General features: G+C 38.8%; 4 protein-coding genes across 8 annotated transcripts; 2 read left to right on the top strand and 2 right to left on the bottom strand.

Annotated features, from left to right (window-relative positions):
• The first annotated feature begins 719 nt into the window (after positions 1–719).
• Positions 720–266,187, top strand: eys (eyes shut homolog). The gene is made up of 51 exons (XM_074676533.1): positions 720–872; positions 12,532–13,430; positions 16,481–16,597; positions 24,199–24,395; positions 30,057–30,184; positions 32,368–32,482; positions 34,873–35,032; positions 41,543–41,647; positions 47,976–48,115; positions 50,774–50,937; positions 51,094–51,347; positions 53,907–54,011; positions 61,176–61,298; positions 69,512–69,625; positions 72,051–72,173; positions 74,188–74,301; positions 75,097–75,330; positions 78,359–78,481; positions 78,585–78,698; positions 83,762–83,875; positions 87,358–87,471; positions 93,440–93,637; positions 96,205–96,326; positions 103,129–103,250; positions 106,457–106,716; positions 129,706–129,802; positions 130,483–130,590; positions 133,707–133,852; positions 144,668–144,839; positions 145,149–145,227; positions 145,588–145,787; positions 152,623–152,747; positions 153,317–153,441; positions 153,858–154,071; positions 165,314–165,504; positions 167,024–167,115; positions 169,504–169,654; positions 169,847–169,959; positions 170,304–170,560; positions 183,460–183,636; positions 199,148–199,298; positions 220,844–220,952; positions 230,306–230,529; positions 246,960–247,132; positions 254,515–254,697; positions 256,326–256,492; positions 257,012–257,156; positions 262,037–262,211; positions 263,084–263,256; positions 263,370–263,531; positions 264,658–266,187. The coding sequence occupies exons 2-51, from the start codon at positions 12,686–12,688 to the stop codon at positions 265,848–265,850; spliced, it is 9,207 nt and encodes a 3,068-aa protein (XP_074532634.1). The 5' UTR covers positions 720–872; positions 12,532–12,685; the 3' UTR covers positions 265,851–266,187.
• A 1,619-nt stretch (positions 266,188–267,806) lies between these two features.
• Positions 267,807–279,611, bottom strand: phf3 (PHD finger protein 3). The gene is made up of 16 exons (XM_074676160.1): positions 279,483–279,611; positions 277,862–278,112; positions 277,400–277,516; positions 276,027–277,305; positions 275,583–275,859; positions 275,125–275,176; positions 273,242–273,356; positions 272,943–273,099; positions 272,739–272,855; positions 272,429–272,551; positions 272,194–272,341; positions 271,918–272,104; positions 270,828–270,975; positions 270,627–270,716; positions 270,250–270,445; positions 267,807–270,156 (listed from the first exon to the last, which is right to left on the bottom strand). The coding sequence occupies exons 2-16, from the start codon at positions 278,094–278,096 to the stop codon at positions 268,436–268,438; spliced, it is 4,962 nt and encodes a 1,653-aa protein (XP_074532261.1). The 5' UTR covers positions 278,097–278,112; positions 279,483–279,611; the 3' UTR covers positions 267,807–268,435.
• Positions 279,612–280,160: 549 nt separating this feature from the next.
• Positions 280,161–285,756, bottom strand: LOC141795128 (isoaspartyl peptidase/L-asparaginase). Its single transcript, XM_074675901.1, has 7 exons — positions 285,461–285,756; positions 284,363–284,559; positions 283,017–283,159; positions 282,676–282,839; positions 281,540–281,658; positions 281,305–281,415; positions 280,161–281,176 (listed from the first exon to the last, which is right to left on the bottom strand). The coding sequence occupies exons 2-7, from the start codon at positions 284,547–284,549 to the stop codon at positions 280,968–280,970; spliced, it is 933 nt and encodes a 310-aa protein (XP_074532002.1). The 5' UTR covers positions 284,550–284,559; positions 285,461–285,756; the 3' UTR covers positions 280,161–280,967.
• Positions 285,757–292,574: 6,818 nt separating this feature from the next.
• Positions 292,575–418,018, top strand: khdrbs2 (KH domain containing, RNA binding, signal transduction associated 2). Of its 5 annotated transcripts, none has more exons than XR_012598600.1 (13): positions 292,575–293,003; positions 315,459–315,586; positions 335,301–335,417; positions 348,673–348,819; positions 372,236–372,363; positions 377,847–378,039; positions 396,138–396,220; positions 398,815–398,873; positions 400,345–400,428; positions 404,640–404,692; positions 411,401–411,489; positions 412,575–412,641; positions 416,982–418,018. XR_012598600.1 is itself a non-coding variant. In XM_074676293.1 (11 exons), the coding sequence occupies exons 1-11, from the start codon at positions 292,913–292,915 to the stop codon at positions 407,222–407,224; spliced, it is 1,128 nt and encodes a 375-aa protein (XP_074532394.1). In that variant the 5' UTR covers positions 292,576–292,912; the 3' UTR covers positions 407,225–407,239. The 5 variants fall into 5 exon arrangements, 1 of the variants encoding a protein (XP_074532394.1); XR_012598601.1 differs by having other exon boundaries at positions 292,576–293,003; positions 411,396–411,489; XM_074676293.1 differs by lacking the exons at positions 411,401–411,489; positions 412,575–412,641; positions 416,982–418,018 and adding an exon at positions 407,180–407,239 and having other exon boundaries at positions 292,576–293,003.
• The last annotated feature ends 9,721 nt before the right edge of the window (positions 418,019–427,739 follow it).

Raw genomic sequence — 427,739 nt, 5'->3', positions numbered from 1 at the left:
GCATGTGTTTGGCCAAAAGGTGGGATAGTTAAAGCTTTTTACACAAAATTAAAATTTGAAGCTCAATAAACGGTGCGTCAGGCACAGCCATATTGATTTTCCCTCCAAGTATTTTTTTTATATAACAAACAATAATCTGGTTAAAAGCTGGATGGAGGGGTGGGGTTGGTGCCCCTTTGTTGGCATGAGCCCCCACACCTCAAAATCTCAGTGCACACCCCTGATAAACACATTTCTTCAAACATATTGACTATGCCTTTAATTCTGTGCAGCTTTTAAATCACGTATGTACAGTAATCAGGCTTTTAGTGAAAAGCCACATTTCATTACCAGCTCGAGTATTTGATATGACTGATGCATGGCTACTGAATAACAGTAATATGAATTTATAAGGGAATTGCACAAAATAGCTGTTGATCCACAAACGAGTTAAAAGTTTTCTGTCTTAATTCTTGTTAAATGAGTTTCCTTAACAAGATTTACTCTCTGACAGTCCACTCGGTTTTGTTTTTAATTGTTTTCAGCCCACAGGTAAGCATATAAAATCATTTTCATTCACTCGGAGAGCTTCGCTTGTTTGCACATGCCCGGGCTTGCCTAATGAATATTTAGTTAGGCCTAATTAAATAATCAATCAGGCAGGCTGTATCCCCGCCCCGGCCTGCCCCACAGGGCCATCTCGATGCGCGCAGACACGCCTTCAGCCCTCAGCGTCTGATCACATTTCCTCTGCAACATGTTTCCTCCTGAGTGCGCGTAGACGGCTCAGCTGTCATTTCCCCCAGAGACAGAGACACACACACATCTCAGCTGAGATAAGAACTCTCCAAAATGAGCAACGTCCCAGGGCCGACCATCTTTTCAACTTAATGGTGAGCTAATATGCATCCTACCCAGCACACACGATGTAACCTTACAGTGTAATGTCAGGAGCAGACACGCGCCGGTGCAGCTCTGCATACAGCAGCAGATGGTCCATGTGCGCTCCCCACTAGTCAGATTACCCGTCCATAGTAAATCCCGGGCCTTGCTTCTCTAGAACGGGGGCAGAGAGACATGTCCGTTGAGTTTAATGCTAAGCTGTTGTTTAATGCAGACCCTCTAGCTGCAGGACTGCCTCAGCTACAGAGTGCTGGACAGACTGTTCATTTCATGTCCTCTTCTTCCCCACCTGTGATTCATTAAAGCTCCTTTACACTATTCAAACTCACCTGTTACCTGAACACCACCATTATAGATGGATAGAGGATGTAGTGGTGAAGATGAGGTGAAATGGAGCAGGGCAGTGCGTCCATGAATAAGCCAACTTCCAAATATCACTTTGAGTCTAACAGTGTATCAGTGTTACATAATATATGATGCTAACAGGGCTAAACACAGAGGCATGACCTTGGCTACTTGTTGCATGTTAGGTAAGCTATTTCAGTTTATTTTCTTTGCTACAGCAACAAGTGCAGCAAGAACATTCAGAAACACATGCTTTTGAAAAACAAAAACAAAAATTATCCCTTTTCCATCATTACAGACTTATGAAATCAAACCTCACCTGTCCCTCAGTTGCATCTTGATGCCAGATGATAAGTGGTCAGTTTTGTGCAGTGTTGCATAAACATCAGCAAACTCAGCTTCTTCACAAGGAAAATGTTCTCCATTAGGGGGGATGTGGGGAAAGTATGTCAGGATCTTTATGTCAGGGTCAGGATTTGGAAGTTATCAGGATTGTTTTTCATATTCAGACTATTTGACCCACAAACAACATTTTTAGCCCCAAATATTTCATATTTCTCATTTTTTATGCACCATTTCATAACTTTAATCTCATCTTGTGTCCTCTAATTTTTTGTTTTTTGTTTTACTCTTAACATTCTCCCATCATTATAAACACATTCATTGAAAGACGTCAGCTGTAAGACTCGAGTTTCTGCGGAATGTACAGAGCTTTAGCTTTATACAAGTAGCCTATGCATAGTCCAAGTGTAGTTTAATAAAAAATTTACTAGACATACTTTGGTTTTGTTTGTGTCATAATTTAAACTTTGTGAGCTGGGGGCTGTTTGAAAATGGATCTGGAGGAGTGTTTCAGTTGAGAATCTGACTGCCACATATTCCCATTTCTCCATACATTATCTTTGAGTACCATTTTCATTGTTGTGTAGCTCCTTCGTCTTTCTATAAACTGTATTATTATCTCAGATTTTCAGAATGTAAGCTTCATGTTGGCTTTCTTCCTCCATTTTTGCTTAATCAAAAGAGGGATTAATAATTTGTGGAATAAGAGCTCTAGAGCTTTGCAGGGAAAAAGGAGTTGGGGGTGTTTTTGTCTGATTGAAGTGAGCCAAGCTGGGACACCTGCTAACACCACATTGCAGCTGGCTTAGTCAGCTGAGCCAGTGCATGAACATAAACAAAATCAATGAACAAAACTTTTAGTTCACATGTTGACCCAGGGAAGGGAAAAAGGAATCATGAGCTGCTCTTTGGTCGGGATAATAATTACGTGACCTTACAGCCCAGCAGACTTGCAGTTTTCCTCTCTCTCAGGCTCTGTGTGGCTGAAAGGAGTGTATACCACTATTCCCCCAGGCACTGCACAAAGTGTTACAAAGAAAGAAAGAGGCATAACCTCACCTTATTGAGGTTTTCCTCCGGAGCACCAAATAAACAGAATGCACCATTCTGTACTACAGGGGAGCCGGTGACTGATGAAGGTTTTGCCTCAAACAAAAATTAGCAATTCATAGAGGTGAAGTCATGCTGCCTAAGCTGTGCTGCTGCTGGCTCTGGCCTAATTTAACCCACAGTTATACCTCTTTGAGTAATTTTGGTCTTGAAAATATCCCACAGCTGCAGTCCTTTAGAGAGGACATCAAAAAGCAATAAAAAAGGATGTGACTGTATGCATGCTATGTGGAGAATATGAAAATGACAGAAGGAAGACACTGAAAACACAAATTCCTGCATTATAAACAAACTTAGTTACCTGGGAAATAACTTTGACTAACTTTGGAGACTCAACAGTCGATGAAGGGAGATGATTGTCAATGATGCATCTTGCAATAAAACAGCTTAGCCCTCTTTGGTTTGCAGATTGTGAATCTGAATGTTCAGCTCCCTGACACTTTGGCGGTGGACAAGTCTCTATTCCTGCACACAGACTACAGATCCTGTCTGTATTATTTCTCTTTACCTTGAGGAGGGAGAAATCATTTTATTGAGCCTAAATGATCATCAGCTGCTGTTTATGTTTACTGGACATGGTTTTCTTTCTCCCATGATGCTAGTTCAAGGTTCAAGGTTAGGTACACTTTATTATCCCCCAGGAACCATTTGTTTTACAACCAGACGCGAATAAAAACATTGGAAAGCAGGATGCCTTGTATATGCAGTGAGCACAGAAATACACAAACATCTACTTTTGTGCTAGTGACATAGATGCAACTTTTACTGAGATGGAAGAAGAATCTTATGTAGCTTAGTGCACCATTAGCTGACATGACACATACCTGTAACCCATCTTTGTTTAAGATTTAAGCCTTAAAATCAATTCAAAAGGGCCATTTGCATGTTTTTGCATGAAACTCCATTCAAAGAGGAAGCTCTTGAATTTTAGCAGTTTTAATTATGTATTATCATTTTTGGTGTTTTTGGTGCTGTGGGTGGGACAATGCTAGAGGCAGTTGCCTGTTAATACAGCTTAAAGTGGTTTCTTCTTCTATTGGCTATCAGCTAACAGATTGGAAAAAGGCCAATGCCGATAACCTCCAAATGTCAAATATCTGGATTATCGGTCTATTCCTAGACTGAACATTGTTTAAACTACTGATGGTCCAGTATTTTTCTGAGGTTCTGAAATTGGGCTTAACTCTCTAAATGTTCAACTCCAGCTTTGTTTTTCTTTCTCTTTGATAAGTTAGATCATTTTGTAAAATGACAGTGCCTGGTTTGAATCAAATTAAGTACTAAAGAGCTGTTATCTCAGAATATAAGTGCACTTTGGAAGAATTCCTATTGGCTTTTGCAGCATGACTCCAAAAGTCTTTTTTATTTGTACAATTTTACATGATACATTTTCACACCACAATGATCATCATGGAAATGAAATAAAAGACATTATGATCACTTTGAATAAGCTCATGGTGACACTTTGCAGCTATCGGATTTGCTGCATATTTGTGAATGACCCATTTCAAATTCTAAATTTTCATTTCTAATGTGTTTATGAGTATTTGTGCATATGAAGGGATTCAGAAATGTGAAAATACTTCCCGTCTGTTGCTTCAGAGTCCTCATCTCACTGCCTGTGCTCGAGCCTATAATGAAATAATCTCTCTTATTGCTATTACCAACACTTAACTCTCGGCGGTTCAGAAAACAGCCTTAGTATTGGAGTCAGATTTGTTGTCCTTTCCACCAGTTCCCACAAAAGGAGTGAGAACACTGATGGGGGGCTGCTTTTCAGGGTTTGGGGGCTCATCAGTTGTATAAATGATTAGCTACCCAGGGAAAAGCAGTGATCAGTCCAGCAGTGTCTTTGGCCAGCAGCCTGCTGCTGTTTGGTTTCACAGTCCTCCTGTGGCTCTGCAGTGACATCAATGGCTCGCTGCTGTTTCAGTGGCCTCCTGCTGATGACAGAACATCAAATAATGAATACTTTCATGGATTTTTAAGCCTAGCTGCAGGATTTCCGAGTTATTATGGCTCACATATTGAACTCACTGTCGTGCATCCGGTCTCTCATCATACGTCTGGGAGTGAAGTGCTCTTGATTTGTTTATGTGTTCAGGAACATGCTTGTGCTCCATCACACTTAATGATGACGCAAGCGACCTCTTTCTGTTCTGTGGAATAGGACGTCATTGACCCAATGCATCAACGCAGTGCTGGTAGAAATGGACTGTTTACAGCGAGTGGACAGAGAAATGAGTTCTGTACCAGTTGATTTAAAGCCTGTTTGTTTTTCTTTGCAGCTTCCCAGAGTAATTGTTGTATTTCTTTTAGAAAAAGGGTGCCTTATAGAAGCTCTGCTGGTGACAGATGATGTCCTTGCTCTGCCAAACGATTGCTAAGATTAAGAAGACCACTGAGAAGCCTTCTGATCTTTAAGTTTCTGTAAGACTCCTTTTCCTGATGGTCGTAGAAAAAACAACACCAGCCTCTATCTGTTTGGGGTACCTACAGCAGAATTAATATTTTCATTCCTCTGTATTTAACAAACATTACAGGTTTCACCTTTAAGAAATCATCTCCAGTCCCTGTGCAGGTAAACAGTAGAGTCAGAACGGTACAGCACAACAGCAAACAACAGCTCTCAGTCAGTGCAGCTGTCAGGGTCTGCCGAGTTCAAAATCAAGGAAATCATAATGAGGTATTACCATATTCAAGGAGGCTGTTCTTCTCGACAGTGCTTTCTTCACTTACACCTGTGTGTCCTTATTCTTGCAAAAGTGCCATCGTACTGTAACTGGCAGTTTTTTTTTTCATTCACAAGCCAACATTTTCATCGTCTTTTCTTTGCGTTGAAAACTTAATGAGCCAAACTTTTCTACTTTGTGAAAAAGGATGTGTTACTGTTTATTTTGGCATTGAAAAGTTAAGTTTAGTGTTATTTTTTCCCCAGTGTGGCCAAGTCTGTGGTGAACAATACTCTGTGTACGCTTTGTAGGTGCAGAAGTACCTTATCAAGTTACTGTTATTGAGCAGCTTTTTTGCGCAATTGTAATTACTTAAATGGTTTTTATGTTAAGCATGTTTTGTTGGTTGCTTTTTTACTTTACTGAAGGTTGGTCCTTCAGGTCATTAACTGGTCAGACTCATTAGAAGCCGTCCTGCAATCTGGACACCTCGTAGTAAACCCTTGATGTTGGGAGCAAAAATAAAACCAAAGAGGAAACTCAAATATCCAGGAGAAGGGATGTGCCATATCATACCGTCTACGATAATACCGGTATCATTTTTTGACGATATGAATTTGTCATTTTGGAATATTTAAAGTGCAGAGACGCAATGACGTATGACGCTTCCTGCTGTGTGCAAACCAATAATGGCTAAGAGTGAAAGTAGCATGGCAGCATTAAATTCGTCCTTACATGAGGATTTACTGCCTAAAAGAGGAGCTACCTCAGTGATGTGGAAGTGGTTTGGCTGACCAAGGATCAGACACGCAGCAAAACAAGTTAAATGCAAAATGTGCAGGAGAATTATTACAGCAAAGGGTGGTTGTTCGTTTTTCCCCTTATCATCATAAATATCGTTATTGCAAATTTCCTTGAAATATCGTGATATAATTTTGAGGCTAAATTGCCCACCCCTATCCAGGAACTTCCACCTGTATGTGTTGTTCTCACATTAAAGCTCTACTGTTTATTAGATTTCAACTTTTAGCACAGGATGATCTCAGATCTTTTAACGCTACACCCCCTGATTTTAAAACAAGTACTCAGGGCTTTAATGGATTTTAAGTAAAGGAACTTTAACTTATAAAAGCTGCAGTATTTGAACTGAATCCATTCTGTGTCCCTCTCCTCATAGCTCAGCATACAGTATGTGGATATAATTTAACAGCATCAGGATGAAAGAGCACATCTTAGCTCTATGCAGCAGAGAGTGGAGATGCTGACAGCTCATCTCAGACCAAATCATAAGAAAAAAGCTTCCTGTCAGGGGAAAAAAAAACATAAAAAGAAAGGAGAGCAGTCTGAAAAAACTAGCAGCAGCTCAGCTCACAGCCCCTACTGCCCTGTTAATATGAAGGTAGCTCAGTTAACCAAAAATTATACTACCGTATGAATATTTGCCATTTTCTGTTTGCGTAGCTCATAGTGAGACATCATTAAAAACTCCTCACAGAAGCTTAATGAACAAAAAACAAAACAACAAAAACAAACAAAAAAATCAAGCCTTGGCTTTTCTGTGGACTGATTAGTGAAGCAACATCTCTTCATCTGCCGTCTTCTTTTGTCGTATGACAGTCAACACATGACACAGAGCCCCGATGGTTTGATGAGATAATTTGATGTGTCCTCTCTGTGTCTCCCATGGTCATCAGTCAAGCGAGGATTTACACAGCTCCTTGATCCATTGCCCCCTGCACACCTTCGTGGTTGGCATCCTAAAATGTGGGTTCACAGAGCTTTAATGAAAGCAGGAGGCTGAGGGAGACAATTAGTTGACCCCGGCATACGTGACCTCGCTCCTGACCCTATGGCCCTTATTACCAGAGCCACTTCTGTGGAGCCTGCAGTTTAATCCTGACTGATCGATACCTCTAAGGCGTCTTAATATCCTCGAAAACCTTTTTGTTGGTTTATTTAAGCAGAGGCCGACAGTATAGATTTCTGTAATAGTCTGAATAAATTCTGAATGTAATTCTGATTAAATGAGTTTGAACCAGCTCACAATTAGTGAGGATAAATGTGCTTTAGGGTTTAAATGGAATGAATCACGCAGGCTGTGCAGGATGAAACAGCCTCAGTCTCGCTTTGAGTAACACAAATAAGGAGTATTAGAGGTTATTCTGTACTTCATTACAAAGATGAATTCTGCATGTTGTTGCTTTTTGTGTATTTCTGTAAACCGGTTGAAAAAAATGGTCGTATTTCCTCCTGCACTTCATTCCCCTGCCACCACGTCCCCTCAAACATGGATTTATTGCCGTTGCTGCTTATTGACGTTGCCAGTTTGCTGTCACACGTGTGGTGATTTAAGAGGAAGTATTTCTCCCAGCTGTCTCTCCATTCCTAGTCTGGATCACACATCTGGGTGAAACAAGGTTACTAACGTGTTAAATTAGGTCTTCTTACATTGAGAGTATTTTTAGATATGGTTGAATCAAACCCAGTGATTTTATTCTGTTCTATTGAGTCATGGTCACTTCTTGAACAGTCTGATACCTTTCTGCTGAGTTAGTCATGACCTTCACGTTTATCGTTTCTAGATCTTCAGTGCTACATTTGGGTAGAAACTGATCTGTGTTGATCACTAAAACAACAAAAAAAAAAAGCTAAAATCCCCAGAATGAGTCAAATGATGCCTACAGATGAACACATCCACTTGGGGTGGGAGAAAAATTTGAAAATCTATATATCAGTATTTTTTTGTTTGACAATATCAAAACAAGATTTTTTGTCAAAAAATCATTTTCTTTTTTCTTTTCTTTTTTTTTTTTTTTTAATTCAAATTCTTCATTTTAGTCTTTGTTTATAAACTTGATTGGAAAAAAGTTACCACTTTTCTCCAGCAGAGGATGAAATTAGATATGCACCTTTTGATTGGTCAGCCGATTGATCAGTGCCGATTTCCTTAATTTTGTGGGATCAGTGATCGGCCCATCCTTACATATGAAACTGATCTTATTTACCTCCAGCAAGGTCAAAGAGCCAGCCATTGTTGGTTTTTGCTCTGAGACCTAAAACCCGGGACATTTTATTGGCTGTTTGAGTTAAAACATAAAGATTTTATTGTTTCACAGGTGTTGATCAATGATTTTCAATAAAATAAGATTGGAACAGTGAAGGTATATGACGTCAGCTATAAAAAAAAAAAATAAATAAATAAATAAAAAAATTGGTATCGGCCCAAATCTGTATCGGCAGGCCAGGCTTCTTAAAGATTGGTGATCGGACAGAAAATTATGATCGGTGCACTCCTAGATGAAATGTTTCTCTCTGACTCACTTGATGTGCATTTTATGGGAAAATATGGCTCCTGATATAGTCTGTAGACATCATCATCATTTTACTTTTTCACATGGTCTGGTGTTAAGAAAGCAAACTAAAAATCGCAAAAAATGTAAATATTGAAGCACCGCAAATATTGAAGAATCAGCAAAATAGAATCGAAATAGAATCGCAAAAATAGCATATCGTCCCAGCCCTAACACCTGCACCTTGGTGGTCTGTCTGGAGTCTCACAGCTTATTGCAGGATTGTTGCAGGTTTTGCACAGTGTGTGTTTTTAAGATTTTCCACTGAAAACAGAAGCCTGCTGAAACTGATGCTGAGTCTGTCAGCGAACCAAACATCAAAGTTTTAAACCACAGAAAGGAAACTTTCAACTCTGAAGAGCAGCTCTTTGTAGAGGAAATTTAAAAATGTCCTGTTTCTGAAAAACTTCATGAGAGAAGGTTCAAAATCAAGTTTTAATAAATACATAAATTAACTTCTGTTTGTCACCATTCTTCCTCCTGCTCATCATGAACAAACTGCAGAACCTGAAAACAGAAGGCAATCACAGATTTTGTCCTGTAAGAGTTTTAATTTCCTTGTTTTTCTTCCTTTCTTTTGAAATGAAGCACAGCTTTCAGATTTGTTCAGTGAAACACAATAGTCAACTCAGTCCCATGTAAATGAGATCCTCTGGTTGCCCGCTCAGCCCTCATGATGACACTCACAATCTCATTCACTTTATCACTCCCCCTTCCATTGATATTGGTGTTCCATATTCAGCGTTTTATTACTTATCGCCACACAGTTATTCATATCAGGCCTCATGCGCTGATCAGGCAGCAGAGTTTCCTCTTGCAGGGAGGCTTCTCCACTCTGCTGTTTTATCTGGTGCACACGTATGAAAAGGGCCTGAGGGAGAAAGACAATGCTGCCTGCTTTGACTCATCTCACTGTGAGACAGTGAGGCACCGGCAGGGGAGAGAGAATATTTTATCTGACATTGTCACTCTCTGTAGGAACCTCAGGGAAGCCAAGGCTGCTCTGACACACTCGGTCAGCATCACTGCATATGATTATGACAGCTCTGCTAGACCCGCTGAAGACACGAGTCCACGTGTTACAGTCAAAGAGAGTGTTCATGATAGCTGTGCACACTGTCCTGTTTCTAATCAAGTCTGAGGCAGACAGTACTACAACTAGTGTAATAGCCAGGACCACTGCTGCTGACGGCTAGTTTAAAGAGGGGGTATTCTGCTTCCCCATATTTCAAACATGGATTTAAAGTAGAAATACTGGATGTTCACACCAAATATGTGCAGAATTTCAAACCTCTACACGTTTTTATGTTGCAGAAATCCCTGAACCTGTCTGTAAACTGTTTAAAATGTTCCATCCTGGAGAAAAAAAGAAAAGAAAAGAAAAGAAAAGAAAATACATGATGATGTTCTTGAGAACTTAACCAGAATTGCTGAAATATTGAGGTCATCACACAAGGGTCTTCCAATGACCCGTTGGAGGGACGGGTCTCAAACACCAAAGTCTGCCTCCAGAGGGATGGCCAATCAGAGTGAAGGGGGTTTGTGGAGAAGGGAGCTTTAAAGAGACAGCAGCCAAAAGGAAGTGGGTCAAACAGTCTGAAATAAAGGTTTTGCAAAACCCAAGTGTGTGAATAATGGGGATTTTTGTGCTGTAACTCATGTAAAGATACTATTGGGGAACAGAGGGACAGAATAAAGACTTAAAAAACTCAATACCCCTCTTGAAGCAGATGGAAGAATGCCGCTTATTCAGGTCTGAGTTATGATCAGGGTTTTGAATGAGAATCTCGTGCTATTTTGTATAGCATTCTTTACCCAAGGGTGCCAAATATTGTTTTTGTGGACTAGTCTAGTAAAAATGAGAGCAATTCTCTGAACATTACAGCCCAGATCTTCTTTTTGCTGCCGAGCTTCCTTTCGCTAACTCCAATTCTGCCTCTATACCTCTATTCAATTATACAAATGTACATATTCTGGTGATGAAAGCACAACTGGCTTCAAAAAATGGAAACTTTCACTCTTTTATTTAAGGCTTTTTTTTCATCAAAAAACTCTCTGTAGTTTGGTTCTTGGGTGATCTGGCACCATGATTTGGTTGAGGTTTATTGATATTCCATTGTATTTAATCTAATTCAGAGGTCTTGAGTGGAATTTTTAGCTGGGGATCGAACACAGTGACGTAAATGTTGAAGTATTTTGAAAGACAACCAAGGCCATCAGAGAAGAAAAGAATGCTTCATCTTTCTTTGTGGTCATTTCTAATGTTTGTCACAGCCGCAGTGATGTCTTTTGAAGACAATGTGATCAACAGAAACTCGCTGAAATAGCCTTTGTATAGGTTTTCCATACGTCATAGATAATAGTCCTGTGTTATAAAATGAAGCAGAGTGAGTTTTATCTGAAACTGTGACTTTTATATGTGCAGGACTGGAGACACAAAGAGATAAGATGCACTTCTTTGCCTAAAGCAGTTGTCAAAATAAACACAAACCTGCAGATACTTTAAATACAAGGTTAGCTAAGAGATGATAAGTATTGTATAAAAAAGCATCAGGCCTGCAACTTTGAATTATATCAGTGTTATGGCCATTACAGAAACTTTATTGTATTCTCTAAAGCTACTTTGAGGAGCTTTGATATGTAATGAAACGGACCAAAATAAACATAAACCTCAATGTGGCCAATAAAGCAAACCAGAGCATCTGCTTAATGACAGATTACTTCTATATAGTCGTCATAAATGAGTGACACTGGCACCAGTGGTTCGGTGTCAGAGGAGGTAATTAACTGCGTACTGATGAAGCTGATTCTCATTAGTATAATTTGTACAGGGAAGATTTTCAGATTGACAGGTTCGGATATAGATGGGGTCAGAAAACATGGCATTTACATGTGCAAGACCAAACCATCAAAGAGATAAGGGGGACAGATCTGTCCTTTCAGGTATCTTAATGTCTAAATGTGAGTATATATAATGCAAAACAGGTTTCAGGCAAGCATGAAGCTGGGTTATAATTTATGAAAAACCTCTGAGTTGAAATTAAAGCTCATAAGAGACACAAAAGTCCACTTCATTTAAGGTTAGTTCTTCACAGCCAAACTTCACCTGATTATACCTGACGTCTTAGCACATTTTAGCACAATTTCTTGCCCTCCTCAAATCCTGTATTCCTTGGATGTTTCAATTCAGTGTGTGTTCAAGTGTGTAAAAGTACCCAGTCCCCCTTAAATCAAACCACAGTGTTTTATTTTCTGAAACTCTGCTAACTCAGGGACTTCAAAACAAGCCACCATGTTGAGTTAGCCCTGAAGGCTAACTTTTCCAGGCTGTGCAGAGACGTATGAATGAGTGAGGGCTGCTGTGCGGTGACAAAGACAGAGAGCTGGGGAGTTTTTTCAATGTGCGAGTTCAACTTTTTCTGCAGCTTTAGCTAACTAGGTCTATACTTTTTGTTGAGTTGCAGAAGCACTGACATTTTTATTTTCCTCTAGACTAGTTGGATTTTACAAGAGGAACACTACTCAGAGTTGTTGATGTGTTCCAGCTTGAAAAGAGCCCAAACTAAGACAATGCCTAAGTTTTTTTTTTTTTCCTGTGCTGTCTTGCTTTGCCTCTCAGTGTTCACTCAGTGCTCCTCCACTTTGCTGTCTGTTAAAAGTCATCTTTGTATCTTGTGTCAAAAAGCCTGTTTCTGTTTAGGAATAAGCCTTTATTCCTCAGAAAAATAGTTATCCAGTCACTTCGGAGTTCTCTGTTTTGATAAATGTGACTGAATTCTTCATGTGTTCTTAATTTCTAGGATTATTAATCAAATCTTCTTTCTCTTCAGGTAATTGCCTTTCATGTGGATGTCTTGGAGTTAATGGAACAACATCTCACAAAGCACAACAGAAAGTCTTTTCCTCACACATCCTCCAGGTGACACCGACTGGATTTCAAAGCTCCAGATTGGTTAAATTGGTTTTGAAGTACCTAAAGGAAACATGGAGGCCTCATTGTTCCACCTGGTGACCATTTTTTTAGCTTCCCAAATGATCCAGTGCCAAACAGTTTGCAACAGACAAGCTTCCCTTAAATGGCACCTTCATCAACAGACTATTCAAATGAACTGGACTCTCATGGGAAACATCTGCGGGAATGTTTCAGAGTGTTGGGAGTCTCAGAGGACTGAGGAGTCAACCAAGCGCTCTTTCAACTTCCCACAAATGTGCCCTCTTCAGCTGCAGCATGGAGACAAACTGCTGATGTCTGCTGACGAAACACTCAAGTCCTACGGGGTCCAGCTCCTCAATGTTTCAAGAGAAAACTTCGAAAACTGTTCAGTAAATACAAACGTGAAAGATCAGCTTCTTTTCCAGCACAATCTCGATGAAAGAGAGCAAGTGGAGGCCAAATGGCTCGTCCCGGGTCTTCATTACTTCATCGCTCTGCATGGAGAAGACGTGCAGCTGTGCAAGCTTGGTTTAAGGCTCAATGTGTCGGTTAAAACGCAGCTCTGCCAGGCCTCCCCTCTGCTGCGACTTTGTTCAGGGAACGGGATTTGTCAGACATCCCTCTGGGAAGGTGCATATCACTGTCGATGCCACCACCGCTACTCGGGGAGGTTTTGTGAAAAGTCCGATGCGTGTTTGGATAACCCTTGTGAAAACAAAGGAGTCTGTTTGAGCAATGGATCGACGGATCCAAACCACAGAACGTATAAATGCCTGTGTCCTCCACATTTCACAGGTAAGGACACTCATCCCTTCTCCCTCTGACTTATTTGTGTTAGAATTTGGATTAAAAGGACCTGGAATATAAATTTATGTACATATATTTTACCTCTGCTGTACATGTAAGCATCTTTTGATGAAGTGCTTCACATCTGCTCTAAAAGCTCCTGTATGAAGCTGTCAGTATTTTAATCTCAGAGTTACTTAAAATCATCTTGTTTTCCAGCATGAACCCAAACACTCCTCTTTAATGCAAACAGTATAAATATTACATAAGCCTGCATTCAAAACAACTCCTTTTCTAAGATTCTAAGCAGCCAATTTGCACTCCCCACAGCTCGATTACAGTGCCTTGCATAAGTTCTCATCCTCCTCTTGCTCTTCTGTGCTTTCATATCAGATTCTAAAAACTGGATTTTGTCGAGGGTTTCATGTTGAGGACCGAAACAAAAGGTCTGCATTATTAAAGTATCTGGTGGCAGGGAGTATAACATGAAATGAGAAACATTCTGAATGAATAGTTTTTGAGTGATTGCTGTGCAGTGTTTCTGTTTGTAGGGTAACTGGTCTTCTTTTGCTATGTCCGGACCAGGGGGGGCAGCAACTTTTAGCCTCCCCTAAAGTGATACTCCGGGATGGAACAAGTTGGGTCCCATCACAAGATTTAGGGCAGAAATTACCCCTACAGCAGTGTTTTTGTGCAGCAGAAGCCCAGGGTGCACGCACCAAACACCCCCTCCCTGCTTGTCTGCTGGTTTCCTCTGCACTCAGACAGGGCCATATTTTACTTGACCAAAACACAAATAAATGGACTCCCACCGAAAAAATCTGATATCGGTCTGCATTCACGCTTTATTTAGAGAATTTTCAGCTCGTTACTTTCACACAAAAACACAGCTAAATAAGGCTCTAGTTCTCATCGTGTCTCTTCGTCCTGGCAGACTACCTGAGTTTGTTTATATCTGGCACGCCGCGCACGCAGACTGATACACTAAGTGGTGAGCGCCTCGTAGCCAGCTGTGGCTCTGCAGCGGAGGTAGCGCCGTTTTACGACACAATGAGAACTAGAGCCTTATTTAGCGGTGTTTTTATGTGAAAGTAACACGCTGAACATTCTCTAAATAAAGCTTGAATGCAGACCGATATCAGATTTTTTTGGTGGGAGTCTGTTTATTTGTGTTTTTGCTCAAGTAAAATCTGAGTGCATAGGAAACCAGCAGACGAGCAGGGAAGGGGTCTTTGGTGCGTGCGCCCTGGGCTTCTGCTGCACAAAATCACTGCTGTAGGGGTAATTTCTGCCCTGAACCTTGTGATAGGACCCAACTTGTTCCATCCCGGAGTATCACTTTAAAACATTTCCCTGAGCAAAATTGTTCCTGTAAACCATTTGTCTTTGTTTTTACTGCAGGCCAAAGTCACAAGTAGATTATACAAATCAGGTCAGTGACGTATGGAGAAAAAAATAAAGGTAATTGCAAAACATAACCAGACCAGTAGAGGGCAGTAAGGCAACAATATTTTCACTCAGTGAAAATGATGCAATAGATGGAGACAGACAATCTGTGTAGCACTGCAGTTAGCTTGTTAGCATGGAGGATATTCAGCTTGTGCTGGTTTGGATTGTGCTTTATTTTACAGCAGATGGATTTGTTGACACTCAAAGAAGACAAGCTCTAGAGGCAAACTGGCAAAACAATTGGCCACTCTGTCGTCCAAAGCGTGTAGACAGAAGAGGTGGTATTTCAGTTTGGTTATTCACTGACACGTACAGCTGAAGGTTCCTCAGCTTATAGAATCATTCTTTAAACTTCGCCCCCTAAAGTTCCTGGTCAACTGTAAATACATACCCCTTGATAGGACCATTTCCAGGGGTAAATTTATCCCCCAGAACTAAATTTCTGCCCTAGTTCTGGTGGTTGGAGTGCACATAGTTCTCGGGTAAAGTCCTTTGGTTAAAACGTAGCTTTTGCTTTTAGAAGAGAGCATAGACAAAGTGCACTGCCAAAACTGAAATTTAAGCAAGTGTTTGTCTTATTTCTCATAAAAACATCAACAGCAGCATTCACCTAAAAAGTCTGGAATTTTTTTTTTTTTTTACATCCGCCAAGAAGTTTATGTTTTTGGGAGAGTTTGTTTGTCTGTTTGTCTATGAACAACTCAAAAAGTAAGAAACAGATCTTGAAGAAATTTTCAGGAAGTGTTCAAAATGGGATAAGGAAGAAGTGATTACATTTTTGGAAGTGATCCGAATCACTGTCTGGGTCCAGGGTTTTTTTTTTTTTAAAGGATTCTTCATCATTGTGAGATAGTGCTGGTTTCACCATATGTCTATATAACTCCACGATAAATGGTCGGATTGTTTTGCAAAACAAAACAAGACAAGTTCATGATAATTTCTGACAGATGTAAAAGTATGATCCAGATCCTGGCAATATTCTGGATACTAAGATCCAGAATATGAAATATATGCTGGGTCATCAAAATTTTCAACACTGTCAGGTAACAAATTATCATAAAAACCTGCAACTAACACCAAATTGTAGCAGACAGTCTACTGAAAGGGAGTATAACATTAAAGTAGGACTTAAGTGTTGCGTGACTGACAATATGCTTGGCAAAGGTCTGCGCTCTCTGAGTGCTTTTCTAGTTTTAAGACTTTAAATGACAATAACTGAATAGATTTTAAAGAGTGTCAAAAATGTGTCAATAGGGTAATAAAAATGTACTTGTCGAGTTTAATTGCATTCTCAGAAATCTTCACAAATGCATTTTTCATACCCCATTAGCAGATTCTGTTCACTCTTTACAAGCAATTCAGGTTTCATTTTTTTGTCTTTTTACATCTGGAAATAAGAATTATCTCTGGACTTGTCAGATGAATGCAGCTCAAATAGGGTCTGATACATTCTTTTTTTTTATATAAAGTTAGGTGAATACTTGTGAGAAGCACAAGAGGAAGAGCTCCAGTTTAAGTTTGTGCATGCAGACTATCACCACAGTTGCAATAAATCTTTGGTTATTTCTGTTTCACTGTGCAGGTTTGACCTGACTTTCCTTTCCTTTCAGGTGTTAACTGCTCTGAAGTTGTTGGGAAAGAAAACTGTGACAGAATTTGTGAAAATGGGACGTGTGTTCCAGGGTCGCCCGCCTCCTTCAGATGCATCTGTGACACAGGAGTCTCCGGTAAGCAGCTCAGGCTCTGTTTTTTTTTAATGTTGTACTGAAAACATCTTTGATTAAAACTTTGATTTTCTGAGTCCTGATTGGAACACATAATCACTTTTAGAGGTTATTTTAACCAAAGGTAGTGAGAAAGGTTTTACTGCATCCACGGTGTGCAGCAGTGTCATTTGCCTCGGAGGGGCAGCTATCTTTGGAAAAGGTCAAAGCTGAAAACTACAAAAGCCATATATCTTTTAAAGATCAGCATTTCCTCAAAGGCTTTAAACCTGATCCCACCAGACGTTCTATTTGTCATCACAATATATGACGCGGCCACTCCAAATCAAATACCTCATGTTACGAGCGCTGACATGTGGCTGTAAAAAGCCAGGGCTAAACTGCTGGCTAACTGAGCGTGTCACAGTTGATAAAACAAAGGTTTACAGCAATCAATTAAAACAGGATTTATAGCACATTGTTTCTGCTTAGTGCATTAAATCAGAACTTTGATAATGGTCAGTTTATGGGGGCTGGTGAAAAAAAAGGGGATGGCCTGGCTTTGACATATTAAATCTCACATGCTCTAGGTCAAAGCAGAAAGAGGAGCTTCAAATATCACTTTTTTTTTGCAGGGACCAGTAACATCAATTCTGTCTCTTTCCTAATAGCTGTAAAGACACACAAATCATGACATAAAGCAAGGTTTTAATCTGTTATGATTTTGGTGGTGAAGGTTATATCATGATTATTTGAATCCATTTTTAATTTTTTTATTATCAAACGCTAACACAGTTATTGCACGAAATACTTGATTCTGATTGGTCAGTAGTTTGTTGCTATTGATCACATCAGTCTGTGGTTTCTTCGCTGTGTAGAAGCAAAAGAGGAAAGATAGAGAGGTTTAACACACAGAAACTGTACAAATCCATAAATTGAAGATGGCACATGAGTTCAACACTCAACAGAACAGGATTTGGGATACAGTGGTGTCCAAGGAGCGATAAATAGAAGAGAAAATATCATAGACTCTGACAGTGACGAGGCAGAAAAACTCACCCAGGTGCTGCTCTGATTCCTGCAGACACGATGACTGGATGTTGTTTCAGCCTCACTGGGATGTTCAGATTGATGTGAGTAATAACAGCTGAGTTTGGTCATTCAAGAAATGTACTCTGAATAATAAAAAGTAGGTTGACTTTTTTTAGGTTTAAGTAAGCTGATTTTCTTGCTTCATATTGTCACTCTGGTTCCTCTGTCGTAGCTTTACATGATTTACAGATCAAACAGTTCTAGTCGTCTTTCATTCAACCTCTGTCTGAAAGGCTTTAATGAGCTATGGTGTTTCTACGGCCAGTCTACCAGAAAAAGCTGCCAGCTGTAAAAAATCCCATATTTTAATGTTTTTTTTTTGTCTGCATGATTTCACTGATGTCAGCCTAATAGTCTCTAAATAGGGTTTCATTTGAATGTACTCGGACAAGTACAAAAAAGGGATTTTTTTATGAGCTGTGCTGTATTTTTGTTGTATTTTTGTTGTATTTTTTACACCTGACTGCTTGATTTTCTTATTTTTCTGGAGTGAAGTTAGAAAAAAATGTCTTATTACAATGGCTAATGGAGTTTGTCTAAAGAGATGAGTCATGATTTTCAAATATTCCAATAATTGTGTGTAATGAAAATAATAGAACCGTTTATGTGGCTATTATGTCATTTTAAAAAGGTACTTTTTCTGCTGTTTTTAGCAACCCCTGGTTGTAATGTGATATAACTGCTAGACAGTGTTTGAAGGGCATCTGAAATTTGTTCTCTTTTTTGTGTTAAAATGACTAAAATCATCCAAAATAACCTGAAAAAAATTACTGGAAATAGAGACAAAGACAGAGACTTATGCAGAGCTGAAGAGTTCTGGAATGACATACGAGAAAAGCAACAAAAAATTGAGTAAATGCAAAACTGGAATATATTGTGCTTGAAATTTTTTAGACCAACTGTTATTAAAACGAGAAACCCTTCCTGCATCTTAAAGAGATTTCATTCGAACTCTTTGTTTTTTAGTGAGTTCTCTATGTTTCATCCTTTTCAACAGAAGACATTCAAACTGAAGTCACGTTTTCGTTCTTAAATTTTAGCTAGCACACTGGAATTTATCTCAAATAACATAGAACCACTAAACCACATTTTTCTTTTTAGTTAAGAAAATAAATAACAGTATTTTGGCAATCAGGGAACAATAGTATGCTTTACTATTTTTTCTGCTTTCTTGTTAAACAGTAAATTTGAAAATTCATGGGTAACAACAATAATTCTATTTTAGCATTTAAAATATTGTTTTGATTACAGAACTTGCACAAACTGGTGGATTAACCATTACAGAAACAGAAACATTAAAAGATATATTGGTAATCATCTGATTACCATTACTGATCATTTATTGCAGCGATGGCGATGGCGATGCACCATATGCATATTCATACTTCATTTTTGTGAATAAATGATATCCAACTAGCTTCTGTAACATATCACTAACATTATGTCAAGGCTGAAGTGTATTGAAACACATTTGTACTTCTTGTAGTGTTACTTAAACATGTTCCTGGAGGTTTGTGTGTAATACATTAGCAGTGGTGATAAAATTTTTTTTGATGAATGCAAGAAAAATTGCTTTATAAATCAAACTAAGTAGATGTCATTCATACATACAGGTTTCTATGCCCATGGTTTATTCACAACCCCTGTCCCAGGCTTTAAAATCTAAGAGTGTTGAGTTTGAAATATCACACTCAGTAAAAATAGACAAGAGAATCATTGTACGCAATAAAATGTAAGACTTCAACAAAAATGGAGACCAGCTTTATGTAATGATAGAAAACAAGCAGTTCAACAATAGCCACATGCTGTAGGCATCAATCCCATAATTAGTCTCGTTGACTGCAGCAACATAAAACTACATTATCACACAGAAATGTGCCTGAAGAGCTGGATTCTCCTCTGACCGACCTGGATATCACTGTCTGCTGCAAGTAAATAAAAACAAACCCACAGTGAACTTCCTGGAGTTAAAACTCCAGGTGGCTCTTCACATTGATTCATTGTTTTGTTTGGAGCACAATTTGTCCTGGCAGCATTCTTGAAGTGTCATAGCTTTGCCTTTCCAGTCCAGCCCATGCTTTCAGCTTATTATTTTGGAGAAGTGCTTTCAAGGTTACTCCCAGTACTGTCTGGCATTACAGTTACGCAAGAGCAGATTAAGTCTATACAGTAAAAGAAGAGAGTAAAACACAGCGGGAGAGGGTGAAATTATTCATAGGGAAATTCACAGTTTGAAGGGAGCGTGAGCAGACAGCTTTCATCTGACTGAGGGGAGGCTGAATTGAGTGATGGATGCTTATTATCAGAGAAGGACATGGATGATATTTAATAAAGCATTTATGGTCTAAATAAAACTTTAAATAACTGGTTTCTCCTTAGGCTGCTTTCGGACAAGCTATGAATATTTTGTACTGTAATCGTGTCTGACAAATTCTCCAAAGTTTCTGTATCATGCATCAACTCATTTATGAAGTTTCTCCTCTCTGGCCTTTAACATTAAAATGATTTTTAGAACATTTTTGTGGAAAACACAAGAAATGTCTTTGAAATGAAAGCTGTTGTAATCAAGATGAGAAACAGGACAGACATTTTATGTTAGAACAGGAAATTTAGAAACAAGCTGCTTTGTAAAACTGTCCGCGTTTGCCTGATTTGAAAAGCTCAGTCTTCCTCTGATGGGGAACAAACCGGTGAGTTACATGCTCCCTCTGCCTTTGTCGCTTTTATCTAATTTGCCCTAATTGCTGTTGCTCCTTCAAGTAAGCGGACTCCACCGGGTGCCTCCACATAGTCACGGTGTCCTGCTGTCGTTTCGGCTTCTTGGGGGTTCTGTGGAGCTTGTGCTTTCTCTTACAACCCCCCTACCGTCTCCTCCCTCTCTGCAGTTGCCTCATTAATCAACTGGAACTTAGTGGCTGCTCCAGTGCCGGCTGCCCTCATAGGCCAAAGTCTATGCGCACAGAATAATGAGCCAAACTCATGGGACGTTTCAAATGAGATTTTCTTTTGATTTGACTCTCCTCTGCACCACCTCTTGGGTATTTGTTGTAAGGTATTACCATCTTTACTCTGCCGTTTCCATTTGGTGTAAGGTGTTAATTGTTTTCCTGATGCTGTTGGTGGTAATATGATTTTTTTTTACTTTAATTTGGACTTTATTTACATTCATTACCCTTGTTAATCCATTTAATTAGATACTGACACAATGTTGTGACTTCATGCATATTAGAGCGCTGCAGTTAATAATCACAGTGATGATAAGGAGGTTTGAGATAAACAGAGCCGTGGCACACATAAACCAGCTTGGATACAAACGATCATAAAAAGAAATGCAGAGTTCTAATATATCATGCATGACCTAAAGTAAATTGAGAGCCACAGCCATTATCTATGTCATAAATATATGTGAAAGATTAAATGGTGTGTAAATATATGGTCGTTTTCATTGGAGCAACTTTCACAGGACCAGTTCTGAAAACTCAATTTCTGCTGTAAAATGAGTCGAGGAAAAAGCCGGCCCTGAAGTTGTGCACACTAAGATTGATGCCCACAGAGGAGGCTGTGAGGAGCCTCTGGGACATGAGCACTTGTATCAGCAGGGGGATTAAGGGAAATATGCAAAGAAAGAGTCACTGCAAAGATAAATGTGTAGGCACCTTGAGAAGAACACAAAAATGAAAACCCTCACCGGGGAATAACATCAAGTTTTATTCACCTTGAACCTCGAGTGAATTCAGTCTAATTTTATCCTTTGCATACAATGTCATGATGGCATTGGCCTGTCTCTGCTTAAGCTGCTGCTGCTGCTGCTGGGGAAAGTGTTGTGGTACTTCAGTATTAAGAAAAACTACTGACTAAAGCTTATTTAAGAAAACTTTATCTCAGAATATGCTTATGAACCACGCTGCAGCACTGGCTGCTCACTTTACAGTTAAGTGAAAATCCTCCATGAAAATCATTTATTCATCTTTTAGATGACTTTCCTTTAGTTACTGTATTTGGAAAGAGGGTACTGACCTCATTTTGAAATTTAGTCCACACTGAGGATTTACTTTCTAACTTTGGAGCATTATGTGTGTTTTAATGGGAACTTTTTATTTAAACCCATTTTCTATTTGTGCAGTATTTACCAAACTGTTGCATAGTGTAAACCCATCCAAAGTTCTGTTCAAAGCCCTGCATGTCAAAATAAATTTTGTGCCACAATAAAGGTAAAAATGCACAATAAAGAAGGGATACACTGAAGTCCTGATGCTAATACCCACACCTGGGCTTTGGTATCAGCTGATACTAACCTGATCCAACACCAGTATAAGTTTAACATTCTCTCTTTTTTCTAAGATAAGGATGAGAATGAAGATTTAGTTTAGGGCTTTTCTAGCTTTTTGAACACAAATAAAAAATATATTTATATTTCAGCTGTTTGCATTAGGGTGAAAGACATGTAGCTGATAAATGTCAATTAGTGTAACCTGTGTTTAACAGAAAAAAAATCCGATATTGAAACATGTTACCATGAATATGATCTAAGCAGTCTTCTACACTGAAAAAGTAAAATTTAAAAGGATTTTACACCAGCTTACCCAAAAATAGAGACAAAACATGAAGTTTTAGTCCAACAAAACCCATGTTATCAAGTGTAGAAAGAAAACATTTTAAATTTCTCATAGATTATATTTCATAAAAAAATAACTTATTTCATCAGTACACATGCATAACTGATAGGAAGATGAATTTTTTACTGGGCATGCTTTTGTGGTTACACCATTTGAGCATGGGACTCTTTAACTGGTTAAAAATGGTAGAAATGTAATAAAATATACTATGACACCAACAGAAATGCAAACTACACATTTAAACAAACATCTCGTATGTTGTTTTAAACATACTTTTGATACTACAATAATACCCTTTTTTGACACTGTTCCATGATCATTTTATTGGATTATAAATATGTAAACGTGTGGTGAGTAAATCTCCAATATTGACAGAAATAACATTTCAACTGGAGTCGTCAGCAGAGAATAAGTGAGGAACTGAAGTATATTGCAAGTTGTTGTCAGAGTTGATGAAACAAGTGTGAAATATCTCTAAATTACTGAGTTGCTGTAGTTATCTTCCTTCATGATATTTTTTCTCTGCTGTTCAGAAATGTACCTACTCCCTGGCATCAAAAACACACAAAAACATAGAACTTAGTTTGATATATCTGTACTGTTTGTTAGTTCGTTACAAATTGCAAAAAAATGAAAAACTGTAAAGAGATTTGCAAACAAAAGTGCGGCATAAATTTAACTCAAAGAAACGGGACCATTACAAAATTAGAAACTATCTATGAGTGCATTTTTCATCCATTATTGTAATAATAGAAACGAAGATAGGCTTCACATTCTGAATCAAACATGCAAGCTGAAAATGTTTGATCTGATTTCCACATTTCCTTGTTGAAGACCCCTGAGGTGACTGAACCAGGATAACAATGATATCAGTGGAGGCAGATTAATTTAGGAAACACAATAATATATCTGTTTTTGGATTTACTTATTAGTGTATTCTAACAGCAGGGGTTTGCCATTGTCCAGCACCTCTGTTTTAAGGGGTCACGGGCTGAAAGGTTTGGGAACCACTAAAGTACTGGAAGAGGTGGCTTGGAGAAAAACAGCAATGAGTTCAAGGTGGCTTTATAATTCTCAGCTCTTGATCCAAACAAGCTGGCTCTTACTTGGATTCAATGCTAACGTCTTGGTGCCATAAACCAAAGCACACTCTCAGAGGTCTGGTGGAGTCCATATCTTATCAAATCACGCCTGTTTCAACCTGATAAGACCCCCAAAAACTTTATAATGGTTACCAGTTTGTTAGCCTTGTTAACAAATCCCCAAATGTGTATTCATACAAACCCTACAGCAGCTACAGTAATGACTAAGAGTGAGAGCACAAGAGCACACTCTCAAATCCCCGTGGTTAGATTTCAGAGAAACTCAGGCATGTTTTGTTTTGTTGTTCAAAAAGTACAAAGTTCTTCGCTGCAGGATTGATTTCCCTGAAGTGAGTCGACTGAAAATGAATGAAGGCTCTAAAAAGTCCACAGCACCAAAGACGCAGAAGACACAAGCTGATTTTTCATGTCGTGACGTGAAGTGTGTTTCCTTGCTGTTCCGGTTGATGACTTTTGTTGGCCTGAATGCTATCATTTCTGATACGGCTGTTTAACTCCTGCGCGGAAACATGACATCAATCAGAGGAGAGTATGGGAATCTGACAGCAATAATGTCATATACAGTTAGTGTTTCCTTTAGCGTAAAGTAATTATGAGACTATTTGCTTAAATTATGGACATGCAGAGTGACTAAAAGCAATCATGCAGTGGTCCATACTGTGAAATAATTGATTAAAAAGACGTCAATCAACATTTCCTTCATGGAATATAAAATGAGTTGGACGTTTCTTCTCAGACATTAAAGTGGAAGAACGACTTTGAAGCTAATCTTAACTTAAACACCTAACAAACACTTTTCGTTTCTGTTTTTCAGGCCCACCTTGTGAGAGGAGACGTGCCCCCTGTGATCCAAACCCTTGCAAAAATGGAGCTACATGTGAGGAGAACCCCAAAGGTTTTATCTGTCTTTGTCCAGAGGGATTTGGAGGGCTCCTTTGCGACTCCCGAGCCGACGTAGATTGCATGTCATACGCATGTCAAGAAGAACAAATTTGCACCACGGGGGAGCATGTGAGGATTTAATTTCTCTTATTTGTCTGCTGGAGTAGGTGATAAGCAAGAAACAGCAAATAAAAATTAATTTAGTGTTTTGAAACAAGATCAAATAGCTTCAATCTGAAGGCTGTAAGTGCAATTAATATTTCCTGGTGCAGACGAGCCAAGGGAAAGTGAATGTTTGCTTCCTCTAGCATTTTGATTGAATGACCCAGTGCATACTTAAGTACCAGTTTGAAACCGCTCTCATCAAAAGCTTTTTGTATTTGGATGCCAGCTGTAATTTTCACCTTTCACTGGAAATGGTGGTCGTACATTTTGCAAAGGCTGTAGTGTTTCTGAGGACACGCTAGAGAAAATACAGTAATGCTCTAATTGTCTTTCTCTGACCTTTATTTTGTTCATTACAGTGTGCTGAGTGCTCTACACATTTCCACAGCCCACAGTAGAATAACAGAGTAAAGCAGACTCAAGAGGACATTTATCAAAATATTCACCAGCTCAACACAAGAGGCTTAATGTAAATTTTATATCTCTTTAACTATGGATTACAAGAGGAACAGTATTTGCTTTTAATGGTCAGTCAGTGGACATTGTAAACATACAGTGGAAATGCACACGCACAGATGAACTTCTTTTATAGTTTTGCAGTTAAAACCACCCACGGAAAGGCCAAGTCTGAATGTATCGAGGTCGAAGCATGACCTCAACTTTGAGGGACTAATGTTCACTCCAAACCAGAAAAAGCAGGTCATGACCTGATCAGGTTATTCAAACTACACTTAAAAAAAACTGACCCAGAGAGTCAGATTTCCATGAAATCACCCCCCCCCCCAAAATTTCAAGTCCTTTATTCTGTAATCTATCGATGGCATTGTTTATTGTGGTTTGAGAGGGTGTGTGTTTGTGCCAGCTGCAGTATATAATCAAAACTTCTTTTGTCTGCTCAAATATCTATCTTGGGCATTATCTATTTTTTTAACTTACTAGAAAACTGAAACTGAGTTTTGTGTTGCTATCTTGGCACATTTTTTATCCCATAACTACCTGCTGACTATGCATCGTCCTTATTGGTACCAGAATACTAACTTTCAATACAAACACAATGGTAAAAAATATTAATTGTTACATATTCTTTTTTAATTCAAAAAGGTTATAGGAGGGCTGCCAGTGGTGCAACAGTTAGTGCTGCAGCCTCACAGCAAGAAGGTCACCGGTTTAATTCCCAGCTTGGCCGATGGGCCTTTCTCTGTGGATTTGCATGTTCTCCCTATCCATTCATGGGTTCTCTCTGGGTACTCTGACTTCCGCACTTCCAGCTTCCTCCCACAGTCCAAAAACATGCTCATCAGACTCACCAGTCCAGCACTGCAAAAAAGTGAAATCTATCAATCAAGTGTTTTTCTCTTGTTTTAAGTCAAAAATGTCTTGTTATACTTAAAACGAGCCATATTTAACTGGTCAGTCCAGAAAAAAATCTTGTTTTAAGTTGTTTCGGACAAAAATTAGGTCTGAATTGCTTATAACAAATAAAATAATCTGCCGATGGAACAAAAAAAAAATTGCTCAAACTTTCTTAAAACTAGAATAATGTCTTAATACAAGTAACTTTTTTCTTGTTCCATTGGCAGATTTTTTTTGTAACCTGTTCCAAGCAATTCAGACCTCATTTTTGTCTTTAACTAACTTGAAATAAGACATTTTTCTAGACTATTCAGGTGAATGGGGCTTATATTAAGTCTAAAAAGACATTTTCTACTCAAAATAAGACAAAAACACTTGATAAGATTTTAGTTTTTTACAGTGAGGGTGTACCCCACCTCTCGCTCAATAACAGCTGGGATAGGCTCCAGCCACCCGCGACCCTGAATGATTATAGGATGCAGTTTGAAAAGAAAAGCCATAGTAAAGTAAATAAGTGAGACAACTGTCACAACTTTTAATACTCCTGCAGTCATCACCTCTGCTCATGGATTAACTCTCAACCCTAAAGCCAGAGCAGGGCTAATGCAGCTCATGAGCCACGCTTCTCTTTGCCTTTGAATGTGTCGCTCTTTGATAATTTACAAATTTCTGACCCTAACTGTGGGAATGCTTTGAGGAGAAACAAACAGCCAGATGTGTGGAAAATAAGCCATGTAGAAGCTCCTTAAACAGATGGATAAAATCCCAAATCAGGCGACCCATTTATCAGTGGAGGTTGACCCAGCTAATTTACAAGATGGTCCACAGTATTAATTGATGTGTGACGGGCTCTGTCAGCGGCTACCTTCAGCTCACTTGTTAGTCTTGTCTCATTTTGTTTTGACACAGTGAAGATGTTGGTGAGCCTCCTTGACAAGTAAGGTGACAGAGTTTTTTTTGTGTTTTTCAGTGATGGCATGTTTTTTGACATTTATTTTACTCCAACAAGATTTACAAAGTGCCTTTGACTCGTGTCCAGCTGCAGGTTGAGGGCATTTCTCTAAGGCACTTTCATTTCCACATAGCATTATCAGCCATGCTATAAAAGTTAGTGAGACAGTCAGACTCTCAGGATCTTGTTCTGTGTTTCTAGTGGACTTTTTTGAGGACTGTAATCCTGCAATAGACAGACTTTCTTGCATCTCTATTAGAATGAGCTGGGGGAGAAACAAAAGGGGTTTAAGCAACAACATTTAAAAAAACAAGCCAGGGAACTACAACCTGAGAGTGGCAATATTCATTAGGGACTTCATGGGAAAACAAGCTTATATTATGCAGACTTGTAAATGAGCAAGAGAAAAAGAAACTCACAAAATATACAAGCATTGAGGTTTGCCTGGTTAAAATTTCATGTTTGATCTGCGACTTTAGACTCAGACTCTGAAAAAGCACCTTCAGAGAAACATGCTGTTTTCCATTTAAATGTGTGGTGTTCAGTGATTACTCATCGTCCAATCTTTGCCTTCACATCTCAGACATGCTGCAGCGTTGAGGCTTTATGTCAGAGCTGACGTAGGCCAGTGTTGAATTAACTTTAGGTCAGGGGTTTTTGAACAATATCAAAGAGTCTGAAATTAATTCTCGTGCTTCTTTATGACCTACAAAACAAAACAAGCAAGATTAGTTCTTTTTGAGTTGCATTCAATGTCTGCAACTTTTGGCAGCCATGATTCACAGCCTACTCAAGAATCAGTCATTGTACTTTTTATTTGTTAAAAGACAGCAGAATGAGACGTTCTGTTAAAAAGCTTGTGTCACATGTTCAACTGTAATAACTGCATGAGTTTTCATTCAGCATGCTTTTAGCCTTGAACTAAAACACTCATCAAATTTTCTGCACTGTCAGATGGGAAAATGCAAAACTTCATGAGCATAAGGAATATAAAAAATGAGAGCATAAAGACTTCTAACAAAGCAATGTTTAAATATAGAATGTTTATGATGCATGTTTACTAACAAATATTAAATCAATCTGTATCGTGAGACCCTCTGACACTCACATAACCTGAACGTCACTGAAGCCCTTTTACCTTCTGTTACTCAGTGCATATGTACTAGGGATGGGTACCTTTCACATTAGAAACCATACGGTACCCGGTACCCGGTACCCGGTACCCGGTACCCGGTACCTCGCACTCAGTACCAGTACTCAACGATACAAATTTTTGGTACTTTTTTGTGTCTATGTTGTAAAAAACTAGTTTTTTTTTTTTTCAATTATACATATTTATTCTTCAATATATAATTGCAATGCTGTGTTCATGTCCAGCATGGAAAATCACCTACTCTTCCACTCCCTCACAGTCACAAGGATGCGTTCAGGTACCTAAACATGGTACCTTTTGGTTTTACGTGAATTGGTAGCCGGTGCTTTTGACAGAATTTGGTCGGTACCTATAAAAGTACCTAATTCGGTACCAATTCCTAATATGTACGCATTAAAACCATGAGCTTGAAAGAAAAGCAATTCAGTTCTCTTTTCAGATGCATTTGTTGTTTTTTTGTGATATTTTTTCTTCTTGGATACCTAAGTGTCAGTGCATAAGGTTTTGGCTTAATCACTCAAGAAAACCATCTAAAACAGGTCAACCCGTTAAGATTAAGCATTGTGAAAGTCTGCCAGGACATATTTTTACGTATTTAAATATTGTACTACAATTTTTAGGAGTATTTATATTTGCTTTACATCAATATCACTCTTATATTCCAAGTTTTAAAAATATGCATTGACTTATATCTTAATTACTACAATAAACTGTTTAAAAGTGCAATTGCTAAAACAAACAAACAAACAAAAAAACGTTTTCACTTTATTAACATATACTTCAAAATACAGAAATTGTATCTGTATCCCTCCAACTTGTGAATGAAAATAAGATGAATATTTACCTTTGGAACCTCAGAAAGTTTATTTTGAGTCTGTTTGTAACCTGCTTTTTGGTCAAATCCAAAATAAAGAGAAAACATTAACATCAAAGCAAACTATTTACAGCAGTATAACACGTGTCTTTGCATGCCAGATACTTACAAACACACTAATGTTATGAATAAAGCTATTGGTCATTTATAAAAAAAAGTTCATTTAAAAACAAAAGAAAATCAATATTATTATTATTATTATTTTAGTATAGAAGAACACATATGATGACATGATGATGTTCCCTTTTTAACAGGGGAAGCGCTACAAATACATGTGGTATTGTTTATTAAAAAAAAATTATGTCCGCTTTCTTGTGTATTTTCTCAAACCCATCACTTCAGTGAAACAATGAAAAAGCTCTCTGAGACCTGGTGAATGTGTGAATCACAGTAATACTTCCCAGATTTTGTATACAAGAAGAATGATTGATTTATTTAATCTGGTTTTAAACCTTCAGCTTATTGAAAATGAAAATGAAAATTGTAGGACTGTTTAAATTTTCTCGCTAGCCCAGATTCTTAAGGGGTTGCAGCAGTAAGAATTCTACATACCAATTTGTGTCACCTGTGACACACCCGGAGAGTTGTAAATTACTTATTTAACATGGAATAAATGGGGATATTTTCACCCAAATATAAAAAAAAATCATGACAAGACTGCAGATTATGTAGCTCAATTTTTGTTGGGGACAGGCAGACCTGATAAATTTGTCATTTTAAAGAAAGATATAAAAAAAAATAAGATTCAATTTTTTGGAGAATCTAAAACATAAACTAATTTACAGTTGTCAGAAATCATCAGCCATTTAGTAAGTTGAAGACATTTTTGGATCATTTAAGTTTCATCTGGTTCAACTGTTGGACAGACACAGTAAATGGATGTTTCTGGTATAATGTCTCAATGATAAGTATAACTAACTTTTTGTCCACAGGGGGCGCCAAAACAAACACATTCTGAGTGACTTTATAGGGATTTTAGCTATTGTAATAAAAAATTACAAATCAGAGGTCAACAATTTTGTATCCGATCACTTGGACAATGCAAAGGCAGTTTGTCATTGACGGTTCTTGTAATGAGGTTCTTTTTTCTCTCTGACGACAGAGAAACAATAAGACAGCTTAGATTGGATCACACATAATTATATCAATCAGTAAGGAATTCTTGTTTCAGGCCGATCCTGACAGTGGACTGCTCCTTTATTGATAATGTCCCTACAGTAAATGATCCTGTGTGCAGTCTAACCCTGTTCCTTCAGGCTGACAGCTGACCTGGTTTATTGTGCCTCTGTGCAGGACTCCGAGTGTGTCTGTGCAGATGGGACCGTGGACCCAGCATGCAGGAGGCAGCTGAGCCTGTGCAGCCCATCTCCGTGTCTCAACAATGCCACCTGTGTGTCCAGGGGAGGTGATTATGCATGCAGGTGAAAAACATACAGCGATCTACAGTAATAGAGGCCACCGTGATGGGCACCTTTAGAGATGATTGGGATGTCTTGTGTGTGCATTCTCCACAGAGAGTGGGAAAAAATGGGTCTTTTTTATATTCCATCCATTTAATGTGATTAGGATTTACATTCTCCTGTGAAGCTCTAATGCCTACCTGTCTGACTCTACCTCATTGTTGGCTGTGGATTTTCTCCTTTTTTTTTCTCATAGCTGATAAATCTCATGTCTGAGTCTAAGATTAACAATGAGCTCACCGTAAAGAGTGTTATACGGTCTGTGAATCTAAAGCCTGGTGTTGCTCATTTGTCTGTGAAATTCACTGGATTGATAATTCAAAACATTCAAACACAGAAGAAACATTCAGACACACATCAATGAGCCAAATGTTAGTCTGGATGAACATGAACCATAAACTGCAGAACTTTGTTTCATAACTTATTCCTCAGATAAAACACCCTGGAGCTGTGGATACCAGCTTGCACATCAAGCATGTGAAAATCCATCTCAGAAAAAAGTTACAAAAAAGCACCAGAAAGACTGTTTACTCCTCATGACCCACATATTGAAATTAGATTATTGGGAAAAAGACCAGTTATTTCTTTATACTGACTTTCAACACTTGTGCTCTGAGCTGCAAACAAACAAAATAAGTTTTAGTTGAGTTTGGCAGTGAGAATGGAGTTGAGAAGCAAAAATTAATTTTCTTCGGACAATTTTCATCATTCATTGTTAAATTACATGTATTGATTTTAGGTAGCTACAAATCAATACATGTTGAGTTTCAAAGACCTCTGTGCCATCAACAAGATAAATTATTTATCAAATACCTGTTAAAAGTTTGAAAAAAAAGAAAAAACATTTGAACTCCCTCAGGACTATCATTCCACTACAGGCAGCTGAAGTTGTTTTTTTTTTTTTGTTTTTTTTTTTTGCCCCATTGAAAAATGGCTGTTGTCATAAAATTATGCACACTCCTTTTTCAGGAAAATTGTCAGTTATTTTCAAGAAGTTGAAATAAGATTAACACCAAAATTGTTTTTAATTTTTTTTTAAAGAAGTATTTTCTGTATTAAAAAGATGCATTTTTCTTTAACAACTTTATTACAAAAACTGCCAAGGAAGTCAAATGTGATACCAAAAAACAAAATAAACAAAACAATATAACAATATTTTTGTGCATTTTGTTTTAATGGTCAATACAAATCTTAGTTGGCCAAAAATCAGAATTTTCTAGCTATGAGTCAGTTCCAAGGCTTAAGGTTTAAAGGAAAAAAAAAGTAAAAAATATGTCAAATGTCAATTATTAAACAGATGTCAGCCAAATTGCTTGTTGTGGTTTTGTCAGTAAGTACATAGACCGTGGTTAGATCAGCTGACACTTAATTTATGTTGGCCTATTCTGTACAGCACTTTGTAAAATTGCTTTTAAAAAGGGCCAAATAAACAAAGTTCATTATTATAATTATTATTATGAGTACCAGTTTTCAAATAAGCTGTGAAAAATCCCCCAACAATATTCAGAAAACTTTGATTACTTCAGTCAGACTTTCAAAATAAAAGTCTCAATTTAACATCTAATTTGCTGAAGTGTGATTGACGTAGAACCACCTTTTCCCAGTAGTTCTGAGATTAGCTTGCCAAATTCTTAAGGACCACTCTGACTACAAACTGACCAGATATCAAGCATTTTTACTGGTAGTGTTAGGATATTTTCAAAATAAAAGTCCAACATTAAGACCCTGAAATTACATTACGGAATTATTACAATAATAATTTTTGTTACATTAGCAGACACTCAACTATGAATTTTGTGGATAAAATATACACACCAGTGGAGGATGAATTCATCAGGTTAAATTGAAATAAGTGAAAAAAGATTTTTCTTGCAAAGAATAAGGATTAAAGCGTGTTGTCTGTTATTGTGCTTCTTAACTAACTAACATGCTAATTTCTCTCATTTGTCTGTCCAGGTCAAAAACACTTGGAAACAAATTTGCACATGCTACTCTGCCCTCACATGTTCCCCTCAAATAGGCGGTGTAATAGCTAAATCATCGCCCCCTGTGTCTTGTATAAAATAAAAAATAATATAAAACCCTTTTTAGCACTCAAGGCTGAAGGTGAATTGATTTCCATGACACTGTCCTCCTCTTAACAGATGTCTGAGAGGCTTTTCCGGGAAGAATTGTGAAGAAATAATTGACTACTGCGGACTGCTCAATATCAACTGCCTGAATGAGGGATTGTGCTTGAGGGTAATTGGCGGATACCAGGTAAGTAATTCAATGTTTCAGTCTTAAAATACTGCAAGGGTCCTGAAATGTGACTCATGTTGCACCTCTCTTTCTGAAAGACCTTGCTCTGCTTGAGCTGAGATTACAGCTGCAAACATAACCATGTGAGAAGAGAGAAATTGCCAATACTTGATTTTGGATGACTCATCCTGTGTGTTTTGTTGGAGAAAATGTTAAATTTCACTTCCAAAATTCTAATATTTGAGTTGACAAAAAAAACACTTTCATGCAGAGTTTTGGCCTTTGTGGCTATTTGAAATGTTTGTATAAAAAATGAAAATAAAAATAGAAATAAAAAAATGATAATAATAATTTATACAGCACTTTTCAGTGTTTTTTTGCAGCTCCAGCAGTGCTGTTTTTGGGGGTTGTGTAAGTCACACTTTTGCAAACTGCTTCACTTTTATAAATTTCAAGATGCAAAAAAGCACAATTTTACTTTAATGTCTCCTGGATTCTCCTTCAATCCTATATTGACTCATGAAGAATAAGAAAGTGTAAATGTTAAGATGTTGTTCACAGAAACCTTGAAATAAGTGTAAAAATTAAAGGCCACACAAAAAAATCCATTCATCTGCTTCTTCGAAGTTTTAAATGAAATGTGTGACTAACTGGATGAAAAGGAAACAACAGAAAAGTCATTGGCAGAAGACGTCTACGGACAGCGGTAATCTTAGGCTAACCCATTAATCATGACCAGCTCGTGGACACTGCTCCGACTGACAGCTTCTGCTCTAATTTGCCTCTCTATTGCTCAGTCTCCTCAAACGTCTGTATTTTTACAACACCTGAGACTGCTCCGTAATGCCCCATAGCTCCTAATTATACTCCATCAGTCTTGTACCATTAGACCACAGAGAGTGCTCTTAATCTAATATCCACTTTTAGAAGCTTCAAGTCAGACGAGGCCAAACGTAATCTGAGTTTTACTCACTGCAAACTCTTATCTATATTGTTCATATGGTTTTCATTTGAGTGAAGAAAACCATTTGCTAGTTTGTAAAAGGCTTCTTTATTGAATTCCCTTCTGTCATAAAGATGCTCTTAATGGGTAAATAAAAGCAGGAGATATTTCAGATCATATACCAAACGGTAATATAAAAACAATTAAGAGATATTGTTTTTCTTTTGTATGCACCACACAATCATTTCATCCAAAATTAGGAGGGAAATGATTTCTCACAGTACCTGGAGAAAGATATTTAAGTTTAAATTTATGCTACTGAGGGTCTGAATCACAAAAGGATTGATTTGATTGAACTGTTGCAAAAACACAAAAAAGGCACCCTTGGAATCACAATGCACATGAGAGTGCACTAGAAACAGTGCTGCAGAAGAAATAGTGTCATTGTTGTGTGAATACACTTACAGAGCCACCATGTATGATTGGATTCTTAGTTTCCTTGGGAGGAGGTGCATGTGGAATCACACTTGTAGGGCTCTGCAGCTACAAAAAGGCATGCAGACCTCTGCATAGGCTGCAACATCAATTCCATACTGACTCTGACTGATTGTGTGTTGAGTATGAAAAGAAAAAGTGGAGTAGGATAAATTAGTTTATACTTTACCCTACTCCCTTTGGAACATCCACATATGTTAGCAGATGTTTAACTTTTCTTTCGTTAGTTAAATACTGTAGAGTAACTTCGAATTTGTTTCGGATTTGTCATAAATGGATTTATAGTGACCAGATGAGGGTCCCTCCCTATTTAGCTCGTCTTTTATATGTAGACATAATTTAGCTCAGAGTAGAGGGTCTAACAGCTCACCTCAGTTACAGTCTCAAGCAAACTGAAGTAAACTGCAGAGCTGCTGGAGACTGTGGGCTTTCTCCATTTGAATACCATAAAAGCAGTTTGCTTTCTGAATTAGTACGCTGAATGAGGCAAGTGCGAATGTAAACAGCCACAATTCTTTTTAAGTGTTTTCCTCTTTGTTAGTTTTTATTCAGATTTAAGATATGAATTTACTGAAACAACATACTTTCACTTTCAAAAGTTCTTCTCCTCTCTTCCTGGAGTTTTGTATTCATGTTAAATTTAATTCAATTTTCAAGGATCTCAGCATTCAGATACTTCTTAGAAGGAGCTTTTATTTGCACGGTTAATAAACCTCCCAAACTGTGGTACTCTTCTTGGAACTCAAGAACACTGCTCTTGTACCTTTGTAATATATGAGTTACAGTAAATATTCGCTTTCATCATTTTAAGGTATTTGCTGCAATGTCAAAAGACAGTTGAGAGTGAAATTTCCAGAATTCAAGTTCTGCGTAGAGATTATTTGATGTGGGTGGGCAGGTAATTTGGGTGAACTGACCCTTTTATTAGGTGCTGATAAAATCTCATTCTGCTCTGTTTACCTGTCTGCAGTGTGTTTGTGCCCCTGGATGGATTGGAGAGTTTTGTCAGTATGTAGGTGACGCCTGTGTGATAAAACCAAACACCTGCTTGAATGGAGCCACATGCATTACAACATCTCAGCCATCCTCTCCCCCGCAGTTCACCTGCAAGTGCTCTCCCGGCTTCACGGGTGAGGAATCTTTGCTCCATTGCCTCTTTTCTGTGCCTTTCCATCTGTTTGTTTGTTTGTTTGTTGGTAGAAATTCTTAAAATATAGATAGATTTGTTGAGACTCCCACGGTGGGTTGGGCAGGGTGGAAAAAATAAGTGAAAATCTTGCATGGATCTGTTGTTTTTGTAATACATAAACTTTAAATTTCTAAGTCCTCCATATGAAATATCTCCTAAATTCAATATGACGACACATGAAGCACTCACCGCACACTTAACCTTCAGTCAGTAAATCTGTAGGCTCATGTAAGAAATTCACAAAGAGCTGTCATGCTGAGAGCAGAGCATAAATTATAAATGTTTTTATCTTTTTTTTAAGGCAGGTTACTCAGAAAAGAGCTTAAAATGGAAATAAGTTAAAGGAAAGTTGTGTTTCCCAGCAAATATGCACAAGGTGTTGCAATTTAACAATGTATACTACACTGCTTTTTGATTGGCTGGAAGGCGCCTATTCAGATTTAACATTGCATTAAAAGCTTTGCACAGGAAATGCTGTGAGTGTCTTCCCAAGCTTTTATCTTGCACTGGAACAAATGATATTCTAAAGTATGTGTCTATTATATTGTCTGTCAAGATCACTAACAAAAGTATTCCTAGTAACGTCTTACTAACCTACATTTGGACTGTGCATAGTGTACTTGTATAAAGCTAAAGCTCTGTACATTCTCCAGAAACTGAAGAACTCTTGCAACTGACGTCTTTAAACAGATGGATTTATCATGATATGAAAATGTGAGAGTTCAAAAAACACATTAGATGACACAAGTCGAGATTAGACATTCAGACATTCATGGCATTCAGAGTGCAGGATAAGAAACATTTGGGGCTAAAAATGTCATTTGCAGGTCAAAATAGTTTGAGTATGAAAAACAATCCTGATAAAATCCCGATCCTGATCCTGACATAAAAACATTCTGACATACTTTGCCTATACTACCCCCTGATGGAGAATATTCCCTTTGGTCAGAAGCAGAGTTTGCTGATATCAACGCAGCAGGTAACGCTGCAGAAAACTGATCACTTGCCATCTGGTATCATAGACTGTAAAAAAAAAAATGACGTCATCTTGCACGGCTCGAAGGGATGTCAGCAAAAAAAAAAACTGCTCCCCCTGGCGGCTGGCTGTGATGGGCTTTGGTCAAACTTTAGAAAATGTATACACCTTGCATAAATGTCCAATTGTGGTGGTGATTTAAAGATATCATTTGGCTGCCTTCTACTCAAGTCCTCTTTTTTTTCTAAAAAGTTTTGTTTTCATTAGTTATAACAGGTTAAAAACAAGGCTTTATGTCACATTGATTGCATCAACAATGATTGACGACTGCGATTCTCGTGTATTTTTTTGGGGGATTGTTAAATAAATATATCAGGAGGTAGAGTCAAGAAGAGATTAGACTCTCAAAAAAATATATATATTTTTTTGTCACCCAACTCCACTCCGATTCTCCCAGAATCCCTCACAGTCTTTACTGCGCAGACTGATACAGTCAATGTCTGGTATCAAGACACAATTGAGGGACAGGCAAGATTTGAATTCTTCAGTCTGTAGTGATAGCACCAGAATGTTTGACAAGACTTAGAGACTGATTTATACAGAAATTACTGAAAGAAATAACTAACAAGTTGAGCATTCAAATGTTACTTTCCGGGTTAATGGATAACTCAGTAAGAGCTGCTGGCCCTTGGTATTTTCCACAAAATCTGACAGAGCCATCATTGGAAAAAAGGGAGGACACCCTTGCCATTGAAAGTATATTTGACAGCTTTCACAAACAATCTGAACTAGCCCTCGTACAAACAAGTAGAGTCTGAGTTCACTGATGGCGAGGTCAGCTTCAGGTTTCTTTTAGACCTTTGTTACTGTACATCAATTATTCTTGGGTCAGCAGGGTGGGAGACCACCCGTCACCTGTCAGGTTAAGGTACAAAACCTCCATGTTAGTGAGAATCAGATCTAATCAATGTGTTGCATGACTGACTCCCAGGTGCTGTTGTTCCATATCTGACCCCTGACCTCTTAGAGTCATGAGAAGGTGGGCGAAGAAAAGCAGAAATCTCCTCAGTGATCGATGTGTCTTTACTGAATAGGCAACCTGAGGAAAGGCTGTACCCAATGTAGCCGAGAGCATTACACTTTTCATTTGTTTTAATCCAAGAGCAGAGCAGCACCAATGACTGCATTAACAGCTAAATATCTGTAGTGCAAATGAAGTAGCAGATGACTGTTTCGGGCCAGATTTGTGCGGATGGCTTATAAATCTCAAATCACAAGCACAGCACAGATTGTGAGCAAAAGCCTGCTCTCTTCATGAAGCAATTTTTTTAACCTTGACGCTTATTTACAAGAAGCCTCGCCTGCTTGACGTTTCTAAGGCCTGCTGTTGATTGCATTTAATCCAAGCGTACTGGCAGAGGGCTTTCTAATTAGCTGCCAGCTCCTAACATGGCCCAAAGTTGTTAAGCTGCCAATGACAAGTGATCTTAAAAACAACAAGGGAGTGAGAGAGAGTCGACTCGAAAATAAAAGTGGTAGCCGCAGAGAAAGAGATTTAAGGAGGGAAATAATAACCCCTTGTTATTCACCAGGCTTTGAAAAGATTGCACCTTCTCAGAAAAGCAGAACTGAATGTGATTTAAAGTGCACTGTTACTGGAAAACCTCCTGTGATTGCAAGTACAATGTTTAGCCCACTTACAAAAATCAGCAGGACTTTAGAATTAGCCGACTGCTGATGTGATTCTGTTATTGCAGAACTCTATTATAGGACACACACACAAGGTTATAATGGTCACAGATGGACTACATTTATAATGAATACACGTGTCTGCACAAACCACCATACTCTTACAGTGTTTCTTTCATTATGAGGATAAATGCTACCCTACCATCTGGCACTAGAACACATTTTCAAAATATGTCACAATTTTTTTAGTGTCAGGATCAGGATTGTTTTGTGTATTGTTTTTGAATTAGCTGATAGCTAAAAATCGTTTTGAATGTTTATTATGTTGATTAGATAATTGAGTTTAATCTTGTAAAATCATGATCATTTAGCTTTTATGAGACAAGCGTGTTTGGACAGTCTCCTATGAAATTAAGGGACATGTTGTAGTAAAATGAGTCTGTATAAGTGTATTTATAGGAGACTGTCTGTCTGTCTGAACAGGCTTACTTCATGGATTGCTACAATTTTATGCAAGTATTCAAAGACCTTGTGTGCAGCACTGATTTTCAAGGCTGACTATTTTTCCTGGGAACATACTTACAAAAATATTTTTCTGGAGGACTTTTCTGTTCTCTCTGTAGCGAGAGATAGAAAACAACAGTGAATGGATCAAAGCACAGTGTGGTATTTGCTCTTTGTTGTACATACCAGTTGTGGTGTTACTGATCTGTTGGAGTCTACTCTTAAACAACCAGTGAAGGTGTTTTTTCTCCCCCAGTGCTCTCAGGTTTTGGCCTATAGCGTATTTGCCAATCTAGCCGTAATTCCTGACACACTCACCTGTCACTCAGATAAGCCCTTACATAGCACTACACGAGCGAGATCCCCCCACCACCTCTGTTCAAAGCTGAAATCTGGTGCCACTTCAGTAATGGAAAATTGTCTCTTACGCCATGGCAGGTCTTAGTGACTGATAGAATTCATCATTTTCTGGCGTCTTGGGACTTTTCCTTTGGAATTTCCAGCCTTGCAGCATAGAAAGGCCAATTTAATTTCAAGCTTCGCCTAGAAAACCCTCTGAAGTCCATCATAGATCATAACTCAGGATGCATTACTCAGACCCCGGCATTCAGGTTTCATGTTGGGGGGCTTTATTTTTCATGGAACAACAACTGTGGCCATACATTCTTGACTGTTTTCATTCATACACACTCCTTTCTGTAGGATGTGGACAGTGAGATTAAGGAGGAAAACATCCCTTATTCTTCATCCTTTATTTGAAACCACCATCTGAAATGCATCAGTTCTTAGCATTTGAACCTGAACCAAGGAAAGACTATGAGGGAGCTGATGGTTAAGAGGTTTTTTTAACATTAAATTCCTTTACTAAATCCTCACATTCACTCATTCATAAAAGGGTTACAATATCACATAATTGGTTTCATCCCCAGTTGTGAATCTGCCTGGGCATTCCTCTGATTTAAGTCAGGTAGATTTGTATAATTTGCAGCCCCCACGGCTAGGCGTGTTTTGTAATGACCTGTGGCAGCTCTGTGCTGATAGTATCCATCATAGTGTTTCTGCTGTAGCATGAAGGTGCCACCGTCAAGAAGAGACTCCCACTACATGTCATTGCTGTTCTGGTTATTGATGATGGGACATTTTAAATTAATATCCTTCTCTCGAAGACGTACGCCCCCATCCACAGTGGTGAAACCAGCAGCTGCTGAGACAGCTGAGCACCAAACGGTGCTCTGCATGCAGCAAACCTGCACCCCCCATCTCACCTCCTCTCCTCTGCTGAGACAGAGCTCTTTATTAGGTGTCCGTTTTATCACAGGACAGTGAGCTGAATGCTTTCTGTCTCTAAATTTAACAGAAGGGATATTATAATTTAATAGGTAATTATGTAAAGAAGAATCCCAACAAGGAAACAGGACGCCATGAGGAAGATGATATCCACCTATTGATCCAAAGGTGGTTTTAATCTCCTTCTTCCCAGAGCTTTGGGTTTAACAGACTTTTATACAGAAATGAGGCAAGTGTCTCAACCAGAGCTCAAAAGATTAATTTCTTTATCATGCAATAGTGAACAGCCTTTTATTGGATTTTTTATCACATGTAAAATGCATCTTAATAAAAAGTTTTTATGTCCATTTTAACATCCATCCCTTCATTATCGTTACTGCTTTTGTCTTTGAGGGTAAGCTGGGTATGCAAGCAGTCTGTCAGAGGGCTGGTGACAGACCATTCAAACACACACTTAAACCTACAGGTAATTAAGAGTGAATAATCAACCTGATTGATATGTTTTTGGACTGTGGGGGGAAGCCTGAGGCGTGGACACCACACATGTATGGGTAGTAGACGCAAACTCTGCACAGAAAGGCACCTGCCTGGCCAGACAAATTAAACCAAAAGTGTTTTTTTTCTGCAAGGCAGAATCCCTAACAGCAGCATTACTATGCAGCCCTACGTATTGATAATGTAAAGAAATGATTACGGGTGTCTTGATTTGGGAATACAATAAAATTTACTTTATGATCTTCACTTTTAGAGCGTTATTCAAATAAATACTGCACTTCTGAAGGTTTGAAACCAAGACTCAGAGATGTAACACAGCCATTTTTTTGAGTTTTTTTAAAAGATAACATCCAGGGGTGAAACTGTCCAATTGGTGTCAGTATTTCGTAGTTTTCCAAGATAAATGTGTGAAACTATGGGAAACTTTAGTTCCCCTTAGCGTTAAGGCATGACTTATCGCAGCATGTCAACGTTAGGACATCCCTTTAACGTGAGTCTTCCACAGAGTTGACTGTCCTTCAACCAATTAGCGCACTCTTCTTCAGTGTCATCCCAGGATCTGCTGTAATTCAGATATAGATAGTGCTCTGCCAGGTTCCGTGTGTACGCTTAGCTCAAACACAAAGTACTTCAGTGATGTTTCAATTCCATTTGACGTTAGGGCATATTGACCTGCAGTTTGAGCCATTTGGGTGTTTTTTTAAGCTCCTAAATGTCTTAAAAGGCTTTAAGCTTTGCTTGAGTCGGTTTGATGTTAAAAAAACAGTATCTCAAAAACGCTTCTTTTTGGCTTCAGGGGCTGCAAGCTGAGTTGTCTCTGACTGTAACTTCTCTGTTTCTGTGTGTTACACCACAAAATCCACTGTACAGCTAGATAAAGGAGGCCAGAGTAATGGTGTTGAACTTTTAAATGTTCAGAGACATGCTATGCTGAAAATGTGAAAGACAACTGAGGAATCTTTTCCCCAAAATATCTTACAAGTATTCTGATGCAGTGGTGATGAACTTTGAAAGATGGAGAGAGTAGTAAAGGCTTTTTATCCAACTACCTAGTCTGATTTAACTGACAAAATCTGACCCCAGTTCAGCACAGGGGAAATTTTTTGATGTGTTAAACCGAGCCGGCCTAGATTTAACCATGCGTACTGTCTTTATGTTCAATTTTTAATCAGCTGACAGCACACAGAGGTCAGTGGTATAATCTTCTCATCTAACTCTTGGCTGGGAATATTCAGATGGTTGAGTTCCAGGAAAAGCAGATAATAACCCTGCAGAAGTTTTACTCCTTTTTTTATTTTTTTGGACAGACTACTACTCTCTAAGTGCTTCAAATATATTTCTCCTTCTTTGAGTTCTTGCAGCTTTTGGCAAAGTTTTTATTTTGAAATATCTGTGGTGTGGGTGATGCCATTTATCCGCGCTCATGAGGAGCTCTCTGTGTCAATGATTATGATACACATCCAGCTAACTCAAACTTTCTTTCTGACCTCTTTCACTCAGGGACGAACTGTGAGATTGACATCAACGAGTGTGACTCCAGCCCCTGTCAGCACGATGGAACATGCTCTGACTTGCACGGACACTACGAATGCCAATGTCCTACAGGTATGTTGGACTGCAGCCAAAGCTAGCGCCTAGCAATAACTTTTAAGTGGTGTGTGTACCAGCTGTAGTAGCAGGCTGTGCTTTAGACTTTTGAAACGTGTAGCCTAAGATCTTCTCAGTGTGCACTAAAAACCAAAGGGGATTAGCTTTTGCCAGCAGGATGCCAATTCTGTCACACATCCTGTCTGCAGGGGCAAACTTTGGAAGTCTGCATGATCTAATTCAGCACATTTGTCTTATATATTTTTCTGTACCAGAGTTTTTAAAAATTATTTTATTTACAGATTTTTTTTTTTAATTTACAAAAATTAACATTCTGGTAATCGAATACACAAGAGCACATTTTAATTAAATAAACAAATAAACACAAATACAAAGGTACAGGATGCATACACATAAAGAAAAAGAAAAGGAAAAAAAACTACAAAAAAGAAACCGTTGCTGCCAGTTCATAGTTATGTACATAGAGTATCAAAGTTGTTAACACAAGAGTAATCATTCAGCAATGAGCAATGAGGTAAGTGACATGGGGATATGGTAGAAGAGGAACAACCTTGGAATCACCAAAACCATTTCATAAAAGCAACCTGAAATCACAATATGCCAAGAAAGGTCTCTAAACACACAAATTTAATCTTTGTGTTGGGTTTGAGTTGACACAACTTTTTCATTTGAATAACATAAAGCATGTCCTGAAGCCAATGCAAGCAGCAGGGTGGTGTGATGGATTTCCAAGTGAAAAGAATATGTATTTTAGCAACCACCATTCCTAAAAGCAATGCAGTCTGTAAATCATGTAATAGTTTGAAAGTCTCTGCAGAACACCCAAAGACAGCCAGGTTGTGGTTGGGTTGAACATCTCTGGAATATGCTGAGAAGCCTGTACCAGAGCTTTCTTTCCATCACTATTTCCACATTTAAACTTCTATCACTTTCCAGTATATCTAATAAAGCTCTTAAATAGCGTTTTTAATGAAATTTTCAAATCAGAAGTAGCCATTATCAAAAGTCTTATTCTCAGCAGGCTTCTGATTACGACATGCTTAATCGTCCTGCATGGTGGCTGAAATACAGCCTGTGTTCTTTGACAAATTATTCACCTTATTAGTGTGCAGCCTCAGCCTGTGGTTGATAGCAAAGAAAAACCGCCCTGCTGACTGCTGAGCTCTCAATAATGTGACCAAATTGTGTGAATACATTAATGAAAGTTTTGTAACACTATATCAAGGAACTTCTATTGATGTAATTTTCCTGTGATTGCTTATTGTGCCTGACAGCCTGAGACTGAATTGACTCTCACTGCTTGAAACTGATGAAGCAATGGCAGGAGTTTCATGACGTTATAGCACAGCACAGTGAGTGTGTCTGCCTGATTTCCTGGAACATTTGTGCAGAGCATCTTTTTAGCCAGGTGATGTTTTCTCCCAGGAATTTTTGGCTCCTGTTTTTGTATTCAGCAAAAAGGAGAAATGGAACAAGGGCAGTTATGAAACTGTGTTTGTTCATTCTTGCTCAATTAAACATTAGAGGACAATAACAGTGTTAATGACACGCTGAGTCCTTCTGCCTCATCAGCTGCTAAAGCGAAGAATGCCTCAGTCTCTTTTAAAGGTGACTTCTGGGGGTGAAATTGTGTTTTCATCATGTGATGAATTTTATCTGTGCCTGAAGTGTCTTAGGTGCAACTTACCGTAGTTTTAAAAGATAGTGGGTGAGGTTTTGGAGTTTTATCCATCCATCTATTTCCTTTACAGCTTTTCCAGTTCTGGGTTGTTGGTGCAGGAGATTCTTCAGGCAAGCGTTTGAGATGTGGAGCACACCCCAGACAGGTTGCCAGTCATTCTCAGTTTTGACTCGCAGCCAGGAAAACAAAGTCATGCCCACAGGGAATTAAAAGATTCCAGTTGTACATAACTGGCATGTCTTTAAACTTCAGAGAAAAAACCTTTGCAGACACAAGGAAAACTTACAAACTCTCTAAAAAGCCTCTGAAGGCATTCAGTCACTCTGCACATGCACAGTGCACTCAGGAGCTTGTTACCAAAACTGAACTAGAAAAATATGACTCAGTAACTTCAAGGAGTTATAATACATGAACAATACTGGTTCAACTACTGGCCTTGACTGTTTGCTTCATGTCTTACACTACTTTTTACTCTCTACATTTAATGACAAATACAGAGGGGCAAAAAAGTATTTAGTCAGCCACTGATTTTGCAATTTCCTCTACTTAGAAAGATGAGAGGTCTGTAATTTTCATCAAAGGTACACTTTAACTCAACCATAGTTGAGTCAAAATGAGAAAAAAAATCATAGCCTTTGCTACTTTGGTCCCAGCTCTCTGCAGGTCATTCATCAGGTCCCTCCATGTAGTTCTGAGGCTTTTGCTCTACATTCTCATGATCATTTTGACCCCACGGGATGAGATCTTGCATGGGGCCCCAGATCGAGGAAGATTATCAATGGTCTTGCACGTCTTCCATTTTCTTACAATTGCTCCCACAGGTGATTTATTCACACCAACCTCCTTGACCACTGTAAATTCACTTTCCCCACCCTGGTGCAGGTCTACAATGTTCTTCCTGGTATCCTCCGACAGCTCTTTGGTCTTGGCCATGGTTGAGTTTGGAGTCCGACTGTTTAAGGCTGCGGACAGGTGTCTTTTACACGGATATCAAATTCATGCTGGTGTCATTGATTTAGGTATGATTTAGGTATGATTAGGTATGGATTTTTTCTCTCTCATTTTGGCTCTCATAGTTGAAGTGTTCCTCTGATGAAAATTACAGACCTCTCTCATCTTCCCACTTCTTCCCACATCCCACTGTGCATCAAGTTGGGTTAAGACAGCTTGTCCCATATTATTATTTTTACTATCATTATTTTGTATAAGGAATGACTTTTGAAGGGTGCTGGTTAAGCTCAGGTGACACACCAGGCACCCCATGTGCAGACCAGACAGAGGCACCAGGGGCTGATCAATTCCAAATGGGTTTTGCACATTTCATCTCTCACTACTTCTGCATATCTGTGTCTCTTTCTGATAAATTCCTAATTAGACATAAGCAGGAAAAGTTTCTTGTTTAAAGGTATCTTTAAACAAGAAACAATAAAAGAATGTCTTGTGGTTGGGTTGCCAGTTTGGCAAACCAGCTGGAGCTCCTATTCCACGTACAAAAACTAGTCCATGTTATAGTGGTTGCTGGTTTAACAGCAGGCCTTGACTGTCTGCATTTTATCTCTTGGCATATTTTTTTTTTCTCACGAAGGTCTTATCTGGCTAACTTGGTTGGAGTCATTTGTAACATAGCCATGTGGAAATAACTTAGATGGAGGATTGAAGGCTGGTAAGGGAATGTTTTCCATTCTTTGGACTGTAAAGGCTGAGTGGTTCTCCTCAGGGGTGGTTTGGAAACTTTAACCCTCATAATATGCATAAATAAATGGACATCTTGACACTGTGGGTGGCAGAGTCAAACTACACTCTTACAGAATTATCACAACGGTGTGCTTTCAGTTTTCTTTAAACCCATTAATGCATTGACTAAATGTAATAGCTCCCATATTGTGAACAGTATGTTCCCTTTTTAGGGCAGTAATAAAAGAGTATACAAAACTCAAAAGCAAGTGGTCAGCCAATCCCTTCAAAAAAGTGCTCATTTATGAAGTGGAAACATGCTCTTATTCTCTGAAGCTCATTTTCCATTAAATCAGATCTGATACCACAGTGCCTGGTGCTCTTTCTGCGAACATGTGTGTGTAAAAAAATTCTGTGAGGTTAGAGAAATGAGGGGGTGAGCTGATGGCTATGTCATTGGGGTTATCGAGTGGGAGCCTCCAAACACAGATGTCAAGTCGAATTAGACCCTCGCTACCCCGGGAGGCTGGACTGAGATTGTGTGCCGGCTCTGCTGCACCTGCTCTGAGCAATAATCAGGACCCGAACATCCACACTGGATATTCAGGAACATACTAAGTTGCATCACATTACCTTTCATTACGGTGTTTGTGACACTAATATGGTCTGAAATTGACTGAATGTGATTTTTATGTTTGACTTTATTTATATTTAACACTGACTACTGGGTGCAGTAGAAAAATAACTGTGAATAATGGAAGTGTTCTTTATTTATTATCACAGTAATATAGAAAACCTTGATATCAGCTACAGTGTAAGGCAGCAAAAGGAGGCTCTGCCACAGTTAAGAAACAACAAAGGTTCGCAGGATTTGGGTCAACAATAATTAAATTAATTATTAGTTCAACAAACTCAAACTCTGATTAACAAGGTTGACAAAGTGTTCCTACAACTAAACAAATCCCAAAGGCTGAACGTGTTTACAATACTGTAATATGTTAGCTCAGGGGTTCCCAAACTTTTCTCACTTTTTTTTCACTTTTCAATAATTATTGCATTTATTTAGATCAAGAAAATACTAATCAAACAAAAGCCAGACTCACAGAAGTGGGTTGTTGCAAAAGGGAGAAGGTATTTCAGGGTTCTGTCAGCCAAGATGGGATACCCCTTTCTTGTGTAGTCAGGGAAGAGACTCAAAGTTCAGTTTAGTTTTTAAATAATTTTATAACAGGCGCAAATCGCCAGGTCAACTGGGATCATGACATCATCATGCCGAAGTTTTAGCTGCCACACAAGGTGTGGTTAGGTACAATTGGAAACTTGAAAATCCAACGATTATGGCACTTTATATGTTGTACGTTTTGGACAAATGGTTATAAAAAAATAAAATAATAAAAAATAATAATTATAGTTAGATCCTATTTTTCACTTCACTCCAATTTTCTGAGGCCCCCCTGGTGTCCCCTGGTGGCCCCCACTTTGAAAACCACTGTGTTAGCTTTCATCCTACAAGTCAAAAACCTGAAGACACATTTTCTGGAGAGTCAGATATCTATCTTTGAGAGCAAACACTCAAGTATTCATCCCTGTTTCCACTTCTTCTGAATTATAGGATGAAGTAGAAGTCATATAACAGCCTGGAGTGTAGGTGTAGCTTTCAAAGGCACATCTGAAAAAATCAAAAGGCCACTAGAAGAGTGTAAACCTCAGCCACAGCCAATTTCCCAGTCTCTTTTGATAAACACATCTGCAGGCAAAACCAATGTGAACTTTTTTTTGGCTGCATCTGTTGGATCAGACACAATTATTTGCTGGGGAGTTGAATCAGTCAGTAATTAGTGTAAGCTTGGTATGCTGACTCTTGGACAATGATATATCTTATTTGTGAGTTTGATCCTCTTATATTGCTTGGCTGTGAGGTGGATTCAGATCTGCAGCAGTACACAAAGTCGGATAACGACTATAGTTTTTCAGTGATATCCGTTGATTCAGGGCTGATTTAAAGTGATCCCGCTGTATTTGCACACTTTCTATTAATATAAACATAACACACTTGTCTTCCTCGAAATGTTTAAGATGATCACACTGAGAGCAGAGAGCGTTATTTGTCCACTGACTTGACTCTGAGATCTTCTGTATCTTCTATCTTAAACATGAGATGCTTTGCACACAAGCTGCTGCCTTCTCTTTTTCAGCCAGAGCTGTCAGTTGCTCTTTTCAGCTGCCTCTGAAGCTGCCTTTGCAGCCCGCAGTAATCCCCGATCATGAATCCCTAACTCCCTGAGTAAACTGGAACTAGATGTGGCCACAGATCCATGGTAACGAAATTCCATGGGGTGAACCCCGGCTTTCCTGCCTTGCTACCAAATCTCATCTGTTATCTCAGTAAACCTAAGCCTCTTCTGCTCATATGCCTCATCTGCTGCATCTCCTCATGGTGAAGTGACTTCCTCCATGTAAGAAAATTGTCTGGTGAGTGCCGGACCAACGTAGCAAGCAAAGTCTTGGGGCATGGGTGGAATTATAAATGTCTGCTTTCGTTTTTCATAGTCCTCCCAGCAGCTAGAAATATCACACAGGACCAACACATCTTGGCATTTGAATCCAAGTTAATGCCCTTTAATTTTTCCACTCCTAAAGCTAAAAGAATCTTCTCTTAGTTTTCTGCCAGCTCCACTTTTTACGGTACCAAATTTATTATCTGTGTTTCATAGTTGGGCTGACATTAACTTCTTTGACTTTTCCTTTGAAGGTGTCAAAAACTGATAAACCTTTTCTTTTGGTGTCCCAGAGTCAGACAATGGCTGCTGAGGATTAATAAGAATTTAAAGTTTCAGGGGAAAAAGTAGAAAAATGGATTACGAACTTTAGTTTTCAAGTTCGTTTCAGCACGGGCTCTTGTTGATGGCAAAACAGGGCTGTTCTTTTCTGATCCACTTGTTTTAATTATATATAAATCTTTTCTTTCAGGTTTTCTGGGAAGCAATTGTGAAATCGACATAGATGCTTGTGCTCTACCAAACAACACATGTCCACCGAATACTCAGTGTTTGGATCTTCCAGTCGGCCTTGAATACACCTGCCGTGTACCCTGCCCTCAAAACCTTCAAGTGAGTGAACCCTTTCATATGCGATTTTGAACACTGTTTTGTGTCCATTCTTCTGTATTCCTACGCATGTTAAAGAGCTCCTCATCTGCTGGACCAACAAACCAATTAAAGCGGATCTTTTGAATGAATGGAATCTCTGTAGGTCAGGGGTTCAGTATGTTCTTTTATAAAGAACATTTAGACCTTTGTCTGGCTTGAAACTCAGTGCAGATTGCTGACAATGAGTGGTTTTAAAACAAAGGTCAAACTCAGTTAAGTGTTTGAATTGTATCCTATTGCTGCATGACTGGTACACATAATAATCTCATATTGCAAGGCTGACATTTGTACCGATACACAGCCCAGCTGTCATTATGCATTTGTACTTTCAGTTTATGGGAGCTTGAGAGGTAAACACACAGCAGGAATACATATATGGAAGCTTCACATACACAAAGTCGTTTCATGAACCCATGTTTCATTCACAGTAGACAACATATGAGGTGTTTAAAGTGAGAACTTTTACTGTTTCATTCAAAATAGTATGTCGTTATGACTATGATGGTAGACGCATCCCTCAATGAAGTTGGGACAGGGGGCAACAAAAGGCGGAAAAAGTAAGTGGTTCTCATAAGAAGCAGTATTTTTAACTTAAGGGGCTACCTGGCTACCTACCTACCTACAGGTCAGCAAGGTTACAGAGTATAAAAAAAGATCTCTGAGAGAGGCTGAGTCTCTCAGAAGTTAAGATGAGTAGAGGTTCACCAGTCCTTGAAAAACTGCATTGTGAAATTGAAATAAAAAAATTAAAATAACAAAGACTTTAAACACTCTGAATGAATCTTTGAATGCGACGGACAAGGATGTAAGTCAGATTGGAAGCCCAGAATCTTTGAGCCCCAAGGCATTAAAACCATGTATGACTCTGTAGTGGAAATAACCGCATGAGTTCAGGATTGCTTCTACAAATCATTGCTGCTGAACGTGGTACCCGATGGGGGAATGTGGTACCCCCATTTGCTGTCTGCAAATATAAGTTTAATCTCTATCATTCAAAGAGGAAGCTGTTTTTTTTTTAACACAATTCAGAAATGGCGCACATTTCTCATCTAAAATATAGTGAGGCAGGATGGTAAAATGTTTTGAGGTCAGACAAATTGATATCTGAAATTCTTTTTGGAAATCATGAACGCGGTGTCCTCCACTATAAAAAAGAGACCATCCCGCCTGTTACCAGCAAACACTTCAAAAGCCTGCATTTTGATGGCACAGGGATTGTAGTGGCATGGAGAAATTAAACCTCTGGAAAGGCACCATCAAGATTTACATCCAATAAGTCTTGATGTTAGATGACAGTTTTGGCAGTAGTGTCTGAGGTTTACCCTCTTTAGATCAGTCACTGACGTTTACATTTTTTGGAGTAGTGTCCAAAGTTTAGATTTCAAGGTTTGTTCCAGGGCTCTAAGTTGGAGAAAAGTAAGTCCAGTCCTCCCTTATTCACATGTTGTTATGTGTATCACATCATTAAAGCACGATCCAAAAGATCTGCAGACTCTCACAACAAACTGAATTTTAAAACAGAGAATTAAAGCGAGAAGGTATGAAATATTAACTCAGTGTGTTATTTAAAAAATGTGGGCTAATCCTTTGTTGTACACAGGGATAAAAATAAGTCCCGTATGAAGATTGACTGCAAATACAATAATCCATAAACACTGCAATCAGCTGGTGCTGAAGCTGCAGTGTATGTTGGTTTACTCAGGAAGAAAGCTGTTTTGAATTCTGACTAATGAGGGAATTTACTGCTTTCTGTTGACGTTAATATTTTCATATAAAATGTTGCTGTGAAGCCAAAGTAACCTTTAGAAACATTTGTTGTCGGGTGAGTCATTTGGATGTTTGATCTGATTCTCTGATGCAGGATTGGTGGGGGTTAGGGTGCTCTCTTTATTACTTTTTCTTCATGTATGCAGAATCAATCCACGTTTATACCTTCTTCTTTTATTAGGATTGTGGGTGCATATCTTCTCAGAATTTAAACGATAAGGCTGGACATTGTTTTCAGGGTTTTCTATCTCCTGGAACACATCTACAGAAATGAAAAGGCCTCTTACTGGATGAGTGCATCCAAAGATATGCAATGTCTGTATTTCTGAATCTACAACGTGGAGAGGGGAGCTTCTTCGAATGACAGATGGAGATGATCACTCACTGTGGAGAAAGGCTTGTGTTGGCCCACGTACAGAACCGGCATGATGGCTGCATTATACACCTTCCCAGAAGCCACCTCTTCTCTGCCCCTTTGTTTACCCTCTTTTATATGTACACATGTAGCAGCTAAGAGGCGTTTCTGTTCAGTTACCGAGAACATTTACGAGGTTTAGACCTCAGCGACCATTGATCTCGTAAGACATGATGTAGACGCTTAGTGGAATACTGAGTGAAGCCAGAATAAAAGCTTGAATCTGTATTCATGAGTGAGTCAGGTGGCTGTAATGGAGCTCATTTTGAGGCTGCCAGGAGCAGGAAATGATTACAGGTTGCATTATAAAATAATGGTTATATTTCTGACCGGCGTGGGCTCTGTCTAAATCAAGATATTACCATACAAAATTAAACAATTTTGTACTTGAACATGAAGCATGTCCTGAATCTAACAGCTCCATCTTCCATCAACAGCCCTGTGCCAATGGAGGACGCTGCGTGCTGAATAACGCCAGCAGCTACACCTGCATCTGTGCACCTGGCTGGACCGGTCAGCACTGCCGAATAAATGTCAATGATTGTGTCCAACACTGGTGTCAGAATGGTGCTACTTGTGTGGATGAGATTGACGGTTACAGGTGAGTGTTTAAATCATGATTGTCTTTGGGCTGTTCATGCAGGAGAATGTCAATGGTTGTAAAAGTCGTGACATTTACTGTTCTCTCCCTTCAGGCTTGAAGGATTCTCTTCAAACTCGATACAGTATTAAGAAATGCTCTCTAATGTGTCCACAGCTGCCTTTGTCTCAGAGGATATGCAGGCGCCTTCTGTGAAGAGGAGATTGATTTCTGTGTTGGTCATCGCTGCTCTGAACATGGTGTTTGTGTGAACCAGAGGTATAACTTTACCTGCCGCTGCATGCTGGGATATGAAGGATCGCTCTGTGAACTGGAAACAAATGAGTGCAACAGCTTCCCCTGCGCGAGCGGTGCCACCTGTGTGGACCTAATCAGTGATTATCGGTGCCTCTGTCCCGCGGGGTTTGAGGGTATGAGACCATCTGATGTGAATGTGAGCTCATTACAGCCATTAGTACAGCAGGCCACAGGATTATCAGGTTTCTAGAGCCGGTTTTTAGTCTTTGTGTTTTATGAAGCAGAAATAGGCTTAATTCACAGAGTCTCAAGCACAACTCACTTCATGTTAAAACCTTTGTACATTAAATTTTACATGATTAGTTAGCTGATGCAACTTCAAAATGACAATACATTTGTATTGTCATTTTTCTTGTCATGGAAACACAAGAAAATAGTGAAAGTAAAAGCAGTTTCTCTGGCATCATTTTGTTCTATGGCCAAACAGAGGAGACCTTTATCTATGATTTTTTTTCACTGATTTTATGGCAAAACAAAAAGTCTTTCGGCCAAAATGAGGGTTCAAAAGACTGCAACTTTTTGCCAAATAACTCATTCAATTTTATATTTATACTTGTATAAATATAAGAATCGATCACTGTTACTGTGATGCTTGAATGACACCCATACCCTAATCCACAGATCAAAGTTACTTCTTTGGATGGTGAAGCTTTGACTGTTGCTCCCAGACAGCGCTCCACTTTCTGCTGTATGCCTCACTCTCACATGGCTGTGCATAGTTGTTGTTGACGTGTGATAAGCTAGTCTAACTTTGCAGAGTTTGCACTGCGCATCACTTTCGTTTATTTTCTCAAAGGAGCTTCCCAATCCGTTCTTGAATCTCCCTACATTCTTGTTTGGGCTGTAAAACCTCGAACCTGTTGACTCCTGGTCTGGCTCTGCTTATTGTGTTGTTTTGCTGTTGTATTGAAGTTGAATATAATCTGATTTGGATGAAGTATTTTTCGTTTTGAAAGTCACTGAGCACTTTTAAGGTGGTGTCTACGCACAACTTCCTGTCCCACTTAATCTGTTTCTTGTAAAATTACCTAAGAATAAGCCATAACATAAGAACTGTTGTCTTACTTTCATTAGCCATTGGTTGCTGAAGAGGTCAGTGATGGTGGTCATCATATTAGAAATGTTGACTTAGTTAAGTTTCTTGAAAATAAGATTTTTTAAGAATCTTTTTTTTTTTTTTTACTCTACAAGCAATTCAGGCATCATTTATTTCTTTAATATCTTGAAAATAATACATTTTTCTGAATATGTCAGGTGAATGTGGCTGGTAATAGTCTAGTGAGAACTTTTACTGACAAAAACTTGCTTGGATTTCACTTTTTGCAGTAATTAGAGCCTGTTTCCATTAATGTCAGTTTTTTGGGGGCCTGGCTGCACACACAGCCTCAGTTTCAGAGCACTGTTCACTAGTGCTTACAGCTTCTAGATTACAAAACTTCTCTCTGTATACTTCATCTGAAATTACTCCATTTGCCTTAGTTTTGCTTTTATTAAAGGAAATGTTTAGAGGATAATGTTAAACTAATGAGTAAAAATACTGTCCTTGTATTTGCAGCAGCTCTGCACCCTGAAAACTGAGTCAGTGTTGTTCCTCCTCTGTTGTTTGTTGTATTGTTGGCATCCAAAGTCTCGCCCCTTTTTTCGGCATTGATTGGTCAGTTAGGAGGAAGTGACAATGACCTGCAGGACTGCTTCCTGAGAGTTGACCTATTTTGTTTTGTTTTGTTTTGTTTTTGACTTGGAGTGTAGCAACAAAAACAGCTGATGCTGGGTGCCATTCTGGATTGAGGAGCTGAGTGATTAAATTTAGTTTGTGGAGATATCAGGCACCACAATTATTTCTTTTTTATCATTATTTTTAGATGCCTGGTAAATATATGGACTGTTACTTTTGTACATTTTTGCATTATATGATACACAAGCCTGGATTACACAGACTTTCGCACTATAATATCCAGTAATATATTATGCAGCCAATCTGTCTCAGCCTAATAGACTATGTGCTTGTACTGTATATTTAGGCAGGTCTGTCAGCAGCCACCTTAATGATGTGTGGATCTTACAGTACATGATTAGCAGAGCACTTTCCAGTGTGTTGGGTCATGATGGCAAAAGTACAATTACCTTTAGTGGTGACAGCAGCGCACAGAGAGGAGCAGTGCCTGAGGTTGTCAGGTTGTTAGTCCTCTGTGAGCTCTCCGGCTCATAGAGGACTAAAAGGGCTAAAATATCGCCAGAGGCCAGACCTAGTGGGGCTTTAAATTTGTCAGTAAAATCTTGAAAGTATTCCACAGCCAAAGCTTGCCCAGAGGATGATAAAATTGTGGCTTCACGGTTTTTGCGTGCAATGAGCTGAACACATTATTCAATCACATTTTGAGCATGTTGAATTAGAGGTTATCAGTTCCATTATAATATAAAAACCTGTTGTCAATAAAAGATTTGCAAATTATTGTTGAGAAAATAACTAGTGTGGGCTGGAGATGTGTTAAATGTTACTCTGTTTGGAAATGATATCGACCCATTAACACCTCACAGCTTTCATTTGTTTCCCAATCATTTTTCCAATGTCCACATTGACAGGAAGTGTGTTATTATGAATTAATTTAAAGTTGTGTTTCCTGTGACGTAAATGAATAGGGTTTTTTGTTTTTCTCCTCTTTTTCCTGCAGGAAGGACCTGCTCTGTGAATGTAAATGATTGCTGGTCGCAGCCTTGTCTGAATGGAGGCTCTTGTATGGATCAGATAAATGACTATAGTTGTCATTGTCCTCTTGGTAAGTACCAGCTACCTGTGTTATATTGAGCATTTTTACAAAAATGTCACAACATTCATTTTCTGCTTTTCTTTGGGAATAGATGAAGAGTTTGTCCCTCATCTATTCATTCTAACCTTGTTTACCTTTACAAAACTTTGCTTGAATTATGCTTTTAGATACAAAAAAGACTGTGTTCACCATCACTCTTCATTTTAAACTTTATCTACAGGTGAAAATATTAATGAAAAGCAATTGAACTTAGCACAAAAAGTAAGGACATTGGTGTTTGGTAGATGATTTATTTGTTGTAGCAATGCTTCTCTGCAATAAATCTTATACCTTTGGAAAGCTGGTGTATTTCGCTTATAAATTGAGTCACATCTGTGATGAGCATGAGCAGCAGAGCTGAGAAATATAAGTAGCATCAAATACAAATTTGCCGAACCTCCTCTGCCAATGCCAAACAGCTTATTCTGCCTTTTACTCCTGTTTGGTGGTTTTTGGTCCGCTGGTAGTTTAACAGTTTATCCATTAAACATGAGCCTCAGTAGTATGTGGAATTCAGTGGGGATCTTGGGAGTTGTCTCTGAGAAATCTCACTCTGTGGGACTAGGCGTTATCATCTTTGAGGATAGAGTTCAGCCCCAAAATGTGGAGATTTGGGATTGATTGCAGAATCTTATCATGACATCTTTCTTTGTTGACATTGCCTCTACCCAGGGCTTGTCTAGATCAGTCAATAGGGGCATGCAGATTCTTGGAGCAGACACCTCCTCACCACTGTTGTGGGAACCTAGGGGTAACAAAAGCTCAAAGCAAGAGTCATATCTATGCCGTTGGCAGAGAAGATTTTAATGAACGCAACCCACATATCGAGCTCTGCTGTTCATCCTATGAATACATGTTCCTGCATGCATGTTCATCTAAAGTAAAATAAACAGACTATCCAGTGGTGTAAGATATATTACCAAGACGTATTGTTACAAAGAAATACCATACCAAACATAGATTATCTTACTTTTTGAGCTAAGTATAGAAATATTGAAGTATAAATCAGGGTCACTGGAAGCTTTCTCGCAAAGTACTGCATGATGCATGTAAACAAGCTGGTTTAAGTACCCTTTGGTTTTTTCTTAGCATTTTTCTTTGATGAAAGGTCTTAATGTTTTACACATGTTGCATTTTATGTAAGGCATCTGAAACACGTTTCTCAAAGGATCCATAATCATTCCTTAATGGAGGGAGCTGCCTCCGTCCTCGGTGTGTTGCTGATTTTACTATGCCCTCTGGTAATGAAATACCTAATCACTGCTTGATTGCAGAAGTCAGAGTACCATAGCCACCCCACTTGGCATTACAAGTCCAATGTCACATTCAATTGCAAACAAATGTGATCCAGAGAAGAGGGTTTACTGGGGAATATTTGAAGCACAAAGGTGTTTAAGGACAAAGAATACACTCCTGCACCAAGCAAAGGATGCAGAGCAAGAACAGAGCAACAACCCTCAGGATAAAATGAAATCTATTGTAACTAGAGCCTTCAGTCCTTTTACAAGAAAGAGCCAAGGCTTCTGCCTTTGGTGTCGGTGGTTTAAAAATAACCTACATTATGTTACATGAGGTGCAAAACGGTGTGGACATCAGAAGCTGTGATGAAAAGGGTTGTTGGAGATGTGTGATTACTCATTGCTCATCTTTATTATCAATCACATGGCTGAATAAAATCAATTCATTTTTTTGTTGGTTGGTCATAACCCTGTAATCATAGAAAATAAGTCTGAAAGCAAGAACAACATGAGAAACAACCCAGTCACACACACGCCATATCAGATCAGTGGGTGGGGAAGAAGTTTGGCACATTTATAAACCCTGATCTCACTGCTTCCTGTTGATAACCTGGCAAAATCATTACTTTCAAGTAGCATCAGTAGAATGGTCTTTAACTGAGGGTGTTGCAATAAACAGGATGCTGAGAAAAGAGTCATTGACAAAATACAAAAAACAGATACAAAGTGATAAAATAAACCTATAATATTAAAGAAGAGCTTAATTCTCTTCTGGTACCCCCTTGATTACCCTGTATCCCTCTTTTTCATAGATGGTATGAGGAGTTTATTCAGCAGTGTGAAGTAGGTGTAATATATTCAGGTTTACAAATGTCCTCCACAGAGGACAAATTTGAACTGCTGGTAGTCTGGAGGATATCTCTGGTGTTTTAGAGCAGTGGTTTTCAAAGTGGAGGCTGCCAGGAGGCACTAGGGGGGGCCTCAGAAAATTGGAGGGAAGGGAAAAAATAGAATCTAATTCATTTATTTTTTTAACAACAATTTGTCCTCAACATGTAACATGTAAAGTGCTGCAATCGTTGGATTCTCAAGTTTCCGATTGTACCTAACTGCATCTGATGTGACAGCTGCAACTTTGGCTTGATGATGTCATGATCTGTGTTGACCTGGTGGTTTGTGCCTATTTTTTAAGCTATCTAAAACCTGAATTCAACTATGGGGCTCTTCCCCTGTCTAACTACTGACTACATGTAAGAAAGGAGTATCCCATCTTGGCTGACAGAGCCTCCTTGTTGGAACAACCTACTTATGTGAGTCTGGCTTTTGTTTGTTAATAATTTCCTGTTCTAAATGAATGAAATAATTACTGAAAAGTAAACCGAAGTCAGAAAAAACGTTCTCAAAGTTGACACTTCTTTACGTATTTTTAAGCATAGTCTGTTGGTTTCCAAAGGGGTCACTGGCCAGAAGCAAATGCTGTTTGGGGGGCCTTGGCGTAGTACATTTTGGGAACCCCTGTTTCAGAGAACACTCATTTCAGCCTCTGTCTCAGACCCTTTGTTTTAGCTGCTGTCCCTTTAAAGCTTCCCACAAACCCCATTTCATCTCTTTGGCCAGCCCTCTAGCTGGCCAATTAACACACCTTAGTGTTTGAGGCCCATCCCCCAAATGTGCTGTGGAGGGGTTAGGCGATCCTTATGTGATTACCTCATCATTTCAGCAAGTCTAGTGAAGATCTTGTGAAGGGAGCGTTTTTTTTTTTTTTTTTTAAATCAGATTAAGGGATTTCTCCTTCATCTGAACAAGTAGAAGTGTTAAAATCTGCAGGTTTAGAATGAAAATTTAGCATTGTTACATTATTTCCATGTTTAGAATATAAGAAAACATTATACTAGGCCTAAGACTTACATGAACAACAACATCAAGTTAAACATTATTTTGACCCATACGCGGGCTGATAAAAACAGCATAGTGTTTAAAGGGCTGTACACTGCTTTTTCTGTAGCTGCATGGATATATCTTAGTCAATAAATGTATCTTTAAATCAGTAGTGATCACTTGTTTGTATTTTAGTTTGTAGCTGAGTTATAAGTGAGGAATAATGTTCAGTGAAGGGTTGATTATGCAAAAGACACAATCCCCTTCGAGGTCCGGGATCATGTCCATCTTGTTTTAATTTGCATAACCACCCACTCATCTGCATTACATCATTTTAAACAATATAATCACAATATTATGATAGAGGATCTGTAAATACACAACTTTATAAAGCCCAAAACTTGAAGTTTTATTAATCTTAAGGATTTTATTCCTCAAGAAGTGACATGAAAATAAGAAAAACAACAGCATGGGCTTTGTGTTTTTCTTTTTTTTCAGATACAAAAGGAGCAAGTCTTTGACCGCTGCCTGTAAAACTGAGAATTTAGGGCAAGTAACAGGTGTACAGAGTTTAGATCACTTTCAGATTTTGAAGGAATATTTTGTTAATTTTTCCCTCTTCCCTTTTCAAATCATCCTTGACTAAAATAGTTTGAAGGATTCATTTAGAAAAGGCAAAATACGCTCTGGCAGGCTCAATCCTGATTACAAAAGGGATATAATGTATTACAAAAGCAGTGTGTTGTGAAATAGATTTTTTAACTTTATGTTTTTGGTAGTACCTTTATACTTGAGCTGTTTGAATTGGATGTCCTGGAACATAACCTCAGCCTTTGGTTGTCATTGTGCATCTTAGCCTGCATCTGTGCCACTGCCTCAGCGAAGTATCTCTCTTTTTACTGCACAGTAAATCATCACAAATGCAGGTGAAGTCATTAAAACATTTAGTGCCTGGAAACATGTGCAGCACCTGTTACATGGTGTGTTTTCATGACATTATGGGGGCCGTAAATGCATCTCCGTAGATAATCTGCCCTTATTACTTTGCTGCATTTTGTTCAAATTAGATTGGGGAAAAAACCAGAACACCAATGTATCAGTAAAACTCGCATTACGGTTCTGATTCCATTGACAGATTTATAGACAGATGTATTTGATTACTTTATGTTTTCAGAAATTCACTTAGATGAATGGTTTGTCAGCTCTGTTCGCTTCTCCCTGGAAAAAAAAAAAAAAAAGCCAAGGATTAGAAAGGCTGTCAGCAGTTTTAGCCCTGAGTTCAGCTCAGCCCTGTTATTTTCTGTAAGCTACTGGGGTATCGATACTCCACTGTTTTCCATTGGGTTAAACTCCCAAAATCATTGTTACAAGATAGAAAAAAAGCATTCTCCGAAGTTTCTTCAGACGTTGTTAAACATCTCTGTAATGTGATGCTTCAGTAAGAGTAAGCAGAGATGATTTTGCATCTGGGTTTGCATCATGGGATTAAGTTTGTGCATGACCATTTTGCTTCTATTTTTTAATTTGAAAACAAACTTTAATCCAATCAAATCCAATGCAGTTGGCAGTAAAGCAGATTTGTTCATTTGTTTATCCTGAGTTTAAAAGTAATTCAGACCAAAAGGAATTAAGGATTGCTTTTAAAGGGACAGTTTGAAGAAATGGGAACATTTGGGGATGTCTAGCAGTCAGATTCAAGAGTGAAATATTTCTTTGCTCACTGCCCCTGTTGGTGAAGAAGAAGAAGAAGCTCCTGTGGTGCATGATCACACCTGTATGATCGTTATGCTTCAAACTGTGCAATTTTGTTTCTGGTTTCCAATTTTGCTCCTGTGGAAAGATGGCTGCTTCCCCATAAATGGACCTGCTCCTTATACAAACATGACAGACTGATTTTCAGTTAAGAGAAGCTCAATGAGTATCGTACTCAAGTGACTATTAATTCATTTCAATACACAATTTATTAATAAAGATAAAAAATAACTGCCAGGAAGTACCATTTGAATCCATTGTGTGGTTTAAGTGCCATTAACAGAATTAAATTTTACTGTATGACTTACAGTCTGCATTTTGATCAAATGTCATTGCGAGTGCAGAACTCTTTCACATAGTTTGACAGTTTGTTAGCAGCAAAGAACAAAATACTAAGGATATGTTGGTGTGATTTGGTGTGATGATGTAATCAAGTGGCAGTCTCCAGCCGTGAGAAGTAAAGCCCACTAGAAGTACAAAAAACTGCAGTTCTTTGAGATTCCACTTGAAGCTGGCTGCAGAAACACCAGAAACCACAAAGTCAATTTTACAGCTAAAAAAATATTTTCAGCCTGGTTAATAATGATAATAATAATGATAAAAAAACATGTTTTTAATGATCCATGGAAAATGCAATCTTCTCACCACTGTGGCAGACCAATAGTGTACCGCATTTGAGAACCACTGGTCTAGCAAAGTTGTAACAGATTCAGGAGGAATGATTCAAACACAGTTGAGACTATAAGCAGCATGGTAAAAATCTGATTTCTGGACTCAGTTTTTCCTGTATTTCTTTAAAAATTGAGTTTTCCAGGACAAACATGGTGCTTCACAATAGCTGAAATAGTTTTGTGCTCAAGTCTAAACTGTGATAGCTCATTCCATGACCCATCACCTGTCCTTACATTCAATCACTTTATAATCTGTGCAGTATTTAACCTGCTTTTGACACCTAAATCCAGAAAGAAGACCAGAAATACAACCCTCCAGCAGAGGTAATGAGCTTTACAAGCTTAATCCAGGTTTCATAATCATACAAAACTGGTAATCCTGTTTTATTTATTCAATGTAATTTTGTGATTTTGATCCCAGGAACATGATTTTCAGCTCAGTGAAGCAAGCAGAGAGCTGTTGATAAGAGATGATTGAACATGCTGATGAACAGCAGTAATCCAGACTGAGGAGTGCTAGTTATTAACCATGGCTGTTATCACTGACCACTGAACATGGCTGTATGTGGAGCTGACTGATGCATTTAACGATTCCTGGAGGCATGTTATGAGTAAAAATTTTGAGGTGTTTTTAAATCCCTGCCTTCCTCTCTGCAGCGCTCGTAGCTGTCAGAGAGAAAAGGAAGTCCCATTTGGAGAGTGTGACACTGTAAATGTGACATTCCTTCATGCAACATTAACCTCCGAGTGAATCGCACGCACAATTGGTTATTAAACACTTCTGAAACACTCTGTTGGAGGCGATAGCCGTCCATTAACTAGTCGAGGCAATACATAACATGATGAGAAAAGGGTAGTTGGAAGGTCATCAAATATCTAGATAGATGTGTTGATGTTAAGTGCAGCACTGGTTTCAGGCTGCGGTGCAAATATATACAGGTCTTGATGAAGGGGATTTGCATTCAGAAGTGATGCTAGAAATATTTCACCTGCTTTAGGGAAAGCGAGATTTGGTCTGCAGCACGCAGATGTGCAGAGATTTAGGTGGCAGAGGATGAAAGTACATTCTTCCCTGGTGTTGACAGCTTTTTTAAAAACAATGGATTTATTAACTTTTTTCTGTAAGTAAAATATACTTCATCTGGGTTTGTGATGCCCAGTTTTTTCCAACCATTACTGACTGCCTGATGTGTGATGTCACTGAAAAACACCATAATCCATTGCAGGATTCTCCCTTCAGGTCATTTATTTGTTTAAACAGTAATGACATTGGCCTCACCATCAGTCTGAGCTTTATTTACAACAATGGATATTGACACGGGTATCTATCAGTGACAAGCAGACGTGCATTTGGTGTGCCAGATAAATGTGATATAGATCAGTGAGGTAGGGTGGGTCTCTGTCAATGATTCACTCAATTAGCATACTGCATAGCAGGTAGATTGCAAAGGGGGTAATCAATACTTCCATTAATCTGTTAACGAAAGGTGTCTTTACCTCATAAAACATACAGCCTCGTATATATGTGTCATGTAACGTGTGATACTGATCTTCTGTTTGTTCAGGTTTTCTCTCTCTGGATTGTTTCATTGCAGGGTTCAAGGGGAAAGATTGCTCCGTGGACATTGACCTCTGCTCCTTTGGGCTGTGCAGTGAACATACATTAATCTGCGTTGAGACCAAAGATGGACAGAATGTGTCCTGTACATGTGAAAGAGGTGAGTACAACATGAGTAGGCAATCCTTTAGTTTGGGTTAAATAAAGTAGTAAGATCCACTCCACTAGGTGTTCAACCTGAAAATGGCAACAATAAAAGCATCTACGTGGTCTGATTACTTTGGCATTAAAGAACCAATTTGGAAAATTAAATCTGTACCAAACCCTTCAGTTCAACATCCAAGTTTTATTGTCACTGAGAACAAATTAAAGTGACTCTAGGCTGTAGCCAGTATGAGCAACAACATGAAGTGGTCTGATGCGAAGAGGGTATTCATTTTAAGGAAAAAGGACTACAAGTTTCAACAACGGATTTACCAGACCATGGATGTAGCCGTCTGATTTGAAAAGTAAACCTAGCAGTAGAATGTCTGTCTCATTCAGAAAGTTGGGGGTTTGATCACAGCTCTTTCAGTTGCATGCCAAAGTGTCCTCAAACAAGACACTGTAGTTAGAAAGACTTGAAAAGCACCATAAGAGCACAAGTCCATCCATTTACCCTTTACCAATGCTAAAGTGTCTTAAAACCTTTCTCTCCTGCTGTTGGTTGGCATCGTTCCTCCCCCACTGATCTGGCCATAAATGACTTAATGAGATAGTGACATGGACAGTTCCATTTCACATTTAAATGAACATTAAAGTTAATGTCAGTCAGGATAAACTGAACCTGTGTGGAAATACTTATGCTCACGTTTCTGTCCTCACCCAGCTCTGCATCTTCTCAAAGCTTTAACACTACAGTTAAATTATTTTGTAAATCACAAACCATCTGACAAATCTTTAGGGCAGGGGTGCCAGACTTGAATTACCTGAGGGTCTCTGAGTATCCAATCTGGTCACAAGGGGGCCACTTCAGGTGCTGCACAAAAAAATGAAAAAAAAACAAAAAAAAAAACCTTCAGCTATTGGAACAACTGTCTTTCTCAGCAAGAATTACTTTACAATCATATTTGGCTTTTCTTGCCAAATTCTTGCTGCCAGACACCTGAGAGTGCTTCTTCTCAAACAGCTGAGCCACATTTGCACTGAGAGAGGTGGCAGTTTGAAACCCTCAGTATGGCTTGAAGATGGACATCACTAAGTCTGAGCTTGTTCTTTGATTTGCCTCCTTTCTTATATCTTGATGCGTTGCCAGCTGTTTCTTTAGCTGTGCAGCTCATTGTGTCTGCTCATCTCCCTGGTAATGTGCATACCGCTCCACTGCTCTCCCACTTCTCCTGACACTCTGTGCATATATCAACTTTTCGTTTGGCTTTTAAAAGAGACATTTTACTTAACGTTTTGAAGCATTAGCAGCGTGACATTTTTTTTCCTTTTGGGTTCATGCTGTGATTATGCTGCATTCAGGTGCATTCAGGGTCAAACGGAAATCAGATATTTCTTCCCCAGTCCCAACAGTGGACCTGGCCATGAATGCAGCAGGATTGCTTTTACCATAGATTGATATCAAGTGGCAAGCCATGTCTGGCCTGTTAGAGCCTGAATTGTCACAATGACCTGAAATGTAATACCTTTTGGGCTTGGCACCATTACAATTTGGGTCAGTTATTATAATTTTTGTTTTATTACCTCTGCCAAGAAAGTTGTGTTTTTGGGAGAATGTGTCTGTCTGTCTGTCTGTCTGTCTGTCTGTCTGTCTGTCTGTCTGTCTGTCTGTCTGTCTGTCTGTCTGTCTGTTTGTCCGTGAACAATATAACTCAAAAACAAACAAACAGAGCTTGATGAAATTTTCAGAAAATGTTCAAAATGAGATGAGGAAGAAGTGATTACATTTTGGAAGTGATATGGATCACCGTGTGGATCCAGGACTTTTTTAAGGGATTCTCTATCATTGTGAGATGGGGCCATTTTCACCATTTGTGTATAACTCCATGATAAATGGTCAGATTGCTTTGCAAAGCAATACTAGACAAGGTCACAACAACTTCTGATGGATGTAAAAGTACGATCCAGATCCTGGCATTATTCTGGATACTAAGATCTGGAATATGAAATATGTACTGATTCATCATAATTTTCAACACTGCCAGGTAACGAATTATTGTACAAACCTGCAACTAACACCAAATTGTAGCAGACAGTCTGCTGAAGGGGAGTATAACATTAAAGTAGGACCAAAGTGTTGCGTGACAATCACAATATGCTTGGCTGAGGTCTGTGCTCTCTGAGTGTTTTTCTAGTTATAATTTTTTTACTTACCATTCGGTTACAAATCGGACTCTAACATGGCCAAAGGGCCTTGAGTTTGAATTCTCTGCTTTAGGGCATGAAGAGCTGTCCCTAAAACCTTCAAACCATTACAGCCTCTTAGTCTTAGTCAGGACGGAGACATAGCAAGTCACATTTATAGATACAAACACAAACACATTACAGATCAATTCATGGCCAAGCTCCAGCTTTTCAGAGAGCTGCTAAAGCCCTGAAACTCCTGCAGGACTCTCAGGTCCTTTGATCAGGGATCAGTGGTTGCCCCTTGGACTAAAGGAGAGTTTTCATTTTGCCTCTGAACGTTGGTGAATAAACTGTACTTACTGCCTTTTTCTCCTGTAACCAGAATACAGCCACTGCTGGAAAATAATAAGTTGACTGCAGTACACTGTAATGACTCAAAAACAGTGTATCTGAAAGTCTGTTTAGCATAATGTAATTTACATCCCAGGCCTCATCAGTATGAGCCCATTCTTTCCATTTTTGTGGGTGTGACCTGAATCAGTTAAATGAAAATTTGTACAATTTAAAAAAAAGGTTGCAGCATCATCTCTCTGGGTTAAAATTAAGATGCCTGTGTTTCCACAAGTACATCAGCCATTAATGATATTCAGATTCCTATTCATGCACAAGTTTTCTTGCTTCACTACTAAAAAATCAAATAAAATAACAAACATCTCTACACCTTCTAACTTACTGAGTCAATAGATATTCTAGGACAATCACATGAATCTAAAATCTTTCAACACTGAACGCCCTCTAACCACAAGCCCTTAGATAGAGTTTGTTTCATGCATAATCTCATGCTTTTGCACATTCATGCTGATTAACTTGACAGTTCCTGCAAAAACACCATTTTGTTTGCGTGTCAGTCACGTCCCCCTGATTCCCCTCCATGAGGATGACAGCGTTATCACAGCAGCAGTTGCCAGCAGTGACAGGGATAACACAGCTGTAAGTAGAAAAGGCTTGACCTGCTAGATACTGTGAGCCTTGCCAGGGGTAAGCAGGCTTCAGAGTTGTGCAGAGTAGAGAGAGGGATATATGTGCAGTAAGTGACAGAGTGCCAGAGGTGTAGTGCCGTGTGTACATGCACAGGAAGTGGTGCAGCTTATTCCCAGACACGGTTACGGTACTTGAAATAAAAACATTTTGCCTGCCAAGCCAATCATCATTCAGTCGACATGACTCCTCACCAGCTCTGCTATCTCTTTTCAAATGAATGGCTATCACACAGAAGTTCATGTAACCCAATCAATAACCGTAACTCCATTACTCCTGTTGCACTTATGCTCGGCGGATGTCAAGGTGAAGGATTGTGAGTGATTTCTTATGTAAATGAAAGCAACCTACGGCGAGCTGCTCTCCCAGATCACTTCTCAAGGGCGAACTGTGAGATGCTGTCTTGTGTTGGAGCTTCAGGTCGGCAGCCTTGGCATGCACATTATCGAATGCTTGCCAACCTAATATGTTGCAAAACTTGTTACCCACATTCTCCTTTGCTCGGCTGTGTATCCCTGCCTGTCTTACTGACCTGGTATCAAGTACTCACACTGAATTGTTTCAGAGAGCTGAAAGTATGACATGAACTCAGTACAGTGGGTTGTGCATGTGAGATTTTGCATATTTGATGCATGCAAGAAATTTGCAATAGTTGGATGTGCAGAACCCTTTGGCAGCATATTGAGTTGATCTTTTTTGATTTACAGTAATTGAACTATGTAATTTATGCAACCATATAAGTAGTATTTTTGAATACAGTTTTGCATTTAAAATGTCCTTATCATCTTCTTTATAAATTCTTTTTTGTGGCTGTTTGTGGAACGCTCTGTTGCCATGTTTAGAATAATGCCATACAGATAATGTATTCTGTAATTATTTTTTACTTTAATTATTATTGCTATCTTGCCAAGGAAAAATAAGTCTTTGATAACCACAAATGTCTAAAATACCTTTAAGGAACAATGACTTTTATAGAAGGGAAGGGATTAAATCGATTTACACATGTTCTTCAAACTCTTTTAAGGATATGCAAACCAAATTACCAAGTTTTTTATATCCATATTTTGTGCTATGCTTTCTGTTTAGTTAATATATTTTTGTATGACCATTTTGCTTTTTATCATACAAATAAGAAATGCACTTTACCCAAATCCAACGAAGTTGGCAATAAACAAGATATGATGATTCTAGCTCTTGTTTTAAAGCAGGGATCTCAAGCTTGTGCCATGGAGGGCCAAGAGGCTGCAGGTTTTCTTTCCAACCAAAAACCGCACCAGCTGATTTCACTGATCAGTCCCTGCTCTCTGCTTGAAGGTGAGGTAATCACTAAAATCAGCTGGTGGAGTTTTTGGTTGGAAAGAAAATCTGCAGCCTCTTGGCCCTCCATGGCACGAGTTTGAGATCCCTGTTTTAAAGGGATGGGGACAGAGACCCATTAAAGATTTTTTTTCTAAGGTACAGTGTTTCACATTAGGAATATTTGGTGATATCTTGCAGTCACATTCTTAATTGCTGTGAATGCAGTAATGCATTCACAGCATATGTTCTTCTGTGTCAAAAAAATTTCTTCTTCTTCTTCTTCTTCTTCTTCTTCTTCTTCTTCTTCTTCCGCCCGCTTTTTTGGACCGCTAAAACTTCTACAAACCTCAACCGATTTTCACCGTTCAAACTTCAAAACATGTGTTTCAGTGGGGACAAGGGGGCTATGACTCTTCAGAAACTTTTCACAAATACTTTCCGAGATATTCAACAATTTAAGAAATTTCGGTCCCATAGAGATGAATGCGGAATTTTCAAAATTTTCTCCCTTCAGGACATTTTTTCAGCCTGCTTCAAACCCTCCTCATTCAGTCATACATTCAGCTACAAACTCCATTCAAACTTCAAAATATTCAGCTATCTTTTGGCTTCATTCAGTGGCTTTCAAATGCTTCCTAGCATTCATAGTTTCTTCACAATGACCCTTCAAAGGTCATGATGCATTTCAGCTCTTCAAGCCGTTTAACATTGGTGTGTATTGGACGGAATGTTTCAGCTTAGACTGGGAGATTCAAATGACGGAGCAGGGAGAGAGGGAAATGAAACCTGGAAACCTCCTGGGTAAATTGCTCTCTTGGCCACATTTTTTGAGCTATCAACACATATAAGCCCTCAAAATGTAAGTAGTCTTGTCCTGCCTCTGACAAAGTGGTTTTTAAAGCAAAAGGATGGAGCACTTTTTCACAAAATGGCCAACTGTCGGGCAAAGTCAGCTCCGGCACCCATGTACTCCAATGTTAATTTCTGAGGGGGTTTCTCACAGATCAGTCAAATTTCCCTCATCTATCTATCGCTGTCATGGGCCTATTTCTGCATCTTTAGACATGAAATTTACACGGACAGCTTCCTCAGGGTCTCAGGATTCCTACGGTGTGATCATTTTTCTTATTGGCCCTTTGGTTTTGTCACAGTTGTAGGCAGTTTGACACCCTGATTTCAGTGGAAATGTGTTGGGAATCAACAGACTCCACCAGCTCTCTGATGGCAGTTGGTAAACAATGATCACCATGGCAACATCTGGCTTCAGATGGGCCTCAGCCTACAGGCTTACATGATTAAAAACTCACACACAGGACACACAGAATTTCATTTTAACAGCATTTCAGAGATGAGACTTGCATTTTCCCTCAGTCAGGTCATTTCTTCCATAAATGTTCTTTAAAATTTAATTCATTGTTTCAAATTTTGAAAAGATGCAGCCATTTCAACTTTAAATTCATTTATCCATTTAACTTATTCATCCACTAATTTCCTTTAATCCAAGAGTTCATGTGAGGTTAATTTAGCATTCTGCATTAGCAGTTGAGTGCCAGCTTTTCATGAATTATTTCAACCATTTCAAACATAACTTCAGTAATTCATGTTCAGCATTCTGTATTAGCAGTTGAGCACAAGCTTTTCAAGACTTAATTTAAATATTTTTAGACATAACTTCAGTCATTCTTGTTCAGTATTCTGCTTTAGCAGTTCAGCACAAGCTTTTTACGACTTCATTCAAATGATTTCAGACAACTTTAGTCATTCTTGTTCAGAATTCTGCTTAAGTAGTTCAGCGCAAGCATTTTAAGACTTCATTCAGCCATTTTCAGACAAACCTTCAGTCGTTCATGTTCAGCATTCTGCATTAGCAGTCTAGCGCAAGCTTTTAAAGACTTCATTCAACCATTTTCAGACATATCTTCGGTCATTCAGATTCAGCTTTTGTTGCATTAGCAGTTCAGCGCAAGCTGCTTAAGCATTCTGCATTCACAGCGCAATTTCTTCAGAAATTGCTTTTCTAGTTGTAACACGCTCTTGCTTGACATTCCAGTGAAGCAAAAGTGGCTTTTGAGAAGAAGAACCTTTAAGTTTTACCCTCCATTTGTCAAATTTAACCACTTTTTTTTTCCTTTTCTTTCAAGGGTGCCTTCCACTGAATACAAAAGTCTGTCTGTAACTACTTCTTCCAACATGGTGGGGCAAGCTTGTACTGCAAAAACTGAAATATAAGCATGGTTTAAATTGTCTCATTAGGATTAACATGAGCAACATTCAACCATCAAGTCCAGATAAAATGTCTAAATTAAAGTAGTAAAATGAAAAAGTGATGTCTGAAAAGTGCAACAGAAATCTACAAATAAGTCTCTTTAAATCATAATTTATATCTCAAGAAATTTGACAAGAAGTTTCTTTTTTTCTCTCAGGCGTCATTTTTGTCTTTTAATATCTTGAAATAAGACATTTGGCAGGTGAATATGGTTCATATTAAGTATAACAAAGATATTTTTTACTCAAAATAAGTCATAGATATTTGCTCAGGAGTCAGTTTTTGCAGTGGGTGGCCTCTGCAGATGGAGACCCGCCTCTTATATAATGATGACAGACTCGATCTGAAACTATATGAGCATTACTCTGGTAATTATACTCTAATTCACAGTTACTTATAAGTATATTTTATATTTACGAAGTCTGGTTCAAATCCTGTTAATTCGTACACGCTGAACCTTGAAGAAAGTTTTCCTAAACAGTAGATTTTGCAAGCACAGAACTGTGTTTTTAAAACCCTGACAAAAATATTTTACTGCAGGAACTGTTACAGGAACAGATTTCACTTTGTAGTTAAATTTTCTGAGTCTCTAAGGGACCTGTTGAAACCAAAGCTACTCTGAGAATAAGACAGCTTTTCACACTGCACCTGTGCTTCTTGTTTTGTTGTTTTTTTCTCCTTTTGGTGAAATGATAATGAGTTTTTCTGGAAGGACGCTGGTGATGCTAGCTCAATTATTGTTATTTTTTTTATTTTGCTCAACTGTGTGTAGCATCTCAGGGTCCCAACGAGCTGTTTAGTCCTTGGCTGACAATATGCACTATTCACATTTACACCACACACACACACACTCTCTCTCTTTCTCTCTCTCTCTCTCTCTCTCTCTCTCTCTCTCTCTCTCTCTCTCTCTCACATACACACACACACACACACACACACACACACACACACACACACACACACACACACACACACACACACACACACTGGCCTTTGTAGCAGCAGCAGCAGCAGCACAATAGCACAATCATTTGCCTTCAACACTGACATGTTTCCCCTCTTTATTGGCCTCTTGCGTGCGCGTGTGTGTGTGTGTGTAGTGTAAGAACTTTATTACATGTGCACTGATGCGTGTTATTTGTTTCACGTGGTTCCCTTTGTGTATGGATTGACTTTGATCTTAAAAATCACTGGATTGGGCTTGTTTAATGTAATAAATCAGGAGGGCAATGACTGGCTCTTATTAAACATGATTAAATGATCCAGTGAGCTGAGTCTGCATGTGCCCAGTGAGCGCTTTGAATCAATACAAGCTTTGAAAAGCAGCTTTTGTTTGTGAAAACAAAGTCATGCTGATCCTAATTGGCCAAGGAATGAAACTGAGCAAAAGGATTCCAATAACAGAGTGTTTTTTTTCCTCTTTTTTACATATGCTGCAGGGTTTACAGGGCCCTTCTGTGAAGTCAATCTAAATGAGTGTGAGTCAAAGCCATGCCAAAACGGTGGCACTTGTGTGGATGGGATTGACCTGTATCAGTGCTTCTGCTCTGAGGGTAAGTTGAAATGCAATTAGAGCTCCAAACAGTCCAGATGATACGATTATGTGGCTCATTCAGAACCTCTGTTGGTTGCTTAGTGTACAGCAAAACCAACTACAGCCCTGGAGTTATGAGTGAAATTAAAAGACCTGCAGAAACACACGGCAATAATTCTCTCTCCATCTGATTGTCTCAGCCTCTTTGTTATTTCAAGAGATTGAGTTATTCTCACTGAAAGAGTGAAGACACTTTCTTCAAGGATTACATCAAGATTTTATTTTGGAATTAGCTTTAAAGAGAGGGTCTTATGCTTTCTCATATTTTATACATGGATATAAAATAACAATGTTGGATGTTCAGACTTAACGTATTCAAACAGCTGCATATTCATATGTTGTAGAAACCCCTGAATCTCTCTGTAAACTGATTCTTCAAAAAATTCTTCACGAGATCTTCATGAGACTTACTAAAATGATGAGGTCATCAAATAAGGATCAGCTAACTGCTTAATTACAGGTAGGAAGGGGTGGGCCTCAAACTACAAAGTCTGCCTATAGATCCTTCCCCAACAGGCCCCCAGAGGGCTGGCCAATGAGAGGGAAGGGTTTATAGAGCAGAGAGCTTTGAAGAGACAGCAGTTAAAACAAAGTGTTTCAGAAAGAGGCTTAAACAAGAGTTCACCATTTAAATATACTATGAGCTACCATATCAGCAGTATGAAGACTGGAAAAAGCTCTCAAATATGACTTTCATTAAGTCATTTTTGAGGGAAACAAGGAGATTAATGCCTCTCTACAAACCAAGAAGTCACCATATTTAGGCAGGATACATGTTTACTGTTTTGTCACTGTGCTAGCTGGGTTTTTTACTTCTCACAGAACCATTTTTTATTCAATAACACAATTTTATGCTGAAGGAAACTTAGAACGTGCAGTTGGGGTTGTGAAATGATCAGGAAAATGTTGAAAATAGTCTGATTTGTATAAAAGCAGAGCATCAAGGGCGGAAAACTTGTAATGTAGCTGAAGCAGTGGTTTAACACTATGATGCCAGTTTCTGCATGCACATCAGCAGGAAAAAAAGATAAATAATTTCAATAACATGTATGCTCACTTGTGATGAATTTTACAGAATACTTCTTGCTGTGTCTTCAAATTAGCTCACACTGACTTGACACAAAAGTCTTACCAAGTCTGTGGCAGGAGAATACCTGGTATAGTTGGGTTGAGGGTTTTGGTTATTTGCTGTAATACATAATATTCTGGGAAATTTTTTGGAGTTTTCTCTTTGTAGAGATACCTAGCCAAGTGCATATTTAAAATATCGATGCAGCAAGACCTGAACCCAAATAGGGATCAGAACCTCCCTGAAAACCTCAAAATGTACAAGCATTCAGAATTGTTTGTTTAACTAGAAGAGGGTCGTTGTTGTATCCATTTATTGTCTGTACAGCCGTTTGCTCTGGAAGGTTGAGAGTTGACAGGATTTTGTTCCTGCTAAACATAACTGGTGATTTTGCTGATTGACTCACCTTGAGCCACAGATTAGGTTCTAATCAGTGAACTCATTGTTGCAGCTTTCCCCTAGATGAAAAAACATACAGACTGGGGAGGTGTTTGCACAAATGTTGATTGCCACCTTGATTCTCGATGATTTTCAGTACATGTGTTCCCATGTTCTCACAATACCTGACAGGGTCATGTACACCTTACAAACTTCCTCTCACATAAATTCCTTCCATCAGAAATGGTCACCAGTGTCAGTAGAATGAGCAGGAATAAATATCAGCCATTTTTACATCATTTCTTGGTCCAGTTGACATCTTACCTGAGAGACATACCTCTGATTGAACCTTGAGTGTGGGTGAAGGCTGTTATACATTTTTAATGAAGTCAGGATAATTGTCAAATTTTATGACATGGGGAGAGGTGGAAATTGGTTCCATGGTCAGTTTGAGAAATGATGAGAATTTGACCTGCACCGATGGTGCTGATAGCCAGGCATTAGTCATGGGCCTCCTGTAGCTGCAGTGTGTGACAGTGCTAATGATAGTCATTTTGTAGCGTGACCATGCAGTGGAATATATTTATAGGGGAGTAAAATGTCAGAAATTGGTGGTGCTCACTTTTACCTCATGACTTTAACCTTTTATTTTTAAAACATTAAACGTGCTGATGTAACTCACCATGCAAAAATCTTAATGAGGTCGACACAGAGTATAATTTATTTCCTGAAAAACACAGGCTGTGTTTCAGTCTGTCTGAGTGTTATGCTCTGGTAGATTTGGGATGAGCTTGCAGTGAGAAGTTGTGTAAAATTTCATGACAGCTACAAATCGCTTTTGGCTGATATTTGATTCTAATTAGTATCTTTTCACATCAGGTGTTTACTGACATCCACACGCTCTCTGATGACATTCCTCTTCCTGTCCTTAAACCAGGCTTTGGGGGTTTGAACTGTGAAATCAACAATGATGAATGTGTCCATGGATACTGCGCCAATAACTCCACTTGTATTGACCTGGTTGCAGACTATGAGTGCATCTGTCCTCCAGGCTTTTCTGGTGAGTTATCCGTGTCATCATTTTCATAGTTCAGGTTTTAATGAGTGGTTCGCATTGATGACTCCTCTACAGTGATAAGAGACAAAGAAGTGCTGGTGTTAAACGCATGAGAGCATTTATCTGTTTCAGTTTCACTGGGTTTGATTGAATATAAAGATATCTTTGTGTCCACCCCGTAGTCACTGAACTTAAACAGTGAAGATCCATAAAATCACATTTTCTTCCATCCATTTTTGGTCATAAATGTGTTTTTCTTCATGTGTCACATATCATGGGAATGTTAAAGCCCTGCTAGGTGGGAAAAAAGTAGGGATATTAGCCCTCATTAAAGTTCAAAGTACTATTAATCAAAATTATCAGATACTTAGAAAAATAATGACAAAAATGGTCAATTGTGAGATGCCTAGTTGAAATTAAGAATAAAAAATGAATTATGGAATTAAAAAAATCAAAATTAGACAATAAACAGTCAAAATAATACAATAAAAAGTTAAATATGGGAAATTCAGTTGGAACTATTTGGTAAAAATTCAAAATAATGCAACATTATGTCAAAATATGAAAAAAAGTCACAGTTATAAAATCAGAGTATCAAAATTGTGAGAAAAAAAAATAAACACAATACAATTAAGGTAAAAAATATGAAAAATTTAAATATGAAAAAACTAGGGCTACAAGATGAAGATGCAAAATAATGTAGTAGTATGTCAAAATCATTATAAACCGGGCTTAATTAAGACAGTCATAATAATCATAACAGTCATAATACTAACAAAAACAAAATCCTGGGACACTTAGTAAAAATACTGACTGACTTCATCAAAATATGAGAGTAACAGTGGAAGTTATGAGATACTGAATTGCACTTTTGATGTATAAAGTCAAAATTATAAGACACTAAGTGATGGTATAAACGGCTAAATAATGAGGCACTAACTGGTAAATGTGGGATACAAAAGAAAAAGTTATGAGATTAACTGTCAGTTTTGAGAAAGTTGGTTGAAACTGTGTGAATTTAAATTAAGATATGAGAAAAAAAGTTAAATTCATCAGATAGTGGAAATGTGAGATTTAAAAGTCATTCTAAAATTCATTGTTATGAGATAATGGACATAGGTTTGAGATAGAAAGTGGAAATTGTGTGATACTTTGTCAAAATTACATGAGAAAAAGTAAAACTTTACTAATTTATGCATGGAATGAATTTTATTAATATATGTTCCTTTACCTTCTTTTTGTCAGAGGGATCCATTAAAAACTTTTCTACAGATTCAATATGTTTACAGGTTAACTGGTGGAGGACTGAGAATTTTTTTGATATTTTCGATCAACATTTGTCATGTTTGTGAAGAATAACCTGCTCTAAACTGCAGATTTAATAAAATATTAATGTGGGTTCATTGACATTACCTGCTGGTTTCTGAAGACATGTTTTGAAGCCAAACCATAGCGGTCACCATATTAGGAAAGCTGTCTCAACTGAACTCTCAGTGAACCTGAGGCAGACCAAGAGGTGGATTTGGCATAGTTTGGCAAACAGCTCCTGCAAAACTTTGCAAGACTCTGGAACCTAATATGTCTTTTGCAGCACTGCATTTCCTTCTTTTTTCAGCTTTCAGGCTTCCTGCTTGATGTGGAAACAAGTTTTTGATCTTCTGTATGTCCAGGGTTTGTGAAAAAAAAGTTAGTGAATTAACTGGATTTATATAGAAAGGGTTTAATCACTCCACCTACTCAAAAAACTTTTACGCCACTGGTCATTTCTCCACCGTTCATACCACACTGATCCACTGATGGCAGCTGCTGTGATAACAGACCATTATCCATGGTTTATTCAAAAGATAAGAATTCTAAGTATTCAGGGTTGAATCTTTTCGATTTCAAAGTTCAAGGGGTTAATTATTGCCTGCCAGGCTTTGCAGATGCGCTCTTTTTGACATAGATTTTTTTTATCACGTGTCTTTTTCTGTCACAGTCCATTCAGACATTTTATTTATTTGTTTCTACCTTGCAGGTAAAAACTGCTCTACAGCTGTCTCTGCGTGTGAGTCAGATGTCGAGTTGTGTAAAAATGGAGGAACCTGTGTTCACGACTTAACTGGTGGAACTCACTGCGTTTGTCTCCCAGGTATAATCTGATACACACATGCACATGTAAACATTTATGGTTTATTAACAAATCTATAAGTATAGTTTCCTTGGCAACAGCAGAGGATGCTTCTCAAGTGCTGGGTTCCAGAATGTTGTTTTAGTGACTGAAACAAAGCTTTTTAACACTAAAGTAAAGGTTGTCAAAGACACCAATCCGTGATAAATAAAACATATTTTTATGCTGTCAATCTTGTAAAACAACCATAAAGCAATCAGGGAGAGAATAAGAAGCCTGAAAATGCATTTAATATCCCCTCTTTAATCATTTCTATGTTAATTCAAGGCAGAAACATATTCATAAAGTGATGTTTTCAGCAGAATGAAATTAATAATTCTAAATTCTTTAATGACTGGTATCCTCAAAATGTGTCATGGTCTGCCCTTGGCTTACTCTTAGCTTTAAATGCATGTTTAAATGTATTAGTGTTGTTGAATACTGTGTTATCACCAAAACAGCCTTCTTCTCTAAATGAATACTGTGAAAAAAAAACTCATGTACACATCAACAAATTAGTTAAAAGTGATGAAAAAGCTGCACAACCTTGTTTTCTCCTCAAATACAGGGCTCTGTTATTGAAAAAAATCTCTTTGGCTTCAGTGCTCAAGGCTCTCGCTCAGTGAAATATGTAAATCAGTAAAAGAAAAAACAGTGGCAATGACAGCATTACGTGAAATCCTAATCCATGATGTGTGCCAGACGTGGGAAGAGCGGAGGATCCCGTACAGTCCAGAAACAGCACATCAATCACCCCTTTGATCCCACCTCTTACAGGATACCGTGGCGATGACTGCTCTTCATCTGTGAACCTCTGTGTGTCAAATCCCTGCGACCCCGAGGGGACCCTCCTCTGTGAAGAGCTGGCACACGCTTCCAGATGTGTGTGTCAACACGGCTACACAGGGCCACACTGCAAAACACCCATAAACCACTGTGTTGATGGCCTGTGTCAACACGGTTCATCGTGTGTGGATCTATCAAGAGGCTTCAAGTGCGATTGTTTACCAGGTAGGTCCAGCAGGGGCTTTCTCTGAATGGATGGGAACTCCTGGAATGAATCATGCACGAAACAGAAACCCCCCCCAGGTTGGATGCTTTTACTGGTTCAGCATCCTTCTCTGTGGGAGTCTAATCTCTGTGGCCCTAAGCAGCAACATGCAAGAGCCTTATGAAATGTGCAAGTGAGAGCTGACTTCATTAGCTCATGAGCTAACTTCAAAGCAGAGGACACTGTGATCCTTTTTGGCAGGTTTGGATCAAGATTCATGGATTTGTTTTGTATTGGAAGAATTAGTTCCTAATAACACATAGGTACCCCAATATGTTGAGGTGAAAATTAGGTTGTGTTTTCCAGGAGTATTTTAGCGGGTTTTGTCTGTCTGCAGAAAATTCAGCCGATTTCTTCAACAGACTTCTAGAGACATCTTGGATGCTGTTTCTAAACACCAACTCCATTCTCCATTCTCAGTTTGAAAGTTTCAGTTGAAAGCCACTTATCCCTGAGAAAGTAGTCTAGAGTTTTCTGTGTATACTGTTTGATAAGAACATCAGGATATTAATTGGGACTCGGCAAATAAAAGGCTAAACAAAGCGGGAGGCCTAGCCCTGCTCTTTTTGTTAAATGTCATTCAATAGTTTTTTGTCATAATTTGATGCTTTATAGATATTTTCTGCTCTCTTTAGCTCTGAATTTGGTCCATTACAAAAAGAAACTGTCTGCTGAAGTCATCTGTAAGGGACAGCTGTATTTGTACACCCCTCCATCTGAGTTGCACGTAAAATCCCAATCCATGAAATAAAGATAATTTTTTTTTATTTTTTTGTCATTACTGAAAATGGCAAAACATAATAACAAACACTCAATAAAAAGAATCATTTCCTTTCTATGATAGAGGATTAGAGCCAGTAAAATGTTCTAGGTAGATCACACCTTCTTCAGTATTCAGACTTTTTATTCAACAATTTCAAAGGCCCTGTGATGACTTTATAAGTGATCTTGTAGTAGTCTCATTTTTATATTTATATGCCTGTTCCTAATCCACAATTTAAATGAGACTTTTCGTTCATTTATTTCTAAATGCTATTTCTCAGTATCTGTGATGGAGTCAAATGTATTAATTGCACATAGACCAAAAGACCCTTCGATGACACTTCAACAGGCAATAAATAGCAGTGAGAAGTAAGACCTGTCCTTTTCTCTGCTGAAAAGGATTTATTGGACTTATTTTCTTGAAATGGTGGACAGTAGAACTGGACTGTGAAAAAGAAAAAGGAGGTCAGAGCAGAAGAAAAAGAGTGATAGAGCACGGGCTAAAACAAGGATTGAACCATTCCAGCTCATGCAGCAGTTATTCTGCAGTGGGTAGTGAGTATGGCCAAATACAGCCGGTTACTAAACTACGGTATAGAGTTTACAATACCTGGTTGTTGTCACGTTCCAAACAATAGTGCTAAGTAGCTACAATTAAACACATAACCTTTTTTGCTTTGCATCCTAGAAAAACTGTCTGGAATAAAGAAAAGTAGTGCTTTCCAAAACAAATGTACATCTTGATAAGAATGGAACCCCAAAAGATCCATAATTCAATAAATAAAAACAACATTTTGAAATAAGTACCATTTTGATAAATATCAGAAAAATGTGTGATGTGGCCATTAAGTTGTAAAATATGGCACTTTTATTATGAATTATGTTTTCATTATTCTCCAATATTGAATTATTTTAATTAAATATTTGATAATGTGATTTTAACAATTTCTGACATTTTAAAATATAGACTTTTTATTTATTCTCCAAGCTTTTATATAAAAATGTTTTTTAAAAGTCATTTTTATTTCATGATATTGTTGTTCAGCATCATGACTTGGTCTGTCAATCAAAGCACATAGGAGCCAGTTAAGTGATTGGCTGATTCTTTTTACAGATATTGCAGCGGCACTTGTGGTATCAATTCAAGCATGGAGACTTATCACTAATGCTGAGAAGACTGGGAGGCTGAAAACAGGAGTGCATGACACGTTTGAAACAGAATGGCTGCAGGAGGGAAGTCGGTTTCAGAGTTGCTTCTCAAGCAGCTGAGAGTAAAGGTCTGCAGCTCGACCCCTCTCAAACTAATCAATCTTAAAGGATCATACAGAGGTCCCACTTCTAGCTTTGATTGACAGACTGAGTCATTCTGATGAAAAAAAAATGAAAGCTTGGAAAATGAATAAAAAGTAATTCTTTAAGAAAGGAAGTATGACATCTTTAAAATAATCAATTTGAAATATTTAATTACAATAACTCCATATCAAAGAATAATAAAACATATTTCATGATAATATTGCCTTATTTCACAATTTAATAGCCAAACTATATATTTGTCTGGTATTACTCAAAATGGTATTCATTTCATAATGTTGTTTTTATTTATTTAATTATGAATCTTTTGGGATTCACTAGATAGGAGTCATGTCTTTCCAACAGAGCATGATGGGGCTCTTGGGAAATGGTTTCTCAATTCCTGAAGAAAGATTGCAGTCACAATTACACAAAATTCAAAGTATAAAATTGGCATGACCAAAAAAACATATCCTGTGGTCAAAGTTAGAACTCTGAGAATAGGGATGGATGTTTTATTTACTTTTGTTTACTTTTTCTAGCCTCTAGTCTTTCCTGTACCTTCCTCACTAAAGGATCACAATCAATGCTTAATGTTTCTTCCTTTGTGGCTGCAGTCCTGATGTTACTGATGCATAACTGCCACTAAACATCTTAATAGTAAGAACAAAAAAGCAACAGCTTATCTGTGTGTTTATGTATGTACTTGATTTAGAAACACAGAGTAATTGTTCTTTGTTAAATTCACTTTTGCAGAAACAGAAGAAGAAAAGGCATGGTGAAAATCACGTTGTGGTTGTTTATAACAATTAATAAGCGCTAAGTGTTTGATCATTACCACAGATCTTTACTAGGCCATGCTATAAATCATGTAACAGGTATAACTTCGAAGATTTGTCCTCTGAGAGGAGAGAAAATGCTGTCGTCTCTCTGCAGGTTTAACAGGCCAGTTCTGTGAGATAAACATTGATGATTGTGAAGAAAAGCCGTGCGGTGTCCTGAGCATTTGTAAAGACGCCCTGAACGGCTACAATTGCTTCTGTGCACCTGGATTTATTGGTAAGTGAAGGCTATTTTGAAGTTCTGTTTTTGTGAGTTAAAGTGGCATTTTATTCACTGAAGCAATGTGTCAGTGTGCTGTGAGCCTTTTACGCTTTCTCAGGAAATAGCTGTGAGATTGAAGTGAATGAATGTCTCAGCCAGCCTTGTCGAAATGGCGGCTCCTGCATTGATGAGCTCAACTCATTCAGCTGCCGGTGTCCCCTTGGAATAACAGGTAAGACACACACCTCTCACCATGACTCTGTTTGTTTGCATGGCATGGCTCCACAGCTTTGTGATCAGACAAGACCAAACTGGACTTAACACAAGAAGAATAAAGGTTAGAAACACAAAGTACTGATTGTACTTTGAAGTGAGATTTACAGTAAGCTAGATGTGTAAAAGTAAAAAGAATCCCTTTGGGCAAGTTTCACATTGTGAGGTAAAGGTTTGGCTCTCCTGAATGGCTTTTTCAAAAATTGCTCACAGGAATCAAATGGGAAGGGTGTGAGATTAGCTCAACCTGTGATGTCAACAATTACTGAATATCCTTAGAAGAGCATCACAAACATTTCTCAAACAAAAAAAATATTGCGCTTATTTGCTTGAGAGATTTTCTTGTACTTTTTTCAACGATTTAAAGTCAGATATGGTGTCTACAAAAATAAATCTAACAATTTCATTGGAATAGCAAAACACTTGGTTAACTCAATTATGGCGACTGTTTGATTGCAACGGTGGAGGGAGCTGCTGGAGAGCTACCCAGTTGGTAAAAAATATGCTTGTAGAGAAGGAAGTGCAGTGTCAGTATCTAAAATGAAGCTGTGGGTTGTGCATCATACAACGAAGGTATGAGAGGGAGATTTTAAAGCCTGACAATAAGCACAAGACATCCTTTAAAATTTGAACACTTTTGAGTTGTAACTGAAGACTTAGTTATCGCATAGTTAATTTATCAAATATAAATTTAGACAGTTGCAGAAATAGGCCCCTCATCTTGTCCTCTTACTGCTGAGGAGGCCAGGTTATCCTGCTTATCGCAGCCAGAATAACCATTCCAATGCCTACATGTTGTGGGAAGCATTGTGTTTAACAGCCAGCCTTAGTTTATTCTGCTGCATTTCTTTGGAGGTAAGGTTTGGCTTGAGTAAGTGTCTAATATCTGAGAAAAATCCTGCATGGTAAACATGCCCGTAACATCTTCTGCTCTCATAATTGTGGAAGGTAGCTTTAGTTCAATGCCGAATAATAACAATTAAGATAATAATTATCATGACAATAACTGTTAATTTTTTTTTTACCAAGTGTTTTGACAGACAAAGCATGACAATGATTCTGAAGGACATTAAACAGGTAGAGAAGTCTAGAAGTTCTTACAATGCATGAACAAAATACAATTAAAAAGATTAGGAAGCAATATTAAGCAGAACTGTGATGTAATACTGCTGGATTTTCAAAATGAAAAAAAAAAAAAAAACACTGAGTGGGAGAACAGGTTAAAAGGATGGGACAAGAATCAATAAATAAATCACTCATGAAGTGGAATAAGTGGAATCCCAGAGGGAAATTTAACTTTCACATTGCTTTTCACACAATAAAAATAAATAAATAAATAGAATTTCTGGCTATTTTATGATAGGTCAGGCTTTTAACAAATCTAATCTTTGTCATTGTGTCTCCACACAAACAAAGTCAATAAATAGTTTGATGTCGGCATCATCACACTGAATTGATTCTCATAACAGAGGAATATTAAGTTGTGAAGTCCATAGTCAAAGCTCAAGTTAAATAAATATATTGTAAGATCTGAAGGTATACCACAATGTGTCATACTCTTTTACAATTTATGGCAACAAACAATGTTTGATGTTGTACCATCCAACCTTGATGCCTCCCTTCAGCGGAAGCCTTTTACAGGAGGAACATTAGAGAGCACAGGCACCATTGGAGCAAGGCTTTTTAGGGGGAAAAAAGAGAGGCTGTCTCTGCTCATGTGTTTCATCTGAGGCGCTTAATGGTGCAGGTACCTGAGAAAGAAGACATGTTTGATGCATTTGTAGAATCAAAGTATTCAGAAAATGATGAATACTTTCTTCTTACACATAGAAAAACAAACACTTTTCTATTTCAAGGTTTAATTTGAAACCATTTTATTGCTTTGAAGCTTTTTGATGCTCATCCCTTCAACAAGAGGTGCACTCAACTTCTAAAAAAACATGACAATTGTAAGTTTGATTATTTGTAAGTCTGGCCCCAGTTATTTCCACCACTTTGGAGTTATGAAAAGGACATTTATCATCAGTTTAATGACAGGGAAGGCCATGGTGTGATTTACATGATGGCATTACTCTGTAACAGTTTGTGTCATTTTAATTGACAGTAGTATTTGCTCCTATGGGGGATCACAAATACATTTGGCATCATCAAAATGTTTTTGATTACCTTTGAATTAAGTTTTGCTTTGATGGAGAAGTTTTTCCCAAAGTGTTTAAGAATGATGTTGACATAGACTCTCAACAGGCTCAGAGTTGTAATCTGGCACTTTTGGCAAATGACAGATGGATTAATCTACCCAGTGTTATTGCCTGCAACGCTAACTAGCAATGTGAGGAAAGATAGGGTCAAAAACAATGAACCTGCTGAGTGCAGCCCACTCAATGTAGAGTTCATATCCGGTAAAATGGATGCATTGGTACCAAGCATTGCCTCCTCCTTTTTGAAGTGGTTTGGTCCGTGTAATGTGAAGAGGTCAAGGAGTACAATTATGAGCTGAAATGAAGTCGGAAAGAGCCGAGCTGAAGAACATAGCATGAATTCTAAAGACTGAATAAATACAAGTGTGGCCAATCTACGTAGTGTTCATTTCAGTTTCCCCCTGCACAAGTAACTTTCCACTCTCCTGTTTAGTTATCATCAATCATTATCAAAAATGCAGTCCATAAGCTTAGCACAAGAAGCAAGAAAATGTGTGTTTGGTAGATAATTTCTTTGTGGTGAAAATGCCTCTTGGCAATAAATCTTATACTGATTTAAAGCATGTTTATTTCACCTTTAAATGGTACCACATTTGTAAGAAAGATGCATTTGTGGGATGAGCAGGAGAGCTAAGCATGAGGGTTGCGCCCATGAGAAATTTCTCTCTGCCAATGCAAAACAGCCTATTCTACCAGTGACTCTTGTTTTGAGCTTCTGGTTGTACCCCCAGGTGCTGCTGACAATCATAGGCCTTTTGGTCACCTGATCAAAAGTGAAATAAACATGCTTTCTCATGGTGTAAAATTTACTATCTATCAAAGTTAAAGGAGCTGTGAGGAGTTTGAAAGTGATCTTAAAAAAGATGACGAAGAAATTGCTGGTTACAGGTTATTTTAAAATTGCCACTTCTTTGCTTCCCAATTGGGTCGACCAGGACCGTATTGATCTACAGCACGTCTAGGTCTCTGACAACTCCACACTGGCTGACTAAGTTGAGTAGTGAGAAGAGATAAAACACAGAAATCTGTCAGACAGAAAAAGGACAGAAGAGCAGCAGAAAGCTGAACTGGAGAGTGATACAGCCCCGAGCTAAAGGCTAATTAGCCCTTAGCTCGGGCTGTATCACTCTATAATACAGGGGCTAAGCTATTTGTGATAATGTTCATTCCAAACCACATACAGTAGTAATTCTGCAGTGGTCTGTTCAAACTTGAGAGTCTGTCAATAAAATGAAGAGGGAGGTTATGTTAGCTGAGCTTGGTAGATGTTTGGCAGGACATAGCTAACCAGGATTTACCAGTGTCACACATTACAGACATATTTTGGAGCACCGGACTGCCAGCTGCGCTAAATAAAAACCACTGCTAAACTACTAACAAATGGACAGTGTCACGTTAGCCTACAGATATGTCTGGGCACCGGGCTAACATACAGCTGGCCGCTACAACATTTCCTTGATGTAAACCGTAGCGCTAAGTAATTGCTCTGATAAGTACCTTACCTCAGCACGTTGTATCCAGTAAAAAAGTTGTCTTGAACAAATAAAATTTGTCTCGATCTAATCTCCATTTGATCCCAAAACAAACGCACACCTCACTAAAAGTAATCTGCGACAGTGTGCGGAGACTCTGGGCCACAAGGTGGCGAGGTAGTGCAGTTAAAACAGACCCCCCTCATAGTGTCTTTAAATTTAAATCAAGCAAAAGTGTGGAATTTTATCTCTTTTTTTAGGGTTGCTCAAGAACCTGGGGGCAGGCGGAGGTAAACATTGTAGTATGTGACATTGATTCCTTAATGGAGAAACCTCAACCATGACAAGACTTCCCATGTCAACTTATTCGTCATAATTTCACCAAATCCCTAGAGCTTGAAATGTTTTCGACGCCATTGAACATCAGTATTGGAAACATCTCTTAAGAAAACCTCATTGTGTCAACAGTTAACTCCTGCCACCCTCCAGGATACATCCAGGCCACACGGTGATTAGGTTCTTAAACAAGCTGTATCCTCTGCTGTGTTACAAGAACAGTGCAAACAGTACACTGCTGTTAAAGAGAATGTAGCTGTTATTCAAACACCTTTTCACTGTGGCGTTTAACATGATATAATATCCTCCTCCAAAGCTTACAGAGACAGTAAATGTGTGAAACAGTGATAGAAAAAATAGTCTTGCACATTAGATTTCAAAGAAAACACAAGAGGATGGATGAACAGATGGATCCTTTTATATTCTCCACCAAATAAATAATGTATTTTATGGAATACAACTCAGAAGTAAATAGAGTTTCTTCACATAAATCAATCTGCAACAAAGAAGAGATGTCTTGTTTTCTTGGTGTTTTATGGAGGAACAGTTGAGTTTGTAAAACTGAGACATATGGGTTTAAATCCCCAAACTTTCAAGAATCAAAACTAAATATGAGGCAAACTATCTTCCAGCTTAACAGCAAAAGCTTGTTAATTCCATGCATTTCAAAATCTGCATGTGAAACATCTGCTCGACTTAATTTTTGCAAGAGCTCCTCAAAACACTAAAACCAACAAATCATCAATTTTTCCCTATTATTTCCTGGCATTTTTGTGATTCTTGTGAGGACAGGGCAGCAGGAAACTGAAAAAAAAGAGAGAGAGAGAGACGACGTGTGGCCATAGAGGCCACCACCAGGCCAAACAAGCACCCCACAATTTTATTTTCTGCACAAAAGATTTTTAAGTTTTTAATTCAAGCGTGGGAAGTGAAAAGTTGTCGTGAAAGGTATGAGTCAGTGAGGCACTTGTCAGAGATTGAGGTCATTGATTTCTCTAAATACCATCTCTCTACAGGGACCTTGTGTGAAGTCAACATAGATGAGTGCATATCCTCCCCCTGCCTGCACAATGCCACTTGTGTTGACCTTGTTCATGGCTACAGATGTGTCTGTGTGCCTGGCTTTACAGGTTAGTGGATGCACTTTATTTGTTTGGAACATAACTATTTCTGTATACGTAAAAAAAAAACAAAAAAAAAAAAAAAACTTAGCAACAGTGAAGGAAAAGATGGAAATATTCTGTATTAAATCTTTACAGTTGTGATGATTTGATCTCTATCTTTTTTAGCTTGTGTTCTACTTCTGTTACATTTGAACTTGTCTGTCGTAAAAGCAGTACTTTTGGCTAAATGCTAACATAGGATTGCTAGAATAGCTGACACCATCAGGAATCTACAAATACAAGATCAACTTCTTAGAGGATCAAATCATGCATCAGATACACTGCAAAAACTGGTATCTTAGCAAGTCCTGCTTCTTGTTAAAACACCTTATCAGTCTCAGTATGTCCACATTCACCTGACAAGTCCAGTAATATCTTCTTGTCGTTCTTGTCAAGTTTCTCAAGGGAATAATGTCTCAATTCATCGCCAGTACATTATTTTAACCAATTGGTAGAATTTTCTTTTACACATTACTAAAAATACAATATTATTTTTGTCTTTTTGGAGTCTTTAAGTGAGTCATTTGTATGGACTTTTCAGGTAAATAGGACTCATTTTAAGACTAGAGAGATATTTTTGTAAGTGTATTTTTTAACAATGGCCACTGTGTCATTCAAATGAACATAGCTTTGAAATGAAGACTTTTGCTCACTGCTTTGAAAACAGTGACATTGCACCCAAATTACACCAATACTTTGCTATTTGTGCTGGCTGTGAACGTGTTAATTTATGCTGCAAAAATGTATATAAACTGTAAATTTGAGCTCTGATGGAATTACCTTAATTGGACATTTATGGAACTTCAGTGTTTTGCCCCTGTTACTGGTTTCTTTTTCAGCCTTGGAAGTTGCCACCTGATACCTGTACATACTTTTGATTTGAAGACCTTTTGGCCTCTTCAACAACTAATGGCTGTCTTGGGACCACAGGTCGTGATTTAGATGATCTGGAGTAGGTGTTGAACCTAAAAAAAGCCCAAAGTATAGCCACTGTCCTGCTGTCTTTGGAGGTGTTTCTAGATAACAAGCAAAACTGCAACCCCATATTAGTAAGTACAATTTAAGCAAAACGTGAATCTTTTAGGAATTTTTCTCTAACACTTACAGCAATTGTTTTGTAATTAGCTGCGGTTTATACAATCAGAGACAACAGACAGCATCACCACTGCAGGCACCTTGCCAGGTAGTAAGGGTGTCTAGTCTGGTGTTACCGTTCTCTCCACAGGAAAACAGCACAGCCACTGAGAGTAATATCACTAACCCGTCATTGTTAGAATGCCAAAATAGTTCACTAAAATGATGGCTAATGTTGGCTAAGATAGCATCCTGACACGGGTATATGTTAGCATTCAACTGAAAGAACTGCTCTACCTTTGTCAGCTGGCAAATCGCTTTCAACTGCCCTGTGCAAAGTGATTTATATTGCTATTATCATACTGGAACGCAACTAAAGCATCCCAACATACTGAATGTGCTTTTCCCTGTACCTCGGATCAAGAAGAAGAGCATGTTAACAAGTTTTCCTTAGTTCGGAAAACCTTTGCTTTAAGTGTGTTCTTTAAAATCAGGGAGTAAAACACAAAATTTAAAGATAAAATTTGTTTATAAATGATGCAGTGCTGCTGAAAAGCTTCATTTTCCAAGTAACGCAACAATCATCTGCAGGTTCTCACATGATACAGACCCATCAGAGGCACCATTGCTGATGTACTTGTAATAAACTGCATTTGCACAATTCAGTAATAATACATTTTATTTGTGGGCACCTTTGGAGACACTCAAGGTTATCTTACATCAGAAGTATAAAAACAAGAACAATTGATTATATCAAAACAACAAACAGCAGAAGTATGGACGGCGAGGTAAACTAGAATAAGCTATTAGAAACAAATTAGTTTCAAGCTGAGATTTGAAAGAGGAAAGACAGGTAATGTCCTGGATAGTTTGTGAAGATGGGGGGCAGCACTGCTAAAAGCTTGGGACCCCATTGAAGATAAGTGGGCAGAAAGTGTATCAAAGAGCATGGAGGAAGAGGATCAGAGAGTCCTGGAGGGTGTATAGGTGTGAAGGAGATCAGAAAGATCTGGAGGTGTGAGGTTATTGAGAGCCTTGAAGGTGAGGAGGAGAATCTTATAGCCATTGCAGTATTTGATTGGTAGCCAGTGCAGTTGGTAAAGAACCGGTGTGATGTGATTTGCAGAGAGGGTCCTCGTGATGACCCGGGCAGCTGAGTTCTGGGCTAGTTGGAGTTTATGGAGAAGCTTGAGTGGTAGATCAGAAAGAAAGGAAATACAGAAGTCAAAACGGGAGGTGATGAGGGTATTGATGAGGATGGCAGTGCTGGAGGGTGTGAGAGATGGGTGGAGACGGTTAATATTACGAAGGTGGAAATGTGAAAACTTGAACATAAAAAGTGAGCAAAGTTGTTATGAAGTGGTGATGCTAGCCATAGACTTGCAGCTTTCCCTATGCAAAGCATGATGTGATATGGCTTATTGAATAACATTTCTTCATTATTTTTCTTGTTTTTGTGTTGAATTATTAAAATACTTTAAAGCCAATGACATTGTGGAGTGAATAACCTGAAGTAGGCATGTCTTAAGATCTTGGGTGCCTCTGGTGAGTCTGCACTGATACTAACAAAGAGACAACAGTGTAGTTAAGTACTAATACAGGTTTTTAAGTCTTGCAGAAATAATTATATTTAATATTATAAAACATATGTAAATTACTGCCCTTCATGAGGCTCTGGGATGCTAACTGTTGGAAGATGAATAATGTATTGCCACCTGTAAAATTCAAACACACTAATGGTTCATTGTAATTGCTAATAACTCCCACAGCGGTGGAACCATGGTGCATTATGAGCAATAAAACTAGTGGCAGTGCTGAATCTTATGATCCCAAATGAGCTGGTTTCTCTCCTTGTTTAAAATCTCTGTGAATAACATACTGAAGAAAACTTCTTTGAGTTTTCAAAAATTACATCTGAAATGGATTTCTTGCTGTGAGGCTGTTCTCTGCTGTTTGGTACATCTTTCCAGCACCATAGGAGCGCTTTGGAGGCGTTATAGTGCTTCACAGCACTACAGTAGACCATCATCAGCTTTCCCATCATTTGTGTGCAAGGCCCCGAGATCACATCTGAAGAAAAAGATTCATCTGCCTCAAAACACAACCAATTACCAAGAGTTCATGTTGTTTATCTAATGCATTTCATTCCAGTTTCTTCTCAAAGAAAACAAAGTGGTCGTTCTGAAGTGATGTAAACAAGCCTGTTGTGTGGGCAATTGTACAAGATTGTTCTTGATTAGACGGAGAAGCCCTGCAACTCTTCTGATTTAACTCCCACAATCCACAGGAAGAGTTTTGAACACTGACTGCTAGACTTTATGACGATGACCCTTCAGCATAACATATTTATCAACCTGTGTTCTTCCATGTCAAAGGTGCCAAGTGTGAGCTCGACATTGATGAGTGTGCTTCATCCCCCTGCAAGAACAGGGCCGCTTGCATTGACCAGCCGGGTAATTACTTCTGCCAATGTGTGGCTCCATTTAAAGGTAATGAGCACTGAGGGAATGGGGACAAAAAGCAAAGTTAATTAACTTCACATACTGTTATTTTCACCTGTCTGAACTCAGCTCACATGTCTCAACAAAATGAGTACGTCTTCATTCTGTAACTGTGTTTAAATAAAGAAATCTGCTGTAACTTGTGAGATAGCAGGTGTTTGTGTTACACAGGTGATAACCTACATTATTAAGTCACAGTGCGTGTGTTACAGAGCAGCTTTATCTTTTCATGCCAGTGGAAGAAAATAGGTGATATGAGGTCACAGATGAATCACTTGGATGTATTCAGGCTCTAAACAAGCTAAAAATGAAAGAAACAAACCTCTTGGATTACATCTAATTCAGTTTATGACAATTTTTGGAAGCACAACAAAGTCTGTACTTCCTGTAAGATGATATAAAGCCTGGGTGAGTAGTTTTAACTGCTATGAAACGGGTTGAAAAAGGTGCATGAGCGTCTGTCATGACTATATTCTGTGTCCCACTCAATGGGTGGATGATAAAGTTAGTGGACATCACTTATAGTATTTCTCAGCTGGCATCATAACTAAGGAGCAGTTGGTTATTTTTACATGAACAAAATGAAACTGTTAACAGAAGTTTTTGAATGAATTTGCCAGCTTGACATTGCATAATAGGAAAGCAGGTAGTGCTGTGCGTTAGACCAATGTGTACGGTGTACCATCCATGATATGTTGTATGGTTCTAAATTTTCATATGATGTCATGCCGGTGTTTTTTTGCTGATATGCTTTGCATATTCAGGGAACAGGCTGATTACGCTATACAGCTCACAAGAGACTGCCCCTGAGCCACCCGAGCAACTATCCAGTGGGCTGCAGAGTCTCCTTTGTCATAGTTACAGTAATTCTGTATGTAGCTTGCAGACTTAAGTTCTGCTTAACAGCTGGGAGGAGCTAAGGTGCGCTGAGAATTGGTAATCGGGAAATAAGAGTGAGCAGCAATGCAAAAGAAGAACGTCTTCTCAGGACAGGAGTGGTGTCTTCTGTTTGGAATATTTTTTTTTCAACATCTTACAGATCAAAAAAAGGATTTATTGTAAAATAAGCCAAACCTTTGGCATTATGGTTGCCAGATTCAGGACCATCATCTTACCTGAGTGCAGGTGAAATGGGGCAGAACGGGCAGAAAAGAAATGAAGAGACATTTGCTTAACAAATGACGAGGTAAGGGAGCAAACCAGTTGAGAAATCCCCATCAAAGGAGTCGTCTGCACCAGTAGTAGATAGCCAGCCAGAGGTAGACTCATATTAGACCGGTCAGATATATTAAAGGTAGGGTCTGCAGGAATTTTGATTATTTGTTAGTAAACACAATATCCAAATTGAGCTCCTCCTTCTTGGCTCAGTGCCAGCGGCAGCGCACACCCACTGCCTTCGACAGCGATTTCATGGACATAATCCCTAGCCCAACAACCACCTGTAGCATCGTGTTTCTACATGGGAGAGAGCTGTGCACCCGACTTGGCATGTTAGCACAAGCTACTCACAGGTATTTGACACATACCTGCTCAGCAGAAAGCCAACTTGAGTCACTCTTTGTCCCATGCTGCTCTCCAAGTGCCTTAAAGCAAGTGAAAGTCAAGCCAAGCTTCACCTCCATTTAGGAAAAAGCTTTTTCTGTTTGGAGATTTGTTCTACATTCGTTTTTCTTCCTTCCTTACTTCGGTACATCCACTATGGTAGCAGCTCAGGGTAGCTTCTTCCACTCGTCATCATCAACATACAAAGTTACTTGCACTTTGGGCGTGTTGTGATTGGCTGAGGTAACCATACCTACTCTCTGCCCAGAAACGTCCTGATGCAACCAGAACATCAACATACAGGCAGAGGAGGGGGTTGAGGCAAACATAAACACATGTACAGAAGCCCACCAACGATTGATTGATTATTCCCGTAAAAGTTGAGATTCTATTTTTTTAGGAAAATCCTGCAGACTCTACTTTTGAGTACTTTGGGCCTTCTTTTTTGTCTGTTTTTGGATTGGTCCGTTAGTGTATTCCTCACAGCATGGGGTCGCTGGTCTCCTGCACAGCTATTTTTTTTTATTTGCAGGCTGAAAAGACCCCTGCACTGGTTCACAGAAGCTCCCTGTGGCTGTTACTAGCTGCAATAGCACCACCAGCTCCCAGCTCTCCCTGCAGGATAACATCCATATGCCCGTGATGATTAAGAGTTAACCAGACACAGCCTGCTTTTAACTCTATCTTCATTTCTCAAATCAAAACATGAAGGACCACAGCACTCTGTAGGATATCATCTATCAATTTTAGCCCCTTTAGGAGTGTGTCTTTGGCTAGCATGTGCACTTGGACACTATTTAAAACACAATGCAACACATTACATGAGGTGACAGGTTGGAAACCAATGAATGTGTATTATAAATAGATCAAATTATCCTCACCCTAGAGTTGGACAGCTGTCACTTAATAAATTAAACTTAAGTTGTACTTTTACATATACTCAACCTCTTGTGTTGCCTTTGTCAATTAAAAAACTGCAAATTAAGAAGATGTCAATAATGTTTATTTGTTGAAATTTACTGAGAACTTTACTCAAATTCTACATCAAAATGTGAAAATAGGAGCTCTCACAGAAAGTGTCAGATATAAAATTCTGTCAACAAGGCTCCACAGGAGCTCAGAAAGCATCATCATTAATAGGAATGAAACCAGTCAATGTCATCATAACAAACCGAGCACATGTCAAGAAGGACCCCAGTCACCATACAAGGACCACTCTGACAGATCTAATGAGCTCTATGGCTGTGAGATCATCCAGGAAAGACAACAGCCTCAAATTTGGTGGCCAGATGGAGATGATGTCGGAAAAAAGGCACACTGAAGTCAGAAAGAGGCACTCTAAGTAAACACACTAACTGCATGGTGAGAAATGTGAGGGCTCTGGCGGAAATGGAAATCTTGGGATGTGATTCAAAAGACTAAAGTGCGTCAGATATGAGACTCGTTTGATTTGCCATGTGACCGCCTTCACGAGAAGCGGCTTCTCAGAGACGGATAAAAGGGTCTATCAATGAAATTGAACATGCTAAGAGATCACTGAAATATGTAATTTATTTTTCCATCTTGGGATTTTTAAAGCATCCTAATATGGCGTGTAAATTATACAAATAGTAATACTGATGTGAGAAGTGAGCTGGAGCAGATTCAATTTGAAATGGCTCAAAATCATCACAGCGTTTTGGGCCAGTCTCAGTCTGTGAAAGTAGAAGCCTCTGGTTTGAAGCAGACTGTTCAAAAAAAAAAAAAAAACTGCTCCCCCTGGTGAATGGCTGCAGTACAGGTCAAAAAATCTGGCTCCCCAGTTAATCCAAATAGGCTGTTGTCAAACTTTAAAAAATTAATACACCTTGTAGAAATTTTTCTCACATCTGATTTTGTAGTGATTAGTAGATATTATTGGCTGCCTTGAATTTAACTTCTCTTTTTCTGGTCAGTTTCGTTTTCATTAGTTATAAGAGGTTAAAAATGAGGCTTTATGTCACGTTTAACAATGATTGACAGCTGCCATTCTTGTGTATTTTTTTTCGGGGATAATAAAATATGTCAGGAGGTAGAGCCAAGAAGAGATTAGACTCATGAAAGAAAAAAAATAATTATTATTTTTGTCACCACCATTTTTGACTCCATTCAGAACCTCCCAGAGTCCCTCACAGTCTCTACTGCGCAGACTCTGGCTGCACAGCTGCTATGCCTGTGACTGGGGTATTTTGGCTTCAAAACCGTACAATGGTAAATGGCGGAGCCATGCTGTCCACTCTATATACAGTCTATGGTTCAACCCAATAAGCTCTTCAGTCATCGTCTGTTTTAAGGACCTGAAGCAAACGGTCATCCTTTTTGGGTCACTGCACAAGTTTGCCACCACCTTTTCTCATTGATTGCATAAACACATTATGAACCAACAGAGAGGGATTTACATAGAAAAGTGTTAGAATTTAAGTATATCATGATAATTGTAAAAAGGGATGGGCACCTTTCACATTTGTAACAATACGGTACCAATGCCTAGTACCTGGCAATTGGTATTGGTACCCAACTGTAACATTTATTTCTCAGTATATAAACTTGCAGTACTGTGTTGATGGTCAGAAGGAAAATTGCCTACTCTTCCACTTTCTCACAGTAACAAGGATGTGTTCAGGTATTAGAACATGGTACCGTTTGATTTTATGTAAATTGATACTTGGTACTACAGATGGAATTTGGTCAGTACCTATAAAAGTATCTCAAGCCACGTTTCTACCAAGCAGACTGGTTTGGTTCATCTTGGTAAGGTGCACATTTTGTGGCGTTTCCATTGACTTATCCCGAACAGATCCCCAGATAACCGAGACGAGCCGCCCCACTTTTTGGGATTCTTCCGTAGGGGTGTCAGACTGAACTGATCCGCTCCCGAAAGGTGGAGCTACAACACTGCAGACTGTTAATTGGTCGGTAGAATCACCACTTACCATGTGACAGCGGCTGTATTTCTCATGGCGGCACACAGACTTCTCTGAAACAAAGCTTGATTGCACTTTGTATCAAAGAACATACAACCTGTATGTTGTTGGATTTATTAGCTGGGTACACTGTGTCGCGCTGCTATGGCGTCATGCTATTATTTAACAGATGCGGCTTTAGGTATCCAGCTTACTCACCACTTACCACGAGAGGGCACAGTTTGCTGTGGAAACACAAACGGGATCAGGCTTGACTCTACCAAACCCTGCCAAACCCAACTGAACCAAACCGGACTGCTTGGCGGAAACACAGCTTAATTTTATACCCATCCCTAATTATAATGCGATTGCTGTCAAAAAAGCTTTCTTACCTTATTGAACTCAAACTGTTTATGCAATACATAGGTTAAACACACAGAACATACTTGTTAACATTAATCCATTAATCTTAAAAAAAAAACAAAAAAAAAACAGATGATCCCACACCTCCCAGTACAACAGAACTTCTTTTTTTTGTCCTCAAAGCTACTGGTAACTGAGTTCAGCTTCTGGCTTTTTCAATGTCTGCAGAATTTTGTTTTCACTCGTTAGCCGTCATTGTCTGGCCTGGTTTATGCTTTGCATTTTGCTCTGCAACCTCTGTATTTATTGAGCTCCCTTTTCTTGTGTTTGTATTTAATTACTTTCCTGTTTGTGCCTGAGAAGAATGATCTTTGCTGAACAGATGTGTGCTTCATGCCTGACCTGAATATAATGATGCAGGGAGCTTAATTAGTCTGTATAGCTCCGGCAGTTTGCTTAACGCTGTGACTGTTTGGCGACAGAAGTCTTAACCGTGCAATTGGTAACGTTCAGGAAGCATATAAGTAATTAAATTCAATGCTATGCCGCCACAGGTGGGCTTTTGTTTGCATTGAACAGGTCTGCCAATCAGATCTAAGGATAAGTGTTCATCAAGTGATTTGTTTTACTCTAAGAAGTGTAAGATGTGTATTTTATGAGCTGTACTCATCAGCCAGTCAGAGTGCGGACAAAATCCAAACTGCTTTGTTCATTTTATTTATCAGAAATGCTTTTTAATTAGTATTCATCAAGCACGACGACTATAAATCTGCAAGGTTTATTTGGATTGCAAATATTTGGTTCCTTGTGTTTATTACGTTCATAAATAATATTCTGTTTGAAAAAGGAAACTGCTGAACGAGAAAGGAAACAAGATCTGGAAGAAATAATTTCTAAAAACTAATTTAGAAGTGACTCATCATCACCAACTGGAACACTTTCCTTTTTTTCCCCACTCTGTCGAATGAGTGAGCTTTTCACACCGTGTAATCTACCACAAGGACGAGTTCAAGGAAACACAATATGGGTTTAATCTTTAATATCACCAGCTTTGCAGTTTCATTGCATCTCTGGACAGATTGTTGTCTCCTGAATGGTGCTCCAGCGTACGTTTCTCTGCCTCTCCCCAGGTCATAATTGTGAGTTCCTTCCCTGTGAGGCCAGTAATCCATGCGAGAATGGTGCAGTGTGTGTGGAGGAGATGGATCAGGACCATTTCCCTTTGGGTTTTCGCTGTCACTGTCGCCGGGGCTTCACAGGCCCCCGCTGTGAAATCAATGTGGATGAGTGCAGCTCCAGCCCCTGTTTTCACGGCTTCTGCTATGATGGTAAGAAATAAGAAGTGAAAAAACAGCCTGTCTTGGCAACATGCTTAATAACAGGCTCTCAAGATGGAGGCAGAACTCTGTACACACACACGAGCAGTTACTATGTCAGATGTGGTTTTCTCACTTACAGGCTGACAGGCAGTTTTCATTTGGGTCACCACTGCAGTAATAAGGGTGTTATGAGAGTGGAGTTATTCTATCTGATCTGTGGATACAGGACATTACCTGCTGTGCTTTGCTTTATTAGCTCATTAACATAACTGTGACAAGAAATCAATTAGGCATCAGTTGTTCCTTAATTCGAATAATGTATGATTAATGACAAAATGAAGGCGGTTAAAATTCAAAGCAGATTTAATGACGCAGTTCTCATTTTCTTGGGAGTGTTTGTTCTATTTTTCTTTGAATTGTAACAGACAATTGTTAAAACACACAAACCTACAGAAATGATTTAGTCACAAAGACCCAACAGCCTGGAAATAATCACTTAAGTCCTTTACACACTTATGGTCACAAGCAAAAACTGATGATGGTTTTTGATCTTAAGCATATCAGTGCTGTCACTTTGTTCTGACCTTTTATCTTTAACTGTTGTTCCCATTCATTATTTTTTTGTGTGTGTTTCTCCTCCTACTGGTTTATAGTTTGACTCCCTGCCTCATCTCTTTTATTATTATTATTATTATTATTATTATTATTATTATTATTATTATTATTATTATTATTATTATTATTATTATAACAATATATTTTTTATTTCCATGTTTATCTCTAGTAGTACTCATTTCTTTCTTCTATGTACTCAACACTGAATAGAGGCATCAGAAAACTTAGAGATATGGGACTCATATTGAGCTCCTTTGCAGAGTTTCACCTTGTTATTTAACAGACTGAAACTGATTCAGATGCAGATTTATGGCCTTCAAAAACGAACCAGACCGTCAGCAATGAGATCAGCTGTTGCTTCACTGTTGCTGTTTTTTTTTCTGAAATTAACACACTGCAGAGTCCATATCCGGCAAAGTCATTAACTGTAGGCTTTATTTTCATTCTTCACTATAAAGGTTCTCATTAAGTACTGCATTCAATTACTATGAAATTAAAGAGTAATGGGATATGAGGCACTGCTTTGTCCACAGGGGGTGCCAAAGTTGATAGAAACTGAATGTTCCTTACAGGAGCCAAAGTCAACCACTGGGGCTGCACTAGTTGTAGCTTTCTTTCTGCTTTTCAGTGAAGAGTCAGGGTTACTAAACACTTTAATTTGCATCCTCACTGCTGCCCCTCCATAACATGGTCAAAAAGATGTGGGCACACCACTGTGCCTGAAACCATGTCCATCCCTGCTGGGTGATGAACGCTGCTTTAAATGTTCTCAAGACTAAAGACCCCATACTGTGCTCATCATACCAGTGAAGACAACATAGGCAAGGACTATTTAAATATTGCATTCTTCAAGATTAAAACCATTTAATATCTGCTGCAACTTTCACACAAATTTCCTTTTGTAGCAGAATACCTTTGTTACCCTCCAGCAGCTTCCTCTGCCGGTGTTCTTTCACTGGTGCATGCAGTAAAAGCAGTGATGGCAGTGGTTCAGTATCTTAGAGTATCCTATCCCTCGCAGTGCTACTGTAGACCTCGGCCAGCTGTCTTTACTAATCTCGAGTGCAGCCAGTTCACCTTAGGTTAGTGAGGCAGGCCTCTAGGACCTATTGGCCGGCACACAGCAGCAGCCAGCCAGCCACCAGGGAGAGCAGTGCAGAGCCACAGTGGCAGCAATGAGTAATGCTGCTGCCACCCAGGACCTAAAGCATTTAATGAGAGTAATAGCAGCTACACGCACCAAGACAGAGTGACAGCATAGATTACGTGGTAAATCTTTGGGATAATGAAGAATCCTGGGACCCTGGCTGGGGAAGTAATAAATTCACTCCTGTAAGAAGTGCAATTACCTCTGTCACTGGCTGCCTGTACACCAGTGTTGTCGGAGAAACAGAATGATGCATCCCACTTTAGCATCATTAATAATTAACGAGCAGAAGGAATGGATTATTAGACGTGGGAGATTCTAACTTCTGATGGAAGAAATTGGCACATTTGTAACATCTGAATAAAGGATGGCGCAGAAATGGGCTCTCTGCCTCTGTTGCACTGCTTTTCCTGCCTTGTTCAATGTGTTGCAAGTGTGTCGAGAGCGTGAAAACAAATGACCGGCTTTCAGACTGTCATTGAGAAAGAGTGGGATAAGTAGAGGCGTGGGGAGAGGAAAGCAGTGTGAGAAAAGAGCAGTGAACGGCCTTTTCAGACAGGTTCATTTAAAGATGGTTCGAGTGTCAGACCCCATCAGACTGATGCAAAGGGAGGTAACCTGTCACATAGATTAAGCAACTTCAGGGCATCTTTTTCAAGCTCATATCCATTAAAAAATTAAACCACATTGCAGGACCATGTTTTATGCTCATAATCATCACTCACCTGTGTAGATGTGCAGTACATTAGCAGGACCTATTGAGAGCAAATATATGATGCAAGGAGCTGTAACTGTCCCGCTGGTTTTGTTTCAGTTGTAGACGGCTTTTACTGCCTTTGCAATCCTGGATACGCTGGGCCTAGATGTGAGCAAGACATTGATGACTGTGTGAACAGTTTGTGCAGCAACAACTCGGATTGCAAGGACCTCCATCTGGTGAGTAAGTGAGCAAATATGTAGGCTTATTTCAATGGCCTTTAAAAGTTCTGATGTCCTATAAATCACAGCAGTTTGTAAAAATATGATGAATAAAATAAATGATCCAAGCGCTTTAGTCAAATCACATTAAAAATTCTCATCAATGTTTTTAACTTGTTGTGGATGAAACACTTTGCACTGTAACATGTTTTTATTGTAAAAACACAACATAGATAGACTCCTACTTAACATGCATCACAGGGGACGCTGGTGTGGCCAAGTGGTCTTGGTTGAGGGCTCCATGAGACAAGCCCTGAGGCAGGTGACAGCCCCAGTTCAGGACCAAATTGTGCCCTTTGACCTGTTTTCTGTGCTATTTACTTTCTTCTTCTCACTTTTTAAAGGCATAAAAAAATCAAACGATAAATAAAATGCATCACAGGTGTCTCTATTTCCATACAACTAGTATAATTTCACTGATGGTGGGGTGAGCTGTATCATCAAATTCCCCCATTACTGAGGCTAAAGAAACTGTTAAATCCTGTGAAATTGACATTTCTGACTTGTACCAACCCTTATCAATCATGAGGCAACCTGTGGAAAGGTCAGATTCATACAGATTCTGTTTCTAAAACAGCATTGCAGGGGCTGCACCTACTCAGGGAGCTAAATGGTCAAAAGTTAATTGAAATGTTGACCAAAGAATCCAATAAAAAGTGTCTTTTATATGGTTGCATGGTTCAGATACTAACAAACTAACAAGAACATAGGGTACTTGGTAAGAGGCAAGCACTAAACACTAGAAGAAAAGCCTATAACATGACACCCATCAATACACCTTCTTATTTTCTCCCATCAGGTCAGTGCTTCAGCCACCAAAAGTATTCATAAAAGCTCATTTGTTGTTCCTGTGTTAATTTTGTCAAAGATCATCATGAATTATACAATATTGCAGATTTAAACACTGACTACTTTACTACTAATCTCTGATTGGCACCATGAATTAATTTTAAGAAAAAAAAAAAAAAAAAACATTTTTGACGAAAAGTAAAGAAAAAATATTTTGTGACTAAAACTAGACTAAAACGACATTTAAAAAAAATTAAGACCATATTTAATATAGCTACCAAAATAAACACTCATCCTGAGAACAATAAAACTTAAAAACAAACATAAACTCTCAGATTCTCCATGGATTAACAAGGATCTTCCCGGTTGAATGAATTGATTGTGTTGAAGGTCTATAACTGAGGTTTTTTGTAGCCAAAGAGAATACACTCCATTCTATTTTATACTATCCTATTTCTTTACACCTTTAAACAGGGCAAAAACTAGCAACATGATTCCCAGTAACATAAAGGATAGTGTGTAGTGAACAGGCTGTTATCTTTAATAGCATCTCAACAGGGTAAGACAAGACCCTGATGCAAGGCTTTTTTAAATTTGCATAATAACCAGCCTCACTATACATTGTCCCTTGGTCTGCATCATATTTATGGATTCTTAACAGTACAGTGTGTCAAGATTTTTTTAAAGGAAATAAACAAAAACAAAATCTGATCAGACTACTGGGTAGGATATCATTTCAAATCAATCTGACTGTGTTTTCCTCTGGCTCCAGGGCTCAGTTAGCTTCCTCTTAATGCTTGTTGAAATGATGGATGTAAAATTTCACTTGTAAATTTCAGCTGTAAATTATAGCACAGCCACTGAGCAGTTTCCCCGTCTCAGTTCATTTTATTCTGAGTATGCTACCGCTCCTTCTGTGCTGGGGTCTGTCTCCACAGATGCACACACTTGGGTTTAAAGCAGCGTTTTAAGACTTATTTTTGCGAGGCACAGCTCTACGTCCGTAGTTATTCGAGTGTTTTTTTAAGCCAATAACATTGATCTGTTGCAGCTGCAAAAAGGCCTTGGGAGCTGAATGCTGCTTACAAACTGTGCAAAGAGTACCAGGGGCCTTTTTCCAACAGCTGCTTATTTGCTAACAGATTGCAGTGGTGAACCAGATGTGTCACATATAAAGTCTTTGGGTTTTGTTTGGTTTGTTTTTCTCTTTTCCTCATTTGACAAAGACAAATATCCTCTGGTGTGCAGTCCGAACCAAATGCTAGGGTTTAAAATAAGCCTGGGCTCTTGAAAATGAGTGCATAATGTATGTAAGAAAGATGAGATCTATTTAACAAAACCAGCATGTCTGTGCTGTGAGCCAGCAGAGTCTCGGAGGAGCCACATAGAGAGGAGAAAGAAGAAATATTTGTTCAAATAAGGGTTTAAGAACCTGTCTGAGGCATTTATCATAACAAAAACATGTATTTTACTTTAAATCTCCAACACAAGTTTACTCATAGAACAATTCACCTCAGCCTCTCCGAATCAGACCTGAAATGTGGGTTAAATATTATTTTGTGGCGGTCAGGTTCCTCCGAAAAAAAAGGCTGGTAAAGCTCAAACTTATTGGTTTTAAAACAATTTCATCTTCACTTTGAAGAACAATGTTGTTTTGAGAAAAAAAAGGCATCAATGTGTCTATGAATGATAAAACTGGCAATACTAATAGATAATGTGTGAAATAGAATGAGATGGCTTCTTGTGTTTTTTACATCCTTTGCATGAAATCAAGTGTTTGAAACTTTTTGATAAATCATTCTACCTATATGAAACAGAACATGTGTAAATGGACCAAAAATTCATCATCTTCAGACATTGCTCTAAATGGCAAAATTCCTTTTTTGAGTTGTCAGACAGCTGTTTAATGTCTCTGCTGTATGGATAATTTTTACCAAAAGGCATCAAAACCCCACCTCAAAAGTTGAATACTTGTCCTACTCTAGTGCTGTTTTGAACCAGTTGTCATGTCTCTCCATCTTTGGTCCCCCTGGTGCTGAAGCAGTGAGTGAAAGCTGCCCTCATGGGGTTCCCAAACTTTTCAGCCCCTTCCCGACATTGAAATACACTAATAAATCACTTCAAACCCAGAAAGAAATAGACAGAAATAGGCTGATGATTCTTAAATTTAACAGATAAGATGAATATTTTTTTCTACCTTTTGCTCATATTGCTGTGCTTGCTAAATAAATCTGCCTCTACTGATACCGTTATTATCCTTGTTTAGATGCTGCCTCCTGGATTTTCAACAGAGAAATGTGGAAAAAAGGGTCAAACATTTCCTGTTTGCAAAATTATATATCAAATTTTTATCTCAACATTTTTTTTCACATTTGTTATGACCCCCTCCCCCATCAATATTACAAATAAATGGCGTTACCCAATTTATATTGTATATACGATTATTAAATTATGAAAAAAAAAAAAAAAGAATTGTTTCAATTAAGGAAAAAGGGGGTCTTACATGCAGGTCAATACAGTACTTTAAACAGCAAATCACAAAGTATTAAAGCTTAAACATGGGTTGCATAGTAGCGTTAAGGAACCGAATACCAAATGTTGTATATTTCTGTAGAACTAACCAATTTGTCCTTTATATTATTAAAAAAAGCCTTTTTACATAAGATAAGATGGTTTTAATGTAGCTTGAAATTCTGATCTGCATGCAATAACAGACTCTAAGGCTGTCAAAGGTTTACTTTCTGTGGTCATAGGCACTACCCTGGACCCTTTTCTATGGTTACAGAGGCAAAAAGGCGTTACTGCTGTAATTCATCACATAATAATTGGCTTCTTTAAAAGATCAATGCTCAGTTTTACTCTCTTTACTGTCTTTCAGTCTCCAAAGACTCTGTGATAAGATTTTTAAGTTGTTCGTTCACAGAATTCTTGCAAAAAAATTCAGTGTAATGTCCTGGTATAAACCAAATACTCCATGTCCAAAGACAAAAGGACACTGCACAAGAAACTAAACGGGTGTGATATGAGGGATAAAATGAAATATCAAGCTAAATTCCTCCAGTCACACTGCTCTTAGTTTCACTTTTTGCTCCTGACATTATTCAAACAGGAGCAGTTTTTTGAAAACCCTTTCACAAAGTCTTGTTTACAGTGCAGCTGTTCCTCTCTCTGAACACCGTGTCCCATACAGCTTTAGCTTATTTTGGAGAATTGCGGTCCCTGAAGGTGACTTAGCAGCAAAAATGAGATTATGTTCCATAGCCAGAGGTAAGGAATTGGAGGCTCCTGGAGGTATCTAATTTATCACGAGATGACGGCATTTTCCCCCCGCTACCGCAGGGCCCAGGGTGTACAAATTATATCAGACAAAGTTTAACGGCTCCCCTCCAGTGTATGAAATACAGATTAGCATGCATTCAAGCAGCAGCACCCAGGACCTTTAGACGGCATGTTGGCAATAAGAATCCAGAAAAAAACCCTGACCATGTGACTGATTTTATGCAAAGAGGAGTTGAAGGGAAACCTTTGAAAGTAGCAGACAGCAAACCATCCATCTCCTGTGCCATGAGTAATTATCATAATGCAGATTGCCGTGATGATAGAAAGGACATGTGGTCCATGTGGAGCTCCAGACTGATGATAGACAAAGATGCAGGGAAGCCATAAATATAAATTCTCATTGTACCTTCAGTGGTAAATCAGTCATATTGTACACACATGCATGTTTTTCTTTCTATGAAAATTCATTTCCACGCATTAAAGAATCTGCCTGGTAGAGACTGGTACCTTCCATCATGAATGGAATCAAAAGCAGCCTGAAAGGGTGGGTGGTGGACGGATTCATCTACATAGCTGTAATGTGAAGATTTAAGACAAGCGTGTCTCTTCCACACTTTAAACAGATTTCCACAGAGGAGATCTTTTTTTTTTCTGTAGGTGGAAGGTTTTATGTTGCTCCCTTTTTGTAGAAAATTTAGATTATTTTAAACAGAGGTATAAAGCATTGGAATGGTTGTTTACTAGGTTTTGCAGGTAAATAAAACTAACAACTAAGAATGTCCCTGACTGTGCAGAAATAGCATAATTACCCTTTTCAACTGTTTGTACATGAGGTTTTATTTCTACTTTCATGTTTATTACCCACTTAAGATGTGTAACTGCTTCTCCTTTAATTACTGTGCTTAGACAAGTGTATTAATTTATTTAGTTCATGTGTAGTGTGAAGCAGGTGAACTGATGGCACACACTGCTTATTTACAGTTTTCTTTTCTGGATGAGCATTTCAGCTTCGTTAAGTCAAGGAGAAACACAGCACCTTAAAAAACCTCAACAACAAAACACAGCTGACAGCACAGTAGATAAAATAAGGTGTCTCATGATTATCCAAGTCTTGGTTCTGTTTGTGCGTAAGTCACAGGCTATGCTTCCTGGCTGTAACTACACACTGTCTGCGTATTTCAGGTCAATTTTCTCAAACTTGATTTATAAAATACCAAATCCCAACCAACATTATCCAGAGATGCATTCCCAAAAAAAAAAACCATAAACAGATTTCAACCTGCCAGTGTTGTATTATAAACAAAGACCTAACCATGTGAGAAGATGATAAACCTATATCATCTTAACCCACCATTAGTAGAGACCAGCATTTAATAAGTTACAGAGTCAAGGACAAACCCCAGGCAGAACCAGATATTGTTACACAGATATCCGCTGAGACCGTACTATGAATGCTAAACACATATTACCTGAATAACAATAATCCTAAACAAACCAAATAAAATATAACAAAACAAAAAAGAAATGTGGCTATAGAGAGAAAACAATGATAACAATAAACAGATAACACCTTTCAAATGCATAAAAAAAAAACATAAAGAAATAGCAGGACGGTGTTTCAGCAGCTAGGTAGCCATAGACCTTGAATTCATGCAAATTATTTGTATGAGTGGGGGGTTGAAATAATGAAAACAAAATTCTATTTGCATGAATTTATACAAAAATTATCTATATTTTTTAGATCAGAATAGGATAGAATATATCTTCATTGTCCACCAAAAATTGGCTTTGGCTCACCAACACAAGAGACAGACAGCACTAAGATACAAAAGAATGTCATACATAAAAACAGATATGGATCACAATATAAAGGTTAGGGTAAAACAAGATCTAGTTTGATAAATGAATAAAACACAGTATTAAAACAGTTCAGGACATTTTGTGGATTTGTCACTCAGTCCTATTTAAGATGGTGGTAGCATTTGGTATAAAATATTTTTTTAAAAGACCTTTGGCCAGAGGAACTCTATAGCGCCTCCCAGACCTCAGAGGCACAATCTGACAGGACGGGGGATGGGAGCTGTCTGCCAGGATTTTCTGGGCTTTTGTTTATATTTTTTTGCATTAATGGGTGAAAAAGGCATTTGTACATAGCTTTGGATTTTGGAAGGCATTTCTTGATCCCCCAGGGAGTCCTGACACCACTTTGGGAACCACTTGTTTAAATTACAGTGTTAGGATAATTGTAAATAAGTAACTTAGAATTTACACTAATGGCCCCATACCAGCTTTTAGGTTTCTTCACTAAAAGCACTTGTTTTTGTTTTATGTCGTAAATACTACATTGAAACTCACCAATGCCTCCTGCCTTCTCCTTGTTACAGGTTTTATTTACAATTACAGCACATTAGATATCTATGTTCAGTTTTATTGAAAAAACTAGACTGTGCCTCTTTAAATTACTGTGAGTAAAATGTGTATAATTGTTAAAAATGCTACCCAGCAAAAGTTCCCAAGAACAGTGTAAATTTCATTCCCATCTGTTTTTCTTTCATCATTTTACTTTTTTTTTCATGTTTTGTGTGGCTGTTTTAGATGCTAGAATTTAACCGCTCAAATCTAAAATGCACATGCACGGTGTCACCACATTCGAATGCTGTTCCAATAGTGTTTCTTTTCTGTTGCACTGCAGAGTTATGAGTGTGTGTGTCACTCCGGCTGGGAGGGGGAGTTCTGCCAACAAGAAATTGATGAATGTTTATCACAGCCCTGCAAAAACAACGCCACCTGCACAGACCTTCTCAACGGCTACAAGTAGGTATGCTCGAGGGCGCTGTCCTCACAAGGTGCATCAGTCACTTAATAAATGCAGAAAAAGAAGCCGTTCAGAGATAGCAATATGTCCTTCCAGTGGCAGCTGGGGATAATGAATTGCAGATGGCAAGTAAAACAAATGAGTCAATCAATGGCTCACAGCATGAAAAGGTTTCAGGGGATCTGTGACTCATTGGAGGAAAAAGCTGGTGTATCTGCTCCAGCTAATGCCCCCCCGCTCGCTGGGGAGACGTAAAACTGCTTCAGGTGGAAAAGTTGGAGGATGAAAAGAAATGCAAGGTAGAGCGGATGTGGTGCTCGGGTACTCACTGCCACCAAGTGGAATATTCACCTGCCTTAAGAGCAGATACCTGAGACGCTCTTTCTCACACACACACATACACACACACTCACTCAGCTTCTGTCTCTGTTTCTTTATCCCCATCTCTCTATCTCTGTCTGTGTCTAGCCTGCATACATTTCCATTTAATCCCCTCTCAGTGCTCTAACCTCCTGTGTCCTACATTCAGCTGTCCAGAATTAAAAGCTGCTCTGACCACTGGTTCAATTAACCTGTGAAGTCCCTGAGCATCTCAAACAAAGATCCATGAGTGCTCTTCTGGCTCACTGTAGTATTGTGTACTAAAAACACAGATCAACAATAAATGTGTTTTTTGAATCACTTAAACCAAGAGAAAGTCAAACATAATATCTAAATTACATCCTAAACATGTCCTACATACACTGACGACTTTACCCAGACCCAGTGAAACAGAATAATCAGTGCATATGTATTCCTGAACATGACTTTTTTACAGGACTTCATGACTCATCCTGCATTAGAAGCTTGCACTAGATTTGCCGCTCCACATTTGGTGGCCCTCCCAAAATGGTGCATCAGACCAGCAAGCTAGCTAGCATCAAGGCTTTTACCCAAGACTGAGTTTGACATGGATGTACTCTCTGAGCCCAGCAAAGATGAGAGTGGCCATATTGGAACGTCTGACTCAATCAGCCTTTTAAAGCTACCCTCAACGCCCTCTCCCAACATGCTTCCCCTCAGTTTTTGTTCAGCACGGAGGGTCCACTGCATTATGTGGTGTACAAATCCTCTGAGTGTGGAGTGGGAGTTGAGTGTCAGACCCTCAAACAGCATTGGGTGCATTGATGCTGCAGGCTTACTGACCACTACTTATCCCATGGCAAAAACTGAATCTAAGCAAGTGTTTATATCTTATTTTTAGTAAAAATGTTTTATAAGATTTATAAGATTTAATGTGAGCCAGGAAAACGCTTTGGTAGAGTTTGTTCTCTCTACAAAATCAATTCAGGTGCCATTTTTTTCTTGAAATCAAACATCTTGAAATTATACATTTTTCTAAACTTGTCAGGTGGACATGGCTCATATTGGGTGTAATGAGAGAATTTTTACTTAAAGTAAAACAATAACACTTGCTCTTTGCAGTACATTTGTTGCTGTAGAAGCTCTCTAATTTTTTTTTTTTCCAAGCCTGAAAACTGTGCAACTGTAGAGAAACATAAGTGTTCTGGGCTTTTGTTTATTTATTTTTTTTATTATTATTTTGTTATGCACACATCTATCAACTATATTATGAAATCAGAAGTAACACAATCATACCAATGTTCAATTATTAACATTGGCAGAATGAATTTTTTTATTTGTCATTTATTTTTCACTTTGAAAATTGCACTGTTTTGGGATAATGATGTGTTTTATGCCTACAAGAGCACCACTTACTAGCGGAAAAAAACCTCAGAAAATATTTGAAATGTCTCAGGAACAAAAAGAATATTACAGAAGGTTGGAAGTTACTTTTAATATCTTTGAGTAGCCTTTTTTAAGTTGTTATTGATATTATCTGTGTGACAGTGGACCATTGTTATTCAAACTTCCTGAATTCATGAGACAAAAACAAGTTTTTACCAAAACATGTTTAGCAGATCCTTCCACCTCGGTGAAGTCAAACTTATCTAGCTGTGGGCCTGACTTCAAAGAGAGTGTTGGTGGAACTTATCTGACCAAGGGCCAACCTATCTTTTTGGTAAAACTGGCAAAGAGCTGACCTTCATCCTACTGGCAAACCACTGCAGCATGACCACCTGTCAGAAAGCTAAGCCAAGACCTAATTATTCAAATGGGCATATAACTTCAAGCCTTTATAACATCCTTAAAATGCATTAAAAGTAAAACTACCTCCTCTGCTGCTGTGTGTATGAATAAAAGACGAGCTTAACACCTGGACCTGTTTTAACAAAGCACCCTAAGGCTTCATATATGGGGTAGCTGGGTATTTTCAAAAACGAATATCGCCCCCCATTCGTTCTTAAAAATACTTTTGTCCACACGCAGTGGGCAAATCTGCCGATAAGCACGACTCAAGGCATTTCAAACCCATACTTGGCTGTGTTTTCAGACTTAAAACTTGTGCCAGCCAATCAGAATGAGTCCTTTATCTAGCTGTGATGTTTGAGATCCGAAAACTCTGTTTTCCACATGCTGAGTTTTTCAAAATCTTCACTTTCAGAAAACATTGTTTTTAGTAAAAACTGCGTTTTCGTGTGGATGACAGGTGTAAATGTATAAAAATATATGTTTCCCAGATATATGACTACAGGAAGCTCTGAATGACGTCATTCTTAGAAAATCTTAAAATTCCTATAACTCTGTCTCTCTGAGAATTCATTGAGCTCTTTGAGAAGACACCAAGAAGCTCAGTGAATATAAGCCCTGAAATTGATGTCGTATTACTCTTTAAACTTATTTGGTTCTGCTTTGGAAATGTTTATTTGAACATTGGGCTGGATGGGGATTACTAGATTTTGCAGCAAGCCTCTAGTGGACACTAAAGGAACTACAGATTTATGCACCCCCGCTTTGTTTTTCAACACAGAAAGTGACCACTTGGTTTTTATTGTTGTTTCTGTGGATTTATTCATAAATTGAAGCAGCTCTAAATTGCGATTTTATCACCGAAACGGGCCTTCCCTAGATCTAAACGTTAAAATACACAGCCGTTTGGCTTGGAAAAAAATATGACACACTATATGGTAGCTTCATTCTTGTTTCAGAGAGACACTTAACTTTAAGGATACTTCAGAGTAAGTTGGAAGTGTTTTTATATCCAACATTTGTTTTGAATTACACCAAAGTGAAGGTGTCTTATCCCCTCTCTGCTCCATCCCAGGTGTCTGTGCTCACCGGGCTGGACAGCTGTGGACTGTTCAGAGGATGTGAATGAGTGTGATTCCAGACCCTGTCTAAATGGAGCTCAGTGTCAGGAGTCAGATGTACCTGGGGAGTTCTCCTGCACCTGTCCCCCCTTCTTCACCGGCCCTTTGTGCAGCCAGCCTTATGACCCCTGTGACCCCCTCCACAATCCCTGCCTGAACAACTCCACCTGCCTGACACGCTCCGATGGAACAGCCTCCTGCAGATGCCCAGCTGGTGAGTGAACACACCGCCACAGCCTCACACTAATAGTGCCTTTTTAAAGCCTGCTCTCCAAGAAACCATTTGTTTTATAAATTACTGCACATTAACAATCTGCACGGTGTCAGTGCTTTGAAATCAGACAACCCAAACTTTGTAAAACACAAGGTCAATACGAGCGTCTGAGATCCAAAGTCTCACAAGAAGAATATTAAAAGCTCCTTTCACAATTAGATGTGCAGAGTTTGTGTCCTTTCTTAGAAGTATGATGGTCTTATATCAGCAGACACTGAGTGTTGTTTACTTGTGTATGAATCATATGCTGAGCTGTGCTCATGACACCCCTGACAAAACAACAGCAGAGGTTTTCTTCTGGGGATGAAACAAAATGATACAACACAGAAATCTTTTGTTGTGTCGTGCTGCTGAAGCTAATGCTGTATCCTAAGAGCTGTATCTGCAATGTGTAGGCATTACAGTATATATAGCTTCTTTGTATTTTATAGAAACAGTCTCTTGGAGAAGCATGCCAACACTTAGATTATAATGTGTGTTCATTTTGTATCTAAAGATATAAAGTGATATATGCATAAAGTTCATCACGAATTCCTGATACATATTTATTCTCTTGTGCACTCATCAGCCCATGACACATTTTGCATATCTCTGAAATTAATAAGTGATTATTATTACCCTGTAATCATTTGAAATTTTGCAACATTATATTTTTTTGCACTCATACAAAAAAAAAAAACCTCACTAAATCTTTGAGCTGCAGTCACTTTAAAAAGAGAAAAGCTTAATTTTTTAACATTGTTTAGTCATAGAAATGAGTCACTTTAAGCTCTGAACCTTTTGTCAAGTCTGTAATTAATTATAACTGATTAAAATACAAAACTTAATTAGCTGTAACCATCAACCCTTTGCAGTCGGAAAGTAACCTAAGAAGAAAAACGACCTTTATTTTTGGGTCATGAGGACGTCATTACCACTCAAGAATACCTTCCAGAGATAGTTAAATGCATTATCATGCTCAAAGGGAACGAGCTGTCATAGCCTTTAATGAGTCAGTACTGTTGTTTAAAAAAAAGAACAAGACATGAAATGAAACAGAATAAGATCAGGTTGTTGTCTATCAGTCATACAAGAGGTGACATTTACCCCCTACTGTATCCTATTGTTTTACCCAGAAAACTTCATACTTGGGTTAAGTCATGGACAGATATTACTGTTATTGAGCACTGTGGATGATGTAATGATGAGTATGCATACACTAAGACAGATATAGAAATGCAGTGGGGCTTTGCAGAAGAAAGGGATCAGTCCAACCCTCTGGAGGTAGCTTCATTTATCATCCACAAGCTGGAGGAGCACAGAAGGCTCCATTGATACAAACTGCACCAGTCCAACGTTGCCAAAAACTTGTCACATTATACCTGTCTGGTTTTTAAATTTGTATTGTAGAAGTGTACTGGAGGCTGAATATAGGAGTGGACAATAGACACTGAGGAAACTCTGTCTTTATTAACTATCTCTTGAGCAACCAGTACCACACAAAGGTTGCTACCTAGGTGATTTTTATTTATTCAACTGGGAAAACCTCATTAAGATTAAAAATCTCTTTTTAAAAACATCCTGGACAAGACAGCAGCAGTGAACAGTATTTTTTTTTTTACTTCATTAATATAATTATCCAGTATCATGAAATAACATGATAATTCAGTAGCTCCCTATTTATATTTTTGTTCTTCTTACTGGTGTGGCAGCAATACCATAAATCTTCATAAATTTTGCCTGTCTGACTTCTCTCATTTATCCATACATCTTGTTACTTCAGGAACTATTTTCTACATTCTTTGACTTTGACATTTTGTGTTTTTGGTTGGACTCTTTTATATTTTCTTTAATCAGTTTTTTTTTTTGTTTGCATGTTTGTATGTTCTACTTTTGCCAACTTTTGTACTCTGGCAAAACAATTTCCTTCAGGAATGTTCTTGCCCTTGCCCTTTGTCAGAACTTAAAACTCAACTTAAAGCTGAACACTAAATAGACAAGCATGTTTCAATGACTGCATGTACCTTAACATTATTATGAATTACTATAAGCCTTGTCACGCTGTGATTTCCTCACAGAGCAGCCTTGAAAATGTGATATTTCAGCCTTAGAAATATCCATTATCCACCATCATCCACCTTATCCACTATTTGGATGAGATGAATCTTATGTTTTAGTTACTTGAATTCTGACCACAGTTGTACAAATGTTAAATTTTGGATCCAAAATACAACCAAGCTGTTGGTTGGCGGTTTGGTTTGCAGCCACAGAGTTCTAAACTGTGCTCTGTGCTTGTTTGGCAAATTGAACTATAAATTCAGATTGTTGAGTTTATTATTGTGCAGGGAGCAAGCAGCAACTCCACAGCATGTAGCATTGTAGCTAGTGGTTTGTTTTCTGGGATACCGACTTCATCTATCGAGCACAAGGCAAGACACACTCTGGACTATTTACCAGTCTATCACAGGGCAGACTTTATATTTCTCTCAGTAACTTGTTGGTTGGTCAGAATTTACATTTCTGTTGAAATAAGACAGATACTGGTTGCCACAGAACTCCCAGAAGTCACATAACCGTAAGCAAAAACAATGAAGAAGCCTGATTTTAAATTCAGATAAAACTCAAACTCCGAAAGACTTTGCACTCTGTATCTTAGATTTTTGAGAGAATGAACAGACTTAAAATAACCCCTAGAGTGTAAGAAATTGTTTTATGTCTCATGTTTCTACACTCTCTATTTTTGAGACCAAGGTTCTCATCTGGCAGGTCACGACTCTGACTCATTTTCAGTGGGTTGCCGGTGTGTGCCTGAAAAAAAGAGTAGAAGTGAAAGGTCTCCTCTCGCCAAAGGTGAAAATGCTTCTTAGCACTGGTTGTCACTTGGCGTTAAAATACAAATTTTAGAAATTTGGGTCATGATTGTATTTTGGAAGGTGATGGTAAGGTCCTGAGGTTATATCAGTTGAAACACTGTCTTAGGATGAATATGTAATCTTTGTTTATCTGATGAAAGAAAAGCTAGTTTTTGATGTTTCTGTATATGATGCAATGTCAAGTCTTATTATGGAATCACATTTAAAGATGTACAAAGTAAGGAAAATTACGTCTTTTCAGATTCTTTTCTAACAGCTTAGAGTTCAAAAGGCTAATACACAGCAGCTTACCCGATGATATCCACAAATCCAAATAATGCAGCTCTGTGGACAAACAGAGCAGATTTCCACCGGCCCTCCTGTGCACTGTTTGTAGGCGTGTGCCACAGGCAAAACAACCCACCCGTCTGGAAGCACAATTCCCTTCTCCACTGTCTAGTCAAATGCTCAGTGGTGCGTAAATTGGCATATTTCACCAAATTATTCCAAAATATGGTTAGATATACGCTGCAGGATCCCTCACAGGGAATGAATCAGCTCACTTTGTGCTGGGTAAATACTTGTTGTTCCCTGTCTCCAGCACACACTCTTACACACATTCACAAATGACTCAGACACACACATCCACTGATCCCACTTCACACAGACAAAAACAAATAGATCTGGAATTCCACACATGGGAATCTATTTTATTTTGACAGAATGTGAGTTTGATTAAAAAAAAACAAACAAAAAAAACACTATCAATGATGCTTCTATCAATAAGCTCTCTTCCAGGTCCAGGTTCACAAATAATGAAGAATTGTAACATCCAAAGCTATTGAAGTCTAGGTTAAGCTACTTTCAGTTTCTTCTCTTCCTCTTCTAATGGCTCCATCAGTGTGCCGATGAAAAGATGCTGCAGATATAAATAGAGCGACTGGGTGAGTTTCAGAGGCTTCCTTGGAGAGAAAAAGGAAATTAGGCGCTGGCTGCATACATTACACCAAGAGCTTTGCGTGGGCCTGGTCGTTTTCACTTCACACAAGCAATGTGACTCACCACTCCCCATTATTATTCACCATAAATCCATCCTACATAGCTACTACTCAACAAACACAGCTGTTATACAATACATGGCTGCATTCCAACGCAAAATACTTTACAGCCTTGTTATTTACCATTCACTGTAGGTTATTTGTCAGAGAAAAATGCGTAGGCCTTACGTTATTCCCAGACCTAATTAAATTAGAATTTGTCTTGCTTATGTCTGCAAGATTTACCGCCATAAGCAAATCTCATCCCACACAGTCAGGAGAGACACGCAACAAACATTATCAAGGTTAACTTCTTATGAAATCCTCTCCAATTAGCCGGGTTATCCACAGCTTGTTACTCTGCATCTCAGCCAAGCTAAGTTAAATCTGAATGATTTTATATTCAGGTGATTGTGCATTTATGAATATTTCATTTAAACTACCCTGCCCTGCTATATGCTGCCAAATAATACCCACTATTTTCAACGTTCCCAAAGTTACATTAATTTGATTAATTTCTACATTTTTTTGACAATACATCCATACCTATGAAGTCAGTCCAAAGGTTTAAAGAGTTTTAAAGCTCCTGTGAGGAACATTTGGTCAATATTGAGTTTAGCATCCCCTGTTGGCTAAAAAGTAAATGGACCAATACTAATATACTTCTAGACTTTCTGACCAGTCAAAGCACTTAACACTGCTTGTCTCTTTCACCCATCCACACCTCATTCACACATACCCCTTTTTCACCAGTGTTCATGAAGTGCTGGTGCTAGTGCTTAGTTGGTTCAAATCACATTCTTTTCCAAGAACTGGTTTGGTTTACCATCAGCAAAGGGCCAAGTCGAGGCCATGTCATTTCATCGCTGTAAAATGTCAGTACGTCACTGCATACCTAGCCACTCAGGGGGGAGGTGGCGTTAGCTGCGGATGCATGGGGTGGGAGATGGTAACAAAGACGGCGCTAGGACTGCTTACAATCAGGCAGAGTTTTTTTTTACATTACTTGTTTCCGACTGTCTGCTACACGGACTGTGCTCATCTCTCTTCATCTTTCTGTGTGTGTGTGTGTGTGTGTGTGTGTGTGTGTGTGTGTGTGTGTGTGTGTGTGTGTGTGTGTGTGTGTGTGTGTGTGTGTGTGTGTGTGTGTGTGTGTGTGTGTGTGTGTGTGTGTGTGTGTGTGTGTGCGCGCACATGTGTTTGTATGTCTGTAAATGGAGCAGATCTCTGCCATGTGCAATACAGAGAAATGTGAATGCACCAATGTGAGGCAGAAGTGACACCCTGTCATATAATTATAAGGGTGTTTAGTCTGGTAAATAAAACAATAAGTGAAAGACAGGACTCTACACTAACTTTTTCACAGGTTGCACCCTTTTTTTGATTTATTAATTCGGGGGCAGTAACTCTAGCTATGACTTTGCTAAATATTTTACAGTGAATATGAACTTTTTCTGCAACAAGCACTAGCTGACGAAACAGGTTATTTCTTTGTATGTAACTTTGTATGTTAAATGTAACTTTAAAAGAAGACATCAAAAATGCTTCTTAAACAAAAGCAAAGAATAACAACAGACATGCATGAGTTTACATGTCAAGGTCATTATAGTCAGCAAAAAAAAAAAAAATGTTGAAATGTGTCATACATAAACCCATTACTTTTACCAATCAGGAGTGCTGGCAGACTGCCAACACTCCTGAATACAGATGGAGTCTCCTATTATTTTTAAACTCTTTCTTACGCTGTTCTCCTGGCTTATGACTTCTTCTGATTATCCCCCAACTTTATGTATGCTCCTGTGAGCTCTGATATTTTTCATCGTCAAACCAAGTCCTGTACTTGAGCGTTATATTGAAAACTCAAAAAACATCCGCCCCCCTCTCTCGCTTAGTTAGTTTGGATCCAAAGGTGCTGCAGGAGATCTCAGAGACAAAGACAGGTAACTGAGCTGCACTTGTTGATGAAAAGTTTATTGGAGCCTTAGCTGTTTTCTTTCTTTTTTTTTTTTGTTACAAATGCAGGTTAAATTCTTGCACTGGTTAAAAAGATGATTCATCCTATGGCTAGCCCTGGTGTCTATCTAACATGCACTGACATGCTCTAACGTAGCATCCTCTTCAATCAGGAGAGTTTAGAGCAGCGTAATCTTATAATGAGAAGGCTGACTCTTAAATAGTGAAACGCTTGTCGTTGTTAAGTTCTGACTGTCTTTGGAGTGTGGTGCGCATACGCGCTGCGCCCCCAATCTTTATCATTAAATATGCAAAAAAAAAAAAAACAACAACACAAAATACTGTTTTGGTGTTCTCACCTCCTCGCTATGGTAAACATCTCACCGTTTGGCATTTTAAGATATTAGAAAAATGTATATAGAAATGAACACTGTCTATTTTAGCGCTCTTATTTGTTTTCATAGGTCATGACTTGACATTGTTTTTGATTCCAGCATGTTTCATAACCAGCGAAAACTCCTCACAGAAGCTTTTAACACAATAGAAACATACAGCCTGAAGTGTTGTTTTTGTTTATTATGATGTCTTCAAGATTTCTTCAAATGCCAGTTCCTTCACAGCCGAGAGCTTATCTAAGTTTTTTATGCACTGCCGAAGCTATAGTTGTTTTTATCTAAAGATGGATTTAAACAGATTTATACAAACAACAATCTCCAGCTTGTTGATGTTGTTGTCCGCCCACTTGCTTTTTGCCGTATGTAACATACCCTACTGAAGTCATCATAGCATGGTACTGTAAAAGGCAGAAGCTTTAAAGAATGAAGTCTCCAGCTATTACAGTCGATCGATTTGAACAGGATTATAAACAAACCAGCTGCCCACAGGGAGTCAGATTTAAAAGGCTAAAACAAACTGGTGTGCAAAACAAATCTGCATTTGTATCCAAAACATGTCAGAAGCTTAAGAAATGTAAAAACATTAGAGCAAAGGCGTGCAATTAGGGTACACCTCTTTCGTCCCATGGCACATGCTGTGTGCACATTTCATAGAGATGGTTTGTTTTCATACATGGTGGCTCCATCATTGTGAGCATGCCTCAGGGTAGAGCAGATATCAGGGCTTGAGTTAAAGAGGGGGTGTTAAGGAACCTTCCAGACTCAGGTGTTATTTTTCAGGTAGAGAGGTTAATATAGTGCAGAGGATGATTATAAGCAGGCATGAAGCTGTAACCTCTTGAATTTGACAAAATGACATTGGATCACTTACAAAATGAAAATGTTAGAGTGGACTGCGGGTCATCAGCATAGCAAAGCAATCAGTTCAGTGCTTTATGCATATTTATGACATTATGTTTACATTACTGCTATACTAATAAATCAGCAGGACATCTACATCAGCAGCATGAGCTCAATGCATAAACATATTTGGTTTATTAAAGAGGTGTATGTGTAAGAGGACATGGAGCCATTAATTGCTGTGTGGCAGCATTTCCCAAACTAAGGGTCATGACCTCAGCTGGGTAACAAGCCTGTTTTTATTTGGTTGTAAGTTGGTCTTAAAACAGGGGGAGCATTTTTTTTCCCTGCTTCCTTTTTGGTTTTCTGCAGAATAAAATTCCAAACAAAGGAGTGAATTCATTCTGCTAATTAAAACTGAAGTGCATTCTTCACATTGGCTGTGTGAGTGGCTGTCACCCACAACCTCTCAGGGTTTTGAAGGGATCCTGTGTTCATTTACAAGGTTGCGTTGTGCGTAAAGCTTTGCCTGAAATGAAGAAATACATTTCAGTTGGTCAACTCACCTTTTATTGGTTAAAATTTTAATTACAGCAGCAGAAAAGACTCAGCCCCAAACCTCATCAGTCTTCACTCGTTAACCTTTGAATGGAAAAACTCAGCAGTTAAGGTGTGAGAAAGTGTCTCTGTAGCCCTGGAGTTGGAGCTTGGAGGTGGATGCTGAGGAGGCAGTGAGGCTGAAGAAGGAGGATCAAGCACTAGTGAAACAAATGCAGGGGTGATAGTTCTGCTTTGGAGGTGCTGTGATCATTTTGGCGTTGATTGCAGTGACACCTTTGAGGAGTCAAGCTGCAGTCTCAGGTCTTCTTTTTAACACTACTTTTCTTTGTTCAAGACAACTTTTCCCAGAATGCAAAACAACAAGATGATAAAGTTATTTGTAGTTATCTAATGCTGTTTTTTGAAACTTGACAACAACCAGACTTTGTAAAATCAGTTTGTAGTTTAGTTTCCAGAAGGTGAGCAGGCTATCTGCTTAGTGTCCCTCTCAGTCTGGTGCTCTAAGATGTTGTAGCTTGTGCTTTATCACTCACCTGTTTAGCTTTCTTCTGCTCTGGTGTCCTTATTCTTTTTGACAGTTCAGCTCCAGTGTCCACCATTACTACAAAATTTATCCAAGAAATTATTTTCTTAAGGGGGCTGTGAGGGGTTGAAAGTGATCTTAAAACAGGTTCCCTTCTAGATATATGCCTGACTGTAATCCACACTTTTAAATGAGTTCATCACCACCAATATTGCTGGTTACAGGTTTTTTTAGATTGCAGCATCTTGGCTTCCAGTTCAGGTAGATTGATCTACAGCACATCTAGGTCTCTATGACAACACCAAGCTGTCTGATGAAGTTTAGTAGAGAGAAGAGATAAAACACAGAGATCTGTGACTAATTTTGTCGTAATGGTGGATACTGGAGCCTAACTGTTGGACAGAAAAAGGACAGAAAAGCAGAGGAAAGCTATATGGGAGAGACATACAGCCCGAGCTGAGGGCCAATTAGCCTTTAGCTCGGGCTGTAAACTGAACTACTTACAAACTGACAGTGTTTTCTTGTTGTCATGTTAGCCTACAGGTACGTCGGAGCACTGGGCTGCTGACAGCACTACATAGCCGGCAGCTACACCTGCTTGATGTCACGTTTCAAACCATAGCATCACGTGGCTGTACTGATAAGCTCCTTACCTTGGTGTGTTGTATCCAGTAATTCCAAAACAAACACACGCCTCACTAAAAGTAATTTACAACAGTGTGTGGAGACTCCGGGCCACAAGGTGGCGAGGGAGTGCAATCAAAACAAATCCTCTTCATAGCATCTTAAAAGGAAATTTATGCTTGTTGCTGCTAAACATTGGTGGCCGGCGAACTGTCATCAAAGGGCCTTTCGTCCTGCATGCCTTAAATTGATTTGTGTTACATTGGGCAAATCTGACCTGGCTGCATATACTGAGGAATAGAATTTAGAAATAACAAATTGTAGTGCCGATAATGTCATTTTATATCATGGATTGTGAACAGATGGAAATATAAAAGTGAGACTATTTCAAGATCTCTTACAAAGTCTTCCAAGGATCTTTAAAGACCTTGCAAGACGCTCTTGTGTTTTGATTTTGAATACATGCTACTTTCACTCGCTGTTAGTTGAAGTTTTGCCAGCATTTGACTTAAAAAATACCCAGGAGACAACAGGATCTGTGGCAGTGGACGATGAACATCAACACAAAAGAGGGTCTTGTGAAAATATCTGATAGCAGCTGACAGTGGACTTTTATGAAAGATGAGCACATTCACTGTGGGTTTCCTGCTGTACTGGATGTGTTATGAAGCAGAATGTGAAGCCAGTTTTCCCCAGACAATTCACCCTACTATATCATTCTCCAAAAAAAGGTGATGTGGCAACTTTACTCTTCTTCAGTTCAACAGGAACTAAAAGGCAGCCATTAGGAGTTTCCTACTGGGAGAAGCATTAAAGGGATTTGTAAAACAAAGCCACAATGGAAATGAGTTTTGTCTACAAAGGTATGCTGTGAGAACCTGGAGGCCAGAATTAAACCAGAGCCAGCTGAAAGAATCCTCTGAAAAGAAAGTAGAAGGGAAGCTGTTATCTGCTCTTCAGTGTAGCCAGCTCCTGCTGGAAGTTTTTGTTCCTCCTCGCTGTGACTCTCTGCTGAGGCTCTGGCCAGGAGGCCTAAGTCATCTTGCCTGGCCAGCACAGATGTTCCACTTTCCTCTTAATGAGGAGCCTCAGCAGGGAGTGCCAAACCTGATCGAAGAGCAACCTGAAAACGGGAGAGTTAGGGTAGAGGTTGGGGTGAGGGTTACTGGCCGACAAGCACAACAAATGAAACAAACACGCATAGAATCAGTCAGCGTAGGTTACAGCACACGGCAGAGATACATCAGATCCTGAGTTCAGTACACAATCAATCGGCCTGGGTGTCCTTGCTCTCTTCTGCAGGAGTGTTTGCAGGGTTAGAAAAAGTCAGCTGCATCATGCTGGGTTAAAACCCGATCTATGACTTCAGCTGCATTTTATCCAGCGCTGAGTGGAAAAGTAGCTGCCACCTTGTTTGTGGCTAATGTTGATCCAAATAATTAAATAAACGAATCAACAACCTCCATCTTCCATTTAGGATAAGACGTAATTATATCTAGCGAGCTAAAAGGCTAAAAGCTCATATTAATTAAAGTCCATTTACTGCTCCATTTATTTCATCATTAAAGGAGGAAAGTAATATGATGACATTTTTTGCTTGAACATTATTATATTATCCCAACGGTTCACAGCCCTAACAGCTGATTATGGTAAACATGCCTGTCTTAAATGTGTAAGCACTGGAACAGTCAAATAGTGATTCTTTGGATTGTAATTTATTCCTGAAATTTAATAGTTAACTGTAATTTATGTATAAAACACTATGTTTTAAGTCCATTGTGGAATTTAACCCTATGATGCATAAAATATAAAAGCCTGGGTCAGTTTTTTTTTCCTTGAAGTGTTGTTATCCTTTTTGGGCCATGAAAAGAAACAAATGATTTCATTTTTTTAAGTTGTTGTAATGTGTGGTGCAGGCAGTGAAAATGCGAAAACAAAACTGTCCCAACACCAGCCTCAACACTAACTCCATCAAATTAACTACATGGTGTCATTCAGCTTAATGACACAAGTATTTGATCTTTTCAGGCAGAGGTACCTGAGCTACAGAATAAAATCCCTTTAATGCTTTGGAAAACATTTTAACAGATTTTCACACGTACTAACTTTGTATATTTTATGGTTAATAAGCTTTTTTGAAAAAAAAAACAAAAAAAAACGTTATTTTAATTTATTTTCATTTTAGAAAACAATTATGGAACAGTATATAGGCATATACAAAAATTTCCCTTGGGCATTTCTTGTATGCCAGTCCTTCCTTCTAGTTACTCCGAAACAGTTCAGATATTTATTGTTCTCACTTTCTGTGTACATGGTCTATTTTCTCCAGTTCTTGTCATAGGAATGCAACTGAGCTTAACTTGGTATGTCACCTTTTCCATAATAATGATTTCCTGAATGATTTCAAACCAGTGCTCTTTCTCCAGATGTTCTGATTTGTGTGATTTCCTGGTAATTTTTTTTACTGGCTATGAGTTTAATTTTAATAGGATATCTGTCTTTTCCTTGAACAGTCTGTTCAGTGTTTACCAGGTACATGATGGAACAGCTGTTTGAAATGTCATAACATTGATGTGCTTAGCTCTATGGTGCATGTCTGTAACTTTCAAAAAAAGAAATTGAAAATAGTTTTTTTTTTCTTGATCTAAGAAAAATAAAAACACTTAAGGAGAAAATCTTGACACATGCTGATATCACTACAAATTAATGCTGCTCTGCATATACAGAAAAAAAGGTACTTGCAAAACAATGCAGGGCCAGTAGAGGGCAGTAAGACAATGACAAAGGTGACCATGTATCCAAGCACCATAAAAGGAGAAGACAGGCCAGCATCTTTACTGTGCAGCACCGCAGTTTGCATGTTAGCATGGAGAATAACACTGACTGTATATCTGGTAAATATATTACCCCAGAACTAAATCTAGACCTTACTTCAAACTTCTAGTCAAGAAAAACTGAGTTTCAGGAGGAAAGTTCAATGATTGATTGTTTGAGGATTTGTGACTGTTGATTTGCAAAAAACCTTTGTAAAAGAGAATGAAAATTTCTTCAACCCATTTTTATGGATCTTGTTTGGGTTGGGGACTACAAGTGATTATCTCTCAGATATTGATATTGCCATCATGGAAAGAACAGTTTGTAGCTGCAGCACATCATTCAGGACCTTTCCAGACCAGTGAGTTCTGGGTGACACGTTGGCATACTCCTGTGTTAAAAGTGAGCTATTTGACAGCACTACAACCGGCTTGCCTCAGGTCTCCTGCATGAAGTGGAGAAATATGATTCTTCCAGTAAAGTGAATTCATTCAGCAGCATTGTGTGTTCCCCTTACACGCAAAAACCATTTGGTCTCCATGGCTCAGAATATCCCCAGAGGTGTTCCTGGCCAGATGGAGAACAAACCCCTTTATTTGCATGGCATGCTACACTAGCCTTCACCTTCCACAAGATTGAGACTGTGTCCTACCAAACAGTTGGTTAATGAGCTACTGTGAAGCGGTGCCAGCAGAAGAACTGACACATACTTAATATGATATTGAAAAAGATGTGTTGAGAGTATGTGTTGCCAGAGATGTGCTCAGGAGCTCATCCTTTCTGCATGCATTGAGAGAGATTATTCTCTTTCATTGAGGCGGAAGACAGTGTATCTTATAGAAGATGAATCTCTATTTATAGAGAAGACGCCTTGGCAGATGCATGCAAATAACATTGACCTTTTTCCCTCTTTCATGACTGGATGGTAAACAAAATCAGGTAAAGGTTTGGAACAACACTCATAAATATAAAGCACTGAGAAACTTTTAGGATTTTTTTATTCCATGCAGTTTTAGATAAACAAAAATGTGAGTCTGCATTTATGTAAAATAATGTACTCATGGTAAAACTCATTTTCTGGAATGAGCAATGTATACGCGAGTGAAACTTACACTTACAGTAACCCTTAAGAAATAAAATGCAGAACTTTTCGCAGTGCCTTCTCACTGTCTTTTGTTTATTAAAATTTCCCTTCAAAAACAAGTAGTGCCATAAATAATGAAAAGAAAAGCAAGGGGTTATCTATTTTTCTGCTTTGTAATACAAGCAGTTAAATTTGAAAATCAAGATGGTTTTTTCTTTGTTCATATTAAAAAAAGGACCAGTGACTTTTTCAAGTTAATTTAATTTTCACTTTAATGAAAAAAGAAAAAAAATGACACATTTTTCAATTTATGAGGCCAGGTGTGGTCATGGACACTTGGAGACTCTTCAGGAAGGGGAACTTCTGGGAAGGGTATCTGCCCTACAGGCACCCTTATAGGGCAGACCTCAGTGGCATGTTGGCCTTTCTGTCTTGGAGGTCTGGTTTAATGATTACCTGAGCTTCCTGATGGTGCTTGTTTGGGCTTTCTCTTAGGCTTTCTGGTTGCTTGCCATCCAGACTCTCCAAAGCCCAACCTGTCCAGGTGTAGTGCATACCTGACCATTACTTTGTCATATTGTTTATGATAATGTAAAACCCTTCTAAATTTTAATGTAAATTCAAATTTCTTTTGCATTCTTCTTGGTTTGATCCTGGCTAAGATACAACAGCATTTTGGATGTAGGAGTTGCATCACTTCTGATATTACTTAGAACTATATAGTGTGTGATGTATTTTGGTTCATCATCCAAGCAAAGTGTAACTGAGCCAACTTTTATTGACAATAAGCCTTGCCAGCAAATAAGTCTCCCCATTTAAAATGATTGATACATCAGCATTCAAAAGAAATCTGCTGAAGATAAATGTCTCCAAAATGAAAAGAAGCACTCAGAGACCACACTGTGTTTTAAGCAACACTTAAAGCATGTAAATGACAGCTCCAATGGGAGAAGTATTATCTTCTTTAATATTCTGATCATGCAGCCACAGAAAGAGACAAAAAAATATTAAAATGGAGCAGGTGTTCAGGCTCAGTATGAGAGTGCACCCCTTCGCCGAGCAAAGGTCTCAGCATGCAAGTGATATTCCATTGCTGAGGGCAAAAGGTGGCTCTTTTCTTCCATTTTAGCTTTGAGACCTCTGTTTGCAGCCAGAACAACAGCTGCATCAAAAAGGTTGGAAAAAGCACCATCGAGCTCCTGGTGGAAACAGAGGATTGCCCTTTATAGAAATTCACAGTCATTAATATCGTCTAACACATTGGTGTTTAACCCCTGAAAGCTTCACAGCAGGTAGAAATACCCTCATGGTCTCTATGTAAATCTGAGGAGACCAAGCATGCTGACAGAATACTAATCTTCTGTAACACGGCTAAGGGCAGAGGTTTGGATGTTTGGGTTCAAAATAAAGTCAAAGAGTTAAAGAATCATCTGCTTTTTATTTTGATTATACAAGTTTTTCTTTTGAGATTGTATCGATATATCATTTCTGATTAAACAAAAAACATCTTTTTTACTCGTTTTCCGTCCTTTAAATTCTGATCACTGATACTCTGTTGTTGTTAAAGCTGCCAGGCTAAGCAGAAGCCCAGCAGGCTCCACCAATCAAACGACTAAAGGCAGCGTGTGTGTAGCCACAAGGCAAAACTCAAAGCAAAATAAAAAAACAGTCACAAAAGCTTCCACTGCATCTCATGAAGCTTATCGCTGTAAGCACAAGGTAACAGCCGAAGGCGACCTAGATGAGTGCATCTGCATTTGTATCAAATGAGAAAGCTCTCTGTGACGTCGGTTTTTTAAAGAGTGACCCACTCACCCTCTGATGGAAAAATACCTCAGTGTCTGTGAATACATTTTCTTGTAGCTTTATCCCCTCACAGGATTCATACAGTTACTGTATCATTCTGTTTGTATCAATATGTTAAACCACATCCACTAGCTCTTAGAGGGGGTGAGCCATGGCTAAGCAGTTTATAAAATTGTTCATATATTGAAGTGACTAGAACAAGGTCTTGTGTTGATTGGAGTAACACCTGTGGCCAGGATGAGTAGTGTTTTCCCAGAAGCACCAATACCCACTCTTGTTAAGCTGTGACTCTTGCCGTAACATGAATTTGCCAACTAAGCAACTTTATCTCTATATTTAGCGAGTTTTCAGACTCCAGCAATCCTTTTTCCAAAAACATAACAAATCTAGCAACATAATACTGCCGTTTGGAGGCTTTGCCGTGAAACCATATATTGATTTTACTCCTCTCAATGAGCAGTGGGTGCTGCCATGGGCTCCTCCTCTTAACAAACAACTTACAGGCAGATGAGTCCTCGTTTGCACAGCAGCCCCTCTCAGCTGCAGCCATAGCAGGCAAATCATGCATGCAGGCTACTCTTTTGGCCCTGAAAAACACCAGATTGCAGTGCGACTTTGTTGTGCTGCGTCTTGACTGCGTTTGTCAACTTACAATGGCTGCATGTTCAGTCCGACAAACAGCTGGAGTCACGAGACCAATGAGTTCCCACGCTTCCCACTCCATAAGTCTCTCTTCATTCATGTTGGGCTTTAAAACCTCAAACCTGTTGACTCCTGGTCAGGCTCCACTCATTATGTCTGTTTATCATTATAGAAACGCTAAATACAAACTGATTTTGACACGGTCTGGTTTATTTTGAAAGTCACTGGGTGTTTTAACTTAGTTTGCAGTCACAACTTCCTGTTCTGCTCAATCTTCCCTATGCTGAATTTATGCATCACAGCTCTGCGTCCATCAAAAATAGGATGGCTGCGTATTACCTACGACATGACGTAGCAGCCACACAGACGTTCTGCAACAGAACGGATCCAGTGTGAGTTGACATAATGACTTGAATGAAACCTATTTGATCTGTTTGCCGTAATGCAACGCAGACGCAATACAGATGCATCTGGTGAATTTTAGCCATCACGTTTCCCGTAGATTACCGTATATGTATATATATATATATATATATATATATATATATATATATATATATATATATATATATATATGTATATATATATATATATATATATATATATATATATATATATATATATATATATATATATATATATATATATATATATATATATATATATACATACATATATATATATATATATATATATATATATATATATATATATATATATATGTATATATATATATATATATATATATATATATATATATATATGTATATATATATATATATATATATATATATATATATATATATATATATATATATATATATATATATATATATATATATATATATATATATATATGGCCACTTATAGGACAGCCAACAGCTACGTCCCCACTGGGGGGATCGGAACATGAATGGAGAGCAGATCTTTTTGTCGTTACAAAGCACTACCTTTTGAATCGTGATAAGTCAGCTTTGTATACTCAAACAACTTAACCTGTGTTTTGATCTATCACTTTTCCCTTTAGCTTTCTGCTGCTCTTCTTTCCTTTTTCTTTTTTAATGTTTAGTTCCAGTGTCTAAAACACAACAAAATAAATCCAAGAAATCTCTTTCTCCAGTTAAAAGGACAGATCCTTCCTTCCTTCCTTGGTCAACTCTGTTCATACTGCTAAACTTTGCTGGCTGACCCGACCACTGATACAGATAACATTTAGAAATTACTAATTTCAGTGCTGATAATCTTATTTCAAAACATGGATTATGGACAGTATAACAGTTTATAAATGCAAGACTATTTCACAATAGTCACAGTATGATGAGGTACAGTGACACAGTTATGAGTACAGACTCTGGCCAGCTCATGTATCTCTATTATTTTAGGTCATTTCATGGGGATGACTATGTTTAGCACAGACCTCTGAGACAATACACCTGCATGCTTTCCACATAGCTCCTTACACTTTTCTTTTCAAGCACTCAGCAGATTTTTGCTTCTACAGTGTGCAGGTTTTCAGAAGTTGACGACAGTTGATAACCACAGAGGAAGATGGAATAGGTCAAAGGCCTAAAAGAGCTTTAACACCTGTGTTCAGGTGGCCCAGGGTTTTTTTTAACTTGTTATTTGTCTTACAGACAGTTTAATTGAATAAAGACTAATAGGCTCATTACACCAGGAGTTGCAATAAAGGGAAATCAACAACCTTAACAGTTTTACAATATTAGCAACAGAAATGTGATCTGTGTCCTGTGAGCTTATTTAAAGCCTGAGAGGAGCTGTGCTTCGGTTCTTGGGAAAGAAGTCTGCCTCTATGAGTAATGAATAAAAGCAGGCCTGAGTCTGTAACAGCTGTACGGTAAACACATTTTAAATAAACTGAGAGTTAAATCATTTTGTGCCTTCATTAACTGTGCTGAGGAGGTGGTCCAGGTGTGAAGCAAAGGGCTAAATTGGCTGCAGAGGCTGCTGTTTACACGGCAGGAGAGATCTGTTCCTAAACTGCTTATTCAAGTAACCCAGAAAGTCAGAGTTGCGTGTGGAGCACTAATAAGCACGATGAATTTTGAATTGGCATTGTTAGACTTATGAATATCGTTCTTCCTCCTGGTGAAGAAGGAAGTCCTTGGTTGTTAATGCACACAAAAAGCAGTCAGAGGGGCTTTACCTCCTGAGTTCATGTTTATTTATCATCCTTTCATGTTTGTTGTATTCTTTGAGTTAACATACAGAGTAGATACTTCAGAATAAAGCATAAGTGCCAAGGTAAAAAATCAGCATGTAAGCAGAGCATTATGAAATTAAATGAAGTGTTTTAAATAGAAAGTATTTAGCATCTGCACATGTGGCACACAGGCTTCCAAACATTAAAGCAATTACATTGAACACGAAGGAGGAAATTTACACCACTTCAAGGTAATAGAAAGAGTTACTGTCATTTTAAATTACACTTTAATTATAACACTAGACTTTAACAAGGTTTAATATTCCATCTGCAGCATGCCTCTGTATAAAAACTTGTTCGTAGATTAATTAATTCTGATTTGTAATCAGAAAGTTGCCGTGGAGTTGTTGATTTGATGTATAGGGAACATAACAACTTTTGAAAACTCATAACTTAAAAGATGTATAAAGGTAATCCGGCAATGCATGGCATAACAATCAAATAGGCAAGTATTGAATTTACGTAAACTTGAATTAACAAATAGAAGTTTAAGACATTGGGTAAAATCTCCTGATTTTTAGCAAGTAGGGGTGTGAAACACTGTGATGGGTGATGTGCCACACTGCGATGGAGGATGATATGATGTGATACAGTTATGTGTTGTACGATCAATACAGTAGAATATGATATGAAATGACTGTATAGAACCAAACAATATAATGATGTATTGCTGTACTAAGATGTCGCACTCCTTGCATTAAAAGAAAGATCACAGAAAAAGGGAGGCGGGTAGGAGTGAGAGTGACAATGTTTGCACTGCTCTCACTTTGACCTTTCTAAAACTATAAGCGAGCCCTGAGTTTGCTGCAAGCCTTAAATAATCCTAAATATAACTTTTATTGTGTAACCACCAAATTTGAGTGTCCTTTTCTGGGAAATGTCTTTGTTTGGAAGTCACACTGTATGTATGTCACTGTTCTGGTTGTCAGAGGCAGCAGGCATCTGAGTCCCAGGCCAGGGGTTGGCTTGCTGCTCTGGGGCTGTAGGCCAGAGGAGGGAGAGGAAGGGACAAGATTACTTTAGTTGGTGGGCCTAAGTCTCCAAACTGAGGGAGGGTCATGCTTGCTATGGTCCTCTGAATTATTGGGTGTCAGCCTCATTTGTTGCAGTGTGAAAACTCCTTTCTCTACGTGCTTCTGTCTGTCTTCATCTTAACTCCTACTTTTGAAGAAATTAACAACTTCATTTGAACCAGGTGATTTAAAGCTCCTTTAGGGTTGTTTTTGTGCTGGTTTGAAATTAATAGAGATTAGTTAAGAGGTCTGCAAATTTTATCACACTTAGACAATAATTAGACTAAGTTTTTTCTTATTTCTTTGAAATTAGCACATGACTTCTTTAAAATAATGTCCAAATTTATTGTTGCAAGTCACATATGGTAGGTTACTGTTTTTTTTTCCAGTGTCCTTGAAATTTACTCCAAATTGCAAGGTAAGAAGGCAACAATTAGCGATTAATTTATTTGTAATTACATCACAACCCACCACAATTTTTTTTAGTATTTCAACGTTTCTGCTATTTCCAGAGAAGCAGGTGATAAATATCTGCTTAGTTCTTGAATACAGAAGTTAGGATTATTGTTTCCTCTGATAATAACCTTTTAAATGTTAAGTGAATAATTCAATTTCCCAATACGCAGTTGATAGTTAGCTATTAGTTATTTAATTTCACCAAGTTCTTTACTAGTGAGTTTGTTGATATGCATAATTGACATCACATACAAAATGATAAACCTTTATGATTAGGCCTTTAATGTTTTACATGATACAACTGAAGGCTTCAGATATCATATTCACCAAGAGTGGGGTTGTAAATTGGCCTTACCTGATTGTGATGGACACTGCGAGTACAGGCGCACTGCAAAACAGAATCTGGCCAGAAGTTATGTGCTAATTTTCACCAAATTCTTGTAAAATTTTAGGTGTAATTTCAAAGAAATAAGAAAAAAACTTTGTCCATTTATTACCTAAGTGTGCTGAAATTTGCGGACCTCTAAAGTACAGTGTTACAGAGATTAATGATGTCACTGGATTGTGAGCTACGTGAGGAAGACTGACCATAATCAAGGAAAGATATTATTTTTCATTCATCTTCACGTTTCAGTGACTGTTAAACTTTGGATCATTATCTGTTTCAGTTTTGAAAGGAAATGATAAAAAGATGAAGAGATGAGGGACAGAGATTTAAGATTCGACATATAACAGCTCACAGATGTCAGCACAGACAAAGACTATCATCTATACATCACAAGCGGTGGGTAACATGATTTTAAATGACCCCCTCTGAGAAATAGTTGCATCAGATTGACAGGAGCGTTGATAAGAAGAATGTAGCTGTGAATGTAACAGCCCAAACCAAATTCATACAGTTAAAATGAAGACATCACTCCACTTTCAATTGAAACGTCCATCAACGCTAGTTCACTTTCCACTGGGGATTACCCACACTTCCTCTTCCTCGGAGACATTCCCAGGCAGCGGCAGTGATTACACACTGTATCTGGCACCAGATGATGGAATGACTACGTGAGGACGCGCCTTGGGTATCCCTCTCTGTACTCCGTCAAAGAGAAGCCTCCAGTCACTGCTCATGGCACAAGATGCATTACATTGCGGTGACATTCGAAATAGTCCCCGAGGTCCACCGCCATTGTTTTGACTGACAGACCAGCTTGGGAATCCTGTGCTGTCCCATAATTCACCAGATGCACCGTGCTCTCTGTGGTCCCATGGATTTCCCCTCACTCAAATGTCCCACGATGCACCGAGCCGTGGCACCTTCTCTGTCTTCGTTTTTCACTATCATCACTCTTGATTTAAAGCATAAAGATATACAAAATATTTTATTCAGCTGATTCAAAATGCACAGCAAGAGAGCTCCAGCCCATATTTTATTCAACGACTAAATAATCAACAGCGTGGAGCTTCATCTGGCTGAATAACAAACCACAAATAATGGCTCGCAATTTCTGCATCCATCCACACGCTCAAATTTATGGCCTTTGTAATTTTCTGCCATCTGTGGGTTACCAGAGAATTTCAAAGCACTGAAATGACAAAACTCGCTTTTACTATTAATGGAAACTCAATAACGATGTCTCAGTATACATTTTTTCATTTTGTCAACTTCAGGTCATCTGAAACTCATATGGTGGCCTTAAGTAAAAGGAAATAAGAATAGTGTGATGTTTTATAGATTCATTTTATTGTTTTTATGGGGGGTATTTTAACAGAAAACAAAACAAAACAAAACAACACTGATTTTTATCAGTTCAGAATTTACAATGACATTAACCAAATTATAAAACCCTTAAAGTCTTTAAACTTAAAATAGGATGGTTTTCATATGTTATTATCACCTGACATTAATAACTTGAAGCCTGTTTAAGTGTTACTTTACCAAGGTCAGTTCTTTTGAGGTGTTCCAACAGAGTTTAATTTATCTGTTCAGTTTATCTGGTCCATGTTGGATGGACAGGCCTCAAACACCAAGTCTGCCTATAGCTCCGCCCCTGACAGGCCTCCAGAGGGCTGGACAATCAGAGGGAAAGAAGCCGTAAAGAGACAGTACCACAATGTAGGTTTTCTCAAACAACAGGGTGAGAATAAAAATGATTTTTACGAGCTGTAATTCATGTAAAACTCCGACAGGAGGCCAGAGGGACAGTATTAAGACTTAAAAAAAAGAAGAACACCTCCCCTTTTTAGTTGATGGATGGATCAGTTACTGTTCCCTCTTGTGGTGATAAAAATAGAGGAAATGATCCTTGAGCAGCTAGAGATGAAAAAAAACAACAACAAAAAAGTTTTATTTTTCCTTTCTCCCCTTGAATTCAAGTGGCAACCTCTGGTCTAAGACTATGAGACATTGCAGAAGTGCTAGAATCTGCTGTTTCTCGAGTGTCCGCTCAAGGCTAGCTCTGGATGTACCGGAAATCACATACACACCAAGCCAAAAAAAAAAATGTTTTCAAGAGAAATTAACCTATTTACAACATTCAAAAATGTTTCCTGTATGAATCACTAATTTTACTATCTGCATACACTGTACGGGACAGATTTTTTTCTTTAAACTCGGCAGTTCAGAGGATATTAAGATCGCGGTCTCACCCAATCAGGCACAGCTCATGTCACGTGACTGACAGGCACGCTATATGTAAAGTCCTTACCACTTTTGATATGGCTGTGATAGCCGATTTGCTTCGTTTTCCGTTTCAGAAAGAGACGGGTGTCATCGAGGAGACTACGTCCATTAACTATAGTCTTAGCTTGAACTATAAAACGTTAGATCTTACATCTAACGCTGTATCAGGTGAAAAATTGGGCTCTTTTTCATAGAGTCTTACAAACTAAATTGACTCAAAGGTGTAGTCAGCCCCCTGTGAGCTGACAGGATTGATATGACCACGGCCAATAAAGCAAAATGTCTTGACTTTGACACTGAAATCAGGATATGAATCAGAAATGCAAGAAAGACAGAAAGCCAGCTGAGAAATCCAACTAGTTTCTCAAATAAAACAGAGCACAACTTACAGTTTAAGAAGCATTGAAGTTAACACCAGTAAGTTAGATTCAAGGTTATCCATCAGGAATCAAGCTTGGCACAAAAAAATCTCATACTTGTGAAAACGTCACGTCATAGGGACAATCTTGCATTGTAGCAAAATTTTGCATCTTTTCCAGTGAGCTAAGCTAACATCTCTTATATAAGCACAATTATTTATGGCATCATTGGAGGTTTAGTATCTTAAAAACTGTATCAGTTGTGTCTGCTGTGTCAGGGCCAACTTTGGCTGTTGTGGTGAGGCCCAATGTGAGATCCTTTAATTACAGGTACAGGGTTTTTAAAACATGAATAAAATTAAATCAAATAGATTAAAATGTGTTTTTCGGAGTTAGATAATCACTTCTTAGAGGCGACTAAGATTTATGACTTGCTCTGTTATTTACTCTTTATGATCTCAGTAGGCTTCGATACAATATTGCATCAGTGTTTTCCTTGTAAGTAATTTTATTCGTTTTAACCACTTAAAACTGCATCATTTAGATCATCATCTTCTGCAGCAGAACTCCCCTGCCTCCTTATTTTTGGGACCAGACCAAGATCAAGCAGCAGAGGAATCCCTCCGACAGGCACAACATTACGAGCTCCCAGCTGCCTTCAAAAGTACAACAAAACATCGTGCTGATCTGCTTAGCCATCGTGCCCCTCAACCCCCTAATGAACCAGGGCAAAAGAGCTCTTGGGCTTAGTCTCTCCCTCTTACCCTAACTTAACAAGATGTCCCCCTGCTCGCTCCCTCCCACATACACACACACACACACAGAGTCAAATGCACGCTGGCTCACACAGACACACACCTCCCAAACCCCAAACCACTAACCCTCAGACCAATCTGTCTGTGGCACTAAAGTATTATTAGACTTACACACTCTCAAAGGGGAAACAGTGAGTGCTGAGAGCTGGAAGATGAGATATGCTACAGGGGCTACTAGTTCCATTAAAATGGCATTCACTGGGGCCTTTGTTATCATCGGCCTGACGTTTTCAGGATGTACTGGGGCTTGCTGATCCATGACCATCTCATCTATCTTTCAGGATTTGAAGGAAGTTGGTGTGAAATTGACACCAACGAGTGCAGCTCAAACCCATGCCAGAACCAGGGCGACTGTGTGGACCGGGTCAACAGTTTCAGGTAAGAATCGACCAGCTTTTCATTTCTGCAGAGAAAAGGAAATGTCAGACACGGTCGTGATGGACTGGAAACATTAGTCAGTCCAGTGTCTGTAACATTTCTGTACAGGTTTGATGGAATTATCCTGCTGCTTTGATTTGATCGTCTTGAGGAAACCTTTCTATTCAGGCCATATTTTGAGGATGAAATAGGATTAAATGTTTTTATTCAATTTGCTTCTATTAACCCTCATCATACAGGCTTTGAGGTTTTCAAGGAGGCATGTTTAAAAACTTAAACTCTGTAAAAGCCACTGTGGTCAGTCTGAGTGTATCAATATAAAATATGAATTTAAAAAATAAAAACAAGAAAGAATGTGTCTCTAATCTGTGGACAGAATAACACTGGACTGCATTCAATAAATAACATCAAGGTTTGATGACAGAGTTAAATTAAAACATTGTTACATTGGACTTAAATACTCAGAATGACTGTATTCATAGTCCCGGCTTGAACAGGCCATATGTCACAACCTGTGTGTTATTACATTGTTCCCTCTATCAGACTGTATGTGATGTGTAATTAATATCATTAAACTTGTAATGATTTTTTTTTGCTCTCTGCATATGCCAGTGGGAACCCCATAGATCTTCTTTTGCCTTCTGTGACAAAATATCAATATTAATGATTTTTTTCCCCAGCTGTGATTGTAAGATGGGATTTTCTGGCCTTCAATGTGAGGAAGATGTCAACGAGTGTGCCTCCAGCCCCTGCTACAACGCTGCTATTTGTCAAGACCTTGTGAACAAGTGAGTGTGAAAACACCCTGTTATTTTGTCTGAAATTAGATCCTTTATTCTTTTTGCCCTTGTGCATATAGAAAAAACTGTCAGGCTGAATTCATTTTGTTTATAGACAAAGGGTTGTGGAAGACAGCAGGTGAGGTTGGAGCATATTCCCTCAAAGTGTTCCTGTTTATATAACGAGCACGTCTTCCTCCTTGACACACATAAGCTGCTCTCCCAAAGACAGAGAGCGGATTCAGCAGGAACACATCATGTATCTAGATTGGGCTTCACTCCGCTGGTGCTTCTCTCTGCTGTGCTTAATGGGAGCCCCGGGGCTTCCAGGCTTAGTTGGACAGATGGGAAGAGCAGTCCCAGGGCCAATTTGAGTCCTAAATGGTTTGTCTCCAGTTTGTCTCCCGTCATGATTTGGCTCCCATGTGACCTGGCCCTGCTCAGAGCACTCCTCTGATTGCACAGTCCAGGGAGTTCACATCAGGTGTGCTTTAACCCCGCTGCCCACTGCAAACACTACACACGCCGCTATCTCCGTCTCCCTGACCCAACAAGCTGACCAAGTTCATCAGTGGTGGAGTGATGAATCTCTTCACTACACTCACTGAGTCCTTTTTGTCTTTCCAGCCTTTTCATTTTTTCTCAAAAGCACTGTGAGGAGTTTTTGACCGATTTTCAAATCAGGTCATTTTTATACTGATGCCTCCTCATGACCTACAAAGTGAAATGAGATTATCAACTGCAAGGCTGGTTACTGTTTGGACTGAGTTTTAGTGCCTGCCAAAACCCTCTGATCAACTTTTGTAAGCTGAAGGTTATGAATCAAAGTTTTGTTGATTTATTATACAATTCAATAGATGACCTCACCGCTCTGTGTCCTGCAGAAAGTTATCTTGAACAGAGAAAGCAGCAAGAAATAAAATCTGTGTACTTTTTGTTTTCTTCAAAAATGTGATGATGGTTTATTCAAGACAAATATTTGCTGTTTTATTCCATATTATGTGCTTAGATGTTTTCAAAATGCCTCTTATTATGTTTGTATGTGTGGGCTACTTTTATCTGTCAGAAACTTTGTAAACTGTGCTGCAACCTCCAATCTCCACAAGGACACTTGCGACAAAGACTCATAATCTCACTGAATTATATGAGTTCCATAGTGAAATGTTTCTCTGCCAGATAAAACACTCATCAAACCGTCCGCACATCCATACATTTATCCATACATATAACCATAAATTCATCCATCCATTCACCCATCCATTGGATTTAAATTGCGATTCTTCAATATTTACGATTTTGTATTTTTGTTTGCTTTTTAACACCAGACCATGTAAAATAGTTAAATAATGATAAAAATGTCTACAGACATTATCAGGAGCTGTTTTTTTTTTGTTTTTTTTGTAGAAAATGCACATCAGGTGAGTCAAAGAGAAAACATTTCACCCTCTGCTGGAGAAAAGTGGTAATTTTTTCCCAATCCAGTCTATAAACAAAGACTGAAATGAAAAATTTTAATTTGGAGAAAAAATCAATTTTTTGACAAAGAATCCTGATTTTGATATTGCCAAACAAAAAATCCTGATACATATTAATTTTTTTCTCCCATCCCTACTCAAAGCCCACCCCATTTCTAATTTGGCTCTCAAGGCCTTTTTGCTTCACTTCCCCAGTTACAGAAATAGATAGATGATGTCATAAGACTACATCCGTTTTTCATTGTCTTTGGTGGGAACAGCTAAGTGCCTGCCTCATAGTATTTAAAACTGTATGTTTTGAAAACTTTGACCCCCTATTGCTTGTGCTGATAGAGAAATGAGCTATTCAGAGTGAAGTCATTTGAAAAAATATTTTTTGCTTGGTTTGTATGTGGTCTCAGGTACTCCCTGAGCCAGCCTCAAGTGGACACCTGACGAACTGCAGATTTTAGCAGTCATGCATTTCCTTATATTTACCGAAGGCTAGCTTATTATACATCCACATTTATCTCAGTGAATACTTTAAGTAAAAAAGGAAGTTCATAACTTTAAGGCAGCTTTGTGAAAAGCAACATTTTTTATGATTAATGGGTATGGAGCACACCATATTTCCAAATAGAAATATGGAATAAAGAGAAATGGAGCACTGAACAGTACTTTTGAGTCATCTGAGTTAGAACCGTAAAATTCAGTTTGGTCTCTAAATCACAATTTTAAAAATGCCTTCTTTTCCATTTCATAGTTAGCATTTAGCATCAGAATGCAACCTCAGCTTACATGCCTCTGTTTGTTCTCAGGGTTATAATGTGATGCCAGAGAGCAGCTGTGCAGCATTACTGGATTATAAAGGAGCTAAACTCCCTCCAGCAACGTTTAGCGCAGACATCATGAAAGCCATGAACTTAACTCCAGCAATCAAGGTCTGCATTCAACACACGTTGAACTCTGTTATCAGGCACAGCTGTAAATGACTTTAGACAACACTACGCTTGAAAGTCAAGGTTTAAACCCATTTAAACATTGAATGCCTTCTATTATACTATTACACACACAAGAGCCTACACATTAGAGTATATTTTAGTTTCCCCTGACATAGCTTGACATTTTTTCATCGACATGGGAGTAAATTTCTGAGCACATTAAAGAAATTTAAAAGATGTGACTGGTTTAATCATGAGAAGTGTTTTTAAATTCATCAAAGTGTGTCAACAAGGTTTCAAAAAAAGCAATGGCTAAGTACTGATTTATTTATTTATTTTTTTATGTTTTGCAAACAGGTGAAGCCTCCCCCGTGAGGTTTTTGGACAAGGAAACTTAGACCTAGCTGCAGAAATAATTCACATTAAGAAAACAGCATTATCACACAGGTTTAGGTTTTTCCTCTCAAGTAGAGCCATAAATATACACTAAGGGTTTTAATCGCTGCTCAGTTTAGGGATAAAACATTTTTTTTTTTTTTTTTTGTTCGTTCGGAGGATGGTGGATTTGAAACACATGATGTTTTTTCTCTCTGAGAGATTTCTGAAAAACAAGCATCTGCTCCTTAATTTTCCAACCTGACATTATAACAGTCCTCTATAATTACTGACTACAGGCTGGTCCTGACATTTTTTTATTTCTAATGATTGAGTGTTATCTCATCTTCCTCAGGTTCCACTGTGTTTGCCCTCCTGGTTATTTTGGAACGCTGTGTGACCTGGATGTGAATGAGTGTGAAGTTTCACCTTGCCTACATGAGGGCATCTGTATCAACACGCCCGGGGGCTTCGAGTGTGTCTGTCGCCCTGGATACTCAGGTAGCTCTTTCGCCCTCAGGTGACGTAAAGATCAATATAAGAGTCTAAAAAGCTTTACCATGAATTCTGTGGCTGCGCACCGCTGGGGCAACTCTGACACTGATCTGGCATGGTGTTAGGAAAAAAAAAAGACCTGCCTCACAATGCTTGCTTTTAATTAGCCCCGTCTGTCTCTGCAAGATACAGTGCCTGCTTTTCAGTAAAGCTAACGAGATAAATTCATGTCACCTGTTTAATCTGATGAAAATGTCACATTGTCTGTTAGCTGCTTTATTTCATTTCATCAGCCTCTTTAGTCTCACAACCTTATTGTTGTTTTACTTCAATCCATTTGTCTTATTTTCCACTCTGGCAGATATCAAGCTATTTTAGCACCGCAGTGTGTGCATGTGTGTGTGTGCACTATCTAAAGCCAATTCCTGTCAAGGTGCCGGTAAGATTAATTTCATTTGTCTTCCACACTGTATCATCAATTTATCCTTCCCCAGTCGGGAGAGGGAGGGGGGGTCTCAGAGGTACTGCTACTCTGGAGAGCCGATCCTGACACACATGGCCCAATTCCCACAGAAGCAGCTTTTATTATTAGGCCTACGCACAGCATAGTACAAGTCATTACTTTTCTGTTGCTCTAAGCTCATCGGAGGAAACAGGGTTCCCCAAGAGAGCCGGAGAGTAGCCAGAGGATACGGTTTGGATCGGCTCAAACTGAGAAGAACTCACACGAAATATTTGCTCTTGTAAGAAAAGAAACAACAAAAAACTTTTCACAAAATCACATCAAGACTTTTGTTTTCCCACAGCAGCGATGTGTAACTTATTATTATTCTTCTCTAATACTAAATTTGCAGTCTTATAGGGTGATTCATCACATTGTGTTTTTACAGCCTGATTGGAATTGATTGAAACGTAATTCTGTTTAGATGGTATGATGTGTCATCTCTTCTTACCCTGCAGGGCTCTAACTCGATGTGTCACTTGGTGGTATTATGATATTATGTGCTTCAGCCATGAGGGAAGTCAAAGCATATGGAGTGCCAACATTCATTTTGATTGTTACAGTTGAAGCTACTTACTAATAAATCACTCTGCTGCTATATCTACTCACTTCCATGGATGTATTAAGCCGTGATGAGACTTAATTCCCACCAGCCGCAACCACGCACACATACACATGCTCACGCACACAGAATTTTCTCAGCGGTTGTTTATTGGACAGTGCACACTAACACTCCCTCATTTTAAATTCAAACTGAAAGTTAAAGCAGGTATCATGAGAGCTTGATGAAATGGACTAGCACAAAACATATTACATATAATTTTAATTTGTTACACATTTCAACCTGCAGAAATGTGTAAGATCCAGTAAAACCATGTCCCTCCAGGTTAATACCCGTCTCTCTTACTGGTGTCTGCATGCAGGACTGGTCTTAAATTGACCAGGAAGGGTCCATTTGAAATCAAAAAGCTGAAGCTACTTCCAGTGAATCACTCCAGAGCTAAATCTGCTCTCTTTAATGGATTATTTTAAGCTAAATGGAAGTTTTTTACTCTGCTGCTTTTCTTCTGTTGTAAATTTTTCCTATATATATATATATATATATATATATATATATATATATATATATATATATATATATATATATATATATATATATATATATATATGTATATATATATATATATATGTATATATATATATATATATATATATATATATATATATATATATATATATATATATATATATATATATATATATATATATATATATATATATATATATATATATATACACACACACACACACACACAATTCCTTTATATGAAGATTATGTTTTGGGAACTTTAGGCTTTTCTAACTTTGTAAACCAAAATGAAATCAAAATCAAATTAAACTGCCTGTATTATTCATTTAATGGGACTATTCATGTATAAATATGTGCTGAGTAGATCTCCAATTCTGTAGTTATCTTCCTTTATGGTATTTAGCTCTGCCTAGCATATATCCACCTGGCTGCGCGAGTTGATGATGCACTACACACATGGATGTGATAAACACAGAAGAGCATAGAACTGAGTTGAATAGATGTGTCCCATAGATCAGCCTTTAGTCACCAATATCTAGATCTTTTTAAAGCAGCATCAAACGGATACCTGATAGCAGAATCTGATTGGTAAATTCCTGTTACTCACGTATAGAAAAGTTAAAAGGTGAAAAAGCCTATGTTTTGGGTCACTGATATAACCTAGTGGTCTAGGTTGCACATCACAAGAAACTAGCCAAAAGCTGGCACCCAGTATGTATCTCCGCCTTGGCATCTACCCTGCATACCACTCCCCCCTCTCAACCTGTTTCCTGCTTTTTCCACTGTCAAGTTCTTTCTAAATAAAGGCAGAAAAAGACCAAAACAAATACAATTTTTAAAAAGTCTTGTTCTTTCTATACCTACCAAAACAAAGCCCAACCCATGTTTTAGTTCCTCAGTGGCTGCTTGTTTTTCAGAGTAACTTCAGAAGTATTGGCCATTTTAGTTATATGTGAAAAAAAAACCCATCAAAGTTTTACTAGCAGATAGAAAAGCCCTAATTATAAAGTGTTAGGAAATAATTACATCATATTCATATTTAATTTACAAATTGTACATTAAAGTTTTCTGTGTACGCTGGATGAAATCTTAATTAAGATCCAGAGCAGCAGAATGCCTTCAGGTTAATACCAAAGTATCCAACAAATGTATGTGTTTTAGACTGCTCTTGTTTGTTAATTAAACTGTAAGAAACTAAAATAAGTCTCTCTGATAAAGCAGGATTTCTGGGCTCTTATTTTGAATTCAATTGTTTGAACACAATATTATTACCGCATCTTCTATAAACCATGTAATTTAAGGATAAATTTATACACACAACCTTTATTACCTCCTTTCTTAAAGCTATTTCACAAGGGAAAACATTCAAGCTTTAAAAAAAGCATTGGAGCAAGAAGCCCAATACTTACTTAATTTATATTTCTGACACATTCAGCAGCTTTCATCCTAGTTTTTATGACCCACTTAGAGAATATGATTTTCATATTAAAGACTTCCTTTTTTGGATCTTTAAGCATTTGACTCCTTGCCAAGTCAGGTGTCGATATGAGTCCCTTATCGAATACCAGGTCTCAGTTATTGCTCTAAGCTAATCATGTGTAATCTTGTTTTATTTCTACTGCTGTTGTGATTTTTGCACTCAGTGTCGTAGTGACAGACACTACAAAGCCTGCTGTTTCCTGTACTGTGAGACAGCTGCCTGCGTCTCAGCTGTCTGAGCGTTATTTAGGATGTTTCTTCAGAGGGGCTCTGCCTCTCAATAATGTGCTGTTTAACTGTACACAGGCACGGCATTGTGTACCGAGGTCAGAAGCCATTACAGTGACATGATTAATGGCTAATCTAGTTTATATAAATCACGCTTTAAGCACACTATTCGTCACCTTGTCTTTTTTCTTCTTCACCCATCATTAAGGAGCGTGTTCCCTTGAGTGATAGTACAGTGCAATCAGCACATTGGTACAGCTTCCTCAGTCAGCACATTGTGAGAGGATGAGGATGTTGTTTGCTGTGTAGGATTTGGTGAATTGGTTTTTCTGTTTTCTGCTTTTGCTTTTGCTTTGTGAAAAGATTTAATACGATGTGCTTTGACTAAAAGGAACCTCTGATGCAATTAGATGCTTTAATGCATTTTACTTGAGAAAGTTCAAGGTAGTATGAAGTGTATAACATCATCATGGCTTTCCACGTTTTGTCTTAAGTTGCATGTTTTGTTTGAAACAGTTAATGTACAATGCATGGTGTTGGTGGTTTGTGGGTTTAACTTAAGACAAATGAAATAATTGGTTGTACATTTTGAAATATGATACACTGATTGATACCTGTAATCTCAAAGGCCCTGTGAGGACTTTATGAGTGACCTTGAAATGGTCTACTTTTATATATATATATATATGCCTGTTATCCACGATTTAGAATGAGATCAGCACCAAAATTTTTGTATGCTATTAGTGGTTGTTAAAAACAGTTATCTGCTATGATGCTGCAGTGTACTGATTAAGTTCCCATTGTTTTTTTTCAGTTTGTTGTCTGACAGTGTCACATGAGATCCTTTTGCCCAAAGGTTCATATCTGAGATTATAATCCAGTATGGCATGAACAGGTTTCTGTTCATAGTTTGTGATGAGTTTTGAGAAATTTCCTGATTTGCTGGTATTTGTCAGAGTGTTCTACAGGTAACTGTTTGGGAGACAAAGGTTTGGTAAAATTCCTCAAAGGAATAGAAAAGAAGTGTTAGCTAATTTCTTTTGAAGCCAGGCAGGTCTGCTCACTGGCGTTTTAGTTTTTGGAAAACAGTTACACTAAAAGGATACTGCATGCTGGTTTGCTGTCCAGTAATGAAATTTAGACTATGGTCAACCAAAGCCTCCTTGTTTATATTTATACAAGTGGTGACAAGAACCTCTTTAGAGAACCCAAACACATGACTCAATGTAGCAACAAAATGTCTTTATTCTTGTAAAATGTAAAAAAAAAAAAAAAAAAAAGTCACAGGAACTCTGGGCTTAATGTAACAAACCATATATGTATATATATATATATATATATATATATATATATATATATATATATATATATATATATATATATATATATATATATATATATATATATATATATATATATATATATATATATATATGACAGGTGGTTCCTAGAAAATCTTTTTTTTTGTTCCAGAAGGATGTGACAGTGGCATCTAACATTTGTAATAAACAATGGAGATTCATCCCAGCATACATTTAAAGACATACAAGAGCCATGGGAGAAAATAACACCACTTTTATGGCATTAATAAGGCCAACCATAGAGATACATAGTCTATTTCAGAATCCAGTCTTTGCTTTGACCTAAATGTCACATTCGACTGGGCCTCTTCTGCCTACGCCAACGGCTGATGGAACAAAAGATCGTCTGTTTTTGTTTTTGCTACTCCCGGTAAGAGTGAACCTTTATCTTACATTGAGACCATTGCACAGTGGCTGTATTTTCTAAACAGTTTCCTGTCTGTTATCACAGCCTGCACTTAATCTCGTTTGCACCTTTTAACCTATTATTTGTTTTTAACTGTGAGGTATCATTTATAATAATATGTGCTGCTGACCTTTGGGGCAGATCACCCCTGCGTAAGAGAGCTTAATCAAATGGTTTTGAAGAAGATGTCAAGTCAATAGATACATATCCTTCTCTCATTAATCCCTCAAGCATTATAAAAAAGCCAATCCGTGCGTTTGTTAAACTGAGTAAGAATTGGAGTCTTGAAAGTGCTTTCAGACCCTTTCTGAACAGTCGGAAGTATTGAATATTCAGCATGTGCCTCATCCGTAGGTCACTCCTCTTTATATCTTACAGCTGAAGTACTTTTTTCACTTCTTACTGAAACAAAAAACATCAGAATACATAATGTGAGCATCAGTCTGTGGATAATGTGAACAAGAAGTGGCATAAAAATGTGTGTGTTCATCAGATCAGATTTTCTACCATCGTTCTTCACTTATTGCTTCATTTCCCTCGTCACACTTCTGAATTACATTACCCATAGTTCACTGTCTGTAGCAACTTTCTCTTTTTATTTCTGGATTGTTTTAAGTCTTTGCAGTCATGGACTTTTAATTTTTCAGCTTCGGCGTAGTCGTCCTTTTAGATAAATGAAAGAAGTTTTGCACAACAAAGCAGCCCTTTCATTTTCCCGACCGTGAGAACTTGATGGATGTTGTGGACGCTAAGGACAGTTTTTGTTTTATTCTCTCTCATGGTGAATCACAGGAGAGGATAAATAACCTTGTGCTCCTTTTGTCACTGCGTTTGTTTGTGGCCAACAGATGAAAAGCTAACCAAATGATTCCCGGTGGGTCAGCCAGAGTTTTTTTTATCTTCAGCTTCTGAAAGTCTTAGATGAATGTGAGTGGGAGCAGATGATCTTTTTAGCTCGTGAGTGCAAAACAAGATCACTAAAATGCCATTTTGTAAAATGTACAACTACTCAGTAAATAATTTGTAATTCCTAAACACAACTAATCACTGATGTGGATCTGTTAGAAGACAGTCTGAAGTGGGAGGCGCATTTTGGCAGCTCCTGGTATCTGGTGATTTCTTCACAGCTTGATCTCTCTCCTCTTTCATTTCTTTTCTGACCTTGTTGCTATTTTTGTAGAGTCTGCATCAAAGATGAATACTATGGAGTCTCTTCAGACTTATCTTTATGTGGTTGATGTAGAGTGATGACAGAAGTTGATTTGAGGATAATTGGAGTCAGCACATTTGAGACAGAGCAGTCGTATTGTTCGCTGTCAACGAGGAGCTCTGTAAGAAAATGCAGCACGTACAGTATGTGACACACTTTTTCCATTAGTTCAGGGCTGCTTAGTTCTTCTCAGGGATATTAAAGGGGTCAGTCATTGGTGCAGCATGTCTTGTTCTTTTTTCTTTTATGGTTTCAGAAGCCTCCATCACTTGGTCATGCTGATCTGCCCTGTAAGACATCAGGAAGAGCCTGTTAGAGCATGCAGCACAGCTCCTGGTTCAGGCTCTCTTGATATCACACTTTAGCTACTGCAGCTTCTTATAGCCTCACAGCGTGATGATCCAGAATGCAGCAGCCCCACTCGTCTTCAACCAGCCCAAAATAGCACGTCACTCTGCTCTTTGTACCCCTCTGCTGGCTCCCCGTTGCTCCTCGTATCAAATCCAAAACCCTGTTTCCAACTTACTATATTTACAAAAGGCTTCTTAACACCCTGTGCATGTCCTCCAGCACTGCCTGTCAGCACCTGTCTCTGAATGGACGTGAAGCTCTGAGTGACACTCATTCACTCACTCACAATGTTCCCTCCTGTTTTGGTCTCTGCTTGTCTTGTACTTACCCTCAGATGTAAGTCACTTTGGACAAGAGAGTGCTGTGGCCGGTGGGTGTCAGACTATTTGCAAAAACTACAATACATATGCAACAACTAGGACACAAAAGCAAGAGCAAAATACATGGATGCTGAAGCCAAAGCACAAATGCAAGGGCTAATGAGCAAATGCAAAAGCCACAACGGGAATGCAAGAGAAATAAATGCAAATGCAAAAGCCAACAGACGAGTGCAAAAGCAAAAACGCAAATCCATAAGCCAAAACACGAATGCAAAAAAAAATAAAGCAAATGCAAAAGCCAAAACATGAATGCAAGAGCAATTACACAAATGCAACAGCCACAACATGAAAAAAAGAGCAAATGCGCAAATGCAAAAGCCACAACACAAAAACAAGAGCAAATACCCAAAAACAAAAACGATAACTCAAATGCAAACGCCACAACACAAATGCAAACATGACAATATGACGGAAGTTATATTGAGTAAGTAAATAGGTTACTTATCCAACTGGACATAGAAAAGTTGTAAAATTAAATAAATGATTAACTTCATTTATAATAAATATAGCTTGGTAGGGTTGTTCTTCATAGTTCTTTTATTTCTTTATTTACTTTAGCATTAGAGCTATATTAATCATAGTTTAAGTTATAGAAGAAAAATAACATTAACTTCCTCTCACGCTTCCTGTAACCATTAGGATAACTGTCCTCTCAACTTTTGTTGTGGCTGTATTTCTGTTGTGTCATGGCTTTTGCATTCATGTTTTGGTTTTTGCGTTTGTGTTGTGCCTTTTGCAAATCATCTGACACCTATAGACCATTATAGGAGAGTCTGCTGAATGAAATATTAACATAGTAAACTCAACAGTGATGGAGATCAAATTCTGTAACACTTACAGAAATGTGACTCTTTTTAAAAAGTACATACCATGAGTGAAGACAAAAGGTTTAGAGCTCCCCCTGCTGACTGGTTGCAGTTTAGGGCATAAATCCCACCTCAATATCAACAGCAGGAACAGAAGTCAAACTATAGATTTAAAATACACACTTTCTTATGTCCATCTTGATAGGTCGAGGTTGGACCGCCTTAATTCTTGGTGTCATAGCTTCAACAACGTGCTGGAAACCTTCTTCAGAGATTTTGCTCCATATCGTAGTGATAGAATCATACAGTTGCTGCAGATCTGTTATCTGAAAATCCACGGTGAGAATCTCCCATTCCACCACATCCCAAAGAAGTTCTATTGGATTAGGATCTGGTGACTGTGGACACCATTGGAGTAACTCATCACCATGTTCAAGAAAACATTTTGAGATGATTTGAGCTTTGTGGCGTGGAGCATTGATACAAAATAGGACAGAGCAAGCTTTTCTTGTTTTTTACTCAAAATTCTGACCCCACCATCTGAATGCGGAGCAAAAATCCAATATTGTGGTATGCTGATATTTAATTCACGTAAAATAAACCTGTCATATTGGGCCCAAAGTTTGAGATCATTTTTATTTTTCATTATTTTCTGAATTGATTACCTGCCACTCAATTAAATTTCCAACTCATAGTGAAAAGTCATCTTGTTTTAGTTTGACTACAGACTGAAACCCAAGGATGTTTAAGTGAGAGTTTTTAAAGTAATAGCATCAACAAATGTTTCCTGTTTACTTTCACAGGTCAGAACAACCATCTGGGAAAATCAGATGTATAAAGTCGTAGCTGTTCACGGCACATCTTGTGTTTTCCCTTTCTTATTCATCTGTTTTTATATTCATGTTTATATAACAAACCGATTCTGTTCTTATGTATTTTTCTCTCAATCAAAAGTTAGATAACAATTTGTTCACAAGATATTTTGGAAAATTATGAGGGTTAAAACTTGGATGAAACTCACTGTGGGAGAAAAAAAATTCAGCTTCAGGCTTTGATTTAGTTTCTATTTATAGTCAAGCTGATAATCAAAGTCAACAGCAGCATGAATCTAAAGGGTGTCTCCTCATGTAATAATTAATGAAGCACCAAAAAGAGCCACAAGGCTGAAGTTAAAGCTCCTTTGAATCATTTTTTACAACAGAACCTCTTTTCATCAGAAGCTTTAAAGGCTTGCTGTCAGGAACAGGAGGATAATGTGTTTGAAAGAGGTGACCTGAGGTAAAATCCTGCCAAAGAAGACCTCAGGAATCCTGCAATGCAGAGCTGGTTAACTACACACGGCACGCTCATGTTTACCATGGCTGTCAGTCTGTGATCACTTTTTATCAAAGGTTTCCAAAGAGTACAGAGAGGAAAACATGTCACGCTGGTGAGGAAGCCTTTTCTGGACACAGTGCTCGATGCCGTGAGGAGGCAGTTTTTCCTCTGCGAGAAACATTCTGGTGTTTATGCAGCTTCTGGTACTAACTCCCACTACGATAATCTTTGATGTGTCAGGTTATGATTCAGTGATTTTGCAAAAAGTTTGAAACTATTAAACTAATGAATAGCAACCTTAACCAAACAAACTTTGACATGAATGCAATAACTTCAAGAAAGAAAAATCTTATCATACAACTACTATTTCCACAAGGAGTCTTTCATGTCAATTAAAAAATAAGTTAAAAAAGAATTTTGATTTTTAAAGATTTTATTGAATCATTCAAAGTCCGATTGGTCTTTTTAAGTCCACATTTAGTCATTAAGACTTTAGATTTTATTGTTTAAAGTCTATACCTCATCATTAAACACATGCATTTTTCATCATTTACAATAATCATTAGATTGATCAGCCTAAATTTGATCATTGAATATATAATTTATCATTTAAGTCTATATTTGATCACTTTTATCACTTTGAGTATATATTTAACAATTTAAAGAGTAAAAACAATCATTTAAAGCCTACACTTTATCAAAATTATCTCTATTTTATCATTTACATTATTTATAGTCTATAATTTATTTTAAATATGTATTTCATCACAAAAAGACTATATTTAGTTATCTGTGTCAATATAACATCATTTGAAATCTTTGATTAAGATTTAATTTAAGACTATATTTTATTATAAAATTTGTCATCTTTTATTAATAAATGTACTTTAATTAAAGTCTATATTTTATCATTGTCATCATTAAAATTTAAGTTACATCTTTAATAGTCTTTTGAACCAATTCAAGTCTATACTTCATATACTATGTGACATATATATAATCAATCATTAAAAGTTTTTATTTCATCATTTAAAGACTATATTTAATTATTTAAAGACTACTTTTAATCATATAAGGTCTGTATTCAGCTGCAAAAGAGTGCAGACAAGAAATCAAATGATTTAGCTGCCAAATGTTTCACGACAAAATATAAGTTCGTTTTTATTCAGATGCTAACAAAACATTACAAGTTGAACAAATTACATCAAATGATTTGGTGCTGCACTCTGATGTTAGTTAAATTTGCTCCTTTTATGGAAACCAGTTAAAACAGAAATGTGCTTTGCTGACACATTTTGTCCCTCTTTGTAAACAAAGCCTGGGTAGTTTACTTCTGTCTGTTTGTCATGCTCACAAAACTGTTTCAAAGCAGAACAGTGTCCTGGAGCATGTGCAGTGACGTCTCCAGAGATTCAAAGTGCAGCAGAGCGGGAGCTGAATTATACAAACTCAGCCTTTATACTCTTTGTTGTTGTTTTTTCCATTCATTTTTTGTTGTTTTTACTGCCTGCATACATTTTGAAGGGATAGATGAGAATGGAAAATAAATGAATCCAGATTTGACAAATTTAGAAAAGGAGCTGATTTTCCAATTTTTGATTCCTGTTTGTAAAAAGTTATTTGTACTCCTCCAACACCTAATGTTCTTACGAATGTCATGTTTTACTAATGTACTGTATGTCTTTTCCTAGGAGCCCGATGTGCCATTGACATTGATGAGTGTGTCTCAAACCCATGCCAAAATAATGGGAGATGTATCGACGCCCCAAATCGATACCGCTGCTTGTGTCCTGTCGGCTTCACAGGGCTCCACTGTGAAACCAACATTGATGAATGCATGTCAGCGCCTTGTCTTCATGGGAGGTACTGATCCGTCTCTGTCATTTAAAACTGCAAATTATGCAGAAATGAGAGGGAATTATTTCTAATTGCACTCCTTGCCAGCGCGGAGGGGAGGCATATGTTGCATGTTGTAAGGTGCTAATGTGATGCATTTACAGGTTGTCTCATTGCTCTCGAATATAGTCATTAATTCTGTTACTGGGAAAATACTCATGTTTTTCAAAGACTGGAATTCTAGGGTTTGTAGACCGTAAAAACATATGAATATGGATGTTTTGAGTTGATTTCAAACACAAATCAATCAATCCTTTCATCATGTCATGCTCTCAGCTGTAGGGATGGAATATATTCATACTCCTGCCTCTGTGAGCCTGGATGGACCGGCAGCAGATGTGAAACAAACATCGATGTGAGTAGAGCTTAATTGATAAAAGCCTGCAGGGTGTTCAAGAGCAATGGCAGGAGAAGTTTGTAATCTTTGTGTGGCCTTTGGTATCGCTAACTTCATTGATTTTTCCTACAAGAGAAGTCAATTGAACCACCAGCATCATGTAAGCATTGTACAAATACCTGATTAAAAGAAATTGCTTAGTGTAAAAGCTAATTGATTTGAACCACAGCTTGTGCTGGACTCCAGAGATAAACCATCGAGTTGCTTACAGGGTCAGAGTAAACATACTTCTAATTTGTTATTCTTCTTCATTTCTAACCACCCGTTGTGTTTTATAAATGATCAATCTTATGGACACCACTGTGTTTTCTTTGACAGGATTGTGCTCCTGCTCCCTGTCTGAATGGAGGCTCCTGTGTGGACCTCATTGATAAATTTGCATGCTTCTGTCAGGATGGGTACACGGGCAAGACCTGTGAGACTGACATCGACGTCTGCAGAGAAGCCGCACTCAATGTCTCGCTGTGTTTCAATGGCGCTTCCTGCATTGATGGTGAAGGGTCCAACTTCACATGCAGGTGAGTTGATTTTGATATAAACAATGAGGATGGGCTGCCAGAAGAGTAATTTTAATGTGAGTTAATTGGAGCAGCTTTTAATGTGTCCACCTGAGTGGACTTTATTCAACAAACCACAGAACAACAGCTATCCTGAGTGAGGGCCTCCTGTTAATTGGCTGTTGTTGTCGAGAGAGAAGATAAAGAATGAACAGTTCCTGTCATCACAGTTAGTTCTTATCATGCTGATTCATGGCCTTGTGCAGCACAGCTTGAACTGCTGTAAAATCTAGAACATTACACCAGTGTAGAAGAAACAGTTAGTTTTTGGGGCACGATCCAGAGGGAATAAAGGTTTTCATGCATGAAGACTTCTATTGTTTTCAACAAATTCCACAATGTGCAGTTTCTGTGTGAATATTAATCTTTTCCCAGCACCATGTTTTTTGCAATCACGAACTCAGCAGGGGTAGCGTGTTTGGATGTTAGATATGGATATGGACAAATTGTTTAAGTATATAGGCTTCAGCTCACACAAGAGTAAGTTCAGGGGATAGAAACTTCTGCCTGTGACCTGTGTAGAGAATTCACCATTTTTTTTCCTAGATTTGCTCTGATGTGTTATTTCTGGGGTTTTTTTTTATATATATATTATTATTCAACCCTTATTCAACCAGGAAGAGACTTATTGAGATGGTATATTTTCCACGAGTGTCCTGACCAGGACAGGCAGCAGCACATTTACACAGTTACAACAGACAAAAATACAGATATCACACTCAGAACAACTAGTCTACATAACAACTACCTCCAGGATTCAATACATCAATAACTACGTCAGACAAAACATCTGCAGACAGTTGCATCTGCCTTTAAAATACTTTTGATCTGCTTAAAAGTGTGCAATGAGCCCAGTTCAGTTTTTTTGTTGATTGTTCCAACCAGAAGGAGCAGCAACCTTGGAAGTTTTTGTCTCATTGTTGTCTCATTTTTCAGAGCTTTTCTAATCAACATGAGATGCTCACTAATTATGTAGCGAAATTAAGTCATTTATGGAGTATTGAACTTTCTGAACTTTGGTTATGTTTTAAAAGAAATCAATATGGCGCAGAGTGGTTTTATTATTATTATTTTTTTCAAGTTAGTAATTAAAGGTTAATTATGAGTAGACAAAAATAAAACAAGACAGAGATTAGTTTTACTGTCATTCTGACAAGGCTGGGTTATATGTGTAAACAATTCATTTTAGGTCTGGGACTTAAGCATTTGTTAAAAATTTCATTATTTGGGGGTATTGAAATATACGTGGTCTGAATTTAAAACAGCATCATTCAGAGAAGTCCATTATTAAATATTCTGTTTTTGTGTATTTTAAACAAGGATGTAAAGTAACAATGCTCAATGTTTATACCAAACCTGCAGATTTTTAAACCACCAAATATTCATGTTTTGTAGAAATCCCTGATCTGTTTGTAAACGTATCAAAAAGCTCTTTTCTACAAAAATAGCACAGGAGTTCCACAAGATCTTCACAAGACTTCCTGAAATGATGAGGTAATTGCATATGGATCTCCTAAACTGATTTGGTGGGCCTCAAACACCAAGGTCTGCCCGCAGCTTCTTCCTTGACAGGGCTCCAGAGGGCGAACCAATCAAAGGGAAGAGGGTTTGTGAAGTAGAAAGCTTTTAAGAGATACAAAACAAACCATTTCAGACAGGAGAGGAGACCGTGAGGGATTTTCTGAGCTGTTAATCATGTAAGGCTGCTACAGATGTACCAGAGGGACTGTTTAAAGCCTGAAAAAAAAAACACAATACCCCCTTTTCAAAGTAACTTGTAATGTGATGGTGTCACAGGACTTTTTCTTGTCTCTGCCTAAAACGACATCACATCCCAGAATGGCGCTCCACCAAACAGTTTGTGTGTAATCAGATACAGCTGCACTCATCTACGTCGGCTGCAGGTGAATCATTACATTTTAATTGCTGACACGCTCTCCCCTGAGTGATGAAGTGTGTCTGAATACAAGGTGTATGTAGTAAAAATGTGCCGATGTGACACAGACGCTCCCTGGATGCCGTACAGTTAATTACATTGTCTAACCTTGTGCTGATGTGCTGCTGTACGCTCAGTGTCATGATTTAATGTATCCCAGACTGCTACGACTCCAAATAGGTTTGTGCACTTAACTGTGTTACATATTGATGAACTGAGCCGCCTGCTGCCACAGCTCTGCACTGTCTGTGTTTCCTTTATTGCAGACTAATTTGAATGTAACAGAGACTGTAAAGTGTAAGGTGTGCTTTTATGTGAAGATGAGTGGGGGAAAATGTGAATTTAAGCTTTCCTTATATAGAACAATGTCCTCAAATGTCCTGCTGATGTGCTTGGTTATATTTTACATTGTGTGCATTTTGCAGAGAAGATGAGTCTTTGCTGAATTTAAATTTTTTGTGATATGAGTTTAATACCGTTGGCAGCAAGAGAGGCACGTTTTGCACGGTCTGATAAGTGAAAGTTAGGTGTTAAACAAACATATATGATTGGTAATAGCTATTTTTTTGCATGCATGTGAATATATTAATATTAAACAAGGACTTGAGTGCACCTACACCCACAAACTTGCTGCCTCAGGTGTCATAACCACCTGTTTTCCTCATATTTGAAACAGCATTCTTTGCACTCCTCATAAAGATGTCTTGTATGTGTTGACACACCTGGCTAATGAAGCTGTTTCTGATTCACACTGAGATAAAAATAGATATAGGCATATTAAAGGCACTGTGAGGACTTTAAAAGTGATACAGAGATTGATTGTTCTCACATGTCAAACAATAGCACTACATAACTACAAATAAATACATTAACTTGTTGCTTTTCATCCTGGGAAAAGTTGTCTTGAACAAAGAAAAGTATTAAAAAGAAGATCAAACAATGTGACCTTCAGAGAATGGGCTTTTATAGACCTCTGTATGTGTCTGTATGTGGCTAAAAGAACAATAGCATTAACATGGAAAAGGTGTGTTAGGCTGAATATCACACGGTGGTTTAATGAAACGTCTCTCTGCTTGGCTTTGAAAAGAAAAAAAGTACTACAAGACAAACAAAAATTATTTGAGGATATCTGGGGCATATTTATTAATTTTCTTTAAAATAAAGACTTTTCACATACATTGTGTTAGGCTGGTAAAATTTGTTGATGTCAGTAATTGTGATCACGATGGTCGTTGGGGAAAAAAAACTTCAACTTTGTATCAACTTTTTGTAATTCAATCTAATTTTTTGGATTATGATTATTATCATTATTATTTCTTTTTAAAATTGTTTTGTTGTGTTTAAATTTAATTGTCCTTAGAATGTATTGGATAGTAATTTTGTGTCTCAAAAAGTGTTGAAAAATCAATAAACATATTGTTGAAAAAAAAAAAAAAATTGAACACAAGAGGCAAGAGTCCTGTCTTAATGACAGTTGGTGATGGTGCTCATGGCAAAAGGTGTCACTACCAAGTTCAGCCAGAGGTGTCACTGTAATCAACTTCAAACTGAAAGTTGTCACTGCCCCCAAAAATAACATTTTATAGTGGCTTACAGCTCTCATTTCAGAAATCTTCAACAATTTCTTAGTGTCCACCAACACACTCACCCAAAGTTTGAAAACTGACTTAATTACTGCTTTGCCAAAGAAAAGAAGGTCTCAGTAATCAACCAGCCAAGACTTTTTGAAGTAACACGCTGGCTTTTGCTCCCTCCAGTTCAGAATCATCAGTCTCGTGACTGAATGGCACCATTCTGCTCGTAGGTGTGTAATCATGGGTCCACTTTATTTGTATTATCAGGTGAAATTCCCTCAAAGCTCACAGTTAGAGATAAGACAAAATCTGCTTCTTCATTCTCTGTCTTTCTTGGCACTGTTGTACTCAACTGTAACCATAAAGACATAACAGCTAAAAATTAATTTAAAAAACAGTTTTGAAAGCCACAACCAGAAGTATTAAATTCATTTTTTAAGCACTGTATCCAATGTTAAAGTCCAAGGTTATAAATGTCCAGGTTTTGAAACTGTAATTACTTTAATTTTTGTTTCGTTGTGACTTCCTTTTATTGTATTTTAGAGAAGTGTTTGTCAGTTTTTGAAGCCTTTCTTTCATTTAGAGTAAATTCTACATATTTGCCAGTGGTGAGAACCTGTGAAAAAGATCCTGAAAAAAACGGTTTTGTGTAGTAAAAGCTTAAAATATTATCCTGTTATTAAAAATACATTTGAATACCAAAAAAAAAAAAAAAACAAGCTGCCGCATTATGAGTGGATCTTGCAGTCCTGGATCCTCCATTTGTACACTTAAGCCTACTTCACGACTGTGCAAGCTAGGGTTGGCTATATGTAAAGGCTATTTTTAGTTTATTTCAGTCACTGAAGATGTTTGACATACAAGTGCCTGTGTCATACCATAGATCCAGTGTATGACTGTTTGGATTATATGCAGTGTGCTTTTATAAGTGTATTTGAAACATCTTGTTTCCTGACTCAGTGTAGATCAGCTTCTCTTTTTATTTATATCACAGACTTAATCATGAATATCCCATCTGAGGCAGGCGTGTTTGTACATTCACACATTTTTCCACTTGAATGGAGAGTTTGGTGAGGCCAGCACTCTGACAAATGGCCTAAAATGTAAAATCAGTCATGCAATGGGCTTCTTGGCCAGCCCACATCCATAATACATGGAAAACAGAGTGTTGTTTTATCTGCATGTTATGTGTGAAGTGGCACACATTCAATCCAGCATCTGTTCCATTTTCTCTGTTACGGTGGTCAGGCGAGAGGTGTTATGCATGAGACCCTTCACACATTTTCTGATGCTGTGGTGACGCAGGACTAGATGAACTCACAGATCTGAGTTTAAAACATTTCAGCCTCAAGGAGAATAAACATTTGCGTAGTATATTTAGTATTTGTGAGTATTTGTGCCACTTTCCCTGATGTCAGATATTCCCCTTCAGACGTTCAGTGTGTGTGAAGGTCTGATGAGTCTGTATAGGACATCCATGCAAGCCAGCAGACCTTGCTCTTCCTGAGCCCCAGGTAGCTGTGCTGCATGATCACTCTCATTGTCCATCTGGAAAATGACTGCTCCTCCATAAAATGTAAAGCTGGCGAAAAGGACACCTGCAGAATCCAGCAGCACCTGTGTTGGCTCAAGGTCCAGCTTTAAAATTTGATTTCCCCGAGGATGAAATGCTCGGCTGCATTGATTTATTCTATTTTATCTTCTCTTCTAAATGAGGCCAATTAGGGAGTGAGGTCTCTGATTTTAAGTTTGTGATCTGGAAACCTTTCCTGAGTTTTTAACCCTGGTGTTCTTGTTTTTGACTGGCACACTTAATGATGCTGGAGCAAGCTTAATAAAAAGAGGTTTAATGGGTGATTATGAGTTTTCTCTCTATGGGGCTACAATCCAAATAATGACAAACAAGCAGGACCTTTAGTTTAAGAGAAAAGCTTTGGCAACGCTGTCTGCTAACTGGGCAGATCTTCACTGGGGTCATTTAAAAACACTGTGTGGGATTTCTTTTTTTTGCAAGATTGGCAAATGCAACACTTGCTCTCATCTATATACTCTTCAATTGTTAAGAAGAGGAAGATGGTAATGTTAACAACAGAATCAGAAATACTTAATTGATCTCCAAGAAGAAATTACATTTCAGTCATGCAGGTCAAACGATTAAAAGGCTAAGATTAATGCAGCTAAAAAAATAAAATAAAATAAAATAAATAAAAAAAAAATAAACAAAAAAGATTGATAATTATCTTCAAGTAATCTGCAAAAATATAGTTGTAATATAATGTTTTATTGTGTATGTTTGTTTTATTGCCATTATAGTCCTTTTTTGGGCTTATGAAATGCTTTATTTTTATTGTTTGTATGGCATTGTGGTATAATATGCTCTTGAATTGATTAATTTCTCTTTATTATTTATTTATTTATTTGTTTGTTTTTTTTATTGGGGGCTTAAAGCCTGGCCTGTATAGAAGAGCCACTGGAACTCACACTGCTGAAAAAGTTGATGGTGGGTCTGTTTGTCAGACTACAAAATTTGTTGTTTAGGGGCTGAAAACAGTAGTAACTAGTAATATCTCGGAATAGTAGATCTAATCTTATAGATTCGATTGGAAATTAGAATCATATTCTCTTGTGTATGTGTGTATGATCTCATGTCACTCTGCTTTAGTCAGTGTCCAGGCCCAAAAAAGTCTGGCTTCCCTAAATGTCTGCTGAAGAAATACAACAACAACAACATAAAAAGTCACAGTTTATATTAAACATTCAGTCAGCACCCATGGATGAGCACAGGAGTTTATTATTTTACAGATTAGACACTAAACAGTGTAGGCCCCCAGAGAGATTAAACAAGTGAAGTATTTCTGCAAAGGTCAAAAAATGACAAACTAATTGAAAGAAAACTGTTCTCAGTGTTTACACAAGAATATTATGTCTGTTTGATACACAAGGCAGCTATATCAAAAGGTTACATTTATTTTACTCTCTTATTTTTTAATTTCATTTTAGTTTTTTTTTATGGGCAGCATCCGATATGCTGAGCATGAGCTTCTACCCTCATCGATAAGATATAAGATATTATACTCCTGATATTTATGTGGTCTGAAAAGTGCATGTGATTTAGACCTTAACAACCCTCCATAGGGAGTGTCATATAATGACATGAGAAGCCAGAATTTAGTGCGAAAAGTTATAGTTCTTCCTGATAAACATTAACAACTTGTTCTTCTCTGAGGTGCTTTGTGTCACACTGAGAGACAGCCTCACAGTTCTTAAGTATGATCTGTTTTCTTAGCTGTCCACCAGGTTTCATGGGGGACTTCTGTGAAGTGGATGTTAACGAATGTTGCTCAGCGCCCTGCCACAACGGAGCCATTTGCCAAGATCTTATTAATAGCTACGTCTGCCACTGCAGGTCAGGTGAGTCACTTAGACATCCTGTGAGTCTCTCGCTTTGCTCTGGAACGAGGCGGCCGAAGCACTTTGTTTTTCTTTTGTCAGACTTGTTTGAGAACACCTCTGTGACTCATAGGGAATATTTCTGAGATAGAGACTTGATAGGAAGACATTTTTATAAGCAAGCCAGCACACTGCATGCGTACTACATACATTTACTGTGCCCTAGATGTGTTAGAGCACAGTTTACCATATGTAAACCACGTTAATACCCACATTAGATTGAAAGAGGCCACGTTAGGGTGAGTAAAGGTTGCTACGATGCCTGCACAGCTTCATTCAAAAGCCGACCACTTGTTCTCCAGGGACAAATTTGTAGTCATACAGTACTGAAAACGAGGATACAGCCACAGCTCATTAAAATGTATGTGGCATCTTACTCTTTAGTGAAAGCCTTTTCTTGTCTTTGTATGTGTGTGAACCCAAAAAGAAGCAAATCAATGTAGGAGAATCTGATTGATATTCACTTCAGAGGGTGGAAGTGGGAGAGCCGGGGCTCACCACGGCACTCTGTGGGCTTTTGTTCCTGGCAGGTTGGACAGGCCTTCACTGTGAGGATGACATTAATGAGTGCCTTCCTCAGCCCTGCAACCAGGGGATCTGCATTCAGAATGATCCGGGCAACGGCTACACCTGTTTCTGTCGTCCTGGATTTGTGGTGAGGCTCCTAACCTTATTCCCCATCTCTGTCATCTCTCTCTCTGTCTTTTTGACCTCTATCCTCCTAAACACCTGATTGTCTCTAGCTTTATTGTGTTAACAGTGGACATCTTTTTTGTATACCTGGCACTACACCTTTTTCTTTTCTGTGGCCTAAATAAATAGTCAGAATATTTATTTTTTGGTATTATCATAATGGATTTGTCTGCTTTGCTTTTTGGCGTCTTTCTCTCCATGGGGATGTCTTGTTTTTTTCTACCCCTTGGTTTGGAGCCATTACTAATTCCATTGCATAATCCTTCCTCCCTTCCTAATGTGAACTTTATTTCTCAAACCGAGACTGTAAAGTCCTGTTTATCTTCTCGCATCAGAATTACTCCTCATATCTAAAGGCTGTTTATTTGACGATCCCAGGGGAGGAACTGCGAGCACAACTATGACGACTGCTTGGCGAGTCCATGTCCTGAAGCGTTTTCCTGTGTCGATGGCATCAACAAGGTCAACTGCCTGCCTCCTGTAACGGAAGAGGTTCCCTTGGCGACTGTACTCAAGAACATCACTCAAGGCTTTCCACCCATCGTGTTGACGCCAACACTCAGCCCGACACTGATGGCTGAACAATTTGCAGGTACAGAGCAGGCGTGTTGGATCATGCAGCGTAGTGTTTACACTTTGTTTTTCACTCATATCCTCCGTCAGCTGTGAGGTGAGACCCTACAGGTCCATCTTCACTGAAAAAACTGAAATCCAAGCAAGTGTTAATTTCTTTTTTTTTTCAGTAAAAAAAAAAAAGTCTTGTTAGGCCCAAATGAGCCACATTCATCTAAAAAGTCAAGACAAATTTCTTTTTTCTAAGATAAGACAAAAATAATTCCTGAATCGCTTGTAAAGAGTAAAAACTTGCAGCTCTTTGAAAGTTGCAGTGTTAAGGACAAACATTCTTTAACAGGCAGAGACTTCGAGCAGAACCGGACTCATGTTAAACAGAAAGCCATTCTTTCAAAGGGCAGCTCTTCACATAGTTCTGTATCATAGCCAAGGTTGTGGTATCAAAAGATGCACAAGAAACTATGATGAATGAGGCCTTGAGAGGATTGTCAAGAGCTCTGGAGAGCTTTGCAAAGAGTCGACTGAGGCTAGAGTCAGAGCATTAAGAGCCAACCTGCATGACATTTTCAAGAAAGAGCTTCAGAATCGGAACAGAATAAAAACAGAATTAGATTTATTGCTAAGTAGTATTTATATTACAAGGAATTTGTCTTGGTCTGTTGGTGCAAAAAATGAGCATAAACAAATAATTATTAAGACTATAACAAAATGGTTTGTATGCAATAGTGAAAAATTAAATAGGAGCTAGACATATGTCAAAAGCCTCTGACCTGGGGAAAGAAAAAATAGACTCCAAGGTTCCCTTGCAGATGAAAGTAAAAGGTGCATTTTATTTAGAAACTGAGGTCTGAGAGAATGGACGAAGAGAGGAGAGGAATCCAAAAGGTTTTAAGTGTGCCATGTCATCTGATGGTGTAGGTCTGCTGTGTTTTATGAAGTCCAAAGTTAACCCATCCTTCAACCAGGAGATTTAAGAAAACTTCACACTGCTGTTAATCTCGATGCAAGTTTTCAAGGATTTAACACTTGTCCAATGCACAAAAACTCCTGCCAAATTGTTTGCACACTGTCCATGTACATTTTGTCCCAGGTTTTATCTAACAATGTAGTAATTATTGCATTATATGTAGTGCATCTAGTAACATCTCACTGAATTACATTTGGATTGTAAATATGCATGTGCATACGGTGTTTTTATACAGCTTAAGCTCTGCACATTCTGCAGAAACTTAACACTTACGGTTGATGTCTTTATATCAATGTATTTATCATGATGTGAAAATGTGAGTTCAGAAAAACACAAAGGACACAATACCATATTAGATTTAGGACATAGTGCAGAAAAGACAAAAAATGGTGCACATGATAGAAGAAATCAGAAACATTTGTGGCAAAAAAAATTGTTTGCATGTCAATATAGTCTGAATATGAAAAACAGTCCTAATGAAATCTAGGTCCTGATCCTGCTATGAAAAATCCTGACATATTTTCCCCATGTCACTCTCTAATGGACAACGTTTCCCTTGGTTAGAAGTAGAGTTTGCTGTTTAGGCAGCATATAACACTGCAGAACACTGACCACTTATCACCTGGTACCATGAGACAACTGATGGTCTGGTGGGGTTTAATTTTATAAGTCTGTAATGATGGCATGAGGTTTGACAACAGTAATGAAGTGAAAAAGTAGTTATCAAATTGAACATTCATTACTTTTACTGTTGAGCATATCAGTAAGAGCTGCTGGCCATTGATCAGTTGATAAGTACTTTATAAGCTGCAGATCATGCTCCTGCTCATTGTTTATATACTTATTGTTTGAGAGTGATTGGACTTCAATGTACAAAAAGTTTCAACCAAGCTGGAATTCAGATCAGTTTGTCTTTCTTGAACTGCTCCAGTGATAACTAACTTCCTGGCATACAGTGAACTCTGAGTCAGTATGACTATGAATGATAGTGATATGCTGTTGAAGAATAGACTGATGGCTTCTGGAAAGAGAATCATTTTGATGGACAATCACTTTACTACCTTGGAGAACACCTGTTACCTCAGAAAGAAATTGTTAAGAAATTTGGCCGAGGATCAACTCCAATGAATGTTTCTCAGTCAAGCCACAGCTCCAATCACTTTGCTATTACTTCCATTAACATTGAGTGTGCAAGTGACACTAAATTTTCTGAGTTGATAGGTCGTTACACTGATCAATTAGTGCTGTGGATGGTGCAGCGTTTCTTTATGACGGATTACAAAGCTATCCTTCCCTTGTCCTTGCCTGCAAACATTTTTACAGCAGGTTTCAAAGAGAGGAGCCCACCCGCTGAGCCGGCACTCCAAATGTGATTTCAGAGCCTTTGCAACATAGCAGGAAATGATATATTAGATTTGATTGAGAGATTGTCACAGTTTGTGCAGCTGTGTTGGAAAAAAAAATCTTGTTCAAGTGTTGCACAAAGTGAACTTTCTATTTCTATTTGAGTGAATAGTTTCAAAGAGGGATAAGACCCGGCACTATTCTGTGATATATCCTCTAACACACAAATGACAGACACAGAACGCAGTGTGTGTTGTACATTATTGGTGTTGGATTCAGTCATCTATGTGAGAGGAGGAATTGGGAGCACTGGGCAGATTGTTACTCCTTGACAGATGAGGTCTGTCTACCTTTGAAACTGTTCACAGAGCTGTAAAACGGACCTATTGAACACAGACGAGCTTGAACCAATTCAGGGCGACACTCTGAAAATCACTGTGGGCCAAAAATAATGGAGTCTTGGCTGCTGCACCTGATCCGACCCTGATCCACAGCTTCAAATATACACACAAGGAAGTGGTAAAGAAAAACAAATGTTAGATCCTACACACTGAAACATCCCTCTACTCCAACATTTAAGCTCATAATCAAAGTAAGTGAGAGGACCCAGAAACTCTCAAGTTTATCTAACTAGGTCAGCATTTAAACGCATGCAGTGCCCTTGGTGATGCTTGAAATAGACTCAGATGGGGCTCCTTTAAACCCAAAGACTCCTCCACAACCTTTGAGATACACCACAACTGTCTGAATGTAAACATGGTGGGAGTAGTTTAAATATAGTTTACATTATATGCAAGAAAAGCACGCTTACTCTTGTTAAAGCCAACAGAAAGTCAAATCTGCAATAGCATTCTCATTTTTGGTGTGTAAACTTCATTGAAAGTATCTAGAAGTATCAAAGATGTGAGTCAAGTTGAATTTTCTAATGTTGATGTGTTTCTTTGAGCTTTTCTTGGTTAGTGATTTTTTTAAATTACTTACGACAAGCTTTAACTGAAAACTGAATTACAGAAAAAGTTTGGTGAAACATATTCAATTGTTTGTGAAGCAATTGATATTTAGTCAGTCTATTTATGGAAGCAATTTTTTTTTCCTTACTGCGGTAGCTGGCAGTGTGTGTATCTCTTAAGCCTTCATAGAAGGCTGAACCATATATATATATATATATATACATTTAGAATTTCAGAATAAAGTTGTGATGTCATGGGATAGATGTTATGCTTAAATTTTCATTTATTTTTATTTTTTTGTTTCAATATTTTTAATGTAGCATATCATATTGTTTAATCACATGTGTTTTTACCAATTGCAGTCAAATTCTGTTGTAATACATGTACTATGGGACGGATAATTAGATAATGATAAATGATGATTAATGAAGCATTCTTAAGTATCATAGGAGGACAATTAATACAAAACAAAGGGTGTGAGATGCAAACAGCAGGAGTCTAAAGAATGCAAGTAAACCAAAAAAAAAAATCCCAAAAGCTTTCAAGACAAAACAAATATTAAAGTAGCTTTAGATGAAAATCTTTGGTGGAATAAAGTACTCCTCTTTTTTTTTTTTTTTCTTGCAATTAGTTTTGGCTGTTAAGCATAATAAGTCCAGCTAACGCCGTCTTTCCTTGCTCTCACAACAACAATTTGAAGAAGTGGTTTATCCCCTTTAATATTTTTAAATGATGATGTGGCCACCACACCGTGGGGACTTGCCATACCCACCAGATTGATTGTTGTTGTCATCTCATCTCATTTTCTGCTTCTTCTCCCGGTGCGGGTTGAGGGGGCAGCACTGCCATCAGCGAAGACCAGTGGCCCCTGTCCCTGGCCACTTCCACCAGCTCCTCTGGGGGATACCAAGGCATTCCAAGGCTGGTCAAGAGATAAAATCTCTCCACCATGTACTGGGTCTACCCCATGGTGTCCTCCCAGCTAGATGTGCCTGAAACCCCTCCCCAGGGAGGTGTCCAGGAGACATCCTCACCAGATGCCCAAACCACCTCATCTGGCTCCTTTCAATGCGGAGGAGCAGCAGGTCTACTCCAAGCCTCTCCCGGATGTCCAAGCTTCAAACCCTATCTCTAAGGCTGAGCCCAGACACCCTGGGGAGAAAGCTCATTTCAGCTGCTTTGTATTCGTGGTCTTGTACTTTTGGTCACTACCCACAACTCTTGGCCATAGGTGAGGGTTGGAACGTAGATTGACCAGTAAATTGAGAGTCTTGCCTTCTGGCTCGACTCTCTCTTCACCACAACCCACAACGAACCGGTACAGCATCTGCTGACACCGTCGACCGATCTGACTGTCAATCTCTTGCTCCATTTTTCCTTCACTCGTGAACAAGAACCCGAGATACTTGAACTCCTCCACTGGGGTTAAGACTCTCTCCTGACCTGGAGTGGGCAGTCAACCCTGTCCTGACTGAGAACCATGGCCCCAGACTTAGAGGTGCTGATCTTCATCCTGGCTGCTTCACACTCGGCTGCAAACCGCCCCAGTGCAAGCTGAAGGCCAGTGTTCGATGAGGCCGATAAGACCCCATCATTTGCAAAAAGCAGAGATCCTGAGATCCTGAGACCCCCGAACCTGACTCTCTTTACCACTTGACTGTGCCTAGAAATCCTGTCCATGAGAGTAATCAACAGAATCGGTGACAAAGGGCAGCCCTGGTGGAGTCCAACCCTGACTGGGAATGAGTTTGACTTACTTTTACGGACCAAGCTTTCACTCCGGGAGGGAGACTGAACAGCCCGTAACAACGGGCCATCATAATAGCTGTCTATGCTTCAACTTTAAAAGTCATGATGTTACAAGAATAACAATATAGAATTTTGTGATAAAAGTAGTTTTATTATGAGGACACAGGTATGATATTAGGAGAACAAAGTCATAACTTGCATAACAACAGCAAAGGCTGTTGTTTGCCTGTCTGCTATTTGGAAGAAATCTAAAACTAAGGTAATTATACTTTGATAGAAACTATATTTAAAGTATTGATATACTTTTTGCTTATCAGCGTCATGTTGTCCCAAGTTTCAGGCATCTGAATCTTCTTTACAACAAACTGAGTCTTGTTGTGAAGACTGGAAGCTAAGAAAAAGCTTGTGTCACTTCTGATCTCTAGATGCTCTTTAGCTTTAGGTGTTAAACTTGACTTCACAAAATGATCCATGACCCTTGTTTTAGAGCAGTAGGCTGGCCGAAGATTTTCGATCCTGGTATATGATGTTTCAGCAGTCATATAGCTCAGACTTAGCCTATAGTTAAGCCTTCTTTCTCACAAAATTACACCTTTATTCTAATATTACAACAACGTGTAGTTCACAACAAAATGATTTTGATTTTAAACCCTTTTTTGCCACTCTGTGACCCTAATCCTTTGACATAAGAGTGTAGAACAAATTAGCGCATCATCATTTGATAATACAACTTATTTTTTGATTTACTGATGGAAAATATCTGGACTGATGTCCAAACATGCAAAGATCTACAAAAGATTTTTCAGTCTTTATTTTGATTTTGAAAGCGGCTTGCACATCTTTTGTTCATATACCACCACTTTTCTATCCTATTATCAGCATTTTCTGTTAACTGCCTGCTGTAGCTCCATTCACACATTCTTAAATTTTCCCAAAAATGTCAAGGTGAGCTGCATGAGCGAACTCAGAAATGGCAGAAATTTTCCCCTATCTTTATTCAGATTGGTCCCTGCCAGCTCACAGATAAAAACTCATAGCCAGCAAATGTCAGAAACACTCTGCTATCAACCCAGCAAAGTAAATATATCTTTCATGTTGTGCAGCATTTTGCAGCTCTACTACTCGCTCCAGGTGTCAGTATCACATTCTCAACTCTGGTTCTGATTTTTTCTTTTACTTCTTTCAGCCATATATTATAATGCAGTTTCCTCTTACTTCATGCACCACCTAGCTGCTCCACCTCAGCTAAATCAGTGTTTAAGTTGTGAGAGCACATGAAGCATAAATAATCCCCTACTGTGAGGTGCATGTATGAAGCAAGTCCTTACGTATCAGGGCTCAGGGTATGAATTATCTGAAAATGCCAGGAGGTCAGATGTGAAAGGAGCTCATGATTTAGATAGTAAGTCATTCTGTAACCCATGACTCTATGATTGAAAATTTCAGATAGTAGGGCTGCCCTTTCACTTCCATGTTCTGCATGTTAACAAAAAGATACCTAGATTAGGTTTTCTGTCATTTCTTTTTCATTCTTTATCTTACCTTATTTTGGTGTTAAAAAGACATTGGGTTTAGTTCAGAAGCATCAAATAAATAATTGATTTTGCTCTGCCAGGAAAGGATCAGAGCTTCTTTAACTGAGCTGTGGTGATCGTATTAAGTAACCTCAGCAGTGTTCTTTTTGTATGAAATGTGCATTTTTATTCAATTCAGCTAGCATATTAGCAAACGACTGGCTGACACTATCTGTGATTGAGTCATATCTTAATGTAGATGTAAAACATACATGAAGTTCAGATCAGGAGCCATGAAGAAGAATCCTGATGGTTGTCTTCAGGGATTCATTCCCCCCCCTTGCTGTTCATGCAATGCTGAGCTCCGCAGTATTTAAGCTCTTCGATATGAGAGCTGATGAGAATCTAGAGAGGACACTGCTGGTGGAGGGAGGCTTACAGCCGTTAAGCCATGATTTGGTTGACTTTCCTCTCAGTGATCGCCACAGCACAGGTGAGGAAGCTGTTATCTTTTGCCGCCGCGTGGAGCGGAAATGAAATTACTTAAGCTGCTCATATCAAGTTGATGAGTGAGAGGTTAGCCAGAGGTTCAAGTCCCAACATGCAGCAGCTGTCAGGGCAGTCTCACCTTGTTAACCTCCATTTTCAAATGCAGAGATTTTTTTTTATAGCTCTGCTTTATGTTTATTTGTTTTAGTTTGATCCAAATGAAGATGGCAGAGCCTGATGTGGCTGCTTATGACAATTCCTCATATTCAGCGACACAGCTTTCAGAATTATAATGACACAGTTATAAATATTAATAAGACAGAAGCTCTTTGATATGAAAAAATATGTCTAAAAGTGTCATTTTAGCGATGCTTTACGGCCTCTGTGCCCCCTGTACTGTAACTGATGATGCGTTTTTTCAGAGTAATGACATCAGTTATTTTTAAAGCCAGACAGCAAAAAATATAATTAGAAACAAGATTTGGAAAAAAGATGTATTATATTTAGGATCTGACTCCTTGGTATGTCTCAGCAGTATGGTAATGTTCCACTAAATCTTCTTACATAAGTGACTATGAGACATATTCTGCTCTGGTGTGTAGGTACAGTGCAGAATGACCTTTTGCCTACCCTCAGGGCTCTGAAATTACAAGGGTCCAAGAATGGTCCTTAGCAGTATTTTATCTCCGTCTTGTGACAAGTTCAATCAGTCAGTCTATTACCTTGGCCCATAAATCAGGGACAACACAGGCCTTACATCCTAGCTTTTTTTAAATCAATGGAACATTAAGTCGACATCAATTAAGCCTCAACTTCCAGAGTCTGTCGTCACAGTCATTGATTTAAAGTTGGTATTTATCCAAATGTGTTTTTGTCCTGAGATGACCTGAGTGACATGGGCAAACAGTCTGTGCTGGAACGCTGAGAATCAGCTTCCTGAGTTACATTAGACATGACTCTTATCAATCCTCCGTCCCCTATTATGGACATGTGGGAAGACCAGTTCTGATTAAGTCTGCTCTAAAAGATTTATGTAGAGAAATGTTCCCTGTGAGATGAATTTTCCCCATTGTATATAAAGTAGAAAACCATGTGGACAGGGTCAGGGGTGACAAACGTCTGGGGTTAGGTGTGAAAAAGAACTCATACTTTATAAAAATGAGTCAAGCACAAGCATTCATGTAACTTTAGCTGAGTTCCTTTTTTGACACGATTATTTGTGCTACTGTGTTATTTTTTTATTCAAATATCTTTCTTGTATTTCTGTACTTTAAACTTCTTAAATAGATTTTCAAGGTTAGAGCTTGTTTAACTTGTATTTTGAGGAAAATCATCATCCTATTTTAAAATGTATGTATGCTCATCCCTCCCATCAATGAGTTCGACTACAGCCTAAATGATTGAGACATGTGTACCAGACAGTCCCTTGGTGAATCTGTCAATACCCATCAGTGAGGACTATGGATTGTATAAAACATAGATGTAGTCTTTATGACGTCCCCCTTTGGTTTCTGCAGCACAGCCATGGGAGCCATCATTGGAGATGCTCACCCAGTCCAACTTTTGTTCAACTTAGCATGAGGTGGAGTTGAGGCAGGTTACCTGCACCTCTTATTATGAAAAACTCAAACCCATAATATCTCTAGAGCAAATGAGTCAGAAATTGATTCTCTCCATAGTGTGTTCAAAAAGAGAGATGAGCTATTTGGACTAAAATGGTGCATATGCAGCTTTGCCTTCTGGGGCCAGCCCTTTGTGGATGATGGGGAACTGCAGTTTTGACATTTTAACAATGACTTCATTTCTCTGGACTGGATGTTGCTCCTTGATCAGAAGATGATGATGATGACATAAAGACCCAATACACTCACAATTGAACTCAGTGGATGAATTACTTGCCTTGTGCACAGAGGTTCAGCCTCACAGCAGCCCCAGGTTCAACTCAAACCCTCATCCCATGTCACCCCATGTCACCCCTTGCAGCAGGATACATGAAGCACTTAGAATTGTAATAACAGTTTGATCAGAGTAAAAACTAATTATTGTAAACACCTCATTGTGGAGAGATAATTCCAATCTGTCCGATTTGGCTAGAATGAAAATATGGAAGAAACAAACCAAAACGGTTTGTTGCTGACAAATCTGTATTTTTAACTGAAGACTTTAATGTTACCCAGGATCGTTGAACGTCTGGATGATGAAATGCAAAGTAGAAAAGAAGCAGATAAAAGAGGGAGGAAATTAAATGTATGGTTGTAGCAAGGGGAATATGTGTTACATTTTATGTACGGTGATGCAGCAACAGCCATGTGTGTTCGCAACAGGAGCAGATTGAACAGTTTCTTGTGCAGTTTTTGAACCACCAGTTCAGTGAAAAAACTCTGCATCTTCCCTTTAAGCATTCAAAAATATGGTAAGGTTTCAATTTGTAGTCAGAATAACTACTGATTTGTAATTATTGTACAAAATGTTTTCATAGTTTGCTGTATTTTTGAAATAAGTTGATGGGATTTAAAACTAAAATTCTCTGAGTATGACCCAAGCACTCAGCCAAAAGAAGAGCTTTTCAGAGAACTTTGTACTTCACTTTTTACGGTACATATCGGATGTCTTTCATTTCCTTTGTGTCAGAAGAGGAATTTAAATCACTGCTTAATTTTCTTTTTTACTGATGTGTTTGTACTCCACGATTTGAGTAGAGGATAGTTTCATACAGTTTTACACACAACGAAATGCTACAGGTGAGTGAGTGTGTCGATGCCGACCTGAACGTTTGGATGGTGTTAGAAGTTAAAGTTGTGGTTAAAACAGGAGACCCTTAAAGGAAAGACCGACGCTAACTGCTAATGAGGGAAGATAGTGCCTCCTGGCAGCAGCCTCAGACTGCATCAAAGACTACAACAGACCAAACAAGGCTTTAAAATTAATGAATAGCTCTGTCTCTGAGGGGTAATTTTCCATCATCAGCATTGGCAAACCCCATTGTCAGGAGTGGAGCAGGAGACAGCGCTGTATTGTTGCTCCCTGCGTTTATCCTCATTAATTCTCAGATCACAGCAGGTCGGCTCCTGATAATTCTCACTTTTTTAGTCAGGGGATTTTCCGCAGGGTGTTGGTCATATTGCTCTCAGGAGAAAATGGGGGTATTTAGGTTAGCTTGTTTGCCGAACGCCCTAAGGGGCCTGCTGTCAGATCAAACGGGGCCTGGCCTATTAGGACCTGACGTGTAACAAATATTGATAAAGGTCTTACTTGCCTCAGCCCAATTAATCATGGCAGCAACTTTAAAGGAGCTTTGCTGATTTCTCCTGTGTAATGATTTTTTTTTCTTCCTCAGATAAGAACAGACAGAGCATGAGACAGGTGCATCCAGGAGTGCTTTTCATTTTAACAGGCTCTCCGCTTTGACTTTCCTGCAACAAATTGCACTACTTCCCTCAAATGAGAAATATATTGAGCATGAGCACCCCTAATGCTCGCCTCCGATTGCCGTCTGTGCCAGTCTTTTAAGTTTGTCTGCGTCACTACCCCCAATAAGCTCGCGGGCACAGGAACTTTTACTGGAATGTCCCATAATTGCCCATTCTCGTGGATGATATAAGCCAAGTTATTCCACTATAAAATGAGGCATGTAATAAACTCGTGCGAAAATGTTCATTTCAGCCAAGACTCTCTTACCTAATAGAGTGCCATTTGCATGCTTCACAGCTTTTTGGCAAATAAGACTATTTACAGTATGCCAGTACAGTGGGCAAGATTAAAAAATAACATTATGATGTAACCAGAAGCCCTTTAAGGCTTCCCCCGCTTTAAAATAATTATCATCTTGCTTTTCCTCCGTCTTCACACTTTCAATCTCCTGCTCTATCACTCTAAACTGCTTCCTGCCCATGTTCCTGAGGCTACTTGAGGACACAGGTCACATTTACATTTTTATGTGGTTTCATACAGCTCAGTTTTGTGTGCAACTGCAGGGAAACAAAACCAGAAATTCCAAGTTCAAGCCCCAGTGGTCTTATACATCCGGCCTGCTGAGCCATCCTCAGCCAAACCCCAATCTTCATTAAATCTGAGGCTGCTGCTCAGTTTCTCACCCTGAGCTCTGACCTCCTGCTGGAGGCGGAGTGAAGAGTTGAGCAGCTCTCTCAGGGATCAATGGACTATCTGGGCAGAATTTACAGTAAAGATGCATAAACTGCAGTCCACCTTGCTTCTGTTTACCTCTTTTTTCTTTATTTCCTTTCTTAGATTCAAGCTTCGTTCACTACTTTGGGAATTCCTACCTGGAGTTTGAAGGGTTTGACCTCAGCTTGCTTAACAACATCACTGTGAGATTCCAGACTGAAGGAACTAAGGGGACTTTGCTTTATGTGGACCAGGGACCTTCGAATGGTGACTTCTTTTTTATGAAACTCTTCATCCTGGATGGAATCCTGCAGGTAAAACTAAGATAGACAACTTGACAGCTCTCCTAAAGTGAAGCCAAAACAATTTACTGCATCACATTTAATGTTTCCAGAAGAGGTCATATAGTGTATGTCCCACATGTCAGTAGATAAAACATCTTTGTAGATTCAACTGATTGATAATGAACTAGAAAAGCACGCAGAGAGCGCCAACCGCCAACCGCCAAAAAGCATATTGTGGTTGTCACGCAACACTTTAGCCCTACTTAAATGTTATACTCCCTTTCAGCAGACTGTCTGCTACAATTTGGTGTAAGTGGCAGATTTGTACAATAATTTGTTACCTGAAAGTGTTGAAAATTATGATGACCCAGTACATATTTCATATTCTGGATGTTAGTATCCAGTATATTGCCAGGATCTGTCAGAAAATAGGGTGACCTTGTCTTGTATTGTTTTGCAAAGCAATCCGACCATTTATCATGGATTTATACACACATATGGTGAAAACGGCCCTATTTCACAATGACAAAGAATCCTATTAAAAAAATCATGGATCCAGAGGTTGAGCTGGATCACCTCCAAAGTTTAATCACTTCTTCCTTATCCCATTTTGAAAATTTCCTCAAAATTTCATCAAGATACGCTCCTTAGTTTTTGAGTAATGTTGTTCACAGACAAACAGACAAACTCTCCCACAAAACATAACCCCCTTTGCTAAGGTAATAAAAACATAATGTCAAGATTGCCAGGTTCTGAGTAATGCAGCTGAACAACCAATAAACATGTTTACCACATATTAATAGGATAAACTGTTAAACTGAATTTTGCTAACAAGGATCTCAGATATTTCACTATATCATGTGTTTTGTTCCACAAAAAGGGTGATATATCGATAGTGTGCTTTTAGAGTTTGACTGTTTTCGAATATAGATGGTACGCCTTCATCTTGCCCATGTTATAAAAACTGAATTATAAGACCTTTAATGAGATTCCTTTGGATGTGGCTGCTTTTAGCTCACCTGAATATGAGGTAGTTCCTTAGTGTGTTGGCGTCTGCAACTCTGATCAGCAGTATTCTGGCTTGTGGAGCTGCAGGATTGACATTAAACTTCTGTTTACCAAAACATACATTATTTTTGTTTTCCATTTGTTTTATTAGTCTTTTGCTTTTTTTAATAAATTGCTCAATATAGTGAATGACGATTGCCCCTCAAAGGTTAATATAGATAAAGGTTGACTAAACTTTCTAATAAACATCAGCGTTCCCTCAGGAGTGGTTCAGCAAAATGGATTGTTGTGTCAGTTTGAAGCAAACACTCACAGTAATGTGCTTGTCATGTTTTTTTCCCCAAACTAGTTGTTTGAATTAAACTGTGAAAGAAGGATCACCTGTAAAGATCATGACAGAAACGGTAACTTTACATAAAGTCAGTGATTTTGCCTCCTTAAGGTCGACATGTTCCCTCATGCTAGTGAATCAATGCACAGTACGTACAGTTCATCAGGTACATTAAAGAATCACCACATGTCCTTAATTGCTGTGTTTCAGTATGCATTTAGCTGTAATGAGGAGGACGAGGTCAAACACATCTTCACATCTGTCCGTGTCCACGATGGAAAGGTTCACATTGTTAACATCAGGTACGTTGACTTCAATCACCTTCATGAATCTGGTGAAGAGGTCTTGTTCCTGTTTGGTTTTTTCACATCTTGTTAAAGCAGAAGAAATTCTCCTGTAATGACAGGGAAATCTCTTATATTAGAAGCGATGAATTTCATATTGCAGCATTTAATTTCCAGGGAACGACAGAAACCTCCGTAAAATGTGTTATGTATCTGCTTCAGGCCAAAAATGTTTTCTGTTGGGGAGAAAAGGAAGCACATTCATGATAAGCTTCTTAGCAATATACATATTTTGTTCAAATAGTGTTAGCACCTCAGGTGGTATTAACCTGATCCCCAGTTATCCACTCATTTCAAGTGTGGCAGGTTTTTATGGAGGTGGACTAATACTGGGGGAGGGTATAGGCCTGTAATTGGCGGGAATCACCAGACTGGGAATTTAGATTTTATTACGGAATGAGCTTCCATTTCAAAGAAGTAAAACAAACGTCAGAATGTGCCTATTAAAATGCATAAGTGATCACTGACCATGTTTTATTGGCTGTTCTAAAGTCTTCATTTGCAGTTTTTCATTACGAAAAGATTAACAAGCAAGAGCCGAGCACAAAATCAATGTTTAAATGATTTAAAGTGAGGCTGTGGCCCCCTTAGTTATATTGTTCCTAAGTCTGTGTGCTATCTCGCTGCCAGCCCTCTCCATTATATTCTGACATGAAAAAGATTGTGGTTTAGTTTCAAGAGACAAAGTTTATTATGTTGGAGAGGGGAGCTGGGACAAAGTGGCTAATGCTTGACTCATATGGAGTCAATTTACTTTGCATCTGAAGAGAGTATCAAACTTTATTCAACACTGAAAAATGGATGTTTGGTCATTTTTTATCAGGAGCCCTGCTGTTGGCGATAAAAATTCTTTGTATTTGCCTTTAGGACAAAAAAAGAGGGATAAAAAAAGAAAATGAGCACAGATTAAAGGTGTGACTCTGAAGGTGATTATGAACATGCTGTGCCAAAGGTGAGCAAATGACTTCCTGCAGAAACAAAGCTGTGTGGGAAGGTTGCCCTCTGATTCTTGGCAGAGAGCTGCATTGCCCTAAATATGCAAGTGTGTCTAGAAAAAGACTCCACCTCTCTTTGTTTATTTATTTATTTATTTCCACGCAAGAAAAAAATTGCAGCAGCGTGAATCAATCATGATGTTCTGTATCAACCCCTTGGAGACGCTTAGAGAAAGAGAGCTGTCATAACTAGAGGGTTGGGAGCGTGGAAAAAACGGTTTTTGGTGTCACAAAGCAAATTCTTTGTAATTGTCTGATGGTTCAGTCTGTCCATCTTTGTCTGATTTGACCCAGAGCTACAACGCCATGGCCATCCTCAACGTCACAGCCTGGCTCATTATAGACTTTTAATATATCTTCCCGTCAAAGACTCTCTTCAATATGTTAAATAGAAACCCTGTGGGGCTGACTTCTCAAGGACAGTGAGCACAGTGCCCTCTGGCTGCAGGCCAGGCCGCTCTGGCAGGCTGCTCCTAAATTAACCGCTTCTCCACGCTGACTCTAGAGGAAGGACTTATGCAGTTCGGAGTTAGTGCCCCGAGTGTTTAGTCGCGTATGCAACAGCCTGCGAAGTACAGGCTTAACAAATCAGACTAGATTGCTTCGCGGGGCTCCTTGCTTCCACTCAGGGAACAAGAGGCACCAGGAGACAGGAGGAGAGGAGACAGTGCATCTGTGGCCTGAGTACCCTCCAGCTGCTCATGCTTGGTCCAAAATCTGCACTTAGGTAATTATCTGATCTCCCTGGTTGTTTCAAAGCGGAGAATTGGTTTTTGAGATCTATGAATGGCTGTGGGGTGGGTCCAAAATAGTTGTGTGAAGGTGTCTAAACAAATCAAAGGTTCTGCTCTAGCATCCCACCAAGCAACTGCAAACCATGAATGTAAGCAGAGCAACTATTAGCAATATCTTTCCTAAGTTGTTATGGTTCTGTGCAAACAAGGGATTTCATACAGTCTGCAGGACGATCTTCCTTATCTTGATTTCATAACCTCAGCTCAAAGACATTGGCTTTTCTTTCACCCCATTATTACCAAGTTTAAACCTTTTTTTTTAACCCGTGGTGTGACTACCTCTCCGTCCTTTTATTTTCAAAAGGAATTGATTATCCTCCTCTCAAGGCCACAGAAAGTTATTCCCATTTCTTAAATGGATTAATTTTTCTGGGGATATTTTTGTGAAATTGTTCTGACTTTAAAAGTCAAGAACAGACACACACACGCTCGTCTTTGAAAATGATTCCTCCTCCCTGTAACATCCAATGAGGAGACAAGCTGAAAACACAGGGAAAACAGCAGGTGTGCTCGAGCTTTCTGAACGATTAACATGATGTTTTCTCTCTCGTCTGCAGACAACATCTGACCCCTTGTGAAGCGCAGCTCACTCTTTCTGGGCATGAGAGAATCAAAAGCACAGCAAGCAATTACTGGCTGGGACACACAATAAAAAGAACAAACCACGTCTTCACAGGTGGTCTGCCGCCACGATATCGACCCAATCAGGTAAGACTCCTCAGCTCCGAGTGTTTCTCAACAAAAACTTGATGTTTGAAAAGACTAACGTGTAAAAAATAACACAAATGTTACTGGGATTCCTTTAAAAAACAGGATTTCAGTTAAAAGCTGCAAAAACACAGGAAAGCAGCACTGAAGAAATGAAATAACCAGGATAAACTTCTTCTTTTTTCCCTTTAGAGAGCAAAACCTCTCCACAACTACACCGGCTGCATTGAGATAATTGAAATGAATCAAAGGAAGAGCTTTTACACATCTGATGCAATCGCTGGCAGCAACATCAGCCGATGCAGGTAAAGTCTCTGGGTAAAGGTAAAGTCAATGAACTCCCCCGTTTGTGCTTTTTGTTCGATAACCGAAAACAATATGTCTACATTGGGAAACAGAGACGTTTTTTTTTCTTTTGGACTACTGCAAAAATTCCAGACAAGAATCACTGTCCTTTCTGTTTTTAAATTCACTGATTATATTAATACCCAAAACATTAACCCAGTGCTTCAAAATCTGTCTACTTGGTCGAAGTCAGCCCCTTTCTCCTCATTCAGTTAGCTTCAGGTGTCAATACTTGTCTTGAAAGCAAGTGCATTCATCGTAAAACTGGCTCACACTCTTTCTGAACTTTTATCCATTCTTACAGGTATAATTTCAATGCCGTAGATGCTTTCACACCATCTTCCTCCAGCCTGACAACTCCATCTACGGCTGCCAGCACAGAGAACAAAACAACAATAGCAGCTCCCACACAACCACCAAAACATCAACTGCAAGATCCTCAGCTTTGCCATGAAGGTCTTTGTCGCAACGGAGGAACGTGTCATCAGCCACAGCTTTCTGCTGGAGCTCTGCCCTCCTGTCTCTGCCCACTCCACTTCGGCGGAACTTTCTGTGAGAAAGGTAGGCTGAGAAAGCTTTCCTTCAGCTGATTGTTTCTCCAAGGTCCTCCATCAGATACAAAGATGGACAGAACTTGGCTAGTAAATATTTTCTTACCCTGTTTACTGAAACTTTTTACTTTTTTCAAGCAATTGAGGAGTAACTTTGTCCTTTAATATTTTAAAATAAGACATTTTTTGGGACTTGTCAGGTGATTGTGGCTCATATTAAGGACACTGTCACACTGGCCAACCGTGCCATGCCTAAGCCCTAAAGCACGTTTGCAATGGCCAGTGTGACCGCAACTGTGCCGTGCTTAAGCACAGCGGTGGGCTTAGGCATGGTTTACTTCATGCACAAGCACACGGACAGCACGTGTGATCCATGACGTATGATCGCCACAAGCGCATCTCGAAAATCATTTTAGAGGCCATTTACACAACAATGGTTTTAGGGTGAAACACAAAAGTTTTGTTGCGTTTCTGCCTCGCGTTTACATGGAAACAGCGTTTTTAGCCGACCCAAAATGCAAACTTTTGAAAACGGCCTCCACAGTGGGATTTTTCTGAAACGCTCCTGACATCGTTGCCGTGTAAACAGAAAGCCGGCGTTTTCAGGGGAAACGCTGACGTCACACTCCGCCTTGCGCGCCTACAACAGGACAACAGTACCGTTGTTATGAACATCGCAAACTACCGTGTTGGGTTTCTGCTGCTCAATCTACAGTATTTGCTGACTGTCTTTCAACAAAATGTGCATCTGTAGCTCCACTGTTTAACTTAGTATTCCCCAATACACCAGATGACCAGCTCAACTCTACTTCTGTGGAGATCTCCCAAAAGCGGCCCCTGGACAAGACAGATATAGCACCACATATAGGCCTGGCATGCTCATTACAGCGTTTTCATTCCATCAGCATTTCTGTGTAAGCGCATATTTTTTTCACTGCGTCTTCACAGCGTTTTAGCGTTTCAGATGAAATGTTGTCGTGTAAACAGGGCCTTAAACAAAGCGTGGGTGTTAGAGGGCTGTGTTGGGCAAAAACGACTTACCATAAGTCCAAAAGTCTCTAAAGTTGAAGCAGTGCTCTCTGTGTCTCATTATGCTGACTTTGATGAGATCTCGCTTCATGTAAATAGACCCTTCACAATGACTGAGGCGGGCCATGCATGTATGTGATCCCCTAAAGTCTGGTTCATATGGGGGTAGTGTGACCACTGGCCGTACTCTACAGTGGGGGAACAGCGCTGTGGGGGGGCAATAGTGCTTAAGCATGGCACAGATTGGATGGCCAGTGTGACAGCGCTATAAGTCTGCAAAGACAATTTTACTCAAAACAAACACTTGCTGAGATTTTACTTTTTGCACTGTGATAACAAGTTACTACTGCATAGATAGACTGTATAATAAATAGCAGCATTCTTTTAAAAAAACTGTTTCTAGAGCAGAACCTTGGACCTTATCATCTCTGAGTGCCACATTTTAAACTACCTTGGCTTTGTTTGAGTTAGAAATAGGAGCAGAGGCAGGTTTAGGTCTCCTCATAAACAGCCACAGTGTGCCCGCCTGTCATTTAAGTCAGCTGTAAACATATTTATTAATGCTGTAAAAATCAGCTTTTTAGATTCAGTGTGTATGTGGTTTCCAGTACTTCTGAAGCCAGCCTCTAGTGGGCGCTTGGTGAACTGCAGTTTTCAACACATCAGCTTAGGATGGACACTGATAGAAAAAAAAAATGTAATAAACAGAGTATTACTGATGAGTGAAAAAGAAACACAAATCAATCAATAAAGTCAGAAAAAAACAGGAAACAGCAGTGCAGGTTTGACTCAGCAGTGAAAACATGTCTTGTGTACAAAGTGGTGTTTTTATTTTCCATCACAGCTGAAGCAGAAAGCAGGAAGATGCTGTTAAACTGTGGTGTACTTAAAAGGGTAAAAAGCATGGATTTAAAGTATTAAGCATTAGTCTCAGCTCTTAATCCAAATTTAAGACAAGTTTTAATTCTGACCTCAGATACAGTACAAGGTTCAAGGGTATACTATTAGTTCTCATCAGTAGATTTTGGTGTGCAGTTAATCAGCACCAGATCAGTACAACAAAAAAAAGTGACAAAGTGGAATAAAAACAAGAGAAATAAAAATGCTTGATTAAAAACAGGATGATATATAAGCAATCATTGAAATAAAATTAACCATCAGTCAATAAAAACAAGTTAAAAGTGTCTCAGTAAAAACAAGATTAAAAATATATTTATGAAGAGGTAATGAATAAAAGAGAACATGTTTTTCTGATACTGGAGAAAAAAAATTCTCTTATCTTGTTTTTTATCACTTGAAAGTTGTAGATTGATAATTTAGATAGTGATGGAAAAAGGGATTCCAATAAAGTGGATCAGAAAATTGAAGGAGTGACAGATTGAAACAGAAATTGGAGCCATTAATTACAGAACATAGATACTATTAATACAAGTGGAAGTACAAAGTGATGGAAACAGATGTATGCAAGATGACTAACAAAAAAAGATTTACAGACATACATGAAGAGAAACAGATACTGAAAAATAAAAGATGTGGGTGGATATTGTAAAGTACCCACAATGAAACTTTGACAAGGTGAGCTGTACAGTGACAGATACCAGTAGACACAGATTCTGATAGAGAGATGGAGGAGACATACACACACGCTCACACACACATAAGTATGAGGCTTAAAAACCTTGCGCACCGCGACCTCCACAGAGGAATCATCAGAGGCCAGCCAACAAATGATGTGGGTTAATATAATATATGCTGAGCCTCTTTGGCTAATAGGTTTCAAGATGACGGAGAATAGAGTCCGCTGCAATAAGAATTTTGAGTGATGTGAATTATTCAGGATATGATTAATGAAATGAAAGATCCACATAAGCAGCTTGAAGCGTCATTGCGTGTCCAAGTTCACCTCATTGACAGCGAGCGTACGACCTTGCTGCTCTTGCTCAACATGCAGCCACGGCTCCCGTCTGTGTCCTCACAGAAACATTTATTTTGTACCAACCACTGTGACACTATTAAGGAGGCAGAAGCACAACTCTCACATACTAAAGAAGTCCACGTTTCTTCTCGGTGCGCTCTTGATGTGGCTCTGACGTCCCTTCCTGCCTCTCATGCTGTACATGATGTGCTCTGACAGTGGAGAGGACAGCATCCTGTGTTTGCTGTTGTATCACCCTGAGTCACCGTCAGCAGCACTGACACTAGAGTTGAGAAATAATTGCTTGTTTGCTTGATGAGGCCGGCCAAGCTGTTCACAAGTGAAAGACACTGCAGATGTGTCATTATAGTTAGGTTACTCCCCCTGCATACAGCATCAGATTAATCATCCAACATGAGAGAGCTGCAATTAGTTTAATGTATTTATTAAATGGCTGTGTACTTGATTCTGATTGGTCCCTGTAGCAATGGTCTGCTGTTCCTCTATACAATACGGAGGAACTGACCTCTGCCATGGACGACGGATTGATTTTTTCCCACAGTATGTGAACTATAACCTGACACGCCAGACAGACAGTTTCATATATCTGTCACGGAAATATTTCACTAGTCCATCTGGGTAGCAGCTCTTTGGATTTGCTTTTTGGTGGTGGGACCTTCAAAAGAATCAGCAGCTGGTGATTGGGCAACCGTTTTGATTGACACACTTACCATAGACCTATCCATATCAAGCCACGGTATGATGTAGCTTATGTGCACCGCTGCTGAGAAACAATAGACAAACAACTCAGGGACACAAGACTGCTGCTGTTTTTGTATAGTTAATTTCAGAATCAAAGGAACGCTGACAAGTACGAAAGTCTGCTGACGTCACATTTGCTCATCAATTCCGCTGCTCCCGCAACTCCTGCAGCTCCGGCTTCTCTTTCATGATTGGGCCAGTTAGAATTTAGCCGGGTTAATTCTTTGGTCAATGGAGCCTGGCAAGATGTATCTGCAGGATTTCAGAAACTGAATCAGGCAGGCCCATCTGCTCTGCAAGGTTAGGTGAACTAAGCAAAGAGATGCAAACAGTAGAGAGAAGGCAGAAGACCAGAATCCACGCAAAACTGAAAACTACGTATGGAGCTGATACTTGACAGAGCACTGTGTAGGATACAGAGATGTTACAGGCAGGCTAAAGAGAGGGTCATTTCAACATGTCAGGGTTGCTCGATATCTTCACAACCCTGACTCTAAACATGATCCCTTATTGATCAGATCCACTCTTTCATTTTCTATACTGCTTGTCCTGTTCAGAATACATACACAGGTTGGCTGGAACCTATCCTAGCTGTCTTACTGCAACAGGCAGGGTACACCGTGAACTGGTTGCTTGTCAATCACAGGGCTGACATATAAGGACAGACAACCTTTCATGCACACATTCACACCTACAGACCAATCTCCAATTAACCCATTCACTCACAGGGAGAACACTCAAACTCCACCTAGAAAGGCCCACTGGACAAACCAGGATTCAAACTTGTGACCTCCTTGCTGTGAAGCAGCAGCGCTAACTTTCGCACCATTTTTGGTGTTAAAAAATGTGTGAGGAATGAATGCAGAGTCTTAACCCAAAAGATGGTGACACCAAGTCTGAATGCTGACTCAAGCTTTACCAAGATGACAGCCTTAACAGACAAAGATGAGGAAATGTGGAAGATGAATCCCACTAACCGTGAGTTAACTCAGCTTTGCCCCAAATGATGCATTCACCCCCTGTACTGTGTACCGGTATATAAACTGACTGCAGACATATCTGGTGTATTTGAGGTGTCAGAAGTGGGAGAAATAAGCAATCACTTCAAACAAGATAGTAGATAGATAAGATCAAGCATCCGTTAATTAAACCTTTTTTAAAAAGTGATTCCTTCACTTTTGGAGCCAGCCTCAAATAGACACTAAAGGAATTTCTTTATTTTTTCTTTTTTTTTTGGCTCTCCATTTCCTTGGATTTTTTTAGACAAAGCTCTCTGGTAAAAGATTTTGTTATTCAAATTATATGCACTTTTCTGAATCCATTGTTGGATTAAGGTTCATTTCTGTTAATTTACAAATTCAAACACTTTCAAACTGGTAGGGAAACTTTTTTTTGGTGCAGGAAGAGCTCCTCACTTTGGTTCCTTTTTAACTGCGGTGTTTTCTGGTAACAGCTACCACAGAAACAAATGTATTACTTGGAACAACTCTTAACTCATGTCTTAAAAGGAATCCAGAAACTATGAATAATCCAGCCTCAGTTATGAGTCACAGTCTTGTTTATAATTACAACCACTGAAATGAGAAATTTCACTTTCTGTTTGAAAAAAATAACACGTGTTAGCCAATAAAATGAACCAATGGTTTAAACAGTTTCAAGTGAGGATTTTAATTCTGTATGAGTCTAACACGGAGAAGACACACAAGCAGAACTTTCAGACTGACACATTTTCAGACACACCACGACAGGTAGACTGTGATACAGAAAACAGAGAGAGCAACTACATCAAAGAAGCACAACAGAGGAGCAAGGAACTGTCCGATCTGAGCAACTGTTCAATGTTTCAGGTAGTCAGTACAGCAGAAGACAGGAAAAAGACACTGGAATTCAAAAAAGAGACACTGGGAAGACAAGAGGAACCATGCCTAGGACACGTGAGAACAGAGCATTTCCCTCAAAAATTCTGAGCAAGTAATACTTTCATTACCCTGATATCCTCCTTTTTTCTAAAGAAGCAGAATAAACGATAAGAATGATTCACAGAAATTGGAGATAAACATGAATTTAGCAGAAATCAAACAGGATAATTCTTTTAAAAACAGGGTGAAGTTTTCTGTTTCTTGTGCAGCTCTTAAACACATTGTATGTTTTAAGCCCTAGAAAGTCGTTTTGGTGTTGCAAAAACTTTTAATGATAAGAGTCAGATCAATCTTTACCTTTGTTTGAACTTAACTCATGCGTAATCTTGTTTTTTGCACAGTACAGGTCTGAAAGCATCTTGCTCAAAGCAAACATTAACACTCATTAACCTGGCTGAGCAGCCTGTGTGCACCTGACACCTCTATCTGACACCTCTCCCACGTGTTCCACACATGCTAATTTACAGGTGTTTAAATAATGGGTGGAAATGTTATCCAGCTCTTCGGGCACTGTAAAATAATAAATAAATAGATAAAGTGTTGCTATTTTTAAGACATCACTCTCATTTGTTTATTTCCTGTGGGAGACAGCGGTGTTGAGGAAGAGCGGTGCCTCCCTCTGTTTACATGACAGAGATGCCGCTTTGTGAAGCCAATTATTGTAGATTAAGATGCTTTGGATGCATTCCTAACAGAAAATGAGACTGTGAACTCTTTATTGATTCATTCACGCATTTATCCATTCATTGATTTTCTACACTTTTAGCTTGAGGCTGACCTTGCTCGGCTTAATATGCATAATGACCGGACAACTAATATGCAAATATAATGTATGATTTACACACAACACAAAGAATTAAGAGACTGATAGTATTGTGTGGATTTGACGCCAAAATCAGATTATCTTTTGTTTAAAGATAAGTGGTTTCTGTGACGTTACCATGTGGAAAAAAAAAGTCAGGCCTAACAACATCCAACCTTTAAGGTAAGCATCCTTCAAAAATGCATTTATTGCATTAAAAAGGGATTTACTCTCAGCCATCTTCCTCCATGATCATAAAGTAAACACCCCCTTATCCCTCAACCCGTCACACTCATAAACTTTTCCTTTTACAACCAGCAGTGGCCTTTCAGAGACGGTTCTGCTGAGTTTGAAGAATTTTCCCCTCCTTGAGAGCGCCCAGACTTTACTGAGTGCAATCTCCCACGACCTCTCGTGCAGCCATGTGCTTTGCAACACCACCTCAGATAGCCTGCAGACAGAGTCCAGAGGCTGTTTACATGCTGACAGTCTGTGAATGTGTAGAGAATGCAACTCGGCCAGATGAGACCGTCATCCTCACGTCCTGCTGTTCTCAGAGTTGACTCTGAGAAGATTGTGTTATTGTCCATGCAGGCTAAATCTGCTTCTGATGTATTCAGTGCTAAAAGATGCTCTTTAATCGGTCTTGTACTTAATCATTTTTTCAATATTCCTTTTTTTTTTCCTTTTATTATTAAATTTTAATGATAAGGTTGTTTTATGTGTAAGGCCTAAATCAAAGAAGAACTTTGGCTTTTAATTGGATCAGATTAAGAAAAAGTCCTACATCCCTTTTCACATTAAGGATATCAAAGAACACAGCTACACTTGAACATGTAAATCTATAATATTCTGTTTGAAAGCAAAAGATCAGACAAAATGTTATACTGTATATGCATACATGACCGTATGTGAATAGTTATGTACGTATGTTTGAGTAAAGTGCTCAAATGAAACTTCAACGTCCAGTTTTCTAATTTTATATCTACATCTGTTGCTGTAAAGACAAATGTTCAACCTACTCAGTCAGATTAAAGAAACAAGATGATGAGACAATCTACGGCTTCTGATTAGACCAGCATCTTAAACTTTATAGCTAACAACATTTGAAATCTGGTAAAAAAATAGAGGATGCAGAACATGTGGAATATAGTGATACTTAGTATAATCCAGGACATCAGGGTTCACTTTGTTTCTAGTCTCTTTCTCTTGTTATAAGTGGTCAGTTTCTGCAGTGTTACGTGCTGCACAAACATCAGCAAACTCTGCTTCTGACCAAAGAAAATGTTCTCCATAATGGGGCGATACGGGGAAAATACTTCAGGATTTTTTAATGGCAGGATCAGGATCTGGGTTTTATCAGAATAGTTTTTCATATTCAGGCTATTTTGACCGGTAAACAACATTTTAAGCCATACATTTTCTGATTCTGCATAATGCACTACTTCTATGCACCAGTTTTTCCTTTTCTGCTCCATTTCCTAACTTTAATCTAATTTAGTGTCCTCTGAAGTTTTTTTTTTTTTCAGCTCTTTAATTTTCACATCATGATAAATCAATTTATTTAAAGACATAAGCTGTAAGAGTTGTTGAGTTTCTGTAGAATGTATAGAGCTTTGGCTTTATGTAAGTAGTATCGTTTGTGCTCTTGACAGAAAATTTAAATGTACACATCATTTAGAACATGATTAAAACATTTTAAGATTAAAGCTTGTGGCTGTTTGAAAATGGATTTTAGGCCTGAATATGCCCCCAGGCCTGACTTGGGACATGCCCGGACATGTTTTTTGTTATGTTTACCTGTTAAAGCTTCTCTGAGGTGGTTTGGCTGGCTGTGAAACCAATTTTAAGACAATTTCAATTATGGGAAATGTTTTTCTTGATCCAAAAAGCAAACAGGATCATTGACATGAAGAGCTATTATTTCCAAACATTATTTTTAAAGCTGGAAACTATATAAGTAGGTGCCAAAAGTGTTAAACTGCACACAACAGAGACAACCTTTTTTCATTTCCCTTTACAAAAAAGAAAAAGAGGACCCCTTCAATCTGGATGCATTTGCTGAATCAGTATTGCTACTTTTACAGGACAAAATCAGTAAACTTACTTTGTCCAGGTGGCGCCAAATTCAACACAAACCTAAAATTCCTTTGAAGAGCTTTAAATAAAATGAATCTAAAAGCACCTCTTTAATCTCATGGTGTAACCTGTACTTTGTGACGTCAGCTAGTCCGGGATTATGACTACAATAGAGGTTTAGAATCCGAACATTTTCTTGGCCAGCAAACCTTAAGCCCTCTTTTGTCAGGTGTCATGCTTTCAGATGTATTACTGGGACAGATTTGCATGCCTCTCACAGGTAGTATTACACAGAAAGTGCCTGCACATGTTTCACACGTCATCCTAGGGAGATAAATCACTACATTCAGATAGATTTTTGTGTCCTTGGTTTTCAAAGCAGGTTAAGAATGACTTTGGTGTCAGATTTAGTCCGTATGTTGTATCCTTTAAGTAGCTCAACATGTTTAAGCTGTGACTTAGGCTCTCTCTCATGTCTGGACCTCAAGGCTGCTCTTCTTTGTGTGTGCCATAATCCAGACCAGCTCCTGGTGGCTGAGTGAGTATTTGATATTGAGTAGCCAACCATGAGACAGGTTTTGTCAAGATAAAGCCAGTTCGTCTGGGTATGTCAGGGCTTTAAGCTGTGATAAATAGTCTCTTCAAAGGAGACACGGTAGGTCGTACTCCCGGCCAAAGACACTGTCAGGGATGTAAGTATTCAATTGAAGCTAAGTGATCACAAAAATTAGTTACGCAGGAAATGGCTGCAAGGTGCGAAAGTAGGTAAAAAAATGAGGAAAGCAGTGAGGCAGGAAATTATTCAGACTTTGTGGGTATTGATCATGACCTCCTTCTACGGCTCATTACCTTTTGTCCTTACTTCTCGCATATTTGAAGCTGTGATGTGGGATGTCGGCCAGGGAGGAATAATAAGATGAAAGTTGAGAGCACGGATTTGACCCATTTATGTCTTTTGACAACTTTTACCAAACCTCGACATTAATCCAAATAAGATCTGAACTCTTTCATTCTTCTCAGAAGTTATTTTGATATTTGTCCTTTGAGGTCCAGTTTTGATGTGTTTCTTGTCCATTTAGCACCTTGTGTCCAAACCCACCACTAACCCAAATACTTTTTAAATAATATACTGACAATAACAATCCACTCTCTGCAAATTGAATCAGACAAATGAAATGTTTTTCTTCCTTCTTACTTTCTCCAGCTCAGTATCCCTGAGAATATGAAAGCAAAAAGTACCTTCATTGTGTTTGTGACTCCTCTACTGGCAAAACTTTGCTTCCAAAAGTCTCAGTTCCTTCTTCTACTCAGAGTCAAACAGTCGAGGTTTGAGCCAGACGGGCCACCTGCAAAACAAAAGTCCACATTTTGACTCGCTGAAAAAGGACCAAAGAAAAGAATGAGACAGTGCCTTGGTAAAACCTTGGTGTTCTGGCAAAACTTTGCTTCCAAAAGTCTCAGTTCCTTCTTCTACTCAGAGTCAAACAGTCAAGGTTTGAGCCAGACGGGCCACCTGCAAAACAAAAGTCCACATTTTGCCTCACTGAAAGAGGACCAAAGAAAAGAATGAGACATTGCCTTGGTAAAACCTTGGTGTTTTCTTTGACTTTGATTTTAACGTCAAACCACACATACGCTCAGTCACAAAAACAGCATTTTATTATCTTGAGAACGTTTTCAAGGTGAGGCTGTTTCTCTCCATGAACAACACAGAGACTCTAATGCACGCTTTTGTAACTATAGCAGGCTAGAATATTGTCATGCTCTCCTTTCTGGTCTTCCCAAGAATACAGTCAATCAGCTGCAATCAATTCAGAATGCAGCAGCACAAGTCCTTACAAAGACCAGAAGGAGAGCACACATCACATCTATTTTATAACCTTGTCGCTGGTTGACTGTTAGTTGTTGAATTGATTTCAAAATTCTCATATTGGTTTTTGAAGCACGACCCAGTCCAGCTCCTCTCTTTTGGTGTTTCCACAAAGTAAAACAAATACTTTTGGTGGTACTGCTTTCAGCCACTGTGCTCGAAGACAAAGGAACTAGAGCTACAAACATTAATATTTTTAAGCATAAACTAAAGACCTATGTATTCAGTCTGGCTTTAGTGTTAAGTAATATAATTTTATAACATAATAACTTTAATGCTCTTAATTTAGATAAATCTTTTATTGTCTCATTTATTTATTTTTTCTTAGCAACTGGGTTTTTTAGTGCTTTTATTTATCTTAAACTTTTATTCTTACCTTCTTACCTTCTTTCATTTCTTACCTTACCCATTTACTTATTCATTTCATAATTGTTATTATTTTATTACTATTATTATTATTATTATTATTATTATTATTATTAGTAGTAGTAGTAGTAGTAGTAATATTATTACAATTATATTAATTAAATAATAATAATAATTATTAGTATTAGTATTATTATTATAATAATTATAAAAACTTTCAACTTTTAAACTGCCTCAAGAAAAAAAGAAAAAAATATGTCGTAAAAGTGTTCATTAGTCTCTAATTAAAATCTATCATTTAAATTCACTTTTATCATTAGTCTAGTCTATATTTTATTCTATTTTTCAATCCCTGGAAATCACTTTGAACTTTAATTTATCCATGTTAAAGACGCCAAATATGATTGCTAATATGATGCATAATCTTCTCAGGGACCAGAGTGTGTGATGTTTTTAAACGTGATTCAGAACTTATCTTAGAAAACAAGCGTGTTTTTTAACAGCTCAAAAAAAGCACTTGTTTTCACAACAGAAGGTAGTTTTCAAGTTTAGTTTTACAAAAAACTTAGAGGTAAGTTTTTGTGGCTCAGAATCAGAGATTTCTGTAATTAATACTAGGAGATTTAATTTTCTTAGTCAAACTATGAAAAAAGTCTCTTTTTTTAAGGTTTTTAAGCCTTTATAAATATGTGTTTGACATTAATGGGACCTGATGAGGGGTTGTTGGCTTCTGTCTTTGCCAAAACACTGGTTTGATGCTGCCAGCTTTTTCTGTGGGCATCTCGTTTCCTTTTCCTGTAAAACTGGCACTTTTAAAAAAGAGCCAGCTCTATATTTATGTCCCACTCAGAAATTGCCAAAAAACATTACAAGATTGATTTTAACCACAGGAATCACTCCTTTCATAACATCAAGCTATTTTAAGTACTGGCTCAAAGTCTGTCTGACAAATTCTTCGGAACAAGTCAAACATCAGTCACTCTTATGAAAGAGACAGAAGGTATCAGAATTGTAATATTAAGTATGATTAGTGTTCTCTTGTGCATTAGGGAGTAGACTACAGGAAGAATAATGTTTTAATTCTTGAAGTATTATACAGATCCAACCTGCCTGAGTACTATGGATAATTGATGAACCCTTTCTAAGGATGTCACTGGAACTTTTAGTGAACCATGCAGTCTTATATCAGTGTTTCCTTCTGGGAGCTTCAAAACTCAAGTTTCCAGTTTTAAAGTTTTCATTTTGGATCATTTTTCACTAGGTAATAAAAAACTGCCCCCAGTCGATGCCCTCTGCAGGTGGTTCTTTTTCAAAGGGTTAATTCACTGTTCTATTGTTCTGCTCAGATTGATTTTGTTTAACTTCTCATCTCGTGTGATTGTTGTTATCAGTCTCTTGCACGTCTGCCTCGGAAGTCTCTTTGATATAACATCAAAGCATCAGGGGAGTCGCAGGGGGATGTTTCCTCCACAATACAAAAACTTGTTTCTGAATCCCGACACATACTGTACACTACAAGTTTCCAGCAGAGGATAAACTGCAGTTTTTCTCCGAGAGCTGGATTCTGACAGCAGAATCCCCTGAGCTGAGGCGGCGGTGGCCTGTTTTGAATGGGCTGTCATGCACCTGAACAGCGAGCTATGCGCCAGGTGGACTGTGTCCTTTGTGTGATAGCCAACAGATCATGGCTGGCTTGTGGAGTTGATGACCTGTGCGGGTGCCTCCTCCACCTCTCCTTAAAGTCATACTCCCTTTTTCATCCAGTGGGAAATAACACAGTAGCACGCAGCCCTGACAGGATCCTGCTGACTATGCTCACAGCCGGGCTATCAACGCTGCAAAGGCACAAAGCAGACAGTCAGTGTTGTTCTCTTATCTAACACAAACACTGCAGGCTCGGTCTTTTACAAGATGGGCTTTGTTTATTTAGATATGAGTTTGATTGTTAAATATCAGGGGCATGATTGTGCCTGACACTCTTTGACATTTTTTCGACATGATGGGTGGTGTATTCCTCCATGGACATGGAATGATAGTATCCAAAACTCAGCTGCACACTCAGAAGGTAAAAGTGGAAGTTGACAAAAAAGTATGAAAACTGAAGTACAGTCATGACTTTTCCTTCTCTTCCTCTAAATGCCTTTCTTTGTCCTGTAACTTCTTCCAGATACCACCGTGTACATCCCATCCTTTGACGGCTCGTCTTATTTGGAGCTGCAGCCTCTTGCTTCCTTTCTGCGGCCTGCTGGTGCCAGAAATGATCTACTTGTTCCTGTCAAGGACACCTCTGTTAGTCTCTATCTGACAGTGAAAACAAGATCAACGCAGGGCACCATCCTCTACGGTGAGTACACTCCGTCTTTATTGCAACAAACTCAAAGCACTGCAATATTTTTAGAGTGAGCACTGATGTTGGAAACTGGAAGAATATAATCAAAATTCTACTAATTTGCATTACAGAACTTATTTTTTTAAAGTCCATCATGTAAAAAAAATTTGGAGTAATTCCAAGTTTCGCATAATACACAGAAAAAAACCTTTATGTTTTGTATGTAAACAGAGAGAAAAATGATGGTGAATATCTTATTGCATTTTTTAAATACCACTTAGGGTTTGTGGGATACGATTTTCCTTTAATGCAACTTGTAATCTTCTGCAGCTTCAACCGATAATTACACTTTAAATGGCTGGCGTGTCACAGCTGTGTGGTGTTATAAGGAAAATGACACGTTGATGTCAGTTGTTCCCAATATTTGCAGTTTAGGTGTGTCAGAGATTAAATTCTGGGAGAGGTTTGGTATTTGAGATTTTGGATTTATTTTAGTTCAGTTGTGCAAGACGCTGGACTAAACTTACGAAAGAAAACTTTTTAAAACTCTTTGCAATCCACAAGCTGTTGTCAGTTACTTACTTTTTTTTTCAGCACAACATAATTCTTTACATCCATTATAGATAACACTGAGTAACAGTTTGAAAACAGATGTGTTAGATTTTTATGCTGATTAAAACTAAAATTGGCATGCTGGTTCCAAATTTGCAGTGAGTTTTTTTTCTAGCATGTCAAGTTTTTTCTCCCCAGCTTACCCTCCTGTTAAGCAAAATTCCACTGATTAGCTAAAGTAAGACTTGGCAGCTGATTACAAATGGACTCATCTGTAGCTACAAGGCAACTTTTTGTGCAGTCACAAATGAGACAGTGTGGTGAGGAGTGTGTACGGCTCTCAATAGGTCAGTACTATCAATATCTGCAAACAGAAAGCTAGCATATTAGGAATTTAGAGGATTACTACTGGCTGTTCTCTTAACCTTGCAACACTGCCTTATCTATTTTGTGTTATGCTGTTTTTTGTTTTTTTAGTTTTCAAAGCTTGTAACTATTCCATCTTAGTGTTTTATTTACATAGGTATACATTTCCTTTGTTTCGGATCATGTCTGTTCCTGTTGCTTCTCCAGTAGCCATATCCTTTGTAAGAAAAAAAAATAATAATAATACTGCTTAAAAAACATTGCAGTTGTGCTTGTTTCTTTCATATTCCTTTGTATATCAATGTTGGAGATTTCTATAAAACAAGCACATATCTGTTAGGTGAAGTACTTTTCATATTTTTTAAGAAAGCTGGGATCCTGTAGTTCAAACCTTCACGTGATTTAAAAAAAAAAAAAAACTGAACAAACAAACCAACAGTTTTGGATTCCGCACCCAAAAATTAGTTAAAAACAGCTGTCAGACCTAACCCAACAAAGATTGTGTTCCCTGGATAATAAAAAAGAAAACATCCAGACATGAGAGAAGATTAAATCCACAAAAAGCTACAGTAATATTTGAGAAACAGGTATTTGGAGTCATATTTTCCTTAATTGTGTTCAAGAGTAAAACCCTCCTTGATTGTCTTATGCTGGGAATAAGCCCTAAATGTAGCCAGACAGCTGGAGTTGACCCCAGTGATGATCCTCTCGTTCATGTTGGGCCGCAAAACCTGTTGACTACTGGTTCGGCTTTGTCACTTTGTCAGTTTGTTGTTGTAGTAAAGCAAAATACTATCTGGTTTTGACATTGTTTGTTTTATTTTGAAAGTCACTGGGCCTTTATATGGAGTTTCTGTGCATGACTTCCTGTCTTGCTTAGTCTGCTTTTTGTAAATTGACACGTCACAGCTCTGGCATCCAGCAAACATAGGACTCTTACGTATCTGAAGAATCATTCTAGAATTCGCAAGGTACCTTATTCTTATTTTTCAGCAATAATTTCAGAGTATGACAGATTTGTCATACCTATGCAGTAAAAGGGCACATACAACCATGATTTGGTAGCTTAGCACAGCATTAGAGGGAGGATAAGGACTAACAGCAATGCTGGCTCTGCTTTAAGGCTGCAAATCGCATCAACAGGCTACTCAAGTTTTTCTTTCTAAGTAGATTTACAAGCAAATACTTTATGTTGTTGTTTACCAATGGAGATTTTTTGTTCATTAATAAAAAAAAAAGAAGTGGATCTTCAACCCGATTGGTTCAATAAACTCATAGTCAAAGATAAACAATCAAAATTAAGTCTCGGCCAGGTGCAGTGAGTCTCTGGGGTTTTTAAAACTCAGCAAAGAAACATCCCCCAGCCAAGAATTAGTCCAAGAAAAACTCATTTCAAAAGACAGTTTGTTGCCTTATCAGAGTTTTTCCTCCCTGTGGCTAACCGGCAAGTGGTTATAGCTATAGTTTCTTGTGTACTGATATTAAAGTGGTATCTATGTTCATATCTTACTCTCAACAAGAAAAGTGAAATCATTTTCCCACAAGAGTAAAACTATATGGTGTAGGATATTATCTGTTAATAAATGTCTTCAAAAGTCCGCTCTGCAAACTCTGGGTGAGACAGATCATCCCTCTGATGCCATATCAGGAAGTTTCATTTGCAGCTACACAGGAGGTCACATTGTGGTCTGAAGCATGTTTTCTGGAGTGACGTAACCTTCTCCAAAGAGAAGTGCAAGTCCACAGTTTACCACACAATGCTGTCTAGACATGTTTGATAAACAGGCATTTGCTTGATTGAAGGAACTCATCTGTTGTTCAGTCATTCATTGCTCAGGCAATTGACCTCTGTTGCTTGAATCACCAATAGAGCAAAAATAACTTGCCCTGCTGTGTTGTGTGAGTCAGCCTGTGGTTGTACTAAGAAAACAGGAAACTGCCTGTAAGTGTAAGGACGATATAAATCCATGTATAAACTGAAAACTTTTACAGTTCATCATATCATTTTACCCATGAAATACTATTGATTAAAAAACACACTTTATAACACCAGTTTACAGGGCAATCCCTGAGCTTTTGGATGCAGCCTCTAGTGGACACTCAAGGAATTACAATCTTTTTTTCTTTCTTTTTTTCTTTTTTTTTTCTTTTTTTAAACACTATTTGTTTGGTCGGTTGTTTTGCTTTTTGTTGTTTTGTTTTGTTTGTTTGTTAGTTAGTTAGTTTGTTTGTTTGTTTTTTTTGTTTTTTGCAAACCTGGACTGGCTTTATTTTCCAGCAAAGGGGGATGTTTTCTGAGTTTCACCTGCTTCCAAAAATAAAAAAGTGGCGATGCTGATGCAGGAATTGTTAACCATCATATAACTACAAAGGAGCATTTATAAAACAGAATTATCCCCCTTTAAAGAAAAAAAAACAACATGCAATGAAGCTATTTTCTTCCGTAGCAGGTACTGAACCTTTTGTTGCTTAAGGGGTTCTTGGCTTTGCAGCGATCCTCAAGTGGACACCAATGGAACTGCAGCTTATTGCATTTCTGCGTTTACCTTAATTTTAACACTGTCGGCTAAAGCTGTGATTTATCTCACTCTCAATCCTTTTACCATCAGTATTAAGCCATTTTTATTATTCTTTTAAAATAAAAGCCAGTTTTGAAAAGAAAGTTTACACTGCAGGAGTCACTAAAAAGAGAAAAGTAAAGCTGTAGCTTTTAGAAGCTCTATCCAATACCTCCCCTCCATTATTTATACATATGCTCAGCTACTTACAGAGTGCATTATAACTGACAGCTCATTTTGACTGACATTATTTAAAAAAAAAAAAAAAAAAAAAAGGTTTACCAGTGCGCCACATATATTTCAAAGTTTCTGGGAAAATAGGAAGGCAGTCACCCAGGGACAGCAGCACAATGAGGTCATTGCTGCTGTGTTTCCAAGGATACAGGAGGAAAGCAAAGAAAGAAAAAGAAAAGTCATTTTCACCCAACTCTGACACAGTCTGTCCATGCTTTTATTATATTATATGTATTTAGTTACACAAGCTTTTTTGGAAATCTTTCAAACTAAAAGTCTTGAATGAGAAGTTTAAGTGTTACATGGTGCTCTGCTGGAGAACAATAGTTTCCTTCACATTTTGCATAAAGTTTCTCAGCTTTGGTTTCAGCTACATCCTAAAAACACACAAAGGAAACCTACAAAAGCACAGGTTGATCAGTCACCTGGAGAGGGGGGATCAGGCTGACCCTTTGCATCCACCCTCAGCTCGAAAAAGTACACCCCCCTCCCTCCAGCTCTTTTGTTTCAACACCTGCAACACACAAACGCACATAGACACACACACTCTTTTGTTTCTGGAGGAGATTTGGTAAGGCCCTGACAGCCACTGAGTACATCCCCCTAACAATGGAGCATTGTTTTTGGAGTGGAGGAGTCGGTAGATTTGTGGTAATTTTTTAGCGCTTGAGGAAAGCTGAGCCATGAGATCTGGGTTCCATTTATCCCGCTTTGTGCTGGTTATACATCGGTTTAAAGTATGAGCGCATACATTAAGTACCAGCAGGCTTAGTTCTGAAGATCCCACATGAATCCTTTTCGCTGGGAGTCCTCAGATGACTCCAAAAACATTTGACAGGCTGTCTCAGTGGACTTTTGATCCTCTCTCTGAACACAGCAGACACCTTGATCTTGTGAGGCTGTTTTATCGTCCTCATGTGACACCACAGCAGCTCCAACACAACTGAAGCTGCCATAAATTGTGCCGTGATCACTGGTGATTTGTTCCACACCAGACAGACGTGGACATGGCATGGACATGGCACGATTCATCCTGAGGATAACCTCAAACAACCCCTGATCTGTGACAAACTCTGGTCTGTTCACTTTCACTTAAAGACTTGGGTAATGGGGAGTGTAGCAGCTTGACATGATTTAAAATCCTACTTTTCTTGCTCTGTTTTTTTTTTTTTTTTTTAAAAAAAACACTTATTTCAGCCTCTGTCTAGAACACTTCGATTTAGCTGCTGTCTCTTTAAGGCTCCCTGCTCCACAAACTCCCTTCTCTCTGACTGGAAGTTTGTCTGAGATATGGTGTTTGAGGCCTGCCCCTCTAAAGTGCCATACACAACCACCAGCAAGGAGATCCTTCTGTAATAACATCATTTCAGCAAGTTTCAGGAAGATCTCATACTGTTTATTTTATAGAACAGACCACCTTGAGCAGTTTACAGTGCCTGAGATTTCTCCAATATATGAAAATGGAGTAGCTTGAAAAACTCCTCTTTAACTTAAAAAAAAAAAAAGAGTTAGTTTGTATATTAAACTATGAAAAAAATATAGAATTCTGATTTTTGTGGGGACCAATCCAATCCAGATAAAACATATATTCCCATAAACACTGTACATCTGGGAAGACCTCATCAGCAAATACTCTTTCTGTTAAGTCTTCAGTTTCCACTTTCTACAAAGGTTCCCGTAAGTTTTGGTGTCTCGACCATAAAACAGTCTTCCTGAATCAGTGTTCCTGAGAGTAATAATAGCTCCTCTTTTATCTTTCTGAGCTGACATTGGCCTCCCATGACGGGAGCTGAGTGCCTCTCTGTTCCACCAAAGACTTAAATCTTTGTAGTTAAGGAGCTATTAATTAGCCAGCTCTCAGAACTTAATAAGACTTTAATTTAGTGCTTTTTATAATGTAAGCTTGGTGCACTGGAAAGGTCAACCAGCTAAGCCTGAAAGGACTTCTGTGAAGGTTTGGGGTTATCTATCGGCAGCAGTGTTACATAACCAGAATACAGATGCTTCATCAGTGTAAAGTCCCCTTAGATACTAGTTTTGTTTTGGTTACATTAGAATAAAGTTTCTATGTCTACAAGGAGAGCAACTCCTCTGACTGTAATTATAAAGTAAAAGTTCAGAGTTTGAAAGAGCACGTAGACCCCAGAAGACTTCCTTGATTTTTCAAGTTTCTCAGTCACCACTGGTTTGAAAGCTGTTGGTAGAAAATTTATATTTGTTACAACATCCCTCTCAGCCTCATGTAGGACTGTTAAATGATGGATGCACAAAACATTACATGATTGGCTTTAAACATTATTTTTCCCTTTTTTTAATGGCCTGCTCACATAGAAACAAATTTATAATAATAAATCACTATTCCTATAAAGAACATAGCACAGATTTTTTACACAAATACTAAAAAAATAATGCTCATGTCATGATATTAGGTAGGATGGAGACAGGGATTTCTCTAAAACATTATTCATGTCAGATTTAATCTGATTCACAGAGATTTTAAAAGAAAATGAATGAGTAACATAGCATTTTCACATTTTATACAATCTAACAATAAATCTCACATGAACTCTCTTGCCTCCCTCAATTTTATGAGTCAAAAGTAGGCTAAGGGGGGTGGCTAAGGCTTCGTGGTTAAGTGGCATATGTGGTTAGCCCCCTAGTGGGTTTGAATCAAGTGGCAACCCCTGATCTCAGAATATGAGACAATGCCGAAGTGCTAAAATCTACAGTTTCTCGAGTGTCCACTTGAGGGTGGCTCTGGAAGTACCAGAATTCACATACACACCAAGCCAAATAAAGCAATTTTCAAAGCAGAAATTAACCTATTTACAGCCTTGTTCAAAAATCATCTCTGTTTTACTTTTCGGCACATACGGTATGGGGGGGTGATTTTTTTTCTAACTCAGCAGTTCAGCGGATAGATACAAGATCACAAGCTCGCACAATCTGAGGCACAGCCCAGGGTCACAGGTGCCCTATAGCTGTATGCGAAGCCCTTGCCACTACCATTATGCCTGCAATAGCCGATGTGCTTCATTTACCGTTTCAGAAACAGACAAGACGTCAAGGAGACTACGTCCATGTTTTATATAGGCTTATGGTTTGAATCATACCTCCAGCCTCATGCCACTCCCCACCCTCCTGTCCTTTCTAAATAATCATCATAATAAGTTCGATCTTTACTGAAGTCTTCGAAAAAAACGACACAAAACCTGACCTGACAAATATATAAAAAAAGGAGTATTGATAGACCAAAACTTTCTTGTTCAAAGTTTACAGAAAGTATTTCCCAGCTGTTAGTAAAACTGGTCAAAGTTGTTCCTGGTTCCTCTTTATAAAGCAAACGAGAGCATCAACAACAAAACTGGTGATTTCTATACTCTGTTGATTCTTGAAACTACTTTGAGGGATTTCTTTACATCATACAAAACAATGATTCAAAATGAGTCACACATCTGTCTGTTTAAAGAGAGCCAGCTGAGATTCTGTGACAGAAAAATATAAAACTATCTTGGTATATGTATAATGTATATATAAAACAAACTTAATCTGAGGAGTAATGAGCTGTCTTTTTGTCCACAGGGGGCGCCAAAGTAGACATAAATAGAAAATCACCCACGTAAGAAATGATTCTGTAATTTTTTAAGGACAGCTCTGCTAATTTTAGCGTTTTTCATTATGGAACAAGTTTCTGTCAAAAAAAGGGGAAAGAATATCCAGCTGTTCTTTATCCAGTTGAAATAATTGTGAAATTATTCCAACTGGTAAATTAGCGGTGCGGGGTTAGCTCAGTGATTAAAGCCCCTTGACTCCCAGCCTTTAGCTACATGTCTCTCTGGCTGTCCCAACAAATAACGGCTTGAAAAAAAATCCCAAATTTGGTGAACAGAAAAGAAACAAATTGACAAATGATTTATGTACAGCAGAGCAGCAGAATAATTGCAAAGCAAAGCTTTTAGTACGCTGTTAGAAAACAAGCATAATGCTTGTTTGGGATGTTTTGGGCTGACAGCATTGAATGAGGTTATTTTACCGTACTTGACTGATTATAGCTTTGCAACTGCCAAAAGCCATACACTGTTTATGAAAGCCACAGCAGTCATAAACAGAGACAAACAATGACAGTAATACTGTTGTTCCCTCAGTAGTCGGATGTTTTAGTTTCTGTTTTGAATTTTGACTTGTCTCAATCCATTGTTACTGGTTATCTATCTGTGTTGATCTCAAATCTTCACTGATGCACTGCAGAGATAACTAAGGAAACTATTAATTACTGTGTTAAAGTGATAACATCCTCTCTCCTCACTAAGTTACTGTGAATAGGATTAAGATATTTAAATCATCGTCCTCTGAGGTTCTTGTTCCAAGTCTTGTTTACAGCGTTTCTCTGCAGCGTCAGGGAGCCAGATAGCAGACTAAGAGTGTTGTCAGGAAAAGAGATGAATGTTCAGAAAGCATGTATAGAAGGGCACAGCGCCTTTTATCTGGTAATGCTTCCCGGCTTAGAGTGCACCATCTTTTTCACATCAGAGGATAGGAACTGAAAAGAAAAACTCCAGAGATCAAACAGACAAAGTTAATCAGAAGAGGAGCATAAAGACAGGCATTGAGATGCAGAGAATCTCCTCACCCAGACCTGTTCCTTCTTCTCTCCGCTCCCCTTTTTACACCTCTCCCCGAAGCAAACATATGAGTCTCCCCCTGGACTTCAATTGTCAGCTAGAGAAGAGAAATATGAGGAGGTGGTGTGTGTGAGAGAGGGAGGGAAAGAGAGAAAGAGCAGGTGACAGGCACTGACAAAAGGACGAACGCTCTGTTAGGCCTGATGCAGAGTAACAGGGCCATGGGGACGGCAGGGAACAATATCCTCACAAAAAGAAAAATAGAAATATAAAAGATGGGGCAGCATTGACATCCATTGTGAATAATGTTTGTCAACAAATGAGTTATGATGTGACGCCTGAACAAGTGGCTTTGAAAGGAGACAAAAGCTGGTGAAGAGGGAAGTTCAGCCCATGTGCTTTTTGTTTCTTTGCTGCTGCATTCAATGACCCCTCTCTCTGCTGATGCTGCACTTCGGCGGTGACATAGACAACTGTGTGCCAGGCATGATTTTACTGTTACTTGTCATTTATCCACAGTCATAAGCTTTGAAAGTTTAGAGTGCTGTTTTTGTGCTCTCTATTATTATTTGTGTATCTGCTGTATGAGTACACATCTCAATATTCTGCACTGTTCAAGGTGACTTTATCTGTTTCCACTGTTTGCCTGAAATCCTTCTTTACAGGAAATATGCATAAAAAAAAAAAAAAATCAACTATAGCTTCCTTTTGTTTGCTACCTTGAGTCACTATTTAAGATGTGCAGTGTCTCTGCAGGATGACTAAAAACAGTCCCTGAGAGTTATTTTTTTACAGCATACATAAGTATGATGCCAAAAATAGGTATTTGAGAAAGGAGACTTAACGTTAAATCTGTTTTACCTTAGCAAATAAAAAGTTGTTTCTTAGAGAAACAGGTAACCAGGAAGGAGAAAGAGAGCACTTCATCCTATGATCTCACAGCATTTAATATGAGCCAAATGCTGGTTAGAGGAAACAACAACTTAGAGGGATGTAAGTTTAGGGATTGAAATAATAGTTGTATTAAGTATTAAAAAAGTAGAAATCCAAATATTAATGCCCTAATGAAAACATTTTTCAAATATTTCTATAGCTGCTTTTCATATTCCTGCATCATTTAGAGAAGTTATTCACTGACAAGATCTATTTCTATAACTCTACCTTGGCCTGTGACCTTTAAACGTGTTAAAACAGAAACTGCACATTGATGCTGAACATCACCGCCCAGTGTGTGGTGTATTGCTTCCCTTATCTGCCCCTCTATTAAAGCAACCAACGCAGACACAACATTGACCACAGGGTTTTCACTGTGTCAGAGATTACTGGCATCCATTGGTGGTAGATACATTTATCCTGTAAGCGTATTTTTCTTAACAATGGACATTGCAAGTGCAGTTGTTCTGTTCTTTTTTTGACTAAAACAGATGTTTCAGGGTTTTTTTTAAAGGTTACAATACTGGGGTGCCCATATAGCCTAGTGGTCTAGGTTCATGAGGTTCAAACTAGACATGCCGATTTCCTTAATTTTGGGTGATCGGTGATCAGTGATCAGTGATCGGCCCATCCTTACATATGAAACTGATCTTATATGCCTCCAGGAAGGTCTTACAGCCAGCCATTGTCGCTTTTTGCTCTGAGACCTTAAACTCAGGACACTTTGTTGGTTGTTTAAGTTAAAACATAAAGATTTTATTGTTTCACAGGGATTGCTCGATGATCTCCAATAAAAAAAGATTGGAACATTGAAGGTATATGCTGTCAGTTATAAAAAATGAAGAAAAAAAAAGGTATCGGCCCAAACTGGTATCAGCAGGTCAGACTTTTTAAAGATTGGTGATCGATGATCCGCCAGAAAATTGTGATAGGTGCAACCCTAGTTCAAACCCACCACTGCCAACTCTCACTCTGTTTCTTACTCAGTCTACAGTCCTGTCCTCTACAATTAAAGGCTTAAAAATGAAAAAGTAACTTTAGAAATGGATCCAACTGACATCCTACAGCAGAAGCTATAATCTTGGTTGTTTGCTAAAAGATAGAGGCTGCATTCCTGTATTGTCACCTTAAAGAGACCACCCCATTTCAGAATGAAGGATTATGATTGGTCCAGCACATTTGAATAATAAATTAAGACCCAGACAGACAAAATAAATGTTTTGCCACGCTGGTAAAATGTAATCCAATACAATACAATTTTGGGACGTCAAGGTCAATTGGAATTGAAAGAAAAGAGTTCAGACAGTGTGGTCTTAAATGATAATTTCAAAGTGTCTGGGCAGCTGCTTTTATTGCAGAGTTGACAAATCCACTGCATTAGCATACGAACATTTCTGACCATTGTGATAAACCCAGCCCATCTGAAGTTCTCAAAACAAGTCAGATAATCAGCAGAATAACACAGGACTGGATTGTACAAAACAAATTAGCATTAAATACTTTCTATTAAGATGAGGACAATAAATGAGTTTAGAGGAAAAAAGTTTCTTTGTGTTTTTTAATGATTTGAACAGATTTTACAAAATTAAAAGAATTCCAGTAACAAGAAGCTTTAAAAATGAAAAAACTGGGAGCCTCTCCCAGACAACCACAAAGAACTTATCTAGTGTGATAATTGTTGGTGTCAGAACTGTGCTCTGGAGCAAGGCCATGCAGACAGAATTAAAAATCATTTCTTCAATGAATAAGGAGCAAACTGCAGACATCAAAGGGAAAAGAAGATGTTGTGACAATTTCTCAGACACGAACACAGGGATAATATATTTAAATTGCCCAAGAGAATTTGCCTATCCGCTTTAAGACAGACATCGGGTGATTAATTTAGTCTGTCCTTTATGAGCAGTTATTCATTGAGGTAAATAACCATCGTAACTCTGTGTTTAGCTGATATGTCTTCCTATTCCATCTAAAAAACAGGGGACCAAGACCTGATCCCTGGGGAACCTCACACGTACACTTTGTCAATACACTCCTGAATGACAGCAGGAAGATTCAGCTATAAACTAGCCAAATGCTTCATGTGAGACAAACCTGGTGTTTAAGAAGTATTATTGCTCCACAGAAGAACACTTTGGTGTCTTACTTGCCCCCTCTGCTGCCTTTTTGGGATCCATCTGTATCCGGAGAGCAAGGTTAAGGAAGCAGTGGATTATCCGAACAGGATATTCCTCCTGTGGTCCATTTGGTAACAGCAGTTAGTAATACAGCACCGTTAAGTGCATCCCTGTTGAGCACTAAGACAGGGAAGACTTCCAACTCTTCCAAGTAAATGCATTATCAGAGATCAGCATAATAAGCTAAGCATAGCTTCTTTCCAACAAAGAGATGGGGATTTTCTGGATACCAGTCTTACCCTGGTGGAATTGTTCACAGCTTTCATATCAGTTGCCACGCAGCTTTGAAACAACAAGCTCAGCTTTTGTGGCCATGTTTTTCCCCTGGTGTCCAATTCCACTGCCCATGAATTTACTTCACAAGAGATGACACACTCACTGCAGGAACTCAAGCCTGTCTTTGCAGGCCGCACACCTCTGTCAAAGTCCTGGGTCAGTGGGCTAGAGCAGCCTGCCTCTCTTATAAAGTCCTTGATTTTTAATGTCGTCCTCAAACCAAAGAGGTCAACCCAGCTTGTGCTACTCAAACTCAGCGACTCCTTTTAGATTTCTGGCTCCATGTCACAGTCACATTCTCTTGAAGTGAGCCTCGTCGGAAACGTGAAACATTTGAGGTGTCTCTAACAGGGCAGTATTCCTCTTGTATTTCTGCTGCAGCTGAGACTCCTCTGACAGCGGCGTATGAGTCACCAGCTCTGTTTTCATCAGAGCTGCGGTCTTGTGCTACCTGCCCTCTCTTCATGTCCTCATAGACAGCAGTACTGGACCGGCTTGCACCCTCCTTCGGACCACAGCAGCCTGTGTGGGAGGATTAATGCTGCCTCTGTCTTTTGCTCCCCCACTGCACCGTCCTACTTGCAAGAGACTCTTTGCAAGCCCAGGAGAAAGTCCTGCTGTGATTTAATGTACTGGAGGCAGGGAAGTGGCATATCCAATAACGGTGGCCTGTCTCACAACCTTTCTAAGCTCTAAACACAAAAAGTCGCTGTCCTTCACTATCAGGCTGAAGACACACCACAGTTTTGCAAGTGAGACTGTATGGACCACAGAAAAAGGACTCCTTTTACCTGGTGAAGATGTTTTTCACCGTCTATGCCATGCTATAAAACTGAAGAGCATGTTATGACTGCCTTTTATCACCACTCTTCTTGTCACATGGCAGTAGCTATTATATATCAAACAAAAATTAGCTCTATCCTAATGAAGGGGATCCATTAGCGGTGCAAAGGTTTTTGTTGACATTCAGGTTTATGTGCTCGGTATCCATCATAACACGTGAATCTTTATTGAGTCAGCACTGACGTTACTTTCCTGTCAAAAGGCAACACTAACTCTAAACTACAAACTTTGGACTAAAAAGTTGGCTGTGAAGAGAAAATATCTGATTAAATTAAAGACAGTCAAACCTAACTGAGATCTCAGCCATCCATGGGCATGAACATGCAGCCAAAACTTGTGTTCCCAGACATTTCCATGTGCTTGATTTTAACGCTGGGAATCACACAAACCCTGCAGGAACTGATTAGGATCTAAACTGCCCACACAGAGTCTCCTCGTGTAATAATTACTGAAAGGACGGAGCTTTTCAGCTGTTTTAAAGCTAAAGCTCTGACCATGAACTAAAGCAGTGCCTTTACTGACTACAGACAAAGCACCATACACCAACAGCATACCCACCAACATACACCTACACACACACTGACAAACACAAACTTCCCCCTCGGTGCCAGTGTCTCTAATCACCCCATAAACTTACCATTATCTTACTTTCTCTCTTAGTTTCATGGCGCAGCTGAGGATGCTCTATTTTCACTGTAACAGACATTTACAAAGCATCATGTGCACACCCTTATTTCTGTTAAGTGGTTAATGTGGCATAAAAAAAATATATAGATATATATGGTCACATGGTTTAAGATTTTCAGATGATTTCAAATCTTGTTGCCCTCTAATTGCCTTTTTACCCGAATCCTACTTTTAATTCTGTTGTTTTTCTTTTAATCGTTCTATTTTCCAGATATTTTTGTTCTGTTCAACTGTTTTTTTTTAATGTACTTACTTTTTATTTTATGCTTTCATACTCTTTCTTTCTTTTTTTTGCTTACCTCTTTGGTCCTCTGGGTCCTTCCCACTGACCCAGCCAGTCATCAAGGGGGAGAAGTTTTTGTGGCGTCCTCACTTTGAGCCAAGGGAGCTGACGTCCGTTTATGATTCTTCCTGCTGTTGTGTTTTTAGGTATCATACTGTTCACTTTGGGGTTGTACTTCTTAATTAGGTTTTATTGTTGGATTTTTTGGCTCTATTTTCCTGATTTTTCTTTCTTTTCAGGACCTTTCCTATGAAAGGACTTTGTAAAACAATATTTTTAAATGTGCTATAAAAATATGATTATTTTTATTACCTCTGCAAAGGAGGTTTAGTTTTTGGGAGAGTTTGTCTGTGAACAACATAACTCAAAAAGTAACAAACAGATCTTCATGAAAATTTCAGGAAATGTTCAAAATGGGATGAAGAAGAAGTGATTACATTTTGGAGGTTATTCAGATCACCAACTGGATCCAGATTTTTTTTTTAAAGGATTCTTTATCATTGTGAGACAGTACCGTTTTCACCATATGTGTATATAACTCCACAATAAATGGTTGGATTGCTCTCCAAAACAATACAGTACAAGGCCATGATAATTTCTGAAAGATGTAAAAGTATGATCCAGATCCTGGCAATATTCTGGATACTAAGATCTGGAATATGACATATGTACTGGGTCATCACAATTTTCAACACTATTAGGCAACAAATTATCGTACTACCCTGCAACTAACACCAAATCGTAGCAGACAGTCTGCTGAAAGGGAGTATAACATTAAAGTAGGACTAAAGTGTTGCTGCGTCACAATCACAATTGGAGGTCTGTGCTCTCTGAGTGCTTTTCTAGTTGATAATATTGTTGTAATAAAAACAGCTGTGGTGTGAAACGCAATGTCAGTGTAAATGTATAAATATCATTGTTGAAGGTTTGGGGTTTAATAGTTAAACATTTTTAAATGAGGAAATGTATTAATCCTTTACCAAGGCATAAAACCTACAGTAAGTTTCTTTATCAAACCAGTGGTTGGGCAATCAAATGTCATGATCCAAACCCCATTTTCTGATAAAACAACCATTTGCAACAGTGGTTCCCAAGGTTAGAGTCCCATAATTTCTTCCAAAACCAAAAACTATTTACTATTGCATGTCTAAACCAGGATGACAATAATTTCAGAGGCAGGTTCCTTTAGGAAACAAAGCAATATGTGCTGAAAAGTTGTGCTGAAACAAAGAAATACATACATCCCCTCCAAGCTGTCTGAGGTATTTCACTTAATGCAAAATAGCTGGCACAGCTGGATGGTCCATTAGAGGTGGCTCTTTGTACTCAGACCTTGATTAGCAAGTGGACACATATGAGCTCAATCACTCGCCGCAATGAGGGTGAAAGCGGCACTCAGAGCTCACTGATAGAGAGACAAACATAAAAACATTACAAAAAAACACACCACTGCAAGGAACAACAGATTAATGGAGAAGTCAGTCAAAAACTGACCTTTCAGTGTGATAATATTTAAATTCTTTGAGATGAAGCAGTACTTAATAAATTCTCTCAGCTTAAGATAATCAAGGCTGCAAAATGCAGATCATAGTTTTGCTGGCATTTCTACAAATTCTGGTATGTGCACATTTCTCTCAAGTTGTCAAAGTAAAAAGCTTTGTTCTTTAGTGGACAAATCCTGAAGGAGCAGCTGCCTGCAGTTATGAACACCGGAAAGACAAATTCATTTTCAAAGACTCTTAAGAAAACCCAATAAAGCATGTTGAATAACTAAGCTGTCATAACAAACCATTTTTTAAATGTAACCAAGCCTTCACCATCATCTTTTGAACCATTTTTATCTTACTTCACAAAAACCAAGGGGACTCATTTCCTGTATCCGGTACCTGGAGAGTTAAGCCTGAAGAGTTCTCATAAATATTGCAGCTTACAAAATGTACTGAATTTAGAAATACAGAAAAGAGACCTTTCACTAAGCACACTTTCTTTGTGTTGTAGCTCAGGAGCAGAACTTTGGAGAGCAGTTTCTTCACGTCTTCCTTCAGGATGGATCTCCTGTTGCTGAACTGGGATGTGGTGGCGGTCATGTTTTGAATGCAGCAGCAGACCAGAACATCAATAACAACAGATGGACGCCAGTCACAATCAGGTATGTAAATCATCTGTTTCTTTTCTTTCTGATGGCAAAATTCACTGCCAAGAGATTGTTACTGCCGTAGATCAGCAGTTATGTAATCAGTGCTGTACATATTTATGATAAAGCCATTGTTTCATACATAGAAGGAGAAAAAAAACAAGACAATTGGATGGGGTTTTTTTCATCAGTTAGAATGTCTGCGTAGGAAGTGAAGAAGTACAAAGTGTGAATGCAGTGCTTGTTGCTGTAAAGAAGACATAAAAATCAAAACTGACTCAAGAATTCTGAGTTAAACTTTTAAGATTTAATTACAGTTACTATCAAACCCTTGTTTTGTTTGAAGAGAGAATGAAAGTGAATCAACTTTACAGAACTTAATTTTTAAATGCAATAACAAAACAATACTTAGAAGAGGATAAATTAGGTATTTTGAAAAGATTGAGATGTGTGTAATTGTTCATTCATGTACTCATCACTTATGTAGTTTGTACTGTACAGTACAATTTAGTGCAGTACAATACAATCCTTTTAATATGGTTTGATGCAATACAACACGATACTAAAATCTTTATGACTCAGAGAAATGTGTTTTTAGTTCTCGTGCTACATAATGCAAAGCAGTTAACATGGCACTGTACCATACAGCACTTGAAACTTTACTGACCCCATTGATATATTTGTCAGAGATTCCAATGCTTAACAGTACATTTGATTTGACACGATCAGATATGGTGCATTTTGTTGTGATGAGATTCATCACAATATGATTTAACTCAAATCAACTCAATACAACAGGATATAATACAACAAGATACAATTAGATAAAATACAACACAACAAGACAATACCACACAATACTCTATGATACGATACAGTACTACATGAAGAGGTTTGATGCAATATAAATCAATAAGATATGCTTGAATACGGCACAATAAGACAGTAAATTACACAGTACAACATGATGCAATAAAATGCCACACTAAGATATTTTGGAATAAGTTATGATACATCAAGCTAGGCTACAATATGACAGGATTAGAGACACAAGTTGTGTCTCAACATTATCGCACAACACAGTAGGATACAATACAAATGATGACACAATCCAATACAAAATGTTACCACATGGTGCGCAACAATGGACTTCAGTGCGATATGCAAAGATACAACACTATTCACCATGATACAATACAACAAAATCCAATGCAACACACAAAAATATGACACTCTTAGATATGATACAATATGATACAAAATGACTTGATACATTATGATACAACATTGCAAGACAAAATAACTTAGGATACATTATGATGTGATAAAACATGTGGCGATATGATACAGTTCACGGTGATACATCATGACACGCCTCAGAAACCATATGATACTACATGATGCAGAATGACACCCTGTGGGAAACTGTATTGAACTCCTGTGCTGTACTTATCACTTTCTTGGCATTAGTATCAGTAAGAATTAAACAAATTAAACCATCAGCAGTCCACATCAAACCAGAGAAGCACAAATGAATGTCAGCAGCAAACCACATATTCTCTCTTTTAGCACATTTTATAACATAAACAAGTCGAAAACTATGGAGCAAGAAACAAATTTGAGATTCTGATTGAAGTAAATATTAATATTAACCAAGGTTTTTGATGTTTAATGTGCTACAAGACATGACCTTTTCTCAAAATGTGTCTGTTTAGCTGCATGTCAGACTATTTTAATGTTTTAGGATGTCTGATTAAGGAAAATTTCTTCAGTCGTGTGTGGCATCTCATAGAGGCCTCAGAGAAAGCTCACAAACAGCTCGGGGATCATTAACTCTGAAAATCAGTCTGCTGAGAAAATTGTCCATTTTGGCCGCCAGTTTTGAGCATTTTGATGTTTGTGCCTCAGACCCTTTCATCATGTTAAATTATACAAACCTTACACCTCCTGATTGACCCTGTAATTTATGTTTTATCTCTGCCAGATGAGAGGCTGGAGGGGGTCATGTGTTTGGTCATGTGTGTGTCATGTGAAGTGTTCGTGTGTGTATTCCTCTGTTTAAAGCTGATCTCACTTACTCCACTAATTGTGCATATGGCTTTTCTAGTTAAGCTCAGTTTTTTCAAACACTTTTTTAAAATAGCTTTTGTTTGCATTTTTGCTGTATTTTCAATCCAATTAAGCATTTTTCTCTAGGCATAGAAAATTCTGCTCTGTGCACTAGACATTTGACACCACATAATTGTTACGAACATTTTCTCTTTCATGGACTGTTATTGAGAGATACTCCCTGTTGACCTCAGTGTGCAGCTATTTTCTATGGATACCATTGTCTTTTTATGTGTATAAACTTGACCTTCTCTGGGGCTGGTCAGTCAGATTTTTGAGGCTTAAATTGAGGTTTGAATAAATTCACTGACCTTTTTTTCAGTCTTTGACTCTGAATACTAACTTTTTCACATACAACTGTAATGGAGTAATGTATTGGTAACCTTTCCATAGAGAATTCCTGCCACAGTAAGACATCTGTAGTTTGTATTGATTCAATCAAACATTATAGCTGAGATCCTGTATAGCCCTTCATAAAGTCAGTCATCCTGTCGTATATCTTTTGTCATTTACCCCACTCACTTAGTTTGGTAACACAGAATGAACCAGGCTAAAAACAACGTCTACATAGCTTTTGCATACCTTACATGGGAGAAACCACTCATAAGAACCAGAAATACTTTATATCAAACTTTTTATTTCCTGACACCAATACTATGCCTTGCCTTTAGTATCAGCCGATACTGATACTAATCTGGGCCTGTATGGATGTCCAGCCATTAGCAAAGAGTGGATCGTTTGTACTAATGGTGAAAACAAATTGATTAGCAGCATGCATGTGCCGGGTTAATCCCCATCATTACAGGTCCTCACAGCAGGATTTACTGCACTTGTTCGGCTGTTTAAAAGTGGATGTTGTGCTCATACTTAACCATTCAAGACAAAAAATGGGAAGATAGATATAAGGATATTTAGGGATAGACCTATTCCTTTGGAAAAGTATGGCAATATGGAGATATACAGCAAATTTAGATAGAGAAGACAAAACATTTTCAGTTAACAGATAAGCTAAGATAAGGGCAATCAAAGTCTTAAACCAGTAAGGCTCCCTGCTGTTGGTTTTACATGTATGCTTGGCTTTTCACTATTATGTGTCAGGGTCTTTCCAAGATAGGTGTGGTAGAATGTTATTCATGGAGTGACTGGGGCCTTGCTGCAGTGCTTGTTTCGCAAAGCAGCTTTCATTTTGCTTAGTGTCTGCTCGGAAACAACTCACACGTTTACCATGTTTAAGATCTTTAGCTAAACGTTACCTCTCTCTTTGTTTATCTGATTGACAATTGATTTGCTGATAACAGCTGTTTGTTTGTTCTATATTCTTCTAACAAAAGGTCCATTTCTTCAGCTGAAAAAAAATGTTTTTTCTTGAACTTCTTGCTGCCACACCTCTACCACTAGCCATGTTTATTGTTTTTTGTGCATAGTATGCATGCGCAATTCAGATGTGTTGGAAAGGGGTGTTCCAGGAGGTTCCCATGAATTATTACATAATCTGCAGCTGTGTTCTTTTCATAGTTCATGATTTTTTAACTGGACAGTTATTTACAGTCGTGCATGCAGCTAACGCTATCGCCACATAGGCCATTCCATAATGATTCGTTAAAATTAGGAGTCCCGTTTGTATGATGACTGAACATACATATGGGACCTGATCTAGTACCCGTATTAAATTAACCAGCTTTATTCTTTCATCTGAGGATGAGGTGTAGATTTAGCAAGTCCAGGCTTTTATAAGTTGATTTGATATGTGACAATGCCATGTTTACTAAAAAAAGAGAACATGGACAGAAGTGAATTTATACCAACTTTTTTGTTTTTGAGACAGAAAAGTATAGTTGAATTTTGATTTTTTAAAACAGTGTTCCACCTTGTAATAAATACATTATTTCACATTATCAAAGCAATACTTAAATAAATAATTATGAGCTCTTGTATTTTCTCACTGTACATTTTCTGTCTTGTGCAGATCCGACATTAAAGAGAAGGATTGAAACAGTGGTCATATTTTGGGGATTCAGAAATGACCAAAAAAGTGTTCTCAAAATGTGAAAAGAAAGGACTTCAAAGTTATCTGCAGCATTCAAGTTTTAAGTAGAAAACATTTTGTTCACATGACATTTTGTAGTGTGAGATCTACTTGAAAAGCTCAGTTTTAATCACATGTGTTTCACATGGTCAATCAACATGTTTTTAATGGTACATTTTTTAACAATATTTCACACCTTAGATTTGGTTCCTAAAGACATAATTCAACATTCATGTTTTGAAAATGAATAAATAAACCTTTATAAATTGATGTAACAAGTCTCCCAGAGCATATCGTTACATTTTTACATGCTGTTGTTTTTTGCATAAAACTTTTGCTATACATCAATACAACCCTTACATCCCAAACTTAAATTAAATCTATGGGCTAATGTCAAAATTATCTAAATTAATTGCAAAAAATGCAATAAACCATTAAAAACGTCTCTGCAAACATATAAGTTGAAGAAAACAGTGCTTTGTTGAAAAAACACATGTTGAAAACCCAATATGAAAGTATAACTTCACAGATTTTTGACACAAAAAGAATGAATTATCTATCTTACCTGCTTTTAAAATTTACTTTCAATTAAAACTTACTTTGTAAATTGTAGCACCAACACTACACTGGGCTCTATATAGTTGGAAAAAAAAGAGAAGAATGATATTTATTAAAACCAATGTGTGCAACTTATGAAAAAACATCCTAACCATCATAAATACACTGAGCTAGACAGTTTAACTCAGCAGACATTTTGGTCTTGTGTCAATCTTAAAGGGTTCATTTTAATGATAAAAATACATCAGTGTATTGTATCAAAAAATGCTAAGTTAGGCCTCAGTAACATGCCTGCTTACTGCTGAGCAGAATCTCAGCTGGAGTTTAACCAAGAGGCTCAGTTTGATAATAACTTCATAATCAAAAGTGATTTTTTCCCCTCACTTATCAGAAGACAGTTTTTTCTTAGATGCTCCACTGCTGCAATTATTTCTACAAGTCATAAGCAGAACATGCTGCAGTTTCCTTTGGATTATCGAGGAGAAAGTGTTGACTCTCAACTATTTAGAGACAGATCTTGTACCAAACATAGAAGCTAATCTGCATGCATTTGCACTCCTTGCTTGTCTCATCCAAATAGGTCTGATCACAATGCTTCCCCATGCACAGCTGATCTCCTGCCTCTGTTGAGCACACACGAGCTTACAGCTCCCACACTGCAGGGCAGAGGGAGCCTCTGGGGGAGAGGGGGGTCTGCTGTTGAGCTCTTGCCTCCATTTATTCTTCATCGCTTCAGCAATTTCATTCACATGCAAATAAGCATGTGACATCATCTTGTCATGTTGGTGTGCTGAATACCTGGATTGCTGGTATGATAGTTGGCAATGTCGAATGCAGCTGCTTCAATTTGTTGTCGGCTTCCATGCAGAGCAGGCAGAGGTTGTGAATAATCAAAGCTTCAATGACCAACTCGGGAGATTCAAATTTACACTGGGACATTCCAATACAGCCTTGTCGTCCGTTTTTCCTCCGTCTTTTTTGTCCCACTCACATTTTTAACCCACCAATCAGGAAGTAACCTCAAATACTTGTTGTGATGGCAAACATGGCATCAGAAAGAGAAATATTTGCCTTTGCTTCCACACAGATGCAGCCTTTCTTGCTTTAGTGTTACACAGCTCTGATTGTGCCTCTTACAGTGATGCAACACTGTTGACATGACGAAGTGGTGTGACATCTCTGAGGCACTATGAAAAGAACTCATTTTTACTCGCATCTTTGTGTGCTGCCTCCTTTACACTCTGTTGTTATGGTAGTGATATAATTGCTGCCACAAGCAGCTACACTGATGAGCACACAACAACACATTAAACAATGTGGAGAGTTTATTTAGATGGCATTAAAAGCTCTCTAGTGGGTGATCAACGCAGCTGTTGCTGCAGCTAAAATCTTTTAGCCCAAATCGTTCCGCCTCAAGTACAGACACATTTAAACTAATAGTGCCAATAAATCAAACAAAATATGAGTATTTCTAAATTGAGCATCCAACACTGTACGGAAGGAATTACTGCTTTTCTTGACCCAGCCTGATTTACAGCTCGTGTTTGCTTCTCAGCTCCCTCACACCACTCCATCTCGCTAATCATCCGTAACAAAAGGATGAAAGACGTTGTGAATATTTAATCAAGAGTTGAGCAGCCCATTCTGAATGTAAACATAATTGAGTGAATCACGTGTTTCTTTTGTAGAGCCGCTTCCCTCAGTGCGCAAAAACAGTCCAAACAGGCTGCTCAGAACATGAAACACTCTGGTTAAACCTGTCTTTAAATGAGAAGAAGGGAGTTTGCATTTGATTTGACTTCCACTTTATACTCCGTCTGCAGTGGATGTTAAAGCAGCAGTTTGAAGGAAGCAGGATATTTTGGCTCATATTTATTCAGGCGCACTATGAATAGTTATGCAGATTTCCTGAATGTAGTGGTGTTACGCTGCATTGTGTTTCCCAGTGCGAGGAAGTATAATGCACTGGCAGAATGATTGTAGAGCAGTAACTCCAAACATTACCATACTATAGCAACATTAGGTTTTGTTTTCTGCTTAAACTTTTATTTCTAAAGACATAGTATAGAGCTCAAGCAACAAGAAGACTAAAGGCCACTTCAGAAAGAGCTTGTGCTTCCATGTAACTCAGCAAAAGAGGAGTGAGCAGAGGAAGCTGTGTCATTTTTCATTTCAGGAGGACATGTTTGTTGTTGACTTGGTTTTCTGATGTTGTTAAGTTTTCCTTTGGGGTTGTTTGGGGCAATATTGTGACAATTAGAGTTGAAAGTGTCAGACACCAAATGCTCCCCTGGTCTTTTGCGAGGCTGTGAACGGTTTTTCGGTTGAACCCAGCTGTCCTTAGTCTTCACTGTTGTAGTCATTTCCACTCACGCACAGTCAAAGATCAAGAGGATGACACACAGCATTCTGCAGAATCACATTTTCTTTCCTTTGTCACAGGTGAACTCAAAGTAGCTGGGAGACGCTATTATTCAAATTTATGCCAATTTTGTGGGCGCGTGTCTTCTGACAGTCAAAGGAATGGAAGTCTCAAGTATGTGTCTAGAAGCTCACAGTGTTTCATATTCATACTGATGCTTTTATGGACTGCCACATTATTTCTGTTGAAATTGCTCTTTATATTCCATACATCAGGACCCGGCCATTACCGATGTGATTTTCTAACAGGGTTCTTTAAATCTTTGCAGAAGCTGCACCATGTAATGTTGATCAAAGGAAGTAAAGGAACAAAAATTACAAATGATAAACATTTCATCACATATTATGTGATCAGCATCAGAAAAAAACACTCTTTATAACCTGATCTCATTGTTACGCAACACATCAGAGGAGTGTTTTTTTATAACAGCAAACAACTTCTCACCTCAGCCTTAGCTGTTGTGTAGCAATACCATTTCTACCATACGAACTTTATTTATAAAGCATTTTTAAAAACAACCACAGCTGTAAACAAAGTGCTGTACTGGTAGATCAAATTAAAAGGATAAAAACAGATAAGGAAAAACAGACACATAAAAGAAAAAGTAGTAAAAACAACTAAAAGCAAATAAAAACAATTAAAAGGGAATAAAAGAAAATAAAAATTAATAAGACCGGGCAAAGAAACTAAGTCTAGCCAAGGTTAAAAGCCAAAGAATAAAAATGGGTTTTAACAAGATTTTTAAAAGTGGACGGTGAAGGGGCCTCTCTAATGTGCACGGGAAGTTCCACAATAGGGGAGCAACATAAGAGGAAGCCCTGTCCCCTCTGAACTTCTTCCTGGACCTCGGTACCTGCAGCTGGTCAGCCGACCTCAGAGACCAAGAGGGTGAGTCGGGGTGAAGAAGCTCAGAGAGGTAAGGTGGGGTTTAAACATTTAAAAACAAACATAAGAATTTTAAAATCAACTCTAAAAGTCACAGGCAGCCAGTGAAGTGAAGCCAGTACCAGGCTGATGCGCTCTCTTTTGCATGTACTGGTTAAAAGTTGTGCAGTGGCGTTCTGGACCAGCTGCAGAAAGGAGAGCGTGCATTACAGTAATCCAAACGTGATGAAATAAAAGCATGGATCACTGTTTCAAAGTGCTGCCTGGACATCAAAGACATAATAGCTAAGGGCACCTAACATCAACTGTCAACCACTACCGACCCAGTTGATACTACGTTATGTTACAGGCTTGACTCTGATTGGCTAAAACGCAAGAATAACAGAGACTAAGGCCCCGTTTACACTGTGTTTCATCCAAAAACTCTAAAATGCAGTGAAGAAAATCTGTGTTTTCACAGAAACGCTGAGGGACTGAAAACGCTGAAGTAAGCATGTGCAGCCTGTAGTTGGTGCTATAACTGTCTTGTTCAGAAATGGCTTTTGGGAGATCTCCACCGAAGTAGAGTTGAGCCGATCATCTGGAGTATTGGGGAATACTAAGTGCAGAAGTGGAGCAACAGAAGCTCGTTTTGTTGAAATACAGTCAGCAGATTCAGCAGATTGAGTAGCACAAGCACAACATGGTAGTCCGCGACTCAGTGTTGTATTGTTGTGTGCGCTTGCATGAAGTGGAGCATGAGTTTAGCGTTTCCACTGAAAACGCCAGCTTACTGTTTACACGTCAATGGTGTGGGCAGCATTTCAGAAAAAGCCCACTCTGGAGGCCGTTTTCAAAGGTTTCCGTTTTACGTTGGCTAAAACGCTGTTACCATGTAAGCACGAGGCTGAAACACAACCATTATCGTGTAAATAGCTCCTAATTTACAAAGGTAAAAGCAACACCAGGGGCACCATGATTACACAGACTGGGTCAAATCCGTTTTCTCTGTCAACACTGCAGCAAAAAATGCTGTTTGTTATCACAGATTTGAGATCAGCCTGGGAAGCTACTGGACCCTAACTATCTCTAGTTAAACAGTATTAAAAGTAGAATTAGCCTCTCTCTTTTTTTTTTAAGCTGTGTCGACTGTAAAGCTCTGAGATGTAGGAGAGCTGAATGAAGATGGAAACGTCAATAAAACTAGTCTTGCATGAGTCATATCTACTTCAGCCAATGTTACCTTGAATAGAAACATTCAGTTTATTGTGAGTCATAGCAAAGAGTTAGGCTTATATTTGAACTTAACTGAAGATTGAATGGTCAGTTTAATGCAAATTATGTAAAGAGGCAGATATGAATCACTCAAGCTTTGCTCACCGTGGAATTGGGGGAAGGAACAGAAATAAATCATATTTACATATTTCAAAAAGATCATCTCAAAATCTTTTTTTTTTTTTTTCTTTTTTGTGAACTTGTTTATGGCTGCGTCTCACTCCAGGGACTGAAAGTGCGTCACAGGGGTGCATCGAAGGCTGTTCCCTTTTGAAGGCTCTGACAAAGGTGGCCAACAAATTCCCAGGCTGCAGAGGATACGACAGGAGCTTATCCCAAAGTTCTCTGAGAAACAATTGAACCAAAATAGTAATACACTTTTGAGTGATAGTATTTAGTTCAACACATTAGCAAAATGTTATCAAATGCGTTGACGTCTGAGAATATTCTGGTATTTTTATTAGTTAATAATTAATTAATTATTAGCTACTAGCTGTACCAGGTAGGTAGCTGGATTAGCCAGTTTGTCAACCATTGCTAAACAACAGAATCAGCGCTATTTTGCGCCAACGGTTGGTCAGTGACAGTTGACGGCTATATGTGTCATATTAGTTTAGCCCTTTAGGGTCTACACAGGCTACAAAGGCTGCAACCCCTGAACTGAGACACAGCTTGTGTCGTCACGTCTTCTAATGGAGGAAATTAGGGTGTTATATTTCCTGAGCAGTGGGTTAAGCAAATTAGAGCCCATTCAAGACAAGAGACCAGTCCAGGTCCTGGACTCATGGAAAATATCTTACCTGTTAGCCTCTTGTTCAAGATATCCCAATTTTTTCATCCTGCAACCTTTCAGCCTGCCGTGGGAATACACTAAGTGGCCAAACCAAAATAAAAAGGCCTTCAGTACTTAATTAAGCTTGTTGAACAGAAAATTGAACTACCTATATGCATACATTAATGTGTTTCTTAAATTCATTGCCCTCCCACTGATACAATCATAATCCTGGGTTAGTTACCTTGGGGGATCTTGAACAAAGAAATGTGGAAAATAAATCAAATTGCATGTTTTCTTTTATAAAACAGTGACCCCAATTTTTGTTTGCATATTTATGAAAGTGGATCATTTGTTCAAGTGCAAATAATTTTGGATTTTAGGAGGCATTCTGATGCTGCGGCCACACCAAACGCGAACTCGCAAATTTATTCGCGTGAATCGCCTGTAACGCGCCGCGTGAACGCCCGAGTCTCGACGCTGGACTATTTTGACAAGCTGAGGGGCGAACACGCTTAGCGCGTTCCTGCGCATGCGTAGTAGAGAGCCCGTTCATTTAAAGACAGAAAGCCCAAAAGAGCATCTGAAAAACAATGAGCTGTGGTTTCAAAAGCATGACAGGAGAGTGTGTGAAAGCTTTGGAGATCACAATCAATGCCTGCTGCCTCTCCCTGGTAATCCACCAGCCCTGCCTGGCTGTTCCCTACACTCTCATCCTCGAGCGAATTCACGTCTACCGCCCCAACGCGTGAACGCTCCAAACGCTCAAACGCCCCAAACCCACAAACGCGCCGCGCCAAATGCCCCAAACGCGCCGCCCGAGGCGAATCGGCATCTAAAAGCGTCTTTGCATTGACTTTGTATGTAATCGCGCCGCAAATTTGCGTTTGGTGTGGCTGTACCATAAGACCTTCCCCACAAGTGTTCTGCAACTATAACTTTGGGAACTACTGTTCTGCCTTACTTTGGCTGTCATGGAAGGATGCTGCAAAGCTGCAAACCTTAGCTTTTATTGATAAAAAGGCAATTAGGAGCTATGTAATGATTGCTCTATGATACCTGTTTTGTTATCTACTTTCAAATGATAGCACATATAGAGAAATACTGAGAGGAATAGCTGAGAGTTTTTCCTAGAAACTATCAGTGCTCATCAGTCAGACCATCAGGTAGCAGACTGTTTAAACATTCAGTTACTTAGCCTCTCCTACTTCAGTTCTTGCAACACATGAAACAAACTTTTCTTTTAAAACCATGATTTTTGAACCCCCCACTGGATAAGACTTTTAAATAACTAAGATCGCTGCTCTTGATAATCTCATTGTTCGTTTTGAGTCTCTTACAACGAAACAAGTCTGTGATTAAATTTGATTTCTCTTTGTAAAACTCAGGGAAATTATTTTTCCTGCATTATCTAATGATCCTGAGAAAATTAGTGTAATCAAGCTGCCCACTGGCCATTCAGCATTGTTTTTATGTAAAAATGCACATGTGAAAATGTTGCTTAGCAACAGCTGCTGTAAGAGGAAGAAAACAGAGGAGTGCTTTGAGGAGAAAAAAAAATCTTTTTAAATCACTTGTAAATTCACAACATCTGAGGAGTCATGAGTTCTTTTTATGTGCGTCAAAGAATGTGAACAAAGTAAAAGAAGTTGTGAACAGGTCAGAAACTGTCATAAACATGCTAGAGAAGAAAGAAAACACCCATCTTACTCTGTGATTCACCAAACACATGATGTCTGTAGGATTAAAGGTAAATCAGAAGTGAATACTCGCTGCTGTAATTAATGTTTATCTGAGTAATGGATGAAGTAATCCCTCTGCAGTTTGGAAAAGTAATTAGTAAACAGCCATTGATTACTTTTCTGAACTACTCTGGACAGAGCCCATCCTTTGCTTCTTCCCTCTGAGGGTTCATCTATGGAAGAGTAATGGGGAAATAACCTTTATTTTGGGTGAGTGCCATGCCACATGTGCAGCGGGCTTAGAAGTGAGTTCTTAATATTAAGCGCTAAGTTTTTAAACCCACATCCTCTTGGTGCAGCGCCAAAAATAAGACAGTGTATTTTTATCCGTCACACTGTAATCAGTGTGGTATTGACAAGCTCCACCATAAAAGATTCATTGAAGGAGAAAGCAGCAGCCCCCTGCTCTCTGGGAGTTTCTTTTGTGAAGCCCCACAATGCGAGGAGGCTTGCTGTGTTCTCTCTAATTGTATTGCCGGAGATATAATGATAGAACACAGGCTACCCAAATTAATTGAGGCTTGCCAGTCACAGCACAAATTATGCAGCAAATGCTGCAGTGCTGCGTGTGAGGAAGTCACTGCACCAGAGCCAGAGCAGGAGTTACAGTCGATGTAGGTGTAGATTATGGTCTGATACAGAAGGGTGTTTGTTGTGCTCGCGGAAAAACCAACCAACAGATCCCTGCTGTCATGCTGTGCAGGAGGTAATAGGATATGATTTGACAGTTTGTAATGATATGACGCATATGGAGGTTTATTTTTCTCTCTTACAGTCACATCTGATGTAAACCTGTGCAGCCTGTTGTTCCAGGACGAAAAAGTAACAGGTGTTATGCGTCATATATCTGTTATCTCTGTGACCCATTTAAATACTATGAATCAGTGCTGAGCATTGTCTCTAGAAGCGGAACTAAAAGACTCTTGACTCTAAATCACTAAATGACTTGCACATTATGAATTCACCACTAACATGCTCCACATTATCATTTGCTTTTTGTAAGAATCTGAGATATGATTAGAATAATAAGCCATTAAAAAGGAGGAAAAAAATCTTACATCTCACCCATCAGGCAGCAGAAACTGTTGCAAGGACACCAGAGCTGTGCATGATGTTTTACTGCCATCTGTTGCCAATATTTTTAGATGTTTAATGCAATAGTAATATTCCAATAATAAACCCTCCTTGTTATTAATTTTCTAATGCAGGCTGTGATTCAAATAAACACCATCAGGTGAAACAAATACCTTTGTGTAAAGGTGCTGAAAACATTTGCAGGTAATATTTCATTGATCCTCAGGAAAGTTGCTCTAATTCAGTTAGTTGCACTGAATTAGTCACACACCAGACACAGCCCAAATGAGGATGTTAGAGATGACAAATCATTTATGATTAGCACATTAGCCAGATGAAGAAATGCATTAATGATGATTGAGTAAGTAAAATGATCACAGTCGCATTGTGGGTTTCTGAGAAGAGAGAAACTGAAATATTCATAAATTGTTTGTTTGTTGATCTCAATGTGGGAGTTGTTGGTCCTGTGAGACCCCGTGCTGAATGGTGCTCTGGGGTTCCAGTAAGAAATTACAGAGCGATTCATCTCTGCATGAGACAAACCCGGCCTCTTTTTGACTCCCCTGCATGTTTGTTTGTGTAAAATAATCCATCATGGTTTTGTGTTTGTTTGTTTTTATGTCTGTGTATGGAGGAGGCGGTGTGAGGCTGCGGAGTGCTTTCCAATCTATGTGAATGCTAGACCAGGCTTAGGTACTCATCTTTGTATAAATAGTCATCTTTGCCTTAGAGCAACACCAATGTAAATCAGCCTGGTGCAACATTTGGTGCGCTCACGAGAGCTCATGAAGGAGCATCATCTAGTTTGTGTTGCGTGCCTGCTCTCCGGTGTCTCATTGGGGACAGTGTTTGCAGCATTAGCAGGCCACATAAAAGCTACTGTAGTAAGCACCAAAATATGTCTCCAATGCCCTCTGCAAGTGGGAGTGTTACAACAATTTTGTGATATTTCATAATCCACAGCAGGCCCGGGTTGCAGTACAGATAATTATAGCATGTTTATTAGTTTGTTTTGACTCTCACATCACAAATCCCAGTTCCCTAAAATCATGGCTGACTTGTTTACAGCTGCCTTTCATTAAATTATCTTCACACATTATCTGTACACACATTTTTACTATACACCCCTGACTCTAAGTGTAATGCTTATATTTGAAAACTGCCTTATGTTTGCGCCTTTAGTCTGTTTCTACTGTGATTTTCAATGACTTGTTCTTATGATCTCTAAATGTCCTCTTTTAATGTTTCTTCTGCCTTTAAACATGATTTTTTGAAGCACTGTGAATTCCCTTGTTGCTGAAATGTGCAGTATGGATGAATTTATCCCGCTTTGTTTGCATTATCTAGATAATAATTGATTAATGCTTTTTCACAACATAGGTTTCATGCCAAGGTGAACAATTCACACAAGGGCTGTTTTCGAAAGTGCCTGCTACGTGTCTCATATGAATAAACATACAATGTAGTACATACTGCCTCTGAATGTAGTATGACTGTACTGTTTGATCTGTCTTTTAGTATGCTACGCTTGGTTTTTGGTTTTGAGAGCAGAAGTTACAGATGATAACAAAACTGTTTCTGTAGCACTAATTTATAGAGTGATAAAAGTTTTTGTACAAGTTATAACCGTGTTTACACAGGCTGCTATGTACTGAGATTTTCCCTGAATCAGTAGCACATCCAGGTGTTTTTGGCATACTGCAGATTTGCATAGGGGCGCTGATTGTCATGCAGGTTGGTTATCACTCTCAATATATCTTGCCACCAGAGGGCGCTGTCTTTCAAACTGTGGTATGTAAATTTACGGAATCGGGATACGATTTCACCTACATAGTCATCTATGAAGTAAGACCTCTAACTTGAAGTCAGTGAACTTTTTGTGGATTGTCACAATGTGTCAGTGTCTTTGGTGGTTAACTACTCTTTGTTAAATGAGTTGGAAAATGAGGATACATATTTCAAGCCAACACATCGGCTTCAGTTTAATGTAGGCTGACTATTGAACTTTTTTATTTTAATGATGAGCAATTCACACCAAGGTAAAAAAAAAAGTGAAAATCAACCCCTTTCTCCCGTAGTGCATGTTGACAAAATCTGTACCTACTGCTAGGATGAGGGATGGGTACTGAATTAGGTACTTTTATAGGTACCGACCAAATTCTGTCAAAAGTACCAGGTACCGATTCAAGTAAAATCAAAAGGTACCATGTTTATGTACCTCAATGCATCCTTGTGACTGTGATGGAATGGAAGAGTAGGTGATTTATCATGCTGGACATAAACACAACATTACTGGGTTATATACTGAAGAATAAATATATTAAATTAAAAATAATTTACATTTTATTGTTAACCAAATTGATATTTTTTACCAGATAAACACACAAAAGTACCAAAAATTGGTACCGTTGAGTACCGATACCGATTGCCAGGTACTGGGAATCAGTACTGTATCGTTTCAAATGTGAAAGGTACCCATCCCTAGCTAGGATAGCAGGCCATTTATAAAATTAGACAAATTCTGTGCTTGTGCAGAATGTAAATATTGGTCTGTGGTGAATAAATTAACAAAAGAACTGTTTTATCACAATCTGTTTCCATAGAAGTTACATAGAAGCCCTCTGAAGGACACTTTTTTTTTTTTGGCAAGTTTCAGGGCTTAGCTAATTGTATCTTATTTGTATGTAGGATAACTCCAAACGTCAGTCATTTTTATTTCCAATTTTTGAAAAAGCATTGCAAACCATTTTGGGCTGGGATTTGGTCAGGGGTGTATTGAAATTCTGACTTATTTCCTTGTCACTCAAAAGGAAATTTAATTTCCAACTCACCAACTGCCCTGGAGAGAAAGACCTAAAAGTTTCAAGTTTAATTTAAAATATAAATGCATAAAATACTGACACAGCTAAACACAGGATCACAGAGTCTGTGTGTTTAGGCCGATCCACTCTAATTCATTTAGCTGCATGAGGTTTGTTCTGGAGCTGACACATTTTTTCTATAAAGCACACATAAGATTTCAAATTAAAAACAAATGCAATCATAATGATCTTAAATGTGGTTAGAAAAGTGTTTGTCTCCACCATCAGAACAAATCACAGCCCCTTTAAAGGCTACCTTTCAGGTCTTTCACAGTCACAGCACAAGTAACCAGAGATGACTCATTCAACCATGATACAGACTTTTCACTTAAACACTGAACTAAATCTAAATGTTCTCGATAACTTTCTGCCATAAATAAACTTTAGATCTGATTCCAACACTATGAGTGTTGGTTAGCTGAGTGTTTTCAGCTTTAACAGCCAAAGAGACCGGTAGAGAAGACCCAGATGTTTGACTATTTAAACAAAAAGGTTCTTAATTACTGGAGTAATTAGTCAAAAAGGTCACAGCTTACGTGATGAAAATGAAGAAAAGACTAGGCAAAAAGGAATAGTGCTAAGCTGGGGGGGGGGGGGGGGTGGATAGCTAAAAAAGTCAAAAACATAGAGAGCCTGAAAGACAAAAAAACAAAATACACACTCAAGACTTTGGTATTTGGGTTCTTAGAAAGGTTGGCACACTAAAGAACTGACAAGACATAACAATTGGGCATAGGACAGGGGGAGGGCACAGACTTTAATACAGGAAGTAAGGAGACACAGGTGGAAACAACAAGGAGTAGGTGTGACAATCACGACAGGGGGAATATATTAGGGCAGCAAGTGAAGTTACCGGAAACAAAAGATCTGTGACTACAAAATAAAACCAGGCATGGAAAGAAAAAAAAGGGAGCGACAAGTCTGTAAAAAGGTGAAATTTAACGTAACTGACTAGACATGACACTAACACAACTAACACCAGCCTTCGGTCTCACGTTAGCCTCCACCAATGTTTGTTGTAGTGTAAGCCATGTGGAGTTCTCCAGACACAGTCCACATAAATTTTATATCTAATATTTTTACCACAACACTACCAAACCATGCCACTTTAAGAGATGTTATCTATCATCCCTACTTTGTCATATCCGGGTAGTAAACCATAATAGCATTAAGACACTTGCCAGTAACTGGCATTATAGCCCTTGCAAGTGGCTGTGTCTGTGCTACAGCCAAGACACAACAAATGAGCAACATTCCTGGTCGACAAAAATAAAAATATCAATCTATTTTCTGACGGGTCAGAGATTCTGGGGACAACTAATAAGAGTGACAGGTGATGAAATGCACACATTCCCAGTTTCTGTTTGCAAAATTCCTCTTTATCCATCTTCAACATTATTTCCATATGCATGGTATTGACCTTATAGGTTTACTGAGGTATCGCCTTGTCTTTGTTTTACAATTTCTGTCAATGTTTGGCACAATGATGAAAAAACATGATGATTCCTGTCAAATACATTGGTGCTAACAAGCTCTTTTGAAAATATAATGAGCAGAAGTGCAGATATTTGTAGTGAAAAGGGGATGATGGTGAAAGGCTGTCTGAAAAATGAAGCATAAGTGCAGCACAGGTGTCTGAAAATTATACTTGAACACAGATAACAACCCTTAGCACTCAGTCACTTCATCTCTGACAGATTATGTTAGCAGACAAGAATATGCCTTAATTCATCTGTGCCTATCTGTGTACAAACAGCTCCCATGATTTACATACCTGTAATTAGTTCTAGGTGAGGTTGTATGTGTGTGATCGCCTTGGGGAGGCGTCCTGAAAGGCTGTTTCATATTAGCAGGAGGACAATTGGCCTGATTGTTTCCATCTGGCTGATAAAGCAGCCGTTTGAGCTTTTTTACCAAACTGCTTTTGTAAACGGACAAAGAATGGTTTAATGTATTCTGTAGAAGCAGATTTTACAGATAAGTGTTGCATGATGTTTTTTACATGTCCAACAAAAAGTGAATTAACACATGGAGCCAAAGCTGTTATTGTCCTTGTAGAAGCATGTTTATGGTGTGAATGCACGGCCCTCTGCATAATGTACAACCCCGTGAAGAGCCTGCTGTTGTGTTCTTCCCGCACAAAGTCAATGATGAATTGGAGAGAAGGGATCACTTGACTCCACCAAAGCTGCGGGATGACACAAGTAGACCAGCTACTTAACATTATGGCTGCAACATTAATGACTGGTACAATGGTATATTTCCCCAGAGAGAAGCAGAGGGTCAAATGATAAAATTGCCTTCCTACTCATTAGCTTTATAATGTATATCTGCTCTGTGGCCTCGTTTTGTCATTAATTTATCCAGAATGACACAATGAGCACTCATGATAGGGCTTCTGCAACCTTTTTTATTGTTATTGTAGCTATTATTATTAGTAATGAACCTTTATGCATGTTATTTTGGAATATGGATCAAAATCATCTAATGTGCTTGATTGTGTAAATTCACTTGACTGCATGGTTATCTGCATTACAGTGCCTTTTTCAGCACATTTACACATATTTTTAGAGGAACCCTGCAATAGAAATTCTTCAGCTTAAAGTTTACATCCATTCCCTAAATATTTGGTAGTCCTGCCTATAAACTGTATAACTTGGGTCACATGTTTTTGGTATCCTTCCATAAGCTTCTGACAATAGTCTTCTAAAATTGTGTCACTTCCTTCTGTCAGAACTGGTGTAACAGTATCAGGTTTGTAGGCTGCGTTGTTTGCACATGCCATTTTTAGATCTGCCCACAATTTTTCTCTAGGATTGAGATCAGGGCATTGGGATGGCCACTCCAAGACATTGACATTGTTGTCCCCAAGCCACTTCGTAACTTCTTTGACAGTATAGGGTCATTGTCCATTTGGAAGATCCACCTGCACCCAAGCTTTCACTTCCTGGCTGATGTCTGAAGATGTTGCTTTAATATTCCCACATATAGTCCTTTTCTCATGCTGCCATCTATTTTGTGAAGTGCTGCAAAACAGCCCCACAGCATGATGCTACCACCCCCGTACTTCACAGTTGGGATGGTGTTCCTCCTCCAAACGTAATGATGGTCATTAAGGCCAAACAGTTTGAATTTACTTTCATCAGACCACAAAACTTGTCTCTCAAAAATGTAAGTTTTTGTCCCTTTGTATATTTTGCAAACTTTTTTCTTGTATTGGAGTAACAGCTTGCTCCTCACTGAGTGGCCTCTCAGCCCACGTTGGTTTAGGACTTGTTTTCACTGTGGATAATGACGTTCTCCCAGCTCCAGCCAGCATCTTTACAGGCTCTTTTGCTTTTGTTCTGAGGCTGATTCACACATTTCACACCAAAAAACATTCATCTCTGGGACACAGAGCCCATCTCCATCCTGAGCGATAGCCGGCGAGATATTCCCATGGCATTTGTACTAACGTATGGTTGTTTGAACAGATGAATGTGGCACCTTCAGGCATCTAGAGTTTGTACCCAAGCATGAACCAAAGTTGTGGAGGTCAATAATATTCTTCCTGATATTTTGGCTGACCTCTTTTGATTTTCCCATGATGCCACACAAGGACACAGAGTATTGAGGTGTGCCTTAAAGTGATACTCCGGGATGGAACAAGTTGGTTCCTATCACAAGGTTTAGGGCAGAAATTACCCCTACAGCAGTGATTTTGTGCAGCAGAAGCCCAGGGCACTCGCACCAAAGACCCCTCCCTGCTCCTCTGCTGGTTTCCTATGCATTCAGACGGGGCCAATTTTTACTAGACCAAAAACACAAATAAACGGACTCCCACCGAAAAAGTCTGATATCGGTCTGCATTCACGCTTTATTCAGAGAATTTTCAGCGCGTTACTTTCTCACAAAAACACCGCTAAATAAGGCTCTAGTTCTCATCGTGTCGTAAAACGGCCCTATCTCCTCTGCAGAGCCACAGCTGGCTACGAGGCGCTCGCCGCTTAGTGTATCAGTCCGCACGCACAGCGTCCCAGATATAAACAAACACAGGTAGTCTGCCAGGACAAAGAGACATGATGAGAACTAGAGCCTTATTTAGCGATGTGTTTGTGTGAAAGTAATGCACTGGAAATTCTCTAGATGAAGCGTGAAAGCAGACCGATATCAGACTTTTTCGGTGGGAGTCCATCTATTTGTGTTTTTGGTCAAGCAAAATATGGCCCCGTCGGAGTGCAGAGGAAAGCGGCAGACGAGCAGGGAGGGGGTCTTCAGTGCAAGCGCCCTGGGCTTCTGCTGCACAAAAACACTGCTGTATGGGTAATTTCTGCCCTAAACCTTGTGATAGGACCCAACTTGTTCCATCCCGGAGTATCACTTTAAAATACACCACCAAGTGTGTATCCTATTAACTTCAATTATGTCAGTTGACTATATAGTTCTGAGCGTTATCACATTTTTAAAAGGCAAATTGATCAGTAAATAGCCATTTCTGTTTACACTGCAATGTGCTCTGTGTTATGATGCCATTTTTCCCCATTATAAATGTATATGTTAACATATTTGCTTGTGCACATGTGCGAATCATGCAAGCAGCCTGCTACTGTTGCTAATGCGTGTTCTTTTCATTCATGTTACTTTTCACAGTCTTTACTAAACATGTCAGATTTTTCTCTGGGTGGAGAGCTGTGGACTGCTTTTCACAGTTTTTCATGGTGGAGCTGCAGACTTTAGCGATCACACTGTTGCTGTTGTTGATGCAGCCATGCTTAGCCAGTCACTCTGAAGCAGGCTCATCGACCAAACCACTGGAGATTCCTGTGGAACTTTGGATATTTAAGACGCACAGGGGATGCAGAGGAGACAAAATCTACAAAGGAAGAGACCTGGAGCAAGACGATGGAGGCTTTGGGAGAGGCAATATAAACTGTGTTGTCCCTCCAACTGATCAAACTATGTCTGTTCAACTATTCCAGTTTAAACCTGTGTGTTGTTGGGGAGGACAACACAGAAGAAGAAAGTGGAGACGATCGGAGAAGGAGGAGGTAAGAGTGGGGCAAAATCGATGCTGTCTTTTTGAGGTAACTGTTCTTCAATGCCAACCGAGAGAGAAAGTGTTTGCAGCAAATGTCTCCTCTCTCTGTCAGCAGCAGTTCATGGTAAGCACTTGGGTCAAACTCTCGCTGTATGCCAGAATTCCATATCTACTAAAAAGGCCTGGCCGTGAACTGCTGCTGACAGAAAGAGGAGTTCTTTGCTGCAAACACTTTCTCTCTCAGCTGGCACTGACCAGCAGTCAGACAGCATCGATTTAGCCCCACTCTTGCCTCCTCATCACCCCGATTGTCCTCACTTTCTTCTGCACTGCTCTGCCTTCTGTGGTGTCCTCACTAATACTTTGCCTGGGTTCAAATTGAAGTGACTGAGTAGATGCTGTGTTGATCTAAAAGACAACGACAGCAATCAAAAAGGCCAGACTTTTCTTGCTGTGCAATATTCTTTACCTTCATTTCTGCAGTATAGCATGAAAATTTGAACACCATATCTGCTGCAAAATATGTGTTTCTAGATATTTTTAAAACCAGTTGTGGAAGCCAATCTGTTTTTGTTGTCTCTCCTGTGTTTTAGCCGATAATGTGAGACGCACCATTGCTCTCAGCCAGGCCTACCAGTGCATAAACTTCCTCTGAAAGTAGTGAATGAATGTAAATGTAGCCATACTCAGTCTCAGCGGTCACATTAGCTGCTTCGCTGCTGAGACGGCTGTCTGTCCCTCCATCGCACAACGTTTCATGCTTTGCTGGATTTATTGTCAGTATCAGATATCACACCCCTCTCCGTCTGACCTCTGTGTCTCTCTGTTCTCTCTCCACAGATACGATCTGCCTGTTGGCAAACAAGGAGGGTCATGTATGATTGAAATAGCAGCAGATAATGGCACTGCTCAGCGGATGCAGGAGTTGGTGTCACAGCCCGTGTCAGAGGTAACGTGACCCGTCTGCAGTCAGATCAAGCTTTTGTGCAGTCATCTGTGTAAATTAGCATTTTAAACTCATAATGTTGAGTCCTTGGGGCCAGCCTCTGTTCAGGGGAAACTTAAACAGATAGAAAATATGGTGTTAATTGAAAGGGTTCATCATTTTGTGTGCACTTCTTGGACTCTCAGGAATAAGAGGAAATAGATAAAATGTGTAGCTTGTGTGAGGAGTTTCAAACTGGTTACGAAACAGGCAGAAATCAGAACTAATGCCTTTAAAGCTCACAAGACTGACAGCAACAAGATCGACTGTTTCTTTGTGGCTATTTTTTTTTTTATCTCCAAGCAGCCAGAACAGTTTTAGTTTTTCTTTTTCACATCAGTATTCTTTACTGTTAAGAAGTAACAGGATGAGTCTTCTTAAGAAACGGTCCACTGGGGGCGCCAAATCAAATTTTCTTTTCAAAAAAAAGGATTTTGTTCATAAAATGATGACAAACTTTGACAATACTTTAAAGTTTTATAGGACCAAGTGTATTTGTTGTTTTTTTGTTTGTTTTTTTTTTTGGTTGCAATGGGGTAAGCTCATTCACCAAAAAAAATCCTGTTTGAAATTCCAACGTCGCTCCAGCTCTTTGTTAGGCATGAGAAAAAGCCATCACGATGGTGAAATAAACATTTTGAGTGAGAGGTCAAGAGTTTGAAGACCTCATCACAAAGCAGGCTGTAATATCACAAGGGAGGATTTTAACTGCTCTGCGAAGCTGTAAATCATTTTTTGCTTGTAAGACAACAGCAATGGTGTTCTGGTTACAAAGTAATCAATGTTAGTATGCACTCTTTGACCCGTCGCTCTGGCACTTTGAAAGAAAATATATCACAGTAAAAGTTAAACAAGTTCCAATGATTAGTTTGATGAACAACTTGGTGGTATTTGTCTGGAGCTGTCTGCCTCAGAGTGACCCACAGTTCTTAGAAAGGTGTCTGCCGTTAGGAATGTGTCTGCGTATTCAGGCCAGACATATTCTTCACACAGCAGCCAAGACACCTAGACACCCACTACCGGCTACTCGCTATGGCTGCTTCTCTTTATGTCATGGATTCCTTCACACCTTTTATTTCATGGTATACACCCTTTTTCTTAAAATTTATTTGATAGAAGAGGGATACATATGCAAAATCTAGCAATACCAACCAGATTTGTGCTGGAGAGCGAATGGTTGCAATATGGAATGGGTTAAGTGAAGTGAAGGCATCACTACTATTGACAATGAAAGTAACCAGCAAAAGTTTAGTGGCAAGGTTACTTGACCCTAACTGATATTTTAGTAATGTGCACTTTTGTTGTGTTTAGACTCCTGACTTTAAACTAAAATGCCTGGCATGTCTCTATTTCCTTCCATTGAAGGAAGTGATGCCAACATAGCTCAGTCAGCATCTGCCGAGAATGGGCTTGAAAACCCAGCACCGGAAACAAATGGGTCACATCACAGAGACCACATCCATTTATTATCCATTATACATCTATGAGTTGTACAATTCTTGTATTAGTTTGATGTGCATGTTCACAGTTATAGAGAGTCAACGTTTTATTTTAACCAATGAAATGAATCGGGCCTTAATCCTCCTAGAAATTGAGTACTTGCACATAAATCAGCAGGCAAGAACTAAATATAATGACACACAGCATGTTTGTTTTTAAACAGTCTTTGGTGAAGATGAGTTTTCAAATCTGGCTCATCGGCATAATGATAGAATAATAGCCTTTACAGAGAGATTTGCTCCTCTTATTAGGGTACTTTATTATTGTGTCTGCTGATACTTGTGTCTTACAACACTACCTGTTAAAACGATGCTGTAAATACTGCTATTGGCCAATTTATGTGAGATTATAGCACATTGTTGCTACCTGTGGATTTCTCACTGTAGTATTATTATACTCATCAAGCTGCATCATCCTAACTAGCTTACCCATATGTTATCAAAGACGACCTATCACACAGTACTAGAGTAACAGCAGCTGTTTATCAGTGAGGAACACCCGCTCTTCTTAAAAATATGTGCAGCTGTTATTTCATTAACCAAGATGATCACACGTGGCAAACAATGTCCTCATCCTACCTTTTAATCACAGGCTGGGCTGTTTCATTCTGGCTCATTAGTTTGATTAACAACACCTATATTTGTTATTAAATTAATAATTCTGTTTTTCACTGTCAAAGATGCAGAGAGAGGTTCAACCTTCCCACAGGCTTAACTTGTCTCTCCCTGTGATTTATGGCCTTCTAATTTGAGATCTTTTCTTCCTTTCTTTTCATTTTTCTTTTTTTAATATGGTATTCATTAAAGTGTTTTTAGCTTCAGTAATTCTTCTTATTTGTTGACACTTATCAGCCAATTTTTCCAAAGGATTACTGCAATGCTTTAAAGATGCACTGATTAAATGGGTTTTAGTTTTAGTTTGTCAACACCAGTCAAAATAAGACTGATACTCAAATTTGGCAACAGAAGAGGCCTGCATCTCTTTGACTTTGTATGGTGGCTGTAAAGGACAACACAACACAGCAACAGAGAGAACTCTAAGGTTCCTCAGATGTACTCTGCATATCACCTGTAGTAATAATAGAAACATCACAAAAAGTAGTCTTTAAGCATCCAGGCAAAGTAGCCTGTATGGAGAGCAAAAGCAGGCCACCCTGTAATGACATCCTGGCTCGTATAGGTGGTAATCTAATGATTATTTACATCTTTAACTGTTAACTTTCATATAAGTTCATCCAGTAATTGTGTTTAAATTGGACAGACTTCAACATCAATGCCAACATTAAAACCGTTTTGCTACAATGTATTGTAAATTACATTGATAAAGTCTAAGAGACATCACCACTGTCAGCAGAACCCACATTGAAACTACTCGACTCAACCTATCCTTGTTTGCATTAGGATGAGGTAAACAGGCGGGCCTTTAGGGCACAGTCACACTGGCAAACCACACTGTGCTTAAGCACACTTCAGCCCTAAAGTCCAGTTTGTTTGTCCAGTATGACCGCAAGTGTGACGTGCTTAAGCCAATTGATCTCTCTGCTTTGGCATGCCTCAGAGAGGTGTGCTTCAGCGCGGTTCACTTCATGCAAGAGCACAAGACATGAAGTATGATCCATGCGACCACTCCTCTCAGCAATCGTTGTGAATCACATAAAAGTCTCTTGTTTTGGTGCAGTGTTTTCTGTGTCTCACTGACTCTGATGAGATAGTGCTTCATGTAAACAGATGCTTCATGATGATATAGTAGGGCCATGCGTGTGCCTTACGTCTGGTCCATATTGGCGTAATGTGACCGCAGGCTGTGCTCTCCAGTGGGGAATGGCGTAATCGTGTTTGAGCAAAGCATGGTTCGAATGGCCAGCATGACCGTGCCTTGTCTCTTTGCAGACAGCCACACCTGTCAGTCAAGTCAGCCATGCCTTTATTTGGTCAAACCTTGTAAAAGAAAAATGATGAAAACACAGAGCATTAAAAAAGTTCACCTTCCCTACAGCAATGTCAATAGAGCAATGAATTACTATGTCATTACTTTTTTTTTTTCCCCAAATGGGTTGGGCTTAACCCGTCCAAATTCTTTACTCTTACAGCCTTAATAAAAACAAGAAACTATGGACCAGTGCCAGTGTTTCTGAACTTGTTGTTTCACTTACATCCAGCACTAATTTATTTTTAATTTATTTCAAACCGTCATTTTAATTATTATTTTTAATGACCATACTGTACCTATTTATTTATTCATTATGACATGTGCTGCAGACCTCTTGCCAAAGAGATCCAGATTTCAATGGGTTTTTATCTGGTTAAATATAGGTTAAAAGAAAAAAAATGAAATGAAATGTAAGTGTCTTTGCATCCAGCCTCTTGTACATGCATAGAGAACTGCAGGTTTTAGCACTTCCACATGGATTTCATTTCTCATAGCCTGAGATGGCTCGGCTCAATCCTGTCTGTCTTACTGTTATACGACCAGGGTTTGGATCCTATTTCTATCCCAGGTCAACCACCTCAGTGATGTGAATTCCAGCTCAGTTTAGTAATCCAGATCATTTAGCCCAGCAGGAACTGACTCTTTTGGCTCCCATCTCACTAACACACAGTCTCGCCCTCCAAGATCAGCATAGATGTTCTCAACAACAACAAACAGTTTAGTGATTCAAAAATCAATTTTCAGATTAACATCCATTGATATAAATGGATTAACCAGTGTGGGTCAGCTCTAGAAATTATTTTTTTCTTTTTAATCTTCACTGATGTTTCTTCTGGCCACCAAAGCTTGGAGCTTAAATTTTACAGTAAATAGAGAAGATAAAACTCACGAGTTTGATATCAACTATTACTGAAGCTACTGTACAGCTCCAAAGCAAACTCCCTGTAGCCCTCTCAGGATCATAATGTCAGCCGTTAATGAGGGTTGTTATTGTCTGCTGCCACTGAACTCCCGACAAACTCTACCACCAGAAGTTATGAGTAAGTCTCGGTAATGATGAAAATGTTGGACAGAAAAGTTAATTTCATGCACAGAATAAAGTTTGGCAGTTCACACTACAGGCCAGCATACAGCAGAGGGAGGAAAGTTTTGCATCAGTTTAAATGAGGTCTTAAATACTTGGGAACAGCACTGAAAGTCTTACTGCTGGATTTTTAGCTTTGGTCATTTAGATAAAGCAAGCTTTAACTTCTCTATTTAAAAAAAAACAACAACAATATTTGCCCGTCTTTCTTAGTGTGGACGAGTTAAACTGGCCCAGAAGTGCATCACAACACCATGTAGAAATAAAATTATTAAACACAGACATATTCAGCTGCACTACCTTCAGACAGCTGGAGAATCAGCTTACTGCACTCATGAAGTTTGTGTGTGTGTGCTGTGCGTCCACTCACAGAGTCATGAATATTACATCAGCAGAGCTCTCAAATGGACCCTTCTCATAAACACGGTAAACACACTTGAAGGCACCATAAAGCCTCTCCCACATCAGCCTGTTGTTATCATGAAGCTCCAGTGGCTCATAGCTGTGTGAATCACATAAAAATACAGTTAAGCTGATAGCAAACGGATCCAGACACAGATGCTTATTTTCGCGGAATCCAGAGCTTTGTTAAATATGGTTTCAGGGCTTTTAACTTTCTACAGACATTACATACACGTTCCCGCGGATCCTGTCATCTGTGCCTTTAAGCAGTTCAGTGACATAACTGCTGCATGTTTGTATGAAGCTAAAACCTGCTAATAACCACATAGTGTTACTGAACACCAGATGCCTAACACCTTTCCTGGAACACCAGCTTGATGAATGTTACATTCAAAGAACATGAAAGCTGAATAAATTCTCGACTGACGGCTCTTATTTTATAACGTTTAATGAAAATGGAAAACATTAAGATTCAGCATCGTTTGAATGTTCACGTTGTCAGTGCAGTAAAGGATTATGTTATTGTCATAAATGCCTGGCTATCATCAGCATAGCTTTGAATATCTCAATGTAATGTAACATAACTTTACCAAAGTATTGACAGAAGTGTTTGTCGGACATGCAGCCTTCAGTAACAACACAACCATGTCAGTCAGATGCAGAACTTCCGCACTACATACATGGCATAAAAGCCCTGAGCTGTTTAACAATAACTTTTAAAATTAAAACCAGAACTTATATCCATTGCTGTAGGGCTCAAGTGTCTGATGTGGTGGTGATATAAAATAAGAATCTATCCATACCAGTTTGAAAAAAAGAAAGCTAAATGTTGAGTAAGAATATTTTTGCTTTTTCTGAAAAAAAAAAAAAAAAAAAAGACCAATCAGCATTGTTTACAAATAAGATAAGATAAGATAAGATAAGATAAGATAAGATAAGATGAGATAAGATAAGATAAGATAAGATAAGATAAGATAACATAACATAACATAACATAACATAACATAACATAACATAACATAACATAACATAACATAACATAACATAACATAACATAACATAACATAACATAACATAACATAACATAACATAACATAACATAACATAACATAACATAACATAACATAACATAACATAACATAACATAACATAACATAACATATACTTTATTGATCCCCGGAGGGAAATTCATGTTGTTTGGGCTCTCTTCCAAGCAAAGAATTGTACACTCTGATGGCTGCAGGGATCTTCGGTACCTTTCGGTCCTGCAGCGCACAGAGGTAAGACGTCCCCTGCTGCTGATTCTCTGGACTATGATGGTGTGAAGTGGGTGATCAGAGTGACGGATGATGGCCTCCACTTTCTTCTGTGTATACCTTTCCACCACAGCCTCCAGTGAGTCCAAACTGGATCCAACCACAGAGCTAGCTCTCTTCACCAGCTTTTCCAGTCGCCTCTTGTCCTTCTGCTTTAAACTATTTCCCCAGCAGACTGCACCATAAAACAAAGCACTGGCTACCACAGACTGATAAAATATATAAATATATAAACAGCTTGGTAATGACCTGTAAGCACTATCAGGTTCATATAGCTCCCCCTGTCATTTTCCTATCTCACTGTGGTGGTGCTTCATACATTTTGGGGGATGTTTGCAGGTTTTCCCTGTTTCTAGCCTACTTGTGTACAGAGTGAGCCAGCTGGAAGACTATGATACTTATATGTTAGGGATGGTTTCAGTCTGGAATCTGCCTCAAATACATTTAACGAATTGGACTCTTGAGAAGGATTGCAGAGGAACTATATGAGTGATAGTAATTAGTGGTTGCAATTGTTGCACATGGCACATGAGCACATAGTGCTTTTATGTGAAGTCAAAGAAGTAAAATAAAGAGGTAAAATATATCCATAGCTATCACAGATTGAGTTTTTTTTCTTCACTTGGAGTTAAGCCTGGTTACTCCTTCTGTGTCCATGTGTCTGTAGTACTCTGTAGTAGTCCACACTCTGCAGTACCCCTCCGAGGCACATGAGGGCAGTGTGGTCTGTAAGAATGTGAGACATCTGCTTCCGCTGCCTCTGCGTTTATTGATTGCTTTTTTGTTATGATTTGAGAGTATTATATTATTTCCAAGCTGACACATGTTGCCATTGATGGTAAAGCAAGTATAACAAAGAAAAACAGAGAGAAGACATTGAATGAGGCGTAATGTGCAGCCATTCCACAGATAGTTACACAAAACATGATGCTGTTCAACAGACCAGTCATAGGGTTTGTGGTCTGCAGTACATGACCTGGTGTAACATGTTGTTACATGTTGGAGGAGGAACGGGTCTGCTACATGGTTAGGTCTCTGATCAACTTAAGGCATTGGTTCTACGCAGAGGTACAAACTTACCTTTAAAGTGATACTCTGGGATGGAACAAGTTGAGTCCTATCACAAGGTTTAGGGCAGAAATTACCCCTACAGCAGTGTTTTTGTGCAGCAGAAGCCCAGAGCGCACGCACAAAACACCCCCCCCCCCCCCTGCTCGTCAGCCAGTTTCTTCTGCACTCAGACAGGGCCATATTTTACTTGACCAAAAGCACAAATAAACAGACTCCCACCGAAAAAATCTGATATTGGTCTGCATTCACGCTTTATTTAGAGAATTTTCAGCACGTTACTTTCACACAAAAAACGCCGCGAAATAAGGCTCTAGTTGTCATTGTGTCGTAAAATGGTGCTACCTCCGCTGCAGAGCCACAGCTGGCTACAAGGCGCTCGCCGCTTAGTGTATCAGTCCGCGCGCGAAGCGTGCCAGATATAAACAAACGCAGGTAGTCTGCCAGGACAAAGAGACATGATGAGAACTAGAGCCTTATTTAGTGGTGTTTTTGTGTGAAAGCGCGTTGAAAATTCTCTAAATAAAGTGTGAATGCAGACCGATATCAGATTTTTTTGGTGGGAGTCCGTTTATTTGTGTTTTTGGTCAAGTAAAATATGGCCCCGTCTGAGTGCAGAGGAAACCGGCTGACGAGCAGGGAGGGGGTGTTTGGTTCAAGCGCACTTTGCTTCTGCTGCACAAAAACACTGCTGCAGGGGTAATTTCTGCCCTAAACCTTGTGATAGGACCCAACTTGTTCCATCCCGGAGTATCACTTTAAGGTCACACCTCTTTATAATCTCTTTTGTCCACTTTTTTTTATTAATCAGCAGCAAAGCATTGTTGGGAGCTTCCAGTTTTATTATTTTAACTAAGACAGACCAAATAAAAGTTTTAGGAAAGATAATGTTACTATATTGGATCACAAAGTCTGATCGCCTTACTGAATGACTTCAATATGAAGAAAAGGGGTTTGACTTAAAAACATAACATTTACTATTTATGGACTACAACAACATTGAAATGTGTTTTTTTCAGCAGAATATGATGTTGTAGGCCAGGGATGTATTAAAAAATTTGCCACAAGCTGCCTCAGCTCCCTACTGACAAAACCTTTTTAGGTGCAAACTAATCTGCCTTGACAAGACTTTAAAACCCAAATCTAAAAGGGCAGGAAGACACAGAGAAGCCACCAGACATCTGTTTAATGTCATACTACTTGTTATATAAAAAATGTTTCAACAAATTTTTAAGGCCAAATTTTAATGAAATAAGGTGCCATCTGTTCCTTTAAGCAGCCATATCTCTGTACTCTGAGGGGTTTATTTTCATCATAGGATAAGGTCTGTTTTCATGATACACTCATTAGGTGACATACTTTGAAAGGAGTTGAAAGACCCCATTGGTTTGCTTTTCATGAAACAATCACCCACGGTGTGAGAACAGAAGTGTTATACAGACCTGCAAACAGACGGTAGCTTCACTGTTCATTTTAATGACTGGGGTCAGAGTTGCTGAATGAAATACGTTATTAAGCTCTAATATGAGACAGTCTTGTGTTGCATCTTTTATGCGGCCTCACTTGGGCTGCAGTAGCAGACACACAATTACGCCTTACTCATTAAAGTGACTGTTATGGTACGAGCAGCTGCAAGTTCACAGAATTTATCTACATTAATTCAACCCAATTACCTCGCAGATCAAAGAAAGCTTGCAGCGTTTATTTTTTATTTCACCTCTTCTTATTGCATTAGGGTTGTGTGTTATCATATGGTGTGAGGAGGACTGAAAGAGAAAAGCCTGTTACATGTGTAGGTCATTTTACAACCTGAGAGCAGCTTTTAATCTGCCTTGTTGCTCCTAATTTATCATAAGGTCCTGCTAATGAAATAATCATGTTAATGAATTCACACATACTGATTCTGAATGAGTGTTGCTGTCAAGTTTAAAGGGAGGCATATGTTGTGAAATGTAATCTGACTTACTAAATACTAAAGCTGTCACTATTTCTTCTGTTTTTTTTTGTTTTCCATAAAGGGAAGCTTTGGGCCACTATTTCTTGGGGATGTTTCATCTCACTGGGAGATGCATGACAGAACCGCAAAGGGTGCAAGAAGATTCATCGGGTGTATCAAAGAACTTCGGGTCAACTCGAAAGAGATTTACCTGATGGGTGAGGCAGTGAGAGGGAGGAACATCAAGAACTGTGACCCACCTGTCTGCCAGCATCTTCCCTGTCGGAACGGAGGAACTTGCATCAGGTACTGGGTCATTTTTCACATGAGGGGGAAAATAAGTTGACAATGAAGCAGGCTAAAATGTTATATGATGACTTTGGAAGATATGAAAAAGCTGCTGCCAGAGGGTAAGTGCAAGTCAATTTGTCAATTCAACCACTGTTTACATTTTCTGTTGCTACTGAGTGGTGCATTTGACGGTTTTGGAAAGCAGTGATGTTTAACCAGTGAGTGCTTTAAATATATGAGCAAGAGATAGTAGTTGTCCACAGGGGGCACCAAAAACATGTTGAACCTTTAGTCCCTTACAGAAGTTTTGAGAAAAATCCCACTTTTTTTTTTTTTTTTTTTTTTTTTTTTATTGGTGATGGAAACAAAAAAATGTCGTGGTATCTGCAATTACATGTAAATTTATAGAAAAGATACAATGTTTTGATCTTATATTTGTTACGATTTAAAGTGCAGATGAAATTATATTCAGAAAACTGAAAAAAAGGTTAAACATTTATTTAATATCAAAAATGTGATTTTTAACAAAATCGTAGCTGCCACCAATTTAATTAAACTCCCTCAGTGTTTTAGAGTCAACATTTTTTACCATTATACTTTTAGTGGACAGGTACAAGGCTGTCAGTCTTTTATTAATTTCACCAAAAAATCTTGAATTTTAGAGATTAATAGGGTTATTTTTTTTTAGGACTAGAAATAGAAAGCCTGTTGAATGAATGGGCTAAAAATGCCAACAATGACAAATGAGTTTATTTGAAGATTTTAGTAAAAGAGTTCAGACTTTGTCTGGATGTAGTGTAATAGAGATATTATATTCCTAACACACTGATTAATAGTTTTACATGTTAAAGTCCAAAGCCTTGTCAGCCCTTGTGATGAATGGCTAAAACTAATTGAACATTGCAGCCTTATATTCTGACTGATTTGAAAGATTTCAGAGGTATTTATTCTGGGCTCAACTTTAATTTAAGGCTAAGGAGTTAAAACTAGTTACAAAACTGATTGAAATGGTTTCATCTGCATGACATACAAAAGGCAAAAAAAAAAAATACATGGCACTTTGTGTCAGAAACTGCTGCTGCAGGATTTTCCATCGGAAAGAGTCCCAACATGAGATACATCAACTGATAAAAGCAGAATGTAAAATAGTATTAAAAGCACATCACAGGAGCTTTTGAGTGCACACAGGTATGAAATTGAGAAGCTGGTTGAGCAGTTGGTAGAGGAGGTGTCCCATGTCCAGAAGTTATGTCCTCATCACTGTGGTCACATGCCATCCTGCAATCTCTCCAATGCATTTCTCTGTACAGTACTTACATTAAGATTTAATCATCATGTGTTTCTATTCATGTGAAAAGAAAGTCTGCCAAAAATGGAAAAGCACGGTCGACCTGCTGTTACCTTTCGACCCATGTTACCCAGCATGAAGCAGGCCTGCCAAAGCCTCCCTGTCTCTTCTATGCATATGTATTCCAGTTTAAATTGTTTCCCCCAATCTCTACAGACATGAATGGAGCTGTGGCTGTGCATCAGCAGCTTTGAGCACAAACTAACCCACACAGCCAGCTAGTGAAATTCCAGTTTTGGCAAAAGAACCAGCCATTTCTTCATGCAAAGCTGTTCAGTTTTCTGCTTCTCCTTATCTTTGCTGTAGAATTTCCATTTAGAACTGTTTTAGGCTAACTGTACACCCTGAGATTATGGACTGGGACTCTATCAGCAAAACACATGACTTGATTTTTAATTGCATCAGAGAATGAAATCTTTCATCGAAGTATTTCAGGTTTGACTCCATCCTAGAAAAATGAAATATGTCTTGTTTGTGGTAAAGTTTGGCAGCTGTATGTAAGTAACACATGTATACTGTGTTACATCCAAACTCTCCCAGTTTGGCGAGAAACAAACTGGTGCAGGCTTTCAGCTTTGTAGGCAGAATAATCATCTTTTTTAAGTTGTAGTGCTCTGTTTTTCTTTAGTGCTGCACCAATTAAATGGCCAGTTCTTCCAGAAATGTGCAGTCGAGAAAGAAAACTGCCGGCTGCAGTGTGATAGCGCCTGCTCTCTGCGGGTTCAGAGTTGGCTCAGTGAGGAGGAGGAGAAGAAGAAGAAGAAGAAGAAGAAGAAGAAGAAGAAGAAGAAGAAGAAGAAGAAGAAGAAGAAGAAGAAGAAGATTTTTTTCTCCCCCTTCTTCTCACAGAGGTCAAAGAATGGTTTGAGCTTTCTGCTCAGTTTAGATTTTTCAGATTCAACTTCCTGACTTGACTGCTGGATTTCGTTTTGACATCATTTAACATTTAATGCAGAAAAAAGGAATGGCCAACAGCAGATACGAACATCCTATGCTGGCGAAAAACAGAGTGAAGGAAACTATGTTTGACAATGTTGTCAGTTTTTACACCAGAGGAGATATCCTTACCATCGCTTAACTTACAAGCTACTCCTACAGTAAAACACAATATCTCAAAGTCCACAGCAAACTATAGAGAGATGAGGAAGGAGGAGAAAATTGAGCAAGGGGAAAGAACTGTAAAATGGAAGAAAATTAAAAGAAAAGAATATAACATGGATAAAAAAAGGAGAAGAACAAGATGATGATGATGATAATATTGATGATGATAAAGAACATCAGAAGCAAAAAAAAAAAAAGTGAGGAAGAAAAGGGTAAAGAGACTAACAGGAAAGTGAGAAAGCAGGATGTAAAGAAGCAAAAGAATAATGAGAAAAGGGGAAGAAAAAAGAAAGGAGAGGTTAAGCAAGCAGAAAAAAAGGATGAAAAAAAAGAGAAGAATCAAAAGGAAAAATTCAAAGGGAGGTCGTTGAGATGCAAAAGAAAAGTGAGTAAGTAGACAAATAAAGAGGGGTACGGAAAAGGAAAAGGCAGAAAAAGAAAAGAGGAGGGATAACAAGGTAGGAAAGCGAAGGAAAGATAAGGAAAGAGAAGTAGAGGAGGAAAAGAAACAAATGAAAGAAGTGGAAGAAGAGTAAAAGAAAAAAAGAAAAGGTGGGAGAACAAAAAGAGAACAAAATAAACAATAGGAAACAACAGGCAGTGAAGCAAAATAAAGGGAGGGAGAGTAAGAAAGGAAGAGGAAAATAAGCCATAGTTAAAGAGGGAGAATGAAAAAAAAACAAAAGGAAAAGAGGAAGAAGAAAGAGGAAAGGAAGCAAAGGGAAAGAAAAAAAGGAGAGAAAGAAAATGAAAGGACAAAAGATGAAGAAGAATTCAAAAAAACAGACAAGGAAGGAGGAGGAAAAGAATTTTAAGGAAAAAAAGAGGAAGAAGTAGAAGAAGAGGTTGAAGTAGGGAACGTTGATAAGCAAGCTAAGAAAGAGCTATGAGAAGGAAACAAAGATGAACAGGAGGAAAGAAAGAGATTGAACAGTGATTTAAAGGAGAAAGGAGAGTCAGAAGTTAAAGATGGAAGGAATAAAAGGAGCAGAGGAAGTGAGAAGGTGAAGAAGGATCAGAATCATGGAAAGAATCATGGAGGACAAGGAGGAGATATTTTTTCCTTGGATATTTCACAAATGGATGTGCAAATAAAATACTCATTAACCATCAAGAACTCGTACACATTAAATAAAGCTGAAGAGAAAAAAGTAAAAGGTTTAAACGAGTACAGATAGTTTAAATGAGGCGGTTCTTCAAACTGTGCCATAAGGAGCTGACGACTCAGAGAAGCTGTTGTCAGTGTGAGAGAGAGGAGAGCTGGAAAGCAGACTTTGAAAGTAGAGGCTGTGTCAGAAGACTGAAGACTAACCAGAGGACTGTTTGAAAGCTGAAGTGCTGATACAAAAGGCTCATCCTGTCTTTATTCTGGGGTCTGGAACAGCCAGCGGGCCTAACCCGACACGTCTTAGAAGTCTTTTTGGAGAATGAAAACTACAGTAATGCTCTTCAGCACCTGCTCATATGAAGACTTATATGTCATCAGTAAGGTTTTAAAAATGGATCTTAAACAGTCACTTACATGAAGCTCATATAATGCTCTTTCACCTCATGTTATGCAGAAAACCCTAGGCATCACACTATAACATAACTGCTGCTTTTATTAAACAGGATATGAAACAGCACTCTGTGAATATTGGAATATAAACGACTCCGAGCAGACCAATTAAGAGCCATGGCTTTGTGGCCACATTAGCTTGTCATGTGAGAAACAGCAGGCCTGGCAATTATAGCCGTGATGAATACGTGTTAATGCGGTGAGCTCTTGAACCACACAGCGTGCAGGGGTCACCAAGAGTTCACAGAGAGTGTTTCATTCTGTTAGTGGCTGGGTCGTATCGACATATGATAATAAAGCGACAAAGGATTTTGATAGTGGGTTCAGTTGGGGTGATTTCAGCACCATGAGGGTTTCTGTTCACTTAGGCATGTAGGGATATCAATGATAAACCATGAGGGGATAATGGCCTGCAGAGTGAGGGTGATACATACTGATTAGGTATTTAAAGTGACATAAATGTGAGAGCCTGGCAGTGTGCACCCAAGGACTATGGTCTTTTTATTCCTCAGTGGCGGGCCTGGGATGCTCGATATGAGCCTCAGTTTTAAACCTGAGACATTGTCAAAATCTGAGTCTATAGACAGCTGATGGACATTTAAAAGCTGATGTAGCTTCAAGGAAAAGCAAACACTCGATCTATAAGTACTGGAACGGATCTGTTGCATCCTGGCAGGAAGTCATGAAGTTAAACACAAATAGACTTGCACCATATTCTGTTGTTTCTCACAGGTATGTGTATCAGGCTAAATTTGAAAATGACACTGCAGCTTGTTAACAGTTTAAATCTATCTCCACTGAAACAGGTGGTGTTTAACGGCTAAAATACACCAGATGTGTCTGCAGTGATCTCCGCTCTGTTACGGCAAATGGATCAAATAGGTTTCATTCAATTCAATCTGTCAACTTACACTGGATCTGTTCTGTTGCAGTATGTCTGTGTGGCAAGTTCATCATGTTGCAGGTAACACCTGAAAAACACTGGATACAATTGCAGCATGTCTCTGTTGCGCTGCGTGTTGACTGCGTTTGTCAACTCACACCGGCTGCATGTTCACTCAGACAAGCTGCATGTCCGACAGACAGATGGAGTCACGAGGCCGAGGAGTTCCCGTGCTTCCCAATCCATTAATAAGTCTCTCTTCATTCATGTTGGGCTGTAAAACTTCAAACCTGTTGACTCCTGGTCTGGCTTCGCTCATTATGTCCATTCGTCGTCGTAATCAAGCTAAATACGAACTTATTTTGACATGGTTTGTTTTATTTTGAAAGACGCTTGGTGTTTTAAAGTAGTTTCCGGTCACGACTTCCTGTCCTGCTAGATCTTCCCTATGCTGAATTAATGCATCACAGCTCTGTGTCCATCAAAAATAGAATGGCTGATCAAGCGGGACAGGAAACTACATAAAAACACCCAGTGACTTTCAAAATAAAACCATGTCAAAATCAGTTCGTATTTAGCTTGGCTATGACAACGATTGAACATGAGTGGAGCCAGACCAGGAGTTAACAGGTTTGAAGTTTTACAGCCCAACATGAATAAAGAGAGACTTATCAATGGATTGGGAGGTGCCAGAACTCCTCGGTCTGTGACTCCAACTGTCTGTCAGTCATGCAGCTTGTTGGACTGAACACACAGCCGGTGTGAGTTAACAAACGCAACCTAGATGCAGCGCGACAGAGTCATACTGCAGACGTATCAGGCATAACTGTTTTGTATTCTTCATTTAAATGAGCTTTGAAGTTCAAAACTTTTATCATATTTTTAGATTTTTATTTTGACTTTCTTAAAGGGGACATATCATGCTGATCCGTGATTTAATACTTACATGTAAAATAATAAAGTTGAAAACAAGACCGTTCACCCCCTGAATTTTCAAAAAATTAGATATTGTATTTTTTCTGATATCCTAGAACGAGATTTGATGCCTCTGAAAATAGGTCATTGACATTTGGCTTCGAGATTTCGACCTTCATGACGACACGAGGATCCTCTCTTTTTATTGGAGTAATCTGATAAAGCAGCTCCTCCTCTGTGATGTCAGTTAGTCACACAACCGCCACCGAGGGATACACCCACCAAGAGCCGAGTATAAATAAAGCTCCCTACTAGCTCTGGCTGACTTGACTGAGTGCTAACATAGTGACAAACTGACGGTAGAGGTGATCTTTATACTACACTTTCAGCATGATGGATAGAACAGACAGAGAAAAGTAAAGGAGCAGGATGGAGCCCTGTTATAGAAATAGTTTATTGGTGAAATCTGCCTATATTTCCACGTATAAACTACACATGTTACAGTACCGTGACAGTGACTCACCACACTGAAGCGTCCTGAGATGATCTGTGTCCAGGTGGATTTTCTTCCTCCTGAGCAGCAGAACCGTCCGGGTCTTACTCGGGGCCCAATACAAAAGGACGTACCCTACACTCTGCCATTTCATTACTGCTATCAATGCCTTACGGTGAAGTTTTGTCAAACAGCAAACTCGCTCAGTCTGCTCCATTCAATGTGGCAATTTTGTAAATACTGCCATGCTGCAAAAACCGCCTCCTGGCTCTACCCCCTCCGCCCCTCTGATAGAACTGACCAATCAGAGCACAAAGGGCTGTGACGTTGCGAGGTTACTGGAGGTCATTCTCAAAAACGGAGCGTTTCAACCAGATCTTCAGAATGGCCTAAAATGAGGATATTGAGAACGCTATTGTGGGGCAATGAAGGAACTAAATGACTTGTACTGAGGGCAGAAATGCTTTACAGGCATCCTAGTCTGGCATAGTGAAAAGGAGAAACAAGCATGATATGTCCCCTTTAACTTTTTAAGAGCATGAACCAATATCAGTATCAATATACCTGTGACTTGCTTCCAGCTTTTGTAAACTCAATGAAAGATGAAAGCATATAAGGTTAGAGCAAATTCATATATGTGATAAAGATGCTTTTCTATGTTCATGTTTTCTGATGTGTTTAACCCTTTAACTTCTATTAGTCAGCATTGACTGTATCAAAAATACTTGAAGTGGAGTAACTTTTTTCTGTTGATAATTTAATGCATGTACTCCAACTGCAAACTGGAAGTTTTATCAAGAGCCATTAGCTTCAATCTGAATGTTCCTGTTGGAAAAGCTTAAGTTCATATTCATGCTCCCCCATAAAACGTCTGCTGCTCTGGCAGCCTCAAGGCAACAACTGTTGGTGAATTTCTATTTCCTCAAGCTGTATTTTCTTTACACGACAGAAAAACTTCAGAAACCAAATTTGAGGAGTCAAACTTGTGCTCTCCGGAATATGTGACGACCAGAAAAATGCATTTGTTAGAGGAAAATGTTGGTTATAGATGCCAAATGATCTGCTTCATCACTTACTTGATCTGCTTTTTGCTTCTGTTAATAAGAGCTGTGACAGGGAGCAAACTGGTAACATTTTCAGCCATAAACCCAGCACTTTGAGGAGAGGAGCAGGAATACTGGTGGGGGCCATGTTTGACACCTGTCTGTTACAAATAGTCTTGATTTAAAGATGATTTGGACAAAACAAAATCAATGGTTGAAGATGCTTCAAAGCTTTCATCAGATTTTGGCTTTTCCTTATTCCAGTTACAGCTCCAAATTAACACACAATCACAAAAATAGATCCACATTTGTTACTGAACAGGGAATTAGTGCAGACACACACACCTTAGAGACAGAGCAGAATTTGTGCAGACAGAATCACTTCTTGTTAATTGGCTGCAGTAGAAACGGTGCCTCACGCTCTCTGTGATGGTCCAGCTTCGTTGGCACACAAACCTCCACTTAACAGCGAAATTCTCCAGATGCTTCACTGCCTGCAAGAGGTCTCAACAAAGAAACTGAACCTAATTTTATTTTAATCAGAGCTCCAGCTATAGCCGTTTCAAAGTACCTATAAAATAACCCAAGGTCCAAGAAACAATTATTTTAATTTACCATCAGAAACAAACATAGCTCCAGCCAAGTGTGTGATTACAGTCTCTGAAGAATACTTGCAGAGAAAGCTTGCTCATTACAGAGTTTATTGCAGTTGTGTCTTTGAATTTTGGAGGACGAGCACATTCAAAACAACTGTGGGATGTTGTTTTTTGGCCAGATTTATTCATATGCAGATTTTCTTGTTTGAAAATGAGATTCTGTGTAACCTTGACATACTTCGAAGCAACTGGTAATGATTATGTAAGTAGTGAAAGGACTAGGGGATGAGTCTCGGAGGGCTTGGTATGAAAACAGAAAAGGAAGAGGACATGTTTTTATTTTTTTTCTTTCACAGTGGATGAGACCTCTGACTTCAGATAGTTAACCACAACAAAACGAAAGAGACAGGAGCGTGAGCTGTGCTTCTAACTTTTGAAATGTGTCATCATCACCAAAAACAAGCTATAGCTGAAGGAGGTGTTTGCAAACCTTTTTTGGAACCATGAAACATTTCTAACTCCATATTCAATAATTAGCTGAAATGATAAATTTGCTCAATGGATCTTCCTCTCTGTTTCCAACTGTAACTTTCTCTTGTACTTCACTGGCTGTCATGTGCACTTATTTTGGAGATTGCCAGATGTCAGTCTAAATCTGATTGGCCGTGCCTACATGGTCTTAGGAAATGTGCTTTACAGAGAAAATGCTGACATTTATTTCTTAAAGATATGAAGGCTTGCTTTTACTCAGACATTTGAGGATGTTTAATGAGACTCAGCTTTGATATCATCTAAATGCATTTTTTAAGTTTCAAGCCAAATTTCCTGAGGCTTTAAAGAAAGTTCAGTGTAGGTTCACTAACACTCTGCACCAGCTCATACAGCTCAGAATAAAAATAGCTGTCACTGAAAATAATCATTATATTTGGAGGGTTCTAAAGTAATTTTTTGTTGCCAACTTATTTCCTGAAAAGCCAAAACCAACAAAGCAATCTGTCTGTCATTGTGTTTCTATTTTTCTATAATTGCCTGCAGCCCCCAGCCCCAAGCGTACTGGGTCCTGGTACAGTTGTAAATCTTTTAAAAGGAGTTGAAAATATAAAGCTTTAGCTCTTAAAATACCTGATTAATGTCCTCAGGCACAGCTGGGCACGGTGGTTTAAATAGGATTCAAAGAGGAGTGTAATGACAGGTTTATTTTAGACTTTTTTCAGCTGCAGGCGGATAAAAATCAAATGTATTTGCAGCACATTTGTGAGCGGCAGGATATAATTTCGTTCTAACAAGGGAATGTGTCAGCAGGTACAAAATAATGGAAGTGAGACTATTTTTTTAAGTTATGAACACTTGAGCTCTGCAGATGTGGAAATACTTTAAGGAACACAGAACAATCACAAGTCTTCATCTTTCATTGTTAGGAGAAATAGCTCCACTTTATTTGAGAGTGAATCTGGATTTGTATGTAGCCGAAAGAACATGATCTGGATTTTGGTGATGGGACTGTTTTGATTTCTGTTCATGGTGAGAGGAGTATCATTCTTCAGAGGTGTGGTTGCAAAAATGTGAGTTTCATTGGGATGCAGTCAAAACTGTCTTTGTGCAGAGCAGAGGGGTCAGTATGCAATCCACTGCAATCTAAAAACCATTGACAGTGATCTGAGGATTGTTTGATGATGAACAAAGAAATATAAAAGTGCAGCAAAAGTTTTGTCTAAAAGTTGTTTTATCACCATCTACAAGCTCAAGTTCTCAACTCAGTGTTAGTTTGAGTCCAAGTTTAAAGAGGGGGTATTCTGCTCTCCCATTTGAAACATGGGCATAAAATAGCAATGCTAGATGCTCAGACTAAATGTATGCAGACCTTAAAACATCTCTATATGTATATGTTGTAGAAATCCCCTGTGTCTGTCTGTAAACTTATCAAAACGCTCTAAAAAATAGCAAGAGACAGTCATCGGAACTTCACAAGACTTGCTGAAAGGATGAGGAAATCTCATAGGATCTCTGAACTGTTTCATGATGTGTTGGAGTGGTGGGCCTCAAACACCAAGGTCTGACCAATCAAAAGGAAGAGGGTTTGTGGAGTGGGGAGTCTTAAAGAGACAGCGGCTGAAATGAAGCATTTCCAACACAAGCTGAAATAAGCGTTTTCTAAACCACCAGGGGATTTAGTTAAGTTATTTTTGGTGTAAGTCATAAAAAGTTACAATGGGGTGGAGGGGTAAACCCACTGCTCGCGAAAAAGCAGTACCTTCATACCCACTCTTTAAAGCTGTTGTTAAGAATTTTTAATCCTATGATTCATCAGGAAAGAAACAGAAAGAAATCAAGACCTAGAATTCAAAGTCCTGGAGTCGTTACTCATGTTTTTAACCACAGACAAAAATGCACACTATGTATAGTTTGTTCTCTCTGTGCTACAGTAGAAACATGACCGTGCAAGATGGCCAAAAAAAACCTCATTGTTGGTTTTAAAAAAACAATACAACTAGTGTATTCAAGTGATCATAAACTTATTGAAGCATAGTTGTAAAAAATTAATTTTCAGTTCTGCCGAGTCTGCTCTTTGATAAGAAACTTAATTGTACCTATTTTAACTTTACAAGTATTTGAAGAGATTAACTCTGAACTTTTGGGCTAAAGCTTAGGCTGAGTAACAAGTTTGAGTAGAGTTGTCTCAAATATTTGTCACCCAAACTTTCCACTGTATACATTATAAAAAAAATCTCCCTAGTCTCTCTACATTTATTATCTTTAAAAATTAGAAATATCCTCCAGCTATCTGCAGAGATCAATAATTCCTTGACCCTGAGAAAACAGAAAAGTAAGCTGAACCAAACCTCCTGTACCTGTTTGTGTGGAGGGCTTGCTGAAGTGTGAGTGTAGGACACTTCTGTGGGAAAACAATGTGATCAACAGATAAAGGAAGCTGTTCTGCAACAAGTGAGGTGTCAGAAGTGTGTGCAGCTTTCCTGACTAAAACATCACGCTATTATTTTTTCTTGCACACTAAGAATTCTTTTTTTCAACTCTGAAACTTTGGTGAAGCAAGATGGTTTGAATCATTTTAGCTCCCTCTTCTCTTTTTAACATTCTCCTCTTTTTTCCCTTTGCAAATTTTGTGTCTCCTTCCCGGGAGTAACTACGCACCATTTTGAATGTTGATAGACTGTTGTTGCCTGTAACACGTTGTGGGCAAGTTTTGAGTTTCATCTGAATCTGCAAAGGTGAAAAGATGCCAAATCATTATAACACGTCTCTACATCTGAGGCATGGAGGCCAGGAGTTTGATAATGTTGTTATTTCTCCTCTATTTAGACTTTTGCTCCTCTTTCAGTACCTGTATTAGGAGTTTAGCTGAAAAATGTGCATATAAATTCATGCATTTGAGAGTTTAGAGTCTAAACATGTGAATCTTCTCTAAACAGAAAAGCACATCTTTCTGCAGAGTGCAGAATGTTCTGGGTTGGACCGCAGAAATAAAGTCTGATCCCTTGAGAAAAGTTCCCATCATGCTTTATACCTCTTTCTAAAGGATTTTATTTCAAGTACCATCTGAAGTATGTTTTTCTGTGGCAGCGTGTTTCAAAAAACTCTGTGAGGCAGACTTACCAGACATCACCCTTTTTCACCGCCAATGAAATGTTTGCGAGGCTGCCTGGAAGAGGTCAGGAGAATATCGAACAGCCGTCTGTTAAAACAGGCTCTTGGGTGCTGCAGGTGAACATCCTGAGTGAATCCCACTCCATCCCTTTGCACATATTAAGATTCAGTAATTAAATGATTGAGTGAGGAGCCTGTAGTCTGTCAGATGATTATCCCTTCCACCCTCTAAGATTCAAACTGTCTGTCTGTAGCATCCAATTGGCTGTTTACACCACTGGAAAGCAAATGGCATTTCAGTCCCAAAGCATTTCTTCCCCTCTCTATAAATAAAAACAGCTAAACCCACTGCTCCTTTTTATTTTCACAAAGGATGAAGAGGGTTAAACGCTTTCATCCAAAGAGCTGAAGGCAGCAGAGCCTCATCAGTGCCTCACTGAGAAGCTCCAACAAGCACCTAAAAGAAGCCCTCTTTAAATAACTAATAGAATATGAGAATTACATGTAGAAATGCTCGCACAGCGTGATGTTTCAGCTCATCATTCGTGTTATACCTGCTTCTTATACACTGCAATGTTTTCACAATGTGTCGTTTTTCCACTCAGCTCTTTGTGAGGTACGACAAAAAACAATTTGTGTGTTTGTGATTAACATATTCAAATTGGTCTGCAAACATTACCTCAATTTCATAATCAAAGTGATTACCTCCACCAAATTAAAATCACCTTTTGTCACCCAACACATGCTCGTTTTTGATTAGGCTAATTAAAACTCAAGTGTTTCCAACCGAGCTCCTTCCTCTCTGCTTCTTTCTACACTTTGCCTTTACAGGGCACGGCAAATATGCTCCCTGTTTTCTTTTTTTTTTTTTTTGTAAAAGCCAGTAGATAATTTGTTTCTCATACTTAGCTCTCCTTGAACCGTGGAGTGATTTTTCTGAAGACCAATAAATGTCAGGAGAGCTTCATCTGAAACAAGGCTAATCACCAAATAGGTTTACTCAAGCAGCATACAGATACAACTAGAGGGTTTTTTATTATTATTATTTGACGCATTAATGCACAGAATTTTAAAAAAAAAAAGTTTTTACTTTTCTTAGGTAAATCAATGAATAAACCAACTAGAATTTATTTCTAGAGAACTAGAGATCTGTTTTTTTCTTTGATAAAAACAATTAAGCTGTTTGTGTTAATGTTCATTCCAACCCACATACAGCACTTATTCAGCTGCTGTCTGTTCAATCTTGATAGTCCGTGAATAAAACTAGAAAAGCACTCAGAGAGCGCAGACTTCTGCCAAGCATATTGTGATTGTCACCAACACTTTAGTCCTACTTTAATATTATACTCCCTTTCAGCAGACTGTCTGCTACAATTTGGTGTTAGTTTCAGGTTTGTACAATAATTTGTTACCTGACAGTGTTGAAAATTATGATGACCCAGTACATATTTCATTTTCCGAATCTTAGTCCAGAAAATGATCAGAATCTGGTTCATACTTTTATATCTGTCAGAAGTTATTGTGACTTTTTCTTGTATTATTTTGCAAAGCAATCTGACCATTTATCATGGAGTTATATACATATATGATGAAAACTGCCCTATCTCACAATGATAGAGAATCCTTTAAAATAATCCTGGATCCAGACGGTGATCCGGATGACCTCCAAAATTTAATCACTTCTTCCTTATCCAATTTTGAACATTTCCTGAAAATTTCACGAAGATCTGTTCAGTACTTTTTGAGTTATGTTGTTGACAGCCAGACAAACTCTCCCCCCAAAATAATCTAATAAAGAGCCAGGTTACGTTTGGTAGATGAGTACTGGCAGGACATGACCAGGATTGTTTAATGTTATACATGAAACAGACTAAAAATTAAATCTATTTCATAAGTCATTAGTCACATAGGATTAAACAGAATGAGAACTGGTCAGTCTTGGATTTATTCTTAAAAATGCTTAAATGTAAAAAGTAGTGCTGGGCAAGTTAACGCGTTATTTTCGCGTTAACCCGTCAATCTATTAACGCCATTAAATATTTTATCGCACATTAGTGCATGTTGCTCACATTCTTTTATTTTGTAAATGTCTGTTGCTGACCGCGGTGGAACCGGAAGTGAAATTGGCAGAAAAACACCATGAGTAACCAAAACAAGCATGGAGAGGAGGGGCAACGGGAACTTAAAGGCGCTCGCCACTTAGAGTATCAGTCCACGCGCACTGCGTGCCAGATATAAACAAACATAGGTAGTCTGCCAGGACGAAGAGACACGATGAGAACTAGAGCCTTGTTTAGCAGTGTTTTTGTGTGAAAGTAACGCGCTGAAAATTCTCTAAATAAAGCGTGAATGTAGACTGATATCAGAGTTTTTTTGGTGGGAGTCCGTTTATTTGTGTTTTTGGTCAAGTAAAATATGGCCCCTTCTGAGTGCAGAGGAAATTGTCTGTCGAGCAGGGTGGGGGTGTTTGGTGTGAGCGCCCTGGGCTTCTGCTGCACAAAAACACTGCTGTAGGGGTAATTTCTGCCCTAAACCTTGTGTTAGGACCCAACTTGTTCCATCCCGGAGTATCACTTTAATGCCCTGACAGTGGCAATAAGCTTTAATTTTGTATTTACATTTTGTAAATTTGATTTGCACTAAATATGTGATTTAACTATTACTGTATAACAAGTACTGATTTAGTGTTTGCATGACAGATGTTATGGCACTTTCACAATGCGATTAATTATGATTAATCAGGGAAATCATGCGATTAATTACAATTGAAAGTTTTAATCGTTGCCCAGCCCTAGTAAAAAGTCCTCAGGTCCTCAAACTCTGGGCCACAGGGATTAAAAGCTACCTCATTGGGTCTCTGTGTGGACTTTTAGTCTTGTTTTAAGTCTTGAAGACCTGAGCGCACTCACAGGCTCATAAAGTATGTGCAAAGCTGACTATTAAGAAGGAGCAAGACCATTGAAAGATTTAAAAACCAATGAATTAACCTTAGAATCCATTCTTCAAGCTACTGGTAGCCAATGCAGAGACTTCAACAGGTGGCACTTTGCAAAGCAGAGCCATGAGGCACCAAGTGTGACTGCATCTTTCTTGTATCATTCATGCAAGTTGTTATGCAGGCACATCTGCTGCACACAACAGAGTATCTTGTATGAGGTAGTATGCAGTAACTAGTATTCACATAATCAGTAGAGCAAATAACTGGCAAACAGTTGCATATACAACAACTGATGAAAATGGTTGTAGCACAAGATATAAAAATCAAAGGAACAAGATAAGTTTCTTATTTTCAGGAGACAATCATTCCCATGAGATAGTAACTTCAGCAAACAAGATAAAAACACATTCCTTCAGGATCATTTTCCTTTGTGCACAAGTAAAAAAATAAAGATAGGAGAAACCTGGCTCAGGGGTTTGGAAATCTATTTTTATAATAACCTGAATTTTTAATCTTAACACTGTAGATAACACAAGGCTTGGTCTGTGTCACACTGAAAAAAATCAATTTCAGGTTAAATTACAAATTATTAAATACATCCTCAAACCATTTGCAATAATTTTTCATCAAAGATGAAAGTTTAAGATTGACTTGATGGGAATCATGAATATCTCTCCTGAAAATAAGCTAGGTTATTCAAATTCTGTGAGCACAACATCTGTGAAAAGCCTGCTGCAAGAACAAGAAGATTGGACTGATTTTGTGACTCCCTCCTTCAGTTTGTTTGCTGTGCTCACTCGTCGTCATGATGTGCAGAGTGAAGCATTGAAGCCCGAGTCTCTCAGCAAAAAACTGACAAACATATTCACACTTACATTCACACCTACCAGTTATTTACAGTCTGCAGCCAGCATGCTTTTATGACTGTGGGAGGAAACTGCAGCATCTGGAAGAAAAACCCACGCAGCCTGTGTGTCACCAATGTTTCAACACTAACAGACAACGTGAAGGACAAATTAGCAGCACACAAAGAATCGGAACATGGAGACTGCACCGGGAGGAGCTCTGTTAAATATCTTATTCTTTCTTTTGTCAGAGATTAGACAAACAACAATGCCTGAGACTATTTTTTGTAACAAAACAGAACTGGCAGTGTGTATTTCTGTGTTGCAGTGCCTTAAAATGTCTCCAAAATTGATGTTGGCTGTCTTCCAATAATCATACGACAGAAATTTGATTCTATTATACATCCTTCTTTGTACTTCAAGACAGTCATATCTAACAATGCTTCTCTCTGGTGACAGAATGTAAATATTTCATTTTACGAAGCCAGTTCTCGAGGAGCTGGATACATCCTGCAGTGCTGCTGCATAAAACACATTATTAATTTATAGATTTGAAACCCCACCAATGCTCCCTCTATCTGATATCATACCTTTCAAAGTTGTGCACCTCTCAGAGCATTTTATGAAGTCCCTGTCTGGATGGTACTTTGCATGCTAAGTCATCCTCCTCTGCTTGCCAAGAGAGAAAGAGAGAAAGAGCATCCATATAAAAATCTTGCTCAATTTCTGCTTGAAGTTTTCTGACACTCCACTAATCATCCGCTTTCTGCTGTCATTTGTCAGAGTGCGTGAGTTTAGCTTTACCAGAAGGCATATGAAGAAGATTTTCCTTTACAGGAGCTACCAAGATGAATAAATCCATGACAAGACTCCTATTTTTTACCACAACTATCTACACGTTCACTCAAAAGCTTTATTTCCTGCAGCAGGTCTCATTCATCACATGCACGGCTGAAGCTTTTACTCTAAATATCTTTTCAAATCTCTCATCACTCCTCTCCCCATGTGTTCTGCAGGCCGCTGTGCAAACTTGTAAAGCATCTGGAGGACATGTTGCTGCAAAGTCACGGCCCATTTTCACCTCTGGCCTAACGATGTTTCTCTCTGTGTCTGCATGTGTAGTGATGCCGAGGACTGGTACTGCGAGTGTCCACCACTCTTCACAGGCCGGCTGTGTCAGTTCAACGCCTGCGAGCGCAACCCCTGTGGTCATGGAGCCACATGCATCCCAAAGTCGCCGCTGGAGGCTGTGTGTCTCTGTCCTTACGGACGACAAGGTCTGCTGTGTGATGAACGTAAGTGTAAAGGAGGACGGTTCTGCACAGATCAATACGGCGTAGATTTAGCAGCTTTATTAAGAGGCTGATCTGCTAACAGTTGGTGAAGGAGAGCCCTGAGCTGTGGGGAGAATGAGAGCCTGTTGTTAAGTGAGGGGATTAATGAAAATGAATTCTGCTGAAAAGGCAGAAAAACATCATCTTCCAGCTCCAGAGTCAGGTAATCAGCGCAAACTCAGGACTGCTTCGCTCTCACTTCATAAGGTCTTATTTTCTAACAACTGTAATTTCTCCAGAGTGACTAAAAGAAACTTTTCTTAACAATCTGTTTCTGAAAATGTCAGGTTTCTGCTCTGCAGTGGGGCGGTGAAATGTTCTCACAGCTACAGTATGTTAATAAGGTAGCCTGCTGGAACCTTCTGCCTGTCTGTGGTCAATTATTTTCCATTTCATTATAGACTAACGCTCAGCGCAGTGACTGGCTTAAAAAGCTTCAATTTCTATAGCACACTCCAAGAGGGGAGTAACAAGAAAGTGATTTGATCAGGAGTGTTCACAGCCCTGGCTAGCTAACCAGCGTAATGATCGTTCCTGAGCTGTAAGCGGGGACACTCGCTCAGAAACGTGTGTAATCGTCCTACAATTACTGAACAAAGGAAGCAAATCGGTGACCGGCCTGACACTCACAGTGAGGGTAGGCTATCAGTGCTTCTGTAAATAGCTGTAGCTAAATAGCTACAGCCTCCAGTGGGAGTGGCTGATGTGGGGAAACATATACCACTTTTCCATGTGTATTTACAGCCACTGTAAAGACTTTCAAAATAGCCTTACTTTTATACATTTGCCAGTTCATGATCCATGATTCAAAATGAGATTTTTCAGCACCAAAATTGGTTATTTCAAAATATATTTCTCAGCGTCTGTTGCACGGGCTAAAACATGGGTTAAGCTGTTTATGATCATGTTAACTCCAACCCACATCCAGCAGTTATTCTGCAGCAGTCCATTCAAAATGATCTATATCTATAAAATGATGAGTGAGGTTACGTTAGATCTGCTTGGTGAGGTTGGAGTCTGTTGCCAGCTCCTCAGTAAGGGAAGTAGGTGTTGGCTGTCCAATGTTGCTAAATGACATCGTTATCTAATTTGCATAATCGGTCAGTTGCATGTAATTGTCACTGTAGGTAGGAATGCATACCTCTCACACTGGAAACAATATGTAGCTATGTACCAGTATTCAATGGTACCAATTTTTCGTGTGTGTTTACGTAGTAATATTAATTTGTTTAATAATAAAATCTCAAAGTTTTTGATAAAACATTTATTCCTCAGTATATAAACTTGCAATGCTGTGTTCATGTACAGCATGGGAACTTGCCAACTCTTCCACTTCTTCACACTCACAAGGATGCTTTCAGGGGACCTAAACATGGCACCGTTTGATTTAAGTGAATTGGTACTGGGCACTACAGACAGAATTTGGCTCATACCTAAATAGAAAAACAAAAGTGCCTAAGTCAGTACCCATCCCTAGCTGTAGAAAAGAGGAATAATGTTATAGGAGAGGAAAAGTGAGAAAAAAAACAAAACTGTAGATATGTTCAAAGCAACAAATGAACTCAGTTCCGTTCATACTTGTTTTTTCCTTTTTAGTAATGTCAAAATTAAAATCCTCCTCCTGTATCCCGGGATTTGAACTGGCAAAAGTGACTTTGACTTATTGTAGAAACATAAAGTTTTGGTCAGCAGTGGGCTTGCACATGTGTGATTCATTTGCAGTCATCTGTTCTGGCTGCAGCTGGGAGGGACTGCAATGTGAGCAAAGAGGGCTGTTCCTCCTGTGAGTGGTTTGAAAAAATAGGATGCCTTTCACATCACCATCATCAAATTCCAGAAGAAGTCGCTACATTTGACACTAGTTGCTTTTTGTAAAAGAGTCACTGGAGGGGTCTGACAACTCACTAAATACTGCAAAAGTCTTAAGTTGGTAGTTATAGTTGGTAGTTGTAGTTGATAGATGAGCCCTGGTAGGACATAACCAGGGTTTACTTACTAACATTAAATGTTATAGACAAATCTCAGAGCATTGTGCTGAGTAACACTTAACAGATAGTCTGCTCACCTTCTGGACACTAAACTACAAACTCAGTTTACAAAGTTTGCAAAATTTGATTGTTGTGACCTTTCAAACAATGAACAATTGCATTACCTTGTTGCTTTGCACCCTAGGAAAAGTCTTTTGAAAATTATTGACTAAGACTTAAAAATGTCATCCTCAGAAAGAATAAAGTAAGACCAATGTACGATTTTAATCTGTCATCTCATCAAAGACATTAAAGAAAATGTTTTTATCCCTTAAAGTATTCTTTTCTATATTTCTTAACCCATGTGCCAAAAACGATAAAAGACAGGCTTCACATTAACAAAAGATTTTGCTTGACTAGAGTGACGCTGTACACGGCGGGGAGCCTGGCATATAAGTCACTCAGCCATGTCACAGCTCTGACTCACTCCCAGCACCCACAAGCCACTCTAAGTATAAATGGCTGACATTTAAATCCTGATGGTAACTTCAGAGTCAAAAGTGACCCCTCATGAGGTCTCCTTACCATTATTATAAAAAACATTGCTCAAAAAACGTCTGTTTTTTTCCTGCTATCTGAGTTTTTTAAGTAGAAGGTTTGAAAGAAAAAAAAAAACGTTTCAGCTCTGAGTTCCTCAGTGCGCTTTAATACCTGAGGTTGGTGTATGAACGAGCAGGAAATGGAAGAAAGGGAAGACGAGGAAGTGCAATTGAAGCTGGAATGCCTCCAGAGTTTGGTTCATTAAATATGAATAAATATTCAATATGACTTCACTCAGAATTATTAATGGTCTACCTTTTCCACAATACCCACACCTCTTGTTCTAACAGTTGGTGTGCAGGATTAATGGAGAAAAACAATGAGGCGAACACGCTGTATGTTAAATGTACAGCGCCATCTCAGATCCAGTTGTCTGTTTTGAATATTAACTTTGTTTGCAAATTAACATGCTAATGACTGAGATCATCATTTTATTTCAAATGTTTCCAGTTGAGGAAGGATGCTTGTGTTCCCACAAGATCACACTGCTGGCAAACAAAAATAAACAGCCTTGTGTAGACGTACAGTTATGTAATGCAGTCTTTTTATTAGTCTAACTTTATTTTAGGTTTCACACCGTGTAGCAGTGCTCTCCGTTTAGTATTGATCCAGTGAAGTTTCTGTCAACCTCGCATTGTTTTGAGATCAATATAATAGTATAATGTTTGCTCTGTATGTCACTCAGGAGAAGCGTTGTTTTCCCAGCTGCAGAGATGAGCACCGTACACATGCAGTCTGTGTCAGAGTGCGTTCCGCAATCTGGTGCTGTGTGTCGTTTGTATTTTCCTTCTGCAGCTCCTGTCGCTTTGCACCAAATTATACAAACAGCCAGTAGAGTGGAAATGCTATGTAATAATATTTGACACAGTGTAAAGCTGTAATCCATATATGAGTGCACCCTGCAGAGCACATTCATAAGCTTCTCTGTAAATGCTATATTAACATGCTTATGTAATCATGTGTTTGGTAACCAGCAGTGTTTCCAGGTGTTGTTCTGTGATGAGTTAGCCAACAGAAACTATGAGCAGGAATCTATTCCAGTGTTTTCCGAGTGTTTTCTGATGACTGTGTTGATCAAAGAGCACACTCCAGGCCTGAGGATACGAGGTGACTGTGTTTTGGTTGAATGAGTAACAGAAACCTGAAGTAACTCACTTCTACATTCCCATCACCTCTTTCCTTTCAAGAGTTATTACCCTCTCTTGTGAATTTGAATGAATGCTGTTTAGCAGACCCAAAGGTACCTGACAGTAAAGTGAACCTTTTCACAGACTTACAGTGAGGACAGTTACAGTGGGAGATTAAACCTGCCTTCAGGGGAGCCCTGAAATATGGAACCTTCAGTCTTTTAATGACCCTTAAAAAGATAAAAAACTGTGTTCAATCTCAGGAATTTGAAAGAATCTAGTGAAAAATCAAGAGTGAGAATAGCTGAAAGACTTTTTGTGAAAGTACAAAGAGGTGTTGATTTAACTCTCTGTCCCTCTCCTGTATATAATTGTCTCATAAGGTGAAAGAGCTCAAAGTACAACCAACTCTGGCCTCTTGTGTCAAGCTCTTGTGAGAACGATAGATACTGTCACATTTGGTGACCCTGCAGAACAAAGTGTAACTCTGATCTCTCCCCTGATATGTCCTGTACATTGTTTTTTTTGTTGTTGTTGTTGTTTTTAAATTGTTATTTGTTTGAAATGTCTGACACTGAACTCCTAATAAGGACAAAGTATGTAACTTTATTTGTATAGCAGTTTTTAAAAAACAGAAGTTTACAAAGTGCTGATTGTTTCAGTGCTTTACAAAGTATAAAGGCCACATTGGAGGAGACAAAAATAATTGAATTTGAGAACAACTTGCACAACTCAAGGAGTAAATGTCTAACATTATGAAAATAAATAGCAAATTTATGAAAATGAAGTCAAATGTCCCGAGTTGTAAGAACAATTTGTACATTTCCAGGAGTAAACGTCTAATATTGTGAAAAAAAGCAAATTTATGAAAATGAAGACAAAATGTTGCAAATTGTAATTTTTTTTTTTTTTTTTTACAAATAATTGTAAACAATCCTCAGGTTTTGGCAATCTTTTTAGCCCTCATATGCATATCAGAGTGGTGCAGATCTCTCTCTTCAGATTAAATATTTTGTTAGTTAAAAAAACTAAAACAAAATTTAATTCAACAAGATGCCACAAATGATTCATGTTAGTAGAGGCGGCAAACTGTTTCGGCAAAACAGGACTCCAAGTCATCAACCCTTATTGTCCAACTTTTTGGTACCCTTCTGTTGCGGCGCCAGACGTACTGATCCAACCCCAGAAGATGGAGCTACAAACACTGCAGTTCGTAAATTGGTTGAAAGAATCATCACTTACGCTGCGACAGCAGTAATGAAAAAAAACACATAACCCTGACATGTTTAAATCTCCAATTGACTTTGTGTAGATAACTGTATCTTTGTTTGGAAAACGGCGTCCCAAAACAGTGTGAAGCTTCTTTCCAAACAAAAACGTGTTGAGTTTTCCTTGTTGGATTTATTGGAGAAGTACACCACCTCAAGCTGCTATGCCATCATGCTATTATGTAAGTGATGCAGCTATCGGCACCAGCTTACATGCCCCCCTACCATGAGGGGTACAGGGTGCTGTGGAAATGCAAACAGGATCAGGCTTTACTGATCTATCCCGTACCAAGCTGAACTGATCCATACCGGACCACTTAGAGGAATCGGGGCTTAACAGTATTTTATTGTAATATCTTCAGTAACTTCCTGGGAAAGATAATTTCAGTATAGTACTGCAGAATTTGATTTTTTTTAATTTATAACTTTTTTGCAGATTTAAATTTAACATTTTCTTTCATTCTTTACAACTTTCTCCTTCTTAAATTTACATTTGTTCTCTTTGTCAAAGATCTTCTACATGATTGTCATAACATTTCAGCTTAGGTCTTGTAAATTTGTGACATTATCCTTGGTTGTGAATTCAACACTTCATTCTGAACCTTAAATTTCTGACTTTTCTAATAGAATTACATTAAATTCTTCCAAAGTAATGTTTTTATCTTTTATATTAAAATTTTGAGTTAACATCTCTACACATAGTAAACTTTCAACCGTATTCTCAGTCATGATTTTATTGTCATCCTATTTCAGTCTGAACAAAGTTTTAAACCTAGAATTGTATTCTCAGTTGTTTGATCATACCTTTATATTGCAACTTAATTTCCATAAAATTAAAACATTTTTTCTCTCTCCTGTGGGTTTATCAAATTATGACATTTTTCTTTATAATTTCCTTTCTTTAATGTGGCTCTAATCCTTAAGGGTCCACAATGATGGATCTTTGGCATGGATTATTTTAAAAGCCCTGTTCTGGCAGCGTGCTGTGCGCCTCGTCGTCTGACACCCTGCGGCAGCGGTGACAGGGAAATAAAACGAACACACAGAAATAATCAGTGGTGTTGCTGATGGTCTCATTTGCTTTTTGTGGCTCGGAAAGAGACATTAAAATTAATTTCACTGTGTTTCATTAACAGCCAAAAACTCCTCACAGGAGCTTTAAGACGCACTTAAATGACAGTCTGAGCAATTAAAAGGCTGTCTCACCACAGCTTGTAATTAAAGCAGAGCTGTTTCTCAAAGTTAATTAGGTAGTAAAGTTTATTATTGAACTTTTTTTTTTTTTTTTTTTTTTTACTTTTTTTTAGTCCAAAAATATGTTTAATTATCTCATGATTTAAAAAAAAAGAATCTCACTGGATTATGTTATTCAAAACAGTTGATGTCAAAAGTATAATACTTTTAAAGTTGGACTCCAAATTTGTGATATTTTTTGCCTAATTTATTCCGGTTAATTTGGTATCAAAGCTCAGAAGTTCTTGGTGCATGAACACAGTGAATAGCTCAAGGTCATTTTATTTTGCAGTAATGGATGATATGTTTGTGTGTGGTCTGAACAGGTGGGATGACTGCACGCAGAGCTTTGTTGTTATTACTGAACAGAAACATTAGCATGTTTATGATGAATTCACCCACGGCCTGGAAATAAGCTGGAAGCTCCAACACTCGGACTCTCTCTTCTGAAACAATTGGCAAATAAAGCTCTACCTACCACACTAGAGATGATAACAGAAGCATTTCCAGCCTCATTAATAATTTAGCAGCCAAACAGAGCTGAGGGCAGACGCTGAGGGGAGCTGTGAACCCCTCTTAGCCATCGCCTGGGGCTGCAGAAGAATATGCAAGGTGGTATATATATACTGTGAAGAGGAGCAGAGAAAAAGGATGAAAAACACACAGCAGTTGCAGCATGTCGTTCTGAATGTGTGTGGGGAAATTTACATTGAGTCCCCTGTGTAAAATCAAGTAGATGGGTATGAGAGATGGAACACAAGAGAGAGCATTATTGAATCAGCCGTGCATTCTGAGGGAGTAAAGCCCAGATTGTAATTGAATATCAGTGGGATTATTGCGCTACCCTCGTGAACACCGAGTATGAGGCGGTGCATGCTTGCCAGAAACCTTCCTAAACAGCGACTAATGAAAATCGAATAGGACTGAAGAGGTGATAGTATTTGAAAACAGGTCATCATCTTACAGCATGGAGAAAGGAAAATATTTCCCTAACCTTTGGTGTGTTGTGTGTAGCAATAGTGCCATCTTTTGGTTACCTGGGAGGGAGTAAATGAGTCAGACCTGTGCTCTGATTCAAAAACCTTTAACTTCTGCATGGTTTTTATGAAATAAACACAGCTTTGAATTAAATTATTTCTCTTTTGCAGCCATAAATATAACCCGCCCCAGATTCAGTGGAACAGATGAGTTCGGCTACACATCCTTTGTGGCTTATTCCTCCGTCCCCAGCCTCAGTTTCTTCTATGAGTTCAAGCTGAAGTTCACCCTCGCCAACAATTCATCTGCTGTGAAAGACAACCTGATGCTGTTCGCTGGGCGTAAAGGACAAGGTGAGCTCAATTCAGACACCCGCACAGCAATTTAAGACACTTCTCTTGGCCGAATGAAAAGAGGGAAACAATTTCAGGATGTGCTTTAGTTGGATTTTAGCTGTCAAACTTCATTAGGAGTTTTAAGAGAAGTGCTATTGCCATTTTGAGAGGTTCCCCCGCTGTGTATGGTAATGTACTATCTAATAGATTTCCACTCTCCTCAGAGATCCTTTAATCAAGAGGATTCTCTGAGGATTTTCCTTCCTGGCAGATTTTGAGACATGAATAATTAGTCCTCCTGCAGCCTCAAAATTAGTTGATTTCCAATGTAATTGTTATTATTTTTGACTTTCAAAAGGAAAATGTTGGCAGCACTGGCTTAAAATGAACATGTGAACAAAGCATCTCGAATAAATCAATGTTAATTGCTTTAAACAGACTTTGAGGTGGAGGTGCAACGCCGTCAGCAGCCATCACTTTAAATTAGGATCTCCTCCTTTTGGGGTCAGGGCTTGTAGCAGGTAGCCGCAGTGTCATCATCAGCAGCGTATTTTATCAGAGGAAGACAAAAAGACGCACACACTGGATCTTGTGGATCTCCTGCATTTGTGTCCTCTTGAGAGTACAATTCATCAAGGTGGAGGCAAAACAAAACAAGAGCCAAGATGAATAATGAAACACTTCAGGAAGGAGAGCAGAACTGTTGGAGGAGATTCAAATACAGAGGCGTAATAAAAGAAAGGATGAGATCTGATGAATTCACAGGATAATTGGTTTAATGAAGTGACGTCTTTGATAAGCTCACCCACAGAGGAACGAGGATGGATCATGTTATGGAAATGATCATTTTTTCATGTTAAACACAGTGTTATACTTTACACGATAAACTCAGACATCTGAAATGTATCCTCCTGTGAACAAATGAGCCTTTTCTTTAAATCTAGATCCAGTGTTTTCTTTTTTTTCAAGCCGGATTATCTCTCTGTAGAATAGCCAGTCTGTGTAATCACCATCAGCTGAAAAGAAAGAAAAAAAAAGAATAATAACTTGAATAATTGATTTATCATTACTATTCCAGTTTATGGTATTATAATAATTTTTAAAAAATCATGAAAAAATTCAAGACATACTAAAAAAATAATAATTTGAAAAAAGGATAATGTTTGAAGTGACAAAAATAATAAACAGGTTAAAACATTAAAATAAAAATCATAAAAATTATCATCATTGTGTTGATAAAAAAGTAAAAATCATTAAAAAAAAATATAAATGTAGTAGAAATTTCATTGGTATAATTTTCATTATTCATGATATCTATATTGATGACATTATTTGCAGAGTAGCTTGTTAAACACAACGTTTCCATTCTCTGTGACATTATATCAAATCTTAAGCACTCATTGGCTGCTGTTATTTATAGACTCTTAAGTTATGTTCTGAAATCTAAGCATGACCCAGTGTATTTTCTATTTTGTTTTTTTTCTATTTGATTTTAATGTGAAACGTCATGTCAGCACCATAAAACCTAGCCAACCTGCTCTCTGATGACCTGATCAAATACTGATACTACTTGACTACTATTTTTGATTCTTTGTAAATGTAAACTTCATATTTTTGTCCTCTTTCTGTTCTAATTTTTTTTACAGGTAATGACGGCGATGACTTCCTGGTGTTGGGGTTACGTAATGGAAGAGTTCTGCACAGGTTCAACCTGGGATCAGGCGTAGCGACCATCGTCAGTGATCGACTGAACCCACGGATCAACATCCACACTGTGATCTTTGGACGGTCCAAAAAAACAGGATGGCTGAAGGTGAGTTTTGATGTTTGCCTTCTTCACTGCTGCCATTCAATAAAAGTGTTTTAAAAATGACTTATGTATCCTTAAAGGTGGTTTACTGACTGTTTATGTTACAATCTGGGCAATTCTTGTCATAATCTCATGGAATTATTGTTTGTCCTTTCTAAAAATGCCTGGAGTCTCATACCAGAATTTCTTCAAAACACATTTACCTCACAATTCAAAACTTTCTGCACATTCAGTATCAACATCCTATGTTATAACTAAAGGAAAGTACAATACTACATCTCTAAGTTGCTTAAGTATAAATCAAAAAGTTTCTCCATTTGGTGAATTATTTGGATTATTTGTCACTAGACTTCATCTAATCTGAGGTGATGTGTAACTTGTACAGCCATGCTTTTAAAGCGGTGGACTCTGAGAAAAAAAACACTTGAGCCATATTCTTATATTTTGTTAACTTTGGCAGTGTATTTAACAAACTGCTCCCACACTGGTGCCCAAAAGCTTGAGTATCCTCATTTTTCCTAGGTTGATGGACAACGCAACAGAACAGGATCTTCTCCAGGCCCCCTGGTGGGCCTCAATGTTTTCAACCAGCTCTTGGTGGGAGGATATAATGAGTACACCCCTGAACTTCTGCCACTTGGCTCCAGGTTCCGCCAAAGCTTTCAGGGTAAGACTGCTACGGCTTTATTACATCCCAACACTGCTGCCTGGAGTGTGAGTGCTGGGGCTTGGAGTTTCTCCCAGGATCTCTGCGTGTTTGTAAGCAGAGGGGAAGAGTGTGTAATGAAAAGGGAGTTACAGGCTCGGACTGTGTTTGAGGCCAGAACAGAGCTTTGAGGGTGATTGTATCTGCACCCTTTAATCAATCCTCACCATGTGCAGATTTACGTTGTGTGCAAATCCATTCCTGTGCTGATAAGTCATTTAAACAAGGCTGCTTTGTTTAATAATCTTTGTCATCATCGACATCATTTACGCTTCTCTCAGGTGACCTCATGTAGGAATGTATTCTGGGGAGAATTCATCGTGCTCGCTAATGCATGGAGCGGCACAGCAAAATTGCCATAACAGCAATCAGACAACAGCTATGAATATCATCATAAGCACATTCAGCAGTCTGTGCACTACAGCAATGAGGCTTGTTATTATAAAATGTCATGGCAGATCCATTTGAGGTGAACAAGAGCTTTTTCTGTTTAAGGAGTGCGCCCGTTTTCATTCATCATGTAATTCATTTTTCTGCTCACCAAATAAACCTTCAGAAATCAAATCAGCTCTGGTGAAGCATCGTTTTGCCCCGGCTGTATCATATCGTCACACTCCTCCCTGCTGGTGAGCACTACCTGAGCCCGGCGACGGTGGTGGAACCATAACCTTTCCGCTCAGGATGTAATGAGAACTCATGAACGTCTAATCAGATCTGTGTGACCTTCCTGCAGCTCTAATCATGATGGCTGGCAGTGAACGCTCTGATAATGCACTTCACTCCCAGTTATCAACAGATCCACACTCCCCTGTGGAAAGGTGGCAGAGGAGCCTGCAGGGGGGGAAATAGTCAGTTACTCCACCTGAGCCGTTGATCAAACGACAAGAAACGAGGAAGTTAGTGTTTGTCTACCTTGTCTGTGAAAATACTGATTTCATGCTGCTCTGATACAGATATCTTCACTCTTCCTAAAGGATCTCAGGGGCCCTTTATGTTTCACCTCTGTGAATTTATATTTCATAGCATTATGCAGGTGGTGGGTATAAGTGCATAGCAAAATCTCTTAGCAACACTCTGCTATTTCTTAGGAACAGACCCTCACCCGGGAGGTGGCTCAGAGTTAAGACTCTGGAGGACGTTCTATGATTGCATCAATGCCCAGGAAGATGTCTAGTTAAAGTGACGGCGGTTTGTAAGACTGGAGAGGTCAAGACTCAAAAACAAAAGGCTACAACAGGGAAATCAACACTAGGACACCAACAGAACAGGCTGTGTCCACACTTCTTTTCATTTCTAGTCACATTTCCAGCTTTTTATGCCTTAATCCAGAGAAAAGGACAGAAGATAGAGAAGAGAACCAGGGGAGAGAGTGGAGAGTGGTATGTAGGAAAGGGGTCACCTGAGGACAGCCTCTGTACACAGTGTGCATGTGACTTAATTGGTGCCCCTAGTGTTTTTAAACTGGGGTGGCACAAAACAGGACCCCAAGGTTTGCATGCGGACATGATATATGTGATTTGCTGGCCTCAACTGATTGAACTTGTCTTCTCTTCCTGAATTTTCCTTTGGGATAAATAAAGTATTTTTCATTTCATTTCATTTCATTTTTCATTTCATTTTTCATTTCATTTCATTCATTTACTAAATAGACTTTAAATTTGCCACCAAAAGATCAATTAATTGCCATTTAAATCGCACCATTTCACAACAAACCTGATCCCAAGACACTTCCCAAAAACATTAACAGCTTTGGATCTGCTAATGTTGCATTTTAATAGAGACCTAACATAAAGACAAGATAAGAAGTCTGATCTCATCTTGACCCACTGTGATGAGTGGAGACCTTTGCAGCATTTAACAGACAGAAACCGCGGATAGAATCAGACTCATGTTGGATGGACATCTGCTGGGACTGTGTGACGATAGAGTTTGGGCATTGTTGCAGCACACTTTTTACTTCGAGAGCCACATAATTTTGCCTTTCTCTGATAGAGGAGTCAGGCTATCATTGTTGATATGGATTTTATCCCAGGAGATTTTATTAGGATTATACATTTGCTATGCCCACTGATACAAGATTAGTTTTAGGATATTTGTTTATTATTATCTATCTATTTCTTCATAATTTTATTATTTTGTTATGCACTTAAGCCTACTAAGACATGAGCAGCATTAATGAAAATAATTAAAGGGCTGTGAGGAGTTTGAAAGTGATCTTGAAAAAGTCTCCCCTCTAGATATATACCTGATTATAATCAAACTTTAAAAGGAGGCTATCAGCAGTATTACAGGTTAAAGGTTATTTTAAATTGCTACTTCTTAGCTTCCCGATTGGGTCAAGCGGCACCAAATTGATTTACAGCACGTCTAGGTTTCTGACAACACCACGCCGGCGCACAGTGTTTAGAAGTGATGAAGATGTCTGTGTTTTTTTGGCTGAAAATGATTTCTGTGACGGTGGACACAGGAGCCTAACTGTCAGACAGAAAAGGGACAGAAGAGCAGAAGAAAGCTTAACGGGAAAGTGATACAGCCCAAGCTAAAGGCTAACACAGGGGCTAAGCTGTTAGTAATAATGTTCATTCCAACCCACAGTCAGCAGTTATGCTGCAGTGGTCTGTTCAAACTTGAGAGTCTGTCAATAAAATGAAAAGTGAGGTAACATTAGCTCTGCTTGGTAGATGACTGGCAGGACAAAGCTAATCAGGACGTCACACATTACAGACATGTCTTAGAGCTGCCAGCTGTGCTAATTATAGATAGCTATTAAACTACTTACAAACTGACAGTGTTTACTTATTGTTACGTTAGCCATCGAGCTAACATATAGATGGCTGCTACAAGGTTTGCTTGATGTCACGTTTCAAACTGTAGCACTACATAACTGTACTGATTGATACCTTACCTTGGCACGTTGTATCCAGTAAAAAGTTGTCTTGAATAAAAGAAATTTGTTTCCATCCGATCCCCATTTAATTCCAAAACAAACAGCCTCGCTAAAAGTAAAACGACAGTGTGCGTGAGACTCCGGACCAGAAGGTGGCAGGGCAGTCCAATTAAAACATCCTCCTTATAGCATCTTTAACAGCTAAGGAACATTTTATCTAAAAAGCCAGACTTTTACAGGCCTATGTGTTAATAACAAAAACATACAAACAAAAAAATTATAAATGTGATTTTTAGAGTTGTTCTGAGGGCCAGGCAAAATGTGTGGAGTGGCCATATACAACTCATGGGCCATAGTTGGGGGACCCTTGGTATATAGCAACAATCCAGAGAGCTCAGGGACTTCCAGAAAGATCTATGGTCAGTTATTATAATGGGACATTAAGATTTAAAGTTAGTGACTGACAGTCGAGAGAGGGAAACCAGAGATCAGTGTGTCGGTCTAAGCCTATAGCAGTATAACTGCAAGCTGGTCCAGGCCTGACCCAGCTCTATCTTATGTTATACTCCTTTAAGTTCATTATTTTTACTCTAAAAAGCAAAAGAGTGGTTAAATAAAACCTTTGGAGACATGAAAAAAAGATAACTTCAGCGAAGAGCCAAATGTCACTATGTACACACCTAAATCTGTGGATGTAAGAAACTACTGTCAAGGGAAGATTTTTTTTTTAATTAATGTTTTTTTTAACTGCATCAATGTGTGATTTCTGAAGTTATAAACCTTTTAAAATGAAGCAAATGTTGTCCCTTGCTCATGTAGCATCTTTATAAAGGAAACTTCACATGGTACCTTGATAAAAAATAATTAACACAAACAATTAAAATGCAACACAACAGAATATACCAAAAGAAAGGGCTATGGAGGATAAAGATGTAAATGCACGGTGCAGAAGGATGATGAACAACAGGGACCAAAAAGCATATACTTGTAGATGAGAAGAAGCATATAGTATTTCAGAAATACAGTAGATAAGTCAAGTTTAAAGGAATAAAAGCAACAACAAAGAACATCATAATTCAAGAGCTACTTTAGAAACATTGAGTTTGAGGAATGATTTAAAGGTGTCTCCATGCCGCTGAGTTTTCCCTGAACGTCTTCACTCATGAGAAAATGTATTCTTGAAAACTTGTTCTTCTGTTCTCAACTTTTCCCTGGCAGGTATAAATGCACGACTTGGCTCCTCGGTGCCTTTGCAATAAGCAGTGTTTGCAGCCAAAACTGAAAAAAAAAATCTAACTTTTATTATCTTTCTCATAAATCTACTGTGTGTTCTCAGTGGTCTGTGTTTGCAGCACTGCAACCATCACTTGAGTCTGCCAAGTAGACAGCATCATGCCATGAATATTCATGAACGAGCATGACATTTCCCCTGCATCCTGTTTATGCCAATGACTAATGCAGCAGAGAGGAGGGGGGGTGGTGGAGGGGAGGAGGGAGAAGGGGTGCATGTGCAGATCAGGCCTTATATTTATAGAAGGCCCGGAGCTCTGCAGGTACAGGCCAAAGCAAATATTGTCCTGATCAAATTGAATTATGAAGAAAAAAAAGCAAATATGATGAGAGAGATGCGTGATGACAGCTGGAAAAAATGGAGATTTAAAAAGCTTGGACAGCTTGGATGTGAAGAGACTGCTGAGTTTATTCCATCAAATTCAAGAGTTAACATCAAATAAAGAGGATTTCATCTGGAAGACTTCATACAGCATCTTTTCAACTTTCATACACATTCATTACTACTACTGCACAGATTTCCACGAGTACTTACCTTCTCCTTCGCCTTTTTCAAAGGAATAATAAAACATTTATTCCTAAAGTAAATAAGAAATGTGTTTCATTGATTTTTAGAGAATGGGTTTCATTTATTAAATCTCCAGTTTGACTGTTTTCTTCACAGGGTGCATCTTTGATGTGCAGTTTTCCACAAGAAGAGATGGAAAGTTCCAGGTACTGGGGCAGCCTGCAGGACATGCAGCCTTTGGGCGCAGTGTGGGTCAGTGTGGGGTCACGCCGTGTGTTCATGTTCACTGCAGAAATGGAGGGACTTGTGTGGACTCCGGCTCCTCTGTGTAGTAAGAAATATATTCTTTTTTTTTTCACCAAAGTTGCATTTCCATTACAGGAAATTTATCATTGAAAGGGAGACTTTTGGAATAAATAATGCAGGTTTCTTCATGTTTTCCTGGAATAGAGGTTTCTTTGGGTGATTGCTTTAAAAGTAAGTCTTAAGTGGTGTCAAACATCCTTGTGCCATCATTACAGACCAATAAAATCCAACCCTGCCTGTCCCTCAGGTGTCTCTTGATACAAGATGATAAGTGGTCAGTGTTCTACATGCTACATCAGCAAACTTTGCCTTTGACCTAGGAAAAGGTTCTCCGTTAGGGGGCAATATGGGCAAAATATGTCAGGATGTTTTTATGGCAGGATCAGGATCTGGATTTTATCAGGATTGTTTTTCATATTCAGACTATTTTGACCTGAAAACAACATTTTAGCCCCAGATATTTCTTATTCTGTAATCTTAAGTCTTTTCTGCACTATATCATAACTTTAATCTCATTGTATCCCTGATGATGATAAATGCATTCGTTTAAATACGTCCGCTGCAGGAGTTGTTGAGTTTCTGCAGAATGTACGGAGCTTTAGCTTTTTACAAGTGGTCTATGCACGGTCCAGATCTAGTTTAGTGAGATGTTACAAGATATACTTTGATTTTTTTTTTTAATCCTTGTAACAGAAAATGTAAATGAGGACATAATTCACATACTTGTAGCTGTGTTCTTTTTAGTTCTTGGGTTTAAACTTCCTGGTGGAAATGCAGCTGAAGTGTATAATCTGTTTGTGACCTGACATCAGTGATCCTCAGAGAATCAGTTCCAGACTCTGAAGAACCGACATTGTTTACAAGCTCTTCACAGCATCTGACTTTGTCCGTCTGCAGTTGCCAATGCCCATTAGGATGGAAGGGAGCGCTCTGCTCTGAAACCGTGTCTGTGTGTGATGTCGAGCACAGTCCCCCTCCTCTGTGTGCCCTGGGCTCCACCTGCATCCCTCTGCCTAATGGTTACACCTGCCAGTGCCCCCTGGGGACAGCAGGCCTGTACTGCGAGAAAGGTTGTGTCAATGAAGCTAGACTTTAATATGCTGCCTATTAATTCAACATTCATTCAAAAAGATAAAACCTTTAATATTCACTTATTTACTGATATATTGTGTGTCCTGTTCAGCTGTGAGCATCAGTGATCCGTTCTTCAGTGGAAACCAGTCTTCATGGATGTCTTTCCCTCCTATGAGTGTCAGACACAGGACTGTGGTACAGCTGCAGTTCCAGCCTTTATCACCAGATGGCATCCTCGTCTACACAGCACAACATCTCAGTGCTAGAGCAGGTGAGTTCTCACAACTTCCTTCTAAGAGTCAGTATTATAAAGTTAATAAAATGTGATTATGTTTGCTCTGCAGGATGACATTATTCAGATGTTTAAGCACATAACTATTTATCCATGTCTTTTCCTTATAGCTCACTTTATACAAATATATAACTCTATGATAGATTCTTATAACTGCAAATATCAAGAGGAAGCATGTTGTAGCAGTTTATATCATATATCAAATGCATTGCCTTATGCGCTCTTTACTGTGAGTGAAATAATACATGTGATGAGATTTTGACTAAATGCAATGTATGTTTTTTTATTATACCATGATTAATTTCTTTAGAAAACCAAATGTATATCAAGTAATTCTAGAAAATAATTATTCTTGCATCAAATAATAGACACGCAAAAAGATGATAAAGAACTTGTGTTTAATCCAAAATAATTTGAATGGTACTAAAGCATCATTAGAAAAGATTCATTTTATATTGCCAAAGGCTACAATATCATATGAAATCATTACAACAGGCGTGTCATTACAACACAAAAAAGTGTAGTTCCATTATTCTGCGGAAAAGGTTAAAGCCCCTAGAAAGAGTTTTCTGCTGATTTTGAAACAGACTTAAATCCAAGGCCCTGTGAGGACTTTATGAGTGATCTTGAAATATTATCTTTTTAATATATTTGCTTTTTCATAAGTCAGAAGCTAGCTGACCAAGTAAGAAGTAAGATCTTTCCTTATTTTTTGAAGAAAGGATTCCTTGGATTTGTTTTGAAGTGGTCTGTTCAAGCTTGGGAGTCTATCAATAAAATAAAGAGCCAGATTACATTACACATACAAATGTCTCGTTGTCACTTTGCGTCCTGGGTAAAGTTCCCTTTGACGTAGAAAAGTGGTGTTAAAAAGAAGATCTGCTTTCCAGACCAAATGCACGCCTTGGAAAGAGTCAGGTCTTTATGACAGTGGCAGGTGATGGTGTTCATGGGAATTGGAGTCTTTATGGTGGAAAAGGCTTAAGCTAAAGCCACAGGAACTTAAACTTAGGGTCAAGCATAATGTTACATTGTAAGAACAGTAATCTAATCTCTATATCTAATTTTATATTAACTAATAAAGCTGTTTGATTTCTTCCAACAGGAGACTTCTTCTGCCTCTCCCTGACTTCGGGATTTGTCCAGCTACGATTTAACCTTGGAGATGGCGTCCACATCCTGCAGTCTATTGACAAAGTGAACTCTAGAGGCAGGATCTGGCACACGGTGAAGGCCGGCCGCTTTGGTCACCGAGGCTTCCTCAGTCTGGATGATAAAGAGGTCAGAGAGAACGGGACTGAAGGGATGGCCACCTTGGATGTTGCCACAGACATTTTTATTGGTGGGGTGTCCACTCTGAGCCTGGTGTCTGCAGAAGCCACAGAAAGAGAACCTACAGGTTTCACTGGGGGTTTGAGGGAACTTATCATCAACGGTCAGGAGTTGGAGTTGACAGAGGTGGGAGCAGTGAGTGGAGCAAACGTAGGGGACTGGGACGGGACTGCATGCGGGTACAAGGTGTGCCAAAACGGAGGTCGCTGCTTGCCTTTAGGAAGTGACTCATTCTCATGTGTGTGTCCTCTACCATGGACTGGATCTGTGTGCAACCAGTCTATAGTCTGTGTCAACAACATCTGCAAACACGGGTCTATATGTGCTCCAGCTGGTGACACCTCATACAGATGTGTGTGCCCGTTAGGATGGGGAGGAAGGTACTGTGACACTGAAATAACCAAAGAAACTCTTAAGTTTAAGGGGAACTCATACGTTAAGTACTCCGACTTAAGATACAACACAAGAAACCTCAAATCTGCACAAGTTTCTTTCAGCTTCAACTCAAACTCTAATGACAGTTTGATTCTATGGATGGGAAAAGCTGAGGAGGAAGACGACGACTTCCTCGCCACTGGACTTGAAGGAGGACACCTCAAGGTTGCTGTGAATCTTGGTGAAAGACTTTCCCCTCCAATCATTTTCAGAAATCTCTCACTCTGCTGCAAGAAATGGCACAATGTCTCTGTGTCTTTGAATGGGACAGTTATTCAGGTGTTCCTGAATAGTCAGAGGATCATCTTCACAGATATAGACCCGTTTGAGCGTTATGTTGCCTTAAATTATGGTGGCCAGCTTTACCTCGGAGGGTTTGAGTTATACAGGAATGTGTCAAATGTGACCTCAGGGTTGTTTCTGAAAGGTTTTGAAGGAGAGATTAGAAACATATATTTATTTAAAGACACAAAGCCAGTGTTCTTTCAGAAGAATAGTGAAGGTTTTAATGTGTTCGAGGGCGGTGATTAGAGGAGTGACTTTAGGGGCCAAATGTAGACACAAGAACAGGAAACTACGCACAATAAACTACAGAAGTAAAGGTGCTCACTGATTTAGCTGCTCGTTGTTGGTGCAACAGATGTAGGATTTTATTCTGCCACTTAAACCACAGCTGTTTCAGCTCCATAGTATTTATTTATTTTGGTTACTTTTGGGATATTTACCCAGTTCATCCTTGATAAATCTGCACTAAATAAATGCTGTTGAATTTGCAAACCAGGAAACTAAAGTTGTGTGGTAACTGTTTTAACCCAAGTGTATTGTTTCCCTGCAGTGGACAACTATTTAAAAGTCTGCAATAGTTTTAAGGTGGAACTGCTCATCAGCTAGTATTTTTTCTTGAATGTTTCTGTTCTTTTTTTTTTTTAATTATTTGATACTTTCTTTACAGACATCCATCAAAGGGTTCTGTTTGTGAAAATATGTTACAGTATTTTACAAAGCATGAAAAGAATTTTTTGTTTATGGAATTGCAAAAAAACACAACTTAATTCATTTTTACATGGAGTTCATACTGTTTTATGTTGAATGTGGTCCACTGAAGTGGACATGACTGTTTCTTTCTGAACAAAATCAAATATCCAAAAAGAAAATAGTAGTTTATAATAATGATATTAGTTTTACACACATGTGGAAAGAACTCTAATAGGCCTGGATAGTTTAATGTTAAATTGCTTTCAAAGTATGCCTACACATGCACACTACACTTCTGATTGGGGTTCTCTTTGTTATAACAGGTAAAAATAGAAAAAGATTAAAACTTAACTTCACCAGCTGTTTTTGTTTTGCAGCTCCAAACCACTTTTCTTTGGTAGATGAAATGGCTTTTTTGATAGTGAAGGTTGCACACCCTTGACTTAGACCTTCATTTCGATCTTGAAACCAAAGTACTGTACTGCCATCCCTTATTGTTCCTGGACTAGCATGGACTCTGGCTTTACCTCACTGTACTGTGTGTGATGGTGTGTGATTGTTTATGTATGTTTGTTGTGTATGTATGTTATGTATGTTTTTTTTTTCTGTCTTTCTATTTCTGTTCTACTTGTATTGTAAAATAAGAAGTAATTAAATTTATATAACAGTACATCGCTAAGTCTGTTAAGACTAAGACTACTCTTGCATGTACACTTCATCTAATCTAAGTTTTATTTGGATCATGTGGAACATTCCTGTGGTTCTCCTGTGGTCTGGCTTTAGGACTCACCATCACGTCTTTATGACATGAATCAAGGAACACCTAAGCACCTGTTCATGCTCTTTACCAAGATCTTGGCACAGTTTTTGAAACCATGGGGTGTTCTTTGCACTGTTTTCTGTAGTTTTCCACTTGGATGACATCTTTTAATGTTCCATGAAGCACAGAAGTTTCTTTTTCTTCTTACATCCTTAATGTCAGAAAAACTACTTGCATTTTCACACATAAAAACAAACTTTCACCGAAAAAAAATCCCCTTTAAAAATTTGATTAATTTCATATCCCTGGCATTTAAAATGTCAAAATGAGAGGTATTTAAAAGGTAAAAAAAAAAAAAAAACATTTTTCAGAAGAAAATAAACAAATACTTCCCAGGTGAAGGCCTGTAACCTACTGAAAACAGATCTGTAACCAACACACCTGTTAAAAACCACTACTTCAAGGCATTTGGTTTTTATGTCAGACTATAAAAGCTGAAAACTCTCCTGTCAAAATCTTTAACTTGATGTAAGTCATTTGTTGTGCACATCTTGTTCTGAAAGTAGGTTTAAAAAAAAGGAAACTTAAACATAACTGTGTCTGTCATACTGCAGTTTGTTTCCTTCATGGATTATGTTATATTAGATGTGTCAAAACAATCTTTCAGAAAATGTTTCTAGATGTTTAGAGTATTTTTTAAAACATGTCATCTGTGTGCAGATGTTTAGACAGTAGTGATGAAAGCAGCACAATGAAACTCAGTTCCAGGGTGATTTAATACAATATGAAAGAAATATGAGTTTTTATAATCAATGATAAAAAAGGATTAGCTTTATTACGAACTGTACATAAACACACAGTGCAAAGGCACACAATCTCTACTTTATATTACAAGCCAAAATGTACATACTTTATCAATAGAAAGTAATTTTATAAAATATTTAAGCAATTTGAAAAGAATTAAAGTTGAAAAGAAAGCAAAGCTGCGGTTCGGATCGTTGTCTGTGTTACATTCATGCCAAAGGTTTGAGTGCAACTTTATCTTCTCACTAACTGGTCCATTTCCTCATCCTCTGTGGTCAGCAGCCAAATGTGAAGAAGTTTTACACAATAAAACGTTAAAAACTCCAAAAATGTTCCAACACTGAGTTCTTCTTCTTGCTTTGAAAAGAACAAATCTTTGCAACCCATTTGAAATGATATTTCATTTTGGCTGTTCGGTCAATAACGAAAAATGTAGGGGGAAATGGCGTTCAAGCTACAGACTTGAGTATAATAACAAAACAGCTCCACTATCAGCTGAGAGTAGCTGAATACCTGCTGAGTGACCAACAGTTTTATTAGAGCCCTGCAGGGCTTCTGACACTAAAAAAAAAAACATTTATGAGTAACTGTCTTTTGAGCTCCTCCGCCCATTCTCGTAATCAGAGTCTCGCCTGTGTCTGTGCCTGTCCTTGTGACGGCTGCCGTACTCATCACTGTGCTGTCTCTCTTTCCTCTTCTCACTGTAGCGGTCATCTGAGTGCCCGTGGTGTCTGCTCCTCTCTCTGTGTTTGTCGTCGTAGCTGCGGTCGTGCTTCTTTTCTCTGTCCCTGTCCCTGTCCCTGTCGTGATGCCGGCTCTTCTTCCCGTGATGGGAGTCCCTGTGATGGCTGTGCCTCCCGTGGTGGTCATCCATGTTTCTTGGCCTCTCCCATGGGTCACTGTATCGCTCCTCTACTCGCTTGTGATCTTTGGCCTGAGTTGAAGGTGGGCCGGATGGTTCAGGGTAGCTCTCGAGGCCAGGGATGGCCTGCGAGGTGAGATCCTGGCTTTCTGATGTGCTGTGGTTCTGATCCTGGGCGGAGTCAGGAAGAGGGCCGGTTGTGTTGTCGTAGCTGCCTGGTTCCTGAGGCTGTGACGGCGTGTAAACTGGAGGGGCTGAATCCACTGCTGAGTCTGGTTTGGTCTCGGTGGCTTCAGTGTGACCTGCTGCTTGTGGATCTTGGTTAGTTGCTGAAGCACCAGCCTGGGACGTGCTCGAATCTTCTTTTACACTTGTGAAGGATCGTGTTTGTTTTTCTTCCCCTGGTTTGTTCTTGGCCTGAGAAACCTGCAGATATCCTTGGTGAAATAGTGTAACAGGAATATTTCTAGTGCTGCTCACTGCAGGGACAGGTTTAGGACTCAAAGGAGCTTGTTGGCTGGCTTTATCCTTTTGTAGCACCGTTGTTTTATCTTCATTCACACTGGAAAACGCTGAAGACTTTTTCAATATCCCACTTAAAGGAGGTTTCGAGCTATTTGTGTGAGCTGTGGCAGTCTGGGAGTTTGACTGCAAGGAAGAACTCCCTTCAGATGTTCCTTTTTCATTCTCAGACAAAAGGCTAGTATCTCCTTTGTTAGCTGAGGCAGAGCTGCTGGTTTCAGCCCCACTTGGAGTTGTTGACAGGCTTGCCAGGAAGGCTTCAGTCGATACATCTGGAGGCTTATCTTTCAGAGAGACTGGTGCTGGGGGGGTCACTGCTGCAGCCTCCTTCACTGATGAGATGTTAGCAGCAGATGAATCAGTCGGGCTGGAGAGCTCCGGTTCAGCTGAAACAGGTTTGACTTCTTTCTTTTTGATGACAAAGCGCTCTCTAGGAGCAGCAGCTGTTGGACTTTTGGAGTTTCCAGTGGATGCTTCTGTTTTCGGAGCTGGCAGGGTCTTCTGGGTGTCATCTGCTGTTTTTGCAGGTTTAAATCCAACATCTGGCAGAGGTGGTAATTCCCCACCCCAGCCTACCAACACACCTGGAAGGAAGCGCAGCGGCTTCTGAGATTCCTGACTGTTGGTCTCCTCAGATGCAGATGGTTCTTCTGAAGACTCTGTAATCGGCTCATTAACTTCTTCAGTAGTGTTAAGTGGTTTGTCCTTCTCTTTGCTGAGCACAGTAGTCAAAGACGAGAGGAAGAAATTATCTTCCTTCTCTGATTCTCTGGTTTCTCTGGAGGCAAGAGTAATGGGCTGGATTTCAGGAACAATCCTTTCCGTTTCAGTCACGTCTACAGTAAGATAATCTCTCTTGGGTCTCTGGCGAATGATGAGTCCAAGAAGAAGGTTGGCACGGTTGTTTTCTAAACCTGTCAAATCAAAAGATTAATTCAGTTTGACGGATGAGAAATGTTGACAAACAATAATTAATCTGTGAGAAATAGATGATGCGCTGCAGTTACCTGGCCCATCAAAGGGAACAAGCTGATGTGGGACTTTTTCAGTAGCACCCAAAGGAATGAGATACATGTCTTTCACTTGTTTCAGGTTATTGGACACCACCCCAAAGCGCCTGCGGCTGCTGAAGTAGGCATAAAGAAGAGTGTAGGAGATCTCATCTTCCTCTGTCTCAGGGGTGAAGCGAATCAGGCACACCTCCTTTAATTAAAGAAAACGATGTGTCAGAGAAGTACAAGACGTCCTACAAGAACTCAAGTAGCTCTGAAATACATCACATAATAAAGCAAGTGTGGGTGTTAATTATATAAACTGAGCCTGAGCTATTATGGGTGATACACTGTTTTGTAATGGCTGTATTATATGCTGCACATAGTCTCACTTTTGTTCCAGTTGCCCGAATCTTCTCCAAATAGTCCCACACAGTCTGTGGACTAATCCTTCCCCCCACTTGAATGCTGTCTGGAAGGTCCTGTAAAGAAAAAAAAACAAGACTTTAAAGCTCACTTGATGGTTCTTATTGCCTTAAATACTTTGCAGTGACTACTTAAACTTAAAATAAGATGACTTGGCTCCACTTTACATCAGTCAGTTGGTCCAAAATGCCTGAGACTGGGAAAGCTTTGGTGACAAACTTCGCCACAGAGTGCATGTGAATGAATCCACGCCACAGGGACTTCAGGCTGGAAAGGAAAGCAGCCTTTTCTTCTCTGCCAGCTGAGAGATCCAACCTGTGGCAAAAAAACAAAAATTAGACAAGATTGGACATAACAAGCTGCCTGAAACCCTGCTCAGAGGGTCATAAACAACTCATCAATCATGCACCGGCACGAGCCACTTCACTATCCTGGAGGGGGCAGCAGCTTCACCTGAATAGATGAATGAGAACTTGCTAGCTGAGGCCTCTGCTTCAAAGGTTTTTTTTTGGCACAAATTTAACAAAAGGCTTTTAGTGAATTGGCCAGTTCTCCGTCTCATTTGGTTAGAAGCAGAAATGTCTGTAGAATTTTTGTGAAACTTGGCATAGATTTTTTTTGAAAATCAGTTTTTGATCCAAGTTGTTGACAAGTGTCTATGGGATTTAGGAGTTAAAAAGCTGTAGAAGCATCATACTTATGGGTTACATGACCATAATGAAGAACAGATATCCAGCTTCTACTGCAAATCAGCTGGATCTTATCAAGCCAAAAACCTGAGTTTTTACTGCAGTTTGTCTGTAAAATATCAAATTTAGTGTTAAAAGTGTAAAAAACTACAGTATACTATAGGTATGTTTTGGCAAATGTCTGTGATATTTCCATCACAGACATATGCAAAAAGAACAAAATGTAAAAAACAGCGTAAAGAAAATACAGTTGAATTAAACTGAAAAAATAAACAACCTAAAATTTAACTAGATGAGTTTAAGTTTAATTGAAATAGAAAAGCCAAATTTTTACTCAATATAAAGTTAAGACGCATATATTATGTGTTGGAGAGGGTTAGGGTTGAATGATAGAAACTTTAAGCACTGCACTGCATAGAGTTTAGAGAAATGAGGTGACAGCTTTCTAAATTGATATCTTTTTGCCATCGAGAACTTCAATATTAAAATGTACTGGTGACATTAATTTCTGATTCAAAACTAGCATGAATTTTGGAGAGTAGAAGATTCTCTGCAGAGGGGAACCTACCTCCCTTCATAGCCTGACTTTGCATTTCGGAGGCTCTCCTCTAACACTGTGAGGTGCAGATCATCATCTGCCGTAGTTGGAGTCGTGCTCCTTGTCTCTTCAGCTTTGGTGGACTGCCTCCTCACCACTTTCGTAGCAACTTTGACCACCTTGGTCGGAGCTTCCTCCACAGGGGGCACCAAACGACCTTAACAGAAAATAAAGCAGGCGAGTTAGGTTTGTGACACATTTATGAAGGGAAACATCAGATCTTTTTTTCTCTGTGTGAGGGTTTACCTGTGCAAATTTTGCAGTGAAGGTCAAACAAGTGAGATTTGTGTTGGTTTGTTGTGTCTTTCTCCGTCTTAGCGCTTTCTTCCTTCGGCTCCAGGGTCTCTGGAGGTTTGTCTGCTGACACTTCTGCTGATGTGGGTGAAGTCAAAACCTGACAAGAAAATTCAAAACAAGATGAGTGATACTTTTTCACTGGCAAAACTACAGTAAAACACAACAATATCAGAATGTTTCTTACCTCTTCAGGCTCAGGTGCTTTCATAGGTTCTTGGCTCTCGATTTCAATTTCACCTTTGTGAGTGATCTTAGTGATTGGTCGTCTCTCTGCCTCTCTTTGCTCTTTTTCAATCATCTCGATTGTCTGTAAAACAAAACAAAACAAAAAAAGAAAGAAAAGAGTTGTTGCTTTCAGAAAAATGTCCAAATTGTTTTAATGAGAGCAAAAATCCCACAGTTTGTCAGTATAGCCCACAATATTTTAAACTTTAAGTCAAACTTCTGGCTCTCTTCTCATGTAGAATTTATGCTATGACTTTTAAGAAACTCACATGGCGGTTTTCCCTTTGTCTCCATGCAGCCAGTTCCTTTGAGGCCAGCTCCTCGGGGCTCATTCGTATCAGATTATAAGGAGAAATCTCCCCTTTGAGCACCCTCTTAAAGAGGACCTGAAAGAAAACATAACATTTATAACTGAACTGGAAAGCTGCACCAACAAACTTTTTTGGATGAAGTCCTCTCAGAATGTTACTCACATTATTTTTAGTGTCTTTAAGGTTAAACATCAGACTTCTGTACTTGTTCTTGTATTTGTTGTCGGTGTCTTTGTACAAGTGAAAAAGCTCTCTTTCTGTCTTCTTGGCAACTTCAGACGCCCTCTCCACTGAGATGCTCAAATTCGACTCTTTCAACCTAGAAAGCAGAGTGTGTCACATATTTTGTGTGCTCAGGTAATTGTTTGTACACTTTTTCCACAAAGACAAACTTTGAATGCAATCTAAACCTCAGTATTTAAACAAATCTGTTTGATTACTTCTGCTGGTGAACTTCTTACCTCTGTATCAGGATTTCTTTCAGAGAGTCACGCACGCTGCGCCTGATTGCCTCCACAGACACAGGTTTCTTTGAAGCCGACGTTTTATATTTTGTCTCCTGTTTCCCCTGAAAACCTGTGAGAACAGAATGACAAAACAAACTGAGCTGGCACACAAGAATGTTAAAGACACAAATACCTGACATTAAAATGCATGCAAGTTGAGCTGCTATTAAATGCAGAACAAGAAGAGTTTTTCTTCTTGTGTAATAAAGTAGCTTTTACAGGTGTTCTTTAATGACCTTTAGCCAACAGATCTCTAGCGGTATTAAAACGGCTGTTGTAGGCAGCAGGAAAGTCAGTAATTTTACCCAGTTTGAAGTTGTTTTTCCACCACTGCTGGATTCCCATTATGGGAGTTTAGAACAGCAGAAGCAGCACCACAACACTGGCAGCTATTTTAGGAAGCATTCCCCAGCAGGTACACTTCCTTTTTGTTCTTCCTTTTTTACAACGCTAAACAACTCCCAAAATGTCCTCCCTGCTTGTTTTTGTTAAAAAACTCAAAGTTAACTTGAGTTTTTAGGTTTAAACAGAGATCCTGGAGATAAATCTCATTTTATGGGGAGGCTATGAAACATGTTAACAGTTTAAATTTATTTCCCTTTTTATATTTGACTTTTTTTCTTGCCAAAAGTTAACATCTGTCTCCAGCATACAGTTAGATATATTTTTTAAATATATGATTAAGTTTGGTCTAGAGAAGTGTGGTTCCTGTACTTCCTCTTGTTCAGTAGACTAACATCACCGTCATTCAGTCTTGATCTTGTCTTGTTTAATCAAAGGGTATGCAGTCTAGACCCTGGGTATCTTTGAGTTATATGGCTCACTTGTCTTCAAGGAGATCATCCCAAACAGTTGGTTATCAACCTGAAAATCAACCTAAAGATTCTCTGAGCATGTTTACATGACAGGGAGAAAAAGCAGTACACTACTGACTTCAAACATGAACAAGTCTGATAGCAGAAAATCTTTCCATTTTATAAACCTAGTGCGAATAATGATATTAAAAAAAGTTAAACTTGTAAATCAACCCAAAATCTATACAAAATAAATATATTTTTATGGGATGGATTGATTGGATATTATAAATATCATCTAATTAAAAAATACAATTTTCATTGTTTTCTGGTTGTAATACAGTATACCCTCCAGACGGTGGCAGTAGCATGTCATAAACATTGACTGTATAATTAAAGAAAGTAATCTCCCTGACATCACCCGTCTGTTTCTGAAACAAATTTTTGAAGCAAATTGACTATTGCAGCCATTACAGAAGTGACAGGGGCTTCGAGTACAGCTATAAGACGCCTGTCAGTCACACAAGCTGAGCTGTGTCTCTGATTGGGAGAGCTCACTATCTTAATATCCTCTAAACTGATGAGTTAAAAAAAAATTCACCCCCTGTACCTGTGCTGACAATTAGCAATTCAGACAGGAGACGTCTTTTGAACCAGGCTGTAAATATGTTAAATTCTGCTGTGAAAACTTCTTTTGGCTTGGTGTGTATGTGACTTCGGATACTCCCAGAGCCAGCCTCAAGCCGACACTTAAGAAACAGCAGGCTTTAGCACTTCTGCACTGTCTCATATATTTAGACTGAGGTTGCTGCTTGGTTATAAAGTGTTTTACAACCACGTTACATAGCCTGGACAAGAATAGTAAATACATCAAATGGCAAAAATAGAAGAAACATTGGCAGTAGTCACTGGCAATACAATTGTAGGGGTGTGAGATTCAAAAATGGATAAGAAAGCAGATACTGAGTATGGCAGTAAAATGTAAACAAACATAAAACAAAACATTTTTTCCCCATTCTCTGCTCTTATAATACAGAAACATACCTGTCTTATGAGCTGATTCTCTGACATCTGACGAGTGTCTTCTTTCTGGATCCTGTTGTTTGAGAGGAACACAAAACAAATAGTTCAATACCAAAAGCCAGTCATTAGGAGAGACCAGAACAGAATTAAAATGAAGTTGAAACTTGAGGCACTGGCAGGAAATTGTAAAAAAAACATAGGAGAAGAATAACCTGTGATCTGGTTTAAAGAGAAAACAAAGTGTGCATTTCATGAGTGTAAAATTGTGTCAAACTAGTAGTAACTGCACCGTGTTTACCTCACACCCATGTGTAACGTTCTGTGAAGGCAAAGTAAAATCAAAAACACAACAAACCCTCAGCTATGCCTAAAATCAGAGGATGAATTAGCTGTGGGAACAAATAAAAGGATCCTTTGTATATCACATATTAAAATTCCTTCAATGTATGATCAAACTCTTGAAGCCAAGAACTGCTGACCTTTCTTACTGGCCTGACCCCTCCAGATGTCAGGGCTTGGGAGGGTACTTGTCTGGATTTCGGATGCAGCTTTTGCTCCTGGACTTCAGTCTTTACTGGGGCTTCTGGTTTGGCCACACTCGGGGCCTCAGGCTCCACCTTTTTGTTTTCCTCCTCACAGCATTTCAAGCACACGTACATCTGGTCCTCCTCCTCCATTTCTCGCACCTTTGTCAAGTCCAGGCCAACACAGTCCCCATGGAACCAGTCATCACAACGACCACAGCCCACCATGAACCTGTGATAAGCATGGTCATTATCACTGAGTATGTTACATTCAGAGTTCTGAATGGTCTGACAACATCAAGACAATGATGGATTATGCAAATATTATGGTTTAGTTTTTGCATCATCATCTCTAGCCTCTAATGCTGCATGCTGCACTGGGTAAAGAGTAAAACTTACATGTTATTGTGGTGTTTCTTGCACAGCCCGCAGCAGTTGTTCCCATCCCAAACACTCTCACTGTTGGCGGGTTGCTCCTCAGCAGATTCCTTCTTTGTGACAGGAGCATTATCTGGAATGAACAGCTGCGGCTCCTCCACAGAGATACTCCTTGCAGTTTTACTTTTCTGCCTCTGCATGATTTTCTCTGGCTTCTTCAGCTTTGCTTTCTCCTGCCCTCCTTCATCCAGGGGTTTTGAAGAAAGACTTGGACGTCCTTGTGCCTGGTGAGCTGAGTCACCTTTGGAGCTATGATGAGGAGGTGTATGTTTAATTGGTCCCTGGCTGCCAGATGATGGGATCTTTTTCCCAACAGCACTGGGGGAAATTGGGGATTTTGGCTTCATTTTCGGATCACCTGTGGTCTGGATCTTTTGCATTTTACTAGCATGCTCACTTTGGGGGACGTCTGTAGGCCTCTTCAAAGGTGCAACATCTTTCTTATCCTTTAAGGATTTCAACTTGTGCGGGTTGTCTCTTTGGGTGATTGTGGATGGCATATTTTGGGACACTTTGTGTCCCTTTATATGGTTTGGTTTACATGAAACCAAGTCCTTATTCTTGTTAGGAGTCACTCCTTGTTTAGGTTTGGACAATGTTTTCACCTCAATCTGCTGTTTCACTTTACCATCAGTCTTATTACTAACATTAGTCCCATTGTTCTCATTGTTTTGAGGCTGCTTGCCTTTGCTAACTGGCTCCTGCTGTCCAGAGGCACTCTGATTGTCAAGTTTGGTCTCTTGTGGGCAGGCACTCTCCTTTACTGTCCCGTTAGAGGTCTGCACTTCATTAGGATTTACATACGGGCCCAGTCCAAGGGCTGAATCATCAGCAGAACTGTTCTCTATCCCTGCCTCATTCTCCCGTATTGTTACCTGTGCATTAACCGTTTCATCTGGCAATACTGCAAACCCGACATCCCCGCCGTATGAAAATCCATCTTCAAAGCCTGAAGACTCGCTTGTTTCCACATTGTGCGTGTAGGAGGGTCCAGGAAGAAGCTCAATCTTGAACCCTCCAATCGTGACTGTCAACCTTCTCAATACAACCACAGGATTCAGCCATAATCCACCTTCAAGATCATTTAAATTGATGCGCCCTCCAAGGATTAGTTCTTTCTTCAGCTGGGGGCCTTTGACTCCTTTCTCAATTAGAAACGTCTTCAGTAACCTGTGGGCGGGTTTCCTCCCTGGTCTGCCTCTAGCTACGTTTCTGGAGGGCGGGTTAGGGGGTTCTGGTTCTGTTTTGACGAGAGGAAGACAAACATATCACTTTATCTCCAATTTGAAGGGTTAATAGGAAAGAAACAGGAATGTCAATGAAAATGAGCTTACCGTAATCTAAAGAACGTGGACGTTTCCTTCGCCTGCCAACTGGTCGCTTCAGTTGTGTGGTGTCTTCCACCGCCAGCTCACTGTTGATGCCTGAGGATGCTGAAGCACCTTCAAGGCCTACAACAGAAATTAATCTTGTTTTTTCTTAAAAACACCACAACACCATTTTCCACAGCTGCAGTACAATTTCTGCATTTCCAATATATTTCATAGAGAAACATTTATTTCAGGGGCTGACACACAGATTTTCAGCAAAGCAGTGATTTATCAACCTCCCCAAAAAGCTAAATAAAAACAAACTATTTTCAGCCAAAGTAAACAAAAGTTGCTGCGGATTATGTGTACTTTTCCTTCCATCGGTCTTGATAACAGAATTTGTTGTTCTGGTTTTTATCAAAGCTTGCAGCAAATGCAAGTCTACATTATCCTTCTATTTTATACCAATTTCGTTTGTCAACTTACCAGCTGAGTCAGCAATTGGAAAAGTGGGCTCCTCATTGTCCAGCAGATTGAACTGAGAGCTTGCACAGCCAAACATGGGATCTTTATCGCTGAGCATGTTCTTCAGTGAATCTTCCAGTTGCAGTCCTGTCCCAAACTCATTACCAGCTTCACATTCCAGATTCTGGCCTATTACCAAGGACTCATCCAACTGGTCGCTGGGTATTAGATGATTAAAGGTGTCCACAATATCCATGAATGCTGTTGCCGTCCTGTATCAACCACAAATGATCAATCAAACTGATTTTAATGTTTAAAGACAGCTGTCATGCATCATGGCCATCAGCAAACATAACCCAAAACTAAACCTTGGTAACATAAAGTCACCAGAGCACCAAGATCTTTGGGTCGTTAACACTGTCCTTCATAAACTTTTTTCTTCTTCTGTGTTTTAAACAGAAACTACTAGCCTTAGCTTTCGGCTAAATTCAAGAGAGATCTAGCCCCCAAAACAACATCATACAGTGTCAAAGAAAGCTAAAAGTTCTTAAGTACTTAAGATATAATTTTAAAATCTTAGCTTAATATTTCGTCAGTAGTTTACAACATTTTTATGTTTCCGAAATAAATTTTGACCTTGTTCTGTTTAGAAATCATTTATCATCCCTCCTGTGTAAATTCGATTGGTGTTGGCTATTCTGAAGTGTGTGAAGTTCCAGTTGCTCCGTTCAGTTATCGTCGCTAGCATCTCGAATTTGGCTGTTTACGTGGGTCAGTTACGTTAATATTACATCGTATATTGCTCTATCACCAACTTAGCAATTATTCTGTAGTTATTACTCAGCATTTTCTAATGCTTACTTAAAAAAACGTCTAAGAAAGACACCGATATTTTATTATTCACAAGTTATCGTTCTTTCAATAAGGTGATTGCTAGTTAGCATGCTAATGTTAACGGACAGCTAACAGCGTGCGGCCACTGAAAGCGAACAGACGCGGTAATCAGATATCTCGCGACCATTCATTGTGTACAGCACGCGGCAAAGAGTGCTGGGAAACGTTTAGACGCGAACCGGAGCAACGACCCCACTTCTAGACATTGTTCGTCTTCTTTGTGTCACAACTGTGTACAACAAGAAAAACGTAGTAACACTTTGTGTGAAACACTGTATCGAAGTGTTGTTAGAACTGAAAAGACTCCAGTTCAATACCAACAAGGCTAGGCTGACGCGAGGTTGGGCGAACTGGACGCGTTCGGATGGTCAGATCAGCGTAACAACAATCCGTTGCAGAGCGCGTTAGCATGCTAATGTTAACTTATGGAGGAAGTATTACCCAAATATACGTACCTTGTGAAACGTTAGAGCTTTTCCTACCAAGGAATCTTAATCACTGGGTATTAGTTATGTAAATTTCTTAAATGTATTGCCAAATATGTGTTGTTACTAAGATATAATGGGATCTTTCATGGTTGAATCTGCCAGACAGGCAAGCTAGGTCGCTTTAGCATAGGCCTTGGGTAGCATACCAAGTTTGTTTATAGCCTGTATGGGACGCAAGATAACCACGCCTACATGCATTTCTTCTAATACTTGCAGAGTGGATATCCAGAAATAGTTTTTCATGATGTCGAGACTCTTACCTTTAGTTCACCGCAACGCTGGATCCAACTCGCGTAAGGTTACATACTAGCTTAGCTGCTACTAGTAACTTCCTCCGTCCCACTGCTGCAAAGCCCCTGACAGTCAGCGCTGCTCGTCACGTGGTTTCTGTTTACAGGTAGCACGGCAGCTGAGAGGAGTCCGAAGACACACACATATGATATGGTTTACATGGTGTTTTGTATTAACAGGAGTTCAAATGGGTTGTAGTTAAGGTGATGTTATTTCAGTTACACCTTTTAAATGCATTAATTTTACTTGAGTAAAAGCGTAGTCTACACGGACAAAGAAAATCAAAACATTCTAGGAGACGGGTTATACAGTCTATGGTCATTTTACTCCTGCATTAAAAAAATAATCCTCCTATCTGAATCAAATCATTTTTTTATTTAAACACTTGAAAACTTGATGATAGCCATTTGCATTAAATAAGTTGCAGGCTAAAGAGTCATGAAGTAGGAAGGTACAGTTTATCAGAACAGGAGTGCACTTATACTATAAATATGTATAAATGCTCAAGCAGAGGCAACTATTTACTTCCATTGATAAATACTTGATAAACTAATAGATTTAGGCAGCCAACTTTAAAAGCTCTAGTGAGCTGAGATTGTTTCTCTTAAAAGAATATGGAGAAATAAAGATGACTATGAACAATAGCAACAAATATCTGGTGGGGTTTTATTACTTCGTTTTTTTTCTCTTCTTGGTGATGGAAAAAAGAAATCTAACAAGGTTCCCTGTTTGAATAGTGCTTTTTCTTCTTCTTTTTTTAGTAAAGTTTCAGGTTTAGGAGCAGGGTAACACCTCAATTGTGTCTCTGCTAACACTGTTAAGTTCAGACCTCGTTCGTAGCCGTTCCTTTTCTAACTTTCTTCTCTCCTATACATAGGGTCATCAAGCAGGATCTGTTGTTCCCAGCAAATCCACTAATAAGCTTCCCCAAACCACCAGCTTGCAAGACTTCCATGTAAAATTAAAAATCACTATTCCATTTAAATTAATTAATCATTGTCAAATTGGCAGTGGTTGAGAGTATGGTCCTTAGTGGTGAAAAAAGAGCCTAACACCCAGAGCTGCCTCCATTACAGCAAGAGCCCATGAGCACACTTTTAAAAAAGGACAAGTGCTTGAATGAGGCCACTGTATGACAACCTTTTAATGGTTGACTGCATGAGAAATGCTTAAAGGCAGTTAAACAGGCTGATAAAAGAATGAGGAAGTTAATAAACAGACAACTTTAAATGAGGTTTATGAACTTGAAAACCAACAATTTCTAGTCCAGAATCTAAAAGAAAGTTGGAAAGCTATGTTCATGATAAAAAAAAAATGAATAAAACAACAGTACCAAACATTTCCCCAGAAAGGAAAATGATAAAAAGTAAATTAGTGAACAAATACACACAAGATAAAGTCCTCTATTTTGTGTCCCTATATTAATACTGATTAGAATGAAATCAGTATGATCATCATTGAGATATCTGCTCTTTATTTCTTTCTTTTGGGTCTAATCCAAACCACAGAGCATCTTTGTCCACTGCTGCCCACGCCATGCGCTCAGTGGTAAATGTGGCGGCCCACTGTCCTGATGGAGACACTACGATAGCACCTCCTGCTCCTTGGACACGGTCTCCCATGTACTGCAGAGACAGCTGTGAAGAATCTTCTGCTGATTTACCTGCCAGAAGGACAAAGATAGATGTTCGATTAGTTGAATTGTTGAGAATTATTTAGCCGACTGAATGGGCATGTCAAGTTTGATGTGTGTCAAAATATGTGTTTGGATGAGTGTGAAATTCTTGTTACCATGTTCAATATGTGAAAGAATGAGTCTGGCCAAGGTGACTTTAAGGATAGACTCTCCATGACCGGTACAGGACACTGCACCACTCAAGTTGTCTGCATATCCCCCAGAGCCTTAAAGAGAACAGTAAAAATTTGTTTGAGCTGCCCAATAAAATACATCAAACAGATTTACAGTTGTCATAGAATCAATACAGGTGATAGTGGTGGTATGATTTTATTTACTACTACATCATACCAATGATGGGAGAGTCTCCTACTCTGCCAACCATTTTGTTTCTGATCCCTCCAGTTGATGTTGCACAGGCAACATTACCAACACAGTCCACGGCTACAGCCCCCACAGTATCATGAGCCCTATAGAGAGAACAAAGAGCTGTCAATATGAGTTCATATTAGTAACATTGACTTTGGAACTAAGGAAATAAGGCTTACAGAGTTGGTCACACATTTTAAAACATCTCTTTAATCTCACTATTTCAGACTTTAATAGGATTTCACCTTTTCACTGCATGTTAGTGTAACTTGAGTAATTTCTCTAAATTTCAATATTTGTTTCCATTATCTCACCTGGTTCCCTTTATTATTCCCACCCATATGTTTATTAACTGCCTCCACCAAGGAGGTTATGTTTTTGGGAGGTTGGGTTTTTGTTTGTTTGTATGTGAACAGCATAACTCAAAAACTAACTAACAGATCTTGATGAACTTTTTAGGAAAGGTTCAAAATGGAATAAGGAAGAAGTGATTAAATTTTGGAGGTGATCTGGATCACCACGTGGATCCAGGACTCTTTTGATGGATTCTTCATCGTGAGATACTCATCATATCCGTATATAACTCTACGAAAAATGGTCGTGCTTTGCAGAACAATACAAGACAAGGTCACGATAATTTCTGACTGATAAAAAAGTACGATCCACATCCTGGCAATATTCTGGACACTAAGATCTGGAATATGAAATATGCACAGGGTCATCATAATTTTCAACAGTCTGCTGAAAGGGAGTTTAACATTAAAGTAAGACTTTTGCATTGTGTGACAATCACAATATGCTTGGCGGAGGTCTGCGCTCTCTGAGGGCTTGTCTAGTTTATTCTTTTATCCCACCTCTAATTTACTAATTATGAACTAAATGCTCTAAACCCTTTAGACCTTTCTTTTTTTCTGACATCGTCTTCTTCTTTAAACTTTTTTATTGTCCTTCAGTGCTTTTTACTGCTATATTAACGATGATTTATTGGAATACTGCTGCTGAAAAAGCCATCTGTTTCATCTCTTTTATTCTCTTTAGTTTGCATTTATGCAGTTGACCTTTTGTTCTTTCATTGTTTGAAAGCTGAAAATGCTGTGTGAGGAGAGCCACATACTCACCACTGAGTGTTAAAATCTTCCATTACTCCTGTCACATAGTTCTTGTGTTTCTCCCACTCTTTCCTCTCATAGGCTGTCAACATTGTTTCAGTGGGGACAGTCTTCATGCCAATGCTCTCTGCAAACTGGTTCGCTCCTCCACTCGTTAACATGCAGTGAGAAGTCTGAGATTTCAATAGAAAACAACAGTATGACACTACACACTGATTAATGTGTGATATAGCTCCATTCATTGCACTGAAAAGCTGGTGGTACATGCACAGAGTAGATCAGTCTGAATGTCTCTGTTATTATCAGTGTCTCTTTTGGCGAGAGACAAAAGCAACAGTTTGAGGCTTCACCTTCTCCATCACTGCTCGTGCCAATGACACAGGGTGGGCAATGTTCTTCACTGAAGAGACTGCACCATTGGCAAGCGTCTTTCCATCCATGATGATAGCATCCAGCTCCACTTCTCCATCAGCATTCAGACATGCTCCATGCCCTTCAAAGAGATATCACAGCACCTGTCACAGCACTGAATACAAAAATCTGAATCAGGGCTGAAAGTGCGGGGCAAAGGGTATTCATCATCAGAGCTAGGAAACTAAAAACAGTCTAATATCAGGAGGGTAATAACAGGAGCTAGGTGACAATGAACATATACTTTGATTAACGTAATGATAGAGATCTTCAGAAGAGCTTTCTAGTGTTTTATGTGCCAATGTTTATCTTGTTGTTGTTTTGTTGTGTCTGTTTTTGCCAGTTTTTCCACACAAAAGCCTACTCTGTCTCAAAAATAGGTCAAATACTAAATAAAGCAGAATCTATTGATTGTGTTCCAGTTACTGCAATTAGGAGGGGAATACAAACCCCTCCTGACAAGACCAAGGGATCTTTTTGAGCACATTAAACTGCAAGTTCCTCAAGATGAGCCAGGTACTATTACTTACATCCCAAAACATAGGAAAGCTACTGTTACACACTATCAGCTTTATTCAGGATCAAGCAGAACAGAAGCGTTGATTAAAATCATCTAAAATGTAGTTTTGATTTGGATGAAGACTAAATTCAAGATTAGTCCAGGATTAAGAGGTCTAGCCCCACATCAGTCTGAGGTGTAACTTCATCTGATCATTCTGCGTTTCATACTCTGGGGAATTTCTCAAAACACTTCTAACACTCACTTACAGCCGGCCTCATTGAGTGCTTTTCAAAACATCAGAGTGTGTCCTGCGTAACACTGTTTTTAGCTATTAAAATGTGTCTAAATATAAGTGCAAAATAACAGGGTTTTTTTTTTCCAAATGTTGAGTCTGCTTAGTGGTAGTATGTGGATTTTTTATTTGTGTCACCTCAAATCATGGTTTCATCCTGTTTTTGCAGGAATAATATATAAGGGGAGTTTGTCCCAAAGTGTGCAGCTACATCAGTCCTTCCTTTTTGGTGAAGTGTATATGAAGTGAACTTTGGCAGCACCACCAGCAGATGGAGATATTGTACTATAGACAAACCAACTGATCTAATTACAAGAGTAGAGCAGTCCTTTGAGTGAGTTTAGTTTTTGAAACAATGAGAGAAAACAGAGAATAACAGAAAATGCATAAAAAGATTAAAAGCCAATGCTGCAGCCCAGAGATGCGAGAATGTGTTAACAACAGAGAAATTTAACAAAAAAACAAAACGTATGAACAGGACACAAACATACCTGCATTAAACACAGTGTTATCTTCAAGGGCCATCACAGCAGCCTCGACAGCATCCAACGCACTCCCTCCTCTTTTCAGCACTGAATATCCCTCACATGCTGCAGCCTTTACTCCATCAACAGAGGCCTTGGCCAGTTCATCAGGAATGGCCCATGCCCCACCGTGAACGACGACGACTGCTGACATTGTGCAGCTCCTGCAGGGATACAATACAAGTAAGAAGTAGTCCGTTTTATCTGTTTTGACCCGCAAACAACACTTTTAGCCCCCAATATTTCTTATTATATTTCTGATCAATATGAACTATCTTCATGTCATAACTTTCATCTTTTCTTGTGTCCTTTAGTGCGTTGTTTTTAACTCTTGCTTTTCACATTGCAATTAGAAACATTTATTTAAAGACATCAGTTGTATGAGTTGTTGAGTTTCTGCAGAATGTAGTTAAGCGAGATGTTAGAAGATATAATTTGTTTTCAGTTTTTTACTTGGACAAAAAAATAATAATATACACATAATTCAGAACATAATTATTTTCAGTGCCATTATTTGAATACCTGGTTTATACAATCTAAGGCTTTCTGGAGTTTGAAAGAAATGCTAACCTAAATTTTCATCCCTGTCACCATTAGTATTAGGGATTTTGTGAATTTAAATGATGTTGTTTTCATCTTAGAGTGTAGAATATTTTTCTTTGCTTGCTTCAACAGGCTTCTAGAAGAACATTCTGTCAGATAATCTGTATCAGCTATGGTATTTTATGACTGCAGCTGCTTTGATCTATCAGTTAGGGTTGGATAGCATGCAGAAGCTTCACATTTATTAAATCATCCATAATTAATAAGTAGTTAGGCTCCTCTTCAACTTTCTTTGCCGATATTAAAATGTAAGTATGCAAAAGATTGGGGTATTTATCATTTTGGTGCAACCTGCAGCTGATTCTCGTCCTTCAGTGCTTTTCAGGCGCTAACATGCAAAACACGTGTGGACCTCTTCAGGCAGTGTGGGGCCTCCTCGGACAGGCGCAGTTTACTCTCTGCAGGGTTTTCACTTTGGGCCCAGTAATGTTCCGGAAAAGTTATTATTTGAGCTCGTCTTACCTTTTTGGATCTTCACGCTTCCTTCTAGGAAGGAAACAGTCGCTGGAGTCACGTGGTTCCGTAGGGCGAGTCGAGTGTTTTGCTCCTGTGCATGCCGACACACTCTTGCATATTCAAGCCAAGTCGGATATAATGAAAGGGAAAACTTCCGGAAGAGGTTAGAAAATAAAACTTAAAGAGGTTTGGAAGAGGATTGGAAAAAAAATGAGTTAACCATGGAAAAATACTCTTCAAAAACGAAGTTCTCACCTGAAAAGCTTTCACAGGCCTCTACAGGTGAGCCTGGAATCCTGCCATGCACGGTGAGCAACACTTTTTTCTTGTATCATTCCACTACAAGTAGGGAGTGGATTTGTCGCAGCGCTTTTTTAAATTGCTGAAATCTCGTGATGCTGGTTTGTCTTTGGGTACCTTATTCAAGTTTTAGTGAGTGAAAGAGTGAAAGAATGAAAATAAGGAAATAGCTGCTCTTAAATATGATTTTTTGAGATGTTTCCTAAACATGACATCAAAACTGGAAGTGAGTATTTTTTCAGTGGATCTTGTTTAGAAAAAACTACATTCAATATCTTCATTCAAGCCTTTCTAAACACCACAAATCCTTCTTCAATGTTGTAAATCTGATCTGAAGTCAGATTCATATGGGCATAGCTTTTTTTAAGCTTCCTCAACCACAATGACACATGTTTGTAAAAAACAGTCACATCAAGACAAGGAAATATCAAATCCCCTGCACTAAGCCCAAGAGGACCTGAAGACTCAGAGGCAGCATCTGGAGGAGGAAAGATCTTGACTACTCTCTGCAAGGCCAAAGAGGACCCGGAGTACTACAGATACCAGCAGATAAAGGGGAGATCTCAACTCCTGGAAAAACACAGCAAAGATACTCACAAGATGAACAGTGAGCTGCAGCAGGCCCAAATGGAGCTGATGACCCTGAAATGCCAATGGGATGTACACAGGTCACAGCTCCTCATAGAGCAGAGAGAAGTCTGCAGGTTGAAGGCTTCTCTGAAACAAAACCAGGAGGATCTGAAAGATAACAGGTCCAGACTCTCCTGGAGTCTATCAGCAACAGTCTGTTGACACCTGTGAGGGAGGAAAAAGGGAATTAAGACCAGCAACTACTATGATAGACAGTCTGAGGATCCTTGATGGTCATATGGAGGTAGTACCGAAAAGACCAAAGAAGTCCTTGAAGAAAAGGTTCCTGGGACTTTTTAAAAAGAAATACAAGAACCATCATTTTGTTGAAATGTTCTTAAATGTGTTTTGTTGATATCTTAATTTCTCATATTGTATTCTTCATTCCTCCTTATCTTGATGTGACTGTACAAATATGTGTGCGTTGTGGTTTAAGATGCTTTAAAAAGCTATCTCCATATGAATCTGAATTCCAGTCAGAATCACACAGTTAAAGAAGGATCTGTTGTGGTAAGACAGGTTTAGGTGAAGATATTGAACATCGCTTTTTTCCAAACAAGGTCCTTTAAAGGCATCACTTTGTAGTTTTATTTTGAAAGCAAAGTCTGGCACCCTTTTCTGATTCTTGTTTTTCACTTGATGGGGGCAGGGCTTACAGGGGGCCAACAGAGGACATGTTTATCAATTGACTGAGCAATTACAAAGAAAAAAAGCTGTCCTTATCGGCCACTTACTTGTCAACAGCTTGCACTCATAAATTAATTAATAAGTAAACTGAACACACAAGAATGTTGGTCTTGTTAATGATTTATTTGTCTAGAGCTTCAGGGAGTAACTGGGCTGAGCAACCAGTAAAGGTTTAATATCAATGTCAATTTATAATAATAATAATAATAATAATAATAATAATTATTATTATTATTATTATTATTATTATTATTATTATTATTATTATTATTATTATTATTATTATTATTATTGTTATTATTATTATTACTTTTATTGTCATTATTATTACTTTTATTGTCATTATTATTACTTTTATTGTCATTATTATTATTATTATTATTATTATTATTATTATTATTATTATTATTATTATTATTATTATTATTATTATTATTATTTATAATAAAGTTAGTAAGTTAGTGCAGCAGAGGATAGTAGCTTGCACATAAGAAAAAAAACTTTGTTGTAAATAAACCAGAGAAACAGCAGAGAATGTATTTCTTTACTTTAAAGGGAAGATTTTTTTTATTTTAAATAAATCATTTTAAAGTTACAGATTGATTGAAAATGTGAATAAAAGCCCATCTCGACAAAACATTGGAAAGATTTCTGCAGTGCAACATGTAATGCATTTAGGAACAGCCAGAATAATATAACAGACACAGGATATCATCACCTGCATTACACATGTGAGGGAACAATATCCTGCACACCACTAAACAGATAGAAGAATGAGTAAAAAAAAAAAAAAGAGAGAGAAATTTGAGTCTCAGAGACACATGTGTAAGTTGCCTTTGTGGGCACGAGTGAAAAGTCCATTAATGAAGAAAAGACACACATCGATACACCTGAAAAATTATTGATCTGCACCCTTGAAAATATTTATATCTGCAGCATGTAGTGCGTTTGCAGGTAGATGCAATGATGCACTTTGACCACTAGAGGGCTGTAAGAATGCATCAATAAAAGAGAAGACGCTTTGCTTTGTGCTTAGAGAGAAAGCACCAGGTGAATCAGAGGTTTCTTTGTCCAAGGTGACATGGCAGTCTGCTAAAAATCTTCTCCTCTCTCCCCTCTCCTCTCTCCTCTCTACTAAAATTGTCAATTTAGGTTTAATTTTTTGGCCATGTTTTTTGTGTCTTAATTCGTAACTTTGTTTTTATTACCTCAGACTGCTTTCGTAATTTCCTTTGCACCTATAGTGCAGGATTACCAGATGCAAATAACACTTTCAAAGCCATAGCCATCATTACCAACAGGTGCTCCTGTAACAGCTGCACCATTATCATCATCACTGCCATGAACTAATGCACTGAATGATAATAAATCAGGGAATGTTCAGCAAGCAGGAAATGCGAAACGTGACAGGGCTGACACAGTGCAAGTCACTTTTTGGACCAAGAAGTAAACACTGCTTTTGTGTTGTTTCCCAGAGATATTAATCATTTTAATCTATAGTATAAAAAAGGTGGTGACATGGAGGTGTGAAATTCTGATCAATACTGGCTCCTCTCTGGTTGAATTGGCAGTAAAAATATAAGCAGAGGGAACAATCAGGAGGAAATATTGAGAGAGATGATTTATTGCTTCATTCATATTTAAACAGGTTTAGAGAGATGGTCTCTTAAACTTACAACTCTGTATATAAGACCTTATCCCTCTCTGAAACTTTGTGTACCAATAAGAACTAATAGCACAATAGATAAAAATGGCAACAGCATAGCTACAGATTTTAATAATTTTCAAATATATATATATATATATATATATTTTTTTTTTTTTGCAATACTGCTGCTATTGCTTTTTTTATATAAATAAGTATTTTTCATATGTAGAGTACATTTTTTCCCTTTTTGTCGTCTTCTCACGAATAGTTTTTGACCTGTTACACAACAGGCTGCATTAGATGCTAATACCTCTCTACATCCTCAAAGAGCAAATAAGACCATTGCTAACAGCAACATTAAAAAGTCTTACAGGAGCTTCTATGTCCAATGACATGAGTTACAGAAACAGCTTTTAAAAAAATGTTCCAAGTTAATAGTCTTGATGAGTCATGCATTTAACTTTAATGTCAAGGTCAGATGGCAACTTCTTTGCCTATTGAAGTGACAATTGTTTCTCTGGCACAGTGACCCCTATTTAATGATCCCAGAGAAGTCAATTTGTGCTATTACCTAACAGACAGACATGACAGTCAACATCCTGGTACCTGATCAATCATCATGACTAATGTGATGGGCAGAACGAACCAGAAGGAAAACTTCGACCAAACAATAGTGTCAGAGTGATTCTTCCGTATTTGTGTCTCCCCACACTAAAGCAGCTACTTACTGAGTTATGGAAGTTTGTCTTTTCTTTCTCACTAACATTTCTCTTTTTCTAGTCTGCTGGGATAGTCTCTGGACAATACATCATAAAGGTAGGGATGTTGTTTTTTGTTTTTGCTTGTGACTTTTTCAAGCAGAACATTCTGCAATGTAATTGGTCTACTTTACTGGAGGAAATGAACAAATCATGGAAGATGAAAGAGAAAAATTGAACCAAATTTTTCAATGAACATATTTATTCTTCAGTATATAAACTTGCAATGCTGTGTTCATGTCCAGCGAGGAAAATGACCTATTGTTCCACTCATTCACAGTCACAAGGATGTGTTTGAGTACCTTAACACGGTACCTTTTGATTCTAAGTGAATCGTTACTCAGTCCTACAGATGGAATTCAGTCGGTACCTGTAAAAGTACCTAATTTGGTACCCATCCTTAGTGAGATAGCCTGGAAATGGCCTTGTTTGTTGCTCACTGTGACCAGTCTCAAAACTTGATGTCATTAGGATGAGGCTGTAATTGAGCTTATATTTTTTAGTCTCTCAGAAAAGAAAGCATGAGTTTTTTATTTTATTCTAGTTTATTTTTTATTATTGTCAGAAACACAGCTTGCTCATGTGCAGGACAAGATCTGTTAAGGGCTATCACTTGCGTTCACAGGGGGGCACCAAAGTCATCAGTTAGATAAAGTTCCTTACTGGTACTTTAAGATGTTGCAGCAGACTTCTATAGCAACAGATTTAATATGTCAATCCTTTAATGCATTATGAGAACATTTCTAATCAAAGAATGTCTGCGTCACAATTAAACATGGAAACAGTAAGGAAGAATTAATTACAATAAATTAAGTTCTTCACCTTACACCAGCATCTGCAGCCTCTCTTTCTTTTTCTCTCTTGCTCTCTTTATGATTCTGATCAGTGCCGCAGGAATCAACTCTAAAGGTCAAGCGAAGCCAGTATTGGTCATTCACCAGCATCTCCAGCTCAAAACTAATTTGTGAGTAAATAAAGCAGGCTGCATGCTGCTGTGCTCCAAACAACTTTAGGATTCAAATCAATATGAAAGTTATGGGCCAGCAGAGGCTTTTCATAAAAGATGCAAACACTCACAGCTGACATCTCAGCATAACTACCTGATGAAGCATTCACATGGCATTTAAACTTCTTTAAGGTTGTGTGATATCATTTTTCTTAACTCAACCCCTGAGAGAAAAGGGCAGGAGTTACATTTCCACATTATTATAGTGCTTATATTACATGATTCACAACTCTGCATGTGTATTTGCAAAGAATAATGTTTGACTTTGAATCATATGAACGGGTATAAATTATTCAACATTTAAAAGAAGGTGCCTTCTTATCTGTGACCATGTTCTTGCTGAGATTTAAACAACAATATAATAGGATAGGATTACAAGACAATAAAAACAAAGTAAAGAAACAAAGCAGAGATAATCTCTCATACTTATTCATTATCCAAAGTGAAATCCGCAGCAAACAAGGAGCAGGAAACAAAAGAATTGCTATCTCTCCACTCTCTCCCCTTAAGCCCTGTGATTCTGTTAGAAAAGGCTGGAGTAGGGCTTGAATTTGCAGAGCTTAGCAGTTTCCAAACAGTAATTTGATCAATATTCATAAAGCCAAATATCCCATTGAATTGTTTACCAGAGATGCTGGAGAAGAGCAACTTGTGGAACCGGTGAAGCCTCTCAGACACCAAAGTGGAAGAATTAAGCTTTGCGAGAGAGGAGGCAGAGGGAGCTGAGCTAAAGAAAAGGACAGTTTCCCTACATCTCCCTGTTTTAATGATAAAAAGCAGAAGAAACTGCAGTCATGACCCTTTTCTACATCACGCAGCATTATCCAGAGAAATCTCCGCCATGCAGTCAGTGTTCAGCACCTTGGACAGCGACACACTGTTTCTGTCCCTGCGGCTGCTCTGACATTTCCTCCAGTTTGCCAAAGATACAAGCTGTTCCTGCAAACTTTAGGAGTTTTAATAGAAACTGCCAGACCTCCATACACTATGGCTGCATTAAGAAACTAATTGGATGAGGAATGTTTCTCTCAGAGATAAGGTGCTATCTCTTAATAATATGACATTACTGATCCAGCTATAATTAAATGTTATCGTATCAAAGCAAGCCGTACAGCAAGCTCTGCTGATAGCCTTTGTAAATCCCCTGACTTAGTATAATAAGACATTAAAATGCACTGATAGGGACTTGCTGTGTGGACACTACTGACTGACAAGTAACCTACACTAAATTAACCCATTATCTCTGACCAAAAGCAACAGTAGAGTAAATCTTAGGAATAAAGTCAGATAAAGGTTTCTTGAGTCAAAACCACACTGGGGTGTTTTTTTTTTTTTTTTTTTTTTTTTTTTGTCAAATACCAGCTAAAGGTCTTGGCATTCCAGGTACACAAGGTTGTGTCTGATGTGTGAGGGTAGATCTATGCGTACATGGTTGCATCTTGTAGCTTCCCTAACTGGTGGTTAAAAATGAATTTTTCAGGAGGCATGGCTAGACAAACGCAGTTGCTCTTTTCATATCGGGACTCAGTCTTGAAAACTAAATGAATCCATCCTTCATGCAGACACTCGGGCCCTCGAAAGTTGGCGCGTAAAGGTGCCGAATGGCGCCTTTTACGTGACGCACAGGGCAGTGTCAAAACGTCTAGTTTGAGGATTTGTTTTTAGAGCTTGCCACTGAAATGTATTTCAGTCGTTATTATCTTTGGTGGACTTTGTTTAATCTTTAGGAACTTGCAACCCTTCTTAAACTGTCATCAATTGTGTTGCTTGTTTCTGTGTCAACAATGTGCAATATTCCCCTGAAAAGTGTGATGCAGGCCTATTAATGCACTACAACAACCGGTTGCAACCACGCATTAAGCATGTGTGTCACTTCTTATTTCCCATAATTTACAATTTCTTTTCCTGTTTTTCCATTTCCAGTAGCTAACCCATCTGAATTACCTATTCGGTCCCGAATTATTACAGGAACCACTGTTAGCACCGTCCTAATGCGACCTCAACTTTTTTAAAAATCCATTTCCTCCGAGCATCAATTGGTATGCACTCAGCAGGGACTGTCTTTGTTTTCCAGCAGCGCCAGTCCCAGAATATGGCCAATAATGTAGCTGAGGGGCGGGGAGCAGCAGCAGCAGCGCGGTCTGCAGACCCACCGAGGCTGACAGTCTGGCGGAGTGCCGAGGAGAGGCAGCAGGCAGCGGTGCTGGTGGCGGCAGAGATGGGCTCACACCCCTGAATCAAAACTCAACCTCCAGTTATCTTCAACATCTCGGAAACCTGGGACGACTTCTGTCATCTTTTCCCTCTTCTTCTCAAAGGAGGGGTTCTCGTTGTGTTTACGCCACCCAAAACAGGAGCGGGAAGCTTTACAGTTGCATTCCTTCGCCTCACCTGCACGGCCGGTGAAGAGGGCTCACGCTGTGACAATAATGCATCCAGATAAGTACTTACCTGAACTGGTGTCCGAGAAAAACAGCCTGGACCCCTCCTTCGTGCACGCTGTTCGCCTGCTTGCAGATGGTAAGTAATGCATTTGTTTAAGTCTGGTCTTCTCACCGCTTTACACACATCTTTGGCAGCAGGAACCCCAGTGTTTCATGCAACTGAGAACACAATGAATCGCATTTTGGGGAATATAACGTAATCTCATGTGCCCTTGACTGTAAATGCTGGCTTGATACAGGGTGATAGATTCACTTTGCTGTGATGGAAGCTGCTCTCTGGATCAGGGGCACAACTTTTCTGAGGTTGAATTGAAGGAAGCAAGGGGAACACAAAGTAAACTGTGTGTTAAGTCTGAGATTTATCACCTCTGTGTCAAACCTACTGTCCTGCAAGGTCAAGTGGTGGCACTGGAAGTGTTGACAGAGTAGATTTACTGTGGAAAAGGCTGAAAATTAGGTTGAAATAGTTTTTATTATTATTATTTTTTTACTTGATTTGTAGATCCACATTTTTGTATCTTTCCAGCTGTCAATCAGAATTTGTTTTGAAAACAGTTCATTAAGTCAAATTACTGTTCTGATTAAATTACTTTGTTCAGTCAAACCAAGCTGCACAATGTCACAAAGACTTCTTTTTGTGCAATCTTGGCATCCTTTTCTGCTTATTCTTCTTTCAAACTAAGCTCAGAAGTTCACCCAAGAGAGTGCACCTGAAGAAGTAAAAGTTTGATTGAATAAAACACGATTCCTATATTGTACTCTGGCAGAAATATCAGTGAAATCAGTATTATGGGACTGAACTTACCACTTGAAACATCTCTTTGTATCATCCTGCACGAACTTTAACTGATAACTGTCACCAAGGTCACAGAAGGGACTTCATGCCATTGAGCCAGATGTTCAAGTCCCTCCTCTGACTTAATGTTACAGTGTGTCTTACAGAGCAGCATAATCAAGTTAAGCCTGCAGAATACTAAGTGACTGACCTTCCTGCAGGTAGACTTTTGTCTTCTTCACACGCTGAGAATGTGTCACTTCTGACAGGAGAACAAACGCTGAAACTTTCTCCCGGTCAATGATTCTCTGTCTTCATAGCTGCTGTGAGGGGCTTTCATTTGGTTTTAAAACAATCTGAGATGAACACAGTGGCCTCTGTGTCACAAATAAATATTAAGTCATAGTTATGCCACAAACTGATCACTCATTAACATACCTCTGCTTTACAATATTTCTTCGCATTTTACACTTCCAGATTCTTGGTGAGTTATTCATTTGACTGCAAAAAAATCAACATAAAGAGGTATAAAACAACTGCGATGAGAATTTTTCTGTCTTTTTTTTTTAAATCATGACTTACTTATGCACAGGATAAGATCAGCAAAGACTCATATGTCCACTGAGGACCAGAAGCAACACAATCAAAGTTCCTCAGACTTTAACTTTTCCGTTTCTCCACTTTTGGCTTATAAATATGTTGTCTAATGACCTTATCTGTTAACCTCTGCATGTAGAACGGGGACAGTGACAAAAATGAGATGGCATCAAAAATAAGCTTCAAACTTCTGTTGGTGTCACAGTATTTTATACAACATTTTTTAAACCAGTTAAAGGATCAATCCCATTAAATTGTCAAATGGTATAACCACAAAAGCATGACATGTATTACATAATTGACCTTCCTAGAAGTTACGCAACTTTTTTTGCACAATATCAGATTTTTTAAATAAGAAACATTGTTTACACAAATTATCAGTTTCACCAACTGACCATGTCTTTCACCCAAGTATGAATTAAAATCAACAGTTGGAGTAATGTTCTGTGATGGTGGCTGGGACACTCTTTAAAAACAGATTTTAAATCTCAACAAGTTCTTTTCCTGGATGGATAAAAGATCAAAAATCAAAAACTAAAAATTTGAATTAAATCAAACCAAGACTTCAAAATCGCAAGTGCTTAAAATTTCAAAACCCAATGAATCCACTTATTCATAAAGCTTGAACCTTAATATGTTGGTACTTTGCTTGAAAAAACAGCTTAATAGTTCAATTTTACTAAAATGAATAAAAATAGTATGAAGAGAAGTTGTGACAGCTGATTATCACTAAACAATTGTATATTCTTGGTGTAGTACCCACACCTCTCTGACTGAGGTTTTTCATTTCTGAATATGTGCACGTCAAATAATAACCCAATTTCCAGCAGGACGACTTCTCTTTTAAAGTTTCTGCTTGTTAAAAGAAGAAAAGTCAAACCCTGCGTCAGATTAATGCGCCCTGATTGGACAAGGTGTTCACTCTCGGGTGCCTCGACCCCTTCAGCTCCTGGGTTGAAATGTGTTGATGAGACACCTGACAGGCCCGCTCTTGTTGCTAACTGTGATGCAGATGGGATCATGTGTCACCCTGCTCAGTCTGCCAAATTAACGCAGAGCTGCTGACTCACAAAGCTGGGGCATGAAACAAAAAATGTCATCTCTCTCATACCCACCACTGTGAGCAGCAATCAGCAGACTGAAGTGATGTTTTCCATTAGGTCACTTTACTGACATTTTCCTCATTAACTTTTTTTTCTCATCTTGTTAAAGCAGTGTTTGCAAATTAATTACCCACTCCCACTTCATTTTCAGTTTCCCAGAATACACATTAGAGTGCAGCATAGTCTCCCTCAATAAAGACCAGTAATGCATACAAAAATACAACAAAGTCCACGCTTTGCTTCGGAGAGGCATGTACTTCCTGAAAAGAACACAATCAGCCAGCACGCACTGCTGACAATGATCGACAATCAGTCAGTTCAGTCTGTCTCATGATGTCAGCTGTGAAAATATTCCACATAAGCCGCTGCGGGCAACATGTGAAATAATGCTAATAATGTTCAACTCTTTCACACAGCTGTTATCATCTCTCAGTGTGTGAGCTCATGGATAATTCAGATTCATACGTATCAGTGGACAGGAGGATAAACTGCCTTTACAGATTTATAGATTTGCTGCCATCTATCACTGAATACTAAAGCACACAATCTTGCATTATTCACATCACGTGCAGTAAACTGCGTAACATGGATTTAACATGACTTCAGTAACTAGCTCCATATTTATGAGATGAATTACTCATGTTTAAATCTAAATTGGTTTGCCTTCTTTTGAGCTGGGTTAAAGCTGTTTGGACAAAGCTCCTGCTGAGGGGCGGCAGAGATTAATCTTTCAGAGCACTTCTTGTTTTCTTTGATGGTGAATGGAATGAAAAATGAAACAGAGAGAGCAATTTGAATAACTTTATAATAAACACAGCAAGTTTGCAATGGGAAATGTGAGTTGCACAACAGTTCTCCAGCTTTATTATTAAATCAGTCACAGCACGGACATGTCAACTTATATAAACAGCACTTCCAGGACTCAAAGAGAGTTAGTTTGAGATCGCTTTTGACAGAAGTCTTCAAACCACATGAAAACTTATTTGTCATTGTCTCAGTGAGGTCAAAAATGAAACTCTGGTTTATTTAGGCATTAAATCTTCTTAAGGAAGTCAAATCAAGGCTTAAAACAGTTACGTAATGAGTTTTTTTAGCACAGAAACTTTACCCTGGAACTTAGTGCTTTTCCACCCAGAAACAAGGGTCCAAATTAAGTTCTGGGGTGCTTTTGAATTGTCCTGGAACTTAAGGAGGTAGGAACTACAAGTTGCATGTTTCTGACGTTGTTTTAGGTTTCACTCCATCTGCAATAAGATTATCCCCAGCTGTGATTGACTTGGTTTAATAACTCGTAAACAATGGTCTTCTTTGAGCCTGATAGTGTGAATGTGTCCCTGTCTGCTCCTGGTGTTACAGTCTTAAAAATGACCCTGTAAACTTGAGACATTCACCTGAACGTGTCAGTGGTTATCCAGTTTACAGCTGCTGTTTAAACAAAAAGGAAGCCCTAGAGAGGGAATCCTAGTATTGTTTTATGTTTATGTGTCATAATCTTCTCATAAGATAAGTATTCAGTGATGATCTGAAGACATTTTAGAAGGATGAAAGCCATCAATCAACAAGCTGTTTTTGAACCGTGGGTCCAACATTGGTCCATCCCTGCCATCCTCATGCTTGACATTAGCCAATAGTGCTTATGCCCTTTCAAGTGTCAACGAATACATCTGCAGTGCAATTTAGCGTAATCTAAATCAGCTCAGTTTTAATATTCGCCACACTAGCCAGTTAACTGCAGTGTTATACCACCCTACCTTTTCTAACTATATTCTTTATTGTTTCTTACTGCCCTCTGCTGGTCTGGTGGTGTGTTGCAATTATTATTTTTTTCTGCATATATCACTGTCACAGCCCTAGACAAACAACAGTCAAACAGGAACCATGTAGGCCCTGAAAATGTATGACCTTCTGGTTTAAAAACACCTGTTGAGTTTGAGTTTCTTGTCTGTATGTGATGTTTTGTTTTCTAATGTTTCTGAGCCAAAAAAAAACACCTCAAAAGAACAAATTTTGAGTTCAAGGTGTTTTTTTTCTGAAATGTTTTACAATTCCTGTTGTCCTTTTCATTCACCAGTTTGTCGGTGGACACATAATGAGCGCTTTTCAATGCAGTGTGACTTCAATTTTTGCTCATATTGTTGGTCACAAGTTGATTCTTTCGTATGTTGAAAATTAAAGTGAGAAAAGCAGCCTGGTTGGGGTTGTAGTAAAATGAGGGAAGCCTTTGTTAGCCCCCTGTGGTGCCCTGTAAAGCCTGTCTAACCATGAGCGCTAACAGGAACGCAGTGAAAAGAAAAACTGACAGGAGTGACACTTTTGATGGACAAGAAGAACATTGTTGAGAAAACTAAGACAAGAGAGTGTTATGCTTCCATTTTTAGGATAAAGGGAACATTTCTCAACACTTTCTTGCAGCCACGTGATCCAGTTTGTGTTGTCACATTCTGACAGGGTGTGTGATATCTCAAATGACTCCTGTGCTGTGCTGTGGGGCACACCGACAATACAAACAAGTCTGCATGAGATTTGAATGATGAATAAAAGATGAGTTGAGATATAGAGGAGGACAAACATCATGACTTCTATCAAGTGAAACAAAAGAATCAAAACAGGAGTGAACCTTTATGCTGGTTTGAGTCTGACTCACTTATTCTCCAACTTTTTACAACATTCTCCTCTGACGTCGTTTCTTGAGCTGAGTGCTCCCCTGACCATCATGTTTTTACAGAACAGAATGCTCTGACAAAGAGGCACATTGAAGTGCTTCACCTTATTTGTTGAGTTTATCTCACAACAGAGTTATTTCTAAAAATAATAATAATAATACATAGTGTCCAACTATCAAAGCCTGGGGGCATCAAAATAAGCATTTAAATGAACTCATCCTGACACCAATTGTGGTTTTAGGCCTTTCTTCTATGTTGATTTTTATCTTTTGTGATGCACTGCAGCAATATTTCCCCTAAAACCAACCTTAACATGTTTAATTACTTCATTGTCATAACTTAAGAACTGTCATTCATTCAGTTTTACTGTCTACCGGTAAATAAAATTAATTTCAATCTAGTATGAATTTATGTAGAAGGAATATTAGAAAGACAACAAAGATGTCCAAAGGGCAGTACAATTAGAACATGAACAGCCATAAAAACACACAAAACAAAACAATAAAAACCATTAGACTGAATAAAAACCAAGCCAGGGAATAAATGACAAAAATGGAAAATGAAAGTAAAAATAGAGAAGAAAAAAGAGAATTAAAAAGGAATAACAAAAACGATAAATGAGTTAAACTGGGAAATAATGTCCTTTGTCGGAACATTTGACTGTTTATAACCATGATGACTGCATACATTTTATTTATCTATTCAAATTTACACCATCTCCTCTTTGCATTCATTATGTTTTAGTTGCTGCAGAAATTTGGCATCACTATATTTTTTATTTAAACTCAATCCAGTGTTGGAGTTGAGTCTGAGTGGACTCTCCAGTGTTTCCAGTCTTACTCACGTCCTCATTGTTAAGATTCTTGTTTATTATGAGGAGGACTGCTGTTTCACTTTCAGACTAGGTCTGACTCTCTGGGACCTTCTGGGTGTGTAGAATACACGTCATGTATTAACATTACATGGAATCTGTCGGTGTATCTGGAGCTATAAATTATCAATGAAGTTATAGTGCTGTGTTGTGCATTAATGTGCATCAATGTGGAGCTGCACTCTTTGTTTCTGCTGTGTTCAGGTCACTGCAGGTGTTTGTTAAACTGGGAAAAAGCCCCAGCACAAACACTGTTAGTCAGAATATAAGCAAACTAAACATTCTGGACTCCATGAGGTGAGGTCTGAATGCTGACATAACCATCAGCTCACTAAAGGTGCTTTTTGAAACCGCGGGAACTAGAGTCTGAATTTAGTTCTTGGGTAAATGATTTACCAGTGGGTAGCACTTTCCAGATGTCCAGAAATTTTAGGGGGCAGGGCCTGGGCTGAATATTTGTGATTGGTGCCGAGCCACAGTGTTTTTATTTCCTCCTTCATCCACAATAAGATGATCCCCAGCTGTGATTGACTAGGTTTAATACCTCCTAAACAATGGTCTTCTTTGAGCCTGATTGTGTGAATGTGTCTCTGTCCTCCTGGTGTTCTAGTTTGGAAGAGTGACCCTGTAAACTGGAGATGTTCTGCTAAACATGTCAGTGGATTTAAAGTTTACAACAGCTGTTCAAACACAGGAGAAGCTCTCTGGAATTCATCCCAGTTGTGTTTTTTATATGTAGATATGTATCATCGCTGTTGCAGTTGTCTTACTGTCCTCTACTGGTCTGGTGGTGTGTTGCAATTGCCTTTATTTTCTTCACGTCAGTGGCCTGACGTGCATAATCTACGCAGGTCTTAGATGGAAACAGACAAAAAATAGGCAACAGGAACCAAATTGTCCCTGGGAATGTTTTAACTAAAAGTTCCTGGACTTTCTAATGGAAGGTACCTCAGCAGTTCTTTCAGGAAAGTTTGTGGTTGTCCCTGTCTTCCCCTTGATGGTTCTTTCACATGTTTCATCTCGTTATATTTTGCACTGTTCTTGCTTGCATTCACTGTAAAATAAAACCCCTCATTGAGCATCCTGGTACTAATTATTGCTGATGAGGATAATGTGAACATGCAAACTGGTGAAGGCATCAGAAATCCTGTGCTTGTAACTTAGAAAACTATCAAAAACAGTGAACAAATCTAACAATATATAAGTCCCAGTGTTCCTCTCCATTGTACAAGTCCTAATCCAGTCAATACACTTGTTTCAGTCCCAGTCAGAGTCATCAGGTCTGGGGAACAAGTTGAGTCATATAACCTGGAAATCAGGCTAGTTCAAGCCATGTACTTGACTCCTACAACACAGATTCAAACAGCCTTATTTTCTTCAGAGTAGCTTTACAAGTACTCCCACCCTTTAAGAAACACTGCATATAATGCATTCGGTTACTTTGCAGAGTCTACTCTTCTACATATATACCTTATTATCTTTAATGCACTTAAGTTATATACTTCATAAATTTATATTCTTTTATTGTTTTCTCTGAGCTCCATGCTGTGCTTTAGTGTTTTGTGTTAAGTTTGCACAAAGAGACTAAATATTCAAAGAATGAGAGCTGCAGTCATCAGCAGTAAATCACATTACTGGTAAGTTTCTGCTTGCTTTGGGATTCTGTGAGAATTAACAGAATACATCAAAATAAGCCCACGCTACATATTGTGCAATGACCCTTTAGCTTTCATTAAAATGAATCAGACAGAACATGACCCACGCTAAACGCTGGAACAGTCTCAGCCTCGGTGTCAGGCAGCTGATAACGAAGCGCACTAATTAGAAATTGAGATAATAAGTTAATTAAGGAGATAAAAATCTTGCATTTTTGTCCCATATTACAATCAATGTACAAACACATAGCAGGAGCAACACGTACAAACAGGTTCCCTCTCAGTCAGGAAGTATAATTTCTATTTAAAAGATGAGTCGTACTGTTGTAAAATGGATTTGGATGATATTTCACTGCAGAGCAGGGTTATCTCCCAAACAATTGATTTTCATTTAATCTCTTTTGCTCTCTTGTTTATAAAATTGTTGCTCATATTTTCAGAGGCTTCATTCTGGCCTGCTCAGTATCCAGCAGTGACCCGGTGCAAAGCGACAGATAAACACCACCCCGCACGGTGTGACCTATCAAAAGGACATAAAAATTACTTTTCAGGAAAGTGAGACATTTCATTATATTTTTGGCATTTACCCGACACTCTTATCGAGAGAGACTTACAATGAGAGCGCGGGTCGAATAAGATTAAATTCCAAGGTCGTGAGCATTTCAAGTAACAGGAATGAGAAAAAGCCGCGGCACTCAGACAAAAGATATTTGATTCCAGATAATGTTACTGTGCCTCTTTAACGTTCATGTTAAACAATATCATCTACAGAAAAAAAGCACACACAGAGTTACAGTATATACAGGAAAACTTCAGTGGCTTCAGGTTTTCAGTAAAAGAGCTCAGGTGCAGTCTTTAAGTTGTTTGTGATACACGCTATGTCATGTAACGTGGGAGGTTTGGTGAATCACTTTTAATTCAGCTGTAAGAGACAGATTTTAATTATCTGCCAGCAGTAAACGCAGAGTTTATCTGTTTTATTTGGTCCATTAGAGCATCACAGATTCACACAGTACGTGAGTGTTGGGAGCACATGAAAAATAAACTTTTCTTTGCTGTAAAATGTGATTAGTAGTTCGGTTCAGGCGCAGTTTGCTTGTTATTAATCTCATTAAACCGTCACATGCTGACGGAGGCTAATGCACTGTTTCATCCAACATACCAGTAATTACATTTACACAGATTGTCTCATCAGACGGGGACATAAAGTGCTACAGGGAGCAGGATGAAGAGTGAAAACAATTAGGAGTGGAAAACAGAGATATGCACACTGATCATGAGAAAAAACAAATGAATCAATCGATCATTATTCAGAATCAATCATTTGGTCTTTAACATGGAGTGCTTTGGCACTAATAACTGTGCTTCAGTTGATGAGAGTGCAAGGAATCAGAGGTTGATGAAGAAGATGGGGGTGCAGATATCAGACCTGGTAAGGATTTAACTCTAAGAGAAAGTCAGATATTCTATTATTGCTTTCTTTATAATATTTTCTGTACTTAATAGTTTCAATTACCTTTGAGGCTTTAATCCTCCTGTCAGGACCTTTTAATTTGAGCTTATTTTGAAGCCCCTTTTGGGCAGATTCTGTCCTAAAGAGCCAAGGCAGCTTTTGTCCCTAATAAAATCACAATAAGTCAAATGTGCCCCTCGTGCTGGTGAAAAAAAAAAAACGCTGTATGGTCAGGGTTCTGTCAATCCTCAGGTTTGACCCTCTTCAAATTTGTTCCAGCAGTTTTTTTTTTTTACTTAAATATTGTGGATATTAACTTTAATTTATCACCCATGTTTAATTGTCAAGCTGAGCCCTGCATCTGAAAGCGCTTTAAGCAACCCCAACCTCCATCCTGCTTCCTGATTAATTACAATGCATGAAAAATGTAAAATAAGTGTAAAAATGTCTCCTTTAATCCACCAAGCGGTCCTTGCAGTGGTTTTGAATAATGCACAGAGGTCAGAGGGGATCAGAACTAATACTCTGGTCACTCTCCACTAGGGCTGCACGATTATCGCAATCGCAATCGTAATCGCAATGTCAGCACATGCAATTATGTAATCGCAAAAGAGGATATCGCAATCGCAATCGCAATGTCAACACATGCAATACAGATTTTTCTCCATGATAACCAAGCAAGTCTGTAGACTCATCATGACACAACTTTTTTTATTAAATCGCAAGCACAATCGCAATTGCAATATTGTCCACCTAATCGCAAATCGCACCTTTTCCCCAAATCGTGCAGCACTACTCTCCACACAAATAAATTGCACAATAAATATTTGTAATGGTCATAACTTTTTATAGTCATATAAAGATATGTGTGTAACAGCCAGAATCATGCAACTGTAACTAGTCTGTTGATAATAATGTTGATAATAACTCGCTTTTTGAACAAATGGTTAGAAGTTGATTGTATGAGTCCTGAAAAGCTGGTCATGTGTTGTGTCCAAGCTGAAGCGCAGCCACTCTCCATTAGCTGGGGCTGTAGCTCTGGTTTTTAGCTACTTACACAATAATAGTTGTTATATCTCTTTGTGTGGGGCGGTTGTCAGCGTTTCAGTATAGAAAATGGAGATAACGTTGTACGTAGGTTGTTTTTGGTTAATCTGGTTTATAGCCACATAACAAAAGTGATGTGTTACCAGCACAGGCTTAAGGAAATTCATTTTAAAGGAGGGCTGAAGGTTGTTGGAGCTAGCTCTGCTGTTTCAGTGGTCTGATCTTGTGTTTAGCTGCGGTAAATTATGCTTTCCTTTTGACAACACTAGTTAGTCTGAATCTTAGTTTTTGCTTAAAGAGGGGGTATTTGATGTCCCACACTAAAATAGGGATATGAAGTAACAATGCCGGATGTTCAGACTAAACGTTTTCTCTCTGAGTGGGAGGTGAAAGCTTCAAACACCAACATCTGCTGATAACTTTGACCCCAACAGGCCTCGAGAGGGCTGGCATATCAGAGGCAAGGTGGAGCCTTAGAGTGACAGTAGCTAAAACAAAGCGTTCAAGACCTAGGCTGAAATAAAGGTTTTCCAAAACACCATTCTGAGAAAAAAAGTTTTTTTTCCAAGCTGTAAATCAAGTTAGGGTACTTTGGGGGCACCAGAGGGACAAAATAAAGCCTTGACGAAAATTGACCCTACTCTTGCTTTAAGCTACTGGGAAATAAGTTGGTTTGGAATAGGGCTGGACAATTAATCTGATTTTAATCCTGATTTCAATTTTGCCATCTGACAATCATAAAAACAATATAATCGAAGAAAAACAATTAATATGCCACACAGTGTAGATGTATGCAAGTTCCTGTGCTTCATAGCTCTTCTGTGTTCCATGTGCAGCCACAGCAAGTGTGTGTGACTTATGTGTATCGATAATACTGTATGTGCCACTTGCTGGTTCTTTAAAGTTGTGTTTAAATCAGTACTGAAGTTTTTGAATAAATGAATAATTGTGTATATTAATCGTGATTTCAATATCACTTAAAATAATCGGGATTCTTATTTTTACCATAATCGCCCAGCCCTAGTTTGGAACAAACAAATAACACCTTACTAGTTTGAGTCGTGAATCTGAAGATATAATGATGCATAGAACCATCATGTACAGTGTGCTCAACAAACTCAACATAAAATTATATTTCACATAGAAATCAAAGATGACTTATGATTACACAGTGATTTTCATGCATGTTTTCACCATAGCATGTTTTAAATCAGAAAACTGACCACGTTTTCTGCTGCTGAAGTGATCCTCCATCATGTCTCACTGGCAAATAGTTGCACTGAGTAAATGACTATTGAAACCCCATCATGATTAAAATGTGTTTAATTTGCATGCTTTTTAAGGAAACTGAATGGATAGTAATTACTTTTCCACTTCACTTTCCATCGCGCATTCTACAGAGAATTCAAAGACAGCCTTCTAAGTAGATTGGAGATTTGATGCTTTCTCCTCATGTCAGTAAGTGAGGGCGGTTTGCTTCTGCAGCTCTGTTTTGAACACACAGACAGTATGTGGCCAAATAGTGACAGGCTTTCACGTCATTCGGTCCTGAGTGATAAAAAGACAAAAGCTAATTGCACATCTTGAAGTCCATTCATACTGTCCTCTCTGCTCTGCAGGGTGCTATTACCACCTCTTTTGTGTTTGATGTGAACCGGCAATCAGTTCTTAACAGACTGATTAATTTATGCAGCTGTTGTGTTGATAATTTTGTGTTTCTATAATTCAATTGAAAGAGAAAATCAGTGAACTAATGACGGGGATTGGGCTGGTATGATTGGTGTTGGTCCCCTCTGCGAAATTCAGCATACATATTCATATCACTTAATTCATCGTAACTTGTTTTCATGAATGTGCAAATCGAAAAAGATGGTTTTAATATTTCAAAATGTAAAAAAATGTATTTCAATTTTATCAAAAGCTTTAAATAAGTCACTCTCTGCTTGAATTCACCAAAAGCCTAAGCTACAGGAAATTTAAATCATAGCATCTAAACCTAGACCACGTTAGAGTTGAAATATGTCCTCTTAGTAATTTACTCTCTGCAGTATTGCTTTCGTGCTCGTCCATCAGTTTGCAGGTTGTTCAAGGTTTCCACTCTTTCAGCCAGCTTTGCAGAATAAAAGGTGAGCAGAGTGGACAAAAACTTAAAAGGATGCTTACTGTGGGCATTATTTGTCTACACAGAGCTCATGTCAGACCGCAGGACATCCTGAGTCCGCTTCATCATCAAACCCTCTCATCCCAGCAATGTTTGGCTGACACGACAGAGCAAATGTTGGGATTAATTAAACCTTCCAAATTACTTCCCAGTGTTGGAAGAAATTAACTCTGTTTGGATTCTTTCTTGTGAAGTGTTTGTTCATGTTTGGACTGTAGTTTGTTTCGCCAGATTTCTCTGGATTCATCTTCCACTGTTTACCCGTCAGGAATAAAAAACATCAACCCCCCAGCAGTGTACGAGAGACAATTTGATCTCACTATCTAAGAGTTGAGAGCATACACATTCCACAAACAGCTTTTATTCGGCTGGAGAACAAACTGCATGCTTTAGTAGCGCAGACTGCACGGCAAACAACAACTGGAATCCAATAAAGCTGTGATGTGAGGATAAAGAGCCCTGCAGTAAACATATTATCTCCCACAAATGATGCAGGCCTCATTCCCCTTCTTCTTATTGAACTGCAGATATTCTGCTTTATACTGACGGTGAATGACCAGAGGACATTTTTCTTTGATATGTATTTTTTCCCTACCCACTAGAGCTTCCGGTACACTTTAGATCTCTGTGATGAAAGTTTGTGAAAGTTTTGAAAGACTTTTCTCTGATTTGAAAACAGTCTATTAAAATCAGCATATTGTGGCATGTTTCCATGGACAGCTCAGAGTTGCTTGATATGTTTACCATGTATACAATAATCTTGATTTTAGTGGCAGCCTTTTTTTGACCGTCAGTTGTGGAGGCATCAGAACAGTTGTGAGCCGGTCAGTGTAGCAGGAAGGAGGAGTGGATGTGTGTGTGCGTGAGTGGGAGAGCAGACGACCAGGAGATTGTGATTTTCATTCAGTGTTTTGTTCCTGCCTGTTTTGAGTTGGTGTGATCTTGGCCGACAGATTGACCAGTAAATAAAAACACTCATGTTTAGGAATCAGCATTGCATGAGTGCAGCATCAGGATGGATGTTACATTTTACTTTACTCAAGTTGTGCTTAATTCCGGCAAGGCACACTTGTTCTTTATTGAACCATCAGATATATCACATTTATTTGGTGAAAAGGTGTAATGGAAAAGCAGCTGTAGAAGTCATCTGAATTCATAAATATTAAATATGTTCATTGTTTAAGATCAGATTTCCTATAGTGTGGATGACGGCTGAGCAAACACTCTGAGGATTATGGCATGGAATAGAAATATGGCCTATCAGTGAGCAAGCTGGCTGAAAAGGAAGAAATCCAGCCAGAATACACCAGATCCAGCTCCTGTCCATCTCCACTCCATTACGGCATCAAATCTGATTCAAGTCAAAGTATCAACCCACACTTTTTTTCGTTGATCACAAAGAGTAAATGATAAAGCAGGAAGTCGTGCACTGAAACTACATAAACTATCAGTCTGACTTTCATAATAACATTTCGACACTGGACTGTATTTCACTTTGCTACAATGACAACAAACCAACTTAATGAGCGGAGTCAGGCAAGGAGTCATCTTGAGATGCTCAATCCAACTTTTACAGACCAGATACCAGTCTGATACCTAGGCTTTGGATATCGACTGATACTGATAGGACCCGATACCAGCGTCAGAGTTAAAATATAAACCTGCATGCCCTACTGTGAGATAAGACTGGTAATGTTTTGGGTAAAATGCAAAAGGGCCTTCACACTGCAGAGCCTCTGCTGTTTGCTGTTGCCACACTATCAAAGCTTCTTCCTTGACAGGTCTCACGTGTTTGACATCATATGAGAGCACAGGTTAATTAAAAAAAAAAAAAGGCATAGCAATGGTTGCCCCTAGATTGGCATCATGGATTTGCTCTTTCCCATTGAAACCCAGCCCAGCTTTGAGGGGCAGGAGCAGTTCGATACCCAATACCAGGATCTGGATCGCATCCCTAGAGTCAACAGGTTTGAGGTTTCACAGCCCAACATGAGCAAGGTGAGGATCATTATTTGCGTGGGAAGTGTGGGAACTCCTTGGTCCTCCAGAGTCTGGTTGTCAGTTGACTCAACATGCAGTATGTGTGAGTTGACAGATGAGAAAACATGCAGCCAAAATAGGACGGACATGTATGTGGTGTGAGTCCAGTGCCAGCGTTTCCTCTGATGATCTTGATTTCTTAGTAGGTCACAGCATTTATGGCGGTCCATAAATAACCAGTCATAACCAGACCCAAACCCTTCACTTTCACCTCAAAATCATTATTTAAGAAATATATAATTATGGCATTTTGAAAAGCAGGTTTAACTCAGTCTGTGCCCATGAAATCATAGATGAACTTCAGAGCCCTCCTCAGTCACTGTTGTCTCTCTGTGTTGCCTCGTTTTGGCCAGAGCAGATGTATTTAACTTTGAGCCACAGCACACTGACTGAGCACATAACTCAGTACAGTTACACACATCTATCTGGTCGCTGCGCGGCTAACTCAATGTTTCATTTTTTTTTTTTATTCCTACCCGCTGAGCTGCTCAGCCGAAGCTGCTCGGGCGGCTCAACAGAGGGGATCAAGAGCCCCAGAATAGTCTCTGAGAGTGTTTTACTCATTCAGCTCCCCCAAAGAGATTTTTTTTTCATCCTGTGTGAGGGCTGAAAGCACTGACCTTCAAAGCACATTCTCGCTTCTCTGATCTTTAGGCTCCCGTCTCTCCCTGCCACATTTCTGACAATGATGATACTACAAGTGTGAACGTTCTTTCACATTTCTATATAGCGTGAGCTCTTTTTTTCCTCTCCCTTTGCCTGTCTCTCTCCTTTTCACTCACGCAGGATTTTTTTTTTTCACAGGCGCTCACAGGCAGGCTACAGATCAGAATGAAGGTGTTTCCCTTTCTGCACTGTGCCAGAGCACTATCATCGACATGGTCTTTGAAAATATCATTATTTCATTCACAGGGCATTGTGCTTATAAAACGTGAAAGGTATCATGTGGGTAGTTAAACCTGATGCAAATCATCCTGATTCGAGATTTTAGCTTCACTGTTTACATGAATGCTACATTGAGTGATCTGATGAAATATGTAAGGAGCATAATGACTGATTTTGACATATGTAGAGTTGGTCTGCTGGATTGATGCGCCAAAAACAAGTAGAAGAAACACGTCAGGTTATTGTGCGTAATGTGCAACATGTACAGTAAAAATAACACCTCTGTCTCTGCACGCCTCTATATTCTCCTCTGTATGCCCCATGCTGTGCATCACAGGTATCCTCCTCCATTCTTTTCTTGTCTGTGATTTTGGGTGTCTGCTTTTTTTCTCTCCCTTTTTCTTACCATTGAGACGTTCAACAGTCCCAAGTTCTCTCAAAGTCTCAAACAAAAAACTTGTGTCGGCTACCGTCAATTTTTGTCAGCTTTTGCAGAGTTTCTATCATTGCAGCAACAACCAAGCAAAAACTCCTCTCATCACATCACCTCATGTAGTGAAGACGTGCAGTCAGAACGATTTTTGCCTTATACAGGATTAAGATCACATTGAGTGTTTACCTGTACATCAGTCACCCCTCTGAGTCAGAATGAGTTTTTTTCTGGATGATTCTGAGCAACCTCTCCTGATAGAAGTTTACTCAACTTTTCCTTTTTTTTTTTTTTAAATGAAGTTCAGGTTACTATTCTGATTGTGGAGTTCATTTCTAATCTTTGACTATCCAAACTGGAACTAGTGCCTTAAAATAAGCTCATAAAGCCTTTTCACATTTAAATAACATATTTCAATGTAGGGATGTTGCTGTTGTTGAGGTTGAGTAAAGGGGGGAGGTTGTGTTGTGGGTAGAAAAAGCAATGTCATCTGACTCAGTGTCAACTCAGACAACAATTTTTTGAACCAGGTTGTAAATCAGTTTATTTTTGCAGCAAGTATAGTCTTTTTTTTTAGATGTTTGCAAAGTGAGTGGTTTTCAGTGTTTCTACAACCAGCAAAAGTGGATACTCAAGAAAATGCAGTTTTTAAAGCTGCTTGGCTGCCATCTAGGATAAGATAGGATCAGATAAGATACTCCCGTATTTGCCCCACAATGTGGGAATTTACTGAATCAGAGAAGAGACAAGAAAGCGTACACTGCAAATATTACAAAATAAATATGATCAGTGTAACCTAAAGAAAACACATGTATAGGACTATTTAACCACCAGAAATGTGTGAATAACCTCTGTACAAGTATTAAATGTGCACACACTGATAACATGAAGGTGAAAGTGTTCTGAAGGGTTTGAGACATGTAGTCCATTAGAGACAAGAGCTTTGCCATCATTCTTCTGTCAGACTCCACCTTTGCATAGACCAGAGGGTCCAGAGGGTTTGCGTCCGCTGTCAGCCATGTCTCTGTGAATAGCATGGTGCTTCGCTGCCGGTATTCCCTCTGGTGCTGGGTTAGCACTGCTAGCTTGCTGCTAACAGCTGATCTAGTGTGGATACAGTGTGACCATGGTTGCACGTGGGCTCCTCAGACACACACAGGAACAAAATTAGTAAAAAAAAATGTGACAGTCCGGCATCCATGACCAACGAATGAGCCATAAAAAATTATTCCAGGCTCCATAAACGAAGATGACAAAAAAATATGGGGAAAAAAAAAGAAAAAGGACAAGGAAGACACTGATCAGCTAGAAAATGTGCCTGTTTAATTTCATTGGATTGAGACGTTCTTAGTTCCAGGAACTTTACAAGTAAATTGTTTCCAACACAATTGGCAGATTTATTTTTAGCCTTTACAATTCAGCAATTCAGGCATTGTTTTTTGTCCCTTGATATCTTGAAGTATTTCATTTTTCTGGGCTTGACAAGTGACTGTGGTTCATATAATGACTAATGAGACAGTTTTTGCTAAAAATAAGAAAGCACTTTCTTAATGTGTGTTCTATCTTTCAGTCATAGTTTCTTGACACTGGCATGGAGTTGCACCATTATTTATTTGAACAATCAATCTAAAAGTCAAGATGTTCAGCACATATCATAGCAACCATTGGATTTTCTCAACACTGCTAAGAATATCTTTATGCTGATATGGAGGAATTTATGAAATTCAGAGTTTTAGATATGGCTAAAAATGTGATTAATCAAGATAATAAGTGCTTAAAGTCCTGCAGTTAATCCTGATTTAAAAAGTGAGACCTTCTCTCCATCCATCAGTGCTTTCATTCTGAGTCTCCATGAAAACTTTGTCTGAAAATGACCTGAACTCAGTTTGGTTTGCTGGAAGAGGTTTTATCAATCGTTGAACAAAACACTCAAACCATCTGATCTGACTATTTCTGACATCACTCCAGCTTGTTTCCATAGCACCCTGTCCACTGAATGTTCTAAAGCTGGTTTCAAATACGCCAGCATTTTCACACCACAGGAGGTATTTTATCCCCTCAGGCAAGACATACAAATGCTATTAAGAGCACATTTTATAAGAGCATGCTTTCTTAGGAAAACTATTATGTGTAAAAGTGTCACATTAGGAGGTGTTAATCAACCGTGTTGATGGAAGTGAAAGGTTGGACGAGTCTTTGTGTCTGTTTACCTCAGATTTCAGCACTTTGTACATTTGCAGCAAGGGGCTGATGATGGTGCTCTGAGGGGACATCTCTGGTCTGAAGAGCTCACTGGGTTTACTCTCCATTACAGCATCAGTGAAGGATGTGGAAATTTCCAATGACTTGTTAAAGCAACTGTGTCTGAATCTAGTAGCTCCAGTCCATAAATGGACAACACACTTCCTTCAGTTTATTACTCTGTTTGTCAAGGCCCACCTTTGTGCCACAGACTTCTTTCTTCAGAAAGGTAACAGTAATCCATTTCAAAGAGCTTTTCATTCAAACTTGCCTGTTTTGATTACTGCATTCAAAGGGACTTCTGTGAGCAGTTTCTCAGAGGGAAGCTGGAGAAAAAAAGTGGAAATCTTGTTCTAATTTGAGCGATCTTCCTCGCACAATCAGGCACAATCATAGAGATTGTGTAACGCTGTAAGAATTGATGCATTTTAAGCTGTTGGGGTCCCGTCTCTGTGATTTCACAGACAATAGGCATATCAAGCAAATGACCCTAATCCATGATGCATACAGAAACCACTGGCCATTACAAGCTTTTATGAGTGAACTGCTGAGAACAACAGGATCATTAGGAAGGATTTACAGGTGTCAAGAAGGTCATGTTAAAGAAAACAGTCAGAGGAGCATTTGTCGGGAACATGAAGCAGCGTACTTCCTGCCTACTTGGGACTCCTAATGCCCAATTTGAGGTGCGTTTATGAATCTGATACTTCAGCCTTTGGTCCATTCTGCTCTTTGTTACTAAAGTGGCTGTGATTGAAGAGGGCTCATATCTATGACGCAGCGTATAAAAATCAAATCAAAGTCTCTAAAGGTTTTCTGGTAATTCACAAAATACTCAAAATTCAACAGAAATGAACTCCCCGCTCCACAAAACCCTTTCCTCTGATTGGCCAGCCTTCTAGAGGCCAATCAGAGCACAAACCCTGATGTTTGAATCCCAAACCTCCTACATCCTTCTGTGATGACCACACCATTTTAGGAAGTATGAAACAAATATTAAACAGGTTTGAATCTGCACACTTTAAGAATCAACATCCAGCTTTTTAATTTATATCCCTTTTTAGAATAAGCGGAATACCCCCTCTTTAAACTCTTTAACATTTCATGGTCACTGTTGTATTTCAAAGCCAAGTGACTGAAACAGAAGCTGCTGACAGGTTTTCTCTGGCACTGCTGCTTCGTCATGCCGACTGTTCAGAAACTCTCAGTACTTCAGGTTTGATGGTTCTTGAGATGCACAATTTAACTGGAGAAGTTAGAGAAATATTGTTTTGCTCCGTCTTGCATCACCTTTACTTTACATGCATTGCAAATAGCTGGTTTTCTGTTTGTTTCCGAAACTTCAGAGTAGCCCCATACAGCCGGTACAATGAAGCTTGTTGTTGGTGCATATAGGCTGTCAATGTATGTGCTGAATTAAGGTGCCACTATATCTGCCACTGAAATTTTCACGTCAGTTTATTCCTATCATTATCTTTTCCTGCTTTTGTCTGCTGATGCTGACATGGTGCTGATAAGACTTATATTCACTGATGACTATAATCATGTGTAATATTAAAGGTCTGAGCTGGGAATGCAGGGTCTGCTCTTCTTTCTTTTGTCCAATGAGTCACATTGTTGGCAGGTTTGTTGGTTCTCAGCTTGAATAGATCAACACAATATACATTTGTGTGATTTGTAGGCATTACCTCTCTTATACAATGTTCTGAATGCATCCTGATTTAATCCGCTTATGTTTCTGCCAACTTTTCGCTACCTCATGAATATTTTTGTAGATCTGCCCCTTGGCAAATCTATAATACATGCGGTATCTATAAAAAAACTGGTCAACACTTCAGGTCTTCCACAGCCAAAATAAATAGTCACAGAGAAGGAGACAGATCTGCTGCAGTGTTTCAGAGAAACCATAAACATTTCAAGAGCTGACGAGCGACTGTTAGCTGGCATAAACTTTTTGACAGAAATACAACTGAGTCTCACCTTCACTTCTTCTTGGAAATGCTTCTCTCAGAACATCTACATCTTGATTTCTCCTCAGTCAAAGTAGGGCTGCCCAATTCATCCGAATGTTGTTATTATAGTGACAGATGCACTTGCAAAAATTTAGATGTCTTTTTAAAGAAGATGATTATTATATATAAACAAGCAATGCTGAAAGGAGGCCTGAGTACAGGCCTGAGGCCATACTTTGCGCCGTTTTAATGCAGTCAGATGAAGCTAGAGCCAGCTATTATTAGCTACACTCAGATTAATTGGTGCCAGTTTAGTGGAAAAATGGCGTTTTGGAATCAAGAGGAACACGATGCAAGCAAATATGTGTAAAATATGAACAACAGCAGATAGGCATGAAAATGTGAGTTTCAACTTGCAATATTAAACAATGTTATTGCAAAAAGTAAATTTTTAGATCATACAGCCCCTCTGCAAAGCATTACAACAGCTAGTTGTGATTGATCTGATGGTTTACAATGTGTCTCCTGAGATTAAGGGAGGTCGCTTGAGGTGTTGTTTACTCTTGCACACAGGATTATTCTTGTATTATCATTTAATAACTACAGTATTTTCCGGACTATAGGTCACTGCTGAGTAAGTCTCATCAGTCAAAAAATGCATCATGCGTCTCATTTATTTAGTATTCGTACAGTATTTCCACAGAGAGCTATTTATATATCACTTTGATAAGTGTTTGTATATTAGGAGGTTTAAATATTTTTCCTGCAGAAAATCATATCTATGACGATATTTAAGTATCTCTTCTCTCCGTGTGCTCCTCTCACTCACTTCGCTCATCCCTCTCCTCTACTGCTCTACTGTGAGTGTTGCCGGTAAGACCGGTGCAGTGTGAGCTTAAACAAGATCCATCAGATAAATGTCCTCACTTTCAAAAAGTTTTGGGAGTTTTGACTCTGGTTTGTGACTTAAATCCTAGAAAACTGCGAACAACAGGGAGCAAAGAAGTTGTGAGTGAAGTTTTATTTCTCTAAAACACGTTGTCAGGCACTGAATACCAGGAGCTCGGGATGATACCTAATCAGGTACTTCTATGCTTGACATGAACACAGGATTGCATGGTTATATATTGAAGAATAAATATGTTAAATTGAAAATAATAATATTTTATTATTTCACAAATGTATATTTTTACCACATTAATACAAAAAAGTACTACCAGTACCGATTGCCAGATACCAGGCACTGGGTACTGTATCGTTCCAAATGTGAAAGGTACCCATCCCTACCAGGCGCTGTCCAAGGAGATACAGAGCCTCTGTCAGCGCGCTGTGCCAACAGGGCACAGGGCTATTTCGTCATCAATTTTCCTCATGTCTGAATTAAACCATTTTTTTCCATAAAAGTATCCAAAAACACAGCACCTCATTTATTTGATATATAAGTCACAACTGACAATGGCTGACTGAGTAGCAGGACCAGAAAAACTATGAAAAAAGTATGACTCATAATTTGGAATGGGAAGTTATTGGTACTGTTGGTAATGTTTTTGAACTCAAGTGTGCAAACTTATATTAAAAGATATTCAGCTGTGTGAGATATTACTTTTCTTCTTATCAAACCCACCTCCTGCAGAAGTTAATATCAACCTCAAAGCTCCATCCACTAACTGTCGACAGCTCAGACAGGTTTGATGTCCTCCAGTCTGGATGAACTTTTGAACTTTAATATTGAAGCTCAGAAGGGTTCAGGGGTTGCTCTGGCTATTTTCAGGAACATTTATTGCACAGCAAGGTTCCCTCAGACTGGTGACATAATTCCACTGAGTGTTAATTAGAGTGGGATCCCTGCAAGCTGAAGAAAGTTAGCTTCTCTGTAGCTCTTCCTATATTGAAAAAATCTCAGGTCAAGTGCTGTAAAATGTATCAATCACGGAATATCTCAGCTCAGACACTGCAGGGACTGAGCTGCTCCTGTCAAAGCAAAGCAGACGGTTAATATCTAGCACTCATCTCTCATTCTATTACAATAAGGCGGGGACACACAAGAGAACTGTTAGGCCAATTTGCACCAAATTTGCCCATCTTGCAAACTGCGGGGGATAAATACAGCAGTTTGATTGGAACCAATGATATGCAAATAAGATCTTATTATCTGATCCCATCTTAACCGTCCCAATCGACTCTCCCTGATAGTATCAAATGTTTTTACTTGTCTAATCCACCATCAGCATAAGCCCTGAGCTGTGTGGGGATCAGAGAGTGCTGACAGGCTGCGAGAGAGAGCTCTGTTTGCACTGAAGTGAGACCCAGCGAGAAGAGTGCTACTGTGTGCCTCTGTTGTTGTTTTGATTGAAATTACTGGATCATGAGATTACGGGGCCTGCTCTGAAAGGCGTATCAGGAGTCAGTGGGATAATCTCATATCATTAAGCCTGCATAGAGAGCATATGTACAGCTGAGACACAAAATAATCACCAAAATACTCACTCTGTGATGCAATGCATAGTTAAATTTGTCCTAATGTGTCCCCAGCCTCGTATTACACTAGTCGGCTGTTACGCTGCAGTCAGCTCCGAAGCGGTCTGAAATGTGTTGACTGATGTGTTTTACACAACAAACTAATTATTTCTATCTTTTTTTCTTGTTGTTTTTCTGCAGAGATTGAAAAGCATGAAGGTGATGAAGTGAGAAAAGACGGAGACATGAAGAAATACCTTGATATCATCAGCAATAAGAATATCAAGCTCTCCGAAAGAGTTCTAATTCCAATCCAGCAGTATCCAAAGGTAAGAGGCAAAACAACATGACTCACACGGGACTCTGACGACAGGGGATTTAGGCTGATAAAGGGTTAAGGATAACTGATGTAACACCCCCAACAATTGTGAAATGGAGTTGGTTTTGGCCCTTGTTTAGTCTCCAATGTTCAGCTCAAGCTGCCAACTCTAAGTGCTGAAAAATGAAACCAGCACAAAAGTGCAGATCCTTGAGTGACCACTAGAGGCTAGCAGCAATAACTGAAGAATCCTGTTAACATCCATTTTAAAATGTGATATTTTACAGTAGAATTAAACATTTTTACAGCCTAATTGAAGAAAAAGTGGCTTATTTTTTCATAGTTTGACCACTTTTAAGATATTAAGTCTCAAGAGTTTTGAAGATATCTCCTCCATTAGAGGCTGAGCCAAGCTGACTGACATGTGGACACACTGAAGAAGAAGAGGATGAGGAAGCTTTCTTTTTCTCTGAATTATGCTTTACATGCCATGCACAAACAACACTTTGCTGTTCCTCACCACGCATGCAGTTGGGAGGTTCGTGTTTTGCTCAAGGGCACCTTGACTCAGAATTCTTCTGGCACATCCAGCTATCAGCCCAGTTTCCAATCTTGCTCCATACTGGAACCTGGTAGCGGATCTCAGTAGACTGAGCTACTCCCACCCATTGTGGCTGTTTTCCGGGAGGTCCCAGGGACACCTCAGCTTCACCTCTTTGTCTCTTTCTCACTTGACTGAATTTGGGTTGAATTAGTATTTTTGGTATGGTGACTGCCATTGTTTGGCCTCAAAACCCCGCTTTGGGACCCAATTAGTGATGTCACACGTAGTCTTTGCTTCAAGCGTTTGTTTTTGAGGCATAGTTTTGAAGCTTATTGTTGAAATGCTGAACTCAGCCATCTTTGTTTGGTGTAGTGTAAGGTAAAGAGGCAGAGGGCTTTGAACCTCGTCACTAACAGCTACAGGGTGCTCTCCTCTCAATCAGGTCAGCTGTGTCACTGGTTGGGCAAACTTGTTTTCTTAAAATCTTCTAAACCACTGTTGAGATTTCCTTCTTTGATTAGATGTGTATGTGGTATTTGGTATTTACAGAGCCAGCCTCCAGTGGACACTCAAGGAACTATAAAATACTTTCAGTGGTCATATGCAAAGCTAGATTAAACAGTCAGTATTTGAACATTGTCAGAGTTGAGGCCTGTCTCACATCTTCTGGAAGGCTGCAGCCTCACTGTGTTAAGTCCTGACTCTGGGCACCACCAGGAAATACCTCCCTGAGGATCTCACAGTCCGGGTTGGTTCACATGGTTCTAACATGTCAGAGATGCACTTTGGCGCTAAACCATGAAAAGACTTGTACACAAACAGAGCTGTTGTGAAGTCTTTTCTCTGAGCAACAGGTAGCCAGTGCAGAGACCAGAGCACTGGACTAATATAGTCATTTTTCCTGGTTCTGGTCAGGACCTGAGCAGCAGTAGTCTTGATGTACTGCAGCTGTCCTACAGCTTGTTTAGAGAGCCCCGTGAGCAGCTGGTACAGTAGCCTAACCTGCTGGAGACAAACCCATACATTAGTCTTTCTAAGTCAGGTTTAGGCACTACTCCTTTGATTTCAGCAATAAGACCGGGGAGAACAGGAAAGGAGAGAACACAGCATTTTATTGTCCTGTAATTCCAAGCAACAGTGAGCAGCATTGCTTGGGTTGAATGAGCTAAATTACGTCTGCTGACACAGAACAGGTAAAAAACATTGGAGCTCACTTCGAGCTCTCACTTAAGAGACAGTAATCTATGTTAATTTGTCTCCCCGATTTTTATTTTTGTGACTCCTGTAAGTCACACTGCTTTTGTTTTTATTCATCTTGTGAAGCATTACTACAGCAGGAAATAGCCCAGTCCATTCATACTTCCTTAAATGACTTTTTAAAAGACATCATGTTGCGAGTGAGAAACTACTGTTGTGTTTTTTGTTTGCAAATCTTGGGAGAGGAGAATTTTCTGAAGCCTCTTCTGAAGTGTGTGATACAAACTGTTTTTATAAATCAGTGAGTGTTTTAAATCTCTGGTAGCCTCACCTTTGCTTTGGAAACAAACAGATCCTCTTTGTGGTCTTAAATTTATTGCCTGGGCAAAGAGTCTGTCAGCTGAGTGTCTGATTGATGTGTATATTAAAAAGAAAAGAAGGAACTTCTCAGCTAAATCCAAGAATTGAAAGGTTGTTCTGTAAAAGCGCTGAGTTTGTGGGTCTGTGTGTGTGATATTGTTTCATTAAATGTGGTTGTCCATCATCAGACAGGCCCTCTTAATCCGCTCCACTCTCTGCACAACATTTTTTTTAACCATCTAAAATCCCACTGAGCTTCAAACAGGCTAATAGAAAGTCATCAGACAGGTCTGCTTTATTTTGACGAAGTCATCAAAAAGCAAAGTTTTTGCTGGACTAAAGCACCCAAGGGTACAGAGAGGAACAGTGACCATAAATCACCGTGTGACACGGTACACGTTGTTGTGAGTTATGCAATGTCAGTTTGAAATGTTGCCTAATGAGGCTGCTCCATCAGACACACAGCTGCTGGTGGAGACGCAAAAGGCTTTACTGCTGCTGTAATCAGAGAAACCTGCTCTACTGAGTCTACATCACACACACACAAACACACACAAACACACAGGCAACAAGCAGCCATAAATAACACTGTACAATTATGATACTAGTACGACAACACAGATCTCAACAGAATATTAATTTCATTTACTTGTTCATACACCTGTTCTGCAGGTGCAGTGTGAGGTCCAGATATTGGTTCCCATTTCTTTCACTCACTGGGACGTTGGTATTACTCCGTTTCAGGGCAGAAAAAAACTGCAAAGGCGTAGTGTTGGCTGAACTTGGATCCTGCTCTGATGCAAAATGTAAAAGGCTAAAAATTCAGTTTTGTCAGAGCTGGACTCATCACCATCATATAAAACTTGCAGGACTCTACTCACATGTAAACCAACACTCACACACTCTGCCTCAAAGCATTTTTGGTATGAATCCTCCCTTTGGCACTCATTTTAGGAGAAGAGATCCTTAACAAAACACTTTCATTGTTATTCTTTCCGTCTTTGTCCTGCACGCTCGAAGGGCAAGTCCTTTTTTATTCTTCCTCTGATATCTGATTCTGAATAGCTTCTGCCGCCCAAATACTTCAGGTTCAATGATTTTTAGTGTCAGTTTTCTGATTCTGTTTGTGTTACTAGAGAAGAATCGGACAAAAGGAGGCTGTTAGGAGGGCAGAGGAACATTTAGCTGCTCCTCAGGATCACAGGCGCTGCACTTTAGCCCAGCGAGCCCCTCAGGACGCCCCATTGAAATCAATTTGCTGTTTCCTCCTCAGGACCGGTGTTGGGAAAGTAATTAAGCTGTGTTCAGGAACTCCTCAGTCTATTAAATTGATTTCAAATCTATAAAGAATGCCAATTGAGAAATCTCCTTGGGAACACAAAACCCTCAATGACTCATGGATATCTTTCTGTCCTTGTGTTTCTGCCTCATTAACGGCTTTTTTTCTGTCCAATTGTTGTTTGAAAGAACCTCTTAATTGTGAAAATTGAAGTTTCCTTGTAGTGAGACTTCTTGGTATGGCTCACATCTAAATATTCCTGAACTACATCCTATTCCTTAGGCAAGCATTTCTTCTTTCTTTTTTTTTTTTCAGGGATAATGTCAAGCATACTGATTTCTACTCTGGGAAAATAAATTGGTAGCAAAATGAAATGATTGTAGACAGACTGGGGGTTTCTGCCCCCTCTTGATTAATTGTATGCACCTGGCGCCTCAGGTGTAAGAAAATCCTGATTAGATGGTTAATGAAAACCAGTGGAGCTTGGAGTAAAAAAACAGAGAACCACTCAGATATAAAAATGACTTTTAAAATATGATGCATATGGTTTAAACCCTAAAAACCCAAAGATAAAAATGGTCAAGCTTAAACCCTGTGTCTGTGTAATGAATGTAAAGGAGGACCAGCCCTGCAAAGTAAGCAGAGCAGTCCAGTCTGCAGGGACTGAGCAGTTGTCCGAGCACCTTCAGCAACCTAATTGCACAGTCAGCACCTAACAAGAGTGCAGTGTCACTATCTTAAACATCTTGGTAACACTGCACTTTCACTTAATGATGAGCCATGGAGCAACTCTTTCATCAAGTACATGGCCTGTAAGGAGGATTAGAAATGATTAAACGTAATGCATATTTTAGATAGGTGAGTGAGTCAGCCCACAGAAAAGAAATAACAGAGTTCAAGATTTATGACTCTTACCTGATCAGATTTAACACTAAAGTGAGACAAGTTTCAAAGTGGTTAGTGAGCCAACATGTAAAAATGTGTTAGTGTAGATAGGGCTGCACCAGTCCAATCCTGGTATCGATTATGGGTTTGATACAGACTCAGAAAGTAAGATCAGATACCTAGAAAGGCAGTCCATAGGGCAGGTCTTTTCAACTCACTTCTGTCCTCTTCTGTGTTTACAACCATCAAGTAGTTCTGTGCATTGTTGCTAGTCAGAGCAAAAACAGCATGAAAGAAGTGACACAGCAGCTTGGAGGTATTTTACCTGTTTCACCAACAACTGATGGAAACTTAGGACCTGGCCATCAAAACTGTGCTGTGCTTAAGCACCATTGCCCCTCCCTGCAGCACTGTTCCCCAGCTGGAGAGTACGGCCAGTGGTCACACTACCCCTACATGAACCAGACTTAAGCGGATATCACACACGCGCATGGCCCGCCTACGTCATCATGAAGCATCTGTTTACATGAAGCGCGATCTCCTCAGAGTCAACACAATGAGACACAGAAAGCACTGCTACTACTTTAGAGACTTTTGGACTTAAAGTAAGTCATTTTCACCCGACACAGCCCTCTAACAACCCCGCTTCATTTGAAATGATTGTCGAGAAATGCGCTTGCGGTGATTATACGTTATGGATCACACGCACCGTCCGCGTGCTTGTGCTCGTGCATGAAGTAAACCCTGCCGAAGCCCACCTCTCCGAAGCGTGCCAAAGCAGAGAAGTGAATCGTGCTCAAGCACGGTTCGGTTGCAGTCACACTGGCCATTCGATATGTGTTTCAGGACTGAGGCGTGCGTAAGCACGGCACGATTGGCCAGTGTGACCGTGTCCTTACTTACCCACTGCTGTGGTTTGCCGTTAAACTGTAAGTCCTTGGAGATCTACTCACAGTGCATTTACACATTTATAATCATATAAAGTATTAATACAGTCAGTTTATTTTTTACTTTATTTTATTTTGGTTTACATAGTTATTTTCATCCTAATATATAGGAATATAGAATATTAAATTTCTACTTGGATCAGTTCTGAATAGGGTCTGAAGTTTTGGTATCAGCCAATACCAAAGCCCAGGTATCAGTATTGGTATTATTAAGGCTTAATAAGCTGTATTGGAGCATCCTTAGCTGTGGATACCCCTTCAGAATTAGTTCTCAGCTCTGTCCTCTGGATCAGGGATTCTCTTCAGCCCACAGACCTCAAAATAGCAGTGCTGGAGACCAGTGACCTCCATTGGGAATGCACTAATTGGGCAATCTAAACAAAACACACAGAAAAGGGCCCATGATACTTAACTTATTTGGTATAAAATTGGACGACCTATGTGCTCATATTGTTTTGTTTCCTAACTTAATAAGCCCCTACTGATACAGTTGTTGTCCTGGTTTATTAACCTCTTGGGTCTGCATCAAAGAAGTGTGGAAAACAAAACAAAAATTTCCTGTTTGCATGGTTTTATATCAAATTTAACTTCTATTTTTCTTCGCATTGTAACGATGATGGATAAAATTTGCATCTGTAAATAGATTTTGATTTTGGGAGGCATCTGGCAACCCTCCTAGCAGTGTTTCACAGCCCCCACCTTGGGAGTCACTGTTCTAGAAAACTGTTTTGATGTTGTTAAAGTCATGTGACTTAATATAGAGAAGCAGGAATGCTGACTACCATCAAACAGAGGGCCTTTTATCCAGGAGACTGGTTTTGGTCCCCATAAATGAAAAACAGTAAATATTGATCTCCTTTAAGAAGTTTACTCATTAGTCATGTTAGTTACTTAGGTTGGAAACAGTGGGTTTGCTAATCTTTACCCAAACCATATTTTTTTCCTAAGTTTAACCCTTAACGCCATTGTCCTGAACCTTTCTAACCTGCAGCTAAAAGTTTACAAACTGCAAAGCAGGTTTATGATAAAAATAAAGCTTAACTGATGCATCACTTACAGTTTCAAGGTTGGCTGTTTTACTTTGAAACTGTTTGAAGTGCAGATTTATTATTCCAACTTGACTCCAGAGCCCTAAACATGTAGTGGTTTAAGATTACAGCCTGCACTGGCTAAAACGACTCCCATAAGTTCAATAAGCTGAAATTTAGAAATGATGCAAGATCAAAAAAACAAGCACAGAAGTTCAGAAATAATGCAAACTGTGATGCAAGTAAAAATCCTGACCCAAAAACCTTGAAAAACATCATCAACAGCAAACACATTGCAGGTGTTTATACAAATTGGGGAAATAGCTTAATGGCCCATCAAAGAGCTCGTTGTGACATATTTTCTTTGTCGTTTTTGGTTTGATTGTTGTTTCCGAGGCTGGCATTGGGATAAACATAAATATCTGCTGTGGTACGGTGGAGGAAATATATTGTTGCCTCACAGAGAAAATTTCCTGCCTCTGATTTTTCACTTATCAATATATTTGACTTCTTCCAGTGACACCTGGTTCCATCGAGACACAAACTAATTGGTTCTATTTTATTTCATACTGGAGCTTCACTCTGTGTCACAGCTGCTTTCTCACGTTGCCCGTTCAATAATGTCTGGCCCTACTTGCTGTCACTGGTATTTGGTGCAAATTATAACATGTCATAAATCCCTTCTTTCCACGTTTCAGTGCTCTATCAGTGCTCACTCTTGCTTACAGCCACCGACTTGCTGCAGTGTAATTAAATTTAAGTAATTAATTCATTACTTGGGAGAATTCTTCTGCATGGTTTCGGATTTGACGAGGTGACACGTGGAAGATTAATGTCATCCAGCAGTGGAACAAGCAGTGCTGATGAAATCATTCTTTATGTGACACTGATGGACTTTATAGATTCTGCACGCTGTTTTCACTGCAGTTATTGTGACGTGTCATAGCAGCAGAAGCACAGGTGTTCTTAATAACATTGATGCTGGCTGTGTTTCAAGGAGCAGCCACAGGACTCTGGCTCTGCAGCAGGCTTACTAACACACCTTAATGTGAACTCTCACTTGTGTTACCAGCTCCACCTGTGATTCTCCTGCCTCTTAAGTCATGTTCTATTACACTATCTAAATTTTAGGTATGATTTGAAAGGAGCTGGTGTCAACAAATCAAGCTCAATACACAAACTGGTGCCAATTTCTCTTGACAACTGATGTTAATGAGTGTGGAGGGAGGTAAATGTGTGCTGCAGTGCTCTCAAAAAGAAAACCCAATGGGTGCGTTCCTTTGTCTCTTCTCCCAAGTCTTATATTTCAGTTCTCATCACGTCACTTTACACTACATCAGATCTCTCATCTTTCATCACATGTTATTGTCACATTTCACATTTCATCTCAGATCTCATCACATCACTTAACATCACTTTGCACCTCATTTCATATTATTTCTTATCTCATATCTCATCTGTTGACTGATTTTGCATCTCATCCACCATCATAACACATTTCATCATTCAGTCTCATCTCTTCTCAACTCTCATTTCATCTCTCATCTAATCTCTGTTCCGCATCTCATCTCTCTTCTTTATTTCATCTCATTGCATCTCATCTCAGTTCTCATCACATCACTTCACATCTTTCATCTTGTTTCATCCTATTTATTTATCTCATTTTGCAATTAATCTCATTCCACATCTCATCTGTCATCTCATCTCATCATCTAATAGCGTCTAGTCTCCTCCCTTATCTCATTTCTTTTCATAGCATCATCTCATCTAATTTCATCCCTTTTCTTCTCATTTTTTTAACTTACCTAATCTTGCCTAATCTCATCTCATTTCATATAACATTTTCTCATGTCTTTTCATGTCTTATTATGTCTCATTTGGCTTCATCTCATTCCATCATATTCCTAGGGATGGGTACTTTTCGGATTTGAAACAATACATTACCGATGCCCGGTACCTGGCAATTAACGGTACTCAACGGTACATATTTTCAGGACTTTTTTGTGTTTATGTGGTAAAAAAAAATATCAATTTTTTTCACAATGAAATGAAATTTTCTCAATTTAACATATTTTTTCTTCAATATTTCATGTCATTGTGCTGTGTTCATGTCCAGCATGGAAAATCGCCTACTCCTTCACTCACAGTCACAAGGATGCATTTAGGTACCTAAACATGGTACCTTTTGGTTTTTGTGAATCGGTACCTGCTACTTTTGACTGAATTTGGTTGGTTCTTATAAAAGTACCTAATTCGGTACCCATCCCTACATATCACATTATTTCATTTCATTTCATCTCATCACAACTGGTGACAACTCCTCTCATCAAATCACAACATCCAGTTTAATCTCATCTCAGGGTGTCATACTCTATTGTATTATATGGCTACTGTACAGAAACATCTATTGCTGTATTGTATGATAGTTGATCATTTTGCTTCATTACTCCTGTTTCATCTCAGTGCACTGTGCTTTGTTTCATATGGTATTTCATGGTGTCACATCACATTATATTGCTTTGTAAAGCTTTGGCATGTAATCGTATTATACCATATGAAACCATCCTGTCCTGTCTTATCACATCCTGTTTGATCCTATTGTTTAAAATTAATACAATGCAATGTATTAAAACAAAATATAGATCATTTTGTGTTTATTTTGTGAGTAGGAAAATACATGAATTCATTGCACCAAATTTACCTCTTGATTCAGCTACTGACTCAGGATCAATTTCTTTCTTTTCACCATGTCAAACACAAATGATAAAATCATAATTCATATTGCCATTATGTTTAATAAGCCTCAGCACAATATGTTAACAACACAGGAATAAGTGTAGCAGAATAAAGCACAATCACAAAACTTTTTTTTTAGTCAGATCCCAACAAGGTTAAAAAATATGTTTACCCAACCTGTAGATGTGCATCGCAAAATTTGATGGAATCTACCTAAAGTCCTTGATGAAGGGATTTGTAAAGACGTTTGAAATAAACAACCAGAGCCTACGAGTCAAATTAGCCTGTAAACAAATCATGTAACACAGAAATACCTGAGAAATCTGTAAACAAGTCCTTTCCTTTGTATAAATCTTCATTAAAATCACAAGATATTTTTTTTACATAAAGGCGGGCAGTGTCATTCCTTTGAATTTTACACCATTCACCAGATCTGCAGTCCTTGAGTTTATGAATTCAGTATTATGCCACAAGTTACAGAAATCATACATGTGTTATATATTGTAAGCATCTGTATCAGATCAGATCCATCTGTATTGTCCTCGTGTACACCGAGGACATCTGACAGATACATAAACTTGTATAACATTGGGTATTTCCACTAACAGGTCCCCTCTGTCTGGTAGCAATCACAGTTTATCAGGCGGTAAATTTTACCACTGTGAAATATTGATCAGTAAATCGAATTTCTACTTTATTTTTTCTCACAAAATCATCTCCCAATCATGTACAAGGCCTCTGAAAGCCAGTAAATTTGTTGTGTCACACCAATCTTCAGCATGAATAATAAATTCACTTAAAGCTGTCAGCACCTGAGATTTATTTTGAGCTACTTACTGCAGAGCTGACAAAGGAACAGATTTTGTCAATACAGGATTTATGTTGAAGCATTTCTGTCAGTAAAGTTGCAGATTTATGGAGGAAGAGGTTCAAGAACAAAAAGTTGAAGCCCAGATTAAGAGTTGTAAATTAAATTGATGGTTTGTTACGGATAAGTTGAAAATGGGCATCTTATCTTGGATAGCAACAACCTATTTGGATGTTAGATTTCTTGTCACATACCCTCTAGAGCATCCTTCAAAGAGTGAAGACGTGTGTGTTTTGTGCACCACTCTCTGTAAAATGTACATTAGGTGTGTTGTGGTTTTACAGCCTGTCAGGATAAAGATATTTGGCCTTGGTTTCCTGCTCCAGTGACCTCCCCGTCACTTTTAATCTCACATCTCCCAGGAAAAGGAATGAAACCTTGAGGACAGGGCTGATATCAGTTAAAGGGAGGAAACAGAAGAACATCTGTACTTGTCTGTTTTCGACATGTAAACAAATGACACACTCGTTTGGAGCTTAAGTCTTCAAATGTTCGCTTCTTGCTCAGCAAAAAATATGATTAAGATAATCAGCACAGTCATTTTCATTATCGCTTAACTAGAATTTATCCTCCCCCGTTTAATGAGACAGCTTGATTAGCATCTCATAACCTTGGGGCATGAAATGGATTTTCAATGGCTGATACTGTCTGTATGTCTGAGTCCAGTGCTGGGACTATTCTGCGTCCGTGTGTGTGTGAGATTGTTATTAAATCATTTTTGCCCCTTTAATTAGAATAAATTGAAAATAGTTCTCCTCTTGTCACATTTGAACAAGTTAGTTTTAAAATTATTACCTCTGTCGGTCGCTCGTATTCCCTGTTCTGCAGGGACATTCACAGCCCAAAACGCATTGGATTGTATTTTTTCCTGGTGGGTGCCACAGTTTTCAGCTTATCGGTGCCGGGTTATTGTGACCTTTAAATAGTGCAGCAGCCGAGCTCTAACCATACAGAAATTCCATTTTTGTCCGCCCAGAGATGTCAGTGTCCCAAAGAAAGGCCTGCTGAGTGGAAAGGTGTTTTGCTTAGATAAGTGCTGAATAAAGTAGAGAGAGTACAAAGTGAGAATTAAAATTAAGCACTTGTTCGATATCATCACAGCAACACTTTGGGATTCCAATGTGTCAGTGTTTGTGTGATGACTTTGTCTGCACAATGCCTCCCATGAGATAATGAAAATAAAATGCCCGGCTGTGTTTAACATACAACATCCCATCTTTATACAAGAGCTTTCGGAACCTAATTTTCATTTTTATTCTGCAAAAATAACAAAACAAGCACGATGTCAGCATGCAGCATAAAATCACTTGTTTGTTTGTGCCGTTGATTGACACTGTTGTCCCACAATGCAGCGTGCAGCAGAGATGGAGGAGCTGCTCACAGCAGGAGTAAAATCAGAGCTAATTGTAATAACTAATGTGCGACAACAGGGAGATGCTTTAGAAGGCATTTAGCATTCTCATTAAAACGGCCTTAATGAACTGCGCAAATCAGAACGAAGTAGTTAAGCTTTATGCTAAAACCTGTTGTGATGACCCAAACAAAACACAGTTCTTCCTACTCAGCATCTTTCTCCTTTCTCCATGAAGGATCTGCTCTCACTGATTGTAATGCTTTTGACCTGTAGTTTCCCTTACCTGTTGACCCATCTCACGCTTGTTTTGAGATTCAGGAGACAGACGGTAATATACACAGATGTCAGGAGCAGCCAATAGCTACAGATTAAGATGCAAGAACAGACACATCTGCATGTCACGGTCAGGTGAATCAGGAAATCCTTGGTCGCGAAAAATGACACGTTCACGCCTGGTACAAAAAAAATTTGGTCTGTGTTGCCAATTTCTTTTTTGTACCCTCTGCCCCCTGGCCAGTAGCTCAGTCTATTGGGACTTGCGCAATGGTTAGCACTGCAGCCTCACAGCAAGAAGGTCACCGGTTCGTTCCCCAGCTAGGCCGGTGGGCCTTTCTGTGTGGAGTTTGCATGTTCTTCCCGTGCATGCATGGGTTCTCTTCGGGTACTCCAGCTTCCTCCCACAGTCCAAAAACATGCTCATCAGGTTAATTGAACAATCTAAACTGTCCGTAGGTGTGAATGTGTAAGTGAATGGTTGTCTGTCTCTGTGTCAACCCTGCGATTGACTGGAGACCGCCTCTCGCCCAATGACAGCTGGGATAGGCTCCAGCCACCTGCGACCCTGTATAGGATAAGGGGTTTAGAAAATGAATGATAAACAGAGGAGATCAATCATTCAGAGTAGAAAAAGAGAAAAAAATAGAAAATAAAATAAAATAGAAAATTAAAAACTAAAAAAAACACACCCCAACTAAAACTCACCCATTCCCTGGAACCAGAACTCCAAACTCCAGTAGCATATTACATCCGAAGTCCACAGAGATTAGTTAAAAGTGAGTCTTTATAACGGAGTCTCTGGCTCCATGGATTCTGGCTATAGATAACTTCAAGAGACTTGGGTTTGTAACCATAGGGTCACTGGTTCAAGTCCAAGCATGGACCAAGATCAGGAATTGGGCTATAGCTGGAGAGGTGTCAGCATAATTTCCTGAGCATTGTTGAGGTGCCCTTGAGCACGGTACCATACTTCCTAGCTGCTCGACGTCGTATGTCACTTTGGACAAAAGCATCTGCTAAGTCAAAGTGTAAAATTTTTGCGTATCATCAACAATTACTTTGACCTCGCAGGACTGTTGGAGTATCTGTTTGACCGTTAACTCCTGTATATGATGTTGACAGTACTATAAAACATTTGATTAATCCTTTAAACAAAGTTTGGAGTTTGAGTTGATGTTCCAAGTTCTAAATTCTGAAAGAAAGTGTTGGATATATTTTACTTTTTACTTTTTACAAGTATCAGCCCTGGAAAACTGATATTTGTCCAACCCTAGTAATCAACATGGATGGGTAAGGTATTTTCAGACTTTTGTGTCTGTTATAAAAAAAGAAACTTGTCCCTGTATGTGTTATTCAGTCAGGAACACTCCCATTAAAATATTAAATTTTGCAGTATGTCTCTGTACTGGGAGCTCCCTGCCCTTCCACATCCTAAGTTGAGTGCCAAAGCCTGAAGTTAGGATAGCAGTAGGAAAGACCTAGAATAAAGTGAGCATCAGTGATAATCAGACACAGCATAAAAAAGAGAGCTCAGGGACAGACTGTAAAGCAATTTGCAGGGGGGGATATGCAGGTGATGTCTTAATTTCTGGAGGACTTGGTGATGATTTATTTGATAAAGTGAGGAGGAACAAAGAGAGACTAAAATGAAAATGAATATTGGACCACAAACACCAAATGGCTCCAAACCCAGGTGTATGCTCATTTATGTTCCTTTAGAAAGTAGTATTGTGTCTGTGTCATGTTCCAAGCCTGCTTTTCTGCCTCAAAATGCTTAAAGAAAACTTTATACTGCTTTAAGTTTCCAGAAGAGGGACAGAAGTTTCTCCTTTTCTGGTTCTGCAACAAAATTTTTAGTAATCTCTGTTTCTCAACTGCCGAAAGGGCTGTGTGTGCATGAAGATTGGGACATATTGGCATGTCTTTTAACTCAGTAAAACTGAGTCACAGCACCAGCGTTGCCTTTTCAGAGCCCCTCTTCAATAATGCATTAAAAGCGGTGTGTCATTTAAAGGCCATAGCTTGTAAGAGTCTTGCAGGAAAAGCGCTCTGATTGTATGAATTGATTTTTCTTTGTTCTTACAGGAAAGCTAAGTAGCTGCTCTTCTGACAGCAAAACAATCCAGCCCGTCTGGAACGCTTTCATGGTCTTAAACAGCTTTTGTAGCGTCGTGTGTGTGTGTGTGTGCCCTTTGGCATCACTGGCTGCGTGTCTGCATTGATCTTGGCTCAAGTTGTTTGTCACCTTTTACAGGAACCGTGATATTTGCTTTGTTTTCTCTATATGCATGTGCAGACCATCTGGGTGGCGGTTCAAGGTTTACATTTTAACAGGAAACTGTGAAAGGCTTTGCAGCTGAAAACATTTTTTTTAACACGCAGTGTGTAGAGGGTATGTTCTTGGAAAGACTGCATCCAGGCTGAACTGTTTTTGTGCAGGGACAGCATTCAGAACTTAGCCAGCACTTGAAAAATAAAGGACTGACTTTAGATCTTTCATTAGTATGCTCTGAAAGATAGTGAAACAGTTATTGATCTTTTTTCTCCTCTTACTAGACCAATTTGAGAAATGTATGTGCATTCATGCAAAGAAAGAAGAAATATATTTTACCTATGTCTATAAGGGATGGGAATCGAGAACTGCTTCCAGATGAGAACCAGTTCCAACAAGTTCAAGCCACCTTCCTATTTTTCCATTGTGCACATTGTGGTCCACAATGTGGCCTAATGCTACCAAAAATATCGCTAACAGCTCAACAGGCAGTATCTTGTGGTTTTAAGCAAGAGTAGAAAAACCAGCAATATTCTGAAACATTTGTCGACGCAGCATGGCATTAAATATCCTGAGTCCCATGTGTTAGCTGTATGCCGCCAGTCAACGAGTGCTTCCCCAGGATGGTGCAGACCCACCAGAGGCAGCCAAGATACATGGAGACGTGCCACCCACTTCAGTTATCTTCATTTTTGAGAAAACAAACACTCCACAGTGTTCATCGAGTGCCTGATTTTGACAAAAGAGAGGAAAGTTGATAGAAAGTGAAGCTGCCAGTCAGAGATTCATAGCTTTTCCTGCACAAAGCTTGACGGGATAGTAAGCAAGCTTGGCGGTGCCACTTTTAATTAACTTTCCTCCAAAGTGTGCAGCCGTCTACAAGCTGCATGAAGTGGGTGAACAATTAAGGCATAGCAGTGATTTCATATCTGATGTTAACAGCAATAATCTAAGAGGACGCTACTGCTGTACAGAAATTCTCTCTAGAAAAATCCAGGATCATCCCTGAAACAGCAAGCAAGAGCTGATTTTTTCAGCAGAAAGATTTAATTTAACACCGACAGAGCAGCGGTTTATTTTGTTCTGTGTGCACAGACTCATTATACCGTTGTTGACATGGAAAAACTCTGTAGGCCTGATTTTTTTCCACACAGAAAATCAACAGGAACTGGATAAATAAGCAGAATTAATAATGGCACTGGTATTTAAAAGATCTTGTCACATCCTGTTCCTAACTTCTGCACAAACATGTTCACTGACACAATGCTGTAATTAATGAGAGGCATATTTTGGTGCTGTTTTCAGACGTTTGTCTAAGCTGTCTACAGTTTTGAAGGTAATGAAAAGAAATCTAATCAAAAGAGGCATTCCTTAATGTCTGTCAGCTCTGAAGAGTATTTGAAGCGACTAACAGCTTCTCTACATTCAGATGGTTCAGATTCCTGTCTGAGGAGCTCACCAGTTAAACAGTAAATCTTCCACTTGTCACACACCCACCACACATCCACTCATCAGCTGTCTGTAATGTCGAGCTGATGGGACACACACACTCCTCCAGCACACTCACAGACCAGTCAACCCTGGCTGTCATTAAAGCATAAACCTCTACCTGAGGCTTTAATCCTCCTACCAGACAGGACCTGGACTTCCCCAATAGCACAGCTCGCTAACCCAGCAGTAAGAGCCTCGGGGTGTCTGCAAATCTTGACTGGCCCCAGTGCACAGCAATAACAGGCAGCTACCGAGCACACTTTCCAACTAAAACTGAAAAGTTTCTCTTGTTATTACCTCGGCAGGATTAGCACCCCGATGAGTTGTGGAGTATGAATATTTTCATGCTTCCCCTGGAACGTATAGAAGCTAGAGAAAGGTCGGGATAGTTAATAAAATCTCTCTCAAATCTTTGATTTGTTCAGTTTTGAATTGTGTTTATGTATCTCAACTAATGACTCATATAACTTGAAATTTTGCAGGCTGTAAAAATCAAGGTGCAAAAAATGTGCTGCTCAACCAATAGTTTCCAGAGTGGGGTCAGTGCAGCCTTTGGTCCAGTTATTCTCAGGATCCCTTGCTGAGAAGTTTTAGCCTCTGTTCTGGGAGGCACATCGGTAAAGTGGTTTGTTTTAAAGTTAATATCCCAAAGTCTGCACATTTCTAGTTGAGTTTTCAGTTTTTGACTCCGTGGGTCATCCCTGGTTCAGCCCTCCTGTTGCAGAAAACACATTCTCATGTCTTTGTGACAGCCCAGAGTCCCGCATCAGGTCTCCAGTCCCAGACGTGTTCATGTGCACTTTATTCAGAAAACAGCCACTGTGAAAACTGTGAACTACAAAATGACAGTTTTCCAACATTTATAGATTTTTGTAGCAAAATCTTTAAATAATTCATACATGACTCTCAGTCGCTGCTGTCTGTCACGGAGAGGAGATGAATGTTGATCTGACATCTTTAATATTCATGTTTGGGGGATAACAGACTGCCTTCTATGAAACCGGTACCTCCTTTTTAACAAAGCTGTTCTGAAATTGATTTTAAACTGTAAGTGAGCAGAGCAGAAAATACATATGGATTACATACATTATAGAAACAGGTGTTGTAATGCGACAGGTGAGCTCTGTTTTGCTTGCTAATACTGGAGTATCACAGCACTTTAAGATCCTGTTGGTCTCAGGATGATGACATTTAAAAAGGTCTGAAGTATCCCAGCAGAACACAAGAGACTCATTTTTATTGTCTTCTATAAAACCTGGAGACACAATTACCCATAATGCACCTATCCTGCTAACACAGTGAGAGTGGCTCATTTAGCCTGGAGCTTCCAGCCTCTGGCACAGATTTGAATCAGACAGCAGATGTCAGGGTAGCTCAGTGCTTTTAAACCCAAGGAGCCAGATCCAATTAAACTCTAAATCTAATCAAGTGACATATTTCTGACATTTTCACTTTGAGTAGAAAGGTAGATACAAAGTAAAAGTTAGCACTTAAATCCAGGGGTTTCCAAACCTTTTTAAAAGAGGGCCACATTAAAAGCTTAATTGGGGGGTTCTCAAAAAAAAAGAAAAAAAAAAGTTTCTAAGAGTAGTTGAACATCCTTATTCCATCATTATAGACTTATAAAAACAAACCTTACTCATCCCTCTTGTGTCATCTAAAATAAGATAACATCAGCAAACTCTGCTTCTGACCAAGGAAAATATTCTCCATTAGGGGGCGATATGGGCAAAACTTGTCAAGGTTTTTTATGACAGGATCGGGATCCGGATTGTATCAGGGTTTTTTCATAGTCAAACTATTTTTACCTGCAAAAAAACATTTTGTATCTCCATATCTGTCTTTTCTTGCATTAGATTCATTTAAAGAAATCGCCTGCACTGCAAAAACTGAAATCTTATCAAGTGATTTTGTCTTATTTTCAGTAGAAAATGTCTTTTTAGTCTTAATATGAGCTACATTAACCTGAAAAGTCCAGAAAAAATGTCTTGTTTTAAGTTATTTAAAGACAAAAATGAGGTCTGTATTGCTTGTAATAAGTAAAAAAAATCTGCCTGTGGAAAGAGAAAAGTTTCTTGTATTGAGACATTATTCTAGTTTCAAGCAAATTTTTTGAACAAATTTTTCTTATTCTATTGGCAGACTTTTTTTTTTTTACTTGTTACAAGCAATTCAGACCTCATTTTTTTCTTCAAATAACTTAAGACAAAGACCTTTTTTTCCTGGACCGACCAGCTGAACGTGGCTCCTATCCAGTATGAGAAGACAGTTCTTACTTAAAATAAGTCAAAAATACTTGATAAGATTTCTTTCTTCTTTTTTTTTTTTTACAGTGTGTGAGGGTTGGTAAGTGTCTACAGAGCTTTAGCTTTATACAAGTAGCCTATGCACAGTATTTAGTTTAGTGAGACATTACTAGTTAGACTTTGGGTTTTTTTTATAAGTGTACTCATAATTTAGAACATGATTCTTGTCAATGCCACATGTATTCGGTTTTTTTGGATTAGCCTCCAGAGAAAGCTCCAAACAACGTGTTTATTTCTTTTAGTGTTTTCAGGCGCAGACCTTTGATTAGTGGCCTGTAGGAAAACATGTGAAATCCATGTGGGTTTCCTGCAAGCATGAGACTTCTCACATCTTCCTGCTGAGGCATAACTGGTTTATACAAGTTATTCATTTATGCAGTGATACTCCCAAAGACCCGTAAACAGACTTTTATGTGTAAAACAGCCAGAATATGAAGAAGATTCAGGGGGAAAGTTTGAAAGCACAACAGCAGCAGAGGGAAACAGAAAAATACAGACGATACCTTTCAAACAGAGTTTATTAAAAAACAAAGAGCATTGCTCAGCCGCAGCATCAGGTTTGCAGATTCACCTACACAGAACTTTTAAAGAACTTCTCTTCGTGCATGAAAGCGAAGTTACAGTTTGAATTCCATACTGATGGAGTGAAATACAAAGAAGCACCAGTTCACATCTTCATATTTTTCAGCGTCCCAGTGTTTGGATCTATTGCTGCATCCTAAACACCTCTTCGCCTCATATCTGCATAGTTATCAGTGTTGAGACTACAGGGGGCACATTGCATCATTTCAAACCTCATTTAACACCGAACCGTGCCCCTTTTCTAAAGCCTAAATTGCTCGCCATGGAGCAGCAGAGTGGCTCCAGACATTCATTAGCTTAATGAAAACAGGCCACTCTTCTTCTACCGCCCAGCGAGCGCATTCTCAACGTAGCCACAACCGCCATCTGCTCTCAAGCTCCCTGCCAGCTATAGGAGAGTCCTGTCACAGCGAGCCGCGTGAAGAAAGGCATCCACAAAGGTGCCTTAATCATTCAGATCAGAGGACAGGCAAGGACGGCAGGGATGCTTTTTTTCCTCCTCTCCTTTTTTCTCCTCCTTGTCCCCTGGCACTTCCCTAACCTGAGATGTAAGCGCTCACTCATGATGTTAATGATGTTCATGAAAACAAGCTGAGTGTGCAGTTGTCGGAGTTGAGATGCAGCAGCAGCCACACAGCTGGCAGGGAAGTTATTAGCCGTCATCCACAGTGGGAGAGGTTGCTTTGTGGAAAGGTTAATATCATTTTAGGGTTGGCCTGAGTGTGTTGTGGTGGGCGTCTGACCACCTGTTCAGCCCTGGAGGTGGTCTCTTATCACCACATCCAAGTGCAGACATTTGAAGGGCAAAGCGTTTATCAGAGTTTAAAAACACACTCAGTGAGATACTGCTCATTTGATTCAGGCTCTGAGAGTTTAAGACTTGAGTCCTAATTGATCCACCGCAGAAAAGTGACTCATTTTAGCACTTTTTTCCCCCCTCAGATTAATCACCGCTAATCTCAGCAGCGTTTCTCCTGCATCTACCCCGAGCTCCTCTCCTCAAAATGAGCGCTAGCTGGAGCACAGCGAGAGGGAAATGATAGTCAGAGCCCCGAGGCTTGAATCTGATAGTTTGTCATCAGGATAGTATTACTTAATTTCCCACTGGGAAGAAACTCATTATTTCTGACTTTATCTCAGCGCTGACCTCTGGAACAGACTCAGGAACGTTATTGGTTTGAGCCGGTGTTCCCTTTTCATTTTTTCCTCTCTCGTCACGACACGTATGACCCGAAACGCCAGAAAGATACATGACCAGTGAGGGGCACAGTTCAGGCAAATGGATGGATGCACGTGCTGATGAGAGCCCTGTTCACCTTTAATGTGCTACATACAGAGCACAGTTATATTGATTTATTACTGGCTGTGTTACAGATATTTCTGACAAGATAAATGGTGAAGGGAATGTGAGATTATATTGATATTACGTGACTAATGGTCAGCAAGCAGCGTTTATGTTTAACCTTTTCTCCACAGGGATCACATTTTTGTTGCCTAGGGTCCTCAAGAAACATGTTTCTTTTTTTGTCAAAATTTCCTCCCACATATGTCAGAAGCATTGATATTATGTCTGATTGCTTTTTTTCTCCTGTGACACAGTTTAATTTTGTCGGGAAACTGCTGGGGCCGCGGGGAAATTCCATGAAGCGATTACAAGAGGAAACAGGGGTGAAGATGTCCATCCTTGGAAAAGGGTCCATGAGGGACAAAGGAAAGGTAAGAAAGATATTGATCGGAGCTGAAATGTACAGTAGATGTTCGGCAGGTCTAAGATATCGATCACGTGGAAATATTTATAGCAGCAAAGCTCTTAAAAATCCACAGAAAGTATATCTTAACAACATCTGAGCTGTAACTGAGACAAACAACACCCACAGCAGGATTAATTGCTTTCTGTTGACAAACATATGTAGAAGAAGAAGGGGAAATGTTCTTCCGTGTGTTGTTTAATAGCATATTCTGTAATAGTCAATTATGAATGCAAAGTAATGAATCTCTTTGCTGAAGTCATTTATCCTGCTGACTTGTGTTTCCCTGGAGCGAAAACTTTTCTGAGCGTGTGCAAAGACAGTCTGCTGGAGTTACAACGGTTGCTCTGCAGCCTTTAATTCAGACATCTGGACATGACCGAAGACTTCCAGTTGCAGCCTCTCTGTGAAAATGGAACTACATTTTAATTCATCTGAAATATTTCAAGGATAGGGTGAAACGAAAGCCGTTAAACCAATTAAAAGATCAATATCTGTTAAATAAAATGTGTTAACTGACACTGCAGAAACAATGGGGTTTTAGAAATGGAGAAATGGATGTTTCCCCTCATCTTAGAGGAAGTCTGCAGCAAGTTTCAAGTTGTACTCCAGGTGCTTGCCCCCCATTTTACAATTTCTTTTACTTCCTCTGTGCGAATTTTATTGTACTAGCAGCAGGCAAAATCTCAGGAACTGAATGTTCATGATGAATTACAAGCAGCAGAAGAAGAAGACTCAGTAACCAGCTTGGTAACTGACCTACAGCTTCTACTGCAGCACAGCTCATGTCAGGGGAGATGACAGGTGGAAGTGATGAGCTCTACTGAGCCTCAAGAAGTTTCCCCTGGGGTTGGGGAGTTGTGTGGATTGGGGTGCTGTTTTGGTAACGCAGAGTTGCACAGAAAAAGAATAAAGTGAGTTTTTTGTTGACTTATTTCTGACAGGAGGCCAGTGAAACAATAACTTTTGAAATCATTATAAATTCATCATAATCCAGGTCATAATGCTTAAGATTCAGGTATTGTCTCAGGTTAAGTGTTTTTTGATATGGATTGATGCTGTTGATGTGTATCCCGTGTGTTTCAAGTAGATCTAACAAAGTTAAATTAAGTGTGGATCTTATTACCTCCACCAAGGAGGTTATGTTTTTGGGAGTGTTTGTCTGTCTGTCTGTCTATGAACAACATAACTCAAAAACTAACAAACAGAGCTTGATGAAATTTTCAGGAAATGTTCAAAATGGAATAAGAAAGAAGTGATTACATCTTGGAGTTGATCTAGATCAGGGGTGGCCAACCTGCGGCTTGAGAGCTGCATGTGGCTCTTTGATCCATTCATATATATATATATATATATATATATATATATATATATATATATATATATATATATATATATATATATATATATATATATATATATATATATATATATATATATATAGTTAAGAGTAGTGGTGTGCTGATCAATCTAAAATATTTATCAACACTGATGCCAAGGCTGGGATCAGTGTTGATCAATGTTTGGGTGTACAGATTGATACTTAAGTTTCAGTTTCTCTTCTCTAGTATGAATTTAAACACACTTACAAACACAAAAAATCTTGCTTTGAAAGTTGGAAATATATTGATTTTCATTTTATGTCATTTTGTTTATGTGTGAGAGGAAGACTGTTTGTAAGACCCTGTGTGGGACGTGGCTCTCTGTAGTACCACAGTCATTTTTGTGGCTCTTGGTCTCTGACTGGCTGGCCACCCCTGATCTGGATCACCATCTGGATCCAGGATTTTTCTAAAGGAATCTTTATCATTGTGAGATAGGGCTGTTTTCACCATATGTGTATATAACTCCACGATAAATGGTCGGATTGTTTTGCAAAACAATACAAGACAAGGTCACCATAATTTCTGACAGATGTAAAAGTACGATCCAGATGCTGCCAAAATTGGATTCTAGGATCTGGAATATGAAATATGTATTGGGTCATCATAATTTTCAACACTGTCAGGTAACAAATTATTGTACAAACCTGCAACTAACACCAAACTGTAGCTGACAGTCTGCTGAAAGGGAGTATAACATTAAAGTAGGGCTTCAGTGTTGTGTAATAATCACAATATGCTTGGTGGAGGTCTGCACTCTCTGAGTGTTTTTCTAGTTAACAGAATAGTTCTCCTCTTTTGGGTTTAGATTTCTTGATTTTGCCAGCCTTTTATCTTTTGTTGCTATAATATTTATGCTAGATATTCAATTTAAAGGTGGATATGTGTAACACAGTCCCCTGCATTTATTAGTAAAGTGTCTGAAGTAGTGTTTCACTCCAACATTGTCTTTCCTCATTGTGGCTTCTAGTATTGTTTCCTCTGATACCATTGGGGTATTTGGTATAATATCTTTATTTGTTTTATTGTGGGCCATGATAAATCTGATATCAATGTACTTTTGGAAACAGCAGATGACTAACAGTCAATTTTCCCAGTAGGTCAGTTCTCATCTGTTCCAGTCAGACTTAATGAACAGAACATTTTTGACCAGTACTCCTGGTCCCAAAGCATCTTGCCGTTTCGATCTGGTCCTTTATTATGAAAACAGAGAATTTTCTTTTAAGATGAGAAACATCTTTCTTGCAATTTCTTAGTGAAAAGTTGTGTCGAAAAATGAGTCAGCTTTGACCTTGGACACAGCAGACAAAAAATCTCAACGCTACCACAAAGTAGATTCAAAAGTTGAAGCTTTTGAATCTTATCATATCACATCAAAGAAGTTGGACAAAGAAATTTTGGTCTGTATGGTCCCACAGACCTCCTATAAGAAACTTTCTGTTTGTGTAGAATGAGGTGGCCCCTGTGGATGGGGTGCTATGTCTTGGCTGATTTTTTTTCCTGTAGGTGCTAAAAGAGTTCATCCTGCTTCTTTCAAACAGTCAATCGTTGAATATTTGTTGTGAAAAAGATGGATAAATGCTTGTTTTCCCCTCTCTTTGTGAATGACGCTGTCTCACATCCTTCCACCTACACTAGTCTTTCAAGCATTAGAAATGACTTCTTGCTCACGGTCTTTTTTGGCTTTGTAGGTCATTAAAGGGGGCAGTATATATTTTTTCCTGTTTCATAAAGAGGACATGGATATAAAGTAAAAGTGCTGGATGTTTAGATTAAACGTTAAAGGTGAAAACTGTTATTATGGCTATATATTGCAATATTTTGACCTGTGATAAAAGATTGATATTTCAACTCTTAATATCAATATTTTTGTGAAATCAAAAATTCATATTTTAGGTTGAGTTGGAAGTACAATACATCTTCCACACCACCACCGTGGTAGATAGTGCGAAAGAGATACTCCGCTGTATGTTGCCCATTAACTGTATAATAAACTTAATGTTAAAGTTTATTTTAAATATTTTATTCCTAAACTTGATGATGTGGGTTTTGGTGCCATAAACATCAATGTTTTCTCTCTATTCTTGGGCTGGTTAGTTTAAAATCTTCAAAGTTTAATTTTTTACAGTGTAGTAGACTGATAATCATCATAGTCATGTTTTGTGAAATATAAGATTTTTTATAAGTAACATCGGTTACACCAAGTGACATTTATCAGTTTTACCAGCTGACCACATCTTTCACGCATTAATTTTTTGCAACATATGTTCAATGTCACAATAGTTAAAGTGACAAACTTGATACACTCTATGTATTCAAGTTTAGTGTATGTATGAAACACTGCATTTGACTTTCATGATTTTAACCACAATGAAATAGAAAAGCTGTTTTCAATCATATTGTTAACTGTGAAGAATACCCCAATATTTATCACAGTATTGTAAATATGGTAATATTGTGATATTTTCCTATCATGGCCAAAGTACCATGAGGTTCCTGCCAACATGTGTAAATTCCAACTTTTTTCTTGACTTTACTGTGAGCCCCAAAGTCTGCAGCCTGACAGAGACTTAAGACTCTGAGTCGTTTCTTTGGCATTATATTCTTGAATGTTCCTTGGCCGGTGCGAGAGTTCATTTAAAACTTTGGCCTCCTGCCACCAAATCCACTCTGTTGACTCATGTGCTGCATTAACTCATTTTCAGGGTGTACAGAATTAATTAAAGTGGTGCTAAAATGTTAACAACAACAGCAACTTGATTCAATATTAATCTCTAATGATATCAATGCAGAGCCTTTACTCTGATACGGAACATTTAAGACATAAATGAGCTGTTATCATTTAATAAGCACTGGTGTTACTAACCTGGTGATGTAGTGTGTCCAACTAGGTTTCAGAGAGGATGCATGTTGCTGTGTGCAGCACAAAGGACAATAATAGATTCTTAACAGTTTTTTGTTACCACAGGCCGGCTCTGTAGAGATTAGATTAAGTGTTTGGTGTTTTCTGTTAGCAATATTGATTTTGTGTACAGGCTGAGCAGGTCTGAAGGACTCTGTGATGAGACTGACACCTAAAGGTCGGGCCTGAGAGGCTGGCTGCCAGTCGAGGGAGCTGCTCTCAGAGCTCTGAGCTCTGAGCTACAGACAAGTCCCATTACGCAGAAGGACAGAGTGTGTGTAGAGTGACCTGAGTGAAATGAGACTGAGGTACAATTCTTGTTCTTTTCATGTTTGCCGTGAAATAAAGGCATGTTCTTCAGTGAAATAACATGAATTTATACTGATTGCATTCGGATGAGTGCTAATAAACTTCAGCTTGCTTTAAATGGAAAGTTGTTGTTTTTTTGCTACAGCTTTTATTCCCTGTGATCTGAAGAGATGGCTGGTTATTTTGTTTAAGACTAAGCTTTAAATTGACATTGAACTCTGTGATGGAATAAAATGCCATTTAATTTAATTTGAAACTGAGGTTAGTGTCTTGCAAATGTAAGTAAGGGTGGTATTGAAGAGCTTGTGACAAAGGGCAACAAGCTCTGTTTCCCACTTCCACAAAAAGATAACCAGCTACAGCATCTTAATGTGAGGGTCTCCATCAGGTTAATCAGTTTTTTTCTATTGAATCTTTAAAAAAATTACTTGTTATCACTTAATGTAGGGACGTTGCTTTAAGACAAGTTTCTACATTGAATATTGTCTGCTCACCTGTGAACCTTTTTTAAGGTTATTTTTTATACTCAGCCCCAACAGGCTAACTTTTTAATCTGCCATAGTTGAGGAAAGTGTTGCACCTTCCCTACATGGAGTGAACCCACTAACCGCACATCCTTAATTCAAGCACATCATTCAAATTCATCCACAGGGAATATGCAAAGATGCATAGGGAGTACGGCCCTTTCATGTGCTCACTCACATCCCAAAAGCCCCTCATTAGCATTTTTGTCTCCCTTAATCACATCGACTGTAACAGCGTCCATTAAGGTGTCACACAGGGTTTTCGTTAAAGATAACACTAGAGAGTAGCACAGTACAAATCCTCCACGTCTTTCTTGATGGACTGCAAAGGGAGATGAATCTGTGAGAGTCACAGTGTGAATTTGAAACAACAGATCTGCTAATGGATACAGAGAAATCAAAGGAAGCTTGTTAAAACAGAAGCCCTGTTTCTTTTTTCTTCCACACCTTTATTTGAAATGGATGGGACTGTGGACAGTTTGGGAACATGGGAAGAGAAAGGGGGGATGAGGTGAAGGAAAGGGAAATGAACCCAGGCTGAAGATATTACCCACCAGGTGAACGGCTCCTTCTTGTGGTATTCATAATGTTGTAAGTCTTTTTTTCAAGATTCATGTTCAGGAGTTGTGACGTGTCTGATGATGTTCTCAGACATAGGGGAGTACAGTCAGTCTCTTAGCATGGAGCAGACTCAACCTGTGCTGGTTTTATCAAGCTTTTTTTCACTGCAGATGGACTTGTTAAACCAATACTTGAAAGAAACACATGAAGTGTTCCTGCCGTTTGAAGCATGAAGATGGCCGAGATTGACCAGTTTCAGCTTAGAGAGCAACCTTTTTGATTGATGACTTTCGGTGAGATGCATCTTTCTCAAACAGCTTTAGATTACCCTTAAATACTTATCTAATGAGGATATATTGATCTTAACTAGGATGCATCTCAAAGGACTTCTTCTGTGTTTCAACACCTGTTGTAAACCATATATCCTCTGACATATTCAGCTGAGCGTCTCCAGTTTACAGGGTTACCTTTTAAACTGGAACACTGAGAGGTGACAAAGACGCATTCACACTATCAGGCTCAAAGAAGACCACTGTTTAAGAGTTATTAAACTAAGTCAATCACAGCCGGGGGTGTTCTTATTGTAGACAGTGGGAGGAATAGAAACACTCTGGGTGCTCCACCGATCAGAATTGTTCAGCTTGCAGGCCCCACCTCCCTAGACACTAGTTCCTGCAGTTGAACATAGTTCCTTAAAGTGTTCCTGGGGAAAGTTCCTACTGAAGCACCTTTAAATGCGTGCAAAGTTCCCATGAAAACAGTGTTCCCTAATGAGACAAACTCTGCTGTCCCTTCCACTGCCTGGGCCAGATGCATCAGTTTACTGGATTTGACATGTCTCAGGTTTGGATATGTCGTCACGATAACACCTAAAGCCTAGATGTTAGCCAGGTTAGCGTGCTGCTGAGTCATAGAGCTAAAACAGTCAGCTCTCGTCTCACCCCTCTGACTCCAGACTGTTTACCTTCCAGCTAAAGCAAACCCTGCAAGGTCAGACAGACTTTTATTTCTGAGTTCCTAAACTCTTCATTGCAGTGCAAACTCATAATAATATAGATTGATGAAGCATACAGGCAGACTGCTGTCATGGTAACCAATCTGTAGCTCTGTGTGTGTGCTGCTCCTGCTGTCAAACGTTTTCTCTGACAAAGTACCCAAACAGCTCAGAGACACCATCATCTGCCTGCGTGCACGTTTTGATGTGATCCATAATGACCGGGACTGTCTGAAAGGGAAAGTGAAGCCTGCTGATATTTTCGGAGTGAATTTTTAATTAAAGCTGATTTCTCCCAGAGGGCGGAGAACAGCGCTGTGGTGCAAGGACAAAAGTTTGAATCCCCAGGTTGGCTTGCTGATCAAGAAGTATGAGTGGCACTCTAGCTTCTCTTAACAGCAACCATAAAGGTGTCCTTGAGCATTGCACTGCACTCCCTACTGTTACAGGATGAAAAAATACAAACAGCTTCTAAACCAGGCTGAATAATTCTGTTTGTCAGCATGCAGCAGCTACAAGCTCAAACTGGAACAAGCTGACAAAGAGTTACCTCTCCAGCTCTGACATCCTTCCGGATTATTTGTTCTGTGTTGAATTGATTTCACGATTTAACTAGTTCATTTTAAAACACAGTTAGAATCCGCCTGGAGCGCTGTTACAGATCTGTTAAGCCTTTAAAGCCGGGGAGAAGCCTGAGGCAGAGACCCTCAGGGCCCAAGTTGAGACTAAGAGGTGATTGGGCTTTTCTTGTAGTCAAACTTTGGAACACTTTGCATTAAGAGCTTGGATTGACATCTTTTTCTACCTCCATGCCTTCATTTAGACCTCCTTTGACTTAATGCCCCTTATCCAAACTTTAAACTTACTCTGGTTAGAGACGTCTCTGTGTTCTACTGCAGTTTGGGAGCCATATTGCTTATTTCAGCTTGTAAGCACACTGTACACTAACTCCAATTTAAAATAATCTATTTTTGATTCAGAATATTTAGTAGCTGAGCCTTTAAACTGTTTTTTTACACTTACAAAACTACAGTGCTTTACAAGTAAATGAAAAACATATGACTGCAGTTCTATTCATCTCTGCAGAGCATTTTCAGATTTTTATATGCTGCTTTTGTTTTCTTTTTGGAGACCAAACTTTCTCTGCTATTTTCATATTAACTTCTCTTTAAATCTACAGTTGACATCTGAAATAAAAACGTAAGTCGATAATTGTTGATCACAGTGGAGCATTTAGGCGCTTAAAGCTTCTCTTAGGAACTTTCCTATAGTGTTGACTTTGGCGCCTCCTGTGGACAAAAGTCATACCTCTAATTTCTTTGCTGATCTTGTACCGTTCAGAATCAGAATCAGAATACTTTATTGATCCCCGGGGGGAAATTTCATTTCAGTTACATCCCTTTCAAGACATATAAGAAAACAAACGTGGGAAAAAATACAGAAATGAGATGTGCCTAGGAGCTGCCAGGTACCCAACGCCCCTTTGCAATATATAAGAAATAACAACATTGGGAGAGGAGAGGGGAAAAAAAAGGTCAATTTCAGTCTATGTCCCAGAGGGGGCGTAGTTTGAGATCAAGAAAAAAAACACCTTAGCATGAAGCACATGATAACAACAGACAAAAAAACTTGAAGACTTGCACAAGTGTCACTTGTACAATTGTAGGGATGAAGTATCTCACTTGTTTCATTTTTGTTTTTGTTTGTTTTGAGACACTGAAATGAATCACTGTGAATTCACATTGGAAAAAATAAAAAAAAAGAGCTGCTTCTTCATTGTCTAGTCTGGCACTTGCCCCCATCACTATGGTCTCATAAAAGTATGTTTTGTGGTTCATAAAGAGGCATCAGTGTAAAGATCAGTCTGTCATACTGGGAGCTTTAAGTTCCTTACCAGATCTTTAGGTAGATATGTTTGCTAATGTAGTTTTTCTGCACTGAGTGTCCAATGTGTCCAGTGTTTTTGCTACTTAGCATCCTCAGCTAAAAAAAAAAAAAAGATTTTTTTTTAAAGAGGTACAATTTCAGGGTCGTGCCTTTTCCTCTACCATTTTATTTTAACACCAATGTAATTAATTTGACTGAAATAGTTTTGATATTTTTTTAATGTTTTCTTTGATTAATTTCTAATGTTTTAATAAATTTATTTTTATCAATCTTTCTGCTCTTAATTGTTTTCTCGGTGCATTTATGCTTTTTTTTCTTATTTTCATCTGAGGTGAGGTTGTTTCCTCCCTGTTTTTTCTCCTTTGTGCTTTTATCTTTCTGTATTGGAAATATTACACTTACGCCACTACCACTTATCTCCTTCTGCTGAATATTTCTTGTCATCCTCTTTTTAGCCATGTTTTAAACTGTCAGAGCACTTTTGTAAACAATTTGTTTTTTAAGGTTCTATATAAATTAAGTTATTATTATAAGGTCCAAAGCTGCTACATTTTTTTGATTTTCTTTGTAAGATGCTGTAGAAGCAAAGCTAACCCTTTAAGCCACAGAGATACTACACCAGGATAACTAGTTGACATACTGCTGAATACAGTCAGATAAATGGAGGTCCAAGGCAAATTCACTATCTAAATGTTTAGTCTGTTTATTTTTTCACATAAAGCCCCAAAATGTCCAATTAACCATATTTTACATCACAAAACACACACATAACTCTGGCACCCTGTCTTAGATGCTAAAAAATGAAAGCTAATCTGAAGCATACAGAGATTTGTTTAGTTGTCACAGGTCATTTTTGTTGGCGCGGTGGTGAGAAGTGCTCTTAAACCGAAACTGTTGGTGCTTCCAGGGTGAAAACAAACTGCTGATGTGGACACAGCCTCTCAGTGACAAATAAGTCACCAAAGTGTTATTCAGGATCAAATTGCAGTGAGACTGGAGGTCAGAAATAAATGCTTCTTGTAAAATTGTAAATAAATGATTCTGTTTGCCACCAAGTGCATCATGTCCTCTCTATTTGGTGACGTCTATCATCAAATAATGTGATCACAGCTTGTATTACTGCATTAAAGTGGCCAAAAAAGATTTATGCTTCATTTTTATGATGAGATTAGAGGAACCATGTAAGTTCAGTAAATTTTTTCTTAACTCCTAATGTGGTTGTTTGAGCCTGTTTTAGTGGTTCCTGTCTCCTCTAAAGAGAAAATAACCCCTTTGATTATGTTTGTTGTATATTTTTTTCATCTCTTGCCTGTAATTCCTCACTCGACCACTCGATGTCCCTCTGCTTGACACACCTGTATACTAATCTGTCTTTTGGTACTTCTCTCCTTTTCGGATTCTGTTGGCACATTTGACAGCCTCCATTATCCCAATTTTTCCGTCCTGTTGCCAGCTGTGAACCTGTTCTGACATAGACCAGACCCCTGTTTTTATTATTCTAGTTTCCTGCCTCTTCTCTTTTGGCACAGCAGCACCACAATCATTTACTGACCATCAGAATGATACGAACTGAGTGTCCTGTCTAGGCACAAGATGTCTATCTATTGAAACGTTTCCAGGAGCTGTTTTGAAGCCGAGCACACAGAGTTTTCCTCCGAACAGAAAAGTGAAATTTCAGCCTGAGAGCCATTATCTAAAGCAACCACAAAACCGGACCAAGCTCCTCTGTGTGATCTGTTATGCTAAATTGTCAGATGAGCAGAAACCGTTCTCTGCAGCGTGAAAGTGCGGAAAAGGTCAAATCATTCATGGATGTTTTTATGTTTAAAGGGTCTATCAGGTGATGAGAGATTGCTGGAGTGTCTGCTTGTCTTTGAAAAGAATCATTTATGTTCCTGCCGGTCGCGGACAGCCTGTCCTAGAGATGCTAATGGTGAAAGGAGGAGATTGATTGGGTTTGTATCACGTTAAAAGCTCTTCAAGAGATCTTCAAGCAGGAGAGCATTTCTTATGACTAATGGTATAATTTAACTAAGATAGCAGCGCGGCTTTAATGCTCACAATGTCAGTCTCTATTGATGAGCCCATCAAATGTTTGCCTTTCAATTTTGTGCTAGCTTGCTATTTTTTTCACTGACTCTCATTGTGCTTGGAGGTTACATCCTGCCAAATAATTCCCTGACTCTCGATGCAAAACAATAATAAGGTCAAACTTTCAGAGTGTCCTCTACATTACTCATGACCACATATTTCAGCTGATATTTGATAGATTAAAATATCTGATAGATCCTCAGAGTGAACTTGTTTGTGGTGCCACAACATTGACATCATGTTCTTTAAGCTAACCAAACTCTTAGTTCACTGATAACACCTGAACATCTTTCAGCACACAAAACAAAACAGCACACCGATTCCTGGGTTACTCTGAAGTAGAAATTACAGTTATGGGAAGTCCAATGACCCTTTGTTTGGTTTCCCCACGTTGTTCTGATTCTTCTAGTCTAATCTGGTAAATAACAAATTTAATCACACAATCACATATCAAACAGTTCGTGTTGTCACAATGTCTCTTTTCTTTGTGGACCAAGAGCCCTGGTTTAGTTTGTTTTTGTGCAAATTTCTGCCGTGAAAAGCTAGAAAGGCTACCAAAATAACCAATCTAACTGTTTTACTGTTTTGGTTCCATTCGGATGAGGTGCCAGCTGTGAAGCTAGGCACAGTGAATTCTGTTTGATACTGTTGCAGTTTCCAAAATGGGGTCACAGAACACTGATGGGGGCAGTCGTGAAGTGCCTTCCAAAATCCAAAACAATTTCCAATTGCATATTTCATCCATTATTTTAGAAAATATAAATAAAGCTAGGGGTTAAGTTTGATATAAAACCATGCAAACACAACATGTTTGATCTGTTTTCCAAATTTCTTTATTGAAGACCCCCTAGGTGACTAAACCAGAATAATGGTGGTCTCAATGGAGGAAGATTAATTTAGGAAAGACAGCAATATGTGCACATATGTAGGTAGTCTAATGCTCCGCATATCAGCTAAATTAAGTATCTCAGGCTGTCTGTTTTTGAAGTGGCCAGTCTAGTTTTGTGGCAGGGGGTCGCCAGTCTTTGAACTCACAATTTTTTCAGTTGCAGACTGAAAAGTTTGCGAACCACTGAATTACACAAAAGAATCATTATTTCCTCATGCATCAGTGGTTATATAATGGACAAGGTCTTATAATGGCACTCAAGATGCAGCTGAAATCAAGGTTTGTTGTATCAAACCAAAACTCATTTAAGTGGATTGCTTGGAAATATAACAAAGAATAAAAATGTGAAATAAAGCATTGTGAAAAATCATTAACTGTTATGATAAAAACCATGTTGAAAAAAGTTGATGTGTGTTTTATTTTTATGGTTGGACCTATGTGTAATTTGCCTTGTAGCTGGTCACTGGGGGTGCTCTAAATATTTTAGCTACATTTTTCTGGAGTTGGTCTACTGTCATATCTTTCACAGTATACATGATGTATGGACATTCAATCCAAAATACAGTTCACATGGTCACTGCTTAATATTCTACCCCCCGCAGATATAAGGAAATAGAGATCCATTTAATGACTGTGCAAAGTTGTTGTAGGTTAGACAAGAAAATGATTTACGTATAATCTTATTTAGCCAAGTAAATGTTGCACTTGATCTATTTTTGTCTGTATTTTTGTAGTAGTTCCTCAATCAACTCTTAAACTACTGAAAAATCAGATTTTCTCCAGTCCTCAATCTCACAGCACCGCACCAATTTTATCAGCAACTGGTACTTATGTTTTCAGATGCTATTTTGAATGATTTTACATTATTATGGAAGCTGTTTGGGTATTAAATGGTTGGAAGAGAACAGCTTTGAGATGCTGTACAACCACTGACTGATGGTAAAATCACATAACAACCAGGGGCTGGTGAAAATAATAGTCACATGGTGGATTGCAAAATCACAACTCGTCCCTACATTGCAGCTGAAATATAAAGAAACAACCATGGATAAAGAAGAGAAAAGAAAGGAGGGGAAATCTGTGAATCCAAGCACAGGCACATCATGAAGCTGCAAGGCTCTCTTAGTCACATGGAGACAATCTGGGTACATTTTTGCATAAATATAACAGAAAACAGAGAAATATGCAGGTGCTGATTTGACCTTGTTGCATACGGTCGCTTTCACCATGTTAGCATTTTGATTTTAGCATCTAGCTCTGTGTCCATAAGTGAACTTAAAAGCACACAGGTGTTTGCGATGTCAGCTGCAACTTTTAAAAGTACAACAAAATCAATTTGAGTCCAAATATCTGAAATCAATCATTCAAACAACAATGTTTTTTTCTCTGACTTCCGTGATCCAAGCCTTGTGAGATCAAAAGGGAAGAGATTTGTATTCATCATGTCTAAATTATAAACAACTGACAGTATATTGAACAGATGGCAGGGTCAGCCTTCAGTGAACAGTATCAAGAACTTCCTCATTTATTCAAACAATAACTTCAGCATGTTTACACCGTGCTGAACTGTGATGTTGGAAATGGTTCAAAACTGTTTTTAGACACAAATCTAAAAATATGAGTTGTTGGCTTCTTTCTTTCTTTTGAGACTTAAATCCTTCTATCTTTTTCTCTTTCCTCACAGGAAGAAGAATTAAGGAAAAGCGGGGAGGCCAAATACGCCCATCTGAGTAATGATCTTCACGTTTTAATTGAAGTCTTTGCTCCACCTGGAGAAGCCTATTCCCGCATGAGTCACGCCTTGGAGGAGATTAAAAAATTCCTTGTTCCAGTGAGTTTAATACTTCTTCATATTTTCCCCTTCCTAATTTTCATTCCTGCCCCATCTGTGAGCATGTAGTTATTAATGCAGACTTGCTAATTTCTCCACCAGGCTGATAAACACAAAGCTAGCTGTACCTGAGTTTAGAGGAAGCCGTGTTCTGCAGAGTATCCAGGCTCTGTTTGCATAAGAATAAGATATAAGTGAGAGGTTGTTCTCTGCAATACAGCCACTTCCCAACTCTACATCACGCCCTTACTTACAAAGGAAAAATAATGTATTCAGCAATTAAAGTGCAGTATGGAACTACTTGCAAGACTCCAGCAACTTACAGCCTGAAGAAGTGAGCAATAATTAATGTGCATGTTGTGTACTCTCGCTGAGTCTAAGCTGTAAATATTAATCAAGCTTTGCAAATGTGACAAGCCTAATAGAGGAGTTGTGCAGCATGAGTCTACTTTATGGAGTTCATGCTTCCTCCTATACCGAGCCAATGTTCTTACAAGCATGTCTGCTCCCTGGGCCAGGAGGATGATGATACTGCAGCGGCGCCAAGCAGTTCACAGCCTTCCAAATGCAAATTACTTAAGACTCTGTGCCAAAACACAAGAGCAGACATACAGGGTTATTAATCTGTTGCTGATGTGTTTTCTCACAGGAAAGAAATCCCAGAAATTACTTAAAGGAGCAGTTTGTGTTTCAAAAGGCTTAAATGTTAAAAATACACAGAGACACAGTGGATGAGTGAGCAGCACTGCCCCTGAAGGGCTAATCTGAGTTCAGACATCCATATAATAATAATAATAATAATAAATTTTATTTGTAGAGCACTTTTCATCAAAGCGATCTCAAAGTGCGACAGTAAAACAAGGTTAAAAACAACAAGATTACAAAGAGGTTAAATGCCTTCAGGGAAAGCTTTTTTAAAAAGAAAGGTTTTTAGGCCCTTTTTAAAAGAGTCTGTTGTTTGTGGAGCCCTGAGGTGTTCAGGAAGGGCATTCCACAAACGAGGAGCGGCTGAGCCCGATCACCCATTGTACACAGTTTAGTCCTGGGGGGCAGAAAGAGGTAGTTGTTACCAGAGCGGAGGTGTGATGAGGTTTGTGGTTTGAGAAGTTCTTTTAGGTATGGGGGGGTGTTTCCATGGATGCAGTGGTGGGTTAGGAGGGAGAGTTTGTATTGAATCCTGAATGAGACCGGAAGCCAGGGGAGGGAGTGAAGGATGGGTGTTATGTGGTCGTACTTCCGCAGCGGCGCTGTTTTGGATGTACTGGAGTTTTTGTAGGCCCTTGCTAGGAGTCCCGATGAGGAGTGCGTTGCAGTAGTCAAGCCTTGAGGAGACAAAGGCGTGGACCAGTTTTTCAGCATCTGTGAGACTGAGTAGAGGACGGAGTTTTGCAATGTTTCTGAGGAAGTGAAAGGAGGTCTTATGGATGTGTTTTATGTGAGTGTGGAAGGTAAGGTGGCTGTCGAACCTTACACCCAGGTTGGTGACTGTTGATGAAAGAGGAATGTGCTGACCAGAGTAGTTAATGTGGGTAATGCTGGATGACTGGACCTGGTGCGGTGTGCCAACTAAAATGGCTTCAGTTTTGGAGCTGTTTAACTGCAGGAAGTTGTTTGACATCCACGCCTTTATCTCCTCAAGGCAGGTGCTCAGGGCCAATGATGATGATGAAGATGATGATGATGATAGTGGGGCTGCAGATGAAAAAGGGTCTGTCTTAATGTAGAGCTGTGTATCATCAGCATAGCAGTGGAATGATACTCCATGCCGGCTTTTTCCCCAAACTTCCACTCAGTAAGTGATATATGAAGAACAGTACAACATATGTAATGAATTTGGATTAAGAACTTATTTGGTTTTATATAGTATAGCAATTGATTTAGATATTTTGGTTTTAATGCAATTAACATGAGATCTCCAACACAGTTGGATCTAAAGTAATACCTACAAATTTATTCTCATAAACTTGTTCTATCTCCCTATCATTAATCATCACTTTTTTCTTAGTATCATTTTTCAGATTTCCAAATATAATATCATTTTGTTTTATCGACATTTAAGTAATTCATTAACACTGAACCACTGTGTCAACGCATTTGATTTTTTTAATCACCATATCCAGAAGGTGATCAAGGTTTTTACTGGAGCAAAAAAAGCTTGTGTCGTCAGCAAACAAAATAAAATTATATAATTTTGACACATTTCAAATAATAATGTACAATATAAACAACCAAGGACCCAGCACTAATCCTTGTGGGACCCCGCACATGACCTGTAACATGTCGGACCTGTTATTGTTTATTTGTATATACTGTTGTCTGTTTTCCAGGTAACTGCTGAGCTATGTATGCTTAAGCATAAGAATAGACACCAGTTATTGCTTGGGCTTTATTCAGAGAAGACTAAACAGTAGATTGACCAGAAAACAGTGTAAGAGTGAGGAGTGACATGGTGGAAAGTGGCTACAGGCTGGATTCGAACCCTGATGGCTTTTCTGCCACTCACAGATCAGCTGAGGCTTCACTGTGCTGTTTTGGGTTTTGGTTCACTGTCTGCTCTAAATATGATGCTTTTCTTCAGCATAAAAATATAAACATATTGTTGGCAGAGTTTCAGTCCTGGATTTAATTGCAGTACCCTGAGAAAAGATGAATAATGTGTGTTTTGAATAATTCTGAGCTGAAATCTTTTCCAATTAGAGAACACACAATGTTGGCTGTAAAACATTTCTTTTTAAATATGAACATTCAGTGAGCACAAACAGTGAGGGGGTTTTAGTGTGAAAATCTGCCAGCAGAACTAATGATTCAGGGTAACTGAGGAGGAACCAATTCATTAAGATTTTACTATGTGACAAAACTGCACTGTCATAACTGGGGGAGTCAAAACCTGTTAATGGAGGTGGATAATAAAACCTTCAATTACTGATCTACTGTTATCGTAAAAACTAATCAAAAACTGCAAGCATGGATGGTGAGCATTAAAACAGCCAAAAAACAGCATATTAACGATTTTTCTTCAATCACACCTTACATTTCTTTGCTTTGTCAGTATTTTTCATTGTGAGTGAAGACAAACCCTGTGAATATTAGAACAGGTTTTTAAAAGAAAAACATAAAGATGTACCAGCTTTAACTACATTTCTTTTGTCTATAACTACATAAAATATAAAGACCATGCCATTAATTTTACAGCACATGCTTGCTGCTTCAGGGATCTTGTGGATTTGCACATAAACTGCGCATAATACAACACAACAGGCATCTGTCAGTATCCACGATGACAGATGTTCCCTGCCTCTGGCAGCGAGTGCTGGGTGCATCCTGCTGTTTACCTTATTTTACAGGCTCAGGATGGTGACTGTGTTGTCACAGGGAGTTGCTTGTGGGTACTCTTTGGTGGAAAATAATCAGCGAGGGTTTTAGTATTCCTTATTTTTACTCGGCTTGTAATCCCAAGTGTTTCCAACAGGCAGAGTAATGTAAATGTGTTTGTTCTTCAGGAACCAAAAGAGAGCGCCGCTGATTTAAAAAATCAAAATCTGTTTACTGCTCATAGGGAGTACAAAAATGCAAATGTGCAAAAGTTGTTGAAAGCTTTCAAGTGTCTCCAGAGGGAGCTCCATGAAGTCGCCCCAAGTGGAAGCCCCTTGATTCAGTGTTTACTGAGGACTACTGGTTTGAAATGAAGAAAACTTACAGGGGGTGTATAGTAGAAGTGAACTCATCTTACCTCTGAAGTCGGCTCTTTATCTCAGCCTGGAGCCATCAGCTGGAGGCTACATTTGCTGCTACTAGCATAAAACACAAGAATATCTGAGTAGACACTGAATATCAAGTGCTAAAATGCATTTTGGGCACTTACATGCCAGGTTTAAGGACTTTTTTACGGAGGTGAGACTCTTAAGGTAGCCCCATCACGTAGTCAGGTCTTTAATTTGAAAGGGGGCCTTCAGTATCTGACTGAGCTTTGTCAATGCCAAGTTTTGGCTGGTGATGTCCCAAACCAATTTATTTTCTCACTTAAAAAAAAAAAAAATGATAAAAGTTCTGACTTACAAAGTAGGCTGAATGTAGAAAACAAAACAATTCTACTCAACACAGCTGAAATGTCTGAGAGTGTGGTCTGCAGAGTGTGTCTGACATGAGCAGAGCTTGCAACTTCAGCCTTCGCGCCCCCTCACAGGTTAATGTACACGTGTTTGTGCTGGTTACTACTGAATCATCTCCATTCTCTAGTGCATTTAGGACATGTATGGAGGGTAAGTTCCAAATAGGGGGAGGGCGCAGCTATGGAGAAAGCTCTGTTCCCCAAGGTTGATTCTGTGGAGACAGGAGGTTGGCATGTGAGAAACGTAGAGCGCGTGAAGACTCATGTCTCATGATGGAGGAGGTCACTGTGGTGAGAAGGGGTATGTGGGTGAAGAGTAGGATTTTAAACTAGTGGGATGAAGATGTCAAAGTACATTGATGATGCGGTCTATCATCTCTGCTTGTTTACATCCAAGTTGTAGAGCATTATAGCTTTATGGTAGCAGCCATCAATTGGAGCTAAAGCCCCAGCTAGTGGTGGGTGACTGCGCTACAGCTGACACACAATATAGTGTGGCAGGCCTTTTGCACCTGTAATAAATGCTGTTAATTGGTTTTACCATCTTGAAGTGCTGATTTGTGATGGTGATCAGATTGGTTTGAAGAGTCTGCTAAGGGGCCTGAAGGTTTCTGAAGTCCAAGTAAAGCCTGTTTTTTACTCCTGTGTTGACCCTACACCTTACTGTCCAACACATGACCACTACATATTCCCTGCATCAATTACCCTTTTTCCACCAGTGCTTGTTCAGTGCCAGTGCTTAGTTGGTTATAATCACATTTTTCCCAAGAACCGGTTTGATTTTTCATTAGCAAGGGGCCAAGTTAGAGCCACGTCATTGCATCACCATAAAACATTAGTACATCTCTGCATACTTAGCCATTACGGGGTGGGGGGCAGCAACAAAGATGCTGCTGGGAGCGCTTAGAAATAGGCAGAGAGTATTTTAATCTGCCTTACTTGTGGTGATTGTGACATTATTTTTCCTGACTGCCTGCTACATGGACTGTGCTCTTCATCTGTGTGTGCCTGTGAGTGTTTGTGTGTGCGCTTGTGTTTGTGTGTTTGTGAACACATCAGGGCAGAACTCTGCCATGGGTAATATAGGGCAGAAGAGTAATGTGAACGCACAAACATGAAGTAGAAATCCTGTCGTGCAAATAAGATAAATATCACAAGGGTATTTAGTCTGTTAAATAAATGAATGACGTGTAGACCTGTTCTATAAGAGAGACAATGCATTGCTGCTCTAATTTTGCCTCCATTACAAGTTTCGAATAAGAAAATGCCAACAAAACAACAGACGACTTGCTCAACAGCTTTCCACTTTGAGAATAGCTGTTTTTCACCACTTATCCTTGGTCACAGTAGTCCTGCCCCAGCCCCTGATGTAGTCAGTGCAACAAAGAGTTGGTGCTTTTTAAGCATCCGTTTTAAGCACCTGGAGCCAGTGCTTTGTCAGTGGAAACACAAAGAACCAGTGCTAAGTCAGGCACTAGCCTGGAACTAGCACTAGCACCAGCTCAGTCGAGAAGGGGTAAATGCATGTACATCATTTTGCAGTACTCCTCCAAAACCCACAGGGGGAGTTTTGTCTGTGTGTTTGTAAAATCACCTGTTTCCTGTCAGGTTGAAGCTGATACATTTTGTTACTATGAACCAAGACTATGCTACTCTGTTTGCATGCAAGATATACATCCCTTCAGGAAGGTAAAAGTCAGAGTGCATCAAATTAAATCTAACTGGATACCATCAGCTGTTATCTGACCACATTTTAGCTTGTTACATCCTCTGGAAACAGATATGATTGTTATGATTGCAATAAATCCCCCAGTGGAAACTTCACTGTGCAGTAAATCACAGCCAACACTTTCCCACAAAAACGATTCAGCACATGAAGAATTTACCCAGTGTGCAAACAGCACATACATATACGTAGGAATATGCAAAGCACGATTTGTCTGTTACCTGCTAATGAGTGATGACTGCAGCCTCACAGATGTTGTGTCTGGTCTCTATTGTAACGTTTTGAGTTGATGGTCAGACTTTGAACAGTGATGAGCTCACAGGCGAGAGGCTGCATATCTGGAATCGATGAACCAGATATCTGCTGGCTGCACTGGAGGCCCTGAAATAATTGTCATCGACCCCTAAGTCTAAATCATGGTCAGATAATAGCCAGTAGGTATGGATATTGTAGAACAAGTCGTTTCTCCTTCACTGTGAGAAGTTTGTTGTCAGCTCAGCATGTAAAACGCAGTTTGAACCAAGAAGAAGTTTCCCAGGTGGGAAGAGAGACTCAATTTATGATAATGTTGCCAAAGTGTCTGATTTGTGCCAGCTGGTGTGCAGCGGTTTTTCTCCTTTTTGTCGGCCCAACAGGACTCCCACACAGATCGACCCTGCTGGTTTGACATTTCGCTCCAGAAACGGAGACGTGTGTCTGTCTCCCGTAATGCCTCATGTGTAGTGAAGTGACTTTCACTGCTGGTCGCTGCTGAAAATATAATATAGCAGACTTGTGCAGCTCTTTTTTGTTCCTTTACTGGCTCCTCTCTTTTCTAATCTGCTTTTAAACACAGCAACTCTGATGTTCTCAGTCTTCTTCTAGAGGAAATTAATTTTATCAGCTGTCAACCTGATTGTGTCTGAAGAAATCTGCTTCCAGCTGAGCTCAGATCTATAAAAGAGGAAAAAATCAATCTACATTTCCCATCTTTGTTAAACTTCACTGAACATAATTTGAGCTCTGTCCTTCTGTTATACATAATAATTAGGTAAATCACAATCAAATAAAGCAGCCATTTGGACATTTCTGATCAAATTTTTGAGTATTTAAGTGAGAGTTCAGTTTTGTGCAGAAGTACAGGTGCAGTTTGTCACTGCAGCAATCCCAAATGAAAAGCTTGTTTTTACAGGAGCCCTCAGATCTGCTTTTCAGCTTAGTGTGGAAGAGAAATGCAAACAGGGACATAATCACAGGACTACTGTACGCACCGGCTGAGAGGGGGAGAGAAGCAAAGAGAGAAAGAAGGACAGGCAATCCTGCTCTCAGCTGGATGAGCTCATGCTCCTCATCTCGGGCCAAGCAGCGGTGGGGAGCATTTTGGCGCACAGGGTGACACAGATGCTTGAACGAGATAAGTGGCAGCAGCTTATTTTTTTGCATAAAGTCAAAAGTGGATTCAAACATCCATCAGCCTGTGTTAGGCCTTTGACCATGGCCTGTGTTTGCTCGTGAATGTAAATAAGGGATAATGCTAAATGGGTGGTTGTGCAAATTAGAATCCCCACAAGATTAGCAGGACGCTGAAGCAGAGCTTTGCAGCTGAAACATCTTAAAACTTGTATACCAAATTACTCTTAAGGGATCAGCAACTTAAAGATGCTTGTTGGGTATGAGCCACTCGGCCCCAGTTGTGGCTATAGTTTATGGCCATAAAAACGACAGTTTTACAACAGTCTGTTGATAACATGTTTGTGTTATGTGGGGCGCACAATAAAAATTAAATGCCTCAAACAGAGTTGTGCTTTGTAGGGTATTAAACCTAATGCTCTCAGCAGATCTGCCTTTGCTTAAGTTTCAGTATAGGGTCCTACTCTACTTCTTGCTACCAGAGATGGTTGATTGAAAAAATGACCTTGCAGCAGTACGGATAACAACGTTTCTGACAAACAACTAGCAGCCATAAATGCAAGCACAACACAGGAATATATTGAAATGAAAACAATTGAAAATAAAATAAAATAAACAGTTGTCCAAATTGACCATAAAAGCTCTTAAATATATCAGGCAGAAAATCTACCGTCATATTTGTTTTCCTTTGACAAAGTGTCATTCATTAAGTTTTTTCAGCTCTAGTTTCTAGTTTGCAGCAGCTCTGACTATGTTCATGTTGTGTCTTAAGCTGTGGTTTATCCATAAATTATATCATATTATATTATTTGTGGATGTAGTCTCGGTGACATCACCTGTTTGTTTCTGTACAGAGTTTTGAAGCCTTGTTAGCAGGGGCTTCATTGTAAATGTTGAACTCAACCTTGTGTTGTTTAAGTTAGGATGAGGTAAAAAGGCGGACCTTTGTCCTCTTGCAGACAGCTACAGTGTGCCCACTTGTCAGTAAACGCAGCCATGCCCTTATACGGAAGATGAAATACTTCTAAAACTAGAAAAGCACTCAAGGAGCGAGACCTCCGCCAAGCATATTGTGATTGTGACACAACACTTAAGTCCTACTTTAATGTTATACTCCCTTTCAGCAGACTGTCTGCTACAATTTGGTGTTAGTTGCAGGTTTGTACGATAATTTTTTACCTGACAGTGTTGAAAATTATGATGACCCAGGACATATTTCATATTCTGGGTCTTAGTATCTAGAATATTGCCAGGTTCTAGATAGTTGTTTTACATCTGTCATAAATTATTATGACCTTGTCTTGTATTGTTTTGCAAAGCAATCCGACCATTTATCATGGTCATATACACATAACAGTCCTATCTTACAATGATAAAGAATTCTTGAAAAAGAACCTGGATCCAGACGGTGATCTGGAATTGAATCACTTCTCGCTTTTCCCATTTTGAACACTTCCTGAAAATTTAATCCAGATCTGTTTATTAATTTATAAGTTATGTTGTTCACAGACAAAAAACAAACAAACAAACAAACAGACAAACTCTCCCAAAAACATAACCCCCTTTGATGGAGATAGTAACAAATTTTTAAAAATGTATTTAGCAGTGTGTGCTGACAGAGAAATGAGGTAGTCACACCCAAACTGTTTTTTTAACCAGACTGTAAACATGTTTATCAGTGCTTTATGGATAGACTTTCTTTATTTTGTGTGTCTGTGGTGTCTGGTGTTTCTGCAGCTGGCCTCAAGTGGACACTAAGGGAACTGCAGTTTATAGAAATTCCACAAAGGTTTTATTTCTCACGGCTAGAGGTTGCTGTTTGGGTGTAACATCAAAACCAAACCATACTTGAAAATAGTAATCTGTAAATGGGTCACTTCTGTTGTGCCCATAGACTGTTTGTAAGTCATAAATCGATGTACGATCTATGGTTGCACTGGGGAAACATGAGGTTCATCTTTGAAAGGGGCAACCACTGGTCTAAGAATGAGACCACAAGAGCTACAATCTGCTGTTTCTCGAGTGTATGCTTGAGGCTGGCTCCAGAAGTACCAGAAGTCACATACACACCAAGCCAAAAAAAGCTGTTTTCAAAGCAGAAATTAACCTATTTACAACCTGGTTCAAAAAACGTCTCCTGTCTAAATCGCTAATTTTACTACCAACAAACACTGTATGGGGTGGGAATTTTATTCTAACTCGGAAGTTCAGAGGATATTAAGATTGCAGGATCGCCCAATCAGAGGAACGGCTCAGCTCACGTGACTAACAGGTGCCCTATAGCTGTATGTGAAGCCCTTGCCACTTCCAATATGGCCGAGATAGCTGATTTGCTTCATTTTCTGTTAGAGAAACAGACGGGTGATGTCAGGGAGACTACGTCCATTGATTATACAGTCTATGTATTTAGACCTGCTCAGAGCTCCATGTAAAATTTAAGGCAAGGCAAGTATATTGATAAAGCACATTTCAGCGACAATGCAGTTCACTGGGCTTCACACAGACATGCAATCATTGAAGAGGACAACAAAACATACATAAAAAATATTTAAAAATCAATTAAAAGAAAGATTTTGATTTATGAAAAAAATAGAAAACCTAACCTGGATTTAAAGGAGCTGAGAGTTTCAGCAGCCCTGATATTTTCAGATATTTGGAGCATAAAAGCTGAATGCTACTTCTCCGTGTTTGCTTCTGACTCATGGAACTTAGAGCAGACCTGTTCCAGATGACCTGAGCAGTCTTGATGGTTTATACTGGATTATAAGATTACTGATATATTTTGGCCCTAACCCATTTGTTGCTTTGAAGACCAGGAGATATATTTCTCTGACAGTCAGGCAGCCAGTGTAAAGACTTCCGAACTGGAGTAATGTGATCTACTCTCTTGGTTTTAGTGAGGACTAAAGCAAAAACAATTTAAGATCAAATTTATGTCTTTTAAAATTATGGAATAATGCTTAGATAGCAGTTTTGAGGTTCGGTGCCCTGCTCAAAAACACTTCAGCATGTTACTGCAGGAGCTGAAAACAATCCCTCAACCTTTGGCTTGGGAGATGACTGACTCTACCATCTCAACCTGCCTGAAATTTTGTAGACTCTCTCCAACAACTAGACATGACATTTAGCTAAAGCTACGTTTGAATTTAAACGAAGCTTGTGTGCAGGCCTTTTGTGATTCATTTTAAGTACAGGCTGCAGCAAATTCAAACCTCTTTGTCCACCTTTCAGTCACAAGCTTCAGAGCACACGATAAGAAAAGAACCAAAGATTGTGAGTTCTTTTGCTCCTTTGACTGATGGAGGTTAGACAATATTATCGGCACAGACCTAAAATAGATCTTTGAGTAAGAATATTCATGTTCTGCTCTGTAGAAATGATCCAGACTTTGCAGGGGAACTTTCTCCCTCTTATAGCTTACAGTTAGTTCTGCAAATACCTGGGGAATGGTAGTATACACATATTTTTTTTTTTGTTATACGTCCAGCCCTCCTCTCGCTCAATACCAAGCCTTCTATTGTCATTAAGCAGCACAGTAATGTGAAATAAAACCAGCACAAGTCCAAAGAATGAAGGTTAATCAGAATCAAAGTCCACATCTACAACCAACTGAGCTCTTTTGTGTGGATCTGATGGAGGAGCTCATGCTGAAAAACGAACAAACAAGCAGAACAAAACAGACACAAACATCAGAGATGTAGATTAGCAGCTGCTGCAGCTGTGGCGGCGCTTTCTGTGCCTTTGGATCAACTGGTCTGATGTGCTGTGGGAGGATGAGAACATTTTTCAGCACTTTGTTATGCAGCACAGCGTGTAGTATGATGAATTCAGACCGTATTTAGAGGGGAAAATTGCGTTTGGACTCTGGCATGTGATGTTCACAGTAGGAACTCTCTTGGCCCCCAAGAGCTGTAAAGCATCATCGTTTTAATAGTTTTTGTTTTGCTCTTATTTTTGACACACATTCTGAAAACCACCCACCATGCATCGATCTGTCTCATCATTTTTCTACTCTATTTCTGTGAAAAGTTCAGATAAATGCAGGTCTGTAGCAAGATTTAGAGAATCAGATGGATGAATCTGGACACTGATGCAGACAAAATATTCCCCAAGTGCTGAGAAAATGAATCAGTTGTGTGAAGCATTTTTGTAACAAGACCCCATGCCTCTGTATAAGGTGTATATTGATGTGGTCCTGCTGTGTTTGTGCATGCTGTATAGAAACATGATGCATCACACTCATGAATTCTGCACATCCAGCACTGCAGACACGACAGTTTGCGCAAGCTTTTTTCTGAAACTCCCATTCAGCAGATAGAAAAGGGTGGCAAGGTGCTCGAGATGGATGAGGCGTCAGCTGATCTAACTCAAGATACATTTCAACACACGTCTTGTTAGCTCTTGGAAATTGAAATCGGTTCATCCACATCACCGTGTGCCATAAATCTGCTCGGTCTCTGGATATACTCCCGACTACCTCTCCGGGCTACCAATCCTCAGCTCTGTCCTATAAATAAGTCCTGATAAAGCTGACATCTTCATATGCAATAATAGAGATGTGATCATAAAAATATTAAAGGTATGGAATAGGAAAGTGTCCCAGGTGACTTACCTCATTGTTTGGGAATAAAATCCTATTAACAAAGGGCTTTGAGGTGTATTCATAGAGCAGGTTTAATATGTTATCTCTGATTGTTTATCTCAGCAGCATTTGTTTTTTTGTTGTAGAACTATATTTACTCAGAAAAATAACATAACCACTGCTTCCCCTGACTCAAGGTCTCAGAGGATGTCTGTCTTGAAAACATCTCTTTTAATTAAAGATTGAACCCAGTGAGATGAGCTTTCAAAAAAAAAAAAAAGGCTGTATTAAATACAGTGTTAGCCAGAAAATGTCAAAGCATATAGAAGCCTTTCATAGAGGTCCCTCAGCCAACAGACTGAAATCACAGAGATTTAAGATAAACAAAACACACACAGGCGAGAAATCAGTCAACACAGCTGGTAACAAACAGAAGATTGAAGGCGTGCCACGCCTCTCATGCAGACCTCTTTGTTAGCATCCAGCTCATAGGAGGACGAGGGCTTGATGTAGGAGCAGGTATTGTGGGTTAAAGCCTCTGTGAGGAGTTTTTGACTGATGATGAAACAGACTGAATTTTTAGGTGACACCTCATTATTCCCAACAAAAGCAGCCAAGACCATGAATGACAAGATTAACAATTCCTGTTTTATTGTTAATGCCTCTAACCTGGGGGAGGTGTCAGTGGAGACAATTTAAAAGCCAACAGAGGAACGGCTTGTTTTTATTTTTTCCACAGCAATATCCAAAGTGAGTTTCACAAACATTGAAAATGCAAAAACAGAAACATATACATATCTGTCTTTTTTATTGGCTTCTTTTTTTTCAAAGGGGGCTACGGGCTGGATTTGAACCCCAGGCTGCCTGCTCAAGGGTTTGCTTTAAGGGGTGTGCAATCTAGACTGCTATGCTTATAGCAGTCTAGATGTCTTATTTCAAGATCATAAAGGACAAAAGTGACACCTGATTTGCTTGTACAAAAAATCTGCCGATGAGGTAAGATCTTTTTGTCAAGTTTCTTAAGAATAAATCATAATAACTTCTTCAGGAGTCATTTTTGTCTTTTGATATCTTAGTATTACACATTTTTTCTCAGGACTTGTTAAGCAAATAGAGTAGAATAGAATAGAATGGAAAACAAATTCTTTTTCCTCAGTATTTTATATTCTTATCGATCTCCCAAGGCAATTTTTTTTTACTTAATAGAAAAAAAAAAATGAAGCACAAAAGGCAGTAACACAATTAAAATAGCAAAAAGAATTTAAAATTTAGAAATTCAGAAACTGACACTCTATATGCTAAGATCCAAAACAAATTAAGTAAAGAATAAACAAAAACAATGAATATGGAGACAACATGTGCAAATGAATGTATTTTTTGAATGTTGAAAGTATGTCAGACAGATGCCTGTGATTCGTATTGAGTCTAGCGATGCAATTTCCATTAAAAATATGAAACAACACATGCTCATTTTTTCCTGTGTGTGAAAGAAACCAGGACGATATTTTGCATGCAGGATAAAATCAGTAATGATTAGGAAGGTGCTGCTTTTTTCAAGAGGAGAAACCACTAACAGAAAAAAAAAAAAAACTAGAGCTCTAAAGTAAGAGTTGTTACGGATAAAAAATTCTTAAGTGATAACAAGTGAGCAAACTGAAAAATGCCTTTGGGTGTTGTTCAGATAAAAAACAAACTCCAAACAAGAGTTTGATTTTGTTCTCGGGATAAAAGAACAATGGTGTGCAAAATTATCAGAACACTTGGCATTTTCTAGAAGTATCAGGGTTTTTTTTTTGTCTTTTTTTTTGTAGTTGTTGTTCAAAATATATAAATTGTGGGCAATGCTGTCTATCAAAAAAATGCCCATGCTGTTCTGGATACCGTAGAATAAAGCCATCATATGGAGATGTAGGTTATTGTCTTTATAAAAAGGAACACTGAAAATAATCGACTGGACTTTGGCCCTGTCCGGTAAATTTGGGTGAGTTATCTGTTGTACATTCAAAGAAAAAAAAACCTTTGTCTTGAGTTGCAGAATGCATGGGATGACATTAGGACTCATTTCATCTGTTATTTGATATTTGTTGAGCTCAGAGCAACCATCTGCATGTTTCATGAGCAGGATTTGGAGGCAAAAATACTCTCAGAACTGTCAGGTGTTTTAATAATTTTGTCCTTTGCAGTACATTTCAAACAACAAAACAAACAGCATCTCTAAACTTCATGACTTAGTGTGCTTATAAACCCTAAACCCTGGCCCAATCCTGGTGGCAAACATGTAGACTTAGCAAGCTAAGGAGAGACACACTGGCTGACAAGTTACTGTCAAAGCAACACACTGAATGCTTCCTGCTGGCTGGTGGGTTGTAAAAAGCAGCTCACCCATTGAGCTTCTGCAGCTTGTTTCACAGGTGGAATGAATGAATCCAGTCTAGAGGACTCATCACACTCACAAAAACACTCACACAGACACACACAGAGCACTCCAAAGCAAGATAAGTCACTCAAGGAGAGAAGGTGTGGCCGGGGATCTCAGAGAGTCACGAACAATCAAACTGACATACCAGACTTTACAGTTTGACCACAGCTTGACATTTTAAAGGCAGAATGCCCCCCCAAAAAACATGGAGTCTAGTGACTTAAAGACCCAATCTGCAGAGGGAAAAAAATAATGACAGGAAGTGTCAATACACTGCCTGGCAAAAAAAAGAAAAAAAGTCACCACCTGGATTTAACAAAGCAAATAGGTACGAGCCTCCAATTGGATAATTACTGCATGGGAGATTATCTGGCAGCTGGCAACAAGTTACTTAAACTCCAACAGGTGCAATAAGTTGCTCTTCTCATTTCTTAAACAACCATGTCGAAAGACACATCCTGTGGTAGAGAAGATGTCAGTCTGTTTGAGGAGGGTTGAATCATTGGCACGCATCAAGCAGAGAAATCATCCAAGGAGATCGCAGAAACTGCTAAAATTGGGTTAAGAACTGTCCAATGCATTATTAAAAACTGGAAGGATAGTGGAGACCCATTGTCTTTGAGGAAGAAATGTGGCCGGAAAAAAATCCTGAATGATTGTAATTCGCAATCACTTAAAAAATCAATTTAAAGAAAAACAACAGTCGAATTCGGGGCTATGTTTAATAGTGAAAGTAAGAGCATTTCTACAGTCACAATGCCAATGAAACTCAAGGGCCTGGAACTGAACAGCTGTGTAGCCTTTAAAAAACACTAATCAGTGAGGCTAACCCAAAAAAAAAAGCTTCAGTTTGCTAGTTGGCATAAAGATTGGACTCTAGAGCAATGAAAGAAGGTCATGTGATCTGATGAGTCCAGTTTGACCCTGTTCCAGAGTGATGGGCCATCAGGGTAAGAAGAGAGGTAGATGAAGTGATCACCCATCATGCCTAGTGCCTACTGTACAAGCCTGTGGGGGCAGTGCTATGATCAGGGGGTTGCTGCAGTTGGTCAGGTCTAGGTTCAGCAACAGTCTGTGCTTTAAGAATGAGGTCAGCTGACTACCTGAGTATACCAAATGACCAGGTTATTCCATTAATGGATTTTTTCCTCCCTGATGGCACGGCCATATTCCAAGATGGCAACGCCAGTATTCATCGGGCTCAAACTGTAAAAGAGTGGTCCATTGTCACACATGGATTGGCCCCCACAGAGTCCAGACCTTAACCCCATTAAGAAACTTTGGGATGTGCTGCAGAGGGCTTTGCACAGCAGTCAGACACTACCATCATTAATGAAGATATTGGTAAAAAAAAATTAATGCAACACTGGATAGAAATAAATCCTGTGACATTGCAGAAGCTTATCTAAACAATGCCACAGCGAATGTGTGCCACAATCAAAGCTTAAGGCAGTTCAACAAAATATTAGAATGTGTGACCTTTTTTTTGGTGGCGACTTTTTTTTTAGACAGGCAGGGCATGATATCACATGCTTCTTGTAATCAATGCATGGTGGTTCATTTACCAGAAATCGAAAAAGGACACAAAATCTTTTTTTTTTTTTTAATTTAAACTAGAAGAAGTTGCTGAAAGATAAACTCATCTTTTTTATTTTAAGGATTTGATGATTACATCTTTCTCGTGACCTACTTTGCAATAAAATTGCAAAAGATTCACAATTTGGGTTTTTAAAATTTGCATCAGATCTTCAAACACATCGGATACTAAAGGTGAGACAGAGCAGAGAGCAGTCACCAGGAGACAGAGGGTTAAAACTCTGAGTCTGTGAGCATTGAGACTGGGACTGGGTGCATGCTGCTTCTCTATTTGCCTCTTAGCTGCCCGTAAGACCCTATTAGTTTGACATTTGCTCCAAAAACCAGACTAAAGTCAAACGATGCAGCAGGCGGGGCGGCAGAGACGTGTGTCTGTCTCCCACTATGCTTCATGTGCAGTTAAGTGATTCTCACTGCTGGCTGCAGCTGAAAATATAATAGACCAGCTTGTGTGTCTCTCCTTCCTTCCCTTCACTTAATCCTTTCTCCTCTAATCCATCTCTGAACACAACAGCTCGAATGTTCTCTGCTTTTTACCAAACTAAAATTAATTTAAATGTGGTTTTGACCCAATAGTGTCTGGAAATAAAAGTCAAACCCCTGCAAAAATTAAAATAAAAATCTGCTCCCACTTGATGATTTGCTGGATGCAGGTGAAAAATATCATCCTCCAGCTTCTTTACATATTCACTTCTCTTTTTAATAACTTAATTTGCCCTCTCTTCTACCAAAGATATAAATTTGAGGTTTGCCTCAGCTCACTGCTGTCAAAATAACACATTTCTTCCCCCTATTCCCCCCTGAGCTGGAAACTATGAAACAGTGAAACCAAACTTACACTCTTATCTAATTAAAGAATAAATCCAGGGAGATTTAATGTTTAAAAATGCAGTAATCTTATTTTTACTTTTGCAAGAGAGATACTAGAGGATATAGGAGGTATTTGGTCAAATGAAGGTTCAAATCTCAGAGATTTAAAGAAAAAATGCACACAAGCTGAGCAATCAGTCAGTTCAGCCGCTAACAGAGGTGTGTGGCAGGAAGACCCAAATAACAGAGTGAAATATGGCCTCACTTCATGTTCTGACCTCTTAGACTCCAACTTTAGCTCAGTGAAGGACATGGTGTGTGTACAAGGCCATGCATGGTCAGTATTAATCAGGGTGAGCAAACAGTCCGACACAAGCAGCCTCTGAACTGGGTTTATCTCTGTTGTCTCAAGTTAACGCATCTGTCAACAGTCAACTTTATACGAGCTCTGGCAGATTTGTTGTTCTTTGGAAAAGCTGCCAGCTCTCCAATTAAAAACGCTGCCAGTCGCCTTCAAAAAGCAGCACAACGCTGACGGCCTTATTAACTTATTAACAAGAACAGCACATGTGTGCAGCGTGTCAGCTGTGTCTGAAACCTTTTTTTTTACTGTTATGCCCTTGAAATACGGGTGTCAAATCCTTGCATGTGACATATACTCTGTAAAAGTGTGACATCCTCCATATGTCATCATGCTTTTTTCTCAAGCATGCAGTTAGAGGTCTGTAAGAAAACTCTGACAGGTGCAGGAGTGGTGTAGCTTTGCTAAATTCAACTGTTGGTTACCATTTTATTTGAAGCTTAATTAACTTAGGGCCTATCTCAATTGCACCCCTTAGACCTCCCCCCTCCGTCTTACCCCTTCTTCTATTCCTTTCTCTCGGCCCTCAAAACAGAGGGCTGAGAAGAAGGGGTAAAGACACATCCCTGAGAAACAAGACGCCACTCAATTCCCACTACATCATCACCCCAGCTGCTTGCTGGCTGTTACGCAGTCAGTTGCAACAATTGCTTGTTTGCTTCTAAGATGCCATGTTTACTGATGTTAGCCTTTGCTTGTGCCTTTTTGATATACTTTAATATTTACAGGGAGTTGCACGTCTCCACTCGGCCATCTTGTAAGCAGGCACAGTGTATCATGAGAACATGTTTATACCCCTTCCTTTCAAGTGAGGTCTTGTTTTTTCTTTGTTTCAAGGGCTATACACCCCTTCCCCTTAACCTTACAAAGAATTGGGATAAGGAATGCACCAATACCAGGTATCGGGTGTCGGTGTATTGGTGCCCCTCAAAGCTGAATCGGGTATTAGTGGGGCCAATCCATGGTGCCAATCCAGACAACCATCTCTATGCCTTTTTTTTATTACCAGCGCTCTTGGCTGCTTGATTTAAAATGTTACCTTTGACGCACTTTCTTTGTTTTTTGCTTATTACTAGTCTACAGGGTATAAACATTTACAACTGAATATTAACTTCTGTACATGCCAAAGCTTTGTTTTGCTGGTGAACATTTAAATATTTTAGGGTTTAAATCAATATTGACTTCAGTAATTTCATCTACTCATTTTTTGCCTTTTACCCAAAACATAACCAGTCTTACCCTACAGTAGGACATGCAGGTTATTATTTAACACTGGTATCGGATCGGTATGGGTCGATACCCAAAGCCGTAGTATCTGTAACAGTATCAGAACCAGAAAAGTTGGATCGGTGCATCCCTAATTGGGATACCCCTTCACTAGTTGTGAATGTGTGCCTTTTTCTCCACTTCTTTTCTGCTGAAAAGGATTTCTCGGATTTATTTTGTAGTACTTGTGGACATTGTAGCTGGACTGTCAAAAAAAAAAAGGACATCAGTGCAGAAAAATACTAAAAAGGAGAGTGATGGAGCATGGACTGAGACACGGGTTGAGCTGTTTGTGATAATGTTCATTCCAACTGACATACAGCAGTTATTTTGCAGTGGTCTCTTCAAACTTAAGAGTCTATCAATAAAATGAAGTGTGTGGTTACCTTAGCTCTCCTCTGGTGAGGCTGGAGTTGGAAGATGAGAAAAATTGTCTTGAACAAAGACAAGTAGTACTGAAAAGAAACGCATGCCTTGGCAGGAGTCACGTCTTTATAACAGTGGGTGGTGGTGCTCATGGGCAACAGAGTCTTTATTCTGGAAAAACACTATCGATTTCAGCCAAAGGTGTCACTGCAACCAACACCAAACTGCAAACCTGTGTGCAACTGGACCTGGACTTTGTAGCCTGCACTGAGTTGAGACAGTCTGGTCTACATAGCATTTCCTGTTTGCCATTCTGGACAGCACACAGCACCGCCCTCACCTATCAGGCTTACATTGCTAATGTCACATAAATCATTCCTATTTTAATGTGTATAAGATCTTTATCAATGCCTCTTTTCTTACTAAATTCTGTACGACAAACTCTTCAAACACATGTGAATCAAAACCTTGCATCACAAAATAAAACAGTTAGAATTGTACATTTTCAAGGAGAAAGCTGTTACAGTTTAAATTGCTTTTTTCAGTGTACTGAATTGATTGAATGTATTGCTTGAGTACGCAGCAAAAGAAAAAATGGGAAAAAAAAACAATAAAGGAAGTTTTTATTCCCCAGAGATTTACATTTATGAACGTAGAATTTTGCCAAAATGACATGATTTACAATGTAAGAAGCGTTATTCTGTATGTTATTTACAATGGGCCCAAACAACACATTTTTCCACAGTAAAACAAACACTTCATCAGTGTTTTCAGAAATAAAACCACATAGCTGTTGCCAGAAATACTTCTCAACCTGCTAAAACCCTCAGTCTTCCTGGAGTTTGGCCACGTCCATCAACTTTAGCACAATAAATGTTTGGATATGTGAGTCTATAAAGGATCCACTGACTTCATTTTTATGGCAACTGAGAAGGAGGCTGGATTCATCAGCTGCTACAGCCACATTTTGGAGTAGCCTTCGAAATGGGACAGCCTTGGACACACCGCTGTGACGTGAAAGGTCTTCAAATTCGGCCTTCGTAAGCTGCAGCCCCTGAATTTGGGCGCAGCTCCAGTCCTCACAGAGCCTTTGGAGCCAGAATGTCTCAGAATTTTGAGGGGTTTCTTGGATGGTTTTAAAACATCAACATTTTGGTGTCAGTCTGTCCATGCTGAAAGTCAAAACCCTCAATACTCTCTCCACACTTTCTGAGTCTAAGCATGTCGGGGTTTTTCCACTTCAATCAGGTTGTTCAATAATCTTGAAAAAGAATATCTTTTCCCTCTCCCACATTGACAAGGCTTGAATTTATGGCTATGCACAGTTGAAGGGTGCCCCGGGGAGTTTTTTTAAGTTCCCGTTTATATTCAGTGGTACTCACACACTTTATGCCTCCTCCAGGTATAAACAAACATCCTCGATGCATTCCCCTCCTCATGAAACATTTGCAAAGCCCATTTTTCTTAAAAGTCTGAAAGTTGCATTATTTATGTCTGTAATATTGGCTCGCAGTCTTTCTCCTCTCACTGTCCCTCTTGGTGCGTGTCCTACCTGCTTGTCCATTAAACAGATTTTAAGACCTGCTGGATGAAATGTATCGCGTGCATGTATGCCCTTGTGAACAAACAAAATAAGGACGAAGACATCAAAACACCGGCTCTAAGACACTTTCTGAAACTCAGATATGAGCTGGTCAGCTTTTTGCAGAGGGATTTAAAAACAGCCTTCGAGTGTTGAAGTCTGCATCATTCTGCAGGGAGAGGTCAAACGTCCAAGTGAAGGAAGACAAAAGTGAGACTTTAACCTTTTGGTTAGAGTCCTAAGGGTGACTGAATTTGACACTGCATCTTTCCTCTCACTACCAGAGAATAGCGTGTTTTTCTGATTTACTCCTTGGGCTTTTATGCTTTTATTCTGAGGAGAGGGCAGAAAATCTGGAGTGAGAGCAGGGGGTGACATGTGGGAGGGAGCTAAAGGCTGAAATCCAACATGGACCACCTGCTTGAGGACTGTAGCCTCCACACATGGGGCAGGACTAAACCATCAGGCCAGACTGGCTCTCTGGATAATGTGAAGAAATCACAGGATGGGCGTATAACGAGATAAGCTTGTTATGAAAGTGTTTAAGGCGTTATATTTAACATAGTGGAAGAATATTGAGGAGCAGGAAAAGGGATTTAAAAAAGGTGCTAATTTAGTGGCACATTGGACCATACTGTATTTGAGGGCTGTCACCTACCTCACACCGAGCCTGTGTGTTCATCCCTTCTGTTTCAATGCACTCAAACTACTGAGCTGTTAATTTGATGGCTGTGTTATGCTTTCACATGTCAGCATACGTAATTAAGACCAGAATTAATAATGCAGACGAAAAGGTTATTTTGAGTAGGGGCGTGTGATATGACAATCTTAGATCAAGAAGGATTAGAATGTGATGACAATCTGCCAAAGCATGGAGGCTGTGGTGCACATTCCATTCAGGATGGGAGAAAAAATCAAAAAATAAATCAAGACTTTTTTTGTTTGAAAAAATCAAAATCGGTATTCCTTTTTTTTTTCAAATTCATATTCTTTAATTTAGTTTTTGTTTACAAACTATATTGGAAAAGTTACCACTTTTCTCCAGCAGAGGGTGAAATGATTCCCTCTGACTCACGTGACGTGCATGGGGGAAAATATGGCCCCTGATATAATCTGTAGGCATTATGATCATCATTTAACTTTTCCCATTCTCTGGTGTTAAAAAAGCAAACTCAAAATTGCAAAAATCGTAAATATTGAAGAATTGCAATTTGAATCGAATTGAATCGACACCCCAAAAATCATAACAGAATCAAATCACGAGAAGAGCATATCGTCGCAGCCCTATATTCTATCCCTCACAATGCTGTCTGTGCCATGTGTCTGCGTGCTAATGCACAGCCACATCCAAAGTTTTTCTGGTCTCTGCTGACTCATACCATTTGCTAATCTGCTTTGTGTCTGCACTCCAGATGCACCAGTGGACCAATCAGAGTAAGCTGTAGGCAGTGTGTTAATTAACTCCTTTTTCTTTTAAACCTCACACATGTGAGAGAAAGCATGGCTGGGCACGAAAGTGAAAGTGACAAGTTGGATTCCCAAAAGAAATCCTGGCTATTTTCCAAACCGCCTACTACACTAGCAATGCCTACTATTTTGACTAGAATTCAGCATGTAGTAGGCAGTATGCAAAAACGTGCAAAATTTACAGTATACTAAGAATCCCTGGATGTCCTACTAATCCAGGAAAATCTCTCAGTATACAACGGACCTGGCATATTGTTTCCCACAATGCATGGCGCTAACGCGGTTTATCAATGCAGTTGGCAGATTTTGGTGAATTACCCCCATCTACTGAAATGAGTCGGCATTATAATTACAACACAACACTAACATGAGATGGTCATGAGATAGAAGTGAAGTGATGCGAAAGAAACACCAGTAAATCTCATCACTTCCAGTTGTAAAAGAGGTGTTTACCTCTACAAACTCATTAGCCAATAAAAACCACTAATTCACTTTTTAAACCATGGATTATACAGAAGTGTTTATTTTTCCATCAGCTGTAAAAATAAAAATCTCTTTCAGATTTATTTTCAGTAAATGGTATAACTTTTGGTGGAAGATTTCACATCAAGTATGATGATTCTGTGATATGATAAACAAATTAACTAAAATGCAGAGATCTGCCCATAGATTGTTTTTTACATTTATAATAAAGGCAAAAAAAACCCATAACCTTTAGCTCCGCTCCCGAAACTGGAAACCAGAGTAGTATACAACAAAACAGACCCAACAGAATAGTCAAACTACATACTCCAAGCAAAAGCAGTAGGTAGTATGTAGTGCCTGCTACATATAGTATGTAGTTGGCGGTTTGGAAAACAGCTCATATCTCCTACTATCTAATATGGAACTGGTTTGGATAACCTCAATCATCCTAACTTCAGGTGTAGCTGTCATTATATTATTTAAAATATTTTCTGGATTATGAGAGTTTTAAACGTTTTTGTCTTTTCCTTGTACATAAGATACACTGGTTGAAAATTTCCTGCTATCTCTCTTTAAAAGAAAAAGAAAAAAATCACACTGACTGTGCTCAGTGTGTTCCCCGGCTGCAGAAATAAGCCTGTTTATCCATCAGAAATGCTGCAATGATGATAGCTCTCCTAATTACTGTGTAATGATCTGGATCATCCTGATAACAGGGTTGATAAAATGGTTCAGATTTACAAGATATTCTTCCACACATATTGTTAAAAATGTGTGCTGTGTGCCAACAAAGAAGGGAACATCTCTAAACTCAGCAGGTTTTTTTTCCCCCTTTTTTAAATAACTATGCTGCTGAATTATTTGGGAATCTTGTCCTGTTTTCATTATTTTTGTCTCCCAGCTGTCCAAAAAGCAATTAATTGTCAGAAATTTTCACCACTCCCGCAAACAGCTTGACAGAAAAATAGCTTTTCCTTCTCTTACATCATACAAACACACAGATATGAATGAATCCACAGCTCTTTCAGACATTTTTATTGTTTATTCCAACCCCACTTATCTCTCTTCTGCATTTTCTGTCCAAACACAGCAGAAAGACGACATCCTTCATTGAGTATTCAGCGCTCTGCTCTGCCATGTGTTTCCTGTGTGTGTCAAGATAATTTTAATTTGATGACATTTTCTGCTGTTGCGAGCATCTGTTGCAGTCAGAAGACAAATGTCCTTGTTTTTTATATTTTTTTTCTTATACGAGACATGCTGTATTATGTTCCCTCAGGACTACAATGATGAGATCAGACAGGAGCAACTGAGAGAGCTCTCGCTGTTGAATGGCTCCGACGAGTCGAGCAGAGGGAGGAGTGCACAGGGGAGGAGTGTACGACCAGCCAGCACGTTATCTACGAGGTATGGAAATTTATATTATAGTTCTTTTAATGGAGTTAAAGCCCCTGTGAGGAGATTTTGACTGCTTGTAAATCTGAGTGTCAAAGTGGTGCCCTACAAAAGCAAACAAGACTGTCAGTGACAAGATTATCAGTGTCTATAAAGTCATTTTTAATACCTGTAACCGCTGCCAGGGGGTTGGTCAGATTACGGGAATCACAAAACAACATAGAAACAGCCCGTCTTTACTTTATCCACAACAAACACTCTCAGTCAGGTTAGTTAAAGATGTCAGGATGTGAGTTTTTGTTAAAATAAATAATTTATACATGTGCAGTACAAAATAATTAAAGAGAGAAGAGGCATTGCTCTGTCTAGGCGTGAGGTGATGTACCAAAGTTGACACTGACAAAAAGTCCCTCACAGAAGCTGTAAGTGTATGAGGCTTTTTAACATTTTAAAGTTCATCCTCTGCTTTGACTTGAAACATGGTTAAAAAAAAGTGATTTTTTTTTTTTTTGTTGTTGTTTTTGTTTTTTGGCATCCAAATCAAATTTAATGTTTGTGTCTGTCTCTCAGGGTGGAAAACATATCGATAAATAGTTCTTTCTTAAAGTTTGGAGACTAGATAAAAACATGATATCTTCAGTGAAAAACTATACTCCTGTCATGGTGGTTTCAACCCAGGATATTAGTCTGTTTAACTGGATTTATTCACGACATGTACTCAGTCTTCCTACATCAGACAAGTTTTGGATGAATGGAGATGGATCAAGATGATTTAATGTCATCAGTCCATCCGGTTTCAATAAATACCTGAGGTGTAGTCTGGTTGGCTCCTGCTTGATGCAGTTTGGAAGGAAAAAGGAGGACTGGAGCCTTCAAGGTTGAGTTTTATAGGTTTGGTGGATGTGGTCCAGATATAGGGATGGGTACTTTTAACATTTGAAACAATACGTTGCACTATTGTGTGTGTTTCTGTGGTGATAAATGTAAATATTTTTAATAATAAAAGCTCAAAGTTTTTCAATTTAACATATTTATTTCTCAATATATAAACTTGCAATGCTGTGTTTATGTCCAGCATAGAAAATCACCTACTATTCCACTTTCTCTAAGTCACAAGGATGCATTTAGGTACCTAAACATTGTACCATTTGATTTACATGAATCGGTACTTGGTACTACAGACGGAATTCGGTCAGTACCTACAAAAGTACCGGATTCGGTACCCATCTCAGTCCAGATATGATCCTCCCATGATCAACATTAAATATGGATACAGGCTGAGCCTATGATCTGTTTTCCTCTTTTCCATTTTTCTGCATTTTTCCATAAAGCTTAGAGCAGTACCACCGTGGAGGAAGTGTTGCTGTTATTACCTGTTATGTAGCTCTAGTGTAGACATGAGGAAGAAACAACAATGGCAGAACTTTTTGAAGAAAAAAATTGTGAGTTGGTGAGGAACTTCTGCCTCTGTTTTAGTATTCTATGCAAGAGGTAAATCGGCAATAGCTTCTCCACAGTCACCAATTATTATTTTTTTTTGAGTTTGTTGTCGTCATAAACTTTTTACTCTGTGCTACCCCAGCTGATGGATGTATTGGTTAACAGCAACGGCAACATATGGGATACAAGTATGTGAGCAATAAAGGTAACATTGTTTTATAAAAAGGACGTATATATGTGTGTATGTAAAAGGATTATAAATGGGCCTTAACTCTGTTTTATAAATATGCCTGTGTTGGCAGCAGCTTCTGTAAGTTGTTTCTATTGAAGGTATTGCCCATGCTTAAACTTTAAGTATGATGGTTTCTTGTACACCTTCACTGACCAAGAGGAAAGCAAAAGCACACCGTAAAGCTGACTCTCTCCTTCTTTTCTCACTTCCAAACAAATGCAATGTGCTGTTAAAAAAAATTATTTGATTTAGGACGCGGTCACTCTGTGAAACCTTGCCGTGCTTGAGCATGATTGACTTCTCTGATTTGGCACGCTTCAGAAAGGTGGGCTTCGGCACGGTTTACTTCATGCATGAGCACAAGAACGCGGAAGGCGTGTGGGATCCATGACGTATGAGCGTCATGAGCACATCCCTCGACAATCATTTTAAACAAAGCAGTTTCAAGGCAATTGTGCTTGAGCATGGCCCAGTTTGGTCAGCACCCTTATTTTAACTCACTAAACTATAAAGACAATTCTTTTGGTAGAGTGAATGCCAAATTACCAAATAAAACATCTCTTTATATACCAAAACTATTTTGCCTAAAGACTAATAAAAGAAAGAGATGATTAAGATCTAAAAAAAAAAAAAAACAGGAAAACACTGGTGTATGAAATAAAGGCCACTTTCCTCTACTAAATCTGGGATTGCTTAGTAAATGCAAAATTTAATAACATACAAGACTTAAACTTTGAATTGAACTACAGTACTGGCTGCCGACTCCAATATCCACAATAGAACTACACTGATGTGTTGTAAGTGGAGGTAGAAAGTGGTTCGAGGAGTTTTTCTCTATCCAATCAGAGCAGACACCAGCAACACTTTAAAGAAGTAAAGATGGAGATAGAGATAGATGCCACAGAGGACAGAGGAAAATGGATAAACATGACCAGAGCAGGCTGTGTGCACAGCAGAGACAGTCATCTGATACACATCACAGTCTAGGTCAAGGGGGAGACCTCTCAGAGCTCTCATGGTGGTGAGGACAAAGCTCTTGCTAAAGCAGGCGCTCCTTCACATAGGAGGCCTGTACAACCAAGCAGGAGAGAAAAATGAAGTGCCGGTAGTGTGGGCGGTCGGGGTCATTCATGATTTTAAGTACTTTCTGGTTTAGTAAGCATGTGACTCAGTCAGGTAAAGTTGTGCTGCTGATGATTCTGAGATGAGTTATCTTTAGGAGACAGTTCATGGTCATGACTGTGAGTTTCTGAAGAAAACAGACGGCACTGTACACAATACCTGGTCCAACGATGCTGTGATAAAGGAGGAGAAGAGGAAGGAGTCTGTGTTGACAATGTTTGTGAACATTTTCAAAACAGAGGTTTCTGTTCAGTGCAAAACTGAAGTGTTTGAAGGTCTCCACCATGTGTAACCTCTCTCCTTTGATGGTGATGGGAGGTGAACCAGAGCTTTTGAAGAGTTAAGGTGTGTTATTTCCACTCCAAGTACTAAGATAGGATATGGATGGTTGAGAGGGAGTCCTACGAGGTGCCATATATTTAATGTATGGGTAATGGTGGATGGGCTCTGGCAGTAATTGAGGGTTTACACATGGCTTTAAGTCTTGATATCTTCCAAACAGATGAGTTATAAAAAATATTCAGCCCCTTGCAGCTACACTGTTCATGAATAAATAACCTGTTCCAGCCAAAGCTGTTTTTGAACCAGGCTGTAAAAAGGTTTCATTTTGCTCTAAATGGACAGATTAACATGGGCTTGTTTGGGCTTCCTTTTCCTGGACTTTTGCAGCAGGGCTCATGTGGAGACTTCGGGAACTGAAGTTTTTTGCACTTCAATTTTCAACACTTGAGGTATCTGCTTGGGAAAGAAACCTGTTGAAATTCATTAAAGCTAAATAAAAAGCTCACAGAACCAACTGCACAAAGGCTTATCATTTTTATGAAGTCATATGCAGCGTCTGAACATGCACAGCTTTGACTGCTGATTGGCTGTTAGCTGAGTCATGGCTCTGCTTGTAACCATTCAGACGGTACTGTGGGTGGGACAATCCCATAGACGGAGTACTGACGGCTGACAGCGGCGCAGCTGCATCAAAGCTGAAATAACACAGTTTTAAACTGATTTTTTATCGGCCGTCGGGTCAAAACAAAGGCCAATGCTGATATGCCTCAAAATGCCAAATATCAGCGCAGATAATTGGTCAGCCAATAATCGGTCAATCCCTACCCTTTCATCCCTGCATCTGATGAATCCTTAGTGTTATTTCTTGTGTACTTTTGGAGGTCATAAAGGAGTTTCAGGATGCTTATTACATATCTGTATATCTTTATGAGCAAAGCCTTTGATGGAATATCCAATCAGACTACTGCTTTTTGCTTTAAAGGTAACTGTTTTTATTTTAATTTGTCTCCTTTACTCTAAAAATGACAGCTCTTTCCTCTGGAAATTACATTTCTGTGTGAAAAACTGCCATCCTTAACTTGTCCTAGTGAAATTGTAATCTAAAAGGAGCTGGTTAGCAGATGAATCAGCTCCTGTGAGTTTAGTCTCATTTTTGATCATTACTAAGTCCTGTGGTCTTACTTGTGACATAATAATTAATTATATGCAATGGAAAAAAATGCCATTTTTCTTAAACTGAGGTTTAGATTTTTTTTTTCTCAGGTAGGAGTTAATGATTTCAAACAATTTGTCCTTTTTTGCCATTTTTTTCAGTTCTGTCTCTAATAATAGGGCTATGAGTTATTTCTATTAGTTGTAGCTCAAGGCAATATTTGGATATCCAGCTTTAAAGAAAAGTAATGTGGCAGGGCTTTGGATTTACAGCTGCTCGTGTCAGTCGCCTGCCGTGTAAAGCCTTCTCTTTTTTCCATCCAGACCAAATTGTCCGTAATCTAGCAAAGCCGTGGCATTCCCTCAGGACTGAACAGGTATGCTTTGCTACAACAGCCTGGCCTAATTCTGGCAGCACATGCAGATGAGCTAAATCCAGCAGCAACATGGGACATCCCCAATTTAAAGTCACCACCACCACCTCACTCCCCAGATTTACTCTTTTTGGCACAACGATAAGCAATTATTGTAAATCTCCATGAAAAATATGTGCCAGTAATTCCCCTTTGAGTGGCTGTATTTTTGGATCACAATGGGCTGCTACCTAGTGGAGGATGTGCCAGGAGAAGAAAGGGTTTCCTAGCCCACCTACATCCTGCTGCTGTTAAAATATGAAGTTAGCAGACAATAGACAGCTCTGCAGGGATAAATCCACCCTTCAGCCCCCGCTCTGCTGCTGGACACTCTCACAACCATAAAATAAACAATACACCTTAAATTCCTAATGCGTGCCCATGTCCTGTGGCCACTTTTTTGCTGGAAAAGTCTGGACACTGTTAAATACACCTGCCTGCTTGACTGCGGGTTTGTCTGGAGCCGGAGTGTCTGCAGCAGCTCCAGGCAGATGGAGCTGTTATTTTGCACAAACACAGGCTAGGCACCGCTCCATCGTGTTATTGAAATAACCAAGCCTTCATCCCACAGGCATGTTTGCAGAGCTGAGAAAGACACAAAGTGACACTCGTCAGGCCTGTGATCGTTACAAGATCTACCTCAGTGCCAGGGGAGGTTATGCTTATCTAGTGTTTCACCCGAGCACTGTGTATGACAACCACCCACTGTGACAGCCTGAAAGTATGCAGCGATAAGAGGGATTTAACAGATTTCTCTCTGTCTTAACTCCACTTTTACTTCAACTTCTCTTTTTTTACGATGGTGTGGAGGTAGGTTCTTTATGCCATGTTTCTCTGCTTGTTTGTTTTACCAGGGGCCACAGAGGTACAGGAAGGAGTGCAGCAGCACCTCGGGGGACAGCAGCAGCCGCAGCAGCCACACACAGCAAACTTCCCACAAATGTTTTAACGAGGGAGGTACAAGCTCCAAGAGCCAGAGGGGCAGCAGGGAGCTCTGGATACAGGCCCCCGCTGTTAGCAGTCACACATGACTCATACGAAGACTACGTAAGTCCAATCCTTTTTGCACACACTGAGTTCACCTGATGATTTTTTGACTTGACTCTGTGCATAAATTCTGGTTTGATCTCTTTGAGTTTTGCACGACCCCAAGATATTTTACAGGCAACCACTGGTTTGATGCATTTTGGGGATGGTATTGAGAAATTTAGTGACACTTTTTTTCATGTGCATATGGAATTATTTTAGCATATTCAAACAGCTGCTATAATTTCTGATAACATGCTAAAGGTTAAAAGCTCCTGAACCGTTTTTCCAGTTATTTCTCTGTATTTCAGTTTTGAAGAAATGAATTAATCCGACAAATTTTCAGTGTTTTTTCTCTCCTATTCAAGCCACATTAATAGGCGAAATTAAGACTTGTACCATTTTTGCATCCAGCCCAGTTCCAACAGTCAAAAAGACAGCTTGCTTTGGTATTTTACCATTTCTTAGCTGGGATTACTTTATTATTTTTGTAAAGTTAGCATGAAAAATAAGGGTAACAGCTGCTATTCTTGAGTGAAGATAGTATTTTCAGAGCTCCCCCTGCTGGATGGCTGCAGTGTAGGTCTTGAAACTTGCCTCTTTGCTGTTTTGGATGCAACATGGGTCACAAAAATGACAAGGTTTATCACGAAAGACGTAATGCACCACATTTAGGGTTAATATAATACTATTTATTTATTTATTCATCTATTTATTTTATTCTATTTTATTTTATTTTATATTCAAGAGTATAAAGCAGTTGTAACACCCAAAAATCCCAGCTCTGCCATGGTAAAAAGTGGATTCCACTCAGAAAAAAATGTCTGTTATGTCAATCACAGGAACATACACAAGGACTGCTTTTGCTCATTCTTTACCCTTATTTTTTAAAACCATTGTCCTTCTTTTCTCAAGCTCTCTAACAGAAGATTAAGTCTTCTTAGTATTTTTTGTGCTGATTTTTAGATAAATATTGCACTAAACTAAACTTTGAAGTCAGTCCTGTTTAATGGTTGAAGAATCAAACACACACTTTTTCACATGAGGAGTCTTTGCTGTCTATAAATAGGAGATGTTTGTCTCAAGATGTCTCGTTAGTTTACTCCTCACATTGTCATTTCTGACAGTTTTGCCCCACAGATGCGACATTCTGTCGTGGACAAAAAGCCAAGAATCCTTCCTCGCGCAGCCAGATTTGTGTTTCCTCAGTTGGCTCAGGTTTGGTCATCTTAGACTGTGTTGGGATGTATCAGCTTGAGCTCTATTTACTGTGACAAATCTTTCCATCACCAGCTGTGACAGTTGCTATTTCTGACTGCTGTGTGCCTGGAATTTCAATGGCATATTTAACAGGATTTCTAATATTTTGTTGCCGTCGTTTTTTTTTTTTTTTTATGTTTGAGAACTTGAAGTGTGCAGTGTAGTTCAAGTGCAATGTCACATCAATTTTTAATGAGGTGCAACATTCGAAGAGCACTTCTGGTGCGACCCGAAGTGACCTCTGCTCTTTAAAAACAACTTTGGAAGAGGAGCATGAATTCTGAGAAGTGGATGCATTAATGCGTGGATATTCTGTTGTTTCATGCAACATTAATAATCCAGTTTAGTGCTTTTGAACAATGTGTTTTTACTGGTTAAATTTCACTTTACATTTCCCAGAGAGATCGTTTGGGTTGTCAGCAAAGTAAGTACATTCCTCATTACTGGAGTCAGCTGAGACTCACTGGTTAAGTGTCGGTGTCAGCTACACAAAAGTAACAAAGCTACTCAACTATTGAGTTATGATGCCTTGAATAAAACATTGAATGAATATTGCAGAAACATGAAACTGCTGTCAAACAGCCAAAACAATCACTGAGTGTAATTTCTGAAGATATCAGTCACAAAAAATATCTTTAACTGTGTGCAAACAAAATCAGTTGACGAAACTTTATCTCCATATGCAAAACCAGTCAGCCATCAAACACACAAAGGGTTGTTTCAATCCTTATAGCATCATACTGGTGCTATGGACGGGTGCTGTTTTTATTGAAATTAAAGTGGTGCCAATAGATTTTGCGGAATTATATGCATTTAATTTATTTTATTTAGCTATTTTACTCATTTGATTTTATGGGGGCTGTGAGGATTATCTATTTGAAGTGGATTGCAGTGACACCTTTGGTTTGGAGTCGCACGCACACTCTTAGACATGTCCGTAATGTGTAACGTTAGTGAATCCTGGGTATGTCCTGCTAGTGCTCATCTACTAAGCAGAGCTAACATAACCCCACTCTTTATTTCATTGATAGACTCCCAAGTTTGAACAGACCACTGCAGAATAACTGCTGCACTTTGGAATGAGCATTTTAACAAACAGTTCAGTTTATGTTTTAGCCTTTAGCTCATGTGTTAGCCTTTATTTTGCACTCTTTCACTCTCACTTTCTTTTGCTCTTCTGTCTTTTTTTTATGTCTGACAGTCCAGCTCCAGTGCCCACCATTACTACTTAATTGATCCAAGACATTTCAGCAGAGAAAATTATAGATCTGTCTTCTCACTGCTAAACTTCGTCAGCCACTGTGGTGGTGTCATAGAAACCTTGGCGTGCTGTAAATCAATCTGGTCCTGCTCAACTGATGGAGGTAGCTAAGTGATGCATTTAGGAACTAGAAAAAACTCAGAGAGCGCAGACTTCTGCCAAGCATATTGTAATTGTCACGCAGCAACACTTTAGTCCTACTTTAATGTTATACTCCCTTTCAGCAGACTGTCTGCTATAATTTGGTGTTAGTTGCAGGTTTGTATGATAATTTGTTACCTGACAGTGTTGAAAATTAGGATGACCCAGTAAATATTTCATATTCCAGATCTTAGTATCCAGAATATTGCCAGGATCTGGATCTATTGAGACCTTCTCTTGCATTGTTTTACAAAGCTATCTGACCATTTATGGTGGAGTTATATACACATTTGGTGAAAACAGCCCTATCTCACAATGATAAAGAATCCTTCAAAAAGAAATCCTGGCTCCAGGTGGTGATCCGGATCACCTCCAAAATTTGATCACTTCTTTACTGGGGCTTCTTTTACCTTTAATCAGAGGAGAGGACTGGGAATGGAGCAGTAAACAGGGCGAGAGTGGGGAATGACATGTGGGTGAGAGGTCATAGGTGAGATTTGAACCTGAGCCTGTAGCTCAAGGGCAAACCTCAGAGGGCACAACCTAAATCCCTAAGCCATTTCCACCCTGATTGTAGTTATTTTAAATTGTTTTTCCGTTGTTTTCATTGTTGACTTCTCCCCTTTTTATGTGAAGCACTTTGGGCAGTATGCTTATGTGTATGAGAGATGCTTTATAAATTAAGTTGAGATAGATGATAAATGAAAAAATGACGCATGCATAAATAAGTGAATAAATAATACTTTCATTTGTGTTAAATTTACTTCTTTTTTTAGCCTTTTTGAGCACACATTTGTCCTATTCTTCCACTGATAGCAGAGGCTGCTACAGTAAAGGACCGTCAGTGTCAGCTGATCTCATTCATATGCGTTCACACACGGCTAAACAGCGGGAGCAATTTGGGCCTTAGTGCCCACTTTGGCGTGTGACTGCAGGGGCTGGAATCCAACCCCTGACCTCCCAATTGAGAGACCAACTCTACAACTGAGCCACAGCCTAATAAAGCACCTTTTACTTCAGGAGTTACACAGAGCTTGACAGTAAATCAGTAAATAAGCAAATAAAAAAAAACAGATAAATAAATGAAAAAACGTGCTTTATTTACACAAAATTGTTGGGTTTTTTTTTTTATATATTCAAATGTGTTGGTTTGATAATTTAAAAAAATCATTAATAATATAGTATTAATGGCTTTTTTTGAACATGGTAATCTTTAAGGGGGGTTTGTCTAATCAGGGCCATCCCTGGTCATAAATCTTCTGCTTGCGATCAAAAAAACTTGCTTGCATTCAGCCTTCACTCAGCTTTCCCACCTCTTCTGCACAGTCTATAGACTCTAGAGCAGGCACTCCGCTGTAAAGCAAATTGCGCAGTAGGAAGAGGTTACTTAAGCATTGACCAGTGGTTTGTAAAACGTTTGTTCATAAATAAATCAATAAAATGAAATGCAGGGATCTACAGTGTGCAGGAAGGAAAAAAAACCAAAGCCATTGTTAAGAGGAAACCTGCCCACAGATCTTGGAGATTTCTCAAGGTCATTTTGAAAAGACTAACCAAGGTGAGCTCCAAGTTTCATCCAAATGGAAAAAGGCAACACTCTTACCAGTCTATTTCCTCAGAGCCTTCCTGCTAAGCAAAGCCCCCATGTGTGCTGGCAATTGAAGATTGGGCTGTCTGCATGGGGAAATGCACAAGCGCAGTCTCATTACCAAACCAAATTGAGTTCTGATGTGGAGCCTGTGTATTTCTGAGGAGTGAAAAGGCGAGGCATTTCTTCTCTTTGTAATTGGAGGTTGGAAAGAGGGGTGGGAGCGCAGAGACTAGGGGATTATGGAAAGATGAGTTTGTCCTGAACATTTTCCTCCCTCATATCTCACTTTGCTATTTTTTCTGCTACATTACACCATTTTCTCACAGAATAAAGCCAGACCTAGGTTACACAAAGGTCCTGGTTGTTTTTCTGCTGCAAAGTACAAGATGATGTTCTGGATGTTTCTAGTCTCCTACATACATCCTTCATTGTTTAATTTACACAAACACAATCATAGATCAGGGGCAGCAGATGTGTCTCTGAAGCTGCAACATGGTTTCGTCTTCAGCAAAATATGCGCTGTAGCTTGAAAGGGTATCGTGTAAACGGCTGATTGATGGACGCTGTCAAACTGTCAGTCTGTCTCATAAAAGTGATACGACCAAAGGGTCCATAATTGTATCTAATCGAGGGTGGTATTGATTTAAAACTTCAGGAGAAAGCATGAGGCAGCTGGAAGTGATCATGTATCATTCTTTGTTGTATAATTTATGAACATTTCCTCTTCATCTCAACCTGCGTACTTCATCCTCCGCACAGACACATCTCTTAGCTTGTTTTCTTTGTTCCTTCCCTTGAGATTTTAACCATGCAGGAAGCTAGAATCCTTCACCTGTCTGATATGTGCTAAAATCATAGAAAGCAGCTCTGAAAGAAGCCAAAGAAAAAAAGAAACACATTAGCACTCCTAAGAGCTGTTTTGAAGGCTATAATTGACTGAAACTTCCAATTTTTTTAATCAAAGGATAATGCTGCTGGAAAATTCTGCGAGTTAAAAGATCCAAATTTAAGGTGTGCAACAAAAGCCAGATCCATCCTTTTCCTCTCTGCTGTGGAGCCACATTGTCTCACAAAAACACTTAAAAACACATCATTTTCCCCCATTGTTGCACCCAGTGGAATTTTCCTGCATCACATTGAACCAGAGCATTGTACTTTATTCCTAATTGGCTTTCCTGCAGCTTCTTTAAGAGCCTATCAAGCAGCAAATGTCTCTTCAACCAAATCGGCTGCTTAAAACAGTCCCCAGCAGAACACAACTTATCACTTCTTGAGAAGTGTTTGCTGGATACCAGCTTATATGTGAAATAATAATTTATCATAAATGATAATAACAGGTTTAATAATAGGTTTTTTTTTTTAAACTAGTGTTGACAAGGTGCCACGGAGGCAGAAACAAAAATACAAAAATCAAGCAGGTATGAGACAGTTTCACCAGAATGTTAAAATGACCAAAATTGATAAGGACGCAGGAATAAATAAATAAAACAGCTCACACTCACTTCATGCAGGAAATTCTTAACATGTTTTCGCTTAGGATGTCTTTAAGCAGTCAGTGGTTTTTAAATTAAAGTTTTAATTCTGACACTTGTTGCAAAAATCTTTTGGGCAAAAAAACGTCTCAGTTTAAGATATTAAAAGACAAAAATGACAGCTGTATAGCTTGTGAATAGTGAAAAAAACAATCTGCCAATAGGATAAGAAAAATGAATAATGCCTTTATACAATAAACTAAACATGTACATATTTCTTAAAACATTGGCCTCACTTTGTTTTTTTGATATATTGAAATAAGTTCACTTTATGTGGCTTTAATTGTGTCTAATAAGACATAAATACTTGCTTGAATTCAGTTTTTGCAGTGTACTGCTAAGCACTTGGTCAGAGGGTCTGCAGGCCATCAGTCAGTGCATTTACATGCAGTTTAAGAAATCAGTCTCTCAGCTTAGTCAGCACAAGACCAGACTATTAGAATGCACATAAACTGCCTAGTCAGACCTAGATTGGACTGAGCATAGCTCAATTGATACATGTAGATAATGCAGTTGCTATCAGACTATGGTTGGACTTGGCAGGTCTCAGTACACCTCAGCATTCAGCGTGAGCAAATTGATAAATAGGGTCGCTGCACTCCAACAAAACAAACACCATGGCATGTAATTAACAGGCATAATATGAAAGAAACATTAAGAGCACCAGCTACATCCTTCTCAGCCATTGTTGTCCGAATGTTGTAAAGGTGAACCAAAACTAGTTTGATATATCCATAGCTTTGCTTATCAAAAAGGGCACCTATCAGAGTGGAGTTAGATATTCTTGTCCAGAAGTCTGATTCTTTTTTCTGCATGTATATGCAGACTCCCAGTGTGGCTTTACAGTCCGGCTATGACCTTAGTCAGACCACTGCGTGCATATGAACAAACTGGCTATCGGCTATTGCTAAGAGTTGCTAACATTAGCAGAGCAAGCACCACCAGCCATCTCCATTTTTAACATCAAATTAAAGACAAACTACACTATGGGATTCCATCAGCCATCTGTTTTTGTTTTCATCTAGGAAGTCAAGCATTAAAGCATCATTGCAGCAGCCATCAACCAGAGCTAAAGCCCTACAACCAAGACCAAAGCCAGCCATGCACTCTTGATCTTGACCAATCTGAAAATCATGGAATACAACATTTTTCACCATGACAAACCTTGGGGCACGCACACAACACAATTCCATAAGACTTCCACACTATCCTTCTCGTTTGAAGCAACTATTCCATCAACATGAGATCTCACAGCAGCTTACGTGTGTCAGGTACAGACAAGGGATTCACCAAGCAGAGAAAGAGTTTTCAAACAGGCAGGTCTGTAAACCAAAAAAGCAAGTGTAGTGCAAAGGATATCAGAGAGATGAAAGCAGAGGTACAAGAGAGGTGAAATTCAGAACAGCTCAGGACATGGGGAGCTAATTTATAGCAAAGGCTGTATGCATCGACTACAGTGTTTAGAGTCATTTAGTTGGAGGCCTTTCAACCAGGGATCGTATATATTAAACATGTTCAATATTCAGGATAATTTGAAAAAATAATTGGTTACAAGCACCAAATCAAGCCATACACCAATTTGGTCTTAAATCTTACAAATTATCTTCAGCCAGGAACTGATAAGGGTGTGGACCTTATTTGTTCAGTTCCTACATGTTTAGTTCCCCGCTCTTTTCTAAAAAAAAAAAAAAAAAAAAAAGGTAAAAGAGCTTTAGTCAGAAAGTTGTTGAAAAATCACGGACAGGTTTCTGCCCGTCTTTTGCTCTTTTTCTTTAAAACAGGACAGAAAATCAAAATTTACCCAACCTTATTCTTTAAAGATCAGAAACAGTTTGACTTGAAAGTATCGCTGCAGGAATGACATTTAAAAAGCAGCCATGAGGATCTTTCATTTTGTGCTGATTTTTGTGGCAGCTGTGGACAGAGCAGCATGATTTCTCTCTGATACTGTTTTGCATGTGTGGTATGCTTTATTTTAATTTTATTCTACCCCATTTTAACATTCAAACCTCCTACTTTTTTCCTAAAGTGATGTCAGAGGGTGAAAACTGTTTTTTCAGTGATAAATCTTCTTGCTCAATTCCTGATTTACTACTTTAAATCCCTCGCAGCAGGATTAAGCAGATAACCTTTTAATAAATGAGTAAATTATTGCACAAACAAAAACAGGTCTTTGATTATTAATCCATAATTCTGAAACAATCTTTAGCTTGTTTTGGTTTTAAGAATGTGTCACTCTGAGCTTTTACACTGAATGCACATTATCTTGTATGTTATATATTAATTAACACATCAGGTATCTGTGGATTTATGTGTCATATGAAGAAATTCTTCCGCTCTTTTGCTCCAAGCAACACAACATTTTTCAATTCACACCTTCCCTCATCCCCATGTTTACATCATGCTATAAATATTTCTGCTTGCTCTCCTGCGAGAAACTCATTTGCATTGCATTGCTTATTTATATCCCGGCACATACACATGTCATGATGTACACATCCTGTGCTTTGTAGTCGCTGTGTTCAGGGAGTGAATGACAGGCTATTGTTTTCACCGTAAACAGCACCTGTGTTTCCGCTGAGGAGCAGGTCATCATGTGACAGGGTTTTCTCTGGAGACCAGAGTGATTAATGGACTCTGTCATGCTGTCAGTGTCGTAAAGCTAATACAGTGACAGTGACCATTATTGTGGCTCTTAAAGGATAACTGAGAATCAGAAGTGAAGTGGAGGACGGTGCTTTGGTGCAGAGGGAGTTTATGAGGTGTTGATCTGTATAAACATTGGTATCCACTCCTTGGCTTGAGCTTCAAATGTTTGTACAAGCTGAGGTCATCATTACTGTATCATGTTTATAATTCCAGGCTGAAATGAATCATGTTATAAATTTAGTGCACCAAACAAAATCAAAGTCTATCTAGTAAGGTCTCGCTGAACTACCTCTGGACTGTGCATTGGCTTCTTATATAGAGCTAAAGCTCAGTGCATTCTGCAGAAACTCTACAACTTTTGCAGCTGATGTCTTTAAATTAATGAATTTTTAGTTTGGAAGGGTGAGGGTTCAAAAAACACACAAGATGAGATTGAAGCTATGGAATGGAGCAGAAAAGACAAAAATTGGTGCATAAGAAAGAAGAAATCAGAAATATTTGGTGCTGAAAATCTTGTTGTCAGGTCAAAATAGTCTGCATGTGAAAAAAAAATCCTCATAAAATCCAGATCCTGATCCTGCCATATAAACATCCTGACATATTTTCCCCATATCGCCCCCTAATGGAAAACTTTTTCCGTACTCAGAAGCAGAATTTGCTAATGTTTACACAGCATGTAACACTGCAGAAAACTGACCCTTTATCATCAGGTATCAAGAAACACCTGAGGGACAGGTGAGGTTTGCTGTCATCAGTCCCTAATGATGGCACAAGAATGTTTGACCACACTTAGTGATTGATTTTTTTAGAGTAATCACCAAAAGAAATAATTAACAAATGGAGCATTCATAAGTTGCTTTTAGGGTTAATAAATATGTCAGTAAGAACTGCTGGCCTTTGGACATTTGCCCCAAAAAGTTTACACACCTTTGGACTGCAGTGAGCAATAGTGAGTCTATTTGAAGCTGTGTTCACACATGCTCCAAAGTCCTCTTTCTGAATTTTTCTCAGAGAGCTGTATGTGTGAACACTAACAGACAAAATGTTCTCCCCAAATTTACCCAGACTTTCCCCTGCCAGCCCCATGGCATGGCAAGATTTCAGAGTGAAGTCAGGGTGGGTTGATGTGAGAACACAGCAGGATTCAGGGAAATTTCATCATGAGTGAGAAGGCGGGCGGTGGTGATGATGTTTACATTATGCAACCAGTGTAAAACGGGTTTGGCAACACAAACTCACATCAGTGGGATGAATAAAAACATCTAAGGTTGAAGAATGAGGATCTTTTTAGGCAAAGATCATAGAAGCTGTGTGTACATCAGTCCATGTGTAATGTAGCTGTGATACGGGTGTAAAATTTGTCATTGTAGCTTGTTTTTGTTCCGTCATCATATGCTGCAGTTGTACTGTGGCTTTTTCAGCCTGCTTTTTATGCCATGTCCTACATAAGGCTCATCATCCTCATCCTGCCTACGAGCCCCCTCCTCCAACAGGGAAAACTTTACTTTGTAAGGGACATATACTTTGGAAAATAATGGGGCCAGAGCTCCTGGAAAATTCTGGAAATTTTCAAGAGCACGTCTTAAGAATCATCTGGAAAAGTCTTAAGCCTGCCTTCAAAGAAGTTTGTTGAAATATAAAAAGCAAAGAAAGGAAAGTCAGGAGTTGATATGTTTTGTTTTAATTTGACAAATCAATTAAAAAGAAGTCAAGATTTTGTGTTTGCAATATCAAATCTCAAATGCCTTGCAACTTGCACTACATTTTCTTCAACACCCTGAGGCACGAATGATTAAAAACAGTCTTCGATGGAGAAGCTTTTCCAGACAGTATGACAGTAATTTGTCATATTTATTTCATAAAGAAACGAAGCAATCAGACACCATCTGTATTAAGCTGCAAAATGAATGTCCCATCTGTACTTTAATGTGAAAGTGCTTAAAATGCAGATCTCTTATCCAGTGGAGAAGTCTGTTTTCCAGTGATTAGTTATCTGGTTGTTCGGCAGTCGGCTAATGTCTCACTGTGAAATTGTGAAATTGATTGCTTGAAATTCTTTTTTACCAGAGTGAATGTCTGTCCAAGAGACAAATAGAGTTTTTTATGGACTCTTATGATCCATGCAGTATGATGCGTTTCAGTTGTATCATCGCCATCATCATGCCTTTTCTCTGAGCTCCAGCAGTGTGTGACCTGATTTGGTCACAGTTGAAAGAATTTGTGATGCATTCAATACAAATGAATTTTATGGTTTTCACATAAAAGTGTCTCCAATTGTTTTTGATAACACTATTTCCTGCTGAGATGCATCATTTAAGGTGTATTGTGAGGTATACTTTTTGCATGCTAATTAGCGTTAATAACTATGCTGTTGTGACTTTTCAACAAGCGTTGATGAATAAATGTCTTTTCCCCTTGAAGAAGCAGCGGGGAGACATTTCACTGCAATCATTTTAAGTTCCTTCATGTGAAAAGCGCAAAGGGAGAGCAGAGGGAGATTAAAGATGTGATTTATGGCGTTTTATATAAACTGGGACCATGGCCTCACTTTAAAGATCAAATCCCATCTGGATCAAATCTTATCATTTAATGTCAGAGCTGATGATAGAAGAGATGAATCTGGGAGTGATACAGGATTCTGTCCCTGACAGTCGACCATGAATTGTACAAATTGCTGGTAGAAATTGAAACGCATGGCTTGGTTTTTAAACCTGAGCCCTGCAACCATACCAAGGCAGCGCGGGGAAATGCCATAATGTGATTAAACACAGAGCTTTGGGAGGCTTTGAAGAAAAAAAAAGTTTAATCTATCTACTGTGGAAAAAGCAAAAAGGACACCCTTTTGAAATGGGGGGAAAAAATTCTCCCCATATCATCTTTTTCATGAACATAAAAGATGCCTGTGATTCGAGAGGTTCTGTATATCTCCTGAAGAAGAGCCGACACTCAGGACAGCGTCGTGCACATCTGCTGTAATTGCTTTACAACAATGGGTTCAGCAACACTGCTGAGTTCACATTCGTTAGATTAATTATGGAAATTCTCCATGCAGAACCCTCCTGTTTATTAAAACAGATGTATGACACACACTTGCACTCGATTATTTAGTAGAAGAAATGACGCAGGTAGAATGCATAATGGCCTCCGTTGTATCATTTGGGGACTGAAGCCAGCTGTAAGGGAAGCGAGTGCAATTACATTGAATGGCAGGAACTCCCACATGAATGACAACAAGAAGTGCTTGTTTTATGTCAAAATGCTTGAGAGTAATCAGGTTTAATCTCGTCTTCAAAGCGGTAAAATACGCCCTTCTCTCAAATCTAACAATCTCAGTATTCCAGTAAATATATTCAAAAGCAAACTCATAATTCAAGAGTATAACCTTCAACAAAAGATGAACGCTGATTGAATTTGCACAGGTGAAAGCAGTGACGAGCAGCATCTATTCACTGAGACAATAGGCAGCAAATCTCATTTTCCTCCTCATTCTGGGGAGAGGAGAGGCATTCACAGGCTGTTCCCTATGAAGATCAGTCACTGTCGGGGGACGTACAGGTTGTCAATTGATAATGAAGCACAGTGCTAAGGGCCTTTAGCTTCTCGCTGTCCTAATTACACTGAGTGAGCGAGGACTCTCCACCCTTGTGTTAACATTTGATTTATTTCCTCTGGCTTGTTGCAGGGAACCAGTGTTAATTGTTTTTACAGATGAGTGTCAAACTAAACGAATTCAGCCTCATTAATTAGGGGCCGGACTATTTACACATTGTGCTTGTTGAATGGCCGTGCAGCTTGTGCTGGGTCAAATTTATGCAGAGGCCATCTGAGAGAAAAAGTCATGTTTCGTTGGCTTTTCTTTGATCCGACACTGAAAGAAAAGACTCTCATTCTTTATCACATCTTCTGCAGATGGTCTCCTTAGATTTGCATTGTGCTTGTAATTAACCGAAAAACATATTAAAAGTTTATTTTTGCTTAGCGTCCAATAACTTTACATAAACATCTGTTGCTTGTATGGTAGATGGATACAAAAAATCCTAATTTTAATTTACAATATTTCAGTGCTGCTTAACCAAAAGTAAGGCTTCAAAACACTTAGGCCCAAATATCAGCGTTGCCTTAGCATTAGCATTGGCAGTGTGCCACCAAAACTAGTACCATGACTAAAATGGAAACTGACATCTAAAAAAAACCCTCCAAAATAAAATATTGTTGAATATGTAAGTCTATGGTTTGACAAATGTAGAGTACATGCAAAGATGTATTGATGTAAAAGGAGTGAAAACACCAGGCTTTCATGAACTTATACAGGAGAAATATTGCTCTAATAACCTCATAACCAGGTCTTAACCTATAGCTGTAATGACACAACTGTCAGCACAAGTTAGCTAGTTAGCCTGGTCTGCAAATATTTAACTTTGTTTTGTTTTGTGGTTGTGTCCTTCCTAAATTGGAATCTCTTTTGTGAAACACTCAGAAACCCCTGGTCTTAAAACGTGAAGCCTTTTTAAAAAGTGCTAAAAACTGCATTCCTTTAGTGTTCACTTGAGGCTGTCTGCAGAAACACCTAAAACCACATACACACCCATTCAAAAAGAAGATCTTAATGAAGAAACATGTTTACAGACAGTTTTAAACACTTTTTTGAGCTCAATACTTAGCTTTTCTATCAGCACACACTCTGGAAGGGTGCATATCCGGGTGCATTAGGAGCTGTCTACACGACAACGGTTGTGCAAAAGTATTGTTGCATTTCAGCCTCACATTTACACAGAAACAGCGTTATAGGCAACCTAAAATGCAAACTGTTGAAAACATCCTCCAGAGTGGAATTTTTCTGAAATGCTGCCGACACCATTGCTGTGTAAACAGTAAGCTTTTTTTTTTTCGATGGAAACACTGACGTTACACTCCGGTTTGCGCAGGCATACAAGAGTCCAACAGTACCGTTGTTACAATTGTCGCAGACTACCGTCTTGTGCTTCTGCTGCTCAATCTGCTGAATCTGCCGACTGTCTGTCAACAAAATGTGCATCTGTTGATCCACTTCTGCACTTAGTATTCACCAATACACCTGATGATCGGCTCAACTCTACTTCATTGGCAATTGATCAAAAGCAGCTTCTGGACAAGACAGTCATAGCACCACCTACAGGCCTGGCATGCTTACTACAGAGTTTTCAGTCCCTGGCCATTTCCATGTGTACACAGATTTTTTCAGTTGGTTTTCGAGTTTTTGGATGAAGTGTTGTTGTGGAAACAGTGCTTTAATCTATTAAAAAAAGTCATTGGCTATGCTTACACAGAGGTTGGGTTAAACTAAACAACCGTAGATGATTGTCCATCTACCACTGGTGTATTTGTTCCAACCCCACATCTATTGTCAGATTTCAGGATGTGTTATGGGAAGTGTGTGTTAGTTGCAGGGTGTGCAGTTACTGTGAACTGGAATTTGCAGACAGAAGTGTTCTTTGTATCTGCTAGCCATAAGAGATATGAGTACATATCGATCATGAGGCTATACAAGGACAGTCACATTCATACTCCAAAGATCACATAAGATGATGTAATGTTATGCCAATGAACAGCATGTACAGGTACATTACAAACAAATCATTGACTATCAAATGATGTGGTGACACATTCTATGTGAACTTTATGTGACGACTTTGAGGAGTCTTTGAACCCTTTTAACCAATCCTTGCATTTTTGATCCTGGGTCTTTAGCTCTCCCAGCTGAGTAAAACCGACATCAGTCTTTGACATTTTGTTGTGCAAAGAATCATTCATCTAAAACTTTATGTTTTAGCTTGAAGTGAAGCGTAACTCCAAGCTGTGTTCAGTATTAACCTTTAAGAATTTCTTGAACTTGAGTTTACTTTGCTGTGGCTTGAAGTTTTTAAAATAACACTAAACAGGATACAACCTTAAGCTTTAGTCAGGAAAAGTTTGAAAGTTTTTCTTTGGTAAAAGTTTGTTTAGGGAAACATTTCTCTGGTGAAGAAAGCTTAAACCGGATCACAGCTGTGTTAGAAAGTGTAAACAGCAGCATGACTCTGAGATAAGTTTATCAAAACCTTCCTCATGTTAGCTGAGCACACACCCACATCCTTCTAGTGAACAAACAGCCTCACACCGTTTGCTGGACCAGGATGCGTTAAAATGAATTTACCGTCTCTATCACTTATTTATGTTGCATATCTAATGCTCTGAGAACAACACTGACATTTTATGTATCTAAAGGCAGGACAAATTATTACAACTCAGCTGGAAAGCTGCTCGTTTTAATAAATATCATCTACGGTCCAGTTTTACATGACTGCTCATTCCTATAATTCTTTATCATAGCTGAAGGTTTAGTTTGATATTCAATGTGACTGAAATAAATCCACTGATTGCCTTACACTCATGGTCCAGTGTGGAGCGATTTGTCATGTGGGATTGCTAACAAAACAGTCAATTACAGAGATATGCAGCTCTCTGGCTCTGCCTTTGTGCAGGAAGACTCATGCAAGAAAAGGAGAAGTATTGGATCCCCTGAACAACTTAATCCCTGACATAATCCCTAACTTTAATTTAGTCAAAGTCATGTTCACACAAATAAAGCCACACAGGAACCAGAACTGTTTGAATCAGCACTACCCGACAGGAGCCAGAGTGTGTACGAGTCCCTAAAATGTAATTTATTTTGTGCAGCTGTACTTGATGTCCTTCACAGTGATGTGTCACAGAGCATTACCAAAAGGAGCTACACCTAAAGCAAGATGGTATTACTCCATTGTTACAGGCAGACATTGAGGATAATGGGATGTTGAGGACATGTCTAGCATAAACAGGCTTCTTTTGAGCTTCCAACACATTTCATTCTGCTGATTTAAAATGAGTTGGAGCTGAAAAAGGAGACGAGTACTTTGATGTATCTTGTACCAGAGCTTGATTTGACATAGGAAGCTCAGAGGGGATTAGGAAAGATTAGATGCTGATGGAAAATAAATGGAAGCTATCAAAATTATTCCTTTTAATGAGCAAGATCCACAATTAGGAGGGTAGATAATGACTGAGTTTAGTGCTCTGTACACATTTTAGTTTTTTTTAAATTCAGGATTAACTATTTTTGGACTCTTTGGTTATGATTTTAGAGTCAAAAGAAGATTTTTGGTAATCTTTCTTATATGGGTTGGGAGTATAAGTGCACATTTTAAAGTGGAGCCTTTTCCCAAGGGCCACATCACTTCAGGGTCACTTAGAAGTGACCATTCAGCCTCAGGTGATCTCTAAACTATCAATGCCGCTAAGAAATGCTGATTTGTGAAAATTTTAAAGTAGTCTCTTTATTGTTTTCTGTAAAATATTTTGGATTGCAGTCCCAGAAGCCTGCATAAAAGTCATGAAAGTTGCCTATGAGGCAAAACCCAGGGCACAGAGGTCAAAGACCATCACCTGTGGTCATGAAACTTAATTGCCGTACCGTCATAACTGACAGCAGCTCTGATGACTGTATGAGCATGTTGATGAATCCTGCTTCCTGCAGCTGACAGTCAAGTGATATTTCTGCTTTACAGAGTAGATCAAGTGAACCTGTTAAAGTGAGATGAACAAAAAAGTGTAGGATTCTGAAAGGTCAGAGGGCATGTCCACCCTCCTGTGGAAATAACACCCCTGAGACTGGCTGTAATAAAAAAATGAAAAGGTTCAGTAACCTCTCTCTGTACCAGGAGAGATGATGTTACAGAGAAGAATAGACGGATCATACAGCAGATAGAAAAACAGTGTAAAGGAGTGAATAAGCCACAGTTAAAGCTCTGATTTTTAATATTAGGTAGCCCCTGGGGTTTCTCTTTTTAAAGGATTTGAAGTGTTTATCTGAACTGTTGAACATCCAGGTCTCTTATAATGGAAGCAGAGTCCTGCACAGATGCAAACAGACTAAAGCTATGACCAGACCAAAGGTTATAAAATATCCAGCTCATCGCAGAGACGTAAAACAGATCAAGTGTCAGCATTTACATTTACATTACAAGCAATCTGAAAAGCATGTTGGTAGTTCACTCTCATTATATGAAAGAATCCCACTGCATTATGGGATACCTGTGTTGGTAATTGTAGTTTTATCCTATGTTTTGCGCTGACCATGTTTACAGTTTTCTTTATTTATCCATATATGATCGACATTTGCGATAAATGTTTTTTTTTTCTGTCTCCCTTCCCCCTGCATCAGCTGAGTTTTTGCTCTGCAGGTCATTAGAGGTAGGTGAGGCTATAATAGCATGTTGAACATCAAAAGGGAACATTTGCACACGTCAGAAATATTTTTTTTGTACAGAATCATTTGGTGCATCAGAAGTCAAAAATCTTTACAGGAAGGTTAAACATTTAAAAAAAAAAAGAGTGCCTGACTTTTCTTTTGAAAAAGGATTCCTATTCTGGATCTGTGAAAGCTTTTGGCTTATTTCCACTTCTGCCTATCTCCCAATTCAAAGTACAACAAATCCAGGGTGTCAAATATATAAGATGTTGTTGTTTTACATTTATTTAGTGCATATATATATTAATGTACAATTGTAATTTGCTTGGTATTTTCTTTTGCATTCATATATCAAAACTATAAATTCTTCCGACTAGGCGTTGGAGAAAATGACTTAGACCTCTTTAAAAGCATGTACAGCTGGTTGCTGCCAATTTCTTTCTGCACTTATAGTTTGAAAAGCCTTGTTCATATGCAGATCGACAGCTGGAATAACACAATATTGAGTGAGACATTAAAAATGCAAGTTTTCATATAGGTGGCATAAAAAATTTATTGTTGATGCATATTGTGAAAAGATCAGACACATACAGAAAAGAGAAAACAGGAGGAGGAGGCAGTGCTGCGCTGTGCGTTTGAAGAAAGGAAAGCTGCAAGAGTGGGAAACAGAACTGAAGAAATGAAAAGTTGAGCGCAAACTAAAATACGCTGGAGAACAGAGCAAAGTTCACATATAAACAGAATTAATATATAGATGATTTGATGTGATGTACGAAGGGTTATGTACCATGATTTCCCCACATCTCCCCCTATACATTCCCATCCCCCATCACAGGTACAGCGTCACTCTGTGGGTCAATGTAAAGTGCATTACTGACACCGTCTGCTTCCTCCTCCAACAATAGAGCTCTCTCAGAGAGTGATTTTGCCTGTGTTTGGAGAGGACATGTTATGTGTTTCTAATGGATATAAACCATACTCTCTGTATTGCTGCACAGAATAGTGTGTTTTATTTTTGTAATGATGTTTGCAGGCAGCAGTGGTGGAGAAGAGACACTCTGCAAAGCGTCTGCATAGATTAAAGACGACTGCACCGTGTGCTGCAAACTCTTTAGCCGTCTTTATTGTTATTGAACATGACTGTAGTTACTTGCTGGTTTTTATGCTTGTTTCTCGGATGCCTACTTATCAATAGCTGGGATCTATATTGCTGTTAGACTCAGGAGGTGTCCATTAGACTCCACTATTGAGACACGCTCCCCTGCCATGATGAATCAATAACCTCTGTTGGACATGATTTTTTCTTGTTTCCTCTCCTATTATGAACCTTAAGTAATGGACTTTGCCCCTGGAACTAAGTATTGATTGTTTTTATATTAATCTCTTACCAGTTAGACCGCACAGAGATGGAGTGAATGCTTAATGTGTGTTTCCTTGCAGGGCTACGATGATGGGTATGGAGGAGAATATGATGATGAGAGTTATGAAGCCTATGAGGACAACTACAGCAGTCAGTCGAAAAGGTGAAGTTTACACCCACACAAGTTTTGCAGAAACAAAAACTGGCTCTGAATACTGTTTTTCAGTCACCATCTGCCTACTTTCATTTAAAAACAGCATGTGAAAGGTCCGCTGTAGCAGCTGTCTTGTTGCTCATCAATGCTGTGAATTTTAGCAAAGCAGAGTTCAATAATAAGTTTAGACCAGAGAAATAACTTTTAATCAAATATGAATAAGCACACATATATTTAAATGACTAAATCATATTTGTACTTTTATTATTTTTTAACAATTCCTACAATCGGCAGTTGATTTAAAACTTCCACACTCTGATGCATCTGCTAACTCTGTGCCATAGAGTTTCATTATCATCCAAGGACATATTAATTAAAAACACTTCAGTGGGAAATAACAGCTTTGTATTTAATCCCCCAATACTGTAAACACAAATAGGGAACACATTGTGTATCAATGCTCAGATGAAAATAGTCCCCACAATTGTAGTGTGTACATGTATCTATGCTACAGAAGCTATGAAGTAACAGAGCAAAGAGCTTACTCTGGACTTTATATAATAGGAGGGATAGATTTGTGACAAGCTTTTAAGATTAATCTTCTGTCAGAGCTAATGAGCTTGAGGATAAATAACCCAGATAATGTTGTGCTTTTGGGGGACATTTTATGATTGGAACAAAAAATAAATTATGAAAACCTTTCAGCCTCTGCGAGGATATTTTTTTTACAGATTATGACTCAGACTGAACTGAACAGGGATAGTGGGAAGGTGTCAGACCAGACGAATGACGTGAGGCTGAAGAAACAGCTTTTCTTTACTTTATTCAGAGCAAATATTCTCAGTGAGTGATATATCTGACAGTCAAAAGACATCAGGAGAGTTTTTCCAGAAAATACAGCTTTTAGGCAAGATGAGTAAAGAGATAGGAGGTAGTACTTTGTCTTGAGGGGGCGCCAAAATGACTCATTCACTGTTTATAAACAGTTACGGCTGCGCACATATTTTGGCAACAGAAGTACTTGGGAGTTGTACAACATTTTGTCACGCTACGCAAGGAGGTTTACCACCAAAACCTACAATTTCACCCAAAACACAAACTTTAAAGAATGGTCAGTGACTTTCAGCTTTGTGCAAAATTAGTGAGTGGATGGAAGGCATCAGCAAATGGACAGATATTCAGAGGACGGATGTTTCAGAGGAGAAACCCAGCATGTACACTAGAAAGGGGTTTAAACACAAATCACTTAATTTTGTATTATCAGACTGAAATAATGAGAAGTACCAAACTTGTGTCTTTATCTAGAAACCTTCACAAGCCAGATGAGCACACAGACCACTGAGTCTGACACCTGAGTCATAATAAAGAAGCAAGAATACTGCGTCCAGATAGAAAACAGCTCCAAATATATCATAATAATTATTTTTATTTGTGTTGCTGATTAGAATAGTTTTATTTTGATGATATACTGGATTTTTCTTGTGAACATGAAATGTGTTTCCAGAAATATAATATTCACCTTATTGTTTACGCTCCATATTGAGTCCTAAGTGTTGTATTTGGTCATAACATTGGCTCTAAACCTACTGTCTCTGAGCTACACTAAATACTAACTGGATTTAGTGTTCCAACAGGTAATATGAGGTATTTAGATTCAGACCTGGTTAACTAAGAATGAAAACAGAATCATATTTAATAGAGCATTGCCACAAATGTTGCTGGTGTTTCAGTGTAAAATGTAACCCTCTTAACTGGTGACTGTCAGCCAATAGTCCATTGACTGTACACAATATGGATGTAGTCTCCTCTACATCACCCATCCATTCCTGATGCAGTGTAATGAAGCTGATTGTCGGCGGGGGCCATATTGGAAATGCTGACTCAGGGGGTGGGCTTTGAGCCTCCTCACTAACAGCTTTAGAGCGCCTGTCAGTTGCATGAGCTAAGCTGCGCCTCAGATTGGACAAACATGTGATCTTAATACCTTCTAAACCACTGAGTTAGAAAAAAAAATTACCCCTTGTACAGTGGGTGCCAATAGTTAAAATAGCATTTCAGACGCAGGCCTTTCATTGAACCAGGCTGTAAATTGGTGTTTTAATGCAGTAAAAGTCTGCTCATGTGTTTTTCAGTCTTGCTGCAGCCAGCATCAGGTGGGCACGATGGACTGTAGCTTCTTGTCACTTCTGCATAGGCTTTGTTTTTCTAAACTGGATGTTGCCCTTTGCAACAATCACTGATATGTTTGGCTTAAGGTCTCTAGTCTGCATGGACACTCTTTACTCCAAAACATCGGTACTCCTGTCAAAACTCGATGGAAGTCGACTTCATGGTGGAGTATCGTTTCTGACAACCAACAGCAGATATATTTAGGCTCCTACAGGTTTAATTGAGTGTTTAAAGAACACTAACCCATCTGAATGACTGGAGCTAAAAGCTGTTACCAAAATGCATGCATATCTTAACGATGACTTAGGTTGCAAAGGAGTGTGGATATATTTACACTGAAAATAGAGCTTATCTTAAAATCTACATATTTTGCAGGAAAGGTTGAATACAGCTTCCCTTTATTTTTATCAGTGTTTCCTCTCTGTCTAATCCAGCGTTTCAGAATATTACGAATACGGACACGGAACCAGTGATGAACCTTACAACAACTACGGTAAGCAGAGTGTATTTTGAACTCTAACTTTTCAAGCTCCTTTACAGTTTCCTCCGTGTGAGCAAAGTGTTTATTTTTTGGTTTGTGGGGCTCACAGAAAACAAGCCAACCAGTTTCTAATTCTGGCCTCTCACTTTAAATTTTCACTCTCATCCCCGGGGTTTCAGGCTGTTAGTTAAAAAAAGCTATTTGAAAATGTCAGGAAATTATTTTCCGTGGCGGCAGGATGTCTTTTATACACGTCATCAGATATGGAAGACATTATTTTTGCAGCAGAACTTTTCACAAAGGAAAGCATGGTGTAATGTTGCAAAACTATAAATATTTTTCCTGCTTTTTCCTTCACAGAAAGTTTCTGAAACTACGTCAATGTGCAACAAAAGCTCCTTTAAGGCTGTTGTATTACACCAACAATAATGGTCTGCTTTCATTGTTTTGAGATAATTACTCCAACGTGTGGACACAGTGTGGGCTTCTAAAACAAACTTTTTAAAGAAATACCCTTAAAACTTTCTGAAATTTAATCCTGGCTTTTAAAAAAAGTATTGGCTGCAGCTTCACAGATATTTAAAAGATGTTTCACTGCAGAGAAACAAAGGAAAGAGCCTTGTGCTTCCAGCCCACTTCTAATCATCCTCACCCAGGGAGCCGCTCCTGCATGCATCAGCCCTCCTACCTTCCTGGCTACATGCTGCATTTGACTAGAACACTAAATGTGCCAGTGGAAGCTCAGGGGGCAAACCGGTGCTCGCTGTAAAGGTGGAGTGTTTTGCCTTTTGGATACAGGCCTTATTGGCTTATTCCAGAAAAGCTGTTACTTTCAGCTGAGCAACCTCTGCTGTGCACACAAGACTGCATCCATTTAAGACAGCAAATGTTAAAGCAGGAGCTTTATTTTTAACTGTTTTAATCCTCCAAAGACATTTTAAAGCTTTCTATTCAAAACATTTGGAGAAAAAAATGTGAAGCTTCATTTAAAAAAAAAATGTTAAAACTGCAAAATGTGGAAACAAGGTTGTCCCATGACAGAGGCGATAAGCTGGTTGCCACTCTGGGTTTGCAGGCTCATTCATTCTCAGCACAATGAATTGTGCATTGGGGTGTTGAGGTCGGACCAAACCAAAACCAAGGGGCCAATGATTTGATTTTCTGCTCCATAAACACTTTCTTATTTGGAAAGGGTGCAATGTGCCATGCAGCAGAGGTGGCCGTCTTTATGTAATTTGGCTCCATGAGGACGGAGCTGCTGACAGTCAGATCTCAGTGTTGGTCCAACAGAGGGCAGGGAGCTTATAAAATTAATTTTCTGTGGAGAGAAGCCTCTGAAGAACCTCGGATAGAATTTGCTCGCTTGAATTTTCTTGTCTTTGCTTAACTGGATTGTGAGAGGACAGTGTTCCGTACCTGGGCTCAGGGTTTGACTTTATGAACTTTCTCGGTGCGGTGAATGTATTTTTAACTGTCTTTGCAGAGGAGGAGTGGGCCACTTCCCGTCCCAGTCTCAAAGCCCCGGTTTTACGGCTGACACGAGGGGGCTACAGGAAACATCCCTATGGTAGATACTGAAGGTGCTCCAGATATGTGACCTCCAATTACAAACTCTTTCTATATTTTTAAAATTAATCATTAAGATGTTGTAACATTTGCTTTACTGTTCGTCTCCTTCAGACTTTGAATAAATAGTAACCCCAGAAAGCACAGAAATCCACCAACCCTAACATTCCTGGTGTATTCAGACATGTTTTATTCATCAAGGATAAAGTCAAAGTTGAAAAATACACAGAGACACATGAAAGGAGATACTTACTCATACTGTGGTAAGGTTCTTTTTAAAAAAAATACTGGCTGTTACAATGCCTTTCATTCCACTTCTTCCCCTTAAAAAATGTAGTTTTTTTCAGATTCTTGACATTAAACAACAGACTTCTATAAAGTATGTTAAAGGCTTTGACATTGAGTTTCCATTGGTTGCCTTTACTGTAAAGGTTATCAAGGTTTACCATCTAACCTGCAATACTCACAATACTCAGACATGGTTTAATCTGAATAACAGAGCACAGCAATTGCTACTCACCTCCAAAAACAGCTATGTGTTGGAAAGAGAATCAAGGATTTGGGTATTCTGTGAAATGTTTGCCATTTGTAATCCTATAATTTAAAGCTTATGCTTTTACACTGAAATAATGTCATTGACATAACTCTGTATGAAGTTATCTAAATCACATTACAACAGATTTCAAGTGTTTGGATATGTACTGATCACATTTCTATATGCAGTCCTCCAGCTTTTTATTCTGTTTCTGTCCTAAAGTTAGTTTTGTATTATCGTCATAGCAAAAAGAAAGCTTTGGATTTCAGATTAAGGAGCTTAAATTCCCATGTGGTTCAGTCACCATGGACATTTTTAATGATGTGACTGGTTTCTAAATCAGAACTTACTGTATGTTATGAATTTATTTACATAAGACCATCTTTTTCATATCAAACATTCATTAAATATGAATTCATCATCATGAAAACCTACCCTGATGTTGCTGGTATACTTTTTTTTTTTTAGACATTTCCATCAATCCTCCATCACAGGCTGATTGTTTTGGTCTTTGTCCTTTCTTACCTGACTTCATATTCACTCCTAGAGGTCGCTGTTTTACAGGTAGCACCCATACAAGTGTTGTAGTCACAGAATGTCTTCTAGTGCATTCTAATTTTGGACTTTAAAGGGGCTTAAAGGAGTTTGAAAGTGATCTTGAAAAAGTCTCCCTTCTATATAATGCCTAATCAACACTTTAAAATGAGATTATCAGCACCAATATTGCTAGTTACAGGTTATGTTAAACTGCTACTTTGTAGCTTCCAGGTTCGGCCAATCAGGACCAGTTTTTCTCTGCTAAAATCAATTTGCTATGACCAATTTTGTTGTGATGGTGGACACTGGAGCCTAACTGACAGACAGAAAAGGGACAGAAGAGCAGCAGAAAGCTAAACGGGTGATACAGCCTGAGGTAAAGGCTAATTAGCCTTTACCTCAGGCTGTATCACTCTATAACACAGGGGCTAAACTGTTTGTGATAATGTCCATTCCAACCCACATGCAGCAGTTATTCTGCAGTGGTTCAAACTTGAGAGCGTATCAATAAAATAGAGAGTGAGGTTTTTATTAGCTCTGATTGGTAGATGACTGGCAGGACATAGCTAACCAGGATTTACTAACGTTACAAGTCACGGACATGTCTTAGAGCCCTGGAATGCCAGCTGTGCTAAATATAAACAGCTACTAAACTACTTACAAACTGTATTTGGAATGACGATGTCAGGCAAAGACCAAAACAAATTTTCTTATTTTTTGTACTAGACTGTGAACATTTTTAACTCTGCTGTAAAAAGTGGTCATTTAATATGAAGGTTTATGGAAAGACCTTGGCTTTTGGAGCCAGCCTCAAGTGGACACTTGGGGAACTGCAGCCTTTTGGACTTTGCAATTGCTCCATTTCTCAACACTAGAGATTGCCTCTTCAGTTATATTAGTTTTCTTTCACAGAAGGCCAGACTGTTTGGGAAAACATTTTGGCATTTTGCACATCAAAAAATGATAGACACTTTTGTTTGATAGCCTAACCAGTCACATCAGTGTTGTGCTATTAAAGAAGTACATCATCGGTCTACCAAACAGCTCAGAGATCATCATTCATCCTTTGGTTGGATTTATGTGCAGCACTCTCTACAGCATGATGCTTTTATTTGTCAGCATCAAAGAGCTGGTTATTAAATTTATAAATCTTTGACAGAGGGACAAATATCCAACCCTCACTTGTCTCTCACTGTGACAAAACAATATAAACAAGCTCACCTGCAGTTTCTGAAATATTCTGGCGTTACTTGTGTTCCTGTATGAATCTCCAGGTTGACACAGCTTTTCAGCTGCGGTTTCTTTGAGGGTTTTATTCTTTGAAAGCATGCATCAATTTCTCCCAATTTTACACAGAAAGAGAGGGAGACTCTGCACAAACCTACTTAGCTCATTGTAGGTCACCTAAATTGCTTGCACACAGGATGATTCTCCAAGGCGGAACTGCAGAGAAAATGTGGAGCTCTCTTCACAGTGGCTGTGGGCTCCATGTGGATTAAATGAATCTTTTCCAGACTAAAAAAAACCCCTCAAAACCAACTTTCTGATATCCTGCCTGGCTTCTTCAGAACAGTTTTCCCCCAAATGTTCTCATTCTTTTGCATGGAAAATAAATTGAGGTCGTCTGAAAATCAGTTTTTATCTGCAGAAGTTTTTTTACTCTAAATGTGACCTGATGCATTCATTAAAGGCAAACGATGGAAACTTAACCTGACTGGAAAGTGATTAAATAATCTGTTTTGTAAAAATGTTTAATGTTCAGAAATCTTCTTCAGTCCCTAAATTTACCCAGAACTGATTGCTAAATGAAACTCTGTTTGCTTCATGGTTTAACTCCTGGAGCTGATACCACAGTCTAAAGTTAGCTTCTATTGTGTGAGATCGTAATGGTGCAAACCACCTTTTTTTTTTGTTTGGGTTGAAAGCAATCAGCAATATTCAGTGTGTAATTTATTACCCGTGCATTGTTTTGTGTGTATTCTGTATTTGTACATAAAGCATTTAATAAAAATGACATAAACCTCAACACAGTGTGTAAGACTCTAAATAGGTTCCTACTGAGCTATAAATCCTCTTTTTCTGCTGCAGTCTTTTAATCTAACATACACCAGGACTATTTAACACCTTTTTCCAGGTAACAGCTAACTTTCTTCCTAAAGAATCCAGCCAACCTGTCTCCGACACATTTGTTAAATAATTCATACTCCAGCTCAGTCGTCCTGCTCAATCTTTGATCACTTTCTTATTTAAATCTAATACACCTTTTTTCTTAATCCATCCCCTGAAGTTTTACATCATTAAACAGACTCTGATTGACTCTCAGAATGATATGGAGTTAAAAGAGGTAAGAAGTCCTCTTATATTATCATCAAAATACCTTAAATATGCTCAGCACCAGAAGCTGGAGCTGGCTCAGATGGAGCAAAATGGAGAATGTAGGCTCTGATAATCTCTCCATCAAAGTATGTTTATGCTGAGTGAAAAAAGCTCTTATCTGCGATTCATCAGTGTCTCTGCTAACCTCTTTCTGAATTTCTGTCATTTAACCTGAGGAAGCTGTATTTGCTCTGTAACTTTTCCGTGCCTTAAAAACCAAAGCTGAAGTCCGCTTAGCGCTCTGAATCATCTCTTGTGATTAGTCCACCTGAAGCCCGGCTCTCATAGAGAATGTAGATCACTGGACTGAAAGAGGACTAAACACTAAGCAGGTAACCCTAATAATAACTATTCTAAATTAATAATCAAATGCTAACCGCCACTTAAAAAAAGTAAACCTGCCCTTTTAACCCCAAATAAATGCCTGTTGAATTAAACTCCCCTCATATCACTCAATAAACAGTCTATGAGGAAATCAGCTAACAGAAAGATAACACGTTTAATAAATAAAACTAAAATAATGTCCGGAAAAATAAACATAATATCATCTGTTTAAATTAAGTCCAAACTTTAATCCAAACTCCTCATAACATTTCATGATTCTTAGAACAACTTGGATTGGTTTACTTTTTTACAGTGATGGGATCAAATGTCTGTCTCGTGCTGATTATTGCGTACGATGCATGCACTCTCTGAAGCAATGAGTGTGATAAATGATACAAAGTGTTGGATTTTTGTAATGCTGTTTTGTTTTTCCCTTGTAGATAAAGAAACACTCTGTTGTGAGATTTTACCAAAGAGGAGAGGGACGCCAAAGGTGAGTAGTTTTATATGTAGACGCAATGACACAGTCTCTATGAGTGGCCAAACATACTTGTGCCATCATCTCAGACCTATGACATCACCCATCCCTTATTTGTTCGATATGATAAGTGGTCAGTTTTCTGAAGTGTCACGTGCTGCGTAAACATCAGCAAACTCTGCTTATGGCCAGAGAAAACATTCTCCATCAGAGGATGATATGAAGAAAATTTGTCAGGATTTTTTTTTTTTGTTTGTTTATGGCAGGATCAGGATCTGGATTTGATCAGGATTGTCTTTTTATATTAAGACTATTTTGACCCGCAAACAACATCTTAAGCTACAAATGTTTCTTGTCCTGCATTCTGAAAAAAAATGTATGCACCTTTTTCCTGCTCCATTTCATAACCATAGTCTGGTCTTGTGTCCTCTAATGTGTTTCTACAAAAGTTCACCGATGCTATGATACAAAAGAAATAAGAAACTAGTTGGACAAAGTGATCCTCTGTCCAATCACAGTCAGTCTCCTGCTGCACAGCTCAAAGAGACACACAAAGGACAGAGCAGCTCCTGCTCTAGGCAGGAAGGCCGTGAAATATAATCACACTCATAAACACAACAATTACAGTACCTCTAATATGACTTACAGTGATAACACATTGTTCCTGTTGTTATAATCGGTGCTTAACATGTTGTTCTTATCTAAATGATCATCTAGCAGAGAAGATTAGTTTTAATGCGTTACTTGATTTTGAAAATTGGACATATCACTGTGATTAACAGGTATACAAACAAGTGCAGCTCCCATAAAAATGTAGAATAAGAGGACTAACTTTTGAGTTAATGAAATTGCAGACTTATGTTTTAAAGTAAAAGTGTGTTTCTTTGTTTAGCAGAAGAAAGCCACTGGCTGATCTCAGAGTATATCAGTTGTACCCATTGGGTGGTCATTTTAGCCTTGTTTCCACCAAGCAGTCCATATGGACCAGTACAGTTAGGCACAAGCCAGATCGGTAAGCCTGATCCTGTCATTGTTTCCACAGTCAATGATGCCTTTCTTGGTAGGCGGTATGTTAGCCAGATGCTGATTGCAGCGTCAGCAACATAACAGCATGACGCCATGGCAGCGCATAGCTGTGTACCCCGCTAATAAATCAAACAAAGAAGATAAACGTGACACAGTAAATGAAGAGCAACACTGAAGGCCATCCGGCAATTCCTATTCTTTGTGATTGACATGTGGCTCTTTGTTTCAAAGCCCAATCAAGCTTGGTTTTAGAGAAGGCTGTGTGCTGCCAGGAGAAATACAGCAGTCAGTGTCGCACAGGAAGTAAAGGACTGGAGTGTTTCTAGCTCTAGTTGGACAGTACAGGTCGGTTATTTGGCGACCTGTTCCAGTTTTAGTTGGTGGAAAATGTGTGCTATACCAAGACAAACCAAACTTGAACGAGGCAAAAACGGGGCTTTTGGCTTTGCTTTCGGACAGCTTAAAAAAGTACAGACCTATGGGCCATCCTTATGAGCAGTCAGAAGTTAACATTTAGATTTATCTTTATAGACTTCTTATCTCTGGTTTCACCATAGAGAAAGTCTTTGACACAGGTCCCAGCAGAATAACTGTGTAGGTGTAGAGCGTTCAGGACACATATGATCAAAAAAAAAAAAACAGCTCCAGATGTATTCAGACAGATCTAATCATACTCTGATCACATCACATTGATTTCTTTTATCATTGTGCATTTTTTTCTTATCAGGATAAAATTTTCAAACAGCACAGTGTAAAACCAGGAGACTCTCACAGGAAAAATTAAAGTTCTTTATCTTTGTCTTTACTTTAACACTTCAGTAAATGTATATCACTCAGCATCTCAGATGACTTTATAAAATAATTGGAAAGGACCCTTATTCTTACTTCAAGTAATTACTGACCGTTTTAATCCAAGCTGTAACACCCGCTGTGTTGATGCAGCATGACATTTCACATCTAAACATGTCCATTTCTCTTTATGGAACAATATTTTCTTGTAGCTTAAAGCGTGCACGCTCCAAAGATTGACATATAATTTCCATCCTGCTGCACGTCCTTCTCATGAATCCGCCATTAAAGCTCATTTACATCAACTGTTAGTGTTTTTAAAGCTCTGACAGCTTATTAAAAACGTAATAAAGAAACAGACAAGCAATAAAATAATGTAAAAACTTAATAAAGCTGCAGTTTGATTAGAAGTGATTGATTAGGTGATTGGTGAAACAGGAGGGAGGCGATCGTATGAGGCAGCTTGGAGAGAAGAAGACAAAGCTTTTAGCTGAGTTTTACTCACAGAAAGGTAAACTGAGGTAGTTTAATAACAAAATTCCAATTTTCCATACCTGCCTCCTTTTCTCTAAGACAGATATGATTATTTTTCCAGCACCATTTATTTGCATCTTTCCTTTCTGCTGTCTCTGTAATAAATCCTGTTTGTGTGAATTCTTCACCTCAGCTTGTTTTGTGCAAATACAGCCACACTTAATCCCCACGGATGAATACCTGCTGACCTATTCATAATTCATGCCCCTCTTCTGACATTTTTCTAAAGGTGAGGTTCCCTTTGAAAATGTATTCAAAGAATAACACCCTAATTGCACACTTGTTCTAGTAATGCATGAAAAGATTTATGAAAGAAGCTGACCCAGAGGTGCAAAACACAGCATCAATAGTTGTTTTTATTTGTGCAGATGATTTATTTCTCTCCTACAATACTGCAATAAGTCCTCCTTTATCATTTTCATTTGCTCAAAATACTTTTTTTAAAATGCATTACAGCAAATTTTGTTGATTTTACACCAAAAAAACCATTACGTTGACGTCAGTCTTAATGGGCTGTCATGACTGCAGAGCACATTAATGGGATTGATTGAGACAAGCCAGAAAGCTTTAAGAGCGGAGGCAAATCTGAGAGAAATTAAACTTAAATAACCTTCATCATAATAAAATCAGAGACGCATGAGTTTTTACTAACCAAAGAGGATTCAAGGACATAAGTTTCAAGTTAGAGCAGACTCTACTTCGAGTCGATGAGCGATGACAAGAAAGATTTCATCAAGAACAAAGAGTCTGTAAATAGTCGTCTGCAGACGGGACTTAAGGTTTAAATCTCATGTGGAAGAGGAAGAATGTGAGTGCTTTGTAGTTATTCTTGGCTTGTGAAACAAAAGAAATCTCCTCCTGAATAATAAACGTTGTTTGATTTAACGGACAGTTCAGGAGGGACAATCCGCAGATTCAGTGATAAAAAAAATTCATTAAAACTTTGAAAACTTCATTTAAAGTGGGATTAAAGCATTTCTGCACCAGCTTTTAACGTGTTTACTTCTTATCATGGGCCAGTTTTTGGTACAACACATTTTCTACCTATAATAAGCCATATGGAGGATAAACTTTGCAGGTCCGCTCTGTGGAAACTCATTGGCTCAGCAGGCGGTTACGGGCTATGAGCGCACTGAGATACCTGGCAATGCAGAGCAAAGTGGAAGTGCAACCACAGCAAGTGAAAGATTGACAAACTCAGGTGCTGCTCACATCAAGACAGGACAATCACGCTGCAGCAATGACACCTTTCTTGGCAGCTGCTTGCCCAACCAGGAAAGACCAAAGACATGCTGATGATAATGAGACTGAAGTTAAAAGCTCTGTGAGGAGTTTCATGCTGTGATGATTTCAGTGTCCTCTTTGGATGACAATGGTGCTGTAGACTTCATTTCCCATGAGCACCTTCACCTACTGTTTTCTAAATGTGGCTCTTGCCAAGTGAATTTTTGTTGTGGACACTAATGAAAGGAACAGATCTTCAGAAAGTTGTTCAAGGCGACTTTCTGCAGTATGCAAAGCATTGTGTAATGTTTTAATTGTAGCTACATGATCATATTAACTATGAAACAACAACAAAACAACTTAGTTGACTCACAAAAGTCTCAGTTTCATGATGTGTTCTCCTAATAAATGTCTGAGTTATGTTTATATGCTCTTGATTTACTCTTTGCTCCTCATTGTGAAGCATTAAACACTTAAACACGTAAAATCCTCTTCATAGCCACTTTTCTCTTCTAGCCAGTGAAGAAAATTTCTCTGCCTGAAACAAAACTTCAGCAGAAACTGAACATCTTTTTACGAACCATGCTTCAGTACAAGTCTTGAGGACCAAACAAAAATTGCATCAAAAGAAAAATATGTAAAGAAAAAAACTCCTCCTGTTTTCTAACATACCCCTCACTGCAGAGCTCTACACTTAAACTCTTCAGGCTGTGTGCGGTATATCGACTCAATACGACCTGACCACAGGCACTAAAATTTAACATATAGAAATAACCAATATTGCTGCTCATAATCCCATTTCACTTAGAAGGTCATAAAGAGACTGTTCTAAAAGTCCTCACAGTGCATTTAATTTGGCTGTGCTACAGGATTTTCTCTACAAAAGAGTTAGTGGCAGTGTTTTCTGTCATGTTTCTCTCAAATTGGTTTTAAGAACAGCCTGCTGGAAGTTCATTTGTCATCAGAAGCTGAATTTGGGACTCGGTTAAATGCAATTTGTCCAGAATCCTTGAATTACAAAAGCTTTTTCCTTTATTATAACACGATCATCCGTCCAGCAAAAAAAAGCAGAAACAGGTTTTTTTAATTTTTTTTTTTTTTGTATCATGTTTTTAGGATGAATGACTGGAAATAAATCAAAGGACACAGCAAAATCTGTCGCCGACTGCTTTCTGTGGTGCATGGTGGCCTGTCGGACGACAGCATGCTGCTGGAAAGCAATATTTTGACAAACAGATGACAAATGACAATCACACAGTTCTTCATACCTAAAGCATCTATAGATACAGTAATCTTATTAATAACTAATAACATATGATCAATTTGGAAAAGTTAATTCTACTACCAATAGATCAACAGTATACAATTTTAAAAAGGATGAATTAATTTAAAGCTACCGTAGTGTTTTATTATTTTCAAGAATACAGACATTTCATTAATACAACATGAAAAAAAGTTCAATACATTAGTGATGATTAGTAACATGCATGATTTAAGAGAAAACAACAACAGGACAGACAGGAAGGAATATATTTAAAATAAAATGTGCTAACATGAAAAGTCATGTTAGCATAATTTGAAACACACTTTAACTAACATTCCCACAACGGGTACCCCACTCTACTATTAGGCTTCATGTTGCTTGGGGTGTCCTTTATTTTTCTGCCACAAAGAAGGCAACCCTAGATGGAATGAACATTATCACAAACAGTTTAACCCATACTTTAGCCTTTTAACTCGTGTTTTAGCCTTTAGCTTGTGCTCCATCTCTCCCCTGTTTAGCTTTTTTCTGCTCTTCTATTCTGTTTCTGACAGTCCTGCTCCAGCATCCACTTTTACTTTACTATTATCATAAATTAAGTAATCACAGAAATCGTTTACAGGAGAGAAAAACACAGATCTCTCTTCTCACTACTAAACTTTGACATTTGGTGCTCATAATCTCATTTTAAGTTGTGGATTATGATCAGGCAAACAGGAAGGAGACTTTTCCAAAGTCACATAAAAGTCTTCACAAACCATTTAAGGTTAAATACATTAAAAAAAATCTTCAGATTCTTTTTGCTTGTGCTTGATATTTTAAGTGTAAGTTGTAAGTTGTTGCAAACAGTAATGGTAGCTAATTGGTAGCTCTAAATGCTAACATTAAAACAATGTATTATTCTTGACTTTTCTGTCCCTCTGTAGTCACTGATACACTGTTTTTTCTTTCAATGTTTGATCTAAAAGCCCTCAAACTACAATCACTTTTAGGTATTCTGAATTTATACTGAATTAAATTTTCTTGTTGGGTCAGGAGGATGTGAGTTAATATGAGTTTCTTGTACAGTGAAGTTACACTGAAGTTTTTTTTTTTGAAGAAGAAGAAGAAGAAGAACATCGACAGTAAAAGTATTTTTTTTTAATATGTTTCCTTTTCACTTCATTTCCGTTTATTTCTTGCCTCTTCTACAAACCTCTGACCAAACCGATGTTTTGGTGTGGCACTGTGCAGAAATAAAGAGCTGACTGGGCTGGAATAAAAACAGCATAAGGACTTTTTTAAGTGCTCATAGTCTGTGGTGCTTTGACCCTGTCTGTAGCAGCCCTCTCACAAAGCTCCAGCTGGCCTCTCCAAACAGAAGCTTTGCTGACTGTTATTATCTGTACAGGCAGAAATGGCTGTACATGTGAAATGGTCACATTTTGTAAAGAGCCGGACAGATCCAGAAACCCCAATTACACACAAAACACCACTGACTGAGCCGCCAGGAGCAACTCTGAGTTCAGCGTTTTGCCCAGGAGCAATTTGCAATCTGTGGGAGCTGGGATTTGAACCGCCAACCTTCAGACTGAAAGGCCAACTCCACTGAGCCACAGAGGATGTTTTCTAATTAGAAGTACCTTATTCAACCCCTCTCCAAAAAGCCCAAATTACCTCTCAAAAGTGTCAACTTGCAGAAAACGATGATAAGAGAATCACAGGGCTGCAGTTTTGTTTACATTTATTAACAGACAGTCTTATCCTCATAGTTTAAGTCTGCAGTGCTGGAGAATTACTCGACAGTCTCTCTGTGAAGTAGTCGAACTCTGCAGTGCTGCAACATGACTCATGTTCATGCTCCTTTTGCTTTTCTGCAAAATAGCATTTTCTACTTCTTTTCAGAGCAGCAGGCTCAGGAATCTGCTCCCAGAGGGATGAAGATTGTGCTCAGCTATCAGACGTGTTCGGGTCCTTCATCAGTCAGAAAAGTAGCTTGGTACGTATTTCAAGTTGTTCTCCATAAAGCATCCATAAAGCTGTCTGCATTTTTCTGTGCTGCCGAGTTAGAAAAGATTAGTTTTGGAGGTAACATGACAAATGATTGTGTCACCTTAATGGAGAATTAAGAAGATGGCTTCACCTTGTACCTCATGAATAGATCACATTGTCATAAGGTTTATTTTTCATCGCATTTTCCCGGGTATATATTATGGAAAATCAGAAATAAGCGACAGCATCGAGCTATTTATCTCATGGTAGGAAAATAACAACATCGAAAAGGTTCCAGGGACACAGCTGATCAGAGGGATTTGTGTCCTCGACGGATAATTGTTGATAAAATCCAAGTCTGGTTTGCTAATTAGTGGAGATCTCATCAAGCTGCCAAGAAAAAGCCAATGATAAAATTAATTTGATGAAATAAAATGAAGCACTTGTAAATATTCTTTTCCTTTTTAACCATTTTCCCTGTTAAGTTTGTTTTTCTTAAACCTTGCTCTTGTGTTTATTCGCACCTTTGAGCTGGACGTGATCGGTGTTGCTGGAAAGCCTGTGTGCCAGTGGTGTTCACGCAGCCTTTGCCAGGAGCGCTCTCAGATCCATTTTCATAACAAGTCTGCCGCCAGCTCGCGAGCAGCCAAGAGCCGAAATCCCCAAGCCTGCCACGGATGTTGATGCGTTTCTTAAAATGAATGTGGCTGATAAAACTCTCACATTCAGATTACAGAAAGGATTTCAAATAAAAGACTTGTCGCTTTTTGTGCGTTTTTCTTGCATTGCACAGAGAACTGACTCTAAGGTGCTTTAAGACTCCGCAGTTGTCTCCACGTCTCTCAGCCATTAGTCCACACATGTGATTTCTGTCCATTAAGCAGTCGTGGGCTGCAGCCTGGGGCACAATGAAAAAACAGGTGGCAGTTCATTTTGTTGCTTTGCCAAGTTTATCACCTTTGGCAGTTTTGTTCATATAGCCTCAGCTCTCTTAATAGAACACACAATGCTCTTTTCAATAAATATTTTCTTAGCATGCATCTGTTCTTGTAGAAAAACTATGTTGACATCAACTTTCGTTCTCTCACACAGAAAAGTTTGGACTCAAAGAAGAAACAAGGCGAGATGTGACGGCAGAGATGGCATCAGAGGAAATGAGGTCTCAGTTTTAAAGAACCTGCATGCAGCACGTCTCTGTGTTTGTATCTGCAGCTCATTTGCACAATATTTAGATAAGACTCAGTATTTTCAGCCTGAATCTTATTGTTTTGTTTTGATTTAAGGATTCTGTTGAAAATCCTTGCATAGTCCAACCCACTGGGACCAAAAAAAAAAAAACAAGAGTGGAGAGAAATCTTTACTTTTTCCGCATTTGGACCCATCTGAACACGTTCCCATCTCTCTGTGTGCCAAACTCTGCCCAGATGAACCTGAGAACAGTTCTCCTTTGTGAACGGCTGTTTTTAGTTTAAGTATTAAATGTTAATGCCAGTTTTAATGGAGGCCCTCAAGTAATTGGTTCTGACACAAAGGTTAAAGTAAGACTCTTAAAGAGCTTTTTAACAGGTCTTGGTTCCTCAAACCAAGTGGAGTCTGAGGAAGTTGTTTCAGGCAGAGCTCACACTTATGATAAATACATTTTTGGCTATAACAACATTTTAAGTTTCAGCATCTGGGGTGAAACACTAATTTCTTTTTTTAGAATTAGCAAAGATTGGTAATACTCTAAAACAAATAAGGAAAACCTCTGAAGTGACTCATTTTGTGTCTGCTTGGATCAAAGCCAGATAATCTCTTGTATACTGGACTATAAACATACATACATTCAGAAAAGGAAATGCAGTAAAGAGCATCTCTAAATAAATTATCTTTAGCCTTGGAGAAGAAGCTTTATTTGTCCACTAATCACCGCCCAGAAGTTTGGAACATGCACCACAAACTTCCATCTGGTGAATTTATTTGAGTGGAATATCTCTGAAAAGTGCATCACTTAAAAATGAAAAAGGTTTATAACAAAGGTCAGCAAAAGCATAATGAAAGAAAATGTTTCAAAATCTTAAAAAAAAAAAAAAAACAACAAGTCTTAAAACAAAAATTAGAGGGGTCTGCCAAATCATCCCTATTTTATCTAATGATGAAAACAATTGATTTCAAACAGTGTAAACCAAATTCAAACAAAATAAGATTATTCATATTAAAAATGTGCTAATACTAGTTTGTTTTTTTCTGTTTACACCAAAGTTTATTCTAAACTTGGACTACTCAAGTGAAGAATTAGCCTATGAGATAGTTCGCAGTCTGTTCGCCTTGCTGCATAATATATATCCCCAGGCCATTCAAAGCACACACGTAACATGAAAAAATATACAACAGATTTCTGCAAAAATGCATAGAAAGAAAAAAAGGGAAATTAAAATTTTGTATCAACCTGCTGTGTTATTCTTTTCTTATTAGTTTTATTTTACTTTACTTTATTTCAAACGTATCAAAAATGGATTTGTAGCTATTAAAACCATATTTAAGCCAATTAGGATAATTTATATCCTTAAAATTATTATAAAATAATTAACAATTATTTTTTGGCAAGGCGTTTTTATTTATATAGCCCATTGGTTGATTAAACAGTCCAAAAATTCAATTAAAATTAGATTTAATTTAGATTTTTTTTAGAAATAAATTAAAATGTAGAATTAATAGATAAAGCATCATCATATGTAATTAACTGGTAATAAACAAAAGCAAATGAATTAAAGCAACTAGTCTGTGACACAGAGTATCTAAAGTTTTTTAGAGAAGTTTAATCTTTTAAACGTACTTGTGGCAGATGGACTCAAGGTTGACCCTTCTCAGCACCCATAAGCAAGGGATAAGATTGATGGGGTGTGGCTACTTTGACTTCCATAGATGCATCTGTGCGATAGCTGAGTATTTATGTTTATGATGTAGAATAAATAAAGTTATAACTGTTCAAAGCTTGACCCCGCTCATACACTTTGAAAATAAAGATTTATCCAGTCACAGATGCTCAGCATTAAGGCTGGAAACAGGAAGCAGAAGTCTCTCTGACTGCAGAATCTTTGTGAGCACTTCAGAGAGCATCAATCATTTCACTTTAAAAGTCAAACTCCTCCTTTTCTTCATCCTCTGCTGAGTCCCTCCTTGTGTCTTAGTAATGAGGAGGGAAAATAAAGAAAAAGAAGATGCATAAATATGTGTGATTGAGGATAGAGACTGCACATACAGATTCTGCAGGCGTGTAATGATACCATCTGCTTCTGGGTTCAGCCTGGCTGAGGGAGAGACGTCCTCAGATATGCAACACGCTGTTCTCGCTAATTCAGTCAGCGGCTCTGTGAGCAAATAAACCATGGCTGCTCGCTCTTTTGTGCCAACTCTCATGCTTGGAGCCTCATTCTCTCCAATGATTGCACCTATTTGTTCTTAACAAGACAATAAAAGCTCATTTGAAAAGGTTGAGGTGAATGTGAAGAGGTCTATCTGCTTCCATCTCCATCTCAAGGACGAGCTGATTGTCTCTGGCTAAAAGCCGCTCCCCCGTACAAAACGTCACCCTGGAAGTCAGACGCGTGTTGACAGATTATAACTCGGGGATTCATAAAGAGACAGCCAGTGGATCGAGGGGAATTACAGAACTGCATTTGATGCACACCCAGCCAAAATGTCAGACTCGGGGCTCAAAGCCTCGCTGCATATACAAACTACTGCACACCAAGGACACAATGTCATTTGTCAAACATCCTCAGAATCAAAGCGGACAGATGGCGACATGCTCATTGCAAGAATAGCTTGAAAGATTATTATATAAAGTGAAAGGAAAAAAGGACATTTGGGGAAATTGTTTTATTTTCTTTTTCAAGCAGAAGAAAATTTACACCACTGTCATGTCTTTCCTTTATTTTCAACATCTGCAGCCAGGGGACAGTTTGCTTGACTAAAAATCAGAAATATAACAAAACATGACCGTCAATAACACCACACATAGCTGTTTAAATCTAGGTCTTTGCAGAGATCAACAAACAGGATGTGATATTTTTATTTGTGAGCTTTAGACGCCATGTGTTCATCCTTTCCATGTCGTCAGATATAACCTCTCAGGCTGCTCTAAACCTTAGAATAAGCGATGTAGGGACCAACCTGGCTTTAGATTTTCTTTACAGAGCTCTGCGTTTGAGATGGTGATGAAAACTATGACAAATGACGGGAAACAGGATGCAAAACAGACTCAGATTTTAGACTTTTTTTGTGATGGCATTGGGGGTAAGTTTACTTGAAATACACAAATATTCATGTGTAAAGATAGCTAAGTAATGATCATCTACTTGTTTCCTTCTTCTTTTAAAGGCCCTGTGAGGACTCTATTACTCTATAAGTGAAACAGTCTCACTTTTACACATTTATATTGATACATTATGTATTCATGGGTATTGATCAAGGAGCAATATTCAGTTAGTAAAAATGAAGCCTATGCGGAAGTGCTAAAAGTTGCTGTTCATTGAGAATCCACTCAAGGCTGGCTGCAGAAAGACTGGAAGTCACGTACACACCCAAGCATAAAGACTGACTTTAACGGCATTAAAAAGTGTATTTACAGCCTGGTTCAAAAAAAGGCTTGGGTCTAAAACGCTGATTTAACTATTGGCACACACTGCACGGTGAGTTTTTTTTTTTTTAAACTATGCAGTTTAGAAGTTATTAAGATTGTTTGATAGTCCAATCAGTGACACAACTCAAGTCACGTGACTGACAAGCACCCTGTAGCTGTTCAAAAGGAAACTTACAGCCGGTGTCATAACGAATGTGGCTGCGTCCGTGGATTGGCTCTATTTCAAGTGTCAGGAACAGACGGGTGACGTCGGGGAAGCCACATCCATGTTTTATACAGTCTATGTTGCAAATACTTTTTCGGCACATAAACAAGAAGTCCCATTGATTACGCTAAGCCGGCGAATAAAGGTTTAACATTGAGAAGCAAGATCCGTCCTTTTTCTTGAAAAAAATATTTTTGTGATTCATTCTGTAGTAACTCCGGACACAGGAGCTAAACTGTCAAAAAGAAAAAGCACAGAAGAGCAGATGAAAGCTAAACGGGATCACAAAGTTTGTGTGTTGCCGCATTTCAAACAATAGCTCTACTTAACTAACAATTAATACATTACATTGTTGCTTTGCACCCTGGGAAAAAGTTGTCTTGAATGCAGAATATTGGTGTTCTCCAAAAAAAAAAAAAAAGCACAATTTGGCAAGAGTGGGTGATGGTGCTCATGGGAGATGAAGTCTTTATCATGGAGAAACACTACTGATTGTGGCCACAGGTGTTGGTGTTATCAACACAAAAACAGAAAGTCCTCGCAGAGCCTTTAAGAAATTCTTTACACGCTCAGAATCTCCCCTTCATGTGTTAAAACATCTTCATAAATCTTTTTTTTAATCTTTGAATAAAACTATTAAAGGTTTTCTCTTCTGCTTTTTGTGTTTCAGGTTGTTAAGGGCTATAGAGACAACAAGATGCATCCCTGTTGGACAATAAAACTTTTCTCTTTTCTAAAGTATCTGAGTGTTACATTTGTATCATTGAAATGATATTTTGTATTCCATCAAACCCTGCTGTGCTTGATGCAGAAACAAAAACTCTTTAAACCGTGTCAAATGTTGCGAAATTGTTTCCGGCTTTAACTTTTCTTCTTACCAAAACAAAATCTAATTTGCGTAGACATGGTGTTGAACTTCCAGAGTGTGAATGTTAAAGAAAGTCTAAACACACCTGCAGCTTATTCTGGCCATGTTGTCATCTGGTGTCTGCTGTCATTACCAACCTGTGCGCTCCCACTGTCTGCTCCCAGCTCACTAATAAATGGTTCACTTAGTGCTGCCAACATGAACATGTTAGTTCATTAAGCAAGTCAAAGCCCACTGCTGGCGTTCTGGCCAACTGTCGCCGCCGCTTTACGAGCCCCAACGCACGGATGTTTCTGGAAAATTCTTCACCTGACACTCACAACTCGCAGCCCGTGTCTCTGAATGCTTGTCAGGATGAATGATTCTGTCAGCGGAGCGACACGAAGCATCCACCGATTCCCACAAATGCAGGATCCCTGCTGTTCAAATAAACATCTCATTTCTGAATGCATTTTCTGATGTATGAAACCTTAATTTATGGTCTCATTACAGTTTCTTGCAGCATTTTTAGCTTCACCCTCCTCTGATTCTGTCATTAGTATAATTGATTTGCTCCATGACACACAGACAGCTTTAAAGCATTTGTTGTCTGTTGTATCATTCTGTTGTTGGACAGATAACAACACCAAAGTGGGTCAGTGTCTATGTGAGATGCAAATGTGTTAAATAATGCAAAATATTGTGTGTAGTTACCTTTTTTTCTGTTTGTATTCCATTAAAGTCCCTGTGAGGAGTTTTTTGTTGGTTATAAATCAGAATGAAATGAAAACAGACTTCTTTTTGTGACCCACAAAAGTCAACAAGACCACCATGACAAGATTTATCACTTCAATGTTATTTTTGTTTTGCTGCTGGTGGTAGGTGTCAGATGAAGTATTTAGCTGGATGCCTTTTTTTTTCTTTTCCATTTGACTGAAATAAATAATGTGTTTATACGATGTGATGAGATGCTATTTCCTATCAAACATTCCCTGCACATAACAAATAAGTACTAAGGGTGGAGGTACCAGTTTGTCCACAGAGGCCACCAAAATCAAGGCAAACTGAAAATTCACAGGAGCTTTAAATCTAAAATACAGCCAGTTTACAGCTTGTTCATTTAAAACAGTTTGCAAAGCAGAGAATCCTCTGTTTTGGCTTGCAGAGATTTCTTGAATTTTTACCTCTTTATAGTGTAATTTCACCTAATTATTACCTCTGCCAAGGAGGTTATGTTTTTGGGAGAGTTTGTCTGTGAACATAACTCAAAAAGTAACAAGCGGATCTTGATTAAATTTTCAGGAAATGTTCAAAATGGGATAAGCAAGAAGTTCTTTAAATTTTGGAGGTGATCTGGGTCACTGTCTGGATCCAGGTTTTTTTTAAGGCTCTTGCTAAACAATCACCTAACAGCAAACTCATGGTCTATAAATAGGAGTCAATGCAGTCAATGTTGAGTGTCCTCTTCAGGTTGGCTACAGAAGTACTGGAAACAACAAATTCATCAAGCCAAAAACTCTTATTTCCTAAACACCAGTTGTTCTTTAATGGTCATGATCCTGACAGAATTCAGGAGAACTTGGGTCAGCAGTGGAGTATTGATTCAACGAACTGACCACAGAAAAAGAAGTCATTTTTATGCTGCTCTCAATTTTGATTCAGAGTTTGAATAATGCTAACTTGGCTGTTTGCCTGTCTTTATGATGACAGTTGAATAATTTGCTACATAACAGTCGCTGTTACAGTATCTCTTTATCACCTTATCTAAATGGGTCAAGAAAAGAACAATAATACTGAACAGTTTAAAGGATTATTTCTTGAACATTAAGAATTTTTTCTGTTTTGTCTGATATTTTTGTTTTCATTTGATGAATCATTTGATTCACAAAACAATGAATTTAGAGTCTTAGACACCAGATGTCTCACCACATGCAGATTTGAACAGCATGCTGGGCTAACCATCAGAAAATGGGCAGAAAATCAGCTCTTTGGGTTGGAGAGGCTTTATTTATATTCACCAAATTGTCAAACACTCTTGAGTCATCCCGATTCAGCTGTGTTCAATGAATTGTTCAGTAACTTTCACTCCAAACAGACAGCTTAAAAGCTTTTACTGTCCACCGTATGAAATTCTTATTGGAAACAAAATGACAATAAAGTTGGTCAGCATCTATGTGAGATATGGGTATAAAGTAGAACAATACTTTTGACAGACAGGATGAATCATTTCTGATTTTTTGTATTATTGTTATTTGATTTAGAAAAGCTAATCTCTGGATTCATTAACATCACAGCCTCTATCAGTTTAGACTGCTCACAGGCTAATAAGTCAACAAAGATGCAAAACACATCATCTCTGGACATTCTGAGCTCAGCAGTTGAACCATGGGCTCTGTGTTCAGAGGTGACCGACTTTTCAGGATCTGATTTGAACCTGCAGCTCTTTGATACGCATCACTCCACACTATCCCCCAAGTTTCCACCATCCTGCCACCAAAAGAAAGACACAAAACCTACAATATTTGAAGAACTCTGCCGTTTGGTTGCCTAAAAAGCTCTTCGTAACCTTTCCCCTCGTCAAACACCTCTCCCCATCTTGCCACCTTCGATCATTAAACGCCACAAACCAGACTCCCATCACTGAGGCTATACACTGCACTTTTGGGGACAAAGCTTTTGCCATCGCTGCCCTAACTTTCTGGAACTCTCTCCCTCCAAATGTCCACAACTCTGAGTCATTTCACTTAATGAAAAGATCAACTTTAAACCTGCCTTTTCAAAATAAAAGCCTTCAACACATGGCTTCAAGTCCCTCTGTCAAGTATCTTTGAGTATTCAGAAAAATACTACATATCTTTTATCAGTTATTAATTATTATCTTTGTTACAAAAATTCAAAAATGATTGCTTAACATCATCTCACTGGACTGAGAGGGATTTTGGAATAAGAGGGTTGAATTTCTCTGCTGTTTGTTCAGGGAATTCGCTTCATGACAATCATTCACATCAACAGTTTTTAAGTATTTATCTTGTGACACCACAGTGGGTCAGCATCTGAAAGTGTTTGGTGTTGCCTTTACTAAGAGTGAGAAACATTTGTTTTACAGTCTTATGATGTGTCTCAGCTTCGTACAGCATGTTAATGTGGATACTTCTGAGGATAAGAGGTCAAAAGTAGATGCAGAACTTTTTAGGGCTAAACACAGGATCCTTGCATTGATTTCATCAAAATATCCTTTCTCGGTTCAAGCGGTTGGTTCTTAATGAAAAATTCATCAGAACTATGAAATACACACACCAAAATTACAGAAGTAAATGAATTTGTTTTATGCAATTGTTTTCATGTTTTTTTTTCTCTTTTTCTCTTTTTTCCCCAGTCTGATTTACAGAAAAATAATCAATCCATCGCAAAAATGTTAAATATAAACATTTTGCAGGTCTAACGCAACCGTTAGTTTGTTTAATTAATTTCCTTATAAATGCTTAAAACATGCATCTTATGTAACATCATCTTGCTTTTGGATGTGAAATGACAGGACAATGGTTTTCCAGATACAAATATGTTAAACAATTCAAATCTGTGTGTGGTGATAACCCTCACAGAGTTGAAGTGTGTTGATTTTATCACATTCGATTTGCAAAACAATACATTTATAGCCCATAAACCACCCCAGAGTGTCACATATTAATTGGAACAGCTTGAAGGACTAACGAGTCAGAGGAGGTGCAGAAAATCAGCTCTTTGGATGAAGTGTGATTTGTCTAATTTGCTACATTTCATCCTGATTCTTTTGTTTAATTCATTTACACCCTGACACAAACTCCACACAGACAGCACAGCAGTTTATCTTCCTCGACATCACTCGATCTAGAAATTGAAAAGATACCAAAGTGGGTCAGGATCTATGTGAATACCCAGAAATGTTCAGTGATGCAAGAACAGTGCATGGTGATAACTCGAACACACAGCATTTTCTCCCTGCCAGCCAGTGAGAGACAGATACCTGAGCAAACTCAGCTCTGTTTAGACAGCTGCCTGATGAGCCAGAATAGAAAATGAGGGCTTATAATCACCCGAGTCTGAAAGGGCCTCTTCACCAGGGCTGCACTTGTGATAAAATGGTGTGCAGAGTCAGAGTCCTTGACGTGTTTTGATGATTTTCAAGTTGGTTCTCCTGCGACAGCAGGCTGGGATCTAAGCCAGGTGGCAGAAGGTGAGGATGTGCAGCTTTAGCTGGAGCTTTTTGAGAGTTGTGTTGCTCCTGCAGACACTCTAACATTCCTGATCTTTGCTGTATTTTGCACAAAGGCCTGCCTCCAGCCCCCATCTCATTAGAGCTATTTCTGGAGATGTGATGAGTTTTGACATGTTGTGTTGTTCTGTGTTTGTGCATAAACTAAGCAGCAAGTGAATTGTGCTAAGTATGTTTTCTCCTGATGGAGTTATCTAGACCACTAAATGTCTTCACAGTTGCAGTGCTGGTTGGATGCACAGGATTTTACTCATAGGGAACAGTTTGCAGGGTGTATCTGTCCATGAGAAATTTCTATCTCTGCTGTGGATAAAAAATCCACCTTCTGATGAAGAGAGCATTCTTCATCAGAAGCCAAACTGACATGCATATTCATAATTCTCGCCTGTTAGGGCTCAAACTTTGAACATGCACGAGTCTCTCTCAAGGACAGCTAAACCAATTGTGTCTGAATAATGTCCTCAAACAAACACTGGAGTCTGAATCTCTTCCCACTGAGAGTGTATTCATGCATAATGCAGACACAAGCAGCTAAATGCATCTCCATATTCAGATTACAAATGGCCATTTATGAATAAACATATTATTTTCTTTGTAAATGAGCTTCTGTAGGCCACAAAAGACAGAAAGAAACAGGATAAGGTGCTTATAAACTGCAACATCTCCTGCTAATGATTGTAGATTATCTTTTTCTTTCACTAAATCTAAAGAGGATCAGACTTGTGTTACATGAAATCTCTGCAGGATTTGATGTCACCAGTGCAGCGCAGTCTGTTAGCTGAATGGCATAGAGCACACTCCTACGACAGAGAAATAAACTTAGAGCTTTATTGGTATAAATTATTGATATATTCCACTTTAAGTTTTAATATTTGTCTTTATATTGAGCCTTATCTTTCAAAATTTAATAAAGTCAAAGCACTCAAACAGCCTTTGCTTTATTGGACTTGTGTATGACTCATAACTGCCTGTCTGTTTGAAGTAGATAGTTTTGGAGCAACATAAAACAGCACTTATGGTCTGTGAAATATTACACAGCTGACTTGTTTGGAGCATCTACAAGCAGATAATAGAGGAAGTTTCATTAATATCTAAAAGTTAAACAGGAAAGGTCTGGGCTAAGATCCTATGATGAAATCCTGCTCCATGCAAGAGAGAAAATAAGAAGTTAAATTGATTTTTTTCCCGACCTTTCTGTGTCATAAACAACAAAATGTTCTTTTCAATCTGCTTCACAGTGTTAAGAACAAAAAAATCAGGCAAGTTTCTCTGATAATGGGAATCCGAAACATGTAATCAGCTTACAAACGACTTGTGAGATTGTTGTAAAAGATGATAGCACCGCAGGTACATCTGCTCCGTTTTCAGCTCATTTCTGCTCAACACTCCCCCATTCAGTTACAGCTCGAGATGCCATGTCGGATAAATGCCTCCGACAGGCGGGACTCTGATGTAGCTGTCAAGATTCAGAGTCACGGACGTCCCCAATGAAGCCTCTTTTTGTTTTGCCTAGATTGTATTTCTTTTCACCGGGAGGAAATAATCCAGGGTTTCATTCGATCTGGATGACACAAGTACCTCGAGCGACTATTGCTCAGAGGACAAGGTGATCCATCGAGCCCACACGGAAACATTGGGGTATTGATTCAGCAGCTGATTGCCAGTCAAGGTCATGTTTGAGTCTTTTTTTTCTGCCTCCTGGGAGCTTTAATGAAGAGCACATGACAGGAGTGAGGAAACTCTTCTCTAGCAAACAAGTAAAATTACCCTGACCTGTCACACCTCTGCAGAGGACAGTGGGTGCTTTTCACAATAGCTGACAGTGGTGCAGTAATGGACTCTGAGCACCAGCACACTATAGACAGATATGAATATACTGTGTGTGTTTGTGTGTGCAGTATGCAGAGCTGCAGTGTGACAGCCACATGGTCGCTGATTGCTCCAGATTTTTCCCAAAAGACTGTTTAATCTCTGCTGCAGGTCATGTTTAATAAGCTGATGCTTCTTTACTTTGAGGCTTCTGCTAATCAGGGTCAGTACAATTGATGAGCGGAGGAAGTTTATGAAGCTTTGGGACTTTGTCAGTCTGTGCCAAAAAGATTCAGGTATTCGGGGATTTTTCTTTCTTTGAGAAAGTTATGATTGTGCAAAAAGGTGGTTAGACAAGGCAAAGGGGAGTCAGAACAGAAAGGAAGACGCTAAGGAAAGAGAGAGAAATATAACCCATAACTTTCATTTTAAAGAATCTTGAAACAGCCATAGAGGTTATAGAAAAGTTAGCTCAGGAACAAGCGCTAAAAAGTGATGCAGCTGAGAGCACATCTCTAAATCTCTTGGAGATTAAGCAACAGCAACAGTGAGAAGTTAAATTTGCTGATGGAAACTTCTTGATGGCTGTGTGAGTACTTCATAAAGTTACACAGGAGTAAGTGGTCACAACAGGGGATGCCAGCATTCATTGTTGTTTTTACTGTTTTCTAAATAGTCCTACTTCTACATATTTGTCTGTTTATGACCCACAGTTTAAAATGAGACTATCACCACTAAAACGGGTCATTTCTTCTTCTTTTTTTTTTTTTTCCAAAACTGTCTATTAGCTTTTGTTACATGGAAGAAACATAATGCCCAGGCAAAATACAAACAAGACAATACAACACAAAATAATCTCAGTAGTAATCAGAATAGAAGGAGTGCAAATTGCAAATTATATCAGTTTTCCCAGGAGAACATGAATTCATTTACAGCAGTGTTCCCCAATCCTGGTCCTGGGGACCCCCTGCCCTGCATGTTTTTTATGTTCCCGACTCCAGCACACCTGATTCAAATGATTAGCTCGTCATCAAGCTCTGCCGGAGCCTGATAACGAGCCATTCATTTGAATCAGGTGTGCTGGAGTGGGGTAACATCTAAAACATGCAGGGCAGGGGGTCCTCAGGACCAGGATTGGGAAACACTGATTTACAGCACACAGACTAAAAGTCCCATTGCTGACACTACACCAATGGACAAAGTTTAGCAGTGCGAAGGAAGATTTGCCCTTTATCTCTGCTGAAAAGGATTGATGGTGGACACTGGAGCTGGACTGTCAGACAGAAAAAGGAGGTCAATACTAAACGGGAGAGTGACAGAGCACAGGCTAAAACACGGGTTAAGCTGTTTTTGATAAAGTTTACTCCAGAACATGACCAGGATTGACTAACGTAACCTGTTATAGACACTTCTCAGAGCTGGGCTGTGAGGTACACTGAACAGATAGTCTGCCCACTTTCTGGAAACTAAACTACAAACTGAGCTTACAAACTTTGATTGTTGTCCTGTTTCATAAAATAGCTCTATACGTAACTACAAAGAAATACATTACCTTGTTGCTTTGCATCCAGGGAAAAGTTGTCATAGACAAAGAAAAGTTGTGTTTAAAAGAAGATTGGCTCTCCAAAACAAGAGTTGTGTCATTATGACCATTGACTGTATAAAGAGTTGACAGCCTGGCTCCGCCATTTGCCATGGTATGGTTTTGAGGCCAAAATACCCCTGTCACAGGTGCCGCCATTGGCAGCAATTGTGCAGCAGAGTCTGCACAGTAGAAGCTATGAGGGACCCGGAGAGAATCTGAGTGGAGCCGGGTGACAAAAACATTTTTTTTTTTCTTTCAAGAGTCTAATCTCTTCTTGGCTCTACCTCCAGTCATATTTCACAATCCCCGAAAAATATACACAAGAACGTCAGCTGTCAATCATTGTTAAATGTGACATAAAACCTTGATTATAACCTCTCATAACTAATGACAACAAAACTTTTTCAGAAAAAAGAGAACTTGAATACAAGGCAGCCAAAAGATATCTTCCCACCACATCAACAACCGGTGAGAGAAACATTTGTACGACATCCATTGGTTTTTTAAAGTTTGACCACAGCCCATCTGGATTGGCTTGGGAGCTGGATTTTTTTTTACCTATACTTCAGCCTGTCACCAGGGGGAGCAGTTTTTGTGGCAACCTGATTTTGAGCCAAGCAAGATGAAGTACTTTTTTTTTACAGTCTATGGTTACCACAGTGGGTGATGCTACCCATTCTGATCCCAGGTGTCACTGCAATCACTACAAAACAAATGGTTTTCACAGCGCCTTTACACGTCATGGTTAAATTCTCAAAAAAAGACTGATTTATTATACACATTTGGCTGCAACCACTATGGCATCAAAGCAAAAGGATGCAGGTTTTTTTTCCTGCCCCCTTGCTGTCTTTATTTTTGACTGCTATCAAAGTCAGATCAGTAGAGGGGAAAAGGTGCTGCCAAAATTGCCAAAGGGGGAAAAAAAATAATAAATAAAGTTTTTTTTTTTTTTTTTTAAAGTTCAGTAAAGTTTGTCTAGAAATGTACTGGAGGATGGGAGTCTCTACCAACAGGTGTGTCTGAAAACTGAGTCACATGCTGACCTCTAAATGCACGTCAACCTGTGCAGAAATCATTTAAATGCGACATCTCTCCCTGCCTCTGCTATGAGACTCCAGACTGCAGTTTATTCCAACACTGATGGACGTCAGAAATATAAGACTCCATGATCGAATGTCTGGTCTTACTGATACATCACTCTATCTGTGAGCATGATTTCTGTCTGCAGACAACTCTCAATTCTGCATCAAGCATCTCCAGCAGTTTTCAATTTACACCAAAGTTTGTTGGAGGGCTCTAAAAAGAATACAATACAGTCAAACATCTTTTGTGTTGGTTGAGAGGCAGGTAGGATTTGAATTAGTCCAGCTTTTCATTTGTATGATTAAGTAAAGAAATATGACTCAGTTCTTTCCTTGACTTGTCTGAAAACCATTAAACCTTATCTTGAGTGTCAAAAGAAACCATAGTTCTGACAGTCATTAACATCAATAATCCACCTCCATTGTACCACAAAAGACTGAATAATGACTTCACCGTTGCTTTGTTTCTCTAGTAAAACGCCCGAAGGTTTGCTGCAATAAGCTGCTGAAGTCGATTAAGATCTAACACTGACCTCACCTTATCTGTGAGGAAACCCGAGGGGCAGAATTAGTGCTTTATTTTAAGTCAGAGACGTCATTTTCAGGAAGATATGCAGGAAAACTGCAGACACAGCCACGGTGACAACTAATTAAAACATTTTTATGTCCAGTCCTTAACTCTGACATTATCTCAACAACTGTATGATGTATTTACAGCAAAGAAAGGGCAACATGACTTTTCTAGCATATATTAAAATGATTACTGTATGGATTGTGTTTAATGCTAATTTTGCAGGTGTAAGTCGTCTGATTTAATCGTCTGGTTCAAATGTTATTCAAGGACTGTGGCCAAATTGGATTCTGTTGCTCCAGGGCAGTCCTATATATAAAGAATGAGATTATAAAAAATGAAGTCATGTGTGTTTTCAAGCCCTGTGTGGAGCTGACATTGTATTAAGAGGTCACTTTGATGTTATTTAGAGTCTTTTGCAGCCTGCTGAGAAATTGCTGGATCAGATCTGCACACATGTGCAACCTGCTACAGCTTAGACATCAAACTTCGGACAATAATGGGGCTGCAGCTGAGAAAGAGATCAACCAATGCAACTGTGAAAAAAGGTAAGAGTCTAGTACTGCAGGGCATCACCAAATGCGATTTATCTTTAATAAATGCTCACTGGAACAAGATTTAATGGAGCAAATAATTTGTCAATCTGAAGGACCTGAAGGATTCGTTGTTTTCAGAATGATGAATGTCATGTTTTTGAAAATAAAAAAGCAGGAGGTTAAGTGATGCATGCACAATCTCCAAGACTGATAACTTATTTTGGACATGAATCAGGTGTCAAATCATTTCATTTGACTGTACATGCATTAAAAAAAGAAAAACAGCTCGTCCTCTGAACAAGATATCCAATATCATACAATATGTCAGCAGTGGTTTCCAAACTTTTGCTGAAGGGTCCCCTTTTTAAAGATAAGAATATTTTCACGCCTCCCCCCACCCTATATTGACACAAACGTACAGTTTAGTTGCTTCTAAATTCCGCTGGACTTTATTAAACATTGTAACGCGTACAAAACGGCAACTTCTTACTGATCTAAACTAATAAAAAACCTTGACAAATAACCTTTACAGTTGAAATGATAAAAGTGACACTGCACCATGTACCATAACATTTTACCACGTGATGGTGTTCATGGCTTTTAACACATCTTCTCAAAACTTTTTTTCTGCATTAAAATGACTTGTTTACAATTCACCAGCTCCCTGAAGAAAATAACAAAACCCTGAACATCTACACTGCAAAAACTGCACCTTTAATTCCCACATATTGTGAAACTGCGTGCAA

The sequence above is a fragment of the Halichoeres trimaculatus genome, unplaced genomic scaffold (genome assembly GCF_033239565.1).
Source record: "Halichoeres trimaculatus isolate MK-OKI-2021-1 unplaced genomic scaffold, fHalTri1.1 fHalTri1_scaffold_8, whole genome shotgun sequence".
In the NCBI taxonomy this organism is placed as follows: domain Eukaryota; kingdom Metazoa; phylum Chordata; class Actinopteri; order Labriformes; family Labridae; genus Halichoeres; species Halichoeres trimaculatus.
Note: the sequence above shows the minus strand (reverse complement) of the source record. Positions and strands in the feature narration are given on the sequence as shown.

Coding starts and splice junctions, on each gene's coding strand:
- eys (XM_074676533.1), top strand. CDS start 12,686: ATGGAGGCCTCATTGTTCCACCTGGTGACCATTTTTTTAGCTTCCCAA. Junction 54,012..61,175: donor TAGTTGTCATTGTCCTCTTG/GTAAGTACCAGC, acceptor GTTTCATTGCAG/GGTTCAAGGGGAAAGATTGC. Junction 263,257..263,369: donor AGGCCTGTACTGCGAGAAAG/GTTGTGTCAATG, acceptor TGTCCTGTTCAG/CTGTGAGCATCAGTGATCCG.
- phf3 (XM_074676160.1), bottom strand. CDS start 278,096: ATGGATATTGTGGACACCTTTAATCATCTAATACCCAGCGACCAGTTG. Junction 272,342..272,428: donor AAGCACCTGAGCCTGAAGAG/GTAAGAAACATT, acceptor TTTTCTTGTCAG/GTTTTGACTTCACCCACATC. Junction 270,157..270,249: donor TGTTCCCTTTGATGGGCCAG/GTAACTGCAGCG, acceptor TTGATTTGACAG/GTTTAGAAAACAACCGTGCC.
- LOC141795128 (XM_074675901.1), bottom strand. CDS start 284,549: ATGTCAGCAGTCGTCGTCGTTCACGGTGGGGCATGGGCCATTCCTGAT. Junction 282,840..283,016: donor CACGAGCAGTGATGGAGAAG/GTGAAGCCTCAA, acceptor TTGAAATCTCAG/ACTTCTCACTGCATGTTAAC. Junction 281,416..281,539: donor AGGAGACTCTCCCATCATTG/GTATGATGTAGT, acceptor GTTCTCTTTAAG/GCTCTGGGGGATATGCAGAC.
- khdrbs2 (XM_074676293.1), top strand. CDS start 292,913: ATGCATCCAGATAAGTACTTACCTGAACTGGTGTCCGAGAAAAACAGC. Junction 293,004..315,458: donor TGTTCGCCTGCTTGCAGATG/GTAAGTAATGCA, acceptor GTTTTTCTGCAG/AGATTGAAAAGCATGAAGGT. Junction 372,364..377,846: donor GCCAGCACGTTATCTACGAG/GTATGGAAATTT, acceptor TTGTTTTACCAG/GGGCCACAGAGGTACAGGAA.